The sequence below is a fragment of the Lissotriton helveticus genome, chromosome 5_1 (assembly GCF_964261635.1).
Source record: "Lissotriton helveticus chromosome 5_1, aLisHel1.1, whole genome shotgun sequence".
NCBI classification, from domain to species: domain Eukaryota; kingdom Metazoa; phylum Chordata; class Amphibia; order Caudata; family Salamandridae; genus Lissotriton; species Lissotriton helveticus.
In genome coordinates this window covers 52,515,262-53,071,819 of record NC_136065.1, presented here as the reverse complement: position 1 = coordinate 53,071,819, position 556,558 = coordinate 52,515,262, and the positions used below count along the sequence as shown (strand labels likewise).

General features: G+C 51.3%; 1 protein-coding gene across 1 annotated transcript; it reads right to left on the bottom strand.

The window, feature by feature from the left end:
• Window positions 1–147,480: 147,480 nt before the first annotated feature.
• DDR1 (discoidin domain receptor tyrosine kinase 1) lies at window positions 147,481–443,862 on the bottom strand. Its single transcript, XM_078641698.1, has 18 exons — window positions 443,054–443,862; window positions 290,128–290,279; window positions 247,201–247,303; window positions 228,313–228,541; window positions 227,123–227,270; window positions 222,766–222,868; window positions 219,095–219,281; window positions 218,328–218,574; window positions 217,955–218,209; window positions 217,086–217,249; window positions 211,582–211,789; window positions 205,066–205,173; window positions 191,879–192,126; window positions 188,518–188,645; window positions 187,133–187,333; window positions 171,316–171,550; window positions 166,246–166,395; window positions 147,481–147,950 (listed from the first exon to the last, which is right to left on the bottom strand). The coding sequence occupies exons 2-18, from the start codon at window positions 290,243–290,245 to the stop codon at window positions 147,810–147,812; spliced, it is 2,973 nt and encodes a 990-aa protein (XP_078497824.1). The 5' UTR covers window positions 290,246–290,279; window positions 443,054–443,862; the 3' UTR covers window positions 147,481–147,809.
• Window positions 443,863–556,558: the final 112,696 nt, after the last annotated feature.

Here is a 556,558-nt window from a genome sequence, read left to right as displayed (position 1 = left end):
AGGCCTGCACGAACGTCCTCCTGGTTGAGTCAGGGAGCAAGGGAAAAACTTTCCTCAGCATTCCGATGACATGGAAGCAGGACCCCACCACTTGGTTGCCATGTTGCTTCAGGGACAGCTCCTGGTCCAGACGCACACCGAGATTTTTAACCACCTGCTTGGGCTCTGGGACTGGGCCAAGATCCTGCGGCCACCAGTCGGGGGACCACAGGAGTTTGGCCTCACCGAACAGCATCACCTCCGTTTTTGCAACATTGCATTGCAGGAAGTTAGATGCCATCCAGTGGGCCACTGCCTTCATCCCCTGGGAGAAGGAGTTCCTGACCTCATCCGTGAAGTATTTAAAAGGAAAGAGGAGTTGGGTGTCATCCGCATATGACACAGGGATAAACCCATGGGACCTCATGATGTTCGCTAGGGGGGCCACATAGATATTAAAAAGGGTAGGACTCAAACAAGAGCCCTGTGGCACCCCCTTCGAGATCCCCAACTCCTCTGACCGATAGGCGCCCAAGGTGACTGTTTGGGTGCGATCTGTCAGGAAACTCCTCAACCACACTAGAGCCTCACCTTCCAGGCCCATGTTAACAAGCCTGGTGGTCATGATGTAATATGACACGGTGTCAAACGCCGCAGACAGATCCAACAGAACCAGGATAACAGAATAACCTTTATCCTGGAACATGTGTAGATCGTCTGCGACTGACAGCAAGGTGGTCTCGGTGCTATGTCTCGGCCTGAAACCCGAATGGGATGGATCAAGTCCATTTGTCTCCTCGATGTATCGAGACAAATGCCTATTAACAAATTTCTCTATCACTTTACCCATAAAGGGAAGGAGAGAAATAGGTCTCAAGTTGGTAAGTTCCTATCCAAGGAACGGTGGTATTCTTTCTCAACGGTCTCACTAATGCCCTTTTCCAATCCCTCGGAACCTCTCCCGTACTTAGTGACAGGTTAATTAGCTGCTGGATTTCTGTGCCCAGGACTTCAGCCAGCATGGGCATAATGCGGGCAGGGATGATGTCCTGAGGGCTACCACTCTTAATCTCGGTCACTAAAGCAGTGACTTCCTCTAAGGAGATAGGGGGGAAAGCTTCTTAGGCAGTTAGCTTGTGACTTCTGTTGTGTGTTATTGTGGGAAAGGTTGTTAGGATTAACCACCTCAGTTGTCTTTGAGGCCATTATCTTTCCGTAGATCGCATCTATCTTTTTCATGAAGAATTGTGAGATCCCGTCACATAGATCTTGAGATGCAACCTCTACCGTCTCGCATGCCGCAGGCTTAGTGAAAGTTTGTAAGATTTTAAATAAAACTTTAGAGTCTTTCCCTGCCTCTGTGAGTTGCATTGCGATGTGGCTTTTACGAGCTGTCCTTATGGCCTTATGATATGACCTAAGTGAGGTTGTATGATGTTGCTTGTCCTCCGGCCTCCGAGACTGTCTCCATACTTTTTCCAGCTTTCTAGTTTTTTGTTTCATCAGTCTCAGATCCTCGGAATACCAAATTTCTTGCTTGACTGCCTGGCGGGGTTTATATATTTTCAGCGGGATGGTGTAATTAATCGCTTCACTAACTGCATTTTCAAACCGCTTAAGTTCAGTTGACATTATTCCCGTATAATCATTAATCGGGGGAGCTTGATAGGCTTCTCGGAAAATGTCCACCGTTAATTTGTGCCAGGGTCTTCTTTTAGTGGCCAAGGAGGTCTGTATGCGTGGCTTATCCATAGCATCAGTATAGAACTTTAAAATAAAATGAACAGTCCATTCTACCTGGGTGGGGGATATACACGTGGTTAGAGGTGAGTTGGAAAACACCAAATCCAAAGTGTGGCCTGCCTCATGTGTAGGTCCCTGGTTAATCTTTTTAAGACCTAAATAGTCCATGTCCATTAAGAGGGTTGCCCCAGTATTGGAACTTTCATAGATTCCCATGCTTTGTATCATTCCCCGTCGTCGGAATGGGAGCCTCGGTAGTATAAAAACCATAGAAACAAAAGAGAAACCTAGGCCTAGGCCTCATCTCATTTTGTATCCTATCACCCTCTTTTTATAAAAAGAGACCAAACTTTTGCCAGGACCAATCAGAACAGCCTCACCCTCTAGAACCTTCCTGAGAGAGCTCAGAGCCTCAGATTTTTCTACCGCACCTTGTGCTAGGGAGTCTCCTCTGAGCTCTGCTCAGTTTTTCTCAACTTTCTGGTTGTTTCTTCAAATTTTTTCTTCAAAACTTCGAGATGTCTGACAAGGAGAAGAAGGCCTTGTTTAGGGCCTGTGCCTCTTGTGGGAAAAAAACGCCTGTTTGTGGAAGATAAGCATGAGAATTGTATTTATTGCTTATATCCGGACCACAAGGCCACAGAGTGCAAGATCTGCAGGACCTTCTCCACCAAGACCCTTCGTGACAGAGAAGGTCGGTGTGAGAAGTTGGCCTGATATGCAGTGCTCACTATTCTAGTGATCACTATGTATCAGTCCAAACAACCCTTATTGATGATTGGTTGTAAGTCAACCTTATAGACCAGCTATCCTAGTAGCATGGATACGAGCAGTCTAAGGCTAAGACTCTAGAGGGCGTGTTAAGCCAGCTGTTTTACCATCACATTACCCCTTGAACACCCAGTGAAAGGACACCACACAAGTGTTATGAAAATAAACAATGTATTTATTAGGATCACAACAACCCTGTACTCTTTATGAGGACAGGGTGCTAAGCACACAACAAAACTCTTATGAAAATACTTAAGTTAGCACGTTATACACAAATGCCCGAGAGGCACGAAAAACCATATACTCTAAAAGTGGAATGCGAATTACTAGCAGGTAAGTAACGATTCTCAGAGGCTTTGGGATCGCTAGGACTGGACTACTGAACCTTTAGATTACTAGCAGGAGGCCTAGGGAACTCGGGTGCAGAGTGTGCACTCTCACGCGGGATGCGGGACAAAGTCTATGGAAGCTAGAATTCACAAAGTTAGTGTTCACGGGCGAACCCGACCTGGTAGGGAGAAAACGACAGTGGATCCTGACCCTAGAATAGTGAGGCTATGCTGGGACACCGAAGTGCCGAAGTTACCTAGCCCAGGGGCTGCCGCTGCATAGGTCTGAAAAGACGTCGGGAATCCTCGTGCCGGACCAGGAGCCTGGAAGGAAGAAGTTGCTGGCAGGCGACCAGTGAAGGAAAGTTCGATGGATCCAAGCCTGGATCAAGGAAGAAGGAAACCTGAAAGCAGAGGGGACCAAGTTCTTGAATCACTAGCCAGTGATTAAGTGGGCACCAGGATGGCACTGGGCGAAGTCACCGCAGTCAGGTGAGTGGGCGCTGCTGGGCTCTGCAGTCTCTCGGACCAGGAGGCGTTGTCGGCGACCAGGATGGAGGTGCGAGCTGTCCCACGAAGGTTCTTGCTGTCGACGTCGCTGGACCCAGGATTGGGCAACAAGTCTTGGCAAATGCAAGGCCCACGCGGTGGACCTAAGATGGCGTCTCAGCCGGACCAGGAGGGTCCAGGGTACTTCTCCGATGGAGGGAAGCAAGGGCCAGTCTGGAGCAACCAGACCAGCAGCAGTGTTGTCGTCGGGCGTCGTTCGGTAGGCCACAAGCCAGCGGGCTAGTAGCCAAACAACGCGGTGAGCAGCAAAAAGCAGAAGGGCCCCACGCCGATCGTGGAGATGCTGGGGGGCTGCTCTTCGGTGCTGGAGCTGCTCAGGGTGGGGGCTTCTCGGACCCCAAAGCACTCACCAGGAAATTACTCGGTGGGCTCGCTGTGCAGAAGTCGTGCAGTCTTGGCGATGGCCGGTCCCTCGAGGTCTCGTCGCACCCACGGTTCTCAGCTGTGCTGTAGAGGTGGGTAGAGGTCAGAGGTGCCAGGGAAGCCGGGTCTCGTCGAGCTGGGCAGTCGGATTCCGGAGGAAGGACGTGCAGCAGACCGCAGTGTTCTTAGATGGTGCCTGCGGATGCAGGGTGACTACTCCTTAGCCACAAGGGAGAATCTTGAGGAAGAAATCGTGAAGTCCTTTCGTGGAAAGTGGTATCTTGATTCCAAAGATGATCTGATTTGGAAGGGGGCCAGTCTCTACCTTTATCTGGGAAAAGGGGGCTGGCACGCGACTAAGTCCTGCCCTATGGGTGGGACCAGGAGGGGGGTGGTTACACCCACTTCCTTGGCGGGCTTTTCCCCAGCACAGGGTCTGGAGTGTCCCTGGAACTGGTTTAAGACAGCCTATGCACAGTGAGCACCGGGGTGCCACGTGCAGTCACCTTCCTCTGAAGCCCTGCCTACCTACAATACACAAAACCCTGTCTGGGACGGTGCTGGCACCGCCCCTGGCAGGAAACCCTTTGTCCTTATCTCCTGCTCTGGGAGGACTCCCAGCAGCAGGAGGGCAGACTTGTGTCTCGGTGGCAGCATCCATTTTGTGGAGCTGAGGCTCTGTTCGACTTTAACCGGGGTTACAGGCTACATGCATGTCGTGTCCCTCTAGAAGGGTGGAATGCTAACCCCGTCGCCAGAATTGGCGAGGGGTTAGTATTCCAATTCGTATGACACCTTACTCGACATGTTTTGATAAAGCGATACCAGAGTTGGCATTTAACCGCGAGGATTTTAATGCACTTAAGAGTATATGGTATGCGATATCATGGAAACGGCTAAGGGATAGATCCCGAAAGCCGCAGACAGGCTCAGCTCATGCCAGAGCACCATCTCACACGATTCCACGCACTCTGCCTTCAGGATTGTCAAGGCCTGCCATAGGAGTGACTGATAGGAGATCTGTGTGTCCATTTAGGTTAGATATAGGTATACTATATCTAAAGCAAAGGGTGATTACACCACCTTGCCCCAGCTGTCGTGCAGCCAGTTGTGTCAGATTTGGATGGCCAGCCAGGGGTGGCATAATACATGCTACAGCCCTTGGTAGGCCCTGGGTACACCTATGCCCTGGGTACCTAAGGTACACTGTACAGGGACTGATAAGGTGACTCAGTATCCAATTAGGTATGTACCTAAGGTACATGGAATCCATTTTACAGAGAGAGCAGTAGGCCTGGGGTCCTGAATAGCAGGGCCCCAGGTCAACTAAGTCAGAAAACCAGCAAAACACCAGGCAAAAAGTTGGGGGCAACCATAGTCAGGGATCTACCTTCCTACAGTCGGCTGTTAACCTGGCTGCAGAAAATGAAGACTCGCAAGGAGGTGATCTCTTCAGACGAGGAGGATTCCACATCTTTTGCTTCCTCCCACAGATCAAGAAAGAGGGGTAGGTCTCCTACTGCTGCTTCTACTTCGGAGGCCCCTCTTCATGCCTCTCACAAGATCTCTGATAGGTCTGAGAAGGCTGGTCCCCTTCAATCTCCTCACGGCAGTGAAAAGGAGAGACAGGGACAGGCTGCTGGTGGTGTTACAGCCTTAAAGGACAAAAAGGAGGTTGCTCTTCCTTCTCCTCCGTCCAAAAAGAGTAAATCCAGTGACAAGCACCCTTCTGTCACTTCTGGATCTGGTCAGGACAAAAAACAGCGTCCGTCGACGACGAAAACACCAGGTACGTCGACGACGGTTACATCTGTGAAAGTTCCCGCTGTTTCTGTTCCCCCGTCGACGGGATCGTCGGCGGCAGGTTTGCCCACGACGACGACGTCGTCGACGTTCAAGATCCCGAGTTCGTCGTCGCTGACTACTCCCACGTCGACGACGATGACAGGCAAGCTACTGTCGACGGCTGCGTCGACGACGAAAACTACGTCGACGACGACCACCACTTCCACGCCGACGAGGATGGTGATGATGAGTTCGTCTACGAGACCGTCGATGACATCGTCGACGGTGAAGATTGTGTCGACGAAGAATGTGATACCATCGATGATTCCGCTGGTGGCTCCGCCGACGACGGCGGCTCAGGTGACGACGACACCGTCGACGAGCCCGTCGACGGGCCAAAAAGTGGTGTTGACGATTCGGAAGATGAAAATTACGCCGGAGATGACTTCTCCACGACGAGTCTCTTCCCATCTCCCAACAATGCTGCTGGATGAGGATTCTGAGGAGGATGAGATGGAGGAAGATGATAATTATGGCCCTGCATATAGTCCTTCAGACTTGCATGTCAAGATGCAGGATACGGACACGGAGGAGTATGGTGAGCGGTCTGATGGCCAGCAGTTCCATCCGTACGTTCAGGATGAAAGACGCACGCCTGTCTTGGGACAGGGCATGGTGGCCATGCCCTCTTCGCTTATCTCCGACTTGCACTTGATGATTCAAGATTATCGCAAACGGTTTCCGTCGGAACCGCTTGGACACTCTACGTCTCCTACACCTCCAATCCAACCACAGGTACAACCGACTACTAGTCTTCCAGTTGTATCCTCTCCACCACCGCCAAGGCCATCGTTGGTGCGGGTCCGTACACCAGACCCCTTACCAGTTCAGCCGGTCCCTCAGGATACCTCTTCGGATGAGGAGGTGATACAGGTGGATCCTGTGGTTGATCTGTTGCAGGACCCAGACTTGGATCAGGGGGACAGTGCACCACATGATCCGGACGCCTCTGGTCGTGACACATCCGTCTCCCCTCCGGTGGATATAGGTGGTTTTCATCATCTGATGGAGCGGGCAGCAAAGAGGTTTGGTTTACCTATTTCGAGAGAGGAATCGGAATGTTTCCTTTATGACTTTAAGGAACAATATCAACGATCGGTCAAGTCTATTCCCATCATTGAGCATGTATGGGAGGAGGGCATAAAGATCATGCAGAGTCCAGCCACGGTGATCCCAGTACTCCCCAGGCTGGAAAAGAAATATAAAGCTCCGGAAGGCAGTCCAGCTTGCCTTCTTGGTCAACCGAAGCCTGACTCAGTGATTTCTCAGGCGGCACAAAGCAAGAATCCGTCCACACCGTTGACCACACCCCCGGACAAGGACGGCAGACGTCTGGATAATGTTGGAAAACGGTTTTCCTCTATGGCCAGCTTGCTAGTTCGAGCGGCGAACGCCCTTGCCATCTTAGGCCGTTACGACCGCCAGATGTGGTGCGACATGGAACCCTTCGTGGAACTATTACCAGAGCCCACAAAGGAGGAAGCCAAGAAGGTGCTGGCAGAAGGGGAAAATCTTCTGCAGAAGTAATTGACTGTGCAATGGACATTGCTTCCACGGCGTTTCGGGCCTTGGCCGGCTCCGCTGTGTTACGGCGTCAGGGTTGGCTGAAGGCCACCTGGTTTCGTCAGTGTGAGAAGTTGGCCTGATGTGCAGTGCTCACTATTCTAGTGATCACTATATATCAGTCCAAACAACCCTTATTGATGTTTGGTTGTAAGTCAACCTTATAGACCAGCTATCCTAGTAGCATGGATACGAGCAGTCTAAGGCTAAGACTCTAGAGGGCGTGTTAAGCCAGCTGTTTTACCATCACATTACCCCTTGAACACCCAGTGAAAGGACACCACACAAGTGTTAGGAAAATAAACAGTGTATTTATTAGAATCACAACAGCCCTGTACTCTTTATGAGGACAGGGTGCTAGGCACACAACAAAACTCTTACGAAAATACTTAAGTTAGCACAGTATATACAAATGCCCGAGGGGCACGAAAAACCATATACTCTAAAAGTGGAATGCGAAATTACTAGCAGGTAAGTACAGTACTAATAGGCTTTGGAATCGCTAGGACTTGACTATAGAATCGTTAGATTACTTCTAGGAGACCCAGGGGACTTGGGTGCAGAGTGTGCACTCTCACGCGGGATGCGGGACAAAGTCTATGATAGCTAGTACAGTTAAAGTTAGTGTTCACGGGCGAACCCGACCTGGTAGGGAGAAAACGAAAGTGGATCCTGACCCTTGGATAGTGAGGCTATGCTGGGGCACTGAAATGCCGAAGTTACCTAGCCCAGGGGCTGCAGCTGCATATGTCTCAAAAGACGTCGGGAATCCTCGTTGACGAACCAGGAGCCTGGAAGAAAGATGCTGGCAGGCGACCAGTGAAGAGAGTTCGAAGTGATCCAAGCCTGGATCTGGAAGATGGACGATACCTGAAATCAGAGGGGACCAAGTTCGTGACTACTAGCCAGTAGTCAGGGGGCACCAGGAGGGCACCGGATGGTAGTCACCTCGACCAGGTGAGTGGGCGACGCTGTGCTCTGCAGATCTCACGGACCAGGAGGCGTTGTCGGCGACCAGGATAGAGGGGCGAGCTGTCCCACGATGGATGAAGCTGTCGGCGTCGAAGAACCCAGGATTGGGCAACAAAGCCTTGGCTAATTCAAGCCCACGCGGTGGACTCAAAATGCCGTCTGGAGTGGACCAGGAGGGTCCGGGGTGCTCCTCTTCTGGAAGGGAGCAAGAGCCAGTCTGGAGCAACCAGACCAGCAGTAGTGATGTCGTCGGGCGTCGTTCAGAAGGCCACAAGCCAGCGGGCTAGTAGCCAAACAACGCGGTGAGCAGCAAAAAGCAGAAGGGCCCCACGCCGATCGTGGAGATGCTGGGGGGCTGATCTTCGGTGCTGGAGCTGCTCAGGGTCGGGGCTTCTCGGACCCCAAAGCACTCGCCAGTAGATTACCCGGCGGGCTTGCTGTGAAGAAGTCGTGCAGTCTTGGCAATAGCCGGTCCCTTGAGGTCTCGGCGCACTCACGGTTCTCAGCTTGGCTGTAGAGGTGAGTAGAGGTCGGAGGTGCCAGGGAAGCCGGGTCTTGTCGAGCTGGGTAGTCGGATTCCGGAGGAAGGACTTGCAGCAGACCGCAGTGTTCTTGATGGTGCCTGCGGATGCAGGGTGACTACTCCTTAGTCACAAGGGAGAATCTTGAAGAAGGAAATCTTGAAGTCCTTTCGCAGAAAGTCGTGTCTTGATTCCAAAGATGATCTAATTTGGAAGGGGCCTGCTCCTACCTTTATCTGGGAAAAGGGGGCTGGCACGCGACTAAGTCCTGCCCTATGGGTGGGACCAGGAGGGGGGTGGTTACACCCCTCTCCTTTGGCGGGCTTTCCCCAGGCCAGGGGCTGGAGTGCCCCTGGAACTGGTTTCAGCCGGCCTATGCACAGTGAGCACCAGGGTGCCACTTGCAGTCACCTTCCTCTGAAGCCCTGCCTACCTAGGATACACAAAATCCTGTCTGGGACGGTGCTGGCACCGCCCCTGGCAGGAAACCCTTTGTCCTTATCTCCTGCTCTGGGAGGACTCCCAGCAGCAGGAGGGCAGACGTGTCTCGGTGGCAGCATCCATTTTGTGGAGCTGAGGCTCTGTTTGACTTTAACCGGGGTTATAGATTACAGGCATGTCGTGTCCCTCTAGAAGGGTGGAATGCTAACCCCGTCGCCAGAATTGGCGAGGGGTTAGTATTCCAATTCGTATGACACCTTACTCGACATGTTTTGATAAAGCGATACCAGAGTTGGCATTTAACCGCGAGGATTATAATGCACTTAAGAGTATATGGTATGCGATATCATGGAAACGGCTAAGGGATGGATCCCGAACGCCGCAGACAGGCTCAGCTCGTGCCAGAGCACCATCTCACACGATTCCAAGCACTCTGCCTCCAGGATTGTTAAGGCCTGCCATAGGAGTGACTGATAGGAGATCTGTGTGTCCATTTTAGAGTTAGATATAGGTATACTATATCTAAAGCAAAGGGTGAGTACACCACCTTGCCCCAGCTGTCGTGCAGCCAGTTGTGTCAGTTTAGTTAGTCAGCCCAGGGGTGGCACAATACATGCTTCAGCCCCTGGGAGACTTCTGGGTACACCTCAGCCCTGGGTATAGGGACTTGGAGAGGGCCCAGTGCCAATTCAGTACCTGAGTACAATTTGGATAGAGAGAACAGCAAGGCTGTGGGTCTGATTAGCAGGCCCACAGCCAGGGAAAGTCGTAAACCAGTGCAGCAAAAAGCAAAAATCTGGGTGATCATAGGATTGCAGACCCTACTCTCCTACATGACCCCCCCCCCCCCAAACTTTGGGACAATAAACTCACCTTGACCAGGTGAGTCTTCTTGCTCTAAGTGGAAATACCTGGAGAGCCCATCAGCATTGCTGTGATCAGTACCAGGTCTATGCTCCACTGTAAAATCCATCCCCTGTAGGGAAATGGACCACCTAAGCAGTTTGGGGTTTTCACCCTTCATCTGAGTTAGCCACAAGAGGGGCTTATGGTCGGTCTGAATGGTGAAGTGAGTGCCAAACAAGTAGGCCCTCAGCTTCTTCAGGGCCCAAACCACAGCAAAGGCCTCCCTCTCAATAGCTGACCAATTTTTCTCCCTGGGGGTCAGCCTCCTACTAATGAAAGCAATAGGCTGATCATTACCATCAAAATTCAGTTGAGACAGAACAGCTCCCACACCCAACTCAGAAGCATCTGTTTGGACAATGAATGGCTTGGAGTAATCTGGACTCTTAAGGATAGGTGCTGTGCACATGGCCTGCTTTAGGTCATTGAATGCTTTCTGACAGCTTGCTGTCCACTGAACTTTCTTTGGCATTTTTTTGCTTGTCAGGTCATTAAGAGGGGTCACTATGGACCCATAATTTCTGACAAACTTCCTGTAATAACCAGTCAGGCCCAAGAAAGCTCGAACCTGAGTCTGGGTGATTGGAGGAGCCCATTCCTTGATGGCCTGTATTTTACTCTCCAATGGCTGAACCTGGCCTCCACCTACAAGGTGGCCCAGGTATACAACCTGTGTCTGCCCTATCTGGCACTTTGTGGCCTTGATAGTGATGCCTGCCTTTTGCAGGGCCTCTAACACTTTCCTCAGGTGGACCAGGTGATCCTCCCAGGTGGAGCTAAAGACAGCAATATCGTCAAGATAAGCTGCACAGAAGTCATCCAGCCCAGTGAGGACTTGATTCACCAACCTTTGGAAGGTGGCAGGTGCATTTTTCAACCCAAAGGGCATTACCACAAATTGATAATGTCCACCAGGGGTAGAAAATGCTGTCTTGGGTTTGGCCTCCTCAGCTAACCTGATTTGCCAATACCCAGCTGTCAAATCAAATGTACTTAAGAAGTTGGCAGAAGCCAATTTATCTATAAGTTCATCTGCTCTTGGTATTGGGTGGGCATCAGTCTTAGTGACTGCATTGAGGCCTCTGTAGTCTACGCAAAACCTCATCTCTTTCTTACCACCCTGGGTGTGAGGTTTTGGCACTAGAACTACTGGGCTAGCCCAAGGGCTATCTGAGGGCTCAATGACTCCCAGCTCCAACATTTACTGCACTTCTGTTTTGATGCAGTCTCTAACATGATCAGGCTGTCTGTAGATTTTACTCTTGACAGGCAGACTGTCTCCAGTGTCAACATCATGGGTACACCAATCAGTTTGGCTGGGTGTCAGAGAGAACATATGCCTGAAGGATTGCAGAACCTGCCTGCAATCCTGTTGCTGATGTTCAGTGAGGCTGCCACAAAAGACAACACCATCTACTGATCCATCATCAGGATTCTGAGTGAGCAGGTCTGGGAGAGGGTCACTCTCTTCCTCCTGTCCCTCATCTGTGGCCATGAGCAAGCTCATGTCCTTCCTGTCGACATATGCCTTGAGCCTGTTCACATGGAGCACTCTGAGAGGGCTCCTGGGAGTTCCAAGGTCCACCAAGTAGGTAACCTCTCCCTTTTGCTCAATGATGGTGTGGGGCCCAGACCATTTGTCTTTCAGAGCTGCTGGGGCCACTGGCTCCAGCACCCACACCTTCTGTCCAGGCTGGTACACAGTCAGGACAGCCTTTTGGTCATGCCAAGCTTTTTGGAGTTCTTGGCTGGCCTCCAGGTTTTTAGATGCCTTTTCCATATACTCAGCCATCCTGGAGCGGAGACCAAGTACATAGTCCACTATGTTGGTTGCAGGCTTTCTGAGAGGTCTCTCCCATCCTTCCTTCACCAAACACAGGGGTCCTCTTACAGGATGCCCATACAGAAGCTCAAAGGGGCTGTAGCCAACCCCCTTCTGTGGGACCTCTCTGTAAGCAAACAAGAGGCAGGGGATCAGGACATCCCATCTTCTCCTAAGAGTTTCAGGTAGTCCATGAATCATCCCTTTGAGGGTCCTGTTGAATCTCTCAACAAGCCCATTGCATTGTGGGTGGTAGGGTGTGGTGAACTTGTAGTTCACACCACACTCCTTCCACATTGCAGTCAGATATCCTGACATGAAGTTTGCACCTCTGTCAGAAACGACCTCCTTTGGAAAACCCACTCTGGAGAACACTCCAACTAGGGCTCTTGCCACCACAGGAGCTGTGGTGGTCCTCGGGGGAATAGCCTCAGGATACCTGGTGGCATGGTCCACCACCACCAGTATAAACTTGTGCCCTGATGCTGTCTGGGGTTCCATTGGACCAACAATGTCAATCCCCACTCTTTCAAAGGGAACCCCCACCACAGGTAGTGGTATGAGGGGGGCCTTTGTGGTGCCACCTGACTTACCACTGGCTTGGCAAGTGACACAGGAGCGACAAAACTCCTTGGTATTCTCATTCATGTGGGGCCAGTGAAAGTGTGAGACAAGCCTGTCCCAAGTCTTTGTCTGACCTAAATGACCTGCAAGGGGAATCTCATGGGCCAAGGTGAGAAGGAAACCTCTCAGAGACAAGGGGATGACCAGCCTCCTGGTTGCACCAGGCTTGGGGTCTCTTGACTCAGAGTACAGGAGTCCATCTTCCCAGTATACCCTGTGGGCACCTGTGGCATTCCCTGCAGCCTCAGCAGCAGCCTGCTGTCTGAGGGGTTCAAGGGAAGGGCAGTCTAACTGTGCCTTCCCCAGGTCTTCTCTGGAAGGTCCCCCTGAGCCCAGAAACTCAACTTGATCAAGTTCAAGCTCTTTAGGCTCAGTTTCCCTCAGCTCTCTCAGATCAGCCTCCTCAGAGACTTGATCTTCCACCTGGGGCAAGGGGGAAGGCAAAGCCTTAACCCTACTGCTCTTCTTCTTGGAAGGTGTCTGGTCCACTCTTTCAGGATCCAGCACCTGTTCAGTGGGGCATCTTCTGGCCTGTGACCTAGTCACAGCAAGCACATGTGCTGGCAAGCCTAACATTTCCATGTGAGTCCTCTGCTCCACTTCTGACCATAGTGATGACTCCAAATCATTGCCCAACAAACAATCAACTGGGAGGTCTGAACTGACTACAACTTTCTTTTGACCCTTCACTCCACCCCAGGAGAAAGCCACAATCGCCATACTATGACTGGTAGTGACGTTGCTGGCATTGGTCACCAGGAAATCTGTACCTGGCATGATCTGTCCAGGGTCCACAAAGTTAGGTGTCACCATGGTGACACTGGCACAAGTGTCCCTATAGGCCTGAGCCATCTTGCCATTAATCAAAGGTGTCTGCCTGTATTTGCCCAAAGTATTGGGACTTATATCAGGGGATAGATCCATATCCCCTGTACAGACAAGGACAGCCTGAGTGAGTGTGCCAACTAGGTTGTCAGACCCCTCAGTTCCCAAGGTTAACCCAACTAATGCCTTGGGAGGTACACTACCACTACTGACTGTACTAGGGGGTGCAGTTGCCTTAGGGGCTGTAGTGGCAGGAGTTTGTCCTCCTCTTTTGGTGCACTCACTAAACCAGTGAGACTTACTTTTACAGTACTGGCACCACCTCTTTGACTGGCCTTCTTGAGTCTTCTTCTTCTGGGAAGCCTGACCCCCACCCTCTTTGGTTTGTTGGGGACCTGGTGAAGACTTCTGGTCATTTTGTTCACTCTTAACATTACCCTTCTGGTCTGCTTTCTTCTGACCACCCTGGTTCTGGTTCTGCTTGATCCTTGTCCTGACCCATTTGTCTGCCTTCTTTCCCAATTCTTGGGGAGAGGTCAGATCTGAATCAACAAGGTGCTGGTGCAACAACTGGTTCTGACAATTGTTTAAACTTTGTTCTCTCATCATAAGATTATACAATCCTGTGTAATCTGTAACCTTGCTACCCAGCAACCAGCCGTCCAAAGCCTTAGTGGCACAATCCACAAAGTCAGACCAGTCCTGAGACTGAGTTTTCTGGGTGTCTCTGAACAGCAACCTGTACTGCTCAGTGGTTAAACCAAACCCATCAACCAGTGCATTTTTCAGGACCTGGTAATCATTAGCATCCTCCACTCTTGTAGTGAGGAGCTTATCTCTACCTTTACCATCAAAGGAGAGCCACAGTATAGCTGCCCACTGACTCCGGGGAATGCACTGCACAGTGCAGGCCCTCTCCAGAGCAGCCATCCATTTCTGGATGTCATCCCCTTGCTTAAAGGGGGGCACTATCTTAGTCAGGTGTTTAGTATCTAAACCCTTCTCTCTATCTCTTGGGAGATTGCTGCCACCAGTGGGAGCTAGCCCACTCATCTGCTGCTCTCTAGCAAAGGCAAGCTTTTCTTTGGCCAGGGCAAGTTCTTCCCTTTCAATCCTCAGAGCAGCCTGTCTCATCCTAGCTTCATGCTCTAGTCTCTGGGGGGAAGTCACCCTCCTCTGTGGAGAGTTCCTTCTCCTCTGAGAAGAGGCATTAGAGTGCAGAGATCCATTGGAGTCCCTAGAAAGAGATCTATCTCTCCTAACTCCAAGGTTAGGCCCACTTCGGGTTAGTACTGGGGGTCCCCCAGATCCTAGCCCAAGCAAGTCTAAGTTGGCCCTAGTTAGCCTTCTGACTACCTCAAGACCTTTGTCTACCTCATCCCCAGAGAGTTCCTCCTGTTCCTCCTCCCCAACTGCATTGGTAGTGTTGGGGAGGTCTGGATCTCCAGAGGTACCCTCTAAGGCTGGCATATTCCCATCTAGCTGAGAAATCTTTCTCGCATCATAAGTCTCTAAGAGACCTATTAAAAAGGGAATGGTGGGGTTAGACCCCTGCTTCAGTTTCCTGGAGACACAGACTTGTCTCATCTCCTGGAAATTGAGAGCTGCATATCTTGAAGTGACCTGTGGAGGGTCAAAAACCACAAGAGGAGTCTCAGTAGACTCTCCCTGGTTAGACATGCTTTTCTAGTGAGGTGTAAGTGGTGCACTTACCTACACTATATGTTTGCCTACTGATCCCTTGCTAGAGTTGTAGTTTAGGGTGTGCTAGGCCCTAGGAGCTACAACAGCTGGTTCAGTAGAACTCAGAGTATTCTAAGCTAAGTTATATGTACCTTTAGTACTTATGTGATCTTTCACAAGATATTCTTAGGATATGTGTGGTAAAACAACAGCAAGCTCAAATCCCAACCGCTGCTCACCAATGTGAGAAGTTGGCCTGATGTGCAGTGCTCACTATTCTAGTGATCACTATATATCAGTCCAAACAACCCTTATTGATGTTTGGTTGTAAGTCAACCTTATAGACCAGCTATCCTAGTAGCATGGATACGAGCAGTCTAAGGCTAAGACTCTAGAGGGCGTGTTAAGCCAGCTGTTTTAGCATCACATTACCCCTTGAACACCCAGTGAAAGGACACCACACAAGTGTTATGAAAATAAACAGTGTATTTATTAGAATCACAACAGCCCTGTACTCTTTATGAGGACAGGGTGCTAGGCACACAACAAAACTCTTACGAAAATACTTAAGTTAGCACAGTATATACAAATGCCCAAGGGGCACGAAAAACCATATACTCTAAAAGTGGAATGCGAAATTACTAGCAGGTAAGTACAGTACTAATAGGCTTTGGAATCGCTAGGACTTGACTATAGAATCGTTAGATTACTTCTAGGAGACCCAGGGGACTCGGGTGCAGAGTGTGCACTCTCACGCGGGATGCGGGACAAAGTCTATGATAGCTAGTACAGTTAAAGTTAGTGTTCACGGGCGAACCCGACCTGGTAGGGAGAAAACGAAAGTGGATCCTGACCCTTGGATAGTGAGGCTATGCTGGGGCACCGAAATGCCGAAGTTACCTATCCCAGGGGTTGCAGCTGCATATGTCTCAAAAGACGTCGGGAATCCTCGTTGACGAACCAGGAGCCTGGAAGAAAGATGCTGGCAGGCGACCAGTGAAGAGAGTTCGAAGTGATCCAAGCCTGGATCTGGAAGATGGACGATACCTGAAAGCAGAGGGGACCAAGTTCGTGACTACTAGCCAGTAGTCAGGGGGCACCAGGAGGGCACCGGATGGTAGTCACCTCGACCAGGTGAGTGGGCGACGCTGTGCTCTGCAGATCTCACGGACCAGGAGGCGTTGTCGGCGACCAGGATGGAGGGGCGAGCTGTCCCACGATGGATGAAGCTGTCGGCGTCGAAGAACCCAGGATTGGGCAACAAAGCCTTGGCTAATTCAAGCCCACGCGGTGGACTCAAAATGGCGTCTGGAGTGGACCAGGAGGGTTCGGGGTGCTCCTCTTCTGGAAGGGAGCAAGAGCCAGTCTGGAGCAACCAGACCAGCAGTAGTGATGTCGTCGGGCGTCGTTCAGAAGGCCACAAGCCAGCGGGCTAGTAGCCAAACAACGCGGTGAGCAGCAAAAAGCAGAAGGGCCCCACGCCGATCGTGGAGATGCTGGGGGGCTGATCTTCGGTGCTGGAGCTGCTCAGGGTCGGGGCTTCTCGGACCCCAAAGCACTCGCCAGTAGATTACCCGGCGGGCTTGCTGTGAAGAAGTCGTGCAGTCTTGGCAATAGCCGGTCCCTTGAGGTCTCGTCGCACTCACGGTTCTCAGCTTGGCTGTAGAGGTGAGTAGAGGTCGGAGGTGTCAGGGAAGCCGGGTCTTGTCGAGCTGGGTAGTCTGATTCCGGAGGAAGGACGTGCAGCAGACCGCAGTGTTCTTGATGGTGCCTGCGGATGCAGGGTGACTACTCCTTAGTCACAAGGGAGAATCTTGAAGAAGGAAATCTTGAAGTCCTTTCGCAGAAAGTCGTCTTGATTCCAAAGATGATCTAATTTGGAAGGGGGCCTGCTCCTACCTTTATCTGGGAAAAGGGGGCTGGCACGCGACTAAGTCCTGCCCTATGGGTGGGACCAGGAGGGGGGTGGTTACACCCCTCTCCTTTGGCGGGCTTTCCCCAGGCCAGGGGCTGGAGTGCCCCTGGAACTGGTTTCAGCCGGCCTATGCACAGTGAGCACCGGGGTGCCACTTGCAGTCACCTTCCTCTGAAGCCCTGCCTACCTAGGATACACAAAATCCTGTCTGGGACGGTGCTGGCACCGCCCCTGGCAGGAAACCCTTTGTCCTTATCTCCTGCTCTGGGAGGACTCCCAGCAGCAGGAGGGCAGACTTGTGTCTCGGTGGCAGCATCCATTTTGTGGAGCTGAGGCTCTGTTTGACTTAACCGGGGTTATAGGTTACAGGCATGTCGTGTCCCTCTAGAAGGGTGGAATGCTAACCCCGTCGCCAGAATTGGCGAGGGGTTAGTATTCCAATTCGTATGACACCTTACTCGACATGTTTTGATAAAGCGATACCAGAGTTGGCATTTAACCGCGAGGATTATAATGCACTTAAGAGTATATGGTATGCGATATCATGGAAACGGCTAAGGGATGGATCCCGAACGCCGCAGACAGGCTCAGCTCGTGCCAGAGCACCATCTCACACGATTCCAAGGACTCTGCCTCCAGGATTGTTAAGGCCTGCCATAGGAGTGACTGATAGGAGATCTGTGTGTCCATTTTAGAGTTAGATATAGGTATACTATATCTAAAGCAAAGGGTGAGTACACCACCTTGCCCCAACTGTCGTGCAGCCAGTTGTGTCAGTTTAGTTAGTCAGCCCAGGGGTGGCACAATACATGCTTCAGCCCCTGGGAGACCTCTGGGTACACCTCAGCCCTGGGTATAGGGACTTGGAGAGGGCCCAGTGCCAATTCAGTACCTGAGTACAATTTGGATAGAGAGAACAGCAAGGCTGTGGGTCTGATTAGCAGGCCCACAGCCAGGGAAAGTCGTAAACCAGTGCAGCACAAAGCAAAAATCTGGGTTGTGAGAAGTTGGCCTGATGTGCAGTGCTCACTATTCTAGTGATCACTATATATCAGTCCAAACAACCCTTATTGATGATTGGTTGTAAGTCAACCTTATAGACCAGCTATCCTAGTAGCATGGATACGAGCAGTCTAAGGCTAAGACTCTAGAGGGCGTGTTAAGCCAGCTGTTTTACCATCACATTACCCCTTGAACACCCAGTGAAAGGACACCACACAAGTGTTATGAAAATAAACAATGTATTTATTAGAATCACAACAACCCTGTACTCTTTATGAGGACAGGGTGCTAGGCACACAACAAAACTCTTATGAAAATACTTAAGTTAGCACAGTATATACAAATGCCCGAGGGGCACGAAAGACCATATACTCTAAAAGTGGAATGCGAAATTACTAGCAGGTAAGTACAGTACTAATAGGCTTTGGAATCGCTAGGACTTGACTATAGAATCGTTAGATTACTTCTAGGAGGCCCAGGGGACTCGGGTGCAGAGTGTGCACTCTCACGCGGGATGCGGGACAAAGTCTATGATAGCTAGTAAAGGTAAAGTTAGTGTTCACGGGCGAACCCGACCTGGTAGGGAGAAAACGACAGTGGATCCTGACCCTTGGATAGTGAGGCTATGCTGAGGCACCGAAATGCCGAAGTTACCTAGCCCAGGGGCTGCAGCTGCATAGGTCTCAAAAGACGTCGGGAATCCTCGTTGACGGACCAGGAGCCTGGAAGAAAGGAGTTGCTGGCAGGCGACCAGTGAAGATTGTTCGAGTGATCCAAGCCTGGATCGAAGATGGATGACACCTGAAAGCAGAGGGGACCAAGTTCGTGACTACTAGCCAGTAGTCAGTGGGCACCAGGAGGACACCGGATGGTAGTCACCTCGACTAGGTGGGTGGGCGACGCTGTGCTCTGCAGATCTCACGGACCAGGAGGCGTTGTCGGCGACCAGGATGGAGAGGCGAGCTGTCCCACGATGGATGAAGCTGTCGGCGTCGAAGAACCCAGGATTGGGCAACAAAGCCTTGGCTAATTCAAGCCCACGCGGTGGACTCAAAATGGCGTCTGGGGTGGACCAGGAGGGTCCGGGGTGCTCCTCTTCTGGAAGGGAGCAAGGGCCAGTCTGGAGCAACCAGACCAGCAGCAGTGATGTCGTCGGGCGTCGTTAGGAAGGCCACAAGCCAGCGGGCTAGTAGCCAAACAACGCGGTGAGCAGCAAAAAGCAGAAGGGCCCCACGTAGATCGTGGAGATGCTGGGAGGCTGGACTTCGGTGCTGAAGCTGCTCAGGGTCGGGGCTTCTCGGACCCCAAAGCACTCACCAGAGGATGACTCGGCGGGCTTGCTGTGCAGAAGTCGTGCAGTCTTGGCAATAGTCGGTCCCTTGAGGTCTCGTCGCACTCACGGTTCTCAGCTTGGCTGTAGAGGTGAGTAGAGGTCGGAGGTGCCAGGGAAGCCGGGTCTTGTCGAGCTGGGCAGTCGGATTCCGGAGGAAGGACTTACAGCAGACCGCAGTGTTCTTGCGATGGTGCCTGCGGATGCAGGGTGACTACTCCTTAGCCACAAGGGAGAATCTTGAAGAAGAAATCTTGATGTCCTTTCGCAGAAAGTCGTGTCTTGATTCCAAAGATGATCTGATTTGGAAGGGGGCCAGTCCCTACCTTTATCTGGGAAAAGGGGGCTGGCACGCGACTAAGTCCTGCCCTATGGGTGGGACCAGGAGGGGGGTGGTTACACCCCTCTCCTTTGGCGGGCTTTCCCCAGGCCAGGGTCTGGTGTGCCCCTGGAACTGGTTCAGGCCGGCCTATGCACAGTGAGCACCGGGGTGCCACGTGCAGTCACCTTCCTCTGAAGCCCTGCCTACCTAGAATACACAAAATCCTGTCTGGGACGGTGCTGGCACCGCCCCTGGCAGGAAACCCTTTGTCCTTATCTCCTGCTCTGGGAGGACTCCCAGCAGCAGGAGGGCAGACTTGTGTCTCGGTGGCAGCATCCATTTTGTGGAGCTGAGGCTCTGTTTGACTTTAACCGGGGTTACAGGCTACATGCATGTCGTGTCCCTCTAGAAGGGTGGAATGCTAACCCCGTCGCCAGAATTGGCGAGGGGTTAGTATTCCAATTCGTATGACACCTTACTCGACATGTTTTGATAAAGCGATACCAGAGTTGGCATATAACCGCGAGGATTATAATGCACTTAAGAGTATATGGTATGCGATATCATGGAAACGGCTAAGGGATGGATCCCGAAAGCCGCAGACAGGCTCAGCTCATGCCAGAGCACCATCTCACACGATTCCACGCACTCTGCCTTCAGGATTGTTAAGGCCTGCCATAGGAGTGACTGATAGGAGATCTGTGTGTCCATTTTAGGGTTAGATATAGGTATACTATATCTAAAGCAAAGGGTGAGTACACCACCTTGCCCCAGCTGTCGTGCAGCCAGTTGTGTCAGTTTTGGATGGCCAGCCAGGGGTGGCATAATACATGCTGCAGCCCCTGGCAGGCCCTGGGTACACCTATGCCCTGGGTACCCAAGGTACACTGTACAGGGACTGATAAGGTGACTCAGTATCCAATTAGATATGTACCTAAGGTACATGGAATCCATTTTACAGAGAGAGCAGTAGGCCTGGGGTCCTGAATAGCAGGGCCCCAGGTCAACTAAGTCAGAAAACCAGCAAAACACCAGGCAAAAAGTTGGGGGCAACCATAGTCAGGGATCTACCTTCCTACATAACCCCCCCCAAACGAAAGGAGATAAGGCTAGCCTTGCCAGGTAAGCCTATATTGCCTGAGTGGCCATATAAGGAAGTACCAGCACTGGCATGGTTACCCCCTATCTCATGGTCCACTAAGCAATCCCTCACCCGAAGGGTGTCTGAGGGTCTCCACCATAGGGAATCTCTACCTGTGGTGTGTTTTGGCAAAGTAAAAGGCTGGTGCTGAAATGGAGTACTGAAGTGAGGCTCCACTAATTTTGGGCTCAGCTTCCTCCAATCATTTTCCACCATAGAGGCCTTTCTTTCCAAGACTGAGTTGTTTTGGGCTCTCAGGGTCAACCTCTGGCTACCTACAGCTGGAGGTTGGGTCCCTCTGTTTGGCTTACTGGAGGGACAGGTCAGGTCTGGGGCCCTCAGGTCCCAAGTTTGGCTGTGCCCAGCAGTGTCCATCTGGGGGAGGTCCTTAACTAATTTTAAGGGGGATCCCTCAGGAGTTTGTTTTATTTTCACTTGGCTAGGACTACTAGCTTCAGTGCCCTTAATCTGCTGATTGGGGAATTCTTTTGGACAGGGGGCCCTTTGGGGTCCAACACTGGCCTCCCTGACCTCTACAGCCCTGGGCTGACTGAGGCAGGGTAGAGAGGGGCAGGTTACCTGCTCCAGACTGGGTCCCACCTTGGAAGGGTCCACTGACATCAGGGGTTCTGCCAGGCTAGGCCTGACTACCTCTGTGGCAGTTTCCTCACAAGGGGTCAGATCAGTTCCCTGAGGAGGCTGATCCTTTCCTAAAGTCTGGTGGGAGGGAGATTTCTCTTCCTCCTCAATACTCTCTGTCTGAGTGGAGTGATCCATAGTTTCAGGCTTCACAACACTATCATCTGTCTGAGTTTGAGCTGTGGCCATCACAACTCTCCCAACCTTTTCAGGAGGGGGCTCAGTTTGGGTGTGGGCTGTGACCATCACAGCCTTGACAACCTGTTCTGGGAAGGAAGTTGTCTGAGATTGGGCTGTGACTGGCACAGCCCTCCTGACCTGTTCAGGGAGGACATCTTGGACTGGGGCTGTGGCTATCACTGCCCCACTAACCTTACCAGGGATGTTTACCATTTTGGAATGGGTTTCTTGCTCTACTTCAGCCCAGGCTGAGAGCTCTAAATCATTCCCCAGTAGGCAATCTACAGGCAAGTTTGGTGACACTGCCACTCTCTTGTGGCCAGTGACACCTCCCCAGCTGAGATTGACCACTGCCATGGGATGATCTCTCTGTACTCCATCAATATTGGTCACCTGGTATGTGGCACCAGGTAAAAGTTGCCTTGAGGGGACTAGACTCTCAGTCACCATAGTGATGCTAGCCCCTGTATCTCTATAGGCCTCAACTTTTATACCATTGATGAGGGGCTCCTGTCTGTACTTGCCCAAAGTGTTGGGACAAGTTGTGAAGTTGGCAAACCCCATGCCAGTCTCACAGACAAGAGTATCTAAGTTTGGGGACCTGGTTATGCCAGAGTCCCCAGGAACTCCCAAAGTAAATGCACCCAAATTCTTGGGGGCACTCCCACCACCTGGGGGATTACTACTAGTAGTAACAGGAGGTTTGGGAATGTTACTTGGGGGTATGTTCTCCTTATTGTTGTTCTTTGGGCAACTGCTGTCAGTTTTTAAATGACCCACCTGTTTACAGGGATAACAATAAGGTTTCTTCTGGTTATTAGAAGGATTCTGGGACCCACCCCCCTCAGAGGATTTTTGGGGCCCTGATGTGGTTTGATCTGTAGATTTATTCCCACCCTTCTCTTGAGGCTTGGTTGATTCCTTTTTCTGGTCACCACCTTGGTTCTTGGGCCTAATCCTGGTTCTGACCCATTTGTCTGCCCTCTTACCCAATTCTTGTGGAGAGGTCAGATCAGAGTCTACCAGGTGCTGGTGTAATAACTGGTTCTGACAATTATTTAAGACTTGCTCTCTCATAATAAGATTATACAATCCTGTGAAGTCAGTAACCTTGCTACCCAGCAACCAGCCCTCCAAAGCCTTAGTGGCACAATCCACAAAGTCAGACCAGTCCTGAGACTGAGTTTTCTGGGTGTCTCTGAACAGCAACCTGTACTGCTCAGTGGTTAAACCAAACCCATCAACCAGTGTGTTCTTCAGGACCTGGTAATTGTTAGCATCCTCCACTCTTGTAGTGAGGAGCTTATCTCTACCTTTACCATCAAAGGAGAGCCACAGTATAGCTGCCCACTGACTCTGGGGAATGCACTGCATAGTGCAGGCCCTCTCCAGAGCAGCCATCCATTTCTGGATGTCATCCCCTTGCTTAAAGGGGGGCACTATTTTTGTCAGGTGTTTAGTATCTAAACCCTTCTCTCTATCTCTTGGGAGATTGCTGCCACCAGTGGGAGCTAACCCACTCATCTGCTGCTCTTTAGCAAAGGCAAGCTTTTCTTTGGCCAGGGCAAGTTCTTCCCTTTCAATCCTCAGAGCAGCCTGTCTCATTCTAGCCTCATGCTCTAGTCTCTGGGGGGAAGTCACTCTCCTCTGTGGAGAGTTCCTTCTCCTCTGAGAAGAGGCATTAGAGTGCAGAGATCCATTGGAGTCCCTAGAAAGAGATCTATCTCTCCTAACTCCAAGGTTAGGCCCACTTCGGGTTAGTACTGGGGGTCCCCCAGATCCTAGCCCAAGTAAGTCTAAGTTGGCCCTAGTTAGCCTTCTGACTACCTCAATACCTTTGTCTACCTCATCCCCAGAGAGTTCCTCTTGATCCTCCTCCTCAACTGCATTGGCAGTGTTGGGGAGGTCTGGATCCCCAGAGGTACCCTCTAAGGCTGGCATATTCTCATGTAACTGAGAAATCTTTCTGGCATCATATGTCTCTAAGAGACCTATCAGAAAGGGAATGGTGGGGTTAGACCCCTGCTTCAGTTTCCTGGAGGTACAGACTTGTCTCATCTCCTGGAAACTGAGAGCTGCATATCTTGAAGTGACATGTGGAGGGTCAACGCTCACCAGGGGAGTCTCAGTGGACTCTCCATGGTTAGACATGCTTTTCTAGTGAGGTGTAAGTGGTGCACTTACCTACACTATATGTTTGCCTACTGATCCCTTGCTAGAGTTGTAGTTTAGGGTGTGCTAGGCCCTAGGAGCTACAACAGCTGGTTCAGTAGAACTCAGAGTATTCTAAGCTAAGTTATATGTACCTTTAGGACTTATGTGATCTTTCACAAGATATTCTTAGGATATGTGTGGTAAAACAACAGCAAGCTCAAATCCCAACCGCTGCCACCAATGTGAGAAGTTGGCCTGATGTGCAGTGCTCACTATTCTAGTGATCACTATATATCAGTCCAAACATCCCTTATTGATGATTGGTTGTAAGTCAACCTTATAGACCAGCTATCCTAATAGCATGGATACGAGCAGTCTAAGGCTAAGACTCTAGAGGGCGTGTTAAGCCAGCTGTTTTACCATCACATTACCCCTTGAACACCCAGTGAAAGGACACCACACAAGTGTTATAAAAATAAACAATGTATTTATTAGAATCACAACAACCCTGTACTCTTTATGAGGACAGGGTGCTAGGCACACAACAAAACTCTTATGAAAATACTTAAGTTAGCACAGTATATACAAATGCCCGAGGGGCACGAAAGACCATATACTCTAAAAGTGGAATGCGAAATTACTAGCAGGTAAGTACAGTACTAATAGGCTTTGGAATCACTAGGACTTGACTATAGAATCGTTAGATTACTTCTAGGAGGCCCAGGGGACTCGGGTGCAGAGTGTGCACTCTCACGCGGGATGCGGGACAAAGTCTATGATAGCTAGTAAAGGTAAAGTTAGTGTTCACGGGCGAACCCGACCTGGTAGGGAGAAAACGACAGTGGATCCTGACCCTTGGATAGTGAGGCTATGCTGAGGCACCGAAATGCCGAAGTTACCTAGCCCAGGGGCTGCAGCTGCATAGGTCTCAAAAGACGTCGGGAATCCTCGTTGACGGACCAGGAGCCTGGAAGAAAGGAGTTGCTGGCAGGCGACCAGTGAAGATTGTTCGAGTGATCCAAGCCTGGATCGAAGATGGATGACACCTGAAAGCAGAGGGGACCAAGTTCATGACTACTAGCCAGTAGTCAGTGGGCACCAGGAGGGCACCGGATGGTAGTCACCTCGACTAGGTGGGTGGGCGACGCTGTGCTCTGCAGATCTCACGGACCAGGAGGCGTTGTCGGCGACCAGGATGGAGAGGCGAGCTGTCCCACGATGGATGAAGCTGTCGGCGTCGAAGAACCCAGGATTGGGCAACAAAGCCTTGGCTAATTCAAGCCCACGCGGTGGACTCAAAATGGCGTCTGGGGTGGACCAGGAGGGTCCGGGGTGCTCCTCTTCTGGAAGGGAGCAAGGACCAGTCTGGAGAAACCAGACCAGCAGCAGTGATGTCGTCGGGCGTCGTTAGGAAGGCCACAAGCCAGCGGGCTAGTAGCCAAACAACGCGGTGAGCAGCAAAAAGCAGAAGGGCCCCACGCAGATCGTGGAGATGCTGGGAGGCTGGACTTCGGTGCTGAAGCTGCTCAGGGTCGGGGCTTCTCGGACCCCAAAGCACTCACCAGAGGATGACTCGGCGGGCTTGCTGTGCAGAAGTCGTGCAGTCTTGGCAATAGTCGGTCCCTTGAGGTCTCGTCGCACTCACGGTTCTCAGCTTGGTTGTAGAGGTGAGTAGAGGTCGGAGGTGCCAGGGAAGCCGGGTCTTGTCGAGCTGGGCAGTCGGATTCCGGAGGAAGGACTTACAGCAGACCGCAGTGTTCTTGCGATGGTGCCTGCGGATGCAGGGTGACTACTCCTTAGCCACAAGGGAGAATCTTGAAGAAGAAATCTTGATGTCCTTTCGCAGAAAGTCGTGTCTTGATTCCAAAGATGATCTGATTTGGAAGGGGGCCAGTCCCTACCTTTATCTGGGAAAAGGGGGCTGGCACGCGACTAAGTCCTGCCCTATGGGTGGGACCAGGAGGGGGGTGGTTACACCCCTCTCCTTTGGCGGGCTTTCCCCAGGCCAGGGTCTGGTGTGCCCCTGGAACTGGTTCAGGCCGGCCTATGCACAGTGAGCACCGGGGTGCCACGTGCAGTCACCTTCCTCTGAAGCCCTGCCTACCTAGAATACACAAAATCCTGTCTGGGACGGTGCTGGCACCGCCCCTGGCAGGAAACCCTTTGTCCTTATCTCCTGCTCTGGGAGGACTCCCAGCAGCAGGAGGGCAGACTTGTGTCTCGGTGGCAGCATCCATTTTGTGGAGCTGAGGCTCTGTTTGACTTTAACCGGGGTTACAGGCTACATGCATGTCGTGTCCCTCTAGAAGGGTGGAATGCTAACCCCGTCGCCAGAATTGGCGAGGGGTTAGTATTCCAATTCGTATGACACCTTACTCGACATGTTTTGATAAAGCGATACCAGAGTTGGCATATAACCGCAAGGATTATAATGCACTTAAGAGTATATGGTATGCGATATCATGGAAACGGCTAAGGGATGGATCCCGAAAGCCGCAGACAGGCTCAGCTCATGCCAGAGCACCATCTCACACGATTCCACGCACTCTGCCTTCAGGATTGTTAAGACCTGCCATAGGAGTGACTGATAGGAGATCTGTGTGTCCATTTTAGGGTTAGATATAGGTATACTATATCTAAAGCAAAGGGTGAGTACACCACCTTGCCCCAGCTGTCGTGCAGCCAGTTGTGTCAGTTTTGGATGGCCAGCCAGGGGTGGCATAATACATGCTGCAGCCCCTGGTAGGCCCTGGGTACACCTATGCCCTGGGTACCTAAGGTACACTGTACAGGGGCTGATAAGGTGACTCAGTATCCAATTAGATATGTACCTAAGGTACATGGAATCCATTTTACAGAGAGAGCAGTAGGCCTGGGGTCCTGAATAGCAGGGCCCCAGGTCAACTAAGTCAGAAAACCAGCAAAACACCAGGCAAAAAGTTGGGGGCAACCATAGTCAGGGATCTACCTTCCTACATGGGTGATCATAGGATTGCAGACCATACTCTCCTACAGTCAGGAGGTCCAGAACAGAATCCTGGATCTCCCATTTGATGGGGAGATGCTGTTCGGGAAACATGTGGACGATACCCTACAGAATATAAAGAAGGACACAGACACGGCAAAGTCCTTGGGCTCACTCTCCTATCGCAAGGTCCCCTTTAGGGGTGCACGAGGTAGAGGATTTGCGTCTTACAGAGGAAACCAACAGCGATATTCCTCACAGTCTTCCCAGTCCTATAAACCACAGTACTCGAATCAGCGACAAGGGCAATCAGCATCTTTCTCTCGCAACCCTCCGCGAGGCCGTCAACATCGACAAGGTCGTGACAACACCAAACGACAATAGCGGCCTCCCGGCTCTACCTACTGTTCCTCCCCTCCCAATCACATCAGTGGGGGGCAGGATATCACTTTGTCTGGACAGTTGGAAGTCAATCACATCGGACCAGTGGGTCCTAAACATCGTAGAGAGTGGACATACGTTGGAGTTTCACAACTTTCCTCCAACGCGAGCTCCGGGAGCCATCCGCCCAGGACATCTAAGATTACTCCATCTAGAAGCCCATCAATTGTTCCATAAAGGAGCGATAGAACCGGTACCGTTCTCTCAGAGGGGTCGGGGGTTCTATTCAAGATTCTTCCTGGTGCGGAAGACTGCAGACACTTGGCGTCCCATCCTCGATCTTCGGGAGCTCAACACCTATCTCGTAAAGCTCTCCTTCAGGATGGTCACTCTCCAGGAAATTCTTCCTCTCTTGAATCCGGGCGACTACTTGGCGTCGCTGGATTTAGAAGACGCATATTTCCATATTCCAATACACCCAGCTCACAGGCAATACCTTCGCTTTACAGTGGGAAAGAGCCATTTCCAGTTCAAAGTGCTTCCATTCGGCCTTCGGTCGGCACCAAGAGTGTTCACCAAGGTATTGGCACCGGTGGCAGCTTTTCTTCGACGACAATCTCTCGAAGTCTTCCCTTACTTGGACGACTTGCTCGTCAAGGCACCATCTTTCCAGGAAGCTTCGCAAGCAGTGTCCACTTGCCTCCATTTGTTCCGTTGCCTGGGCCTTCAGTTGAACGAACGCAAGTCAGTCCTACTTCCTTCCAAAACTGCCAGATTCCTGGGGTCAGTGTTGGACACCACGCAATGTACAGCTCGTCCCTCAGAGGAGCGGCAACAAAAGTTGATGGTTTCAGCTCAACTACTCTGCCGCAGAAAATTCCTGTCGGTCCGCCAATACAAATCCCTTCTCGGATCGATGTCATCCTGCATACCATTAATACCGCATTGCAGGCTGCGAATGCGTCCTCTGCAGGAGGAGCTAGACAAGCAATGGCGCCAGGCAGAGGGGTCGTTCAACGACAGAGTGGTAGTGACATCAGCAATGAGGACAGCGAGCGAGTGGTGGCTTCTGAAAACCAATATCGCCCAAGGTCTGACGTTCAGGACTTCGCCTTCGCCCATGGTAGTGACCACAGACGCTTCATTGGAGGGCTGGGGTGCAGTTCTCCGAGAGCTTCAGGTCAGTGGCCACTGGAGTCCAAGACAGCGCCAGTGCCATATCAATTTCCTGGAGTTGACGGCCATTCGGTTGGCCTTACAAGCTTTTCTGCCCAGAGTGGGCAACCAGTCAGTGCTGGTCCGGACGGACAATACGGCGGCCATGCACTATGTCAACAAACAAGGAGGTACCAAATCGCAGACTCTGTCCGCAGAAGCTCAACGGATTTGGGATTTCGCGATTCTCAACAACATCACTCTGAGAGCCGAGCACCTGGCGGGAACTCTCAATGTCAAGGCGGACGCCTTGAGTCGACAGACGGAAGTGACTCACGAGTGGGAGTTGAATCAATCCATTCTAGACGGTGTGTTCTCGGTTTGGGGGCAGCCAACCATCGACCTCTTTGCTTCGCCGGAGAACGCCAAATGCCGGTTCTACGCAAGCAAAGTTCACCATCAGGGGTCCCTGGGGAACGCTCTTTCGATGGCTTGGTACAGCGCGTTCTTTTACGCTTTTCCTCCAATTCCCCTCATTCCTCGAGTTCTCAAGAAATTGAAGGCAGAACCCTGCAAGATGATTCTAATTGCTCCAGCATGGCCCAGACAGTTCTGGTACACAGAACTCCTGAGGTTCTCCCAAGCTCCTCCAATTCACTTGACGCCCATTCCGTCCCTTTTGTCCAGGAGTCAGGGGCAGGTTTACCACCCGGACCCGAGATCGCTTCACTTGACGGCGTGGCTCCTGAACACAGAGAATTCAGTCATCTAACACTCTCTCGGGAATGCAGAGAGGTCTTGGCTCAAGCCCGAGCACCAAGTACCAATAAGACTTACAAAGCAAAATGGAAGAGATTCTGCTTGTGGTGTCAACGGGAGGGTCTCCATCCTTTCACTTCCCAACCTCATCAATTGTTGCCATATTTGCTATCTCTGGCTAAGTCTGGCCTGGCACATTCATCGCTCAAGGTACATCTGGCAGCCATATCACGGTATCGGCGCAGTTCTTCAGGTCCTTCCTTATGGTCCTCTAGGGTTGTTAAACAATTCTTGAAGGGATTATTCCGGATGTATCCGCCAGTCCGCCCTCCTCCACCAATGTGGCAGCTCAACATTGTCTTGGCGCAACTCATGAAAGCTCCGTTTGAGCCTGTGCACAAAGCAGATTTAAAGTTCCTATCTTGGAAACTAGCCCTTCTTGTGGCTCTAACATCGGCGTACTCTACATAGTGCATCCATTCCTGCAATTTAAAAGAGAAGGTCTTGTTCTTCGAACCAATCCCAAATTCATACCTAAGGTGCCATCTGAGTTCCACTTGAATGAACCCATGATTCTGAAATCTTTCTTTCCGCACCCTTCTACACCTGCGGAACGTACACTACATTCTTTGGACGTTCAACGATGCTTAAAGTTTTACTTGGAGCGCACACGTCCCTTTAGAAAGTCAACTCAAATGTTTGTGTCCTACAGCGCACCTCGTAAAGGGTTGCCTTTGACAAAGAGTGGCATTTCCCGCTGGATCTCCAGTGCGATTCAATTCTGTCATCAGGAAGCAGGTAAGCCACTGGACGGAAGAGTCCGTGCGCATTCCACGAGGTCGGTGGCATCATCTGTGGCTCTCTTTTCGGGAGTTGCCATTAAGGACATATGCAGGGCAGCAACGTGGAGCAGTACTCATTCCTTCACGAAACACTACTGCCTGGAGTCTGCAGGACGAGACGACGCGGCTGTTGGTCAAGCAGTCCTGCGGAATCTTTTTCATTGAGAGGTGAGCTTTCCCTACGATCCCTCCATCCTGGTGAGCACATTTTGTTTGTTTTGCTATGCTATATGTATTGCTTATATGGTTATGTGTTGCCATGTATTTACAAAATGTGTTCTTGGGAATTTACTGCTAGCTACTCTGATACAAAGCATGGGAATCTATGAAAGTTCCAATACTGGGGCAAGAAAACAAGTTACTTACCTGTAACTTTGGTTCCCCAGTATTGGTAACTTTCATAGATTCCCATGCGGACGCCCGCCTCCCCTGGGAAAGCTCAGTCTTTTGACAGAGATAGTGGCGGTTTGCACAACGGCTACGAACATCTGAGGCTCTGAGCTCTCTCAGGAAGGTTCTAGAGGGTGAGGCTGTTCTGATTGGGCCTGGCAAAAGTTTGGTCTCTTTTTACAAAAAGAGGGTGATAGGATACAAAATGAGATGAGGCCTAGGCCTAGGTTTCTCTTTTGTTTCTATGGTTTTTATACTACCGAGGCTCCCATTCCGACGACGGGGAATGATACAAAGCATGGGAATCTATGAAAGTTACCAATACTGGGGAACCAAAGTTACAGGTAAGTAACTTGTTTTCTTCTAGCCTCCATGCATTTCTCTGAGTTGCTATGCATATTGAAGTCCCCTACTAGTAGGAAATTCTGATTTTCTTCTATAAATGGTGCTAAAGCCTCCATAAGGGAGATGGAGAAATTTCCACTCGAACCTGGGGGTCGATACAATACCGCACCCCTTCTGTTTTCCCTAGATGCGGAGGTAAGTTTAAAGATCAGTAATTCCATCCGCGGGGTACTGATTTCCTCCAAGATTGTGATGTTTAGCTCCTCCTTATATACAATGGCTACTCCCCCTCCTAATTTATTAGGGCGGTCCATTCTGGTTATCTTATATCCCATCGGGATGCCTAGTGTAATGGCTGGGACTGAGTGAGGCTTGAGCCAGGTCTCTGTTAAGAAACATAGGTCAGGCTTCTCTGTGGATATCAGGTCCCATACCTGTATGGCGTGCTTCACCAACGAGCGGGTGTTACAGAGCAGATTTTTGCTCCCCGCAGGGGGAGTGTCCTCTGTGGTCTTAGCTGGGGCAGTGTTATGTGTTTTACATCGCCTTGCGGCTAGATCCCGCTGATGGCTATTGGCCCCTACCTCAAGGCCGAACTGTGAACGGCAAGTGTAGCATGTAAAAGGTCCTTCTAGGTCGAATTGTAAGGTGACATCACATGCATTCGATGAATAGTTCCGTAACCCTAGTAATACCTGTGAGGTGTAAGTTAGGCGCCTAGTACAGGGATTCCTCGTGTTGGTAGGGAATATTGCCATAGTCTCCTGACCCCGGCCCCGTCCTGTCGCGGACGGGCGCAGACGGGCTGGTCTTTGGCTCGTCTTAGGTGCAGGAGTAGGCGCCACCCTGCGCGCCAACGCTGCGCGCTGGGGCCGACGAGGGGCTAAATAGCCTTGCAAATGCGGAGGTCTGGAGCGCTAACCGCTCGACTCTCCGTGTGGCCCGTCTCTGCCCCGCCCTCCACACACCGCGATTGGCTGCAGTGCCGGTTCAGGAGGCAGAGAAACCAGTCCCACTCTGGTAGCCTAGATGTATGCAAGTAAGTAAATATTTATAAACAGCGTGCCTCTAAATATCTGTCCAGGAGCACATTTTATACTTTTAAAATCAGTATTCAGGAATTGTAACAAAGTGCTAAATTTTTAAAACAAAGTACAACATTTTTAAAACGAACTAGAGCTCCCTCGATAAATTTCTAAATTAGCCCAGCGTGGCTGCTCTGTGTGTGAGGTCGGCGCCAAGCGGGGTGAGAGTAGCTGCCACCAACTCCTTTACAGCTCATATGCCTCAGACGAAAAATGCTACTTACCAGTATGCATCTGTTGTTGGCATGTAGAACTGTAAATTCATATACGCCTGTGAGAAGTTGTCCTGGTATATGATGTTCACTATTCTAGTGATCACCTTGTACCAGTCCAAACACCCTTATGGTGATGGTTGTAAGTCAACCTTATAGACCAGCTATCCTAGTGGTAGCGTGGACAGAACAGTCTTAGGCTAAAAGACTCTTGAGGGCGTGTAAAGACAGCTGTTTTACCATATGTAACCCTTGAATATCAAATGAAAGGACACCACACAGGATATATATATAAAATATATATGTTTTTATTTAATAACACACTCCTTTGAACTCTTTATGAGATCAGAGGCCAAAGCACATAACAAGATACTTAGTCAGAATACGTTAAGTTGCACAATTCACGGTTAGGCCCTAGGGGTGAAGCAAACCATATACTAAGAAAGTGGTATAAGTACCATGTCACGAGAAAAGGAAAGGCCTAGGGAATCGCTGGGGCTACACTATCTGAACCTTAGTTTAGCAGTAGGAGGCCCACAGGCGGCGCGTGCAGTGTCTTTACACACACACGCGTGAGTCAATGTAAAGTCAATGGGAACTTAGAAGTTAGATTTAGAAGGATTTAGGACACTTCCGGTTTAGCTAGGAGGACACAACTAAAAACCTAGACACTTGGATAGTCAATACCCTTGGGAGCACCGAAGTACTCGCGTTACCTAACCCACGGACAGCGGGTGCATAGGTGTGAAGCTGTGTCCGGTTTCGCCGTTGAAGCTTATGGAGCCTTTGAAGAAAGATGCTACAGGCGACCAGGAGGAAGATGTCTGGGTGGATCGAAGATGAAGACCTTAAAGCAGAGGGGACAGAGTCTGGGTCACTACCCAGTGACCGTGTGGAACCAGGAAGGAACCAGACGACGTCGAGGAGCAATCAGGTGCTGTCTTGAAGCTTGTGTTTGCAGCCACGCGGACCAGGAGGCGTCGACGATGACCAGGTGCTGGAGAGGAGCTGTCCCACGAAGGTTCTCGCAGATGGAGCGGTCGACTGCCGGATTGGAGTCAACAAGCCTTGGCAAAGGCAACCCAGGCAGGATACAACAAAGGCTTCTGATGCAGACCAGCAAGGTCTGAGGTGCTTCACCTTTGCAGGGAAGCAAGGGCCAGTCTAGAGCAACCAGACCAGCGATGTGGATGAAAAGCATTGTCGTCACAGAGGCTACTAGCTAACGGGCCAGCAACTGGACAACGCGTCGAGCAGAACACAAGCAGAAGGGCCCCACGCAGAACTCTTGGAGTGTGGAGGGCTGATCTTCGGTGTAGGTGGAGCTCGGGTTCGGGGTTTCTCAATCCCCAGTGCACAGCTTCGAGGATGCCTCAGGCGCTGCACAGTTAGCAAGTTGCAGGTTTTCCAAGATGTCCAGTCCCACGTGTCTCGTCACCTCCACGGATCTCAGCTATGCTGCAGTCGTGAAGAGAGGTCTCAGAGAGGTCTGGACGTCTGGGTCTTATCAGGCTCTGTGCTCGGGTTCCGGCGGGAACGTAGACAAAGCAAGCCGTTGATTTGCTGGATGGTGCCTGGTTGCCCAGGGTGGTCACTCCTTGGCCACAAGGGAGATTCTTCAGTCTTCAGCTTCAGCAGAATGTCGAAGGTCCAGAGTTTCGTGTCAAGTTTTGATTCAGGATTAATCTAAAGTCTCAAGACTCCGCTCCTACCTTTATACAACTAAAAGGTGCTGGATTACTTTCTAGGTCCCTCCTTTGGGTGAGACCAGGAAGGGGGGTGGTTACACCCCCTCTCTTTTGTCCAGTTTCGTGCCAGAGCTGAGGCTGGAGTGCCCCAGCAACCGGTTTCAACTGGGGTATGCATGGAGCACCTTGTGTGCTCCAGGCAGTGTCTCATTCTATTCAACCCTCCCTGTCCCAATACACAAAGTCCTGTCTGGGGTGGTGCTCACACCTCCCCAGGCAGGAAACCTATTGTCCGAACCTCCATGACTGGAAGGACTCCCAACAGCAGGAGGTCAGACTTGTGTCGGTGGCAGCAGTGTCCATTTTGTGACGCTGGGGCTCTGGTTAACTTTAACCGGGATAGTCAGCAGCAACATGTCTTCTCCCTCTAGAAGGGTGGAATGCTACCCCCGTCGCCAGAATTGGCGAGGGGGTAGTTATCCAAAGCGTATGACAACATGTTTGGATAAAGCCAAACCAAAGTTAGCATTTAACCGCGAGTATTATAATGCACTTAAGAGTATATGGTATGGCGATATCATAGAACAGCTATAAGGACATGGTTCCGAAAGCTGCAGACAGGCTCAGCTCATGCTAGAGCACCATCTCACACATAACCAAGCACTCTGCCTCCAGGATTGTTAAGGCCTGCCATAGGAGTGACTTATAGGTTACTGTGTGTATATATATATATGTATATATATATGGGTAGATATAGGAATACTATACCTAAGCAAGGGGTGATTACACGACCTTGCCCCAGCTGAGTGATCAGCCAGTTGTGTCAGTTTGGATGGCCAGCCAGGGGTGGCATAATACATGCTGCAGCCCCTGGTAGGCCTTGGTTGCACCTATGCCCTGGGCACCTAGGGTACACTTGTACAGGGGCTGATAAGGTGAACCGATTTCCAATTGTGGATGTACCTAGAGTACATGGAGTCCATTTTACAGAGAGAGCAGATAGCCTGGGGTCCTGAATAGCAGGATCCCAGGCCAACTAAGTGGAAAACCAGCTAAACACTAGGCAAAAAGTTGGGGTTAACCATAATCCGGTATCCACCTTCCTACTCCCTCCCCCAATGAAAGGAGATAAGGCTATCCTTGACCAGGTAAGCCTATATTGCCTAAGTGGCCTTTTAAGGAAGTACCTGCACTAGCATGGTTACCCCCTGACTCATGGTCCACTAAGCATTCCTTCACCCTAAGGGTATCAGAGGGTCTCCACCATAAGGAATCTCTGCCTGTGGTGTGTTTTGGCAAAGTAAAAGGCTGGTGTGGGAATGGAGTACTGAAGTGAGGCTCCACTAATGTTGGGCTCAGCTTCCTCCAATCACTATCCACCATGTATGCCTTTCTTTCCATGGCTGAGTTGCGCTGTGCTCTCAGGGCCAACCTCTGGCTACCTACAGCTGAAGGCTGGGTCCCTTCTGTTGGCTTACTGGAGGGACAGGTCAGGTTTGGGGCCCTTAGGTCCCAGGTTTGGCTGTGCCCAACAGAATCCATCTGGGGGAGGTTCCTAACTAGGTGTAAGGGAGATCCCTCAGGAATTCTTGGAATTTTCACCTGGCTAGGGTTTCTAGCTTTGGTGCCGCTAATCTGCTGATGGGAGAGTTCCTGTGGACAGGGGGCCCTTTGGGGTCCACTGGCCTCCCTGACATCTACAGCCCTGGGCTGACTGAGGCAGGGTAGAGAGGGGCAGGGTACCTGCTCCAGACTGGGTCCCACCTTGGAAGGGTCCACTGACATCAGGGGCTCTGCCAGGCTAGGCCTGAATACCTCTGGGGCAGTTCCTTCACAAGGGGTAGGGTCAGTTTCCTGAGGAGGCTGACTCTTACCTAATGTCTGGTGGGAGTGAGACTGTTCTTCCTCCCCGATACTCTCTGTCTGAGTGGAGTGATCCATTGTTTCAGGCTTCACAACACTAAAATCTGTTTGAGTTTGGGCTGTGACCATCACTGCCCTACCAACCTTTCGGGAAGGAAATCTGTTTGGGTGTGGGCTGTGACCATCAAAGCCCTGCCAACCTGCTCAGGGAAGTTTGCTTGAGCCTGGGCTGTGGCCATCACAGCCCTTCCAACCTTTTCAGGGAGGAAATCTGCTTGAGCAGGGGCTGCGACTATCACAGCCCCACTAACCTTTTGGGGAAGGCCTACCATTTCGAATGGGTTTCCTGTTCTGCCTCAGCCCAGGCTGAGATCTCTAGATAATTTCCCAGTAGACAATCTACAGGCAAGTTTGTAGACACTGCCACTCTCTTGGGGCCAGTGACACCTTCCCAGCTGAGATTTACTACTGCCATGGGATGATCTGTCTGCACTCCATCAATGTTGGTCACCTGATAGGTGAACCAGGTAAAAGTTGTCCTGAGGGGACTAGACTGTTAGTCACTATAGTGATGCTAGCCCCTGTGTCTCTATAGGCTTGAACTTTCTGGCCATTGATGAGGGGCTCTTGTCTGTACTTTCCCAAAGTGTTGGGACAAGCAGTGAAGTTGGCAAACCCCATGCCATTCTCACAGACAAGAGTAGCTGTGGTAGGGGACCTGGTTAGGTCAGAGTCCACCTGAGTTCTCCCAAGTAAACCCAGCCAAATTCTTGGGGGCACTCCCACCACCTGGGGGATTACTACTAGTAGTAACAGGAGGTGTTGGAGTATTACTTGGAGGAATGTATTTCTTATTGCTGGCCTTGGGGCAACTGCTGTCAGTTTTCCAATGGCCTGGCTGTTTACAGGCATGGCAATAAGGTTTCTTAACTGTAGAGGAAGGATTTTAGGACCCACCCCCCTCAGAGGATTTTTGGGTCCCTGCAGTGGATTTGTCCTTAGAATTATCCCCACCTTTCTCTTGTAGAATCTTTCTTCTGGTCACCACCCTGATTTTTAGGCCTAATCCTGGTTCTGATCCATTTGTCTGCCTTCTTACCCACTTCTTGTGGAGAGGTCAGATCAGAGTCCACCAGGTGCTGGTGTAGAAGCTGGTTTTGACAATTACTAAGGATCTGCTCCCTCATAATCAAATTATACAATCATGTATAGTCATGTACTTTGCTGACCAATGCTGAGGTACTGGGTTTTTCAGAACCGGTACCGAACCGGTAACCCAGCGGTGTCAGGGTACACCCTAAGACCTCGAGTACTTTCCTGATTCAGACACAGAAACTCAGAGTCTTCTAGGTGAAGTCAAAGATCGAATTTATTGGCTGCAACCAAGTAACAGGCGTCCTAGAAGTACAACAACACGGTGTGTATATTCTCAGGAGACTGCTCAATCTTACAAAACCAGGTTTCTCTTTTTATACAAAATATTAAGCTCCAGGCAAACATTCCTAGATTTACAGTAGACTATTCACATATTTTCACTACAAAGAAAAAGCAGAGTCATGATGACAAGCCCACATTTCAGTTTGTCCAGCCCACAACAAATTACCCGGCAAGGCCCAACATTTTCATCAGATATCGGTGGACCCCCAATAAAAACGGGCACCTCCTCATCATAAAGCAAGTGAGAGAGAAAAGAGCAGGGACAGGTGTGAGCAAGATTAGGCAGGGTGTGTGCGCGATGAAAAGGGTTTATGGCATGTTGTGCCTTGATGCTATCTCGTTCGGCCACTGGGAGAGGAACTGACCAAACAGGTTTGGCCTGGGTCAATGGTTCCAGCTTGCCCAGGTCACAGAGAAGTCAATTAAGGTGTACGTGTCCTTTGATATCGAATTTGGCTGTAGTTATAAGCCTATGGGAGGGCAACTCACAAAATGGCTGCCGTACACAAAATGGAAGCCAAGGGTTCAGGACGAAAATGACGATTTCGAGGTGAAATCGTCACTCGAATATGACGAAAATACTTGTACATAGTGTACTAGCCATTCTCGGTCTTTTGATATAAAAATCGTCATGCTATGATGAAGTTTTATTCACGAGTCCAGAATTTTCAGAACCACAAACCCTCCTTTTGCCCTTACATAGGCAATTAACCTATCCTCATGCTAATCTGAGTCCAGGTCTATGTTCCTAAAGTCTTTGAGATGTTGCTGTAACATCATTCTATTACTTAGTTCGTCTTTTGATACAGGCTTCCTTACACATTATGTAGCACAGAGGCCACATATTGCAGGAGCACACTGCACGCACAGACCGAACAGGAAAAGAATGGCTAAGACCATCCCAATGACCATCAGAATTTTCCATCCCCAGGCGGATATCAGTTCCCAGAACCATCCCATTAACTACCAATCTCCTTTATCCACATGAATAGATTCGGAAATCTTGTTCAGTTTAGAGATGGCCTGGTACAGTGTTGGAGCGTTATCTGGAGTGAAAACACAGCAACTCGATTGGATCAATTTACATACCCCACCTCGGTCTGCAAGTATGACATCTAATGCGACCCTGTTCTGAAGGGTCATAAGACGGTCCGACTGGAGCTCAGCAGTCAAGTTGCTAAGGGCACCAGCAGTTTCAACTACGGTGGACTCAACTACCCTTGTCAATTGCCTTATGTTCCTGCTGTTAACCATGGGTCCCCAGAACGGCAGAAAACCCTTTGCGAAGTCCCCAAATTCTTGTCCTGCAGTGTCTTCTTTACTCAAGACACCTCTAACTATCCTTGTCTTCTGGTAATCTGCCGCTGCTGTGTAGGTGGGAGGCAACAGGAACGAAACAAAACATGAGCCCGAAAAGTCAGGGGTTAACCATGTATAGGCTCTATCATGGCAGATGAAATATGTACCCTTAGCTGCTAAGAACGCAGGGTAAGTCTGAGACCCAAAAACATACGTTTCAGTACAGATACTCTTCCCTAACTGAGCTCTGGGATTCTTGCCAGTACCTTGCAGACACAGGTGACCCTGATGGGGTACAATCCAAATCTGGGACGATCTCTTAGTTTGCTGTTTCTCACTCAGAGTAGCTCCATATCCAGTTACGTTCCATCCTATATAGGCAAGTGTCTCATCTTCCGGGGTAGTTTCATAAGAAATCTCTTTCTTAATCATGTCGACTATACCCTTAACTAGAGCACTATTCCTAGGATTGTCTTTTGCAGAACGTAGGGGGTGGACTTCACGTGCATATATGAACATTGTTCTGTATGCCCACACAGAACCATTGTGGCTGAATGGCAGGACCAGATAGGGGATACCTTTATCCGTTGTGTGAGGCATAAGACCACACACCCAACAGTTAGTCGTGTTCATTACAAGTTGGTGTTGGTGCAAGAGCTGAACAAAGGAGTTTTTAATAAACTCTAATCTCCTAGCTGATTCGTGTTCAGGAAGGGGTTGAAAAGAATGTGAGGAAACAGTGGAAGGAGGAGGTATAGGCGATGTAGTGGGTGCAAATGTTACTCGAACAGAGAATAAAACATATCCTATTAAAAATATCATCACACTGAATAACATGAAAATGCACAATATCAAAAAGCTTTTCTTAGTCATCATTTTACATATTCTGTTTAAAGTTCGTTTCCTTGGCAGGTCTCTCCATCTCGAAAAACTCCATCCTCTCTAAAGTGCTGCCCGCGATGGGAGGTTGATTCTGCTAAGGAATGCTTCTGTCAGTCTAGGGCAACTCCCTTAGACCAACCAGAACTGTCGACCTAACGTCGTCAGCTGCACCACAAAGACTTTGGGCAATCACGGCCCTAGCAGCGGAACCCGGATGGCGATTCGAAAATCAAAAATGAGCAAGTTTCTCAGATGGGAGAGCTGCACTTTCAAAAATAGCAATGAAAAAGAAAGTTTGTTTTTATTTGTCCATAGTTCTCGACCTCAGATTGTATCTTTGCTTTCCAGGTATGGTATGATCTCGGAAAAGGAGTTCAGGTTCTGTAGTGTCCAATCGAACTGACGGTGATACAGCTGGTTGCAAAATATTGTCACTCTCTTGTTCAGTAAGTGTTCCTTTTACACGTGCATCACTGAAAGGCAGAAAACGTGGTACAGTTTCAGTCTCTGAGTCGGCGACACCCTCCTGGACCCACCGGTCGTATGGCAGAGGCAGAGGGATCCGCTTGCAGTGGATCCCGTGGATCCAGTTTTTATTCCCCTCCACTCGAACAGCTGATCTTGTTGAGAGAAGAACGAGATGCGGTCCGGTCCACCTGGGCTGATCATTCTTTGTTCGCTGGAAGTTTTTTACTAGAGCCCAGGATCCAGGGTCGATCTGATGACCTGGAGTTTCAGAGACCGGAGGCAGGGTGTCATGGACCTGTTGGTGTAAAACACGCAATTTAGCCGTCAATTCGTACAAATAGTCAAGCAAAACAGGGTGTTCGATTTCACTAAATTTTGTGGGCCTTGGCACTCCCCATATGTTGGCCGGGCGGCCAAAAACAATTTCATATGGACTAAGTCCCACTCGCGAATGCACAGTCATTCTGGTGGATAGGAGTGCTAAGGGTAGAGCATCAGGCCATTTAAGACCAGTGCTCGCTTGAATTTTGGCCAATTTTAACTTAAGCGTGCCATTGTAGCATTCCACTAGTCCAGCTGATTGGGGATGATTTACAGCGTGGAACTTTTGCTGAATCCCTAGCCCTTCACATACTCTCTTCATCACTCGACCCACAAATTCACTCCCATTGTCACTCTGACCATTCTAGGCATTCCGAATCTGGGGAAGAACTCTTTCACAAGGGCTTTCGCTGTGGACAAGGCAGTATTGTCCTTTAGGGGATATGCTTCTATCCATCTTGAGAAGGCGCAAACAACAACGAGTACGTATTTTAAGTTGTTGCACCGCTCCATGTGGATGAAATCCAGCTGCAAAACCTCGAACGGATACGTAGGAGGCGCAAAATGACCAGCTGGAGTTGGGGTTCCCCTACCAGGATTGTGTTTCAGACACACCATGCAATTCTTGACCACATTCTCTGCACACTTAGGAATTCCTGCATTTTGCCATACTGGAGCCAGCAACTTACAAATCCCTTTCACACTGATGTGAGCCATTCCATGAGCCATTGTAACCACTGCAAGCACGTACGCATCGGGTAACAACCATCTCTGATGCTCTGACAATTCAACCCAACAACCATCGGCATCCATTTTACCCGTACTTTCTCTCCACACACTCAACTCTTTCTCTGTAGCCTCAGCTTGAATAGACTTCACACTCTCTATCGTGTCTTCACACATTCCAACATCACCAACCCATCTTGCAGGGCCTGCAACATACATTCGGCTCATCACATTCCTTGCTGTTTCTTTTGCGATTTCGTCAGCAAATGCATTTCCACGACCAACATCATCAGTCACTTTCTTGTGAGCACTGCATTTTACAATTGCAACTTGCAACGGCAAAGTCAGTGACTCAAGAAGCACATTCACCAACTGACCATGCTGAATCTTAGCTCCATGCGAAGTCAGGAACCCACGTTCTTTCCACAATCGTCCAAAACTGTGAGCCACTCCAAATGCATACTGACTGTCGGTATAGATAGTCACTTTCATTCCTTTCGACAACACACATGCTCTCGTGAGTGCAATCAATTCTGCTGCTTGAGCTGAATTATGTGGGATACGTGCAGCTTCAACAATTGTATGCAAAGTCGTGACAGCATATGCTGCAGTCGTATCACCATTCGGAAGCTTGAAGCATGAACCATCCACCCATAAGGTACCATCACACTTTGCAAGGGGAGTATCTAGGAGATCTATTCTCCCTTTCGTTTCTTCTTCTGTTCTAAGAAAACAATCATGCTGTTCTGAAGCATCTAACTCCTCTACACTCGGCAACAACGTAGCTGGGTTAAGAGTGTTGCATCTTTTTATGTGCACATGACTCGCTAACAATGTTAACTCGTAACCTGACAATCGAGCACTAGTTAAGTGCTGTGTCTTGGTTCTGTTTAACAATGTGTCCACTGCATGTGGAACCATCACAATTAACGTGTTATTCATCACTAAACCAGCAGACTGTCGAATAGAAACAGCTGCTGCCGCTGTTGCTCTTAAACAACTCGGCAATGCTTTAGCTACCGGATCCAAAGTCGACGAAAAATATGCACATGGACGCTGCTTGTCCCCAAAAGACTGAGTCAACACTGATAATGCACAACCTTGTTTCTCATGGACATACAATGTAAAGGGCTTACTGTAGTTGGGGGTACCCAACACAGGAGCCAAACATAATGCTGTGCGCAATTCAGAAAAACTTTTCTGACACTCTTCAGGCCATGGGACGGGATTCGGTGTATCTTTACACGTTAATGCCACCAAAGGTTTGGCTAATAACGAAACATTTGGTATCCATTGCCTGCAATATGATGTAATGCCCAAGAAAGCACGTACGTCTCTCTGTGTTCTTGGCACACTCAGTTTTGCTATTGCCTTCTTTCTGGGGTCAGTTTCCTTCCCTCCTTCGATAAGAGATGACCTAAGTAGGTCACTTCTTGTCGACAATATTGCAATTTTGAGAGAGACACTTTGTGATGCAAATCACACAAATGACGCAATAAAGACAACGTGGCTTCTTTACAGATTTCCTCAGTATCTGCAGCAACAAGCAAATCATCAACATACTGAATGAGGGTAGCGTCATCAGGTAAAACAATCGTATCAAGCTGTGTTTTTAAAGCTTGACTATATATTGATGGACTTTCACAGTAGCCCTGGGGAGCGCATTTAAAGCGGAAGCTTCGTCCTCCTAAACTAAAGTCAAAAATATCCCTACTCTCCTCAGCAATCGGGATGCTGAAGAAAGCATTCTTCAAGTCAATCACCGAGAACCAGGTGGCAGAAGCTGGAATCATAGTCAATAGGGCAGTAATGTCAGGGACAACTGGAAATTGTGGCACAACTATTTTATTCACCTCTCTAAGATCAATCACAAATCCGTAAACAGGTGGCTGGGAAGGGTCAATTCGCTTCAAAACAGGCAGAACAGGACTTTTGCAAACGTTGCCTCTTGTCTCTTCAATGACATCTTTTTCAATCAAATCATAAATGATCGCTAGTAAAGCTCTTTCACCTTCACTAGAAATTTTATATTGGGGAATGCGTGGCATTTTAACATTGGCTTTCAATGTTACAACATATGGTGGCATTTCCAAAAGACCCACATCATTAGGACCAGTAGCCCAAAGAATATCAGGAAGAAACGACAATTCTGTCGGAAGTTTATCCCTTGACAAATACATTGGAGAAACCACTTTCTTACCTAGTGTAAGTTGTACTCCCGAAGGAGAACAGTACAAAGTCGCATACAATATTTTTAACAGATCTAATCCCAACAAGTTTTCACCACAACCTGTTGTCAGAATAAGGGGTGCTTCAAATTCACAAGGACCAACAGAAAGAGACAAAGGGTCAGAAATCGGGTTCCTAACCGGGGCGCCAGAAAAACCTACAGAAACATTCATTTCGCCAGACAAAGGTGCGCCAGGGAGTTTGGAGTGCATAATAGAACTCTTTGTAGCACCAGTATCCAACAGAAAAGGTTCTGACACACCTGATGTAATCACCTCGACGTAAGGTCCACTCTGATCTACTGGAACTGAAACAACTCCCTCTCTTTGTCTATGGCTGTCCTAGCAATCATTACTTTCCCAATGTTCTTCTTCTGTATAGTAATCGTCAGCATAGTACTGAGCTGTCCTACCAGATGCATTATTCTGCTGATCGAACCTATTCATCGAATTTTGAGGCGGAAAGGAACGTGCATTCTGGGGAAAATTTCCACGTCCTCTACCTCTAGGAGCTTGCTGAACACCTCGACCTCGTACACCTGAGACACCATTCGCGCGCTGTAACAAAACAGGGCAGCTATACTTGAAGTGACCCTCTTCCTTACAATAGGAACATTGATTGGGACCTACAGGGACGCGTGGTTTGAGTATACTCGACTCTTTGCGAGTTCCTCTGAAACTGTTGAGGCTGCTGATAGTTATTCTGATAGTTACTCTGACCACCACTATTCTGACCACCACGTGGCGGATACGCTTGCTGTAACAGAACCTTCGTTTTCAACTCTTTAGTTTTCTTCTCTGCTCTATCTTTCTCATCTCTGTCCCTATTTTCGTAGTACTGTGCAGTAGCCAATATCTGTGCTGAAGAGGAAACTGCCCAAGAACTCTCTGAATCTTTTAACTTCTTACACAACTCGGGAAGTAAATTATGCACAAATTTATCGACGAACAACCGTTGGCCACCTTCTGTGCTCATATCTTGACCCCTGTGGTCGACAAACGTCTCTTCAAACCTGGTGAAGAAATCAGACACCGTTTCATCTTTCTTCTGCTTACACGCAGACAATTTATCCCAATTTACTTGCATGGCAGGCATTAAAGTCTTCATGTAATCAATGATCTTACCAGGGAGTTCTGCTACTAAAGGCTCAGGTTTAGCACCACCAACTTGTCGGTCATCTGCAGCCGCAATATTAGCCCATGAGTCACCTAACTCCTGATCATGATCTGCATGGCGATTCTTTCCCCATAAAGGCTGTGGAACAACATTCCCAAACAACATGTCTATATCCGCTAAATTCATGATGCATGAGCCTGCAGTCTGTGACAATTCCTTGTAATACCCTGCAGGATTTTTATGGGGATCAGGTAATGTCTGCTTAAGGGCCAAAACTTCAGCTAGCTTCCATGGAACATGTACACATACACGCTGAAAATGTGCTGGTACAGGTGGTGGAACATTACCAGGACCAGCTGCTACTGCTTCCTTCCATACTGGAGGAACTTCTCTCATGGGATATTGTCTTACCTTCTTCTTAACAGAGGAATCAGACTCAAACAACGACCTAGAAACACCTTCAGTCCTAAGCGACAACAACGTCGCAACTGCTTTCTCAACATCTGAACCCACAATTGCGCCTTTTGAAAACTCGAACCATACATGGCTCAACTCGGGCGGATTAGATTACAAATCATTGTCCTCTAAATCTTCACATAGGAAACCACACATTTTCTCAAAAACTTATCTCTGTTTCGATGCTTCCCACTGATGGAAGACATCCATAACAGATTTTACGTCATATTTAGTCGGTTCGGTCATCCATCTATGTGCCAAATAATTCAACGTTTCCTTCTACCTAGAATCAGGCAGTTGGCTACGCAACTGCTTACGCTCTGTGTCAGGAGTTACACTTGTTGCACCAAAGAAAGGATACAGAAGACTAGAAACAGTACTAGTCACTCTCTGACGAACAGAAGGAGAAGTCGATGAAAAGACAAGTGGAAAAGCAGGGTGAGGCGAGGCAGACGCAGAGGCAGTATCAGAAGGAATACCAGGAGTGGTAGTCGTTATAGTAGTTAAAGTTGTAGGAAGTAAAGGCAGAGCAGATGTCAAAGCCGGTGGCCCTTGAGGAGGCTGCACCGGAGGAATAGGAGCCAACTGAAGAACAGCTGGTGGTTGTGGAGGAGCAGGAGGCAATGCAACCAAAGGTTGCGCAACTAAAGGTTGCGGAGGTGCCGTAGCATTTTGCGCATAAGGGGGTGGCGAACTTAACAAATGCGACATTAGGGGATCTTTTTCAAGGTCTTTTGCTGCATCTTGCTGAAGAGGCGGCAAAACTGGATAGCATTTATCTATTACCATTTTACGTTGCCTGTGCAACTGCTCACTCATCTGTTCCTCTTCGTTATCTTTAAACTGCATAGCAGCTTGCATTATCGAAATACCCCTTTCTCTCTTATTTTTCTTTGCTAATTTAATTTCCTTCTGTTTGGCTTCCTTACGCCATAGGCCGAAAGAGTCAAACATCGCCGGCCGGGCTTTCTTCTTAAAAAGTTTAACTTCGAGGTTATCTAGGATTTCCGTGTCAAAGCTACCATATTGGGCCCATTTTAAAACACCATCTTTTCTGGTGTACTTGATCCACACTTCATTATATGTGATGGGGCCTACTCCATGTTTCACATACAATTCATAAGTTGGAGTTCCAATCGGAGGAACCGGACACGAGTCCTCCAATCGGGAATCCCTAATATTACCACAACAAAACAAGTTTCCAAGTCTGCTAAGACCAGGCATCTTCGCTCACTAGTCTAGCTTCAAACTTCAAAGGATTATCGATTATGATATTCTCGTGAATACACGAGTCCTTCGGCTTTGGTACTTGCAAGTTCCAAATCAAAGATCCCGAAGGGATACCCAAACTAAGAACCAACTAAGGACTGGGAGACGCTCCACTCATACTTAACTGAGATATCGATGACGTCACCAGAAGACTCGTCTATCGTTTCACTCTACCAAACATCAAGGGTCCAAATCAGGGCGATAGCCAGGGCAGCAGTCCTTCGTAGCAGTCGGGAAGCGGGGAACCTCGCAGCAAAGACTTTCGGACCACGTCGACATGCAGGGGTCGATGAAGTGGCGGCCTTCCTCCAGAATTTTCACACGAAGCTCCTCACGAACCTCTGGCTTGGACCGGTACCGTTGGTATCGCCCCACGTTGGGCGCCAGCTGAGGTACTGGGTTTTTCAGAACAGGTACCGAACCGGTAACCCAGCGGTGTCAGGGTACACCCTAAGACCTCGAGTACTTTCCTGATTCAGACACAGAAACTCAGAGTCTTCTAGGTGAAGTCAAAGATCGAATTTATTGGCTGCAACTAAGTAACAGGCGTCCTAGAAGTACAACAACACGGTGTGTATATTCTCAGGAGACTGCTCAATCTTACAAAACCAGGCTTCTCTTTTTATACAAAATATTAAGCTCCAGGCAAACATTCCTAGATTTACAGTAGACTATTCACATATTTTCACTACAAAGAAAAAGCAGAGTCATGATGACAAGCCCACATTTCAGTTTGTCCAGCCCACAACAAATTACCCGGCAAGGCCCAACATTTTCATCAGATATCGGTGGACCCCCAATAAAAACGGGCACCGCCTCATCATAAAGCAAGTGAGAGAGAAAAGAGCAGGGACAGGTGTGAGCAAGATTAGGCAGGGTGTGTGTGTGATGAAAAGGGTTTTATGGCATGTTGTGCCTTGATGCTATCTCGTTTGGCCACTGGGAGAGGAACTGACCAAACATGTTTGGCCTGGGACAATGGTTCCAGCTTGCCCAGGTCACAGAGAAGTCAATTAAGGTGTACGTGTCCTTTGATATCGAATTTGGCTGTAGTTATAAGCCTATGTGAGGGCAACACACAAAATGGAAGCCAAGGGTTCAGGACGAAAATGACGATTTTGAGGTGAAAATGCTTGTACATAGTGTACTAGCCATTCTCGGTCTTTTGATATAAAAATCGTCATGCTATGATGAAGTTTTATTCACGAGTCCAGAATTTTCAGAACCACAATAACCAGCCCTCCAGAGCCTTAGTAGCACAATCTACAAAATCAGTCCAGTCCTGAGTCTGTGTCTTCTGGGTATCCCTGAACAACAACCTGTATTGCTCAGTGGTTAAGCCAAACCCATCAATCAGAGCACTCTTCAGGACAGAGTAGTTGTTAGCATCCTCATCACCAACTGTGAGGGGCTTATCTCTGCCTTTTTCTAAAAGGAGAGCCATAAGATTGCTGCCCACTGACTTTGGGGTACCTGCTGTACTTTGCAGGCTCCCTCCAAAGCAGTTATCCATTTGTGGATGTCATTCCCACACTTGTAGGGGGGCATAATCTTACTCCGGTTTCTAGTATCATAGGACCTGTCTTTATCCTTAGGGATATTGCTGTCACCAGTGTGTTCTAACCCACTCTCTCTGTGTTCTCTGGCACGAGCAAGCTTCTCTTTGGCCAAGGCAACTTCAAGTTCTTGCCTCTCAATCCTCAGAGCAGCCTCTCTCATTTTGGCCTCATGTTCCATTCTCTGCTCTGAGGGGAGGTCAGCCCTCTCTGATCAGGGCCATGAGAGCCATTTGAAGCATGAGATTGGAGAGATTCCCTGGAGTGGGATCTTCCTCTCCTCTGCCTCTGGTTAAGCCCACTTGGGGGTCTGTATGGGGGCTGCCCATACTGACTCCCATGTATGATTAGGTTAGCCTGGCTAAGTCTTCTGATTGGGACCTGGCTATTTGTCTCAGATCAGAATCTTCCTCTTCTACTCCCTCTTCTTCCTCTGGTTCAATAGTATCAGCATTATCATCTGAGGAGGGAAGGACTTCATCTGCACTACCTGAGTCACCCGTCTTAGGTGGCTGTTGAGCATCATACTCTTCTAAGAGCTCAACCAGGAATCTGAGGGTAGGGTTTGAACCCTGTTTTAGCCTTCTAGAAGTACACAATTGTCTCAATTGTGGGAAGGCTAAGGCTTCGGCTTCATATCTCTAAGCAGTCCTCAAGGGATCTTCCTCTGCAGGCAGGGAGCCACTGGGGTTCACTGTCTGAGACATGGTTTCTAGTGAGGTGTGGTGTTGCACCTACCTACACTATTTGTTTTCCTATAGACCCTTTCAAGGAGTTATAGTCAGGGTGTGCTAGGCCCAGGCTTTACAACAGCTAAGTTCAGTAGAACTTAAGTATACTAAGACTTGGTTTTATATGTACCTATAGGTACCTATGTGATCTTTCAAATGATATCTCAAGATTACAAGTGGTAAAACAACAGCAAGCTCTAATCCCAACCGCGGCACACCAATGTGAGAAGTTGGCCTGGTATATGGTGCTCACTATTCTAGTGAACACCTTGCACCAGTCCAAACAACCCTCATGGTGATGGTTGTAAGTCAACCTTATAGACCAGCTATCCTAGTGGTAGCGTGGACAGAACAGTTTTAGGCTAAAAGACTCTTGAGGGCGTGTAAAGACAGCTGTTTTACCATATGTAACCCCTTGAATATCAAATGAAAGGACACCACACAGGATAGATATAAAATATATATGTTTTTATTTAATAACACACTCCTCTGAACTCTTTATGAGATCAGAGGCCAAAGCACATAACAAAATACTTAGTCAGAATACGTTAAGTTGCACAATTCACGGTTAGGCCCTAGGGGCGAGGCAAACCATATACTAAGAAAGTGGTATAAGTACCACGTCACGAGAAAAGGAAAGGCCTAGGGAATCGCTGGGGCTACACTATCTGAACCTTAGTTTAGAAGTAGGAGGCCCACAGGAGGCGCGTGCAGTGTCTTTACACACACGCGGGAGTCAATGTAAAGTCAATGGGAACTTAGAAGATTTAGAAGGATTTAGCTAGGAAGAAACAACTAAAAACCTAGACACTTGGATAGTCAATACCCTTGGGAGCACCGAAGTACTCGCGTTACCCACGGTTGGCGGGTGCATAGGTGTGAAGATGTGTCGGGTTTCGCCGTTGAAGCCTATGGAGCCTTTGAAGAAAGATACTGCAGGCGACCAGGAGGAAGATGTCCGGGTGGATCCAAGGGTAGATCGAGGATGAAGAGGACCTGAAAGCAGAGGGGACAGAGTCTGGGTCACTAGCCAGTGACTGGGTGGAACCAGGAAGGAACCAGGCGACATCGAGGAGCAATCAGGTGCTGTCTTGAAGCTTGTCTTTGCAGCCACGCGGACCAGGAGGCGTCGACGACGACCAGGTGCTGGAGATGAGCTGTCCCACGAAGGTTCTCGCAGATGGAGGGGTCAACTGCCGGATTGGAGTCAACAAGCCTTGGCAAAGGCAACCCACCCAGGATACAACAAAGGCTTCTGGGTCTGAGGTGCTTCACCTTTGCAGGGAAGCAAGCGCCAGTCTGGAGCAACCAGACCAGTGATGTGGATGAAAAGGATTGTCGTCACAGAGGCTACTAGCCAACGGGCCAGCAACCGGACAACGCGTTGAGCAGAACACAAGCAGAAGGGCCCCGCTCAGAACGTGTGGAGGGCTGATCTTCGTTGCAGGTGGAGCTCGGGTTCGGGGTTTCTCAATCCCCAGTGCACAGCTTTGAGGATGCCTCAGGAGCTGCACAGTTAGCAAGTTGCAGGCTTTCCAAGATGTCCCGTCCCACGTGTCTCGTCACCTCCACGGATCTCAGCTATGCTGCAGTCGTGAAGAGAGGTCTCAGAGAGGTCTGGAAATCTGGGTCTTGTCAGGCTCTGTGCTCGGGTTCCGGCGGGAACGTAGACAAAGCAAGCCGTTATTTTGCTGGATGGTGCCTGGTTGCCCAGGGTGGTCACTCCTTGGCCACAAGGGAGAGTCTTCAGTCTTCAGCTTCAGCAGAATGTCGAAGTCCAGAGTTTCGTGTCAAGTTTTGATTCAGGATTAATCTAAAGTCTCAGGACTCAGCTCCTACCTTTATACAACTAAAAGGGGCTGGATTACTTTCTAGGTCCCTCCCTTGGGTGGGACCAGGAAGGGGGGTGGTTACACCCCCTCTCTTTTGTCCAGTTTCGCGCCAGAGCTGGGGCTGGAGGGCCCCAGCAACCGGTTTGAACTGGGGTATGCATGGAGCACCTTGTGTGCTCCAGGCAGTGTCTCATTCTATTCAGCCCTCCCTGTCCCAATACACAAAGTCCTGTCTGGGGTGGTGCTCGCACCTCCCCAGGCAGGAAACCTATTGTCCGAACCTCCATGACTGGAAGGACTCCCAACAGCAGGAGGTCAGACTTGTGTCGGTGGCAGCAGCGTCCAATTTGTGACGCTGGGACTCTGGTTAACTTTAACGGGGATAGTCAGCAGCAACATGTCTTCTCCCTCTAGAAGGGTGGAATGCTACCCCCGTCGCCAGAATTGGTAAGGGGGTAGTACTCCAAAGCGTATGACACCTTACACGACATGTTTGGATAAAGCCAAGCCCAAGTTAGCATTTAACAGCGAGGATTATAATGCACTTAAGAGTATATGGTATGGCGATATCATAGAACAGCTATAAGGACATGGTTTTGAAAGCTGCAGACAGGCTCAGCTCATGCTAGAGCACCATCTCACACATAACCAAGCACTCTGCCTCCAGGATTGTTAAGGCATGCCATAGGAGTGACTTATAGGTTACTGTGTGTCTATATATAAGGGTAGATATAGGAATACTATACCTAAGCAAGGGGTGATTACACGACCTTGCCCCAGCTGAGTGATCAGCCAGTTGTGTCAGTTTGGATGGCCAGCCAGGGGTGGCATAATACATGCTGCAGCCCCTGGTAGGCCTTGGTTGCACCTATGCCCTGGGCACCTAGGGTACACTTGTACAGGGGCTGATAAGGTGAACCAATTCCCAATTGTGGATGTACCTAGAGTACATGGAGTACATGGAGTGCATTCTGCAGAGAGAGCAGATAGCCTGGGGTCCTGAATAGCAGGATCCCAGGCCAACTAAGTGGAAAACCAGCTAAAGACTAGTCATAAAGTTGGGGGTAACCATAGTCCGGTCTCCACCTTCCTACAACACCCACCCGCCTCCCCGGATACCTCTATCTGTTCCAGTACTATCTTAGATACATTACACATGGATATCTTTTCTATTTTTTACTAACTCCATCATAACCCTCGATGGCAAAATAATCTGGAGATGGAGTCGATGCCCGTGTGGACTTTTGTCCTAAGGAGGAGTCACCTACCTCGTGACTACAAAGACTTCTTCCAAGACAAAAACAATGTGCAAACATCCGAGCCCAACACCAGATGGGGATCTATGCACAAGTATACAAATCTTCAGCTCTACATGCCAAGAACAGATGCATACTGGTAAGTAGCATTTTATTTTGTTATAGAGGATTTCCATGTATAGTCATAAGCACTTGAATAGTCCCGCCCATGTACTGAGACCCCGGAGCACTTTAGATATATCTTCTTAAGTGGATATTTTTTCACCTTTCTTCAGGAAAGCCTGCAAAGATACTTTACATAGAAAGACAATAATGCAGCCTACATAAGTAGGCTGCACTGGCTGTATCTTCATCTTGCAGTGAAAAAAGACAGTCAATATACTATTTTTTCTGCCATTTTTGTGGTGTCTGACCCACAGAAAACTCCCCTTCACAAATATCCTTTTTCATGATAGATCTGAAAGGAGAGGACAGAAAGCCCCATAGGCTGCCATTATTTGTCTAAAAATTAGAAGCTGTTTCTAAGAATCCAGAGCCCACCAGTGTCCCGTCATGCACAGTCCGGGGCAGTTACTTCAGTTCTTTTTTCCGTCTCCTGCTATCAGGACCCTGGAACATTGAGCTCTTCAAAATTTATTTTTTTCTTCAAAAATCAGTTCAGAATTTGTCTACTAAGTGTTTCCCTCAACGTCTTTGGTCTTTCCCAACCTTTTTCTGACCGGAATTTTCACAGTTTCACTTAAAAAAATTCCATATTTTTTTGATCAGTGTCCAGACAGTGGTAGGAAGAAGGCCAAAACTGACACAGAGTATTTATTATTTGCCTGCCTGTTCCTGACTCCTGATCAATCTGTAAAACCTTCTCCAGGCATACCCTGCGTGATAGGGAGAAGATTCGGCTTCAAAGAGCAGAAGAGTGAAGGAAACAGCAGGCCTAGTCTTCAGGTGGGCCTTCAGGGCGAGGACAGGATCAGTCCACTACCCAGGACTCTGTCTTCAGCCTCTAGGGAGCTCTCCAGCAGAAAAACGGCGCCTGTCCTGGTTGACGTCAAAGACTACGACATTAAGAGAAGGCACAGCGCAAACCTGTTTCTGTAGTAGGGGATCTCTGTGTATAGTCATAATCTAGTGAATAGTCCCACTCATGTGCGGGGACCCCGGAGCAATCAGAAATAATCTCTTAAACTGTCTTCTGTGCAGTCCTGCATAGACACTTAAGAGAGAATTAAAGACAAATAATGCAGCCTATACATGCAAGGCTACACTGTCCAGTACTTCAAGTAGAAATGCAAAAGATATTCCACCAATATCATATTCAGCACAGTCTGCCAAGTTTCACCCATAGAGAAACTATCCCCTTAACCAAATCCTTGGAATGATAGAGAGGAAGGTATGGACGGACACGCCCCCCATAGGCTGCCATTATGTGGCTTAAAAAGGGATACCGTGCCTTTAAGGAAACTTTCCAGAACTCTCTTGGTATCCCAGAATGCACAGCAACTCCCTCCACTTTCAGTTCTTTTTTCCGGCTCCTGCTAGCAGGACCCTGGAGCATTGAGCTCTCCCTTTTTGGGTGTTTTGTGTAATTTTTGGCACTTTTAAAGTGTTAGAGTGTGTTCACTCGACGTATTTTTGCTTCTTCTTCGCTTTGCTGGAGTTTTCTGGTGGTTTTGGCCACTTTTTTGTCAAATATGCCTGCCTTATTTGATAAATGTCCTGAGTGTGCCAGGAAGAAGGTAAAATCGGATCCACACAGGGTGTGTATCCTGTGTCTCCCTTCTTCTCATGCTTCAGAGACGTGTGAGATCTGCCAGTAGTTCTCCAGCAGGACCCTGAAAGACAGACAGAAGATCAGGCTCCAAGGACTGGAGCAAAGAAAGCAGCAGGGTCCAGGTGGGTCTGGGCATGATTGGACCTCTTCCTCTGCCCGTGCGTCGGCCTTTGGGGGGCTTCCCAGTAAGGAGAAGGCCAGAAAACGCCACGGTCTCCGTCGGCGTCGATAGCCTCGACGTCGGCGTCGAGAGGAATGACAACGGTCTACTCCCCGTCTCCCCAGGGCTCTGGGTCAAAGCGACGTCGAGGGGATTGACGTCGAGGTTGACGTCGAGGACCGCATCGTCGTCGAACCATCAGCGACGTCGAGAGGGTTCAAGAAGGCGCAGGCGCTCGCCGTCGAGGCGACACCGCCGTTTACCATCGACGTCGACTCGACGCTCGACGTCGAGAAGATGATCATCGACATCGAGAAGACGATCATCGACGTCGAGAAGACGATCATTGACGACGAGAAGACAATCATCGACGTTGAAAAGGCGATCATCGACGTCGAGACGACGATCATCGACGTCGAAAAGGCACTCAGCGTCGAGGAGGAAAGCATCGTCGTCCAGGGGGCGTTCCAAAGCCAGACCTGAGTCCTCGTTTTCCACGAGTCCACATTCCCGTCAGCGCTGTCGCTCGGCTACCAGGGGTGCGGCCTCAAAGTCTCCCCCTTCAGGTCAGGCGAAGAAAAGAAGGAGAGTGGAAGAGTCTCCGGGCTCAGAGCACTCGCAAGTCTATTCGCCCTCCAAGCCGAGGTCGCCTACACCTCCTCCGTTACCTAAGGGCCCTCCTCCGCGTAAACCGACGCCTCCTCCACCACCTCCTCCTCCTCATCGTCCTCCGCCTCCTACACCGCCACCTCCGCCGAGGTCTGTCTCGTTGCCACATCTCCCGACGCCGCCTACGGGGCCACCACAACCTAGGCTCCCGTTTTGGCCTCCACAGCTCCCTCCTCTACGGCCCGTGGACCGCCCGAGGCCGCGGAGGTCGAGATTTCGCTCCAGACGTAGGGATAGATCCAGGAGTCGCCGTCGCTCTTCTACGAGATCCAGACGGCGTCACAGTAGGGACCGGTCAAGGTCCCGCCACACAGATTCATCCAGTGCCAGGGACTATTCATCTACTCTGTCGGACTCCCCTCGGACCAGGGTGTCTCCAGTAGAGGACATAGTCTCCTTCCAGGACGTGTTGCTGCGAGGGGCTACTAAGCTGGGCATCACGCTCACTGTGCCCACGCCATCGACTTCCTTCACTTTCGAAACTCTGCACAAGAAGCAGTTATCTCGCCCTTTGCTACCCTTTGCTGCCCTTGGTGCCTGGGCTGGTGGAACCTGCCATGGAGCTGTTCCTCACCCCTGTGGCTACGAGATCAGCACCTTCCAGGCTGCAGAAGAAATATAAGGCTCCTGACTCGGACCCAGCATTTCTTCATTTGGATCCCGCGGCAGACTCGGTAATTGTGACGGCAGTAAGAAAACAGCACGCCACCACCCCGTCGTCGACAGTGCCTCCTGACAAGGAGAGCCGCTGGATGGATTCGGCAGGCAGGAATGTTTGCGGGACGGCCTCCACTTCAATGAAGGCCACGAGTGCCTCAGCACTGTTGGGACGTTACGATCGGGCTCTGTGGGAGTCCCTCCAACAGTTCTTGAAACACCTTCCCCGGGAGAAAAGGGAAGATTTCCAAGAGATGCTTACTGAACGACTGCTGGTCTCCAACCTGGTGATAAGCTCGGCTGTGGATGCCTCCCTCTTGGCAGCCCACTGGTACTGCCATGGGGTCAACCTTAGGCGCCACGCCTGGTTACGTCTTACATCCTTGAAGCCCGAGGCGCAGCAGAGAGTTGCCAACCTACCCTTTTCGGGCGAGACCCTCTTCGGAAAACATGCGGACGACGAGATGGCCCGCATGAAGGCGGAGGCGGAAACCCTGACGGCTGTCGGGTTGGAGAAGCCTAAGGAACAGAAAAAGACCTTTCGCCCGTTCCAGAGGCGGTACGGTGCGCAAGGCAGAGGGCAAGGTCGGCAGGCTGGACAGCAACAACAACAGCAGCAGCAGTTCCAGCAGCGACCGTTCCAAAAGCGCCAGAGGGGCCGAGGTGGTCAGTAGTCTTCCTCCGCGACCATCCGTTACCCACTCCGGTGGGGGGAAGCATCCAACATTACCTGGCAGAGTGGAGAAACATTACTCAGGACAAGTGGGTGCTGAATATTGTTTGCAATGGATACAGTCTTCGTTTCGCCAGCCCCCCTCCAGCAATTCCACCGGTTGGCTCGCAGTTCCAGCTGCGCGAGCTCCAGGCGGAGGCCGATACCCTGTTAAGAAAAAGGGTGATAGAAGACGTCCCTCTGTCTCAAAGGGGAAAGGGTCTTTACTCCCGCTTCTTCCTAGTTCGGAAGAAGGAGAAGAACAAGTTCATGCCCATTCTGGATTTGCGACAAGCAAACAAGTGGATTCGCAGGGAAAAGTTTTGCATGCTGTCTTTGCACCAGATTTATCCTCAGCTCCAGAGAGGAGACTGGCTGTGCGCGATAGATCTGCAAGATGTGTACTTCCATGTGCCCATTGTACGGAAACACCGGAAGTTTCTGCACTTCCTCGTCGGCACCAATCACTATCAATACACCGTACTACCATTTGTTCTGAAGTCTGCACCCAGGACTTTTTCGAAATGCATGGCTGTGGTGGCAGCGCACCTGAGGAAAAGCAAGGTGTTTGTCTACCTGTACCTGGACGACTGGTTGATCAAGGCCTCCACCTTCCAGGAAGCACAATTGCACTTCAACAGGACGGCCGTCCTGCTGAACCCACCTGGGTTGCACATAAATCTGTCCTAGTCTGTACCGATTCCGATCCAGTGCCTGCAGTACTTGGGAGCCTCCATCAATACGCTATCAGCAAGCGTGTCTCCTTCGGAGGAGAGACGCTTATCGCTCCTTCGGAAGGCTCAGGCTCTCATAGCTGCTCCATCTACAACAGTGAGGACGGTGTCTTCTCTACTGAGGTCGATGGCCTCTTTCATCTTCCTCACTCCGCATGCGCGCCTACACATGAGGCCGCTGCAGGAATGTTTGGAGGACCAGTGGGACCAGAGGAAAGGGTGCTGGGACGACAGGATCCAGTTGTCTCTTCACGCCCAACCGTCCCTGAGATGGTGGTGCTCGGCAGAGAATCTCCTCAGAGGGGTTCCTTTCCACAAGGACATCCTGACTCAGACTATTGTGACGGATGCGTCTCTCCTGGGCTGGGGAGCACATTCCGACCATCTACAGATCCAAGGGACGTGGTCTCTGGCGGAGTCCATGTATCACATCAATTTCTTGGAACTCAGAGCTGTTCACTTGGCACTGAAGGCCTTTCATCCGTCCTTCCAGACCAACTCCTTGCTTGTGCAGACGGACAATACGACCACGATGTATTACCTCAACAAGCAGGGGGGCTCGAGATCGCGCACAATGTCACAGGAAGCGCAGGCGATCTGGCACTGGCTGCTAGCCAGAGGACTAACGATAACGGCGACTCATCTGCCCGGTGTGCAGAATGTTCAGGCGGACGCCCTCAGCAGGTTGCTTCAAGAAAATCACGAGTGGGTCATAAACGACGAGGTGCTCGACGACATCTTCGCCATGTGGGGCACTCCAGACGTGGATCTGTTCGCCACCGCCGAAAACAGCAAATGACGCGACTTCGCCTCGAGGTATTATCGGCCGGGGACTCTGGGGAACGCGTTATGGATCAGCTGGTCGAACAGCTTTCTGTACGCTTTTCCTCCCATTCCCCTGATTCCGGCGGTGCTCATCAAGCTGGCCCAGTCCCGGGCGCGGATGATCCTCATTGCTCCGGAATGGCCCAGGCAGTGGTGGTTCACGGACCTGCTTCACCGGTCGATCCTGCCTCATCGGCGGCTGCTGTGTCGGCCGGACATTCTCATGAAGTTCGGGGGCAGATGGTGCAGCCCAACCTCTCATCGTTGAGTTTGGCGGCATGGCTCCTGAGATAGTACAATATGGCCACTTAAATCTTCCTGAGGATTGCATGGACATATTGAAGGAGGCTAAGAGACCATCTACTAGGACCTCTTACGCTTACAAATGGAAGAGATTCTGCATCTGGTGCAAGCCTAAGAACTATGATCCGACGACCTGCAAGGAGGATGTCATCCTTCCATACCTTCTGCATCTAGCTCAGTCTGGCCTTAATTTCCATTCCATTAAGGTTCACCTGGCTGCATTGACTGCTTACAGAAAATGCCCTTCGCAGACGTCCTTCTTCCAGACTCCTGTGGTTAAGGATATTTTGGAAGGGTTGAAGAAAGTGTTCCCTCCTGTTCGGCTTCCTTCGCCTTCGTGGGAGCTGAATGTGGTGCTGTCCAGGTTGATGAAGGAGCCTTTTGAACCTATCCATAAGGCTTCGCTGCAGCACCTGTCCTGGAAGGCGGCGTTCCTCGTGGCCATTACATCGGCCCGCATGGTGAGTGAAATTCAGGCATTGTGATGCAAGGAACCTTATTCTGTATTTCATGCTGCTAAGGTTGTGATGCGTACTCACCCTAAGTTCCTTCCTAAGGTGATTTCTGATTTTCATGTTAACCAGACTATAACTTTACCTACGTTTTTTCAGAATCCTTCCACTCCAGCGGAAAGATATCTTCATTCCCTGAATGTCAGAAGGGTGTTGAAATTCTATCTGGCTAAAACCAAGGATATTCGTAGGTCAGACCAATTGTTTATCAACTATGGGTCGGTCAGGACTGGTCTTGCTACCTCTAAACAGTCCATCTCTAGGTGGATTGTGTCCTGTATCCAGTTATGTTATGAAAAGGCTAATAAGACCTTAGGGGGTAAGCCTAAGGCTCATTCCACCAGGGGCAAAGCGGCTACAACAGCTTTGCTCCGTAATGTTCCCATTGCAGACATCTGGAGCGCTGCCACGTGGAAGTCGGTCCATACCCTTGCGAAGCACTACTGTCTGGACTCCGATGCCAGAGCAGACTTCGTTACGAAATCTGTTTGCACAGTAGTGGTGTTGTCTTTTTCCTCCACCGCCGGTTTGGTTGTGGGGATGGGCTTGCCATTCTATTCACTAGATTATGACTATACACAGAGATCCCCTACTACAGAAGGAGTAGTTTCTTACCTGTAACTCCAGTTCTGTAGTAGGGGTATCTCTATTATAGTCATAAGCGCCCGCCCTCCCCCCCGGTGGAGAAAAGGATGGATTATGGAATGCTACAGGTCTAGCTTTATTCACCTCCAAAAAGAAGTGAAAGTGGAGGGAGTTGCTGTGCATTCTGGGATACCAAGAGAGTTCTGGAAAGTTTCCTTAAAGGCACGGTATCTCTTTTTAAGCCATATAATGACAGCCTATTAGGGCTTGTCTGTCCATACCTTCCTCTCTATCATTCCAAGGATTTGGTGAAGGGGGAAGTTTCTCTATGGGTGAAACTTGGCAGACTGTGCTGAATATGATATTGGTGGAATATCTTTTGCATTTCTAGTTGAAGTACTGGACAGTGTAGCCTTGCTTGTATAGGCTGCATTATTTGTCTTTAATTCTCTCTTAAGTGTCTATGCAGGACTGCACAGAAGACAGTTTAAGAGATTATTTTTGGTTGCTCCGGGGTCCCCGCACATGAGTGGGACTATTCACTAGATTATGACTATGACAGAGATACCCCAACTACAAAAATGGAGTTACAGGTAAGAAACTACTCCTTGCCGCTGATTCAGGGCTCTGGGTTGAAACGACGCTGATGTTCCACGTCGAAGATCTTCGGGGGCTAAACCAACGTCGAATGCCTCATTCTGCATCGATGCCCACCGCAGACACTTAACACCTCGGAGGTCACCATCGAGAACCTTATCACACCACTCAACATTGTAACATCTCCGTCGATCACTGTTGAGACATCCCCGTCGATCATGGACGCGGTCGACTTTGTGAAGTCGGTGATGAACCACTAGACCACTGTTCTTCAATCTGTGGGGCGCGCCCCCCCCTTGGGGGGCACGACACTGTTTCAGGGGGGGTGCGCACTCCACCCTAAAATCTCACCTTTGTCCTCTATTGTCCCACATCGTCGCAATTCTATTTCACCATCAGGCAGAGGCTCATCAAGAGTCAAATTTCGGGTGGTGGTGGGCTGATTCTTCTTCAGCAAACGGCAGAGTGGAGCTGCAGGGGCCCTAAGAAGGGGTGAAAACCATCAAAGTCTCATTAAAAAGCAAAATGTCATTAAAAGACCTATCAAGTACTCGGGTGCAGGCTGTGTGTGCGCCTCGGAAGTAGTCTCATCCTGGGCTGACACACACAGGTGGGGGGGGGGGGGCTAACCAGGTTAATTCCTACAGCTGAAATGTTTTAGCTGCAGTGGGAGGCAAGGAGCCCCCTCTGCTAAAACTGAAAGTGACGATTTCATAGCAGAGGAGACTCCTTGCCTCACACTGCAGATGTTACTTGCTTTCAGTTTTAGCAGGGAAGGCTTCCTGCCTCCCACTGCAGCTGAAGCATTTCAGCTCTTGGAATTTAACCCCATCCAGGGAGGGTTAGCTCTTCCCAGAAAGGCGACAATGTTGCTTTTTAAATTACACCGGCAGGAGCGCAATGATCACAGGGATAAAAGGGTGTTCGAGGCATATGAGCTGCAGATTATACACTTCACATTAGATAGCCACCTGGTGTTAGGCTCGGATGATTGCAGGTTGTTGTCGTCTTGGAAGAAGTCTTTGTAGTCACGAGATAAGTGACTCCTCCCTTGGACAATACTGCGCATGGGCATCGGCTCCATCCTTAGATTGTTTTTTTCCGCCACTGGGTTCGGATGAAAGTTTCTCCGCTCTGGCTAGAAAAACACTTTTCAAGCACCTCAAAGCGCAAAACTTCTTCAAACTTCTAAAAACTATCTTCGACATCTACTACAATAGTTTCAAAGCCATCAGTTCGATTTCGGTCATCGACGCGGGCTGTTGGGCCTATTGACGCTGTGCGGCCTACACCTCATGGACAGAACTCTGTTCAAAAGATGCCTGGTGTGTTGAGCAAAGATTCCACATAGCGATCACCACGAGGTCTGCAACCTCTGTCTATCGCCGGAACACGACGAGTCGACCTGCACAGCTTGTGCATCCTTCCGATCAAAGAAAACCATCCGTATCGGAGGGCCCGTCGACACGAAATGAGGAGATCAGCTCCAGAACCGGAAGATATCTTCGAAGAAGAGGTTCGGCTCGTTCCCTAAAAAGATTCACCTGATCTCCAGATCGTATCAGAGGCAGACGACTCAGATGACTCCATTCCATCGGGTCAGCACGTGCGTACTACTGCCCCTGCACCACATACTGTTCCCAAACCGAAGGCAAAGGTCAGCACTCCGCCCACAGGGCCCAGTCGAGACCGAACACCCGCTTCGAAAGCCCCACCTTCGAGCCCGGCTCCGAAGAAAGCAACTAAGCCTTCTAGTGCCTCGACACCGAGCAGGCCGCACGTGCCAATTCCACCTCTTCCATCGGCACCGAAACAGAAAGACCTCTCGGCACCGAAGTCTAAAGAAGTATTGGCACCGAAACCGAAAGAAGTACCGGCTCCGAAGCCGTCCACTTCTAAACATAAAAGTGCGAAGCCAGCTTCCGACGCCTCAAAGCCGACGAGACCAGCTTCCACTCCGAAAACACCTTCTTCAGTGCCGAAGCCCACAAGGCCTGATTCCGATGTGCCCAAGCCCTCGAACCTGACTACCAAGCCGAAACCAACACCTTTGGCACCGAAAACTACGCTAGAGGACGTTATAACACCTCCAAAGGCTAAAGACACAAAACAACCTCGGCGGGAACCGAAAAAATCAACGCCCAAGAAGGTTGTACATGAGGAGGAACTTTTCCTGAAAGATCCTCGACAAAAGAAGATCTACATCGACCCAAAAACAGGTCATGTAATTGCTACACCTCACAAAAAGAGACCAGCAGATGCACCACCCACACCTGTGGTTCCTGCCAAGAAAAAGGACTGTGCAACATCCCCTATGCACCCTTCCTTTCCTATACCTTCTTCTCCTGTTCCTCTTCACATACCACCTCAAATCTCTCCTGCACATTCTCCACTTTTATCATCACATTCACCTCAGCATGATGGTGATGAATACAGTCTGGGTGGAGGGGACGATATAGATGAGCCTTTCCCATACCCCGTGGATGACGTTATGTGGGACTTGCCAAACCCACAAAATGCGCCTGATATTCCTGACCCGTAGTTATACCCTTCAAAACCTTCCCCTCCAGAGGATAACATTGGTTTTGGTCATCTGTTAAACAGAGCTGCTGCTTACCATAAGGTCACTATGCATTCTGATGAGGCTGAGGAGGATTTTCTCTTAGATACCTTTGAACAGTCACAGCGGTCTGTTCAAATTCTTCCCATGATTAAAGGGGTCATCAAACATGCTCCAGAGGTATTTAAAGACCCTGTACGCACTAGAATCTTGAACCCCAGAATTGAGAAAAAATGTAGGCCTGCACCCACAGACCCAGTCCACATTAAAGGACACCTACCATTAGATTCATTAGTTGTGTCCAATGCTAGGAAAAGGGCAAACTCTCAAACTTCTGGTGAAGCACCCCCACCTGACAAAGAATCCAAAGTAATTGATGCGTCAGGTAAAAGAATAGCTGCACAAGCCACTAACATATGGCGTATAGCTAATACACAAGCCTTCCTCTCTCGTTACGATAGGGCTCATTATGATCAATTAGAGAAACTACTTGAGCACCTACCAGGTCAATATAAAGCTCAGGGAACTGACCTTATACAGGAAGGCAAGTTAATTTTAAATGCCTCAATAAAATGTGCACTAGATGTGGCAGACACCGCATCTAGAGCTGTGAATACCAGTGTCGTACTTAGGAGACATGCGTGGCTACACATTTCAGGGTTTAAACAGGAAGTGCAAACTACCATCTTAAACCAACCATTTAATCACAACCAATTATTTGGCCCAGAAGTAGACACTGCATTTGAAAAGATGAAGAAAGATACGGACACCGCCAAGTCTATGGGGGCTTTACAGTCCACACCAGCTAGAGGTTCCTTTCGTCGCTCCTTCTACAGAGGAGGCTCCAAACAAACTGGAGCAGACACTACAACATCTTTCAAATCTCACACACAAGCATCCTCTAACAAGAGATATTTTAGAGGAGGATACAGAGACAATAATAACAAAGGAAGAGGTCGCGGTAACAACAGCAATCTATCCTCTTCCGCCACAAAACAGTGACTTCCCGCTGCTCCCTCAACAGCATTCCACTCCTGAAGGGGGCAGATCAACATAGTTCCTGCCTGTCTGTAACTCCATTGCAACAGACAAGTGGGTGAGACAGATTATCCAACATGGCTACTGCCTAGAACTTACAGCAACCCCTCCACACATACCTCCCAGGCAGCGTCCAATGTCTACAGACCACCTGACTCTGCTCCAACAAGAAGTCCTGTAACTTTTACAAAAGGATGCTATTCAATTAGTTCCTTTAGAAGAACAGGGAACAGGGGTTTACTCACTGGTTTTTCTAATTCCCAAGAAGGACTTGACACTAAGACCAATTCTCGACCTCAGGCACCTCAATCAGTACATACAATCAGATCATTTTCACATGATCACTCTGCAACAAGTTCTCCCACTACTGCAACAAGGCGATTTCCTTTCAACACTAAACCTAAAGGACGCCTACTTTCACATTCCTATACACCCTGCTCACAGGAAGTACCTAAGGTTTGTAATACAAGGACAACACTATCCGTTCAAAGTGCTTCCGTTTGGAGTAACAACAGCATAATGCGTGTTCACAAAATGCTTAGCAGTAGTAGCGGCACATCTCAGAAGGCAGCAGATACATGTCTTCCCTTATCTAGACGATTGGCTCATAAAAGCCAAGTTATTCAATCAATGTATCCAACACACACATCAAACAATTCAAATGTTGCACAACTTGGGGTTCACGATCAACTACAATCTCTGCAAGCCAGGGTGTTCACGAGACTAATAGGCATGATGGCATCTTGCATCTTCATAGTACCACACGCAAGATTGCAAATGCGCCCGTTACAAGAGTGCCTAGCACAACAGTGGAACCAGGCTCAAGGTCAACTAACAGACCTGGTGTTGGTGGACATCCGCACACATCGCTCTCTGCAGTGGTGGAACACCAAAAACTTGACAAAGGGGCGGCCGTTCTTCGAACCTGTTCCATAATTAGTGCTCACAACAGACGCATCTCTCACAGGATGGGGAGCCCGTCTCTTACATCATACAACTCAAGGTCAATGGAACAATCAACAAAACTGTTCCATATCAACCATCTAGAGCTGCTAGCCATATTCTTAGCACTCAAGACTTTTCAACTACAAGTACAAAACAAAGCTGTCTTAATCCGGACGGACAATATGACAGCCATGTACTATATACAAAAACAGGGGGGGGGGGGACACTCTCTGCAACTGTCCTAGCTCGCACAGAACATTTGGAGATGGGGCCATTCCTCAAAATATACATCTGTTGGCAGAACACCTTCCAGGAGTTCACAATCAGATAGCAGATCTGTTAAGTCGGCAGACACAACAGATTCACGAATGGGAACTACATCCACAAGTTCTTCAGCCATTCTTCCAGAGGTGGGGTCATCCACACATAGATCTGTTTGCCACCCACGAAAATGCAAAATGCCCAACCTTTGCCGCCAGGTTTCCACACCCAGTGTCCAAGGGCAATGCGATATGGATGAACTGGTCAGGCAGATTTGCATACGCTTTTCCGCCTCTCCCACTGATTCCATTAGTAGTGCGCAAGCTCAGACAACAGTCTCTCAAACTCATCCTGGTAGCTCCCACATGGGCACGCCAACTGTGGTTCACCACACTGCTAGACCTCTCACTGGTTCCACATCAAAAGTTACAGCTCACACCCTCCCTGTTAACACAGAACCATAGAGAAATCAGACACCCAGACCCAAACCAACTAAATTTAGCGATCTGGCTCCTGAAGTTTGGTTATTTAAACCTACCACCGGACTGTATGAACATCATTAAAGAGGCTAGGAGACCCACTACCAGAGCGTGTTATGCCGCTAAATGGAAAAGATTCGCAATATATTGCAAAAATAATCAAGTTGATCCCCTGGATGCTTCCATCCAAAATATCATTTGTTACCTTTTACATCTACAAAGGTTTAATTTGGCATATTCTTCCATACGCCTGCACCTTGCAACAATTGCAGCGTATTTACAAAACAGACAACATCTGTCTCTCTTCAGAGTACCTGCAATCAAAGCATTCATGGAAGGATTAAAAAGAATAATCCCACCCAGATTGCCACCTTCTCCTGTGTGGAATCTGAACATTGTCCTTACAAGACTCATGGGACCCCCTTTCGAGCCTCTACATAAATGTGAACTGCAATTCCTAACATGGAAAACAGCTTTCCTTGTTGCTATTACCTCTCTTAGAAGAGTAAGTGAGATACAAGCTTTCACTATACAAGAACCATTTTTTCAAATACATCCTAACAAAGTGGTTCTTAGATCTAATCCAAAATTTCTTCCGAAGGTCATCACTCTGTTTCACTTAAATCAATCCGTAGAGTTACCTGTGTTTTTCCAAAACCCAGACTCTGTAGTGGAAAGGGCTTTACACACACTAGACGTTAAAAGAGCTCTTCTATACTATATAGATAGAACTAAATCCTTTAGAAAAACAAAACAACTGTTTGTATCTTTCTCTCCTCCAGTCCACACAAAGGCAACCCCATCTCTAAAGGTGGGATTGTAAAGTGGATTGTAAAGTGTATACAAAAATGCTATCTAAAGGCTAAACGTACATTAACAGTTCCTCCTAGAGCGCACTCCACTCGCAAACTAGGAGCCTCTATGGCTTTCTTAGGAAACATACCCCTAGAGGACATATGCAAGGCAGCAACATGGTCTGCACCCCACACCTTCACTAAACACTATTGTGTTGATGTGCAAGCCAAGCAGCAAGCTGCAGTAGGCCAGGCTGTCCTTAACCCCTTCCATGCTCATGACGAGCTCAGCTCGTCATGCAGTACACTGGTCGTGTGCTTATGACGAGCTGACCTTGTCATGAACAATGGGTTTTTGCAATTTTCAGCACTCAGGGTAAAATCTGCACAGCAGTAAAGGTGTTAAAACTCTTTCTCAAACCACTGCAACGGATACAAGTGACCACCGCTACGAGAGACACTGCTGCACAATCGATGCTAAGTGTACAATCTGCAGCTCATATGCCTCGAACGGAATATGCTACTTACCAGTATGCATCTGTTCTTGACATGTAGAGCTGCAGAGTTGTACACACCCTCCCGCCTCCCCGGGACTTGTATCCGTTCCAGTTTTCATCTTACTTAGATGCATACGCATGGACATCCTTTTTTCTTTACTTATACTAGCTCCATCATTTCCCATCATGGCGAAAAACAATCTAAGGATGGAGCCGATGCCCATGCGCAGTCTTGTCCAAGGGAGGAGTCACCTATCTCGTGACTACAAAGACTTCTTCCAAGACGACAACAACCTGCAATCATCCAAGCCCAACACCAGGTGGCGATCTAATGCTAAGTGTACAACTCTGCAACTCTTCATGCCAAGAACAGAGGCATACTGGTAAGTAGCATTTTCCTTTAAGTTGCCAAAAAACAAATCCCAGTCAGGCCAACGCAGACACCATTGCACCATAGTGCAAGGGTGTTTGCGTACAGGGAAAGATTGTTTATGTACAGGAGGTGGACCTTCCTGTACATAAACAATCTTTAAATGCCATTTGTCCCACTTCCATGTGTGCTGCTTAATGCAACACACACAGAAATCACAAAATGGATTTTCTTTTAAAGATTACAAATACAAGGCATTTTGCTATTTCCATTTGTGCTAAACAAGGCAGTCCACGTGGATGAAGCAAAAATGAGGAGAAATAATGCATTTCTCCTAGTTTCGCCAGCTTAAGACCAGGTTTTCCCTGTTCTTAATTTTAACGCTGCCTCCCTTATATGCTGCCCTTGTAAATAGTTTCAAAAAGGGGGTGGTGATGGACAGAGTATCTGAGTTAATCAGAACACTCCTACCCAGTCAACAGATCAGGGCTTGATCCATCACCGTTTTTTAGCTCACTGCACCATCCCAGTTCAGAACCTGGCTACATGCAAATTAGTCTGTCCCTGGCCCAGTGCATCATGGGAACAGGGCAGACCAAACTACCAAGCCAATTCTTTACTGGAAAGGAAACAAGCTTCCAGGGACCGGTTTCTGGCATTACAGCCGTCTTCGGCCCGGCTTGCTTGAATCCTGATGGTGCAGTGAGCAAGGGACGGATCACTGAAAGAATATCGACTACCAAAATATCGACTACCCAAAATATCGAGGAAAAAATATCTACAGCAAAAATATCGAGTTTGTATGTACAAACAGGTAAGTACAAAAATATCGAGTACAAAATATCGTTTACAAAAATATAGTTGTAAAAAATATCGTATTTACTAAAAACAGTGTTAAATTAAATTAATATTAATAATTAATTACTAAAATATACTTAAAATTACTTAAATTAACTTATAATAATTAAATAATTAATGAAAGTTAAATAAATATTTTTTTATTTCATATTTATTAAACATATATATATAGTAATAAAATATAATAAAATAATACCCAATAACTGAAAACTGACCCTGAACCCTAAAAATACCCCTTTACCCAAAAACTGAAAACTGACCCTGAACCCTAAAAATACCCCTTTACCCAAAAACTGAAAACTGACCCTGAACCCTAAAAATACCCCTTTACCCAAAAACTGAAAACTGACCCTGAACCCTAAAACTACCCCTTTACCCAAAAACTGAAAACTGACCCTAAACCCTAAAAATACCCCTTTACCCAAAAACTGAAAACTGACCCTGAACCCTTAAAATACCCCTTTACCCAAAAACCCAAAACTGACCCTGAACCCTAAAAATACCCCTTTACCCAAAAACCCAAAACTGACCCTGAACCCTAAAAATAAAAACGATATTACTTCACTTACCTTAAAAACGATATTACTTCACTTACCTTAAAAACGATATTTTGGCTGTCGATATTCTGTCCTGTCGATATTTTCTCCAAACGATATTTTGGAGTCGATATTATGTCCAAACGATATTTTGGAGTCGATATTATGTCTGTGTACCGCAAGGGACTCTTGTAAATAGGGCGCAGCATCAAAATCAGTGCCTGTTGCAGTGGAACGCCCACTGCAACCCCCACTGCCCATGATTTCACGTTAAGCATAGCATGAAAGGGGGCCTTATTTACAAGGCAGCGTTAAGCCAAGTTAGGTGGCTTAACTCTGCCTTGTAAATATGGCAATGCCCCTATCGCCACCACAACGTCGTAAAAAGTGACTGTGTGGTTTCTATAGGGGTTTGTACATATACCCCTGAGTATGATGAAACTATGAGTAGCACTATAAAAATTTTGTATATGTTTGCCAGAAAGGTGCTAAAGAGAGATGAGGAGCATTGTTGGTGAGTGGTAGTGAGGGAATTCACGGAGAAGGAGGAAACACTCATTGTTTTGAACATTATTTGCTGGATATGGCCCGCGATATGCGGGTGGTGGTCGATTATGTAGTGTACCAGATTCCAGAAATTTCTGTCAGGTGGTGGGGGGGGGGCCGACATTTAAAAAAATTCAGCTGGGGGAGCTCAACCTTCAAAAGTTTGAAGACCTCTGCTCTAGATGAAGTTCTCCTTCGAGAAGACATTGGAGGACTCCGTCGATGAGTAGGTCGATGTCGAGAGGAAGAGATAGGTCTTCTGCAGAATCGATAGCTGCTTCCTCAAAACTTCAGAAGGCTCGAAAAAAGAGAAGACTAATCTCTCCAGATTCGGACAATACCCAAATATACTCTCCATCTAGGATCATATCACCAACTCAGTCTCCTCCTCAACAAGCAGATGCAGATGAGCAACTAAAACTGCCCACACCGCCGCCGCCTCCTCTGCTGCCTCCTCCACCACGAAGGCCAAGGTCGAAGTCTCATACCAGGAATCGTTCTCACAGCCAGACGTTCCTCTACTCGTTCCCATCATCAACATCGCAGTGGAAGCTCTTGTTCCAGACACACCAGGGACACTTCCTCTTTGAGCAAAGGAAGACATTCTCCTACGCTATCTGACTCCTCCTCCAAGGATTTCACCAATTGATGACAGTTCTACCTTTTCAAGACGTTTTGGTGAGGGTGCTTCCACATTGACCATTCCAATGTCCAATCTGACGCCATCAACTTCTGTGATATTTGAGACTCTTCAACAGAGACAAGCATCTCATCCCTTGCTTCCTCTGGTGCTGGGCCTCTTAGAACCGGCAGTGGAGCTTTTTCTAACTGCCTCTTCAATGAAGCCAGCTCCTTCCAGGCAGCAGAAGAAGTATCGTTCTCCAGAGCAGGACCCCACATTCCTATGGACTAACCCATCTCCGGATTCGGTCATTGTGGTGGCAGCAAAAAACCAACATACTACGGTTCAAACATCTACAGTCCACCTGATAAAGAGCCGTAAGATAGATTCAGTGGAAAGGAAGGCGTGCAACACAGCAGCTTCTTCCATGAAAGCTGCTAGTGCCACAACCCTGCTTGGCAAATATGACCAGGCACTGTGGGCAGGGGGGGTTCTCTCCATCAGTTTGTGGATCACCTCCCTAGGGACAAAAGAGAAGACTTTAACAAAGTTTTAACAGAAGACCTTATGGTCTTGAATCAAGTAATCAGCGCAGCGGCGGACAAATCCCTTCTGGCTGCACATGTATACTGCCACAGCGTGGCACTTAGGTGGCATTCATGGCTTCGTTTGACTTCACTTAAGCCTGAAGCACAGCAGCGCATCCAGAATCTCCAGTTTTCAGGTACAGCCCTTTTTGGATCTCATGCAGACGAGGAGATGGACCGAATGAAGGCGGAGATGGAAACACTAAATGCTGTTGGCCTCGACAGACCCAAAGAGCAACTTAAATCTTTCTGCCCTTCTCACGCCGATATTCTACACAGAGGGTTCAGACCCCTCGGTGGTATCAGGGCTGACAGTCAAGTACGCAACAATCGTACCAACGATCTTACCAGCCTTATTGAAAGCGACAACCAAGAGGAAGGTCAGTACAGCAACCTTCTCAAGGACGCAAGATGCCAACGGGTTCCAAGCCCTGAATCCTGTCTTCTCCCCTCTTCCGTTACCCGCTGCGGTAGGGGGAAGCATTTAACATTACTTGGCAGAGTGGCAAAAAATCACGCACGACAATTTGGTGCTGAATATTGTTCACAATGGATATTCTCTATGATTCATCAGCCCTCCACCATCAATACCGCCGAAACAGTCAAGATTCCAACTGTGCCAATTACAATCGGAGGTGAACATTCTCGTACAGAAACAGACGGTGGAACCGGTTCGTCCTTTACAGCGAGGCAAAGGGCTATACTCAAGATTCTTTCTTGTCAAAAAGAAAGACAAGAACGCGTTCAGACCCATTCTCGATCTGAGGAAAGCCAAGAAGTGGATTCTGAGAGAGAGATTACGGATGCTAACATTTAACCAGATCTATCCTCAGCGGCATCGAGTGGATTCGTTATGTGCAATCAACTTGCAAGACGCATCCTTCCACATTCCAATCATAAGGAAACCCCAAGTTCTCCAGTATCGGGGTGTCTTTCTTAGATTCACATGCTTAAATATTCCCCAAAGTCGAAGTGGGAGACACACGGTAAATAACATAGCAGTTGTCTGGTGGGTGCAGACGTGGCCTCCCCCAAGGGTGTCTGGTGGGTGCAGACGTGGCCTCCGCCGAGGGTTGTCTGGTGGGTGCAGACGAGACCTCCCCCAAGGGTTGTCTGGATGGTGCAGACGTGACCTCCCCCAAGGGTTGTCTGGTGGGTGCAGACGTGGCCTCCCCCGAGGGTTGTCTGGATGGTGCAGACGTGACCTCCTCAAGGGTGTCTGGTGGGTGCAGACGTGGCCTCCCCCAAGGGTTGTCTGGATGGTGCAGACGTGACCTCCCCAAGGGTGTCTGGTGGGTGCAGACGTGGCCTCCCCCGAGGGTTGTCTGGTGGGTGCAGACGTGGCCTCCTTCAAGGGTTGTCTGATGGGTGCAGACGTGGCCTCCTCCAAGGGTTGTCTGGTGGGTGCAGACGTGGCCTCCCCCGAGGGTTGTCTGGTGGGTGCAGACGTGGCCTCCCCCGAGGGTTGTCTGGTGGGTGCAGACGTGGCCTCCTCCAAGGGTTGTCTGGTGGGTGCAGACGTGGCCTCCCCCGAGGGTTGTCTGGTGGGTGCAGACGTGGCCTCCCCCGAGGGTTGTCTGGTGGGTGCAGACGTGGCCTCCCCCGAGGGTTGTCTGGTGGGTGCAGACGTGGCCTCCTTCAAGGGTTGTCTGGTGGGTGCAGACGTGGCCTCCCCCGAGGGTTGTCTGGATGGTGCAGACGTGGCCTCCTTCAAGGGTTGTCTGGTGGGTGCAGACGTGGCCTCCCCCGAGGGTGTCTGGTGGGTGCAGACGTGGCCTCCCCCGAGGGTTGTCTGGTGGGTGCAGACGTGGCCTCCCCCGAGGGTTGTCTGGTGGGTGCAGACGTGGCCTCCTTCAAGGGTTGTCTGGTGGGTGCAGACGTGGCCTCCTTCAAGGGTTGTCTGGTGGGTGCAGACGTGGCCTCCCCCAAGGGTTGTCTGGTGGGTGCAGACGTGGCCTCCCCCGAGGGTTGTCTGGTGGGTGCAGACGTGGCCTCCTCCAAGTGTTGTCTGGTGGGTGCAGACGTGGCCTCGCCCGAGGGTTGTCTGGTGGGTGCAGACGTGGCCTCCCCCGAGGGTTGTCTGGTGGGTGCAGACGTGGCCTCCTTCAAGGGTTGTCTGGTGGGTGCAGACGTGGCCTCCCCCGAGGGTTGTCTGGATGGTGCAGACGTGGCCTCCTTCAAGGGTTGTCTGGTGGGTGCAGACGTGGCCTCCCCCGAGGGTGTCTGGTGGGTGCAGACGTGGCCTCCCCCGAGGGTTGTCTGGTGGGTGCAGACGTGGCCTCCCCCGAGGGTTGTCTGGATGGTGCAGACGTGGCCTCCTTCAAGGGTTGTCTGGTGGGTGCAGACGTGGCCTCCTTCAAGGGTTGTCTGGTGGGTGCAGACGTGGCCTCCCCCGAGGGTTGTCTGGTGGGTGCAGACGTGGCCTCCCCCGAGGGTTGTCTGGTGGGTGCAGACGTGGCCTCCCCCGAGGGTTGTCTGGTGGGTGCAGACGTGGCCTCCTTCAAGGGTTGTCTGGATGGTGCAGACGTGGCCTCCTTCAAGGGTTGTCTGGTGGGTGCAGACGTGGCCTCCCCCGAGGGTTGTCTGGTGGGTGCAGACGTGGCCTCCCCCGAGGGTTGTCTGGTGGGTGCAGACGTGGCCTCCTTCAAGGGTTGTCTGGTGGGTGCAGACGTGGCCTCCTCCAAGTGTTGTCTGGTGGGTGCAGACGTGGCCTCCCCCGAGGGTTGTCTGGTGGGTGCAGACGTGGCCTCCTCCAAGTGTTGTCTGGTGGGTGCAGACGTGGCCTCCCCCGAGGGTTGTCTGGTGGGTGCAGACGTGGCCTCCCCCGAGGGTTGTCTGGTGGGTGCAGACGTGGCCTCCCCCGAGGGTTGTCTGGATGGTGCAGACGTGGCCTCCTCCGAGGGGTGTCTGGTGGGTGCAGACGTGGCCTCCCCCGAGGGTTGTCTGGTGGGTGCAGACGTGGCCTCCCCCGAGGGTTGTCTGGTGGGTGCAGACGTGGCCTCCCCCGAGGGTTGTCTGGTGGGTGCAGACGTGGCCTCCTCCAAGGGGTGTCTGGTGGGTGCAGACGTGGCCTCCCCCGAGGGTTGTCTGGTGGGTGCAGACGTGGCCTCCCCCAAGGGTTGTCTGGTGGGTGCAGACGTGGCCTCCCCCGAGGGTTGTCTGGTGGGTGCAGACGTGGCCTCCCTCGAAGCTTCAATGGTGATGCTGCATACACCCGATTCACCTGTTGACGGCGCGGGTGGGCGGTGATGACCAGGGGCTCCCAGGGTCTTACTCTTTGTTGCTAGGCTGTCTTATCCTCAAGCATGGGTGACTATGCTGCCACTTGAAGCCATTCTCATCTAGTTATCTTCTTTATTTTTTATCCTTCAAATGTAGTTGGTGGGAATAAAGCGCTTCTTTTCGTTTTGTCTCACTGCTGGCACAGGGCTCTGGTAGGTTCACGCCAGGATCTCTTCTCCTAGGGATGATGTCTCTGGTAAGGGTTCTTTTGCTTCCTTTCTGCGGCTGCACGCGGGGTGTACCTCACGCCATATGATGACGTAGGGGCGGCATCCCCCATTCTGGTCAAAGACCGGTATCTAAAGCCTCGAATGATGGAAATATAAGAATTCTGAGCCCGTCTACGTTCAATATACATTGTTGAAGCTCCTGCATCTCACCCATGGGAGAGTTCTTGTTTCCTGAGTCTTTCTAGGTTCAGGTATTTCTGTTCCAGACCCTCTGTGGTGGGTGGTTTGCTATGCATCACTGAGCTGCTGGTGCCCAAATATACAAAGAGCTTCTCCAATAACTTGCCTCTATTACATCTAAATCCACTGAGGGAGTCAAAAAGTGTCCCAAAGTGAATCCTAGGCGGGAGTGCAGGTGTCAGGTTTACAGAGCTAGCAACGAGTATTAAGAACCACACATCACTGTAAGGAGAGGCCTCTCTTTGTATGGTCACTCCCACGTCTTTAGACTGACGATGCTGGTTTTTCAACCATTAGAGTGCACGGAGGCCGCTCACCAGACCTCAGCGCCTGCGCCCTGACCCCTAAACTCAAATATCAAATTTACGTTTACCCAATTGGCTGAGCTCACTTACATGTAAGTCCCTGGTAAATGGTCCCCAGGGTACCCAGGACATGTATGTTAGAGGGTCCCCCCGGGTTTGCAGCACTGGTTATGCCACCATGGGTGGGACACACGTGAAACAGGAATTCCAGCCGCCATTTGAAGGCTGGAGAGCAGTGTTAGCGCCTGGCCTGACTGTGCCATTTAAAGTAATGGCAAAGCCATACTCTTCTTGTATATGTGTAAGTCACCCCCAAGGCGGGCATACGGAGTCCTAAGGCAGGGTGCAACATATTCCACCAGCAGAACATGTAACGGTTCATGTTTTGACAGTAGAATTGAGGAGCCGTTTTCTTTTTTTAAAACAGTTTTTATTGGCTTTTTAGCATTGTAACAGTACATGTACAATTTGTTTTCTTTCAAGTAAAGGCATTCAGTAAAGTTCGCTTTTCACATAGATCAGTACAGTGTACACTGATTCGTGCCCAGAAGTATGTAACATAGCATATGTGCTCGTATGAGATATGAGGGCCAGCAAATGTTCGTACATCTATGAATAATCTTCTATGTAGCACGTATCCAGAAACAGTCCCTCAATAAACATTTACATCAACAAACAACAGCATTCTTTTCCCTTTTGGTTCCCCTCCCACTTATGGATATATTGTCATAATATATATAGTGTATCATGTAGCCCGCCCTATGGGCTTGTTTCAGGTTCAGACAGTTCTTGCGGGGGTTCACATATGTTTCCCCGATACACATTCCATTTCTCCCAGATTTTGGACCATTTTTTCGGGCACCCCCTATGTACATATACAGCCCTTTCTGCTACCATCGCCGCATCCATGTCATTTCCCCACTGTGCTCTTGAGGGTATTAGGCCGGATCCCCATTTTCTAGCGATATTCCGCTTTGCAAGAGCCATGCCCAGTGTTGCCCATGTCTGTAGCCCCCGATTGAGTTATGTGGGCGACCAAATATTTAATATGCAGCACCTAGGTTCTGGCTGTACTTCTACCCCGCTTGCTTCTGAAATGTCCGACATTACATATGTCCAATATGTATTTTAGGACAGTCCCATAGTGTATGGTAGTATGTTCCCGGGAGCCCGCAACCTCTCAGGCATTCAGGCTCTGGGACGTGTCCCAGTTTGTGCAATAGGGTGCGTGAATAGTATATTCTATGTAGTATCTTTAGTTGTACGAGTTTCAGCCGAGATGGTATGGAGGCGTCTCTTGCCGAAGCCAGTGCATATAACCAGTCTTCGTCATCTATGTCTCCTAGTTCTACCTCCCACTTGGTTCGGAGAACAACCGTGGGGTCTGGAAGATTATTTATCAGTTTACGGTATGTGAGTGAGATTGCTTTCTTTTCAAGGTGATCTGTGAGGAGTCTATCCTCCAGGGGGGAGGAGTCGGCTACTGTGGTCCCTAGTGGAATGGCACCCTGCAAAGCATGTCTGATTTGTGTATAGCGGTGGAACTCGGTATCCGCCATTCCGTATTTCTCTTTTAGGGCTTCAAATGTGATGATTGCTCCCCGACTCCATAGGTCTCCTATCTTTAAAATACCAATTAGGTCCCACTGCCTAAATCCCTTAGTGTTAGCCAAGGTACCAAGACGCCGTGTGTCCCAGAGTGGGGTGGCAAGTGTGAGCACTCCCTCCCATCTCAAGGCTCTTTGAGCTGTGTGCCAAATCTTGACAGTATGGGCCATCGGGCCCCTGAGCGTGTGCCGTCGTTTGTTAGTGTACAGGGCTTTCATCAGTTTGTCTGTGGGGAGTATAGTCCTGTCTAAGCTGTAGGCTGGATCATGTTGTGGAGTATGTAACCATTGGTTAATGACCGTTAGTTGTGCGGCCCAATAGTACAATTTGACACTCGGCAGTGCGATCCCCCCATCGTACCAGCTGGGGATGAGTTTGGAATGTGCTATACGAGCCGGTTTTCCCTCCCATAATAAATGTTAAATGTTAAATGTCGTATACTTGCAAAGCGTACAGCTGACCCAGCAAAGGGGCGTACCGGCGCTGTATACCGCTGGGGAACCCGTCCTGGCTTTCCCTGTGGGATGGTCCCTACTGGGAATCCCCAAGGTGGAGCCAGGCATCCCCAGCGTTGATGGGGCCGTTGTGGAGATTAGGCAAGCTAATGCCCAGAGTTGCCGAGTGGGACCCCAGGTTAGAGTAGGCACCGAGGCGAGAATTGTCGAGTCCGCTGACCCTGGTCCACGACCCTTGTCCTCACTAATAGTGAGGAGATTTCTGCATCTATTGCTTTAAAGTAGGTGATAGGGATCGGAAACGGGGTATTTTGTAACGCATAGAGGAATCTTGGGAGCGAGAGCATCTTAAAGAGCGTTACCCTTCCTAACAGTGTCAGTGGGAGGGAGCGCCAATGTGTTACATCCGATTTGAGCCTCTGTAGGGGTTTCAGTAAATTTTCTTCCATAAAGATGGAGTTTTGTGGCGTGACATAAATTCCAAGGTACCGAAACCCCCTGGTTACTGTTTGTAGTGTGCAGGCAGGAGGCAGTGTGGGCATTTGACCGTGTAGTAAGTATAGGAGCGACGTTGCCCAATTAAACCCTATATTTCTCAAGGACGTCCAGCAGGGTTGTTAGGGATGAGCCGGGGACATTAAGTATATCAATACATCATCGGCGTAAAGGGAGATGCGGTCTTCCCAACCCGGCTCCCATGTGATCCCACGGATCATTGGTTCCGTGCGTATTTTCACCGCCAATGGTTCCAATATGAGCGCGAACAAGAGTGGGGACAGTGGGCACCCCTGTCTTGTACCGCGACCCAGCGTGATCGTACGCGATGTATGGCCATTGGCAACCACTTGAGCTAGGGGAGCCGTATATAGCAATTTAATCCAGCTACAAAATTTGGGGCCAAATCCCATCTTTCGGAGCACTGCAAAAAGAAAGGGCCACTCCACAAGATCAAACGCCATAGTTGCGTCTAAGAATAGAATGGCCGCCTCTTCACGCAGCATTGGAATACGGTGAAGTACCCCATTAAGACGCCGCAGGTTGAGAGATGTATTTCGCCCGGGCATAAAGCCCGACTGGTCCGGGTGTATTAATGTTGTGAGGAGCGGCTGTAGTCATAGTGCCAATAGTTTCGCTAACACTTTCGCGTCTGTGTTCATTAGTGAGATCGGTCGATATGAGGACGTCTGGTCAGGTGGTTTGCCAGGTTTATGAATAGTGACAATGGTGGCTAATCGCTGATCTTCCGTCAATGTACCCTGTGTAAGGCAGTCATTATACATGGGGAGCATGTTAGGGATGAGTTGTCGAGCCATTGTTTTATACAGTTCTACCGGTAGGCTGTTTGGCCCCATTGCTTTGCCCGTGTGTAGGGCTGCTAGTGCCTTCCCCAATTCTTCCACCGTTAAATCACCGTCTAGAGCTTGGGCGTCTTCCTGTGATAGAGTGGCAAGTGGTATGTCATGTAGGAATTGTGTGCTATCCTCTTCTGTCACACTTCCATGTGCAGTGTACACCTTTTCGTAATATGAGGCTAGTTCTTCAACTATCCTTTGGGGGGAGGTGGTATGTGTGCCATCAGGGAGTGCTAATTGGGCTATCCATCTGTCTGCTCTATCCTTCCTTTCAAGCCAGGCGAGAATTTTCCCTGTCTTATCTCCCAGTTCGTAAATCCTATGTAGGGTATCAGTGTGCCTAGCTTTGGCCATTTCTTCTGCGTATGCCCTGTATTCGCGAGAAGCGAGGGCGAGTGTTTGCGCTGTGTCGTCTGTGGGATCTGAGGTATGGGCTAGTTCTGCTGTAAGGACAACTGTTTCTAACTTTTCAATGGTCTCCCTTTGGGTCTTTTTATGTCTAGTAATAGTGGAGATGGCCTGTCCTCTGATGACCGTTTTATATGCCTCCCAGAGAATCGACGGCGAGTCAATTGACGATAGGTTTTCTTCAAAGTAGTGCGTGGTTGCAGTGTTTAATGCCTTTGCAATTTTGTGGTTTTTCAAGTAACCCGGGTGAACCGGGTAGATTCTCTGTCGTCTCGTGGGCCGTGTTGTGTAGATGAGTTGAACTGGGGAGTGGTCTGATATCCCTCTCGGTAGATGTTCTATGGATGTTACCATTTCTGGGGGTATTGCTAGTGTTAACATATAGTCTATTCGGGAGAGACTGTTGTGTGCTCCCGAGTGAAATGTGTAGTGGCGGTCAGTCGGGTGTTTAATCCTCCACATGTCCACCAGCCCTTTTGCGTCTTGAAATTCTTTAAAGAGTTGGCTTGGTCTAGTCGTTTCTCGGGGAGGTTGGCGATCTATTGCTGTGTTAAGCACCGCATTAAAGTCGCCCCCTATGATCAGGTTCCCCTCAGGGAGTTCGAGAAGTAGTTTCCCTAGATCCTGAAAGGCCCCTTGATGCAGTGACGGGGGACATATACTGTTAATACATTATATGTCCGTCCTTCCCATTGACAGGTGACTGCCGCAGAGCGCCCTTGGTCGTCCGCCCATGTATGTTTGATTATCAATGGAGCACTCTTGTTGACGAGGATTCCGACTCCCCGGGAGCCGTAGGAAAACTCTGCATGCGTGACCATTTTGAAGCCCCAACGATTCATTGCTTCACTAGCCATGCCCGTCAGGTTTGTTTCCTGTAGGAGGACCATCGTGGGTGCCCTTCGTTTTAAGTATTGCAGGACCAGACCCCGTTTAATATTATGTCCCAGCCCGTTTACATTCCAGGAAATAATTGTCAGTGGGGGGGATATCAATTTTTGCAACTGGGAATTAGGTTCCGATATATTGTTGTCCACCATAGTGTCCGGTGTGTAGATGTATCCATAGTAATGCGGAGTGCGCCCGTGTCAAAGCTGGTGGCAAGCTACTGCCTGGGGAGGGAACCTGGGCGCTTAACAATCGTCCCATAGGGTGGGTGTAATGTCTATAGAGAATGGTGAATGTATGATGTGAGCCGGCCTCGGTCGAGGCAGTGTGTCTGAATGTGCTTTGAAGAGCCATAGTGAATGTGGCATGTATACATGAAAGAGCTATCCAAGCCAGGAACAAAGAACAAAAACAAAACAAACTCTGTGCGTGCAAACCCCTTGCCCCCCTCCCTGCCTCCCTGCCTGGTGAATATAGAACCTTCCACCTCCCCAACTGAGCAGAGTGCTTATAGTCCCAACTTATGAGTATTGTTCGTGGGGGTGAGACTTCTGTGTCCTTCGAGTCCCTCTCTCCGAAAATACCATGCAGTGTCGTTTTAGATCAGGGTTTCTTACCTGCATGAATCCCTGTGTCCGAGCTCTGAGTCTTACCATATTCGGCCATTTACGACTGCGGCCAAGTAGTCTCTCAGCTGTTGGCATACCTCACGCCCTGTCGAAGAGTGTAGTCAGACTTCTCAGTCAAATAAGCAGCATCCAACGTGCCAAGTGAAAACCGTAGTGTCCGCTGTGTGACGTCTCATGTCTATTCGGTCTCGTCGGTTACCTGTGGGCTCCTATTTCCACTGTTCCGCCGTGGGTCGCGATTCTTGGGTCCTCTAGCTGGTCTCCATCCCTCTAGACAATCCTGGGCGTTCCGTGGCGATTCAAAAAACCATGTTTTTCCTTCCGATTCGACGCGGAGCTTTGCTGGAAAGATCATTGAGTATTTGAGTTCATGAACTCGCAGTTCTTTCTTTACATCTGTGAAGCCTCTCCTTTGTTGGGCCACTGCCGCTGTGTAATCTGGATAGAAGTTCATTTGTGAATTATTGATTTTTATCGGCGGGCGAGTTCGTGCTGCTTGTAAAATGGCGTCCCGATCACTGAAGTTGAAGATTCGCGCCAAAATGGGACGGGGCGGAGCCCCCGGTTGAGGTGCCGGGTTTTTAACAACCCGGTGGTGCCAGGGAATAACACCCGAAGACCTCTGAGTTCTCCCTTGTTCCGGACCACAGAAACACGGAGTCTTCTAGTTGCAGTCAGAGATCAAGTTTTATTGGCAGCTACCAAGTAACATGTGTCCTAGAAGCACGACAACGCGGATCGTGTGTTCTCAGGAGACTGTTCGTTTTTACAGAACCAGCCTTCTCCTTATATACAGAAATAATAGCTGCAAGCAAGAATTCTTGAGTTTATGATATGGCTGTAAACATATTTCTACAATAATACAAAGAGCGAAGTCATGTAAGCAAGCCCACATTTTAGATGTCCAGTTCGTGATAGATTACCCAGCCAGGCCCGGAACTCCCATCAGATATCGATGAAACGCTAATAAAGAAGGGCACCTCCTAGTCATAAAACTGGCCATAAACAAGGAACGCGGACAGGTGTGTGTGTGTAGAAAACATGATCTGTACGCGGTGAATGGTTTGTGGTATGTTATGCATTGATGCTATCGTATTCGGCCACTGGGCGAGGAGCTGCCCAAACAGGTTTGGCTGGAGGCAAGGGAGTCAGTTGGGACAGGTCAGGGGGGAGTCAGGGAGAGGTGGACGTGTCCTTTTAGATCAAGCTCGACCTTACTCAATCGACTTATCATGAGGGCAAGACACAAGATGGATGCCGTTTACAAAATGGAGTCTAAGGGTTCGGAACGGAAACTACGGTTTAATGGTGTTGGCATCCCTCGATCATGACGCAAATGCATAGGAATGATGTCCTAATCATTACCGGTCTGTTGATACCAAATTCGTCATGGGATATTGATATTTTGTGGCACGGGCATTGGATCTCGATATCGTGATAACAGTAGGGTCCAGAATTTCCGAACCACAGACCCTCCTTTTGCCCTCATATAAGGCAATAACTTATGTTAGTCTGAGTCCAAATCTGTATTAATGAATTCGTGGAGATGTTGCTGTAGCATCATTCTGTTGCTCAGTTCGTCCCTTGACACAGGCTTCCTTACACATGGGGTAGCACAGAGGCCACATAGTGCAGGAGCGCACTGTACACACAGGCAGAACATAAACAGAAGAGCCAAGATCATCCCAATGAAGATCAGTGTTTTCCATCCCCAGGCAGTGATCAGGCCCCAGAACCATCCTAGCAGGGACCAATCTCCTTTATCTATGCGAAGGGAACCAGATATTTCGTGTAGTTTGGAGATGGCCTGATACACTGTCGGTGCATTATCAGGGATGAAAATACAGCAGCTAGATTGGATCACTCTGCATACACCACCACGATCGGCGAGTATGATATCTAGGGCAACTCGGTTCTGAAGGGTCATAAGTCGATCCGACTGAAGCTCGGTTGTCAAGTTGTCAAGGGCTCCGGCCGTTGTAATCACGGCGGATTCAACTATCCTCGATAACTGGCGAATATTCCTGCTGTTCACCATAGGCCCCCAAAATGGCAGAAAACCCTTTGCGAAGTCTGCAAATTCCTGACCCGCGGTGTCGTCTTTACTCACGACACCTCTAGCTGTCCTTGTCCGATGGTAATCTGCTCTGGCCGTGTAGGTGGGAGGCAGCAGAAATGAGATGAAACACGTGCCTGAGAAGTCAGGGGGCAACCATGTATAGGCTTGGTCGTGGCAGACGAAATACGTGCCTTTGGCTGCTAAGAATAGAGGGGAAGTTCGGGAAGCGAATACATATGTTTCCGTGCATATGCTCTTTCCTAATTGTGCTTTTGGATCCCTGCCGATACCTTGTAGACATAAGCGACCTTTGTGGGGCACTATCCAAACTGGGCGGGATTTCTTTGCTGTCTGTCCCTTACTCAGGGAAATCCCATTCTTAGTTATGTTCCAACGACTGTATGGAGTGAGTTCATCTTTGGGGATCGTTTGATATGTGTCGAACTCCCTACTCATATTTCTTATCCCTGCCACTAGTGCCTTGTTGTTGGAATCGCTTTCAATGGAACGGGTCGGGTATGGTTCTAGGGCGAACAGGAACATGGTCTGGAAAGCCCACAGAGAACCATAATAACTGAATGGCAGGATGAAGTATGGGATACCCTTATCCGTTGTGTGTGGCATGAGTCCACATATCCAACAGTTCGATGTGTTCATTATGGACTGGTGTTGGTGTAGGAGTTGAATAAATGAGTTATTTACAAATTCGAGTCTTCCGGCAGACTCGTGTTCAGGTAGAGGGTGAAAGTAGTGTGGAGAGATAGTAGGAGGAGGTGGTGGCCGGGTGTCATTTGAAAAAGTAACTTGGAATACGAATAGAGTATAACCAGTCAAAAACATCGTTATGCTACACAACATTAAAATACATGTTATCAAAAACCTTCTTTTGGCCAGTACAGTGCATAGTTGTCTTTCAATGTTCGTGAATCTGGTAGGTCTCTTTACCCTAGGAAACTCCATCCTCTAGTTGCTGCCCGCGGTGGTAGATTGATTCTGCCAGGGAGTGCACTCTGTTCAGTCCGGGGTAACTCCCTTGGACCAACCAGAACCGTTGACCTAAACGTCCCCAGCTGCACTCCCCAGACTTCAACCGCGACCCTAGCAGCAGAACCGGATGGCGGTTCGAAAATCAAAAATGAGCAAGTTCCCTGAGAGTGAGAGAGCTGAAAAATCAAAAATAGTTCTTGGGGGAAGGGAAATCACATTAATTTGCTTTTTATTAGTCTCTTTGTCTTGACCTTAGATTATATTGTTGTTTCCCAGGTACGGTGTGGTCTTCAAACAATGTCTTAGGTTCTGAAGTGTCCAACTGCATTGACGGTGGCACAAGTCCTTGTAAAATATGATCACTCTCCTTTTCGGTACCAGTTTCTTTTAAACGTGCATCGCTGAAAGGGATGAAGCGAGGTATGGATTCTGTCTCGGAGTCGGCAATTCCTTCGTTGACCCACCGGTCGTATGGAAGGGGCAGAGGGACCCGTTTGCAGTGGGTCCCGTGTATCCAACTTTTCTTTCCTTCCACCCGAACGGCTGATCTCGTGGAAAGAAGTACAAGGTACGGTCCGGTCCACCTCGGCTGTCCGTTGTTCGTGCGCTGGAAATTCCGCACCAACACCCACGTGCCGGGTTCGATGGAGTGACCTGGATCGTCAGAGGCTGGCGGAGAGGAACTGTGAACCTGTTGGTGTAAAACACGCAATTTAGTTGTCAATTCGCACAAATAGTCAAGCAGTACGGGGTGTTCTATTTCGCTGAGTTTCTTTGGCCTTGGCACGCCCCAGACGTTGGCTGGGCGGCCAAACACTATTTCATGGGTGCTAAGTCCTAATCTAGAATGGACGGTCATTCTGGTCGACAGGAGTGATAGAGGCAAGGCGTCAGGCCATTTAAGACCTGTGCTGGCTTGGACCTTGGCTAGTTTGAGTTTCAATGTGCCATTGCAGCACTCCACTAATCCAGCTGATTGGGGGTGGTTTGCAGCGTGGAACTTTTGGCGTATGCCTAGACACTCACACACTCTCCTCATCACACGTCCTACGAATTCACTTCCATTATCACTCCAGATCATTCTAGGCATGCCGAATCTAGGGAAGAATTCTTTGACAAGGGTTTTGGCAGTTGACAAGGCGGTATTGTCCTTAAGGGGGTACGCTTCCACCCACCTTGAAAAAGCGCAAACAACAACGAGCACATACTTCAGATTGTTGCACCTCTCCATGTGGATGAAATCGAGCTGCAAAACCTCGAACGGATACGTTGGAGGCGCAAAATGACCAGCTGGAGTTGGGGTTCCCTTACCGGGATTATGCTTCAAACATACCATACATTTTCTGACCACGTTCTCTGCATATTTTGGGATATTGCTATTCTGCCATACTGGGGCCAATAGCTTACATATTCCTTTCGAACTGATGTGCGCAAATCCATGAGCCATTGTTACTACTGCAAGTACATAGGCGTTAGGTAATAGCCATCGCTGGTGTTCCGACAATTCGACCCAACAACCATTCGCATCTAACCTACCCTTACTTTCTCTCCATTCATTCACCTCTTTCTCAGTTGCCTCGGCTTGTATAGATTTCACGCTTTCGATGGTGTCCTCACACATTCCCACATCAGTAATCCATCTAGCGGGACCTACAACATACATCCGACTCATTGTGTTCCTTGCAGTCTCTTTCGCAACCTCGTCTGCAAATGCATTCCCGTGGCCAACATCGTCTTGAATCTTTTTGTGTGCACTGCATTTCACAATGGCAACTTGTAGTGGCAAGGTCAGTGACTCGAGGAGCTCATTAACTAGCTGACCATGCTGTATCTTTGCACCATGTGACGTCAGGAATCCACGTTCACGCCACAATCTCCCAAAACTGTGAGCCACACCAAAGGCGTATTGGCTGTCAGTGTACACATTCACTCGCTTTCCTTTCGCCAACAAACATGCTCTTGTAAGTGCAATTAGCTCTGCAGCTTGTGCAGAATTGTGGGAAATGCGCGCGGTCTCTATAATGGTGTGTAATGTTGTTACGGCATAGGCTGCAGTCGTATCACCATTTGGCAACTTGAAACATGAACCATCAACCCATAAAGTATCATTGCATTCAGGAAGGGGGGTGTCCTGTAAGTCTACTCTCCCTTTTGTCTCTTCTTCTGTCCTAAAGCAGCAGTCATGTTTATCAATCTCGTCTGTTTCTGTCGGGATGGGTAGTAGCGTAGCGGGGTTGAGTGTATCACACCTCTTTATGTGGATGTGACTCGCTAACAGTGTAAGCTCGTAACTGGATAGTCGAGCGCTAGTAAGATGTTGTGTCCTCGTCCTGTTTATTAAAATGTCTACTGCATGCGGGACCATAACGATCAGGGTATTATTCATGACTAATCCAGCAGATTGTCGAATGCAGACAGCTGCTGCGGCGGTAGCCCTCAGACAACTTGGTAGGGCTTTAGCCACAGGGTCTAGAGTTTCCGAAAAATACGCGCATGGGCGCTGTTTGTCCCCAAAGTGTTGTGTTAGGACTGATAATGCACAACCTTCCTTCTCATGGACGTATAATGTAAAAGGCTTACTGTAGTTGGGGTTTCCCAACACAGGAGCCGAACACAATGCATCACGCAACTCGTGGAAACTCGTCTGACAATCTTCAGACCAGGGCATAGGATTTGGCGTGTCTTTACAGAGTAGTGCCAGCAAGGGTTTGGCTAGTAGTGAGAAATTCGGTATCCATTGTCTACAGTACGATGTAATGCCCAAGAAGGCTCGAACCTCTCTCTGTGTCCTTGGGGCACTTAGTTCTGCAATCGCCTGTATTTTTTCTGGTGTCAGTCTCCTTCCCTCCTTCGACAAGATGTGACCTAGGTAGGTTACCTCTTGTCGGCAAAATTGTAGTTTGGAAAGAGAGACTTTGTGCTTCATGTCACTTAAGTGATGCAATAATGACAGCGTAGCTTGTTTTCAAATTTCTTCAGTGTCTGCAGCGATCAGCAGATCATCTACATACTGAATCAGAGTTGACCCATCTGGTAGAACAATTGTGTCTAGTTGTGTTTTCAGGGCCTGACTGAATATTGATGGGCTTTCGCAGTAGCCTTGAGGAGCACACTTGAAGCGGAAGCTTCGTCCTCCTAAATTGAATCCAAAAATATCTCTACTCTCCTCAGCAATCGGGATGCTGAAGAAAGCGTTCTTCAGGTCGATCACCGAGAACCAATTTGCTGAAGCTGGAACCATCGTCAACAAGGCAGTAATGTCGAGGACAACTGGAAACTGTGGGATAACTACCTTGTTCACTTCTCTGAGGTCGATCACGAACCTGTACACAGGGGGCTGTGAAGGATCGGTACGCTTTAAGACTGGTAAAACTGGACTGTTACAAACATTTCCTGTTGTTTCTTCGATGACGTCTTTATCAATCAGGTCATAAACAATCGTCAATAACGCCTTTTCACATTCGCTGGATATTTTATATTGGGGAATACGTGGCAACCTAACGTTGGCTTTCAATGTTATGACATACGGTGCTATCTCCAAACTACCTACATCATTAGAACCATTAGCCCAGAGTACATCAGGAAGACACGACAATTCAGTTGCAATATTTTCTTTTGACACATACATTGGAGAAACGACTTTCTTACCTAAAGTAAGCTGTACTCCCAAGGGAGAACAGTACAAAGTCGCATACAACCTCTTTAGTAAATCCAAACCTAACAAATTTTCACCGCAACCTGTTGTCAAAATGAGGGGTGCTTCTAATTCGCATGGGCCAACAGAAAGGGACATGGGACTAGAGATCGGGTTTCTAACAGGGGCGCCAGAGAAACCTACTGAGACATTCATTTCGCCAGACAAAGGTGCGCCAGGAAGTTTTGAGTGCATAATAGAACTTTTTGTAGCACCAGTATCCAGCAGAAATGGCTCTGACACTCCTGAGGCAATCACCTCGACATAAGGTCCATTCTGATCTACTGGAACTGAAACGACTCCCTCTCTTTGTCCATGGCTGTCCTAGCAATCATTACCCTCATTTTCGTGTTCGGTGTAATAGTCGTCAGCATAGTACTGAGCTGACCTAGACAATGCATTATTCTGTTGGTCAAAGCTGTTCATGGAATTCTGAGGCGGAAAAGAAGCTGTGTTCTGGGAGAAATTTCCACGGCCCCTACCCTTATGAACATTTTGAACACCTCTACCCCTTATACCTGAAACACCGTTTAAACGTCGCGCAAGAGCCGGACAATTACCTTTAAAATGACCCTCTTCCTTGCAATACGCACATTGATTCGGGCCATACGGAAGACGCTGATGGGAAAACTCGTTTCCTTGCGCGTTTCTCGAATACTGCTGTTGTGGTTGATAATTGGGCTGACTAGCCATGCGAGGCGGATAGGCCTGCTGGAGAAGAACCTTAGTTTTCAAATCTTTAGTCTTTTTGTCTACCTTATCTAGCTCGTCTTTGCGCCTATTTTCATAGTACTGGGCTGTAGCTAAAATCTGCGCTGACGTAGAGACAGCCCAAGCACTCTCAGAATCTTTTAGTTTAGTACACAGTTCAGGAAGCAAATTATGTACGAATTTGTCTACAAACAATCTTTGACCACCCTCGGTAGCCATATCTTGACCACTATGATCGGTGAAAGTCTCCTCAAATCTCGTGAAAAAGTCAGACACATTCTCATCCTTCTTCTGCTTGCACGCAGATAGCTTGTCCCAGTTTACCCGTAACTCAGGCATTAATGTTTTCATGTACATGATAATTCTACCGGGAAGTTCGGCTATTAACGGCTCAGGTTTAGAACCACCAATTTGTCTAGCATCTATAGCGGTAATATTAGCCCATGAATCACCTAGTTCTTGGTCATGGTCCGTATGACGAATTTTACTCCATAAAGGATGTGGGACAACATTCCCAAACAACATGTCTACATCTGCTAAATTCATTATGCATGAGTTTGCAGTCTGCGATAACTCCTTATAATACCCAGTCGGGTTTTTACGGGGATCAGGTAGTGTCTGCTTGAGCGCTAAAACTTCTGATCTTTTCCAGGGGACATGTACCCATACACGCTGGAAATGTGGCAGAATTGGCGGTACTACATTCGCATTGCCTTCCCTCCAAACCTCAGGAACCTCTCTCATGGGGTACTGTCTCGCTCTTTTCCTACCTGATACGTCGTCTTGGTATAATGATCTAGAGACGTTTCCCTTACTCCTATAAGAGAACAACAACTCTATCGCTTTCTCAACATCTGCACCTATAATCATACCTTCATGGAACTTAAAACGCGTACGCCATAGTTCGTCCATTGTGTATTTGGGATCATTCGTCTCCAAATCTTCGCACAAATATACACACATCTCTTCGAATACGTATCTCTGAGTGGGTGCATTCCATTGACGGAAAACTTCCATAACAGACTGAACATCATATCTAACAGTATCCGCAATCCATTGGCGTGCTAGGTTATTCAGCACTTTTCTTTCCTCGTAATCAGGCAGTTGACTACGTAACTGTCTATCTTCTGTTTTAGGGGTCGTTTTAGGTGACCCGAAGAAAGGTGAAAGCAGACCAGTGACGGTACCTGTCACTCTTTGTCTAATAGAAGGAGAAGCTTGCGGAGGGGCAAATGCATCAGAAAAGACAGGCTGAGGCGAAGAAGAAATCGAGGCCATAGCAGAGGAAGTTGAAACAGTGGCAGACGTAGTATCATAGGGAACAGTTGGAGCTGTAGGCAAAGTGGTAGAAGTAGATGGAGTATGTAGCAAAGACGGCGGCCCTTGAGAAGGCTGCGCCGGAGAAGTAGAAACCAGCTGAAGAGGAGCTGGCGTTCGTGCAAGAGCTGGGTTACGTGCGCCGGGGCGCGGTATAGTAAAATGCTTTGGTGGTGCGGTAGCGTCTAACGCATACGGTGGAGGTGAGTTTAATAAGTGGGACATTAATGGATCTTTCTCGGATCTTTCCTCTTGACCTCGTCCCTTATTTGGTAACATCGGGTAGCATTTATCTACTGCTAGTTTCTTGCTCCTAAGTATTTGTTCGCTTTCTTGCTCGTCCTCGTTATCCCTGTATGCAATGGCAGCTTGCACCATTGACATGCCTCTTTTATTCCTTTTTGCTAATTTTATTTCTTTCTGTTTGGCTTCTTTGCGCCATAAGCGAAAAGAGTCAAACATCGCCGGCCGGGCTTTTTTCTTGAACAATTTGACCTCTAGGTTGTCTAAGATTTCTGGGGCAAAACTACCATATTGGGGCCACTTTAAAACACCATCCTTACGGGTGTATTTTATCCACACTTCATTATATGTGATAGGACCTACGCCATGCTTCACATAGAGCTCATACGTTGGAGTTCCAATCGGAGGAACCGGACAAGAATCCTCTAATCGGGAGTCCTTACTACAACCAAGACAAAACAAGTTTCCAAGTCCGCTAAAGCAAGGCATCTTTGCTCACTCGTTTAGCTTCAAACTTCAAAGGATTATCGATTACGATATTTCTCGTGAAAACACGAGTCCTTCGGCTTTGGGGCTTGCAAGTACCAAATCAAAGCGTATCTCAAGGATACCACAAACTAAGGATCTAACTAAGGACTGGGAGACGCTCCACTTATACTTAAGTGAAGTATTTGAAGATCGATGACGTCGCTAGAAGACTCGTCTATCGTTTCGCTCTACCAAGGATCACTGGGTCCAAAACAAGGCGATAGTCAGGGCAGCAGTCCTTCGTAGCCGTCGGGACGCGGGGAACCTCGCAGCAAAGACCTTCGGAACCACGTCGACATACAGGGGTCGCTGAAGTGGCTGGCTGTCCTCTGGAATTTTCACACGAAGCTCCTCACGAACATCTGGCTTGGACCGTCGCCGCTTGATACCGCCCCGAGTTGGGCGCCACCTGAGGTGCCGGGTTTTTAAGAACCCGGTGGTGCCAGGGAATAACACCCGAAGACCTCTGAGTTCTCCCTTGTTCCGGACCACAGAAACACGGAGTCTTCTAGTCGCAGTCAGAGATCAAGTTTTATTGGCAGCTACCAAGTAACATGTGTCCTAGAAGCACGACAACGCGGATCGTGTGTTCTCAGGAGACTGTTCGTTTTTACATAACCAGCCTTCTCCTGATATACAGAAATAATAGCTGCAAGCAAGAATTCTTGAGTTTATGATATGGCTGTAAACATATTTCTACAATAATACAAAGAGCGAAGTCATGTAAGCAAGCCCACATTTTAGATGTTCAGTTCGTGATAGATGACCCAGCCAGGCCCGGAACTCCCATCAGATATCGATGAAACGCTAATAAAGAAGGGCACCTCCTAGTCATAAAACTGGCCATAAACAAGGAACACGGACAGGTGTGTGTGTGTAGAAAACATGATCTGTACGCGGTGAATGGTTTGTGGTATGTTATGCAATGATGCTATCGTATTCGGCCACTGGGCGAGGAGCTGCCCAAACAGGTTTGGCTGGAGGCAAGGGAGTCAGTTGGGACAGGTGAGTCAGGGAGAGGTGGACGTGTCCTTTTAGATCAAGCTCGACCTTACTCAATTGACTTATCATGAGGGCAAGACACAAGATGGATGCCGTTTACAAAATGGAGTCTAAGGGTTCGGGACGGAAACTACGGTTTAATGGTGTTGGCATCCCTCGATCATGACGCAAATGCATAGGAATGATGTCCTAATCATTACCGGTCTGTTGATACCAAATTCGTCATGGGATATTGATATTTTGTGGCACGGGCATTGGATCTCGATATCGTGATAACAGTAGGGTCCAGAATTTCAGAACCACACGGTTTGGCCTTTCCTCCGGGTACTCGGTGGGCTCGTTCCACCGAGAAATAGTTCGATAGTCCTCTGGGTTTGAGCTGATTTTGTATGAGGTCCTCAATGTAAAGGTCCAGGGCTGGGCCTCCTGCCGTTTCTGGCACACCTATCAGGCATACGTTATTGCACCGGGAGCGGCCTTCCTGATCGTCAAGTTTGGCCCTCTGTGTGGCATTATCATTTTCTAGTTTTAGGACCCTACGCTGAAGATCCGATGTGTCTCCCACGAGCCCGGTAGTGGTCTTCTCCACCTCCCCGAGGCGGTCCGACATCTTCGCAAAATCAGCCCTTATCAGGGAGACGTCCGTAGATATTGTGCCAATTGAAGATTGCATCATCTTTAGTGTTGCCATCACATCTTGCAGGGTGACCGTTTCAGTGTCATTTGGGGCGCCACCGGGCTGGGGTGGCGTCCGCTGTATTTCCCCTCTTGGATTGTCTAGTGGGTCTTTGTGGTAGGCGAATTTGTCCAGCTTTGAGGTCTGCTGGCCTCTTGTCCCCCTGCCACTCATTATGCAGCCCACAGGATATGGTGCGCTGAATGGGTTTTAGATTCACCCAGAGTCGGTTCCGCGTCTCGTCAAAGCAGCAAGTCCTGCGCCGCAGTCACTGGGAGAGTAGGGCAGGGCGGTCGCGTTCTGTAAGTGGGTAGACCGGGCGCTGTTAGCTGTGTTAGTCGCAGTTAGTGCCTTCGTGAATTAGCCCTAGCTCCCGCCCACTGGAGCCGAGGTCGCCGCTGTAGTAATCCTCAGGGTAGAAAACGTAGAGCTGTTCTTGGTTTATGCCTCTCTGTCAGCGGTCAGAGCGTTATAACGGTGAGTGCTAGGGCGATATGGTATGGCGTCACTTCGACTAGTGGATATGTCCGAGCCCAGTGGTTGGCGCGGGCTTCGCGTGTTGCACCCCCGGGATGTGCCCCTCCGTTTGTGGCCGAAGTGCTGCGGTGGCCTGTGGTCCGGTGCTCCATTGGGGAGTCGCTGTGGCTTGAAGATATGCCAGGGTCTAGCGACCGGTTGCAGCCACGTGAAGCACTCCCTCGCGGGCCCACATCTGCCGGAGGCCACCCTTCCCCACTGGTTCGTTTCTTGCACTTTCTCCCCTCTAAGCGGAGGGCCGTACAGGGGCCAGCGGGGGGTTATTCCCGGGTTACCGAGGCTGTGGCAATGTTGCGGGAGTGGAGCTCCGGGGCGCACCTGCGTGTGGTCATGCACCTACCTGCGCTGCAGGGTACTTGCCTCGCTGGGTCTTCCTCCCACTTTAGTCCCCGGCTTCAGGCGCCAAAGTAGGCCTCAGGGTGTACCTCGATGTCACTCCTTGAGTCTTCTGCGCACAGGGACACGGGTCGGCTCGTTGTGCATCGGAGGATCAGCCTTATCAGGCGGTGTGGTGCAGGAATTGCGATGATGTGGATAGATGTACGGATTTGTTGAGAGAGGGCTCTTCAGTCACAGAGCTCCGTTATTCTGCGGCCATCTTGGCTGGTTGCTAGCCACGCCTCCGAGGAACCGTTTTCAATGTGGGAAACGTTGGTCGCCCAATTGGCGAGTTGCACTCTGACCCCTCGGCTGTGCTAACTCTTGAGTGACGCGACCAAAGTGAGTCATCCTCGGTAACAAACATCTTGTTGCATTAAGCCCGACTTGATTCTCAGGTCCAAATTTATGTAAGAACTTCCAGTGTACAACGTTAGAAAAGCTACTACTTCAATCAATCAATCAATCAATACATTTGTAGAGCGCGCTACTCACCCGCGAGGAGGAGGGGGGGGGCGCTACTGCTCGAGTAGGGGAAACATCCTTTACGACGCAACTTTTACCTCGCAGTACCTTTACAACGCAGGTTTTTCAACGCAAGTCATTACAACGAATTGAGCTGGGGGGCGCTCTAGGATAGGTAATAGTTTAATTTACTATCCAACACCTTCCCTACTATCCACGGGGACTGGAGTTGGAATAGTAAATTAAACTATTCACTATCCAGCACCCCCCAACGCAAGTCGTTGTAACGACTTGCGTTGAAAAACCTGCGTTGTAAAGGCATGCGTAGTAAAAAGCATGCATTGTAACAACATACATCCCTCGAATAGCCAGGTCTTGAGATGTTTCCTGAAGGTGAGATGGTCCTGGGTCCGTTGAAGGTGGGTGGGGAGGGAGTTCCATGTCTTGGCGGCCGGGTAGGAGAACGATCTTCCTCCGGTGGTTGTTCTGCAAATCCGTGGGACGGTGGCGAGGGCGAGGCTGGTGGAGCGGAGCTGGCGGGTGGGAGTGTAGAACGAGAGGCGGTTGTTGAGATATTCGGGGCCCATGTCGTGGAGTGTTTGTGTGTGGGTGAGGAACCTGAACGTGATCCTCTTGCTGACGGGGAGCCAGTGTAGGTTTCTCAGGTGGGTAGATATGTGGCTGTGGCGAGGGATTTCGAGGATGAGTCGTGCAAAGGCGTTCCGTATGCGCTGGAGTCGTTTCTGAAGTTTGGCTGTGGTTCCTGCGTAAAGGGCATTCCCGTAGTCCAGTCGGACTACGGGAATGCCTTCAGTCCTCGTTACCCATTCTGGTTGCACAGAGGGTCCTGTCGCTAAGACCGCTTTCTGCCCTCCCGGGGAGACATGCTACCAACTCCCAGGAAGGGATACAACAGAGGCCGACTCTGAAAAGAGGGGTCACCTCCCTCCTGCAGGAAGCCACAAGGGTGTTGGCCCAAAAGGTGAGCTTCAAAGGAGAAGCCGTCTTTGAAGGACAAATGGGTAACACTTGGGAGAGGGGCGGCCCCATTGTTCAGGAAGACTGACTGGTACTTGGGGCAGGAGAGGAGAAACTTGACGATGGTGAGGAGGGATAAAAACTCTGCACCAGAGAGCCCTTTGAGGAAGGACCAGGGCGAGACATCATCTTCACAGCAAATGGCTTTGAAGGAGCTCAGAATGTGGGTGTGGTTTGATAGTGACAGGAGTTTGAAACATCATTGGGGGATGATGTGTTTCTGGTCAGTATTTTTTCCCCTGAAGAGTAGGTTGATGGCATTGTGTTTCAAAGTGGGTTATAGGTAGTGGCAAATGTGTATCTACCACTGGCAGTAAGTCCACAAACCATCTAGGGCTCAAAATAGGTCTCAGAAAATGATTTCCAAGCTCAACACTTGGTAGTTTGGCTGCGAGAAGGCAGGTTATACTTAGGAGACAGGTATGTAAAGCCTTTAAAAACGTCAATTCAGTAAACAAATAAGGCACAAGACACAATAAAAATCTTTTAAATGTCAAATGTCAAATGTCAAATGCTCTTGTATAGCGCACTTATCACCAAAGAGGTCTCACGGCGCTCTGCAGAAAAAAGTCATTAACCTACCGGAGTGGAGATACATACGGGAGACCTTTATTTAGGAAAAAGCCATGCTTTCAATCCTCTTCGAAATTCTAGATGATTGGATAGGGACAGAAGATGAGTAGGTAACTTATTCCATAGCCGTGGAGCCACGTATGAGAAGGACCTGCAACCATGCCTAGACGTCCGTACTCTGGGCTGGGACAGCAGGAACTTACAGCTAGAACGAAGAGCTCTAGCCGGGGTATACCAGGCCAGTTTTTCTATTAGATAGGAAGGACCAATACCATGAAGAAGTTTATGGGTTAAGCTCAGGATTTTGAATTGACATCTTTGGCGCACAGGAAGCCAGTGCAATTTCCTAAGAGTTGGTTTAGAAGCAGACCTTGGAGGCAAACCCAGCACTAGTCTTGCCGCCGCATTCTGAATAGTTTGTAATTTTGTCAGCAGATTCTCGTTAATGGATGCAAACATGGCATTTCCATAATCGAGCCTACTGACAATCAGACCCTGAACCAGCGGCTTTCTAGCTTCAGTTGGGAGCCATTTAAAAATATTGCGCAGTTGTCGCAGGATCCCAAAACAAGTCCCAGCGACCTGGTATACATGAGCCTTCATAGAGAGATCCCCGTCAAGCATAATCCCTAGATCTCTCACAGTTTCTTTAGGCTCGGGGCAAGGCCCTAGATCCCGAGGCCACCAGTCTTGAGACCAGAAGGTCTTGGCCTTGCCAAATAGTAAGATTTCGGTCTTGCTGCAGTTGAGCTGGAGCATGTTATCACTCATCCAGCTTTTAATATGGGTCATACATTGTTTAAAGGTGGAACAGGTTTCCTGGAGATTGGGTTTACAGGTAATAAGTACCTGTGAATCATCTGCATAAGACACAGTGGAGACGCCGTAAGATTTTATAATATGTGCCAGAGGACGGAGATAAGGATTAAACAATAGGGGACTAAGGATGGATCCCTTCGGGACCCCTATGGAGAGAGGAATAGTGGCAGATGCGTGAGAGTTCATCCTGATGTAAGTGCGACGATCCCTAAGATAGTCTACGAACCAAGCCAGAGCATTGCCTCTGACTCCAACCTCCCACAGACGATGTTTCAAAATGCTGTGGGAGATGGGGTCAAAGGCGGCGGAGAGATCCAATAATACCAGAATGGCTGATTCGCTCTTATCCAAGGCGAGTCGGATATTATCCACTACTTCTATTACTGCGGTTTCCGTACCGTGAGCGGCACGGAAGCCTGACTGTGACGAGTCAAGAAGTGCATGGGTTTCAATGTAAGACGACACACGTTTGTTTACCAAATATTCAAGAACTTTACCAAAAAAAGGTAATAACGAAATTGGTCTGTAGTTGGAGAAAACAGAGGGGTCACTCTTAGGCTTTTTAAGGATTGGCCTGACTTGCGCCTCCTTCCATCTACTAGGGAAGGAAGCACTCTCAAAGGAAGCATTAAAAATGCTGGTCAGATCGTCGGCCAGCAATGGGAATAATTCACTGCACTTACGGGGAAGCAGAGGATCATTAGGGGATCCTGATTTAATTTTTTTAAGTGCGGATAGCACTTCTTCTGGATTAGTAGGCTCCAATTGTATCATGGATGGAAAATCCGTATTGTCAGAGGCAAGCTCAGGATTAAAGATAACCTCCTCATTTGCAGCCAAGCTTTGTGGGGCAGAGGGAAATGAGGAATATATTAACTGGATCTTACTATGAAAATAGGAAGCCAGTGAGCTCACCCATTCTGGCGAGGGGTCAAATTTGGGTTGCTCAACCTGCGGGGTAGTAAACTCCCTAACTATATTATACAATTCTTTACTGGATTGAGATGCCTTATGTATTCTTTGCGTGATGTAGAGAGATTTTGCTGCCTATATATGTTTCGTATATTCAGAATGAATTGATTTATACTTCAAGCGGTCTTGGGGTGTTCTAGACTTCCGCCACAGCCTCTCCGCCGATCTACAATCAGTTTTCTCACGTCTCAAAGCCTCAGTAAACCAGGGAGAAGCCATTCTTTTCAAATTTACTTTCCTTTCCGGGATAATTTCGTCAAGCGTGTTTCTAATGGATGACTCTAATTGCGTGGCCATTATTCCAACATCATTAAGATTATTGTCCAGAGGCTTAAAATGCATCTTGTACGCCTCTGGGGTCAATTTATACCAAGGTCGAATAAGCATAGATTCTTTACGATCGGTGATCTGTGGCCTAGAAGGAATGGGAAGTTTAAAATTTATTAGGAAATGATCCGTCCAGATCATCTGCAAAGGAGGGTCACTATGTAAATCGATCATATTAGTAAATACTAAATCCAATAAATGACCGGCACGATGAGTAGATCCTTGAACCCGCTGAGTTAATCCCAGAGTTTCTAATGTTGAAATTAGGTGGCAAGAATCCCCATTGTGTGGAAGCTCTGCATGGTGATTAAAATCGCCTAGTAAAATATGACACCAAAATGAAAATAATCCAATGTATTGTATTGTATTGTAATTGTATGGCACTTGCGACCCCAGACGAGGCGTCAAAGTGCTTGTTCAGCGAGTACCACGCTACTCTGGGGCCCATAACGGATTAGTGGCGAATTAGAATACTAAAATTTGAAATTAATTTGAGAGGTGGACATGCTAGTCTGTTATTTGGATTGAGAAGAATAGTGGAGGGATAGAGAATATATGCAAGGGCTAGCAGGTACAGCGCTCGGTTTGCTTAGTTGCCTGCAGGGAGCTTCATCACCACAGACGTATTTCCAAAGAGACTATTTTGCAGTGGCCGAGACCCTTAAACAAGCTCTGCACAAACCCTGCCACATGTATGGCTGTGTTGGGGCTTAATCACCCAGTGTCAGTCAATGTCAGTCAATGTCAGTCAGCGAGCCTGGCCGCAGGGAGCAGGAACAGAGCGGTATTGAAATGCGGTGATAACAATGGAACCTTCATCCTTCCAATGCTGATAACAGGTGCAATCTGCCATCAAACTGCAGCGTTTACAGGCACCGACCGCAGAAAAACAAAACACAGGCTAGTGAGGATGAGTGTTGAGTCCGAGGATGGTGGAGGTCAAGAAGGCAGGGTCTGGGGGTCGAAGGGGAGTCCGAGTCAAGTCAAGTCAAGTCAAGTCAAGAGATTTATATAGCGCGCTACATACCCATAGGGTCTCAAGGCGCTTGAGGAAGGGTGGGGAATTACTTGTCGAATATCCAAGTTTTAAGTTGCTTTCTGAATGCTAGGTGGTTCTGAGTAAGGCGAAGGTGAGTGGGAAGTGAGTTCCAGGTTTTAGCTGCAAGGTAGGAGAAGGATCTTCCTCCCATGGTGGTTTTGTTGATGCGAGGTACAGTGGCAAGGGCTTGGTTGGAGGATCGAAGCTGACGGGAGGGGGTGTAGAAGGACAGTCGTGTGTTGAGGCATTCGGGTCCAAGTTCGTAAAGTGCTTTGTGTGCGTGGGTTAGGAGGCGGAAAGTAATCCTCTTATTTACGGGGAGCCAGTGGAGGTTTTTCAGGTGACCAGAGATGTGTTCTTTGCGCGGGATGTCTAGTATGAGCCTGGCTGAAGCGTTCTGGATGCGTTGGATTTTTTTCTGGAGTTTGGCGGTGGTACCGGCGTATAGGGTGTTTCCGTAGTCCAGGCGGCTCGTGACCAGTGCGTGGGTGACCGTTTTTCTAGTTTCGGTGGGGATCCAGCGAAATGTTTTTTTGAGCATGCGAAGAATGTTGAAGCAGGATGATGAAACGGCGTTGACTTGTCTGGTCATCGAGAGTGAGGAGTCCAGGATGACGCCCAGGTTTCGTGCGTGGTCCGTCGGGGTGGGTGCTTTTCCAAGGGCCTCTGGCCACCAAGAGTCATCCCAGGCAGCGGGGGAGGTGCCTAAGATGAGGACTTCTGTTTTGTCTGAGTTCAGTTTCAGACGGCTGTGTTTCATCCACTCGGCTACTTCTTTCATTCCTTCGTGTAAGTTGGTTTTGGCGGTGTTAGGGTCTTTGGTGAGTGAGAGGATCAGTTGAGTGTCGTCAGCGTAGGAGATGATGTTGAGATTGTGTTGGCGAGCGATGGCCGCAAGAGGGCTCATGTAAACGTTGAAGAGGGTGGGGCTGAGTGACGATCCTTGTGGCACGCCGCAGATGACTTCAGAAGCCTCTGACTTGAATGGTGGGAGGCGGACTCTCTGGGTTCTTCCGGTGAGGAACGAGGTGATCCATTCCAATGCTTTTCCTTGGATTCCGACGTTGCTGAGGCGCTGTAGAAGGGTGCTATGACAGACTGTGTCGAAGGCAGCGGAGAGGTCGAGGAGGATGAGGGCGACTGTGTCTCCATTGTCCAGTAGAGTTCGAATGTCATCTGTTGCTGCGATAAGTGCGGTCTCAGTGCTGTGTTTGGCTCGGAAGCCGGCTTGTGAGGAGTCGAGGGATTTGTTGGTTTCGAGGAAGGTGGCGAGCTGGATGTTGACAGCTTTCTCGATGACTTTGGCCGGGAATGGAAGAAGTGAGATGGGGCGGTAGTTTTTGAGTTCGGTGGGGTCAGCTGTGGGTTTTTTCAGAAGGGCGCTGAGTTCAGCGTGTTTCCAGCTTTCCGGGAAGGTGGCGGAGTTGAGGGAGCAGTTGATGACCTCTCGGAGGTGTGGTGCTATGATGGAGTCTGCTTTGTTGAAGATGTGGTGAGGGCATGGGTCAGTTGGGGGTCCTGAGTGGATGGAGTTCATCAGGCGGATGGTGTCCTCAGTGGAGATTGGGTTCCAGTCGTTAAGGATGTTCAGGGGGGGTGAAGGTCCTGCAGCAGGTTGGGTGGGTTGGTCTCCGGGTTGGTTGTCGAAGCTGTTGTGGATGTCTGCTATTTTGTTGTGGAAGAAGGAAGCTAGGGAGTCGCAGAGGGCTTGGGAGGGGGTGATGTCGTTGGAGTTGGCTGATGGGTTGGTAAATTCTTTGACGATGTTGAATAATTCCTTGCTGTTGTGGGCGTTGTTATCTAGTCGGTCTTTGAATGCGGTTTTCTTGGCAGACCGGATTAGTTGGTGGTGTATGCGGGTGGCGTTTTTGAAGGCGTCCCTGGTGCTGGTGTTTGGGTCTTTTTTCCAGGCCTTCTCGAGGGAGCGACAGAGTTTCTTCGATTTCTTAAGATCATCGTTGAACCAGGAGGCGTTTTTGCAGCCTAGTTTGATTTGACGTATTTTCAGCGGTGCTAGGATGTCGGCGCTGTTGGATAGCCATTGGGTGAGGTTAATGGCTGCTTGGTCGGGGTTTGAGGAGTGGGCGGGGGGGTTAAGAAGAAGCGATGAGGAGATCTGGTCGATGGTGATTTTGTTCCAGTTTCTTCGTAGGGTGGGTTGAGGGTGGTTGTGGATTGTGGTCTTGTTGTAGATAAAGTGAACGCAGCTGTGGTCCGTCCAATGAAGAGCTGTGGTGTGACTGAATGAAACATGTTTGCTGGAGGTGAAGATGGGGTCGAGTGTGTGACCTGCAATGTGGGTGGGGGTAGTGACAAGTTGTTTGAGTCCGAGGTTGGCGAGATTGTCCAGAAGGGTGGTGGCGCTGCTGTCATTGCTCTTTTCCAGGTGAAAATTGAGGTCTCCCAATAGAATGTAGTCCTCGGAGGGGAGGGCGTGTGGGGTGATAAATTCAGTGATGTCGTCACTGAATTGTGCACGGGGTCCTGGAGGCCGGTAGAGGAGGGTGCCCCTGAGTGTGGTCTTAGGGTCAGTGTGGATCTGGAAGTGGAGGTGTTCGGCGCTGGCAAGGTTGGCGTCTGAGCTGGTTGAGATGCGGATGGAGTTCTTGTGGACGATAGCGATGCCTCCTCCTGTTTGCTTGATGCGGTCCTTACGGATGATCTTGTATCCTTCCGGGATGGCAATGGTGATGTCTGGGGCTGAAGAGGCATTCATCCAAGTTTCTGTTAGGAAGGCGACGTCCGGTGAGATGGTGTCTAGTAAATTCCAGAGGTCGATGGTGTGTCTGTGGACCGAGCGGGTGTTGAGCAGGATGCATTTTAGGTGGTTGGTGTCAGGTCTCTGTTTGGTGTTGGTGGAAGAGGAGTTGGTTTTGGTGCCGTCGAACTTGCAGGAGTTGCAAGAGGAGGGTCCATGGGTGTGTCCAGGAGCGGCTTGGACGCAGTTGGGGGAACGGCCGGGGTTAAGGGCTAGGAGGGTGGTGGCATCGTAAGTGATGCGAGTGGGCTGGGCATTACGGGAACCAGGGGGTCTGGCGCTGGGCGCGGTCCAGGCGCGGACGGGCGTAGACGGGCTTACCTTTGGCGCACCTTCGGCGCGGCCGTAGCGCGTGGACGCTGCGCGTGTGGACATCCGACATAAATGGAGAGTGGGGCCGGCGGAGCGAGGGAGGGGCGGCTGGGAGGCGGGAGGCGGGCTGGATGTGCTGCTTCAGTCGAGGTCCTTATGATGGACACTGGAATATTCACTAGTGCACAAGGGTTTGGAGACTATTTTGCACAAGTACAAAGTCGATAATGGCAGGATACAAGCTTTTGTACAGTGAAAAGGGTTTCTAATGCCCCTTTAGTACCCCCACCTGGCACATAGAAAATCACACTACGCTTAATATTCTTTATATAATGCCTATATTCTAAAAAAGGAAAAAGTAGATATAAGAGCATAGGAACAACCGCAGTTGCGGCGGCCAGACTGCGTGGAAGAGGGGCATCTGACTGGGGGCTGTGAGTACTGGCCACCTGGGGGACACGTCCCCCTACCCCCCTCCACGGGAAACAACCTTAATAACGAATCCCTAACAACGACCTGTGCCTGAACCACGACCTCCAAAACCAGAGGTAAGTGTTTAAATACAAAAGTTACAAATATATATATTTTTTAAATGGATTTATACATTTCCATATTTTAATCACGCTCCCGTTATAAAGGGGTGGTTGGACGGCAATTATATGTTTTATTCTTTTTAAAAATGAAAATATGTTCTGGAATCCGTTTTTATATAATTTTATTTTTTGTGAGAATAAGATGTAATTATATTTTATAGTTTTTTGCCGAACATTACTGTCTCTGTAAGTTCGTCTGTATTTTAAGAAAATGATTACTTGATTATAAATTTAAAGTTTCTTCACTACAAATAGTTTAAATAAGAAGTGTTGTTTAATTTAAATAACTTTTTTTCATGTTTCAATCTCGTGATTTGAACGTAGTGGTAGATTCGGGTAACATGGAAATTAATTACTTTTCGTGGTTCATTGAATCGTTGTTAAATACGTAGTGGTTTGGGTTTGGTCGTGGTTTAGGCATTCGTTGTTGGAGTGGTAGTTGTGTAATCATATATCCCCCTCCACCCCGATATTTATATTAGTGTTATGTATTTTAGTATATCATTATTATGTTTAACATTTTTTGTAATTATTTTTATTATTTTTAAATATATGTATTAAATGTTTAGAAATTAGTAATTTTTTAAAGTAAATTTAGTGTTTTAGTATCAGAGCGGGTAGTGGGTTTATAGGGAAATAGGGTGGGAAGAAACTTAGTTATAATTAATTAATATGTTTTTTATTTATTGAAATTGATCATTAATGTATTGGTAATTAATTATTAATTGGTCATTAATTTTTATTAATGGATTAATTTATCACTATATTAATTATATTTAATGTATTCTATTATTTATTTATTGTTATTGTTAATTTATAATTTAATTGGTAATACATTTTTATTAATTGATTAATTATCAATTAATCAATGATGTTAATTTTTAGGTGAAGTGAGTTGTGGGTTTATAGGGTAATATGATGGGAAGTAATTTGCTAATAATTAATCAATTAAGATTTTTTATTTATTATTATTGACAATCAATTTATTGTCAATTGATCATAGGTAATTAATTTGTATTAATTGATTTTTTTAAAACACACTTTATTGTCGACTGCAGCAGAAGCAGGGAAATGGTACAAAGCAATAATAATCATCACCAGTCTTTTCATTTTTCTTCCTCAGTTACATATCAGTCAGATGCAATTACAGTCAGTGTACCCACACATTGCTACACACCTATGGTCTATGTATATTGCATAACATAGCTGCCCCCCCACCCAGTTATTGCTGTATCCTGCAGTATATGTTCCAATAATGTGTATTCGTTTCCTTTTACTAGTAAACCAAACTATTCTTGTAATTTAACAGCAACCAAACCCTCCCACCCCCCACCCTCTCCTGGTCCTTTCAGCTCCTACCTACGCTCTCCGCAGGTATGTATGACATCACATACATCACTGAATATGTAACACTAACAGGGGACGTTGTATACATTATACATCTGTGAAGTCAGAAAGTCCGAGGTGTAAAGGAAAGACCTGTGTTGTGGTGGGTTCACACCAAGGTATCCAAGGGGAAATCCATTGCCTCAAGGGCAATCAATAAGGCCTCCCAATCCAGGGCTATTGGGTGTTTACGCAGCCCCCTCTCTTCCTCTTTACGAAGGGTCGCCCCCTCCGCCCTCCCCCACTGCAACAAGTCAGCCCACCACACCGATATTGATGGCGGTCTAGGGGACTTCCACTTCATGGTGATAGCCCTAATAGCCAAGACATAGGCCAAATCTGTAAATTTTCTGCCGACTTTCTGCTTCCCTGATCGGCGTCGTAGTCCTAATAGACAGGATAAGGCCTCCGTAGGGGCCGGCAATTGTGTTAGGTTATTAATAACCCGGCAAATCTCACTCCAATAAATGCGTAAGCGTGGGCAAGACCATAACATATGAATAAAGTCCGCTCCGTCACCTCCGCAACGAGGGCAACAGTGGGGGGAGTCCGGGAACATAAGATGTATTCTCTTAGGGGCAAGGTATGCCCTGTGAAGTATCATTGTTTGAATAAATTTAAACCGGACGTTACGGGACACCTTTCTAGGATGTTCCAGTATAGTCTGCCATGCTCTCTCAGTAATTTCAAGTAACCCAGTCGCTTTTTGATTCTGCTACTTATTTTTATTTCGAGCAGATTTTTACACCCTACGATTTTTAATCTGTGGGTGTTATGATTAGTTTATAGCCAAAGAACAAGTTACTTCACTTGGATCAACAGATATAATAGTCCGAGGGTTTGCTTTATCATGCAAAAACAAAGGGTTATTATATACAAGTTTTACAATTAACATCCACACAAACAAATAGAAAACGACTATACATCACTATACAATTTCTACATATATTTTACAAAAAGAAGATCGAAATTGAACCCTACTAACAAGTTTTACCACCAGACCGTCATTATATAACTTGTGTATGGTTAAGGACTGGTAACGCAAGGGCAAACATTTTTCACCAACGTTTAAATGAAAAGTGCAGCGTTGTGTTGATGGCCCTTTGCGCAATAAATGTTCATGTACTAGGGTGAACAAAAAAAAAGGAGCCGACGCATTTCCAAGCCCGTGTCTTGTTCGCCAGGCTTTTCTTCAGGGCTTTTGTTAGTTGGGTACCTATATAAAAACAATGGAGGACACTTTTCAGAATGGGACCTTTCACTTGCATTAATTGAGTGCTTAAGTCATTTGCGCGGTTTGTTACCTTTACAAACTGTGAGTTTGGGTCTGTCTTGCTTGGAACTCCTGGGATACAGGTGGTTCTGCAGAAGTAAAGGGCACTTAATATATCTATTTTCCGAGTTTATACGAGCAACTTACTATCACGGTGATTGTAGTGGCATCAAGACTTACGTTTGTCTAATGTCTTCGTAATGCTGTAATTGGGGAGTTACATGGGCACTTTTTTTTATTTTTATTTTTTTAATTTCAACACTTAAAAACAGGAACCATTCCTTGGGGGCTCCAAGTTAAAAACGTGCCGGTGGTCTTTACAGAGGACCCAGTCTACAAAAAAGGCTTCAGTTACATTGCCACAAAGTGCAGTAGGGACCTAATGGTCCCTACAGTAGAGACTGCTCAACGAATCTGCTCAAAAGAACAGGAGGAAATTGACGCTTTGGCTAAAGAGATCACTGATAACCACAATACACTAGAAGCAAAGGCCTTATTAGAGAAAACAGAGAAAGAGCTCCAATCGTTCAAGGACACGACTGGGTTCCTTTTATTGTTATACATGATACGTTGTCCTACCCAGCGCTAAAGAGGACACAACCCCTCCTTTTCTCAAACCTATCAGTAATTTCAGCATTCGTATCGTCTGCCCATCTAGTTCTCAAGGCCTCCAGCGGGATCGCACGTGTGTCCGTATCCCAGTATGTAGCCAACGGACCAAGTGCCCTACCAGTCCCATATAATACATTAGGTGCACTAATTCGTGTTGTGTAGGTTTAATTCGGTGTGGTGCCCATGTGGTCCGGATAAAATGTGCGACCGCGGCGCAGTAAGTATAAGCGAGGCGGAGCCTCGGTGATCTGCAGGAATGTATCATGGTCTAAGAGCTTCTCATCCCCCAAAAAAGAGCCAACCATCTCTATCCCACAATCCATCCACTCTTGGAGTCTAGTTCGTGTGACCCTGCCCTGTGTTGTGGGTATGCCCAACAGCGGAATATTCGCCGCGTAAGGAGAAGTCGCCGACGTATAGGAAAGGGCCTTCTTCCAGCACGACAAGGCACATCGTGGTAGGGGGGACAGTTCGGGGGACCCTCGCCTTAGGCAGTAGTAGAGAATGTAATTCTCCACGACCAAACTTCTCGGGCGTAAACCCAATCTCATGTAGGTTTTGGTCCGCAGTCCAGTAGGAGAGCCACTGGAGCTGGCTAGCTTAGTAGTATCCCCGAAAGTCCGGGCCCCAAGACCTCCTGCCCTCGTACCCAGCTGGAGTTTCCGGAGGCTCAGACGCTTCCGTCCCGTCCCCCACATAAGCTGGACCAGTAGAGTATCCAGAGCATGGAAGATTGATTGGGGCAGGATCACAGGTATATTAACAAAATAATGTAAAAGGCGGGGGAGCATCACCATCTTGGAGATGGCTATGCGGCCCATCACTGACAGGGGTAAGGAGTTCCAGAATCCTACACTGCTACAAAGCTTAGTTATCGCCCGCTGGATGTTCCCGTCAATCTGGTCCGCGGAAGATCTGTATACCTGAATTCCTAGGTACTTAAACGTGTCAGGGGCCACCGGCATGTGATGCGCACCGAACTGTATGTATGTATGGGGGGGGAGTCTCTTGAAAGAAGAATCCTACTGATCTTATCGCCAGACCCGAAATCTGTTCAAATTTATCAAATATCTCAGGCATCGGGTCATGATTGGCTGTGAGGTCCCAGACATATAATAAGATGTCATCCGCATATATAGAAATAAGATGATGTGTGCCATGCACTAATATCCCCAGACGGGCAGCTACCATCCGTAGGGACAGTGCAAGGGGTTCGAGGGCAAGGACGAATAACAACGAGGACAGGGGGCAGCTCTGTCTCGTGCCTCTGTGGACTTCATAACTGTCGGAAATGTACCTGCCAGTACGAGCTCTGGCAGTGGGGCCTGTATAAAGTATTTGTATTCATTGATTAATGTATAATTATATTAATTATAAATAATATATTAATATTATTTATTTATTGTTAATGTTAATTAATTTATTGTTGATTTATTATTAATTAGTCATTAATTAGTCATTAATTAGTCATTAATTTGTATTAATTGATTAATTGACATATACATTATTTGTGGTTTTTTATGGTTTTTATGTAAATATTATTTGAATGTTATTGGTATTTATTAATAATTTTAAAGTTAATTAATTTTTAACATGTTATGTTTTCAACAAAAATTCTTTAATTAATAAGTATGTTAATTTAACCCCTACGCTATCCTACATTTTCCACACTGTAACATTCACTGGAGTGGGAATAGTACTTTTTACCCCTAAGCTATCCAATGCTTTCCCTACTGTTGCACTCCCTGGAGTGGGAATAGTAATTTTTACCCCTACGTTATCCAACATTTTCCCTACTCTTGCACTGTTTGGAGTTGGAATAGTAATTCTATTACCTCCGCTATCTAATATTTTTTGTATTATTTTAGTTAATGTAGTATATAATTAATATTAAAAAGATAAACATTAATTTAATTTGTTTAAATCTGTTATATAATTTTTTTATTTTTTGTTTATATTATTGTTTTATGTGTATTGATGTATTTATAATATATATGATATTTAAAAAAACGTAAGTTATTAAAATAATTAATAAACATTATTAGTAAGTATATATATTATATATTATATGTATATGTTTAATTAATTTTTACTATATATATATATATATAAAGGGACAGCAGCGGAACCGCTAAGTATGCGGCGGTGCTCCGGGACGGCCGGATATATAAAGTTCCACAAACTCCTAAAACCAAGGTGCACTCCCAATGCGGCGTTGTCGGGTCAGGGACGGTTCCTGGACTGCCCATGACCGCATTTACCTGACGCATTTCGGGCTCCCCCCCTAAGTATAGGTATACTGTTTGCTGCGAAGAAAACCAACAAAGTACTAATCACCGTTCTCCATTTATATATGCCAATAACAATCAGGTAAATAATATCAAAGCATTCTGGGCATGGAAGTCCAAAATTAATACCACCGTGGGCTGCTGTCCACTTTGCTGCACAATGTCTTTTTGAATTTTATTTGGGCAAGTCAGGACACTCTTCCCCTATTCAGCCACTCGCCAAGTTTGATCCACCCGTGCTATCTCTCAAGGGACAGCAGCGGAACCGCTAAGTATGCGGCGGTGCTCCTCCTGGCAGGGACGGCCGGATATATAAAGTTCCACAAACTCCCAAAAGCAAGGTGCACTCCCAATGCGGCGTTGTCGGGTCAGGGAAGGTTCCTGGACTGCCCGTGTCCGCAGTTTCCTGTCGCGTTTCGGGCTCCCACCCTTAATCATAGGTATACTGCTTGGTGCGAAGAAAACCAACAAAGGACTAATCAGCGTTCTCCCTTTATATATGCCAATAACAATCTGGTAAATAATATCAAAGCATTCTGGGTCTGGAAGTCCAAAATTAACACCACCGTGGGCTGCTGGCCACTTTGCTGCACAATGTCTTTTTGAATTGTATTTGGGCAAGTCAAGAAAATCTTCCCCTATTCAGCCACTCGCCAAGTTTGAGCCACTCATGCTATCTCTAAGGGACAGCAGCGGAACCGCTAAGTATGCGGCGGTGCTCCTCCCGGGCCAGGACAGCCGGATATATAAAGTTCCACAAACTCCCAAAAGCAAGGCGCACTCCCAATGCGGCGTTGTCGGTTCAGGGAAGGTTCCTGGAAACTGCTGTCAGGAAACTGTGGACGCGGGCAGTCCAGGAACCTACCCTGACCCGACAATGCCGAAAACCCTTTGACTAAACAATGTTAGTCAATGGGTGGTGAATTATAGGGCTGAAACCACCCAGCCCTATCATCAAGGATATCACCGTTTTCCATGGAACATCACTGGAAAACCGGTGATATTCCATGGAAAACATCGCTATCTCAGGAACAATTATCGCCATTGTGCTATGCGTTGGTAATACTGTGCTAGCATGACGGTAATTATCTGAGATAGCAGGCGATAACATTCCTCACGCTAAGGGCGGCCAGCGATAATTATTGCTGCCGCTTGTTGATATGCCCCTCTGTCCTTTTCTATCTCGGTGTGGATAGCACTGTGCTAATCCTATGCTTAAAGACTTTGATAGAAAAGCAGACATTTGAGGTGAGCAGATCTAGAGTGTCGCTGGTGTTGAGAGTGCTCTATACAGGAGCTGCTTTCCACCTGAACTTGAGAACTACCCAGAGTTCTCTGCTTCTTTTTTGCATATATATATATATATATATATATATATATATATATATATATGACTTTTAATTTGTAAACATTTTAATATATCTTTATATGTCTATTTTAATTATATGTATTATTTGCTTTTTCTACATTATTTTTGTTAACTTAAATAAACAAGCATTGAAAATGCAATAGGTCTCGCAATAGAAGAGTTTGACATTTTTCGTTTTGCATATGGATGAGTGGCTTTGCGTGGATGAGTGGCGTTGCGTGGATGAGTGGCGTTGCGTGGGTGAGTGGCGTTGCGTGGGTGAGTGGCGTTGCGTGGGTGAGCGGCGTTGCGTGGATGAGCGGCGTTGCGTGGATGAGCGGCGTTGCGTGGCTGAGCGGCGTTGCGTGGCTGAGTGGCGTTGCGTGGCTGAGTGGCGTTGCGTGGGTGAGTGGCGTTGCGTGGGTGAGTGGCGTTGCGTGGGTGAGTGGCGTTGCGTGTGTGTGTGGCGTTGCGTGTGTGTGTGGCGTTGCGTGTGTGTGGCGTTGCGTGTGTGTGTGGCGTTGCGTGTGTGTGTGGCGTTGCGTGTGTGTGTGGCGTTGCGTGTGTGTGTGGCGTTGCGTGGGTGAGTGGCGTTGCGTGGGTGAGTGGCGTTGCGTGGGTGAGTGGCGTTGCGTGGGTGAGTGGCGTTGCGTGGGTGAGTGGCGTTGCGTGGGTGAGTGGCGTTGCGTGTGTGAGTGGCGTTGCGTGTGTGAGTGGCGTTGCGTGGCGTGTGTGAGTGGCGTTGCGTGTGTGAGTGGCGTTGCGTGTGTGAGTGGCGTTGCGTGTGTGAGTGGCGTTGCGTGTGTGAGTGGCGTTGCGTGTGTGTGTGGCGTTGCGTGTGTGTGTGGCGTTGCGTGGGTGAGTGGCGTTGCGTGGGTGAGTGGCGTTGCGTGGGTGAGTGGCGTTGCGTGGGTGAGTGGCGTTGCATGGGTGAGTGGCGTTGCGTGGGTGAGTGGCGTTGCGTGGGTGAGTGGCGTTGCGTGGGTGAGTGGCGTTGCGTGGGTGAGTGGCGTTGCGTGGTTGAGTGGCGTTGCGTGTGTGAGTGGCGTTGCATGTGTGAGTGGCATTGCATGTGTGAGTGGCGTTGCATGTGTGAGTGGCGTTGCATGTGTGAGTGGCGTTGCGTGTGTGTGTGTGGCGTTGCGTGTGTGTGTGGCGTTGCGTGTGTGAGTGGCGTTGCGTGTGTGAGTGGCGTTGCGTGTGTGAGTGGCGTTGCGTGTGTGAGTGGCGTTGCGTGGCTGAGTGGCGTTGCGTGGCTGAGTGGCGTTGCGTGGCTGAGTGGCGTTGCGTGGCTGAGTGGCGTTGCGTGGCTGAGTGGCGTTGCGTGGCTGAGTGGCGTTGCGTGGCTGAGTGGCGTTGCGTGGTTGAGTGGCGTTGCGTGTGTGAGTGGCGTTGCGTGGTTGAGTGGCGTTGCATGTGTGAGTGGCGTTGCATGTGTGAGTGGCGTTGCATGTGTGAGTGGCGTTGCATGTGTGAGTGGCGTTGCGTGTGTGTGTGGCGTTGCATGTGTGTGTGGCGTTGCGTGTGTGTGTGGCGTTGCGTGTGTGTGTGGCGTTGCGTGTGTGAGTGGCGTTGCGTGTGTGAGTGGCGTTGCGTGTGTGAGTGGCGTTGCGTGTGTGAGTGGCGTTGCGTGGCTGAGTGGCGTTGCGTGGCTGAGTGGCGTTGCGTTGTTGAGTGGCGTTGCGTGTGTGAGTGGCGTTGCGTGTGTGAGTGGCGTTGCGTGTGTGAGTGGCGTTGCGTGTGTGAGTGGCGTTGCATGTGTGAGTGGCGTTGCATGTGTGAGTGGCGTTGCATGTGTGAGTGGCGTTGCATGTGTGAGTGGCGTTGCATGTGTGAGTGGCGTTGCATGTGTGAGTGGCGTTGCGTGTGTGTGTGGCGTTGCGTGTGTGTGTGGCGTTGCGTGTGTGTGTGGTGTTGCGTGTGTGTGTGGCGTTGCGTGTGTGAGTGGCGTTGCGTGTGTGAGTGGCGTTGCGTGGCTGAGTGGCGTTGCGTGGCTGAGTGGCGTTGCGTGGCTGAGTGGCGTTGCGTGGGTGAGTGGCGTTGCGTGGCTGAGTGGCGTTGCGTGGGTGAGTGGCGTTGCGTGGTTGAGTGGCGTTGCGTGGTTGAGTGGCGTTGCATGTGTGAGTGGCGTTGCATGTGTGAGTGGCGTTGCATGTGTGAGTGGCGTTGCATGTGTGAGTGGCGTTGCATGTGTGTGTGGCGTTGCATGTGTGTGTGGCGTTGCGTGTGTGTGTGGCGTTGCGTGTGTGGCGTTGCGTGTGTGAGTGGCGTTGCGTGTGTGAGTGGCGTTGCGTGTGTGAGTGGCGTTGCGTGGGTGAGTGGTGTTGCGTGGGTGAGTGGCGTTGCGTGGGTGAGTGGCGTTGCGTGGGTGAGTGGCGTTGCATGGGTGAGTGGCGTTGCGTGGGTGAGTGAATGGTTAGCTGTTGCTTATGCGACGTATAGCACTTAATACTAAAGTAGGCAGACCTTCTTAGCCTTTGTGAGAATAATAGCAAAATAAAAATAAAAACCAGATCAAGTCAAGGACGCAAACGGCACCATGCTATTGTTTATTTACTCAGATGATATGCATAAAAATGTAACTTGTGAGCACGTTTCTCTAACTCTCCAATAATCCCATTACAACACTTTGTACAAATGAGATTGGGACTCATCCTTCCGAAGTCGAGAAAAATGTGCAACGCTGTGTTGAAGTTAATTTTTTTAATTAACAAAATGCAAATAATGTGGAGAGATTTCAAGTGATTCAGGAATGGGGGCCCTTGTAAAGAGAAAGTACGGCCGGCCTGGGCAGTGATAGGGGAGGAGGGAGGAGAAATGCGAGTCACGGCAGCAGCAGCCTTTGATGTGCCTGCCGGCCGGCCGTGAATAATTAGGGGGTGAGAAATGCGCTCGGAGGGCTGCCTTTGATGTGGTAATGCGAGGCAGGCAGGCAGGCGGCTGGTGGCATTGTGCACGCGCTTTTTAGGGCTTGCGCAAGCGCAATGACCTAAAAAGCACATGCACTTGAAGGAATCGCCAGTGGAATCGCCAGTGGATAAACACTGGATAAGCCCCTATAGAGCTTCGCCAGCTATGCGCTGAAGCGCATCAGCAGGCGAGCCCTAAAAACAATGGGGTATATTATCAACAACTAGCGATAATTTTTGTCTCTAACTTGTTTAGAGACAAAAATTATCGCCGCACATCGGCGATTTTTATCGCAGATAAACCTTGCTATTAGCAAGGTTTATCGCAAATGCGATAAAAAACGCCCGCAATGCATGAATATCGCTGAAAAGTCAGCGATATTCATGCATTATCAAGCAAATGCTCTTAGCCATGTTATCCACCTCCCATTGGATAACATGGCTAAGAACTGCTCAGGGCAGGTGTTAGCTTTTGGAGATATTCGCCCTTAGCGCAAATATCTCCAAAAGTTGGTAATAGGAGATAGCGATGTTAGCGACTGTTTCCAGTCGCTAACATCTTGGCACGCCCACTTTGCATATCATTAGTGATAAATATCACTGACATGCAAAGCGGGGCCCAAGATGGTCGCTATCTCCTATTAGCTGTCGCTAACTGGTGTTAGCGACAGCTTGGTAATAGGGAGATAATTTTATCTCCGCTTTCTTGGCTTTTAAAGCCAAAAAAGCGGAGATAAAACCCCTTGATAATATACCCCAATATTTTTAATGATATTTTTGACATCAATATTTTTATCTACAATATTTTTGTACTTACCATAATGTAGATAGGATATCGATATTCTTGACTTCGATATTCTTCCTGCAATATTTTTGTAGGTTGATATTTTGTCAGTGATTCGGGCAGTACAAGGCTTAAATGTCCTGCCTTAAGGACAAGAGACCAAAAATCATACGCCTCCCGACTAGCTTCAGGAGAGACTTCTGTGGGTAATAGGGATCATTGAAACACACATAAAGACCCGCCAACACTAAAGACGGAAATGAGTTTCATATTGCGGTATGGCCCTGATACATAACAGGTGAACACGAGAGGGGAGCACACCAAGCGGCTGTCCCGGAAGGCGGGTCATACACCCTACAGCTGAGCTGAGGTAGAATGCAAGCACAAACTTTAGGTCACAGGGGAGCACAGCTGTACCTCTGCCTGTCAGGCCAGGATGGGACGGACCAGGGGAGCGGGCTCCAGAACCTCCTCGCGAACATCATCGGCATCAGAGATGGAACACCAGGACTCCCAAGACTCACGGAACCCTCCATCCGAAGACAGGTCAGACGCTATCCTAGGAGCTATCGAGAGTTCCAGACTGTCTCTTTAATCTAAAATAGATAACATGGCTATGGAACTAATGCTTCTCCATGCAAACCATAGAAAAAGTAGCTGGCCATGTCACAAAGGTGGAGCATGCCCTAACAGAAGTACAGGCAGCCATAGACATTATGGAGAAACAAATGGAGGCGCATGAACCGCGACTCCGACAGTTGGAGCAAAGAGTGGAGGATGCAGAAGGATGCTCTAGACGAAATAATATTCACCTGATAGGGTTGGCGGAGGGAGAGGAGGGTCAGGTGCCAGTGGATGTCACCGAAAAATGGCTGAAGGAGTTAATGCCAGAGAGTGCACTGTCTCCTTATTTCTCAGTGGAACGAGCACATCGATTACCATTTTGGAAACCCGCTCCAGGATCAAACCCTCGACCATTCCTGTTCAAAGTAGTTCACTACAGGGATAGGGACTACATCCTGATGGAAACCCAGCAGATACAGGATATACAAGTGGACAATGTCAAAGTAATGTTTTTTCCGAATTACCCAGTGGGAGTTCAATGTCAACGCAGCTCCTTCCTGGCAGTAAAATAACAACTTCGGAAGCTTGATATCCAGTACTCGCTGTATTTCCCTGCAAAACTATGAGTGGTGACAGAAGGTAAAACTCATTTTTAGATGCGCCACAAGATGTGTGGGACTGGCTCGAGCCCTCTGGGAGATTCACGGGTCCTAGTCCCACCGGAAGGGGAGATTCGCGTCGGGGTGCTGCAAATACAGCCAGGAGACGAGGCCGCTAGCGGACATTTCAGGCATCCCAGCGGACGGTGGTTCCTAAGGTGGAACAAATGATTGAAGAACGATGACAAGCAATTCATGAGGCGGAAAAGATATCAGAACTGTCTAAAGACTTGGACAGAAACTTGAGGTCGACACGAACATCTGACGACAGGGACTCCTCGGTGGTCTGCCCCTCGGACACCAACTCATTGATGATGCCTGAACTTACTCCACAAACATCAGACATCGGGCCTGATTCACAGAACTAACTTAAGACACTAAATACAGGCGGGCTCTTGTAAGTCGCGAACCCTCATATCCCCATGACCGCAGGGGTGGCACACTAAGTTAGATTTAAGCAAAGGTTTGGGCAGTTCTACCCAGTTGTGGGAAACGCTCTCTTGGTATTGCTTTTTTGCAAAGTTGATGTTATGTTTTGTAAAAAGTTAAATCTGGCGCTTTTATGTTCCAATATGGCTATCTACACACGTTACCTTAGCAGACGCTGGTAGGCACACATACATATTTACACAAGGTTGCCACAATGAATCATTGCATGGAACGTAAGAGGTTTACTCAGCCCCTCACGCAGATATGTGGTTTACTTATACTAAAACGTCACAATGTACAGATAGCCTTGCTGCAAGAAACTCACCTGACACACTCAAAGTTAACCAAACTGCAGCATAGGTGGAGAGCATATTATCACTACTGATTACTCTGCATTTGATTGCAGGGTTTTGATCTGGGTACGTCCGGGTACCCCATTTTCAATTGAGGGAGTAGAGACGGATGCAGAGGGGAGATACAACTTCCTCACAGGTAAGCTAGATGGTAAACATCGTTTACCACTAATCTTTTCCCCGCAGGCTATTACAACACATTGTTACAACGCTGTTGTTGTAACAACCGCATTGTAATAGTCTGTGGGGAAAAGGCATGCGTTATAAGGAGGCATATTCCTAGACGGAAAACATCGTTTACCACTAATCTTTTTCCCCTCAGGCTTTTACAACGCGGTTGTTGTGTTGTAACAACGCATACCATTACCACGCAAGTCATAACAATGACTTGCGGAGGGGTCAGAAGGTGTTGGATTTAAAATCCTACACCTTCCCTACTGTTGCACAGACTGAAGTTGGAATAGTAAATTAAACTGTTCCAACATCTAGCCCCCCCCCCTATCCCCTAGAGCAAGTCGTTGTTATGACTTGCGGGGTAATGGTACACGTTGTTACAACGCGGTTGTTGTAACACCTACGCTGTAATAACCTGCGGGGAAAAGGCAGGAGACTTCAATAATATAATAATGTATTGGACACAACAATGGGCTGATCGTTTCCACCTCTCAGGGGCACATCGGCGGCTAATGGGGCCTCCCTGTTACGGTCCTGGGCAGCTGGCTGGGGATTGGTGGACACTTGGAGACATCGTAATCCCAGCAAGCGAGTTTATTCTTTTTATTCGGCCCCCTCATGCGTTACATGTTTGCATAGACAAGATCATATGCACACCCAATATGCTACCATATGTAATACAGGTGGAATATATTGGAAGAAAACACTCAGATCATAATCCTCACTACATCACGCTAACATGGGACACACGGTGCCCGACATCCCCAGCCTGGTGCCTACAGCCTGATAGGCTGGAGGACCCATCGTTTTGTGCCTCCCTTCTCACTACAGCTGAGAATTATTTCATACAAACCACTGGCACGTCAACCTCAGCCCTGCTGGAGTGGGATGCCTTTAAGACGACAATACGGGGCAGCAGGCGTTTACAACGCAACTTTTACAATGCAGTACATTTACCACACAACTTTTACAACGCAAGTAGTTACAACGACTTGCGCTGGGGGGCGCTCTAGGATAGGGAATAGTTAATTTACTATCCAAAACCTTCCCTACTATCCACGGGGACTGGAGTTGGAATAGTAAATTAAACTATTCACTATCCAGCACCCCCCAACGCAAGTCATTGTAACGACTTGTGTTGTAAAAGTTGCGTGGTAAAGGCATGCGTTGTAAAAGCATGCGTGGTAATGACATACATCCGGGGCAGCAGTATGGGGCTGGGTGGTGGCATGCGCAGATAGGTAGAACAGGAGCTCCGAGAACTGGAGCAAACATTGCTGTCTCTATAGACAAGGGTGGCTTCTGATCCCTCCTGGTCCTCCGAGCTGTTGACAGTACGGGATCAACATGCCACGCTACTAGAGAGGCTGAGATGCCTACATTATGCGGTGCATTCTGCCAGAACGCACGCCCTAGCGGAGAGGTCGGGTTCCTTACTTGTGTGGCTGATCAGGCATGAGCAACCGTGAGGACCCATTACTGCACTCTACTCCCCAGAAGGGGTGCTACATTATACCCAACAGGAAATACATAATGACTTGGTTCTCCACTTTACATCGCTATATCAATCGACCATGGAGTGTTCTGAATCTGACATGACTGACTTCGTGGACAGTGTCCCCTTCCCGCAGCTCACTCTGGAGCAGCGTGACAAATTGGATGTGCCCATAGCAGTAGAAGAAATCCAGGGTGCTATTAGATCCTTAGCCTCAGGAAACATACCAGGACCGAATGGCTTTCCCCCAGAGTTCTACATAGCATATGCAGACATATTGGCATTACTGGGAGTTTATGAAGAGGCCATACAACTAACCCAACTACAGAACTATGTGCGAGGTCACCTTGGTCACTCTCCTGAAGCCGGATAGAGATCCCACCAGATTAGGCTCTTATCGGCCACTGGCACTATTTAATGTGGATTATAAGGTACTGGCCATCATGTTGGCTGGGAGACTGGCAGAATTAATACCTCAACTGGTGTATGAAGATCATTATCGGTTTATACCAGATCTATCTACATCTCTTAATCTGCGTCGGTAATTCAGAATCATGCGATATGCACCATTGACTTGGCCCAGATCGACTGTATGGTGTTGGACCAGGAAAAGGCTTTTGACACGCTGAGATGGCCTTACGTATTCAATGTCCTACCTCGGTTCGGCCTGGGACCATACTTCATCTTGCTAATAAAACTACTATATAGCAATCCGAAGGTGAGAGTCAAGACTGATCACGTGCTATCGCAACCCATTCCGGTAGGTAGAGGCACTTGACAGCGCTGCCCCTTTTCTCCCCTTCTTTTCTCATTAGCTATTGATCCACTTGCTCTAGCCCTGCGGGCATCCGCAATTCCATGGGGCATCCAGATGGGTGGAGATACACATGCAATATCCCTCTACGCGGACGATCTTCTTCTATATCTATCGACAGGGTCCCTCATACTATATACACCATAGCCAGTCGCTTTGCTCATCATTCGGGACAGCGGGTTAAGTGGGAGAAGTCCTGTCTATTTTCATTTCTAACTAACTGACACGCCCGACCTAATTTAGCTGGCAACCAAGCATGTTTCGTTACATGGGCATCAGGATATATCACAGTGATCGGGAACTCCTAGATGACAACCTCACTAGGGCACTTACCTCCAGGGCCGTACTGGCCATAACGGGCACCGGGTGTCTTCCCGGTGGGCCACCAGGGTGGGGGCCAGTCTAGTGCCGGGAGCCGGCAATATCACCCTCCTGTAACAAAATTGGCCAAAACTGGCTCTAGCAAACAGCTCGGCCGCAGTCACCCTTCCCCCAGGGCCGATTTCAGTTTCCGGTCTGGCCCTTCTTACCTCTCTGTCATCTCAGATGGTCTTTCGGAAGATACTGGCTCTGTCAGTGGCAGGAAAGGACTCACTCCTTAAGATGATAGTCCTCGTTTATTATTTTACTAATCTGCCTTTACATGTATCACCTTAATTTTTTAAGCCACTTGAAAGCTTGATCCGTTGTCTTATATGGAACACCTCACGGTGCAGAGTTGCACTCACGAAGCTATACCCACCATCAGGTCAGGGGTGGTTGGCTGTACCCAATCTAAAGCACTATTATATAGCATCTCAGCTGTAGGGGGTGGCTCGCTGGGTGGAGGGCAGGCACTTATCGGACACGGAGACAGGGTAAACCTCATGCACGATACCCGCTGTTCTTGCTATCTTCCACCCCTGCAGCAAGAGGAAAGGCCTGTTCTCCCTATTGTTGCAAGGGGAAACATCCTTTATAACGAAACTTTCACAATGCGGTACCATTACCATGCAGGTTTTACAACGCAAGTCGTTACAACGACTTGCGCTGGAGGGCGCTGTAGGTTAGGGAATAGTTTAATTTACTATCCAACACCTTCCCTACTATCCACGGGGACTGGAGTTGGAATAGTAAATTACACTATTCACTATCCAGCGCCCCCCAACGCAAGTCGTTGTAACGACTTGCGTTGTAAAACCTGCGTGGTAACGGTACGCGTTGTGAAAGCCGTCATACATCCGTTGCAAGCGGCTTACCATTGTTTCCACAGAGCACTGTTCCCCACCAGACGCTTAAAAGCATATGCAAACCATATGCCCCAGCGATCCCCTTCCTCGGAACGCCATGGGAGTTCTGAATTACAACACAATCTGATTTGGGAGATTGGCATACCACGGCTATACATACACTAGAAGACCTGTATTTAGAGGATCGCTCTTACCATTCAACGGACTGGCGCGAGCGGAAGGGCGGCCCCCTGGACATTTTCTAATGCATGTTTCCTGGATCAGATCGTTGCAAAGCAGATGGGGGGATATTACACAATAATTACAGACAGATATGGTATTCCAATATATCCATGTCCTGGGGACGGCAGCCGTCTCACTCACTGGTTTGTAGATTACGCCTTCATACAGCCGTGGATTTGATTCCACCCCACACGAAATCCAAGCCAAGAGCCTGGATCAGCCCATCCGAAATGGGGAACGGACTTAGGGCGTATCTCAGTCCACAACCGGTTGTAATTAAGAATGAATGGTAGACTGTCTTCTGGAGAAGTCACTATCCGGTTGTGGACTGAGAGACTGTCAATGGAGATGACTATTTAGTAGTTCAAGACCACACTTTTTCTATTTTTTTCTGTTTCCTTCAATGTCTACATGACCTTTTACTATTTTAATCCTTTATTATTCTTCTGGTACCTTCCATTATTTTCTTATTATTTGACATTTAGGCTGGACTGACTAATTGGGGTGCACGCTGTAATACGGTTACTATTATTGATTTTTGACAATCAGTTTGGTTGGGTCACAATTTTTTATCCGTTTTTGTTCAGACACTTAATATAAGTGTGTTTCATTATTTTTCACATGGAGTGTTAGGAGACAATTAGTTTCGTTCTTCTGTTTTAAGACCTTTTTAAGATGGAGTTTGTCATTATGACACTTATTCAGTAGGGTCATTGGCAATCTGGAGAAGTGTGTTTCATCCCCCCCTCATTTTCAGTTAATTTAAAGTTCAAGGAAAACTGTCAGCACTTTTGGCTTATTCAAGTGTAACGGTGTCTCGTTATTTATAGGCATGTTTACCATTACTTAAGCTTGCTTGTGTATACTGAGGAAAAGTGTACTCGATTCCTCGTTTAATTTCAAGATGACGGACACCACGATAGGGACGATTCGGTCAGTAATAGGACTCTATGACTTAATATCGACAGACAGAATATAGACATACAAAAATATCGACATATCGACATCAAAAATATCGGGTTCTATCTACATAAAGGTAAGTAAAAAATTATCGAAGTAAAAAATATCGTTTTTTTAAATGTATTAATAATAATGTAAAAATATTTTAAAAATACATATAATGTAACAAATTATACATACAAACTTTGAAACATATTTAAAATATAATAACTAATACATATACATTTAAAACAAATTAAAAACTCTACATATAAATTAATATATATACTTACTCCACATATTGCAACAGTAGGAAAAGCGTTGGATAGCGTAGGGGTAAAAATTACTATTCCCACTCCAGAGGGTGCAACAGTAGGGAAAGCGTTGGATAGCGTAGGGGTAAAAATTACTATTCTCACTCCAGAGAGTGCAACAGTAGGGAAAGCGTTGGATAGCGTAGGGGTAAAAATTACTATTCCCACTCCAGAGAGTGCAACAGTAGGGAAAGCGTTGGATAGCGTAGGGGTATAAATTACTATTCCCACTCCACAGGGTGCAACAGTAGGGAAAGCATTGGATAGCGAACGGGTAAAAATTACTATTCCCACTCCGGAGAGTGCAACAGTAGGGAAAGCGTTGGATAGCGTAGGGGTAAACATTACTATTCCCACTCCAAAGGGTGCAGCAGTAGGGAAAGCGTTGGATAGCGTGGGGGTAAAAATGACTATTCCCACTCCAGAGAGTGCAACAGTAGGGAAAGCGTTGGATAGCATAGGGGTAAAAATCACTTTCCCCACTCCAAAGGGTGCAACAGTAGGGAAAGCGTTGGATAGCGTAGGGGTAAACATTACTATTCCCACTTCAAAGGGTACAACAGTAGGGAAAGCGTTGGATAGCGAACGGGTAAAAATTACTATTCCCACTCCAGAGGGTGCAACAGTAGGAAAAGCGTTGGATAGCGTAGGGGTAAAAATTACTATTCCCACTCCAAAGGGTGCAACAGTAGGGAAAGCGTTGGATAGCGTAGGGGTAAAAATTACTATTCCCACTCCAGAGGGTGCAACAGTAGGGAAAGCGTTGGATGGCGTAGGGGTAAAAATTACTATTCCAACTCCAGAGGGTGCAACAGTAGGGAAAGCGTTGGATAGCGTAGGGGTAAAAATTACTATTCCCACTCTAGAGGGTGCAACAGTAGGGAAAGCATTGTATAGGATGGGGGTAAAAATTACTTCCCACACTACTCCCCCTTTAACACACAACACACTACACATACAAATAGACACAATTAATATAAATATCAATTAATCAATTAATAGCAATTAATAATATTACATTGAGGTAATTATAAATGAACTAATTAACACATATTAATTACAAGAATAAACAATGTTTATTAATACATTATTTATAATTAATATTATGAAATAATTTTGAAAAACGAATTACCAATTAAATAATTAACAATGAATTTACAATAAATACCAATAAATAAATACAATCCCTTTAATTAATTTAATTATGTCACACCCTATTCCCCTATAAACACACAACCCACTACACATAAATAAATCACATGAAAAAATGTAATTGTCATTTAATCACTTAATAATAATTAATTACCAATTAATTATTAATTAACAATAACAAACAATAACAAATATTACTACATTAACTCTAATTAATTTAATTAACTAATTAATAATAACTAATTACCAATTAATTATTAATTATTAATTATTTATTACTCACAACTATTAAAAATATATATTAATTAATAAATTATAATTAAATTACTTCCCACCCTATTCCCCTATAAACCCACAACCCGCTCTGATACTAAAACGCAAAATGTAAACAAAATTACTAATTTCTAAACATACAATAAAAAACATGTTTAACAAACATATAAACAACATAATAAAATACATAACACTAAACAAAATTTCGATATTAGTAACATACATACCTTAATATCGATATTCTGTCTATCGATATTATTGCACATCGATATTCTATACCATCGAAAATAAAACATCGATATTAATGTATATCGATATTTTAATTTCGATATTTTGTCTCTCTACCGAGTAATAGATCTCCCGTTGACTCTAATTTTTGTAAAATTGGAGTAGTATTTTTTATTTATTTATTTATAAAGTTTTATATAGCGTGTTAATATAATGGATGGGCGCATCGGGTTCAGATGATTTCTTTCTATTTGTTAGTTTCAGTCTGGGATTTATACATTTTCAGGCTGTGGGTCTTTGTGCTGGCTGCATAATAACACCAGAAACTTGGCTGCTATGGGAATTCACAAGGACATATTATCAAACCGATTAGTTTCCTGCTGATAAAGCGGCGATAATTTTATCGTCTGTTCTTGATAACAAGGCCCACGGTTCCCCAGCTTCAAAGTCGGCAGCTCTGGCCGTTAGGCCACATCCCAAGTGCAATACCTTAAGGGGGAACTTGGGAAAATAAAGAAATGAAAAGTTGTCTACATTCACCAATTGTAAGTCGAGACTTTGATCAGTTCCTTGGCGTCACACTTCTGGTGAGATCTGCAGTACAACGTCCCTTATAAAAAGAAGGGTTACCAATATTTATCAGAATTCCGTATTGTCCACGTCTAGTGGCGTGATTGCCGTCCGGGTAGAGGGAGAGAGGGGGCGGGGGTCGCGGCAAAGAATGACATGTCAGAATTCAGCAACCAGGACCACATTTGGAAGTTGTTTTTCTTTATCCTGGAAATAGGTTTTGTTTCCGAGTAATCTGTGTAACAGGAGTGAATAAGTTCATCCTAAGCAAGTGAAGATCTATTTGTAGTTTATTCAAAGTAAATACAGGAAGTTAGGGTGCTGCGTCCTCACCCCAGCAGTGGCATTCAGAACATTCAGAAAGTAAAATTTTTGCATTAAATGTATTAGACTTCTAGGCGCTATACCGAGTGCCTCTTTTCTTTTAAAGAACAGTCCCCGCAATGCCTGCCTGCATTGCTATCACCAAAGGTCAGCGCCGGACCCCCGGGGCGGTCACTGGTGCTGGAGGCAACTCTACGCGAACCTTGGGGCATATTACCAACAAGTTGCGATAATTATCGCTAAATAGGCTTAGCGACGATTTTTTTATCGCTGCCTATCGCTGGATATGTTAGCGGAGAAAACATGCTATTAGCAACGTTTTTCTCCATTGTGCTAAAATATCCAGCGATAGCGGCGAAATGCGTGAATATCGCTGAGAATACAGCGATATTCAAGCATTAGCGACGAAATGCCCTTAGCCATGTTATCCACCTCCCATTGGATAACATGGCTAAGAACTGGTCCGAGCAGGCGTTAGTTTTTGGCGATAGCGGGAATATTTCCATCGCTACGCCTGCCTTGCTAATAGGTGATAGCGACGTTAGCGACTGCTTTCAGTCGCTAACAGGTTGGGTACGCCCACTTTGCATGTCATTAGCGATAAATATCGCTGACATGCAAAGCGGGACCCAAACCGCTCGCTATCGCCTAAAAGCTGTCGCTAACATCAGTTAGCGACAGCTTGCTAAAAGAGCGATAGAATTATCGCTGCTTAGCGGCCGAAAACGGTCGCTAAACCAGCGATAATTGCCTATCGCCACCCTTGGTAATATGCCCCTAAGATCTCTCCATTTCCACTCTCAGAAAATGTTTTTAAAGAAAGGTTTGGGGAGGCAGAAACCACAGTAAAATGTGCCCGAGAGAAGAGGCCTGAAGGAACTGATCTGGGAGCTAGACAACGGCATCCTCAGGGAAGACGGTCAGAGTGGATTAGGGGGGCAGTAAAGGAAGCTGTACAAGTTTCATATGGGCACTGGGTGGGGTGCAGGGCTGGGGAGAGGAAGGGGTGCCCTGTGGTGCAACAATCCCCTCGTCGCTATCTCACTGACGATCTATTTATGCCTATTTGTGTCTCTAGTTATCCATGTCGTTGTCGAGCTCTCTGCCTCCGATGCTCCACCTCTCACACCCCTTGCTGCTACACTCATTTCTGAACCCCCCTCTCTTCCGAGCCTTGTTTGTGACTGTACCTCAATTCCATCTGTTTGTGTGCCGCCCACTCATAATAGAAGTATATACATCTGGATGTTATTGGTGCCTTTCAGTCGTATAAATGTGTGTGTGTGTATCCCCACCTTTACCATTCACATTCTGTAGTACCCATATCTGTCTGTGTGTCTATCCATTGCCAAGCCAAATTATTAGGTCCCAAAGGCGAGACCTATTGTCTATGTGCCAATGCTTGTTGTTTTATACTTAATGGAATTACACAGGGGCACATTAACAAGGGCAGTATCGCCGCTTTATTGGCACTTTTTGCCGCTACTGCGGCAATATTTTTTTCACCCCATTTACAAGGGGGTGCTAACATGCATTAGCGCATTTTATCCCCCGTTTTCCCGATGCCTCGCTTTGCATCTCTAATGAGATGCAAAGTGGGCGTCACTGGGCAGAACTGCTTGTAAATTATCGCTCATGTGCACATTGCAATATTTACAAGGAGGCCCAGTCATTTTTGGTGAAAACTGTGGTTTTCGCCAAAAAGTAACGTTTGCAAAAAAGCTGATTTACCTATACTTTACATTGGGGGTGGATTATACTGATACGACCACAGGGTCGTATCAGCAAGGTTATCGCCATGGAAAACCAGCGATGTTCCATGGAAAACATCGCTATCACTGGAATAATTATCGCCATTGCGCTATGCGTTGTTAATACAGCGCTAGCATGGCGATAATTACCAGCGATAGCTGGCGATAACAATTCTCACGCTAAGAGCAGCCTTGATGATATGCCCACAGTACTCAGACTATTGGTTCCATCATTGGGACCAAATACCATTTTCCTTGCTATATTAAAGTTTGTATGCACCCCTATGTTAGGGGACCGTCTCTATGATAACTGTTCGGATTTGTCCCGTTTTTTCCCTTCGTATTTTTAATGGATTTTTCAGCCCAACGTGGGAGTGAAGCACACCGGTGATGTGTTCACTCCACCCCTCGCTAGTTCTGTTATATTCAATATATGCAGGTACATATGTTTCTCAATATATGTTTTTCTTTTGTGGGTTAAGCCTTTAGTTAGGTTTGACAGCACTGGTAATTCTAAGATACCCAACAGTTTTACTACAAGCACTTTAGATTTCTAGATTGCTAGGGTGAGATGCATTTTCCATCACCTTTATCTCTGTGTTCTTCTGGTCATGAATAAATGATTTGGCCACAAACATTTGAGATGTGCTTGGGACTGTTTCTGCCACAGGGATTATTCACCCTTACTATTTGTTTTATTCCTTTCTAACTATTGGGTAGATGCTCTTTAATGTCATGAGGTTTATACACCACAACCTTGCATCCATTATCTAAAGTAAGTGGCATACATGTAGTAATTCTTTGGTTTTAGTCTTTGTATAGAATTTGTTTAGTAATCATCGTTTCAATTTCAGTAAATTTTTCGTTGTTTTCCAAAAATTCGGGTACATCTTTAAAACCTGTGAATTCATTCGGGGTTGGATTACCTTCAGAAATAGGTGACGTTTTTTTATTTTTTATTTTCTATCTTTTTAGGTGATGGTGTCTTTTATCACGCTTTTCACCTTAACTTTATTTTGTGATGTTCTCACATTTGGTGTGCCGGTGCAATTTTCTTTCCTTCTTTACTGCTTTTTCATTTCTCTCTGTTCTTCTTCTGTAGAAGGAGTAACAGCCTGATTCATGAAGCAAAATTGCGCCCGCAATCGCTGCGAAAATGCAATTGCGGGCGCAATGTCCGTAATCGGCATTCAACATGAAATCGCAAACACATAATAGCGAATTCGCAATAATATTCGCATACTCCCGGTAGGAGAGCATTAGCGAATCGGAAAATGCGACAATCCACGGATCCTGCGAAATAAATTGCGGTTTCGCTATATAATCGCACTCGGTATTCATGAAAAACCGCAAATAGAAAAAACCCAAAAATCGCAGTTTGCGCGGCGCAAATTAAGGAGAACTCAAAGCAGGTGGTAACCATAAAAGCCATTCAAAAATATTTTTCAAAAAACCGTTGGCCAATCAGTAACAGGTTCAGGCCTGACCAATCACACATAAGGACAATCAGCAGCAGCATTAGGAGTTCCACAATGCCAGGAATGTACATGGTCGTCAGGCGTCGAAGGCTACAGCGAGCAGCACGGAGGAGAGGCCAGATCCAGGAGAGGATATTCCGCCAGCGGGTCACCTTGCTGGGCCAAACCAGAGAGCAGATATATGCAAAATACAGGCTGAATGGGGAAATGATAATCCAGCTGATACATGACCTTGACCCCCTGATGCAGCACCCAACAAGGCGTACCAATGTGGTGCCTACACATGTGCAGGTATTGTGTAGCCTGCACCTCCTGGCCTCTGGGAGCTTCCAGGGGATAGTAGCGGCTGCTGGGGGGATATCCCAGCCCACCATGTCACGCTGCCTCAAGACTTTTGTTGACGCTATGCTTACCCAGCTACACCGACACATCAAATTTCCCACCAGCCAACAGGAATTGGACTTGACCAAGCTACAATTCTACAATGTAGCCCATTTTCCACATGTACTCGGATGCATAGACTGTACCCACATCGCCATCTGCCCACCAGCTGCCACGGAGTATATGTTCCGCAATCGCAAGTCCTACCACTCCCTCAACATACAGATGGTCTGCAATGCCAAGACATACATCACTGACATTGTGGCCCAGTACCCAGGGAGTACCCATGACTCCTATATATTTCGGCACAGCGGACTCCACACATGACTGCTCAGGGGAGAGTTTGGGGAAGGACACCTACTTGGTAAGTACACTTTGTCGACAATGTCACATTGCTATGAAGTAGCAGCGCAGCACAGGCACTCACCCTCTGCTCCTCTCATTCAGGTGACAGTGGCTACGCCCTCCGTGATTACCTCCTCACCCCATACCTCAACCCTGCTACACCCCAGCAACGGCGCTACAATGTTGCACACATCCGGACAAGGAACTGCATAGAAAGGACATTTGGCCTGCTCAAGAGCAGGTTCCGTATACTGCACAAGACAGGTGGGGCCATGTATTACAGTCCTGCAGTGTGCTGCCGCATTGTGGCTGTCTGTGCAATGCTTCATAACATTGCAACCAAGCGCCGGATACCTGTTGACATCTCTGGCAGTGAATCAGAAGGGGACGACCGGCCACCTGCACATGCGCACCATGCACGCGGGGAGAACCCAGCTGAAGGCCACAGACGTCGCAACCACATCACAGTGAACAGTTTCTAATGCACCCTCTTCCCTCACCCCACAAATCACAAATGCATGCAAAAAGTAATAATGACACTTCGCCAATGTATGCTGCTAAAATAAATATAATTGTTTCATTCACAATAATGGTACCACTTTAAATGTTGTCATTGCGAACAGTATTTCAGCATACTGCTGTGTGAAAGGACAGGGCAGGCTTATACTCAGCCAGTGCCTGTAAGAGTCATATGAAGTCATGTGCGCCTCCTGCGCGTACCACCCAAGCGCCACTGTGGCTCATCCTCATCCAAGGCACGTGCAGCTGCTGTGGGCCTGGTGCTGTGCCTGAGTGCCCCTACGTGTGAGGCAGAGTGGCTGCTCACACTCGATGTCCCCTCACTGGCATCATCACCCCCAACAGTGGCAGGTAGAGCAGGAGGGTGTAGTGCTGTCACGGCACTGGTCAGGTGCTCAAGGACCCTGGCCACATCCTCGCAGCACTGGATGAGCTGCTGCTGCTGCGCAAGGGACCGCCGCGACAACTGTGATGTGGCATTGCTTATGATATAATTGGACCTGGTGTAGGCGGTCAGCCGGGTCAATAGCTGACGGTGGCGGCGGCGTGCTGCCTTGCGCTGCGATGTATTTGCAGCAGTGCTGGCCTCCATGGCTGCAGTCATGCTGGCCATTCCCTCCCCCACACCTTCCATGGCTGCCGTCATGCGGTCCATCCGGTCCCCCACTCCGGCAACATTGCGCCCAATGTTGTACAGCTGTAGCTGTATGGCACCTTGCTGGCGTGCTTGCAGCTGATGTATACGGAGCATGCGTCTTTCCACGCTCACTCTCACCAGCTCCTGTCCATTCCCCCTCCTGCTGATAGGTGCATTGGTCTGCAGGCGAGGCCTGCCATGCCTGCTCTGCTGGCCTGACACAGTGGGTGGCCGCTGTGTTGCCGCTGTCGCAGGCCCTGATGTTGAAGCACCAGCTGCTGGTGGTGTCACGGCAGGCGTTGTTGGTGCGGCAGGGGCTGGAGGCACCCTGGTAGTGGACCTGGCTGCGGGAGTAGTTGCTGCGCCAGACGCAGGAGGCACCCTGGTGGTGGACCTGGCTGCAGGAGTAGTTGCTGGGCCAGACGCAGGAGGCACCCTGGTGGTGGACCTGGCTGCGGGAGTAGTTGCTGCGCCAGACGCAGGAGGCACCCTGGTGGTGGACCTGGCTGCGGGAGTAGTTGCTGCGCCAGACGCAGGAGGCACACTGGTGGTGGACCTGGCTGCGTGAGTAGTTGCTGCGCCAGACGCAGGAGGCACACTGGTGGTGGACCTGGCTGCGGGAGTAGTTGCTGGGGCAGGGGCTGGTGGCTGTGTATGTGGCGGCACCTCCTCCTCATCCTGTGCCTCCTCATCTTTTTGCAGCCTCTCGCTGTCGCTGCTGTCTGCACCACCTGTGAGGGGAAGTGGACGTTCATTAGTTGCATGTATCTGTCACACGTGCAGTTGCTACATGCATGCTGGGTGACATTCCCTAACTGGCTATGGCTTTGCGTACTTTGGAACCTGTCTGGCTGCATTGTGGTACATCTACATTGTGGCCACACTACATGTCCCACAATGCTTCAGGGCATTACCTGATGTGGAACGATGGCATGACTATGGAACAATATGGGAGGCTAATTGGTCATGGACATTCATAGGGGACAGGGTCGCAGTCGCATGCCACTTACCTTGGTTGTCTTGGGTGGGGCGGGATGAGTCCATATGAGTCACTCCGATGACCGCCTCTGTCTCCAGGGTGTTCTCTACTTGGTCCTCCATGGGGGTGTTTGGAGGGACTGTAGGTTCTCCCCCTTCAGTGCCCGATGACTCTCCAAGGCGCTCAGCCACCCTCTCTTTGGCACGACCTCGGAGGTCGTACCAGTGTTTTTTGAGTTCGTCCAGTGACCTATCAGCCACACCCACGGAGTTCACCGTGGACGCTATACCCTGCCAGATCCTGCGTTTTTCCTGTTCCGCCACCCTCCTAGAGTCCTTCCCAAACAGTTTTGAGTGGTTGGCCACCACCCCTTCTATTAAATGCTCCAGCTCCTGCTCGGAGAATTTTAACTTTCTCTTCCGCCCTGTGGTGTTGCTGGGCCCAGGAACTGCATCCTCAGACATTGCTGCACTGTACTTTCTGAGTTGTATCCAAACAGAATTGCAGGAGCTCTCCCAGTTGCTGACTCGAGGTCTGCCTCACTGTGGTGAATGGGGGTGGGCCCTGGCTGCTTCCTGGTTGTGATGTCATCGCTGTGCTCGACATGCGACTTCCCGTTTTCCCGATCTCGCGCTATTTGCTGTCCCGCTATTGACGAACTCGCTATTAGAGAATTCGCAATTCCGACACGGATGTAGCCGGTAATAGCGTATTTTATACGATTTTCGATAATCGCAACCGGTATTAGCGGCCGCGTGCGATTCGCTTTACTTTCTCTAAATTAATCATGAATACCGTTTTGCGTGTCCTTGATAGCGAGTCGCTATTAATCGCTATTAGGGCCACGCAAAACGTCCCGTTGATGAATCAGGCTGTAAATTCTTAATTTACACCCATATGAATGTAATTTTTGTATTTTATAGATCTTTTTGGACCCTCAGTAAAAAGTCTTGTCTTGATGATGACCATTTTTCAACAGCCATTGTCATATGTAGGGCGTACCTAGCTGCAACACACTCTGGGGCATGTTGGACCCGGCCTCGTGGCGTGGTTCGCCTCTGTCCCTCCACCCCCTGTGAGCATAGGCCTGTACCCCGAGTCCCCTGCACAGCCTCCCCGTTAGTGTAGCCTGCACCCCGAGCCTGGTCGCCCTACCCCAGCGAAGCCTAGATCCCCCTGGAACCTCGACCAGGCCGCATGTCCCCGCTCCACTCCCGGCTCCGAGCGCCTAACCTTGCATGCCCCACAAGGCCCGGACGCCATCTTCCCTTCCCGACATCCCTGTCTCCCTGGGCCTAGTGTGACCCCGGCCCCAGTGAAACCCAGGCTCCAAAGGCGCGCCAGTGCCGGCTGGGGGGTAAAGGGCTCCCGAGTGAGATAAGCCAGGGAGTTTCGATGGCACCTCCAGCCTCCCCTGAGGGACTGGTTTTTGTCACACCTTTGGCCCTCCCCTGTGGGCCAGTTTCGATCACCCCTCTGGCCTCCCCGAGGGCTGGCTCCAGACCCGCTGGGCGTCTGGGAATCCCCGGACCCATCTTTCAAAGGGATCAAAGAGCCACCCGCCGGACCTCGCCAACGACCCGCCCCCAGGGCCTGAGACCTCCGCCTGCGAGGGTCCGGAGATCAAAGAGCAGAAGGACTATAACTGGGCCCGCCCGACAACTAGCGGGCAGTTGTATCTTGGACCTGAAGCCCTGCTGATCTGATCGCGGCTAACCCTAAGAAGACTCATCCTGAACATCTAAGCCCTGCTGACGCTGTCGCGGCTCAAGCTGAACTGGTAACCATCGGAGCCCTGCTGACGCTGTCGCGGCTCAAGCTGAACTTGCACCCATCGGAGCCCTGCTGACGCTGTCGCGGCTCGAGCTGAACTTGTAACCATCGGAGCCCTGCTGACGCCGTCGCGGCTCGACCTCTAAGACCATCGGAGCCCTGCTGACGCTGTCGCGGCTCGAGCTGAACCTGCACCATCGGAGCCCTGCTGACGCTGTCGCGGCTCGACCTCTAAGACTATCCGAGCCCAGCTGACCCCGTCGCGGCTCGAGGAGTACTCTGGTCCGGCTGGACCATCGAGACCACCATCACGACTGAGCCAACTCGACGGAGGTGAGGCAGTCAGTACGACCATCATCCCGTGCCCCCCGGCTCGAGGATTGAGAGCTGTGCGTAGGGTACACCTCGTACTGACCCAGAGACTAAAAGACTGTCCCGCTTCCCCCTCCCCGAATCCTCTAAGACTTTGTGGTCCCTTGACCACTGTGTATATAAGAGTGCTTCCTTCGTTATTTGCTTATATAAAGATCTTGTTACTAAAACCCACCGGTGTGGTGTCTGTTCGTAGTGTGGTGGGAGCTCAGTGTGTACGATCCTAGACCCGAAGTCCTCCCCGGTGAGGACCTCACAATCAAGACTCGGCAAGTTCTGTGGGAGAGTTGGGTCTTGGGGTGTCCGGGTGAGCACAACCTGGCCCTCTGAGATTGCCCCTTCCAACATTGGTGGCAGCGTCGCGATAAGAACCTACGTCTAGGGATCGTACAGTATTGACACACTACCCGAACGAAGAAGCAGCCATGAGCGTCACGGCCGACAAGACCACCTTCCAGATGGAGCTTCTGGGAGACTATTCGCACCGAGAGCTCAAGCAATTCTGCAAAGATCTCCGTATCCCGTCAACGGGATTAAACACCAAAGAGGACTTTCAGCAAGCTCTAACAGCCTGGGTGGAGGCTGGAGCACAACCTCCAGCACCGACAGAAGCCGATGGGGGGGGAGCCCCCCTGATCGAAACCCACGCCCCAGAGCGAGAAAGAACAGAGTCCCCGACGCGGACTCCCAGCACGGAGAGAGGTCTGTCTCGAGAAGAAATGACCGACCGAGAACGCAACCGAAACCACGAACTAGAACTAGCCCGTCTGAAAATGGAAGGAGAACTCAAGCTGGCCGAGAAAAAGCTAGCCATCGAGCAGCTGCGGCTGCAAGGAGAACTGGAGGAGAAGAAGCTCCAACGAGAACACGACGGAAAGAAGCTCCAGCTGGAGCACGAGCGCAGCATATTGGAAATAGAACTAAAGGCCCGGAATGAAGGCAACAAAACAGCAGCGACCCGAGAGGCCGTCCCCCCGGTGGAACCAAAGGTCCACATCCCCAAGGACGTGGTCAAGGAATATTATAAAAACAATGACATCCAGCAATGGTTCAAGGCCTACGAGGTCGCCATGACCTCCCACCGAGTTCCGCAGAAAGATTGGGGAGCCGGGCTGTGGGGTCGATTCCTGAGTGAGGGGAGAGACACCCTACTCGACCTACCGTCTGCCGAACAGACCTCCTACAGCCACATGAAAGAGGCCCTCCTCACAAGGTACGGGCTCACCCCAGAAATGTACCGCCAACGCTTCAGAGACTGTAAGAAGATCCCTGGCACCACCTGGGTGGAATATGTCAATTTCTACAGCGGGCCCTGGAAGGGTGGATCAAGGGCAGCAAAGTATCCACCTTCGAGGGGCTCATCGACCTCATTGCATATGAACATTTGTCCCTGAATTGCTTTGTGGAACTCCGACAGCACCTCCTGGACAGCAAGTTGGCTGACCCCCGGAAACTGGCCGTCGAGGCCGATCGCTGGGTGAGCACCAGAGTCCCCCGGGGGCCTGGGGGAGATTCTGGCCGAAATGAACAGGGGTCGTCCCGCCAGAGGGGAGGGGGGAATCAGAACAGACAGAAGGGGTCCCAGGTAGGGTCCCCGCGTAGTCCCCTCAGAAACCAGCCCGGCACCTCGCCTCCCACAGCGCGCGCAGGGTTTCCCCCAGCTAAGCCAGGGCCCCGAGTCAGCCAAGCCTGCTACCATTGCCAGCAACCAGGGCACTATGCCAATGACCCCCGCTGCCCTTTGTTCAAGAAACCTGCCGCTGCAGGCCCCCCAGCGCGCCACATCACCTCAGTAGCTCTAGAAGAAGAGGAGGGAGAAGAGGAGTTTGAGGGCGCAGACCCCGTGGCTATGATGTTAGTCTCCCTGGGGAATAGGGAAATGGTCCCCGGAGCTCCCCTACCCGACAATACAGAGAAGTACCGACAGCAGGTGACTGTCAATGGCCATCACATAGGGGCGCTCCGAGACACTGGGGCCAGCATCACCGCCGTCAAACGGCACCTCGTCACCGAGGTCCAGATTGTTCCCCACATCTCCTGCAGGTTGATCGCAGCTGATAACTCCGTCCGCACCTGCCAGATAGCTCAAGTCCCGTTCGAATGGGGGGGCGTCTCTGGGGAGTTACGAGTGGCAGTCCGCTCAGACATGCCTGTGGACTGCCTGCTCGGCAACGATCTCGAGAGCTCCCCATGGCAGCGGGTTGAGAAAAGGACCCACCTGGAGATGGTGGGCCTGCCCGAGTGGGCCTGTGTGAGCACCCGGTCGATGACCGCCCGAAGGGCCACCCCCGAAGGGGCGACCTTAGAGGCAGCACCGGCGACCCCTGAGGACCCCGAGGTCCCTGAACCCTCCGAGACCCCTGAGCGGTTCCCCGGAGAGAGCTTCCCCCCCGACGCAGGCCCCCTCAGCCCTGGCGTCGAACCAACCCCGAGCCTGGACGACCTTCCTGAGCTGGCCCAATGGCGCCAGGAAGGGGGACCGTCCCGAGAAGAATTCTGCCTAGAGCAGACCTCCTGCCCCTCCTTGGTTGGGCCGCGGCAGCAGGCCGCCGCCCAGGCCGCCGGTGACCAGTCCGGCTCCCACTTGGTATATTGGGAAAACGGCCTCTTATACAGCGAGCAAAAGTCCGCCGAACTAGGGTCCGGCCGAGTGCTGGTGGTCCCCCTACGCTTCCGCGGCTTCCTCCTGAACCTGGCCCATGATGTGCCCCTGGCGGGACACTTGGGCCAAGATAAAACGTACCATCGCCTGGTCACCCACTTCTACTGGCCGGGCATGCGCTCCGATGTGGAAGCCCACTGTAAGTCCTGCCCCACATGTCAGTCCAGCGGAAAGAGCGGAGGGAAGCGCAAGGCTCCTCTCCAACCCTTCCCCGTGGTCAGTACCCCCTTTGAGAGGGTGGGAATCGACATCGTGGGCCCTCTCGACCCCCAGACCTCCTTGGGTCACCGCTTTATCCTGGTGCTGGTGGACCATGCCACCCGATACCCCGAAGCCATTCCCCTCTGAACGGTGACCGCCCCCGTAGTGGGACGGGCCCTCATGGCCATCTTCTCCCGGGTGGGATTCCCCCGAGAAGTCGTCAGCGACCGAGGGACAAACTTCATCTCAAAATACATGAAGTCCCTGTGGCAACAATGTGGGGTGACGTACAAATTCACCACCCCATATCACCCCCAGGGTAACGGTCTGGTGGAGCGATTCAACCGGACCCTCAAGGGGATGATCATGGGTCTCGAAGAGCCCCTGAGGCGTAAGTGGGACGTCCTCCTTCCCTGTCTCCTCTTCGCATACCGCGAAGTCCCCCAGAAGGCCCTGGGGTTCAGCCCCTTCGAGCTGCTCTACGGGCACCCCGTCCGGGGACCCCTCACCCTGGTCAAGGAAGGGTGGGAGACGGTGGCCCCAGCGCCCCCTCCCGATGTGTTTCGATACATTCTGGCCCTCCGGAACCAGACGAGGAAGTTTCGAGAACTGGCCGAGGCCAACCTCAAGGCCAGCCAGGAAGAGATGAAACGGTGGTATGACCAGAATGCCACTCTGGTCGAGTTTCAGCCCGGACAGCGGGTCTGAGTGATGGCCCCCGTAGAGCCCTGTGCCCTGCAAGACAAGTGGACAGGGCCCTTCAAGGTGGTTGAACGCAAGAGTCAGGTGACCTATCTCATCGATGTAGAGTCCCCCCGGAACCCCTTGCGGGTCCTTCACGTAAACCGCCTCAAGCCCCACTTCGCCCGGTCCGAGTTGAGTTTACTCCTCGCCACGGACGATGGGGAAGAAGAAGAAACGGAGCCTCTCCCCGATCTCCTGTCCACGAAAGAAAAAGATGGCTCCGTAGAGGGGGTGAGTCTCTCCTCCTCCCTCTCTCCCGAGCAGCGCGAGGACTGTCGCCAGTTGTTGGGACAGTTCTCGGACCTCTTCTCCCTCACCCCCGGCGTCACCAACTGGTGCGTCCACGACGTGGACACCGGGGATAGTCCACCAGTACGGCACAGAGCCTACCGCGTCCCTGACCGAGTCAGGGCCTGCATCAAGGCCGAGGTATCAAAGATGCTAGCTATCGGGGTGGTCGAAGCTTCTGACAGCCCATGGGCTAGCCCCGTGGTCCTGGTTCCGAAGGCAGCCGCCCCCGGTGCTGTTCCCGAGCTGAGGTTCTGCGTCGACTACCGCGGGCTCAACGCAGTCACCAGAACCGATGCGCACCCCATCCCCCGAGCCGACGAGCTTATCGATCGCCTCGGGGCTGCTCGCTTCCTTAGCACATTCGACCTGACCAGTGGATACTGGCAGATCGCCCTCACCGAGGGAGCTAAGGAAAGGTCCGCTTTTTCCACCCCGGATGGTCACTACCATTTCCGGGTGATGCCCTTCGGGATGAAGAATGCCCCCGCCACCTTCCAGAGGCTGGTGAACCAGGTCCTGGCGGGGTTGGAGGAGTTCAGCGCTGCATATCTGGACGATATCGCAGTATACAGTTTCCACTGGTCTGAGCACCTCCAGCACCTCTGGGAGGTGCTGACCGCCCTGAGAAAGGCTGGTCTCACAATTAAGGCAAGCAAGTGCCAGATCGGACAAGGGTCCGTAATCTACCTCGGGCACCAGGTCGGAAGCGGCCTCGTAGCCCCCTCCAGCCCAAGATCGATGCCATCGTGGCCTGGGAGGCCCCCACGACCCAGACGGAAGTGCGGGCGTTCCTAGGGCTCACGGGGTACTACCGCCGGTTCATTAAGAGTTACGGCAGCATCGTAGCCCCCCTCACGGAGTTAACCTCCAAAAACCAGCCAAAGAACGTCAGCTGGACCTCCGCCTGCCAAGAGGCGTTCGAAACGTTGAAGGACGCCATGTGCACCGCCCCCATCCTACAGGCCCCCGACTACTCCCGAGAGTTTGTCGTCCAGACGGACGCGTCCGAGCATGGCATCGGAGCGGTCCTGTCCCAGGTGAACGAGAACGGCCTAGACCAACCAGTGGCATTCATTAGCCGAAGGCTACTCCCTCGCGAACAAAGGTGGAGCACCATCGAGCGGGAGGCCTTCGCGGTGGTTTGGGCCCTGAAGAAGCAGAGGCCCTACCTGTTCGGTACTCACTTCCGGGTCCAGACCGACCACCGACCCCTCCGGTGGCTAATGCAGATGAGAGGGGAGAATCCCAAATTGCTGCGCTGGTCCATCTCCCTCCAGGGAATGGACTTCACTGTTGAGCACCGGCCTGGCTCTGACCACGCCAACGCAGACGGCCTGTCCCGATTCTTCCGCCTCAGCGAAGAGAACCCCCAAGAGGATGGGTAGTTCTCCCCGCCTTCAGCTGGAGGGGACGCGTGTTGGACCCGGCCTCGTGGCGTGGTTCGCCTCTGTCCCTCCACCCCCTGTGAGCATAGGCCTGTACCACGAGTCCCCTGCACAGCCTCCCCGTTAGTGTAGCCTGCACCCCGAGCCTGGTCGCCCTACCCCAGCGAAGCCTAGATCCCCCTGGAACCTCGACCAGGCCGCATGTCCCCGCTCCACTCCCGGCTCCGAGCGCCTAACCTTGCATGCCCCACAAGGCCCGGACGCCATCTTCCCTTCCCGACATCCCTGTCTCCCTGGGCCTAGCGTGACCCCGGCCCCAGTGAAACCCAGGCTCCAAAGGCGCGCCAGTCCGAGCTGGGGGGTAAAGGGCTCCCGAGTGAGATAAGCCAGGGAGTTTCGATGGCACCTCCAGCCTCACCTGAGGGGCTGGTTTTTGTCACACCTTTGGCCCTCCCCTGTGGGCCAGTTTCGATCACCCCTCTGGCCTCCCCAAGGGCTGGCTCCAGACCCGCTGGGCGTCTGGGAATCCCCGGACCCATCTTTCAAAGGGATCAAAGAGCCACCCGCCGGACCTCGCCAACGACCCGCCCCCAGGGCCTGAGACCTCCGCCTGCGAGGGTCCGGAGATCAAAGAGCAGAAGGACTATAACTGGGCCCGCCCGACAACTAGCGGGCAGTTGTATCTTGGACCTGAAGCCCTGCTGATCTGATCGCGGCTAACCCTAAGAAGACTCATCCTGAACATCTGAGCCCTGCTGACGCTGTCGCGGCTCAAGCTGAACTGAGCCATCAGAGCCCTGCTGACGCTGTCGCGGCTCAAGCTGAACTGGTAACCATCGGAGCCCTGCTGACGCTGTCGCGGCTCAAGCTGAACTTGCACCCATCGGAGCCCTGCTGACGCTGTCGCGGCTCGAGCTGAACTTGTAACCATCGGAGCCCTGCTGACGCCGTCGCGGCTCGACCTCTAAGACCATCGAAGCCCTGCTGACGCTGTCGCGGCTCGAGCTGAACCTGCACCATCGGAGCCCTGCTGACGCTGTCGCGGCTCGACCTCTAAGACTATCCGAGCCCAGCTGACCCCGTCGCGGCTCGAGGAGTACTCTGGTCCGGCTGGACCATCGAGACCACCATCACGACTGAGCCAACTCGACGGAGGTGAGGCAGTCAGTACGACCATCATCCCGTGCCCCCCGGCTCGAGGATTGAGAGCTGTGCATAGGGTACGCCTCGTACTGACCCAGAGACTAAAAGACTGTCCCGCTTCCCCCTCCCCGAATCCTCTAAGACTTTGTGGTCCCTTGACCACTGTGTATATAAGAGTGCTTCCTTCGTTATTTGCTTATATAAAGTTCTTGTTACTAAAACCCACCGGTGTGGTGTCTGTTCGTAGTGTGGTGGGAGCTCAGTGTGTACGATCCTAGACCCGAAGTCCTCCCCGGTGAGGACCTCACAATCAAGACTCGGCAAGTTCTGTGGGAGAGGTGGGTCTTGGGGTGTTCGGGTGAGCACAACCTGGCCCTCTGAGATTGCCCCTTCCAACAGGGCACATTACCAACAAGTAGCGATATTTATCGCTAAATAGGCTTAGCGACGATTTTTTCATCGCTGGATATGTTAGCGGAGAAAACATGCTATTAGCAATGTTTTTCTCCATTGTGCTAAAATATCCAGCGATAGTGGCGAAATGCGTGAATATCGCTGAGAATACAGGGATATTCACGCATTAGCGACAAAATGCTCTTAGCCATGTTGTCCATCTCCCATTGGATAACATGGCTAAGAACTGGTCTGAACAGGTGTTGGTTTTTGGCGATAGCGGGAATATTTCCATCGCTACGCCTGCCTTGCTAATAGGCGATAGCGACGTTAGCGACTGCTTTCAGTCGCTAACAGGTTGGGTACGCCCACTTTGTATGTCATTAGTGATAAATATCGCTGACATGCAAAGCGGGCCCCAAACCGCTCGCTATCGCCTAAAGGCTGTCACTAACATCAGTTAGCGACAGCTTGCTAATAGAGCGATAGAATTATCGCCGCTTAGCGGCTGAAAACAGCCGCTAAACCGGCGATAATTGCCTATCGCCACCCTTGGTAATATGCCCCTCTATTTTGAATTAAAAACACTTCAGGCACCCTCCACTCCATTCTATGATGGTGCTCGCGGATCATCGACCTTTACCTTCCCAAAATGGCCACCAAATTTCTAGTACGATCGATTTGGCACTCTAGTCTCCAGGGCCACGCGCTCTGACGCTGACGTGCCCAGCGTGCGCAGGTCTCGGTGAGGTTAAGTAAACTCTAGCAGAAGTTGCTGGTACCTCCCGGAACCGGCAACACGGGGTAGGTCCTCCGCCTACTGAGCGCGAGATCCTGTAAGTATGGACGGCTACTACTTTCTCTAGGATAACCGAGGTAAGACCCACCAACGTTTGTGACTCCGTCACCAGCGTGGTTCCGGCGTCGCTCCCTGGTTGCCGTGAGTGGCCACTCTTAGTGCATTACATGCATTACTGCCATTGTGTGGTTACTATGTGCTTGCTATTTTTGGGGGGAGATTAGCCGGGGGTGCGCCGCAATGGTAGCTCGTTCAATATGTATGGGCTCGCCATAACGCTCCATGTGGCCCCCCCGGATTCCCCTCTTCATTTGCTTGCACTATCGTAGTGGGCAACATTGCTGGTAACTCGGGAGGTCTGCGTTGCTGCGCTGGTTTGACTTTAGCAACGCTGGGTCCACCGGAGTCGGTCTTTGGTCCTTGGGCCCGCATTGATTGTTTGCTGTTCCCATTACTCGTTTAGGTAACAGCACGTTACTTCAACGTTCTCTTTTGTTGCCAGTTGACCGATGCTGCAAATAGTGAACCCTTTTAGGCGAGTGGCAGATCAATGGTCCTGTTGTCACCTGATATGATTGTCCCCTTTCAGCTGCACTTTTAATATTTTTTACTTTTTTCTTATCAACACTGTTTTCATGTTAATCAGTCGTACCCACGACGTGGCAAAACGTTTGCATTTAGTGCATATGGCCCCAGTGTGTGATTCCTTTTAGTTTTGCTTCACGTGAGTCTCTACCTGCTCGCAATGTTCCAACTTGTATGTGAGGCTCCCTTTTGCATCAGTGACTGTGTTCTCAATTTTGTCTTAAATCCCAGATTGTTTGCAGCACCGGGGGACGTTGACCACTCTTGGTGTTGCAGAACTGGTAATACTTAGGTTAATACACCTGAGAATCAGTTACGAGTGTAGTTCACAACACCTTGTTTTTAATCTCTTATGGTCCTGAAGAATTGCCGCTGGATCCCACTCCTTGGGACTATTAGGCAAGAAAAATGTTGACCACATAAGTGCAACTACCCATCGCATCATAGTGGTTAGTTGCCATCACCTTTTTTCCAGGGAAGGAGGCAGGATTATTAAAGTAGTGGCCCTGACCACCTTTCCCTGTTTTAACCTATCACAAGCTCACACACTACACTTCCACCTATCAGGACCCCACACACGCACTCACCAAACGGCAAGGATAAAAGATCTCCGCCAAAGAGCCCCCACTGAGGGTGCCCGTCGGGAATTGCACCGCCGTCCCGACGAGGAGCACGCCCAATGATGAAGCGTGACACCTAGCGGGCTGGGTGTGTGAGGGCATTATATCCAAAAGGAGGAATTCCCCTTCCTCCTTTCTGGGCGACTGTACATCAGCCAGTTTTTCACATTAGTCACTCGCGTCCTCCTTATGAACTGCATACTTCTTTTTTGTTGCTTTCAGTACTTGGGCACGTATGCTGGACCTGTAACAATAGCCCTTCCCTGTCTCTCCCTTTGTTGATACATCTGATGATGACCATGTAATTATACATTGGTCGAAACGGCGTTGATGCATATGTGGCCGTAAGTAATGAAGGACGCATCGTCATACTTGATGTTGTTTCAGTTTTGTCCTGAACCTCTTTTTTATGTAATCCCTTCTGTTTGCCACTTGTCTGGTTTTGTATTGTATAACACAATTTTTTATGTACCAGTTTATTGTTCTGAGCGTTTTATCTTCATTGTTTTACCATTTATAAATTGAATGAAATTGATATATTTTTCTAATTTTTCTTTTTATGGGTTTCTCTATATAGTTTTTAGGTCGAGCCTGTCCCATTCCGCAGGAATGGATAGGATCGAATTCAAGTGCTCGATCGTCTAGTGAAACCACTGGCGTTTCTTCACAGTGCATGTGAGGTCACCTGGCCACAAAGCGGGTCACGTGACCACACAAGCACGAGCATCTCCCTAGTCCGCCTGCCCCCACCAGGCTCGCATTCCCGCCCCCTCACCAGGCCGCACATCTGCCTGCCACACTTCTCCTCCCCCCCTCCTTTCTCCCCCCCCCCCCGCCAGAAGCCTCGCAAAATCACCCCTCCTTTCTCCCCCTGCCCTGCTGCTCCCTTGATCCATTGTGGCTCTCTTTTTATTATTATTATACCTCCTTGCAGCCCTTTCACTCTTCTGTCCCCTTGCCACCTCCACGAAGGATCACACACACCTCAGGCTGTTCGATATGACCCCGCCTTCAGCTGCTGTGCTCGCGGCTCAGACCCACTCACTACACTCCAGCCGTCAAGCCTCCGCTGCAGTCCACGCCACCTCCAGACCCCCCCCAGGCACTCCCGGATCAGTTTTCCGCCGCCACATCTGAGGCCTGATCTGCCGCTTCAGGAGGCCGCCACTACAGCCCTTACAGCGTCACTTGCAGAGAGGGGCATCAATCTCTGCACAGCCGTCTTGATAATCGCCAGCATCGACCAGTAAGAGGGGGTAGTCCCACACCAGCACAACCATCGTTTTGGTGCAGATAAGTGGCATAAATATTCTCGGTGGCTGCAAGCCACGCCCCCACCATTTTGTTTCTTGAGGGTAATGTGGGGAGGAAAGATGTCTGGGGCAACAAATCAGGTCCTTCCCAAATGAATCTTAGCAGCCCTTTCGGTCTGTTGCTCTGTAAAACAGTCTTTACCTACTTGTTGTGTCTGCTACATATATCGACCCTTTGTCTAGCGTTATTTTAGTGCCCTATGCTACCTTATCAGCTGCTGCCAGGTTAACCTGTAGATTTATCTGTGGAATTTGGGTGCTTTCTAATGCCGCCAACCGCCACGTATTCTGCAGCTACATCCTCCGTATTTGAATGTACTAAACGATGTCACCAACTGCCCAGTGTTTGTTAGTATTATCTCTTGACAGTGGGTGCCTTATGATGTGACATTACGGTACAAGCTTTATTTTTGCACTTTATGCCGTTACTTGCTGCCAGATTTAAGATTTATTGTAAGAAGTAGAATGTCCATACACAAGTATAGACCAGTTGGGATAGTAAATCGGACAATATATGACATCAGTTTGTGGTGTTACTTCACAGCAGCCTCAGGGTGGCGAGATAATAGGCCAGACATATAGTCTGGATTTATTGACAGGACCGGACTGGGCTGCACATTCCCCTACCTCCAGAACCTCCCGCCCCTCCCCCTCCCTAAGCAAGAGAATATTTTTGTATTTTGTTTGAGTTTTTTGTGTGTTTCAGTTGATACGCACTGGGCAATTGACAGTGATTGTGCTGTATAACATAGATTGTTGCACACAAGTAACAGAGGCAGAAAACACGTTTTAAAGAATGGTATTTATATTGGTACTGTACACAACAGAGCCATGTTCTTGAATATTATGTAGACACGAATAGTTGAGTCACTGATATGGGAACACCAGGGAATTTGCAGAAATTGTGCTGTCAGACATAAATTTAGTAAATGTCCTCTATAGCATTTCTGAGAGGGAGAAAGGCGCCCTTGAAGATAGTTGTCTCCAAAAAGTTCCTCAAAGAATAGTGTTTTTTAAAGTTGAATGGAACTTCAGCTACCACACTGTACATCTGTAAAATCTGGGATTACTGGACAATAGTAGTAAGCGTGTTTCTTGAAAGACACTGTATTATAAATCTGAGAATACATAGTGCTGTTAACTAGAAGGACAGGTCTTGTTAAAAGTATCAACCACTTTTCATCACTGTTCGTCTGATCTACCAGTGCCCTTTATAAACTCGGATCACAACTGAAGAAATGTGATAGCTCATCAGTATGGACAGCTGGCCACCACTGTTTGCTTGAAGTGCTGCTGTTGACACACCTCACTAAGGAGAGCCCCCCCCCATACCAGCTCCATTAAGGAGCCCTGCCCCTCCCTTTGTTGGCCTCGCTCTGCTTTCACTTCTGCTCATTCTTTCTCGTCTGTTTCCTGAACAAGCATTTGCAATACAATAGGTCTCGCATGTATGCAAGTTTGAGCTATTGACATTGCAAATAACAATGCTTTTTATTTATTTTTTCGTTATTAAAACAAAAATACGAAAACAAAACTAAAGCCATTGTCATTTACAATACCAATAGTTCAAAGTCGCGTAAATGCGAGACCTATTGGCTATGCCAATGCTTGTTTCTATATAGTGTCTTTTTTGTTTTTGTCTGTTGGTATCACTGATTGCTTGTAAAATGTGTATGTCTATGTAAATAGTATCTTGAACCGTTGTTAGGACTAAATACTATTATGTACTCGGGCCTTAGAGGGGAGGTCATGCTGATCACAGGGTACCCTAACCCTTAGTGTACCCGGGTGTATGTAGGTGTTTTCACTGTATTCTAAGTGTGTTTTCAGCATAGCACTGGCTCTGGACCTGGTTAGGCAGAGCCCAGGGACAGTCAGAGTCAGTTACCACCAGTCAGCAGCAAATGGGGGTGCCCCGGGCACAGGGTGACTTTGCAACACATGATCATTGTGCGATTCAAGGGTCGGGCAGCAGAGGCAGTTAGCTTCGGAGAGGGTTCTACTTCCTTTTGCACCTTCTTTGATGTTGGTGCTATTGTGCTTGGCTGTGGCGGATGTGATGAGTTGTCTGTGTTCTGCGCACAGGGACCTGGGTGGAGTGACGCCATGACGTGGTTCTCATGCAGCAGAGGCCGGTTCAGGAGGGTTCTGCTTTTCTTCCACTTACTTTCCTGTGTGCACATAGAGACTTCGCTGTCGGTGATGTCTTTGGGGTACTAGGGTGCTAAAGGGTTTGATTTGCACGTTTTTGTTTTAGCTGGTGCGTGGGTGTTCATGTGGTTTTCCAGCAACGGGTTCAAATCTTTTCGAAGGGTAGCGAGGAAGTGGTCTAAGGGCTAGGGTGGTTGACCTCAGACCTGGGGAACTGGGTTCGAGTCTCGGCAATGATGCTGAACATCCTGTGATTCTGGGCAAATCACTTAATCTCCCCGTGCCTAACAAAAATGAATGTGTTCTTGTGTAACGCAACTGGTGCTATGTAAAGCGCTCTGATCCTTCGGGTCAGGTTCACGCTGTATAAAACACCGGGAAAAAAAGGTGTGAAAGTGGCAGAGCAAAAGAGGGTTTCAACATTGAGGTCAGGATGGAGAAGTCTTGGTAAGGTCTTCAGATCTGTTGTCTTCTGGGTTGACCTTGGTGTGTTGGTTCCAAGCTGAGCTGGGTGAGGGACGGGCAGGTGCTCGGCAGCAGTACGGGAGGGCTGCAGTGGATGGTTCCTGATGTCAAGAAGATGTGTCCGTTGGTGTTTTTGATTCTGCACTATGGATGCTAGAGTCTACGGTGGGCTGAGTTGTGGATAGTGGGAGGTCGGAAGCGAGTGTTGCGTGCCTGGGGTGCAGGTCCAGGGCGGCTTGGGGATGGAGGCGAGGGTCCCTCCCTTCTTTCGTGCGGCGTCTACACTATGGATGCTCCAGCCTGCGGATCGGACACATAGGATGGTGATGATGTATTGTATTGTAATTGCATTTGTATAGAGCTTACTACCCCTGACGAGGGGTCAAAGCGCTTTTTCGGCAGGTAGCATGCTACTCCGGGACCCATAGAGGATTAGTGTTGAATTAGTAGAGGGAAACATGCAAGTACATTTTAAGTGGTGGATAGGTTAGTCAGTTATTTGGATTGAGAAGGGTTGGGGAGGGGTAGAAAAGAGGGAAGAGTTTAGAAAGGTTTGTTTTGGGGGATCGGTATAGTTAAGAGCTGTAAGATGATGCAAGGAGGGGTAGAGTAGGAGAGAGTCTAGAAAGGGTTTTTTGGGGATCATAGTTGGGGTTTGGGGTTATATGAGAGAGTGAATGAGAGGATATATTGAGCGAAGTATAGGATGAGAGATAGGAAAGTGCATCGGAAATGCTAAATTAGAAGAAAGTGATAAATATATGGATCCATAAGTACATTGAAAGTGTATAGATGCATAATGGAGGTATGTATATTGGGCAGCATTTCTGGCCCGGCCAGTCTCGAACAGGCTCAAACAGGCCTCTTTGGCGCTGAGCCATGTTTCTGTGCTCAGGAGTGCGTCGTGGTTACGGACGGTGATGAGGTGTGCAACGTCTCGAGCGTGGAGGTCTGAAGAGGGTGTCTTCGGTACTTTGAGTGTGTGCCGTTCTTACTGGGGTGTGTATGGGGGTCAGTCTGTTAGTTGTGTGCTAGACACGTGAACAAAGGTGAACAGAAGGAATCCTTCTCCTCAGCACCCCCAGAGTCTGATAAAACACAGGTGAACCAGTGAAATAATAATATCACTCCCTGTGGACTAAAAGAAGAAAGACGAAGAGATGTGAGAAAGGAAACAACGGCAGGTTAAAGAAAACACTAAGCTTTATTAGCACCTGGGTGAAGGCACAGCGAAGAACAGCGTCATATATTAAAGTCAAAATCTTACTCTTTCATCTCAAATATGTACAGATCCGGGGTCTTAAGAAACAAATACAAACATCAGCAGGTGCAACATCCAAAAATCAAATAACAAAATGTGAGGCGAACAGAATACATTACAACACGCCTGGCACACGCCGGGCTTCCTAGACTGGCACGGGGAGCAAGAGAGGCGGGCAGTAGAGACTGGCACAAGGGGGCAAGAGGCAGGAACAGAGGGCAGTAGAGACTGGCACAGAGGGGCAAGTGGCTGGCACAGGGGGGCAGGATGCCAGCACTGGGGGGCAAGAGGCTGGCACAGGGGGCAGGATGCCAGCACAGAGGGGCAAGAGGCTAGCACAGGGGGGCAGGATGCCAGCACAGGGTGCCATCAGAAGGTGGCACAGGGAGTCAGTAGTAGAGGTTGGGACGGGGCAGTACAGACTGGCACAGCTCTCTGCCTCTAGTGATGTGCCAGCTGTCCTGCCCAGTCCCTGCGCTCCTCTCGGTCCATCACTGCATCGCCCCAGGATCGGTCTCTCACTCTCCTTTCTGCCTTTTCTTTCCCATCTTCTTGCTTTCATGATCTCAGACGCGTCCGCCTCTGACCCGCTGTTTCTTACCTCCTCTCACCAGTCTCTCCCTCAGTTGCTTCCTTTGTCTCCTCATTTGTTCAACTTCAGCCAAATGACACATTTTTATTTGCACTCTCTTATTCTGCGTCTGTAACTCTTCAACGTTCAGTCACTCACCTTTTCACACCCATTCTCTTTCTTTAACGCCCAATCTCATGCTCGCACAGAGACCACACACACATCCTCTCTTTCGCTCATTCTCGCTCTCTTCCCCTCACTCATTCATCCTCTCTTTCGCTCATTCTCGCTCTCTTCCCCTCACTCATTCATCCTCTTTTCGCTCATTCTCGCTCTCTTCCCCTCACTCATTCATCCTCTTTTCGCTCATTCTCGCTCTCAGCCTCTCTTTCGCTCAATCTCGCTCTCATCCTCTCTTTCGCTCATTCTCGCTCTTATCCTCTCTTTCGCTCATTCTCGCTCTCAGCCTCTCTTTCACTCATTCTCGCTCTCAGCCTCTCTTTCGCTCAATCTCGCTCTCATCCTCTCTTTCGCTCATTCTCGCTCTCAGCCTCTCTTTCGCTCATTCTCGCTCTCAGCCTCTCTTTCGCTCATTCTCGCTCTCAGCCTCTATTTCGCTCATTCTCGCTCTCAGCCTCTCTTTCGCTCAATCTCGCTCTCATCCTCTCTTTTGCTCATTCTCGCTCTCATCCTCTCTTTCGCTCGTTCTCCCTCTCAGCCTCCCTTTTCTCTCATTCTCGCTTTCATCCTCTCTTTCGCTCAATCTCGCTCTTAGCCTCTCTTTCGCTCATTCTCGCTCTCATCCTCTCTTTCGCTCATTCTCGCTCTCTTTCCTTCACTCATTCATCCTCTCTTTCGCTCGTTCTCCCTCTCAGCCTCCCTTTTTCTCATTCTCCCTCTCATCCTCTCTTTCGCTCAATCTCGCTCTCAGCCTCCCTTTTCTCTCATTCTCGCTCTCATCCTCTCTTTCGCTCATTCTTGTTCTCAGCCTCTCTTTCGCTCATTCTCGCTCTCATCCTCTCTTTCGCTCATTCTCGCTCTCATCCTCTCTTTCGCTCATTCTCGCTCTCAGCCTCTCTTTCTCTCATTCTCGCTCTCATCCTCTCTTTCGCTCATTCTCGCTCTCATCCTCTCTTTCGCTCATTCTCGCTCTCAGCCTCTCTTTCGCTCATTCTCGCTCTCTTCCCCTCACTCATTCATCCTCTCTTTCTCTCATTCTCGCTCTCATCCTCTCTTTCGCTCATTCTCGCTCTCATCCTCTCTTTCGCTCATTCTCGCTCTCAGCCTCTCTTTCGCTCATTCTCGCTCTTATCCTCTCTTTTGCTCATTCTCGCTCTCAGCCTCTCTTTCGCTCATTCTCGCTCTCATCCTCTTTTGCTCATTCTCGCTCTCATCCTCTCTTTCGCTCATTCTCACTCTCAGCCTCTCTTTCGCTCATTCTCGCTCTTATCCTCTCTTTTGCTCATTCTCGCTCTCAGCCTCTCTTTCGCTCATTCTCGCTCTTATCCTCTCTTTTGCTCATTCTCGCTCTCTTCCCCTCACTCATTCATCCTCTCTTTCGCTCATTCTCGCTCTCATCCTCTCTTTCCCTCATTCTCGCTCTCTTACCCTCACTCATTCTCGCTCTCTTCCCCTCTCTCCCATGCTCACTCGTCTTCCACTCTGATGTTCACGTGCTGCTCTGCCGTACCACAGGCCATGCTTTGGTCAGAGCTGTGCACAGCATTTGTGTCGACGATGGACTCTTTCTCCAGCGGTGACTTAACTGAGGCCACGCTTACCCTTGGCATCCCAATGAAGGAAAGTAGGGCTCACCCCAGGAGTTGAGACCAAGGACTGAATGGGCAAAGGGAGAGCCCCTGGCCAGTCTGTCCCAGCTGTGACAGGCAATAGTCTTTTCATTTCTGCTCCTACCTATTCGGGCGTCCACCAGCACCAACATTCCAGAAGAAATAATACAAAATAAAGATTAAAAAACCCAACACCATTCAGCATATCCTTGTACGTCCCATCGCCAGCAACGGGACACAACTGCGGCACTTCCGCCTCGGTGAGCAGAGATTCACTTTGTGGCAGGCCAGGAGAAGCAGAGGTCAGCAGAGGACAGCAGAGTCCCCACAACCCCACTGCTCAGGTCTAAGACTCTTTAGACTGGGATTGAAACAGAACCATGTGCGGTCTGAGGTACAGGTCCCACTGAGGGGCCTGTGTAAGAAGCAGACCCCAGTGGGGCCCCTCTCCAGTGCCATGGACTCACCCCCCCAGCCGGGAGTCTGCAGGAGCCGATGTGAAGCTGATTCAAAGGGGCCCGACTCCAGCGCTATGGACTCACCGACAAGTCTGTGGGAGCCCCATAGCAAGTCAACCCCATTAACATAACATATTTGCAAAGCTCAAGTTCACCCCAAAGGGTATCGCGGCGCTGAATAACATGTTTATTGTTACCCAACTCAACAGTACTCATTTTATTGACCTCAGAAGGATGAAAGGCTGAGTGGACCCGCCGGGATTGTAACCTGTGACCGTGAGGTCAAACACCGCCCCCTACAATGGATGCATTAGTCCACTGAGCCACCGGACCAATCAGAGTCCCACTCCAGTGCCATGGACTTATCCTCGTCAGGAGTCTCTTTGAGCCCAATGAGACGCAGACCCCAGGGGGGCCCTACCCCAGATCATGAACTCACTGATACATCAGCAGAGTTTATGGAGCTGACCACAGCCAGGGCTTGAGCTCGTCTGTGAGTGACAAACTCACATCAACTCACGTGCACCCAGGGTAGGCCGTCCAGAGAGCGCCACACGCTCAATCCAAGCCAAGAGCCTGTATCAGCCCTTCAGAAATTGGAGTGCCCTTGTGGGTTCTGCTAGGCCAAGCCCAGCTGGAGTGCCCCTGTGGGTTCTGGTAGTCCACGCCCAGCTGGAGTGCCGCTGTGCGTTCTGATAGTCCAAGCCCAGCTGGCGTGCCCCTGTGCGTTCTGCTAGGCCAAGCCCAGCTGGCGTGCCCCTGTGCGTTCTGATAGTCCAAGCCCAGCTGGAGTGCCGCTGTGCGTTCGGCTAGTCCAAGCCCAGCTGGAGTGCCGCTGTGCGTTCGGCTAGTCCAAGCCCAGCTGGAGTGCCCCTGTGTGTTTGGCTAGTCCAAGCCCAGCTGGAGTGCCCCTGTGCGTTCGGCTAGTCCAAGCCCAGCTGGAGTGCCCCTGTGTGTTTGGCTAGTCCAAGCCCAGCTGGAGTGCCCCTGTGCGTTCGGCTAGTCCAAGCCCAGCTGGAGTGCCACCGTGGGTTCTGCTAGTCCAAGCCCAGCTGGAGTGCCCCTGTGCGCTCTGCTAGTCCAAGCCAAGCTGGCGTGCCCCTGTGCGTTCTGCTAGGCCAAGCCAAGCTGGCGTGCCACCGTGGGTTCTGCTAGTCCAAGCCCAGCTGGAGTGCCCCTGTGCGCTCTGCTAGTCCAAGCCCAGCTGGAGTGCCCCGTGGGTTCTGCTGGTCCAAGCCCAGCTGGAGTGCCCCGTGGGTTCTGCTGGTCCAAGCCCAGCTGGAGTGCCCCCGTGGGTTCAGGTAGTCAGCTGGCGTGCCCCTGTGCATTCTGCTAGTTCATGCCCAGCTGGAGTGCCCCGTGGGTTCTGCTAGTCCCAGCCCAGCTGGAGTGGTCCCGTGGGTTCTGCTAGTCCAAGCCGGGAGCCTATGCTGGCCAAAGGCGAGGTAGGCCTGCTATGGCCTTACGTGGAGTGTCATCGCTCCAGTTCAGGTGCCCATCTGAGAATATTCAGGAACAGCAGCTGATTGGCCGGGCAGAGAGTGTCTAAGGGCAGGTGACAGGAACCATCCTCTGTCCCCCCTCTTTGCTGGTTTACTCACCAAATGCTTCATTATTGGCCGTCTCTCTATTGATCGAGCACTTGTGTGATCTTGCACAGGCGGCAGGCCATCTTCAAGGCAGCCGTGGCCTCACATTCTGATGCCACCATGATCCCTGTGCCCCAGATGCTCAGAGTTCTACCAGGGCCAGTGCCAGTCGCCCTAGCCAGGAGGCCGGCTGCATGCCCCGCCTGTGCTGGTGATGAGGGAACGGTGCAGGTGGGGGCTGATGTCAAACACCAGAGTATCATGAGGTCTCTCCTCCTGGTACACTTCCTTCCTGCCCCCAAACAGCTGCTCCCTTGACCAGATTAACATCCTGAGGGGGGGGGGGGGGCATGTGACAGTGCTAGGTTTAGTTAGTAAGCTGTTTTGGCACCTAAAGAAATGAAGCTGCAGCCTACGAGGCGCCTCCGCGGGCATGCTTTCTGACTGTCCCAGAAGAGGGGTTCATGTGTTTACTCAGCAAGGGGTGGGCAGAAGCAAGGCCTCTCCTTCAGGAGCAGCACGCTTCAGGCGTTACATGTGCCCACGGCACGCTAAGATCATTCAAGAGCAGCGTGCTTCAGCCACTACATGTGTCCGTGGCACGCTAAGGTCATTCAGCATTAGCACACTTCAGACGTTACATGTGCTCATGATACGCTGAGGACTTTTAGAAGCAGCACGCTTCAGCTGCTACATGTTCCTGCGACACACTAAGGTTATTCAGGAGCAGCACGCGTCAGGTGTTACATATGCCTGCGGAACACTAAGGTTATTCAGGAGCAGCACGCTTGAGATGTTATATGTGCCCACGGCACGCTAAGATCATTCAGGAGCAGCACGCTTCAGCCACTACATGTGTCTGCGGCACGTAAGGTCATTCAACAGCAGCACGGTTGAGGTTTTACATGTGCCCACGGCACGCTAAGGGCTTTCGGGAGCAGCGCGCTTCAGCCACTACATGTGTTCACGGCACGCCGAAGCCATTCAGGAGCAGCGCGCTTCAGGCGTTACATGTGCCCACGGCACACAGACATCTTTCAAGAGGAGCACGCTTCGGCACTGCGCATGGCCTGCTTCACTGGCTGCTCCGTCGAATGTCTACAGTGAGGCTCAGTTTCGGTGCAGCAGATACTGATGGCCCCGCCACACTCAGAACCCAGGATGATGCCACGAGCGCCCGGGGCCCCTCATCTCTATCTGCCACCCCTCCCCCCAGCCAGCATGTCCTGTCACCCAGCCAGACTTTCATTATATTTACATCCAGTGCTTGTACAACATGTGAAGCTTGAAGGAATCAGTAGGTCCCGCGGGTTTGGGCTCCAGGAGATTGAATGATTCTCAGTATGAGAAGCACCCAGTGGGGGTCAGGAGGGAAGGGGTGGGGGTTTTCCTTGGGGCATCACATTACAGTTTCTTTCTCTGTTAGCTGCTCACACAAGGCCCTGGGGCTTCCAGTTTTAGAGACAGGAAAAGACAGCAGATTAAGAACAGAGCCCCAAGGGTGGGAGACCCCAAGCCCCAGCTGGGTGGGCTTCTTATAGATCCCACCACCTAGGCCACCCTTTCTCAGAACATGCACACGTGTGACTTCATGAGGTGTATATACATTTCCAGTGATCCCACACTATATTTCCAGTGTTCCCAGCAGAGTTAAGATACACAGTAGGTTTCCGTGCCTCGAAGCACTACAGCAGGTGGTTGACGACTGGTCCAACCACACGCCTGGCAAGGTCCAGTGCATATCTCTCGAGCCCCGGAGGGCATCCTACTAGCAAGAGATCTAGAAGGTTCTACAGCTACTGCTAGGAAAGTTCAAGCAGAGGTCCAGTCAGGGGTCGTGGGAGAGTCCGTGGGTATTATCTCTCCATCGGGCCCGGGACGGCGACCAGGCCCGAAGGGACGATCCCGGGGCTGCCCACTCGCAGGAGTTACACCATGTTCATCGCGTCTTCCATCAGGAACTGGTGGATCTGCTGGAAGGACGGCCGGTCCTTGGCGTCGCGACACCAGCAGCTCAGCATCACCTCATAGAGCGCTTGTGGACAGACGGACGGGCGGCTCAGGTAGATCTGAAGGAAACAAGAGGATTGTCAGAGTATGGAGCAGAGAACAGACCAGGAGTAACAGAGAGTGATTGGGAAGCAGGGTACATACCACACGCATGTCCATCAATGTCTCAAGCTCATCTATCAACATGCAACACAGCAATGCTTTAGAATCAGTACATGTTAGACCTGACACCCTTGGCGTGGTTTTCCCCCCATCTTTTTGCCTCTGACTCATGTATTTTTGATGCTGTGCTGGATTTCGTTTTTGCTGGTTTAGATGCTTTGGACACTCTGCCACTGCTGATCAGTGCCAGAGTGTAAGTGCTCCCTATGTAAATTGTCATATTGATTGTGTATACCTGATTGGCATATTTGTATCACCCTGTAGTCCCTAGTAAAGTGCACTGCGTGTGCCAGGGCTGGTGATGACAGATGCTACTAGTCGGCCTGCAGCGCAGATTGCGCTACCCACATAAGTAGCCCTAAACTGGTGTCTCAGGCCTGCCAGCGCAGGGCCTGTGTGCAGTCAGTGGACTGCCATGTCCGCCTGGCCAGTGTCCCCACTGGCTGGGCCTAACCCTCCCCTGTCTGTGCACATCAGTCACCCCTATGGAAGGCTCAAGGTACCCCCCTGGGCAGGGTGCAGTGTATGGGTAAGGTAGAGCATGTACTAGTGCAGGTCACATGCTCTGGTAGTGAGCAGCAGCCATTTTGTGTGCTCCCTGCTGTAAGGTTATCTTGCTCCATAGAATAACATGGGGGAGGCTGGTCCCAATGGATACCAGCCTATCTTCTCATAGGAACAAGATGGGACATAAGTGATTGATATCCCTGAACTCAGAATTTAATAACACATCTTTTAGTAAAGATTGTTTTTAAATTCTGTGTTTGAGAATAGTACTTTTAGAAAGAGGCTGTTCTTTTGTCTAACCTTTCTGTGTGCCTGGGCCTGTTTGTGGATTGACTGTCTGGCTTGAGGGTGACAGGGGCTGCAGAGCCCCCAGGAGGTTGTCTGAGTCAAAATACAAAAATATATAAGGGGGGTTAATGTGGGTTGGTTTAATGACCATAGAACCTCACAACCCTAGGCAATCCGTAAATACAAAAAGGAGGCACATAGTCAAAGAACAGTGTGTGTTGTTGTGAATAGAAGTTAGTGGAAATAAAATTGAAATTACACCAGGCTGAAAAATTCCCATCAGCCCACAAAACGTGGCGGAAGCATCGTCATGTGGGAAACGGATGGTATATTCCAAATCTCACCCAACCCATCAATAGATGGTGCAGAGACCGGAAAACCGTAGTAACCTTCGAGCCACAATGTATTTCGGAGTGGTGCTGATGAATGTGCAGTGCTCAGAGAAAAGTGAGAAAGAAAATGTTAAAAACAACTACAGGAGCAGAAAATATGTTTATTGGGCACTGCTCTAGTGTTGTGATTAAGAACATGCGCTTTGTAGTCTGAAATTATAACTACAATGTGGCGCTAAGCAGTGTGGTCAACATGTTTCAGCTGTTAAAGACATTATCCAGCTTTCGTCAGGACCAGTGATCATAAAGATGCAACTGCAAAAATGGAACGGCAATTCAAAATGAAAAAAGTAATCCTACCAGTAATTTGGAGCCCCAATATTAGCCGGAAGAGACTCTAAATGAATTGTCCTTTTCCCAGCATTATGTGGGAAGTAACCTCACCTCACCCGGCACCCGCTCGGGAAAATGAGGCCCCGCTCTGTCCGTCGGTACCTCAGGCCAGCATCCGAGTGGGAGTGGAGTCAGCCCGTGGATGAAAGGCTGCATCTGCTGCCAGGGAAGTGGGAGGAGATAGCACCTGATAGTGAAAAGGGCTGTGCCTGCCTGACCACAATGCTGGCTCCACCTCCCTGCTGGGCGACTGTCACCTCTGTCCCTGATACTGAGAGGAAGAAGGAAGCCAGGAAAGCCCCAGTGCTCCAGCAACACCCAGAACTGGTTTAGACAGGGCTCAGGGCCCACTTTCACAAAGACTTCAAAGGACTTCAAAGGACTTCAAACACTTTTTGGGATATAAGAGAAGGACCCCTGACAACAGAAGATTAGATTCTACAATCAAGAGGAACCTCTGCTGGAAGAAGGACTGCTGGAGAACTGATGGAAGATTGCCTTGCTGTGTGCGCTAAGGGCTGACCTGTTCTGCTGACCAACTGAAGCTGAGGAGAAGAGGGACTTTGCTGTGTGCTGTGACCCTGCTTACTTGATCTCCAAGAGACTTTGCTGTGTGCTGTGTCTCCTAAACTGAATATCCAAGGGCCTGAGAAGAGCTGGCCTCCTGTTTGGAACCCAGGTTTAAAAGGTTCCTAAGCTTTGCCAAGAACTGCTGAGGAGATCGTGTGGTGTTCAGCCCCAGCGCATGTTTCTAATTGCCAGCTGTGAGGAACGATCGCTGTGCTCATCGGCACAGATTCAGGGGGAGGAGAGGCCCGCGGTGTTTCCCTGCGTCCAGGACCCCCCTGTCGATCTGCTGGTTAGAAACGGTCTAACCGCGACTTGTGGCCCCGAAAATCTCTTGCCGCCAAATCACCGTCGCGGCCCAGGGCCAGGAACACCCTACGAAGTCGCCGTTCATGACCAGGAGCTGCAGCGGTGAAGATCGAAGCCGCCGCGCTCCCATTTGCCCAACGAGACAACCCCTCCAGTAACGCCGCGCTGGGACTGGCACAGCGCTGCCGCGTCACCGCCGAGGCTGCGCACTGATTGGCTGCCGCCTCAGCATCATCAAGGGGGCTCTGCCCGGGAGCCGCGCTGTCATTGGCTGACTCCCGGGTGCTCACGGAGGCTCGTCTGCCGAGCCGCGACGTGATTGGGCCGCTGCGTGGAGCCGACGCCTGACGCCGCCGGGAGCTGTGTGCCGATTACCGAAGCCGGGAAGGAGTGCCTGACCACGCCGTGGGAATTGCCGAAGTGATCTCCGCCCCTGGCCTGCCGTCCCCGCTCGGAGAGCCGAGTTTGCTCCACGCCGCTCCCTGGAGTTCTGAGAGCGGGCGGAGAGCTGCCGGGACCAGCCGGGGCTAGCGGGAGTCTGCTCCGATCAGCGCAAAGGCGCTAGTAACCACCGGTGAGGCGCGCTCGCATTGGCTGGGGCCTCACTAGTTCAAAGGCCTAATTGGAAAGTTATTAACACGCTGGCATTGCTTTAGTTACTTGTTTCAAGAGCTGATTCGAGACAAGTCAGGAGCATTATTTTTTCTTCCACTGAGTTAAGAGATTAAAGACTATTCTTATACATAAGAACTTCCTAATTGCGAGTAACCATTATGATTAAGTGCAACCTTTTCTTCAAAGAAGCAACCATTGTGTATTGTTGAGTTTTACTTGCTGCAACTAGATAAAGTTATATTTTTTATATATACTTACCTGTGTGGTCTCAGTTTGTGGTGGATTGGGGATTATTGTTGTGTTAAGTGCATTTATTATACACATTGCCTTAGGGATAAGCCTGTCTGCTCGTGCCAAGCTACCTAGAGGGTGAGCAGGGGTTATCTACTGTGTGTAATTCTTCACCCTGACTAGAAGCAAGGGATCCCTACTTGGTCTAAGGTACTTACCTCTGCCAATTAGAGACCCCCAGATCTAACAGTACATAATACTTTCATAGCTGGTACATCAATGTGCAACACTGTAACACTTGTTGGAATTAGTGCATCAAAGTGCAACACTAAAAGGCATTTTAGAATTAGTGCAACAATGTGTATTGGTAAAACTTGTTTCAAATTTAGTACATGGACATGTAACACAGTAATGCTCTTTAAAATTGTGCATCCATGGGCCACGCCATAAGGCTCTTTAGAATGAGTACATCCATGTGCCACGCCATAAGGCTCTTTAGAATGAGTGCATCCATCTGCCACGCTGATAGGCTCTTTAGAATGAATACATCCATGGGCCACGCCATAAGGCTCTTTAGAATGAGTGCATCCATGTGTCATGCCATTAGGCTCTTTAGAATGAGTGCCTCCATGGGTCATGCCATAAGCTCTATAGAATGAGTACATCCATGGGTCATGCCATAAGGCTTTTTAGAATGAGTACATCCATGTGCCATGCCATAAGGCCCTTTAGATGGAGTACATCCTTAGGCCACGCCATAAGGCTCTTTAGAATGAGTACATCCATGTGCCACGGCATAAGGCTCTTTAGAATGAGTACATCCATGGGTCATGCCATAAGGCTCTTTAGAATGAGTACATTCATGGGCCATGCCTTAAGGCTCTTTAGAATGAGTACATCCATGGGCCATGCCATAAGGCTCTTTAGAATGAGTACATCCATGTTCCACGGCATAAGGCTCTTTAGAATGAGTACATCCATGGGCCACGCCATAAGGCTCTTTAGAATGAGTACATCCATGGGCCACGCCGTAAGGCTCTTTAGAATGAGTATATCCATGGGCCACGCCATAAGGCTCTTTAGAATGAGTGCATCCATGGGCCACGCCATAAGGCTCTTTAGAATGAGTACATCCATGGGTCATGCCATAAGGCTCAGTAGAATGAGTGCATCCATGGGTACCGCCATAAGGCTCTTTAGAATGAGCACATCCATGGGCCACGCCATAAGGCTCTTTAGAATGAGTACATCTATGGGCCACGGCATAAGGCTCTTTACAATGAGTACATCCATGGGCCACGACGTAAGGCTCTTTAGAATGAGTGCATCCATGGGTACCGCCATAAGGCTCTTTAGAATGAGTGCATCCATGTGCCACGGCATAAGGCTCTTTAGAATGAGTGCATCCATGTACCACGGCATAAGGCTCTTTAGAATGAGTGCATCCATGTGCCATGGCATAAGGCACTTTAGAATGAGTACATCCATGGGCCACGCCATAAGGCTCTTTAGAATGAGTACATCCATGGGCCACGGCATAAGGCTCTTTAGAATGAGTGCATCCATGGGCCACGGCATACGGCTCTTTAGAATGAGTGCATCCATGGGCCACGCCATAAGGCTCAGTAGAATGAGTGCATCCATGGGTACCGCCATAAGGCTCTTTAGAATGAGCACATCTATGGGCCACGGCATAAGGCTCTTTACAATGAGTACATCCATGGGCCACGCCATGAGGCTCTTTAGAATGAGTGCATCCATGGGTCACGCCATAAGCTCTTTAGAATGAGTGCATCCATGGGCCACAGCATAAGGCTCTTTAGAATGAGTGCATCCATGGGCCACGCCATAAGGCTCTTTAGAATGAGCACATCCATGGGTCACGGCATAAGGCTCTTTAGAATGAGCGCATCCATGGGCCACGGCATAAGGCTCTTTAGAATGAGTACATCCTTGGGCCACGCCATAAGGCTCTTTAGAATGAGTGCATCCATGGGCCACGACGTAAGGCTCTTTGGAATGAGTGCATCCATGGGCCACGCCATAAGGCTCAGTAGAATGAGTGCATCCATGGGTACCGCCATAAGGCTCTTTAGAATGAGTGCATCCATGGGCCACGGCATAAGGCTCTTTACAATGAGTACATCCATGGGCCACGGCATAAGGCTCTTTAGAATGAGTGCATCCATGGGCCACGCCATAAGGCTCTTTAGAATGAGCACATCCATGGGTCACGGCATAAGGCTCTTTAGAATGAGTGCATCCATGTACCACGGCATAAGGCTCTTTAGAATGAGTGCATCCATGGGCCACAGCATAAGGCTCTTTAGAATGAGTACATCCATGGGCCACGCCATAAGGCTCTTTAGAATGAGTGCATCCATGTACCACGGCATAAGGCTCTTTAGAATGAGTGCATCCATGTGCCATGGCATAAGGCACTTTAGAATGAGTACATCCATGGGCCACGCCATAAGGCTCTTTAGAATGAGTACATCCATGGGCCACGGCATAAGGCTCTTTAGAATGAGCACATCTATGGGCCACGGCATAAGGCTCTTTACAATGAGTACATCCATGGGCCACGCCATAAGGCTCTTTAGAATGAGTACATCCATGGGCCACGCCATGAGGCTCTTTAGAATGAGTGCATCCATGGGCCACGGCATAAGGCTCTTTAGAATGAGTGCATCCATGGGTCATGCCATAAGCTCTTTAGAATGAGTGCATCCATGGGCCACGCCATAAGGCTCTTTAGAATGAGCACATCCATGGGTCACTGCATAAGGCTCTTTAGAATGAGTGCATCCATGGGCCACGGCATAAGGCTCTTTAGAATGAGTGCATCCATGGGCCACGGCATAAGGCTCTTTAGAATGAGTGCATCCATGGGCCACGACGTAAGGCTCTTTGGAATGAGTGCATCCATGGGCCACGGCATAAGGCTCTTTAGAATGAGTCCATCCATGGGTCATGCCATAAGCTCTTTAGAATGAGTACATCCATGGGTCACACCATAAGGCTCTTTAGAATGAGCACATCCATGGGCCACGGCATAAGGCTCTTTAGAATGAGTGCATCCATGGGCCACGCCATAAGGCTCTTTAGAATGAGTGCATCCATGGGCCACGACGTAAGGCTCTTTAGAATGAGTGCATCCATGGGCCACGACGTAAGGCTCTTTGGAATGAGTGCATCCATGGGCCACGGCATAAGGCTCTTTAGAATGAGTCCATTCATGGGTCATGCCATAAGCTCTTTAGAATGAGTACATCCATGGGTCATGCCATAAGGCTCTTTAGAATGAGTGCATCCATGGGTCACGCCATAAGGCTCTTTAGAATGAGTGCATCCATGTACCACGGCATAAGGCTCTTTAGAATGAGTGCATCCATGTGCCACGCCATGAGGCTCTTTAGAATGAGTGCATCCATGGACCACGCCATAAGGCTCTTTAGAATGAGTGCATCCATGGGCCACGACGTAAGGCTCTTTGGAATGAGTGCATCCATGTGCCATGGCATAAGGCACTTTAGAATGAGTGCATCCATGGGCCACGCCATAAGGCTCTTTAGAATGAGTCCATTCATGGGTCATGCCATAAGCTCTTTAGAATGAGTACATCCATGGGTCATGCCATAAGGCTCTTTAGAATGAGTGCATCCATGGGTCACGCCATAAGGCTCTTTAGAATGAGTGCATCCATGGGCCACGCCATAAGGCTCTTTAGAATGAGTGCATCCATGGACCACGGCATAAGGCTCTTTAGAATGAGTGCATCCATGGGTCACGCCATAAGGCTCTTTAGAATGAGTACATCCATGGGCCACGCCATAAGGCTCTTTAGAATGAGTGCATACATTCGCCACGCCATAAGGCTCTTTAGAATGAGTCAATCCATGTGCCATGGCATAAGGCTCTTTAGAATGAGTACATCCATGGGCCACGCCATAAGGCTCTTTAGAATGAGTGCATACATTCGCCACGCCATAAGGCTCTTTAAAATTGTGCATCTATGGGCCACGCCATAAGGCTCTTTAGAATGAGCACATCTATGGGCCACGGCATAAGGCTCTTTAGAATGAGTACATCCATGGGCCACGCCATAAGGCTCTTTAGAATGAGCACATCCATGGGCCACGGCATAAGGCTCTTTAGAATGAGTACATCCATGGGCCACGCCATAAGGCTCTTTAGAATGAGTGCATCCATGGGCCACGCCATAAGGCTCTTTAGAATGAGCACATCCATGGGTCACGGCATAAGGCTCTTTAGAATGAGTACATCCTTGGGCCACGCCATAAGGCTCTTTAGAATGAGTGCATCCATGGGCCACGACGTAAGGCTCTTTGGAATGAGTGCATCCATGGGCCACGCTGATAGGCTCTTTAGAATGAGTCCATCCATGGGTCATGCCATAAGCTCTTTAGAATGAGTACATCCATGGGTCACACCATAAGGCTCTTTAGAATGAGTGCATCCATGGGTACCGCCATAAGGCTCTTTAGAATGAGTGCATCCATGTGCCACGGCATAAGGCTCTTTAGAATGAGTGCATCCATGTACCACGGCATAAGGCTCTTTAGAATGAGTGCATCCATGTGCCATGGCATAAGGCACTTTAGAATGAGTACATCCATGGGCCACGCCATAAAGCTCTTTAGAATGAGTACATCCATGGGCCACGGCATAAGGCTCTTTAGAATGAGCACATCTATGGGCCACGGCATAAGGCTCTTTACAATGAGTACATCCATGGGCCACGCCATAAGGCTCTTTAGAATGAGTACATCCATGGGCCACGGCATAAGGCTCTTTAGAATGAGTGCATCCATGTGCCATGGCATAAGGCACTTTAGAATGAGTACATCCATGGGCCACGCCATGAGGCTCTTTAGAATGAGTGCATCCATGGGTCACGCCATAAGCTCTTTAGAATGAGTGCATCCATGGGCCACAGCATAAGGCTCTTTAGAATGAGTGCATCCATGGGCCACGCCATAAGGCTCTTTAGAATGAGCACATCCATGGGTCACGGCATAAGGCTCTTTAGAATGAGTGCATCCATGGGCCACGGCATAAGGCTCTTTAGAATGAGTACATCCTTGGGCCACGCCATAAGGCTCTTTAGAATGAGTGCATCCATGGGCCACGACGTAAGGCTCTTTGGAATGAGTGCATCCATGGGCCACGGCATAAGGCTCTTTAGAATGAGTCCATCCATGGGTCATGCCATAAGCTCTTTAGAATGAGTACATCCATGGGTCACACCATAAGGCTCTTTAGAATGAGCACATCTATGGGCCACGGCATAAGGCTCTTTAGAATGAGTGCATCCATGGGCCACGCCATAAGGCTCTTTAGAATGAGTACATCCATGGGTCACGCCATAAGGCTCTTTAGAATGAGCACATCCATGGGCCACGGCATAAGGCTCTTTAGAATGAGTGCATCCATGGGCCACGCCATAAGGCTCTTTAGAATGAGTACATCCATGGGTCACGGCATAAGGCTCTTTGGAATGAGTGCATCCATGGGCCACGGCATAAGGCTCTTTGGAATGAGTGCATCCATGGGCCACGGCATAAGGCTCTTTAAAGAATGAGTACATCCATGGGTCATGCCATAAGGCTCTTTAGAATGAGTGCATCCATGGGTCACGCCATAAGGCTCTTTAGAATGAGTGCATCCATGTGCTAAGGCATAAGGCTCTTTAGAATGAGTGCATCCATGGGCCACGCCATAAGGCTCTTTAGAATGAGTGCATCCATGTGCTAAGGCATAAGGCTCTTTAGAATGAGTGCATCCATGGGCCACGCCATAAGGCTCTTTAGAATGAGTGCATCTATGGGCCACGCCATAAGGCTCTTTAGAATGAGTGCATCCATGGGCCATGCCATAAGGCTCTTTAGAATGAGTGCATCCATGGGCCACGCCATAAGGCTCTTTAGAATGAGTACATCCATGGGCCACGCCATAAGGCTCTTTAGAATGAGTGCATCCATGGGCCACGCCATAAGGCTCTTTAGAATGAGTACATCCATGGGCCACGCCATAAGGCTCTTTAGAATGAGTGCATCCATGGGCCACGCCATAAGGCTCTTTAGAATGAGTACATCCATGGGCCACGCCATAAGGCTCTTTAGAATCAGTGCATCCATGGGCCACGCCATAAGGCTCTTTAGAATGAGTGCATCCATGGGCCACGCCATATGGCTCTTTAGAATGAGTGCATCCATGGGCCACGCCATAAGGCTCTTTAGAAGCAGTGCATCCATGGGCCACGCCATAAGGCTCTTTAGAATGAGTGCATCCATGGGCCACGGCATAAGGCTCTTTAGAATGAGTACATCCATGGGCCACGGCATAAGGCTCTTTAGAATGAGTGCATCCATGGGCCACGGCATAAGGCTCTTTAGAATGAGTACATCCATGGGCCACGGCATAAGGCTCTTTAGAATGAGTACATCCATGGGCCACGCCATAAGGCTCAGTAGAATGAGTGCATCAATGGGCCACGGCATAAGGCTCTTTAGAATGAGTACATCCATGGGCCATGCCATAAGGCTCTTTAGAATGAGTGCATCCTTGGGCCACGCCATAAAGCTTCTCATAGCTAGTGTGTTAATGTACAGTCTTTAGATAGATTTTATAATCATTACAAACCAGTGCAAAGCTTGAATTCTTTTTGTAACAGTGCATTAATAAGTAGCTATACCCTCTTTCCTAAACAGTAACACAAAATATGTTTTCACAGACCTTTGGCTTTGGCCCGGGATGAGGAGGGGGAGTCATTGCAGGGTCTACAGAGGTAATCGCTTGTGCAGCCATTGCACCGCGAGACTAAACCCTACTGTGCATGGCTGCCATGCAGCGGCAGGACCTCTGGAGAGCCTAGCGTCACACTGTGCACAGCAGGCTGAGACGCAAGGCGCTTCTCACTGTGCACAGCAGTCTGAGACGCAGGGCGCTTCGCACTGTGCACAGCAGGCTGAGACGCAAGTCCTGCCCTATTGCCCTGCATCAGCTTTTGTGCCTCTGGAGAAGTGGTGAATGGACTTCTGCCATATACAATGCTCTTGGAAAACAAGCCCTAGAGACGGGTAATAAGCCATCTGCTAGAACACTGAGCTAGATGCATAAGACCTTTGGATGTGCACAGCGGCGTGAGCCAAACCCATCATCTGAACGGCGAACATACACTATTTGTAAGTGCTTAGTTATTCTAATTTTAAAATAATGTATAGGGGGGCTGGGAGTAGGGCCTGGCCGACAGTCAGCCTCCGCACCAGCCTCATGCCTCTAAACCAGCTGTGCACGGCCCTCAGCTGTAGGCACTGTGCTCAGCGGACACTGCCTGGACCAAGCCAAGAACCAATCCCCATGGAAGTCAAACCCTATGCCTTAGAACCAGCTGTGCACGGCCTTCGGGTTGTGCAGATAGGTCTGGGTATTCCACGTGGCCTGGCACCACCTCTTTATGCCACTAAACCAGCTGTGCACAGGCACCGGCTTTGCTGATCAAGCTCTGGGTGCATCCTCTCTCCTCCAGCCCCGTGTCAATGAACCAGCCTTGCACGGCCATCGGTAGCACAGAGCACACTGCGGGCGCAGGGCCTGGACTCTGGCCAGATACATCAACCCAACACTAGCTGGCAGGAGTCTGCAAAGCATGTGATCTACAGCTCACTTGCCTCGAACACTAATCTTATCAAGTGCAGGTTCCTCATGAAGTGCCAATGTTACCAGCAAATGAGCACTTTTCTTTCGCCTTCCCTTCTTAACAGTGACCACACTATGAATCGGGACAACCTTCAAAATGTTAACCGACGGCTGAGCAGGCCATGTTACTGCCAAATTTGGGCAGAGATATCAAACGCTGACAGACTTATTAGCAAATCAAAGATCTTTTTGACCCTTTCCTTTTTAAAGTTGCCGCGCCCAACAGGGATTGCCACGAAACCTGAAATTCCTGCACTGGGTGACGCTCGGTAACAGCCGGACACATTTGATGCAAAATTATGAAACAGCATCAAAGTTGTAAGTTAAAATGTATTGACCCCCACCCCCTTTGATGAACCGCCTAAATCTTGATACGCCAATAGAAAACTAAGGCCTGATTACGATCTTGGTGGATGGGAGACAGTGTCACAAAAGTGACGGATATCCCATTTGCCGTATTTACGAGTGCCGCTCTTAATATGGCGGACGGGATGTCGTTTGTGACGGAGTCTTCCATCCAACAACATCTGAACCAGGCCCCAATTCTTTTAAGCTTCTGCCACGTTTTGTGCAGACTCATCACACACCATCACATTTATCAATGAATGAATGAACATTCGTTTGTCTGCTCTTGTTCTCGAGCGCCCCCTTTGATGGACACATCCGTGATGGATATCCCGCCCACAGAAATATAAATGCAATCGGATATAATGGTATTCATATTTCGGCGGACAGGACATACGTCATTGAGTAACCCAACTGCCAAGATCGCAATCAGGCCCTATGTAAAATATGGAAAATGCTACTTACCAGTATGTATCGGTTCTTGGCATGTAGAGCTGCAGATTCACACACTGTGCATAGATCGCCATCTGGTGTTGGGTCCGGATGTTTACACTTTGTTGTTGTCCTGGAAAAGTCTTTGGAAGTCACGAGATAGGTGACTCCTCCTTTGGACTACAGTGCGCATGGGCATCGGCTCCATTTTCAGATTGCTTTTTCGCCAGTGAGGGAAATGATGGAGTTTTGAGAGAAAAATAAAAGATGCCTATGTATGCTGTATCTAAATAATATAATTCTGGAACAGATAAAGGTAGCCGGGGAGGTGGGTGGGCGTGTGTGAATCTGCAGCCCTACATGCCAAGAACAGAGGGATACTGTTAGGTAGCATTTTACGTTCGAGGCATATGAGCTGCAGATCACACACTGTGCATAGATTGCATAGCAGTACTTCACCTTACCAGTGACCACTAGTATCTGTTGCAGGTATTTGAAACAGTGTTTTGGGTACAGCCTGGCCCACACTAGCTTGCTGCTTGGCTTGCACATCTACACAATAGTGTTTTGTGAATGTGTGCGGTGTAGCCCATGTAGCTGCTTTGCAGATGTCATCTAAGGGACTGTTCCCTAAGAAAGCCATTGAAGCCCCTATTTTCCTAGTAGATTGGCTTTAGGGGGAATAGTTAATGTACGTTTTGCTTTTTGATAGCAAATTTGTATGTATTTGACAATCCACCTTGCAATTCCAACTTTTGATATAGGATTGCCGTAATGTGGTGGTGAGAAGGATACAAAAAGTTGTTGAGTTTTCCGAAAAGGTTTTGTTCTGTCAATATAATAAAGGAGTGCTCTTTTTACATCTAGTGTATGAAGAGCTCTTTCTGCAACAGTTTGTCTTTGCAAGAAGAATATTGGCAACTCTACAGACTGGTTAAGATGAAAAGAAGAAATAACTTTAGTAAGAAATGTTGAGTTTGCCCTGAGAACTACTTTATTGTGATGGAGTTGTAAAAATGGTTCCTGAATAGTAAGTTCTTGAAGCTCACTGACTCTTCTAAGGGAAGTAATGGCTACTAGGAAAGCAACTTTCCATGTAAGGAATTGTAATTCACATTTGTGCAGGGGTTCGAATGGAGGACCCATGAGTCTTGTGAGGACAATATTTAAGTTCCACACAGGTGAGGGTGGTACTCTAGGTGGAATTATTATTTTGAGTCCTTCCATAAATGCTTTGATGGCAGGTACTCTGAATAGTGACACATGTTGTCTGTTCTGTAAGTAGGCTGCTATAGCAGCAAGGTCTAACCTGATAGACGTGTATGCTAGGTTAGACCTTTGTAGATGTAGCAGGTAACCTATGATGTGTAGAATTGACACATCTAAGGGATTGATGTTGTTATTGTTGCAGTATATAACAAATCTTTTCCACTTGCTGCATAGCAAGCTCTCGTGGTGGGCGTCTAGCTTCTTTGATAACATTCATGCAGTCAGGGGGAAGGTTAAGGTATACAAACTCTAGGTCATCAGGAGCCAGATCACTAGGTTGAGCTGTGCTGGATCTGGATGTCCGATTCTCCATGGTTCTGGGTTAGGAGATGTGGAGAGAGGTGTAATTTTTGGTGCGGGACTACCGACAGTTCCAGTAATGTGGTGTACCACGGTTGTCTGGCCCATGTTGGAGCAACTAGGATGAGAGTCAGTGAGTGTTGTTGCAGTTTCCGCACCACCAGTGGAATGAGTGGGAGAGACGGAAAAGCGTACGCAAATCTGCCTGACCAATTCATCCATATTGCATTGCCTTTGGACTTTAGATCGAAAATCGCTCTAAATTTAAAGCACTCTGCTTCATGCACAGAATCAACGCCGGGAAGGCTCACAGCTATCTTAGTGCTTTGGTTAAACAATACATCCCCACTCGTCACCTACGCTCGTCAAAGCAGGCCAAATTCGTGACCCCTGGGTTCAAACGGGCTTGGATGGGTGGTCGTTCTTTTGCTCAATTGGCCCCTGCATTGTGGAATTCATTACCACTTTTACTCTGCCATGAGCATAACTCTGTCAGATTTCGGAAAGGCATCAAGACATGGCTATTCAATCAGTACGCTCCATTGATTACTCCTCTTCTTAGCATATGTCCATAGGCGCCGGAAACCTCCGGGTAGTTGTTGCGCCATACAAGTATACATTTAATAATAATAACAATGGGTGTGGATACCTGGAGGCCAAGCTTGGGCATTTGGCGTTTTCGTGGGTTGCGAAGAGATCGATCTCTGGCTGGCCCCACAGCTGGAAAAATGGTTGAAGACCTTGCGGATGCAGTTCCCTCTCGTGAGTCTGTGGTGTTTGACGACTCAACAGATCTGCTATGCTGTTCTGGACTCCTGGAAGTGTTGGGCTAGGAGAACAATGTTTTGAGGAATAACCCATCTCCACATGCTCTGTGCTAGGTGGGAGAGTTGCAGAGAGTGTGTCCCGCCTTGTTTTCGTATATAATACATTGCTGTCATATTGTCTGTGCGGACTAGGACAGCTTTGCCTCTAATGTGTTTCTGGAAGGACTTTAATGTCAGGAATATGGCTAGCAATTCTAGGTGATTGATGTGGAGCAACCTTTGGTGGGGTGTCCACATGTCCTGTATGGAATGATGTAACAGATGTGCCCCCCAGCCGGAGAGCGATGCGTCTGCTGTTAGCACTATCTGTGGAACTGGCTCGATGAACGGTTGCCCTTTGGAAAGGTTTTTGGTGTTCCACCACTGCAGAGAGCAATGCATGCAACCGTCCACCAACACCAGATCTGTCAGCTGGCCTTGAGCTTGGTTCCACTGACGTGCTAAACATTCCTGTAGGGGGTGCGTCTGGAGTCTTGCGTGAGGGACTATGAATATGCAAGAGACCATCATCCCTATTAGTTGCATGAACACTCGAGCTGGGAGAGAGTGTTGTGGTTGAAATTTTGTGACAACGCTTCGTATGCTTGATATCCTGGCTGGAGTTGGATATGCAAGTGCCTTTGAGGTATCTATTGTAGCCCCGAGGTATTGTTGCATGTGGGACGGTTGCAGGTGAGACTTTGGTTGGTGTGTGGTAAACCCCAAGTCGTGAAGCAATTGGATTGTAGCGTGAGTGTGTTGTACGCACTGCACTGGTTATACGACTTGGCTTTTATGAGCCAGTCATCTAGGTAGGGTTAGACATGAGTATGCTGCCTCCTTAGATGAGCTGCAACTATTGCTAGACACTTGGTGAAGACTCTGGGTGCTGTGGTGACTCCGAATGGGAGTACCTTGAGCTGGTAATGCTGACCGTCCACTACAAACTTGAGATACTTTCTGTGAGAGGTGTGAATGGGAATATGAAAGTAGCCGTCCTCGAGATCCAGAGTGGCAAGGAAACCGCCTTGTGCGAGCAAAGGAAGAACCTGTTGAAGCGTAACCATGTGAACGTGGCCCGACTGTATGTACAGGTTTAGGGTTCTGATGTCTAGGATGGCTCTTAGAGAGCCGTCCGTTTTTGGAATGAGGAAGTACACGGAGTAGAACCCGGTGTTTTGCTGTTGCAGGGGGGCCGGTTCTATTGCATGTTTTTGCAGGAGGGGGACGATCTGTTTTAACAGTGATCTGTGTTCTAGTGACATTGAGTGCTGCCTGGGTGGTATGTTTGGAGGGGTAGAAGTGAGTTCTAGACAGTAACCTGTTTGAATGATTTGTCTTACCCACCTGTCTGTGGTGATGTTGGTCGAGACAGGAAAGAACTGTTGTATTCTCCCCCCCGACAGGAGTGGAATGGTCCGGGGGGAGCGGAGGGAAGTCATTGGGTAGTGGTGGAGGCAGATCGGGTATTGTTGGTTTTGCCTCTACCTTTGTTGTCGTTGCCTCTGTATCCTCCTCTTTGGTAACCCCTGTTAATGTAGTCTGGGTGGGAGCCTTGTAAGAGGTGGAAGGGTTGTCAGAGGAGTAGCCTTTAGAGGTGCCTTTGTAGAAAGAGTGACGAAAAGAACGTCTGGGAGCTTGCAATTGCAAGGCTCCCATACATTTGGCTGTGTCTGTGTCTTCATTTTTTCAAGTAAAGAATCTACATTAGGTCCAAATAAGTGTTCCTGATCGAATGGTTGATTTAAAATGGAGGTTTGTACTTCCGGTTTAAAACCTGAAATGCATAACCAAGCATGTCTACGCAGAAGGACACTTGTGTTGACGGCTCTGGAGGCGGTATCTGCTACGTACAGAGCACAACGAATGGAGGTGTTAGTGATAATTTTCCCCTTTTGTATGAGGTCACTGGCCCGGTTCTTATATTTGTCCGGTAGGTGTTGCAATAGGGTCTCAAGTTCATCATAATGTGCCCTATCATACCTGGCTAACAGAGCTTGAGTGTTTTGGCGATACGCCATATGTTAGGTGCTTGTGACGCAGTTCTTTTGCCAGAGGCGTCTAGTAATTTGGACTTTTTATCGGGGGTGGAGCGTCCCCTGATGTCTGAGAATTGTCTCTCTTCCTAGCGTTGGAAACTACAAAGTGAATCTAAAGGTACTGGACCTTTAATATAAGCTCGGTCTCCAGGGGCAGCTTTATACTTTTTGTCGATCCTGGCGTTAATAACTCTTGCCCTTACAGGATCTTTAAACACTTCAGGTGCATGTTTGATGACCCCTTTTAGCATGGGCAAAATAGAAGTGGACCTCCGTTAGGTATCAAAATTGTCCATTAGGAAATCCTCTTCCACTGGGTCTGAGTGTAAACTAACTCCATGGTATTGGGCAGCTCTGTGAAGTAGCTAATTAAAACCTGTTGTGTCTTTTGGAGGGGAAGGCCTAGAAGGGTAGATATCCTCCTGTGGAATATTAGGGACGCCTGGTGTATTGTAGTCGTCCCAAGGATCAGGGGAAGAAGGTGGACTATGGTCCCCTAATGGCTCCTCATCCGCACCCTCCCCTTCATGAGAATTGTCATCATCATTCCCTGGTGGAGGAGATGGTGTAGGAGAATTGTGTGGTGGGGGAGAAAGTGGAGAAGGCGGTGGAGGAGGTGGTGGAGAAGGGACCCTGAGGGGAGATGTGGCAATGTCCCTCTTTTTAGGTGGTGGAGCCTGTGGAGGCATATCCAATGGTCTCTTTCTTGTACTTAGAATGAGCTGACCAGTTTTAGGGTCTTTTAGAAGAGTTTTTTGTCGAGGATTTGGTGTAAAAAGCTCATCTGATGAAGGCAGTTCTTTCGGCACCAACTTTTTCGGTTTGGTAGACTTTGGTACCGACTCCGGAACAGTTCTGTGGTCTTTTGGCTTCGAACCATTATGTTTTAATGTCTCTGAGGCTGTTTGTGGAACAGGTTGTTACTTTGGCTCCGAGGAATTTTTCGACTCCGAAGGGCGTGGATCCGAACTTTTCTGGAGTGGCTTCTTGCTCGGTTCCGAGTGTGTTTTCGGAGTGGATGGGTCAGTGCTTATAGATTTTGTGGCGAATGCTTGGAGGAGGGCGGCTTTTTTTTTGGTGCCGTGGCCAGGTGTTGGTACCGGTGGCAGGCTGACTCGAGCCCGAGTCGTCTGAAGGCTTACTAGGCTTCTTTGCCGAGCCTAGGGGTGGGGCATGGGAAGCAGTCTCTCAGTGTGCACCTGGGCCCAAAGGTGAAGGTGTGACCGAAGCCTTTTTTGAGGGTGTATGGAGGGAGTGAGGGTAGACATCTTTACTTACGGCCCGTTGCGCAGGAGTGATTTCTTCGACATCGGAGTCCTCTTCGGAGCCGCTGCCGAGGGGTTCTTGGATTCCCTCCTGTTCCAGCACATCGACGCCCTCCTGGAAGATGTCGTTGGGAATTGGTGTCGACGAGCGAGCCATTTTCCTTCGAGCTTGATGATCCCCAATGGTCTTCTTGGAGCGGAAAGAGGCACAAGCTGCACAGTCTCTGGCCCCGTGCTCCGGTGAAAGGCAGAGGTTACACACATCATGCAGATCGGTGTGCGGAAACTACGACCCACAATGAGGAAACTTTTTGAATGGAGTCCTTTCCATGAGCCAGATACTAAGGCCTAAGTAGGCCCGAAGGCCATCATCGACGATCGGAATCGAGGACTTACAAATTGAAGGGATGCGCGACGAATGGGGATCGCGATCAAAAACAATTCCTTAGAAAGAGTGAAGGATTACGTGTCGAAAGTAGTATCGGTAATGATACCGAGCTGGAGCGCAACAAACGCATCCGATCCCGATGGCGGAAAAAAACAATCTAAAGATGGAGCCGATGCCCATGCGCACTGTAGTCCAAAGGAGGAGTCACCTATCTTGTGACTTCCAAAGATTTTCCAGGACAAAGTGCAAAGATCCGGGCCCAACACCAGATGGCGATCTATGCACAGTGTGTGATATGCAGCTCATATGCCTCGAACATATATATATATATATACTGCCCCTTATGCCCTGATGTCTCCGCTGACCCGGAGACGCTTCTCTCACCTGCTTGCCCTGATCACGAAAGAATTCGCCTGCATTCTCGATCACGTGCTCATCGGTCAGCTGGCTGTATGGCTGCTCTTTGCACAGCATCAAGATCTCCCACAAGGTGACCCCGAAAGCCCACACGTCACTGGCAGCCGTGAACTTTCCCTGTGGGGAGATGAGATGAGAGGATACAGGGTGTCACGCAAAGCAGAAGCCTCACCATCGAGTTAAGGAAGCAACTCAAAGTGAGAGAATGAGGAATAGGGAGAGATATTGAGGTAGAATAAAAAGGGTAATATGAGGTAAAGAAGAAGGGACAGGGTACAGAAGGAGGGACAGGGTACAGAAGGAGGGGCAGGGTACAGAAGGACGGACAGGGTAAGGAAGGAGGGACATTTGTTTAGAAGATTGGACAGGGTACAGAAGGACAGGGTACAGAAGGAGGGACAGGGTACAGAAGGAGGGGCAGGCTAGAGAAGGCGGGGCAGGGTAAAGAAGGAGGGGAAGGGGACAGAAGGAGGGGCAGGGTACAGAAGGCGAAACAGGGTACAGAAGGAGGGGCAGGGTACAAAAGGATGGCAGGGTACAGAAGGAGGGACAGGGTACAGAAGGAGAGACAGGGTACAGAAGGAGGGGCAGGGTACAGAAGGATGGACAGGGTACAGAAGGAGGGGCAGGGTACAGAAGGAGGGGCAGGGTACAGAAGGATGGACAGGGTACAGAAGGAGAGACAGGGTACAGAAGGAGGGACATGGTACTGAAGGATGGACAGGGTACAGAAGGATGGACAGGGTACAGAAGGCGGGGCAGGGTACAGAAGGAGGGGCAGGGTACAGAAGGATGGACAGGGTACAGAAGGAAAGACAGGGTACAGAAGGAGGGGCAGGGTACAGAAGGAGGGACAGGGTACAGAGGGTCAGGGTACAGAAGGAGGGGCAGGGTACTGAGGGAGGGTCAGGGTAAAGAATGAGGGACAGGGTACAGAAGGATGGACAGGGTACAGAAGGAGGGGCAGGGTACAGAAGGAGGGGCAGGGTACAGAAGGATGGACAGGGTACAGAAGGAGGGGCAGGGTACAGAAGGAGGGACTGGGTATAGAAGGAGGGGCAGGGTACAGAAGGAGGGACAGGGTACAGAAGGAGGGACAGGGTACTGAAGGAAGGGCAGGGAACAGAAGGAGGGACTGGGTACAGAAGGAAGGACATTTGTATAGAAGATGGGACAGGGTAAAGAAGATGGGACAGGGTACAGAAGGACAGGGTACAGAAGGAGGGACAGGGTACAGAAAGAGGGACAGGGTACAGAAAGAGGGACAGGGTACAGAAAGAGGGACAGGGTACTGAGGGAGGGTCAGGGTAAAGAAGAAGGGACAGGGTACAGAAGGAGGGGCAGGGTACAGAAGGATGGACAGGGTACAGAAGGAGAGACAGGGTACAGAAGGAGGGGCAGGGTACAGAAGGATGGGCAGGGTACAGAAGGAAGGACATCTGTATAGAAGATGGGACAGGGTACAGAAGGACAGGGTACAGAAGGAGGGACAGGGTACAGAAGGAGGGACTGGGTATAGAAGGAGGGGCAGGGTACAGAAGGAGGGGAAGGGTACAGAAGGAGCGACAGGGTACAGAAGGAGGGAGTGGGTATAGAAGGAGGGGCAGGGTACAGAAGGAGGGACAGGGTACAGAAGGAGGGACAGGGTACAGAAGTAGGGACAGGGTACTGAAGGAAGGGCAGGGAACAGAAGGATGGACTGGGTACAGAAGGAGGGACTGGGTACAGAAGGAAGGACATTTGTATAGAAGATTGGACAGGGTAAAGAAGATGGGACAGGGTACAGAAGGAGGGACAGGGTACAGAAAGAGGGACAGGTGCAGAGGGAGGGACAGGGTACAGAAAGAGGGACAGGTACAGAAGGAGGGACAGGGTGCAGAAGGAGGGACAGGGTACAGAAGGAAGGACAGGGTACAGAAGGAGGGACAGGGTACAGAAGGAGGGACAGGGTACAGAAGGAGGGACAGGGTACAGAAAGAGAGACAGGTACAGGAGAGACAGGGTACAGAAAGAGGGACAGGGTACAGAAGGAGGGACAGGGTACAGAAGGAGGGACAGGGTACAGATGGTCAGGAGGACCAGGAGAAGATGGATGAAGATTCAGGTCTGGGGGTAGAGAAGGAACAGAAGAGCCGAGCTCCGGGAGAGGAGTGTGGGTGGGAGGCGAGACTAGGGATGGAGGTACAGAAGGTACAGCTGAAGAGGCAGGAACAAGAGTACAAGAGGTACAGGGGAGGAGGAGGCAGAGGAGGTGAGATGCGACTTAACATGCAGAAGTAATGAGTTCAGGGGAAGAGGAGACACAGGGAGGAAGGGTGGACTTAAACACAAGTATAAAAGTAAAGGGGAAGAGGAGAAACAGAAGGTAAGACCTGGCTTAATATGTAGAAGCATATCAGTACATGGGGAGAGGAGGTAGAGGAAGTCAGGCTGGACTAAACACACGTATATGAGTGCAGGGGAAGAGAGACAGAGAAGGTAAGGCTGGACTAAACACAAGTATATGAGTGCAGGGGAAGAGAGGCAGAGGAGGTAAGGCTGGACTAAACACAAGTATATGAGTGCAGGGGAAGAGAGGCAGAGGAGGTAAGGCTGGACTAAACACACACAAGTATATGAGTGCAGGGGAAGAGAGGCAGAGGAGGTAAGGCTGGACTAAACACAAGTATATGAGTGCAGGGGAAGAGAGGCAGAGGAGGTAAGGCTGGACTAAACACAAGTATATGAGTGCAGGGGAAGAGAGGCAGAGGAGGTAAGGCTGCACTTAAACACAAGTATATGAGTGCAGGGGAAGAGAGGCAGAGGGGGTAAGACTGGACTAAACACAAGTATATGAGTGCAGGGGAAGAGAGGCAGAGGAGGTAAGGCTGGACTTAAACATAAGTATATGAGTGCAGGGGAAGAGAGGCAGAGGAGGTAAGGCTGGACTTAAACATAAGTATATGAGTGCAGGGGAAGAGAGGCAGAGGAGGTAAGGCTGGACTAAACACACACAAGTATATGAGTGCAGGGGAAGAGAGGCAGAGGAGGTAAGGCTGGACTAAACACAAGTATATGAGTGCAGGGGAAGAGAGGCAGAGGAGGTAAGGCTGGACTAAACACACACAAGTATATGAGTGCAGGGGAAGAGAGGCAGAGGAGGTAAGGCTGGACTAAACACAAGTATATGAGTGCAGGGGAAGAGAGGCAGAGGAGGTAAGGCTGGACTAAACACAAGTATATGAGTGCAGGGGAAGAGAGGCAGAGGAGGTAAGGCTGGACTTAAACACAAGTATATGAGTGCAGGGGAAGAGAGGCAGAGGAGGTAAGACTGGACTAAACACAAGTATATGAGTGCAGGGGAAGAGAGGCAGAGGAGGTAAGGCTGGACTAAACACAAGTATATGAGTGCAGGGGAAGAGAGGCAGAGGAGGTAAGGCTGGACTAAACACAAGTATATGACCGCAGGGGGCGAGAGGCAGAGGAGGTAAGGCTGGACTTAAACATAAGTATATGAGTGCAGGGGAAGAGAGGCAGAGGAGGTAAGGCTGGACTAAACACACACAAGTATATGAGTGCAGGGAACGAGGGGCAGAGGAGGTAAGGCTGGACTAAACACACGTATATGAGTGCAGGGGAAGAGAGGCAGAGGAGGTAAGGCTGGACTAAACACAAGTATATGAGTGCAGGGGAAGAGAGGCAGAGGAGGTAAGGCTGGACTAAACACACACAAGTATATGAGTGCAGGGGAAGAGAGGCAGAGAAGGTAAGGCTGGACTAAACACAAGTATATGAGTGCAGGGGAAGAGAGGCAGAGGAGGTAAGGCTGGTCTAAACACAAGTATATGAGTGCAGGGGAAGAGAGGCAGAGGAGGTAAGGCTGGACTAAACACAAGTATATGAGTGCAGGGGAAGAGAGGCAGAGGAGGTAAGAATGGACTAAACACACACAAGTATATGAGTGCAGGGGAAGAGAGGCAGAGGAGGTAAGGCTGGACTAAACCCAAGTATATGAGTGCAGTGGAAGAGAGGCAGAGGAGGTAAGGCTGGACTAAACACACACAAGTATATGAGTGCAGTGGAAGAGAGGCAGAGAAGGTAAGGCTGGACTAAACCCAAGTATATGAGTGCAGGGGAAGAGAGGCAGAGAAGGTAAGGCTGGACTAAACCCAAGTATATGAGTGCAGGGAAAGAGGGGCAGAGGAGGTAAGGCTGGACTAAACACAAGTATATGAGTGCAGGGGCGAGAGGTAGAGGAGGTAAGGCTGGACTAAACACAAGTATATGACCGCAGGGGGCGAGAGGCAGAGGAGGTAAGGATGGACTAAACACAGGTATATGAGTGCAGGGGAAGAGAGGCAGAGGAGGTAAGGCTGGACTAAACACACACAAGTATATGAGTGCAGGGGAAGAGAGGCAGAGGAGGTAAGGATGGACTAAACACAAGTATATGAGTGCAGGGGCGAGAGGTAGAGGAGGTAAGGATGGACTAAACACAAGTATATGAGTGCAGGGGAAGAGAGGCAGAGGAGGTAAGGCTGGACTAAACACAAGTATATGAGTGCAGGGGCGAGAGGTAGAGGAGGTAAGGCTGGACTAAACACAAGTATATGAGTGCAGGGGGCGAGAGGCAGAGGAGGTAAGGCTGGACTAAACACAGGTAAATGAGTGCAGGGGAAGAGAGGCAGAGGAGGTAAGGCTGGTCTTAAACACAAGTAGATGAGTGCAGGGGAAGAGAGTTAGAGGAGGTAAGGCTGGACTAAACACAAGTATATGAGTGCAGGGGAAGAGAGGCAGAGGAGGTAAGGCTGGACTAAACATAAGTATATGAGTGCAGGGGGCAAGAGGCAGAGGAGGTAAGGCTGGAGTAAACACACACAAGTATCTGAGTACAATGAAAGAGTAAATGGGAAGGCAGAGGAGGTAAGGTTGGACTTAGTATGCAGAATGATATGAGTGCAGGGGGTGAAACGCAGAGGAGGTATGGTTGAAGTTAACACAGACGAGTGGAAGAGGTACAGGAGTTGAAGGACAGCAGGACAGTGAGGTCCTTCTCACCATAAGGATGCACTCCCACGCCATCCAGCGGATAGGTAGCACGGCGCGGCCCTGGATGCGGTAGTAGTCGCCGGCGTACAGGTTGCGGCTCATGCCAAAGTCCGCAATCTTGATGGTGTTGTTCTCACCCACTAGGCAGTTGCGGGTCGCCAGGTCCCGGTGTACAAAATTCAGAGAGGCCAAGTATCTCATGCCAGAGGAGATCTGAGAGGCCACATGAATGAGGCTGGGATAACTGCACAGAGAGGAAGAGGGGTGGGAAGGTAGAGGGAAAGGGAACACATGTAGATTACTAGGTGATGGCAGAAAAAGACAAAGTTTAATACCTACAGCACCTGAGCTCTCTGCTTAAAGGCCAGATTCACCCCAGACTACACTCCTCTGCCAGTGAGTGAGTGCCGCAGCACTCTAGGAGAAGTGTTGATGCCGTTTCTTATGCATAATAATATTTAGGTATATATACATCTCGAGGGCTAGGCCACAAGGGCAGTGCATAATGTACAGAAACATGTAAAGGATGAAGTTAGAGAAGCGGTTGAAGTAAAAACTGAACACACAGTAAGAAGCCGTTGTAGGCTTGACAGTCTCTGGTGTAGAAGCTAGGAGTCATCTCAGTCCAACATTCTGGCAGACTCAGTATGTTTCCTAAACACGCACACCAGGTTGCAAGCCCACCTTACATGCCTGGGTTTTTTTCTGTCCATGGGTACGATCTTTTTACCTGCACTTCTAGCTAGGAAGCATGACTGCTTGCTCTCCCTGGTAAATCATCTCATTCCTGGGGTCTGAACCATGTGCCCAGTCCCCAATGCCATCTTCACCTTAGAACCACAGTGACCTCATATCATGAGATGCTTCTCCCTAATGGACTGCACGGTAGACCCACACGCCACTGGTTGCATCCTTCCCATATTGTAAGTGGGGAAGTGAATCTGAACAGCCAGTTGGCCTAACAGCCACTGTTTCTGGCTATTAGCTGGGATTGTGAGCCAGGTTATCATGTTCATCTTTTGGCTTCAAGGAGCTCTGTACCATAGCACAGAGGAAAGGACTTGACAGGAGTCAGGAAGTTTGGCTGTTTCCCTTGAGAAGGGGCCAGATCCCAGAACTGAAGAAGAGACCTGCTGTTGCTTAAACCAGATAAAATAAGCGATTAGATTGCCCGGCATGATGAGAACGAGACTCGTTCAACCCAAATCTACAATCCTAGCTGTTCCAGAAGCTGCTGAGAGGAGCTCCGGTTGTAGGGAGTCGTCCGAGATTGGAGAGATTATGCTGATGACCAACACAACCTGAAGATCTCAAACGCCAAGACTGTAGCACTCTACGTCCTCCCCATCTCCCAAAGTAAAGCCTGAAAGCTCAAGGTTAGGCTATCTCGTTTAAGGTTTAAACCTATATTAACTGATAAAACCCCACCGAAAGGAAAATAGCCATCACCGGTGTAAACATATAAACACTGATAAAACACCTTCGCAACCACAAACTAAGTGCCATTCAACGAAAGGAAAAGGTGAGTGATAGAGTCATTTTTATTTCTTCCTGAAGGGGCCAATACAATGCAACTTTGTTACACAAGGCAGCAGCAAGAAAGACGGGGTCCCCCACACCAGAAAGACCAGATCAAGAGAACGCTCCTTCTCCTTCCTCGCGACCCGAGCCTGGAATGCCCTGCCGCTCCACCTCAGACAGACAACATCGCTCCCCATCTTCGCAAGAAACCTCAAAACCTGGCTCGTCGACAGACCCCCTTGATGAACTGGAGCCTGCCAACCCCACAACACCCCCCCAGCGCCTTGAGACCCTTACAGGTGAGTAGTCGCCCTTAACAAACACCTGATTGATTGATTGATTGATTGATTAAGCTGCTTGAGTTTTGTTGTTTAGGGATGTCACTAAAATATTGTCTCTTCCTTCTGCTTGTTTCAGTTTTGCTGTCTTTGCTCAAAAGATGCAGTGTTTCGAAACATGTTTTGGGTCTTATTGAGTTATTTTAAAAAATGTAGAGAATCAGGAAATATCAAAATCATATTTGATATTTGGGCTACATTTGATTTCACTGACAGGTAAAATGGCTGGTTTCATAAGAATCTTTGTCAATATGTACCATCACATTTACCCACAGACAGAGAATGGGTGAAATCCTTTGATACATCAGCACCCTTTTCTAGTGAGTCAGTATTGATTGTAGGTGAATTGCCAAACACCCCAAGTTTTAAACATTCAATGCAAGGTGCAGTGACAGGTATATGTGAAAAGAATGTTGTTACCAAGCATCTGAGATAGTGGTGAAAACATAACACAAGATGTTGGTAAAAATGGAACGTAGTGTCACTTGGCATGCTGCTGGAAAACGATCCTACCAAGTTCAATAAAGATTAAAGTGATATTGTTTGTATTTGCAGTAATTCAGGTATGTATATGAAAAAGTTGTACGATGACCTGTCATCGCTACCTGAGCTGAAGTGCTTCCCTGTAAGAGATCCTTGTCACTTGCTTGATGGTATGCTGAAAGCTTCTTTACAATCTTCAAAGTTAATGAAAAAAGTTATTGACTTTGTAGTCTATTCTGGTGCACTGTTTCGTTACGCCCAGGAACTAAAATGCAAATAGTTCTCATTTTGTGCGTTGAGTCATCCCAACTGTCTCATTTAGCTGGTGGTTCTCAGTCCTAGAGGCTTTGAATGCCATATTATCCATGTGGCGACCGTTTACGGAATGTGATGGTCTTTGGTCACATATTGATAGTGACGTGAAAAAAGTACAGTCTACTGCATGCTTAGGTTTTTACAGGAAAATATTACTGTTATAGTGGAGTTAATGAAAATATGAGAGTCTGAAAACACCCTTGTCTGCCAAGTGTTCAGCGGAATTTGTGTAGATGTGAAACATCTCCTTACGGGTAGGCTGGGCGACACTTTTAGTGACTTTGGCACCGCAACATGTTCCATGTTAGAATTCTTTCCATTCTTGGTAAGCAAAGAAATGTTGAGAAGTAATGCAGGAAGGAATATGCTACTTACCAGTATGCATCTGTTCTTGGCATAGAGGGCTGCAGAGTGGTACATTTATGAATAGATCGCCATCTGGTGTTGGGCTCGGATGATTGCACTTTGTTTTTCTTCTGGAGAAGTCTTTGTCGTCATAGGTGACTCCTCCTCTCGGTGTTAGTGCGCATGGGCATCGGCTCCATCCTTAGATTGTTTTGCCATAGTAGGGTTAGATGGAGTAGTGTAGTATAGTACATAAAGATATGCCCATGTAAATGTATCTAAATAAGATAATGTTGGGACAGACACAGGTTTCCGGGGAGGCAGGGAGGGCATGTACCACTCTGCAGCCCTCTATGCCAAGAACAGATGCATACTGGTAAGTAGCATATTCCGTTCGAGGCATATGGGCTGCAGATGGTACATTTATGAATAGATTGTACAGCAGTTACCTCCCTAGCGGTGGTCACCAGTGTCTGTCGCAACTGTCTGAAATAGAGTTTTTAATATAGCTTGGCCCACTCTGGCTTGTTGTGCAGCGTGTACATCAACACAGTAGTGCTTTGTGAATGTATGTGGTGTAGACCAAGTTGCTGCTCTACATATGTCATCTAGGGGAATGTTCCCTAAGAATGCCATAGATGCTCCTAGTTTTCTTGTGTAATGAGCTGTAGGAGGAACAGTTAATGTTCTCTTTGCTTTAATGTAACATATTTGTATACATCTTACAATCCATCTTGCGATGCCTGCTTTAGAGATAGGATTGCCCTTATGTGTTGGGGAAAATGCTACAAATAGTTGTTTAGTTTTCCTGAAGTCTTGTGTTCTTTCTATGTAGTACAAAATGGCTCTTTTAACATCTAGTGTATGTAGAGCCCTTTCTGCCACCGTCTGTGGCTTTGGAAAGAAGACTGGTAATTCCACTGGCTGATTGATGTGGAATGCTGAAATTACCTTAGGCAAGAACTTTGGGTTTGTTCTAAGAACCACTTTATTCTGGTGTAACTGTAGGAATGGTTCTTGTATTGTTAATGCCTGTAATTCGCTTACTCTTCTGAGTGAGGTAATAGCTATAAGGAATGCCACCTTCCATGTAAGGAATTGTATTTCGCACCTATGCATAGGTTCGAAGGGTGGCCCCATTAGTCTGGTGAGTACTACGTTGAGGTTCCAGACTGGGGAAGGTGGTAATCTTGGTGGAATGACTCTTTTAAGACCTTCCATGAATGCTTTTATCGCTGGTACTCTGAACAGTGATGTGCGCTGCCTGTTTTGCAGGTATGCTGCTATAGCTGCTAGATGTACTCTGATAGATGTGTACGCTAGATTACATTGCTGTAAGTGTAATAAGTAGCAAATAATCTCCCTTGTTGATACGTCTAGAGGGTTGATATTGTTATTAGTACAGTGTATAGCAAACCTCTTCCACTTAGCTGCATAGCATGCTCTGGTGGTTGGACGTCTCGCTTGTTTAATTATTTCCATGCAATTTGGGGGGAGATCTAAGTACCCAAATTCTAGGATTTCAGGAGCCAGATCGCTAAGTTCAACTGAGTTGGATCTGGGTGCATTATTTCTCCATGGTTCTGTGTAAGGTGCATGGGTAGAATTCGTAGCTTTTGATGTGGCACTTGTGAGAGTTGCAAGAGCGTGGTGAACCACGGCTGTCTTGCCCACGTGGGTGCTACTAGTATCATGGTCATTGAATGTTGTTGCAGTTTCCTGACCACTAATGGGATTAGTGGGAGAGGGGGAAAAGCGTATGCAAATTTGTTGGACCAATTTATCCATAACGCATTGCCCTGCGACAGGTGATGTGGGTACCTGGACGCGAAGCTTTGGCATTTTGCGTTCTGATGAGTGGCAAATAGGTCTATCTCTGGTTGTCCCCATCTTTGGAAGAATGGCTGCAGTATTTGTTGGTGCAGTTCCCATTCGTGTATTTGTTCCGACTGTCTGCTTAAGATGTCTGCTATCTGGTTTTGAACTCCTGGTAGGTGTTCGGCTAACAGATAGATGTTTTGAGGAATGGCCCATCTCCAAATTTCCTGCGCTAGTCTGGATAATTGGAGAGAGTGCGTCCCCCCCTGTTTTTGAATATAATACATTGCTGTCATGTTGTCTGTTCTGATCAGGACTGCTTTGTGGATAACATGTATTTGAAAGGCTTTCAATGCTAGAAACACTGCCAGTAGTTCTAGGTAGTTGATGTGTAGTGTTCTTTCCTGCACACTCCACCTTCCTTGTACTGTGTACTTGTCCATATGTGCTCCCCATCCGGTGAGCGATGCGTCTGCTGTTATTGTCACCTGTGGAATTGGCTCTAGGAACGACCGCCCCTTGGTAATGTTTGTTCTGTTCCACCACTTCAGAGAGCGGTGTGTGCGGTCGTCTACCAACACCAGATCCGTAATCTGCCCTTGAGCCTGATTCCACTGTGTCGCTAAGCATTCTTGTAGCGGACGCATTTGTAGTTTTGCATATGGTATTAGCAGTATGCAGGATGACATCATGCCTAATAGCTGCATGAACACTCTTGCTGTTAGTGAGTGTTGTGGCTGAAATCTCTGAATGATTGTAAGCATTGCTTGGACCCTGACTGGGTTGGGGTACACTTTGGCTTTTTCTGTGTCTATAGTAGCCCCCAGATATTGTTGAACCTTGTTTGGTTGTAGGTGTGACTTTGTGTAGTTCACCGTGAACCCTAGCTGGTGTAGTAGCTGAATTGTCTTTTGTGTGTGTTGCAGACACTCCTCTTGCGACCTGGCTTTTATTAGCCAGTCGTCCAAGTATGGGAAGACATGAATTTGTTGTCTTCTTAGGTGAGCTGCTACCACTGCCAGGCATTTTGTGAACACCCTTGGTGCCGTCGTGACACCAAATGGAAGGACTTTGAACTGATAATGTTGTCCTTCTACCACAAACCTGAGGTATTTCCTGTGGGCTTTGTGAATAGGGATATGAAAGTAAGCGTCTTTTAGATCCAGTGTAGAAAGAAAGTCCCCTTTCTTCAGTAAAGGAAGTACTTGTTGGAGCGTGACCATGTGGAAATGTTCCGAATTTATGTATGCGTTGAGAGGTCTTAGGTCCAGTATTGGCCTTAGAGACCCGTCCTTTTTGGGGATTAGGAAGTATAGGGAGTATACTCCTGTTCCCTGTTGGTGCTGTGGAACCTTCTCTATGGCATGCTTTTCTAGCAGGGATAGTACTTCTTGTTTTAATAGTGTCAGGTGATCTTGTTTCATTGGACGCTGTTTGGGGGGGATGTTTGGTGGGGTAGCTGTGAGTTCTAGGCAATAACCATGTTGGATAATTTGTCTTACCCACTTGTCTGATGTGATGTTTTCCCAGACAGGTAGGAACTGTGATAGGCGTCCCCCTACCGGTGTTATATGGTCTGGGGGAAGCTCTATGAAGTCACTGTTTTGGGGTTGGAGAGTTGCGGTTGTTGTTGTTTCCGCGACCTCTACCCTTGTTGTTGTTACCCCTGTATCCACCTCTAGAATTACCTCTGGGTGATGTAGGTGTAAAAGAGGTTTGCTGTTGGTTTGTGCCTGTACTTTTGGATCCTCCTCTATAGGTGGATCCACGAAAGGAACCTCTTTGTGTCGGCTGTTGCAATGCTCCCATTGATTTAGCCGTTTCTGTATCCTTTTTCATCTTTTCTAGGGCCTCATCTGTCCCTGTGCCGAAAAGTGTTTTCCCATCAAAAGGTTGGTTCAGTAACGATGTTTGTACCTCTTGTTTGAACCCTGATACTCTGAGCCATGCATGTCTCCTTAACATGATGCTTGTGTTTGTCGACCTTGCCGCAGTTTCTGCCGCGTCTAGGGCGCACTTTATTGAAGTGTTAGTAATTAACTTCCCTTCTTGTATAAGTTGATCTGCTTTCTTTTGATGTTCTTTAGGGAGATGTGTGATGAGTTTTTCTAACTCATCATAATGCGCTCTGTCATACCTTGCAAGTAGTGCTTGCGTATTAGCTATGCGCCAACTGTTTGCCGCTTGAGATGCTACTCTCTTGCCAGAGGCATCTATTAGTTTGGACTCTTTGTCAGGAGGTGGAGCTTCTCCTGTAGATAAAGAGTTTGCTCTCTTGCGAGCGTTTGTGACCACTAGTGAGTCTAGAGGAATTTGTCCCTTAATGTATATTGGGTCTTTTGGAGCTGCCCTATATTTTTTATCAATTCTTGGGTTCAATACCCTAGCCCTCACTGGGTCTTTGAATATCTCTGATGTATGACTGAGAAGGCCCTTTAGCATTGGTAGTGTTCCTGATGTTCTTTGTGCAGTAGGTAGTGTTTCTAAGAAGTCCTGTACTAGAGGTTCTGTATGTAGGTCTACCTTATGAAATGTTGCTGCTCTAGTAATGAGTTGTGCAAACCCAGTATTGTCATCAGGAGGTGAAGGTTTTGAGGGATATGACTCAAGGTCGGTATCATTACCTGATCCCACATTATACTCCTCCCATGGGTCTGCCTCCTCTGGGATTGTGTCCTCATCATCCCCAGGGTGTCCCCCCTCCCCTGTGTCACTCTCTCCATCTGTTGTAGGTGTAGATGGACGTGTGGGAGGGATATCTGGCCTATTGTGAGGAAGAGGTGAAGATGGTGTGTGAGGTTTGGGAGAAGGGGGAGGAGTTGTATTCGTCCCCATTGTTCTCTTCTTTGGATGAGCCTTGTCGTCCAAATGTTCATGTTTCCTCTTTTTAGGTAGTTCTGTGGCTACCTTGCCAGTCTTTGGGTCAATAAACAAAGTCTTTTGTTTAGGATCCGTTCCGTGTTCCTGTGTCGGTACCGCAGTTTTCGGTTCCGAAAGGTGTTTTTTCTTTGAACTGTCCATTTGTATTTTCGGTGCCGAAGTTTTGTTCGGATCCGACTTCTTCGGTATCGAAGATGTCCCCGGTGTCGGGGGTGTTTTCGGCGCCGAAGCGTGCTTCGGTGTCGACATGGACTGCTTCGACTTCGAGCTTTCCTTGACCTGGTGCTTCGGTGTCGATGTGGTCGGTTTATCGGAACCGGAACCACTATGATGTGGGACCGAGTGTTTCGGTTTCTGTTTCGTTGCCGGGCTCGAAGGCGGGGCGTTGGAAACTTTTTTCGGTTGTCTGACCGGGCTCGAGGGCGGGGTCGACACCGTGCGGGGTCTGTTTTTCGGTAAAGGGACGTCGTCACTCACGGTTTGTTGGACGTCGATTTCCTCGACGTCGGACTCGTCCGCTTCTGACCCCGCCTCGTCGGCCTCTTCTTCTTCCTCTTCTGGGTGCTGGTCCTCGAACAGCTCCGGGATTGCTTGTGACTGCATTCTCGATACCTCGTGTCTTCGGGCTCGACGGTTTCTAATCGTCGATTTTGACGAGAACGCTGCACAGGCCTCACAGTCCCTGGATTCGTGTTCAGGGGACAAGCAGAGGTTGCACACCTCGTGTAGGTCCTTGTGTGGGAACTTAGCACCACACGTTGGACATTTTTTGAATGGAGTCCTTTCCATGGACCCCGGGCTGGACTACGTCGAGTTTCTCGTAGTCGTCGTCCTTCGAACCGCGTCGGTATGGAGTGAAGTCGCGTTCGATAACGATACCGTCGATTTGGAAAGGAATACACGCCGGTTATAACCTTCTTTGTTGAAGTCGGTCCGGAGCGCTTCGATCCTCATCCGAACCCGATGGCGGAAAAAAACAATCTAAGGATGGAGCCGATGCCCATGCGCACTAACACCGAGAGGAGGAGTCACCTATGACGACAAAGACTTCTCCAGAAGAAAAACAAAGTGCAATCATCCGAGCCCAACACCAGATGGCGATCTATTCATAAATGTACCATCTGCAGCCCATATGCCTCGAACATATTATTTTATAGTCTATGGGAAATGGCTTGCAATGATGCATAGAAATGGCCCTTCACCAACCACGGCATTTGAAGCAATGTTGCCTCACTGAGGTACTCTCCACCAGTTCTAGATCCTTTCAGAATTTTCTCCAGTATTGCTTAATTTTTGATCGCTTCAATAACTGAGGACATATGCGCCCTATTCAACGCATATGTTGGGAGAACATGTCCTAGACAATCAGAACCTTCAGGTGCACCAGTACTGGCATGGAAAGGTATGCCAGTGGCCAGAGTTAGCACATTGTGTACTCACTGTTTTGGCGTTGCCTGTCTCAAGTGTCAAAGTTGAGAGGGGCTTTTCATAGATAAACATTTACAAAGAAAGGAAAGAGTGAGTGTGCATGACCAAAGACTCACTAAAGAAGTATTGTATGGTGTGCTACGATAAGTTTGATTTGTAAGAATGTATTTGGATCTCATATAGACTGTACACACGCTGTCTCTACACATGCACTATCAGTGCAGAAAGCAAGCAATAATTAAAGGCAAAACATACCATAAACACCGAAAAAACACTGGTTCTGTTATTTTTAATGGCGCGAAAATGTGTATCAGCTGTTAATTTTTTTGAGGTATCGAATAAATTGAAAAAACCCTACCAGAATTTACTAAAATTAGAAACTGAAAACAGGAAAGCCTACTTAAGTATTTTGTTTATTCCAGGCTAAATTTGGAGCGTTTTAGGCCTTGGATCAGGCTGTTCCTGCATTACGCCGAGGATCGGCTCCGGCGGAGATTTCGGTCTGAAAGTGAAACACTTCGGTGAAGGATGTTTCGATTTAGCTGAGGCTGTGCTTGGATCCCAATGATATGTTTTTGTTTCAGTGCCGAAACTAATGTTGGAGGCGTTGTAGATCCAGTGGTTGAGGAAGTGGAGGCTCGGGCTGTAGGTTGAGCTTTCAGAGCTAGCCCGAGCGCAGAGCTTCCGAGTCAGTTTTCGGTGTGTGCCATGGCTCTTTTGCAGTGGTGGACTGTAAGCAGTCTTTTTGGACGGAGCCAATGTTTTGGGCTTTGGATCAGGAGTAAAAGTACTCACTGTCTGATGCTTATGTGCTGGCTGGAGGGTGGCCGAGTCCTGGTGCAATCGGACTGGGAATCAGAATCATGTCTAGATAGCGTTTTCACTTGTGTTGCGAATCCTTCCTCATGCTGGTGACCGAAGATGTCCGGCACGTCGTACGTTTGTTTACGCTGCATTTCTTGGCATCGAGCATGTCGATCTCGAAGAGTTTCTTTTAGTGAAATTACTTGCAGGCCTCGCAGCTTTCCTCTCGATGGTCCAGCGAAAGGCATAGATTGCAAACAGCGTGTGGGTAGTATGACGGTCTATAGAGTAACACTTTACACAGAAGCAGAACGGAGTTCGTTACCTTAGCAGGCCATTCTCTGAAGGACCGTGGAAGTGAACAAAAAAGGCCCAGCCGGGCGTGGCCCGTGGGCCGAGGAAGCTACGCGGAAAGGTGATTGCTCAGAATCCAATAAAACTACACAATCAAGACAATACCATTGAGTGGAGATCTACTAGACAACCAAAGGGAGTCCGAAGGAGCCTTGAGCCGGAGCGCGTGTGATCACATTCGACCCCGATCGGTGGAAAAAACTAGAAATGGAGTCGATGACCATGCGCAGTATCACCAAGAGGAGGAGTCACCAAGCCTGATGAGTCACAGAAAACTTCTTGAAACAAAAACAACTTTTAATCATCCTAGCGCAAGACTAGATTGCGGACTTATGCAAAGCATGTGTATCTACAGCACACATGCCTCGAACATTGCTTTATTTTCTATTGTATCTTTTTATTTCATATATTTAAATCTTATTGTTAAGGCTCGGGTATTGATCTGCCCTTAAGAACATGTTATCAAGCATATGTTGCTTAACAGAATGAACAAATTATTCTATTTGATAAATGCATACAAAAAATTATTTTATTTAAATGCACAATATGTTTATTTAGGTATGCCGCCTTATTTCATGTATTTTATTTCTTGAACTTTACTGAATTTCTCGCTTTTGCATTTTATCTTTCTTGATTTAAATTCTCTGTAGATTTGCCGATGAAAATGTATCCTTTTCATTATAAATGTGGATTGGCTGTATTTTGTTGTTATGGATTTAAGCTTCTTGTCCACCATAAACTAAAGTTGTGGAGTTTGAAACTGATTATTATGGTATTTGCAAATGATTATTTGTTGATACACAATTTGGAAAAGTATGCGGTGTAACCAAACTGTCATTTTTGTTACTCTTGCAGCCCTGAAGAAGTGGTGTTCTTACCACAAATCACTAGTTGGCGACCCAGATGCATTTTTCTTTTATGATCCATGAACTTCATGAATTACATTTTCTAAAAAGTCCTGGATGGATTTGTAATTTGTATACTGTCATTGATGTTATTCACACAATGCGCATCACCTTAATGCACTGTGTGCACTAAAGGTATATGTTTAAAGAATAGAGGTAACAACATATATGCTAGACATTTTGGACTTCATTGTTAATCAGGCATCACATAAGATCACTCCCCACACTTTATTGCTAGTGTTTATATGTGTTAAGCCAAAGGGGTAACTGGCTCAGCGGGTGGAGTGCGCAGGATCAGAAGTTCTGTTGTCCCCTGAATTTTTGTTTTAACAGTGACAGGACCACATGTGAAGGACATTCAGCAGAGAGGGAGACAGGGGAGAAGAGGGCTGGAGAGAAGGAACAGAAAGAGAGAGGAGGGATAACGCAGGGAGAAGTTCTAGAAAAGAGGGAAAAGGGGAAGAAAGAAGAAATTGAAGTGAGGATCAAAGCGTGTAAATAGAAAGCAGAAGAGAACATTTTCGGGGTCACTAGAAAGAGATGATAGAGAGAAAGAAAAACAACAATTGAGAGAGAGAGAGAGAGAGAGAGAGAGTGATAGAAGTTGAGTAAAAGGAACAGGTGTGAGAAAGAACAGGAGAGAGAGGAGGGGGGAGTGAGGCAGATGTGAAACTGAGGACAACCAGTGAAGTAACCCTGGGAGGCTGGGAGCAGAGCCTAGTTATAGGGAGAAACGGAATCTCTGACTTATCCTGGGACATGAGCTCAGGCCTCGGCTCAGCAGGTGCCGCCATTTACGAGCAGGCGCCGCCGCCATGATGTCTGCGCGAGTAACTGAGACAGCTGCGGCGACGCCATCTTGGTGGTGCAGCCAACATGCTCAGTGTGGGAAACCATACATGCTTTACAAGCTGAGGAATGCAATAAACATCCTCTCACTGGCATCAAGCTTCTGAGATATTCTTGAAAACGACTACAAAACACAATGATTTATAAGATTAGCTGCTCCCTTGGATGCCAGCTGGGCTTGTACCACACAAATACCTCAACACACACACACAACATGCATCCTACACAGCTGCCAACAAGGGGGGTGGGTCCGCACTTATGCAGGAAGTCACACAAGGGTATGGAGCTGTCTCTCGACACCAAATCACTGCGCTCCCCTGAGGGGGCGGAGCCTCGCTTTTCACTGCCAATCACGGCTGGCCACAAGTAACGATGGGGGTCACCAGCTGCACCTTCAAGATGCAATGATATTTGAACATTTCTAAATGCTGTTCCACATTCATGGATGGTTTCTGAACATGGGAGAGCGTCCCCTTGGCAGGCGCAGGCTCTCCACAGGGTACTTTAGGGAGGTTGTCCGATGGGCCGGGCATCTTCTGCCCAATAATGACTTACAAGAAGAAGCTCTATGAGGAAGCCGTAACCTGCTGAGGTGTCTGTACCCAGACACCAACCAAACTCACCCAGGAAGACCCTCGCCTGTTCACTAACCTTAAACCTCATCCCCAAGACAAATAGTGACCTCTGTCCTTTGTCTAAAGTAAGTCGCAGCACTACAGAATCAATGGCCGCTCGGCAATGGGCGTACAGATTCAAGGAAGAGCATCACTGGAGTCCTCAAGTGAGGAGCATTAAGGGGGGTAGTAGAAACAAGAAGCACCAATAACTTGTTTACTGTAACCGATGCAGCTTCAGGACTTTTCTAAAGAATAAAGCCTTTTTCTGCAGCCAGGTGGCGCAAGTGCCCAGGTAGGTTTGAAATGAGACAGTCCCAGTCTCATACCATGCCCACTCAACAAGCCATTGGCTCATTCGTGACAATACCACGCCCACTCCACAAGCCATTGGTTCACTTGGGACAATACTACGCCCACTCTATAAGCCATTGGCTCATCTGTGACCCTGCAGATGTACACATTGAGAAGCCCGCGTAGATGCCAACCTATGGCCTTCACCTTAACCCTGCTATACTTCAGTTGGTACCAACATGTTATGTTAGGGTTATTTATAAAGCTCATGTTCACCATTGGTTTCTTGGCGCTAGATCATGAGGAGGTCCAAGAGGGATCCGTGAGACTGTGTGGAATAGCTAAGTCTTCGAGGGCTGAAGTTGGATAAGGCTCGTCATTGAAGATGGACAAGGCTCGTCATTGGAGTTGGACATGGATCGTCCTTAAAATTGAACAAGGATCGCCATTGAAGTTGGACACCGCTCATCATTGAAGTTGGACAAGGAGCGTCCTTAAAATTGGACAAGGATCGTCATTGAAGCTGGACAAAGATCGTCCTTAAAATTGGACAAGGATCGTCATTGAAGTTGGACAAGGATCGTCATTGAAGTTGGACAAGGATCGTCATTGAAGTTGGACAAGGCTCATCATTGGAGTTGGACAAGGCTCGTCATTGGAGTTGGACAAGGCTCATCATTGAAGTTGGACAAGGCTCGTCATGGGAGTTGGACAAGGCTCGTCATTGGAGTTGGACAAGGATCGTCAATGAAGTTGGACAAGGCTCGATATTGAAGTTGTACAAAGCTCCTCTTTGAAGTTGGACACGGTTCGTCATTGGAGTTGGACAAGGATCGTCAATGAAGTTGGACAAGCTCGTCATTGAAGATGGACACGACTCATCCTTCACCTGGTCGAGCGCTCCAGAGCTTAGATAAGCACAAGAAGCTTCGACCATCTTGTCTCGATTTGTTGAATATAGGAATAGTCAAGACATTTGTAGTGTTTGACCGTGAAGGACTTGGAAGATTGGACCTTTTTACCCAGTTACCTGTAAACAAACACAGGAGCCGGTTCATAACAGCTCTACAGAGGGAGCGATGCTCCCCCTCTTTTAAAGGGTGCAAGTGCAGTAAAAGAGAAGGGGACAGCAAAAGGAAATATGGGCGCTCCAAGGAGCGGACGAGCACCTGTAGAGCAGGTAAGAACCACCTAAATAACGGACATTTGCATAATGCAAGCGAGATCCAACGAGGGCGGATTCTGCCATCTGTAACCCTCGATGTTCAGGAAAGTATACACACTGAGACACCATAAACTCAGGTCTTTCACCAATCCCCTGCCGTCACCGAAGCCACGGTGCTCACCTCATCACTGGTCCTTCGCTGGATTACTAGGTCCTCACCTGGCCCACAGGCCCTCACTCAATCCACGGTCCTCATATCACATAGCTTTTCAATCCCTCGCCTCACCCCTTGGTCCTTCACCTCATCCCTGGTCCCTCACCTCATCCCTTGGTCCCATGTCTCATCCTTGGTCCTTCGCCTCATCCTTGGTCCTTCGCCTCATCCTTGGTTCCTCGCCTCACCCCTTGGTCCCATGTCTCATCCTTGGTCCTTCGCCTCATCCTTGGTTCCTCGCCTCACCCCTTGGTCTCCCACCACTACCCTTGGTCCCTCACCTCATCCCTTGGTCCCTTGCCTCATCCCTCATTACCTCGCTCCACCCCTTGGTCCCTTGGTCCTTAGCCTCACCCCTTGGTTTCTCACCTCATTCCTTGGTCCTTTGCCTCTTCTTTATGTCCTTCACCTCATCCCAGGGTATTCACCTCACCTTTGAGCCCTCACCTCATCCCTTGTCCCTTGCCTCATCCCTCATTCCCTCGATCCATCCCTTGGTCCCTTGGTCCTTAGCCTCATCCCTTGGTCCTTAGCCTCACCCCTTGGTCCTTAGCCTCATCCCTTGGTCCTTAGCCTCATCCCTTGGTCCTTAGCCTCATCCCTTGGTCCCTCGCCTCATCCCTCATTCCCTCGCTCCATCCCTGGGCCCCTTGGTCCTTAGCCTCATTGCTTGGTCCTTAGCCTCACCCCTTGGTTTCTCACCTCATTCCTTAGTCCCTTGCCTCATCCCTACGTCCTTCACCTCATCCAAGGGTATTCACCTCACCTATGAGCCCTCACCTGACCCCATGGTCCCTCTCCTTATCCCAGGGTTTTCACCTCATCTATGGTCCCTCATCCCAAAGTCATGGGCTCTAGCACAGTCTTCAGGCTGCCAACTTATTCCAAGGTCCTCACCTCATCCCAGGGCCCTCACCTTATTCATGGGCATTACCTCTATATCACATCCCCACCTCACTCAGCTCCACTGCCTCACCTGATTCCCGGCACCTCAACTTGTCCCGGTGCTTCACCTCGCCCTGGCACCTCACTTCACCCTGGTGCCGCACCTTACGTTGGCGCCTCACCTACTCCCGGCACCTCACCTCGCCCCTGCACCTCATCCGATTCTGGGCCTCTCACCTCTCCCCAGGGCCCCACCTTGCACCAGCAGCTCACCTGATTCCTAGCACCTCACCCTGGCACCTCACCTCATCCCGGTCTCACCTCACCTCAGCTCCTCACCTCACCCTGACACCTCACCTCACTCCGGCACCTCACCTCGCCCTGTTGCCTCACCTCACCCCGTTGCCTCACATCACCCCGTTGCCTCACATCACCCCATTGCCTCAGCGACCCCGGCGCCTCACCTCACCCTATTGCCTCACCTCACTTCGCCCCATTGCCTCACCTCTCACCGTTGCCTCACCTCGCCCCGTTGCCTCACCTCACCCCGTTGCCTCACCTTGAACCCGTTGCCTCACCTCGCCCTGTTGCCTCACCTCGCCCCGGCGCCTCACCTGATACCCGGCATGCTGCAGGCGCTGCCGCTGATCTTCTCCTCCAGGTCGTGGCTGCTCAGGAACTGGTTAAGGTCGCCATTCTCCATGTACTCGGTGATCATGCAGAGGGGGTCGTCCTGCACACACACACCCAGGAGGCGGATGATGTTGGGATCTTTCAGGCGGGACATGATCTTCACCTCTTTTAGGAAATCATTCCTGCAGCCAGAGACACAGAGGGGGGGGGGGGGAGGTTACAATGAGGGCCCAGCTTCAGCTCCAAATCAGGAAGAGATAAATGTAAGGCTGGGTGAGGGAGCAGTTGGAGGAGGGGTGGGTGGAAGACAGAGCCTGTGGGACAGAAGGTGTGGAACAGAGGGTGAGGGACAGAGGGTGAGGGACAGAGGGTGAGGGACAGAGGGTGAGGGACAGAGGGTGAGGGACAGAGGGTGAGGGACAGAGGGTGAGGGACAGAGGGTGAGGGACACAGGATGAGGGATAGAGGGTGAGCGACAGAGGGTGAGCGACAGAGGGTGAGGGACAAAGGATGAGGGATAGAGGGTGAGCGACAGAGGGTGAGCGACAGAGGGTGAGGGTCAGAGGGTGAGGGATAGAGGGTGAGGGATAGAGGGTGAGGGACAGAGGGTGAGGGACAGAGGGTGAGCGACAGAAGGTGAGGGACAGAGGGTGAGCAACAGAGGGTGAGGGACAGAGGGTGAGGGACAGAGGGTGAGGGACAGAGGGTGAGGGACAGAGGGCGAGGGATAGAGGGTGAGGGACAGAGGGTGAGGGATAGAGGGTGAGGGATAGAGGGTGAGGGATAGAGGGTGAGGGATAGAGGGTGAGCGACAGAGGGTGAGCGACAGAGGGTGAGCGACAGAGGGTGAGGGACAGAGGGTGAGGGACAGAGGGTGAGGGACAGAGGGTGAGGGACAGAGGGTGAGGGACAGAGGGTGAGGGACACAGGATGAGGGATAGAGGGTGAGCGACAGAGGGTGAGCGACAGAGGGTGAGGGACAAAGGATGAGGGATAGAGGGTGAGCGACAGAGGGTGAGCGACAGAGGGTGAGGGTCAGAGGGTGAGGGATAGAGGGTGAGGGATAGAGGGTGAGGGACAGAGGGTGAGGGACAGAGGGTGAGCGACAGAAGGTGAGGGACAGAGGGTGAGCAACAGAGGGTGAGCGACAGAGGGTGAGCGACAGATCGTGAGGGATAGAGGGTGAGGGATAGAGGGTGAGGGATAGAGGGTGAGGGATAGAGGGTTAGGGACAGAGGGTGAGAGATAGAGGGTGGGGGCAGAGAGGGGACGATATAACTTCAGAGGGAGAAAGGAGTGACAGAGCATCTCCCGTGGCAGGGAGGGAGGTTGAGGTGTGTGGGAGTGGGGGGGGAAGGCCCCGTACCTGGCATTCTTGGTGGCGTCGGAGCGCAGTATCTTCACAGCCACCATCAGGGGGCGCCCCTTGCGGATGTTGAATGGGAACTCGAGGCTCAGAAGGTCCTGCGGGCTGTCAATCTCACACAAGTGAACCTGGGGTGGAGAGAAAGACAGGGTTCAAAGAAACACAGGGAGCATAAAAATATGGGAGGCATAGAAACTCAGGGAGCACAAAAACATGGGATGCACAGAAACACAGGGAGCTCAAAAACATGGGATGCACCAAAACACAGGTAGCACAAAAGCATGGGATGCACAGAACCATGGGACACACAGAAACACAGGGAGCACAAAACCATGGGATGCACAGAAACACAGGGCACACAAAACCATGGGATTCACAGAAACACAGGGAGCACAAAAACATGGGAGACACAGAAACATAGGGAGCACAAAAACATGGGATGCACAGAAACATGGGACACACAGGGAGTACAAAAACATGGGATGCACAGAAACACAGGGAGCACAAAAACATGGGATGCACAGAAACATGGGTCACGGAGCACAATCCCATGGGATGCACAGAAACACAGGGAGCACAAAAACACGGGATGCGCAGAACCACAGGGAGCACAAAAACATGGGATGCACAAAAACACAGGGAGCACAAAACCATGACATGCACAAAAACATGGGATGCACAGAAACACAGGGAGCACAAAAACATGGGATGCATAGAAACATGGCACACACAAGAGAGCACAAAACCATGGGATGCACAAAAACAAAGAACACTCACAGAAACATGGGGTGCACAGAAACATGGGATGCACAGAAACATGGGACACACAGAAACATGGGACACACAGAGAGCACAAAACCATGGTAAGCACAGAAACACAGGGTGCACAAAAACATGGGATGCACAGAAACACAGGGTGCACAAACACATGGGATGCACAGAAACACAGGGTTCACAGAAACACAGGGAGCACAAAAACATGGGGTGCACAGAAACATAATGAACACAGAAACAGGGGGGCACAAAACATGATGGAGCGAGGATAATAAAAAGGGATTCACAGAGGCAAGTGGTGGAGAGAAACAAGAGGTGCAAAGAAGCGAGGGATGAAGGGTGGAGAGAAATAGGAGTTCACAGAAACCATTGGTGCATAGAAAGAAAGCATGAGAAGAACCACAAGGAGTACAGAAACAAAGAAGAAGCACAGAAACATGGGGTGCACAGAAACATGAGATGCACAGAAAATGGTCTGAAAAAGAGAAACCAGGGGTGCAAGAAACACACGTGACTCAGATACACAGGTTGGAGAGAGGAGAGAAGCCAGGGGTGCATGTGTTATTCAAGATTTAACTGAAATGGTAAGGCCACATCTGAGCAGCACCCCTATTCCCGGTAACAAGGCTAAACTAAAATCACGGGGTCGCTGCTGCAGGACCGTGGAAAGCAGCAACCCCCGCAGTAAGTGACCAGTTAGTCCCATGAATGATGCCTGTTGTAAATGTAAATTGATTCTTGTATAGCGCACTACTCACCCGCAAGGGTCTCAAGGCGCATGTACGAATACGCTGTGGAACCCATCCTGGCTTTCCCTGTGAGGCGTCCACTCCTGGGCACCCCCAAGGTGGAGGCAAGGCATCCTTAGCGTTGTGGGGACCGTTGTGGAGATTAAGCAAGCTATTGCCCAGAGTTGCAGAGTGGGACTCCATGATTGGAATAGGCTCCGAGGCGAGAATTATCAGGTCCGTGGAATTTTGAGCCCCAGACCCGCCGAGGCGGGGAATTGAACCCTGGTCCCGGGCTAGACCTCTGCATCAGGGTCTGCCGCTCCAACCATTGAGCCACACTTCTCCACTAAATGAGGAAATAACTGTAGAGAGAGTGATAAAGAAACCGAGAGCAACAGAAGCGGGCTGCAGTCATCGGTCATGAGCAGGGCTGGGCTGTGTACAATACACAGTATGAGTTAGGAGGCAGTGAGTTGGCACCCGCCTTGTTCTTGAGCTTCACAGGGATTCCAACTTGACACTTTCCCCCAGTTGAAGCCCAAAAGATACGTTGCACAAGCGAGAACCCCAGTGGGGGTGACACAAGCGCGGACCACTGTAGCGGTGACACAAGTGCGAACCCCTATAGGGGTGACACAAGTGACAACCCCTGTGGGGATGACACAAGCAAGAACCCCCGTAGGGGTGATACATACAAGAACTCCTGTAGGGCTGACCCAAGCTAGAACCCCTGTAGGGCTGACACAAGCTAGAACCCCTGCAGGGCTGACACAATCTAGAACCCCTGTAGGGCTGACACAAGCGACAACCCCTGGTGTGGTGACACAAGCGAGAACCCCTGTCAGGGTGACACAAGCGAGAACCACTGTATGGCTGACACAAGCTAGAACCCGTGTAGCAGTGAAACAAGCGAGAACCCCTGTAGCGGTGACACAAGTGAGAACCACTGTAGGGCTGATACAAGCGACAACCCCTGTAGGGGTGTTACAAGCGAGAACCCCTTTAGCGGTGACACAAGCAAGAATCCCTGTTGGGATGACACAAGCGAGAACCCCCATAGGGCTGACACAAGTGAGAACCCCTGTCTGGATGACACAAGGGAGAACCCCTGTAGCTGTGACACAAGCGAGAACCCCTGTCGGGGTGACACAAGTGAGAACCCATGTGGGGCTGACACAAGCGAGAACCCCTGTAGCGGTGACACAAGCGAGAACCCCTGTAGCGGTGACACAAGTGAGACCCCCTGTAGCGGTGACACAAGTGAGACCACCTGTCGGGGTGACACAAGCGAGAACCCCTGTAGGGCTGACACAAGCGAGAACCCTGGTATCAGTAACACAAGCGAGAACCCCTGTTGGGCTACACAAGCTAGAACCCCTGTAAGGCTGACACAAGCGAGAAACCCTATAGGGGTGTTACAAGCCAGATCCCCTGTAGCGGTGACACAAACAAGAACCCCTATATTGGTGATACAAGCAAGAATCCCTGTAAGGCTGACACAAGCGAGAACCCATGTAGGGCTGACACAAGCGAGAACCTCTGTAGAGGTAACACAAGTAAGAACCCCGGTAGCAGGGACACAAGCGAGAACCCCTGTAGGGCTGACACAAGCGAGAACCCATGTAGGGCTGACACAAGCGAGAACCCCGGTAGCAGGGACACAAGCGAGAACCCCTGTAGCGGTGACACAAGCAAGAACCCCTGTAGGGCTGACACAAGCGAGAACCCCTGTAGGGCTGACACAAGCGAGAACCCCTGTAGGGGTGTTACAAGCAAAAACCCCTGTAGGGCTGACACAAGCGAGTACCCCTGTCGGAGTGACACAAGCGAGAACCCAAGTCGGGCGACTGTCTTACCTCTCCAAACTGGCCCTCGCCCAGCTTTTCCTTAAAGACGAGCCGGGTGCGCGGGAACTCGCCCACCGCAATATCCTTCCCCGCCAGGGCATCCACAGTGATGGCCGGAACCGCGTACGTGTTGTTTCCGGTGACCCCTTGCAGGTTGATGATGTCGGCCTCAGCGTAGTGGGGGACATTGTTCTGGAAGCCCTGGAGAGGGACCCCACTCTTGGAAGGCTCCGGCTCCATGTAGTCGGCACCACAGACTGCAGAGGGGAAGAGAGGGAGAGAGAAAGCTTTCTTCAGACTGGTATCAAGTTGAGACAGTGGCTGGGAACAGAAGATGGCACATCCTTGAATCTCCTGGAGGGGAAAGATCAGAGAAAGAAATGAGTATGTCAGTGGCTGAAGACTTACACGTTCCCCCATCATCTGTTACTGTCCCATGGCAGATGATGTGAGAGGGGCTGTTAAACACTGGAGCATTGGAACAGTACCCATCGGACGGGAAATCACAGACACATCGGCACAGTGAGCCCCTGCCTGGCACATGTTACCAAGGAAATGAGTTATTTCCAAACAATTAGCCACTGACAAGGGCTACCAGGTCAACAGCCAAGAGAGGTCTCACTTGGTCAGTATCCTCCACTTGTATCATGATTGGATCACCGTACAAGTCTCACCATCCTTCGGGGAAGACTTGACTTCTGGCATGACTTTATTCCTTATTCCTTTACCGATAATACATGAAGTAAGACGCTATAGGAGCCGGAGTACGCGTTTCTTATAGGTGATCTCTCCCGGGGCCATTTCAACTGTTAGATTCTTCCTAATAACAAATGTAGGCACTCTCATCTCTTTGTCTTCAATATTTTTCATACCCACGGTTAAGTGGTGTCGCGATTCAGTCATGGGCCACACCGGTGCAGAAAGCCCTGATGAGCCCTGTCCTGGGTATCGCAAAATGAAATGTGGATCACAGGAGAGATCACCTATAAGAAACTCGAACTCCGGCACCTATGTCTTACTACATGTGTTATTGATAAAGGAATAAGAAATACCATTTGTAAACACACGCCTTGAAAAAGTCCCATTGGGGACGAAACACGTGTCGGCTGATGATTATGTACTTGGTTGGAAGCGTGTAAACACAATAAAGACAACAAAAATATACCACAGGACCTTGGACTTATGAGCTGACTTTTCTGTCATACTATAGACAGGTCAACACAGAGAGACGCTCACTATAATGAGATCAGTATCCATCAATCTACATACTAATATAATTCATATGTGCACAACGTAAGGCCAAATGACATATTGCTGCTATTCACGGTTCTCACTGGGGATGGGTGAGAATATACAGATGTTGGTAAAAATTCATTAAGGAGCCAAGCTTTAACCCTCTTTCTGAAGTCCAATTGATTTGCTTCAGGCTTTCATTAGAAGGGAAAGGAGATTAAAGTTTAATAGCTTGGATACAGATCTAATGAACCGAAAATTAGGTAATGAAAAAATACGATCATTCTTGGAACATAAGCGACTCCTACAGCTACAGACCTGGGTTTAGCGATAAACAAGGTTCCTCCTTTTATGAAGATTTGTATATCGCACTATTATCCGGGGGGTATCCTGGCGCTAATGAGGTGGGAGTCTAGCCCAACCTAGGGCTTAGAGGGACTACTAGAAAAGGCAACTTGTCAGCTTCTTGCGAAATTCAAGAAGTGAGGATGAGGCACCCTGAGTGTGTAGAATTCCCTTAAGGGTTGACAATGTGGAGTGGGAGGCCATGGAACAGGACACTACCAACAGGTACGAGAGCTTAGACAGCAGTTCTGAAGTTGGTTCCAGGCAGGATCGGTTTCACTTTGTTAGAGAGAGTTGGTTCCAGACCTTCGTTGTTTTCTTGGCAATGCTCCTTGAGGTTGGGGGTGGTGTCCAGGGTGAATCCAAGCGATTTGGCATTCAGTGAAAGTTGGAGTTCAATGCTGCAAGGTTCATGTAATTGACCGAGGTTTGTTTCTTGTTTGTTGTTCTTGGAAAATAATAGGAATTCTGTCTTGGTTGGGTGGAGCTTCAGGGAGGCACTGGACAGCCAGGTCTGGATGAAGAGCAGGCAGCGTCCGAGGCGTTGAATGCGTAGATCAAAGGAGCCTTCAAGTAGAGCTCGTCATTATCAGTATACTGGAGGAATCCTGATGCTGTTTTCTGTGAGTCGAGCATCAAGTGGCTCCATGTAGAGGCTGAAGATGCCAGTAGACGGTATTGGGCCCTGGGGGACGTCGCAAGTAATAGAGATCGTCTGGCACCAGGAGGTGTCCAAGCGAACAAACTGGAGTCTGCTGGAAAGGTCGGAGGAGAACCAGTAAAGGGCGTTATCCGTGAATCCCATTCATGATTTCAGAGAATGAAAAAGAGTGGGAAGGTCAACAGTGCCAAAAGCAGCTGAGAAGTTCACCAATGTAAGGAGGCAGCGGCCATTTTCATCTGTGGTCAGGAGGACAATGTCTGTGTAGAGTGAGGTAGCAGTCTCAGTGCCGCAGCGCGATCTGAAGCCAGATTGGTAGTCATGTAGGACATGGGACATGGTCGCTGCTGATGTGATCGTATAGTTCACAGTATACTAACTTTTCACTTACATTGTTGATGTAGAGCAGGTGAGCGATGAGCTGCTAGCAGACAAGGTAATCAGAGGCTAATGTAACTTTATTCTGGGGTGGGAGGACCTGGGCTGTATTGATAGTCTCTGGGAAGATACCTTGATACAGGGACATGTTGACAATAGCGAGGAGTCGAGAGAGCTTTCCTAGAGGGAGCCTTGAGAAGGACGAGTGTAAGACATCCTCTTCATGGGAGGTGGCTTTGAGGGATTTGAGTATGATGACAAGATCTGCATGAGATAGGATTTTGAAGGAAGATCATTGTTGGTTTGTTTCAAAAGAGGTGGGTCTACGAGGAGGATCAGGCTTGGTGTTGTTGATGTGCTATTGAACCTCCTGTGTTTTTCCACTGAAGAAGAGGTTGATGGCTTTGCACTTGACAGTGGAGTGTGGGATAGGAGAGTCAGGAGGGGTTTGATGCAGTGCTCGGTTGTTTTGAAGAATGTTCTGCTTCTTTTGGCAGCTTCATTGTTGGTGTTGGGGGCTGTACGTTGCTTTGGCTGATGTGATGAGTTGTCTGGATGTTGCAGTGGCGGGGGTCTTCAGTAGAAGGTATACTGTTTTTCTCCGATTTGCATTCCTGTCTACAGATAGAGCGTTTCTACTTGGCAAGCTCTTTGGAGTGCCAAGGTGCTCAAGGTTTGGCCCAGCACTTGTGTGTTATTGTTGGAGCGTGGGTGTATGCATGGTTTTCCAAAGAAGTGTTGAAGGCCTCTACATCAGACTTCAAGCTGGCAGCGTGACAGGTGAGTTTAAAGCTTCAGATAATTGTTTTAATGCTCTGACGGTTTGGTCTTCTCTTTTAGGTTGACCCAGTTCTTTTGGTTGGAAACCGAGGAAAGAGATAGTGGTGGTGAGGTGAAAAGTCTATTCCAGGGGAGTGGGTATCAGACCTGGAGTGCTGGTGATGTTAAGAAGATGAGGTCGAGCTTGTGGCCTTTGGAGTGTGTTGATTTGTTGATGTACTGTAGTATATGGAGTATTTCAGTGAGGGTGAGGAGGACATCTGTGTTTTTTCAAGCTTGTGTTGTCTGAAAGCTTGACCTTACGTTGGAGGCTAGTGTGGGCATGTTCGATGGATGAGATGATGAGGGTATCATCAATGCTTCCATATCAGGTCTATTGTCATGAAACCAGCAAGCAACAGTGCTTTATTATAAAGTCTTTTGTAAGCAAGCCAACACCCAATAAAGTTTCATCATCAGGCCTATCATCATCAAGGCAACGCCCAATAACGCTTCAACATCAGGTTGATCATCATCAAGCCAATGCCCAATAATGCTTCATTATCAGGTTTATCATCATCAAGCTTACACCCAGTAATGCTTCATCATCGGTCTATCATCATTAAGTCAGCACCCAATAAAGCATCATCATCAGGTCGATAAACATCAAGGCAATGCCCAATAATGATTCATCATCAAGCCTATTATCATTAAGCCAACAGCCAATAATGCTTCTTCATCAGGTCGATCATCATCAAGCCAACAGCCAATAATGCTTCTTCATCAGGTCTATCATCATCAAGCTAACACACAGTAATGCTTCATCATAGGTCTATCATCATTAAGTCAACACCCAATAATGCTTCATCATCAGTTCGATCAACATCAAGGCAAAGCCCAATAATGATTCATCATCAAGCCTATCATCATCAAGCCAAAACCCAATAACGCTTCTTCATCAGGTCTATTATCATCAAGACAAGGCCCAATAATGCTTCATCATCAGGCCTATCATCATCAGGCTAACAGCCAATAATCCTTCTTCATCAGGTCTATCATCATCAAGCTAACACCAAGTAATGGTTAATTATCAGATCTATCATCATTAAGCCAACACCCAATAATGTGTCATCATCAGGTCGATCATCATCAAGCCAACACCCAATAATGCGTCTTCATCAGGTCGATAATCATTCAGGCAACACCCAATAATGCCTCATCATCAGATCTATCATCATCAAAGCAACACCCAAGAATGCTTCATCATCAGGTCTATCATCATGAAGCCAACACCCAATAATACTTCTTCTTCAGATTGATCATCATCAAGGCAACGCTCAATAATGTTTCTTCATCAGGTCGATCATCATTCAGGATACACCCAATAATGCCTCATCCTCAGGTCTATCATCATAAAGGCAACACCCAGTGATGCTTCATTATCAGATTTGCCATCATCAACCTAGTGCTCAATAATACTTCCATTACAACCATCAGAGACTAATGTCATCAAGAGGCCCCTTCTGAATGCCAATAATCAACGCAAGCTTTCATTCATCTGAGGGCCATTAACATCCACTAGCTCATTCTTCCATTAAAAACAGTACCTTCTCCTTTATTTATTCATTTATACATTTTTATATAGCGCGAACTTGATCATAGTGTAAATTGTCGTGCCAGAGGGAGCTGCATCTTTCTGCCGCTCGAGTAGATGTTCCAAAGAAAAAACTCCACTCCACGACGCTTCGCTGAGTTTTCCAGAACTCTGTGCTAAACATGGAGTGGGCAAAACTCTGCAATCTCCGTCGGCGGAGCGAAATTCTTTGCCCACTCCTACCTATTTTAAGTCAACATGACCAATCTTTTTATCTCTTCAGAAATATCGTTCAGTTGAGCATCTTTCATTAACCACATATTTTTTTTAAATGTCAGCCAAGCCATCTTGCAGGCAACAGATTAATCCTTTGCAGAATGTCCTTTGCTAGAGGACAATGGCTGATGTCTATCCCTTGAGAAAGACATTCCCGTTAGACCTCTGTCTGTGGTCTCCTTGATTTACTTTTGGAATGTCCTGGAGTTGGTCGATTTCTATGTCGCTTATATGACTATGGCTAATGTTTCAATCCCTTCAGAGTCGTCCTTAGCAGGAACTCTTCCACATTCCTGCCACTGGAGGCATCTACTCATTCTACCTCCACAGTCTCCCTTCAGGAATCTCATTCACCTAGATGATCATGGCCAACTCATCATTAATGTGCTTGCTATCGGCCATCCCTTTACCTTATTTAAACATCTCATTCAGCTCAGTGCCTTTATTCATCAATTACACTGGTGTATCCTTCAGTCACCTTTAGAGGTGTCCAGTTGGTAATCCTTGCGCTCCCGGAAGAACCCTGGCTAAACCCTTGGCACCATTTGTTTTCAAGCCATCGTCTTCTGCTTTAGCCACAGGAAGCGGCTATACTCGATGCGTTCAGAAAGGGCCACCATCAGGCGAGTGTTCCATCAAGTTATGGAACTCTCAGTAATACTTCTGAAGAGATTCCCTTCAGCTGGGCATCTTCCCATCCTTCCTGAGGACCCTTCGATGGCTTTGGAAATGCGTCTCCTTTTGCCATCTTTCCATTCATTTACATGACCGACCCGGTGGACTCTCTGGACATCTGCTGCATTTGCTGAATGTGCATTTTATGTAAAGGACAACGGTCAACGCGTTCGGAATGTTTCTTCCATTGGGAAGGTCCATTCACAGAAGCAACAATATTCAAATTCCTCAAATCCTACAGAAATGTCGTTCGTGTAAATACTTTTCCACTCATTTGCCTTTCAGCGGCCAACTCTGTGATAAAATCTGTCTTTAGCTTCACATTTTTCACACAGAATTGTCATCCTTCACATTCCTTTCTGAGTCTTGTCTCTCAGATACCCACGCGGGCATGCTTCTATCACTCTTCTATCACAAACATCACGTCAGCAATCAGCAGGGGATGGGGAGTTTGAGAACTCTAGTCAGAAGATCATCCTGGTATTCTCCTTTAAGCCAGTGACGGACTTGCATTTGGAGGCTGAGGCGCCGGGACGTATAGAAACACTGAGGGGCATATTTACAAGAATTGCTGCTATGCAGTTTTTACACTGATTAGCGGCAATTTCTTAACTGCGGCCAAATGCCAAATCCTACCGCTATGTTTGCGACATATTTACAAGATGTCTCAACATGGCATTAGAATTAGCTAGTGGCTAGGAAAATTGTCATTAACACTATTATCAAGGGGATAGAAAAATACACATTAGCGTTAAAAAAGTGACCGCTGGCCAATTAGCAGCACAAAAATTCATGTTAGTCAGCCCAACATTACTTTTCATCCTCTAGAGGCAAAAAGAGCTTACCAAAACACCTCTAAGGAACCCCTCCCCCCCACAGGAATTCAGAATCGAGCAGCCAGGACTAGGTTCAGCACAGGTGAACAACCCCCCTCCGCCCTAATCTCCCACAACCAGGATGGCCAGCCAAAGTCCCAGGGGAAGAGGAAATCCAGAATCAGGACCTCCTTTATGAAAAGAGTTCCATCGCCGGGGAAAAACAGTTATGCTGCACTTTTGATTGCACCATCCTTCCGAAACCATAGTAGCCTATGCCTGGAAGTGCGGACAGTCCCCGGGGCCAGGAGGCCTCATTGGGCCTGCGACTGAGAGCCGGAGTGGGAGGCACCGGTGCTGTGGAGTTACTGCGGCCTGATGGCAGAGGCGGGCTGCATCGGGCCCAAGCCTGTGGGTCGCAGCAGTATATATTGAGGCGTCGGCCATTGCCCTTATCTGGTGGCGAAGTCTGGCAGGTCGCATGGAGACACATTGCTGACCTGTGTGAGAAGACTGCCTGGTGCCCCTTAGAGCTGTGATCGGTAGGGCGCTGGGCACTGGGCACTGATCTGGGCTGGTCTGCATTGCATAACACGTGCCACCACTACACCTGGGTGCTTGGAAGAGATTGCTGATGGGATTCTGCGCCTCTCTGCATCGTAGGGGTGGTGCTGGCCGGAAGCTGTGGAGAGAGAGGCCCCAGAGCTGTGCTGAACTTGTGTGGTGGGAGCACCGTGACTTGGCGCCTTAGAAGGCCCTGTGCCTCACCTGCATCAGGAGGTTTCCCACAGACCCAGTGGCGACTGCTATTCCCAGGCTCAGTGAAATCTGGCGTGGCTGAGGCTCCTGCTGGCTGAGTCACATATTTGGAGAGAGTCTGGGTGTCGATGTCCAGGTGAGGACAGGGAGCGGTGTTGGGCTCATGCCTAGCGCCTGTGGGTGGCGCACACCATGCACTGAGCAATCCCTGTGCTGCAGCGGACCCACATCGTCGAGGACACCGCAAAAGACTGGTGGAGGGCTACACTAACTGGCTCAAGTCGCTGATATCAACGGTTGATGGCGGTGGGTGCCTAGGGTACGAGGTCGGTTGTGTCCCAGGCCCTTGGGCACACAGCTTGATCTGCTGTCACTCAAAGGGGCACTGGGAACACATAACCTGGTCGCCACTGTTAGACAGGAGGAGGTAACAGGGTGGTGCTGCCTTTCACCGGCCCATGTTCTTGTGCTTTTGGGTGTATGGGGGATTTCCCTCGGTGCTGCCCAAATGAAGATTTCTGACTAGCATACACTTGACTGGAGGAAAGGGGCCGGCTGGCCATGCTGCACTGCACCGCATGTCATTCATAGTGCCTGGGCCTCTGGTGCAACGATGGGCCGCCTGCACAGGGCGGTGGCGTTGACACCTGGAAGCTCCTCCATGTTGGTGGACTGAGCAGATCGGGGGCGCTGGCCGCCAGGGCAGGTAACTCCCTGGACTCCAACATGACTCTGTGCTTGCAGCTGTGGAGAAAATAGCTACCTTCCTCGAACAAACACGCACTTGCCTTGAGGGCCACATCGACAAAATCACAGTTGACTTCACCCTGGAGCACGCAGATCATCGCCAGCTGACTGTCAAGGTACATAACATTGAGCAAAAACTCGCTGAAGCCCACCCTATTACCCGAACCACAGCGTTAGAGATACAGCAGCTAACGGCACGTGAGAAGTCACTAGAATGAAGAGCGGAGGATGTGGAGGGCTGCTCCAGGCAGAACAACGTGTAGGTGGTGGGTCTGCCCGAGGGAGCAGAAGGGGCTGGTGCAGTTGCTTATACGGAGACATGTTTGCGTGACCTACTGCCAGCAGGTGCACTCTCCCTATTCTTTGTTGTGAAGTGGGCCCATCGAGTGCCGGAGAGCCGTCCGCCGCCGGTGACAGGTCGCAGACCCTTTCTCTTCTGCCTCCTTCAGGGATCATGAAGCTGTCCTAAGGGAGATATGTTTATGTTTATGTTTATTAGATTTTTATTGCGCACAAATACCCGAAGGTGTCTCGGCGCAGAGGATTGTCAATTGACAAATTTCATGCTGAATGGAATCATTGATCAAAGAGCCAAGTTTTCAATTGTTTATGGAAAATTAAAAGGGTTGGACTGGTCTTGATGGTGAAAGGGAGAGTATTCCAAAGCCTCGCAGTAGCTACTAGAAAACGTCTATCTCCCCAGGCAACTGTTCTAGTGCGAGGGAGAGGAAGAAAGTAATTGGATGACGAGCGAAGTGACCTGCTCGGGGTGTAGATCTTGAAGGCCTTCATTAGAAATTGTGGACCCGAGTTGTGGATGGCCTTATACGCGATACAGAGGGCCTTAAATTTTATGCGGCTTCTGACTCTAAGCCAGTGCTGTTGACATATGGCCTCAGAGATGGAGTGATGCTTGGGAATGGAAAGTAGTACCCTTGCTGCCGCATTTTGGCCTGATTGCAATTTGTCCAATACCTGCTGCTGGGCATTCAGCAAGAGGGCATTGCAATAGTCCAGTTTTGAAAATATTAAAGTTGTTATAAGAGTTTTTCCTGCCGCGGGAGGTAGATAGGGGAGTATTTTTTTGATTTTTCTAAGTGTGAAAAAGGAGGATGAGATCACTGTATTAACATGATGGAGAAATGTTAATTTGGTGTAGAGTATGACCCCAAGATTTCTGATCTTGGCGACCGGTACTGGCGGGGGCCAAAATCAGTAGACCACCAGCTGTCCGACCATACCGGAGACAAGTTGCCAAAAGTCATCACCTCTGTCTTGTCCGAGTTTAATTTTAAGCAGTTCATTGACATCCAGGACCCTATGGCTAGCATAGCCTCCTGGAATCTCGATGCGACGGCCAATCCATCCTTGTGAACAGCCAACACCACATATGCAAGCTGGGGAGAGCTGAAAGTGGATAATGCAACAGGACTTTTCTTCCCTGACTACACCACGGGATGCAGAGGCAGAGGGCTTCATTTCTAGTGGTTAATCGATGCCTCTGGGAGTTGGGCATCAAATAGTCCTTCTTCTTCCCGGCAAGGCTACGAGTGGTCTCAGATGGTGACACATGATTCTTTGATGCTGCTGTACAAGTCTGGACTTGGCTGGTATCTACTGGTCGCCGGTGCTATGGATAGGGAGTGAAGGGTTTGCGCAACAAGCTGTCATTTGCAGAGCCAGTCGTACTGGGAGGCGTAGGAGGAGCAGGCATCTCCTGCCACAACTAGAAGCCACCCCCAATCCGGAGCAGGCTATACAAGATAGGCGGAAAATGCTCTGACATTAGAACCTAACATTTTGAAACGTGTGCACAGGACTTGGATTTAAGATAGGCGGAAGGCACTGCATGCGGCGGCGAGGATGCGTGATTGCACTCAGAGACAATATTGCAAGACTTGCCCTGAACGCTCCTCCAGTGACGATGGATCCACTGTGATGTGGCCATCCGAAGTGGAGTCCGGGCAGACCCCGGATGGGACTCCTCAGACAGCAGATGTCCTAATTTAATGTTGACTGGTTATGCGTCTCTCCTTCTTCCACGGTTCAAGACGGCTCTGGAGAGTTTACAGCTTCCTGTTACTGACGTTCCAGTCTACCAAGGTCAACATCTGGAGATCAGATCCAGTCATCACCCAAAGGGAACGGAGCAGTTGTTCAGGTGAGTGAAGCATGACGGGGTGGTGATCTCTTTGGTGCTTCTAGCTGCAATGGCAGGAAGTCCATGGCGTTGTTGACCTAAATAAGGATGAACTGTGGGAGTTCTTCTTTTATCCAGAGCGGCACTTCTGCACCGCTGGAATTTAACCTTTTTGAGGATCCAGTGGCGCAATGTGTCACAGCATAATTTCAAGGCCACATAAAGCCACTTCACGTGGCTTTTCATGGCCTTGTAAATATGTGTCCCTTTCACATATAAAACTACTTGAAAGGGGCGCTCCATGGATGTTGCTGTGGGCGTTCCCACCCAAAACCCATGAATCTGAAGCATTCCCAGGTTTACGGGAAACCGTAAACCTGGGAATGAGCCAGAATCTAAAACCACTCCAAGGGTGGCATTTGGAAGGCGCAAAAAGGATAAATGTTTTCATTTCTCCTCTTTTCTTCCTTTTTCTATGTGTGCAGCTTTCTGCAGCACACAGAGAAAGAGAAGGTGTACCTTCTTGCACAACATCATTCAGCTCTGCCACACAGGCACCGTTGCACCCTTGGCACAGGGGTGCCTGGTTTGGCACATGTCACAAATTGTGTGCCAACGTAGGGGAAAAAAACAGGAATGTGCCCTATCTTATTGATAGGGTGCAATCCTGCGCTTTTGTCTTCTTGCAGGGAGGCGCAGCAAGATTCCTTGCAGTGCTGTCCTGCACCAAAACCTCTTAAATGAAGCCCCAAGTGTGCCTGCACGATTTTTCAGACCAGCTAATTTCTGAAGTATAAAAACTGCCTCTCATGGGACTTCGCAGCAGTTTTTCTTTTTTAGCGACATGCAGTTTTAGTGCTCCCTTTGCTCGGTCCCTCCCCCTGCACAGTATCCTTGGTTTGCTTGCTCGTTGTTTTACTGGCTTCCTGCAGTTTGGCTCAGGTACACCGAGGTCCTGCATCTTGAAGCGGGGAGGTGACTGTGGCAGACTAACATCTATGCGTAGTATCACTAAGTACATATATGCTCTTCCTTTGCATACAGAGGACGCCCCTTCCCAGACAGCGTTGATTGTTAACATTGATGTAAATCTTGACGTGGGATGCACGAGTGGTGCTGCAGGAGACCTTGGAATGTGATTCATGTCTCTATCTCTCTACATCCCACTACACTTTCTGTCCAGTATTTAGTTCTACCTGGAAGGTCCTCCTTGGCTGGGCAGTTCTACATTCTGCGCAGTGGAGTGGATGGTCATCAGAGCCTGTTGGACATTATTCGCAAATTGCGACACAAAGACATCACTCATCCTTCTGCTTCTCCCCCACAATCCAGGATTCATTCATTCACTCATTCATTATTGCCTCCTCACACTCACCCACCACCACTTCCTCCATCTTTTGTGTGCGTCACCCATTCAGCTGCCATCCTTTGTAAAACACCCACATGTACAATACAAAATGGCCGCCTTCATCGCTAGCTCACCGGGGCGCTCGTCACCGGCCCTTTGGGGACTCATCAGAGCCTCCTCGCAGGCTCACCGCGGTGCTGTGTCCAGACGTGGGGTGTGCGGCTGAAGACCCGAGACGGACCCTCATGCCCTAGTCCCTGCTCTTCGGCAGTGACCTCTTTACTACAAAGCTCTCCATCTAGCGTGTCCGTCTGTAGCGCTACAGGATGCCCAGGGCGACCATACCTACCCCGCTGAGCTCTGTGTTGTGGCACCGTGAGCTATGTCCAGGGTATCACAGCGACAGAGGATCCCGTGAGACCCTCAGCTCTCTGGCAGTGATTGTTGTACTACAGCCCCAGTAATAATAATAATAATAATAAAGTAATTTATAGAGCGCGTAGTTACTTCCACCGGAGTGTTCCAGCACTGGGAAAGCTACTAGTATATGTCGCAAACCACTGCCAAGTTGGACAAGTCCCAATGAAGTATTGGCTGATGTCTGTGGTACGGCCACTCTGTGCTTTATCGAGCACTCGCACAGTTGCAAGCAGGGGCGGCTCCTCATTGAGGGCGGAGGTGCGTCACCCCACTGCTCTTGGGCAGCGTGAGAAGCAGAAACATAAAATGAGATTTTAAATACTATTTTTTGTTTCTGCTTCTCGCGCTGCGAGATAGCAGAACGGTGTGCCTGGTTGGGGGCGGGCGGTTGGGCTGGTCGGAGGTGTGGCTTGCCCAATGTTATGGGCTGTGACTGTTTGGTCGGCCCCCAGGATTTTCTCTATGTAGGCTCAGCCTACATAGAGAACATGGCCTACCTACAGGTGCCGGCTGGGTGCTGTCCACACCAATCTCAATTCTGACATTGTAGCGTTGTAATTGGTTTAGAGGAGGGGAGGGAGGCTGCCTGCTTCCTGTTCCTGGAAAGCAAGAAAGCAGCAAGAAAACACGGGTGCGGGAACGGGCAGGAGTGGAGGCGTGTGGGACCCGGTAAGTTTTTCTTTTGAATTTTTTTTATCCCCTGTGATCCCCGGCGTGAACCCCTGTGCGACCCGCCCCGCGAGCATGCGTGCGCAACGGGTTGCAAGGGAGTGCCGCCATCTTGTCCAACGCTGGACACACTGCAGTGCTAAGAAGACAGACTCTATGGTGTTAGGCATGCAGGACGTGGGAGGGGTAGAGAGTGGAGAAAACAGCTGTTAGCAGGACTCTGGACATGGGCAGACATCGTAACTGGACACAGACACAAGACACAAGACACAAGACACATGGCGATGAAAGGTAATCGTGAGGTCTGAGGAAGAAAGGCCAGCAGAGAAGGAGTGGCAAGTAGGGGGCGCTCTCTCTCAGAGCATGGCCTCTCTTACCATCACTGTTGATTGGTTTGGCCCGGTCCGGTGGGCAGCCAGGGCCTCCTATTGGCTGAGAGTACGTGGAGAGGAATAGCTGATAGGCCGGGTTGTTTAACAGAAGAGCTGTCGGAGAGGAGGGAGAGACAAACCAATGGATGAGAACACACGGACAGACATAGGGACAAGTATACACAGGAGACAGGGGACACCTCAGACAGCTGGGGCTCTCCGGCAACGGCTGAGTTTTATCACAAGCCCCCGACACCTGTGGGATGAGAGCTGTGTAGAAACATCTGCAATACTACCATAGACGAGCCACGGTCAACGTATCTCAAGTAGCAAACTAACCCACAACACTCATAGTGCCAACATCTGTGCCCAACAGAAGAGTAGAAGAAGGAAAATCATCCCACACACTCACACACCAATACACACACTCACACACAGTCTCAATGCACACAATAGAATTGAAGGGCAACAACTATGCCCTACTAAACACACACACACACAAATACACACGCTCTCACACACATTCTCAACTCACAGAAAAGAATAGAAGGGCAACAACTATGTCCTGCTGAACACACACACAGATTCATTCAAAGGAATAGAAGAGTAACAACTATGCCCCTCATACACACACAAGCCCTGAAAAGAGAACTGCCAAGCAAATCGTTCACACAAACAGTGGGATTTTACCAGCGGGTGCCTCACATGTAGCCAGACAACCACAGCTCACACAAAGCAGCAAGAGCTTCCTCCAAAAGATGATGTATAAGGGGCACATCAACGATGGCCAACACACAGAATGATAGGAACCAGCAACCACTACCGAGCACAAGAACAGAGGATCCAGGCGCCGACAACCACACGGGATACATTGAGAATTATGAACCAGGCAACCACTTTTAGACAACCACACTCAAAACAGCAGGAGTCAGACAACCACATCCATACACATCTCACTGGAAGGCTACGATTAGCACCAAACATGCAGATGAAGAGACCTCCCATCAAGCCCAGAATGCCTCTTAGACATATCCCACTGACCATCCCACACAACAAATTCAAACGCAGATGCACTCCGCGAATTCAAAAGCAAGCCCTGGTCACAATTAAGCTGGACTACAAGAACACCTTCTATGCCGGGATCAACAAAAAACTCACCAGGAGGCTGCAGACCATTGAGCACTCGCAGGCCAGAGTCACTCTCAACCTCCCACGCCGCACTCACAACACGCCGCACTCACATCACACCACATCTGAAGGAGCTCCACAGGCTCTCCATTCACCAACGAGCACAATTCAAACTCCACACTCACACTTTCAAGGCACTACAAACACTGGCCCAGCATACCTCAATCATCACATCTGCTTTCACAACCCATCCAGACATCTGCACTCCTACTTGCACACATCACACGCATGAACAAACCCAGATCCAGCGATCGAGCCCTCTCCTACGTCAGTTCTAAAGCGTGGAATGACCTGCGGGTACACATAAGAGCCTCCTCACTACTTGAAGTCTGCAAGAAGCTGACGACCTGGCTTTTCAAGTAGTCCCACAAGGCACTAGGTATGGCAAGGCTCACACCTCCTCAGCTCAAGGAGACCCCTTCAGGCACACAGCAGCCCAACTACTTCCAGCACAGAGAGGAGCCTGGGTCCTCCAAACAACCCCGTGAAAACCCAAAGAAGGAACAGTTAAAGAAACCCTTCCAGTAAAGAGCCGCCCAACCCCAGAGGAGCAAGAACCATCCAAACAATGCCTTCCAATACGCAGATTAGCAAAAACCCAAACAATTTACAACAAACAGAGGTAGGGAAGCCTACTCCCCCAACCTACCACGCCACCCGCCCGCCCGCCGCCGGTGGCAGGCACAGCAGCTCTACAGGCATGGCACTCTTGATAGTAGCGAGGGTGCAGTTTACTGCTTGCTTCACTCAGCAATTGTTTTCTCAACAACTCAAGAATATACTAATACTACGCAAGGGACCAGAGACACTACCAAGCATGAACCTAAAACAGGACTTCACCAGGCATACCAACCACAGTCACTATTATCACCTAAAGCATTGAGAGCAGGACGGGCCTTTCAATCGCTCCCACCGAGCACCAGTGGGAACCCCAAGTCACACCTAACACTCAGAGGAGTGAGAGCCACAAGTCACACCAAACACTCAGATGAGTGAGAGCCTCAATCACACCTAACACACAGTGAAGTGAGGGCTCCAATCACACTCTGAGGAGTGAGAGCCTCAATCACACCTAACACATGGAGGTGGAGACTCACTAACCACACCCAAGATGCAGAGAGCCCAGAGTCAACCGACAGCAGCCAGCACACCGAGGAGTAAGGCCCACCAATCACACCAAACACAAAGACAGCTCCAATCAAACCTGACAATTAGAGGTGATCCCCTGCTAACCACACCCAAAACCCAGCTATCCAAGAGACTACAGTGAGCAGCCAAGAACAGCGGAGTAGCAGCCTCAGGTCACACCCTACAGCGAGAGCCCCCAATCACCCCCAAACTCTCAGAGGACTGAGGGCCCCAAACACACCTAACACTCAGAGGAGTGAGATCCCTAAGTCACACCTAACACTCAGAGGAATGAGAGCACGGAGTAACACCTAACACTCAGAGGAGTGAGAGCCACAAGTCACAACTAACACTCAGAGGAGTGACAGGCCCAAGTCACACCTAACACTCAGAGGAGTGAGAGCCACAAGTCACACCTAACACTCAGAGGAGTGAGAGCCCCAAGTCACACCTAACACTCAGAGGAGTGAGAGCCCCAAGTCACAACTAACACTCAGAGGAGTGAGAGCCCCAAGTCACACCTAACACTCAGAGGAGTGAGAGCCACAAGTCACACCTAACACTCAGAGGAGTTAGAGCCCCAAGTCACACCTAACACTCAGAGGAGTGAGAGCCCCAAGTCACACCTAACACTCAGAGGAGTGGGAGCCACAAGTCACACCTAACACTCAGAGGAGTGAGAGCACGGAGTAACACCTAACACTCAGAGGAGTGAGATCCCTAAGTCACACCTAACACTCAGAGGAGTGAGAGCACGGAGTAACACCTAACACTCAGAGGAGTGAGAGTCCCAAGTCACACCTAACACTCAGAGGAGTGACAGGCCCATGTCACACCTAACACTCAGAGGAGTGTGGGTTCCAAGTCACACCTAACACTCAGAGGAGTGTGGGTTCCAAGTCACACCTAACACTCAGAGGAGTGAAGTTCCAAGTCACAGCTAACACTCAGAGGTGATCACACATTAATCACACCCAAGACGCTTACCCTAGCCAAGACGAAGAGGATTAATCGCCCACTGACGGCAGTTAACACTGAGAGCCCCCATCACTCTTAACACACAGAGCAGAGAGACCTCCCAGGGAGATGTAACACAAAGAGGTGGTCGCCCACTAACCACACCCACAACACAGAGGTGTAAGTGCCACTGACAGCAGCCACAGAGGAGTGAGAGGCCCAATCCTGCCTGTTAGACAGAGGTGATCACTCTCTGACCAGACCCAGCACATAGAGGAGCAAGAGGCCGCAAACCACGCCAAACCTACTAACAGCCCCAACACACAGACTGGAAAAAGCAACACCCACCCACAGTGGATGGGACCATGAACATCATGTTTAACAAGCACCACAATTGGATCTCCCAACCATTTCCGACATACAGAGGATTGAGATTCTTCAACTAGTCGCAAAACCACAGTGTGAGAAGCTGGTGACCACGCCAAGACACATGGAGGTGCCAAGCACACACCACAAACAGAGCAATAGGGCCCGCCCCACATGCCTACAAGCAGGGACTGGACTCTTACCCACTACGCCCCAAACACACACTACAAACAGAGCAATAGGGCCCGCCACACACGCCCTACAAGCAGGGACTAGACTCTTACCCACTATGTCTCAAGCAAACACTACAAACAGAGCAATGGGACCCTCCACACACGCCCTACAAGCAGGGCGTAGACTCTTATCCACTACGTCCGAAGCACACACTACAAACAGAACAATAGGGCCCGCCACACATGCCTACAAGCAGGGACTCGACTCTTACCCACTACGCCCCAAACACACACTACAAACAGAGCAATAGGGCCCGCCACACACGCCCTACAAGCAGGGCATAGACTCTTACCCACTACGTCCCCAGCACACACCACAAACAGAGCAACAGGGCCCGCCACATACGCCCTACAAGCAGGGCATAGACTCTTACCCACTACGCCCCAAACACACACTACAAACAGAGCAATAGGGCCCGCCACACACGCCCTACAAGCAGGGACTCGACTCTTACCCACTATGTCTCAAGCAAACACTACAAACAGAGCAACAGGGCCCGCCACACATGCCTACAAGCAGGGACTCGACTCTTACCCACTACGCCCCAAACACACACTACAAACAGAGCAATAGGGACCGCCACACATGCCTACAAGCAGGGACTCGACTCTTACCCACTACGCCCCAAACACACACTACAAACAGAGCAACAGGGCCCGCCACACATGCCTACAAGCAGGGACTCGACTCTTACCCACTACGCCCCAAACACACACTACAAACAGAGCAATAGGGCCCGCCACACACGCCCTACAAGCAGGGCATAGACTCTTACCCACTATGTCTCAAGCAAACACTACAAACAGAGCAACAGGGCCCGCCACACATGCCTACAAGCAGGGACTAGACTCTTACCCACTACGCCCCAAACACACACTACAAACAGAGCAATAGGGACCGCCACACATGCCTACAAGCAGGGACTAGACTCTTACCCACTACGCCCCAAACACACACTACAAACAGAGCAATAGGGACCGCCACATACGCCCTACAAGCAGGGCATAGACTCTTACCCACTATGTCTCAAGCAAACACTACAAACAGAGCAACAGGGCCCGCCACACATGCCTACAAGCAGGGACTCGACTCTTACCCACTACGCCCCAAACACACACCACAAACAGAGCAATAGGACCCTCCACACACGCCCTACAAGCAGGGCGTAGACTCTTATCCACTACGTCCGAAGCACACACTACAAACAGAACAATAGGGCCCGCCACACAGGCCCTACAAGCAGGGACTAGACTCTTACCCACTACGCCCCAATCACACACCACAAACAGAGCAATAGGGCCCGCTACACACACCCTACAAGCAGGGCGTAGACTATTACCCACTACGTCCCAAGCACACACCACAAACAGAGCAATAGGGCCCACCACACACGCCCTACAAGCAGGGACTAGACTCTTACCCACTACGCCCCAAAACACCAAGCACAACCACAAATAGAGCAATAGAGCCCTCCACACACGCCCTACAAGCAGGGCATAGACTATTACCCACTACGTCCCAAGCACACACCACAAACGGAGCAATAGGGACCTCCACACACACCCTACAAGCAGGGCATAGACTCTTACCCACTATGTCCAAAAACACCAATCACACCACACAAACCGAGCAAAAGGACCCACCACATACGCCCTACAAGCAGGGACTGGACTCTTACCCACTACACCCCAAACACTGAGGGGCTAAAACCTGCAGGGAAACTTCTCTCACTGGGAAAATCATCAACACACAACTCCCAGACACACCTGTGCAAGGCACATGACTGCACAACACACATCCAACACACAGCATTGAAAGACCTGCTTCCAAGGTATACCACAGCAAGGGATACCTCAGCTGTACACGGGTCCAACTCATACATCAGCCATATACCACTCCAAGGGATACCACAGCAAGGGATACCAGTCCAATTGGTTCCACTCCAATGCAAAGTACTGTGAGGCACACCACCGAGACACACAACTGCAAATAACATCTCCTCGATACACCATTCTAAGGCATTCCACCCTCAGGTAAACCACTCCACGACATACACCTGAAAGTAAACCACCAAGACATACCACACCAGAGCGTACAGTCAAGGCACACTCCTGCAGAGCATACGTACAAGACATACCACACCAGAGCGTGCAGCCAAGGCACACTCCTGCAGAGCATACGTACAAGACATACCACACCAGAGCGTGCAGCCAAGGCACACTGCTGCAGAGCATACGTACAAGACATACCACACCAGAGCGTGCAGCCAAGGCACACTGCTGCAGAGCATACGTACAAGACATACCACACCAGAGCGTGCAGCCAAGGCACACTCCTGCAGAGCATACGTACAAGACATACCACACCAGAGCGTGCAGCCAAGGCACACTGCGGCAGAGCATACGTACAAGACATACCACACCAGAGCGTGCAGCCAAGGCACACTGCTGCAGAGCATACGTACAAGACATACCACACCAGAGCGTGCAGTCAAGGCACACTGCTGCAGAGCATACGTACAAGACATACCTACAAAACGGGTCACCAGTGATTCTGCAATGGTTGGCCACCGCTCCAAGATGGCTACTGCGTCTACAGACCTCACTGCAGAGTCCATCCAGGGACCCACTCACACATGGCTCCTCTTACCTGTGCCCTCGGCTCCGTGGGGCAGCTCCGGCAGCTTCATCCGGGCTCGGTTGGGCTCCTGGTACTCGCTGTCCGTGGAGTTGATGCGCTCGTAGCGGTTGGAGTGCCGTGAGTGGGTCAGGGAGTTGTTAGTGTTATTGATAAGGATGGTGTCCCCAGGCACCGAGAGGTGGACGGTCAGGTCGCCATCAGAAATCCGTCGCTGGGCCTGGGCGGGGGAGTTAAGAAAGAATCAGCTGAACAACCCTCAGATGCTTTGATCACAGCCCTCATCCTGCAGCTCAATATCATATAATATGAGGTCTGACTCAGGAGCCCCCACCCTGCAGCCCTGTGCTTCCAAACACAACACCTTCACCGAGGAGCCCCCCCCAGCCCTGTGCTTCCAAACACAACACCTTCACCGAGGAGCCCCCCCCAGCCCTGTGCTTCCAAACACAACACCTTCACTGAGGAGCCCCCCCCAGCCCTGTGCTTCCAAACACAACACCTTCACTGAGGAGCCCCCCACCCCCTCCCCAGCCCTGTGCTTCCAAACACAACACCTTCACTGAGGAGCCCCCCACCCCCTCCCCAGCCCTGTGCTTCCAAACACAACACCTTCACCGAGGAGCCCCCCCCAGCCCTGTGCTTCCAAACACAACACCTTCACTGAGGAGCCCCCCCCAGCCCTGTGCTTCCAAACACAACACCTTCACCGAGGAGCCCCCCCCAGCCCTGTGCTTCCAAACACAACACCTTCACTGAGGAGCCCCCCACCCCCTCCCCAGCCCTGTGCTTCCAAACACAACACCTTCACCGAGGAGCCCCCCCCAGCCCTGTGCTTCCAAACACAACACCTTCACTGAGGAGCCCCCCCCAGCCCTGTGCTTCCAAACACAACACCTTCACCGAGGAGCCCCCCCCAGCCCTGTGCTTCCAAACACAACACCTTCACCGAGGAGCCCCCCCCAGCCCTGTGCTTCCAAACACAACACCTTCACCGAGGAGCCCCCCCCAGCCCTGTGCTTCCAAACACAACACCTTCACCGAGGAGCCCCCCCCAGCCCTGTGCTTCCAAACACAACACCTTCACCGAGGAGCCCCCCCCAGCCCTGTGCTTCCAAACACAACACCTTCACTGAGGAGCCCCCCCCAGCCCTGTGCTTCCAAACACAACACCTTCACTGAGGAGCCCCCCACCCCCTCCCCAGCCCTGTGCTTCCAAACACAACACCTTCACTGAGGAGCCCCCCACCCCCTCCCCAGCCCTGTGCTTCCAAACACAACACCTTCACTGAGGAGCCCCCCACCCCCTCCCCAGCCCTGTGCTTCCAAACACAACACCTTCACCGAGGAGCCCCCCCCAGCCCTGTGCTTCCAAACACAACACCTTCACTGAGGAGCCCCCCACCCCCTCCCCAGCCCTGTGCTTCCAAACACAACACCTTCACTGAGGAGCCCCCCACCCCCTCCCAAGCAATGTGCTTCCAAACAACACCTTGAATGAGGACCCCCCCCCCTCCCCAGCCCTTTCCTTCCAAACACAACACCTTCACTGAGGAGCCCCTCCAACCCTGCAGCCCTGTGCTTCCAAACACAAAACTTTCACCGAAGGTCGTCACATTCTTGTGGAAGGCAAGCAAAGAGTAACAGTTCCTGAGCTCAGCTAGAAGAGAGTTAGCGGCCTTTCATGCGTGCCAGACGGAACCTGGGCACTGAGAACTGTGAGCGGCTGTCGGTGGGCACATAGGGTCTCACCAAGCCTTGGATAGAAGAAGGGGCCAAGCCAAGTTTGGCCCGGAACATATAGCATAAGGCCTTGAATTTGATGCGCTTGTTCACCCTGAGCCAGGTCGTTTATGAAGCAGCGGTGAAACTGAGGCGCATCTGGATGATCTGCAGGTGATGCATCGAGGATTCGTCTGCGCCCAGGTGTAAAACATTGCCGTAGTCCAGTCTGGAATTCACCAAAGCCTGCATCACCGTTCTCTGGGCATCCGGTGGAATTAGCCAGAGGATCTTTTAAGCCATTTGAGAACAGAGAAGCCAGCGGCTGCGACTGGTCACCTGAGGTTTGGCGGGGAGATTGTTATCGACAATGAAAAACCAAGATTCTTGACCTTAGCTACCAGAGCAGGTAATGGTCCCAGAGCTTCCGGCCAGTGGTTAACACCCCAGAGTTTGGGGTTACTTCCTTGATCCAGGACCTGAGTTTTGTTGCCATTCAGCTTCAGGGCATTTCTAGTCACCCAGAGGGAGACATTTCTCAGGCCAAGCTGGAGTAGGGAGGGATCATGATGCTGTGCAGCTGATAATGAGAAGATAATCTGGGTATTTTCAGCATATGAAATGATGGTGAGGCCTGACTTCTCAGCAATGCCAGCCAGAGGGCGAACGTAGATATTGAAGAACAATAGGCTCAAAATTGATCTCTGAGGGACTCCAGAGGTAAGCGCTAAGGTCTTCGATCTAGTATTTGTCAAGAAGACCTGAAAGGTGCGATCTTTTAAGAAGGAGATCAGCCACCTCAAGGCTAGACCCTCAATACCTGTGGCCTCAAGTCGGGCTGTCAAGATGGTGTGTGACACTGCATCGAAGGCCGCCCTTACGTCTAGCAGGATGACGGCGGCACTCCCTTCGGAGTCGAGCTATTGCCTAAGACATTCCGTGACCTGAAGCAGGGCAGATTCGTTGCTATGGCCAGATCTGAAGCCGGACTGCGAAGGGTGAAGGAAATTGGGAGTCAGCAAAAGAGGAGAGTTGGAAATGAACGTGCCTTTCCAGTGTCTTAGGAAAAACAGATAGAAGGGAGATCGGGCGGAAATTTGACCAACAGAGAGGATCACAATCACCCTTCTTCAACAAAGGAAGGACAAGAGCGTGTTTCTAACTCTGAGGTATGTGCCCTTTGCTTAAAAATATGTTGAGGAGGTTGAGAATCACAGTAAGGGCAGCATCGTTCAAGATTCTGAGTTCAGAAGGAGGAAGGCGATCAAGTGGGGAAGCGGACTTGATGGATGCCAGTAGAGATTGCAGTGTAGCCAGGTCCGACACCTAATTTGGAGGGGTTCCTCAGACCTGATATCTGGGGGGATGCGTCAAAGTGTCTATCAGCTTGGGAGAAGTTCCCTAGGTGGGAGGCGTCCATGTCAAGTTGACGGTGGATGGACTTGACTTTATTTTGAAAAAACATTGCTATCTCGTCACACTGAAGTTGAGAAAGAGCAGGGGGTAGTAGAAAAGTGCTTGCTGCTGAGAGCTCGGTCACAACTTTAAACAAAGTTCTCTGGCAGTGTTGGGGGTTGGTGATCTTCTCCGTGAAGTAAGTCGCACCAGCAGATCTAGAAAGGGTATGGTATTTCTTCGATGCTGTCAGGTATTCAGACTTAGCCTCGGGCGCATAGTGCTTCCTCCATTGCGTTGCGGTTTGGATGAAAGTGGTAGGGACAAATCTGTAGCCTCTGTAAGCCATTGGTGCACGGAGATTTGGTCTGGGTCATGTTGGGATATAAGGGTAGGGGTTTCTTAAGAAGGAATTTATTAAGCATTGTCATGTCAAGCTTGGACCAATTCCTGTTTTTAGGAAGCAAGGCAGGCCGGGTAAGGGAAGTGAAAGGAGCTTAATAGTAAAAGGTACTGCAAAGTAATCCAGCTAGGGCTTTAATGCCAACATTTTAAGGCCCCTCTCCATTTTTGCGAGATGGGGAGGGAGAGTGTGGCCAAGAAGAGGATCATTGTTCTCTGTCACACGATTGGCTATGAAGTATTTTCCTTCTGAGTAAGTGAAGCATTTATATAATTCAAGAACTGAGACATGAACCCTGCCTGTGAGCAAAGGAGTGCTGCTGGCCTGGTGACTGCGGACTTCTAATATATATTTCATCGTCACACACCTCAAAGGCCAGAGAGCTTTGAGTACAAGCATCCGAGGTGGGAGACGTGCACCCTGACTGGCCGGCCGCTGTCAGGGTCTGGGTCTGCTGGGCTCCACGAAGGAGACATGTCCATCCCACTGACCATGTCAACTCCAAGGCAACTTCATCAGCCCAGAGCTCTCCCACCCCAGCAGGATACCGCGGCCCTCTGGGAGAGTTACATATTCTATGATTAAACTTTTCGATAAGTTTATTATTTTTTCCTTTTTTGCTGCTTAGTGAATTTGTTCAATGAATTTAATCTGAATTGGACTTTTTGGGGGTTTTATTTTCAACTATTTCTCAACAGTTGTTGAGCTATTTTAATTTAGATTGCTCACATTTCCCCCCAAACATGTTTAGTTTTTACTATTTCATATAAACCTTGCCCGGGCCTTACATACTTTGGGTCACAAGGAAAGTGCATGGACGTGTCGTATGTACGGCAATGCCATGCCTCCCTGTCCTTTGCTTTCCGTTGGCACCGTTGAGGCAGCCATGCACCAATGCAGATACCCTAGCGCCAAGGCATCAGGGTGCCTTCGTTGAAATCCGATTGATTTTGTGCAGGATGGGGCACCTCGCTTCACAAAAACAATTGTTGCACCTGCCCTGGGAGGCGCACAGTTTTGACGCGTTTACAGATAGTTGTAAATCTGTGAATGCTTCAAACCCCATGGGTGCTGCATGGGAAGACCCACCGCAAGGCCATGGAACGCCTCCTTAACATGGAGTGAGGCTGCGCGTCTATGAGGCCATGCAGAGTTGCTTCGCGCCGCCTCATAGATATGATTGAGAGACCTGCGCCACCAGAGAGTCATGCAGAGCCAGGCCTCATAGATATGATTGAGAGGCCTGCGCCACCGGAGAATCATAAAAAGTGACGCTCCTGTGGCACAGGCCTCTTGTAAATGAGGCCCTCAATCTCTAAGGAGTTGTGCCTTGTGCTTGGTGATTTCTGCCTCCACCTGCACTCCTGGTGAGATTCTGCCTTGAGATGGGCCCCTGCACTCACAGGTAGCTCCAGGGGTTCTTTGGGGCCCTCCGGCCCCTCTGTTTGGGGGTGGCTGTAGGGAGTGTGCAGTGGATCTCTGCTCTGCCAGTGATGTTCTAACTATAAATCATTTAAGTTAGTTCTTCAAGCCTGGTGTATATAGACTCTTACGTCTTCGACCCCATACATAATTGTAAGATAAACATAAATGCAAATATTTGGTAAAGGTAATTGAGGGCCAAAAATGTTAGCTTTTTATTCTACTTTAATAAACTTCCTCAAATGTTACAAATGTATATTCATTAAAAATATATATTTGTCACTTCATCCAGGCAAGGCCCTCTTTGCTCCTGTTCTATTGTTTGTTTTCAATTATTCTCACTGTAACAGACTCCATGTTGGATTCTGAATGGAATTCTTTCAGGGATTGGGTGGGTGGGCTCCGCCTCTGAAACTTGTGACTGAAAGGATTGTTTTCAGACTCCAGCGTCTTCTACAGTGAGATGAAGTGACTGGACACAGAGCTGCTTTGAAGCTTTCCTGGCTGGAACAGGCCCATCCTCCCTCCCTCCCTCCCTCCACCACCAGAACCAGCAGCGGAACCCGCTTCTCACCTTCCCGAGGACCTTCTTCAGGTATTGCCTCCAGACAATGAGGAAGATGACGACGAGGAGCAGGAAGATGATCACTACGAGGCATCCGATCAGGATGGAGGTGTTGCTGTTGTCATCCTTGGCGATGGGCTGGTTCGTCCGGCTGTCCCCAAGAGCATCGGGCTCTGAGGGAAGAGGAGAAGCTTGAGATGTTTTTTCATCAGACTGAGACCCAGAGACCCTTGGGTGGTGACCACTGGACGACTCATGCAAGGTGCCCCCTGGATCACCCTCACGAGGTGCCCTGTGGATGACCCTCGCGAGGTGCCCCCTGGACAACCCTAGCAAGGTGCCCCCTGGACGACCCTCGCGAGGTGCCCCTGAACAACCCTCACGAGGTGCCCCCTGGATGACCCTCATGCGGTGCCCCTGGACGACCCTGGGTAGGTGCCCCTGGACAACCCTCACGAGGTGCCCCCTAGATGACCCTCGCGAGGTGCCCCCTGAACGACCCTAGCGAGGTGCCCCTGGACAACCCTCACGAGGTGCCCCCTGGATGACCCTCATGAGGTGTGCCTTGGACAACACTTGTGAGGGGCCCCCTGGATGACCATCGCGGGGTGCCCCCTGGATGATCCTCTCAAGGTGCCCCCTGGACGACCCTCGCAAGGTGACCCCTGGACGACCCTCGCGAGGTGCCCCTGGACAACCCTCATGAGGTGCCTCCTGGATGACCCTCATGACATGTGCTCTAGATGGTCCTCTCAAGGTGCCCCCTGGATGACCCTCGCGAGGTGCCCCCTGGACGACCCTCGCAAGGTGCCCCTTGGATGATCCTCACAAGGTCCCCCCTTTTAAAACCCTCAAGAGGTGCCCCTGAACCTACTCACCTAGGGCAGTATTGTTGGCGGTGAAGGCTGGGATCATGCGCCCCACATGAAGGGTGGCGCCAGTGTGCTCGGAGGCCATGCCGGGCGCCTCGTGTAGGGTAGCGCCAGGCTGTTCGGTCGCAGCAGGGATCCTGTGTTGTGGGTGTGCTGTAGAGACAGGCTCCTCCTGCGGGCGGGGAGGGGCTATGGACGCCCGGTGGGCAGGAAGCGGGGGATGGAGGCTGGCCTCGGCAGGGTCCGAGTCATCTACAACCTCTGAAAGAGAGAAGTGTGCAGTTGGTGGGAGATGAACCACACATGCATGTTGTGCCACCCCTCTAGCCAAGGTGTAACCCTTCTGAGCCTCACACACCCCCAGCCCGGCCCTGCTTACCGGACAGGAAGGCGATCTCACTGAAGAGCAGCCATGAGGCGGAGAAGTGGAAGTTACAACGGACAATGCGCCCCACTCTCTCCAGCAGCGGCACCGTGATGGAGCGGGCGGTGGGGTCCGTCACCTCCAAGGCCAGGGACAGGCTGACCGGCTCTGGCTCCCAGGGTGAGTGCAGGCCCCTTCGGAAGGAGCAGTCCACCTGCCGGAAGACCTGCACGCCATGTGTGTGCATGTTGTTCACGTGCACCTGTGAAGTGAAACAGAGGATGGAGGACAGAGAGGAGCAGAAAGGAGGTCAAAGAGAGCAGCAGTAAATCAAGGGAGTGGGAGTAAGGTGTGGGGAAGAGAGACATGAGAGATGTCAGGGAGAAATAGAGATGGGTGTAGCTGGAGAAGAAGGATGCTGAGGAGAGCTCAAGGGATGAGACACGCTCGCCAAACAAGTGAACGCGGAGCTTCAAAGATCTATGTAAGGAGCGGTGGGGTATCCCCTGACTTCATCTTGAATCATAGATGGCCCTGTGACTTCACTCTACAGTAGGATAACCGTCCACACTGCTGATCATTGGGGTACCCCAGAACTCTCCTCCCACCCCAGCCTCTTCTACTGTACCCTGCTGGACAGGCTGCATCCCATAGTTACCTCCTACACCCTATGTCTATTGTACTGGACACTACTTCTGCTGCATTTACCCCAGTGCTTCTCACTACCTCCAGAGCTGCACCCCAGGCCAGGGCCCGAGCCCCCCTCCTCCTCACCCTCTTACCCTCATGTAGGTGAACGCTCTTGGATAGTCGAACTCAAACTCCATCTGCAGGAAGTCCTTGTTTAAGGCTGAGCGGTTCCATCCCACATAGTCGTAGCCTGGCCAGACCCTCAGCTCCTTGATCTGGGTGAAGTCATCGGAGCCCAGAACCCCATCCGTGAGCTGACCGAGGCCCCCGTACTGCAGGCTGTGGGGACAAACAAGAGAAGAGAGTTACTGGGTAACAAAGGACCCACGGGTGACCTTCTGGCACCCATACTGCAGGCTGAGGGGACAAACAAGAGAGGGGGTGACTACTTTGAATAAGAGCAGCAGGTGCTGGGGAGAGTTCATCTGACTAATGGAAGCCTCTTTGGGACCTGGCCCCAGTTGGAACTGGAACTGGTCCTAGAGGGCCTTTGTGGACAGCAGCCACTCGTGTGACGGATACAAGACGAAGACAGATGGGACCAACTCATCTGGTGACTCTGAGGGAAAGGTTACCCAAGTCTGCGACATGTCACCCCTTCCTTAGACACCCACCTCTTACCGATGGTGCCTGGCCTCAATGGTAGACGCGTGTCTTGGCCACAAGCAACTTGCCCTTCCAATCCCCCCAACCCCTCTCCAGCCCCCATCCCCCCAGCAGCTTCATCCCAGGACCCTGAGGGGCCTTCGGTGGTCACCGGGACCAAAGGGATCTTAAGTTCTAACAATAACATCTGGCAAAGCTCAAAGGCAGTCTTGAGGAGCATTCGTGTCTTCCAAGAAGGGTGCAAGAATGGCCACGGTGAGGCTGAGACGCCCATGCATCCCTCCACAGTAGCAGCAGGGAGGGTGAGAAGGAAGGCCTCTCCCATCAATAGGAGCTGAGAAGGGAGGACAGGCCCTGATAGGTCTATAGCAATAGAGCCCGGAGCATGGGCTTCTGAAGAGCTCGCCGTGCCGCAGGTGGTGCTTGACAGACGGGAGCCCATGTTGGACCCGGAAACATCACCAACATTGACCATAAGGACCTCCGCCTGGGGGATGTGGTGGGTGGAGAGTGTGGTTGTACACTGCATGGGTGGACACCTGGACTGTGAGACAAAACATGGGGCTAGGAGCAGAGACTGTGCTGGCACCGGGCCAGACAGCTCCTCGGCTTTGAGATGACACCCATGTGGGGAGGGAAGAGCTTGGTGGCACCGGGCCAGACAGCTCCTCGGCTTTGAGATGACACCCATGTGGGGAGGGAAGAGCTTGGTGGCGTCTGACAGAGAGTTCCCCTGGCTTGGAGAATACAAGCATGGCTAGGAGTGGAGAGGGTGCTGGCACCTGGACAGACAGCTCGCCTGGCTTGTAGGCGGGGCAGAGCCAGAATATCAAGTTAAAAATGTCGAGTTGCACCAATATCGAGTCATTAATATCGTGGGTCAGAAATATCGACAGCAAGAATATAGTGGTCAAGAATATCAACTTCAAGTAAGTAATATCGATTAACAAAAATATCAAAGTGTTTAATATGGGTTGCAAAAATATAGTTCTTAAAAATATCGTTTTTTATTAATGTTATGTATTTTAGTAAATATTTTATATGCATGTGATGTATTTTTTTGCTTAAGAATTGTTTGTATTTTTAATTTATGTGTTACATTATTAGTAGTTTTTAATTTAGCAGGTGTGGGTTTATAGGGGAACAGGGTGGAAAGTAATTTAATGACATTAAATGTCTTGATTATTTTTTATTTATTAATATTCGTATGATTGAGTTGTTAAGCGTTAAATGTTTAAAGTCATTTATTATTAATTAATAATTGGTTAAGTTTAATTAATTAGTGGTTAATTATGGTAATTGTGTAATTAATTTTAGGTGTGTGGTGTATATAGGTGTAAAGGGTGGGAAGTAATTTATTATTAATTTACAAATTGATTGGTTGTTAATATTAATTAATTGGTAATTGCTCATGGCAGTTGTGTCAATTATTTTAGGTGTGTGTTGTGGTGTTTAAAGGTGTAAAGGGTCAGAAGTAATTTATTTTTAATTTATAAATTAATTGGTTAATTAATTTGAATTAATTAATAGGCAATTCATTTTGGTAATTGTGTCATTAAGTTTTGATGTGTGTTGTGGTGCTTATAGGTGTAAAGTGTGGGAAGTGTGGGAAGTAATTCATTTTTATTGATTAATTATTAATTGGTATTTAATTAATTTTAATTAATGAATTGGTAATTTATGGTAATTGTGAAATTAATTTTTGGTGTGTGTTGTGGTGTTTATAGGGGTAAGGGGGGAAGTAATTTGTGTTTAATTAATTAATAAATAGTTGTTAATTAATGTTAATTATTTGAAATTTATTTAGGGTAATTATTTATTTTTGTATGTGTTGTTTTTACTTTTAAAGGGGTAAAGGGTGGGTATTAAATAAATGTTAATTATTTAATTATTAGTTGTTAATAGTAATAATTTTTAATTTAAAAATAAGTTTTACTTTTGTTTTATTATTTTATAGTTTAATTTACTTGTGTGTTGTGGATATTATAGTATTAAAGTGTGTGTAGTCAATTATTGTTTATTAGTGTTTTGTTATTGGTGTGGTGCTATAGGGTAGGAAATAAAAAAAAAGTATGTCCTAATAAAAACAAATTGTAAATATTTTCTAATTTAAAAGAATTATTGTTTTCAAAATTTGTATTATTTCTTTTTTAGAATATTTAGGTTTTTGTAATATGTAATTAATATTATATGTGTTCTTTTTATATGTTTAATATATTTTTTAAATATTGTTTATTTATTTTGATGTCATTCTTTTTTTAATATATATATTTTTAACTTTTTGAGTGTGAATAGTAACTTTTGTTTCTCTGCTATCCAACACGTTCCCTACTGTTGCACTCTCTGGAGTGTGAATAGTAATGTTTACCTCTCAGCTATCCAACACTTTCCCTACTGTTGCATTCAGTGGAGTGGGAATAGTAATTTGTACCCCTCCTCAATCCAATACACTCCCTATTGTTGCACTGATTTTATTGTGAAATGTAAGTTTCAATATTTTTCTAATAGTTTAATGTTTTAATTTATTATAGATATTTGTTTTTTATATTTTAAATTATTAATATATATTTCAATTTTTTATATTATTGTAAATATTTAAAAGAAATTAAAAATAATAGTTTATTAATTGTTTTATATGTATAAAACTATGTTTGTGTATTTTTTTATTAAGTTTATTTGTTATTATTTTTTATTAAAATGTATATTACATTTATTTTATTTTGTTAATATTATATTTAATATCTAATTTATTTAATATATATTATTTTATTTTCTAGTTATATAAAAGTCGATATTTTATACATCTACATTTTTTACATTGGTATTTTTGAGTAGATATTTTTGTACTTACCTGTGTAAGTATAGGAGTTGATATTTTTGTTGTCTATATTTTTTTGGTCGATACTTTTAACATCAATATTTTTTACTTCGATGTTGTCAGTGAACCCTTGGAGACGGCACACACGGTGGGGAGATGAGAGGGTGCTGGTACCTGGGCAGAGAGCTCTCCTGGTTTGGAGAATACATGCATGGCTAAGAGGAGAGAGAGTGCTGGTACCTGGGCAGAGAGCTGTCCTAGCTTACAGACGACATACAGGGATAGAAGCGGGAGAGGGTGCTGGTACCTGGCTTGGGAACCAAAGAGGGTCGTGAGTACCTGGTTATGCTGAACCCATCGTAGGTGGAGTCGTTCAAATTGATGATGTCATTCCCAAGCTTCATAACTTGGCCCATTGGAGACGTGTAGGACTGAAGACCATCTGTGGAGAGATTCAAGGAGAAAGGAGCCATCAGGACCAGTGAGGAAAGAGGACAAGTGGGAAGAGAGTCAGAGGAGGACTAGAGAAGAGACAGGACCAGCTGGAAGAGAGTCAGAGGAGGACTAGAGAAGAGACAGGACCAGCTGGAAGAGAGTCAGAGGAGGACTAGAGAAGAGACAGGACCAGCGGGAAGAGAGTCAGAGGAAGACTAGAGAAGAGACAGGACCAGTGGGAAGAGAGTCAGAGGAGGACTAGAGAAGAGACAGGACCAGCGGGAAGAGGGTCAGAGGAGGACTAGAGAAGAGACAGCACCAGCGGGAAGAGAGTCAGAGGAGGACTAGAGAAGAGACAGGACCAGCGGGAAGAGAGTCAGAGGAGGACTAGAGAAGAGACAGGACCAGCGGGAAGAGAGTCAGAGGAGGACTAGAGAAGAGACAGGACCAGCGGGAAGAGAGTCAGAGGAGGACTAGAGAGAGTCAGAGGAGGACTAGAGAAGAGACAGGACAAGTGGGAAGAGAGTCAGAGGAGGACTAGAGAAGAGACAGGACCAGCTGGAAGAGAGTCAGAGGAGGACTAGAGAAGAGACAGGACCAGCAGGAAGAGAGTCAGAGGAGGACTAGAGAAGAGACAGGACCAGCTGGAAGAGGGTCAGAGGAGGACTAGAGAAGAGACAGGACCAGCTGGAAGAGAGTCAGAGGAGGACTAGAGAAGAGACAGGACCAGCAGGAAGAGAGTCAGAGGAGGACTAGAGAAGAGACAGGACCAGCTGGAAGAGGGTCAGAGGAGGACTAGAGAAGAGACAGGACCAGTGGGAAGAGAGTCAGAGGAGGACTAGAGAAGAGACAGGACCAGCGGGAAGAGAGTCAGAGGAGGACTAGAGAAGAGACAGGACCAGATGGAAGAGAGTCAGAGGAGGACTAGAGAAGTGACAGGACCAGTGGGAAGAGAGTCAGAGGAGGACTCGAGAAGAGACAGGACCAGCGGGAAGAGAGTCAGAGGAGGACTAGAGAAGAGACAGGACCAGAGGGAAGAGAGTCAGAGGAGAACTAGAGAAGAGACAGGACCAGCGGGAAGAGAGTCAGAGGAGAACTAGAGAAGAGACAGGACCAGTGGGAAGGGAGTCAAAGGAGGACTAGAGAAGAGACAGAACCAGCGGGAAGAGAGTCAGAGGAGGACTAGAGAAGAGACAGGACCAGAGGGAAGAGAGTCAGAGGAGGACTAGAGAAGAGACAGGACCAGCTGGAAGAGAGTCAGAGGAGGATAGAGAAGAGACAGAACCAGCGGGAAGAGAGTCAGAGGAGGACTAGAGAAGAGACAGGACCAGCTGGAAGAGAGTCAGAGGAGGACTAGAGAAGAGACAGGACCAGTGGGAAGAGAGTCAGAGGAGGACTAGAGAAGAGACAGAACCAGCGGGAAGAGAGTCAGAGGAGGACTAGAGAAGAGACAGGACCAGAGGGAAGAGAGTCAGAGGAGGACTAGAGAAGAGACAGGACCAGCGGGAAGAGAGTCAGAGGAGGACTAGAGAAGAGACAGGACCAGAGGGAAGAGAGTCAGAGGAGGACTAGAGAAGAGACAGGACCAGCAGGAAGAGGGTCAGAGGAGGACTAGAGAAGAGACAGGACCAGAGGGAAGAGAGTCAGAGGAGGACTAGAGAAGAGACAGGACCAGCGGGAAGAGAGTCAGAGGAGGACTAGAGAAGAGACAGGACCAGCGGGAAGAGAGTCAGAGGAGGACTAGAGAAGAGACAGGACCAGCGGGAAGAGAGTCAGAGGAGGACTAGAGAAGAGACAGGACCAGCGGGAAGAGAGTCAGAGGAGGACTAGAGAGAGTCAGAGGAGGACTAGAGAAGAGACAGGACAAGTGGGAAGAGAGTCAGAGGAGGACTAGAGAAGAGACAGGACCAGCGGGAAGAGGGTCAGAGGAGGACTAGAGAAGAGACAGGACCAGCAGGAAGAGAGTCAGAGGAGGACTAGAGAAGAGACAGGACCAGCTGGAAGAGGGTCAGAGGAGGACTAGAGAAGAGACAGGACCAGCTGGAAGAGAGTCAGAGGAGGACTAGAGAAGAGACAGGACCAGCAGGAAGAGAGTCAGAGGAGGACTAGAGAAGAGACAGGACCAGCTGGAAGAGGGTCAGAGGAGGACTAGAGAAGAGACAGGACAAGTGGGAAGAGGGTCAGAGGAGGACTAGAGAAGAGACAGGACCAGCAGGAAGAGAGTCAGAGGAGGACTAGAGAAGAGACAGGACCAGTGGGAAGAGAGTCAGAGGAGGACTAGAGAAGAGACAGGACCAGCGGGAAGAGAGTCAGAGGAGGACTAGAGAAGAGACAGGACCAGCTGGAGAAGAGAGTCAGAGGAGGACTAGAGAAGAGACAGGACCAGAGGGAAGAGGGTCAGAGGAGGACTAGAGAAGAGACAGGACCAGAGGGAAGAGAGTCAGAGGAGGACTAGAGAAGAGACAGGACCAGAGGGAAGAGGGTCAGAGGAGGACTAGAGAAGAGACAGGACCAGCTGGAAGAGAGTCAGAGGAGGACTAGAGAAGAGACAGGACCAGCTGGAAGAGGGTCAGAGGAGGACTAGAGAAGAGACAGGACCAGATGGAAGAGAGTCAGAGGAGGACTAGAGAAGAGACAGGACTAGAGGGAAGAGAGTCAGAGGAAGACTAGAGAAGAGACAGGACCAGCAGGAAGAGAGTCAGAGGAGGACTAGAGAAGAGACAGGACAAGTGGGAAGAGGGTCAGAGGAGGACTAGAGAAGAGACAGGACCAGCTGTCGCTTGAGAAACGATTAGTCCTCCACAGTAGGGTTGGACACGATATCCTGAAATACCAGAACATAGATAAGTATATATGAGACCGGTCCTCAAAGTGCAGCTTTCTGCACCTCATTGCAAATCCAAGGAGGGAATTCTAATTGCCCTGAAGAAAGCCTAGGACCCTCTCTGGCCTATCTCTAAGGGCTGAAACATGTTGGCACTAAGGTCATAGGACCATTACCTCCTCATGACCCTTCTTCTATAAATAGTTTTAATATCCCCAACAACTCCGCGAATAGAGGGATACCTGGAGTTGACAGAGGATTTCTAATCTTTAAACCCCCTGGCCTATTTCTCCTAAGTGCTCCCTTGAAGATGTTCAAGCACACCTCGACCTTTAGGAGTCAGGGTGAACCGAATGATGAAGCATGACACTACTAGAGAGTGTGAGGGTTATATAAGAACAAGGAATTGCTTCACCTCATGAGAGTAGTGCCCGACGTTTCCTATTAGTTAGGTGGGATACTTATTTGTTTAGGATGAAGGCACAGTCTCATGGCTGCATCCATAGCGGACCCTAACCCGACATCAGCTCCCAGGTGCGGGTGTCATGGCTGCAACCTGTCCAAGCCCCCCCTCACCTCATGATTCCAAGGTGGCTCTCATGTGGCTGTGCTTGTATGACCCGGGCGCATGATCAGCAGCTGGGTCTTTTGGCACCTTACCTCATCAGACACAACAGTGCACTTTATTCTATGGTCAGACACCAGAATATCTCTGAATTCCCTTGTCAGACACCAAAATGCCCCCTTATTTCCTTGTCAAACTCCAGAATGTCTCCTCACTTACCCGTCAGACCCCTGATTGCCTCTCTCCCACTGCCAGGCACCTGATTGCCCCTCTGCCAGTATCAAACCCCTGATTGCCCCTCTCCCAGTATCAGATCCCTGATTGCCCCTCTCCCAGTATCAGACCCCTGATTGCCTCTCTCCCAGTATCAGATCCCTGATTGCCCCTCTCCCAGTATCAGACCCCTGATTGCCCCTCTCCCAGTATCAGACCCCTGATTGCCCCTCTCCCAATTTCAGACCCCTGATTGCCCCTCTCCCAGTATCAGACCACTGATTGCCTCTCTCCCATTACCAGACCCCTGATTGCCCCTCTCCCAGTATCAGACCCCTGATTGCCCCTTTCCCAGTATCAGACCCCTGATTGCCCCTCTCCCAGTATCAGACCCCTGATTGCCCCTCTCCCATTACCAGACCCCTGATTGCCCCTCTCCCAGTATCAGACCCCTGATTGCCCCTCTCCCAGTATCAGACCCCTGATTGCCCCTCTCCCAGTATCAGACCCCTGATTGCCCCTCTCCCATTACCAGACCCCTGATTGCCCCTCTCCCAGTATCAGACCCCTGATTGCCTCTCTCCCAGTATCAGACCCCTGATTGTCCCTTTCCCATCATCAGACACCTGCATCTGCCCCAGCCCTCAGGTGCGCCTCACCTCTCCAGACGCAGCCGTACAGCTCCACCCTCATGCACACGCTCATCACCCGGTCCGCCATGGGGTAGAAGCGCACATAGCGCGCGATCACCGGGGGCCCCAAGTCCTTGAGCACGATCTCGTGAGTGTTGTCATTTCCGGCGATGACCTGGGGGAGAAGAGACAGAGTCAAGAAACTATCCTGGGGGTGAAGCTTCAGCTTGTGGGGGCATTCTCACAAGGTCACTAGGACCAGTAGGGGTGAGCAGAGCCTGGCCGGACCAAGAGGTGAAGGAGGCCCCTGAGGGCCCATGCTGTGAGAGTGTGGACGCCATGACCTCCTCATCCCAGTCCTTGCGGCACTCAAACATGCCTGCCACCCTCAAGGACGAAGCAACCCTGCATGAACAGCATTTCATCCTTCATGGCCCAGGCCCTCACAGCAGGAGGTAAAACATCTTCTGTGGACTGTCTTGGTGGACGCTCTGGTGACCCTGGGGTATACTCTATGCTCAAGGTCAGGGTCTGCCACTTGAGCTGGGTTGGGGTAATCTATGAGAGCGGTGGACACTCTGTGTCCCTCGGGTATACTCTATGGTCAGGGTCTGCCACTTGAGCTGGGCACGGGTAATCTAAGAGAGTGGTGGACGCTCTGTGCCCCTGGGGTATTCTCTATTTTCAGAGTCTCCTCCCTGAGCTAGGTTGGGGTAATCTAAGAGAGTGGTGGACACTCTGTGCCCCTGGGGTATACTCTATGGTCAGAGTCTCCTCCCTGAGCTGGGTTGGGGTAATCTAAGAGAGTGGTGGACACTCTGTGCCCCTGGGGTATACTCTATGGTCAGAGTCTCCTCCCTGAGCTGGGTTGGGGTAATCTAAGAGAGTGGTGGACACTCTGTGCCCCTGGGGTATACTTCATGGTCAGGTGTATTTGTGTCAGAAGGTTCACCTTGCCCCCTCAGCCCTCACCGCCCCCCTCAGCCCTCGCCTCGTTGCCCCTCAGCCCTCACCTCTCTCCCTCAGCCCTCACCGCCCCCCTCAGCCCTCACCGCCCCTCTCAGCCCTCACCTCGTTGCCCCTCAGCCCTCACCTCCCCCCTCAGCCCTCACCTTACCTTGCTCCCTCAGCCCTCACCTCCCCCCTCAGCCCTCACCTCCCCCCTCAGCCCTCACCTCGTTGCCCCTCAGCCCTCACCTTGTTGCCCCAGCCCTCACCTCGTTGCCCCAGCGGTCCTTCCAGCACATCCACTTGTGCCCATCCCGGCTGTACTGCAGCTTGTAGAAGCGGGCAAATTCGTTCCCGTGCCCGTTGCCGTGCCGCCCCTGGGTGCCCACCAGGGTGATGAAGTAAAGGCCCCTCAGGTCCACCTGCAGGAACTCCTCGTTGTTGGGAAAGACGGGTCCCGAGGGGCACCAGGCCCCGTCACCTTCACTGGTGTCCATCCTGGAGAGGGAGAGAGGGGCAAAGGGTGAGGGTGGCAAATGATGAGAGGGGCAAAGGGTGAGGGTGGCGAAGGGTGAGAGGGGAGGAGGGTGAGAGGGGTGAAGGGTGAGGGTGACAAAGGGTGAGCGGGGAGGAGGGTGAGAGGGGCAAGGGTGAGGGTGGCGAAGGGTGAGGGTGGCAGAGGATGAGAGGGTAGGAGGGTAGGAGGGTGAGAGGGGCAAAGGGTGAGGGTGGCGAAGGGTGAGAGGGGAGGAGGGTGAGAGAGGCGAAGGGTGAGGGTGACAAAGGGTGAGAGGGGAGGAGGGTGAGAGGGGCAAGGGTGAGGGTGGCGAAGTGTGAGGGTGGCAGAGGATGAGAGGGTAGGAGGGTGAGAGGGGCGAAGATTGAGGGTGTCAAAGGGTGAGGGGGCAGAGGGAAGGAGGGTGAGAGGGGCAAAGGGTGAGAGGGGCAAAGGGTGAGAGGGGCAAAGGATGAGGGTGGCAAAGGGTGAGGGTGGCAAAGGGTGAGGGTGGTGAAGGGCGAGCGGGAGAAGGGTGAGAGGGGCAAGGGTGAGGGTGATGGAGGATGAGAGGGGAGGAGGGTGAGAGGGGCAAAGGGTGAGGGTGGCAAAGGGTGAGGGTGGCAAAGGGTGAGGGTGGTGAAGGGCGAGCAGGAGAAGGGTGAGAGGGGCAAGGGTGAGGGTGATGGAGGATGAGAGGGGGGAGGGTGAGAGGGAAGGAGGGTGAGAGGGGCAAAGGGTGAGGGTGGCGAAGGGTGAGGGTGGCAAAGGGTGAGAGGGGAGGAGGGTGAGGGTGGCACTGCTCAGGCTTCAAGTAGACATGCTTTGGTTACACAAAACACCCAATCATAAGAGTTAAGTAAACAAAAATAGCCAACATCTGGGTCACCTAGGCTAGCGCAGGTGTCGGGTCTGCCAGCCTTAGGGCTCTACCTGCCACCTGAGGGCACACCCCTGCCAGGCTGCTTGCGAATCAAGGAGGTCTAATGCAAAGAGACAGGCAGCACCACTTTGCCTTCACCAGGGGGCGCTGTGACATCTGCTCAGGAGAGTGAGTGATATTCCATACCACTCTTCTACCACCAGGGGTCACTCTGACAATCTTAGATATGGGAAAGACGTCATGCAACTGTACTGCCACCAGGGGGCACCAAAACATTACCTTAGATATGGGAAATATATCTTATGCAGCTGTACTGCCACCAGGGGGCACCAAAACATTACCTTAGATATGGGAAATATATCTCATGCAGCTGTATTGCACCGGGGGTCACCGTGTCACAATCTTACATATAGGAAAGGCATGTAATGCAACTGTACTGCCACCAGGGGTCGGACAAGCGATGCAAAGAGCAAAGGAGAATAAGACAAAGCCCCTAGCCGAACAAGAAGAATACTGGAATCCGCTAGAAAGAAACAAGAATAGTAAAAGTAACTTGGTATCAACATCCAAAGGAAAGGAGGGGAAAGACATAGAGAAGAGGATAACTGCCCCGTGTGGAGCTAGAAGCCCTAGGTGTAATAGGCCCTTATGGAAAAAGATAAAGGGGACGTCCTATCAAGGAGAAACGAAGCTGGATTATCGGGGGCACCAATGGTGCCGGGCAAGAATGTACCCCCGACCTATGGGTGTTCCTGGAACCTGCCGAACAGGGGAAAGGCGGGAAAAAGCTAGGAAATTAAACCCATTAAATCGTTCACAGCTCCTTTACTCCTTGTCAAAATGTGTGACCCTCTGCATCATTGGCACAGAGGACCCGAGAGAGGTAGGGTTCGTTATGAGCAGTAAAGGGGGCGAAGTAACTGAGGTTCTCTTTTATTCTGCCTTGGTAAAAGCCGCGGTGGGAAAAGCAAAAAATGAGCTGCAAAAGGGGGGGATTAGACTGGTAAGAAGGGAGGAAATCCAGGGGCAGCACTTCCTTACGAGCCATGCAGGCTTAGGGTTACGGCAGGTGAGGTTAATCAATTCAAGTTGGAATAAGAAGGAGGATCTTGCAAGAATATAACCGATAATGAAATTGCAAGACATGAAAGAGATATACTCGCTGGAAACAGGTATAATGTCCTAGCAAACACAGAACTAAGGGAGTACGATGAGGAGGGGTTCCTGAGTGAAATCGACTAGGAGCATGGGTCGTCACACAGCCTATCAATCCGATCGTGGAATATAAACAGATATAAGAAAATATCGACTCAAAATAATGTTAACAAATTCATTAAAAGAAACGATATTGTGTGCTTGCAGGAGACTTGGCTGTGTGACGATAACCTAGCAAACCTAGTTATAGCAGGATTAGTTCAAAACGCTAAAGCAGAAAAGAAACACCCCTTGGGGAGGCAATGGGGGGGGCAACTAACGCTAATCTCTACACAGATAGCAAGGAAGGGTGAAAATGTGAAGTTACAGTGTGTTTGGGCACTAGGCTGTAAGGTTTTGCTGCAGAAGTCAGATCCCTGTAATGAAGAGATATGCATTATGAATGTATATATACAGAAGGGAAAGGACCATGAATATAAGGAGAACTTGGCAAAGCTGAAAGAAGACATAGTGTCCGTAAGTGAAAATTATCAGAAAGATATATTATTGGTGTTAGGAGAATTTAATCATAGATTAGATCAGATCCCCGAAGGGTGGATAGCTGGAATAAGGAATTACTAACATCTTATAATATTGAAGTGGCCAACTTCCCTAGAGGAGAGTCCTCACCACAAGATACGGAATGCACTCAGTTGATGGGTTCATTCGGCATGGTAGGTCTAAATGGGAGAGTGCAGTTGGACCGGCCAGCACGTCGGACCTTTATGAAGGGCCAGCAACTTTGCCCAGTAGATTATGTGTTTGCCCATGCTTGGCATTTTGGGCTAATCAAAAACTTTGAGGTGGTGAAAATGGAAGGTAGCGATCATTATCCCTTGAGAACTGTATTATATTTACCAAGCAGTAAAAAGAGAGAAAGAGTTCTACAGGTTCATGTCGGTTACCCTAAGCGGCTGACAACCAGGATAACAGAGGAACACATTGAGAAATTAAAACAAACCCAGCTGGCAATCCCAGGAGAAGTAATCCATTCTAGGAATGGAAGTATCTGGTTCGAAACCAAAATAAGTAAGCTAGTGGATACCCTAAGGATAACACTAAATCAAGTAAATCAGGCCCTGGAAGCCAGAGAGTTAATACAAATATGCATGCCTGGTTTGACGATGAATGCCGGGTGGCAAAGGCTCAGATCAGGCAAAAGGAACGAAGGTTAAGGGCTAGGTTTAAAGTGGAATTGTCTGAGTCCCTTCAATCACTTAGGGTAAAATATAAAACATTAATCAAGAATAAAAAAAGAACTTATAAAGATAAGTGATGGGCAAATATGTTGGAGGTAATTGAAATCGGAGATGTAAAAGGTTTTTGGAGATTGGTCCAAGAATGCGCGGGTAGGAAAGTAGGATCCCTAAACTGTATGGTCGCTGAGGACGATTAGGTGGGTTACCTAGAAGAGATATATGGGAACTGGCAGGTACAAGAAAAGGCCGGGGTGACAGGGTGGTCACTGGTGAGGGACGATTTAAAAAAACATTTTGCTCCCAGTTATATAAAGAAAATTATAGCAAATTTGAACCTCACTTGTGCCGCTGGCCCAGACAATCTTCCAGCAGTAATAATAAAGAGTAGACCAGAATGGTGGGCAGAGTATTTTGCAAAGATGTACCAAGTGATTTTGATGGCAGGAATTGTACCAGAAAGTTCGAGGGGTGCAATTATAAGACCAATTCATAAGAAGGGTGATTGAAATCTACCGAAGATCTATAGGTTAATAAATCTCCTAGATATAGGGAAGAAAGTCTTTGCAAAAGTCCTTTTGGGACTACTTACAGAGTGAGCAGAAGAAAATCAGATTATACCCCCAGAACAGGGGGGTTTTAACCCCTTCCATGCTGGGCCGATTCCGCTCCCGTGCTGAAGATTTCAGCACGGGTGCGGTCCTGACGGCCCCCAGCCGTCATCAGCACACGAGCACTGTAGTGCATGACGGCTGGGGGCCGTCATCAGCATGCAAGGGGTTAAAGCGGGCCATTCCACAATTGACCATTGCTTTGCTCTCAGGGCAGAAATCGATTGAACAGCGGGGGAATTTATTTTGTTGGCTTGTGGACTTCCGCGCAGCTTTCGATCTGGTGGACCGGGAACTATTGTGGGAGGCCCTAACTAGTTAGGGTATCCCAAAAGATGTGTTAAGTCTGATCCAAATGCTGCACATATAGAACTGGGCTCAGATAATTTTAGCTGTAGATGGAAGTTTAACCAAGAAGATTGAGATTGGAAATGGGTTGCGGCAGGGAAGCGTATTGGCCCCCCCGGCTGTTTTCCTTGTTCTTGGCAGATTTGCCACTGATATTAGGGAATGCCAACGGGGCAAGCCCAAAACAAGATGGTAAGCATATTGCATGTTTCCTCTATGCGGACGACCTGGTGATCATGGATCAGACCGAAATCGGCCTGCAAAGGAAACTAAATATATTTCACGATTACTGCTCCAAAAAAAAAACGGTGGTCAATATGGATAAGATTAAAGCCCTGAGCTTTGGCCGGAGGAAAGTTGGGTTTGCATGGTTTTAGGGGTCGGAGAAAGTAGAAACCGTCACAGAATACAGGTAATTGGGAATGTGGGTTGAAAGAAGTTTGAAATGGCATACCCATCTATATGCGTTAAAATTAAGAACAGCAGCATCGATTAGCGGACTGAAATTGTTTAACAAAACCTATGGTGCGATGTCAGATGACAAGTGTTAAAAGCTTACTTTGCCATGGTGCTTCCGCAGTTTCTGTATGGTGCAGAACTTTTATGCTTGAGTGGAAGAAAGGGTTGGGATATTGTGGAAGGTAAAAATCTGAAAAATCAATTCTCACTCCCCTTGTCGGCAATGGTACAGGCCATAAGACTTGAACTAGGACTGACCGCATGGGGCATTTTAGCCAGTATGACCCTTCTTCGTTTTTGGCAACGCCTAGGAGTAGGTGAGAACACCAAAATATCACAATATTGTAAAAACGAAATTCAGAACAGCGAATTAAAATGAGCAAAAGAGACTAGAGCTATCGTGACGAAGCTGAGTAGCACGATGAAGGTTAAATTGTGTCCTATTACTTACATGATTAATTGTGATAAGAAGGTGTTAAGTATATTGGGGAATGAAATATCGCAGGCACAGGATCAAAAGAACCTTGCGAATAAAACCTCAGTACACTTTATGACTGTGGCATGGAAAAAATGAACAATGCTTTCCCTATGTTGACAGGTTACCCGGTTGTTGGTTGCGAAGAGAGGTTCTAAGGGCAAGAATTGGGGTAAACCCATGTTATGTAAATAATATGGCAAAAAGCTCAATGATTGATAAGACGGGAAGGTGTATCTGCACTTTGGGCACTTCATGTGATTTGTTACATATCTTAATAGATTGCCAGAAGTTTCTTGATATTCGAATCATGTTTTTAAGACCGATATTTAGCAAATATGAGATTAAGTCTAGGGCCCAGGCTGTAATTTTGGTGACTGAAATGTGCCACTTTATTGGGAAGTTCATGCAAAGAGTGAAGGCACTTCTTCCTATTGGTTTTAAATGAGTTTTTAACTCACCCAGATTATGCAATTTTAGATGTATTTTAATATATGTAATGTTTGAGGACCAATGGTCCAAATAAACGTAAAATAAACTTGAAACACCAGGGGTCACTCTGACACAATCTTAGATGTGGGAAAGACGTCAGGCAACTGTACAGCCAGCAGGGGGGCCAGACACTGCCTTAGATAAGGGAGGGACAGGCCATGCTGCTCTCCAGCCATGGGGGGGGGGGAGAACCAGACACCACTGTTGACATGCGGAGACAGGCTACGCTTCACTCCAGCCAACACTGAGCACCCAGACACCACCTTTAATATGGGAGACACATGGCATGCTGCTCTCATGCCACCAGGGGGCACCCAGGCACCACCTTTAACATGGGAGACACATGGCATGCTGCTCTCATGCCACCAGGGGGCACCCAGACATCACCGTTAACATGGGAGACACATGTCATGCTGCTCTCATGCCACCAGGGGGAATTCAAACACCACCTTTAACATGGGAGACACATGTCATGCTGCTCACATGCCACCAGGGGGCACCCAGGCACCACCTTTAACATGGAAGACACATGTCATGTTACTCTCATGCCAACAGTGGGCACCCAGACATCACCTTTAACATGGGAGACACATGTCATGCTGCTCTCATGCCACCAGGGGGAATCCAAACACCACCTTTAACATGGGAGACACATGTCATGCTGCTCACATACCACCAGGGGGCACCCAGGCACCACCTTTAACATGGAAGACACATGTCATGCTGCTCTCATGCCACCAGGGGGAATCCAAACACCACCTTTAACATGGGAGACACATGTCATGCTGCTCACATGCCACCAGGGGGCACCCAGACACCACCGTTAACATGGGAGACACATGTCATGCTGCTCACATGCCACCAGGGGGCACCCAAACACCACCTTTAGCATGGGAGACAGGTGTCATGCTGCTCTCACACCACCAGGGGACACCCAGACATCACCTTTAACATGGGAGACACATGTCATGCTACTCTCATGCCGCCAGGGGGCACCCAGGCACCACCTTTAACATGGAAGACACATGTCATGTTACTCTCATGCCAACAGTGGGCACCCAGACATCACCATTAACATGGGAGACACATGTCATGCTACTCTCATGCCAACAGTGGGCACCCAGACATCACCTTTAACATGGGAGACACATGTCATGCTGCTCTCATGCCACCAGGGGGAATCCAAACACCACCTTTAACATGGGAGACACATGTCATGCTGCTCACATACCACCAGGGGGCACCCAGGCACCACCTTTAACATGGAAGACACATGTCATGCTGCTCTCATGCCACCAGGGGGAATCCAAACACCACCTTTAACATGGGAGACACATGTCATGCTGCTCACATGCCACCAGGGGGCACCCAGACACCACCGTTAACATGGGAGACATGTCATGCTGCTCACATGCCACCAGGGAGCACCCAGGCACCACCGTTAACATGGGAGACACATGTCAGGCTGCTCTCATGCCACCAGGGGGCACCCAGGCACACCTTTAACATGGGAGACACATGTCATGCTGCTCTCATGCCAACAGGGGGCACCCAGACATCACCTTTAACATGGGAGACACATGTCATGCTGCTCTCATGCCACCAGGGGGAATCCAAACACCACCTTTAACATGGGAGACACATGTCAGGCTGCTCTCATGCCACCAGGGGGCACCCAGGCACACCTTTAACATGGGAGACACATGTCATGCTGCTCTCATGCCACCAGGGGGCACCCAGGCACCACCTTTAACATGGGAGACACATGTCATGTTACTCTCATGCCAACAGGGGGCACCCAGACATCACCTTTAACATGGGAGACACATGACATGCTGCTCTCATGCCACCGGGGGCACCCAGACACCACTGTTAACATGGGAGACACATGTCATGTTACTCTCATGCCAACAGGGGGCACCCCGACATCACCTTTAACATGGGAGACACATGTCATGCGGCTCTCATGCCACCAGGGGGAATCCAAACAACACCTTTAACATGGGAGACACATGTCATGCTGCTCTCACACCACCAGGGGACACCCAGACATCACCTTTAACATGGGAGACACATGTCATGCTACTCTCATGCCGCAAGGGGGCACCCAGGCACCACCTTTAACATGGAAAACACATGTCATGTTACTCTCATGCCAACAGTGGGCACCCAAACATCACCTTTAACATGGAAGATACATGTCATGCTGCTCTCATGCCACCAGGGGGAATCCAAACACCACCTTTAACATGGGAGACACATGTCATGCTGCTCACATGCCACCAGGGGGCATACAGGCACCACCTTTAACATGGGAGACACATGTCATGCTGCTCTCACGCCACTAGGGGGAATCCAGGCACCACCTTTATCATGGGGGACACATGTCATGCTGCTCTCATGCTACCAGGGGAATCCAGACATCACCTTTAACATGAGAGACACAGGTCATACTGCTCTCATGCTACCAGGAGAATCCAGACATCACTTTTAAACATGGGAGACACAGGTCATGCTGCTCTCATGTCTCCAGGGGGCACCCAGGCACCACCTTTAACATGAAAGACACATGTCATGCTGCTCTCATGCCACCAGGGGGCACCCAGGCACCACCTTTAACATGGAAAACACGTGTCATGTTACTCTCATGCCACCAGGGGGCACCCAGACATCACCTTTAACATGGGAGACACATGTCATGCTGCTCTCATGCCACCAGGGGGCAAGAAGACACCACCTTTAACATAGGAGACACATGTCATGCTGCTCTCATGCTACCAGGGGAATCCAGACATCACCTTTAACATGGGAGACAGATGTCATGCTGCTCTCATGCCACCAGGGGGCATACAGGCACCGCCTTTAACAAGGGAGACACATGTCATGCTGCTCTCACGCCACTAGGGGGATCCAGGCACCACCTTTAACATGGGAGACACATGTCATGCTGCTCTCACACCACCAGGGGACACCCAGACATCACCTTTAACATGGGAGACACATGTCATGCTACTCTCATGCCGCAAGGGGGCACCCAGGCACCACCTTTAACATGGAAAACACATGTCATGTTACTCTCATGCCAACAGTGGGCACCCAAACATCACCTTTAACATGGAAGATACATGTCATGCTGCTCTCATGCCACCAGGGGGAATCCAAACACCACCTTTAACATGGGAGACACATGTCATGCTGCTCACATGCCACCAGGGGGCATACAGGCACCACCTTTAACATGGGAGACACATGTCATGCTGCTCTCACGCCACTAGGGGGAATCCAGGCACCACCTTTAACATGGGGGACACATGTCATGCTGCTCTCATGCTACCAGGGGAATCCAGACATCACCTTTAACATGAGAGACACAGGTCATACTGCTCTCATGCTACCAGGAGAATCCAGACATCACTTTTAAACATTGGAGACACAGGTCATGCTGCTCTCATGTCTCCAGGGGGCACCCAGGCACCACCTTTAACATGAAAGACACATGTCATGCTGCTCTCATGCCACCAGGGGGCACCCAGGCACCACCTTTAACATGGAAAACACATGTCATGTTACTCTCATGCCACCAGGGGGCACCCAGACATCACCTTTAACATGGGAGACACATGTCATGCTGCTCTCATGCCACCATGGGGCAAGAAGACACCACCTTTAACATAGGAGACACATGTCATGCTGCTCTCATGCTACCAGGGGAATCCAGACATCACCTTTAACATGGGAGACAGAGGTCATAGTGCTCTCATGCCACCAGGGGGCACCCAGGCACCACCTTTAACATGGGAGACAGATGTCATGCTGCTCTCATGCCACCAGGGGGCATACAGGCACCGCCTTTAACAAGGGAGACACATGTCATGCTGCTCTCACGCCACTAGGGGGATCCAGGCACCACTTTTAACATGGGAGACACATGTCATGCAGCGCTCATGCCACCAGGGGAACCAAGACACCACCTTTAACATGGGAGACACATATCATGCTGCTCTCATGCCACCAGGGGGCACCCAGGCACCACCTTTAACATGGGAGACACATGTCATGCTGCTCTCACGCCACCAGGGGAATCCAGGCACCACCTTTAACATGGGAGACACATGTCATGCTGCTCTCATGCCACCAGGGGGAATCCAAACACCACCTTTAACATGGGAGACACATGTCATGCTGCTCACATACCACCAGGGGGCACCCAGGCACCACCATTAACATGGAAGACACATGTCATGCTGCTCTCATGCCACCAGGGGGAATCCAAACACCACCTTTAACATGGGAGACACATGTCATGCTGCTCACATGCCACCAGGGGGCACCCAGACACCACCGTTAACATGGGAGACACATGTCATGCTGCTCACATGCCACCAGGGGGCACCCAGGCACCACCGTTAACATGGGAGACACATGTCAGGCTGCTCTCATGCCACCAGGGGGCACCCAGGCACACCTTTAACATGGGAGACACATGTCGTGCTGCTCTCATGCCACCAGGGGGCACCCAGGCACCACCTTTAACATGGGAGACACATGTCATGTTACTCTCATGCCAACAGGGGGCACCCAGACATCACCTTTAACATGGGAGACACATGTCATGCTGCTCTCATGCCACCGGGGGCACCCAGACACCACCGTTAACATGGGAGACACATGCCATGTTACTCTCATGCCAACAGGGGGCACCCCGACATCACCTTTAACATGGGAGACACATGTCATGCTGCTCTCATGCCACCAGGGGGAATCCAAACACCACCTTTAACATGGGAGACACATGTCATGCTGCTCTCACACCACCAGGGGGCACCCAGACACCACCGTTAACATGGGAGACACATGTCATGCTGCTCACATGCCACCAGGGGGCACCCAGGCACCACCGTTAACATGGGAGACACATGTCAGGCTGCTCTCATGCCACCAGGGGGCACCCAGGCACACCTTTAACATGGGAGACACATGTCATGCTGCTCTCATGCCACCAGGGGGCACCCAGGCACCACCTTTAACATGGGAGACACATGTCATGGTACTCTCATGCCAACAGGGGGCACCCAGACATCACCTTTAACATGGGAGACACATGTCATGCTGCTCTCATGCCACCGGGGGCACCCAGACACCACTGTTAACATGGGAGACACATGTCATGTTACTCTCATGCCAACAGGGGCACCCCGACATCACCTTTAACATGGGAGACACATGTCATGCTGCTCTCATGCCACCAGGGGGAATCCAAACACCACCTTTAGCATGGGAGACAGATGTCATGCTGCTCTCACACCACCAGGGGACACCCAGACATCACCTTTAACATGGGAGACACATGTCATGCTACTCTCATGCCGCCAGGGGGCACCCAGGCACCACCTTTAACATGGAAGACACATGTCATGTTACTCTCATGCCAACAGTGGGCACCCAGACATCACCTTTAACATGGGAGACACATGTCATGCTACTCTCATGCCAACAGTGGGCACCCAGACATCACCTTTAACATGGGAGACACATGTCATGCTGCTCTCATGCCACCAGGGGGAATCCAAGCACCACCTTTAACATGGGAGACACATGTCATGCTGCTCACATACCACCAGGGGGCACCCAGGCACCACCTTTAACATGGAAGACACATGTCATGCTGCTCTCATGCCACCAGGGGGAATCCAAACACCACCTTTAACATGGGAGACACATGTCATGCTGCTCACATGCCACCAGGGGGCACCCAGACACCACCGTTAACATGGGAGACACATGTCATGCTGCTCACATGCCACCAGGGAGCACCCAGGCACCACCGTTAACATGGGAGACACATGTCAGGCTGCTCTCATGCCACCAGGGGGCACCCAGGCACACCTTTAACATGGGAGACACATGTCATGCTGCTCTCATGCCACCAGGGGGCACCGAGGCACCACCTTTAACATGGAAGACACATGTCATGTTACTCTCATGCCAACAGGGGGCACCCAGACATCACCTTTAACATGGGAGACACATGTCATGCTGCTCTCATGCCACCGGGGGCACCCAGACACCACCGTTAACATGGGAGACACATGTCATGTTACTCTCATGCCAACAGGGGGCACCCCGACATCACCTTTAACATGGGAGACACATGTCATGCTGCTCTCATGCCACCAGGGGGAATCCAAACACCACCTTTAACATGGGAGACACATGTCATGCTGCTCACATACCACCAGGGGGCACCCAGGCACCACCTTTAACATGGAAGACACATGTCATGCTGCTCTCATGCCACCAGGGGGAATCCAAACACCACCTTTAACATGGGAGACACATGTCATGCTGCTCACATGCCACCAGGGGGCACCCAGACACCACCGTTAACATGGGAGACACATGTCATGCTGCTCACATGCCACCAGGGAGCACCCAGGCACCACCGTTAACATGGGAGACACATGTCAGGCTGCTCTCATGCCACCAGGGGGCACCCAGGCACACCTTTAACATGGGAGACACATGTCATGCTGCTCTCATGCCACCAGGGGGCACCGAGGCACCACCTTTAACATGGGAGACACATGTCATGTTACTCTCATGCCAACAGGGGGCACCCAGACATCACCTTTAACATGGGAGACACATGTCATGCTGCTCTCATGCCACCGGGGGCACCCAGACACCACCGTTAACATGGGAGACACATGTCATGTTACTCTCATGCCAACAGGGGGCACCCCGACATCACCTTTAACATGGGAGACACATGTCATGCTGCTCTCATGCCACCAGGGGGAATCCAAACACCACCTTTAACATGGGAGACACATGTCAGGCTGCTCTCATGCCACCAGGGGGCACCCAGGCACACCTTTAACATGGGAGACACATGTCATGCTGCTCTCATGCCACCAGGGGGCACCCAGGCACCACCTTTAACATGGGAGACACATGTCATGTTACTCTTATGCCAACAGGGGGCACCCAGACATCACCTTTAACATGGGAGACACATGACATGCTGCTCTCATGCCACCGGGGGCACCCAGACACCACTGTTAACATGGGAGACACATGTCATGTTACTCTCATGCCAACAGGGGGCACCCCGACATCACCTTTAACATGGGAGACACATGTCATGCTGCTCTCATGCCACCAGGGGGAATCCAAACAACACCTTTAACATGGGAGACACATGTCATGCTACTCTCATGCCGCAAGGGGGCACCCAGGCACCACCTTTAACATGGAAAACACATGTCATGTTACTCTCATGCCAACAGTGGGCACCCAAACATCACCTTTAACATGGGAGACACATGTCATGCTACTCTCATGCCGCCAGGGGGCACCCAGGCACCACCTTTAACATGGAAGATACATGTCATGCTGCTCTCATGCCACCAGGGGGAATCCAAACACCACCTTTAACATGGGAGACACATGTCATGCTGCTCACATGCCACCAGGAGGCACCCAGGCACCACCTTTAACATGGAAGACACATGTCATGCTGCTCTCATGCCACCAGGGGGAATCCAAACACCACCTTTAACATGGGAGACACATGTCATGCTGCTCACATGCCACCAGGGGGCATACAGGCACCACCTTTAACATGGGAGACACATGTCATGCTGCTCTCACGCCACTAGGGGGAATCCAGGCACCACCTTTAACATGGGGGACACATGTCATGCTGCTCTCATGCTACCAGGGGAATCCAGACATCACCTTTAACATGAGAGACACAGGTCATGCTGCTCTCATGTCTCCAGGGGGCACCCAGGCACCACCTTTAACATGAAAGACACATGTCATGCTGCTCTCATGCCACCAGGGGGCACCCAGGCACCACCTTTAACATGGAAAACACATGTCATGTTACTCTCATGCCACCAGGGGGCACCCAGACATCACCTTTAACATGGGAGACACATGTCATGCTGCTCTCATGCCACCAGGGGGCAAGAAGACACCACCTTTAACATAGGAGACACATGTCATGCTGCTCTCATGCTACCAGGGGAATCCAGACATCACCTTTAACATGGGAGACAGAGGTCATAGTGCTCTCATGCCACCAGGGGGCACCCAGGCACCACCTTTAACATGGGAGACAGATGTCATGCTGCTCTCATGCCACCAGGGGGCATACAGGCACCGCCTTTAACAAGGGAGACACATGTCATGCTGCTCTCACGCCACTAGGGGGATCCAGGCACCATTTTTAACATGGGAGACACATGTCATGCAGCGCTCATGCCACCAGGGGAACCAAGACACCACCTTTAACATGGGAGACACATATCATGCTGCTCTCATGCCACCAGGGGGCACCCAGGCACCACCTTTAACATGGGAGACACATGTCATGTTGCTCTCACGCCACCAGGGGAATCCAGGCACCACCTTTAACATGGGAGACACATGTCATGCTGCTCTCACGCCACCAGGGGAATCCAGGCACCGCCTTTAACATGGGAGACACATGACATTCTGCTCTCATGGCTCCGGGGGCACCCAGACACCACCTTTAGCATGGGAGACACATGTCATGCTGCTCTCACGCCACCAGGGGAATCCGGGCACCACCTTTAACATGGGAGACACATGTCATGCTGCTCTCACGCCACCAGGGGAATCCAGGCACCACCTTTAACATGGGAGACACATGTCATGCTGCTCTCATGCCACCAGGGGGCACCCAGGCACCACCTTTAACATGGGAGACACATGACATTCTGCTCTCGTGGCTCCGGGGGCACCCAGACACCACCTTTACCATGGGAGACACATGTCATGCTGCTCTCACGCCACCAGGGGAATCCGGGCACCACCTTTAACATGGGAGACACTTGTCATTCTGCTCTCATGCCACCAGGGGCACCCAGGCACTACCTTTAACATGGGAGGCACATGTAATGCTGCTCTTATGTCACCAGGGGGAATCCAGACACACCTTTAACATGGGCGACACATGTCATGCTGCTCTCATGCCACCAGGGGGCACCCAGGCACCACCTTTAACATAGGAGACATGTCATGCTGCTCTCATGCCACCAGGGGGCACCCAGGCACCACCTTTAACATAGGAGACATGTCATGCTGCTCTCATGCCACCAGGGGCCACCCAGGCACCACCTTTAACATGGAGACAGATGTCATGTTACTCTCATGCCACCAGGGGGCACCCAGGCACCACCTTTAACATGGAGACAGATGTCATGCTGCTCTCAGACCACCAGGGGCACCCAGGCACCACCTTTAACATGGGAGACACATGTCATGTTGCTCTCATGCCTCCAGGTGGAATCCAAATACCGCCTTTAACATGGAAGACACATGTAATGCTGCTCTCATGCCACCAGGGGGAATCCAAACACCACCTTTAACATGGGAGACACATGTCATGCTGCTCACATGCCACCAGGGGGCATACAGGCACCACCTTTAACATGGGAGACACATGTCATGCTGCTCTCATGCCACCAGGGGGCAAGAAGACACCACCTTTAACATAGGAGACACATGTCATGCTGCTCTCATGCTACCAGGGGAATCCAGACATCACCTTTAACATGGGAGACAGAGGTCATAGTGCTCTCATGCCACCAGGGGGCTCCCAGGCACCACCTTTAACATGGGAGACACTTGTCATGCTGCTCTTATGTCACCAGGGGGAATCCAGACACACCTTTAACATGGGCGACACATGTCATGCTGCTCTCATGCCACCAGGGGGCACCCAGGCACCACCTTTAACATGGGAGACACTTGTCATGCTGCTCTTATGTCACCAGGGGGAATCCAGACACACCTTTAGCATGGGAGACTCATGTCATGCTGCTCTCACGCCACCAGGGGGCACCCAGGCACCACCTTTAACATAGGAGACATGTCATGCTGCTCTCATGCCACCAGGGGGCACCCAGGCACCACCTTTAACATGAGAGACACATGTCATGCTGCTCTCATGCCACCAGGGGGCACCCAGGCACCACCTTTAACATGGAAAACACATGTCATGTTACTCTCATGCCACCAGGGGGCACCCAGACATCACCTTTAACATGGGAGACACATGTCATGCTGCTCTCATGCCACCAGGGGGCAAGAAGACACCACCTTTAACATAGGAGACACATGTCATGCTGCTCTCATGCTACCAGGGGAATCCAGACATCACCTTTAACATGGGAGACAGAGGTCATAGTGCTCTCATGCCACCAGGGGGCACCCAGGCACCACCTTTAACATGGGAGACACTTGTCATGCTGCTCTTATGTCACCAGGGGGAATCCAGACACACCTTTAGCATGGGAGACACATGTCATGCTGCTCTCACGCCACCAGGGGGCACCCAGGCACCACCTTTAACATAGGAGACATGTCATGCTGCTCTCATGCCACCAGGGGGCACCCAGGCACCACCTTTAACATAGGAGACATGTCATGTTGCTCTCATGCCACCAGGGGGCACCCAGGCACCACCTTTAACATGGAGACAGATGTCATGTTACTCTCATGCCACCAGGGGGCACCCAGACATCACCTTTAACATGGGAGACACATGTCATGCTGCTCTCAGGCCACCAGGGGGCACCCAGGCATCACCTTTAACATGGGAGACAGATGTCATGTTGCTCTCATGCCTCCAGGGGGAATCCAAATACCGCCTTTAACATGGGAGACACATGTCATGTTGCTCTCATGCCTCCAGGGGGAATCCAAACACCACCTTTAACATGGGAGACACATGTCATGTTGCTCTCAACCCTCCGTGAGGATCCAGACACCACCGTTAACATGGGAGACACATGTCGTGTTGCTCTCATGCCTCCAGGGGGAATCCAAACACCGCCTTTAACATGGGAGACACATGTCATGTTGCTCTCATGCCTCCAGGGGGAATCCAAACACCACCTTTAACATGGGAGACACATGTCATGTTGCTCTCATGCCTCCAGGGGGCACCCAGGCACACCTTTAACATGGGAGACATGTCATGTTGCTCTCATGCCTCCAGGGGGAATCCAAACACCGCCTTTAACATGGGAGACACATGTCATGTTGCTCTCATGCCTCCAGGGGGAATCCAAACACCACCTTTAACATGGGAGACACATGTCATGTTGCTCTCATGCCTCCAGGGGGCACCCAGGCACACCTTTAACATGGGAGACACATGTCATGCTGCTCTCACGCCTCCGTATGGATCCAGACACCACCGTTAACATGGGAGACATGTCATGCTGCTCTCATGCCACCAGGGGGCACGAAGACACCACCTTTAACATGGGAGACAGATGTCATGCTGCTCTCAGACCACCAGGGGCACCCAGGCACCACCTTTCACATGGGAGACACATGTCATGCTGCTCTCAGGCCACCAGGGGCACCCAGGCACCACCTTTAACATGGGAGACACATGCCATGCTGCTCTCAGGCCACCAGGGGCACCCAGGCACCACCTTTAACATGGGAGACACATGCCATGCTGCTCTCAGGCCACCAGGGGCACCCAGGCACCACCTTTCACATGGGAGACACATGCCATGCTGCTCTCAGGCCACCAGGGGCACCCAGGCACCACCTTTAACATGGGAGACACATGTCATGCTGCTCTCTGGCCACCAGGGGCACCCAGGCACCACCTTGCCATGAGGGTGGATAGTGATGTGTGTTTGAATACAGTAACACAGCAGCAGCTCACTAATATTCTCTGCGGCAAGTCTCACACGTGAGGTCCTGTTTTGATCTAATAGAAACTTTTCATGGCTGTAGCATGGTGTTGAAAAACAAACATTTCTCTGCAAAATGTTTAAGGGACTCCTACACATCATCCGTATTATAAATATATGAAAGGAAAATGGTGTTTAAAACAATCCATGTTTCAGATTCATTCAGGGTCATGTGGCGGACTGTGCAGAACAGATTTGCCCCTATCGGCCCCCCCCCCTAAAGGTGGGGCCCTGACCCAGAGCCCAGTTTGCCCCTTCCCTAAAACATCTCCGGGAGGGGGCGCCAGACACCACCTTAGATATGGGAGGGACATGTCATGCTGAGCTCCTGCCACCAGGGGGCGCCAGACACTGCCTCTGACATGGGAGGGACATGTCACACTGCTCTCCTGCCAGCAGGGGGCGCAGACTCTGCCTCTGACATGGCGGAAGCCGGCAGGGGTCACTCTGACAATCTCAGCTGTGGGGGGGGGGGGGGGCAACGCTGGTGTCGTGCCATCAGGGGGCACCACCTCCATGGACACAACGTGTCATCTCCATCCGCAGGGCCCACGCACGGTACCCACCGCCACCCAAGGGCCCCCACACCTGCCCCCATCCAGGGCCCCCTACAATCACCCCCACCCTGCCCCCCCCATTCCTGCCCCCACCCGGGGCCCCCCCATACCTGCCCTTACCCTGAACACCCCATACCCACCCCCACCCTGGCCCCCCCATTCCTGCCCCCACCCTGAACCCCCATACCTGCCCTTACCCTGGACCCCCCATACCCACCCCCACCCGGGGCCCCCCATACCTGCCCTTACCCTGAACACCCCATACCCACCCCCACCCAGGCCCCCCCATTCCTGCCCCACCCTGAACCCCCATTCCTGCCCCACCCTGAACCCCCATACCCAGCCCCATCCTGGGCCCCCATACCTGCCCTGGCCCAGGGCCCCGTATACTCACCTCCACCCAGGGCCCCCTATACTCACCTCCACCCAGGGCCCCCTATACTCACCTCCACCCAGGGCCCCCTATACTCACCTCCACCCAGGGCCCCCTATACTCACCTCCACCCAGCGCCCCCTATACTCACCTCCACCCAAAGGCCCCCACCTGCCCCCACCCAGCACCCCATACCTAGCCCCACCCAGGGGCCCCTATATTCACCTCCACCCAGGGGCCCCCACACCTGCCCGCACCCAGGGCCCCCTATACCCATCCCCACCCAGGGGCCCCAATACCTGCCCCCCCTGGTCCCCCCTCACCTGCTGTGCTTGGCCTCGGTGGAGTCCGACCAGGCGCTGGACGCTGTGATGTCCTCATCAGGGATGGTCCGGTCCTGCATCCCCAGGGCGTAGCGGCAGGTGGCTGTGGGGACAAGGTCAGAGGTCACGAGCCTTAAAAGAGGTCACACAGCTCCCTCACAGACCCTCCCCCGGCACCCTGAGAACACACAGCTCCCTCACAAACCCTCCCCCGGCACCCTGAGAACACACAGCTCCCTCACAGACCCTCCCCCGGCACCCTGAGAACACACATCTCCCTCACAAACCCTCCCCCGGCACCCTGAGAACACACAGCTCCCTCACAGACCCTCCCCCGGCACCCTGAGAACACACAGCTCCCTCACAAACCCTCCCCCGGCACCCTGAGAACACACAGCTCCGTCACAGACCCTCCCCCGGCACCCTGAGAACACACAGCTCCCTCACAGACCCTCCCCTGGCACCCTGAGAACACACAGCTCCCTCACAGACCCTCCCCGGCATCCTGAGAACACACAGCTCCCTCACAGACCCTCCCTCAGCACCCTGAGAACACACAGCTCCCTCACAGACCCTCCCCCGTCATCCCGAGAACACACAGCTCCCTCACAGACCCTCTCCCGGCACCCTGAGAACACACAGCTCCCTCACAGACCCTCCCCTGGCACCCTGAGAACACACAGCTCCCTCACAGACCCTCCCCCGGCACCCTGAGAACACACAGCTCCCTCACAGACCCTCCCCCGGCACCCTGAGAACACACAGCTCCGTCACAGACCCTCCCCTGGCACCCTGAGAACACACAGCTCCCTCACAGACTCTCCCCGGCATCCTGAGAACACACAGCTCCCTCACAGACCCTCCCTCAGCACCCTGAGAACACACAGCTCCCTCACAGACCCTCCCCCGGCATCCCGAGAACACACAGCTCCCTCACAGACCCTCCCCCGGCACCCTGAGAACACACAGCTCCCTCACAGACCCTCCCCTGGCACCCTGAGAACACACAGCTCCCTCACAGACCCTCCCCTGGCACCCTGAGAACACACAGCTCCCTCACAGACCCTCCCCCGGCACCCTGAGAACACACAGCTCCCTCACAGACCCTCCCCTGGCACCCTGAGAATACACAGCTCCCTCACAGACCCTCCCCCGGCATCCGAGAACACACAGCTCCCTCACAAACCCTCCCCCGGCATCCCGAGAACACACGGCTCCCTCACAAACCCTCCCCCGGCATCCCGAGAACACACGGCTCCCTCACAGACCCTCCCCTGGCACCCTGAGAACACACAGCTCCCTCACAGACCCTCCCCCGGCACCCTGAGAACACACAGCTCCCTGAAAGACCCTCCCCCGGCACCCTGAGAACACACAGCTCCCTCACAGACCCTCCCCCGGCACCCTGAGAACACACAGCTCCCTCACAGACCCTCCCCCGGCATCCGAGAGCACACAGCTCCCTCACAGACCCTCCCCCGGCACCCTGAGAGCACACAGCTCCCTCACAGACGCTCCCCCGGCACCCTGAGAGCATACAGCTCCCTCACAGACCCTCCCCCGGCACCCTGAGAGCACACAGCTCCCTCACAGACCCTCCCCCGGCATCCCGAGAACACACAGCTCCCTCACAGACCCCCCCCCGGCACCCTGAGAGCACACAGCTCCCTCACAGACCCTCCCCCGGCATCCGAGAACACACAGCTCCCTGAAAGACCCTCCCTCGGCACCCTGAGAACACACAGCTCCCTCACAGACCCTCCCCCGGCACCCTGAGAGCACACAGCTCCCTCACAGACCCTCCCCCGGCATCCCGAGAACACACAGCTCCCTCACAGACCCTCCCCCGGCATCCCGAGAACACACGGCTCCCTCACAAACCCTCCCCCGGCATCCCAAGAACACACGGCTCCCTCACAAACCCTCCCCCGGCATCCCGAGAACACACAGCTCCCTCACAGACCCTCCCCCGGCACCCTGAGAGCACACAGCTCCCTCACAGACCCTCCCCCGGCACCCTGAGAGCACACAGCTCCCTCACAGACCCTCCCCCGGCACCCTGAGAGCACACAGCTCCCTCACAGACGCTCCCCCGGCACCCTGAGAGCATACAGCTCCCTCACAGACCCTCCCCCGGCAGCCTGAGAGCACACAGCTCCCTCACAGACCCTCCCCCGGCATCCCGAGAACACACAGCTCCCTCACAGACCCCCCCGGCACCCTGAGAGCACACAGCTCCCTCACAGACCCTCCCCCGGCATCCGAGAATACACAGCTCCCTGAAAGACCCTCCCTCGGCACCCTGAGAACACACAGCTCCCTCACAGACCCTCCCCCGGCACCCTGAGAGCACACAGCTCCCTCACAGACCCTCCCCCGGCACCCTGAGAGCACACAGCTCCCTCGCAGACCCTCCCCCGGCATCCCGAGAACACACAGCTCCCTCACAGACCCTCCCCCGGCACCCTGAGAGCACACAGCTCCCTCACAGACCCTTCCCCGGCATCCCGAGAACACACAGCTCCCTCACAGACCCTCCCCCGGCATCCCGAGAACACACAGCTCCCTCACAGACCCTCCCCCGGCACCCTGAGAACACACAGCTCCCTCACAGACCCTCCCCCGGCACCCTGAGAACACACAGCTCCCTCACAGACCCTCCCCTGGCACCCTGAGAAAACACAGCTCCCTCACAAACCCTCCCCCGGCATCCCGAGAACACACAGCTCCCTCACAGACCCTCCCCCGGCACCCTGAGAACACACAGCTCCCTCACAGACCCTCCCCCGGCACCCTGAGAGCACACAGCTCCCTCACAGACGCTCCCCCGGCACCCTGAGAGCATACAGCTCCCTCACAGACCCTCCCCCGGCAGCCTGAGAGCACACAGCTCCCTCACAGACCCTCCCCCGGCATCCCGAGAACACACAGCTCCCTCACAGACCCCCCCGGCACCCTGAGAGCACACAGCTCCCTCACAGACCCTCCCCCGGCATCCGAGAATACACAGCTCCCTGAAAGACCCTCCCTCGGCACCCTGAGAACACACAGCTCCCTCACAGACCCTCCCCCGGCACCCTGAGAGCACACAGCTCCCTCACAGACCCTCCCCCGGCACCCTGAGAGCACACAGCTCCCTCGCAGACCCTCCCCCGGCATCCCGAGAACACACAGCTCCCTCACAGACCCTCCCCCGGCACCCTGAGAGCACACAGCTCCCTCACAGACCCTTCCCCGGCATCCCGAGAACACACAGCTCCCTCACAGACCCTCCCCCGGCATCCCGAGAACACACAGCTCCCTCACAGACCCTCCCCCGGCACCCTGAGAACACACAGCTCCCTCACAGACCCTCCCCCGGCACCCTGAGAACACACAGCTCCCTCACAGACCCTCCCCTGGCACCCTGAGAAAACACAGCTCCCTCACAAACCCTCCCCCGGCATCCCGAGAACACACAGCTCCCTCACAGACCCTCCCCCGGCACCCTGAGAACACACAGCTCCCTCACAGACCCTCCCCCGGCACCCTGAGAGCACACAGCTCCCTCACAGACCCTCTACCAGCACCCGTACTATGGTGGTACTGAGGAGAACACAGTATCCGCGGTCTGAAGTGCCTCTACTATTTTGTCCATGTTTCTGCTCCACCCACCAGATTACTCAAGCCCCGCATGGACTAACCTTTATCAGGGCATTTCAACAACATTAAGATCTCTGGGCATCTCATTGGGACTGGGCACGGCCGGCGGAAAGAGGGTGAGGGAGCAGGAGGGTCTGGGCAATGCCTTGAGGTATGGAGCCCAGGGTGAAGGGTCACACACCCCACTCCTGGCTCATGGCGTCCATCACTGTATCCCCCACCACCACACCCCATCCCGAGGGGTCCAGGTCAACCTATGAGACCACCAATGGGCACGTCTTCTGAGGCGCACCACCGTACCGCTGGACCCCTGGAGGGCCCCCAATGGAAGACTGTTGGACCCGGCCTCGTGGCGTGGTCCTACCCCTCCCGCATGGCGGGCCCAGGACGACATCGGCCCTCCATCGAGCCACGGTCGCCCCCTCGGCGCTACCCTACATGAACTCCCGATGAGAGCCGCCACCCTGGCAACCCCCGGCTCTCCCCCCTGGAACACGGCGAATGCTGCACGCCCCAACGCTGCCGGTCCGGCGCCCACTCCGGACTCCCATTTCAGGCCCGACTCCATCTTGGGCCCATCACGTCCCGAGCACGTGGCCTCGGCCCGACCCCGGCCAAGGCCCCAGCGAAGCCTCGACATCGAGGCACCAAGATCCCCCCAGGTGGTAGAGTGGCCACTCAACGAATCCAAGAGGAGGGGAGTTTCGATGGCCCTCCAGCCGTCCCCGGACGCCAGGTATCGATCGCCCTCCGGCCTCCCTGGGTGCAGGCTCCACCCCCCTGCTGGGTGTCTGGACACCACCATCCCGGCCCCTCTGACCCCCAGGCGAGAGGGTTCGGACATCAAAGGACTCCAGTCCTATATCTGGGCCAGCCCCGGAGTAGGACGCCAGTTATATCTTGGAGTCGAGAGCCCTGCTGACGCTGTCGCGGCTGACCCCGAGAAGAACTCATTACTCTGAACCCTGAAACCATCTTGGGAGCCTGCTGGCGCTGCCGCGGTCCATCTGTAATACTGTAATACTCCTGAGGCGAAAAGCCGGGAGAGGAATTGTGCTGCTGCTTTTTTAACTTATCTTTTTCTTTGTTCATTTTTAAAACCACCTCCTTCCCTGAGCACTTACATTTTGGGACAGGGCGCTTCCTGTAGCAGACGCGCTGCGGACTTTAGCGCTGACGCGCTGCACAGGGTAATCTTGCCGCCACTCCCCCAGCCACGTGCAAGCCACGCCCACTTTAGCGAGGCCACGCCCCCTCTCTCCTCCCCTATCGCCTCCATATAATCATGTGCCTGTTTAGGACGCGCAGCGGACGAGCGCAGCGGGCGCGCCGGTTGCGCGCCGAAGGCGCGCCTAGGGTAAGCCCGTCTGCGCCCGTCCGCGACCGGCCGGGCCCAGGGACCAGGCAGAATGTCGAAATCACCAGGTACACCTTTGGTGAACTTCGTGCTTTACAGAACTCTGGCCCGACCCTCCTTGACCCTACAACTTATGCGCGTTTAAAGGCTAATAACATCCACCCACATTATGTGTGGCAGGAGCCATCCTCTATCTTACTTCAAAGCTCTAACTCTATCATTCCGTCCTCATGCCCTGATGCCCGGACCCTCCGTTGTTTATACCTCAACACCAGATCCCTGGTAAAACCTCAATTAGATATTTTCCTTTTACTTCAATCGGAAAGGCCAGACATACTGCTTGTCTCCGAAACCTGGCTCACCGCAGACTCCTTGCCAGATATTCTCTTAGCTTTACCGTCAGATTATTATATACTGTCTGCAAACAGAAAACCAGGAAAAACCGGCGGTGGCGTCGCAGCCATCATTCACAAAGACCATACGTTCACCGCCTTATCTTCTTTAGACTTACCAGACACTGAAAACCTGGTAATTAAATCTGATAACGACATAGGAACCTTGGTACTGGTATTGATTTATCGTCCACCCATACCTATGCCGTCCTTCCCAGTCTCCCTATCTGAGCAACTGGCCGGTCTGACCGTTGACTATGATAAAGTTATGCTGATAGGGGATCTAAATTATTGGTATAATAACCCGGAGGCAGGTCCCCACGCTTCAGAACTCTTCGAGCTTCTCTCCAATTTAAATTTTCATCAACATGTCCAGACTTCCACCCATGACAAAGGTCACACCCTGGACCAGATTTGGTCGTATAATACCCCTACCTCCAATCCCACGGCATCACCCTGCATTTGGTCCGACCATCATTTGTTGCAATTTTCCATCACTTTGCAGGGCAACTTGAAAATCCCTGTGCCCTTGGGAGGTTTAGCCAGGAAATGGAGATCGTTAAGCATCCCAGACTTTTTAACTACCTTGACTAACTCCCTTCCGGCCCAGGATCTGGATATCAACCTGATGGATAAAGCACTCACTGACTGGCTTTCATCTGCCTGTGACGTACATGTCCCCCTAACAAAGTTTTCCCGCGCCCGCCGAATGGACACTCATAGGTGGTTTTCCACAGATCTAAAAATTCAAAAACTAGAACTCCGCCAATTAGAAAGAAAATGGAGGCAGGGTTATCATGATAATGACAGACGCCTATTTACGACAGCTCGGAGGAATTATAATAGCTCCATTTTAGCTGCTAAGGCAGCCTTCTTCTCCGATAAAATCTCTATGGCCCATAACAAATCGAGAGAAATCTTTAAAGTAGTTAATGATCTATGCAATGATACCCGCACCTCCCCCTCTCAACCCCCGACTCAACTGATGTGTGATCAGCTTAACGATTTCTTCAGGGAGAAGATTGATATTATAAAAGCGAGTATCCAAGCGACTCATGCCAGGGCAACTAGCAAGGAAATTTGCGAAAACCCTCACAAACTTCAGTCTATTCCCCATATTGACCTTCCCAAACTGTTGGAGCTTATGAACCGGGTAAAGTCCGGGTCTCCCAATGATTCCTGTCCCCCGCATATATTGAAGGAAGTCTATTCAACACTACCTCAGGGAATACTTCCACTCCTGAATAGCTCTCTATCACATGGTATAGTCCCCAACTCATTTAAAAATGCTATTCTGGTTCCATTAATAAAAAAAACGGGTGTGGACGTATCTATTCTCTCTAATTATCGGCCCATATCTCTCCTCCCGTTTGGGGCCAAGCTGCTTGAAGCCCATGTGGCTAGCTGTATCTCTAATTTCATTGAGACATCCGACTACCTGGAGCCAAACCAAGCCGGGTTCCGCCAGGCACACTCCACTGAGGCGGTTATTCTTGCTGCCCTTGATACTTTAAGGTCCAACGCCGATAATGACAATCATCAGGCCCTTGTACTTTTAGATCTCTCGGCCGCGTTCGACACGGTGGATCATACCATCTTATTACACCGTGTCGAACAAGCCGGCCTTTGCGGCTCGGCTCTCGCCTGGATCAAGTCCTTCTTGAAGGACCGATCCCAGGCAGTCAAGCTGGAGAATTTTATGGCACCTAAACTCTCCACTACATGCGGGGTTCCGCAGGGTTCATCATTGTCCCCTCTCCTATTTAACCTATACCTTAAACCATTGCTGCAGTCCCTAAAAAACAGGAAAGTCACCATCTACAATTATGCAGACGACTTGCAGCTGGTTTTCCCTCTAAACTCTGCGGACTCGGCTGAAGAATTTCAGGCCACTATGTTGCATATCCAGGGTTGGATGGACGAGAACCATTTAAAGCTCAATCCTGGAAAGACTGAGTTGGTACTCCCGGGTAACAGTGCAACAAGCTGGGGCCCTCATTTTTGGCCATCCTCGATGGGGTCCCCTCCAAAACCTTCTCAGTCGGTGAAGAGCCTTGGAGTCACTCTTAATTCCGACCTCTCATTGAAAAGTCAGGTCGGAACAGTGATCTCCTCCAGTTCCTTCCAACTTCGAAAGATCAAGAAAGTCGCCCATCTATTGACACACTCTGCCCTTATCCAAGTGGTAATTGCCTTGGTTCTTTCCCGCCTAGATTTCTCCAACTCTATATATCTGGGCCTCCCCCTTACTCTATCCAAACGCCTGCAGATTGTCCAAAATCAAGCTGCTAGATTAATATTCAAAAGCAATCGCAGGAATTCGGCAAAACCTCTGCTAGCCTCTCTTCATTGGCTACCTATTACTCACCGGATCACCTTCAAAGCAGGATGCTTAGTCCACAAGGCCCTCTATGGCAAAAGCCCAAGGTTCATCAATCATCTAATACATAAATATGAACCGACTTGTAACCTCCGCTCTGCCCACCAGTCCCTCCTCAAGTTGCCACTGTACAAAAGAAAACGACTGGGCGGATGTCGATTCGCTTACCTTGCCCCTAAGATGTGGAACGCCTTCCCCCTGTCTCTCCGGACCTGTACCAATCTGGCGACATTCAGGGGTGCTTTGAAGACTTGGTTATTCAAGCAAGCGCACGGTTAGGTTATCGTTTTACCATCTGTCTCATCCTAGCGCCATGAAACCTCTGGGTGACCGTGCGCTTGACAAATTCCGAATAACATAACATAACATAACATCTTCGCTGAACCATCTTTGGAGCCTGCTGGCGCTGCCGCGGTCCATCTTCGCTGAACCATCTTTGGAGCCTGCTGGCGTTGCCGTGGTCCATCTTCGCTGAACCATCTTTGGAGCCTGCTGGCGCTGCCGCGGCCCATCCTCGCCAAAACTGCCTCGAAGCCTGCTGGCGCTGCCGCGGCCCAACTTCACCAAAACCATCTTTGGAGTCCTGCTGGCGCTGCCGCGGCTCGACCTTTCGGAACCCCCCAGCTCGAGGATTGAGAGCTGTGCGCAGGGTATCCCTTCGCCCAACAAGTACTGAGACTGTCCCGCTACCCTGTTCCCCGTCACGAGACTTTACGGATCCCTCGATCCGCTTGTATATATTACCGAAGATAATCAACCCTTTATTCTTGATAAAGCCTTAGACCTTATCCTTGTGTGGTGTCCATTTGTAGTGCTGTGATTGCTCTGCTGTACGATTATAGGAGAGGGCCCTCACACCGGAGGCCTCTCGACAACGCTCGGCCACTTCCAGAAGGAGGGGTGGACCTAGGGGTGGTCAGTCAGACATCTTCTGCCTCCCCCAGGATCGCCTTTCTAACAAAGACCCTGTCAAACCCATAACCGTAGTGCCAAGTAGGTGAGTTTCCTGCAGGAGCAGAACCGCAGGGTCATGCTGCTTTGTGAAGCGGAGCATTGCTCCTCGTTTGATACGGTCGCTAAGGTCATTGACGTTCCACATCAGCAGTGTGTGGGGTCCATAGTAGATCACAGCTCAAATATCTCCCTTGGGGATTATGAGCCATTTGGGATAGCTCATTCTGGGCAAGGAGATGTGAACATGCCTGTGGTACCTCCTCTGTCATCACTCAATGAAGAATCAACCCAAAATAAAAGAAACCCCAACAAGAACATAATGGGCAAAAAGGGTCAACAATGCTCTCCCACAGGGTCTGCAACATTACGCCTTGATGAAAGGAGACAGTGGTGCTGACAGAACTTGCGAAGGAAGAAAAGAAACATCAGGTCGGTCCTAAGCCATGTCCGTTGAATCTTGTCCATTAAATCTTGTCCATCGAATTTTGTCCATCGAATCTTGTCCGTCAAAACTTGTCTGTTAAATCTTGTCCGTCGAATCTTGTCTGTCCATTCTTGTCTGTCCATTCTTGTCTGTCCATTTTTGTCTGTCCATTTTTGTCTGTCCATTCTTGTCTGTCGATTCTTCTGTCGATTCTTGTCTGTCGATTCTTGTCCGTCGATTCTTGTCCGTCGATTCTTGTCCGTCGAATCTTGTCCGTCGAATCTTGTCCGTCGAATCTTGTCCGTCCATTCTTGTCCGTCCATTCTTGTCCGTCCATTCTTGTCCGTCCATTCTTGTCCGTCCATTCTTGTCTGTCCATTCTGGTCTGTCCATTCTTGTCTGTCCATTCTGGTCTGTCCATTCTTGTCTGTCCATTCTGGTCTGTCCATTCTTGTCTGTCCATTCTTGTCTGTCGATTCTTGTCTGTCGATTCTTGTCTGTCGATTCTTGTCTGTCGATTCTTGTCTGTCGATTCTTGTCTGTCGATTCTTGTCTGTCGATTCTTGTCTGTCGATTCTTGTCTGTCGATTCTTGTCCGTCGATTCTTGTCCGTCGATTCTTGTCCGTCGATTCTTGTCCGTCGATTCTTGTCCGTCGATTCTTGTCCGTCGAATCTTGTCCGTCGAATCTTGTCCGTCGAATCTTGTCCGTTGAATCTTGTCTGTTGAATCTTGTCTGTTGAATCTTGTCCGTTGAATCTTGTCTGTTGAATCTTGCTCTGAGGGCTGCACTTCAGCAACTAGCGTGGCTCCTGAGGGCCCGGTTGGTTCTCAGGCACTAGGTGAAGGCGGGCCAGGGCCCTGAGCAGAAGATTAGCTCACTCGGGGACAGGTGGAGTAACAAACAGGCATGTGAGGTCACTGAGGGGCAGGTGGGGTAACAAACAGGCATGTGAGGTCACTGAGGGGCAGGTGAAGTTAACAAACAGGCATGTGTGGTCACTTAGGGGCAGGTGGGGTTAACAAACAGGCATGTTTGGTCACTGAGGGGCAGTTGGGGTAAATTACAGGCATGTGAGGTCGATAACAGGAGTATAAGCTCACTGAGAGGCAGGTGGAGCAACTAAGAGATATGTGAGGTGTCTGACAAGCACGTAACATCCCTGAGGGGTAATTGAGGTAACTAACATGTATGTGAGGCCACTAAGCGGCAGGTAGGGTAATTAACAGTGATGTCTGTCACTAACAGGCATGAAAGGTCACTGAGGGGCAGGAAAGGTAACGCACAGGCATTTGAGGCAACTGAGGTGTAGGTGGAATAACTAACAGGCATGTATGCACTCCCGGCTCTCTTGCACTCCCAGCTCTCTTGCACTCCCAGCTCTCTTGCACTCCCAGCTCTCTTGCACTCCCAGCTCTCTTGCACTCCCAGCTCTCTTGCACTCCCAGCTCTCTTGCACTCCCGGCTCTCTTGCACTCCCGGCACTCTTGCCCTCATGGCTCTCTTGTACTTATGGCTCTCTTGCACTCCCGGCTCTCTTGCACTCCCGGCTCTCTTGCACTCCCGGCTCTCTTGCACTCCCGGCTCTCTTGCACTCATCGCTCTCTTGCACTCCCGGCTCTCTTTCACTCCAGGCTCTCTTGCACTCCCGGCTCTCTTTCACTCCAGGCTCTCTTGCACTCCCGGCTCTCTTGCACCCCCGGCTCTCTTGCACCCCCGGCTCTCTTGCACTCCTGGCTCTCTTGCACTTCCGGCTCTCTTGCCCTCTTGCCCTCTTGCCCTCATGGCTCTCTTGTACTTATGGCTCTCTTGCACTCCCGGCTCTCTTGCACTCCCGGCTCTCTTGCACTCCCGGCTCTCTTGCACTCATCGCTCTCTTGCACTCCCGGCTCTCTTTCACTCCACCGCTCTCTTGCACTCCACCGCTCTCTTGCACTCCACCGCTCTCTTGCACTCCACCGCTCTCTTGCACTCCACCGCTCTCTTGCACTCCACCGCTCTCTTGCACTCCACCGCTCTCTTGCACTCCCGGCTCTCTTGCACTCCCGGCTCTCTTGCACTCCCGGCTCTCTTGCACTCCCAGCTCTCTTGCACTCCCGGTTCTCTTGCACTCATGGCTTTCTTGCACTCCCGGCTCTCTTGCACTTCTGGCTCTCTTGCACTCATGGCTCTCTTGCACTCATGGCTCTCTTGCACTCATGGCTCTCTTGCACTCATGGCTCTCTTGCACTCATGGCTCTCTTGCACTCATGGCTCTCTTTCACTCTTGGCTCTCTTGCACTCCCGGCTCTCTTGCACTCCAGGCTCACATGCACTCCAGGCTCACATGCACTCCCAGCTCACATGCACCCCCAGCTCACATGCACTCCCTGCTCTCTTGCACACCTGGCTCTCTTGCACACCTGGCTCTCCTCTACACCTGGCTCTCTTGTAATCACGGCTCTCTTGCACTTCCGTCTCTCTTGCACTCCCGGCTCTGATGCACTCATGGCTCTCTTGTACTCATGGCTCTCTTGCATTCCCAGTTCTCTTGCACTGTCCTCTCTCTTGCACTCATGGCTCTCTTGCAATCCCAGCTTTCTTGCACATATTGGCTCTCTTGCACTCCCTTGCACTCCTGGCTCTATTGCACTTGCACTCTCTATCACTCATGCACTCATGGGTCTCTTGCATTCAGGGCTCTCTTGCACACCCAGCTCTCTTCCACTTGCGCTCTCTGTCACTCATGGCTCTCATGCACTCATGGCTCTCTTGCACTCATGGCTCTGTTGCATGCCCAGCTCTCTTGCACTTGCGCTCTCTGTCACTCATAGTTCTCATGCACTCCTGGCTCTCTTGCACTCATCGCTCTCTTGCACTCATCGCTCTCCAGCACTCGCTCTCTTGCACTCATCGCTCTCTTGCACTCCCAGCTCTCTTGCACTCCTGCCTCTCTTGCACTCCTGCCTCTCTTGCACTCCTGCCTCTCTTGCACTCCTGCCTCTCTTGCACTCCTGCCTCTCTTGCACTCCCGCCTCTCTTGCAGTCTCGCTCTCGGTCACTCTCAGCTCCCTTGCACTTCTGTCTCTCTTGCACACCTAGCTCTCTTGTACTTCTGGTTCTCTTGCACTCTCTGCTCTCTTGCACTCCCGACTCTCTTTCACTCTTGGCTCTCTTGCCCTTCCAGCTCTCTTGCACTCTCTGCTCTCTTGGCTCTCTTGCACTTCCGGCTCTCTCAGCTCTCTTGCACTCTCAGCTCTCTTGCACTCTCAGCTCTCTTGCACTCTCAGCTCTCTTGCACTCTCAGCTCTCTTGCACTCTCAGCTCTCTTGCACTCTCAGCTCTCTTGCACTCTCAGCTCTCTTGCACTCTTTTTCACTCTCTGCTCTCTTGCACTCCCGGCTCTTTTTCACTCTCATCTCTATTGCACTCCCGGCTCTCTTGCACTCCGGCTCTCTTGCACTCCATGCTCTCTTTCACTCTCGGCTCTCTTGCACTCCCGGTTCTCTTGCACTCCCGGCTCTCTTGTACTCCCGGCTCTCTTGCACTCATGGCTCTCGTGCACTTATGGCTCTCTTGCACTCCCGGCTCTCTTGCACTCCCGGCTCTCTTGCACTCCCGGCTCTCTTGCACTCCCGGCTCTCTTGCACTCCCGGCTCTCTTGCACTCCCGGCTCTCTTGCACTCCCGGCTCTCTTGCACTCTTGGCTCTCTTGCACTCCCGGCTCTCTTGCACTCTCGGCTCTCTTGCACTCCCGGCTCTCTTGCACTCCCGGCTCTCTTGCACTCCCGGCTCTCTTGCACTCCCGGCTCTCTTGCACTCATGGCTCTCTTGCACTCCCGGCTCTCAGGCACTTCTGGCTCTCTTGCACTCTCGGCTCTCTTGCACTCTCGGCTCTCTTGCACTCCCGGCTCTCTTGCACTCCCGGCTCTCTTGCACTCCCGGCTCTTTTGCACTCCCGGCTCTCTTGCTCGGTGAGCCTGGTGTGAGACAGCCACTGCAGAGTGGATCAGCAGACACAGAACAACTGGGGCCTTGTCCTTCCTGGAGCAGGTCCCAGTGTTTATCCTGGGGAAGGGATCATACTTACCTGGGCCCCTTTAGATGCACACATGGGCCTCAGAGATCTCACTTAATCCTCTTAGAAGCAACCAGACACCAGAAGTGGCGTTAATAACTTGTCGGGAGGCGCGGCACAGGATCCCAGGTATTTCTGCACAGTATCCCATTGATAAACGCAAGACAAAGGCGCTAATTTACAAAAGCAAAGGGTGGGAGGAGGCAGAAGAGAAGCAGCACCATCAGATCCTTGGCCTCTCTGCTGTGGTGATTAGTGTGACAGGACAGGAGGTGCCACGAATCCAAGGCCAGCCTCTTCCAGGAGCTTTAATCTGATGTGCAAGCAGCAACGCCCTGACCACCGTGTGAGAACCAAAGGGCCACTGAGCAGGCATCGAGGGCCACTGATTCACCGTGTGAGCACCAAGGGTCACCGAGGGAGCACCAAGGGTGACCGACAGAGTATCAAGGTTCACTGAACAAGGCACTAGGGTCACTGAGTGAGACCCGGCGGGTCAAATACCAAGGTCACCGTCCGATGACTGAGGGTCACTGTGCGAGCAACAAGGGTCACCAAGCGAGCATCAAGGGTCACCGAGTGAGCATCAAGGGTCACCGAGTGAGCATCAAGGGTCACCAAGCGAGCATCAAGGGTCACCAAGCGACCATCAAGGGTCACCAAGGGACCATCAAGGGTCACCAAGTGAGCATCAAGGGTCACCAAGCGAGCATCAAGGGTCACCGAGTGAGTATCAAGGGTCACCGAGTGAGCATCAAGGGTCACGAGAGAGCATCAAAGGTCACCAAGCGACCATCAAGGGTCACCAAGTGAGCATCAAGGGTCACCAAGTGACACCAAGTGAGCATCAAAGGCCACCAAGGGAGCATTGATGGCCAACAAAGGAGCATCAAGGGACACTGACTAAGCCCCTACGGTCATTATGTCACACCATGGGTCACTAAACGACCAGCAAGAGTCCCTGAGTGAGTGAACACAGCCCCTGGACTACAGAGTAAGCATCAAAGGTCACAATGCGAGCATCATAGGTCCTAGAGCACGCTTACAGGGCCACAGTTGGAGCATCAACGGTCAATAAGTGCGAACCAGTGGTCACCAAATGACCATGAATGGTCATCGAGTGAGTCCATGGGGTCACTGAGGGAGCATCGAGGGTCACCGAGCGAGATCTCAGGGCCACTGCATGAGCATCAGGGTTCCTTCAGCTAGCATCAAGGGTCTTCGACCAAACACTGAGTTACTGAGTGAGTCCACAGGGCCAGCGAACAAGCATCAATGGCCCCTGAGTGCGCCCCTGGGGCCACTGCGTAGAACTAAAGGTCTTGCAGTGAGAATTAAGGGTCACTGTGCAAGTCCCTGGGATCCGCGTGAGCATTAAAGGTCACCAAGTGAGCACCAAGGGTCATTGAGGGAGCTCACAGGTCTCCAAGTGAGCACCAAGGGTGACTTTGAGGGTCCAGAGGGCCCTCAGGAGGGCATCAAGGATGACTAAGCGAGCGCCCAGGGCCACCAAGCGAGCATAGGTAAGTTGAGTGAGCATAAAGGGTCACCGAGGGTGCCCACAGGGCCTCCTAGGGAGCATCAGGGGTCACTGAGCGAGCACCAAGGGCCACAGCACGAACACTGAGGGACACTGCACTGAACCAAGAGTCACTGAAAGAGCACCAAGGGCCACAGCACAAACATTGAGGAACACTGCACCGAACCAGGGGTCACTGAGCGAGCACCAAGGGCCACAGCACGAACACTGAGGGACACTGCACCGAACCAAGAGTCACTGAAAGAGCACCAAGGGCCACAGCACAAACACTGAGGAACACTGCACCGAACCAAGGGTCAATGAGCGAGCACCAAGAGCTACAGCACAAACACTGAGGAACACAGCACCAAACCAAGGGTCAATGAGCGAGCACCAAGGGCCACAGCACAAACACTGAGGAACACTGCACCAAACCAAGGGTCAATGAGCGAGCACCAAGGGCAACAGCACGAACACTGAGGGACACTGCACCGAACCAAGGGTCACCGAACGAGCACCAAGGGCCACAGCACAAACACTGAGGAACACTGCACCGAACCAAGGGTCACTGAGTGAGCACCAAGGACCGCAGCACAAACACTGCAGGACACTGCGCCGAACCAAGAGTCACTGAAAGAGCACCAAGGGCCACAGCACAAACACTGAGGAACACTGCATCGAACCAAGGGTCACTGAAAGAGCACCGAGGGCCACAGCAAAAAACACTGAGGAACACTGCACCGAACCAAGGGTCACTGCGTGAGCACCAAGGGCCACAGCACAAACACAGAGGAACACTGCACCGAACCAATGGCCAATGAGGAAGCATCAAGGGCCACAGCACAAACACTGAGGAACACTGCATCGAACCAAGGGTCACTAAAAGAGCACCGAGGGCCACAGCACGAACAATGAGGGACACTGCACCGAGCACCAAGGGCCACAGCACAAACACGGAGAGACAGTGCACCAAAACAAGGGTCAATGAGCGAGCACCAAGGGCCACAGCACAAACACAGAGGGACACTGCATCGAACCAAGGGTCACTGAGCGAGCACCAAGGGCCACAGCACAAACACTGAGGAACACTGCACCAAACCAAGGGTCACTGAACGAGCACCAAGGGCCGCAGCACAAACACTGAGGAACACTGCACCAAACCAAGGGTCACTGAATGAGCACCAAGGGCCGCAGCACAAACACAGAGGGACACTGCACCGAACCAAGGGTCAGTGAATGAGCACTAAGGGTCACAGCACAAACACCGAGGAACACTGCATCGAAGCAAAGGTCACTGAGCGAGCACCAAGGGCCACGGCACAAACCCGGAGGGACAGTGCACCGAACCAAGGGTCAATGAGCGAGCACCAAGGGCCACAGCACGAACACTGAGGGACACTGCGCTGAACCAAGAGTCACTGAAAGAGCACCAAGGGCCACAGCACAAACACTGAGGAATACTGCAGAAAAGCCAAGGGTCACTGAGTGAGCACCAAGGGCCACAGCACAAACACTGAGGAACACTGCACCGAACCAAGGGTCACTGAGTGAGCACCAAGGACCGCAGCACAAACACTGAAGGACACTGCGCCGAACAAAGGGTTAATGAGGAAGCACCAAGGGCCACAGCACAAACACTGAGGAACACTGCACTGAACCAAGGGTAAATGAGCGAGCACCAAGGGCCACAGCACGAACACTGAGGGACACTGCAGCGAACCAAGAGTCACTGAAAGAGCACCAAGGGCCACACCACAGACACTGAGGAACACTGCACTGAACCAAGGGTCAATGAGCGCGCACCAAGGGCCACAGCACAAACACTGAGTAACACTGCACTGAACCAAGGGTTAATGAGGAAGCACCAAGGGCCACAGCACAAACACTGAAGGACACTGCACAGAACCAAGGGTCAATGATCGAGCACCCAGGGCCACAGCACGAACACTGAGGAATACTGCACCGAACCAAGGGTCACTGAACGAGCACCAAGGGTCACAGCACAAACACTGAGGTACACTGCACCGAACCAAGGGTCACTGCGTGAGCACCAAGGGCCACAGCACAAACACCGAGGAACACTGCACCGAACTAAGGGTCAATGATGAAGCGCCAAGGGCCACAGCACAAACACCGAGGAACACTGCACCGAACCAAGGTTCAATGAGCGAGCACCAAGGGCCAGAGCACAAAAACAGAGGGACAATGCACCGAACCAAGAGTCACTGAAAGAGCACGAAGGGCCACAGCACAAACACTGAGGAACACTGCACCGAACCAAGGGTCACTAAAAGAGCACCAAGGGCCACAGCACGAACAATGATGGACACAGTACCCAACCAAGGGTCACTGAAAGAGCACCAAGGGCCACAGCACGAACAATGAGGGACACTGTACCGAACCAAGCGTCACCGAACGAGCACCAAAGGCCACAACACAAACACGGAGGGACAGTCCACCAAAACAAGGGTCAATGAGCGAGCACCAAGGGCCACAGCACAAACACTGAGGAACACTGCACCGAACCAAGGGTCACTGCGTAAGCACCAAGGGCCACAGCACAAAGGCTGAGGAACACTGCACCAAATCAAGGGTCACTGAACGAGCACTAAGGGCCGCAGCACAACCAATGAGGAATACTGCACCGAACCAAGGGTCACTGAATGAGCACCAAGGCCCGCAGCACAGACACTGAGGAACACTGCACCGAACCAAGGGTCAGTGAGCGAGCACCAAGGACCACAGCGCAGACACTGAGGAACACTGCACCGAATCAAGGGTCACTGAGCGAGCACCAAGGACCGCAGCACAAACACTGAGGAATACTGCACCGAACCAAGGGTCAATGAACGAGCATCAAGGGCCACAGCGCAAACACTGAGAGACACTGCACCAAACCAAGAGTGACTGAAAGAGCACCAAGGGCCCCAGCAAAAACACTGAGGAACACTGCACCGAACCAAGGGTCACTGAAAGAGCACCAAGGGCCCCAGCACAAACACTGAGGAACACTGCAGAAAAACCAAGGGTCACTGAGTGAGCACCAAGGGCCACAGCACAAACACTGAGGAACACTGCACCGAACCAAGGGTCACTGAAAGAGCACCAAGGGCCACAGCACAAACACTGAGGAACACTGCAGAAAAGCCAAGGGTCACTGAGTGAGCACGAAGGGCCACAGCACAAGCACTGAGGAACACTGCAGAAAAACCATGGGTCACTGAGCCAGCACCAAGGAATGCAGCACAGACACTGAGGAACACTGCACCGAACCAAGGGTCACTGAGCGAGCACCAAGGACCGCAGCACAGACACTGAGAAACACTGCACCAAACCAAGGGTCACTGAACGAGCACCAAGGACCACAGCAAAAACATTGAGGAACACTGCACCGAACCAAGGGTCATGAGGAAGCACCAAGGGCCACAGCACAAACACTGAGGGACACTGCAGCGAACCAAGAGTCACTGAAAGAGCACCAAGGGCCACACCACAGACACTGAGGAACACTGCACTGAACCAAGGGTCAATGAGCGCGCACCAAGGGCCACAGCACAAACACTGAGGAACACTGCACCGAACCAAGATTTAATGAGCAAGCACCAAGGGCCACAGCACCAACACTGAGGGACACTGCACCGAACTAAGGGTCAATGAGCGAGCACCATGGGCCACAGCACCAACACTGAGGGACACTGCAAAAAACCCAAGGGTCACTGAGCGAGCACCAAGGAACGCAGCACCAACACTGAGGAACACTGCACCGAACCAAGAGTCACTGAAAGAGCACCAAGGGCCCCCCCACAAACACTGAGGAACACTGCAAAAAAAAACAAGGGTCACTGAGTGAGCACCAAGGGCCACAGCACAAACACTGACAGACACTGCACCGAACCAAGGGTCAATGAATGAGTACCAAAGGCCACAGCACAACCACTGAGGAACACTGCAGAAAAACCATGGGTCACTGAGCCAGCACCAAGGAATGCAGCACAGACACCGAGGAACACTGCACCGAACCAAGGGTCACTGAGCGAGCACCAAGGACCGCAGCACAGACACTGAGAAACACTGCACCAAACCAAGGGTCACTGAACGAGCACCAAGGGCCACAGCAAAAACACAGAGGGACACTGCACCGAACCAAGGGTCAATGAGGAAGCACCAAGGGCCACAGCACAAACACCGAGGGACACTGCACCGAACCAAGGGTCACTGAAAGAGCACCAAGGGCCACAGCACAAACACTGAGGTACACTGCATTGAACCAAGGGGCACAGCACGAACAATGAGGGACACTGTACCGAACCAAGAGTCACAGAACGAGCACACAGCACAAACACGGAGGGACAGTGCACCAAAACAAGGGTCAATGAGCGAGCACCAAGGGCCACATCACAAACACTGAGGAACACTGCACGGAACCAAGGGTCACTCCGCAAGCACCAAGGGCCACAGCACAAACACTGAGGAACACTGCACCAAACCAAGGGTCACTGAGCGAGCACCAAGGAACGCAGCACAGACACTGAGGAACACTGCACCGAACCAAGGGTCACTGAGCGAGCACCAAGGGCCACAGCACAAATACTGAGGAACACTGCACCGAACCAAGGGTCAATGAGCGAGCACCAAGGGCCACAGCACAAACACGGAGGGACAGTGCACCAAAACAAGGGTCAATGAGCGAGCACCAAGGGCCACAGCACAAACACTGAGGAACAATGCACCGAACCAAGGGTCACTGTGCAAGCACCAAGGGCCACAGCACAAACACTGAGGAACACTGCACCAAACCAAGGGTCACTGAACGAGCACCAAGGGCCGCAGCACAAACAATAAGGAATACTGCACCAGACCAAGGGTCACTGAACGAGCACCAAGGGCCACAGCACAGACACTGAGGAACACTGCACCGAACCAAGGGTCACGGCGTGAGCACCAAGGGCCACAGCACAAACACTGAGGAACACTGCACCGAACTAAGGTTCAATGAGCGAACACCAAGGGCCACAGCACGAACACTGAGGAACACTGCATCAAACCAAGGGTCAATGAGTGAGCACCAAGGGCCACAGCACCAACACTGAGGGACACTGCAGAAAACCCAAGGATCAATGTGCGAGCACCAAGGACCGCAGCACAGACACTGAGGAACACTGCACCGAACCAAGGGTCACTGAAAGAGCACCAAGGGCCACAGACAAACACTGAGGAACACTGTACCAAACAAAGGAACACTGAACGAGCACCAAGGGCCACAGCACAAACACGGAGGAACACTGCATCAAACCAAGAGTCACTGAACGAGCACCAAGGGCCACAGGACGAACACTGAGGAACACTGCATAAAAACCAAGGGTCAATGAGGAAGCAAAGAAAAACCAAAGGTGGTGATGGACGGAGCGTTGACAATACAAACACTCACCCCCAGTCAACTGATCTGGGTTTAATCCATCACCGTTCTTTAGCTTACTCCGCCACCCCAGTTCAGACATGGCCATATGCAAATCAGTCTGACCCTGTGCCTCATGGGAACAGTCCAGCCCGAACTGCCAAGCCATGTCTTCCCAGGACCGCAATCAAGCTTCCCAGGACCGTTTTCTGGCATTACAGCCGCCTTCAGCCGGGCTTGCTTGACTCCAGTGGCAAAGTGAGCAAGGGACTCACGTCTGAGCAACACTGCAGAAAAACCAAGGGTCACTGAGCGAGCACCGAGGGCCGCAGCACAGACACTGAGGAACACTGCACCGAACCAAGGGTCAATGAGGAAGCACCAAGGGCCACAGCACAAACGCTGAGGAACACTGCACCGGACCAAGGGTGTTAGAAAGGCGATCCCGGGGGAGGCAGAAGATGTCTGACTGACCACCCCTAGGTCCACCTCTCCGTCGAGAAGTAGCCGAGCGTTATCGAGAGGCCTCCTGGGTGAGGGTCCTCTCCTAGGATCGTACAGCAGAGTAACCACAACACTACAAACGGACACCACACAAGAGGTTAAGTTCTTAGGCTTTATCAGGAATAAAGGTTGCTGGTTCTCAGCGGTATGTACAGGCAGATCGAGGGATCTGTAGAGTCTCGTAAAAGGGACAGGGTAGCGGGACAGTCTCAATATGGGTTCAGGAAGGGATACCCTGCGCACAGCTCTCAATCCTCGAGCCGGGGGTTCCGAGAGGTCGAGCCGCGGCAGCGCCAGCAGGCCTCGAGGTGGTTTCGGCGAAGATGGGCCGCGGCAGCGCCAGCAGGCTCTCAAGATGGTTCAGCAAAGGTGGGCCGCGGCAGCGCCAGCAGGCTCTCAAGATGGTTCAGCAAAGGTGGGCCGCGCCAGCAGGCTCCCAAGATGGTTCAGTAAAGGTGGGCCGCGGCAGCGCCAGCAGGCTCTCAGGGTATCTTCAGGTTACAGGAAAATGAGTTCTTCTGGTGTCGGCCGTGACAGCGTCAGCAGGGCTTTCCAGTCCAGGATACAACTGGCGTCCTACTCCGGGGCTGGCCCAGATATAGGACTGGGGTCCTTTGATGTCCGGACCCTCGCGCCTGGGGGCCAGAGGGGCTGGGATGATGGTGTCCAGACACCCAGCAGGGGGGTGGAGCCAGCGCCCAGGGAGGCCGGAGGGCGATCGATACCAGGCGTCCGGGGATGGCTGGAGGGCCATCGAAACTCCACTTCCTCCGGGATCTGTCGAGTGGCCACTCGACCACCTGGGTGGATCTTGGTGCCTCGATGTCGGGGCTTCGCTGGGGCCTGGGCTGGGGCCGAGGACACGTGTTTGTGACGTGGTGGGCCCAAGATGGAGTCGGGTGAGGCCTCGTGCTCAGGACGTGATGGGCCCAAGATGGGGCCAGGCCGGCAGGGGTGGCCCGGGATGGTAACCGGACCGGCAGTGTTGGGGCGTGCAGGATCGGGCAGAAGGGGCTGCCCGAGGCTCGGTGGAGGCCCAATGTCGTTCGGGGCCCGCCATGCGGGAGGGGTAGGACCACGCCATGATGCCGGGTCCAACACGCGTCCCCCCCAGCTGAAGGCCGGGGAGAGTCACCCATCTTCTTGGGGGTTCTCCTCGCCGAGGCGGAAGAATCGGGACAGGCCGTCAGCATTGGTGTGGTCGTTGCCGGTGCGATGCTCCACAGTGAAATCCATCCCCTGCAGGGAGATGGACCATCGCAACATTTTTGGGTTTTCTCCCCGCATCGGCATCAACCACCGCAGGGGCCGGTGGTCGGTCTGGACCCGGAAGTGGGTGCCGAAAAGGTAGGGCCGGAGCTTCTTTAGGGCCCACACGACGGCGAAGGCTTCCCTCTCGATGGTGCTCCACCGTTGTTCTCTGGCCAGCAGCCGCCGGCTGATGAAGGCAAGGGGAAGGTCGGCTCCCTCAGGGTTTACTTGGGAGAGGACCGCCCCAATGCCGTGCTCCGAGGCGTCGGTTTGGACCACAAACTCTCGGCTGTAGTCGGGAGCTTGGAGCACAGGGGCGGTGCACATAGCGGTCTTTAGGGTGTCGAAGGCGACCTGGCACTCGGGGGTCCAGCGCACCTTTTGGGGTAGTCTCTTGGAGGTTAGTTCTGTGAGGGGCCCCACAATGCTTCCATAGTCCTTTATGAAGCGCCGATAATATCCTGTGAGCCCCAGGAAGGCTCGGACGGCTGTTTGGGTGACCGGGGGCTCCCAGGCCCGGATGGCGTCAATTTTTGGCTGGAGGGGAGCCACCTGGCCGCTCCCCACTTGGTGTCCCAGATAGGTCACGGACCCTTGGCCTATCTGGCACTTGCTGGCCTTTATTGTCAGTCCGGCCCGTCGGAGGGCCGACAGGACCTCCCAGAGGTGGGTCAGGTGCTCATCCCAGTGGAGGCTGTACACCGCAATGTCGTCTAGATAGGCGGCGCTGAACTCCTCTAGTCCGGCCAGCACCCGATTCACGAGTCTCTGGAAGGTGGCCGGGGTGTTTTTCATGCCGAAGGGCATCACCTTGAAATGGTAGTGGCCATCAGGGGTCGAGAAGGCCGATCGCTCTTGTGCTCCAGGGGTAAGGCCGATCTGCCAATACCCGGCCGTGAGGTCGAAGGTGCTGAGATACTTTGCGGCCCCCAGGCGATCGATCAGTTCATCCGCCCGGGGGATGGGATGTGCGTCGGTCCTGGTGACTGCATTCAGCCCCTGGTAGTCAACACAGAACCGGAGCTCCGGGGGTGTGCCAGGGGCGGCGGCTTTAGGGACCAGGACAACGGGACTGGCCCAGGGACTGTCGGAGGGTTCGACTACCCCCAGAGCTAGCATCTTTGCCACTTCGGATTGAACGCAGGCCCGAACTCGGTCGGGCACTCGGAAAGCTCGGTGTTTTACAGGCGGGCTGTCTCCGGTGTCCACATCATGGACACACCACCGGGTGACTCCAGGAGTGAGGGAAAATAGATCTGCAAATTGCCCCAGCAGCTGTCGGCAGTCTTGGTGCTGTTCTGGGGTCAGGGTAGAGGAGAGCGTGACCCCTTCGATGGAGCCGTCTTTCTCGGTGGTGCTCATGAGATCTGGTAGCGGTTCGGAGTCGTCTTCCGCTCCGTCATCGGTCGCTAGCAGCAGACTTAGTTCAGTGCGGGCAAAGTGTGGCTTGAGCCGGTTAGCGTGTAGAACCCGGAGGGGGTTCCTGGGGGACTCCATGTCCACCAGATAGGTGACGGGGCTCTTGCGCTCCACCACTTTGAAGGGCCCCGTCCATTTGTCCTGGAGGGCACAAGGTTCAACCGGGACATGACCCAGACCTGCTGGCCCGGCTCGAATTCGATGGACGAGGCGTTCTGGTCATAACAGCGTTTCATCTCCTCCTGACTAGCCTCCAGGTTGGCCTCGGCAAGTTCCCGGAACTTCCGAGTCTGGTTGCGGAGGGTCAGGAGGTACTGGTAGACATCGGGTGGAGCACCTCGGACAGCCGTCTCCCAGCCTTCCTTGACTAGGCTGAGGGGGCCTCAGACCGGGTGCCCATACAATAGTTCAAAGGGGCTGAACCCCAGGGACTTCTGGGGTGCCTCGCGATATGCAAACAGGAGGCAGGGCAGCAGGACATCCCATTTGCGTCGTAGCGGCTCCTCTAGGCCCTTGATCATTCCCTTCAGTGTTCGGTTAAACCGCTCCACAAGTCCATTCCCTTGGGGGTGATACGGGGTGGTGAACTTATATGTGACCCGGCACTGTTGCCACAGGGACCCCATATACTTAGAGATAAAGTTGGTGCCCCGATCACTCATGACTTCTCGGGGGAAACCGACTCTGGAGAAGATCCCCATTAGGGCTCGGCCTACTACTGGGGCCGTGATGGTTCGGAGGAGGATGGCTTCAGGATAGCGGGTGGCATGGTCCACTAGAAAGAGGATGAAGCGGTGCCCCTGAGAGGTGCGGGGGTCCAAGGGCCGCACGATGTCGATCCCTACTCGCTCGAAGGGGGTGGTGACCACTGGAAAAGGCTGGAGTGGAGCTTTGACTTTTCCCCCGCTCTTCCCGCTGGCTTGACAAGTCGGACAGGATCGGCAGGGATTATGCACATCGTTGCACATTTTCGGCCAGTAGAAATGGGTCACCAGGCGGCTGTAAGTTTTGTCCTGCCCCAGGTGCCCGGCGAGGGGCACGTCATGTGCCAAGTTCAAGAGGAAGTCTCTGAATCGGAGGGGGACGACCAGCACCCGGCTGGCCCCTAGTTCGGCAATCTTCTGCTCGCTGTAGAGAAGGTCGTGGTCCCAATAGACCCAGTGGGACCCCGAGGGGTCTCCAGCGGCTTGAGTGGCGGCTTGTTGTCGGATTCCCTCGAGGGAGGGACAGGTTTTTTGTTCCTGTCGATATTGTTCGCGGGTGGGGCCACCTTCTTGGCGCCATTAAGCTAGTTCTGGAAGGTGGCCGAGCTCGGTGAGGTCTTCATGGCTGGGCCCCTGGGGGCCGGGTTCAGGGTCGGCGTCCTCGGGGACGGCGGGCGGTGGAGGTGCGGGCCACTCTGGTTCCTCGGTCGGGGCATCCTCCGTTGGGGCGGAGTCTCGGGCGGGCATGGAGCGGGTGGTCGCACAGACCCACTCTGGAAGGCCTAGCATCCCCAGATGCTCTCTCCGCTCGACGCCGGCCCAGGGGGAACTTTCCAGGTCGTTCCCGAGGAGGCAGTCCACGGGGGCATCGTCCCGGACGGTCACCTTCAGCATACACGAAACCCCTCCCCATTCGAAGGGGATACGGGCCATCTGGCATAAACTCTCGGAGTTGTCCGCTGTCCGCACCGGGCACAGGAAGTTGGGGAGAATTTGTTCTGGGGTCACCAAGTGGCAGCGGACCGCCGTCACGCTGGCTCCAGTGTCACGGAGGGCTTCGGCCCGGCGCCCATTGATGGTGACCCATTGGTGGTATTTCTGTGTGTTGCCTGGGATCGGGTCTCGGGGGATCATGTCTCGATCACCCAGGCATGCCAAGATCATAGCGGTGGGCTCCCACTCGGCCTGTTCGGGGTCGTTGTCTTCTTCCTCGCCTCCTTCTGTACCCAGGACAGCGGCCGCGATCTGGCGGTTCGGGGGGCCGGTGGTGCCGGGTCGCTGGTTCATCGGGCAGAGGGGGTCATTCGCATATTGACCCTGTCGCTGGCATCGGTGGCACGTAACATTCGGGCAGGGCCCCGGTCTTGCTGGGGGAACTCCCTTCGGCCCAGGGATGGCGAAGTGGAGGTAGGGGAGGACCCCGTGGGGGCGTCTCGGCCCCTGTTCTGGCCTCCTCCGCCGCCTCGTGGTCGGTGGTTCCCCGGGGATCCCCGGCTGTAGTCTCCCATCGGGCTCCGTGGGACTCGGGTGCTCACCCATCTATCCGCCTCGACAGCGAGTTTTCGTGGCTCAGTCAGTTTGCTGTCGAGGAGGTGCTGCTGGAGTTCGATGAAGCAGTTGTTGGAAAGATGTTCCCATATAATGAGGTCGACCAACTGCTGGTAGGTGGTGACCTGGCTGCCTTTGATCCACCCCTGGAAGGCTCTGCTGTAAAAGTTCACGTACTTCACCCAAGTGGTACCGGGGATTTTTTTACAGTCTCGGAATTGCTGCCGGTACATTTCGGGGGTGAGTCCGTAGCGAGTGAGGAGGGCGGTTTTCATGTGTTCGTAGGAGGTCATCTCGGCATCGGGAAGCTCTAGCAGGGCGTCCCTCCCTTCGTTGACGAACTTCCCCCACAGGCCGGCGCCCCAGTCCTTAAGGGGTACTCGATGGGCGGTCATGGCTACTTCATAGGCTTTGAACCACTGTTGGATGTCGTCGTTCTTGTAGTACTCTTTGGCGACATCCTTGGGTATGTGCACCTTCGTATCCACCGGCGGGGGCGAGGTCTTGCCCCCGGAGGTGCTGGTCTCGTTTGTCTTAGCCTTGATTTCTAGTTCCTTTAAGCCGCGCTCATGCTCGAGCACGAGTCTCTTTTCCTCGAGGTCTCTTTGTCTTCGTTTCTCCTCCAGGTCTCCTTCTAGCCGTAGTTGCTCGAGTGCTGTTTTCCTTTCCGCCAGCTGCAGATCTCCATCCAGCCGGAGTCGGGCGAGCTCCAATTCGTGGAGCCGGTTCCTCTCTCGTTCTCGGGCGTCTTCGTGGGGGCCCGTGCCTGGATTTGCGGGTCTCTCCCCCACTGGGGTCGTGTCGGTCTCCGGGCTTCCGTTCGGGCTGTCCTCATTCTGGGGTGGCGTGTCACCGGCGTCCACCCATGCCTGTAGGGCCGATTTAAAGTCTTCCTTGGTGCTTAGGCCAGTAGTAGCGAAGTGTTGGACCCGGCCTCATGGCGTGGTCCTACCCCTCCCGCATGGCGGGCCCAGGACAACATCAGCCCTCCTCCGGACCTTGGGCGGCCCCTTCTGCCCGACCCTGCACGCCCCCACACCACAGATCCGGCTACCATCCCGGATCCCCATCATCGGCCTGACCCCAGCGTAGGCCCATCACGACCGAAGCACGAGGCCGTGCCCGACTCCATCTTGGGCCCACCACGTCACGACCACGTGGCCTCGGCTCAAGCCTCGGCCCCAGCGACGCCCAGACATCGAGGCACCAAGATCCACCCAGGTGGTCGAGTGGCCACTCGACAGATCCCGGAGGGAGAGGAGTTTCGATGGCCCTCCAGCCGCCCCCGGACGCCTGGTATCGATCGCCCTCCGGCCTCCCTGGGCGCTGGCTCCACCCCCCTGCTGGGTGTCTGGACACCATCATCCCGGCCCCTCTGGCCCCCAGGCGCGAGGGTCCGGACATCAAAGGACCTCCGTCCTATATCTGGGCCAGCCCCGGAGTAGGACGCCAGTTGTATCCTGGACTGGAAGCCCTGCTGACGCTGTCACGGCCGACACCAGATGAACTCATCCTTCCTGTAACCTGAACCATCTGAGAGCCTGCTGGCGCTGCCGCGGCCTACCTTGCTGAACCACCTGAGAGCCTGCTGGCGCTGCCGCGGCCTACCTTGCGGAACCATCTGAGAGCCTGCTGGCGCTGCCGCGGCCTACCTTGCTGAACCACCTGAGAGCCTGCTGGCGCTGCCGCGGCCTACCTTGCTGAACCATCTGAGAGCCTGCTGGCGCTGCCGCGGCCCACCTTGCTGAACCATCTGAGAGCCTGCTGGCGCTGCCGCGGCCTACCTTGCTGAACCATCCTGTTAGCCTGCTGGCGCCGCCGCGGCTCGAACCTCTCGGAACCCCCCAGCTCGAGGATTGAGAGCTGTGCGTAGGGTATCCCTTCCTCCACCCAGAGTAAGACTGTCCCGCTACCTTACCCTCCTTGTCCGAGAATTTACGGATCCCTCGATCCAGCTGTATATACTGCCAAGAACCCTCAACCGTTATTACTTATAAAAGCTTGAGAACTTGACCTCCTGTGTGGTGTCCGTTTGTAGTGTTGCGATTACTCTGCTGTACGATCCTAGGAGGGGCCCTCAGTCAGGAGGCCTCTCGGCAACGCTCGGCTACTTCTCGACAGAGGGGTTGACCTAGGGGTGGTCAGTCAGACATCTTCTGCCTCCCCCGGGTCGCCTTTCTAACATTGGTGGCAGGCGCCGGGATCCGAGCCCACGCAGATCGTACAGAGAGTGATTCACTCGCTACCCAGAAAAACCCACTGCGACCATGAGCACAGAATTCCAGAAGGAGAAAATGGAAGACTACAGTCACAAGGAGCTGAAGCAATTCTGCAAAGATCTAGGCATCGCTACCACTGGCTTAAGCACCAAAGAAGATTTCAAATCGGCCCTGCAGGCCTGGGTGGACGTCGGTGAGGCGCCACCTCCGAGTGAAGATAACCCGGGCCCGGACGGAGGCCCGGAGGCTCAGCTGAACCCAGCGGGAGAGAGACCCGCAAACCCAAACACGGGCCTCTCCCACGAAGACGCCCGAGAACGAGAGAGGAACCGGCTCCACGAGCTGGAGCTTGCGCGACTCAGACAAGAAGGAGAGATCCAACTGGCAGAAAGGAAGCTAGCCCTCGAGCAGCTACGGTTAGAAGGAGACCTAGAAGAAAAGCGAAGACAAAGAGACCTCGAGGAGAAGAAACTCCTGCTCGAGCACGAGCGCGTCCTCAAAGAACTAGAATTTAAAGCCAAGGCAAACGAGACTGCCACCATCGGGGGTAAGACCTCACCTCCCCCGGTAGACACAAAGGTGCACATACCCAAGGATGTCGTCAAAGAGTACTATAAGAACGACGACATCCAGCAGTGGTTCAAAGCTTACGAGGTCGCCATGGCCGCCCATCGAGTACCCCTCAGGGACTGGGGTGCCGGCCTGTGGGGGAAGTTTATCAACGAAGGGAGAGACGCCCTGCTGGAGCTCCCTGATACCGAGAGGACCTCGTACGAGCACATGAAGACCGCCCTCCTCACTCGCTACGGACTCACCCCCGAGACGTACCGGCAGCGATTCCGAGACTGTAAAAAAATCCCCGGTACCACATGGGTGGAATACGTGAACTATTACAGTCGAGCCTTCGAGGGGTGGACTCGGGGCTGCCAGGTCACCACCTACCAGCAGTTAGTCGACCTCATTCTATGGGAACACCTGTCCAATAACTGTTTCGTCGAACTCCGGCAGCACCTCCTCGACAGCAAATTGACTGAGCCCCGAAAACTCGCTGTCGAGGCAGACCGATGGGCGAGCACCCGAGTTCCCCGGAACACGATGGGAGATTACGGCCGGGGGTCCCCGGGGAACCACCGACCACGAGGTGGCGGAGTAGGCCAGAGCCGGGGTCGAGACGCCCCCCAGGGGTCATCCCCTACCTCCACGTCGCCAACCCTGGGCCGGAGAGGGGCCCCCCAGCCAGGCCGGGGCCCCGCCCGAACGTTACGTGCGACAGATGCCAGCGACAGGGTCATTATGCGAATGACCCCCTCTGCCCGATGAACCAGCGACCCGGCACCACCGGGCCCCCAGCCCGCCAGATCGCGGCAGCTGCCCTAGGTGAAGAAAGAAGTGAGGAAGAGGACAACGACCACGAGCAGGCCGAGTGGGAGCCCGCCGCCATGACCTTAGCCTGCCTGGGTACTCACGACATGATCCCCCGAGGGCCGATCCCCGGCAACACCCAGAAGTACCGCCAGTGGGTCACCATCAATGGTCGCCGGACCGAAGCCCTCCGTGACACTGGGGCCAGCGTGACAGCGGTCCGCTGCCATCTGGTGACCCCGGAACAGATCCTTCCTAACGTCCTGTGCCCAGTCCGATCCGCAGATAACTCCGAAACTATGTGTCAGATGGCCCGCATCCCCTTCGAGTGGGGGGGAGTGTCGGGCGTGCTGAAAGTGACTGTCCGCGACGATGCCCCCGTGGACTGCCTCCTTGGGAATGACCTGGAAAGTTCCCCATGGGCTGGCGTCGAACGAAGAGAGCACCTGGGGATGCTAGGCCTTCCCGAGTGGGTCTGTGCGACCACCCGCTCCATGTCCGCCCGAGCCTCCGCCCCGGCGGTGGAGGCTCCAACAGAGGAGCCAGAATGGCCCGCACCTCCCCCACCCGTCGTCCCCGAGGACGCCGACACCGAGCCCGGCCCCCAAGGGCCCGACCAAGAAGGTCTCACCGAGCTCAACCACCTCCCGGAACTCGCTCAATGGCGCCAAGAAGGTGGCCCCACCCGCGAACAGTTCCGGCAGGAACAGAAAACCTGCCCCTCCCTCGAGGGGATGCGACAGCAAGCCGCTACGCAAGCCGCTGGAGACCCCGCAGGGTCCCACTGGGTCTACTGGGACAACAACCTCCTTTACAGTGAGCAGAAGATTGCCGAGCTAGGGGCCGGCCGGGCGCTGGTTGTACCCCTCCGGTTCAGAGACTTCCTCCTGAACTTAGCACATGATGTGCCCCTCGCCGGGCACCTGGGGCAGGACAAAACTTACAGCCGCCTGGTGACCCATTTCTACTGGCCAAAAATGCGCACTGATGTACAGAACCACTGCAGGACCTGCCCGACCTGTCAAGCCAGCGGGAAGAGCGGGGGGAAAGTCAAAGCCCCGCTCCAGCCGTTCCCTGTGGTAACCACCCCCTTCGAGCGAGTGGGAATAGACATCGTAAGGCCCCTGGACCCTCGCACCTCGCAGGGGCACCGCTTCATCCTCGTCCTGGTGGACCATGCCACCCGCTATCCTGAGGCCATCCCCCTCCGAACCATCAGGGCCCCCGTGGTGGGCCGAGCCCTCATGAGCATCTTCTCCCGAGTCGGCTTCCCCCGAGAAGTCGTGAGTGATCGGGGGTCCAACTTCATCTCGAAGCATATGCGGTCCCTATGGCAACAGTGCGGGGTCGCATATAAGTTCACCACCCCGTATCATCCCCAGGGAAATGGACTAGTGGAACGCTTTAACAGGACACTGAAGGGAATGATCAAGGGCCTAGAAGAGCCCCTCCGGCGCAAATGGGATGTCCTGCTGCCCTGCCTCCTGTTCGCCTACCGAGAGGTACCCCAGAAATCCCTGGGGTTCAGCCCGTTCGAACTCTTGTACGGACACCCGGTTCGAGGCCCCCTTAGCCTGGTCAAGGAAGGCTGGGAGACAGCAGTTCGAGATGCCCCACCAGATGTCTACCGGTACCTCCTGACACTCCGCAACCAGACTCGGAAGTTCAGGGAACTTGCCGAGGCCAACCTGGAGGCCAGTCAGGAGGAAATGAAACGCTGGTATGACCAGAACGCCTCGTCATCGAGTTCGAGCCGGGCCAGCAAGTCTGGGTCATGTCCCCGGTTGAACCGTGTGCCCTCCAGGACAAATGGACGGGGCCCTTCAAGGTGGTGGAGCGCAAGAGCCCCGTCACCTACCTGGTAGACATGGAGTCCCCCCGGAACCCCCTCCGGGTTCTACACGCTAACCGGCTCAAGCCGCACTTTGCACGCACTGAACTGAGTCTGCTGCTGGCGACCGATGACGGAGCTGAAGACGACTCCGAGCCACTACCAGATCTCCTCAGCACCACCGAGAAAGACGGCTCCTTCGAAGGGGTCCGGCTCTCCTCTACCCTGACCCCAGAGCAGCAACAAGACTGCCGGAAGCTGCTGGGGCAGTTTGCGGATCTGTTTTCCCTCACGCCGGGGGTCACCCGGTGGTGTGTCCACGATGTGGACACCGGAGACAGCCCCCCTGTGAAACAACGAGCTTTTCGAGTGCCCGACCGGGTTCGGGCCTGCATCCAATCCGAGGTGGCCAAGATGTTGGCCCTGGGGGTAGTCGAACCCTCTAACAGTCCCTGGGCCAGTCCCGTTGTTCTGGTCCCGAAAGCCGCTTCCCCCGGAACAGCGCCCGAGCTCCGGTTCTGTGTTGACTACCAAGGACTGAATGCAGTCACCAGGACCGACGCACATCCCATCCCCAGGGCGGATGAACTGATCGATCGCCTAGGGGCCGCCAGATACCTCAGCACCTTCGATCTCACGGCGGGGTATTGGCAGATCGGCCTTACCCCTGGCGCACAAGAGCGATCGGCCTTCTCGACGCCAGATGGCCACTATCACTTCAAAGTGATGCCCTTCGGCATGAAAAATGCGCCGGCCACCTTCCAGAGACTAGTGAACCAGGTGCTGGCCGGACTAGAGGAATACAGCGCCGCCTACCTAGATGACATTGCGGTGTACAGCCTTCATTGGGATGCGCACCTGTCCCACCTCTGGGAAGTCCTGACGGCCCTCCGGCGGGCCGGACTGACAATCAAAGCCAGCAAATGCCAGATAGGCCAAGGGTCCGTGACCTACCTAGGACACCAAGTGGGGAGCGGTCAAGTAGCTCCCCTCCAACCAAAGGTAGATGCCATCCGGGCCTGGGAGCCCCCGGTCACCCTGACCGCCGTCCGAGCCTTCCTGGGACTCACCGGATACTATCGGCGATTTATAAAAGACTACGGGAGCATTGTGGGGCCCCTCACCGATCTGACCTCAAAGAGATTACCCCAGAAGGTGCACTGGACCCCTGCGTGCCAGACAGCATTTGAGACTTTAAAGACTGCCATGTGCACCGCCCCTGTGCTCCAGGCCCCCGACTACAGCAGAGAGTTCGTAGTCCAAACCGACGCCTCGGAGCACGGCATCGGGGCGGTCCTGTCACAAGTTAACCCCGAAGGAATCGACCGGCCTGTGGCCTTCATCAGCCGACGCCTCCTGGCAAGACAACAGCGGTGGAGCACCATCGAGAGGGAAGCCTTTGCCGTGGTGTGGGCACTCAAGAAGCTCCGGCCTTACCTCTTCGGCACCCACTTCCGAGTCCAGACCGACCACCAGCCCCTGCGTTGGTTGATGCAGATGCGGGGAGAAAACCCGAAACTGCTGCGCTGGTCCATCTCTCTACAGGGGATGGATTTCACTGTGGAGCATCGCCCCGGCAACGACCACGCCAATGCCGACGGCCTGTCCAGATTCTTCCGCCTCGGCGAGGAGAATCCCCAAGAAAGTGGGTGACTCTCCCCTGCCTTCAGCTGGGGGGGACGCGTGTTGGACCCGGCCTCATGGCGTGGTCCTACCCCTCCCGCATGGCGGGCCCAGGACAACATCAGCCCTCCTCCGGACCACGGGCGGCCCCTTCTGCCCGACCCTGCACGCCCCCACACCACAGATCTGGCTACCATCCCGGATCCCCATCATCGGCCTGACCCCAGCGTAGGCCCATCACGACCGAAGCACGAGGCCGTGCCCGACTCCATCTTGGGCCCACCACGTCACGACCACGTGGCTTCGGCCCAAGCCTCGGCCCCAGCGACGCCCAGACATCGAGGCACCAAGATCCACCCAGGTGGTCGAGTGGCCACTCGACAGATCCCGGAGGGAGAGGAGTTTCGATGGCCCTCCAGCCGCCCCCGGACGCCTGGTATCGATCGCCCTCCGGCCTCCCTGGGCGCTGACTCCACCCCCCTGCTGGGTGTCTGGACACCATCATCCCGGCCCCTCTGGCCCCCAGGCGCGAGGGTCCGGACATCAAAGGACCTCCGTCCTATATCTGGGCCAGCCCCGGAGTAGGACGCCAGTTGTATCCTGGACTGGAAGCCCTGCTGACGCTGTCACGGCCGACACCAGACGAACTCATCCTTCCTGTAACCTGAACCATCTGAGAGCCTGCTGGCGCTGCCGCGGCCTACCTTGCTGAACCACCTGAGAGCCTGCTGGCGCTGCCGCGGCCTACCTTGCGGAACCATCTGAGAGCCTGCTGGCGCTGCCGCGGCCTACCTTGCTGAACCACCTGAGAGCCTGCTGGCGCTGCCGCGGCCTACCTTGCTGAACCATCTGAGAGCCTGCTGGCGCTGCCGCGGCCCACCTTGCTGAACCATCTGAGAGCCTGCTGGCGCTGCCGCGGCCTACCTTGCTGAACCATCCTGTTAGCCTGCTGGCGCCGCCGCGGCTCGAACCTCTCGGAACCCCCCAGCTCGAGGATTGAGAGCTGTGCGTAGGGTATCCCTTCCTCCACCCAGAGTAAGACTGTCCCGCTACCTTACCCTCCTTGTCCGAGACTTTACGGATCCCTCGATCCAGCTGTATATACTGCCAAGAACCCTCAACCGTTATTACTTATAAAAGCTTGAGAACTTGACCTCCTGTGTGGTGTCCGTTTGTAGTGTTGCGATTACTCTGCTGTACGATCCTAGGAGGGGCCCTCAGTCAGGAGGCCTCTCGGCAACGCTCGGCTACTTCTCGACAGAGGGGTTGACCTAGGGGTGGTCAGTCAGACATCTTCTGCCTCCCCCGGGTCGCCTTTCTAACACGAAGGCCAGTAGTAGCGATGCCCAGGTTTTTGCAGTATTGCTTTAATTCCTTGTGACTGTAGTCTTTCATTTTCTCTTTCTGGAAATCCGTAGTCGGTCTCGTTTCTTGCGTAGTCATGGTCGCGGTGTGTTTTTCTCGGTAGTGAGTGAATCACTCTCTGTACGGTCTACGTCGGCTCGGATCCCGTCGCTTGCCACCACTGTTAGAAAGGCGATCCCGGGGGAGGCAGAAGATGTCTGACTGACCACCCCTAGGTCCACCTCTCCGTCGAGAAGTAGCCGAGCGTTATCGAGAGGCCTCCTGGGTGAGGGTCCTCTCCTAGGATCGTACAGCAGAGTAACCACAACACTACAAACGGACACCACACAAAAGGTTACGTTCTTAGGCTTTATCAGGAATAAAGGTTGCTGGTTCTCAGCGGTATGTACAGGCAGATCGAGGGATCTGAAGAGTCTCGTAAAAGGGACAGGGTAGCGGGACAGTCTCAATATGGGTGCAGGAAGGGATACCCTGCGCACAGCTCTCAATCCTCGAGCCGGGGGTTCCGAGAGGTCGAGCCGTGGCAGCGCCAGCAGGACTCGACAGGTGGTCGGTAACGGAGAGGAGGCCGCGGCAGCGCCAGCAGGCCTCGAGGTGGTTTCGGCGAAGATGGGCCGCGGCAGTGCCAGCAGGCTCTCAAGATGGTTCAGCAAAGGTGGGCCGCGGCAGCGCCAGCAGGCTCTCAATATGGTTCAGCAAAGGTGGGCCGCGGCAGCCCCAGCAGGCTCCCAAGATGGTTCAGTAAAGGTGGGCCGCGGCAGCGCCAGCAGGCTCTCAGGGTATCTTCAGGTTACAGGAAAATGAGTTCTTCTGGTGTCGGCCGTGACAGCGTCAGCAGGGCTTTCCAGTCCAGGATACAACTGGCGTCCTACTCCGGGGCTGGCCCAGATATAGGACTGGGGTCCTTTGATGTCCGGACCCTCGCGCCTGGGGGCCAGAGGGGCCGGGATGATGGTGTCCAGACACCCAGCAGGGGGGTGGAGCCAGCACCCAGGGAGGCCGGAGGGCGATCGATACCAGGCGTCCGGGGACGGCTGGAGGGCCATCGAAACTCCCCTTCCTCCGGGATCTGTCGAGTAGCCACTCGACCACCTGGGTGGATCTTGGTGCCTCGATGTCGGGGCTTCGCTGGGGCCTGGGCCGGGGCCGAGGCCACGTGTTCGTGACGTGGTGGGCCCAAGATGGAGTCGGGCGAGGCCTCGTGCTCAGGACGTGATGGGCCCAAGATGGGGCCAGGCCGGCAGGGGTAGCCCGAGATGGTAAACCGGACCGGCAGTGTTGGGGCGTGCAGGGTCGGGCAGAAGGGGCTGCCCGAGGCTCGGTGGAGGCCCGATGTCGTTCGGGGCCCGCCATGCGGGAGGGGTAGGACCACGCCATGAGGCCGGGTCCAACAAAGGGTCATTGAGCGAGCTCCAAGGGCCACAGGATGAACACTGAGGAACACTGCACCGAACCAAGGGTCAATGAGCGAGCACCAAGGGCCACAGCACAAACACTGAGTAACACTGCACCGAACCAAGGGTCAATGAGTGAGCACCAAGGGCCACAGTACAAACGCTGAGGAACACTGCACCGAACCATGGGTCAATGAGGAAGCACCAAGGGCCCCAGCACAAACACTGAGGAACACTGCACCAAACCAAGGGTCAATGAGCGAGCACCAAGGGCCACAGCACAAACACTGTGTAACAGTGCACCGAACCAAGGGTCAATGAGAGTGCACCAAGGGCCACAGCACAAACACTGAGTAAAACTGCACCGAACCAAGGGTCAATGAGGAAGCACCAAGGGCCACAGCACGAACACTGAAGGACACTGCACCGAACCAAAAGTCACTGAAAGAGCACCAAGGGCCACAGCACAAACACTGAGGAACACTGCACCGAACCAAGGGTCACTGAAAGAGCACCAAGGGCTACAGACAAACACTGAGGAACACTCTACCAAACAAAGGAACACTGAACGAGCACCAAGGGCCACAGCACAAACACAGAGGAACACAGCATCAAACCAAGAGTCACTGAATGAGCACCAAGGGCTACAGCACAAACACTGAGGAACAATATACCGGACCAAGGGTCACCGAACGAGCACCAAGGGCTACAGCACAAACACTGAGGAACACTGCAGAAAAACCAAGGGTCACTGAGCGAGCACCGAGGGCCGCAGCACGAACACTGGGGAACACTGCACCGAACCAAGGGTCAATGAGGAAGCACCAAGTGCCACAGCACAAACGCTGAGGAATACTGCACCGAACCAAGGGTCAATAAGGAAGCACCAAGTGCCACAGCACAAACGCTGAGGAATACTGCACCGAACAAAGGGTCAATGAACGAGCACCAAGGGCCACGGGACGAACACTGAGGAACACTGCACTGAACCAAGGGTCAGTGAGGAAGCACCAAGGACCGCAGCACAAACACTGAGGAACACTGCACCGAAACAAGGGTCAATGAGCGAGCACCAAGGGCCACAGCACAAACACTGGGGAACACTGCACCGAACCAAGGGTCACTGAGCGAGCACCAAGGGCCACAGCACAAACACTGAGGAACACTGCATTGAAACAAGGGTCACTGAAAGAGAACCAAGGGCCACAGCACGAACAATGAGGGACACTGTACCGAACCAAGAGTCACCGAACGAGCACCAAAGGCCACAGCACAAACACGGAGGGACAGTGCAACAAAACAAAGGTCACTGAGCGAGCACCGAGGGCCGCAGCACAGACACTGAGGAACACTGCACCGAACCAAGGGTCACTGAGCAAGCACCAAGGGCCACAGGACGAACAGTGAGGAACACTGCACCTAACCAAGGGTCAATGAGGAAGCACCAAGGACCACAGCACAAACACTAAGGAACACTACACCGAACCAAGGGTCAATGAGGAAGCACCAAGGACCGCAGCACAGACACTGAGGAACACTGCACTGAACCAAGGGTCAATGAGCGAGCACCAAGGGCCACAGCACAAACACTGAGGTACACTGCGCCAAACCAAGGGTCAATGAGCGAGCACCAAGGGCCACAGCACAAACACTGAGTAACGCTGCACCGAACCAAGGGTCAATGAGGAAGCACCAAGGGCCACAGCACAAACACTGAGTAACACTCCACCGAACCAAGGGTCAATGAGGAAGCACCAAGGGCCACAGCACAAACACTGAGGTACACTGCACTGAACCAAGGGTCAATGAGCAAGCACCAAGGGCCACAGCACGAACACTGAGGGACACTGCAGCGAAACAAGAGTCACTGAAAGAGCACCAAGGGCCACAGCACAGACACTGAGGAACACTGCACCGAACCAAGGGTCAATGAGCGAGCACCAAGGGCCACAGCACCAACACTGAGGAACACTGCACCGAACCAAGGGTCAATGAGCGCGCACCAAGGGCCACAGCACAAACACTGAGTAACACTGCACTGAACCAAGGGTTAATGAGGAAGCACCAAGGGCCACAGCACAAACACTGAGGAACACTGCACTGAACAAAGGGTCAATGAGCGAGCACCAAGGGCCACAGCACGAACACTGAGGGACACTGCAGCGAACCAAGAGTCACTGAAAGAGCACCAAGGGCCACAGCACAGACACTGAGGAACACTGCACCGAACCAAGGGTCAATGAGCGCGCACCAAGGGCCACAGCACAAACACTGAGGAACACTGCACTGAACAAAGGGTCAATGAGCGAGCACCAAGGGCCACAGCACGAACACTGAGGGACACTGCAGCGAACCAAGAGTCACTGAAAGAGCACCAAGGGCCACAGCACAGACACTGAGGAACACTGCACCGAACCAAGGGTCAATGAGCGCGCACCAAGGGCCACAGCACAAACACTGAGGAACACTGCACAGAACCAAGGGTCAATGATCGAGCACCCAGGGCCACAGCACGAACACTGAGGAATACTGCACCGAACCAAGGGTCACTGAACGAGCACCAAGGGTCACAGCACAAACACTGAGGTACACTGCACCGAACCAAGGGTCACTGCGTGAGCACCAAGGGCCACAGCACAAACATCGAGGAACACTGCACCGAACCAAGGGTCAATGATGAAGCACCAAGGGCCACAGCACAAACACTGAGGAACACTGCACCGAACCAAGGTTCAATGAGCGAGCACCAAGGGCCAGAGCACAAACACTGAGGGACAATGCACCGAACCAAGAGTCACTGAAAGAGCACCAAGGGCCACAGCACAAACACTGAGGAACACTGCACCGAACCAAGGGTCACTAAAAGAGCACCAAGGGCCACAGCACGAACAATGACGGACACAGTACCCAACCATGGGTCACTGAAAGAGCACCAAGGGCCACAGCACAAACAATGAGGGACACTGTACCGAACCTAGGGTCACCGAACGAGCACCAAAGGCCACAACACAAACATGGAGGGACAGTCCACCAAAACAAGGGTCAATGAGCGAGCACCAAGGGCCACAGCACAAACACTGAGGAACACTGCACCGAACCAAGGGTCACTCCGCAAGCACCAAGGGCCACAGCACAAAGGCTGAGGAACACTGCACCAAATCAAGGGTCACTGAATGAGCACTAAGGGCCGCCGCACAACCAATGAGGAATACTGCACCGAACCAAGGGTCACTGAATGAGCACAAAGGCCCGCAGCACAGACACTGAGGAACACTGCACCGAACCAAGGGTCAGTGAGCGAGCACCAAGGACCACAGCGCAGACACTGAGGAACACTGCACCAAATCAAGGGTCACTGAGCGAGCACCAAGGACCGCAGCACAAACACTGAGGAACACTGCAAGGAACCAAGGGTCACTCCGCAAGCACCAAGGGCCACAGCACAAACACTGAGGAGCACTGCACCAAACCAAGGGTCACTGAGCGAGCACCAAGGGCCACAGCACAAACACTGAGGAGCACTGCACCAAACCAAGGGTCACTGAGCGAGCACCAAGGAATGCAGCACAGACACTGAGGAACACTGCACCAAACCAAGGGTCACTGAGCGAGCACCATGGAACGCAGCACAGACACTGAGGAACACTGCACCGAACCAAGAGTCAATGTGCGAGCACCAAGGGCCGCAGCACAAACACTGAGGAACACTGCACCAAACCAAGGGTCACTGAGCGAGCACCAAGGACCGCAGCACAGACACTGAGGAACACTGCACCGAACCAAGGGTCACTGAGCGAGCACCAGGGGCCACAGCACGAACACTGAGGGACACTGCACCGAACCAAGGGCCACTGAGCGAGCACCAAGGGCCACAGCACGAACACCGAGGAACACTGCGCCAAACCAAGGGTCAATGAGCGAGCACCAAGGGCCACAGCACAAACATTGAGGAACACTGCACCGAACCAAGGGTCACTGAAAGAGCACCAAGGGCCGCAGCACGAACACTGAGGAACACTGCATCGAACCAAGGGTCGCTGAACGAGCACCAAGGGCCACAGCACAAACACCGAGGGACACTGCAGAAAACCCAAGGGTCAATGAATGAGTACCAAGGGCCACAGCACAAACACTGAGGAACACTGCACCAAACCAAGGGTCAATGAGCGAACACCAAGGGCCGCAGCACAAACACTGAAAACACTGCACCAAACCAAGGGTCACTGAGCGAGACAAAGGGCCGCAGCACAAACACTGAGAGACACTGCACCAAACCAAGAGTGACTGAAAGAGCACCAAGGGCCACAGCACAAACACTGAGGAACACTAAAGAAAAGCCAAGGGTCACTGAGTGAGCACCAAGGGCCACAGCACAACCACTGAGGAACACTGCAGAAAAACCATGGGTCACTGAGCGAGCACCAAGGGCCACAGCACAAACACAGAGGGACACTGCAGAAAAACCAAGGGTCTCTGACCGAGCACCAAGGGCCACAGCAAAAACACTGAGGAAAACTTCACCAAACCAAGGGTCAATGAGCGAGCACCAAGGGCCACAGCACGAACACTGAGGAACACTGCACCAAACCAAGAGTCACTGTGCGAACATCAAGGACCGCAGCACAGACACTGAGGAACACTGCACCGAACCAAGGATCGCTGAACGAGCACCAAGGGCCGCAGCACAAACACTGAGGAACACTGTACCAAACAAAGAAACACTGAACGAGTACCAAGGGCCACAGCACAAACACTGAGCAACAATACACCAAACCAAGGGTCACCGAGTGCGCACCAAGGGCCACAGCACAAACACTGAGGAACACTGCATCGAACCAAGGGTCACTGCGCGAGCACCAAGGGCCACAGCACAAACACTGAGGAACACTGCACCGAACTAAGGTTCAATGAGCGAGCTCCAAGGGCCACAGCACGAACACTGAGAAACACTGCACCGAACCAAGGGTCAATGAGCGAGCACCAAGGGCCACAGCACGAACACTGAGAAACACTGCACCGTACCAAGGGTCAATGAGGAAGCACCAAGGGCCACAGCACACACACTGAGTAACACTGCAGCGAACCAAGGGTCAATGAGGAAGCACCAAGGGCCACAGCACACACACTGAGTAACACTGCAGCGAACCAAGGGTCACTGAGTGAGCAGCCAGGATCTGCGTATCCAGCATTGAGTCTACGAATGAGATCATGACTGGTCCACCTGTGAGGGGCCCGCTCCTCTTCTATTCCTCCCCGGAGTAAGCTTGTGCAGGGCGCCTGTCTGCCTGCCTGGTTACCTCTCTCAGGCTCCCCCTACACCCTCATTATCCTCCCAAGAGCCTGTGCTGCTAGCTTGGCGCCCACACAGGGATTGGCCTTGGAGCTGTTGGCAGTGAGTACTCCCACCCTGGCACCTCGCCGTATCTAGGTGACTTGCTGCAAGCCACCCCTGGAGTGTCCGTGAGACCTCTGCCCCACCCAGTGGTGGCTGCACAAGATCCAAAGCAGTGGGGCGGGTACAGAAAATAAGAAAAACTAAATTCGAGAACTTACCGGACGCGTTGCTCCTCTCCCGATCCGATCCCGGGCTGAACACACTGCGCCGGCTCTCAGATGGCAATTCCTGACACCGCTCTCATGCTGGTAATGCTATTCCCAGCATGAGAGCAGTGCTGGGATTGGTCTGAGCGCTGTGGTTCGGCGCTCAGATTGTGCTTCGGAGCCTGTGGCTTTTCTCCACCCGGCTGTACAACACAGCGAGGTGGAGAAAGCCTCAGACGGCCGGCCACACAGTCATGTGCACTTAGTAATGCCCCTCACCACTTCTCTTGTAGGATGCATGTCCCCACCGTATGATGGTACCGTTGGCAGCCGCAGGTAAGAAGTAAAAAAAAAGGATAATAAAATTGGTTTATTATCATTTTAAGTGTTTACCTTTGCTGCCACCTAGTGGGGCGATGCTCCTCTGCCATAACGCAGGAGCCGCCCCTGGTCCCACCTATCCCAAGTAAAAGGACCCAAAGGGCCCACCAATCATGAGCTCACCGCCGACCTAGGATACAACAATAAATACGCCAAGCAGCTGCAAACGAAGAGTTCATGCAAAACAACCAGAAAACATAGCTAACAAAGTGCACCACTCCAATCACCTGAAGCTGAAAGAGAAAAATGTATGAAAAACATGAAAATAAACTACACAACGATCTGCTGTCTAAGGGGACGGTGGGGGGGACAAAATAAATGTTGCTCTGATACCCCACATGGGGGACCGGCAGCGTCCTGTCGGCAGAGCGGGGAGCAGAAAAGAGACTGCTCCACGGCCCCTCTTATGGGTGGGGCCTGGCGCAAACTGGATTGGACGCGAGCCGGAAGCACTTAAACCTCTCCAGGTTGCCACGTGCCTGTTGCCCAATCACTAGCTTTAGTACTGTCTGGTGGTGGTGGCGGCATGCGCCACCGCCCCCAACATCACAGGCTGGGCCAGCGCAACCGCCATAGGTGCGGGTCACCCGTTTTAGGGGCGCCTTCCGTACACTCTGGACAGAGGCAGAAGAGCTGTCCCTCGCTTTCACAGATACTATAAGACCCTGGCGAGAACACCTGAGCTACCCCTCTGCTTCCACAGATATCATACACTCTGGACACAGACAGCAGAGCTATCCCTCTACTTACACAGATACTATAAGGCCATGGCGAGATGACCTGGGCTAGCCCACAGCTTTTATCTCTGAGGCTTCAGTTGCAGATAGCAGAGCTACGTGACAGGTTAAACAATGTTCTTGACAGCAGCGTTCTCTCCAGGTAGCACAGTTTGTAGGGGTGGGTGGAATCTGTGTAGTCGCGTTACGCAAAGTTCCGCGAAACAATAAAAAATCTCTGCGAGCTACGCAGAATTCTGCGAGCACACGGAATTGCTTGTTCAGCATGTTTGCGATGTGTTTTTCCTGTTACGGGACGCTGTTTGAGTGCTCGGGGGGAAATATCTTGTGAACTTGCCTATGCGGCCGCCAATTGGCATGGTCATCTTGTTTCACTTGTCCTGCCCGCTCGCGATGCGTGTTTCCTGTTCGATGTCCAAAGGTGCGTCTGAATGAAGTGTTTGCAATCACACACTCTCGCGGCCAGCAACCAAAATCTCGTGGCACACAGAAACGGATAGGAAAACTCGTTGGCGAACGCACGGATCCCAGTAAGTTGCTTCTACGAACATGCATTTTGAAAGCACAAACAAGGAAAAAATTCTGCTATGCCACGGATCGCGGAATTTTAAGCAATTCTGTGTTCTCTGCGGAACGCGGAATTGCCAAAATTCTACAAATTTCACGAGCAGAGTGGAATTTACTGCCCCGGCCTAACAGTTTGTACAGACTTGGCCATGAGACAGCGGAGAGATCCCTCAGGTTACACAAGCCTTACAAGCTCATACTTCAGTAATCGATCCCACAGGCTACTCATGCACAGGCTCTTGCCACCTACAGCAGAGCTAACTCTCGGGTTACACAGAATGTAGACAGCAGCATTACCAGTAACTAATAACGACGCCATATTGTCCCCCCTGCAATCCCCACCTCCACCCTCCAGACTTACATGGATCGAAGTGGGCGTCCGGCTCCACGCTGCGGCCCCCCACACAGACCAGGGTTACCCCCCAGAGGAGGATAGTGGGGAGCATTCTTGGCCCTGTCTTCTTCCGTCGTGACGTCATCTCCTCTTGCAGGTAGAGCAGGAGGCGTGCATACCTGAGGGGACAGAAAAGGCACAAGAAATCAGTGGATATGTTGCAGGGATACACCTGGGTGCAAACAGGACCTGAGATCAGTGGGTATGTGGCGGGGATACACCTGGGTGCAAACAGGACATGAGATCAGTGGGTATGTGGCGGGGATACACCTGGGTGCAAACAGGACCTGAGATCAGTGGGTATGTGGCGGGGATACACCTGGGTGCAAACAGGACCTGAGATCAGTGGGTATGTGGCGGGGATACACCTGGGTGCAAACAGGACATGAGATCAGTGGGTATATGGCGGGGATACACCTGGGTGCAAACAGGACATGAGATCAGTGGGTATGTGGCGGGGATACACCTGGGTGCAAACAGGACATGAGATCAGTGGGTATGTGGCGGGGATACACCTGGGTGCAAACAGGACATGAGATCAGTGGGTATGTGGTGGGGATACACCTGGGTGCAAACAGGACATGAGATCAGTGGGTGTGAGGCGGGGATACACCTGGGTGCAAACAGGACATGAGATCAGTGGGTATGTGGCGGGGATACACCTGGGTGCAAACAGGACATGAGATCAGTGGGTGTGTGGCGGGGATACACCTGGGTGCAAACAGGACATGAGATCAGTGGGTGTGAGGCGGGGATACACCTGGGTGCAAACAGGACATGAGATCAGTGGGTATGTGGCGGGGATACACCTGGGTGCAAACAGGACATGAGATCAGTGGGTGTGTGGCGGGGATACACCTGGGTGCAAACAGGACATGAGATCAGTGGGTATGTGGCGGGGATACACCTGGGTGCAAACAGGACATGAGATCAGTGGGTATGTGGTGAGGATACATCTTGGTGTAAACAGCACATAAATTCAGGTATGCAGGGGTTACCCTTGAGTGTAAACAACAGGAGATCAATAGGAATGTGGTGGGGTTACACCGGGGTGTAAAGAGCACATAAGATCCGTAGGTATGTGGGGGTTACACTTGGGTGTAAAAACACAGTAGATCAGGAGGGGTGGAAGGCGGTTCAGCTGGGTGCAAAGAGTACAAGACATGTGTAGGTATGTTGTAGTGGGAGTATATCTTGGTGTACACAGTACACAATGTCAACAGCTGTGTGAGATGGTCACCCCCAGTGTAAACAGAACATGACACTGGTAGGTATGTGGGCGTTACACCTGGGTGTAAACGGAACCAGAAACATGTGAGTGTGGGGGTGGCTACACCAGGACATACTTCGTGGAAAAGGGTGGTGCACCGCCTGTTGTTTCTAAATCTTTTACTGTGCTGACATGGGAATCACTCCCCTCCTGGAGTGTAAAGTAGATAACTAAAACTGGTAGCACCTCTATGAGCCCATAGGTGTGTCTCCCATGGCACCAGTGTCACTATTTGCTGTACTCATTAACAGCTCAGTTCGTGAGAAAAAACGAGTTTACAACATAAAGTTCTTTGTTTTCAAATGAATTGTATTTGTATATTCCATCCAATTTTCATGACGTGTAACAACTCATATTAGTTCCAATGCATTTCGGTGTTTATATCCACCTTCGTCAGGGAACGTCTGTTAATTGAACAAAAATATATACAATGTAACGGTTCATTTTATCAACATATTAATTCATATGCTTTACTCAACATTCATACCTGTTGTTTTAATTTTAAATCCTATTAACTCCTTTTAAATGCGCTTTAAATAATGCGGGAGAAGCTCAGGTGATTCGTGTTTATAAAGCGGCGCGCCCCTTTAAAACAAACGGTCATGAGATTGAATATGTACCGCTTCCTTTCATACAGTTGCTTAAAGTCGCGTTTATGCTAGTTGCTCGAGGGTGCTTGGCCTCTCTACAAGATTACGCAGCATTACGCTCGGTTTAACCTACTACGTGCGCCTGCTCACCTTACTTGCTGTTAATGAAAGGAAGCGGTACATATTCAATCTCATGACCGTTTGTTTTAAAGGGGCGCGCCGCTTTATAAACACGAATCACCTGAGCTTCTCCCGCATTATTTAAAGCGCATTTAAAAGGAGTTAATAGGATTTAAAATTAAAACAACAGGTATGAATGTTGAGTAAAGCATATGAATTAATATGTTGATAAAATGAACCGTTACATTGTATATATTTTTGTTCAATTAACAGACGTTCCCTGACGAAGGTGGATATAAACACCGAAATGCATTGGAACTAATATGAGTTGTTACACGTCATGAAAATTGGATGGAATATACAAATACAATTCATTTGAAAACAAAGAACTTTATGTTGTAAACTCGTTTTTTCTCACGAACTGAGCTGTTAATGAGTACAGCAAATAGTGACACTGGTGCCATGGGAGACACACCTATGGGCTCATAGAGGTGCTACCAGTTTTAGTTATCTACTTTACACTCCAGGAGGGGAGTGATTCCCATGTCAGCACAGTAAAAGATTTAGAAACAACAGGCGGTGCACCACCCTTTTCCACGAAGCTTGAAGCAATTCCCTCCAACAAGGGAAGTAGCACGCCACACCAGATTCAAGACAATGCAATATGATGAAATTACACATTCTACTGACCAAAGGGCAGATACCTTCGCCTTTCCGGCGGAGGCAAGCGAAAAAATATACTCTTTGATACAAACAGAAACATCAGAACCAAAAATAACGAGAAATAAGGAACAACAAATTAGACAACTGTTGTATCTTACACGCAGAGAAATTAACCAGCGACTTCACGCAAATACTATGATTAAGTACCATAAGGCACAACGAATCCCTAGAGGCCTCAGAATAGCCCTGAAACCGTCGCTTTGTAAAAATTCAAAACCATTCACAGAACGGTGGTTCGCTATATTGAACAAATGTAGTCTGGATTTAATATTACTCATAATAGAGGAACTGGCTAAGATATTGGAAGAATTGAAAACAGAAATAGAAACGGTAACTGAGGAATTGAAAAAAGGAGTAACCGGTGAAGAGTTACAGAAAATCCTAGATGATATCAAGTCTCAATTAGCCCAGCACACACAGGAAGTCAACGAACGCAAACTTAGGAAATACCGTAGGGATACCCTTGATTACAAATTACAAGAGGTTTACACATGGGCGGAAGTATACGCCAGAAGACGTCAAACCAAACAATACACATCCCAAACAGACACATCATCCACGGACAGTGAACGAACCGACAAAAGAAGACAACCCACTAGAACAGAACCTTCGGATAAGCCATCCACCTCAGAGCCTTTTTTAGACGCAGGCCAAACACCAATAGAAGACCCAGGAGGGGACGCAACAAAAACAAAAGAAACAAACCAACCACAAACGAGAACAGCGACGACCAGGAAAGACAGAAAAAAACACCATTGATAACAACAGAGAACTTAGTCTTGAATATTTCAGATCAGAACTTAAATGAATTTCAGATTAACACGTTACAACGCGGATCATCATTTGTACCAAGCACTCATACCAACCAACTTGAATTAGAAGTGAGTTTGTTTAAGTTGACACGCAAAATGAGACTAAGACACTTTTTTGAGAACGTCATCACTGACCAACCACTTCCTAAAGAAGATGAATTGAAAGGACTAAAAACTACCAGCAGTTACATGCCTCCAATATCACATAAAACCATAGACCTATTTGAAAAACTATGCAAACAAGAGATAAGCCAAATAAACACCAAAAAAAGGGTCAAAAATCCGAATATGACAAAAAAAGAATTTGGAGCAATTGAAAGTATAGCGAATAACCCACAAATCATTTGCCAGAAAGCCGACAAGGGAGGGGCATTAGTAATTATGAACAAGGAGTTTTATGATGAAGCTATGAAGACCCATCTAAGTGATTTAAACACATACATGGAGATTGACCAAGACCCCACTATGGAAATTTGTAAAACATTGCAAATAATATTGAAACAAGCAACGGACAACGGTACCATAAACGAAAAAACCAAAAGATACCTGACACAAGAGAACCCAAAGAGCCCAACTATGTACCTAGTACCTAAAGTACATAAAGATCCTAAAAAACCTCCATGCAGGCCAATAGTATCCACCAAGATGAGCATCCATGAACCGGTCGGAAAATTCATCGACAAATATTTGCAACCACTGGTGATTAAAAACTTGTCGTACATCAAGGACACAACAGACTTTTTGGTTAAGTTACAAACTGTGAAAATGGAAACGGACTGCATCATGGCTACCATAGATGTAAAGACGTTGTATACAGCGATACCACACAGAGAAGGCTTAGAAGCCATTGAGAAAGCATTATTACACAGCACTTATCCTCAAGATTTACAAGTCTTCTTGATGCAATTGATGGAATTCACGCTCATGAACAGCTACTTTACCCATGACAAACGTTGGTACATGCAACTCAATGGAACAGCCATGGGAAATTGCGCAGCACCTGCGTATGCAAATTTATTCATGGGAGCCTTCGAAGAGGAACACATTTACAATAACCAGGAGTGGGCCTCCCACCTACTAACATACATGAGATTCATTGATGATATGTTTATCATATGGAAAGGGTCTAAGGAGTCATTAGAACAACAGTTGCAAAATTTGGATGAGAAAAATGAGAGAATCAAATTCACGTGGAACATCAATGATAATATCATTCAATACCTGGATGTGGAAATCACCTTAAATCATGGAATTCTTTCCACGAACCTATATCGTAAACTAACTGATAAGAACAACTTGTTACAATACACCAGTCATCACCCTCCATCATTGAAGGCACATCTTCCATACACGCAATTTCTCAGGGTTAAGAGAGTGGTTTCTGAGGATCACGTATGCCAAGAACAACTAAAAACGATGGCGAGTAGGTTTACCGCAAGAGGTTACCCGGACGAAATGATAAAGAAGTCTCAGGCAAGAGCACAGAGTAAAACGAGACAGGAGCTGCTCACCTATAAAACCATCTGCAAAACACAGAGAATAACGTGCGTAAGTAAGTTTTCTAATGTTAGTACCAGGTTCAAAAAAATTATACACAAGAATTGGCAGATTGTGAAAATGGAACCGGATTTCAATGGGATCTTCGACCAAGAACCTTTATTTGCACATTCAAGAGGAAAAAATATAGGGGAACTACTGAAGAAACCTAAGCGAACCACCCCACATCAGACATTTAGAGGAACTGTTCCATGCCTAAATTGCGCAAATTGTCACAACATCATGAAGGGGATAAATATCAGTCACCCCATGAAAGGACACAAAATACCCTTGAAAGTAAATGCCACATGTGATACCACCAATGTGGTATATTTGTTGAAATGTCCTTGTGGATATGTCTATGTAGGACATACGGAAAGGAAGTTAAAAGTGAGATTAACAGAACACAAAAGTAACATTAGGACTCACTCCACTAAATCCACAGTCGCCGTACATTTCACAGAAAAACGCCACAATTTGAATCAACTGAGAGCTTGTGTTCTGGAGGTTATTCCCAGGAAAGAAGGTACACTAAACAAGAAAAACTTACTTAAACGCGAGAACCATTGGATTTATCATTTGAACAGCCTTAAACCTCATGGGTTAAATGATCGTACTGAATTTTTATGTTACTTATGAATAACATTTTACTAATACCACTATATTGGATCAAATTGGACATTGTAGCTGAGTAAACTGTTAACTACATACGAGCAAATGTTGAGAAAGTGAGGTCGCGTTTAATTTCTCTTTACACGTGATGTTATAGATGACTATGATGTTAAACAAGTAGGATTGTTAAAGTTTCGTTATGTTAAACCTATCAGTTTTTAAAAAAAAAGTGCAAGTTACACACTGCGCATGTGCACACACCGCGCAGCGTCAGAGGGAGTTTTTCTTAAAAGACTGAAAGCACATACCGCGTTTGGAACTCACACGGAGTGACGGGACTAAGCGTTAACAGCAAGTAAGGTGAGCAGGCGCACGTAGTAGGTTAAACCGAGCGTAATGCTGCGTAATCTTGTAGAGAGGCCAAGCACCCTCGAGCAACTAGCATAAACGCGACTTTAAGCAACTGTATGAAAGGAAGCGGTACATATTCAATCTCATGACCGTTTGTTTTAAAGGGGCGCGCCGCTTTATAAACACGAATCACCTGAGCTTCTCCCGCATTATTTAAAGCGCATTTAAAAGGAGTTAATAGGATTTAAAATTAAAACAACAGGTATGAATGTTGAGTAAAGCATATGAATTAATATGTTGATAAAATGAACCGTTACATTGTATATATTTTTGTTCAATTAACAGACGTTCCCTGACGAAGGTGAATATAAACACCGAAATGCATTGGAACTAATATGAGTTGTTACACGTCATGAAAATTGGATGGAATATACAAATACAATTCATTTGAAAACAAAGAACTTTATGTTGTAAACTCGTTTTTTCTCACGAACTGAGCTGTTAATGAGTACAGCAAATAGTGACACTGGTGCCATGGGAGACACACCTATGGGCTCATAGAGGTGCTACCAGTTTTTGTTACACCAGGACATAAACAGTGCAGTGGATCACAAGGTGTTTGGGTTACACTAGCACTAAACGACACCCAGGCATACACAGCACTGAAAACACTGAATGTGGTAGTTATGCCTGGTAGTAAAGAGCACAAAAGATTAGAAAGTGTGAGTGTGGTAGTACCAGAGAGCTGAGTGTGGGAGGATTACACTGGGTAGTACTCAGTACAGAAGATTAGGGAGTGTGTGTGTGGTAGTACCAGAGTGCTGAGTGTGGGAGGATTACACTGGGTAGTACTCAGTACAGAAGATTAGAGAGTGTGAGTGTGGTAGTACCAGAGTGCTGAGTGTGGGAGGATTACACTGGGTAGTACTCAGTACAGAAGATTAGGGAGTGTGTGTGTGGTAGTACCAGAGTGCTGAGTGTGGGAGGATTACACTGGGTAGTACTCAGTACAGAAGATTAGGGAGTGTGTGTGTGGTAGTACCAGAGAGCTGAGTGTGGGAGGATTACACTGGGTAGTACTCAGTACAGAAGATTAGGGAGTGTGTGTGTGGTAGTACCAGAGTGCTGAGTGTGGGAGGATTACACTGGGTAGTACTCAGTACAGAAGATTAAGGAGTGTGTGTGTGGTAGTACCAGAGTGCTGAGTGTGGGAGGATTACACTGGGTAGTACTCAGTACAGAAGATTAGGGAGTGTGTGTGTGGTAGTACCAGGGAGTGGAGTCTGGGAAGATTACACCAGGTGGTAAATAATACAAAAGATTGGCGAGTGCAAGCTTCGGCAATGATGCAGTAAAAAGACATTTCCAGTTTCCACACAGATGCAGTAAACACGTTGTAGGAGAGTGCCCCTTTTGACATGGTTACCCCACACTTGCAACTTTGATGGAAAGTGTACTGGGTCCTGCTAACCAGGACCCCAGCACCAGTGTTCTTTCCCTAAAACTCTCCCATTGTTCCACAATGGGCACCACTTCAGCCCCCTCAACTCTCAAGTAAGGGAGCAGAGCAGGAATATCGACGGAGAAATATCGTTTGGAAGAAATATCGACAACAAAAATATAGTTTGACAAGAATATCGACTGACAGGTAAGTAATATCGATTACAAAAATATAGTTGTAATAAATATCGTTTACAAAAATATAGTTTACAAATGTTATGTATTTTAGTGTTTTTAATGAGAATTGTTTGTCATTTTATTATATGTTTTGGAATTGTACTAGTTATTAATGTATTTTATGTTTAATTTTGCGTTATTAGTTCCGTAGCGGGTTGGGGGTTTATAGGGGAATAGGGTGGGAAGTCATTTAATTATATAAAATTAATTGATTAATTAATGTGTTAATATATTAATAATAGTTTAATAATTAGTTGTTAATTAATTTCAATTAGTCAATTAATAATTAATTATGTTAATTGTTTCATTAATTTTCGGTGTGTGTTGTGGAGTTTATATGTGTAAATGGTGTGAACGGTGGTAATCAATTAATTTTTTATGGATAATTATTAAATACTTTTCAAATTAATTACCATTAATTTATTAGTAATTATTAATTGTAATTGTGTAATTAATTTTAGGTGCGTGTTGTGGTGTTTATATGTGTATATGGTGTGAAAGCTGGTAATTAATTGATTGTTTATTGATTAATTAATAAATAATAATACATTCATTTTCATTAATTAATTAGTAAATATTAAATGTAATTGTGTAATTAATTTTAGGTGTGTGTTGTGGATATTATAGTGTTAAATAATGTGTAATTAAATTTGTTGTATTATCTTTGTTAATAATATATTTTAATTTATATATTAATTATGTTTATATTGCAAATCAAATGTAATAAAAATGTTGATAGTTTTGTTTTTTATTGTTTTGGGTTCCAGCGCTTTCCCTATTATTGCACTCACTGGAGTGGGAATCGTAATTTTTACCCCTACGCTATCCAATGCTTTCCCTACTGTTGCACTCTCTAGAGTGGGAATAGTAATTTTTACCCCTCCGCTTTCCCTACTGTTGCACTCACTGGAGTGGGAACCGTAATTTTTACCCCTACGCTATCCAACGCTTTCCCTACTGTTGCACCCTTTGGAGTGGGAATAGTAATTTTTACCCCCACGCTATCCAACGCTTTCCCTACTGTTGCACCCTCTGGAGTGGGAATAGTAATTTTTACCCCTACGCTATCCAACGCTTTCCCTACTGTTGAACTCTCTGGAGTGGGAATAGTAATTTTTACCCCTACGCTATCCAGCGCTTTCCCTACTGTTGCACTCACTGGAGTGGGAATAGTAATTTTTATCCCTCCGCTATCCAACGCTTTCCCTACTGTTGCACTCTCTGGAGTGGGAATAGTAATTTTTACCCCTACGCTATCCAGCGCTTTCCCTACTGTTGCACTCTCTGGAGTGGGAATAGTAATTTTTACCCCTACGCTATCCAGCGCTTTCCCTACTGTTGCACTCACTGGAGTGGGAATAGTCATTTTTATCCCTACGCTATCCAACGCTTTCCCTACTGTTGCACTCACTGGAGTGGGAATAGTAATTTTTATCCCTCCGCTATCCAACGCTTTCCCTACTGTTGCACTCTCTGGAATGGGAATAGTAATTTTTACCCCTACGCTATCCAGCGCTTTCCCTACTGTTGCACTCACTGGAGTGGGAATAGTAATTTTTACCCCTTCGCTGCCCAATGTTTTAACTACTAATGTTTTTATTTTGTTAATAAATGTATGTATTATTTTTTTTAATACTTGAATGTGTTAATTAAATATAGAATATTTTATTTTATTCAAAATGTTTTATATATGTGTTTATTTTATTTTTATATAATTATTAAAGTTTATAAATTAAATAAAGATAATAGTTAATTTATTTATGTATTTATTTATTCAAAGTTTTATATAGCGCGAACAGGATCCTTACAGATATCAGAGCGCTTCACAAAGACAGGGAAGGGGCAGTAGGAGTCAACAGAGATAATGGGAACAGTATAATAGTCAATAACATGGTAATAACATGGATAATAAAAACATACATAAAACCAATCCATATACAATCAGGTAAGGAAGTAAGATAGGACAGCACAAGTCATTGATCCCACTACAGAGGTGTTCAGGTGGATCAGTAAACCAACGTGTATCATATCTTGGTCGGTAGTAAGAGAGTAGCGTAGTAGTGCCCCCAACAAGTAGAGTATAGTGCCAGGGGATAGGGTGAGCAGTGATACAAAGCAATGCAGAGTCTCTGAACCAACATCTATAACGATCAGGAGATCTTGGCCAGAAGGATGGTTTCCACCTCTTTCTTGAAGAGTGCAGTGGAGGAGATCAGCCTGGTTTCAGGAGGGAGCGCATTCCAGATCCTGGGTGCCATTCCTGAGAAGGAGCGCTTGTAAGTTTTCACTTTCCGGAATCTACGAGGTTTCAGGAGTAGATTGTTTGTGCTCCTATTGGATCTCGAGCCTCCTGATATAGACAGCTTTTGAGCGAGGTAGCTGGGTGCCTTGTGGTGCACGGCCGTGTGTGTCATAATTGCAATTTTTAGCTGTATTCTGGCTTCAAGAGGCAGCCATTTTAGAGACTTTAAGTCTGGGGATATGTGCGAATGCTTTCTAGAGCCAGTAATGAGTCTCGCGGCAGCGTTCAGGGAGGCTCTTAAGGGTGCTGTTGTGGATAGCGGGAGACCGCTGAGGGTCGCAATTCCGTAGTCTATTCGAGGGATGACTAAAGCTTGTACAGCAGTTTGGAAGTCTTTGGCCGGGAGGAAAGGTTTAATTTTCCTCAGCGTGTTAATTTGGAAATTAGCTGCTTTTGTGGCTTTGCTGACGTGCTGCTGCATGTTGATCTTGGCGTCGAGTGTGATGCCTAGGGATTTCGCCGAGTCCACGATGGTAGGTTGGACATTGAGTGCTGTTAGGTTGTTGAGCCAGGTTTGGGTGGTGGAGATTTTCGCCGGGGGTGAGATGAGTAGGAACTCAGTTTTCAGAGCATTTAGTTTGAGGTGATTATCGGCCAGCCAAGATTGGGTGTTGATAAGCGTGGAATTCAGATGTTTGATATCTTCCGGGGATTGTAGCTTTAGGTAGAGTTGTGTGTCATCGGCGTACATATGGAATTGAACATTGGATGCATGAAGCAAGGTGGCGAGCGGTTCCATAACGAGGTTGAACAGAGATGGGGAGAGGGTGGATCCTTGTGGAACCCCTAGATCTGCAGGCACAGGTGTAGATAGCACATTGTCGATCTTGAACCTCTGAGACCGGTTGTGAAGGAAGGACGAAAACCACTTGAGAACAGTTCCCGATAGCCCCATTCTAGAACTTAGCAGCTCCAGCAAGTTCTCATGTTTGACCGTGTCAAATGCTGACGAGAGGTCAAGAAGGATGAGGAGGCAGGACTCATTGCGATCCAGAATTTGGAGGGCGTCATCAATTATGTGTGTCATAGCTGTTTCCGTGCTATGTTTCGCTCTGAAGCCTGATTGATGAGGGTTGAGGAGGTCAAATTGATCAATGTGTTTTGTTAGTTGGAGTTGGACACATTTCTCCAGCAGTTTGGCCAGGGTGGGGATATTGGTGATGGGCCGATAGTTGTTTAGGTCAGACGGATCAGCTGTAGGTTTCTTGAGTATAGGCGTGACTTGCCCCACCTTAAGGGAGTCTGGAATGTGTCCTTGTTGCAAAGAGCTGTTGATGATCTTGGTCCAGAGAGGGAGGAGCAAGGGGATAAAGTCTTTTACAGCATTAGCAGGTAGAGGGTCTGTGTGGTGATTAGAGGGCTTCAAGGTGCAGAGCAGTTTGTGTATAGCTTCTTCCGAATAGGTATCGAAGTACTGCCAGGATGCCTTGTTTTTAGGTTGAGTGTCTGCCATTCTGGTGTGGTTGGGATATCGACTTACATCCATGATGAGGTCATTTCTTATGTTGTCAGTCTTTAGTTTAAAGAAAAGTCTTTAGTTTTAATAAAATTTATTTGCGTAAATATATGTATATGTACACATTTTTTGTGTTTATATTTATTAAATTAAGTTTATTTGTTATAATTAGTTAAAATATAAATGTAATTTAATTTATTTTGTCAATAATATTAATATTTAATTATTTAATTTAAGTTATGTTATTTTTTAAAGTCGATATTTTTTACATCTTTATTTTTGAGTCGATATTATTGTACTTACCTGTTTAGGTATAGGGAGTCGATATTTTTGTAATCAATATTTTTACATCTATATTTTTGTTATCGATATTTAAACATGGAACCCTAGTAAGTGGCACCGCTGGTACCTCGGGCATTGGGACTGAAGAGAGTCCACTGGGGCTGCAGAGGAAATTGTGCCACCCTCGGGGCCCCTCACCAAGACCGTGCGCACTGCAGGGTGCGTGTCTTGGTGCGGAGAAAACTGAAGAGTCGACATGGCACGCAGGCCTGTGCGCCACGGCCACACACGCTGCATGAGACAGAGATAAGCCACCCCTTCCGCAGGCCTTGCAGGCAGGGCGCACTATACCCGAGTGGGCATATCTGCGAGAGTGGACGTGTCATTGTGATATCTATGACGATTCTTAGATATCACAACTGCACAGGGAGCCGTGACGAGCCCATGGGCCGGACACTCGTGATTACGAGCTCCCAGCTACGATGGCTTCACTGTACCCAGGGATGTTTGGTACCAAACACCTCGTCTTAATAAACCCACAGTGACGCCAGTGTTCAATGTATTAATAAATGCACCCAGAGGCACCTTAGACGTACGGACTACTAGTGGATTGACGGACTGGTCTTCATCGTTCTGCTGCCACAGACATGTTTCTGACCTCCTGAGGTGAGAGCCATCGCTCTCGGAGGCCGGGAGCGAAGCCGGCTCTGGGCGGAGGAGTCCACACCGCCGACCAGAGCAGGATCAGCATCCCAGGGCGGAAGCGTCACAGCCCTTCACAGCCCTTTACAGCCCGTCACAGCCATTCACAGCCCTTCACAGCCCTTCACAGCCCTGCACAGCCCTTCACAGCCCTTCACAGCCCTTCACAGCCCTGCACAGCCCTGCACAGCCCTTCACAGCCCTTCACAGCCATTCACAGCCATTCACAGCCCTGCACAGCCCTTCACAGCCCTGCACAGCCCTTCACAGCCCTGCACAGCCCTGCACAGCCCTTCACAGCCCGTCACAGCCATTCACAGCCCTGCACAGCCCTTCACAGCCCTTTACAGCCCTTTACAGCCCTTCACAGCCCTGCACAGCCCTTCACAGCCCTTCACAGCCCTGCACAGCCCTTCACAGCCCTGCACAGCCCTTTACAGCCCTTTACAGCCCTTCACAGCCCTGCACAGCCCTTCACAGCCCTTCACAGCCCTTCACAGCCCTGCACAGCCCTGCACAGCCCTTCACAGCCCTTTACAGCCCTGCACAGCCCTGCACAGCCCTGCACAGCCCTTTACAGCCCTTCACAGCCCTGCACAGCCCTTCACAGCCCTTCACAGCCCTTCACAGCCCTGCACAGCCCTTCACAGCCCTTCACAGCCCTGCACAGCCCTGCACAGCCCTTCACAGCCCTGCACAGCCCTGCACAGCCCTTTACAGCCCTTTACAGCCCTGCACAGCCCTTCACAGCCCCCGGCCTCTCCGGGTAGTGGAAGAGCCCAGCCACTGTCCTGACCCCACTCTCTGGCAGCAAGACAGGACGGACACTCGTAAGATTCAGGGGGGTGTCCCACACTCAGCCAGCACCACCCCTAAGGTGGACCAGCTGATGGGGACGCCGCCGTTTCAGATTCTTCCATCTTCTCCTGGATGGCAGGAGCCTCCCAGGGAGGGGTCAGGAGGATGCCCACTCCCCACAGGACCTATTCATACATTTTCTCTCCGTGGTATGTCCGGGTGCCCCCCCCTCCTCTCTGTGGTATGCCCGGGTGCTCCCTCTCTGTGGTATGCCCGGGTGCCCCCCCTCTCTGTGGTATGCCCGGGTGCCCCCCCCCCTCTCTGTGGTATGCCCGGGTGCCCCCTCTCCGTGGTATGCCCGGGTGCCCCCTCTCCGTGGTATGCCGGGTGCCCCCTCTCTGTGGTATGCCGGGTGCCCCCTCTCCGTGGTATGCCGGGTGCCCCCTCTCTGTGGTATGCCCGGGTGCCCCCTCTCTGTGGTATGCCGGGTGCCCCCTCTCCGTGGTATGCCGGGTGCCCCCTCTCCGTGGTATGCCCGGGTGCCCCCTCTCTGTGGTATGCCCAGGTGCCCCCTCTCTGTGGTATGCCGGGTGCCCCCTCTCCGTGGTATGCCGGGTGCCCCCTCTCCGTGGTATGCCGGGTGCCCCCTCTCCGTGGTATGCCGGGTGCCCCCTCTCTGTGGTATGCCGGGTGCCCCCTCTCCGTGGTATGCCGGGTGCCCCCTCTCCGTGGCAGAGAGGCCTCCTCTCGGTTCCATCCACGGCCCTGGGGACCAAGGTCTACTTTCTAGACAGATCGCCTCTCGCCGCTGGAGCGCTCCCCGGGTGGTGGCAGCTTGTCGTCATTTAGTGTAACCAGGAGGGGGCGCCGAAGGAGGCCCCGTTGAGTCTCCCTACGGCCCGGGGGTTGAGCACGGGGGGGGGGGGGGGGGGGGTTGGCCCCCACATGGCATCACCTGATAAATAGAATGCGTCACTGAGACTTGACTCAAGAGCTGGAAATGCGGCCTCCTGTCTTTTGAGGGAGGTGTGTGTGGGGGGGGGGGGCTTTGGCATGCACAACCCCCCCCTCAGTGACTCAGGGGTTCAGACGCGTCACCGGGAGGGGGGCCTGGGACCCTGAACCCACCTGACCCGGCCCCCTCCGGGCCCCCAACCTCCCGGATTCCAGCTCGTGGCACCATCAGTTACACCCCCCCCATCAGATCTATTGATGATACTACGGATGCCAACCCTCCGACCCCCCCCGTGACTCAGGGCCCCCATGGCACCGCGTCAGGGGCTCAGAGGAAAGGGCAAGCAGGGGCGGGGGGGGGGCCCTGACTCCCACATCCTGCCGGGCAGGAGCCTGGCACCACTGCCTCAGAGCACACGGTGCGTCAGCAGGGGGGGGGGGGGCACAGCGGTGCCAATCAAAACACCCCCAGAGGGAAACCACCTGCAGGAACTCAGGGCGGGGCGTGGGAAGGGAAGGGGGGGGGGCTGAAAAAGGCGTGAGTGTTCGTGCTGGGGCCCTTGGTTCGGTGCAGTGTCCCTCTGTGTTCGTGTTGTGGCCCTTGGTTTGGTGCAGTGTCCCTCAGTGTTCGTGCTGGGGCCCTTGGTTCGGTGCAGTGTCCCTCAGTGTTCGTGCTGGGGCCAATGGTTCGGTGCAGAGTCCCTCAGTGTTCGTGCTGGGTCCCTTGGTTCAGTGCAGAGTCCCTCAGTGTTCGTGCTGGGGCCCTTGGTTTGATGCAGTGTCCCTCTGTGTTCGTGTTGTGGCCCTTGATTTGATGCCGTGTCCCTCAGTGTTCGTGCTGGGGCCCTTGGTTCGGTGCAGTGTCCCTCTGTGTTCGTGTTATGGCCCTTGGTTTGGTGCAGTGTCCCTCAGTGTTCGTGCTGGGGCCCTTGGTTCGGTGCAGTGTCCCTCAGTGTTCGTGCTGGGGCCAATGGTTCGGTGCAGAGTCCCTCAGTGTTCGTGCTGGGTCCCTTGGTTCAGTGCAGAGTCCCTCAGTGTTCGTGCTGGGGCCCTTGGTTTGATGCAGTGTCCCTCTGTGTTCGTGTTGTGGCCCTTGGTTTGATGCCGTGTCCCTCAGTGTTCGTGCTGGGGCCCTTGGTTCGGTGCAGTGTCCCTCTGTGTTCGTGTTGTGGCCCTTGGTTTGGTGCAGTGTCCCTCAGTGTTCGTGCTGGGGCCCTTGGTTCGGTGCAGTGTCCCTCAGTGTTCGTGCTGGGGCCAATGGTTTGGTGCAGAGTCCCTCAGTGTTCGTGCTGGGTCCCTTGGTTCAGTGCAGAGTCCCTCAGTGTTCGTGCTGGGGCCCTTGGTTTGATGCAGTGTCCCTCTGTGTTCGTGTTGTGGCCCTTGGTTTGATGCCGTGTCCCTCAGTGTTCGTGCTGGGGCCCTTGGTTCGGTGCAGTGTCCCTCTGTGTTCGTGTTGTGGCCCTTGGTTTGGTGCAGTGTCCCTCAGTGTTCGTGCTGGGGCCCTTGGTTCGGTGCAGTGTCCCTCAGTGTTCGTGCTGGGGCCCTTGGTTCGGTGCAGTGTCCCTCAGTGTTCGTGCTGGGGCCCTTGGTTTGATGCAGTGTCCCTCTGTGTTCGTGTTGTGGCCCTTGGTTTGGTGCAGTGTCCCTCAGTGTTCGTGCTGGGGCCCTTGGTTCGGTGCAGTGTCCCTCAGTGTTCGTGCTGGGGCTCTTGGTTCGGTGCAGTGTCCCTCAGTGTTCGTGCTGGGGCCCTTGGTTTGATGCAGTGTCCCTCTGTGTTCGTGTTGTGGCCCTTGGTTCGGTGCAGTGTCCCTCAGTGCTCGTGCTGTGGCCCTTGGTTCGGTGCAATGTCCCTCAGTGTTCGTGCTGGGGCCCTTGGTTTGATGCAGTGTCCCTCTGTGTTCGTGTTGTGGCCCTTGGTTCGGTGCAGTGTCCCTCAGTGTTCGTGCTGTGGCCCTTGGTTCGGTGCAGTGTCCCTCAGTGTTCGTGCTGGGGCCCTTGGTTTGATGCAGTGTCCCTCTGTGTTCGTGTTGTGGCCCTTGGTTTGGTGCAGTGTCCCTCAGTGTTCGTGCTGGGGCCCTTGGTTTGATGCAGTGTCCCTCTGTGTTCGTGTTGTGGCCCTTGGTTCGGTGCAGTGTCCCTCAGTGTTCGTGCTGGGGCCCTTGGTTCAGAGCAGAGTCCCTCAGTGTTCGTGCTGGGGCCCTGGGTTCGGTGCAGTGTCCCTCACAGACACACACCATAGACACACAGTGTGTGCAGGGCTCGGCCTGTCCCTCCCAGACACACACCATAGACACACAGTGTGTGCAGGGCTCGGCCTGTCCCTCACAGACACACACCATAGACACAGAGCGTGTGCAGGGCTCGGCCTGACCCTCACAGACACACACCATAGACACACAGCGTGTGCAGGGCTCTGCCTATCCCTCACAGACACACACCATAGACACACAGTGTGTGCAGGGCTCGGCCTGTCCCTCACAGACACACACCATAGACCCACAGCGTGTGCAGGGCTCGACCTGTCCCTCACAGACGCACACCATAGACACACAGCGTGTGCAGGGCTCGACCTGTCCCTCACAGACACACACCATAGACACACAGCGTGTGCAGGGCTCGGCCTGTCCCTCACAGACACACACCATAGACACACAGTGTGTGCAGGGCTCGGCCTGTCCCTCACAGAGACACACCATAGACACACAGCGTGTGGAGGGCTCGTCCTGTCCCTCCCAGACACACACCATAGACACACAGCGAGTGCAGGGCTCGGCCTGTTCCTCACAGACACACACCATAGACACACAGCGTGTGCAGGGCTCGGCCTGTCCATTACAGACACACACCATAGACACACCGCGTGTGCAGGGCTCGGCCTGTCCCTCACAGACACACACCATAGACACACAGTGTGTGCAGGGCTCGGCCTGTCCCTCACAGACACACACCATAGACTCACAGCGTGTGCAGGGCTCGGCCTGTCCCTCCCAGACACACACCATAGACACACAGCGTGTGCAGGGCTCGGCCTGACCCTCACAGACACACACCATAGACACACAGCGTGTGCAGGGCTCTGCCTATCCCTCACAGACACACACCATAGACACACAGCGTGTGCAGGGCTCGGCCTGTCCCTCACAGACACACACCATAGCCACACAGCGTGTGCTGGGTTCGGCCTGTCCCTCAGACACACACCATAGACACAGCGTGTGCAGGGCTCAGCCTGTCCCTCACAGACACACACTATAGACACACAGCGTGTGCAGGGCTCGGCCTGTCCCTCACAGACACACACCATAGACACACACCGTGTGCAGGGCTCGACCTGTCCCTCCCAGACACACACCATAGACACACAGCGTGTGCAGGGCTCGGCCTGTCCATCACAGACACACACCATAGACACACAGCGTGTGCAGGGCTCGGCCTGTCCCTCCCAGACACACACCATAGACACACAGCGTGTGCAGGGCTCGGCCTGACCCTCACAGACACACACCATAGACACACAGTGTGTGCAGGGCTCGGCCTGTCCCTCCCAGACACACACCATAGACACACAGCATGTGCAGGGCTCTGCCTATCCCTCACAGACACACACCATAGACACACAGTGTGTGCAGGGCTCGGCCTGTCCCTCACAGACACACACCATAGCCACACAGCGTGTGCAGGGCTCGGCCTGTCCCTCACAGAAACACACCATAGACACAGAGTGTGCAGGGCTCGGCCTGTCCCTCAAAGACACACACCATAGACACACAGCGTGTGCAGGGCTCGATCTGTCCCTCCCAGACACACACCATAGACACACAGCGTGTGCAGGGCTCGGCCTTTCCATCACAGACACACACCATAGAAACACAGCGTGTGCTGGGCTCGGCCTGTCCCTGCCAGACACACACCATAGACACACAGCGTGTGCAGGGCTCTCCTGTCCCTCACAGACACACCATAGACACACAGCGTGTGCAGGACTCGGCCTGTCCCTTCCAGACACACACCATAGACGTACAGTGTGTGAAGGGCTCGGCCAGCTTGTCCCTCCCAGACACACCATAGACACACAGTGTGTGAAGGGCTCGGCCAGCTTGTCCCTCACAGACACACACCATAGACACACAGTGTGTGCAGGGCTCGGCCTGTTCCTCACAGACACACACCATAGACACACAGCGTGTGCAGGGCTCGGCCTGTCCCTCCCAGACACACACCATAGACACACAGCGTGTGCAGGGCTCGGCCTGTCCCTCACAGAGACACACCATAGACACACAGCTTGTGCAGGGCTCGGCCTGTCCCCCACAGACACACACCACAGAGACACACCATAGACACACAGTGTGTGCAGGGCTCGGCCTGTCCCTCAGACACACACCATAGATACACAGTGTGTGCAGGGCTCGGCCTGTCCCTCGCAGACACACACCATAGACACACAGTGTGTGCAGGGCTCGGCCTGTCCCTCACAGACACACACCATAGACACACAGCGTGTGCAGTGCTCGGCCTGTCCCTCCCAGACACACACCATAGACACACAGCGTGTGCAGGGCTCGGCCTGTCCCTCACAGTCACACACTATAGACACACAGTGTGTGCAGGGCTCGGCCTGTCCCTCACAGACACACCATAGACACAAGGCGTGTGCAGGGCTCGGCCTGTCCCTTCCAGACACACACCATAGACACACAGTGTGTGAAGGGCTCGGCCAGCTTGTCCCTCACAGACACACATCATAGACACACAGTGTGTGCAGGGCTTGGCCTGTTCCTCACAGACACACACCATAGACACACAGCGTGTGCAGGGCTCGGCCTGTCCCTCCCAGACACACACCATAGACACACAGCGAGTGCAGGGCTCGGCCTGTCCCCCACAGACACACACCACAGACACACACCATAGACACACAGTGTGTGCAGGGCTCGGCCTGTCCCTCAGACACACACCATAGACACACAGTGTGTGCAGGGCTCGGCCTGTCCCTCGCAGACACACACCATAGACACACAGTGTGTGCAGGGCTCGGCCTGTCCCTCAGGCACACACCATAGACACACAGTGTGTGCAGGGCTCGGCCTGTCCCTCAGGCACACACCATAGACACACAGTGTTTGCAGGGCTCGGCCTGTCCCTCACAGACACACACCATAGCCACACAGCGTGTGCAGGGCACGGCCTGTCCCTCACGGACACACACCATAGACACACAGCGTGTGCAGGGCACGGCCTATTCCCTCACAGACACACACCATAGACACACAGCGTGTGCAGCGCTCGGCCTGTCCCTTTACAGACACACACTATAGACACACAGTGTGTGCAGGGCTCGGCCTGTCCCTCCAAGACACACACCATAGACACACAGTGTGTGCAGGGCTTGGCCAGCTTGTCCCTCCCAGACACACCATAGACACACAGTGTGTGAAGGGCTCGGCCAGCTTGTCCCTGCCAGACACACCATAGACACACAGTGTGTGCTGGGCTCGGCCTGTTCCTCACAGACACACACCATAGACACACAGCGTGTGCAGGGCTCGGCCTGTCCCTCCCAGACACACACCATAGACACTCAGCGTGTGCAGGGCTCGGCCTGTCCCTCACAGACACACACCATAGCCACACAGCGTGTGCAGGGCTCGGCCTGTCCCTCACAGACACACACCATAGACACAGAGTGTGCAGGGCTCGGCCTGTCCCTCAAAGACACACACCATAGACACACAGCGTGTGCAGGGCTCGACCTGTCCCTCCCAGACACACACCATAGACACACAGCGTGTGCAGGGCTCGGCCTTTCCATCACAGACACACACCATAGAAACACAGCGTGTGCTGGGCTCGGCCTGTCCCTGCCAGACACACACCATAGACACACAGCGTGTGCAGGGCTCGCCTGTCCCTCACAGACACACCATAGACACACAGCGTGTGCAGGACTCGGCCTGTCCCTTCCAGACACACACCATAGACGTACAGTGTGTGAAGGGCTCGGCCAGCTTGTCCCTCCCAGACACACCATAGACACACAGTGTGTGAAGGGCTCGGCCAGCTTGTCCCTCACAGACACACACCATAGACACACAGTGTGTGCAGGGCTCGGCCTGTTCCTCACAGACACACACCATAGACACACAGAGTGTGCAGGGCTCGGCCTGTCCCTCCCAGACACACACCATAGACACACAGCGTGTGCAGGGCTCGGCCTGTCCCTCACAGAGACACACCATAGACACACAGCTTGTGCAGGGCTCGGCCTGTCCCCCACAGACACACACCACAGAGACACACCATAGACACACAGTGTGTGCAGGGCTCGGCCTGTCCCTCAGACACACACCATAGATACACAGTGTGTGCAGGGCTCGGCCTGTCCCTCGCAGACACACACCATAGACACACAGTGTGTGCAGGGCTCGGCCTGTCCCTCACAGACACACACCATAGACACACAGCGTGTGCAGGGCATGGCCTGTCCCTCACGGACACACACCATAGACACACAGCGTGTGCAGGGCTCTGCCTATCCCTCCCAGACACACACCATAGACACACAGCGTGTGCAGGGCTCGGCCTGTCCCTCACAGTCACACACTATAGACACACAGTGTGTGCAGGGCTCGGCCTGTCCCTCACAGACACACCATAGACACACAGCGTGTGCAGGGCTCGGCCTGTCCCTTCCAGACACACACCATAGACATTCAGCGTGTGCAGGGCACGGCCTGTCCCTCACGGACACACACCATAGACACACAGCGTGTGCTGTGCAGGGCACGGCCTGTCCCTCACGGACACACACCATAGACACACAGCGTGTGCTGTGCAGGGCACGGCCTGTCCCTCACGGACACACACCATAGACACACAGCGTGTGCAGGGCACGGCCTGTCCCTCACAGACACACATCATAGACACACAGTGTGTGCAGGGCTTGGCCTGTTCCTCACAGACACACACCATAGACACACAGCGTGTGCAGGGCTCGGCCTGTCCCTCCCAGACATACACCATAGACACACAGCATGTGCAGGGCTCGGCCTGTCCCTCACAGAGACACACCATAGACACACAGCTTGTGCAGGGCTCGGCCTGTCCCCCACAGACACACACCACAGACACACACCATAGACACACAGTGTGTGCAGGGCTCGGCCTGTCCCTCAGACACACACCATAGACACACAGTGTGTGCAGGGCTCGGCCTGTCCCTCGCAGACACACACCATAGACACACAGTGTGTGCAGGGCTCGGCCTGTCCCTCAGGCACACACCATAGACACACAGTGTGTGCAGGGCTCGGCCTGTCCCTCAGGCACACACCATAGACACACAGTGTTTGCAGGGCTCGGCCTGTCCCTCACAGACACACACCATAGCCACACAGCGTGTGCAGGGCACGGCCTGTCCCTCACGGACACACACCATAGACACACAGCGTGTGCAGGGCACGGCCTGTCCCTCACAGACACACACCATAGACACACAGCGTGTGCAGCGCTCGGCCTGTCCCTTTACAGACACACACTATAGACACACAGTGTGTGCAGGGCTCGGCCTGTCCCTCCAAGACACACACCATAGACACACAGTGTGTGCAGGGCTCGGCCAGCTTGTCCCTCCCAGACACACCATAGACACACAGTGTGTGAAGGGCTCGGCCAGCTTGTCCCTCCCAGACACACCATAGACACACAGTGTGTGCTGGGCTCGGCCTGTTCCTCACAGACACACACCATAGACACACAGCGTGTGCAGGGCTCGGCCTGTCCCTCCCAGACACACACCATAGACACTCAGCGTGTGCAGGGCTCGGCCTGTCCCTCACAGAGACACACCATAGACACACAGCTTGTGCAGGGCTCGGCCTGTCCCCCACAGACACACACCACAGACACACACCATAGACACACAGTGTGTGCAGGGCTCGGCCTGTCCCTCACGGACACACACCATAGACACACAGCGTGTGCAGGGCACGGCCTGTCCCTCACAGACACACACCACAGACACACACCATAGACACACAGCGTGTGCAGGGCTCAGCCTGTCCCTCACAGACACACACCATAGACACAGTGTGTGCAGGGCTCGGCCTGTCCCTCACGGACACACACCATAGACACACACCATAGACACACAGCGTGTGCAGGGCTCGGCTTGTCCCTCACAGACACACACCATAGACACACAGTGTGTGCAGGGCTCGGCCTGTCTCTCCCAGACACACACCATAGACACACAGCGTGTCCAGGTCTCAGCCTGTCCCTCACAGACACACACCATAGACACACAGCGTGTGCAGGTCTCGGCCTGTCCCTCCCAGACACACACCATAGACACACCATAGACACACAGCGTGTGCAGGGCTCGGCCTGTCCCTCCCAGACACACACCATAGACACACAGCGTGTGCAGGGCTCGGCCTGTCCCTCCCAGACACACACCATAGACACACAGCCTGTGCAGGACTCGGCCTGTCCCTCGCAGACACACACCATGGACACGCAGTGTGTGCAGGGCTCGGCTTGTCCCTCCCAGACACACACCATAGACACACAGCGTGTGCAGGGCTCGGCCTGTCCCTCCCAGACACACACCATAGACACACAGTGTGTGCAGGACTCGGCCTGTCCCTCACAGACACACACCATAGACACACAGCGTGTGCAGGGCTCTGCCTGTCCCTCCCAGACACACACCATAGACACACAGCCTGTGCAGGACTCGGCCTGTCCCTCGCAGACACACACCATAGACACGCAGTGTGTGCAGGGCTCGGCCTGTCCCTCACAGACACACACCATAGACACACAGCGTGTGCAGGGCTCGGCCTGTCCCTCACAGACACACACCATAGACACACAGTGTGTGCAGGGCTCAGCCTGTCCCTCACAGACACACACCATAGACAGACAGCATGTTCAGGGCTCAGCCTGTCCCTCCCAGACACACACCATAGACACACAGCGTGTGCAGGGCTCGGCCTGTCCCTCACAGTCACACAGCGTGTGCAGGACTCGGCCTGTCCCTCGCAGACACACACCATAGACACGCAGTGTGTGCAGGGCTCGGCCTGTCCCTCACAGACACACACCATAGACACACCGCGTGTGCAGGGCTCGGCCTGTCCCTCACAGACACACACCATAGACACACAGCGTGTGCAGGGCTCGGTCTGTCCCTCCCAGACACACACCATAGACACACAGCATGTGCAGGGCTCGGCCTGTCCCTCACAGACACACACCATAGACACACAGCGTGTGCAGGGCTCGGCCTGTCCCTCACAGACACACCCCATAGACACACACACCATAGACACACAGCGTGTGCAGGGCTCGGCCTGTCCCTCGCAGACACACACCATAGACACACAGCGTGTGCAGGGCTCGGCCTGTCCCTCGCAGACACACACCATAGACACACAGCGTGTGCAGGGCTCGGCCTGTCCCTCGCAGACACACACCATAGACACACAGCGTGTGCAGGGCTTGGCCTGTCCCTCACAGACACACACCATAGACACACAGTGTGTGCAGGGCTCGGCCTGTCCCTCCCAGACACACACCATAGACACACAGCCTGTGCAGGACTCGGCCTGTCCCTAGCAGACACACACCATGGACACGCAGTGTGTGCAGGGCTCGGCCTGTCCCTCCCAGACACACACCATAGACACACAGCGTGTGCAGGGCTCGGCCTGTCCCTCCCAGACACACACCATAGACACACAGTGTGTGCAGGACTCGGCCTGTCCCTCACAGACACACACCATAGACACACAGCGTGTGCAGGGCTCTGCCTGTCCCTCCCAGACACACACCATAGACACACAGCCTGTGCAGGACTCGGCCTGTCCCTCGCAGACACACACCATAGACACGCAGTGTGTGCAGGGCTCGGCCTGTCCCTCACAGACACACACCATAGACACACAGCGTGTGCAGGGCTCGGCCTGTCCCTCACAGACACACACCATAGACACACAGTGTGTGCAGGGCTCAGCCTGTCCCTCACAGACACACACCATAGACACACAGCGTGTCCAGGTCTCAGCCTGTCCCTCACAGACACACACCATAGACACACAGCGTGTGCAGGGCTCGGTCTGTCCCTCCCAGACACACACCATAGACACACAGCATGTGCAGGGCTCGGCCTGTCCCTCACAGACACACACCATTGACACACAGCGTGTGCAGGGCTCGGCCTGTCCCTCACAGACACACACCATAGACACACACACCATAGACACACAGCGTGTGCAGGGCTAGGCCTGTCCCTCACAGACACACACCATAGACACACAGTGTGTGCAGGGCTCAGCCTGTCCCTCACAGACACACACCATAGACACACAGCGTGTCCAGGTCTCAGCCTGTCCCTCACAGACACACACCATAGACACACAGCGTGTGCAGGGCTCGGTCTGTCCCTCCCAGACACACACCATAGACACACAGCATGTGCAGGGCTCGGCCTGTCCCTCACAGACACACACCATTGACACACAGCGTGTGCAGGGCTCGGCCTGTCCCTCACAGACACACACCATAGACACACACACCATAGACACACAGCGTGTGCAGGGCTAGGCCTGTCCCTCGCAGACACACACCATAGACACACAGCGTGTGCAGGGCTCGGCCTGTCCCTCGCAGACACACACCATAGACACACAGCGTGTGCAGGGCTCGGCCTGTCCCTCGCAGACACACACCATAGACACACAGCGTGTGCAGGGCTTGGCCTGTCCCTCACAGACACACACCATAGACACACAGTGTGTGCAGGGCTCGGCCTGTCCCTCCCAGACACACACCATAGACACACAGCCTGTGCAGGACTCGGCCTGTCCCTCGCAGACACACACCATGGACACGCAGTGTGTGCAGGGCTCGGCCTGTCCCTCCCAGACACACACCATAGACACACAGCGTGTGCAGGGCTCGGCCTGTCCCTCCCAGACACACACCATAGACACACAGCCTGTGCAGGACTCGGCCTGTCCCTCGCAGACACACACCATAGACACGCAGTGTGTGCAGGGCTCGGCCTGTCCCTCACAGACACACACCATAGACACACAGCGTGTGCAGGGCTCGGCCTGTCCCTCACAGACACACACCATAGACACACAGTGTGTGCAGGGCTCAGCCTGTCCCTCACAGACACACATCATAGACACACAGCATGTGCAGGGCTCAGCCTGTCCCTCCCAGACACACACCATAGACACACAGCGTGTGCAGGGCTCTGCCTGTCCCTCACAATCACACAGCGTGTGCAGGACTCGGCCTGTCCCTCGCAGACACACACCATAGACACGCAGTGTGTGCAGGGCTCGGCCTGTCCCTCACAGACACACACCATAGACACACAGCGTGTGCAGGGCTCGGCCTGTCCCTCACAGACGCACACCATAGACACACAGCGTGTGCAGGGCTCGGTCTGTCCCTCCCAAACACACCATAGACACACAGCATGTGCAGGGCTCGGCCTGTCCCTCACAGACACACACCATAGACACACAGCGTGTGCAGGGCTCGGCCTGTCCCTCACAGACACACACCATAGACACACACACCATAGACACACAGCGTGTGCAGGGCTAGGCCTGTCCCTCGCAGACACACACCATAGACACACAGCGTGTGCAGGGCTCGGCCTGTCCCTCGCAGACACACACCATAGACACACAGCGTGTGCAGGGCTCGGCCTGTCCCTCGCAGACACACACCATAGACACACAGCGTGTGCAGGGCTTGGCCTGTCCCTCACAGACACACACCATAGACACACAGTGTGTGCAGGGCTCGGCCTGTCCCTCCCAGACACACACCATAGACACACAGCCTGTGCAGGACTCGGCCTGTCCCTCGCAGACACACACCATGGACACGCAGTGTGTGCAGGGCTCGGCCTGTCCCTCCCAGACACACACCATAGACACACAGCGTGTGCAGGGCTCGGCCTGTCCCTCCCAGACACACACCATAGACACACAGCCTGTGCAGGACTCGGCCTGTCCCTCGCAGACACACACCATGGACACGCAGTGTGTGCAGGGCTCGGCTTGTCCCTCCCAGACACACACCATAGACACACAGCGTGTGCAGGGCTCGGCCTGTCCCTCCCAGACACACACCATAGACACACAGTGTGTGCAGGACTCGGCCTGTCCCTCACAGACACACACCATAGACACACAGCGTGTGCAGGGCTCGGCCTGTCCCTCACAGACACACACCATAGACACACAGCCTGTGCAGGACTCGGCCTGTCCCTCGCAGACACACACCATAGACACGCAGTGTGTGCAGGGCTCGGCCTGTCCCTCACAGACACACACCATAGACACACAGCGTGTGCAGGGCTCGGCCTGTCCCTCACAGACACACACCATAGACACACAGTGTGTGCAGGGCTCAGCCTGTCCCTCACAGACACACACCATAGACACACAGCGTGTGCAGGGCTCAGCCTGTCCCTCCCAGACACACACCATAGACACACAGGGTGTGCAGGGCTCGGCCTGTCCCTCACAGTCACACAGCGTGTGCAGGACTCGGCCTGTCCCTCGCAGACACACACCATAGACACGCAGTGTGTGCAGGGCTCGGCCTGTCCCTCACAGACACACACCATAGACACACCGCGTGTGCAGGGCTCGGCCTGTCCCTCACAGACACACACCATAGACACACAGCGTGTGCAGGGCTCGGTCTGTCCCTCCCAGACACACACCATAGACACACAGCATGTGCAGGGCTCGGCCTGTCCCTCACAGACACACACCATAGACACACAGCGTGTGCAGGGCTCGGCCTGTCCCTCACAGACACACCCCATAGACACACACACCATAGACACACAGCGTGTGCAGGGCTCGGCCTGTCCCTCGCAGACACACACCATAGACACACAGCGTGTGCAGGGCTCGGCCTGTCCCTCGCAGACACACACCATAGACACACAGCGTGTGCAGGGCTCGGCCTGTCCCTCGCAGACACACACCATAGACACACAGCGTGTGCAGGGCTTGGCCTGTCCCTCACAGACACACACCATAGACACACAGTGTGTGCAGGGCTCGGCCTGTCCCTCCCAGACACACACCATAGACACACAGCCTGTGCAGGACTCGGCCTGTCCCTAGCAGACACACACCATGGACACGCAGTGTGTGCAGGGCTCGGCCTGTCCCTCCCAGATACACACCATAGACACACAGCGTGTGCAGGGCTCGGCCTGTCCCTCCCAGACACACACCATAGACACACAGTGTGTGCAGGACTCGGCCTGTCCCTCACAGACACACACCATAGACACACAGCGTGTGCAGGGCTCTGCCTGTCCCTCCCAGACACACACCATAGACACACAGCCTGTGCAGGACTCGGCCTGTCCCTCGCAGACACACACCATAGACACGCAGTGTGTGCAGGGCTCGGCCTGTCCCTCACAGACACACACCATAGACACACAGCGTGTGCAGGGCTCGGCCTGTCCCTCACAAACACACACCATAGACACACAGTGTGTGCAGGGCTCAGCCTGTCCCTCACAGACACACACCATAGACACACAGCGTGTCCAGGTCTCAGCCTGTCCCTCACAGACACACACCATAGACACACAGCGTGTGCAGGGCTCGGTCTGTCCCTCCCAGACACACACCATAGACACACAGCATGTGCAGGGCTCGGCCTGTCCCTCACAGACACACACCATAGACACACAGCGTGTGCAGGGCTCGGCCTGTCCCTCACAGACACACACCATAGACACACACACCATAGACACACAGCGTGTGCAGGGCTAGGCCTGTCCCTCGCAGACACACACCATAGACACACAGCGTGTGCAGGGCTCGGCCTGTCCCTCGCAGACACACACCATAGACACACAGCGTGTGCAGGGCTCGGCCTGTCCCTCGCAGACACACACCATAGACACACAGCGTGTGCAGGGCTTGGCCTGTCCCTCACAGACACACACCATAGACACACAGTGTGTGCAGGGCTCGGCCTGTCCCTCCCAGACACACACCATAGACACACAGCCTGTGCAGGACTCGGCCTGTCCCTCGCAGACACACACCATGGACACGCAGTGTGTGCAGGGCTCGGCCTGTCCCTCCCAGACACACACCATAGACACACAGCGTGTGCAGGGCTCGGCCTGTCCCTCCCAGACACACACCATAGACACACAGTGTGTGCAGGACTCGGCCTGTCCCTCACAGACACACACCATAGACACACAGCGTGTGCAGGGCTCTGCCTGTCCCTCCCAGACACACACCATAGACACACAGCCTGTGCAGGACCCGGCCTGTCCCTCGCAGACACACACCATAGACACGCAGTGTGTGCAGGGCTCGGCCTGTCCCTCACAGACACACACCATAGACACACAGCGTGTGCAGGGCTCGGCCTGTCCCTCACAGACACACACCATAGACACACAGTGTGTGCAGGGCTCAGCCTGTCCCTCACAGACACACACCATAGACACACAGCGTGTGCAGGGCTCAGCCTGTCCCTCCCAGACACACACCATAGACACACAGCGTGTGCAGGGCTCGGCCTGTCCCTCACAGTCACACAGCGTGTGCAGGGCTCGGCCTGTCCCTCACAGACACACACCATAGACACACAGTGTGTGCAGGGCTCAGCCTGTCCCTCCCAGACACACACCATAGACACACAGCATGTGCAGGGCTCGGTCTGTCCCTCACAGACACACACCATAGACACACACACCATAGACACACAGCGTGTGCAGGGCTCGGCCTGTCCCTCGCAGACACACACCATAGACACACAGCGTGTGCAGGGCTCGGCCTGTCCCTCGCAGACACACACCATAGACACACAGCGTGTGCAGGGCTCGGCCTGTCCCTCACAGAAACACACCATAGACACACAGTGTGTGCAGGGCTCGGCCTGTCCCTCCCAGACACACACCATAGACACACAGCATGTGCAGGGCTCGGCCTGTCCCTCACAGACACACACCATAGACACACAGTGTGTGCAGGGCTCGGCCTGTCCCTCTCAGACACACACCATAGACACACAGCGTGTGTAGGGCTCGGCCTGTCCCTCCCAGACACACACCATAGACACACCGCGTGTGCAGGGCTCGGCCTGTCCCTCCCAGACACACACCATAGACACACAGCGTGTGCAGGGCTCGGCCTGTCCATCACAGACAGAGACCATAGACACACGGCGTGTGCAGGGCTCGGCCTGCCCCTCACAGACACACACCATAGACACACAGTGTGTGCAGGGCTCGGCCTGTCCCTCAGACACACACCATAGACACACAGTGTGTGCAGGGCTCGGCCTGTCCCTCCCAGACACACACCATAGACACACAGTGTGTGCAGGGCTCGGCCTGTCCCTCAGGCACTCACCATAGACACACAGTGTTTGCAGGGCTTGGCCTGTCCCTCACAGACACACACCATAGACACACAGCGTGTGCAGGGCTCGGCCTGTCCCTCACAGACACACACCATAGACACACAGTGTGTGCAGGGCTCGGCCTGTCCCTCACAGACCCACACCATAGACACACAGCGTGTGCAGGGCTCGGCCTGTCCCTCACAGACACACACCGTAGACACACAGTGTGTGCAGGGCTCTGCCTGTCCCTCCCAGACACACACCATAGACACACAGCGTGTGCAGGGCTCGGCCTGTCCATCACAGACACAGACCATAGACACACAGCGTGTGCAGGGCTCGGCCTGTCCCTCACAGACACACACCATAGACACACAGTGTGTGCAGGGCTCGGCCTGTCCCTCACAGAGACACACCATAGACACACAGTGTGTGCAGGGCTCAGCCTGTCCCTCACAGACACACACCACAGACACACAGCATGTGCAGGGCTCGGCCTGTCCCTCACAGACACACACCATAGACACACAGTGTGTGCAGGGCTCAGCATGTCCCTCACAGACACACACAGTGTGTGCAGGGCTCGGTCTGTCCCTCACAGACACACACCATAGACACACAGTGTGTGCAGGGCTCGGCCTGTCCCTCACAGACACACACAGTGTGTGCAGGGCTCGGTCTGTCCCTCACAGACACACACCAAAGACACACAGTGTGTGCAGGGCTCGGCCTGTCCCTCACAGAGACACACCATAGACACACAGTGTGTGCAGGGCTCGGCCTGTCCCTCACAGAGACACACCATAGACACACAGCGTGTGCAGGGCTCGGCCTGTCCCTCCCAGACACACACCATAGAAACACAGCATGTGCAGGGCTCGGCCTGTCCCTCAGACACACACCATAGACACACAGCGTGTGCAGGGCTCGGCCTGTCCCTCCCAGACACACACCATAGACACACAGCATGTGCAGGGCTCGGCCTGTCCCTCAGACACACACCATAGACACACAGTGTGTGCAGGGCTCGGCCTGTCCCTCCTAAAAACACACCACAGACACACAGCGTGTGCAGGGCTCGGCCTGTCCCTCCCAGACACACACCATAGACACACAGCGTGTGCAGGGCTCGGCCTGTCCCTCGCAGACACACACCATAGACACACAGCGTGTGCTGGGCTCGGCCTGTCCCTCACAGACACACACCATAGACACACAGTGTGTGCTGGGCTCGGCCTGTCCCTCAGACACACACCATAGACACACAGTGTGTGCAGGGCTCGGCCTGTCCCTCACAGAGACACACCATAGACACACAGCGTGTGCAGGGCTCGGCCTGTCCCTCCCAGACACACCATAGACACACAGCGTGTGCAGGGCTCGGCCTGTCCCTCCCAGACACACACCATAGACACAGAGTGTGTGCAGGGCTCGGCCTGTCCCTCACAGACACACACCATAGACACAGAGCGTGTGCAGTGCTCGGCCTGTCCCTCACGGACACACACCATAGACACACAGCGTGTGCAGGGCTCGGCCTGTCCCTCACGGACACACACCATAGACACACAGCGTGTGCAGGGCTCGGCCTGTCCCTCCCAGACACACACCATAGACACAGAGTGTGTGCAGGGCTCGGCCTGTCCCTCACAGACACACACCATAGACACACAGCGTGTGCAGTGCTCGGCCTGTCCCTCACGGACACACACCATAGACACACAGCGTGTGCAGGGCTCGGCCTGTCCCTCACAGACACACACCATAGTCACACAGCGTGTGCAGGGCTCGGCCTGTCCCTCACAGACACACACCATAGACACACAGCGTGTGCAGGGCTCGGCCTGTCCCTCACAGACACACACCATAGACACACAGCGTGTGCAGGGCTCGGCCTGTGCCTCCCAGAGACACACCATAGACACACAGCGTGTGCAGGGCTCGGCCTGTCCCTCAAAGACACACACCATAGACACACAGTGTGTGCAGAGCTCAGCCTGTCCCTCACAGACACACACCATAGACACACAGCGTGTGCAGGGCTCGGCCTGTCCCTCACAGAGACACACCATAGACACACAGCGTGTGCAGGGCTCGGCCTGTCACTCCCAGACACACCATAGACACACAGTGTGTTCAGGGCTCGGCCTGTCCCTCACAGAGACACACCATAGACACACAGCGTGTGCAGGGCTCGGCCTGTCCCTCACAGACACACACCACAGACACACAGCGTGTGCAGGGCTCGGCCTGTCCCTCACAGACACACACCATAGACACACAGTGTGTGCAGGGCTCGGCCTGTCCCTCACAGAGACACACCATAGACACACAGCGTGTGCAGGGCTCAGCCTGTCCCTCACAGAGACACACCATAGACACACAGCGTGTGCAGGGCTCGGCCTGTCCCTCCCAGACACACCATAGACACACAGTGTGTGCTGGGCTCGGCCTGTCCCTCAGACACACACCATAGACACACAGTGTGTGCAGGGCTCGGCCTGTCCCTCACAGAGACACACCATAGACACACAGCGTGTGCAGGGCTCGGCCTGTCCCTCACAGACACACACCATAGACACACAGTGTGTGCAGGGCTCGGCCTGTCCCTCACAGAGACACACCATAGACACACAGCTTGTGCAGGGCTCGGCCTGTCCCTCAGACACACACCATAGAGACACACCATAGACACACAGTGTGTGCAGGGCTCGGCCTGTCCCTCAGACACACACCATAGACACACAGCGTGTGCAGGGCTCGGCCTGTCCCTCACAGACACACACCATAGACACACAGCGTGTGCAGGGCTCTGCCTATCCCTCACAGACACACACCATAGAGACACACCATAGACACACAGTGTGTGCAGGGCTCGGCCTGTCCCTCAGACACACACCATAGACACACAGCGTGTGCAGGGCTCGGCCTGTCCCTCACAGACACACACCATAGACACACAGTGTGTGCAGGGCTCGGCCTGTCCCTCACAGACACACACAGTGTGTGCAGGGCTCGGCCTGTCCCTCAGACACACACCATAGACACACAGCGTGTGCAGGGCTCGGCCTGTCCCTCGCAGACACACACCACAGACACACAGCGTGTGCAGGGCTCGGCCTGTCCCTCAGACACACACCATAGACACACAGCGTGTGCAGGGCTCGGCCTGTCCCTCACAGACACACACCATAGACACACAGCGTGTGCAGGGCTCGGCCTGTCCCTCAGACACACAACATAGACACACAGCGTGTGCAGGGCTCGGCCTGTCCCTCACAGACACACACCATAGACACACAGCGTGTGCAGGGCTCTGCCTATCCCTCACAGACACACACCATAGACACACAGCGTGTGCAGGGCTCGGCCTGTCCCTCCCAGACACACCATAGACACACAGCGTGTGCAGGGCTCGGCCTGTCCCTCACAGACACACACCATAGACACACAGTGTGTGCAGGGCTCGGCCTGTCCCTCAGACACACACCATAGACACACAGCGTGTGCAGGGCTCGGCCTGTCCCTCGCAGACACACACCACAGACACACAGCGTGTGCAGGGCTCGGCCTGTCCCTCAGACACACACCATAGGCACACAGCGTGTGCAGGGCTCGGCCTGTCCCTCACAGACACACACCATAGACACACAGCGTGTGCAGGGCTCGGCCTGTCCCTCAGACACACACCATAGACACACAGCGTGTGCAGGGCTCGGCCTGTCCCTCACAGACACACACCATAGACACACAGCGTGTGCAGGGCTCTGCCTATCCCTCACAGACACACACCATAGACACACAGCGTGTGCAGGGCTCGGCCTGTCCCTCCCAGACACACCATAGACACACAGCGTGTGCAGGGCTCGGCCTGTCCCTCACAGACACACACCATAGACACACAGTGTGTGCAGGGCTCGGCCTGTCCCTCACAGACACACACCGTAGACACACAGCGTGTGCAGGACTCGGCCTGTCCCTCGCAGACACACACCATGGACACGCAGTGTGTGCAGGGCTCGGCCTGTCCCTCACGGACACACACCATAGACACACAGCGTGTGCAGGGCACGGCCTGTCCCTCACGGACACACACCATAGACACACAGCGTGTGCAGGGCACGGCCTGTCCCTCACGGACACACACCATAGACACACAGCGTGTGCAGGGCACGGCCTGTCCCTCACGGACACACACCATAGACACACAGCGTGTGCAGGGCACGGCCTGTCCCTCACAGACACACACCATAGACACACAGCGTGTGCAGGGCTCGGCCTGTCCCTCACGGACACACACCATAGACACACAGCGTGTGCAGGGCACGGCCTGTCCCTCACGGACACACACCATAGACACACAGCGTGTGCAGGGCACGGCCTGTCCCTCACGGACACACACCATAGACACACAGCGTGTGCAGGGCACGGCCTGTCCCTCACAGACACACACCATAGACACACAGTGTGTGCAGGGCTCGGCCTGTCCCTCCAAGACACACACCATAGACACACAGTGTGTGCAGGGCTCGGCCTGTCCCTCCCAGACACACACTATAGACACACAGTGTGTGCAGGGCTCGGCCTGTCCCTCACAGACACACACCATAGACACACAGCGTGTGCAGGGCTCGGCCTGTCCCTCACAGACACACACCACAGACACACAGCGTGTGCAGGGCTCGGCCTGTCCCTCACAAACACACACCATAGACACACACCGTGTGCAGGGCTCGGCCTGTCCCTCAGACAAAGAACAGATAAATGTTTGAAATCCAAGTCCCAGCCACGCGCTCTGTGCACACAGTGCAGGCCCCGCCCCCAGGAGCCCCCCTCCCCGCCCCTCCCCTCAGGAGCCCCCTCCCCCCCACCCCCCTCTGTCACAAAGGACACTGCGAGCTTTCCTTGGTGGCAACTGGGCCCTGGCAACTGGGTGCACAGGGGCACAAGTGTGTGTGTGCAGATGCTCCCAGAATGCATTGCTGGAATGTGGCCACAGGCAGCTGCCCCCCCCCCCAGCACATTCTGAACTTCTTTCTTAAGCAGCAGCTGAGGGAAGTCACAGAGCCCCCCTCCCCCCCCCCCACCCACGACGCGGAGCCCAAAACACAATAATCAGAGCATTGATGGCGCCGGGACGTGTCTCAGCAGAGCCCTCGACGGGCCAGAGGCCAAGGACTGCAGGGGCAGCGTCAGAGAGCCGGGGCTGGCAGACGGGGCGACACTCAGCCCTGGCACGAGAGGCGATGCCAGGCACAGCACAGAGGGGGGGGCGGTCACAGCACAGAGGGGGGGGGGGGCAGTCACAGCACAGAGGGGGGGCAGTCACAGCACAGAGGGGGGCAGTCACAGCACAGAGGGAGGGGCAGTCACAGCACAGAGGGGGGGTCACAGCACAGAGGGGGGGCAGTCACAGCTCAGAGGGGGGGCAGTCACAGCACAGAGGGGGGGTCACAGCACAGAGGGAGGGGCAGTCACAGCACAGAGGGGGGGCATGAACAGCACAGAGGGGGGCAGTCACAGCACAGAGGGGGGGCAGTCACAGCACAGAGGGGGGCAGTCACAGCACAGAGGGAGGGGCAGTCACAGCACAGAGGGGGGGTCACAGCACAGAGGGGGGGCAGTCACAGCTCAGAGGGGGGGCAGTCACAGCACAGAGGGAGGGGCAGTCACAGCACAGAGGGGGTCACAGCACAGAGGGGGGGCAGTCACAGCTCAGAGGGGGGGCAGTCACAGCACAGCGGGGGGGCAGTCACAGCACAGAGGGGGGGTCACAGCACAGAGGGGGGGCAGTCACAGCTCAGAGGGGGGGCAGTCACAGCACAGAGGGGGGGCAGTCACAGCTCAGAGGGGGGGGCAGTCACAGCACAGAGGGGGGCAGTCACAGCTCAGAGGGGGCAGTCACAGCTCAGAGGGGGGGCAGTCACAGCTCAGAGGGGGGGCAGTCACAGCTCAGAGGGGGGGCAGTCACAGCACAGAGGGGGGGCAGTCACAGCACAGAGGGGGGCAGTCACAGCTCAGAGGGGGGCAGTCACAGCTCAGAGGGGGGCAGTCACAGCTCAGAGGGGGGGCAGTCACAGCACAGAGGGGGGCAGTCACAGCTCAGAGGGGGGGCAGTCACAGCACAGAGGGGGGCAGTCACAGCTCAGAGGGGGGGCAGTCACAGCACAGAGGGGGGGCAGTCACAGCACAGAGGGGGGGCAGTCACAGCACAGAGGGGGCAGTCACAGCACAGCGGGGGGGCAGTCACAGCACAGAGGGGGGCAGTCACAGCTCAGAGGGGGGGCAGTCACAGCACAGAGGGGGGGCAGTCACCGCACAGGGGGGGGCATGACCAGCACAGAGGGGGGGGCAGTCACAGCACAGAGGGGGGGTCACAGCACAGAGGGGGGGTCAGTCACAGCTCAGAGAGGGGGGCAGTCACAGCACAGAGGGGGGGCAGTCACAGCACAGAGGGGGGGCAGTCACAGCTCAGAGGGGGGTCACAGCACAGAGGGGGGGCAGTCACAGCTCAGAGGGGGGCAGTCACAGCTCAGAGGGGGGCAGTCACAGCTCAGAGGGGGGGCAGTCACAGCACAGAGGGGGGGCAGTCACAGCACAGAGGGGGGGGCAGTCACAGCACAGAGGGGGGGCAGTCACAGCTCAGAGGGGGGGGCAGTCACAGCTCAGAGGGGGGCAGTCACAGCACAGAGGGGGGGCAGTCACAGCACAGAGGGGGGCAGTCACAGCTCAGAGAGGGCAGTCACAGCTCAGAGGGGGGCAGTCACAGCTCAGAGGGGGGGCAGTCACAGCACAGCACAGAGGGGGGGGCAGTCACAGCACAGAGGGGGGCAGTCACAGCTCAGAGGGGGGCAGTCACAGCACAGAGGGGGGGCAGTCACAGCACAGAGGGGGGGCAGTCACAGCACAGCACAGAGGGGGGGCAGTCATAGCACAGAGGGGGGCAGTCACAGCACAGAGGGGGGGGCAGTCACAGCACAGAGGCAGCCGGGGGGGTGGAGGGGGAGTTAGTTATTGCCATATTTGGGAGCTTAATTGGTTCTATTGCGGTGCAAACAATGTCCAGACAGAGTTAACAAGTGAAAAATATTGTAGTGCCACTATCATATGTGCCACATTACAACACACAATTGACTCCAGCCGTGCCCCTCCTCTGCAGCGTAATACCGTGCAGTTTGCCTGCACTTCTCTGGTGAGAGTCGATAGCTCGCTGTGTTATAATACGATTGAAACTTATAAACTGTAAGTAATACAAGCACCTCTGTGACAGAAGCAGCGACTCACTGAACTAAGTACATAAAATGCACGTGTGTGATCTTCGTGGAATGGTGCTTACAGCAGGCACATTAACCCTCTGTGCTGCTTCAGGATGAATGAACATTTCACTAGACTAATCTCTGCTCTCTCGCCAGAAAGAACATTGATCACCAGAGTTATCTTGACACGTGTGTTGCTCTCTGAAGATTGCTGGAGGCAAAGAACTCAGCAGTGGGTGGTTTTAAATCCAAACGATATTTGAAACCTTCTGGCAGCAGTGGCCCCACCCTCAAGCGTCCCTGGGCGTGGTCAAGGTTGTGAGATGTACAAACAATTACTGTTGAAGTGTCTGTTATTTTGGTAAATCACAGCGATTTGAAAGCTTGCCTCCTGTACTTACTGCACAAAGTGCCATGTCCCTTAAAGCTAGGTGGGTCGCGAACGTTTGTTCTAAAAATTGGGTTGTGGTTCTAAAGAGTTTCAGAAACACTGCAGTAGCGGACAGGGCCGGACTGGACATAGCGGGCACCGGGCAATCCCCCACCCCCCCCCCCGTGTGCCGCACGGGAGGGGGGCGGTTTTGCGCTCCTGGGGGCCGTTTTTATGAAAGGGCATTTTTTGCAGCATAGCTGCAAAATCGGCCCTGTACCAAAATCGTCCGAAAACTGGCCCCGGCAAACAGCACGGCGGCACCTCCAACCACCCGCGTGGGGAGCGGGGAGCCGGCCGAGCACTTTGCAAGGGCCGGTTGTGGTTCCCAGTCCAGCCCAGGTAGCCGACACGCACCTTTGCCTTCCGGACACCTACAGCAGGAGACTGCGTGTTTCCCAGACTCACCGCCACTGAGCCGAAACGCGTCGGCTCTCTCCATGTGAGCCGAAACGCGCCAGCTCTCTCCATGTGAGCCGAAACTTGTCGGCTCTCTCCATGTGAAACAAGAGCTCCTGACGACGCTCCGTCGATCCCAGACTGTGACATCGTTCTATCCGAAACCAGAGACCGCGAAATCTCCCATCCGACCCCCCTGCACCGTAACATCTCTCCATCCGCCCCCTCCCAGCTGTGCCCTCTTCCTTGTTGGGCCTGTGTGGGGAGAATGTGGCGCAGACATGCCAAGAATGCAGGCATGTGGAATTAGCAATGAGGAATCTCTGGGGGTGGGGGGTGAGGAACCCCCACCTCAAGACGTGTAGGGTGCATTTCACAGCCCTGGTCCTGAGCCCCGACAGGCAGCAGGGATTTGTTTTATGTATTTAGGTGTTTTTATAAAGTGCTTCTTGTCAGGTCGTAATAAATAGCACTTTGTGTACCAACATCGAAGTGTAGCAAAATAATATTTCCACCAACGCATTTTGTAGTACGTAAAGTAGTCGTTTTGTAGTATTTATTTTATTTTTATTTTTGCCTTTTTATATAGCGCGGACTTTACCCAAAGGCGTCAGAGCGCCTCACAATAGGAACAGAAAACTACAAGTGAACAAATTACAAAAGCAGATGATAAGTTACATGAGGTAAAAGTGACAATTGTGAGCAAACAAAATACAAGAGGAGCAGACGGTGCATTACAGGAGGAAAGAGTGACAAGTGTGCAGGTTACAAGAGAAAACAAAGTACAATTAGAGGTGTAATACGGCAATATATGCTAGACACTCAGGCACAAGAAGAAACGTTACGTAGGCAATGGTCGCACTTGTGCAAGTATCAAAAGCAAACAAACTGTGAGAGGAGCAAACAGTGTGTTACAGGAGAAAAGTGACGTGTGCATGTTATAAAAGAGAACCAAACACAGGTACAAGGATAATACTGCAATAAATGACAGACACTCAAACCACACAAACACACTGGGAAGTCACTTCCATAGTCATGGAGAATAGTTTTCAGTGATGGGAGGTCTTCTTCAGATGATAGAGAGGGCATGGATTAACTTTGGAAGTGTCTTTGAAGGAGGAGAACTTTGAGGTCCCTTTTGAAGGCCTGGGGGGAGGTGGGGGTCCGGAGCTGAGGCGGAAGTGAGTTCCAGATTCTCACCGCGTTGCCTGAAAAGGATTGGGCCATCGATCTTTCCTTCTTGAAAGTGGGAGGTTCAAGCAGTAGATTCTCCGCATTGCGTGAAGGTCTGGAGCCTCCAGAGAGTTTCAGTTTATTCGCCAGGTAGCGAGGAGAGGAGGAGTGCAAGGCTTTGTGGGTGATACAGGCAGTCTTGTAGATAGCTCTAGCCTTGATGGGAAGCACGGTTTCACATAGTGTTACCAAGGCCCTCGTATACAAAGAATTTTTGCGCACGTCAGCCCTGGATTTAGGCAACGCAGAGGCTTTGCGAGCACTATAACCTCACGCACATGTACTACGCCCATTCAGTGATTCGGAAAATGTTTTCTGAATTGTTAAATGGGTTTAGGAAACCACCCCAGGGGAGCATGTGGCGGGCGTGTTTAGGGCGTCCCCTCCCAATACCTATTCCTTGTGCCATCTATTAATGTTTTGGGACCTTTACCGACTACGTAAGGGTGGTGGTAACTCATTTGCAAACAGGAAGGGATGCCCCCCCCTCTGTGAAGCGACAAAAACATGAATTAAGAGCAGGCACCGACCCATTTACATTTTTTAACGTATCCTGATTTCCTTTAATGAAAACAATCTGCATCTAAGAGACAAAGACCCCTCTATTTACAAGCAATCACGGACATGCTGGTCTGCTGACCCCAGCTGGCCACCATCCCTGTGATGATAAGGAATTGTAATTGGTTGCAATTCCTGACCTACCTCATTGGAGTCATTTTTGACGGCAAGCTTAATTTGTCGGCGCGGGTTAAGAGCCCAACGACGTCCAGTTTCTTTCTGTTGAAGACTCTTCGTAAGATCTTTCCCTTTATCCCTCTTAATTTACAGAAGACAGTAATGGCTGCCCTTCTTTGTCAAAACTGGATTATTGTAACGCGCTATTCTTGGGTGTGGATAAAACCCAAACATAGAAACTGCAATCGCTACAGAATGCCGCGGCACGACTACTCTTAAACCTTCCCCAGGGCCCTCCGACGTCTCAGGGAATCAAGGCGCTACACCGGCTTCCTATGCAGCAGAGAATGGATCTCCAGGCGCTCTGTTTGGTGCATAAGGCACGTTATGGAGGCGGCTCAGATGACAGCCAGGAGATGTTTAGGCTCTACACCCCTGTGCGAAACCTTCGATCCACTAGTCTTGGCTTGGTTTGTATTCCCAAGTTTCGAAGAGCCAGATGGGGGGGGGGGGGGGGGTCGGTCCTTGTCATACTGTGCAGCAAAACTGTGGAATAAACTGCCTTGGCCCTGAGAATGCACTCTAATATGTTGCTTCTCAGGAAAGCCTTGAAAACGCGGCTGTGTATACCGGAGCAGTCTCAGCGTGTCTCAGTACCTTGTATACACACACCAGCGCCAAGACGCCGCGGCATTCCAGCGCTTAATAAGCAACATATCATCATCATCATCATTGATAATCATGAGCAAGGCCAGACTGGGAACCCAAGGCGGCCCTGGTAATTTTCTTGGACCGGCCCCCACCCCGGAATGGGGGGGGGGGTGTAGCAGGAAGCACTGCGGCTCGACAAATCCGGCCTCTGGCACAACTGCTTTTGTGACTGGGGGCGATATTGCTGCAAAACCGGCCCCAGTAACAAAACCGGCCCCACCCTTCCAACCTCCCTGACAAACACCCGATGCCTGCCACGGCCAGTCAGTGTTTTGTGAACGGACTTATTAGTACATAGGTTGATTTGCAAAATCGGAAATGCATCGGTAAAAGTTGGTGTCCAATTTGCGACCACTTTAACTGAATCGATTCTTAGTACATGTATCCCCAAGACCCTCATTTAAAGTCTGCTTGGTGGCTTGCCAGCCCGATGGACCACCAGGTCTGCAGGGGGGCTCAGCAGGCAGAGAACCGCCTGCAGTTTCAGAGGCCGCTGCTTGCCTGGCTGCGGTCTCGGTGCCTTCGCGGACCTGCCGCGGTGTCGGCTCCATTGAGAGCTCGGCGCCTCTGCCTGGCCGCGGTGTCAGCTCCATTGAGAGCTCGGCGCCTCTGCCTGGCCGCGGTGTCGGCTCCATTGAGAGCTCGGTGCCTCTGCCTGGCCGCGGTGTCAGCTCCATTGAGAGCTCGGCGCCTCTGCCTGGCCGCGGTGTCGGCTCCATTGAGAGCACGGCGCCTCTGCCTGGCCGCGGTGTCAGCTCCATTGAGAGCTCGGCCCCTCTGCCTGGCTGAGGTGTCTGCTTCAATGAGAGCTCGGCCCCTCTGCCTGGCTGTGGTGTCGGCTCCATTGAGAGCTCGGCCCCTCTGCCTGGCTGCGGTGTCTGCTTCATTGAGAGCTCGGCCCCTCTGCCTGGCTGTGGTGTTGGCTCCATTGAGAGCTCGGCGCCTCTGCCTGGCCGCGGTGTCTGCTCTATTGAGAGCTTGGCCCTCTGCCTGGCTGCGGTGTCTGCTCTATTGAGAGCTCGGCCCCTCTGCCTGGCTGCCGTGTCGGCTCCATTGAGAGCTCGGCGCCTCTGCCTGGCTGCGGTCTCGGCTCCATTGAGAGCTCGGCGCCTCTGCCTGGCTGCGGTCTCGGTGCCTTCGCAGACCTGCTGTGGTGTTGGCTCCATTGAGAGCTCGGCCCCTCTGCCTGGCTGCGGTGTTGGCTCCATTGAGAGCTCGGCCCCTCTGCCTGGCTGTGGTGTCGGCTCCATTGAGAGCTCGGCGCCTCTGCCTGGCTGTGGTGTCGGCTCCATTGAGAGCTCGGCGCCTCTGCCTGGCTGTGGTGTCGGCTCCATTGAGGGCTCGGCGCCTCTCTCTGGCGGCGGTGCCAGCTCCATTGAGAGCACGGTGCCTCTGTCTGGCTGCGGTCTCGGTGCCTTCGCGGACCTGCCACGGTGTCGGCTCCATTGTGAGCTCGCGCCTCTGCCTGGCCGCGGTGCCGGCTCCATTGAGGGCTCGGCCCCTCTGCCTGGCTGCGGTGTCGGCTCCATTGAGAGCTCGGCGCCTCTGTCTGGCTGCGGTGTTGGCTCCATTGAGAGCTCGGCGCCTCTGCCTTGCTGCGGTGCTGGCTCCATTGACAGCTGGGCGCCTCTGCTTGGCTGTGGTGTCGGCTCCATTGAGAGCTCGGCGCCTCTGCCTGGCTGCGGTGCCGGCTCCATTGAGAGCTCGGCGCCTCTGCCTGGCTGCGGTGTCGGTTCCATTGACAGCTCGGCGCCTCTGCCTGGCTGCGGTGCCGGCTCCATTGAGAGCTGAGCGCCTCTGCTTGGCCGCGGTGTCGGCTCCATTGGCCTCCCCCTGACTCAGTCATCGTTTGGGACAACGACGGACAGAGCGGGGTCTCACATTTACCTGAGCCAGGTCCAGGAAGAGGTGAGGTCCTTTCCCCGGGCACACTGGATCACACCAGGTGCCAAGGAGGAATTGAAACAGATATAGGAGAAATATATCCTTTACTGTTATTAGTTCACTTGTGTGTTTTTTATTATAATTTTTTTCACACGTTTCTCACTAATTTGGCAGTAGCATTCTTTGAGAACAGAGACCCTGACGAAAGCCTTGGGTTTCCTCCCATAATAGGCTGAAACATGTTGGTCCTCTCGCAGCTATTTGTTTAAACTGCGTTTATGTTGTTGCACTGTTCTTGTTTTTAACAAGGAAGGGCCTTATGCCCAATAAAGTAATTTTTGTTAAAGCTCCCTATCCTGTTTTAACCATCACATTCATCTTCATTTTTTTGCACTGCACTTTCCCATCAGATCATCATCATTTGGTCTAATCTAGTAATTGTAGGTCATTACCCCATGCCAACGATGGGGGTATGCCGTATGTCTCAATGATCAAGAGACAGAATACCCTGGCAGGATTACCAAATGAAAACATTGATCCATACAAGTTATTGATGGGAATCCATAATGGGTTTTGATTAGCAATTACAGGTGGCCCTTTTCTTGGCGATCTGGTCTGTTGTTCATAATTGTTAGCCACTTCTTTATCTTGTTGTACTTTTTAGACATGAAGGTATTTTGAAAGATATTCAGATCAGGTTTCTGATTTAGACCTCTAAGTTTGTTTGTTGTTCAGCTCAGCCCCTCTGCCTGGCTGTGGTGTCGGCTCCATTGCGAGCTTGCGCCTCTGCCTGGCTGTGGTGTCGGCTCCATTGAGAGCTCGGCGCTTCTGCCTGGCTGCGGTGTTGGCTCCATTGAGAGCTGGGCGCCTCTGCCTGGCTGCGGTGTTGGCTCCATTGAGAGATCGGCGCCTCTGCCTTGCTGCGGTGTCTGCTCCATTGCGAGCTCACGCCTCTGCCTGGCTGCGGTGTTGGCTCCATTGAGAGCTCCGCGCCTCTGCCTGGCTGCGGTATTGGCTCCATTGAGAGCTCGGCGCCTCTGCCTTGCTGCGGTGTCTGCTCCATTGCGAGCTCGCGCCTCTGCCTTGATACGGTGCTGGCTCCATTGAGAGCTCGGCGCCCCTGCCTGGCTGCGGTGTTGGCTCCATTGAGAGCTCGGCCCCTCTGCCTGGCTGTGGTGTCGGCTCCATTGAGAGCTCGGCGCCTCTGCCTGGCTGTGGTGTCGGCTCCATTGAGGGCTCGGCGCCTCTCTCTGGCCGCGGTGCCGGCTCCATTGAGAGCACGGTGCCTCTGCCTGGCTGCGATGTCGGCTCCATTGAGAGCTCGGCGCCTCTGCCTGGCTGCGGTGTTGCCTCCATTGAGAGCTTGCGCCTCTGCCTGGCTGCGGTGTCGGCTCCATTGAGAGCTCGGCGCCTCTGCCTGGCTGCGGTGTTGGCTCCATTGAGAGCTCGGCGCCTCTGCCTGGCTGTGGTGTCGGCTCCATTGAGGGCTCGGCGCCTCTCTCTGGCCGCGGTGCCGGCTCCATTGAGAGCACGGTGCCTCTGCCTGGCTGCGATGTCAGCTCCATTGAGAGCTCGGCCCCTCTGCCTGGCTGCGGTGTCTGCTCCATTGCGAGCTTGCGCCTCTGCCTGGCTGCGGTGCCGGCTCCATTGAGAGCTCGGCGCCTCTGCCTGGCTGCGGTGTTGGCTCCATTGAGAGCTCGGCGCCTCTGCCTTGCTGCGGTGTCTGCTCCATTGCGAGCTCGCGCCTCTGCCTTGCTGCGGTGCTGGCTCCATTGAGAGCTCGGCGCCCCTGCCTGGCTGCGGTGTTGGCTCCATTGAGAGCTCGGCGCCTCTGCATGGCAGTGGTCTCTGTGGATTCGCCTCTGCCTGCCTCTGTCTGGCCGTGGTGCCGGCTCCATTGAGAGCACGGCGCCTCTGCTTGGCTGCGGTCTCGGTGCCTTCGCAGACCTGCCGTAGTGTCGACTCCATTGAGAGCTCGTCCCCTCTGCCTGGCTGTGGTGTCGGCTCCATTGAGAGCTCGGCGCCTCTGCCTGGCTGTGGTGTCGGCTCCATTGAGAGCTCGGCGCCTCTGCCTGGCTGCGGTGCCGGCTCCATTGCGAGCTCGCGCCTCTGCCTGGCCGCGGTGCCGGCTCCATTGAGAGCTCAGCGCCTCTGCCTGGCTGTGGTGTCGGCTCCATGGAGGGCTCGGCGCCTCTGTCTGGCTGCGGTGCCGGCTCCATTGAGAGCCCGGTGCCTCTGCCTGGGTGCGGTCTCAGTGCCTTCGCGGACCTGCCACGATGTCGGCTCCATTACGAGCTCGCGCCTCTGCCTGGCCGCAGTGCCGGCTCCATTGAGAGCTCGGCGCCTCTGCCTGGCTGCGGTGTCGGTTCCATTGAGAGCTGGGCGCCTCTGCCTGGCTGCCGTGTCGGCTCCATTGAGAGCTCGGCGCCTCTGCCTGGCTGTGGTGTCGGCTCCATTGAGAGCTCGGCGCCTCTGCCTGGCTGCGGTGCCGGCTCCATTGAGAGCTCGGCGCCTCTGCCTGGCTGTGGTGTTGGCTCCATTGAGAGCTGGGCGCCTCTGCCTGGCTGCGGTGTCGGTTCCATTGAGAGCTCGGCGCCTCTGCCTGGCCGCGGTGCCGGCTCCATTGAGAGCTCGGCGCCTCTGCCTGGCTGTGGTGTTGGCTCCATTGAGAGCTGGGCGCCTCTGCCTGGCTGCGGTGTCGGTTCCATTGAGAGCTCGGCGCCTCTGCCTGGCCGCGGTGCCGGCTCCATTGAGAGTACGGCGCCTCTGCCTGGCTGCGGTCTCTGTGGCTGCCGGACCTGCCGCGGTGTCTGCTCCATTGAGAGCACGGTGTCTCTGCCGAGTTGGCGCCATGTTTGATTTGTCTGCTCAGCAATGCTGCTTGTCCTGCGCCCTGGAGTTTGTTCTTGCACAACAAAGTAACAATGCTTGGGTGTGGAGGGGGCTTTTTCCCTGCATATGGGGGCTCAAGTACAGTTTTGCTGTCTAGGACCGCCATGTCTCACATGACAGCCGTGGGTTTGTAAATAAGTGGCGGTCGCTCGAATTAGCCGCACACTTGGAACTCCATCAACAATGTTTCCTCGGTGACGGAGGTAAGTGAAGTAGGTTATAATGTAGGTAAGAGGTTATTTTTTGCTGGGTGTTATTTTTCAGAGCCTTCTGGTGGCATGCTTTGAACCTGCGTGGGTGACTCTGATGTGAATAAGCCACGCGGACGTGGTTACCGCAGCAAGTGTGAAACCCTTCTGAATAATTGGATTTATTTATTCTAAAAGGTGAATGCTGTCCTGTCAGAGCGTGATATTCTAAATCACAGCGTGATGTCTTATGTTGTGTGTTCAAGGGCTCTGGAAAGACAACATCTACTAATTAAGGGTGTGCGGATATTCAGATTGATAGCGGGCTCATGACAAACATTTTCATAAAATTCAATATTTGATTGCGGTGGGAGAGGGGAAGGTGAGTGCTGGAGTCACAGGCCCCCTGCAGTGACATTTGGTGGGGGGCCTGTTGTGCAAGCACGCTGGCGCAATAGGGGAGCCCGCGCACGGGTTGGACGGTAGGATACGGCCTTAGATACACATCAGGGGTTGGATTTATTAGATTTGTGGTGATTTTGAAGTAAAACAAAACCCAACATTATTAGAATATGGTATTCCCCAGAAAAAGGACTTTTGGCCCTCAAAGAATGCCCCACACAGGTTCAATAGCTGAGATCACTCACTCCATTAGCCTCACAGACCATGCCCCCTGACCACGGATGAAGATGACCCCTGACCGCCGGCTGCAGCCGCCGTTGACAAAGTCGGCCATCATCCCACCCTTATACTCAGTTTGGCGTCCCGGATGGGATTCACTGGACATGCCTTTCACTGGTTTTCCTCCCACCTTTCCCACTGACACCAGTTTGTAAACACGGGTACACCCCGGTCGCAAACAGTCCCGGCACCTGCGGGGTCCCCCGGGGCTCTGAGCACCTCCCGTCATCTTTGAACCTTAGGTGGAGCTGCTTGAAGCTTCCTCTGCTTCAACTATTCAACATCCCAATCGCCCCTGCACCTCATCCAGACCTGGACGTCCAGCGCCAACTCAGAAGCTCCACCCGACGTCCAGCGCCAGCTCCGAAGCTCCACCCGACGTCCAGCACCAGCTCCGAAGCTCCACCCGACGTCCAGCGCCAGCTCCGAAGCTCCACCCGACGTCCAGCGCCAGCTCCGAAGCTTCACCCGACGTCCAGCGCCAGCTCCGAAGCTGCACCCGACGTCCAGCGCCAGCTCCGAAGCTCCACCCGACGTCCAGCGCCAACTCCGAAGCTCCACCCGACGTCCAGCGCCAGCTCCGAAGCTCCACCCGACATCCAGCGCCAGCTCTGAAGCTCCACCCGACGTCCAGCGCCAGCTCTGAAGATCCACCCGACGTCCAGCGCCAGCTCCGAAGCTCCACCCGACGTCCAGCGCCAGCTCCGAAGCTCCACCCGACGTCCAGCGCCAGCTCCGAAGATCCACCCGACGTCCAGCGCCAGCTCTGAAGCTCCACCCGACGTCCAGCGCCAGCTCTGAAGCTCCACCCGACGTCCAGCGCCAGCTCCGAAGATCCACCCGACGTCCAGCGCCAGCTCCGAAGCTCCACCCGACGTCCAGCGCCAGCTCCGAAGCTCCACCCGACGTCCAGCACCAGCTCCGAAGATCAACCCGACGTCCAGCGCCAGCTCCGAAGATCCACCCGACGTCCAGCGCCAGCTCCGAAGCTCCACCCGACGTCCAGCGCCAGCTCCGAAGCTCCACCCGACGCCCAGCGCCAGCTCCGAAGCTCCACCCGACGTCCAGCGCCAGCTCCGAAGCTCCACCCGACGTCCAGCGCCAGCTCCGAAGCTCCACCGACGAGACAGATTTCCTGTTATTTGCCAAGAACCACAAACAAGATGCAGCACGAACCTGGCTCAGTAACCTTGACGGCTTCAAACCCCAACTATCACCGAACGCCTCGTCACTTCCATCCACCCTGGACACCACCTCACCCTCAAGGAACTCATTGCTCAAAAAAGCTAAAGACGGCCTGATACCAGCTCTCGCTTCTAAAGAAAGCCAACCCATTTTTTCCAAACGGCGACTTCAGAGCTGCTGTTCAAGCGGTTGTGCTCTCGCATCTGGGTGGCGGTAATACCCTATGACGTGACCTCCCAACTCCACACTAGCACCCCTTAGGGCATCCAAGATGGCGCAGCACATTTCATCCATGGCCCGGAAAAATATGATCGCCCCACCCCCTTCTCCTGATGGACCCCCATTGGCCGCCCTTGTCAGCCCGTACCATCTTCAAAACCAGCGGCATCATTTACAAAATTCATCACAACCAGCACCCCACTCACCATGCACACACGCTCCTCACCATGCACACACGGTCACCATGCACACACGCTCACCAGGCACAAACGCTCACCATGCACACACGCTCACCATGCACACACGCTCACCAGGTACACACGCTCACCAGGCACACACGCTCACCAGGCACACACGCTCACCATGCACACACGCTCACCATGCACACACGCTCACCAGGCACACACGCTTACCATGCACACACGCTCACCATGCACACACGCTCACCATGCACACATGCTCACCAGGCACACACGCTTACCATGCACACACGGTCACCATGCACACACGGTCACCATGCACACATGCTCACCAGGCACACACGCTCACCATGCACACACGGTCACCATGCACACACGCTCACCATGCACACACTGTCACCATGCACCAGTGCTCACCATGCACACACGCTCACCAGGCACACACGCTTACCATGCACACACGGTCACCATGCACACATGCTCACCATGCACACACGCTTACCATGCACACACGTTCACCATGCACACACGTTCACCATGCACACACGCTCACCAGGCACACACGCTCACCATGCACACACGCTCACCATGCACACAGTCATGTGTTTTCTTTCCCCTGTGATCATTGTGGAATCTTGGGCCCTAGGCCCACATGCCAGCGAAATGACCACACTGACACCATGTACTTACGGACTGTAACCGGCCCAGGCACGTGCGCCCGGCCCCCTTTTATTGACAGGTGACGCCTGTGGTGGGTGGGTGTCTAGTGTGGGTTACATCAGTATTGAAACACTAGACTGTATCCAGCCGGATACTACAATCGTGTTGTGTGCATTGCTGTCTCTGCTATGAAATTACAAGCAGCTGCTGTGAGCAGAGGTCTGCAGCCAGCCCTTTCCGCAACAACTTGGGGCTAACTTGCACCCACAAGTACTGTCGTTTACAGTCTACATTACTGACACTTTCCTATGAAAAGTGCTCCTCAGCCCAATACCTTTAAACCAAAGCAGCAGCTATCACGCCACACGGCATCTGCTGCCATTTTACCCTTTACACAGATGTTGCAAGGAAGGGAACCAGAGAAGGGACAACCGATTTAAACAATCACGTGAAGTGGTGGAATACGTTTAAGATGCTTCTTGATACTTAAGCACTGCTTTTAAATGGAGTTTTGTTTGCTGGACAGGCAGAAAGGTGGTTGGGAGATTCCTAAATACAACGGTAGAAGCCAGGGCACAAGTCCTAAAAAAAGAAGTGGGGGTCGCTGTCACCGTAGGTGAAGTCACGACAGGAAGTGACGTCATGAAAGGCATCCCCAGGTAAACTAAGTGAGGGGACTCCGTCCACCCGCGTGGTACCCCGACTCGAGCCCTGGTAGAAGCTCTACTCTCTTTTGGCTAGGGAGACACGCTGTAGAAGTTCAAACATAGATGGCGTAATATGGTCTGGTCAAAAAAGGGCAGACAGCGGAGGGCAAGCTTCCCTGAACAGTAAAGCATCTTGAACACACAGCCTCCCTCTTCCCTTGGGTCTCTTGCAGGGCCTGGATTAGCTGCTCTGTGTCCGGACTGATTCCTGCGGTACCCACAGGTTCTTTGCCCAGCAGCACATGGTCGTTTGCACCAATCCAGTGAACACAAGAAGAGCCAGAGCCGCATGTCCTGATCCCGAAGCGCTGCTGGCTGAAACGAAGCACACATTCGCACTTCAAAACTACAAGGAGTGCGGAGAAACAAAGCAATGAATGTACTCTGCGCCAGTCAAACTTCCACTTTGTGCCGATGCACGGAACAGAAAGAACATATCCGTGCATAGTACACAGACAATTACAGAGAGCCTGTGCTGATGCAAAAATGTCAATTTCGCTTAATAATCCATCAGTCCCCTCTGGTTTCCTACTGAAGCGTCGAGGTCAGCACATCCTGGAACCATCTTCTTTATAAATATAAAAGACACATGAAGCGCGACATAAGGGAAGCAGGCGTCATGCGTGCTGATAAACCAAAGCGTATGTAATGTGACCTCGCAGGTGCGCGCATACTGGAGGCTTCTTCTTAAAAGTATAAAACACACATGAAGCACGCCGTCCGGAAACAGGCGCGATGCTGAGGAAACAAAAACAGCTTTTAAAGAGGCATGTAACACCACCTCCAGTGCGGAACGGAGCCAGGGAATAGCTTGTTCGAATAAAAAAAAAAAACCTTCCTGAACAGAAATCAAAATAGAAAAAAAAAGCAGAAACCTACAACCTGTGACGCTGGCCCAATCCCAGAGTGGCTGGAAATGACGTAGGAGCTCACAGCCGATTGAAGCTCCCGGCGGTGAGCTCTTGTCTTTATGGGGCCATTTGTTTAAACACATTAAAGATAAGAAATCGCGTATGACAGCCGTAATGCAGGCGAGCCCGTCCAAGTGGGCCGTCTCAAAAAGAGAAAAGAACACGTCACAAAGAGCTCTTTTCCAATGGCTGGCCACCGTTTAGCATAAACGGTGATGCCGGCCAATGGAAAAGAGGGGCGGGCTTGAAGCCCTTGACTGAAACTCCTCCAAAACATAAAATCACGCTGAGCGAGCTACGCATGTGCACGGCCACGCTAGCCGAGACCTAACAACATTCCTGCTTGGGAAGGCATTCAGGGAGCAGGCAGCAGTACTGTGGGCAGCTTGAGCCTCAAATCGGTGGGACCAGCCCTGCTGCACCATGCGCCCAGCCTGGGGAGGGGCGGACCCATTTGCCAGGTCCCTTCCCCCCTCCGGCTCTCCACTAAATTGTCTGTGAGGAGCTTTGCTACAGCTTGCTTTGTTCTTCGAGGTCTAGCAGTTTACAAACTTGTGGGCAGTGCTCCAAGTTCTTCGAATAAGTGTGAGAGCCTGAGAAGAATACTGGGAAAAATAGGGGTGGGGGGTGGGGTCTGTGGGTGTGGGGGCAGAGTCTGTAAGTGTGGGGCGGGGCTGTGAGTGTGTGGTGGTTCTGTAAGTGTGGGGCAGGTCTGTGAGTGTGGGGGCAGAGTCTGTGAGTGTGGGGGTAGAGTCTGTGGGTGTGGGGGCAGAGTCTGTAAGTGTGGGGCGGGGCTGTGAGTGTGTGGTGGTTCTGTAAGTGTGGGGCAGGTCTGTGAGTGTGGGGGCAGAGTCTGTGAGTGTGGGGGTAGAGTCTGTGAGTGTGGGGGCAGAGTCTGTAAGTGTGGGGTGGGTCTGTGAGTATGGGGTGGGTCTGTGAGTATGGGGCGGGTCTGTGAGTGTGGGGCGGGTCTGTGAGTGTGGGGGTAGGGTCAGTGAGTGTGGGACGGGGTCTGGGAGTGTGGGGTAGGGTCAGTGAGTGTGGGACGGGGTCTGTGAGTGTGGGGTAGGGTCTGTGAGTATGGGGCGGGTCTGTGAGTGTGGGGTAGGGTCTGAGTGTGGGACGGGGTCTGTGAGTGTGGGGTAGGGTCAGTGAGTGTGGGACGGGGTCTGTGAGTGTGGTGTAGGGTCTGTGAGTGTGGGGCAGGGATGTGAGTGTGGGGGTAGGGTCAGTGAGTGTGGGACGGGGTCTGGGAGTGTGGGGCAGGGTCTGTGAGTGTGGGGGTAGGGTCAGTGAGTGTGGGACGGGGTCTGGGAGTGTGGGGCAGGGTCAGTGAGTGTGGGACGGGGTCTGTGAGTGTGGGGTAGGGTCAGTGAGTGTGGGACAGGGTCTGTGAGTGTGGGGGTAGGGTCAGTGAGTGTGGGACGGGGTCTGTGAGTGTGGGGCAGGGTCAGTGAGTGTGGGACGGTCTGTGAGTGTGGTGTAGGGTCTGTGAGTGTGGGGCAGGGATGTGAGTGTGGGGGTAGGGTCAGTGAGTGTGGGACGGGGTCTGGGAGTGTGGGGCAGGGTCTGTGAGTGTGGGGGTAGGGTCAGTGAGTGTGGGACGGGGTCTGGGAGTGTGGGGCAGGGTCAGTGAGTGTGGGACGGGGTCTGTGAGTGTGGGGTAGGGTCAGTGAGTGTGGGACAGGGTCTGTGAGTGTGGGGGTAGGGTCAGTGAGTGTGGGACGGGGTCTGTGAGTGTGGGGCAGGGTCAGTGAGTGTGGGACGGTCTGTGAGTGTGGTGTAGGGTCTGTGAGTGTGGGGCAGGGATGTGAGTGTGGGGGTAGGGTCAGTGAGTGTGGGACGGGGTCTGGGAGTGTGGGGCAGGGTCTGTGAGTGTGGGGCGGTGTCTATGAGTGTTATGGTGGCATCTTGTGCGCAGTCAAAATATCGATCAACCTACACTAATATCAATTTTTTTATATCTTAGGGACAGAATAATGATGTCAAGAATATCGGTGACCAGAATATTGACCTTAAATATCGAAGTGAGTAATATCATTAGCAACAATATCATTGGTAATAATATCGATATTAATGAGTGGTATGTATTTAAGTATGCATGTTTAACATTTTTTATAATGTATTAAAAATATATGTATTAAATGTTTTGAAATTCGTAAAAAAATGTTAAAGTACATTTTGTGTTTTAGTATCAGAGCGGGTTGTGAATTTATAGGAGAATAGGGTGGGAAGTAGTTTAATTATAATACCACGGCCACACTACCTATATAAACCCACCACGGCCAAACTACCTATAGGCACATAGCATGACCACACTACCTATAGAAACATACCACGGCCAAAATACCTATAGACACATAGCATGGCCACACTACCTATAGACACATAAAACAACCACACTACATATAGACACATAGCACGGCCACACTACCTATAGAGACATAGCATGGCTACACTACCTATAGACACACACCACTGCCACACCGCCTATAGACACATAGCACGGCCACACTACCTATAGATACACCCCACGGCCACACTACCTATAGACACACACCACGGCCACACTACCTATAAACACATACCATGGCCACACTACCTAAAGAAACACACCACATTACCTATAGACACATACAACAACTGCACAACCTATAGACACATACCACAGCCACACTACCTATAGACACATACCACGGCCACACTACCAATAGACACATACCACGGCCACACTACCTATAAACACATACCACTGCCACACTACCTATAGAAACACACCACTGCCACACCACCTATAGACACATACCACAACAGTACAACCTATAGACACATACCAAGGCCACACTACCTATAAACACATACTATGGCCACACTACCTATTGACACATACCACAGCCACACAACCTATAGACACATACCACTGCCACACTACCTATAAACACATACCACACCGACCCTACCTATAGACACATACTACGGCCACACTACTTATAGACACATACCACTGCCACACTACCTATAGATACATACCACGGCCACACTACCTATAGGCACATACCACGGCCAAACTACCTATAAAGACATACCACACCACACTACTCTCAACACATACCACTTTTTAACAGAGACAATGGTCCCTAGACAGACAGAATGATTCAATAAATATAGACTAGATAGTTCTATATTAATGTCCAGCCGGACAATTTTTATTTAATTGGATGATTAATTGTATCAAAATCTAAAAAATGTAAGTGGGACACCAGCCGGTGCCCGACTAACACACTCCACAAGAGGAAACATACAACATAAATTGTAGGCAAAACAAGGGGCAGTCTGATTGGCATAAATTATACACAGACTAATCATGAACTACACATATGCACACATAAATTCTCAATACATTAGTGACATTTGTGTATGCTGTCGACGACATTTCGAACTTCAATTAATTAAGAGTTCATCTTCAGGACAATTGATCCTTTGCCTAATCTAAATGGTTGAACGGGAATAATTTGCCAAACGTCCAAGGCGGTCGGCACACCACCATACATTATGGTTGCCACGGTCCTGAGTGAAAGTCCGGATTTCAGGTACCGGTGCGGGGAAGATCCACAATGGGGGTTCAATTTCCGCAGGGGTCGTTACCCAAAACTAGTCAGAATAACAGGTCCTCAATGGGGGTCCAAGGAATTTATGTTGTATGTTTCCTCTTGTGGAGTGTGTTAGTCGGGCACCGGCTGGTGTCCCACTTACATTTTTTAGATTTTGATACAATTAATCATCCAATTAAATAAAAATTGTCCGGCTGGACATTAATATAGAACTATCTAGTCTATATTTATTGAATCATTCTGTCTGTCTAGGGACCATTGTCTCTGTTAAAAAGTACTACCCATAGGTCCCTAGTGATTGCACCTTGGGTTCCCTTGTTTTGTAAAATATATATACTCAACACATACCACAGCCACACTACCTACAGACACACACCACACTACTCTAAACACATACCATGGCCACACTACCTCTAAAACCATAAGGCAGCCACACTACCTCTAGACACATAGCACGAACGCACTACCTATACACACATACCACAGCCACACCACCTATACACACATATCACAGCCACACTACTCTGAATAAACAGCATGGCCACACTAGCTCTACACACATAAAATGACCACACTACCTCTAAACACATAAAACAGCCACACTCCCTCTAAACACATAAAACAGCCACACTACCGGTACACACATAAAACAGCCACACTACCTCTAAACACATAAAACAGCCACACTACCTCTAAACACATAAAACAGCCACTCTACCTATACACACATAAAAACAGCCACACTACATATAGACACATAAAACAGCCACACTACCTATATACACATAAAACAGCCACACTACCTCTAAACACATAAAACAGCCACGCTACCTATAGACACATAAAACAGTCACACTACCTCTATACACATAAAACAGCCACACTACATATAAACACATAAAACAGCCACACTCCCTCTAAACACATAAAACAGCCACACTACCTCCAAACACATAAAACAGCCACACTACCTATACACACATAAAACAGCCACACTACCTATACACACATAAAACAGCCACACTACCTATACACAAATAAAACGGCCACACTACCTCTAAACACATAAAACTTCCCTTCTCCCTTAGACAGATCCCAGACCTCCTTACTTTTAGGAAGAGTCTGAAAACATGGCTCTTTCAATTGTGAGCACGTACCAGCGGAATGGTTTTGTTTGATGTTATGTGGTCTCCGTTTTCTCAGCGCCAGGACTCTCCAGGGAGTAGCCGTTCGCTCTATAAATATTAGCTAACATAACATAACACTACCTCTAAACACATAAAACAGCCACACTCCCTCTAAACACATAACACAGCCTCGCTGCCTCTAAACATATACAACCGCCTCACTACCCATCCACACATAAAACAACCACACTACCTCTAAACACATAAAACAGCCACAGTACCTCTAAACACATAAAACAGCCACACTACCTCTACACACATAAAACAGCCACACTACATATAAACACATGAAACAGCCACACTACCTCTAAACACATAAAACAGCCACACTACCTCTTCACACAGAAAACAGCCACACTACCTCTAAACACATAAAACAGCCACACTACCTCTACACACATAAAACAGTCCCACTACCTCTACACACATAAAACAGTCGCACTACCTCTATACACATAAAACAGCCACACTACCTCTTCACACAGAAAACAGCCACACTACCTCTAAACACATAAAACAGCCACACTACCTCTACACACATAAAACAGTCACACTACCTCTACACACATAAAACAGCCACACTACCTCTACACACATAAAACAGCCACAGTACCTCTACACACATAAAACAGCCACACTACCTATAGACAAATAAAACAGCCACACTACCTCTAAACACATAAAACAGCCACAGTACCTCTAAACACATAAAACAGCCACAGTACCTCTAAACACATAAATCAGCCACACTACCTATAGACACTTCAAACAGCCACACTCCCTCTAAACACAAAAAACAGCCACACTCCCTCTAAACACATAAAACAGCCACACTACCTCCAAACACATAAAACAGCCACACTACCTCCAAACACATAAAACAGCCACACTACCTATAGACACATAAAACAGCCACACTACCTCCAAACACATAAAACAGCCACACTACCTATAGATACATAAAACAGCCACACTACCTCTAAACACATAAAACAGCCACACTACCTATAGACACTTAAAACAGCCACACTCCCTCTTAACACATAAAACAGCCACACTCCCTCTAAACACATAAAACAGCCACACTACCTCCAAACACATAAAACAGCCACACTACCTCTAAACACATAAAACAGCCACAATACCTCTAAACACATAAAACAGCCACACTACATATAAACACATGAAACAGCCACACTACCTATAGACACATAAAACAGCCACACTACCTCTAAACACATAAAACAGCCACACTACCTCCAAACACATAAAACAGCCACACTACCTATAGACACATAAAACAGCCACACTACCTATAGACACATAAAACAGCCACACTACCTATAGACACATAAAACAGCCACACTCCCTCTAAACACATAAAACAGCCACACTACCTATAGACACTTAAAACAGCCACACTCCCTCTAAACACATAAAACAGCCACACTCCCTCTAAACACATAAAACAGCCACACTACCTCCAAGCACATAAAACAGCCACACTACCTCTAAACACATAAAACAGCCACACTACCTCCAAACACATAAAACAGCCAAACTACCTATAGACACATAAAACAGCCACACTACCTCTAAACACATAAAACAGCCACACTACCTATAGACACATAAAACAGCCACACTACCTCTAAACGCATAAAACAGCCACACTACCTCTAAACACATAAAACAGCCACACTACCTCCAAACACATAAAACAGCCACACTACCTATAGACACATAAAACAGCCACACTACCTCCAAACACATAAAACAGCCACACTACCTCTAAACACATAAAACAGCCACACTACCTCTAAACACATAAAACAGCCACACTACCTATAGACACATAAAACAGCCACACTACCTCTAAACACATAAAACAGCCACACTACCTCTAAACACATAAAACAGCCACACTACCTCCAAACACATAAAACAGCCACACTACCTATAGACACTTAACACAGCCACACTCCCTCTAAACACATAAAACAGCCACACTACCTATAGACACATAAAACAGCCACACTACCTCTAAACACATAAAACAGCCACACTACCTATAGACACTTAACACAGCCACACTCCCTCTAAACACATAAAACAGCCACACTCCCTCTAAACACATAAAACAGCCACACTCCCTCCAAACACATAAAACAGCCACACTACCTTTAAACACATAAAACAGCCACACTACCTCCAAACACATACAACAGCCACAATACCTCCAAACACATAAAACAGCCACACTACCTATAGACACATAAAACAGCCACACTACCTCTAAACACATAAATCAGCCACACTACCTATAGACACATAAAACAGCCACACTACCTATAGACACATAAAACAGCCACACTACCTATAGACACATAAAACAGCCACACTACCTCCAAACACATAAAACAGCCACACTACCTCTAAACACATAAAACAGCCACACTACCTCCAAACACATAAAACAGCCACACTACCTCTAAACACATAAAACAGCCACACTACCTCTAAACACATAAAACAGCCACACTACCTATAGACACATAAAACAGCCACACTACCTCTAAACACATACAACAGCCACACTACCTCTAAACACATAAAACAGCCACACTACCTCCAAACACATAAAACAGCCACACTACCTATAGACACATAAAACAGCCACACTACCTCTAAACACATAAAACAGCCACACTACCTATAGACACATAAAACAGCCACACTACCTCTAAACACATAAAACAGCCACACTACCTATAGACACTTAACACAGCCACACTCCCTCTAAACACATAAAACAGCCACACTCCCTCTAAACACATAAAACAGCCACACTACCTCCAAACACATAAAACAGCCACACTACCTTTAAACACATAAAACAGCCACACTACCTCCAAACACATACAACAGCCACAATACCTCCAAACACATACAACAGCCACACTACCTATAGACACATAAAACAGCCACACTACCTCTAAACACATAAAACAGCCACACTACCTATAGACACATAAAACAGCCACACTACCTATAGACACATAAAACAGCCACACTACCTATAGACACATAAAACAGCCACACTACCTCCAAACACATAAAACAGCCACACTACCTCTAAACACATAAAACAGCCACACTGCCTCCAAACACATAAAACAGCCACACTACATATAGACACATAAAACAGCCACACTACCTCTAAACACATAAAACAGCCACACTCCCTCTAAACACATAAAACAGCCACACTCCCTCTAAACACATAAAACAGCCACACTACCTCCAAACACATAAAACAGCCACACTACCTCCAAACACATAAAACAGCCACACTACCTATAGACACGTAAAACAGCCACACTACCTCTAAACACATAAAACAGCCACACTACCTCCAAACACATAAAACAGCCACACTACCTATAGACACATAAAACAGCCACACTACCTCTAAACACATAAAACAGCCACACTACCTATAGACACTTAAAACAGCCACACTCCCTCTAAACACATAAAACAGCCACACTCCCTCTAAACACATAAAACAGCCACACTACCTCCAAACACATAAAACAGCCACACTACCTCTAAACACATAAAACAGCCACACTACCTCCAAACACATACAACAGCCACACTACCTCCAAACACATAAAACAGCCACACTACCTATAGACACATAAAACAGCCACACTACCTCTAAACACATAAAACAGCCACACTACCTATAGACACATAAAACAGCCACACTACCTCTAAACACATAAAACAGCCACACTACCTATAGACACATAAAACAACCACACTACCCCCAAACACATAAAACAGCCACACTACCTCTAAACACATAAAACAGCCACACTACCTCCAAACACATAAAACAGCCACACTACCTATAGACACATAAAACAGCCACACTACCTCCAAACACATAAAACAGCCACACTACCTCTAAACACATAAAACAGCCACACTACCTCTAAACACATAAAACAGCCACACTACCTATAGACACATAAAACAGCCACACTACATCTAAACACATTAAACAGCCACACTACCTCTAAACACATAAAACAGCCACACTACCTCCAAACACATAAAACAGCCACACTACCTATAGACACGTAAAACAGCCACACTACCTCTTAACACATAAAACAGCCACACTACCTCCAAACACATAAAACAGCCACACTACCTATAGACACATAAAACAGCCACACTACCTATGGGCACATAAAACAGCCACACTACCTCTAAACACATAAAACAGCCACACTACCTATAGACACATAAAACAGCCACACTACCTCTAAACACATAAAACAGCCACACTACCTATAGACACATAAAACAGCCACACTACCTCTAAACACATAAAACAGCCACACTACCTATAGACACTTAAAACAGCCACACTCCCTCTAAACACATAAAACAGCCACACTCCCTCTAAACACATAAAACAGCCACACTACCTCCAAACACATAAAACAGCCACACTACCTTTAAACACATAAAACAGCCACACTACCTCCAAACACATACAACAGCCACAATACCTCCAAACACATAAAACAGCCACACTACCTATAGACACATAAAACAGCCACACTACCTCTAAACACATAAAACAGCCACACTACCTATAGACACATAAAACAGCCACACTACATATAGACACATAAAACAGCCACACTACCTATAGACACATAAAACAGCCACACTACCTCCAAACACATAAAACAGCCACACTACCTCTAAACACATAAAACAGCCACACTACCTCTAAACACATAAAACAGCCACACTGCCTCCAAACACATAAAACAGCCACACTACCTATAGACACATAAAACAGCCACACTACCTCTAAACACATAAAACAGCCACACTACCTCCAAACACATAAAACAGCCACACTACCTATAGACACGTAAAACAGCCACACTACCTCTAAACACATAAAACAGCCACACTACCTCCAAACACATAAAACAGCCACACTACCTATAGACACATAAAACAGCCACACTACATATAGACACATAAAACAGCCACACTACCTCTAAACACATAAAACAGCCACACTACCTATAGACACTTAAAACAGCCACACTCCCTCTAAACACATAAAACAGCCACACTCCCTCTAAACACATAAAACAGCCACACTACCTCCAAACACATAAAACAGCCACACTACCTCTAAACACATAAAACAGTCACACTACCTATAGACACTTAAAACAGCCACACTCCCTCTAAACACATAAAACAGCCACACTCCCTCTAAACACATAAAACAGCCACACTACCTCCAAACACATAAAACAGCCACACTACCTCTAAACACATAAAACAGCCACACTACCTCCAAACACATACAACAGCCACACTACCTCCAAACACATAAAACAGCCACACTACCTATAGACACATAAAACAGCCACACTACCTCTAAACACATAAAACAGCCACACTACCTATAGACACATAAAACAGCCACACTACCTCTAAACACATAAAACAGCCACACTACCTATAGACACATAAAACAGCCACACTACCTCTAAACACATAAAACAGCCACACTACTTATAGACACATAAAACAACCACACTACCCCCAAACACATAAAACAGCCACACTACCTCTAAACACATAAAACAGCCACACTGCCTCTAAACACATAAAACAGCCACACTGCCTCCAAACACATAAAACAGCCACACTACCTATAGACACATAAAACAGCCACATTACCTCTACACACATAAAACAGCCACAGTACCTCTAAACACATAAAACAGCCACACTACCTATAGACACTTAAAACAGCCACACTCCCTCTTAACACATAAAACAGCCACACTCCCTCTAAACACATAAAACAGCCACACTACCTCCAAACACATAAAACAGCCACACTACCTCTAAACACATAAAACAGCCACAATACCTCTAAACACATAAAACAGCCACACTACATATAAACACATGAAACAGCCACACTACCTATAGACACATAAAACAGCCACACTACCTCTAAACACATAAAACAGCCACACTACCTCCAAACACATAAAACAGCCACACTACCTATAGACACATAAAACAGCCACACTACCTATAGACACATAAAACAGCCACACTACCTATAGACACATAAAACAGCCACACTCCCTCTAAACACATAAAACAGCCACACTACCTATAGACACTTAAAACAGCCACACTCCCTCTAAACACATAAAACAGCCACACTCCCTCTAAACACATAAAACAGCCACACTACCTCCAAGCACATAAAACAGCCACACTACCTCTAAACACATAAAACAGCCACACTACCTCCAAACACATAAAACAGCCAAACTACCTATAGACACATAAAACAGCCACACTACCTCTAAACACATAAAACAGCCACACTACCTATAGACACATAAAACAGCCACACTACCTCTAAACGCATAAAACAGCCACACTACCTCTAAACACATAAAACAGCCACACTACCTCCAAACACATAAAACAGCCACACTACCTATAGACACATAAAACAGCCACACTACCTCCAAACACATAAAACAGCCACACTACCTCTAAACACATAAAACAGCCACACTACCTCTAAACACATAAAACAGCCACACTACCTATAGACACATAAAACAGCCACACTACCTCTAAACACATAAAACAGCCACACTACCTCCAAACACATAAAACAGCCACACTACCTATAGACACTTAACACAGCCACACTCCCTCTAAACACATAAAACAGCCACACTACCTATAGACACATAAAACAGCCACACTACCTCTAAACACATAAAACAGCCACACTACCTATAGACACTTAACACAGCCACACTCCCTCTAAACACATAAAACAGCCACACTCCCTCTAAACACATAAAACAGCCACACTACCTCCAAACACATAAAACAGCCACACTACCTTTAAACACATAAAACAGCCACACTACCTCCAAACACATACAACAGCCACAATACCTCCAAACACATAAAACAGCCACACTACCTATAGACACATAAAACAGCCACACTACCTCTAAACACATAAAACAGCCACACTACCTATAGACACATAAAACAGCCACACTACCTATAGACACATAAAACAGCCACACTACCTCCAAACACATAAAACAGCCACACTACCTCTAAACACATAAAACAGCCACACTACCTCCAAACACATAAAACAGCCACACTACCTCTAAACACATAAAACAGCCACACTACCTCTAAACACATAAAACAGCCACACTACCTATAGACACATAAAACAGCCACACTACCTCTAAACACATAAAACAGCCACACTACCTCTAAACACATAAAACAGCCACACTACCTCCAAACACATAAAACAGCCACACTACCTCCAAACACATAAAACAGCCACACTACCTCCAAACACATAAAACAGCCACACTACCTATAGACACATAAAACAGCCACACTACCTATAGACACATAAAACAGCCACACTACCTCCAAACACATAAAACAGCCACACTACCTCTAAACACATAAAACAGCCACACTACCTCCAAACACATAAAACAGCCACACTACCTCTAAACACATAAAACAGCCACACTACCTCTAAACACATAAAACAGCCACACTACCTATAGACACATAAAACAGCCACACTACCTCTAAACACATAAAACAGCCACACTACCTCTAAACACATAAAACAGCCACACTACCTCCAAACACATAAAACAGCCACACTACCTCCAAACACATAAAACAGCCACACTACCTCCAAACACATAAAACAGCCACACTACCTTTAAACACATAAAACAGCCACACTACCTCCAAACACATACAACAGCCACAATACCTCCAAACACATAAAACAGCCACACTACCTATAGACACATAAAACAGCCACACTACCTCTAAACACATAAAACAGCCACACTACCTATAGACACATAAAACAGCCACACTACCTATAGACACATAAAACAGCCACACTACCTATAGACACATAAAACAGCCACACTACCTCCAAACACATAAAACAGCCACACTACCTCTAAACACATAAAACAGCCACACTACCTCCAAACACATAAAACAGCCACACTACCTCTAAACACATAAAACAGCCACACTACCTCTAAACACATAAAACAGCCACACTACCTATAGACACATAAAACAGCCACACTACCTCTAAACACATAAAACAGCCACACTACCTCTAAACACATAAAACAGCCACACTACCTCCAAACACATAAAACAGCCACACTACCTATAGACACATAAAACAGCCACACTACCTCTAAACACATAAAACAGCCACACTACCTATAGACACATAAAACAGCCACACTACCTCTAAACACATAAAACAGCCACACTACCTATAGACACTTAACACAGCCACACTCCCTCTAAACACATAAAACAGCCACACTCCCTCTAAACACATAAAACAGCCACACTACCTCCAAACACATAAAACAGCCACACTACCTTTAAACACATAAAACAGCCACACTACCTCCAAACACATACAACAGCCACAATACCTCCAAACACATAAAACAGCCACACTACCTATAGACACATAAAACAGCCACACTATCTCTAAACACATAAAACAGCCACACTACCTATAGACACATAAAACAGCCACACTACCTATAGACACATAAAACAGCCACACTACCTATAGACACATAAAACAGCCACACTACCTCCAAACACATAAAACAGCCACACTACCTCTAAACACATAAAACAGCCACACTGCCTCCAAACACATAAAACAGCCACACTACATATAGACACATAAAACAGCCACACTACCTCTAAACACATAAAACAGCCACACTCCCTCTAAACACATAAAACAGCCACACTCCCTCTAAACACATAAAACAGCCACACTACCTCCAAACACATAAAACAGCCACACTACCTCCAAACACATAAAACAGCCACACTACCTATAGACACGTAAAACAGCCACACTACCTCTAAACACATAAAACAGCCACACTACCTCCAAACACATAAAACAGCCACACTACCTATAGACACATAAAACAGCCACACTACCTCTAAACACATAAAACAGCCACACTACCTATAGACACTTAAAACAGCCACACTCCCTCTAAACACATAAAACAGCCACACTCCCTCTAAACACATAAAACAGCCACACTACCTCCAAACACATAAAACAGCCACACTACCTCTAAACACATAAAACAGCCACACTACCTCCAAACACATACAACAGCCACACTACCTCCAAACACATAAAACAGCCACACTACCTATAGACACATAAAACAGCCACACTACCTCTAAACACATAAAACAGCCACACTACCTATAGACACATAAAACAGCCACACTACCTCTAAACACATAAAACAGCCACACTACCTATAGACACATAAAACAACCACACTACCCCCAAACACATAAAACAGCCACACTACCTCTAAACACATAAAACAGCCACACTACCTCCAAACACATAAAACAGCCACACTACCTATAGACACATAAAACAGCCACACTACCTCCAAACACATAAAACAGCCACACTACCTCTAAACACATAAAACAGCCACACTACCTCTAAACACATAAAACAGCCACACTACCTATAGACACATAAAACAGCCACACTACATCTAAACACATTAAACAGCCACACTACCTCTAAACACATAAAACAGCCACACTACCTCCAAACACATAAAACAGCCACACTACCTATAGACACGTAAAACAGCCACACTACCTCTTAACACATAAAACAGCCACACTACCTCCAAACACATAAAACAGCCACACTACCTATAGACACATAAAACAGCCACACTACCTATGGACACATAAAACAGCCACACTACCTCTAAACACATAAAACAGCCACACTACCTATAGACACATAAAACAGCCACACTACCTCTAAACACATAAAACAGCCACACTACCTATAGACACATAAAACAGCCACACTACCTCTAAACACATAAAACAGCCACACTACCTATAGACACTTAAAACAGCCACACTCCCTCTAAACACATAAAACAGCCACACTCCCTCTAAACACATAAAACAGCCACACTACCTCCAAACACATAAAACAGCCACACTACCTTTAAACACATAAAACAGCCACACTACCTCCAAACACATACAACAGCCACAATACCTCCAAACACATAAAACAGCCACACTACCTATAGACACATAAAACAGCCACACTACCTCTAAACACATAAAACAGCCACACTACCTATAGACACATACAACAGCCACACTACCTATAGACACATAAAACAGCCACACTACCTATAGACACATAAAACAGCCACACTACCTCCAAACACATAAAACAGCCACACTACCTCTAAACACATAAAACAGCCACACTACCTCTAAACACATAAAACAGCCACACTGCCTCCAAACACATAAAACAGCCACACTACCTATAGACACATAAAACAGCCACACTACCTCTAAACACATAAAACAGCCACACTACCTCCAAACACATAAAACAGCCACACTACCTATAGACACGTAAAACAGCCACACTACCTCTAAACACATAAAACAGCCACACTACCTCCAAACACATAAAACAGCCACACTACCTATAGACACATAAAACAGCCACACTACATATAGACACATAAAACAGCCACACTACCTCTAAACACATAAAACAGCCACACTACCTATAGACACTTAAAACAGCCACACTCCCTCTAAACACATAAAACAGCCACACTCCCTCTAAACACATAAAACAGCCACACTACCTCCAAACACATAAAACAGCCACACTACCTCTAAACACATAAAACAGTCACACTACCTATAGACACTTAAAACAGCCACACTCCCTCTAAACACATAAAACAGCCACACTCCCTCTAAACACATAAAACAGCCACACTACCTCCAAACACATAAAACAGCCACACTACCTCTAAACACATAAAACAGCCACACTACCTCCAAACACATACAACAGCCACACTACCTCCAAACACATAAAACAGCCACACTACCTATAGACACATAAAACAGCCACACTACCTCTAAACACATAAAACAGCCACACTACCTATAGACACATAAAACAGCCACACTACCTCTAAACACATAAAACAGCCACACTACCTATAGACATATAAAACAGCCACACTACCTCTAAACACATAAAACAGCCACACTACCTATAGACACATAAAACAACCACACTACCCCCAAACACATAAAACAGCCACACTACCTCTAAACACACAAAACAGCCACACTGCCTCTAAACACATAAAACAGCCACACTGCCTCCAAACACATAAAACAGCCACACTACCTATAGACACATAAAACAGCCACATTACCTCTAAACACACTACAGCAATGACCTGACTCAAGGCAGAAATATCACCTGGGCCCATCGTCAGGAAGACAGAGAAGAGAATTTAAAAGCTGAGAGCTGCGAAGTGCAGCATACACAATATATAGGTCCCCGTGCATCCAGCGGTGGGGATGGTGAGACACGCACACGTGCAAGGCTCGCTCACGAGTACAAGGTGAGTGCCCTGACACGGACCGGTGCAGAGAAGCATCTGTACTTGACTTTCTGCATCGTCATTGAGGAAAATCAATACATCCTGAGAAAAAGAGAATTATTCCAACTCTGCCACATCCATGAAATACGGAAGCCCCGGCGAGGCAGCAGCACCTGCTGATACCGAAGGAACCTGACCCGGAATCAACACTCTGACCCTCGGGGGTCACACGAGTGTGTCATGTGTGTATCACTTACTCGTCCGGCTCGTCATGCCAAGACATTATTTTGTGTGATTCCACCAGGAGGAAACAGCTGTGAGAGGCAAGCTCAAGGGCTTCAGGGAGCACAGCTGGAGGGGCACGAGGGGGGGGGCGCTCTTCAGGGGGGCCTCAGTGCTGCTGGCACCCCTCCATCAGCAGCAGGGGGCTCCACTGGCACAGCTGCCGGGGGCGGGGCTGGTGTCTCAGACGGGGGCTTCACCAGCACAGCTGGCAGGAGGGAGTGAGCCCATCACAAGCCCTGGCACAGGGGCGGGATGACTTCACCACCACAGCTGGCAGCAGCAGTGCCAGCAGGAGTCCCTGGCGTACCCCAGGGTGAGGGGCGCGTGCTCTGGATATCACCCCCTGCCCCAGCACCCCTGCTTCCAGAGGTGGGGCACACCTGGCTGGGCACTGCTGGTTACAGTCATTGCCAGGGACCCCCCTGCATGGGGCTGCCACCTTTACTGCTCTGGAAGGCCCCCCTGATTTGGGGAAAGGCTCTCAACACAGACTGTGCCAACCCTGGTGCGCCAGGCTTTGAGGGTGTTTCTGTTTCAGGCCGCTAAGAAGCAGCAACGCCTCAGCGTGCCCACAGACACCTCAGCGTGCCCACAGATGCCTCAGCATGCCCACAGACACCTCAGCGTGCCCACACATACCTCAGCCTGCCCGTGGACACCTCAGCATGCCCACAGATGCCTCAGGGTGCCCACAGATGCCTCAGTGTGCCCACACACCTCAGCGTGCCCGTGGACACCTCAGCGTGCCCACAGATGCCTCAGCGTGCCCACAGACACCTCAGCGTGCCCACAGACACCTCAGCATGCCCAGATGCCTCAGCGTGCCCACAGTGCCTCAGCGTGCCCACAGACGCCTCAGCATGCCTACACACACCTCAGCGTGCCCACAGACACCTCAGCATGCCCACAGACGCCACAGTGTGCCCACAGACACCTCAGCGTGCCCACAAACACCTCAGCATGCCCACAGACACCTCAGCATGCCCACAGACGCCACAGCGTGCCCACAGACACCTCAACGTGCCCACAGACACCTCAGCGTGCCCACAGACCACTCTGCATGCCCACAGACAACTCTGCATGCCCACAGACAACTCTGCTTGCCCACTGACACCTCAGCGTGCCCACAGACACCTCAGCGTGCCCACAAACACCTCAGCATGCCCACAGACACCTCAGCATGCCCACAGACGCCACAGCGTGCCCACAGACACCTCAACGTGCCCACAGACACCTCAGCGTGCCCACAGACCACTCTGCATGCCCACAGACAACTCTGCATGCCCACAGACAACTCTGCTTGCCCACTGACACCTCAGCGTGCCCACAGACACCTCAGCGTGCCCAGAGATGCCTCAGCGTGCCCACAGACGTCTCAGCATGCCCACAGACATCTCAAAGTGCCCACAGGCACATCAGCGTCCCCACAGACACTTCAGCGTACCCACAGACACCTCAGCGTGCCCACAGACACCTTAGCGTGCCCACAGACGCCTCAGCATGTCCACAGACACCTCAGTGTGCCACGGACACCTCTGCGTGCCCACAGACACCTCATCATGCCACGGACACCTCTGCGTGCCCACAGACACCTCAGCATGCCACGGACACCTCTGCGTGCCCACAGACACCTCAGCATGCCCACAGACGCCTCAGCGTGCAACAGACACTGATATTTAAGAATCCAGCAGACTGGGATTACTGGAGGACACTGAGAAAAGGAGCCCAGCAGGGCACAGAGGGCTGAGGGGGGATCTGTGCAAACATCCACAGAGCCGAGATGTTAACATACATTTATTTATTTTATTTTATTTATTTATTTATTAGATTTGTACAGCGCAACAGCTACCCGTAGGTTTCCCGGCACTAGGGAGCACAAAAGAACCAAGGAACAGAAGTTAGAGAATAGAACAGGACCGAAAAGAAGTTTTTACGTCTTTACGGAATTTGAAGTAATGTTGTTCGGTGCGTAAGTAAAAGGGAAGCGAGTTCCAGAGTGAGGGAGCTAAGCAAGAAAAGGAGAGTCCACCCATTCTGACTAAATTGGTGCTGATTGGAAGATCGAAGTGTGCGGGAGGGGCGGTATTGATGAACCAAGGCCTTAAAGTAGTGGGGTGCTTTGCCAGAATGAATCTTGTGCATATAGCACAGCGCTTTAAATTTAGCACGATTGTTGATTCGCAGCCAGTGAAGATCAAGCAATGAGGCAGAAACTGGAGTTCTGTAGGGAAGTTTACATAGCAATCGGGCAGCAGAATTTTGTACAATCGGTAGCCTATGTAATACTTCTTTGCTTGCACCCAGATATAACACATTCCCATAGTCCAGTCTAGATGATATAAGAGCATGGACTACAGTTTTCTGGGTGGGCAATGGAAGCATCCATAGAATTTTCCTAAGCCACTTAAAAATGACAAAACAGGTGGACGCTACTTTAACTGCTTGTTGCCTCATTGTCGGCTGGTCATCGACAATGAAGCCCAGATTGCGGGCCGATTGTACTGGAAGCGGGAGGGATCCCATCTGTGATGGCCAATGTTGAGGGCCCCAGAGGGACTTGTTACGGAAGAGAAGAAGTTTGGTTTTCCCACCGTTTAGCTTAAGTTTGTTGGTGTGCATCCAATCGGCAATACTTGTTAGCCCCCCACAGAGCCCCGATGTATCGTGCTTAGTTTTAGCCGACAGTGAGAAGATGATCTGGGTGTCATCGGCATAGGAATATACCGTGAGCCCAGCTTGCTCCGCTATTCTGGCCAGTGGACTTACATAAATATTGAAAAGTAGGGGACTTCGTATGGAGCCCTGGGGGACTCCAAACTGAGAAACATGGATTTTGGAGCTAGAAGTCGACGAAAAAACCTGAAAGGTTCTTTGTAGTAAGAAGCTAGAAAGCCACTTTAGTGCAAGTCCAGAAATACCCTAAGATTGAAGGGTGGTTAGAAGGATGGTATGAGAAACAGTATCGAATGCGGCACTTAAATCAAGAAGCATACATGAGCATGTGCAGAGCAGTCATGGGGAGTGCACACACCTCACAATGCCTCCTTGCGGGAGTATACACACTGCTTGAAAGCATTTCTGGAGGTGTGAGAGTGGCATGGAGCAGTCCCCAGGGGGTGTGTGGGTGGCATGGAGCAGTCTACAAGGGTTGTGTGGGTGAAATGAAGCAGTCTACAAGGGGTATGTGGGTGGCATGGAGCAGTCCCCAGGGGGTGTGTGGGTGGCATGGAGCAGTCTACAAGGGGTATGTGGGTGGCATGGAGCAGTCTACAAGGGTTGTGTGGGTGGCATGGAGCAGTCTACAAGGGTTGTGTGGGTGGCATGGAGCAGTCTACAAGGGTTGTGTGGGTGGCATGGAGCAGTCTACAAGGGGTGTGTGGGTGGCATGGAGCAGTCTACAGGGTGTGTGTGGGTGGCATGAAGCAGTCTACAAGGGTTGTGTGGGTGGCATGGAGCAGTCTACAAGGGGTGTGTGGGTGGCATGGAGCAGTCTACAGGGTGTGTGTGGGTGGCATAGAGCAGTCTTCTGGGGGTATGTGGGTGGCATAGAGCAGTCTACAAGGGGTGTGGGGGTGGCATAGAGCAGTCTACAAGGGGTGTGGGGGTGGCATGGAGCAGTCTTCAAGGGTTGTGTGGGTGGCATGGAGCAGTCTACAAGGGGTGTGGGGGCGGCATGGAGCAGTCCCCAGGGGGTGTGTGGGTGGCATGGAGCAGTCTACAAGGGGTATGTGGGTGGCATGGAGCAGTCTACAAGGGTTGTGTGGGTGGCATGGAGCAGTCTACAAGGGTTGTGTGGGTGGCATGGAGCAGTCTACAAGGGTTGTGTGGGTGGCATGGAGCAGTCTACAAGGGGTGTGTGGGTGGCATGGAGCAGTCTACAGGGTGTGTGTGGGTGGCATGAAGCAGTCTACAAGGGTTGTGTGGGTGGCATGGAGCAGTCTACAAGGGGTGTGTGGGTGGCATGGAGCAGTCTACAGGGTGTGTGTGGGTGGCATAGAGCAGTCTTCTGGGGGTATGTGGGTGGCATAGAGCAGTCTACAAGGGGTGTGGGGGTGGCATAGAGCAGTCTACAAGGGGTGTGGGGGTGGCATGGAGCAGTCTACAAGGGTTGTGTGGGTGGCATGGAGCAGTCTACAAGGGGTGTGGGGGCGGCATGGAGCAGTCTACAAGGGGTGTGTGGGTGGCATGGAGCAGTCTACAGGGTGTGTGTGGGTGGCATGGAGCAGTCTACAAGGGGTGTGTGGGTGGCATGGAGCAGTCTACAGGGGGTGTGTGGGTGGCATGGAGCAGTCTTCAAGGGGTGTGGGGGTGGCATGGAGCAGTCTTCTGGGGGTATGTGGGTGGCATAGAGCAGTCTACAAGGGGTGTGGGGGTGGCATGGAGCAGTCTTCTGGGGGTATGTGGGTGGCATAGAGCAGTCTACAAGGGGTGTGGGGGTGGCATGATATGATATGGAGGATTTGTACCGCACACTAATACTCAAGAGTGTCCTGGTGCGGGTGGGCTGGGGCAGAAGGCATGGAGCAGTCTACAAGGGTGTGTGTGTGGAATGGAGCAGTCCTCTGGAGGTGTGCACTCACACCCCCTGCTTTCCCCTCACCACCACAAGCTGCACTCACACCCCCTGCTTTCCCCTCACCACCACAAGCTGCACTCACACCCCCTGCTTTCCCCTCACCACCACAAGCTGCACTCACACCCCCTGCTTTACCCTCACCACCACAAGCTGCACTCACACCCCCTGCTTTCCCCTCACCACCACAAGCTGCACTCACACCCCCTGCTTTACCCTCAACACCACCACAAGCTGCACTCACACCCCCTGCTTTCCCCTCACCACCACAAGCTGCACTCACACCCCCTGCTTTCCCCTCACCACCACAAGCTGCACTCACACCCCCCGCTTTACCCTCACCACCACCACAAGCTGAACTCACACCCCCTGCTTTACCCTCACCACCACAAGCTGCACTCACACCCCCCGCTTTACCCTCACCACCACAAGCAACACTCACACCCCCTGCTTTACCCTCACCACCACCACAAGCAACACTCACACCCCCTGCTTTACCCTCACCACCACCACAAGCTGCACTCACACCCCTGCTTTACCCTCAACACCACCGCAAGCTGCACTCACACCCCCTGCTTTCCCCTCACCACCACGAGCTGCACTCACACCCCCTGCTTTACCCTCACCACCACAAGCTGCACTCACACCCCCTGCTTTCCCCTCACCACCACAAGCTGCACTCACACCCCCTGCTTTACCCTCACCACCACCGCAAGCTGCACTCACACCCCCTGCTTTCCCCTCACCACCACAAGCTGCACTCACACCCCCTGCTTTCCCCTCACCACCACAAGCTGCACTCACACCCCCTGCTTTCCCCTCACCACCACAAGCTGCACTCACACCCCCTGCTTTACCCTCACCACCACCGCAAGCTGCACTCACACCCCCTGCTTTCCCCTCACCACCACAAGCTGCACTCACACCCCCTGCTTTCCCCTCACCACCACCACAAGCTGCACTCACACCCCCTGCTTTCCCCTCACCACCACAAGCTGCACTCACACCCCCTGCTTTCCCCTCACCACCACAAGCTGCACTCACACCCCCTGCTTTACGCTCACCACAACCACAACCTGCACTCACACACCCTGCTTTACGCTCACCACCACCACCACAAGCTGCACTCACACCCCCTGCTTTACGCTCACCACCACCACCACAAGCTGCACTCACACCCCCTGCTTTACCCTCACTACTACCACCACAAGCTGCACTCACACCCCCCGCATTACCCTCACCACCACAAGCTGCACTCACACCCCCTGCTTTACGCTCACCACCACCACCACAAGCTGCACTCACACCCCCTGCTTTACCCTCACCACAAGCTGCACTCACACCCCCTGCTTTACCCTCACCACCACCACAACCTGCACACACACACCCTGCTATACCCTCACCACCACCACAAGCAACACTCACACCCCCAGCTTAACCCTCACCACCACCACAAGCTGAACTCACACCCCCTGCTTTACCCTCACCACCACAAGCTGCACTCACACCCCCTTCTTTACCCTCACCACCACCACAAGCTGCACTCACACCCCCTGCTTTACCCTCACCACCACCACAACCTGCACACACACCCCCTGCTATACCCTCACCACCACCACAAGCTGAACTCACACCCCCTGCTTTACCCTCACCACCACAAGCTGCACTGACACCCCCTGCTTTACCCTCACCACCACAAGCTGTACTCACACCCCCTGCTTTACCCTCACCACCACCACAAGCTGCACTCACACCCCCTGCTTTACCCTCACCACCACCACAAGCTGCACTCACACCCCCTGCTTTACCCTCACCACCACCACAAGCTGCACTCACACCCCCTGCTTTACCCTCACCACCACCACAAGCTGCACTCACACCCCCTGCTTTCCCCTCACCACCACAAGCTGCACTCACACCCCCCGCTTTACCCTCACCACCACCACAACCTGCACTCACACCCCCTGCTTTACCCTCACCACCACAAGCTGCACTCACACCCCCTGCTTTACGTTCACCACCACCACCACAAGCTGCACTCATACCCCCTGCTTTACCCTCACTACTACCACCACAAGCTGCACTCACACCCCCTCTTTACCCTCACCACCACAAGCTGCACTCACACCCCCTGCTTTACGCTCACCACCACCACCACAAGCTGCACTCACATCCCCCGCTTTACCCTCACCACCACAAGCTGCACTCACACCCCCTGCTTTACGCTCACCACCACCACCACAAGCTGCACTCACACCCCCTGCTTTACCCTCACCACCACAAGCTGCACTCACACCCCCTTCTTTACCCTCACCACCACCACAAGCTGCACTCACACCCCCTGCTTTACCCTCACCACCACCACAACCTGCACACACACCCCCTGCTATACCCTCACCACCACCACAAGCAACACTCACACCCCCAGCTTAACCCTCACCACCACCACAAGCTAAACTCACACCCCCTGCTTTACCCTCACCACCACAAGCTGCACTGACACCCCCTGCTTTACCCTCACCACCACAAGCTGTACTCACACCCCCTGCTTTACCCTCACCACCACCACAAGCTGCACTCACACCCCCTGCTTTACCCTCACCACCACCACAAGCTGCACTCACACCTCCTGCTTTACCCTCACCACCACCACAAGCTGCACTCACACCCCCTGCTTTACCCTCACCACCACCACAAGCTGCACTCACACCCCCTGCTTTACCCTCACCACCACAAACTGCACTCACACCCCCTGCTTTACTCTCACCACCATCACAAGCTGCACTCACACCCCCTGCGTTACCCTCACCACCACCACAAGCAACACTCACACCCCCTGCTTTATCCTCACCACCACCACAAGCTGCACTCACACCCCCTGCGTTACCCTCACCACCACCACAAACAACACTCACACCCCCTGCTTCCCCCTGCATTACCCTCACCAACACCACCACAAGCAACACTCACACTCCCTGCTTTACCCTCACCACCACCACAAGCTGCACTCACACCCCCTGCTTTACCCTCACCACCACCACAACATGCACTCACACCCCCTGCTTTACCCTCACCACCACCACAAGCTGCACTCACACCCCCTGCTTTATCCTCACCACCACCACAACATGCACTCACACCCCCTGCTTTACCCTCACCACCACCACAACATGCACTCACACCCCCTGCTTTACCCTCACCACCACCACAAGCTGCACTCACACCCCCTGCTTTACCCTCACCAACACCACCACAAGCAACACTCACACCCCTGCTTTAGCCTCACCACCACCACAAGCTGCACTCACACCCCCTGCTTTACCCTCACCACCACCACAAGCTGCACTCGCATCCCCTGCTTTACCCTCACCACCACCACAATATGCACTCACACCTCGTTCTTTACCCTCACCACCACCACAACATGCACTCACACCCCCTGCTTTACCCTCACCACCACAAGCTGTACTCACACCCCCTGCTTTACCCTCACCACCACCACCACAAGCTGCACTCACACCCCTTGCTTTACCCTCACCACCATCACAAGCTGCACTCACACCCCCTACTTTACCCTCACCACCACAAGCTGCACTCACACCCCCTGCTTTACTCTCACCACCACAAGCTGCATTCACACCCCCTGCTTTACCCTCACCACCACCACCACAAGCTGCACTCACACCCCCTGCTTTATCCTCACCACCACCACAAGCTGCACTCACACCCCCTGTTAGAAAGGCGACCCGGGGGAGACAGAAGATGTCTGACTGACCACCCCTAGGTCCACCCCTCCGTCGAGAAGTAGCCGAGCGTTTACCGAGAGGCCTCCTGACTGAGGGTCCTCTCCTAGGATCGTACAGCAGAGTAATCACAACACTACAAACGGACACCACACAGGAGGTCAAGTTCTCAAACTTTATAAGTAGTAAACGGTTGCTGGTTCTTGGCAGTATGTACAAGCAGATCGAGGGATCTGGAAAGTCTCGTAAAGGGGGGTAAGGTAGCGGGACGGTCTTACTCTGGGCGGAGAAAGGGATACCCTGTGCACAGCTCTCAATCCTCGAGCTGGGGGGTTCCGAGCGGGTCGAGCCGCGGCAGCGCCAGCAGGCTAACAAGAGGGTTCAGCAAGGTAGGCCGCGGCAGCGCCAGCAGGCTCTCCGATGGTTCAGCAAGGTAGGCCGCGGCAGCACCAGCAGGCTCTCAGATGGTTCAGCAAGGTAGGCCGCGCCAGCGCCAGCAGGCTCTCAGATGGTTCAGCAAGGTAGGCCGCGGCAGCGCCAGCAGGCTCTCAGATGGTTCCGCAAGGTAGGCCGCGGCAGCGCCAGCAGGCTCTCCGATGGTTCAGCAAGGTAGGCCGCGGCAGCGCCAGCAGGCTCTCAGATGGTTCAGGTTACCGGAAGGATGAGTTCGTCTGGTGTCGGCCGTGACAGCGTCAGCAGGGCTCCCAGCAGGGCTACCAGGATACAACTGAAGACCTGATCCAGGGCTGGCCCAGATATAGGTCTGGAGGTCTTTGAAGTCCGGACCCTCGCGCCTGGGGGTCAGAGGGGCCGGGATGAAGGTGTCCAGACACCCAGCAGGGGGGTGGAGCCAGCGCCCAGGGAGGCCGGAGGGCGATCGATACCAGGCGTCCGGGGACGGCTGGAGGGCCATCGAAACTCCTCTCCCTCCGGGATCTGTCGAGTGGCCACTCGACCACCTGGGTGGATCTTGGTGCCTCGATGTCTGGGCTTCGCTGGAGCCGAGGGCACGTGGTCATGACGTGGTGGGCCCAAGATGGAGTCGGGCACGGCCTCGTGCTTAGGTCGTGATGGGCCTACGCTGGGGCCAGGCCGATGATGGGGGATCCGGGAGGGAAGCTGGATCTGTGGTGTTGGGCCGTGCAGGGTCGGGCAGAAGGGGCCGCCCGAGGTCCGGAGGAGGGCTGATGTCGTCCTGGGCCTGCCATGCGGGAGGGGTAGGACCACGCCATGAGGCCGGGTCCAACACGCGTCCCCCCCAGCTGAAGGCAGGGGAGAGTCACCCACTTTCTTGGGGATTCTCCTCGCCGAGGCGGAAGGATCTGGACAGGCCGTCGGCATTGGCGTGGTCGTTGCCAGGGCGATGCTCCACAGTAAAATCCATCCCCTGCAGAGAAATGGACCAGCGTAGCAGTTTCGGGTTTTCTCCCCGCATCTGCATCAACCACCGCAGGGGCCGGTGGTCGGTCTGGACTCGGAAGTGGGTGCCAAAGAGGTAGGGCCGGAGCTTCTTGAGGGCCCACACCACGGCAAAGGCTTCCCTCTCGATGGTGCTCCACCGTTGTTCTCTTGCCAGGAGGCGGCGGCTGATGAAGGCCACAGGCCGGTCGATTCCTTCGGGGTTAACTTGTGACAAGACCGCCCCGATGCCGTGCTCCGAGGCGTCTGTTTGGACTACAAACTCTCTGCTGTAGTCAGGGGCCTGGAGCACAGGGGCAGTGCACATGGCAGTCTTTAAAGTCTCAAAGGCTGTTTGGCACGCAGGGGTCCAGTGCACCTTCTGGGGTAATTTCTTTGAGGTCAGTTCGGTGAGGGGCCCCACAATGCTCCCGTAGTCTTTTATAAACCGCTGATAGTATCCGGTGAGCCCCAGGAAGGCTCGGACGGCGGTCTGGGTGACCGGGGGCTCCCAGGCCCGGATGGCGTCTACCTTTGGTTGGAGGGGAGCTACTTGACCACTCCCTACTTGGTGTCCTAGATAGGTCCCGGACCCTTGGCCTATCTGGCATTTGCTGGCTTTGATTGTTAGTCCGGCCCGCCGGAGGGCCGTCAGGACCTCCCAGAGGTGGGACATGTGCTCATTCCAGTGAAGGCTGTAAACCGCAATGTCATCTAGATAGGCGGCGCTGTATTCTTCTAGTCCGGCCAGCACCTGATTCACTAGCCTCTGGAAGGTGGCCGGCGCATTTTTCATGCCGAAGGGCATCACTTTGAAGTGATAGTGGCCATCTGGCGTCGAGAAGGCCGATCGCTCTTGTGCGCCAGGGGTGAGGCCGATCTGCCAATACCCCGCCGTGAGATCGAAGGTGCTGAGGTATCTGGCGGCCCCATGGCGATCGATCAGTTCATCCGCCCTGGGGATGGGATGTGCGTCGGTCCTGGTGACGGCATTCAGTCCCCGGTAATCAACACAGAACCGGAGCTCGGGCGCTGTTCCGGGGGCGGCGGCTTTCGGGACCAGGACAACGGGACTGGCCCAGGGACTGTTGGAGGGCTCGACTACCCCCAGGGCCAACATCTTGGCCACCACAGATTGGATGCAGGCCCGAACCCGGTCAGGCACTCGAAAAGCTCATTGTTTCACAGGGGGGCTGTCTCCGGTGTCTACATCGTGGACACACCACCGGGTGACCCCCGGCGTGAGGGAAAACAGATCCGCAAACTGCCCCAGCAGCTTCCGGCAGTCTTGTTGCTGCTCTGGGGTCAGGGTAGAGGAGAGCCGGACCCCTTCGAAGGAGCCGTCTTTTTCGGTGGTGCTGAGGAGATCTGGGAGTGGCTCGGAGTCGTCTTCCGCTCCGTCATCGGTCGCCAGCAGCAGACTCAGTTCAGTGCGTGCAAAGTGCGGCTTGAGCCGGTTAGCGTGTAGAACCCGGAGGGGGTTCCTGGGGGATTCCATGTCTACCAGGTAGGAGACGGGGCTCTTGCGCTCCACCACCTTGAAGGGCCCCGTCCATTTGTCCTGGAGGGCACACGGCTCAACCGGGGACATGACCCAGACTTGCTGGCCCGGCTCGAACTCGATGGACTAGGCGTTCTGGTCATACCAGCGTTTCATGTCCTCTTGGCTGGCCTCCAGGTTGGCCTCGGCAAGTTCCCTGAACTTCCGAGTCTGATTGCGGAGTGTCAGGAGGTACCGGTAGACATCCGGTGGGGCATCTCGAACTGCTGTCTCCCAGCCTTCCTTGACCAGGCTAAGGGGGCCTCGAACTGGGTGTCCGTACAAGAGTTCGAACGGGCTGAACCCCAGGGATTTCTGGGGTACCTCGCGGTAGGCGAACAGGAGGCAGGGCAGCAGGACATCCCATTTGCGCCGGAGGGGCTCTTCGAGGCCATTGATCATTCCCTTCAGTGTCCTGTTAAAGCGTTCCACAAGCCCATTTCCCTGGGGATGATACGGGGTGGTGAACTTATATACGACCCCGCACTGTTGCCATAGGGACCGCATATGCTTCGAGATGAAGTTGGACCCCCGATCACTCACGACTTCTCGGGGGAAGCCGACTCGGGAGAAGATGCTCATGAGGGCTCGGCCCACCACGGGGGCCGTGATGGTTCGGAGAGGGATGGCCTCAGGATAGCGGGTGGCGTGGTCCACCAGGATGAGGATGAAGCGGTGCCCCTGTGAGGTGCGAGGGTCCAGGGGCCCTACGATGTCTATTCCCACTCGCTCGAAGGGGGTGGTTACCACAGGGAACGGCTGGAGCGGGGCTTTGACTTTCCCCCCGCTCTTCCCGCTGGCTTGGCAGGTCGGGCAGGTCCTGCAGTGGTTCTGGATATCAGTGCGCATTTTTGGCCAGTAGAAATGGGTCACCAGGCGGCTGTAAGTTTTGTCCTGCCCCAGGTGCCCGGCGAGGGGCACATCATGTGCTAAGTTCAGGAGGAAGTCTCTGAACCGGAGGGGTACAACCAGCACCCGGCCGGCCCCTAGCTCGGCAATCTTCTGCTCACTGTAAAGGAGGTCGTTGTCCCAGTAGACCCAGTGGGACCCCGCGGGGTCTCCAGCGGCTTGCGTAGCGGCTTGCTGTCGCATCCCCTCGAGGGAGGGGCAGGTTTTCTGTTCCTGCCGGAACTGTTCGCGGGTGGGGCCACCTTCTTGGCGCCATTGAGCGAGTTCTGGGAGGTGGTTGAGCTCGGTGAGATCTTCTTGGTCGGGCCCTTGGGGGCCGGGCTCGGGGCCGGCGTCCTCGGGGACGACGGATGGCGGAGGTGCGGGCCATTCTGGCTCCTCCGTTGGAGCTTCCCCCGCTGGGGCGGAGGCTCGGGCGGACATGGAGCGGGTGGTCGCACAGACCCACTCGGGAAGGCCTAGCATCCCCAGATGCTCTCTCCTCTCGACGCCAGCCCATGGGGAACTTTCCAGGTCGTTCCCAAGGAGGCAGTCCACGGGGGCATCGTCGCGGACAGTCACTTTCAGCATGCCCGACACTCCCCCTCACTCGAAGGGGATGCGGGCCATCTGACACAAAGTTTCGGAGTTATCTGCGGATCGGACTGGGCACAGGACGTTGGGAAGGATCTGTTCCGGGGTCACCACATGGCAGCGGACCGCTGTCACGCTGGCCCCAGTGTCACGGAGGGCTTCGGTCTGGCGACCATTGATGGTGACCCACTAGCGGTACTTCTGGGTGTTGCCGGGGATCGGCCCTCGGGGGATCATGTCTTGAGCACCCAGGCAGGCTAAGGTCATGGCGGCGGGCTCCCACTCGGCCTGCTCATGGTCGTCGTCTTCTTCCTCACTTCTTTCTTCACCTAGGGCAGCTGCCGCGATCTGGCGGGCTGGGGGCCCGGTGGTGCCGGGTCGCTGGTTCATCGGGCAGAGGGGATCATTTGCGTAATGACCCTGTCGCTGGCATCTGTGGCACGTAATGTTCGGGCTGGGCCCCGGCCTGGCTGGGGGGCCCCCTCTCCGGCCCAGGGGTGGCGACGTGGAGGTAGGGGATGACCCCTGGGGGGCGTCTCGACCCCGGCTCTGGCCTACTCCGCCACCTCGTGGTCGGTGGTTTCCCGGGGACCCCCGGCCGTAATCTCCCATCGTGTTCCGGGGAACTCGGGTGCTGGCCCATCGGTCTGCCTCGACAGCGAGTTTTCGTGGCTCAGTCAATTTGCTGTCGAGGAGGTGCTGCCGGAGTTCGACGAAACAGTTATTGGACAGGTGTTCCCATAGCATGAGGTCGACCAACTGCTGGTAGGTGGTGACCTGGCAGCCCCGAGTCCACCCCTCGAAGGCTCTACTGTAATAGTTCACGTATTCCACCCACGTGGTACCGGGGATTTTTTTACAGTCTCGGAATCGCTGCCGGTACATCTCGGGGGTGAGTCCATAGCGAGTGAGGAGGGCGGTCTTCATGTGCTCGTACGAGGTCCTCTCGGTATCAGGGAGCTCCAGCAGGGCGTCTCTCCCTTCGTTGATAAACTTCCCCCACAGGCCGGCGCCCCAGTCCTTGAGGGGTACTCGATGGGCGGCCATGGCGACCTCGTAAGCTTTGAACCACTGCTGGATGTCGTCGTTCTTATAGTACTCTTTGACGACATCCTTGGGTATGTGCACCTTCGTGTCCACCGGGGGAGGTGAGGTCTTACCCCCGGAGGTGGCAGTCTCGTTTGCCTTGGCTTTGAATTGTAGTTCTTTGAGGACGCGCTCGTGCTCGAGCAGGAGTTTCTTCTCCTCGAGGTCTCTTTGTCTTCGCTTTTCTTCTAGGTCTCCTTCTAGCCGTAGCTGCTCGAGGGCTAGCTTCCTTTCTGCCAGTTGGATCTCTCCTTCTTGTTTGAGTCTAGCAAGCTCCAACTCGTGGAGCCGGTTCCTCTCTCGTTCTCGGGCGTCTTCGTGGGAGAGGCCCGTGTTTGGGTTTGCGGGTCTTTCTCCCGCTGGGTTCGGCTGGGCCTCCGGGCCTCCGTTCGGGCCCGGGTTATCTTCCCTCGGAGGTGGCGCCTCACCGGCGTCCACCCAGGCCTGCAGGGCCGATTTGAAATCTTCTTTGGTGCTTAAGCCAGTGGTAGCGATGCCTAGATCTTTGCAGAATTGCTTCAGCTCCTTGTGACTGTATTCTTCCATCTTCTCCTTCTGGAATTCTGTGCTCATGGTCGCAGTGGGTTTTTCTGGGTAGCAAGTGAATCACTCTCTGTACGATCTGCGTGGGCTCGGATCCTAGCGCTTGCCACCACTGTTAGAAAGGCGACCCGGGGGAGACAGAAGATGTCTGACTGACCACCCCTAGGTCCACCCCTCCGTCGAGAAGTAGCCGAGCGTTTACCGAGAGGCCTCCTGACTGAGGGTCCTCTCCTAGGATCGTACAGCAGAGTAATCACAACACTACAAACGGACACCACACAGGAGGTCAAGTTCTCAAACTTTATAAGTAGTAAACGGTTGCTGGTTCTTGGCAGTATGTACAAGCAGATCGAGGGATCTGGAAAGTCTCGTAAAGGGGGGTAAGGTAGCGGGACTGTCTTACTCTGGGCGGAGAAAGGGATACCCTGCGCACAGCTCTCAATCCTCGAGCTGGGGGGTTCCGAGCGGGTCGAGCCGCGGCAGCGCCAGCAGGCTAACAAGAGGGTTCAGCAAGGTAGGCCGCGGCAGCGCCAGCAGGCTCTCCGATGGTTCAGCAAGGTAGGCCGCGGCAGCGCCAGCAGGCTCTCAGATGGTTCAGCTAGGTAGGCCGCGGCAGCGCCAGCAGGCTCTCAGATGGTTCAGCAAGGTAGGCCGCGGCAGCGCCAGCAGGCTCTCAGATGGTTCAGCAAGGTAGGCCGCGGCAGCGCCAGCAGGCTCTCAGATGGTTCCGCAAGGTAGGCCGCGGCAGCGCCAGCAGGCTCTCCGATGGTTCAGCAAGGTAGGCCGCGGCAGCGCCAGCAGGCTCTCAGATGGTTCAGGTTACCGGAAGGATGAGTTCGTCTGGTGTCGGCCGTGACAGCGTCAGCAGGGCTCCCAGTCCAGGATACAACTGAAGACCTGATCCAGGGCTGGCCCAGATATAGGTTTGGAGGTCTTTGAAGTCCGGACCCTCGCGCCTGGGGGTCAGAGGGTCCGGGATGAAGGTGTCCAGACACCCAGCAGGGGGGTGGAGCCAGCGCCCAGGGAGGCCGGAGGGCGATCGATACCAGGCGTCCGGGGACGGCTGGAGGGCCATCGAAACTCCTCTCCCTTCGGGATCTGTCGAGTGGCCACTCGACCACCTGGGTGGATCTTGGTGCCTCGATGTCTGGGCTTCGCTGGGGCCGAGGCCACGTGGTCGTGACGTGGTGGGCCCAAGATGGAGTCGGGCACGGCCTCGTGCTTAGGTGGTGATGGGCCTACGCTGGGGCCAGGCCGAAGATGGGGGATCCGGGAGGGTAGCCGGTTCTGTGGTGTTGGGGCGTGCAGGGTCGGGCAGAAGGGGCCGCCCGAGGTCCGGAGGAGGGCTGATGTCGTCCTGGGCCTGCCATGCGGGAGGGGTAGGACCACGCCATGAGGCCGGGTTCAACACCCCTGCTTTACCCTCACCACCACCACCACAAGCTGCACTCACACCCCGTGCTTTACCCTCACCACCACAAGCTGCACTCACACCCCCTGCTTTACCCTCACCACCACCAAAAGCTGCACTCACACCCCCTGCTTTACCCTCACCACCACAAACTGCACTCACACCCCCTGCTTCACCCTCACCACCACCACCAAAAGCTGCACTCACACCCCCTGCTTCACCCTCACCACCACCACCACAAACTGCACTCACACCCCCTGCTTTACCCTCACCACCACCACCACAAACTGCACTCACACCCCCTGCTTTACCCTGACCACCACCACCACAAGCTGCACTCCCACCCCCTGCTTTACCCTCACCACCACAAGCTGCACTCCCACCCCCTGCTTTACCCTCACTACCACCACAAGCTGCACTCACACCCCCTGCTTCACTCTCACCACCACCACAAGCTGCACTCCCACCCCCTGCTTTACCCTCACTACCACCACAAGCTGCACTCACACCCCCTGCTTTACCCTGACCACCACCACCACAAGCTGCACTCCCACCCCCTGCTTTACCCTCACTACCACCACAAGCTGCACTCACACCCCCTGCTTTACCCTGACCACCACCACCACAAGCTGCACTCCCACCCCCTGCTTTACCCTCACTACCACCACAAGCTGCACTCACACACCCTGCTTCACCCTCACCACCACCACAAACTGCACTCATACCCCCTGCTTCACCCTCACCACCACCACAAGCTGCACTCACACCCCCTGCGTTACCATCACCACCATCACAAGCTGCACTCACACCCCCTGCTTTACCCTCACCACCACCACATGCAACACTCACACCCCCTGCTTTACCCTCACCACCACCACATGCAACACTCACACCCCCTGCGTTACCCTCACCACCAAGCTGCACTCACACCCCCTGCTTTATCCTCACCACCACCACAAGCTGCACTCACACCCCCTGCTTTATCCTCACCACCACCACAAGCCGCACTCACACCCCCTGCTTTACCCTCACCACCACCACCACAAGCTGCACTCACACTCCCTGCTTTACCCTCACCACCACCACAAGCTGCACTCACACTCCCTGCTTTACCCTCACCACCACCACAAGCTGCACTCACACCCCCTGCTTTACTCTCACCAACTGTGCATGCGGTACTCACACCACCTGAGATCAGTGGCAGTGCTGGGGTCAGTGCCTGGGATGCAACAAGATGTGGGATCCCCTCTCAAATAAATGTCAGGGAGAAGAGGGGAAAACAACAACGCAACTTGCAAAACTCCCTCGTGACCTCTATTTCTTTTTCAGTGATTCAATAACGAATTCAAATACGGGCTGTTAATAAACCAAAAATCCATCAAAACGTACACATTTATAATAATTTAACTTTGTTTATTCATTTTCTTTCTTTTATCAAAATTGTTTTCTAACATACTTTTATAGACTGCGCGGCAATGTAGGTGATGGCTTCGTTACAGAGACTCTTTGTCCCACGTGTGCACTTCAAGAAGCTTGTATTATTGAAGCACTGAAAAAGAAATAGCGGTCACGAGGGAGTTTTGCATGTTGGGAGAGGTGCCTAGGGCCCAGAGACCCCAACAGCTAGGGTACCCCCAGACCGGTCCAGGATGCAGAGGGCCCCCCTGAGAGCCCTCTCACTGGGCCTAATTCACAGAACTACCTTAAGACAAAATCCTAAACTTACTACAATTTTGGTGTTCACAGAAAGCACTTACTCATTTCGGTATTCATAGAAGTTAGGAGTCCTAACTTTAGGACTCCTAAACTGAGAAAAATCCTAACTTGATGACTTTCGGTATCCACAGAAGGCATTTAGGAGTCCTAAAGTTAGGACTCCTCACTTCTGTGAATACCAAAATGAGTAAGTGCCTTCTGTGAATACCAAAATGAGTAAGTTTAGGATATTGTCTTAAGTTAGTTCTGTGAACCGGGCCCACTGAGGCCCCCCGCAGACCTCTGGCCGCTCTCCAAGTATCTGTGACCAATGGATTCGCTTTTCCAGATGGTGAAAGTCTCACTAAAGACCCGTGAAAGATCCGGACAGAGGCGAGGACAGGGCGAGGAATCACACACACAACACAGGGGCCATGCCTGACAAAACACAACAGGCACAGCACCAGCAAAGCAGTGCAGGCTCCAGACAGGACAGGCAGCAGTGCAAGCTTCAGACACTGGACAGGCAGCAGCAAAGCAAGCTTCATTCCGTCACAGGACAGGCAGCAGCAGTGCAAGCTTCAGACACTGGACAGGCAGCAGCAGTACAAGCTTCACTCCGACAGCACAGGCAGCAGTGCAGGCTTCAGACACTGGACAGGCAGCAGTGCAAGCTTCAGACACTGGACAGGCAGCAGTGCAAGCTTCAGACACTGAACAGGCAGCAGTGCAAGCTTCAGACACTGGACAGGCAGCAGCAATGCAAGCTTCAGTCCGACACAGGACAGGCAGCAGTGCAAGCTTCAGACACTGAACAGGCAGCAGCAAAGCAAGCTTCATTCCGTCACAGGACAGGCAGCAGCAGTGCAAGCTTCAGACACTGAACAGGCAGCAGCAGTACAAGCTTCACTCCGACAGCACAGGCAGCAGTGCAAGCTTCAGACACTGGACAGGCAGCAGTGCAAGCTTCAGACACTGGACATGCAGCAGTGCAAGCTTCAGACACTGAACAGGCAGCAGTGCAAGCTTCAGACACTGGACAGGCAGCAGCAATGCAAGCTTCAGTCCGACACAGGACAGGCAGCAGTGCAAGCTTCAGACACAGGACAGGCAGCAGCAGTGCAAGCTTCAGACACAGGACAGGCAGCAGTGCAAGCTTCAGACACAGGACAGGCAGCAGTGCAAGCTTCAGACACTGGACAGGCAGCAGCAGTGCCAGCTTTAGACACTGGACAGGCAGCAGTGCAGGCTCCAGACACAGGACAGGCAGCAGTGCAAGCTTCAGACACTGGACAGGCAGCAGCAATGCAAGCTTCACTCAGGCACAGGACAGGCAGCAGTGCAGGCTTCAGACAGGACAGGCAGCAGTGCAAGCTTCAGACACAGGACAGGCAGCAGCAGTGCAAGCTTCAGACACAGGACAGGCAGCAGCAGTGCAAGCTTCAGACACAGGAAAGGCAGCAGCAGTGCAAGCTTCAGACACTGGACAGGCAGCAGCAATGCAAGCTTCAGACACTGGACAGGCAGCAGCAATGCAAGCTTCAGTCCGACACAGGACAGGCAGCAGCAGTGCAGGCTTCAGACACTGGACAGGCAGCAGCAGTGCAAGCTTCAGACACTGGACAGGCAGCAGTGCAAGCTTCAGACACTGGACAGGCAGCAGCAGTGCCAGCTTCAGACACTGGACAGGCAGCAGTGCAAGCTTCAGACACTGGACAGGCAGCATCAGTGCAAGCTTCAGACACTGGACAGGCAGCAGCAGTGCAAGCTTCAGACACTGGACAGGCAGCAGCAATGCAAGCTTCAGACACAGGACCGGCAGCAGCAGTGCAAGCTTCAGTCCAACACAGAACAGGCAGCAGTGCAAGCTTCAGTCCGACACAGGACAGGCAGCAGTGCAAGCTTCAGACACAGGACAGGCAGCAGTGCAAGCTTCAGTCCGACACAGGACAGGCAGCAGTGCAAGCTTCAGACACAGGACAGGCAGCAGTGCAGGCTTCAGACACTGGCCAGGCAGCAGCAGTGCAAGCTTCAGACACAGGACAGGCAGCAGCAACGCAAGCTTCAGTCCAACACAGCACAGGCAGCAGTGCAAGCTTCCTTCTCACTCTCACTCATGAGTGACAGCACAGGCTGCACTCACATGCCCCTCACACCTCTCACACACAGACCTGGTAGAACATGGACAGCTGGAGTGTGACCCGCTCTCTCACACGGGTCTCTGCGGGTTGTCTTCTTTCCTTTCCATCATTAACGTGCCGGTGACCGGTCTGGTCAGATTCTAGCTGGGTCCACAACAAAGGCTAAAGTTACGGGCCATCAGACCTCCTTTTTTGGAGTCTCCTGGCTGGAAGCTATCGAGCGCCTCGCACCTAAATGCAACGGAGGGGAAACAACGGCTCACAGCTTATCACCTCACAGGTACTCACGAGAGGCAGCTTTTGACTTTAGTCCCTACATAGAAGCGAGCTGCAGGCTCTGTAAGAATGTCAGATGTGTTGGTCTGTCCCGGTGTTTACACAAATTATTTAAATACCACTATTTTGTTTTATTTCTTTTATAGCGCTACTCACCACAATGCAGTGTGTCAGAGCGCTTTACATCACATGTGCGCATTATGCATTGACAATAAATTGTGTGTGTGTAATCAATGTGAGGATGTTACATAAGACAGGGAGGGCTACAAGGCACAGGAGGCACATGACCCTCACAACTCTTTTTTTTTTGACGACCCTGCGGACGGACTTAGGACGTTATCGCATACAAAACGAGTGCATCACGTCGTTTCCTCCAAGTGCTTCTCGATATCCGGTCAACGGAAGTGGCCCTATTTCTTTTAATCATTGATTTCATTTCAATATTGTGCCCCACGTTTATCCATCAACCCATGTGGCCACCTTTCCTTCTAAACCCAAGATTTTGCACTGTGATATTGTGTTCTGCGCCATCTTACTGTCCAAGGCCGCAACGTTAAAGCAGATGTACTTCAGGGAGTATTTTCAGCGAAGAAATATTCTGTCCTGATGATGGTCTACATGACAACTGCTCCTTAGACCGAAACGTCGACACTTCCATCATCTCCAGTCACGTTGCTTTGGCACTAATTGACGACCATTCTTTATTAACTAATTTTGGTTGTCCATTTAATCCACCAGGAGTTGATGTTCTTAGTTGTGAATTTGCAGATCAATTATTATTCATCTCTGTTCATAACTATTTGCTTGATTTAATTTTTTGTATTTGTCTCCCCAATAATGTTTTTTGAGTAAATATAAATTTCTCGGATTTTCCATCTCTGTGTGTTCCATTGTTTATCCTTCCATTGATTTATTTCGATTGTATTTTTAGTAAAGATATCCTGTGGATTCCGCTGAGTGTGTTACATCAGTACAACTAACAACTAAGTTTCATTGTTGCCTAAATCAAATCCCTTGTAGCACATTTTTGACTTTAACCTCACAACTCCCAGCGCTATATCAGAAGGATTACAACTTATGAACCGCAAGCAACAAAAGGATCTCTGTGTTAAAAGCAGTAACCCACTTACCCATTTACATAAAATAAAAACCTGTCATCTCTGTGTCACATAAGGTGCTTTGCAGGAGACAAATTAACCCTCTATGCAACTTTGATTCAAAACTGGGACTAGACAAAAACTTGTCCCTGCAACAAGAACATTAACCTCCTGAGTTATCTTACCATTATTATTCACTCAGATTTACTGGGCACACAAAGATCCCTGCAGCCGGTCCCTTGACCCCGTAACATATTTTAAAATGTAGACTTTGCAACCAATTAAGCAGAACAGAAATCGAAAAAAAGGCCTGGGGATGCCTTTCTGTCTCCATTTCTTTACTTTTGAAGCAATCACAGCACCCGTGCTTTAGCTTCAGAAGTTTAAAGCTAAAATGTGGGTAGCGCCATCGTAACAAAACTAAATGAATAGGAAAAAAAAGCGGCTGCATGCTTATGTTTCTATTAGTTTATTTTTGTTACAATCGTGGGTGCTGCCATTGTAACAAAAGTAAATGAACGGAAAAAAAGGCATACAGCCAGTTTAGGTGATTGCAACTAACGAAAGAAAGGCGCCACCCCCAATTATTCCAGCTGAGGCGTGCTGAGCTGGTTAAATTTTTTTTAAGTGTTGCAGGAGAGCGTGTCCTGTCTGCAACAACAGGCAGGAGAAAGACATTTAAGAAAATAATGCTCCGTGGCTTCAATTAAAACGTACGGAGTAACAACACATGTAACTGAGGGTGTCCTCATTGGAGGCAACAAGAAGAGAAAAGGCGGTACTAAGGAGTGACTACGAAGCCTATTGACCAATGAAAAGCCACCATTTACAAAGCACAGTGACAGGAGACAATTAAAAAGATGGGCAGAAAGTGGGCAGAGCTTCATCCCCATATCCTGAATACTGCATGTCTCGAAGAGACCGTGTAAGCGCAGCCGAGGCGAGACCTAAAAATAAGGGGCTTTTGAGAGGCTTGCGCTGCTGGAGCGCCACTTTTTTGATGCTCCAAGGGCGCAAGCCTCTTAATCATATCTTTGAGGCAACGCAAAGCAACTCTGCGCGGCCTCACAGGGCCTCATAGAGATGGAGGAAGACAAAACAGTGCAAGTCGCGCGTCTCATTGCTCTGCGCCAGGGAGGCGTTCCATGGCGTCGCGGTGGGGTTTCCCACGCTGCACCCAGGGGTTTTGACGCTGCTCCAGATTCACTTTATCACATAAACCGGGGGCCGAGCCGAGCCGTACGCCTCCCCAGAGCACGCCGTACGCCTCCCCAGAGCACGCCGTACACCTCCCCAGAGCACGCCGTACACCTCCCCAGAGCACGCCGTACGCCTCCCCAGAGCACGCCGTACGCCTCCCCGGAGCACGCCGTACGCCTCCCACAGCACGCCGTACGCCTCCCAGAGCACGCCGTACGCCTCCCCAGAGCACGCCGTACGCCTCCCCAGAGCACGCCGTACGCCTCCCCAGAGCACGCCGTACGCCTCCCAGAGCACGCCGTGCGCCTCCCCAGAGCACGCCGTGCGCCTCCCCAGAGCACGCCGTGCGCCTCCCCAGAGCACGCCGTGCGCCTCCCCAGAGCACGCCGTGCGCCTCCCAGAGCACGCCGTACGCCTCCCAGAGCACGCCGTACGCCTCCCAGAGCACGCCGTACGCCTCCCCAGAGCACGCCGTAGGCCTCCCCAGAGCACACCGTACGCCTCCCAGAGCACGCCGTACGCCTCCCAGAGCACGCCGTACGCCTCCCCAGAGCACGCCGTAGGCCTCCCCAGAGCACACCGTACGCCTCCCAGAGCACGCCGTACGCCTCCCAGAGCACGCCGTACACCTCCCCAGAGCACGCCGTAGGCCTCCCCAGAGCACGCCGTACGCCTCCCAGAGCACGCCGTACGCCTCCCAGAGCACGCCGTACGCCTCCCCAGAGCACGCCGTACGCCTCCCAGAGCACGCCGTGCGCCTCCCCAGAGCACGCCGTACGCCTCCCAGAGCACGCCGTGCGCCTCCCCAGAGCACCCCGTACGCTTCCCCAGAGCACGCCGTGCGCCTCCCCAGAGCACGCCGTGCGCCTCCCCAGAGCACGCCGTGCGCCTCCCCAGAGCACGCCGTACGCCTCCCCAGAGCACGCCGTGCGCCTCCCCAGAGCACGCCGTGCGCCTCCCCAGAGCACGCCGTACGCCTCCCCAGAGCACGCCGTGCGCCTCCCCAGAGCACGCATAACGAGGAGAAATACTTTTCTTTCTCCTCGTTCTTTCCTCCTTCCATGTGTGCGGCATTCCGCAGCGCGCTCAGAACGAGGAAACATCTGTTAGGATTTTTTTTGGGTAGGAAGGTGCCCCTTCCTGCACATAAATAGTCCTGCCTGCAACTGAGGCAGCCTTGCGCCACGGGGCACGGGTGCCTACATTGGCCCTGGGGGGCACATAGTGCGCCCGCGCAGGGGCAAGGACAGGACTGAGCCGAGTAGGGCCGCATGAAGCCCCGCGGCGCTGGCCTAGACCCATTCCTCGTAAATGAGGCCATAAATGCATAAGTTGAGGCCCAGATTTTGCGTGGGGTTGCGGCACGTTTTGGTACAGCTCGATGCAAAGTCTCATGTTAAATATTGTAAAGCGCTCAAATGTACTCAGGATAGGCTGGCTAAAGATATTTGTGGGTCTTAAGATCTGATGTCACTTCCTACGCAGCCATACTTTGTGATGCCACCTGTGATGTCACACGCTGTGATGTCACGCTCCAAGATGTCACTTGCATAGTGCCAAACTTGGTTAGCTTCCCCACTTTTATTTTTAGGACTTGTACCCACAGGGAACACCCAGGAAGCCTTCCCACACACAGACACACACACATAACCCCCCCCACAAACACATAAACACCCACACAGAGACCTCCCCACACGCAACTACACCCATAACCCCCCACACAAGTCTACACACACACATAACCCCCATGTACAGCCTACATAAACATGCATATAACCCCCACACATACACACACAGCCCCCACACACCTACCAGCCACACGCACAGCCCCGGCCCCTGACAGGTGTGAGGGTGCGGGCCCAGCCCCCGGGGGGGGGGGGCAGCAGCTGCCCTCCACGCTGAGGTCACCCTGCCCCCCCCCCCCCTCCCCGGGACGCCCCCAGCTCGGGTTGCGGCCGCCGCCGCTCTGGCTGTGGCGGCCTCACGCGGATTCTTTCAGGGACTGAGGGGGGGGGGGGGGAAGGGGAGGGAGGGGGGCAGAAACAAAAATAATGAGGAATTAACTGTACATGTGTCTGTGGCGAGACGGCCAGCACAGCCCCGAAGAGTGACACCTCCCAGTGTAGGGCCCTGGGGGGCGGAGTGAAGGCGCTATGTAAGACCCCGAGGCACTACATAACAAGCATTTGCAATGCAATAGGTCTCGCAGCATTAAAGTTTGAGTTATTGGCATTGTATATGACAATGTGTTGCATTAAATTTTTAGCAAAGTCTGTATTGGTGTATAAAGATGATTTGCAAGATGATAGCTGTTGCAAAATATTAAGCAATGTTGGCAATAATATTATATTATAATAATATTGTAAGTTACTGTTGTACTTATAAGCATTTTGGTAGCGCATAGTGATGTTGTGGTGCCCCTGAGTGATGCTGTAGTGATAGGATAGATAGCGAGGGCGATAGATAGATAGCGAGGGCGATAGATAGATAGAGGGAGGGCGAGATAGAGGGAGCGCGAGAGAGAGATAGAGGGTGCGCGAGGGATGGAGTGTGGGCGATGGATGGAGTGTGGGGCGAGGGATGGAGTGTGGGGCGAGGGATGGAGTGTGGGCGATGGATGGAGTGTGGGGCGAGGGATGGCGTGTGGGGCGAGGGATGGAGTGTGGGCGATGGATGGAGTGTGGGGCGAGGGATGGCGTGTGATAGAGGGTGTGCGTGTGGGGCGAGGGATGGAGTGTGGGGCGAGGTATGGAGTGTGGGCGATGGATGGAGTGTGGGCGAGGGATGGAGTGTGGGCGAGGGATGGAGTGTGGGGCGAGGGATGGAGTGTGGAGCGAGGGATGGCGTGTGATAGAGGGTGTGCGTGTGGGGCGAGGGATGGCGTGTGGGGCGAGGGATGGAGTGTGGGGCGAGGGATGGAGTGTGGGGCGAGGTATGGAGTGTGGGGCGAGGTATGGAGTGTGGGCGAGGGATGGAGTGTGGGCGATGGATGGAGTGTGGGGCGAGGGATGGAGTGTGGAGCGAGGGATGGCGTGTGATAGAGGGTGTGCGTGTGGGGCGAGGGATGGCGTGTGGGGCGAGGGATGGAGTGTGGGGCGAGGGATGGAGTGTGGGGCGAGGGATGGAGTGTGGGGCGAGGGATGGAGTGTGGGGCGAGGGATGGAGTGTGGGGCGAGGTATGGAGTGTGGGGCGAGGTATGGAGTGTGGGGCGAGGTATGGAGTGTGGGGCGAGGTATGGAGTGTGGGGTGAGGTATGGAGTGTGGGCGAGGGATGGAGTGTGGGCGATGGATGGAGTGTGGGGCGAGGGATGGAGTGTGGAGCGAGGGATGGCGTGTGATAGAGGGTGTGCGTGTGGGGCGAGGGATGGAGTGTGGGCGAGGGATGAAGTGTGGGGCGAGGGATGAAGTGTGGGGCGAGGGATGGAGTGTGGAGCGAGGGATGGCGTGTGATAGAGGGTGTGCGTGTGGGGCGAGGGATGGCGTGTGGGGCGAGGGATGGAGTGTGGACGAGGGATGGAGTGTGGGGCGAGGGATGGAGTGTGGGGCGAGGGATGGAGTGTGGGGCGAGGGATGGAGTGTGGGGCGAGGGATGGAGTGTGGGGCGAGGGATGGAGTGTGGGGCGAGGGATGGAGTGTGGGGCGAGGGATGGAGTGTGGGGCGAGGGATGGAGTGTGGAGCGAGGGATGGCGTGTGATAGAGGGTGTGCGTGTGGGGCGAGGGATGGCGTGTGGGGCGAGGGATGGAGTGTGGGCGAGGGATGGAGTGTGGGGCGAGGGATGGAGTGTGGGGCGAGGGATGGAGTGTGGGGCGAGGGATGGAGTGTGGGGCGAGGGATGGAGTGTGGGGCGAGGGATGGAGTGTGGGGCGAGGGATGGAGTGTGGTGCGAGACTGTCCCATTGTTTGGGGGCTCGAGGCGAGTTTGGACGATGAAAATGAGCCACAAGCCGCTCAAAGTCACCTACCTACATGTCCATTAGATGGACCGCAAACATGGCAGGAAGCACCACATCTGCTGACACTCGTATAGCCACCATGACCACCATCGCTGCTGCAACACCTGTGGTCACCACATCCACCCCCTCTGCTTCAACACTTGTAATCATCACATCAACCACTTGTGCCATCGACTTCTGTCATTTACCATTGCAGGCACTACTGCTGCTGGGCACACAACTGCTAAAAGCAGAGAAACAGCCCAACACAAGTGCCATATGTCAAAGTTGCTATTACCCCTGCCTCAGATGCCACCCCATCCTGAGTGAGTACATCTACTCTCACAAATCTGCTTTTGACAGCCCCAGTCATAGGCTCCCATCCGCCCGGGACTGGCGAAGAAAGGTTAAGTGACACCCAGGCTAGGGTTTCGCTTTAAAGACGCCTTACTGCTTTTAAAATGTTCCTGTATTAACTTGGCCTCTTGCTTTCAATTTAGTGCCCGTGCGTGGGCGGGTTCAGAGCTCCGCTGTGTAATGGCGGCGGGCTACGGCGTCTCAGAAGGGCGGGCAGTCACAGCGCCGTGAGGAATGTTGAAGCTGAAAGATAGACTCTATCAAAGAGTGTCACTTTGTTCTCTCGAGATGGCCAACTGAGCTGTCAAAACCTGGATTTGTCACATTTTTCTATTTAAAAACTATTTGTGTTTCTGCCAGTCTCATGGTGCAATTTTACTCATGGCATTACAATGGTAAATAAACGTGGAATGGAATGGATTTCTTCACGGCTCTGAACCGATTACATTCATTCACCGGAGCAGAGTTCCGCCAGCAGTAAAAACATCGCGAGACCAGCCTGTCAATGTTCCCGTCGATCAAAGCTATACACTGAATGGGACCACAGAGCTTTTCATCCTCTCTGCATCCCTGTATGAAATCCGACCTGTTCACAGTGGCATAACAAGTGTGTCATTGGTCCTAATGCAAGTACTGAAAACAGACCCATTCCCTATGGCTGGGTAGAAAAAGGCACCCATAAATGTGGTGCAGTGCACCAGTACGCCTGTCGGCCCGGTGCCACTGCTCCTGCTGTACCTCCTTGCAATGTGTGCGCCAACGCCAATGACAGCACTTGAAAGGTTGTCAAAAAGCACCATTTTCTCCGTGCATAATGTTGGCATGTCAATCTTGCCGATATCTACCATGGGAAAAGGGCCAGAAACTAACGGAACGTGCTTACTTTCGTGCAGTAAGATTCAAAACCAGGATGTTATGCCCAGATTTCCTGGATGCAGATTGTTCCTTTTCAACGAATGAGAAGTAGTTGCTCTGAAGCTGTACTGCTTATAGATGGGAAACAAGCGAATTCATGGGTTGAGCACAGTCAGGTTCTTGTTCGGCCCCATGATAAAGGCTCTAAGAAATTCAAGTGTGTTTATTTCATATTTTGATTTTCTCATTTCAGTAAATTACATTATTTGACTGCATAGAATAATATTTGTCTACTGTCTACAGTAGTAGTTTTAGGAACATGCATTTACATATACCCTGGAAGTGCAGCATTACACAGATCCTGTAATGCATTCAAACGCTGGGTAGTGATGTGTCAAGCACACCTAATTAATTCAAATACTGGGACTGAAATGTTACACAAACTCGAAAACTATTCACAGACTGGGGGTGCATCGTGACACATTCTGACAAAGAAATACAGCCTCCAGACCGTTCCACTCGAACACTGGGTGCAGAGCCGCGCATCTCCTCCATTCATTAAAATGAATGAGGTGCCCTGTCAATCACGCATGCAGCATGCTTTACATTCATGAAAACACGGCGAGTGCAGTGTCACGCGCATCTTAAATGTGACACAGAGTTACTCACACACGACCCTGGTTCTCTTTGGGACACTTCGACTCTCCTCAGGGGTAGTAAGCGCTATATAAAACAAAGAGATCAGAATCAATTTAAGCAATGTCTGGAATTATGTTTTTTTTAAATTAATGTATTTTTATGCCTACTAAGATACAACAGTTAACATGATAAAAGTTGTTGCATTCCATAAGCCTCCCCACCGAGAAGAAAAGTTGTCAAGAACATGAATTTGTATAATAGAATAAAGGAAGAAAAAGTCTGGGGTCCAATTATTAAGTTCGATATTGTAACTCTGAAGGCATCTGAGGAGAAACAGCTTGGAAAAGAGGAGGAGAGAAGTGAGGGAGAGAGTTGATGGAACGGCTACCTAAAATGCACTGGGCTGGTAAAAAAAAAAAACACGTATATCTATGACTGAAACAAGTTGGCCACAACGACATTTAGTATATCTGGTAATGGTACATTAAAGATACAATTTTTTTTGCCGTTTTAGCTGGCGCGAGTATGACCCGAAGGTATCAAGCGCTTTACATAAGCACCAGTTACTTTACAGATGGACGCATTCAGTTATATGCACGTGGAGGTTATATGATTTGCCCAGAACAGGATGTTTGAGCTTCCCTGCAGAGACTCGAACCTGGTTCCACCCCTTCAAAATCGGTTGTGCTAGCCGTTAAGCCACATCCTATGCCCGAGTTCCTCGTTTGAAAAGGCTAAAAAGGTAATTTCCTGAAAGATCATACACATATCCAAGCCTTACTGACGTTTCCACTAGACTGTTTACTAATCTCCCAATGCAACTAAATCCTTTAGCATTAAGAACTTTCAGGTTACAACCTTAAATGGAATGTCTTCATCACTAAGTGATTAAGCACAGTATAAATAAAATCACTACTCAAGTCATATGCAGACTGTTAAACGTGCTGCCTCTTACCGGATGTGGTCACGGCCGGTTTTCAGATAGAGTCCCGACGATTTTGGAAAACTGGGAGCGAAAAACATGCAGAAATATCGGTACAAGCTGAAGGTCTGGGGCTGGGCTGCTTACCTCCACTGGAAAGAAATGCCGACAATACAAGGCCGGTACACTATGCATCTCACTGTTCTGCGACTGTGATTTTTAGTAAACACGTAAGTGTAAAGCGTAGTAACAAACCCAGTTTAATTTTGTAGAGCAGGTAAGGTTTATACCCCCGGAAGGACTACGAGCACGTAATCTGGGTAGGCTGTGACAACTGGGGATGCAAAAAGTTTTCTCTCACGAGCTTCCCCTAAAACCAGGATTTCCGCACCCATTTGAATGTGAGAAGAACAAGCATTGGCGCGCGGGTGTGAAAGTAAAGCAGCGCTGCGGCGAAATAAAATTAAAACAAGCATTTACAATGCAATGGTTTCGCCTTTGGAAAAGTTAGAGCTATTGGCATTGTAAATGACAAATTTTGTATTTATGTGTTGGTTTTGAAAACAGATAAATTAGTGGCATTGTCATTTACATTGCCATTAGCTTAATCTGTCGCAAATGTGAGACCTATTGTACCCTACTGACGAGCTCAGCAGACAGCAATTACTACCACACACACACCCACCCAGAGCCAGCCACACACACACACACACACACACACACAGAGCCACACATACCCAGGGCCACACACACTGTGGTAAATATTTTACCGTATACGAGTTTGCCAGATAATTTCGGTCAAGTAAAGAAATAGCTCAATCAAATGAGAGGCAGAGTCCGTGGCATCAGAGTCATACGGGCTTTAATCATAAAGGATGACTCGAGTCATGGAAATCTATTCCATCAATACAAGGGTTCGGGTATGCAATGATGGCAGGAAAGATGTCAACGATTTATTAACAGTACATGACATATATAGTAAAATGACACAGTAGCAGTGAATACAGTAGGCGTGACAAGTGAAATGTATATGGTAAGAACACATGTGCGTAGCAAAAAGGCGTGAACAGGGGTGTGCTCGAAGGCGTATACTAGAAACGTCACAGAAAAGTGTCATAAGTGGGTGGATGCATAAAGAATTCTTGCAGAGTCAGCTGAAACCTGTGACCTGAATGCGCGCGCAGCTAATATGACGTGTGATTGACGTGCATCTGGAGGAAGCTAAGGGTCTGACTTTTAGCACTAGTAGAGGAGACAGAAGTCTGGCATGTCAGATCGACCTGTCCTTATAACATATCTGATATCTAGTATTTAGAGGATGTTTATTCTAGAGTAAAAGGTCTCTTGGGCAGAGGCTATTCTATACTGAATGTCAGTGCGTGCATAGGTGTCTGCGTGTCTACGTGCGGGGCCATGGGCCTACTCTGGTAACGGGAACCGTAAATTACTTGCACGGAGACAGGAAGACTTGCTCTTTGCTCTGTAGTCGGGGATATGTTTACCTAAATCACTAGACTGGAATGTGTTTGAGGAGCTGAGCTGGCTACGCTGATAACTTGAAGGTAAAATACTGTTTTTGGCAGGCAGACCAGGCTGAGCCGGGCACCGCTCGCTTGGCAGGAAGTAAGGCAGAGGTCAGGGATGCATCTCCATGCTGCAGCTTTCAGAGGCAGAGACAGAAGTGGCTTGAAGACAGAATTCAGGGCCTAGCTCGGCAGAGCCAGGAAAAAACGTGAAAGTGCACCATGTAAAGACGGTGGCACGGCATACTTAGGAACTGAATTATCGATCCATTCATGGTGGATCTGATAGAGGACATGTTAACGTTGGACGCAAATGTATTTGCGTCTTCAGATTCGGTTGTGGAGGGAAATTACATGTACTTGAAGTACGTACATGGAGCCGTTGGGGTACACGTTAGGGGACACAATTGACCATAAAAATTTCAATTACCTCAACACACACACCCAGAGCCACACACACACACACACACACACCCAGAGCCACACACACACACACACACACACACCCACCCAGAGCCACACACACACACACACCCAGAGCCACACACACACACACCCAGAGCCACACACACACACACCCAGAGCCACACACACACACCGAGCCACACACACACACCGAGCCACACACACACACCGAGCCACACACACACACCGAGCCACACCCAGAGCCACACACACACACAGAGCCACACATACCCAGGGCCACACACACACACACACACACACACCCAGAGCCACACACACACACACACACACCCACCCAGAGCCACACACACACACCCAGAGCCACAAACACACACCCAGAGCCACACACACACACACCCAGAGCCACACACACACACACACCCAGAGCCACACACACACACACCCAGAGCCACACACACACACACCCAGAGCCACACACACACACACCCAGAGCCACACACACACACACCCAGAGCCACACACACACACACCCAGATCCACACACACACACCCAGAGCCACACACACAGAGCCACACACACAGAGCCACACACACAGAGCCACACACACAGAGCCACACACACAGAGCCACACACACAGAGCCACACACATCAGGGCTTGTCCTACCTTATACTTACAATGCACCCTGCCCTTGGGCCTACCATATGGGTGACTGATATGAAGAAAAGGGAAGGTTTAGGGACTGGCAAGTGGGTGCACTTGCCCAGTCAGCATGACAGTACCAGCCTGCACGAAGGCTCTGCAATGGCAGACCTCAGACACATTTTACAAGGCTGCTTCCGTGGGTGGCACAACCAGTGCTGCAAGCCCACCAGCAGCATTTGGATTTACACACCCTGGGCACTCAGCGCACTAGACTGGGGTCTTACAAGTAAACCAAATAGCCAAACATGGAACCACCGATTAGTACATCAACTTACAATAGGGAGCACTTTCACTGTGGCACTGAATAGCAGTGGCACAGTGCCCAAAGCATCTAATACCAGCAAAAATACATGGGGCAACAACAAAAATGGAAGGAAGACCCAGGCCAATGGTGCCAGGTCTAACAGGGCCTACGTGAAGATTCATGTTTTCAGTTTCTTCCTGAATTCAAGGACTGAGCTAGCAGCCCTAATATGAAGGTGGTAGTTTCTTCCAGGCTTTAGGAGCCAGGTACCAGAAGGGCGGACCGCCGATTCTAGCTCGTCGGATGCGAGACAGCAACAAGTAGAAGGTTGTCTGAGCAGATGTGTCTAGAGGCGGTGTGGAAGCTGCTGTGGCTATTCAGGTAAGAGGAGTCTAGATTATGAAGTGCTTTATATGTGTGTGTAATTTGAACAGTGCACTAGTGTGCATGGAAAGCCAGCTGAGGTCATTGAGGCGAGTGGAGTGTGGTTGAGTGAGCCTGGCTGCTGCATTCTGAATGATCTGGAGCAGTTTGGTCAGCTGGGTGGAGAATCTGACATACAGCGTGTTTCTTTAGACTAGATTGCTGTTGAGCGCCTGGATGGTAATCTGGTTGGGTGCCTGGGTGTAGAAGGAAAGCATCTGAAGATTTGGATACGGGTGTTGAGGGAAGTCTTGTGGAAGTAGGAAGAGGTAATCAGGTGACTGGACATTGGTTTGTTGACTACAATGATTCCCAGGTTCCTGGCCTAGCAGCACGGGATGGGTCCAAGTTCAGATAAGCAGGCTGGGGACAGAGTGGAGAGTCCTTTCCGAAGAGTACTACCACTGTCTTATTGAGGGTGTTCACAGACAGGCTTGCAGGAAAATGAGTTTAGTAAAAAGCATGTAAACATGGGGAATAAATGTAATTGCTACGTCAAAACAAAAAAGTGGATGCCCAGACTGAACATGTAACTCCACAGGCACATACCCTGGCACCACAACAACTCATGGCGTCACTAACGTGTGCATACATGTACATGTACAAAAGCATGAACGCAAACACTTCCTCCACTCATACTACTACAAACCATGGTGTTCTAGTAATGATTTTTTTTATGCTCATAGCACCGAAGCTTGGTGCTCACCAAGCCACAAATATGCAGTAAATTCTATTACCATTCACACAAGATCTACAATGTCGTTGTACGATGACATTTAGCAGTCTGCTGTGTAAAGAAGAAAAAAGTGACACAGCGCAGGGAGAAATCAACGACAAAACAGCAAATAAGGTATACCAAACAGCTTGCTATGCCAAAAGCGCAAATGCTAAAACATAAGAGTGGGTTGAAGCGGTTTACAAAGATGAAGTCTGTATGAAGAACTACAGTATGTACATCAGAACTCACTCAGAGAAGGTAAACCCTCGCAAACAGAACAGCATACTCCAGCAGTTTACAGAACAGAAACACATGGTGGTTATACAGCAGCCCAAAACAAGAACTGCATAGAAATACACCCATTCAAGTAACCCCAATAAAGGCCCGGAGTCACCTGGTCATGTGTAAAGATAAATGTGTGCATGCCCTGAACATGGGCGCCAACTTCTGTGGGGCCCAATCAATATTTCAGCTGATTAGCTCCACTTTGCAGCAGTTGAAAGCACATTAAAGGCTTGGGAACTGCTAAGGAACGAAACTTCATACATGATTGCTGTATTCTGCTCGGAGTCGGTCAGTTGCTGCTTCTCTGCAGCGTAAGTACATGAGCGGTGGGAGTTGCAGGATGCGCTATATAACATTAGTCAGAACCCAAGAGGGTCTCAGTGCATTAGGGAGTAATGTTTTATCAAGACTTACACTAGAATTTTAATCTATGCCTGTTTCCCACTTCGATAATTGATTGCTTTCAAGAATAAAGGCCTAAAGTCACAAACTGAAACTTGTTTTTAATACTTTTAACAAAGTTATCACATGGCCTATTGTGAGATTCCCTGCCTTCAGGCAGTGCTGGCTTTTCATGTAGCAGCATTTCGTATTGCGGAACTTGTGTTTTTAACATTGTAAATGTGGACTGAAAAGTACAGCAATCAATACCTTAAGTAGTCACCTGTGCCATACAATCACTGTGTTGCTCTGTTTTTAAATGTTACAAAATGGTCCACTCCATTACCAATTTGGTTACTGCTTGAGCCACATGTAATACTAAATTAAAACCTTGTCCATCAGTTTCACTGGAGTACATTATTTCATTCCCATCAGGCATTTGACTTTAGTATACTGAAAATGTTTCAACGAGCTTCAGTAACAGGCAAAGCATGAACAGCAAGGGCAGGAGCACAGCAATATTTATTGACACTATACAAAGAATAGGAAAAGTGGTTAAGGCCAGACATTTTTTCCGGATCACACCGTGCTGATATTTGTATGCCTGCCATAGGTACAAATTAAGGTCTGAGACGGCAAACAAGTGCCTATTCTGTGGGCAGTTTGTAAAAGATGTGCTGTTTGCGTGAGTCTCCATGATCCTGCTGCCAGGAAGACCCACAATAAAATACATGAGCTGCCCAAAACACCTGAATTCTGCCTGCTTCTCAAGGTTTACTTGCAGTCAATTTATGCATTTTTTATACCGTAATTTTGCTTTGCATGTCAGTGATTTGAAAAATGGTCAGCTTTCACCCATATGGCAAATTAGTGGATTATTTCTCCCACCACAAATTCCGTAAATCGCTCCATAAAATCCATCATAGATTTCTTTAAAGCTCAAACCTGCACAACTCACTCGTGCAGACTTTCCAGGAGGTGGAAAACAAGAGAATATCATGTGAAATTGTAAATGTAACAATTGTTCTTTTTCCATAGAAAGAATATGGTTCCCCAGGGAAAAGCGCTTCACCTACGCCTCTGTTAGAGACAAGCGTCTTCCATTCACCCAAGAAAGTCACCTGTATCTCTCACTAGAGCAACCCAGTGTTAATGCACTGTGTGCAAGCCCACATGCTGAAGAAATCTAAAAATATACAAGCCTACATGTTTGCAAGTATTCGTCTATTTGTGGGGGGTAGGTAGATCATGCTAAAATTATCCAAACCTAGGCTATAACTAATATTCACAACATTGGAAAATCTGTCACCCTAGCTGAATAATGGTGTGATATTTATGAATGGAAAATACTTTTCCCACATCTAAATGCCATGCTGGTTTTAATGTTTTTGAAATATAGCCTGGAGCTAAGGAAGCGAGGGGCAGGGCAGTGTGTGAACTAAAGGGTCAAGAAGCTGCGAGGGCAGTGATTGATCAGAGACAAAAAGGAGCACAGGAGAAGGGGTAGTGTGTGAGGAGAAGGGACAGGGAGCTGTGAGGGCAGTGTGTGAGCAGAAGTGGTTGCGAGTGGAGACAGCATTAAGTCTTCAGATGGGGCCCAGAAGAGAGGCAGTGTATGAACGGGGGCAGTTTGTGAACAGAAATGGCAGAGAGGGCAACGAGTGTTCAGCGATGGCATGCAGCAGAGAAGGCACATAGCGCGAGCTCGACCCGCAGGTATCGGAGAGCATAAGTTACATAGCACAAGGTCACCCCTCCCCCTCCCCCTCCCTCCCCCTCCCCCTCTAATTCGATCCTGGCTCTCGCGGCGATAGCTCGGGCCACAACGCCACGTCCTGTACCATACTTCCCGTTTCCTACTGTTAAGTGCCAGAGATGCTCTCTCATTCAAAGTTGCAAGGGCATCAGCGCGTGCCGCACAAGAGGCATAAGGACAACACAGACACGGCAGGTGTGCTGTTTGTCCGGCCAAACGTCCGCATACAGCAGCACAGAAAGTACACAACACAATTAACAATTCAGAGGAAAGAAATGTCAAATATCATGATAAAATCGATAAACGTGCGTGGGAGTTACACCGCTGGCATTATTCTAAACCAAAGAACAAAAAAAGTGTCGCTAAGAAACCAGCAACACTTTAGCGCGGGGAGCGATGTGTGAAATAAACAGTTGTGCGCACAACACAAATCATACGTTACTAACTTCATTAAAGCAGCAAACACGCACCGCTGAGCGTAGTGCAAGTTGTGCGTTGTGTGTAGTGAATGATGAGAGGCTGAGTCGCTGCAGCATGTAAGCAGGTGTGTATGAATGATGAGAGGCTGAGTCGCTGCAGCTTGTAAGCAGGCGTGTAGTGAATGATGAGAGGCTGAGTCGCTGCAGCTTGTAAGCAGGCGTGTAGTGAATGATGAGAGGCGGAGTCAGTGAGACAGAATTATTCATGTAAATTCCTATCCCAATAGACAGGCGCCGTCCTGAATTCCGCTCGAAGGCGTGCAGCTATGGACTAGTGCCTTGAAGTGTCAAGCACACCGCTTGCTTTCAGGTCCAAATAGGATTCTACAACAGCCTAGGGCAACAGTCTTCCCTACTACACTCCCTAGCCAGTATTTAGATCAGGGACCAGGGAGGGTTTTAGGAGAGAGGAGGGTGGACGGGACACACACGCACACATACACTCATTCACACCCATACATTTACACACGTGCACACACACACATCATTCACAACACTCCTTCCCAAAAATTCAAATATACACGCATGCACCAAACATAAAAAGAATCGATTCACACTTACCTGCATCTCTCTGCCTCGGAAGTCCCAGGAGGGGGAGTCACAGCACGAAGGCCCAGTGTGTTGCCGTCAATCAACCCAGAAACTCGTACAATTGGATAGTAAGACGCTAGTGAAGCTACTGCAGGCACGTCTTTCATGGATATAACAAGCACCACGAGCACAGGGAGGGAGGGTGGCGGGAACGGGCACAGGACAGGGGGGGGGGGCGGGAAGCGGGCGGGAAAGGACCCGAGCCGAGCTCCAGAAACAAATCCCTTTCACACGGGGAGGGGGCGGAACGGGGAGGGGGAGGAGGGGGCGGGAAGGCAAGATTTAACACGCACTCACCAGGGCTTCCTCCGGCGGCCGTGGTCGAAAAACGGGAAACGTGCACAGGACAGCGAGGAGGGGGGACAGCGGGGAGGGGGGACAGCGGGAGGAGGGACACAGAGTAAGGCAGGACAGCAGCAAGCACGGCCCGGCCGGACCAGATTCGGGGGCGTTCCCGGCTGACGTCGCGTGACATCGGCAAAAGCCAAAGAATCTCGGGAACGCCCCCGAATCTGGTCCGGCATTGACGGACAGGCCCCTCGTCCAATGGCTAGGCTCCATTTATGGAGCCAGCCAATGAATGACGAGGGCCGACCCAAAGCCACACTACAGTTCTCATAAGATTTCTCCTGCGCAAAAGCTGCTTGCGCAGCTTTTTGCAGTCGAAACCTAAAAAAGCGCTATTGTGTGCTTCCGCTTTGGCCGGCAATGCTTCCGGGTCGCCGCAGGCAGCGCGGCGGCCCGCCCTGCACGGGGAAGGGAGGCAGCTTTCGAGGAGGACAGCACCTGGCCGCGAGCGCGTTCTCGTGCGCGTGACCTTAACAAATCGCCGCGCGCGGCCAGTGCTGTCCTCCTGGAAAGCTGACACGCTAACTATAGGTCTTTGGCGAGAGCGAGCTTCGCTCGCTTCACCGAGACCTAAAAACCAGAGGCGCTAGATGAGAACCAGAGGAGCTAGATAAGAACCACAGGAGCTAGATAAAAACCAGAGGAGCTAGATAAGAACCAGAGGAGCTAGATAAGAACCAGAGGAGCAAGATAAGAACCAGAGGAGCTAGATAAGAACCAGAGGTGCAAGATAAGAACCAGAGGAGCTAGATAAGAACCAGAGGCGCTAAATAAGAACCAGAGGCGCTAGATAAAAACCAGAGGAGCTAGATAAGAACCAGAGGAGCTAAATAAGAACCACCGGAGCTAGATAAAAACCAGAGGAGCTAGATAAGAACCAGAGGAGCTAGAGAAGAACCACAGGAGCTAGATAAAAACCAGAGGAGCTAGATAAGAACCAGAGGAGCTAGATAAAAACCAGAGGAGCTAGATAAGAACCAGAGGAGCTAGATAAGAACCAGGGGCGCTAGATAAGAACCAGAGGAGCTAGATAAGAACCAGAGGTGCAAGATAAGAACCAGAGGAGCTAGATAAGAACCAGAGGAGCAAGATAAGAACCAGAGGAGCAAGATAAGAACCAGAGGAGCAAGATAAGAACCAGAGGAGCTAGATAAGAACCAGAGAAGCTAGATAAGAACCACCGGAGCTAGATAAGAACCACAGGAGCTAGATAAGAACCACAGGAGCTAGATAAAAACCAGAGGAGCTAGATAAAAACCAGAGGAGCTAGATAAGAACCAGAGGAGCTAAATAAGAACCAGAGGAGCAAGATAAGAACCAGAGGAGCTAGATAAGAACCAGAGGAGCTAGATAAGAACCAGAGGAGCTAGATAAGAACCAGAGGAGCTAAATAAGAACCAGAGGCGCTAGATAAAAACCAGAGAAGCTAGATAAGAACCACCGGAGCTAGATAAGAACCACAGGAGCTAGATAAGAACCACAGGAGCTAGATAAAAACCAGAGGAGCTAGATAAAAACCAGAGGAGCTAGATAAGAACCAGAGGAGCTAAATAAGAACCAGAGGCGCTAGATAAAAACCAGAGGAGCTAGATAAGAACCAGAGGAGCTAAATAAGAACCACCGGAGCTAGATAAGAACCACAGGAGCTAGATAAAAACCAGAGGAGCTAGATAAGAACCACCGGAGCTAGATAAGAACCACCGGAGCTAGATAAGAACCACAGGAGCTAGATAAGAACCACAGGAGCTAGATAAAAACCAGAGGAGCTAGATAAGAACCAGAGGAGCTAGATAAGAACCAGAGGAGCTAGATAAGAACCAGAGGTGCAAGATAAGAACCAGAGGTGCAAGATAAGAACCAGAGGAGCTAGATAAGAACCAGAGGAGCTAGATAAGAACCAGAGGAGCTAGATAAGAACCAGAGGAGCTAAATAAGAACCAGAGGTGCTAGATAAGAACAAGAGGAGCTAGATAAGAACCAGAGGAGCTAAATAAGAACCAGAGGCGCTAGATAAGAATCAGAGGAGGTAGATAAGAACCAGAGGAGCTAGATAAGAACCAGAGGAGCTAGATAAGAACCAGAGGCGCTAGATGAGAACCAGATGAGCTAGATAAGAACCAGAGGAGCTAGATAAGAACCAGAGGAACTAGATAAGAACCACAGGAGCTAGATAAGAACCAGAGGAGCTAGATAAGAACCACCGGAGCTAGATAAGCAGGGTCCCCTCCTGTAGACTCGCTCCCGGGGCCGGTATCTCTCTTGCAGGGTCCCCTCCTGTAGACTCGCTCCCGGGGACGGTATCTCTCCTGCAGGGTCCCCTCCTGTAGACTCGCTCCCGGGGACGGTATCTCTCCTGCAGGGTCCCCTCCTGTAGACTCGCTCCAGGGGCCGGTATCTCTCCTGCAGGGTTCCCTCCTGTAGACTCGCTCCCGGGGCCGGTATCTCTCCTGCAGGGTCCCCTCCTGTAGACTCGCTCCCGGGGCCGGTATCTCTCCTGCAGGGTCCCCTCCTGTAGACTCGCTCCAGGGGCCGGTATCTCTCTTGCAGGGTCCCCTCCTGTAGACTCGCTCCAGGGGCCGGTATCTCTCTTGCAGGGTCCCCTCCTGTGGACTCGCTCCAGGGGCCGGTATCTCTCTTGCAGGGTCCCCTCCTGTAGACTCGCTCCCGGGACCGGTATCTCTCCTGCAGGGTCCCCTCCTGTAGACTCGCTCCAGGGGCCGGTATCTCTCTTGCAGGGTCCCCTCCTGTGGACTCGCTCCAGGGGCCGGTATCTCTCTTGCAGGGTCCCCTCCTGTAGACTCGCTCCCGGGGCCGGTATCTCTCCTGCAGGGTCCCCTCCTGTAGACTCGCTCCAGGGGCCGGTATCTCTCTTGCAGGGTCCCCTCCTGTAGACTCGCTCCAGGGGCCGGTATCTCTCCTGCAGGGTCCCCTCCGGTAGACTCGCTCCAGGGGCCGGTATCTCTCTTGCAGGGTCCCCTCCTGTAGACTCGCTCCCGGGGCCGGTATCTCTCTTGCAGGGTCCCCTCCTGTAGACTCGCTCCAGGGGCCGGTATCTCTCCTGCAGGGTCCCCTCCTGTAGACTCGCTCCCGGGGCCGGTATCTCTCTTGCAGGGTCCCCTCCTGTAGACTCGCTCCAGGGGCTGGTATCTCTCCTGCAGGGTCCCCTCCTGTAGACTCGCTCCCGTGGCCGGTATCTCTCTTGCAGGGTCCCCTCCTGTAGACTCACTCCAGGGGCTGGTATCTCTCCTGCAGGGTCCCCTCCTGTAGACTCGCTCCAGGGGCCGGTATCTCTCCTGCAGGGTCCCCTCCTGTAGACTCGCTCCCGGGGCCGGTATCTCTCCTGCAGGGTCCCCTCCTGTAGACTCGCTCCCGGGGCCGGTATCTCTCCTGTAGGGTCCCCTCCTGTAGACTCGCTCCCGGGGCCGGTATCTCTCTTGCAGGGTCCCCTCCTGTAGACTCGCTCCCGGGGCCGGTATCTCTCCTGCAGGGTCCCCTCCTGTAGACTCGCTCCAGGGGCCGGTATCTCTCCTGCAGGGTCCCCTCCTGTGGACTCGCTCCCGGGGCCGGTATCTCTCTTGCAGGGTCCCCTCCTGTAGACTCGCTCCCGGGGCCGGTATCTCTCCTGCAGGGTCCCCTCCTGTAGACTCGCTCCAGGGGCCGGTATCTCTCCTGCAGGGTCCCCTCCTGTGGACTCGCTCCCGGGGCCGGTATCTCTCTTGTAGGGTCCCCTCCTGTAGACTCGCTCCAGGGGCCGGTATCTCTCTTGCAGGGTCCCCTCCTGTGGACTCGCTCCCGGGGCCGGTATCTCTCTTGCAGGGTCCCCTCCTGTAGACTCGCTCCCGGGGCCGGTATCTCTCCTGTAGGGTCCCCTCCTGTAGACTCGCTCCCGGGGCCGGTATCTCTCCTGCAGGGTCCCCTCCTGTAGACTCGCTCCAGGGGCCGGTATCTCTCCTGCAGGGTCCCCTCCTGTGGACTCGCTCCCGGGGCCGGTATCTCTCTTGCAGGGTCCCCTCCTGTAGACTCGCTCCAGGGGCTGGTATCTCTCCTGCAGGGTCCCCTCCTGTAGACTCGCTCCCGGGGCCGGTATCTCTCTTGCAGGGTCCCCTCCGGTAGACTCGCTCCAGGGGCCGGTATCTCTCTTGCAGGGTCCCCTCCTGTAGACTCGCTCCCGGGGCCGGTATCTCTCTTGCAGGGTCCCCTCCTGTAGACTCGCTCCAGGGGCCGGTATCTCTCCTGCAGGGTCCCCTCCTGTAGACTCGCTCCCGGGGCCGGTATCTCTCTTGCAGGGTCCCCTCCTGTAGACTCGCTCCAGGGGCCGGTATCTCTCTTGCAGGGTCCCCTCCTGTAGACTCGCTCCCGGGGCCGGTATCTCTCTTGCAGGGTCCCCTCCTGTAGACTCGCTCCAGGGGCCGGTATCTCTCCTGCAGGGTCCCCTCCTGTGGACTCGCTCCCGGGGCCGGTATCTCTCCTGCAGGGTCCCCTCCTGTGGACTCGCTCCCGGGGCCGGTATCTCTCCTGCAGGGTCCCCTCCTGTAGACTCGCTCCCGGGGCCGGTATCTCTCCTGCAGGGTCCCCTCCTGTAGACTCGCTCCCGGGGCCGGTATCTCTCTTGCAGGGTCCCCTCCTGTAGACTCGCTCCAGGGGCTGGTATCTCTCCTGCAGGGTCCCCTCCTGTAGACTCGCTCCCGGGGCCGGTATCTCTCCTGCAGGGTCCCCTCCTGTGGACTCGCTCCCGGGGCCGGTATCTCTCCTGCAGGGTCCCCTCCTGTGGACTCGCTCCCGGGGCCGGTATCTCTCTTGCAGGGTCCCCTCCTGTAGACTTGCTCCAGGGGCTGGTATCTCTCCTGCAGGGTCCCCTCCTGTAGACTCGCTCCCGGGGCCGGTATCTCTCTTGCAGGGTCCCCTCCTGTAGACTCGCTCCAGGGGCCGGTATCTCTCCTGCAGGGTCCCCTCCTGTGGACTCGCTCCAGGGGCCGGTATCTCTCCTGCAGGGTCCCCTCCTGTAGACTCGCTCCAGGGGCCGGTATCTCTCCTGCAGGGTCCCCTCCTGTAGACTCGCTCCAGGGGCCGGTATCTCTCTTGCAGGGTCCCCTCCTGTAGACTCGCTCCCGGGGCCGGTATCTCTCTTGCAGGGTCCCCTCCTGTAGACTCGCTCCAGGGGCTGGTATCTCTCCTGCAGGGTCCCCTCCTGTAGACTCGCTCCAGGGGCCGGTATCTCTCTTGTAAGGCCTCCTGGGGCCAGTATAGGTCTGGCTTCAACCTGAAAGTTCCTCTTCAGTCATGAACCAGTTTAGACACTCAATTAATCACAATACATATAATCTGCCACTCATCCTGGGACTGATACAGCCACATTCATCCACCCATTGACTCGCTCTTACCATCCGCAATAAAACAGACACACAAACTCTAGGGAAGGAAGAGAAATAAAAAAAATCAAAGTAGAAAAAATAGAAAAGGACACATGTTGCCACCTAAACTCTGATGGCTGAAGCTTGCACTATAGAATAATACAAAGCAGCAGCAGGGGGCCGCCTTGCAACGGTATTCTATATGACCAGCCTTCTAGTAAGTTCCAACATGGCTGCCACACTTAGGAGCAACGCGTTATTCATTGTGGAGAGAAAAAACAACGATACACTATGCACAAACTATTCCATGGCCACTCACATTGGGCAACCATCTCCGAATGATAAAGTGTGTAGCTTATCACTGCTAAACTGATCGAGGCAGCCATCATAATGTCTATAAACATTGTGGGCACCTTTGAATGGTAAAACGAGAATACGCTACAGATAATACCATTCCAAGATGGCCACCCAGGTTAGAAAGATGCAGCACGCTGCTGATGAAATGAGCGGCAAATGAGCGGACTGGTGGGACTGCATGGGAAGCTGTAAAACACCAAACAAGCATCTGCAATACAATAGGTCTCGCAGTTGCAAGTGTTTTAGCTATTGGCATTTTTAATGACAATGCCTTTAATTTATGTTACAACAAAAAAATACATAAATAAAAGGCATTGTCATTTACAATGGCAGTAGCTCAAACTCTCGCAAATGTGAGACCTATTGCATTGCAAATGCTTGTTACTAATTAGGAGGATTAGTCCTAGTCTAACAAGCATATCACAGAGGAACTGAATCACAGACAAAAATAAGTTCCAAGCCGCACACCCTGTGAAATTAAGCTGTGCCGCGAGCCACAAATAAGAAAAAAGCATTTGCCATGCAATAGGTCTTGCATTTACGTGAGTTTAAGCTATTGGCATTGTAAATAACCATGCCTTTTATTTATGTTTTAAAAACGGAAACAAAAATAAAAGGCATTGTCATTTACAATGCCAATAGCTCAAACTCGTGTAAATTCAAGACCTATTGCACCTGGTCAATGTGTAGCCTATCTAAATATAACTTTGTATGCAGTTTTGTAAATAAAAGTTTTGACCAAAATAGGAGAAAATTTGAGTCTTATCAGGACAAAAATGCCACCCGTATGCAGGTGTATTTATCGTGTGTGGAAAACAGTATGCTGCATGTATTCACGCGGCAAAGTTTCATGCCAGGCTCATGTACATGGGTGAGTTGTTGCTCTGGTCAGAGGAATGTTGGGCTTTTTATTTTACTTTTAAAAACAATAGAGCCATCTTTGAGCTACCGTGCCAGTTATAGCTCCCGGCTGACCATGGACATCACTGGATGACCCTTGCTGAAAGGAGGAGCTCCGGGCTGTGATAAGCGCCCAGTTATCTTAGAGCCCTCAATCAGGGGAATTCGGTTAGAGTCCTTTTCGTGGCTGAAGAGGGCTAGAGTCGTAGCCAGAACGGAGGTAATCGTATTTAACGCCTTAACGGCGGCTGCGATTTTGTGGAAGTGCAGCACTTCCGCAAACAGGCGGGGCCCGCCGGCCATTGGCCGACGGCAGCACTGGGGAGGTAGTGCTGCCATCGGCCAATGGCCGACGGCAGCTCGGAATGGGTTAAAGGCCACCACCTCTGCCGTGGTGGTTACACGCCTGCTTATGAACTTCTCATCTGATTTCGGGAGGGCTGTCACGACGAATACCCGTTTCTCTGTACGGGGTTTCCTCCTGGGGGCACGATACAGTAATTTTGAGCTGCACTCTGGAAATACCAATACTAGTTCCACGCAGCGCTACGGAACGGCACATCTGAACTAGCGCTTTCTGTCTCGAACATGCACAGATAAATAGACACAACGTGAAGAGACACATTGCTAATGAGCTGCAACACTAGGTGAGTGGGCGGGTCCTAAGGTAGACAGGGCAGACACCAACCCCGCTTCCAAAGAAGCCGACCCAAAACCAACGACAATAGATCTCGCCACGGCGAAGCAGCGCATGCGCTGCAATGCAGGCGAGGCCTAAAAAACAAACAGGAGAGGGAAAGAAATGAAAGGGGATCCATATAAGGAAAAGATGGAAAAGTAAAGGCCTGACATCCAGCTCAGACTGGAAGTGCACTCATTTTCAGGCGGATTTGCATGTGTAATTAGGAAGAACGGCGTGACTCGCAGAGCGAGAGTCAACGGCAGAAAGCGGGTCCATGCAGTCGTAGCAAGGAGCAGAAAGTGGATGATAGGAGGCCTGGGCGAAAAAACGTATATAATGCTGGCATACTTTGCATAAGTTTGGGAATTCTGAACTAAGCTTGTTACGCAACGCCCTCCAAATTGATTAATTGCTCCATTTTGCATAAATATGAGCTATTCTCATGAAAAGTTTACTGCAAACGCATGAGACCAACAGAACCTGAGCGCCCGTTGCCGAGGAGCTTTGGTTGTTTGCGCGCTATTTTTAGCACAAAATATGTCCTTGCTTGGCATTGAGATAGTGTGAAGGGACAGGTGTGCATTTTGGTACAATAACAAGAAATTCTACTGAAATTTCACATAATCATGCAAATTTAAGACACCCATAAATGACCCACAGACCCTCTATAAATGTATTTATTGGTTTTCATGTTATGGGCCGCGCCGACACTACGCGTGCCACGCGCTCCCAGAGGATCTGAAACCCTTCCACCTCCAGGGCTTGCCAAAGGAAGTCCCCAACACCAGCATCCTTGCTTATTGTGGTAATCTGCGAGGATAGCAGTCCACAAGCATTACCACAACGTCATACCATGGCACCCTTGAAGGCCTGCTGGCCTGAACATGCTTTTCACAAGAAATGAGACACCTTTCTCATAGCTTTTCATGATAAACAGATCAGCTTGTAGCCAAATCCAACTGAGTCCGGTTGTTTGGAGCATAAACTTCTCCACAAGGCAAAAAGTTCCGTGCAGGCACTCTTTTTGAGCGGAAGCAGACACCTTCTGACCAATCAAAACCTGCAGTCAAAAGAATCAACATTTGGGCGAAGCTAAGTCCCTCTCTGTTGATCGCATAAGCCCTGACGACACCAGTGCTGTCGATCCAGACCTAAAGACTGCGCAGGCGTAATCCTGCTGTGGAGCGAACACTGCTGCGATATTACTGGCTAACATTGTAGCTCCACAGGGGTAATCTGATTGGCTCAGAATCTTCCTAACGCATCAGTTATTCGGATCAGTTAAGGGGGTCATCTTGTCATTCAATCAGCATAGGTCTCTGTGCTAGGGATTTCTGATTGCTGTATGGCAAGTGTCAAAACAAGCATTGGCAAAGACAGTAGCTCGTACTTTTAGCCATCCCCGATGCACAGGCAAATGTCCTAAGAACTTTTTTTTAAAGCATTGGGAACGCCAGTAGGTCTCGCCTATGCAAGAGCTATGGACGTCGCCAATGTGTTTGAGCCGCGTTGTACACCACCGCGCCAGCTCTTCAGCATGGCTAAAAGTTGGTGACATAGAGCAGAGTGGTGTGGAGTGGAGTGGGAAGGCATAGAGTGGAGTGTCGTTGAGTGGTGCAGAGAGAAGTGGAGGGTTGTGTAGTGGGGCAGATTGTAGAGGAGCATTATGCATTGTCTTAGGGAGGAGTGTCGTGTAGTCGAGTGGAGTGTCATAGAGGAAAGTGGAGTACCATGGAGTGGAGTGGTGTGGAGTAGAGTGGTGTGGAGTAGAGTGGTGAGGAGTAGAGTGGTGTGGAGTGGAGTGGTGTGGAGTAGAGTGGTGTGGAGTAGAGTGGTGTGGAGTAGAGTGGTGTGGAGTGGTGTGGAGTAGAGCGGTGTGGAGTGGTGTGGAGTAGAGCGGAGTAGAGTGGTGTGGAGTAGAGTGGTGTGGAGTAGAGTGGTGTGGTGTGGAGTGGAGTAGAGTGGAGTGGAGTGGTGTGGAGTAGAGTGGAGTAGAGTAGTGTGGAGTAGAGTGGTGTGGAGTAGAGTGGTGTGGTGTGGAGTAGAGTGGTGTGGAGTAGAGTGGTGTGGAGTAGAGTGGTGAGGAGTAGAGTGGTGTGGAGTGGAGTGGTGAGGAGTAGAGTGGTGTGGAGTGGAGTGGTGTGGAGTAGAGTGGTGTGGAGTAGAGTGGTGTGGAGTAGAGTGGTGTGGAGTGGTGTGGAGTAGAGCGGTGTGGAGTGGTGTGGAGTAGAGCGGAGTAGAGTGGTGTGGAGTAGAGTGGTGTGGAGTAGAGTGGTGTGGTGTGGAGTGGAGTAGAGTGGAGTGGAGTGGTGTGGAGTAGAGTGGAGTAGAGTAGTGTGGAGTAGAGTGGTGTGGAGTAGAGTGGTGTGGGGTGGAGTGGAGTAGAGTGGTGTGGAGTAGAGTGGTGTGGAGTAGAGTGGTGTGGAGTGGTGTGGAGTAGAGCGGTGTGGAGTGGTGTGGAGTAGAGCGGAGTAGAGTGGTGTGGAGTAGAGTGGTGTGGAGTAGAGTGGTGTGGGGTGGTGTGGAGTGGAGTAGAGTGGAGTGGAGTGGTGTGGAGTAGAGTGGAGTAGAGTAGTGTGGAGTAGAGTGGTGTGGAGTACAGTGGTGTGGAGTAGAGCGGTGTGGGGTGGTGTGGAGTAGAGTGGTGTGGAGTAGAGCGTTGTGGAGTAGAGCGTTGTGGAGTAGAGCGGTGTGGGGTGGTGTGGAGTAGAGTGGTGTGGAGTAGAGTGGTGTAGAGTGGTGTGGAGTAGAGTGGTGTGGAGTAGAGTGGTGTGGAGTAGAGTGGTGTGGAGTAGAGCGGAGTAGAGTGGTGTGGAGTAGAGTGGTGTGGAGTAGAGTGGTGTGGAGTAGAGTGGTGTGGAGTAGAGTGGTGTGGTGTGGAGTAGAGTGGTGTGGAGTAGAGCGGAGTAGAGTGGTGTGGAGTAGAGTGGTGTGGAGTAGAGTGGTGTGGAGTAGAGTGGTGTGGAGTAGAGTGGTGTAGAGTAGAGTGGTGTGGTGTGGAGTGGTGTGGAGTAGAGCGGTGTGGAGTAGAGCGGAGTAGAGCGGTGTGGAGTAGAGTGGAGTAGAGTGGTGTGGAGTAGAGTGGTGTGGAGTAGAGCGGAGTAGAGTGGTGTGGAGTAGAGCGGTGTGGAGTAGAGTGGTGTGGAGTAGAGTGGTGTGGAGTAGAGTGGTGTAGAGTGGTGTGGAGTAGAGCGGAGTAGAGTGGTGTGGAGTGGTGGTGTGGAGTAGAGTGGTGTGGAGTGGTGGTGTGGAGTAGAGTGGTGTGCAGTGGTGGAGTGGAGTAGAGTGGTGTGGAGTAGAGTGGTGTGGAGTGGTGTGGAGTAGAGCGGTGTAGAGTGGTGTGGAGTAGAGTGGTGTGGAGTGGTGTGGAGTAGAGTGGTGTGGAGTGGTGTGGTGTGGAGTAGAGTGGTGTGGAGTAGAGCGGTGTGGGGTGGTGTAGAGTGGTGTGGAGTAGAGTGGTGTGGAGTAGAGTGGTGTGGAGTAGAGCGGTGTGGGGTGGTGTGGAGTAGAGTGGAGTGGAGTGGTGTAGAGTGGAGTGGTGTGGAGTGGTGTGGAGTAGAGCGGAGTAGAGTGGTGTGGAGTAGAGTGGTGTGGTGTAGAGTGGTGTGGAGTAGAGTGGTGTGGTGTAGAGTGGTGTGGAGTAGAGCGGAGTAGAGTGGTGTGGAGTAGAGTGGTGTGGAGTAGAGCGGAGTAGAGTGGTGTGGAGTAGAGTGGTGTGGTGTAGAGTGGTGTGGAGTAGAGCGGAGTAGAGTGGTGTGGAGTAGAGTGGTGTGGTGTAGAGTGGTGTGGAGTAGAGCGGAGTAGAGTGGTGTGGAGTAGAGTGGTGTGGAGTAGAGCGGAGTAGAGTGGTGTGGAGTAGAGCGGTGTGGAGTAGAGTGGTGTGGAGTAGAGTGGTGTAGAGTGGTGTGGAGTAGAGCGGAGTAGAGTGGTGTGGAGTGGTGGTGTGGAGTAGAGTGGTGTGGAGTGGTGGTGTGGAGTAGAGTGGTGTGCAGTGGTGGAGTGGAGTAGAGTGGTGTGGAGTAGAGTGGTGTGGAGTGGTGTGGAGTAGAGCGGTGTGGAGTGGTGTGGAGTAGAGTGGTGTGGAGTAGAGTGGTGTGGAGTGGTGTGGAGTAGAGTGGTGTGGAGTAGAGTGGTGTGGAGTAGAGCGGTGTGGGGTGGTGTAGAGTGGTGTGGGGTGGTGTAGAGTGGTGTGGAGTAGAGTGGTGTGGAGTAGAGTGGTGTGGAGTAGAGTGGTGTGGAGTAGAGCGGTGTGGGGTGGTGTGGAGTAGAGTGGAGTGGAGTGGTGTAGAGTGGAGTGGTGTGGTGTAGAGTGGAGTGGTGTGGAGTAGAGTGGTGTGGAGTGGTGTGGAGTAGAGCGGTGTGGAGTGGTGTGGAGTAGAGTGGTGTGGAGTAGAGTGGTGTGGAGTAGAGTGGTGTGGAGTGGTGTGGAGTAGAGCGGTGTGGAGTGGTGTGGAGTAGAGTGGAGTGGTGTGGAGTAGAGTGGTGTGGAGTAGAGTGGTGTGGAGTAGAGCGGTGTGGAGTAGAGCGGTGTGGAGTAGAGCGGTGTGGAGTAGAGCGGTGTGGGGTGGTGTGGAGTAGAGTGGTGTGGAGTAGAGCGGTGTGGAGTAGAGCGGTGTGGGGTGGTGTGGAGTAGAGTGGTGTGGAGTAGAGTGGTGTAGAGTCGTGTGGAGTAGAGCGGAGTAGAGTGGTGTGGAGTAGAGTGGTGTGGAGTAGAGTGGTGTGGAGGAGAGTGGTGTGGAGTGGTGTGGAGTAGAGCGGTGTGGAGTGGTGTGGAGTAGAGTGGTGTGGAGTAGAGTGGTGTGGAGTAGAGCGGTGTGGAGTCGTGTGGAGTAGAGAGGAGTAGAGTGGTGTGGAGTAGAGCGGTGTGGAGTAGAGCGGTGTGGAGTAGAGTGGTGTGGAGTAGAGTGGTGTGGAGTAGAGTGGTGTGGAGTAGAGTGGTGTGGAGTAGAGTGGTGTGGAGTGGTGTGGAGTAGAGTGGTGTGGTGTAGAGTGGTGTGGAATAGAGCGGAGTAGAGTGGTGTGGAGTAGAGCGGAGTAGAGTGGTGTGGAGTAGAGTGGTGTAGAGTGGTGTGGAGTAGAGCGGAGTAGAGTGGTGTGGAGTAGAGTGGTGTGGAGTAGAGCGGTGTGGGTGGTGTGGAGTAGAGTGGTGTGGAGTAGAGCGGTGTGGGGTGGTGTGGAGTAGAGCGGTGTGGAGTGGTGTGGAGTAGAGTGGTGTGGAGTGGTGTGGAGTAGAGCGGTGTGGAGTGGTGTGGAGTAGAGTGGTGTGGAGTGGTGTGGAGTAGAGTGGTGTGGAGTGGTGTGGAGTAGAGCGGTGTGGAGTGGTGTGGAGTAGAGTGGTGTGGAGTGGTGTGGAGTAGAGCGGTGTGGAGTGGTGTGGAGTAGAGTGGTGTGGAGTAGAGGAGTAGAGTGGTGTGGAGTAGAGCGGTGTGGAGTAGAGCGGTGTGGAGTAGAGCGGTGTGGAGTAGAGCGGTGTGGAGTAGAGTGGTGTGGAGTAGAGTGGTGTGGAGTAGAGCGGTGTGGAGTAGAGCGGTGTGGAGTAGAGCGGTGTGGAGTAGAGCGGTGTGGAGTAGAGCGGTGTGGAGTAGAGCGGTGTGGAGTAGAGCGGTGTGGAGTGGTGTGGAGTAGAGTGGTGTGGAGTAGAGTGGTGTGGAGTAGAGTGGTGTGGAGTAGAGTGGTGTGGAGTAGAGTGGTGTGGAGTAGAGTGGTGTGGTGTGGAGTAGAGTGGTGTAGAGTGGAGTAGAGTGATGTGGAGTGGTGTAGAGTGGAGTGGTGTAGAGTAGAGTGGTGTAGAGTAGAGTGGAGTGGTGTGGAGTAGAGTGGTGTGGAGTGGAGTAGAGTGGTGTGGAGTGGAGTAGAGTGGTGTGGAGTGGAGTGGAGTGGTGTGGAGTGGTGTGGAGTGGTGTGGAGTGGTGTGGTGTGGAGTAGAGTGGTGTGGAGTATAGTTGTGTGGAGTATAGTGGTGTGGTGTGGAGTAGAGTGGTGTAGAGCGTTGTGGAGTGGTGTGGAGTAGAGTGGAGTGGAGTGTAGTAGAGTGGTGTGGAGTAGAGTGGTGTGGAGTAGAGTGGTGTGGAGTAGGGTGGTGGGGAGTATTGTGGTGTGGAGTATAGTGGTGTGGAGTAGGGTGGTGTTGAGTATAGTAGTGTGGTGTGGAGTAGAGTGGTGTAGAGTGGTGTAGAGTGGAGTGGTGTAGAGTGGAGTGGAGTGGAGTACAGTGGAGTGGTGTGGAGAGGAGTGGTGTGGAGTAGAGTGGTGTGGAGTGGAGTGGAGTGGTGTGGTGTGGAGCGGTGTGGTGTGGTGTCGAGTGGAGTGGTGTGGAGTGGTGGTGTGGAGTAGAGTGGTGTGAAGTAGAGTGGTGTAGTGTGGTGTAGAGTGGTGTGGAGTAGAGTAGAGTAGTGTGGTGTAGATTGGTGTGGAGTGGTGTGGAGTGGAGTGGTGTGGAGTGGTGTGGTGTGGAGTGGTATGGAGTGGTGTAGAGTAGAGTGGAGTGGTGTGGAGTAGAGTGGAGTAGTGTGCAGAAGAGTTGTGTGGAGTAGAGTAGTGTGGAGTAGAGTGGTGTGTAGTAGAGTGGTGAGGAGTAGAGTGGTGTGGAGTGGAGTGGTGTGGAGTGGAGTAGAGTAGTGTGCAGAAGAGTTGTGTGGAGTAGAGTAGTGTGGAGTAGAGTGGTGTGGAGTAGAGTGGTGTGTAGTAGAGTGGTGAGGAGTAGAGTGGTGTGGAGTGGAGTGGTGTGGAGTAGAGTAGAGTAGTGTGGTGTAGAGTGGTGTGGAGTAGAGTAGAGTAGTGTGGTGTGGAGTGGTATGGAGTGGTGTCGAGTAGAGTGGAGTGGTGTGGAGTAGTGTGCAGAAGAGTTGTGTGGAGTGGAGTAGAGTAGTGTGGAGTAGAGTGGTGTGTAGTAGAGTGGTGAGGAGTAGAGTGGTGAGGAGTAGAGTGGTGTGGAGTAGAGTAGAGTAGTGTGGTGTGGAGTGGTGTGGAGTAGAGTAGAGTAGTGTGGTGTAGAGTGGTGTGGAGTAGAGTAGAGTAGTGTGGTGTAGAGTGGTGTGGAGTGGAGTGGAGTGGTGTGGAGTGGTGTGGAGTGGTGTGGAGTGGTGTGGAGTGGTGTGGAGTGGTGTGGAGTGGTGTAGATTGGAGTGGAGTGGTGTGGAGTAGAGTGGAGTAGAGTGGAGTAGTGTGCAGAAGAGTTGTGTGGAGTGGAGTAGAGTGGTGAGGAGTAGAGTGGTGTGGGGTAGAGTGGTGTGGTGTGGAGTAGAGTGGTGTGGAGTAGAGTAGAGTAGTGTGGTGTAGAGTGGTGTGGAGTAGAGTAGAGTAGTGTGGTGTAGAGTGGTGTGGAGTAGAGTAGAGTAGTGTGGTGTGGAGTGGTGTGGAGTGGTGTAGAGTAGAGTGGAGTGGTGTGGAGTAGAGTAGAGTAGTGTGGTGTGGAGTGGTGTGGAGTGGTGTAGAGTAGAGTGGAGTGGTGTGGAGTAGAGTGGAGTAGTGTGGAGTAGAGTAGAGTAGAGTGGTGTGGAGTGGTGTGGAGTGGTGTGGAGTGGTGTAGAGTAGAGTGGAGTGGTGTGGAGTAGAGTAGAGTAGAGTAGAGTAGAGTAGTGTGGTGTGGTGTGGTGTGGTGTGGAGTGGTGTGGAGTGGTGTGGAGTAGAGTGGAGTAGTGTGCAGAAGAGTTGTGTGGAGTGGAGTAGAGTAGTGTGGAGTAGAGTGGTGTGTAGTAGAGTGGTGTGGTGTGGAGTGGTGTGGAGTGGTGTGGAGTAGAGTGGAGTGGTGTGGAGTAGAGTGGAGTAGTGTGCAGAAGAGTTGTGTGGAGTGGAGTAGAGTGGTGTGGAGTAGAGTGGTGTGTAGTAGAGTGGTGTGGTGTGGAGTGGTGTGGAGTGGTGTGGAGTAGAGTGGAGTGGTGTGGAGTAGAGTGGAGTAGTGTGCAGAAGAGTTGTGTGGAGTGGAGTAGAGTGGTGTGTAGTAGAGTGGTGTGGTGTGGAGTGGTGTGGAGTGGTGTGGAGTAGAGTGGAGTGGTGTGGAGTAGAGTGGAGTAGTGTGCAGAAGAGTTGTGTGGAGTGGAGTAGAGTGGTGTGGAGTAGAGTGGTGTGGTGTGGAGTGGTGTGGAGTAGAGTGGTGTGGAGTAGAGTGGTGTGGAGTGGTGTGGAGTAGAGCGGTGTGGAGTGGTGTGGAGTAGAGCGGAGTAGAGTGGTGTGGAGTAGAGTGGTGTGGTGTGGAGTAGAGTGGTGTGTAGTAGAGTGGTGTGGTGTGGAGTGGAGTAGAGTGGTGTGTAGTAGAGTGGTGTGGTGTGGTGTGGAGTGGAGTGGTGTGGAGTGGTGTAGAGTAGAGTGAAGTGGTGTGGAGTGGTGGTGTGGAGTAGAGTAGAGTAGTGTGCAGAAGAGTTGTGTGGTGTGGAGTAGAGTGGTGTGTAGTAGAGTAGTGTGGAGTTGAGTGGTGTGGAGTAGTAGTGTGGTGTAGAGTGGTGGAGTAGAGTAGAGTGGAGTAGAGTGGTGTGGAGTGGAGCAGAGTGCAACCCCACTCCCACCCCCCTCCGGGTCAGCCTTGGCCTGCTCCAGGGGCTGTACTGGGCGTCCAGTTTGGGTCCAATAAGAAGGGGGTTCCGGGCTTAGGATCCGCCCCTTTCTTCCTCCTCAGGCATTTGATTGGCAGCTGCTCTGTTGTCCACCTATGAAACCTTTCGATGCTCATAACTGATGGAGGCGTTTCTGACACAGACCCCGTGTCAGGTGACACAGGACGAGGCTCATGCTCGTGACAGTCCTGTGGGAGGACCCTGTGACCGGAGTCGGATTGGTAACGCGGGCGCCCGGGCAATGCCGGAGGGGCCGGTATCAGAGTTCCAGCTGTGGGCAGCTTTTTTGAGCGCCAGAGGGGCCGATTTGCCGCGTTGCTCGATGCCGCCAGTGGGGGCCTGCGTGGCTTTTCTGGGGGTGATGGGCGCTCATTACCCCCCTTTATCTCCGGTCAGAGGGGTCACTCCCTTTCTCTCGCCGGGCCGGCCCATTAATGTTTGCGTGCTGTGACAAAGTCCTGTGGACACCTATATAGAGTTGTTAGGTTTTGATGTCAAAATCAAATCTATTCAACACTGTTCATAGGAAAAGTAACGGAGGTCGCGCTCCAGGGTTTCATATGCAATACATTCTATTTCAATTAGATCAGAACAAAAGAAACAAACCAGCCGACACGTGTTTCGTCCCAGCGTGCAACAGTGGCTCTTCAGGACTGTGGGTTCGATGGATCGCGCGCCGGCCGCATACGGTGCGCGTGCACAGGACTTTGTCTTGTGTGTGGTGGGGTCTTGACCCGCACACTCGCAGGGGTGGATTCTCTTCTGGGTTTGTTCCCCCCCCCCCCCCCCCCCCCGACCGGTCTGCACCCTCACGAGCTCTGATGGGGGGGCCACGGCTTCCTGCACCCAATGCAACCCCTTCACAGGGACTCAGGTTTGCACACCCGGCGGGGGGGGGGGGGGGGCTGAGCACACGCGGCCTCAAGTGCTTCCAGGTGAGTCTCACCAGAGTGAACTAATCCCTGCTTTTTTTTAACCCCCCCCCCCTTTTTTTTTTAATAAAACCTCACCCAAGCAGCCTGGCTCTGAAAGGCATTCTGCAAAGGCCCCTTGTTTTCAGCCCGGGCCGATGTTTAATGGCAATCCGACCCTCCCTGGACAGGAGATCTCACTCACACCTCTAGTGGGGGGAGAGTGTGGGGGCTTCGACTCATACATTTGAAAAGTTATGTTTAGTATTTATTGTGTGATTTCTTTTTTAATAATACCTCTGGTGAGACATTGATGTATTACGGGGTGTGTATTTTAGCAGAGTTCTGCTGCCTCCCCCCCCTCTCAGCGAGCCTGGGCCGCCCCCCCCCCCTCACCGCCCGAGGGTGTGGCGTAGCGGCGAGAAACTGCGTCGAGGCGCTTCATGGAGCAGGAAGCCCGGCGGAGGGGGCGCCTCTGGAGGACGTGATCCATCAACAAGGAGGTGAACTCCTCCCGAGGGGCCCCGGCCCTGGGGGGGGGGGGGGTCACTCCTCCCGAGGGGCCCCGGGCCCTGGGGGGGGGGGTCACTCCTCCCGAGGGGCCCCGGGCCCGGGGGGTCCCTCCTCCCTTCATGGGGGGCACCGAGGGGCGCCATCCACTGGCTCCGGCAGGGGGGGTTCGGGAAGCACGTGGCCTCGGGTGCTCGGTGCAGACACCTCTCCCTCTCCCCCCCCCATCCATGCCCCCCCTCGTACCGTGTTAATCCCGCCCCGGCGCCCCCGGGCGGAGCCTCTCATCACACGAGGCGTCTGCTCCACTCCCGGCGCCGGGACCCGCCCTTGGAGCCGCCGAGCTGACGGGACGCGTCCAGACAGGCCCTCGAGGCGCTGGGTCGCGTCCACGTGGCAAAGGGGGGAGGGGGTGGAGGGGCCTGAGCTGGTCTTCCTGTCCCTCATCTCACTCCGAGGGACTGAGGCCCGAGCACCTCACTCATCAAGCATCACGAGCCTGAGGTGAGGTCTGCAGGACTCCTTTACAGGTGGAAGGATACATCAACCATTAAGAGCCTGAGGTGAGGTCTGCAGGACTCCTTTACAGGTGGAAGGATACATCAACCATTAAGAGCCTGAGGTGAGGTCTGCAGCACTCCTTTACAGGTGGAAGGATACATCAACCATTAAGAGCCTGAGGTGAGGTCTGCAGCACTCCTTTACAGGTGGAAGGATACATCAACCATTAAGAGCCTGAGGTGAGGGCTGCAGCACTCCTTTACAGGTGGAAGGATACATCAACCATTAAGAGCCTGAGGTGAGGGCTTCAGCACTCCTTTACAGGTGGAAGGATACATCAACCATTAAGAGCCTGAGGTGAGGGCTGCAGCACTCCTTTACAGGTGGAAGGATACATCAACCATTAAGAGCCTGAGGTGAGGTCTGCAGCACTCCTTTACAGGTGGAAGGATACATCAACCATTAAGAGCCTGAGGTGAGGTCTGCAGCACTCCTTTACAGGTGGAAGGATACATCAACCATTAAGAGCCTGAGGTGAGGGCTGCAGCACTCCTTTAGAGGTGGAAGGATACATCAACCATTAAGAGCCTGAGATGAGGTCTGCAAGAACTCCTTTACAGGTGGAAGGATACATCAACCATTAAGAGCCTGAGGTGAGGTCTGCAAGAACTCCTTTACAGGTGGAAGGATACATCAACCATTAAGAGCCTGAGGTGAGGTCTGCAAGAACTCCTTTACAGGTGGAAGGATACATCAACCATTAAGAGCCTGAGGTGAGGTCTGCAAGAACTCCTTTACAGGTGGAAGGATACATCAACCATTAAGAGCCTGGGGTGAGGTGTGCAAGGACCCCTTTACAGGTGGAAGGATACATCAACCATTAAGAGCCTGAGGTGAGGTGTGAAAGAACTCCTTTACAGGTGGAAGGATACATCAACCATTACGAGCCTGAGGTGAGGTCTGCAAGAACTCCTTTACAGGTGGAAGGATACATCAACCATCAAGCGACCCCTGACCCTGCCTGCAGGCCAAGCCGCTCCCCACGCGGCACAGCTCCTCCTGTGTGTGAGTGCCTCCCCTCCTTGCTGCCGTTCAGCCCGTGAGTTCGATCCTACTGATTGTATTCCACTGTTTTCGAGCTTTTTTTCCAGTTCTGTGCCCCATTGATTGTGCTCTACTGTCTTGTGTATTTTGACCCTTGTTTTGCCCTTGCATCCTCGCCTGACCCCCTTTTCTTCTTCTGTACCCCGCTGCCCGCTCCCACTTCGGCCTTGCCCCCTCGCCATCCACTCGCCGCTCCGCTCCTGTCCCCCAGCTGCTCCTCCCACCCCGCCTTAAATGCCGGCCGCGCCTCTGGTGCGCCGAAGTTCCAGAGACAAGCCCGTCTGCGCCTGTCTGCACCTGGACTGCGCCCAGCGCCAGAACCCCTGGCCCTCGCGAACACCACAACGCCAGATTCCGCTACGATGCCAGCACCATGCACACACTCAACGCCTGCCGAGACCACACATGCTTCCAGACCGCCCCAAAGCGCACCCATGGAACTTTCTCCTGCCACAACTGCAGCTTCACCTGCGACAGAGCCGCCAAACCACCAAGGACTGGACACAACCACCTCTGTTGCATACTCCTGAACATCCGCTCTGCACGCAGACACGCCATCGAGCTCTGGAACCTTCTCGACACCTCTGCCCAAGACGTCGCCTTCCTGACCGAGACCTGGTGGAACGACTCCTCCACGCCCGACATCGCCATAGCCATCCCGGACAGCTACAGGACCTACCGCAGAGACTGCACCAACGGAATTGGAGGAAGAATAGCCATTGTCCACAAATCCTCCCTCAAGGTGTCCACCCACTCAGACAACGACACCCTCAGCACCGCCGAACACCTGCACTTCCGGATCCACACTGACCCCAACACCACCCTCAGAGGAACTCTTGCTTACAGACCCCCCGGACCTCGACCACAGTTCAGCGACTCCATCACTGACCTCGTCAGCACCCACGCTCTTGCCTCCATGGACTGCATCCTCCTCGGGGACCTGAACTTCCACCTCAAGAACAACAATGAAACCAACTCCACCACCCTGATCGACAACCTCACCAACCTCGGCCTCAGACAACTCGTCACCACCTCCACCCATGCCGCCGGACACACGCTTGACCCCATCTTCTCCGCTAGCCCCATGTCTCCTTCGACCACGCCATCGAACTCCACTGGACCGACCACCGCTGCATCCACTTCACCTACAAGAAGCCCACCATGCAACACCGTATCAAACAGCTGCCCTGCCTCAACTGGAGCAAAATCACTGAAGACCAGCTGGTCACCACCCTCGCTCGGAACCCACCCACCAACCCCAGCGACCCGAACTCCGCTGCCCGCAACTTCAGACAATGGATCAACGACTGCGCCAACGCCCTCGCCCCACTCAAGAAACCATCCAACAACCGCACCAGCAAGAAGGCCAACTGGTTCACCGAAGAGCTCCAAACCTCCAAGAGAGCATGCCGGAAACTAGAGAACTGGCTACACGAACGAAAACAGGACAGCCACAAAGCCCACAAGGATGCCACCCGCAGACATCACCACCTCATCAGATTAACCAAGAGATCTTCCTTCAAAACCCGCCTGGACAACAACACACACGACAGCAAAGAGCTCTTCAGCATCGTGAACCAACTAGCCAACCCCAGCGCCAACATCAATGACATACCTCCCTCACAAGAACTGTGCTACTCACTGGCCACCTTCTTCCACCGCAAGATCGCTGACATCCACGACAACTTCAACACCATGACCGCCGCAACAACGCCACACTCCACCAACACTGCAAACACCTCCCGCACCAACTGCCTGAGCTCCTGGGCCAGCGTCAACAACAACAAAACATGCAGGATCATGAACTCCATCAACTCAGACCCCTGCCCACACCACATACTCAACAAAGCAGATGCAGCTATCGCACCCCAACTACGGAAAGTAATCAACATCTCCCTCAAGACAGCCACATTCCTGGAAAGCTGGAAGCACACCGAGATCAACGCCCTTCTCAAGAAACCCAAGGCGGACCCCAAGGACCTCAAGAACTTCCGGCCCATCTCCCTGGTCCCGTTCCCGGCAAAGGTCATAGAGAAAGTCGTCAACACACAACTGACTCGCTACCTCGAGGAAAACAACATCCTAGACTCATCCCAGTCCGGATTCCGAAGAAACCACAGCACCGAGACAGCCCTCATCGCCGCCACGGACGACATCAGAATCCAACTAGCCAACGGTGAAACATCAGCCCTCATTCTCCTGGACCTGTCGGCCGCCTTCGACACGGTCTGCAACCGCACACTAAAGACACGCCTCCAAGAAGCCGGAATCCAAGGGAAGGCCCTACACTGGACCACCTCCTTCTTCTCCGGCAGAACCCAGAGCGTGTGCCTCCCTCCCTTCCGCTTCAAAGCCACGGACATCATCTGCGGTGTTCCCCAGGGCTCATTCCTCAGCCCAACACTGTTCAACGTCCACATGGCCCCCCTCGCCCACGTTGCCCGCCAGCATGATCTCATCATATCATACGCCGACAACACCCAGCTAATCCTCTCCCTCACCAAAGACCCGCTCACCGCCAAAACCAACCTCCACGAGGGAATGAAGGCCATCGCCAAATGGATGAAGAATAGCCGACTGAAGCTGAACTCAGAAAAAACGGAGGCCCTCATCCTCGGATCCACCCCCTCAGCCTGGGACGACTACTGGTCGCCAATTGCGCTGGGAACAGCACCGACACCCACCGACCACGCACGCAACCTGGGAATCATCCTCGACTCCTCCCTCTCCATGTCAAAGCAGGTCAACGCCGTCTCCTCCTCCTGCTACAACACCCTCTGCATGCTCCGCAGAATCTACAAGTGGATCCCCACCGAAACAAGAAAAACTGTAACCCAGGCCCTCGTCAGCAGCAGGCTGGACTATGGCAACGCACTCTACGCAGGTATCCTGGCCAAACACCTACGACGACTGCAACGCATTCAAAACGCATCCGCCCGACTGATCCTCAACGTCCCTAGCCATAGCCACATCACCCCCCCACCTGAAAGACCTACACTGGCTCCCTGTCGAAAAGAGGATCACCTTCAAGCTACTCACCCACGCACACAAAGCCCCCCACAACACCGGACCAGCCTACCTCAACGGCCGACTCAGCTTTTACACCCCCACCCGACAACTCCGCTACGCCAGCCTCGCCCTCGCCGTTGTCCCCCACATCCAATATACAACCTCCGGCGGCAGATCCTTCTCCTTCCTCGCCGCCAAGACCTGGAACACCCTCCCCACCCCTCTACGACTGACCCAGGACCTGCTCACCTTCAGAAGACTCCTCAAGACCTGGCTCTTCGAGCAGTAGCAGCACCCCCCACCCCCCACAGCGCCTTGAGACCTTCAAGGGTAAGTAGTGCGCTCTATAAGTACTATGATTGATTGATTGATTCAAGAGCCTGAGGTGAGGTGTGCAGGGACTCCTTTAGAGGTGGAAGGATACATCAATCATCAAGAGCATGAGATGAAGTCATTATGTATGGAGTGGAGGACGGTACCCACAGGGAGTGGAGGACGGTACCCACAGGTCCTCCGAGAGCCGCTCTCACACCAGACCCACAAATCCTCCAGATGTTATGCAACAGCTGGAGACTTGCTGCTGCGTTATGCATCCGGGGGCGGCACGAAGGCCCACCCACTCGTGCACGGCTGCCCCCTCAAGTGCTCATTGGACTTCACCCCAGCTCTGCGGGTTCCCTGGCACGGGCGGGGTGTTAATAATGCCCCGCCCTCCCCAGTGGCGGAAGGGCAGCCGTACAAAGTCCACTCCGGCGAAGAGCTGTGCCAAGGCTGGAGGTGGCACACCCTGACTCCTGCCCTCCCACAAAGAATGGGCGCCTGAGCATGGCTGATCATCACAAAAGAATGACAATGGGCCGTCTGCCTTTAACTTGCCTTGAAGGCGGGTGATAAAGTTAAAATGTTGCCCCCCCCTGGAAGGCGAGTGATGAAGTAAACATTTTGCCCCCCCCACCGGGAACATTTCTGCGAACGCCCATGCGCCTGAGGGCTTTATTGTTGCAGAGTTTACACCCTGTGGATTGAATCTGCCCAGGGCTTTGATTAACGCGCCTTGATCCGGTGAACGTGGCTTCGAGGCCTAGTGTAACCGGCACTGGGGACACTGTTCATGCCGACCTGCGATGAGGCGGTGCGTTTTGTTACCTTTGGTGCTACATTGTGTGTTGTTTTGCGATGAGGTGGTGTGTTCTGTTACCTTTGGTGCTACATTGTGTGTTTTTTTGCGATGAGGTGGTGTATTCTGTTACCTTTGGTGCTACATTGTGTGTTGTTTTGCAATGAGGTGGTGTGTTCTGTTACCTTTGGTGCTACATTGTGTGTTGTTTTGCAATGAGGTGGTGTGTTCTGTTACCTTTGGTGCTTTATTGTGTGTTGTTTTGCAAAGAGGTGGTGTGTTCTGTTTCCTTTTGTGCTACATTGTGTGTTGTTTTGCAATGAGGTGGTGTGTTCTGTTACATTTGGTGCTACATTGTGTGTTGTTTTGCAATGAGGTGGTGTGTTCTGTTACCTTTGGTGCTACATTGTGTGTTGTTTTGCAATGAGGTGGTGTGTTCCGTTTCCTTTTGTGCTACATTGTGTGTTGTTTTGCAAAGAGGTGGTGCTTTCTGTTACCTTTTGTGCTACGTTGTGTGTTGTTTTGCAATGAGGTGGTGTGTTCTGTTACCTTTGGTGCCACATTGTGTGTTGTTTTGCAATGAGGTGGTGTGTTCTGTTACCTTTGGTGCTACATTGTGTGCTGTTTTGCAATGAGGTGGTGTGTTCTGTTACCTTTGGTGCTACATTGTGTGCTGTTTTGGAATGAGGTGGTGTGTTTTGTTACCTTTGGTGCTTTATTGTGTGTTGTTTTGCAATGAGGTGGTGTGTTTTGTTACCTTTGGTGCTTTATTGTGTGTTGTTTTGCAATGAGGTGGTGTGTTCTGTTACCTTTGGTGCTACATTGTGTGTTGTTTTGCAATGAGGTGGTGCTTTCTGTTTCCTTTTGTGCTACATTGTGTGCTGTTTTGCAATGAGGTGGTGTGTTCTGTTACCTTTGGTGCTATATTGTGTGTTGTTTTGCAATGAGGTGGTGTGTTTTGTTACCTTTGGTGCTTTATTGTGTGTTGTTTTGCAATGTGGTGGTGCTTTCTGTTTCCTTTTGTGCTACATTGTGTGTTGTTTTGCAATGAGGTGGTGTGTTCTGTTACCTTTTGTGCTACATTGTGTGTTGTTTTGCAATGAGGTGGTGTGTTCTGTTACCTTTGGTGCTACATTGTGTGTTGTTTTGCAATGAGGTGGTGTGTTCTGTTACCTTTGGTGCTACATTGTGTGTTGTTTTGCAATGAGGTGGTGTGTTCTGTTACCTTTGGTGCTACATTGTGTGTTGTTTTGCAATGAGGTGGTGTGTTCCGTTTCCTTTTGTGCTACATTGTGTGTTGTTTTGCAAAGAGGTGGTGCTTTCTGTTACCTTTTGTGCTACATTGTGTGTTGTTTTGCAATGAGGTGGTGTGTTCTGTTTCCTTTTGTGCTACATTGTGTGTTGTTTTGCAATGAGGTGGTGTGTTCTGTTTCCTTTTGTGCTACATTGTGTGTTGTTTTGCAAAGAGGTGGTGTGTTCTGTTACCTTTGGTGCTACATTGTGTGTTGTTTTGCAATGAGGTGGTGTGTTCTGTTACCTTTTGTGCTACATTGTGTGTTGTTTTGCAATGAGGTGGTGTGTTCTGTTAACTTTGTTGCTACATTGTGTGTTTTGCAATGAGGTGGTGTGTTCTGATACCTTTGGTGCTACATTGTGTGTTGTTTTGCAATGAGGTGGTGTGTTCTGTTACCTTTGGTGCTACATTGTGTGTTGTTTTGCAATGAGGTGGTGCTTTCTGTTTCCTTTTGTGCTACATTGTGTGTTGTTTTGCAATGAGGTAGATAGAACCCTGGACACGTGTGTGGATGTGATAGGACCCTGGATGTTGTGTGGAATGTGATAGGACCCTGGACACGTGCGTGGATGTGATAGGACCCTGGACACGTGCGTGGATGTGATAGGACCCTGGACACGTGCGTGGATGTGATAGGACCCTGGAAGTTGTGTGGATGTGATAGGACCCTGGATGTTGTGTGGATGTGATAGGACCCTGGATGTTGTGTAGATGTGATAGGACCCTGGATGTTGTGTGGATGTGATAGGACCCTGGATGTTGTGTGGATGTGATAGGACCCTGGATGTTGTGTAGATGTGATAGGACCCTGGATGTTGTGTAGATGTGATAGGACCCTGGACACGTGCGTGGATGTGATAGGACCCTGGATGTTGTGTGGATGTGATAGGACCCTGGACACGTGCGTGGATGTGATAGGACCCTGGACACGTGCGTGGATGTGATAGGACCCTGGATGTTGTGTGGATGTGATAGGACTCTGGATGTTGTGTGGATATGATAGGACCCTGGATGTTGTGTAGATGTGATAGGACCCTGGACACGTGCGTGGATGTGATAGGACCCTGGACACGTGCGTGGATGTGATAGGACCCTGGATGTTGTGTGGATGTGATAGGACTCTGGATGTTGTGTGGATGTGATAGGACCCTGGATGTTGTGTGGATGTGATAGGACCCTGGATGTTGTGTAGATGTGATAGGACCCTGGACACGTGCGTGGATGTGATAGGACCCTGGACACGTGCGTGGATGTCATAGGACTCTGGATGTTGTGTGGATGTGATAGGACCCTGGATGTTGTGTGGATTTGATAGGACTCTGGATGTTGTGTAGGATGTGATAGGACCCTGGGCACGTGCGTGGATGTGATAGGACCCTGGATGTTGTGTAGATGTGATAGGACTCTGGATGTTTTGTGGATGTGATAGGACCCTGGATGTTGTGTAGATGTGATAGGACTCTGGATGTTGTGTGGATGTGATAGGACCCTGGATGTTGTGTGGATGTGATAGGACTCTGGATGTTGTGTAGGATGTGATAGGACCCTGGACACGTGCGTGGATGTGATAGGACCCTGGATGTTGTGTGGATGTGATAGGACCCTGGACACGTGCGTGGATGTGATAGGACCCTGGATGTTGTGTGGATGTGATAGGACCCTGGACACGTGCGTGGATGTGATAGGACCCTGGACACGTGCGTGGATGTGATAGGACCCTGGATGTTGTGTGGATGTGATAGGACTCTGGATGTTGTGTAGATGTGATAGGACCCTGGATGTTGTGTAGATGTGATAGGACCCTGGACACGTGCGTGGATGTGATAGGACCCTGGATGTTGTGTGGATGTGATAGGACCCTGGACACGTGCGTGGATGTGATAGGACCCTGGACACGTGCGTGGATGTGATAGGACCCTGGATGTTGTGTGGATGTGATAGGACTCTGGATGTTGTGTGGATGTGATAGGACCCTGGATGTTGTGTGGATATGATAGGACCCTGGATGTTGTGTAGATGTGATAGGACCCTGGACACGTGCGTGGATGTGATAGGACCCTGGACACGTGCGTGGATGTGATAGGACCCTGGATGTTGTGTGGATGTGATAGGACTCTGGATGTTGTGTGGATGTGATAGGACCCTGGATGTTGTGTGGATGTGATAGGACCCTGGATGTTGTGTAGATGTGATAGGACCCTGGACACGTGCGTGGATGTGATAGGACCCTGGACACGTGCGTGGATGTCATAGGACTCTGGATGTTGTGTGGATGTGATAGGACCCTGGATGTTGTGTGGATTTGATAGGACTCTGGATGTTGTGTGGATGTGATAGGACCCTGGATGTTGTGTAGATGTGATAGGACTCTGGATGTTGTGTGGATGTGATAGGACTCTGGATGTTGTGTGGATGTGATAGGACTCTGGATGTTGTGTAGGATGTGATAGGACCCTGGACACGTGTGTGGATGTGATAGGACCCTGGATGTTGTGTAGATGTGATAGGACTCTGGATGTTATAGGACCCTGGACACGTGCGTGGATGTGATAGGACCCTGGATGTTGTGTAGATGTGATAGGACTCTGGATGTTGTGTGGATGTGATAGGACTCTGGATGTTGTGTAGATGTGAAAGGACCCTGGACACGTGCGTGGATGTGATAGGACCCTGGATGTTGTGTAGATGAGATAGGACTCTGGATGTTGTGTGGATGTGATAGGACCCTGGATGTTGTGTAGATGTGATAGGACTCTGGATGTTGTGTGGATGTCATAGGACCCTGGATGTTGTGTAGATGTGATAGGACCCTGGACACGTGCGTGGATGTGATAGGACCCTGGATGTTGTGTAGATGTGATAGGACTCTGGATGTTGTGTGGATGTGATAGGACCCTGGATGTTGTGTAGATGTGATAGGACTTTGGATGTTGTGTGGATGTGATAGGACCCTGGATGTTGTGTAGATGTGATAGGACCCTGGACACGTGCGTGGATGTGATAGGACCCTGGATGTTGTGTAGATGTGATAGGACCCTGGACACGTGCGTGGATGTGATAGGACCCTGGATGTTGTGTAGATGTGATAGGACTCTGGATGTTGTGTGGATGTGATAGGACCCTGGATGTTGTGTAGATGTGATAGGACTCTGGATGTTGTGTGGATGTGATAGGACTCTGGATGTTGTGCAGGATGTGATAGGACCCTGGACACGTGCGTGGATGTGATAGGACTCTGGATGTTGTGTAGATGTGATGGGACCCTGGATGTTGTGTGGATGTGATAGGACTCTGGATGTTGTGTGGATGTGATAGGACCCTGGATGTTGTGTAGATGTGATAGGACTCTGGATGTTGTGTAGGATGTGATAGGACCCTGGACACGTGCGTGGATGTGATAGGACCCTGGATGTTGTGTAGATGTGATAGGACTCTGGATGTTGTGTGGATGTGATAGGACCCTGGATGTTGTGTAGATGTGATAGGACTCCGGATGTTGTGTGGATGTGATAGGACCCTGGATGTTGTGTAGGATGTGATAGGACCCTGGACACGTGCGTGGATGTGATAGGACCCTGGATGTTGTGTAGATGTGATAGGACCCTGGACACGTGCGTGGATGTGATAGGACCCTGGATGTTGTGTAGATGTGATAGGACTCTGGATGTTGTGTGGATGTGATAGGACCCTGGATGTTGTGTAGATGTGATAGGACTCTGGATGTTGTGTGGATGTGATAGGACCTTGGATGTTGTGTAGATGTGATAGGACCCTGGACACGTGCGTGGATGTGATAGGACCCTGGATGTTGTGTAGATGTGATAGGACTCTGGATGTTGTGTGGATGTGATAGGACCCTGGATGTTGTGTAGATGTGATAGGACTCTGGATGTTGTGTGGATGTGATAGGACTCTGGATGTTGTGTAGGATGTGATAGGACCCTGGACACGTGCGTGGATGTGATAGGACTCTGGATGTTGTGTAGATGTGATGGGACCCTGGATGTTGTGTGGATGTGATAGGACTCTGGATGTTGTGAGGATGTGATAGGACTCTGGATGTTGTGTAGGATGTGATGGGACCCTGGATGTTGTGTGGATGTGATAGGACTCTGGATGTTGTGTGGATGTGATAGGACTCTGGATGTTGTGTGGATGTGATAGGACTCTGGATGTTGTGTAGGATGTGATAGGACCCTGGACATGTGCGTGGATGTGATAGGACCCTGGATGTTGTGTAGATGTGATAGGACCCTGGATGTTGTGTAGTACTAGGTCTGTTGGATGTCTGTGGGTCGTGTATCTGGGTAGTAAGTGCTGTTGGGAACAGTGAGACAGGCGAGTGTATGGCAAGTGTGTGTTGTGTAAGGTGTATATGGGTGCGGGAGTGCGCATGAGTGTTTATAAGTGTGTGAGTGCTGGTGCGCCTGTGAACCCATGTGCCGTGCTGGTAGACAGTTTGTTATACTGGTGCTGGTAGACATTATGTTCTGGTGTATACAGAGTGTACACCTGTCCAGTGGGGTTAATCAGTGTTGTGTTCACACTTAAAGCGTCTGTACATCAGCCCGGTTCAGTGGTGCACAAGGTGCTATAGACAGACCCCACCTTCAGAGGTGCACGTGTCACCTTCTCCCCCACGCAGAAAGGCCAATGGTACAGCTGTTGAGCCTGTTTTCTAACGAAAATCGCTCCCCCCTGTGATAGAAAGCTGAAAGTTGGTACAGACCATCGTCTTTGTAATAGTAATCATATAAGAGCGAGACCCCAAGTGGATCTTATCTCTGACATCATATAGACGTCATAGCAGAGCGAGACACCAAGTGGATCTTATCTCTGACGTCATATAGACGACTATGACGCCATACAGTCTAATCGAAATCAAGAATGGCGACAAATATCAAACTATTTTAAATCTTCCGATTTGTGTCAAATCCGGCACAAAAGATCATGTGTACACGTCCATGCACGTCATGTGCATGCCCACGTTGGGTCTAGTCTCTGACATCATAAATATAAATCCAAAATGGACGCCTATAAGGATGCCAGGAATAAGTAAGACACACTGTAGCGAAAGTAAACTTATAATTTGTATCATTTGTTTCCTCATTGTAATTAAACAAAACAAGACTATATTAAACCCTGATAACATTTCTATAGTATGAAAGAACGATGATTCGTATGTATACTGTCTTAATCTTGGTGAGTTTCCACTGTGAAAGCAAAGGTCGGTGCGCGGGAGGCTCGCCTTTGAGCATGGCTTTTTGCACCCACAACAAGTCACTTCTTTGCACGCCTTCGATGCCTCCGATGCCTCCGACGCCGCCGATGCCACCAATGCCTCCGATGCCTTCAATGCCTCCGATGCCTCCGATGCCTCCGATGCCTCCGATGTCTCCGATGCCTCCGATGCCTCCGATGCCTCCGATGCCTCCGATGCCTCCGGTGCCTCCGATGCCTCCGACGCCTCCAATGCCTCAGACACCTCCGATGCCTCCGATGCCTTCGATGGCTCCGGTGCGTCCGACGCTTCCGATGCCTCCGGTGCCTCTGACGCCTCCGACGCCTCCGACGCCTCCGACGCCTCCGACGCCTCCGACGCCTCCGACGCCTCCGATGCCTTCGATGCCTTCGATGCCTCCGACGCCTCCGACGCCTCTGGTGCCTCCGACGCCTCCGATGCCGTTGACGCCTCCGACACCTCCGATGCCTCCGATGCCTTCGATGCCTCCGACGCCTCTGGTGCCTCCGACGCCTCCGAAGCCTCCGATGCCTCCGACGCCTCCGATGCCTCTGACGCCGCCGACGCCTCCGACACCTCCGATGCCTTCGACGCCTCCGATGCCTTCGACGTCGCCGATGCCTCCGACGCCTCCGATGCCTTCGATGCCTCCGACGCCTCCGATGCCTCCGACGCCTCCGATGCCTCTGATGCCTCCGATGCCTCCGATGCCTCCGACGCCTCTGATGCCTCCGACGCCTCCGATGCCTCTGATGCCTCCGATGCCTCCGATGCCTCCGACGCCTCTGATGCCTCCGATGCCTTCGATCCCTCCGACGCCTCCGATGCCTCTGATGCCTCCGATGCCTCCGACGCCTCCGATGCCTCCGATGTCTCCGATGCCTTCGATGCCTCCGACGCCTCTGATGCCTCCGATGCCTTCGATCCCTCCGACGCCTCCGATGCCTTCGATGCCTCCGATGCCTCCGATGCCTTCGATGTCTCCGATGCCTTCGATGCCTCCGATGCCTCCGACGCCTCCGATGCCTCCGATGCCTTAAATGCCTTAGATGCCTCCGATGCCTCCGATGCCTTCGATGCCTCCGATGCCTCCGATGCCTTCGATGTCTCCGATGCCTTCGATGCCTCCGATGCCTCCGACGCCTCCGATGCCTCCGATGCCTCCGATGCCTCCGATGTCTCCGATGCCTCCGATGCCTCCGATGCCTCCGATGCCTCCGGTGCCTCCGATGCATCCGGTGCCTCCGACGCCTCCAATGCCTCAGACACCTCCGATGCCTCCGATGCCTTCGATGGCTCCGGTGCGTCCGACGCTTCCGATGCCTCCGGTGCCTCTGACGCCTCCGACGCCTCCGACGCCTCCGACGCCTCCGATGCCTTCGATGCCTTCGATGCCTCCGACGCCTCCGACGCCTCTGGTGCCTCCGACGCCTCCGATGCCGTTGACGCCTCCGACACCTCCGATGCCTCCGATGCCTTCGATGCCTCCGACGCCTCTGGTGCCTCCGATGCCTCCGACGCCTCCGATGCCTCCGACGCCTCCGACGCCTCCGACGCCTCCGACGCCTCCGATGCCTTCGATGCCTTCGATGCCTCCGACGCCTCCGACGCCTCTGGTGCCTCCGACGCCTCCGATGCCGTTGACGCCTCCGACACCTCCGATGCCTCCGATGCCTTCGATGCCTCCGACGCCTCCGAAGCCTCCGATGCCTCCGACGCCTCCGATGCCTCTGACGCCGCCGACGCCTCCGACACCTCCGATGCCTTCGACGCCTCCGATGCCTTCGACGTCGCCGATGCCTCCGACGCCTCCGATGCCTTCGATGCCTCCGACGCCTCCGACGCCTCCGACGCCTCCGACGCCTCCGATGCCTCCGATGCCTCCGATGCCTCCGACGCCTCTGATGCCTCCGATGCCTTCGATCCCTCCGACGCCTACGATGCCTCCGATGCCTCCGACGCCTCCGATGCCTCCGATGTCTCCGATGTCTCCGATGCCTTCGATGCCTCCGACGCCTCTGATGCCTCCGATGCCTTCGATCCCTCCGACGCCTCCGATGCCTTCGATGCCTTCGATGCCTCCGATGCCTCCGATGTCTCCGATGCCTTCGATGCCTTCGATGCCTCCGACGCCTCCGACGCCTCCGACGCCTCCGATGCCTCCGATGCCTTTGATGCCTTAGATGCCTCCGATGCCTTCGATCCCTCCGGGATGGTTTTACAAGTGGTACCATTACTCCATCAATCTGCTCCCAGCCCCAGTCATTTACATTTGGCATGGGCACTGAAGTCCGACCCCAAACATGGCCCCTTGGTACGCACATTGCTGAGCATGTTGGAGCAGAGCGTCTTGTGTAGGTGGGATGTTTCTATAGTTCTGTTGCCACTTGCAAACAAGCACTGGCGACCACCGTTTATGTCATGCAATGGACAAGTGCGGCTATACAATAGCACAATGACTCTCTCGGCACTTCACTGCAGGCCCTCGGGCGGGTGTGTGTGCTCCTCTGGCGGGTGTGTGCTCCTCGGGCAGTTGTGCTCCTTCGGCGGGTGTGCTCCTCGGGCGGGTGTGCTCCTCGGACGGGTGTGTGTGCTCCTTGGGCGGGTGTGCTCCTCGGGCGGGTGTGTGTGCTCCTCGGGCGGTTGTGTGGGCTCCTCGTGCGGGTGTGTGTGCTCCTCGGGCGGGTGTGCTCCTCGGGCGGGTGTGTGTACTCCTCGGGCGGGTGTGCTCCTCGGGCGGGTGTGCTCCTCGGACGGGTGTGTGTGCTCCTTGGGCGGGTGTGCTCCTCGGACGGGTGTGTGTGCTCCTTGGGCGGGTGTGCTCCTCGGACGGGTGTGTGTGCTCCTTGGGCGGGTGTGCTCCTCGGGCGGTTGTGTGTGCTCCTTGGGCAGGTGTGTGTGCTCCTCGGGCGGTTGTGTGGGCTCCTCGTGCGGGTGTGTGTGCTCCTCGGGCGGTTGTGTGGGCTCCTCGGGCGGGTGTGCTCCTCGGGCGGGTGTGTGTACTCCTCGGGCGGGTGTGCTCCTCGGGCGGGCGGGTGTGCTCCTCGGGCGGGTGTGCTGGCACCTCAGAGTGACCTTGGCTGCAGGGCCTTGTCATGGCACTATCATGTGTTGTGTTGATACGGTGTGGGGGGGGGGTAGAAGTGTTTGAAAACACTCGACAGAGAGAGTGACGCCTCCTCTGACTGCCATGACCCAGGAGTGAGGGGAAACTTCAGACATGAGACAACCGTAATACTCTTCCATACTCTCTGTCCCTAACCCTACACCTGAGGTGACCTCACACACCCTAAAGAGTGACTATTCATAGTGGGGTTCGCTGCAGGCTGTGTCTGTGGGGGGTGCCTTGTAAAGACACCATAAACAAGCATTTGCAATGCATTAGGTCTCGCATTAGGAAAGTTTGAGCTATTGGTATTGTAAATGACACATTTTATTTATGTGTTGGTTTTGAAAATAGCGCAATTAATAGCTTTGTCATTTACAATGCCAATACTTTTAACTTTAACAAACGTGACACCTATAGCATTTGTAATGCAACATGTTTTGTATTTACGTGACTTAGATGTATTGCTATTACAAATAACAATGGCTTTTAATTTGTTTTAAATAATTAATACTTAAATAAAAGTTATTGTAATTTATAATGGCAATAGCTTAAACTTTTGTAAATAACTTTTGTGAACATTATGTTCAGTGTATTTTATTGTGACGAAAATCCAAGAACAGAAGTGAAATATTAACATCTTTTTGTGACATTTGTAATAAAACTTGAAACATTGAGAGAAAATATTTGAACCAGTTTTTTTTTTTTTTAAATATATTTTTATTGCAGAATCAGGAAGAAACACAACCAACAAACCAACCCATGCACCAGCGGGTCCCATCATAGAGCACTATTGCAATGCAATACACAGCCGATTAGCCCACATCCCGGAGGCTGGGCGGCGCGTCAATGAAGCAGTTCGCTGGAGGTACCTCGGTGCATGCCCTATGCGGGACACGGGTCAAGTGTAGTCCTTCGTTTCTAATTTAATCCCAAAACAACCAACCATCTCCTCCCCACCCAATCCCAGGTCACTTCAATGTCTTATCACAAAATCAACACGACTACGTTCCTGGGCCATCCGGTTCCGGGAAGTCGCTGGCAACCCACCCCTTCCCACAACTCCTACTCTAAGCCCCCCCCCCCAACTGCTGCTAACGCGGGTATCTCCAATCCCCTCCTGCTCTAGGTTGACAACTATCAGGAAGTTGTAACAAACAAGCGGTCACATGGAATCCCTGTTCATAACTGATCAGTTTCGTCGCCTTCAGTTAAGTGGTCCCTCAATGCCTGCACCACCATCTCCCATGACCGTGCCAGATCCAAGCTCTTTTCATTACCCGTTCTAGTCGCCTGGCGCATTCGTGACACACTCTCACAGCCCGACCACTTCACCAATTCGTTCCTCCACCTCCGTGCAGACAGCCCCTCTTTAGACTTCCAATGCCAAGTGAGTTCTCGCTGCGCCAGTATCAGACCCAACCCAATGAATTTACTCGTCACCTTGGTCTTTTTGGTATGCGGGAACCAAAGAAGCAGGCACGCGGCCATGTCAAAGTCCACCTCCCGATCCGTGACAGCATTCAAGAGGTCCCCCACCTCGGCCCAGTAGTCCCCTAACCTCGGGCAACCCCACAGCATGTGGTCAAGATCTGCCTCGGGCTCCAAACATCTCGGGCACATGGCGTCAAGCACTTGGAAGTGTCGACGTAACCTCTCCGGGGTCAAATATGCCCTATGGAGCACAAAATAATGCACCTGTTGGAATCTCGCATTCCTTGTCTCTTTCCAGGCCCTGTGTAGTACCTGACCCCAAACAGAGTCCGGAATTGGCCTACCGATGCTGGCCTCCCAACGCGACTTCAACTCGACCAACGGAGCCAGACCCCCGTTCAGCATCCTATTGTGGAGGCAGGTCACCGCCTTGACGGTGCCCGCAGCCATCACCACATATTGGCACACCGCCGACACCTCCGGTTCAGCCAATCCGCCCCCCCAGTGCTTCCGCAGAGCCGCGACCACCGCCGCATGCAGCAAGAAGGAACCATTCGGCAGGCCGAACTGCTCCTGCAAGGTCTGGAACGGGGCCAGCGTCCCATCCACATACAGGTCACCTACCATCTGCAAGCCCAGGTCCTCCCACTCCAACAATTGGGACCAATCACCCCCGTGCGGTAAGGCAGTGAGCATTCCCAACGGAATCTCCGGGGCGTACGGCCGGCGCTTCCCAGCCCTTTTCATATATCTGTTCCAACACAATCTGAGTGTCCACTCCTCCATCGTGACTTCCCTATTGGCCAGTCTCTGTTGCATCACGATAGACGACAAGACATGCCTCTGAACGCCGACCCCCCGGCCAACCTCGGGCCCCCTGAATTCTCTGGCCACGTTCTGCGTCAGGACCTGGAGCTGCGCTGCCAAATAGTATAACTCGTAGTCGGGGACGGCCATCCCTCCCTCACACTTGGGTCTCAGCAGGGTGGTCAGTGCCACCCGTCTGCGACCGTGGCCCCAGAGAAAACCAGTCACCATCGTCCTCAGCTCCCGAAAGATGCCCTGCGGGATCCACACCGGCAACGTTCTAAAATAGTAGAGCAGTCTCGGGAGTGCTACCATTTTCAACAGCGCCACTCGGCCCAGTACAGACAGCGGGAGGGAGGCCCAGAAGTCCATACTGCCTCTCAACGCCCTAATGCAGCGCCCCACATTCCCCTCAAGGAGGTCCGCCGTGGCATGGTAGATGCGCACCCCTAAGTACAGAAAACAAGATGGTTCCCACACCACCGGCCTCGTGAGCTGTGGGCAGAGCGTGGCCTTCCGCAGCGGAAACACACACGTCTTAGTCCAGTTCACCCTGAGGCCTGAAAGCCTCCCAAACCTGCCCAGCATATCCACCGCGCCTTCCAGAGCCCTTCAGCGTACAACAATATATAATGCGAGTCAAGTCCCTGCGTAATCCCGTCGTAAACAACTCCCAGCCTTGCCTGTGCCGCTAAGGGTTCCATCGCCAGAGCAAAGAGCAGAGGGGATAGCGAGCAGCCCTGCCTCGTGCCCCTACATACCGGGTAAACCGAGGAGACCAGCGTCCCTAGCCGCACCCGTGCCTTAGCCGATGAATAGAGCACTCTTGTCCAGCCTCGGAACCCCTCCCCAACCCCGAACTTCAACAGCACACCATCTAAAAAATCCCATTCCAAACTATCAAACGCCTTTTCAATATCAACCGCCAGCACCACCGGGCCCGGATCCGACAAGGCAGCACTATCAATGACCTCAATCAGCCGACGGATATTCATCGAGGTACTCCTGGAGGGGATGAATCCCGCCTGATCGCTATGTACCAAAGAGGTCATCAATGGCAGGAGCCGGGTGGCCAGGATTCGGCTCAGAATCTTATAATCCACAGTCAACATAGACAACGGACGAAAAGAAGCGACATCTAAAGCATCCCTGCCCGGTTTCAGCAGGGGCACAACCAGCGCCTCCGTCATAGAATCAGGCAGTCGCCCCAGTTCTTTCGCCTCCGCATATACAGCCTGCAGTCTGGGCGCCAGCACTTCGATAAATTTGGCGTAGAACTCGATCGGCAGCCCATCCACCCCAGGGGTCTTATTCCGCGCCATATGGCTAATCGCCCCTCTAATTTCGGCCAGGGTGACAGGGCCCCCCATACCCCGGGCCTCCTCCTCATCCAATACCGGCAAAGGAATCTGATCTAAATAATCGCTAATGTCCGTGGCTTCCACTTCGAGGTGGCTGGTATAAAGGCCCGTGTAGTAGGATTGAAAGCGCTCCAGGACCACGGACTGCGAGCAAACCACCACCCCATCCCCCTTTCGTACACTCAGCACCGGACAACCCCTAGGGTTCGGATCAGCCAGCTTCGCAAGGAGCGTGCCCACCTTATCACGTTCCTCATGCACTTTCACCGCATACAACTTATAGTCATAGCACCGCAGTCTCTCTGTCTCAGTCGCCACCGCTTCCTTAGCACGCAACAGGCTGTCCTGCAGCTCCGGCTTCTCCGGACGCTGCTGTTCCACCCCTCTCAGCACCGCCTCCGCTTTCGCGAGGTCAGACAGCACGGTTCCCCTCACAGTCAGAAACCGGCCCATGCATATCCCCCTCACCACCACTTTCATCGCATCCCATTCATTCGCTCTGGTCGCCGTCGACCCAGCATTGATCGCGAAATAGTCGTCAACGCTTTGACGGACCGTATCGCAGAACGCTGGGTCCTCCAACGTCTCCGGGCGGAGTCGCCATGTGGGGACCGCCGATCTCGCCAACTGCCATTGCACCGAAATCAGCAGCGGGTTATGGTCCGAGATGGTTCTAGACAAGTACTCAGTGTGCCGCACCACCTTCGCCAGAGACTCACAACACAGCACCGAATCCAAACGAACATGCAGATCATGCAGCGCCGAGAAATAGGAGTAGTCCCGAGTGTCGGGGTGCTGCGCCCTCCATACATCCACCAAGCCCCATCTTTCCTGCCAGTCCCGCCTATGGGTCGCAAGTCTGCGCACTGGGGAGTCCACCAAAGGCGGATGTGACCTGTCCAACTGCACATCCGTAATGGAGTTAAAATCCCCTGCCAGGAGGATAGGGCCTGCCAAGTAGCACGCCAGTGAGCGCGACAAGCTCTCAAAGAAGTGGGCCTGCTCAGCGTTGGGGGCATAGATGTTACACAGCACTACTTCCCTACCATACAGCCGTCCCTCCACCACTACATAACGACCCTCCAGATCTATTTTCTGACTCGTGACCTGGAATGGCGTGCCTGCTCTGACCCATATCAACACTCCCCTGGCAAATGCCGAGTAAGTCGTGCCAAACACCTGACCCCGCCACCTCCTCTGCAATGCCCCGCATTCCTGCTGTGTCAAGTGAGTCTCCTGAAGCATCGCTATCTGAACGCCCCGCCTCACCAAGTAGGCATGCACCTTGTGGCGCTTGACCATAGTACGAAGACCCCGGACATTCCATGTGACACATTTCAAATTAGGTAACGTCCCCATAGAGCATCAAACCCAACAGTGGCGCACGCCAATAAATGTGACCCGCATCGCAGCAATTGTACAACCCCCTCAAAACATCCCCTGCAACTCCCACCCTCCCCCTCCCCAGGACAGGGCCTAGTAACCCAGCTTCAGCCCCGTTCCAAACCTCAAACACCCCACACATCACACTAATCTGTGGTCGACACCACAGAAGACCTTAAGGGTCTGATGGGGACTATGGAGCCCCGAACCAGGACGACAGAGCAACCACCCCGCGCCCATAGCCCCGTGCTGCCAATGCAGCCCCATACCTGGCAGTCCAATAGAAGTCAGGAGCGTCCAGGCCATACCAAAGTCCAGCCGCCACAAGCCTCACCCATTAAAGATACCATCGGATGTCTGTGGAGTAACCTCCGGCCCCTGCGCTCCCCCCACCTCTGAGTCCTCATCACCAGTCTTCAAACCTTCACTCTCCGAAGCCGAACCCCTGGAGGCGTCCTCTTGCTGCGATCCCGTTATGCACGCTGTGGCCTCCAACGCACTCCGTCTATCGGCCAGCATTTGCGCCTCTCGCTCGGCCCGTTGACGTCGATTCCGGGAGCGGATGCGCTGCGACTTCCTGACCCTGACCGGTTGTTCCCGATCTCTGGCTGGCCTGTGCGCCCGATCCGTCCCCGCTCGATACAGTTCCAGCCAGGACCAAGCTGCATCGGGCGTTTGGAAAAATTGAGTCTTGCCGTCAACGATGATCCGCAGCTTGGCTGGAAAAAGCAAGGAGTATTGAATCCCCTCCTCTCTCAGCTCCTTTTTCACCGACAGGAAAGAAGCTCTGTTCCGCTGCACCTCCTGCGTATAGTCCGGAAATATTGTCACCTTGCTGTTGTCCACTTGGAAGGGCCCACGATCTCTCGCCTTTTGGATCAGCAGATCCCGATCCTTATAGTGCAGCAGTCTGGCCACCACCGGCCGGGGCGGTCGGCCCTCCAGGGGAGGCTTCGCGGGCACCCTATGCGCTCTTTCCAGAGAGAAGAAGGGGGACAGGCCCTCCGGCGCCACCACAGTGCGGAACCAGTCTTCCAAATAGGCCACTGCATCATCCTTCTCAATTTTCTCCGGAAGCCCCACCACCCTCATGTTGTTCCGGCGGTTGCGACCTTCCGCGTCCTCCACCCTACGCTCCAAAGTCGCCAGTCGATGGACAACGTCATCAAGTTTATGCTCCACCGTGACCACCGCTGGTTTCAGCTCCTGGAGCAGTTGTTCATTGGACTTCACCCGGTCCGAGAGCTTGGCGTGGTCCGCCCTCAGCAGGCCGAGCCCGGACGCCACCTGCGCAATATCCTGGCGCAGCTCCTCCTTCGTAGCGGTTATCGCGGCTAAGATTGCGTCAAGGCGGCGGTTGAGCCTCTGTTCTTGCGGCGAGGACTCCGTCGGGAAGCCGCCAGTCGCGTCCTCCGGCCTCCGGCTCCCCTGTCCAGATGGCTCGGCGTCGCCATTTCCCTGCGCGGCCATCTTGGATGCAGATATTCGGCCACTCGAGCAGCCCCTCCGGACAGAGGCGAGGCCCACCAGAAACGCCCAGCGGAGCACCCCCACGAGCGCGGCTCACCAATCCTCAGGACAAGCGGGGGCTCGCGGCGTCAACTGCACCCCACGCACAATCCTCCGACCAGATCCAGTCCGGAAGTGCGCTCCACGGTGCCCCACAGTTACTCAGGAAACACCCGCAAGGCCCACCAGGGCTAGGGGGGGCAGAGTCCATGAAAGGGGCGGCCAGTGAATCAGGCAAGGCCCCGGGCAACACCGGCCCCCGTGAGACACTATGCGCCGTGGGGCTCAGCACCACGCCACCAGCCCGGCGCGTCCTCGCCGTCCAGCGGGCGGGACCCCCGCCTCCGATCGGGCCGACAGCCACCTCCAATTCACCGGGCCCCTGGATGTCGAGGCGCCGTGGGCGGCCGCCCCCCCCAGCGCCCCACCAGCTCACTGTCCACTTCTGCGTCCCGTTGGCCCTTATGACGGGTCAGCCAGCGGGTGGGCGGCCTCCCAGGCCAGCAGTGCCTCTGCCGGCACAGCGCAAGTGCAGGCTCCACTCCTCTGCCATCCCAGGATCAGGTGGGGGAGGGGCACCACACACGCCGCACACGCCGGCAATTCTCCGCCGGTCTCCTCCACGGCGCGGGGTCCGCTCCGATGGGCCCCCGCTCTGCTCACAGCCGCACAAGTGCTCCGCAGGAGCCTATAGCCGCACCGGTGCCCCACACCGCTCCGCTCCCGGAGCTCTCAGGCAGCCGGCGCCGCCATCGTGGCTTTGTCCGCTCGCCAAGCGAGCTGAGCACCAGGTCCGCCCGCGGCCACCGGCCAGGGTCCCGACGGAGCCAAACGCTCCTCAACAGGTCACCAGCCCCCCGGACCACGATTCCAACCGCCAGGCAGCTCGGGGCGACGGTCAGCAGGAGAAAAGACGGGGCATGGCGCGGAGCAACTCGCTCACGCAGCCATCCCGGTCGGCGCTGTAGCCACGCCCCCCCAAAATATTTGAACCAGTTATTGTTGAATGGTTGCACAGATTGATACTGTGGTGGCGCTGAGTGATGTTGTGGTGGCGACGAGTGATGCTGTAGCGTTCAGTGATGCTGTGGTAGCGCATAGTGATGTTGTGGTGCCCCTGAGTGATGCTGTGGTGGTGCGATAGATAGAGTGAGTGCGCTAGATAGATAGAGTGAGGGCGATAGATAGCTAGAGGGAGGGCGAAAGATAGCTAGAGGGAGGGCGAAAGATAGCTAGAGGGAGGGCGAAAGATAGCTAGAGGGAGGGCGAAAGATAGCTAGAGGGAGGGCGATAGATAGATAGAGTGAGGCCGATAGATAGATAGAGTGAGGGCGATAAATAGATAGAGTGAGGGCGATAGATAGACAGAGTGAGGGCGATAGATAGATAGAGTGAGGGCGATAGATAGATAGAGTGAGGGCGATAGATAGAGTGAGGGCGATAGTGAGGGAGATAGATAGAGTGAGGGTGATAGATAGAGTGAGGGCGATAGATAGATGTGTGTGTGTGTGGTTGTGTGTGTGGTTGTGTGTGTGGTTGTGTGTGTGGTTGGGTGTGTGGTTGGGTGTGTGGTGAGGTGTGTGGTGAGGTGTGTGGTGAGGTGTGTGGTTGGGTGTGTGGTTGGGTGTGTGGTTGTGGTTGTGTGTGTTGTTAAGTGTGTTGTTGAGCGTGTGGTTGAGCGTGTGGTTGTGCGTGTGCGTGTGCGTGTGGTTGTGTGCGTGTGGTTGTGTGTGTGGTTGTGTGTGTGTGGTTGTGTGTGTGTGGTTGTGTGTATGTGTGGTTGTATGTGTGTGTGGTTGGGTGTGGTTGATAGAGGGAGGGAGGGCGAGGGAGGGAGGGCGATGGAGGGAGGGCGATGGAGTGAGGGCAATAGATAGAGGGAGGGCGATAGATAGATAGATGGAGGGTTGATAGACGGAGGGCGATAGAGTGAGGGAGGGTGATGGATAGATAGAGTGAAGGAGGGCAATAGATAGATAAGAGTGAGTGAGGGCGATAGAGTGAGTGAGGGCGATAGAGTGAGTGAGGGCGGTAGAGTGAGGGCGGTAGAGTGAGGGCATGAGGGCAGTAGAGTGAGGGCGGTAGAGTGAGTGCGTGAGGACGGTAGAGTGAAGGCAGTAGAGTCAGGGCGTGTGGGTGGTAGAGTGAGGGCAGTAGAGGCGGTAGAGTGGTAGAGTGAGGGCAGTAGAGTGAGGGCGTTAGAGTGGTAGAGTGAGTGCAGTTGAGTGAGGCCGTGAGGGCGGTAGAGTGGTAGAGTGAGGGCGGTAGAGTGGTATAGTGAGGGCGGTAGAGTGGTAGAGTGAGGGCGGTAGAGTGGTAGAGTGAGGGCAGTAGAGTGAGGGCGTTAGAGTGGTAGAGTGAGTGCAGTTGAGTGAGGCCGTGAGGGCGGTAGAGTGGTAGAGTGAGGGCGGTAGAGTGGTAGAGTGAGGGCGGTAGAGTGGTAGAGTGAGGGCGGTAGAGTGGTATAGTGAGGGCGGTAGAGTGAAAGCGTGAGGGTGGTAGAGTGGTAGAGTGAGGGCGGTAGAGTGAAAGCGTGAGGGTGGTAGAGTGGTAGAGTGAGGGTGGTAGAGTGAGGGCATGAGGGAAGTAGAGTGAGGCCGGTAGAGTAGTAGAGTGAGGGCAGTAGAGTGGTAGAGTGAGGGCGGTAGAGTGAGGGTGGTGGAGTGGTAGTGTGAGGGCGGTAGAGTGAGGGCCTGAGGGCAGTAGAGGCGGTAGAGTGGTAGAGTGAGGGCAGTAGAGTGAGGGCGTTAGAGTGGTAGAGTGGTAGAGTGAGGGCGGTAGAGTGGTATAGTGAGGGCGGTAGAGTGAAAGCGTGAGGGCGGTAGAGTGAAAGCGTGAGGGCGGTAGAGTGAGGGCATGAGGGAAGTAGAGTGAGGCAGGTAGAGTAGTAGAGTGAGGGCAGTAGAGTGGTAGAGTGAGGGCGGTAGAGTGAGGGTGGTAGAGTGGTAGTGTGAGGGCGGTAGAGTGAGGGCCTGAGGGCAGTAGAGTGGTATATTGAGGGCGGTAGAGTGTAGGTGTGAGGGCGGTAGAGTGGTAGAGTGAGGACGGTAGAGTGAGGGCATGAGGGCGGTAGAGTGGTAGAGTGAGGGCGGTAGAGTGGTAGAGTGAGGGTGGTAGAGTGAGGGCATGAGGGCAGTGGAGTGAGAGCAGTAGAGTGGTAGAGTGAGGGCATGAGGGCAGTAGAGTGGTATATTGAGGGTGGTAGAGTGAGGGTGTGAGGGCGGTATAGTGGTAGAGTGAGGGCGGTAGAGTGAGGGCGGTAGAGTAAGGGTGGTAGAGTGAGGGCCGTAGAGTGAGGGCGGTAGAGTGGTAGAGTGAGGGCGGTAGAGTGGTAGAGTGAGGGCGGTAGAGTGGTAGAGTGAGGGCGGTAGAGTGGTAGAGTGAGGGCGGTAGAGTGGTAGAGTGAGGGCCGTAGAGTGGTAGAGTGAGGGCGGTAGAGTGGTAGGGTGAGGGCGGTAGAGCGGTAGAGTGAGGGCGGTAGAGTGAGGGCGGTAGAGTGAGGGTGGTAGAGTGAGGGCTGTAGATTAGTAGAGTGAGGTTGGTAGAGAGGTAGAGTGAGGGCGGTAGAGAGGTAGAGTGAGGGCGGTAGAGCAAGGGCGGTAGAGTGAGGACGGTAGATTGTTAGAGTGAGGGGATCAAAAATCAAACATTTTGATATAAACAGACAAAAAACAGTTATACATTCATAAATGTGAACAAAGTCAAAAATATCAAAAAATAATAATTAAATAGAAAAACAATAGCAAAACAATATTACAACTCCCTCGATTACGTGCACGTGAACATGCCAGGTGCGAAGCCATGGGGATTTCAGCTTTGTTTCGGTCCAATTAAACAAACACGCCTGAAAACAATGATTTGTAAATGAAAAGTCCAGGACGGTGAAAATGCTGCCACAAAGATGTGTTGGGATGTATGATGATACATCGCTAACCGCCACAACGCCAGCAATGACCACGCCGTTTTTACATCGCAAAAGGCATCACATCGCGCGCATTCAGTGCGCATGCTGTTCCCACGCTATTGTAGTGTATCTGCCGCTTTAGGCAAATACATCGCCGGTCATCACATTGCATGTGGAGGAGTGTGGCTCAATGGTTAGAGCAGCAGACCCTGATGCAGAGTTCTGGCCAGGGACCAGGGTTCGATTCCCGCCTCGGCGGGGTCTCGGGCTCAATTTCCTCGGACCGGTTAACTCTCGCCTCGGTGCCTACTCGAATCACGGGCCCCACGCTGTAACTCTGGGCAATAGCTTGCTTAGCCTCCACACCGGCCCCAACAGCGCTGGGATGCCTGGCTTCACCCTGGGGGAGCCCAGGAGTGGACACTTCACAGGGGAAGCCAGGAGGGGTTCCACAGCGGTATGAGTATCAGCGCCAGGAAGCCGTATAGGCGACACCGCAAGTTGACCGTCTGGTGACAGTGCGCTCTATAAGTACCATGACATTTACATTTACATGCTAGAAAATCGTTTTCCCGAAAGTGTTTATTATAGTCCAGACTTATGGATTGCACGCATCTGCCATCTTCCGTGTTCGTGCATACTATCTCCCATCTGCCATGTCCTGCAGCACCCCGGTGTCTATTGGTATGACGTCACTGCAGCACACGCATCTTGCATCAGTCATAATGCGCATCTGTCATCTGCACGCATCATGCATCCTTTGCTACTATGTCACCCATGTACCCCTGCTAATTGCATAATAATTTGTATTGATAGAAGTGATCGGCACCTGCCATCTGCCGTGTTCGTGACCCCCATGTCATCTTGCATCAGTGGGTCTAAAGGGATATTTTTGTATAGTTTAAAAGTAATGTTTTTCCATGTTCAATACATTTAATTGCTAATTGCATATTAATAATGTTTTTTTCATATTCAATACAACTGCACGCAGCAATAATTTGTAATGAATGCAAGTGATCGGCATCTGTATCAGCATCTGTATCAGCATCTGTATCAGCATCTGTCATCTTCACCATCTGTATCACTCGCATCTTACATCTCACCGGTCATATCTAATGTCACGCATAATGTCTATCTTCGCACTCCGAGTTCAATACAAGTAATTGCTAATTGCACAATACTAACGGTTTTTTCTTATTAAATACAACTAATTGCCTAATATTTTTTATGAAATACAAGTGATCGGTGCACGCATCAGTCGCCTCCCGTGTACCATCTCCCATGTCATGGCAGCAGCCACGTGGCTATTGGTATGACGTCACCGCATGCCGTTGAAATCTGCATATCATCTTAGTCTGCGTACAAGTGATCTCCCATGTTATCTGTCACCTCGGCAAAGTCATCTAAGTGGGACGCATCAATAACTTTTATTGAGATCTACATCTCGTCTGATACAAATCTCGGCACTCTGCGTCTGATACACGCGATCTCCATACATCTCAAATCTCGGCACTATGCGTTTTATACATCAGTCATACAACGAATTGCTAATTCCATAATAATTTGTAGTATTAAATACAAGTGATCGGTGCATGCAACTAATTGATAATCAGTCACCTCCCCTCCGCTGTGGCTATTGCTAAGACGTCACCGGCACAGTAGTCACCTCCTGTGTACCATCTTCAATGTCATGGCAGCACCCCCATGCATCAGTGGCCCGCATCAATAATTTTTATTTCGGCACTCTGCGTTTTATACATGTTGGCACTCCGCGTCTGATACAAGCGATCTCGGCACTCGCGCATTGTCATGGCTAGCGAGGTTAATGTGAATGCGCATTAGTAGCATGCGTTCTAAAACCATGCGATGTAATGGTTCCTGTGATGTGAAAGTTGCGTTGCCATGGCAGTGCGTGAAAACACCGTCGATGTAATGGGTGTTTCCCGTCACTTAGCAGTATTGTTTCTCAAATCGGACTAAGAAAATTGGTAGAAAGCTGTAGCTGATATTAAAAGTTGAACCTAGCGCCACGGAGATGCCAAAGGGCGCAGTGTCACGTGCCACGCCTGTAGCCAGTTTGGGGCTTTTAGCCAACACCGTTTACTATTTTTGGACAGGGCTTGTGTTTAGACTTAATGCGTGTGGGCTTTCAACAGTTTCCAAATAAAATCGCTTTCCGCCTATCGGACTGAAACTGTCTGTCTCAATGCATTACACATGACATGCGGCTGTCTGGCTTGTCTGTCCGGTGTAACGAATTTCTATTTAACGTGACATCTGAAAATAAAATATAATTTGAGTCAGAACCGAGCAGGGCTGGAGCAGATCGGCTGAAGCCGGAGGTTCGCATTCCTCTTCTAAAGCAAAAGCACGCTCACAAGAACAAATCGGACATTGAAAAAGCGCGCATCCGACTCGTGTCCACATTCAAGTAAGCACAAGAGGTATACTAAAGTATACAAGAGGGTCTCGATGCTCGACCTAATAAAGGAGCACACTCTGCCGAGGCGGCCCTCTCTGGGGTCCGGGAGCTGGCCAGGGCACTGCTCTGGGGTACTCTGATTAGCCAGGTGGCACCGCTCTGGGGTCCTGGGACTGGCAGGTGGTGCCACTCTGGGGTCCTGGTAATGGCAGGTGCCCCCGCTCTGGGGTACCGGTATTGGGTAGGTGGTGCCACTGTGGGGTAATGGTCAGGTAGCCCCACTCAGTGGTACTGGTACCGGCAAGTGGCCCCACTCTAGAGTCCTAGGACTTGCCAGGGGCCCGCTTGGCGGTAAAAGTGTATTTGGAAGCAGGTAACACCTTTTATGGCAATAAACATCCATTTCAAATGGGAAAAGGGCATCTGTGTGTGGCCGAGTAAAACAAGGCTGTAAACAGCAAGAGGTTCAACAAGGACAACAGGAAAGAATACACAATAAAAGTAGTTCCTCAGTCACAGCACGATCTGCAGATGCACAACAATCAAGCTGAAGCAATCAGTACTTGGTCCATGCTCCAGCTGAAAGAAGAGGAAGAGAAGCCGGCACTCGCCGGCCAATTAGAAGCCAGCAAATGAGAGTGACAGTGAAGCCAACAAATGTTGAGCAACGGGCGGCTTGCAAGCCCTGCTTGGATACAATATCTCTCGCAAGTGCGTGAGCGGTCACAGGCGAGACCTAAAGACGGGGCAGTGTCCGCTGCAGGCGAGGGGAAGAGAGCACTAGTTGCAGCTCACTGGGGGTACAAATGGTCAAAGACCCCAATTAGGGACCGAGGCACCACAGTGCTGTTTCCAGGACTGACGACCCTTCCTGCTGGGCTTTAATCTGCCCCAGTGCTTCTGGGAGTAACCAGCGGAGATGTGTTTCGCCGTCATGGAGGCACGCCTTGTTCTGAGTACGTCCGTGTGTGGTGAAGGATATAGGTACCCCCTCCCCTCACCCAGTCCCCCAAGAAGTCTAACCATGTGGCTTTGAACAGCAGAGCAGCAGACATGGGGCAGGTAAGGGAGGTCACTCCAGGATGGGGGAGGGGCAGAGGGAGCCGGCCCCACCCCCGTGAGGTGTGTGAAATGACGTACACATGTGCACTTCCTAGGCTCACCCCATACATTGCAAGAAGGCCCTTGGATGTCATTGTGATATTCACATACCTGCACACTCTGGGGTGGCTGGAAGCACCAGCTTCAGGCCGCACGCAGATCTTCGTTACAGTGAAAAGTTCCCTCTCGGGCCCTGGAAACTGGTCTCAGCCCTGGCAGAAGTGTTCAACCAGCACCAAGTGACTGTGCCAGCGGGGGCATAGCAGCCAGCCCTGCTGAGAGAACCCCCCCCCCCTCCCCGAACCCTGGTCTGCAGGTAACTGGGGATATGTCGCAATGGCCTGTCCGGCGTACCCCTGGGGGTGGACACAGGGATATGTCGGACGGATCACCAAAACATTTCAGACACACCCCCAGGAACAGATCCGGGTTGAATCCACCATCGTTCTTTGCCACCCCAGTTCAGACACAGTCATATGCAAATCAGTCTTGCCCCTGCGCCCAATGGGAATAGTCCCGCCCGAACTGCCAAGCCAGGTGTTCCCTGAACCGGAAACAAGCATCCTAGGAACGGTTTCGGGGTTTCACCTTTCATCAGGCAGGCTCGCTTGACTGCAATGGCATGAAGTTCATTCAAAGTGAAGCTATCCTGGCTGCTGAGGGGTGATACCTGGAAACCGGTCCCAGGATGCTTGTTTCCGGTTCAGGGAAGTCCTGGCCTGGCAGTTCGGGCTGGACTGTTCCCATTGGGCGCAGGGTCAGAGCTGATTTGCATATGGCTGGACCTAAACTGGAATGCCATGGTGAGCAAAGAAACGACGGATTTAGGTCCAGGTCTCTGTACTGGGGTGAATGGATGACATTGTTCTGCATTCTGTCCATCACCTGTTGTTTTTGCATTTGTAGGACGGGCCCATGGCTGGGTGGCTAAAAAGTGCACATATATAGAGCCCTACAAACCCCAGCGTCAGAGCCCCCCCCCCTCACAGGCTGGGGTGGGAACTGTTACCGAAGACACCAAATGTGTAAAGAATAAAACAGTGTAAACTCTGAGCCACCCGAGAGAACTCACAGGGCGGGGCCTCTGCACACCTCAAGCAGCGGCCATGACACCTGGGCCACTGACGGCTGCACTTTAATACAACTCAGGGGGTTCAGCGCTTGCGCCGGAGACCTGCCTGAACGTCTCCCTCAGGGCCCCTCCTCTGCTCTCCCTCGGGGCCCCTCCTCTGCTCTCCCTGGGCCCCTCCTCTGCTCTCCCTCTGGGCCCCTCCTCTGCTCTCCCTCGGGGCCCCTCCTCTGCGCTCCCTCGGGGCCCCTCCTCTGCTCTCCCTGGGCCCCTCCTCTGCTCTCCCTCAGGGCCCCTCCTCTGCTCTCCCTCAGGGCCCCTCCTCTGCTCTCCCTCGGGGCCCCTCCTCTCCCTCAGGGCCCCTCTTCTCCCTCGGGGCCCATCCTCTGCTCTCCCTCGGCCCCTCCTCTGCTCTCCCTCAGGGCCCTCCTCTCCCTCGGGGCCCCTCCTCTGCTCTCCCTCAGGGCCCTCCTCTCCCTCGGGGCCCCTCCTCTGCTCTCCCTGGGCCCCTCCTCTGCTCTCCCTGGGCCCCTCCTCTGCTCTCCCTCGGGGCCCCTCCTCTGCTCTCCCTCGGGGCCCCTCCTCTGCTCTCCCTCGGGCCCCTCCTCTGCTCTCCCTCGGGGCCCCTCCTCTGCTCTCCCTCGGGGCCCCTCCTCTGCTCTCCCTCGGGGCCCCTCCTCTGCTCTCCCTCGGGGCCCCTCCTCTGCTCTCCCTGGGCCCCTCCTCTGCTCTCCCTCGGGGCCCCTCCTCTGCTCTCACTGGGGGCCCCTCCTCTGCTCTCCCTCGGGGCCCCTCCTCTGCTCTCCCTGGGCTCCTCCTCTGCTCTCCCTCGGGGCCCCTCCTCTGCTCTCCCTCGGGGCCCCTCCTCTGCTCTCCCTCGGGGCCCCTCCTCTGCTCTCTCTCGGGGCCCCTCCTCTGCTCTCCCTCGGGGCCCCTCCTCTGCTCTCCCTCGGGCCCCTCCTCGGCTCTCCCTCAGGGCCCCTCCTCTGCTCTCCCTCAGGGCTCTTCCTGTCCCTCACCTCTCTCCCCCTTCCCCCCTCTCCCCCCTCACCTCCTCCCCCCTTGCCCTCCCTCACCTGCACTGCTGGCCCCGCCCTCCCGGCTCTGCTCACCTCGGGCCTCTCTCTATTTCCGCAGTTTTATAGCGCGAACAAGCCAGGGCGGAGGCCTCGGGGCGCTTCACACGAGCCCCGGGTACAGGACACGAGGACGCACTCAGGGAGAGGTTCAGGGAGAGCGGGGGAGCTGCCCAGGATCACAGGCTGAGGAGTCGACGCCGGGACTCGAACCCGAGTCCTCAGCAGTCGAGAGGGGAGCTCTTATTACGCGTCACATCAAGAAGGGGAGGTAGAGATAGAAGTGTGGGGTGGGGTGCAGGGGATAGGTGTGGGGTGCAGGGGATAGGTGAGGTGTAGGTGAGATGGGGGCGGGGGGGGGGACATCTTCACGGTTTTGGGGGCCCTGGGCCAAACATATTTTGGGGCCCTGTTTGGAGCAGCTTTGAATTTATGATTAAGTTTCGGCTCTGTCGCGCCCTCTTTGGCGGGTCCCTGGCACTGCACGCGCGCACCTGTCCAAACTCTAAATCTGTTTATATCTAATATTCGGGACAGTGATGTTTTCAGTCTTGTAACTCAGCAGCAGCTCACTAATATTACCACAAATAATCTTATCTACACCCCTCCTAGTTTGCATTTGTGAGGCACTGTTTTGATATAAAAGAAATGGACGTTGACAATGACACAGAACCCACGGCAAGTGCATGAAAATAAGAGGGTATTTAAAACAATCCGTTTCGGTCATCAGGGAAAGACTCTGCGGAACAGAAGTGGCTCTATCAGGGGCCCCCTGAAATGCTGGGGCCCTAGGCCAGAGCCCCTTCTGCGCATGCCTTAACACGTCTGGGGGGGGGGGTCTTACCTGGCTGCAAAGTTCTTCCAGACGTTGTTTTCCAGGAGCCACAAACTTCCACAACGTGAAAACCCGCTCCGAATCCACAGGAGACAGAACTCGGGGCTTTACTCCAGGCACCCGCGATGTCACGCAACACCCTGTGATCTCACGCGGCACCCCGCGATCTCACGCATCGCCCGGAACCCCGAAACGTGCAAATCCAGGCGCAGCCGAAATCCAGGAATCCTCCGCTCTCCGCCCCCGCTCGACCCTCCGGAGCGGTGAAGTCTTTGCCCCCCTCCTGGGGCCCCGAGATCCTCGCCCCCTCCTGGTCCCCGCACCCCACTGGTCAAGAGCTGAAGCAGAGGCCCCCTGGGGCGGCCCGGGGGCTCCTGCAGGATGCAACCAGTGCCGGCCCCGACACAGGCCGAGGGGCCCCGAACTCAGAGGGGCCCCAACACAGGTCCAGGCTCCTGGCGCAAAGCGAAGGGCCTGGGGCAGTTCGGCCGCTCCTTGCGCGCTCTGGGGGTCCGGGGCAGAGGGTCCTGCACACTCCTGCGTGTCCGCGCGCTCCTGGCGCTCTCCCGGGCACTTGCCCCGGTCCGGGCAGGTTCTCCTGGTGTTTGCGCCTCTCACAGGGCCCGGGGCAGCTCAGAGGGCCCTTCTGCAGAGTCCGCGCACTCCTGGGGCAGTTCTGGGGGTGTCTGCTCACTCCAGGGGCAGTTCTGGGGGTGTCTGCTCACTCCAGGGGCAGTTCTGCGGTGTTCGCTCTCCCTGGCACTGGCCCCCGCCGGCTCCGGAGCAGGAGTCGCGCTTTGTGCCCGTGGAGGAGGGGAGCGGAGGCGGCCCCGGGGGCGGGGAGGGCTGAGCTCCGGCTGAAGGGCAGAGACAGCCCCGCCCGCCGCGCACAGCCCGGCGCGGCTCAGCTGTTCACAGAGGGAGGAGGCGAGGGGGATGAGGGGAGGGGGCTGCAGGCCCTGGTGGGAAAGGACGAGGAGACCCTCTTCACGGACTGGGGGATCCCTTGGTTCGAGGAGGGTAGAACGGGAGCCCACCTTGGGGTTAAACTGGGGGCGCCTTCTCTTGCACGTGGGTGAGGAACCCCACGTTTTGGGGGTGCAGGGCATGACTGGGGTCGGAGACTGCTACCCCCCCTTTCTCTGGTCCTAATGCCCCCGCTTCAAGATGCCCCCGAGGTTTGAAATGGTTAATTTGCCCCGTGGCAACACACACACTGGTGCGTTAGTGATTTCACCCCTTTCTGCCCCAGAAACTCAAAGATGAGAACACTGTCCAGGTGAGGAGAAGCCCCCCCGCGGTGAGAGAGAGACCCGCACTGATCCAGTGAAGCAGTGCTGCTCTGAGCCAGGCTCTTACATGCAGTGCACTGAGGGTCAGGCCCCTCTACTCCCAGTGAAGCAGTGCTGCTCTGAGCCAGGCTCTTACATGCAGTGCACAGAGGTCTGAGCCCCTCTACTCCCAGTGAAGCAGTGCTGCTCTGAGCCAGGCTCTTACATGCAGTGCACTGAGGTCTGAGCCCCTCTACTCCCAGTGAAGCAGTGCTGCTCTGAGCCAGGCTCTTACATGCAGTGCACAGAGGTCTGAGCCCCTCTACTCCCAGTGAAGCAGTGCTGCCTGAGCCAGGCTCTTACATGCAGTGCACAGAGGTCTGAGCCCCTCTACTCCCAGTGAAGCAGTGCTGCTCTGAGCCAGGCTCTTACATGCAGTGCACCGAGGGTCTGAGCCCCTCTACTCCCAGTGAAGCAGTGCTGCTCCGAGCCAGGCTCTTACATGCAGTGCACTGAGGTCTGAGCCCCTCTACTCCCAGTGAAGCAGTGCTGCTCTGAGCCAGGCTCTTACATGCAGTGCACTGAGGTCTGAGCCCCTCTACTCCCAGTGAAGCAGTGCTGCTCTGAGCCAGGCTCTTACATGCAGTGCACTGAGGTCTGAGCCCCTCTACTCCCAGTGAAGCAGTGCTGCTCTGAGCCAGGCTCTTACATGCAGTGCACTGAGGTCTGAGCCCCTCTACTCCCAGTGAAGCAGTGCTGCTCTGAGCCAGGCTCTTACATGCAGTGCACTGAGGTCTGAGCCCCTCTACTCCCAGTGAAGCAGTGCTGCTCTGAGCCAGGCTCTTACATGCAGTGCACTGAGGGTCAGGCCCCCTCTACTCCCAGTGAAGCAGTGCTGCTCTGAGCCAGGCTCTTACATGCAGTGCACCGAGGGTCTGAGACCCTCTACTCCCAGTGAAGCAGTGCTGCTCTGAGCCAGGCTCTTACATGCAGTGCACTGAGGGTCAGGCCCCTCTACTCCCAGTGAAGCAGTGCTGCTCTGAGCCAGGCTCTTACATGCAGTGCACCGAGGGTCTGAGACCCTCTACTCCCAGTGAAGCAGTGCTGCTCTGATCCAGGCTCTTACATGCAGTGCACTGAGGTCTGAGCCCCTCTACTCCCAGTGAAGCAGTGCTGCTCTGAGCCAGGCTCTTACATGCAGTGCACTGAGGGTCAGGCCCCTCTACTCCCAGTGAAGCAGTGCTGCTCCGAGCCAGGCTCTTACATGCAGTGCACTGAGGGTCAGGCCCCTCTACTCCCAGTGAAGCAGTGCTGCTCTGAGCCAGGCTCTGACATGCAGTGCACTGAGGGGTCAGACCCTCTACTCCCAGTGAAGCAGTGCTACTCTGAGGCTCTTACATGCAGTGCACTGAGCTCTGAGCCCACCTACTCCCAGTGAAGCAGTGATGCCCTGAGCCAGGCTCTTACATGCAGTGCACTGAGGGTCAGGCCCCTCTACTCCCAGTGAAGCAGTGCTGCCCTGAGCCAGGCTCTTACATGCAGTGCACTGAGGGTCAGGCCCCTCTACTCCCAGTGAAGCAGTGCTGCTCTGAGCCAGGCTCTTACATGCAGTGCACTGAGGGTCAGGCCCCTCTACTCCCAGTGAAGCAGTGCTGCTCCGAGCCAGGCTCTTACATGCAGTGCACCGAGGGTCAGGCCCCTCTACTCCCAGTGAAGCAGTGCTGCTCCGAGCCAGGCTCTTACATGCAGTGCACTGAGGTCTGAGCCCCTCTACTCCCAGTGAAGCAGTGCTGCTCTGAGCCAGGCTCTTACATGCAGTGCACTGAGAGTCTGAGCCCCTCTACTCCCAGTGAAGCAGTGCTGCTCTGAGCCAGGCTCTTACATGCAGTGCACTGAGGTCTGAGCCCCTCTACTCCAGTGAAGCAGTGCTGCTCTGAGCCAGGCTCTTACATGCAGTGCACTGAGGGGTCAGGCCCCTCTACTCCCAGTGAAGCAGTGCTGCTCTGCGCCAGGCTCTTACATGCAGTGCACTGAGGGTCAGACCTCTCTACTCCCAGTGAAGCAGTGCTGCCCTGAGCCAGGCTCTTACATGCAGTGCACTGAGGTCTGAGCCCCTCTACCCCCAGTGAAGCAGTGCTGCTCTGAGCCAGGCTCTTACATGCAGTGCACTGAGGGTCAGGCCCCTCTACTCCCAGTGAAGCAGTGCTGCTCTGAGCCAGGCTCTTACATGCAGTGCACCGAGGGTCTGAGACCCTCTACTCCCAGTGAAGCAGTGCTGCTCTGAGCCAGGCTCTTACATGCAGTGCACTGAGGGTCAGGCCCCTCTACTCCCAGTGAAGCAGTGCTGCTCTGAGCCAGGCTCTTACATGCAGTGCACCGAGGGTCTGAGACCCTCTACTCCCAGTGAAGCAGTGCTGCTCTGATCCAGGCTCTTACATGCAGTGCACTGAGGTCTGAGCCCCTCTACTCCCAGTGAAGCAGTGCTGCTCTGAGCCAGGCTCTTACATGCAGTGCACTGAGGGTCAGGCCCCTCTACTCCCAGTGAAGCAGTGCTGCTCCGAGCCAGGCTCTTACATGCAGTGCACTGAGGGTCAGGCCCCTCTACTCCCAGTGAAGCAGTGCTGCTCTGAGCCAGGCTCTGACATGCAGTGCACTGAGGGGTCAGACCCTCTACTCCCAGTGAAGCAGTGCTACTCTGAGGCTCTTACATGCAGTGCACTGAGCTCTGAGCCCATCTACTCCCAGTGAAGCAGTGATGCCCTGAGCCAGGCTCTTACATGCAGTGCACTGAGGGTAAGGCCCCTCTACTCCCAGTGAAGCAGTGCTGCCCTGAGCCAGGCTCTTACATGCAGTGCACTGAGGGTCAGGCCCCTCTACTCCCAGTGAAGCAGTGCTGCTCTGAGCCAGGCTCTTACATGCAGTGCACTGAGGGTCAGGCCCCTCTACTCCCAGTGAAGCAGTGCTGCTCCGAGCCAGGCTCTTACATGCAGTGCACCGAGGGTCAGGCCCCTCTACTCCCAGTGAAGCAGTGCTGCTCCGAGCCAGGCTCTTACATGCAGTGCACTGAGGTCTGAGCCCCTCTACTCCCAGTGAAGCAGTGCTGCTCTGAGCCAGGCTCTTACATGCAGTGCACTGAGAGTCTGAGCCCCTCTGCTCCCAGTGAAGCAGTGCTGCTCTGAGCCAGGCTCTTACATGCAGTGCACTGAGGTCTGAGCCCCTCTACTCCAGCGAAGCAGTGCTGCTCTGAGCCAGGCTCTTACATGCAGTGCACTGAGGGGTCAGGCCCCTCTACTCCCAGTGAAGCAGTGCTGCTCTGCGCCAGGCTCTTACATGCAGTGCACTGAGGGTCAGACCTCTCTACTCCCAGTGAAGCAGTGCTGCCCTGAGCCAGGCTCTTACATGCAGTGCACTGAGGTCTGAGCCCCTCTACCCCCAGTGAAGCAGTGCTGCTCTGAGCCAGGCTCTTACATGCAGTGCACTGAGGGTCAGGCCCCTCTACTCCCAGTGAAGCAGTGTTGCTCCCAGCCAGGCTCTTACATGCAGTGCACTGAGGTCTGAGCCCCTCTACTCCCAGTGAAGCAGTGTTGCTCCCAGCCAGGCTCTTACATGCAATGCACTGAGGGTCAGGCCCCTCTACTCCCAGTGAAGCAGTGCTGCTCTGAGCCAGGCTCTTACATGCAGTGCACTGAGGTCTGAGCCCCTCTACTCCCAGGGAAGCAGTGCTGCTCTGAGCCAGGCTCTTACATGCAGTGCACTGAGGTCTGAGCCTCTCTACTCCCAGTGAAGCAGTGCTGCTCTGAGCCAGGCTCTTACATGCAGTGCACTGAGGGTCAGGCCTCTCTACTCCCAGTGAAGCAGTGCTGCTCCAAGCCAGGCTCTTACATGCAGTGCACTGAGGGCCAGGCCCCTCTACTCCCAGCGAAGCAGTGCTGCTCTGAGCCAGGCTCTTACAGGCAGTGCACCGAGGGTCAGGCCCCTCTACTCCCAGTGAAGCAGTGCTGCTCTGAGCCAGGCTCTTACATGCAGTGCACTGAGGGTCTGAGCCCCTCTACTCCCAGTGAAGCAGTGCTGCTCTGAGCCAGGCTCTTACATGCAGTGCACTGAGGGGTCAGGCCTCTCTACTCCCAGTGAAGCAGTGCTGCTCTGAGCCAGGCTCTTACATGCAGTCAGTGCACTGAGGGTCAGGCCTCTCTACTCCCAGTGAAGCAGTGCTGCTCCCAGCCAGGCTCTTACATGCAGTGCACTGAGGGTCAGGCCCCCTCTACTCCCAGTGAAGCAGTGCTGCTCTGAGCCAGGCTCTTACATGCAGTGCACTGAGGTCTGAGCCCCTCTACTCCCAGTGAAGCAGTGCTGCTCTGAGCCAGGCTCTTACATGCAGTGCACTGAGGTATGAGCCCCTCTACTCCCAGTGAAGCAGTGCTGCTCTGAGCCAGGCTCTTACATGCAGTGCACTGAGGGTCTGAGCCCCTCTACTCCCAGTGAAGCAGTGCTGCTCTGAGCCAGGCTCTTACATGCAGTGCACTGAGGTCTGAGCCCCTCTACTCCCAGTGAAGCAGTGCTGCTCTGAGCCAGGCTCTTACATGCAGTGCACTGAGGGGTCAGGCCTCTCTACTCCCAGTGAAGCAGTGCTGCTCTGAGCCAGGCTCTTACATGCAGTGCACTGAGGGGTCAGGCCTCTCTACTCCCAGTGAAGCAGTGCTGCTCTGAGGCTCTTACATGCAGTGCACTGAGGGTCTGAGCCCCTCTACTCCCAGTGAAGCAGTGCTGCTCTGAGGCTCTTACATGCAGTGCACTGAGAGTCAGGCCCCTCTACTCCCAGTGAAGCAGTGCTGCTCTGAGCCAGGCTCTTACATGCAGTGCACTGAGGGTCTGAGCCCCTCTACTCCCAGTGAAGCAGTGCTGATCTCAGCCAGGCTCTTACATGCAGTGCACTGAGGTCTGAGCCCCTCTACTCCCAGTGAAGCAGTGCTGCTCTGAGCCAGGCTCTTACATGCAGTGCACTGAGGTCTGAGCCCCTCTACTCCCAGTGAAGCAGTGCTGATCTCAGCCAGGCTCTTACATGCAGTGCACTGAGGGGTCAGGCCTCTCTACTCCCAGTGAAGCAGTGCTGCTCTGAGCCAGGCTCTTACATGCAGTGCACTGAGGTCTGAGCCCCTCTACTCCCAGTGAAGCAGTGCTGCTCTGAGCCAGGCTCTTACATGCAGTGCACAGAGGTCTGAGCCCCTCTACTCCCAGTGAAGCAGTGCTGCTCTGAGCCAGGCTCTTACATGCAGTGCACTGAGGTCTGAGCCCCTCTACTCCCAGTGAAGCAGTGCTGATCTCAGCCAGGCTCTTACATGCAGTGCACTGAGGAGTCAGGCCTCTCTACTCCCAGTGAAGCAGTGCTGCTCTGAGCCAGGCTCTTACATGCAGTGCACTGAGAGTCAGGCCCCTCTACTCCCAGTGAAGCAGTGCTGCTCTGAGCCAGGCTCTTACATGCAGTGCACTGAGGTCTGAGACCCTCTACTCCCAGTGAAGCAGTGCTGCTCCCAGCCAGGCTCTTACATGCAGTGCACTGAGGGTCAGGCCCCCTCTACTCCCAGTGAAGCAGTGCTGCTCTGAGCCAGGCTCTTACATGCAGTGCACTGAGGGGTCAGGCCCCTCTACTCCCAGTGAAGCAGTGCTGCTCTGAGGCTCTTACATGCAGTGCACTGAGGGGTCAGGCCTCTCTACTCCCAGTGAAGCAGTGCTGATGTGAGCCAGGCTCTTACATGCAGTGCACAGAGGGTCTGAGCCCCTCTACTCCCAGTGAAGCAGTGCTGCTCCGAGCCAGGCTCTTACATGCAGTGCACTGAGGGTCAGGCCTCTCTACTCCCAGTGAAGCAGTGCTGCTCCCAGCCAGGCTCTTACATGCAGTGCACTGAGGGGTCAGGCCTCTCTACTCCCAGTGAAGCAGTGCTGCTCTGAGGCTCTTACATGCAGTGCACTGAGGGTCAGGCCTCTCTACTCCCAGTGAAGCAGTGCTGCTCCAAGCCAGGCTCTTACATGCAGTGCACTGCGGGTCAGGCCCCTCTACTCCCAGTGAAGCAGTGCTGCTCTGAGCCAGGCTCTTACATGCAGTGCACTGAGGGTCTGAGCCCCTCTACTCCCAGTGAAGCAGTGCTGATCTCAGCCAGGCTCTTACATGCAGTGCACTGAGGGATCAGGCCTCTCTACTCCCAGTGAAGCAGTGCTGCTCTGAGCCAGGCTCTTACATGCAGTGCACTGAGAGTCAGGCCCCTCTACTCCCAGTGAAGCAGTGCTGCTCTGAGCCAGGCTCTTACATGCAGTGCAGAGTCAGGCCCCTCTACTCCCAGAGAAGCAGTGCTGCTCTGATCCAGGCTCTTACATGCAGTGCACTGAGGTCTGAGACCCTCTACTCCCAGTGAAGCAGTGCTGCTCCCAGCCAGGCTCTTACATGCAGTGCACTGAGGGTCAGGCCCCCTCTACTCCCAGTGAAGCAGTGCTGCTCTGAGGCTCTTACATGCAGTGCACTGAGGGTCAGGCCCCTCTACTCCCAGTGAAGCAGTGCTGCTCTGAGCCAGGATCTTACATGCAGTGCACTGAGGGTCAGGCCCCCTCTACTCCCAGTGAAGCAGTGCTGCTCTGAGCCAGGCTCTTACATGCAGTGCACTGAGGTCTGAGTCCCTCTACTCCCAGTGAAGCAGTGCTGCTCTGAGCCAGGCTCTTACATGCAGTGCACTGAGGTCTGAGGCCCTCTACTCCCAGTGAAGCAGTGCTGCTCTGAGCCAGGCTCTTACATGCAGTGCACTGAGGTCTGAGCCCCTCTACTCCCAGCGAAGCAGTGCTGCTCTGAGCCAGGCTCTTACATGCAGTGCACTGAGGGTCTGAGCCCCTCTACTCCCAGTGAAGCAGTGCTGCTCTGAGGCTCTTACATGCAGTGCACTGAGGGTCAGGCCCCTCTACTCCCAGTAAAGCACTGCTGCTCCCAGCCAGGCTCTTACATGCAGTGCACTGAGGGTCAGGCCCCCTCTACTCCCAGTGAAGCAGTGCTGCTCCCAGCCAGGCTCTTACATGCAGTGCACTGAGGGTCAGGCCCCCTCTACTCCCAGTGAAGCAGTGCTGCTCTGAGTCTCTTACATGCAGTGCACTGAGGGTCAGGCCCCTCTACTCCCTGTGAAGCAGTGCTGCTCCCAGCCAGGCTCTTACATGCAGTGCACTGAGGGTCAGGCCCCTCTACTCCCAGTGAAGCAGTGCTGCTCCCAGCCAGGCTCTTACATGCAGTGCACTGAGGGTCAGGCCCCCTCTACTCCCAGTGAAGCAGTGCTGCCCTGAGCCAGGCTCTTACATGCAGTGCACTGAGGGTCAGGCCCCTCTACTCCCAGTGAAGCAGTGCTGCTCTGAGTCAGGCTCTTACATGCAGTGCACTGAGGGTCTGAGCCCCTCTACTCCCAGTGAAGCAGTGCTGCTCCGAGCCAGGCTCTTACATGCAGTGCACTGAGGGTCAGGCCTCTCTACTCCCAGTGAAGCAGTGCTGCTCCCAGCCAGGCTCTTACATGCAGTGCACTGAGGGTCAGGCCCCCTCTACTCCCAGTGAAGCAGTGCTGCTCTGAGCCAGGCTCTTACATGCAGTGCACTAAGGGTCAGGCCCCCTCTACTCCCAGTGAAGCAGTGCTGATCTCAGCCAGGCTCTTACATGCAGTGCACCGAGGGTCAGGCCCCTCTACTCCCAGTGAAGCAGTGCTGCTCCGAGCCAGGCTCTTACATGCAGTTCACTGAGGTCTGAGCCCCTCTACTCCCAGTGAAGCAGTGCTGCTCTGAGCCAGGCTCTTACATGCAGTGCACCGAGGGTCTGAGCCCCTCTACTCCCAGTGAAGCAGTGCTGCTCCGAGCCAGGCTCTTACATGCAGTGCACTGAGGTCTGAGCCCCTCTACTCCCAGTGAAGCAGTGCTGCTCTGAGCCAGGCACTTACATGCAGTGCACTGAGGGTCTGAGCCCCTCTACTCCCAGTGAAGCAGTGCTGCTCTGAGCCAGTCTCATACATGCAGTGCACCGAGGGTCAGGCCCCTCTACTCCCAGTGAAGCAGTGCTTGGGGGATAGGGTGGGGGGTGATAAGGCGGACGGAACTCCTCGGACGCTGTCTCGATATCACACCACGCCCTCTACGCACATATAAACACATGTTTACACACACGCACACACGTGTGCCCCGCACACATGCACACACGTGTGCCATGCACACACACGCAGGGCTCCGCTGATGCTCCTTGAGCTGTTCCAGAGGTGGGAGCCTCTGAGGTGACCCCTCCCTTCACCTCTCCTCCACCCCCCCCGGGGCCGCTGCCGGGTGTGAAATGCCAGGCCCTGGTGTCACCGGTGGACCCGCGGTGCCAACGAGGCAGGAATCTCTCAGGGGGGTGCAGTGCCAGCCCCTGCCCTGGCAGCTCTGCAGAGCCGGGCACAGAGGCGGGGGGCACCCCCAGACCTGCTCTCCACCTCACTACACGTTTCGTGGCGCTATAGACCGCGTCGTGGCACTATAGACCGCATCGTGGCGCTATGGCCTTATGGTCAGGTGAAAAGGGGGGGTGATGCCGAGGCCAGCCCAGGATTTCATCTCTTCTGAACCCCCCTCTGCCAGACCCAGAGTTTGAAAGTTCCCTTTACCACCCATAGCGCTACACCCCAATGCTGGGCGTGGGGAGGGGAAGGCCATAGTACCACCATTGGCAGCCTTCCCCACCCCGCCAAACGTAACATGCATGCTAATTCTACAGACAACACAGTTCCTGTTTGGGTAAAATTGCTGCAGGTTTATTACATACACCGTTATGTAAAAGGCGGGTTATCTTACGGGCGATCCAAGGGCAGGCAACCATCTGTGCTGCCTGCCCGCCTAATGAGCCACGCAGCACAGGGGCGAACCCCGTCTGTGCTGCCCCTTCTGGTGATCCTCTTCCCGGATCACGTGACACCTGGTCCCTTCTTACTCACGCCCCTTTCAGGGCAGAGCGTAGCTAGGCAAGCCCCCGGGTTGTTCAGGCCCACAACCGCCCGAAGGAGTAGCGGGGCGCGGACACGTTTCTCCAGGAACTTCCCATGAGGCTCCGGGGCCTTGGCTCTGGCACCCCTATGGTGTCGCGCAGAGGTCTCCTTCTGTACCCATCTGCCGCAGAGGTACCCTTCAGTACCGCTCTGCTTCCAGATCACCCTGTAACTCCACCACAGCGCTGGAGGTGGCCACCGTTGCCGCCAGAGAATCCCCCCACTAAACAGCTATGGTCTTACCTGCAACCTCTCATCTCTAGTGCCTAGAAGTCTAGAAGAAAGAGATCCATCCCACTGTTGATAGATGACCCCCATCTGTATCACAATAGCCCTTGACGTTCGCCAGGGTCAGCTCGTGTCTGATGAAACCAAAGGCCATTATGGCCTGGGAACTTGTGCCAAGAACTATTCACCCCGTGTGAGAAAGTTCCACTGCGTCAAACGACTCCGCACCAGGCCAGCTCTGGGCGGGACGGATTCAGACGCCAGGCTCACATTGCCCACCTATTTGCTGATCTTACCTCGCTGCCGTACTTCTAGCCCTGTGTGTGCCTGAACCTTTGTGTGCCTCATCTATGGGACAGCGGCCCACTTGCTAGGGGATTGCTCCCCCAACCCGCCGGCCTACTTTGGCTATCGTGTGAAGAGGAATATCCTTAACATGTGAACAGTCCCTTTGCTTTCTAAATCCTGACGCACCGGAATGTTTATAACGAGCCGTCTGTGACAACGAGCGAGGGGGCCGCCTGCCCGTGCCAGGCATCCCTTATTCCTTATGGGGATTCCGCCCGCTCAGCTCCCTCAGTGGTGGAACCTCCTAGGCATACCAGCCTAGAGAATCTGTCCGATTCCATACAGTGCGCACCGTCTGCAATATGGTGCCTAACACTGAGGATTGACCAAGTCCTACTTTACCCCATCCTAGAACACTCCCAGACAGGGAGGTGGGGGTAGTTCACACTGCCCACCCTGAGCAGCCCCAGCGGTGGAAAATTACCTGCTCCCTTACATTTTAATTTTTTGTTGAACACTGGACTTGCCAAATGTTCTTTTTGCATAGTAGCCTTTTGTGCTCGACACCTTGTTTCCCCTTTTCTTGGGACGGCAGCGCAACATTTTGACTGACAGACACTTGACTGACACTATTGGCGACACCTCACCCTATCGTGCAGGGACAACTTACGCCGCGCATCCCGCTTGCTTCCCTGCCCTGGGATCACAGATGCAACCTGCTGTCCATCTCTGACCCTGGATGCTTTAAACCCCTAATGGTACATGACATTCTAAGTGCTGCGCAGAAATCCCCCCTTTGACCTGCTCGAGCCGTGGCCATTCTGCTGTAAGCCCTGGGGAGGGGGGGAGTGCTACTAAACCTCAAGTCCTGGGCACTCCGGAAGCATCCCTCACTGCTGCAAGTGCCCCAAAGCATTTATTATAAAACATTTGAGGGGTACCAACCCGGTTAGCACCGGCCTTAATGTGCCAGGCTGTGCGCAATTAGAGACCTCACATATCTCTTCCCTATGAAGAGATGAAACAAACCGGCCAAAGCACAATGCATGGGCAGCGAGTGTGCCCACTGAGGCACCGCCAGCTCTGTGTGGCACAAACCCTAACGCGCCCGTGCCAGTTTGTACATATCATTCTGGGATGACTACGCCCTAATGTGCCTCTATCCCTGGATGCTCCCCAGTACGAGGGTACAGACTGATGGCCAAGTGCTGCGCCAGCCGATAAACATGTAGACATGTGTGTAAAACCCAGCTGCAGCCAAACGAAACCACTAGAAGCAGTTTATCACCCAAATGTAGAGTCCTCCGGAGTCCCTACGCGCCCTCCGTACCTCCGCAACAGCCAGACAGGTCACCTGTGCGTATGCCAGATGCCAAAACCTGAAAGTATAAGCCCTTTTGAAAACAGAATGACGGCGCATAATCCCCGCGTTGGCGACAAAAATGACCTCATTATCCTGCGAACGAGGCACGTGCGGCACTCGAATGAGACAATAACTATTCTTTGCAAAACAGAGCCTGTCCGTAACTATTGTCTCTATTGGGACAAAAGATGAACCATGATAACCTCACTGATCAAGCCTGTGATGTGATATTCGCTACCCTCTGTCGTATTCTCATAAATCGCCATATCTGACGGACACCGCACTCTCGTCCTATGCTATGGGGGATCTTGGCCCACTTAGGTGTGAGCCGAGCCCCGCGAGGTATACTTGGCTTCATGGACGATAATGCACAAGGGACTACCCCCCTCCCATCACGTTGGGTTGCACGATAAATATTAAGGGTGCTAGTTACTCTCCTGAGGCCCCCATGCCCCTGCGGGGCTATTGAAAACTTTGTCATTTGGCTGTCAACATGGTTGCCCGCGCCACCCTTCCGCCCCATGGAACTAGTGCTGGGCTCGCGCTTACTACACTGTGGAGTGAGCCCACTGTATTCACAAAATTCCTATCACCATTTCCGCTTCTGACTGAACTGGGAACCCGTTCGCCCCATGGTATCTTGGGGCTGCATAACATGTTTATTGTTACTCAACTCCAAGGTACACGTTTTATTGACCTCAGAAGGATGAAATGCTAAGTGGACCTACCGGGACTGAATCTATGACCGGGAGGTTGAAAGAAGCCACTTTCTGCTCTGCCGCTCCAGAGGCCTGTGAAATTGTATCCCAGAGCCAACATCTGCACTTGAACCCTTACTTGGACAGGCCCGGGCTAGGAACCCAGAGCTAGACGGCCTGCCAACCGGCTGACAACTTCCAACACCAGAGTGCCACTCCGTGGCATGGATACTAAGCCATGTATAGGTGCACTGGAAGCCCCATCTCTTGTCACCTACCTCCCACAAATTTCGTTGCATGTCCTAGTCTTGTTAAAAACCCGGCCGCAGGGTAGCCTGCGCAGCTAAGCTCACGAAGAAATCCCACAACACCTCCAGCCAACGCTGGCCAAGCAAACACTACCGGCCACCGCAGCCCTGTTACCGTACCTCCCGTTGCAGTCATTGCGTGAACCCAAGTCCACCAACATGCCAACACCAGTTTGCCCAAAAAGACAGTACAATTCACGATGAAAACATGAAAATGGTGAAAATAGAAAGGACACCACGTCCCCCGCAACACTTACATCCATGTAATGCCCAACGCGATGGGGAGCACAAACCCCCTGTTGCGCAAGCACTGCAAAACCAGGAAGGACCCACATCCGCTGTTCTCCTGACAGTACGGCCCCTGTGCCAGGGAGAGCACGTGGCCCCCGTGCCCATGGGCCAAAATGAGCCAATGTCCCTGGCCCTCGCATAAGGGCACGGAATCGCCATCACCCAGAACACACCAGAGGACATTTGTCAACACTGAAAGCGAAGCAGCAAAACTTCAAACAAGTCCACAAGTCTCCCGGCCCTTGGGACAAGCAAGCGACAGAGCCAGGGTTGTGATACTAATGGTGCTTGCTACCGGCACCAGTGTAAAGAGACAATATTATAAGCAAGGTGTGGACTTGTTACTAAACATCTTAGCACGTGGCCCACGGAGCACCCTTAACCCCTTGGGCGCGGCCGCGATTCTGCGCCTGTGCGGCAGAATCGCGAGTGGGCGGGTTTATGACGCCCCAGCCGTCATCAGCACACGAGCCCCGTGATGCATGACGGCTGGGGGCCGTCATCAGCATCGAAGGGGTTAAAGAGGTGCACAAAATTTCACATTTGTGAGTTGAAAGCCTACTGGAATTGGAACGGGTTGATGAACAATCGAGCAGAGCCACCTTGTGGCCTAGACAGAGTATGCCATCAACCAATCCTGTAAATTATTTACATCACTCCAGTTGGGGGACAACATTTATGTAAAGGTTCAATCAGTAGCGTATTTCCGTGCACAAGTCATGGCGTCCCTAACATGCCGGCACTCTGGAGTAACATTTACACTGAAAATATTTAAACCATTCCATGGTTTCATACTGCTTATAACGTTTACAAAATATTACAGGAAACGCTACCAAGGCTCTTTGCCAGCGTTGGCCAATGGGCATAAATGATTGCAAAACTGAGGCCCTGTGAAAGCCCAAACACATGGGAAATGCCGAAAGCGGATACGCTACCCGGTTGTATAAACCTTGTGCGTCGCACAATGAAGGCAGTCGCCTTGAACGGACAGATATAAAACTATTACAAGCATCCATCTTACTCGTTGGCTTCCAGCACCCAAATATTTCCTCAGTGAAGTAAGAGCAGATAACATTTGCACTAAAACTTGGGCCAGAAGTGAAGCTCACCTAGAGTGCCGCAGAGGGGACAGAGTCTGGTTCACTTCGCAGGGACCAGGGTCACGATAGACGAATGCCCACCGATGTCGGGTGCTTCAGGTGAGAAGATAGGATGCTTGACTCAGCAGCCACGGGGAACAGGAGATGTCGACAATGACCAAAGGCTGGAGGTGAGCTATCCCACGAAGGATGTCGAGTGCTGGGGGGTCAGTGTCCCGATGGAACACCAACAAGCCTTGGCAACTGCAACCCACGAGAGCAGAGTAAATAAGCTTCGTTGAGGACCAGCAAGGTCCTGGGGACCCTCCAAGCTATGGAGAGTCAGAGCATGTCCCTGTGCATAGTCCTGCTCTGGATTCTTCAGTCAACCAGCTTAGTGTAGATCGCAAAAGTATGCGGTGCACAGGTGTTCGGGTTGAACGGTCTCCACGAGGGATACTGGTCTCAGAATTGCTGAGAGGTCAGTTCAACCTCAGGGACCCACCTCCTGTGTTGCAGAAATCTTCGGAGTCCTCAGGAGCTCTGGAGATGCAAACGGGTCAGATGCGTTAAAGGTACCTGCTTAGTGTAGATCGTCAAAGTACTTGGTTTCTGTAGCAGAGTTTAGTCCAGGTAAATCTAAAGTCCGGTAGCCAGGGCTTCCTACTTTTTACCCAAGGAAGGGGTGGGACAAACTCTGGAGACCCACCTATGGGAGGGTCAGGACAGAGGGGTGGCTACGACCATGTTCTTTGTCCAGTTTCGTACCAGAGCAGGGGCTGAGTGCCCCTGCACGCGGTTTGAGCTGGACTATGCACAGGGACACCAAATGTGCCCCAGTGCAGAATTCAAAGCACTCTCAAAGTGCACCCACCCAGCCCCAATACACTAAATCCTGTCTGGGAGGTGGTGACACCTCCCTGTGACAGGAAGCCTATTCCAGGCCTCCCCTGATCGAGCTTGGCTCAGCAGCAGGAGAGAAGACTCGTGTCTGTGGCTTGCAGCATACATTTTGTGATGCCCAGGTCGAGAAAGCTGGTACCGGGTAGCCCTGTGTGTCACATAAGTCCCTCTAGAAGGGTGGAATCATATCTCCCCCGCCAGTTAGTGGCCGGGGGGGGGGGGGTATGATTTCAAGGTGTTTGACACCAAACAGGATATGTTTCTAAGCAGCCGTTTTAAAGTTAGCATTTACCGAGAGGTTATAATGCACTTAAATATATATGGTTGGCTGTAACACAAACAACCCCAGAAAATAGGTCCTGAAGGCTGCAGAGGGGCTCTGCTCATGTATGGGCGCCCTCTCACGTTAAACCCAGCACCCTGTACACAGGATTGATAAGGCCTGCCATAGGGGTGACTGATAGGTTTATATGTGCAGTGATTTGGAATAGATGTAGTGAACCTATATCTAAGTAAGGGGTGCATGCACCACCGTACACAGGCTGCGGTAGCAGACCTGTGGTGTCATTTTGGAAGGCTTCCCAGGGGTGGCACAATACATGCTGCAGCCCTTAGAGGCCTCTCGGGTACCTATGCCCTAGGTACATAGTATACCATGGACTAGGGGCTGATAAGGGTACGCCAGAATCCAATCTGGAGTGTACCTAAAGCACATGCACAACCAATTTAGGGAGAACGCAGCTAGTGGAGAAGTGTGGCTCACTGGTTAGAGGAGGCAGACCTGGAAGCAGAGGTCAGCCCGGGACCAGGGTTCAATTCCCGGCTCGGCGGGGTCTTGAGTCCTAAAATGTCCATGGACTCGACAATTCTCGCTCCGGTGCCTACTCAATTCACGGGTTCACACTCTGCGACTCTGGGCAATAGCTTGCTTAATCTCCACAACGGCCCCTCGCGGCGGGATGCCTGGCTTTCACCTTGCGGATACCCTGCCAGGGTTATCTCACAGGGGAATACCAGGACGGGTTCCCTAAGCAAGCGCTTAGAAACCGCTCGGTGATTTGCGCTATATAAATTCCTGTACATTTAGACAGGGTTCCTGGATAGCAGGATCCCAGTCAATCTAGGTCGAAAACAGTGGTACATCAGCAGAAAGTGGGGGTACTATAAGAAGCAGATCCTACTCGCCTACACAACTCGCTCCCTAGACCCGCGCAGAAGGCTTCCTGCCCCAGCACGAGTGGCGGGGTAACTGCTCTGTTGTCAGGTGGCTTGACGGGATGCGGAGGAGTGGGCGGGGCAGGTACGATCAGGGAGCTCGGTGATTCTACATTCACGCCCGTGTTTGATTTTTAGTTTTCTTCTGGTGAGTTATGCTGTGTGTGTCAGTTCTTTGGGTTGTAGTTATAGAGCTGGTGTGTTGTTTGGTTTTGTGGGTTGAAGAGGTTATATGGTTGATGCGGGTCACTTAGTAGTGCTTATGGTGACTCCGTGAGTGTATATGAGAGGTCTGCATTCAATGTAGATAGTATTTAGAGAGTGGTAACAGATACAGGTTTTTTAAATGAGCAGGTTTGTCTGCCAAATGTGGGTGGGTTTGGGGAAGTTTCATGGAGATTGGGAAGGTGATCCGTGATGGTGGGTGTTTAAGTGAAGTGGGTGACAGGTAGGTGAGGTTTTAGTTAATAAGTTACTGGGAGAGTGATGATGGAGCAACCAGTGCAATAAACGTCTGCGTTGAACAGGTTGGTGGTCATTGTGAAGTTGCAGGGGGGCTTCGCCCTTTAGCGAACCAAGGGGACCCCACACTCCAACGCTATGAATGCCTGAGACATATGGGAGTCTCAGTGGCCCTGCGCCACATTCTACAGTGGGGCCATCATGTGTACTGACGCCGTTGGGTTTACTTTGGGGAAGGTTGTGTGTGTGTGTGGAAGGTTGGGTGTGTGTTTGGAAGATGGGCGTGTGTGGAAGGTTGGGTGTGTGTTTGGAAGATAGGTGTGTGTGGGGAAGGTTGGGCATGTGTAAGTAAGGCTGGGTGTGTGTAAGGTTGGGTGTGTGTGTGTGGAAGGTTGTGTGTGTGTGGAAGGTTGTGTGTGTGGGGAAGGTTGTGTGTGTGGGGAAGGTTGGGTGTGTGTGGAAGGTTGGGTGTGTGTGGAAGGTTGGGTGTGTATGTTAAAAAAGGGTGTGTGTGTGTGGAAGATGTGTGTGTGGAAGATGGGTGTGTGTGTGGAAGATGGGTGTGTGTGTGGAAGATGGGTGTGTGTGTGGAAGATGGGTGTGTGTGTGGAAGGTTGTGTGTGTGGAAGGTTGGGTGTGTGTGTGGAAGGTTGGGTGTGTGTGTGGAAGGTTGGGTATGTGTGGGGAAGGTTGGGTGTGTGTGTGGAAGGTTGGGTGTGTGTGTGGAAGGCTGTGTGTGTGTGTGGAAGATGGGTGTGTGTGTGGAAGGTTGGGTGTGTGTGTGTGGAAGGTTGGGTGTGCTTGGGTAGAAGTTTGGGTGTGTGGGTGTGGAAGGTTCTGTGTGTGTGTTTGTGGAAGGTTGGGTGTGTGTGTGGAAGGTTGGGTGTGTGTGTGGAAGGTTGTATGTGTGGAAGGGTGGGTGTGTGTGTGTGGAAGGTTGGGTGTGTGTGTAAGTTTGGGTGTGTGGGTGTGGAAGGTTCTGTGTGTGTGTGTGTGTGTTGCAGGTTGGGTGTGTGTGTGGAAGGTTGGGTGTGTGCGGGTGTGTGTGTGTAAGGTTGGGTGTGTGTGCTGAAGGTTGGTTGTGTGTGTTGAAGGTTGGTTGTGTGTGTGGAAGGTTGGGTTGTGTGTGTGTGGAAGGTTGAGTGTGTGTGTGTGTAAGGTTGGGTTGTGTGTGGGTGGAAGGTTGGGTTGTGTGTGTGTGGAAGGTTGAGTGTGTGTGCGTGTAAGGTTGGGTTGTGTGTGGGTGGAAGGTTGAGTGTGTGTGGAAGGTTGGGTGTGGGTGTGTGTGTGGAAGGTTGGGTGTGTGTGTGTGGAAGGTTGGGTGTGGGTGTGGAAGGTTGGGTGTGTGTGTGTGTGTAAGGTTGGGTGTGTGTGTGTGTAAGGTTGTGTGTGTGTGTAAGGTTGGTTGTGTGTGTAAGTTTGGGTGTGTGTGTGGAAGGTTGGGTGTGTGTGTGTAAGTTTGGGTGTGTGTTTGTACGGTTGTGTGTGTGTGTAGAAGGTTGGGTGTGTGTGTAGAAGGTTGGGTGTGTGTGGGGAAGGTTGGGTGTGTGTGTGGAAGGTTGGGTGTGTGTGTGGGGAAGGTTGTGTGTGTGTGGAAGGTTGGTTGTGTGTGTAAGTTTGTGTGTGTGTGTGGAAGGTTGGGTGTGTGTGTAAGTTTGGGTGTGTGTTTGTAAGGTTGTGTGTGTGTGTGTGTGTGTGGAAGGTTGTGTGTGTGTGTGTGGAAGGTTGGGTGTGTGTGTGTGGAAGGTTGGGTGTGTGTGCTGAAGGTTGGGTGTGTGTGTGGAAAATGGGTGTGTCAGGGCTGTGCACGCCCAGCCCTGGGGTCAGGGTGGATGTGTCTGAGCAGGCACCACCCCTGAGCAGGCACCACCTGCTCCCACCTCCTCCCAGTGCACAGGAGCCGCACCCTGAAGCATCCGCACAGGACCCAACAGGCAGAGGCGGCGTCACGTGACGCGAGCGTGGGAGGGGCTTCCTGAAGGCGTGGCTGTGGGCTAGTTGCAGAGCTGGAAACAGTGCTCAGTCACCACCTACTACTGTAGTGAGTGCTCATTGTTCACTGGGCATTCAAGGGTGGAGCTGCTTTGGAATGGACATGTAGGCGCCTTTTTTGAAGCGTGTAGAAGAAGTATGTAACATAACTGAACATGAAACTAACACGACAGAAAGACAGAATTAAAACAAGAACAGAACAGTGCTCAACAACCAATCACAGCGGAGCACAAGAATACAAACACAGCACAGTGCCAGTGTACGCAGCAACATACCCCATCATTGGAAGACCAACATGTAACACAAAATAATACATCAGAAAAATGCAAGAAAATTCAACACAGCCACAATCCACCATTACACAAAGAATACCATCATTAGGCGCCATCCCTTGGCCAAGATACACGAGTTGGTGGCCAAGTTCGGAATCTCAAGATACTGTTCTTTGTTGGATCTCAGGTCAGCCTATCGCCAGACCCCTCTTGCGGCAGAGTCTCGCGATTCAACACCTTTTATCACTCCCTTTGGCACTCACACATCATTGTGCATGCCTTTGGGGTTGGCCTCTGCAGCAAGTGTTTCATGGATACCGTGTTGGTAGGTATCTCTGGTGTACAAGGCTGTCAGGACAATTTATTCATTTTTGCAAAGTCTGTCAGAGGGCATAACCTTAGTTTGGAAAGAGTATTACATGTTTTTGAAAATGTTGGTATTATTTCGAGAAGAGAGAAGTGTTAATGTTTGACTCAGTAGGTGGATTATTGGGGGCACACGGTGTCTGGCCAGGGTATTAAACCTAAAATGTCACTTCTTCAAGCAATTCAAGACATTGCTCCACCTAGGGATAAGGAGGCCTTGAGATGCTTTTTGGGCCTTTGTAAGTACTATTTTCATTGTATTCAGGGATGTGCTTTTGTTGCCCAGCTCCTCCACAACCCGTTGAAACAGAGAAGGGCTTGAAAGGAGTGATGGTGTGAATGCGGCTTTTCAAAATATCAACGTTTTGATTCTGTCGGCTCCTGCCTGGCTCTGTTTGTCGCTGCCAATGCATGTTTCTAACAGTGGATGCCACCAGGGCAGGATTACGAGCCAATCCCTCTCAATGTGGGGTGGGGTAACAAGGAGCACGTCATCGCTCTTGCGTCACGGTCTTTCATTCAGATTCAGCCCAATGACAGCACAACAGAGAGTGAGGCATCGGCGTGCTGCTGCTTGCTTGTGGGTGCTATGTGTGACATCTTTACTGATCATAAGCTGTTGGTTCATAGGTTCAGTGGTAATGGGGCAGCTCAAGCTTTGGCTCGACTCTTCCGCCTGCCGTCTAAACTTCAAGCAAGCAACTTCACAGTTCAATATTTACCTGGGGGTACGATTGACCGGGCGGACAGCCGGTCAAGGGGGCCTATGCATGTTTGGGTTGTTGACGTTCAACTGATGGTGTTGAATGTGTTGTGCCTTTTTTTGAGGATCGGGGGGACTTATAAGGACGTCTGGCTTGATGCGTTGACAACTGATAGTCTTCTAGAAACTGTGTTGAGTTCTGGTTGGCCAAAGGTGAGATCTCTGGAGGGCAGGTTAAAATCTTGTTCTCAAGTCGCTGGTGAATGTAGATTCTCCAAGTTTTCTCATCAGAGATTCTGGATTTCATTAAAGACACAGAGGCTAGCATTATACATAACCTTTTATTACCACTTCAAACAGCAGCCCTTTAAAGCACACCTTAGCCAGACTTACAGTTCCAGAACTGGAACTCTTCACAGTTTGTATAAACCAAAGCCCAGCGGCCATCTTTCTCTTTATAGCTGCTCCGAGGCTAACTTTCTTGAACTTGTAATCATATCAATATTGAAATTATTCTTTTCTCCACTCTTGTCTTCTTTCCTCCAAATCTCCGTCTTCATTGATTTTCTAGAAAAACAACATAACACTGAATGTAATCTACATTTTTTGCAAAACAACATAACAAAAGGATATAACTCACATACCAAATTTCATACATTTTACAGACTCTTTAACATAACAAACCTTCCCTCTCCCTTCAATGTATCCTACCTGGGCAGGGAGGGCGGGATAATGCTAGCATCCGTGTCTTTCATGAAATCCAGATTCTCTGATCATAAAACTTGGAGAGTCTACATTTCATGTCAAGACCAGAGGCGAGCATTATGCCTGCTCAAAGCTGCGATGACACAGCTGCTGTAACATGTTACATAGGTTTTAAATAAAACCTTGCAAACGCACCAGCATTTGACCAGCCTGCCACCTCCAGAATCTCTTCGAGACGACCTCCAGATGTAGAAACCTTACTTGCCTTCGCCCCTCTCACTGAATGTGTAACAAATATTTGCATATCCCTTTCTGCTTCGGACATACACCATCTCACCCAACGTGCAATAGTCGCAGCACTCACTGGACCTCACGTAAGAAATAAAAAATGTAATCACTCTCTCTTCCCCCATTGTAGCTATCCTGCTCTCATAATCTCTCAAACAATGCACATCACTTAACTGACTCAGGGAACTAGGTAGAAATTCGAGTTTAGTATGCGGGAACTCAGAATTATAAAATACATCGATCTTTTATTGAAGTTGGTTTTAACATTCTGTGTTTGAAAATACCACTTTTCTTGTCTAACCATCCAAGCCTGCCTCTGTTAGGTTGTGTATTGTGTGTCTGGAGTTTGAGTGACAGGGTCTGGGGGGTTCCGAGGAGACAGAGTGAGTCAGCAAAGGACTGAATAAAGAGGTCTGCATGCAGAATGAGGGGAGGGGAGCACCTGGGACCTGAATAGGGCTGTGCCTTCCCTCCACAATGCTGGCTCCATCTCCTGTGGTGCGTCTGATGTCCCTGCCCTGCACTGTGAAAGGAAAGAAGGAGTCATGTAAACCGAGTGCTCCAGGACTGACCAGAATTGGTTAGGACTAGGCAAAGGCCTCTCTGCCTTCAGAGAACAAAGATAAACTGTGTATAAGAAGGGGGGCACAGACCCCAGAACTTTAGATCACTTTTGGGAAACAAGAAGAAACCTTTGCTGAGGAGAGGAAAAAGAGAGACTGAGGAGAGACTATCCCTAAGCATGAGGGGTTGGCCTGCAGTGGTTGCCTGACTGCCAAACAGAGGAGAAAGGACTCTGTGCTACTTTCATTCAACTTGTGAAGGATCTCCAAGGGCTTGAGCTAGAGCTTGCCTCCTGCTGAAGTCTCAGGGACAACAGACTTCAACCACCAGCTCCCCAAGAGTTCTTTGGAAGTGCCTGCAGTTGTGTTGGGCTTTCTGAGGGACTGCGTGTCGCAAGGAGCTGGAAGCACGACTCACGAAGAAGAAGCATGTCGCTGAACTGCCACTGTCGCTTTACAATGCCAAAGTGCCTCGCCGGAGAAGAGGATCGACGTCGCACCAGATGCTGCCGCACCATGAGAGAAGCACGTTACCGCCGCAGCCGCTTCCGTCGCTTCGCTGGGAAAACGTGTTGCCGCTGCAGCTGTCGCATTGTTGCTGAAGTGCCTTGCATCGCCGGAGAAGAGGATCGACACCGTACCAGACGCCGCCGCATCACCGGGAAGCGTGTCGAAGGGCCTGTCACGGCTCAGAAGAGTCGTTGAGCCGCCTCACGGCCATCGGGCATGCACACATCCTGTCGCATCAAAGAGAAGATGCCATTTTTGTTCTTTGCACCAGATCTTCATCGCATCAAGGGCCTGCTGGCCACATCATCAAGGAAGTGCAGTAAGAAACCGACGCATCACCTCCCCTCGCAGAGAAGAACAACACATCCCATACGCATCAGTAGGGACCCGAAGCATCACCGTTCTTGTGTGTAAGGAACCGACGCATCATCTTCCCTGCAACACTTTCGTTGTATAGCGTTACACATCCTAAGGTACATTGGACTCAAAGTGTTGCATTTTACATCTTAAGAGAACTAAGCTAATTCTACCATTTTTAAGTACAGTACTGTGGATTGTTGTTGTTTGTGGTCTGTGTTAAGTCTATATTAAAATACTTAGAGGCAGATTTACAAGGCACTTGCGCCACGTTTACGCCACCGTTGTGTGACGCAATGGCGGCGTAAACGTGGTGTATCCCTGCGACTCATTTACAACGTGACGCATCTAGGCAGATGCTTCACGTTGTAAAGCCCTGCGCCACATGTGGGCATTCCGGCGCAGGGTGGGCGTTCCGGGGCAGGTGCGCCTCGCAAAAGTGCCTGCGTGAAATCTACAATATTTCACGCAGGCACTGGTGCGGCGCTGCTACGTTAATTCCTTACGCCTGCTTGAAGCAGGCGTAAGGACTGACGCAGCACGTTAAGTATAGGGCACACCCGAGCATTGCTGGAGTCGCGCTTGCGACACAACTCCAGCGATGCGCTGCCCTTACGTCACGAGATGCGTCACGCATCTGCCTACCCTTATGCCACGGCGTGCCGCACTGTAAATGCGGCGCATCCGCCATGACGCAAGGGTAGTTTTGCGTGACGCATTTGTTCTGGCGCATCCCTGCTGATTTGCAGAGATGCCCCAGAACTCATAAATATGCCCCATATTTTATATTACAACTTGTGTGGTGTCCATTTGTAGTGTTGTCACTGAGTTACTGTTTGTGTTCACAAATGCTGTACACACTGCCTCTGAGATAAGCCTGTCTGCTCGTGCCAAGCTACCAAGGGGTTGAGCAGGGGTTATTTTAAGAGTGTACCCCCTTACCCTGACTAGACGCAAGGGTCCCTATTTGGTCAAAGGTACCTACCTCTGCCAACTAGAGACCCCAAAATCTAACAATTTTGAACACCATATTTTTAAACATATTCCACAAGAGACCTTTCAGTTGATTGGGAAGTTTTCTCTACGGAACAAGATTGCTCCTTCTCTTATTCAATATAATGTTTTTACTTTTAATCTTTTGCACTGGACCCCTGCTCGTATAAACTGACGCTTAGGGATAACGATCATTGTTGGAGTTGCAAGTTTGTCTCTGGCACGCATCAACATATGTTTTTGAATGCTCATTTGCTGCAACCCTTTTGGGAGTTGGTTCACAAACATCCAGCACCAATCTTTGGTATTAATTTGGAGATCCCATTACCGCTAATTTTATTGGGTCCATGGGCTGCACCAACTCATTTACCCCTTGACGATACGGATAAGCAACTGTTGGATGCCCTTATATCAATCGCTGTGAAAGTTATATTAACAGAGTGGAAATACTTTCATTTATTATCATATCATACTTGGCGGGCATGGGTATCATATCTTCGTGGGGCTCATACTTTAGTTGAGGAGAAGCACGATACACCTCCCATTTCTAATACTGTTTGGGGGTCATTGGATAAATATATGAACCTGGCTTCACAAGGGTTGTGGCTCGGTATCCTTTTTTCGCTAGTGGGACAATTATGGTGCCTAACTGACCTTGGGGAATCTTGGTCCTAACCCCCAAAAATCCTACTCGTAATTTGTTTACTTAACTGAGAACCGTTAACACTCTTTTTAAATAGGAACCAATGTTCCTAACAAAGTTGTTGACCTTGTGTTTTGTATGAAAAGAAAGCACCTATGCTTGAACTTAAGAACTGTCATACTTACCTGTAACTGACAACCTGCAGTGTATGATATCTCAGCATATCGCCTCAAGTACTGAAAGTAACTGAAAAGTAATCTAAGAGTAATCAAAAGTTATCTTACTGTATTCTAAACTGTTTTAAAAGTGATACAAACCTGTAATCGTTTCCAATACAATCCACATTTGCATTTCTGTGTACAGCTTTGCATTTTAACCCCTTTCGTGCTCGTGACGGAACCGTTCCATCACGAGCCTCGGGTGGGCTGTGCTGGTGACAGAACGGTTCCGTCACGGCCCGCTCGCAGCGCCTGCGTGGTGCGAATTTCGCGCTTGCGCTGAGCGTTCTATTAGGCCGACGTGGCCGTGACAGAACCGTTCTGTCACAAGCACAGCCCACCCGAGGCTCGTGACAGAGCGGTTCCGTCACGAATACGGGAGTGCCGCGCGTCCCCCCTCCCCCTTAGCACTGCAGCAGAATAGCCGCCGCAGCTAAGGGGTTAAAGTGTTTCTAAATTGCCTGTGCTAAGTCCTGCTTGGTTCTACAAAATAAAATACAAGTACACAATTTTATACTTACCGAATTGGTCTGCGTTCTGTCTCCAGACCCTGTACCAAACTCAAGGACCGTGCACAGGTGACTAAAATAACGGCATAGCCACGAAGCAGCATTCCAGCAAAATCTGTGTACTGTGACCCTGCCACAATACGGAACGCGACCCGAATGACCTGACATCGACTACTGATAATTGACTGTTGCCACTCCGAACTGTACATAAACTTTGGGACACTTTTTTACAACTTAGTGCCTTATCTGTAGTTTTTAGCAGTAACCTCTATTTTTCTTTTTATTATTATTAACCGTTTTTAACGATGTTATGCTGCCATGCGGTTTTACCTAAGCGATGATGGTTACCTTGTATTAGAAGAAATTTTATATCAACTATTTTATAGCCCTATTTCAATTGAGAATGATGGGTGGACTCTAGCGCAAAAACAATATATATATATATATATATATATATATATATATATATATATATATATATATATATATATATATATATATATATATATATATATTCACTTAATGTTTTTCTACGTTTTGTCTGTTTAATGTGGACTGGGATGATTTAACAAATCAAACAATAAATATAACCTTTGAGTGTCAGTCCTTGATTGAGTGAATACAATAAATGCTTAACACACCCTCTGGATAAGCCTAACTGCTGCCCCACACTACCACAAAGAGAGCTGACCAAATAATTGAAACTACTACTGATTGGGGTGGGCAGAATGTTTCATTCTGCCCCCTGGAGTTGGCAGAATTTGGTGACTCTGCGTTAGTCTTGTAACGCGGAGTTCGGGCCTATTTCCACCAACTGTCGTGTGGCGCAATTTTCCAAATGCGGGTGGATGCGGGCGTCGGTTGTCGGTTGCAGTCAGAGGTCTGGTAGGTTTGCTGCGCTCGAGTAGATTTTCTCAAGTGGCAGCAAAATCGGCTCCATTGGCCGCGCACTCATGCGCAGCGCATGGTGGGGTTTGCGCTGATTTTATCAGCAACGTCTGCACTGCTGCCGTTAAATTGTAGCACGAGCGGTGCGACATGCATATTTTTGCCCATTGGTGGAACTCCATACAATCGGTCGGACTGAACCTCTGCGAGTTCTGCCCCCCCCAGTACTGATGGGGTGCTCCAATGCCCCCCTCCCTTCTCTGTGGACCATCAGTCGGAATATCCAAAGACCCTCCTTTTGATGTCCGCACATGAGCGGCCCGGCTACAGCTTTGGTGGCGTCCCGTGCAAGAATCATTTTGGCACCCCCTCAATCCCCTTCTTCTTCATGGATTCTCTCGCCGCCCCCCTACAGCAGGGGCCCTCATCTCTCCAGACCCCTCCTTTCACATGCGTTTAATTTGTTTTATAGCGCTTCTCATACCAGTGTAGGTCCTCAGAGCACTTTACGTCACACACACATTAAACAGAGACAATGGTACATACGTGTGTACATTATTCTATAGGAATCAATCCGTCAGGGTTTATAAAGCGCTGCAAATCACACGTGAGGGTGTCAAGGCGCTGGAGTTGCTGCTGCTTCGTCGGGAAAAACGAGGGAAAAGCAGGAGAAAGCTTTCAGAAAACCGGGGAGGAGGCGGGTGGGGGAGGCAGGGGGGTGCAGCAGCGCGGGAGAGGCGGGCCTGGCCGCCTGGGACATTTTACTTAAGGAAACTAGGGCCACAAGGTGGAGACTTGTACCTCCAGGATCCCACCGAGGGTCTCCCTGGGGATAATTGGCTCTCGCACCCTCCCTGTGCTCCTGTAGAGGGTACCCTTCTGTACCTTCCAGCGTTGGATTGCCCTGTAACTCCGCCCGCAACACAAAGCAAAATAGTATTAGATAAGTACCCCCCCCCCCCCCCACTGCTGCCCGCCAGCTGGGTTAGCGGTAGGGAGTGAAAACAGCGTCTGGGCAGCACCGATCGTTGGGTCAAGGGGGGAGAGGGTCCTGTCCGCGTGGCCGATCCGGGGTCAAAGAGGGCGCCAGGCCCGCGAACCCAGGCCATATATCCCCGGCCAAGCCCCTCCCCCGCCGGAAATGACATCACTAGGGACCCAAGGTCCCAACACTAGACCGCTCCTTGTGGTCTGGGCCATCATGTCTGCCTTTTTGCTGTATTTTCCATGTACTTGTGTTCGGTGCCCTTTTGTAACATGCACACACCACTTTGCCCTTGTATCACACGGTTTGCTACCTCTCACATATTCTACCTTTGATACCTGCACAAGTGCCACCTTTGCCTATGTAACGCTTGTTCTTGTGCCTGAGTGTCTAGCACTTATTGCAGTATTATACCTCAAATTATACTTTGTTTTCTCTTGTAACCGCACACTTGTCACTTTTCCTCTTGTGCACTTTTTACTACCTCATGTATTTTTGGTTGCTCACAATTTTTACTACCTCATGTATTTTGTTTGCTCACAATTGTCACTATTACCTTATGTAACGTAACGTATGCTTTTGTAATCTGTTCTTGCGTAATGTTTCTCATGATGTTTCATTTCTGTTCCTATTGTGAAGCGCTCTGACGCCTTCGGGTAAAGTCCGCGCTATATAAAAATGCATAAATAAATAAATAAATAAATAAATAAATAAACAATCATGTGGCACTAAGGGTGGCCGCCCTCTTAGGTGGCCCCCTTCGGGGGCCCGGGGCAGCCTGGCAGAGTTGTCTGGAGAAGCAGAAACTCAAGGTTTAAAACGTGCGACTCGGCTTTACTGATAAGATGGTATTTCTACCCAGATAAACCCTTTTTAGCAACATTCGGATAATGAAAGACTGTGGAAAGAGATAAGGCTGTAACCAATCCCTGCCTTGCAGTTTGCTTGCAGATGTTTGATGAGAGTTCATAGGTCACTGTGCCCCACGAGTCCTGTAACCTATGACCTGCAAGATACGAAAGAATCTCTGCAGTACAAGCACTCACCCACCGAGCTATGCACATGAATACCGCTCTGTGACCGGTGCAGCAGGCACACGAACCCTCTGCACTACTCCACCGAGTCAAAGCTGTGACAAGGCAGAGCCCCCCCCCTCCCTCAGGGACATTCATCACCAGAGCGCAGGACACACAAGGAACTCTGCAGGGGGGCTGTCAGGCGCATGAGTTACGTCCACACAGCCCCCCCCCCCCCTCCCCAAGGTCAGCGCCAGGTGCGGCTGCACCGGTCGCACCGCCCTGGAGCCGGCGCCGCTCATGCGTCCTCTGCTGGGTCAAAGAATGAAGCACAGGGGCGCACTGGAAGCTGCAGTCAGTCCTGGGGGGGGGGGGGGGTGTAAAGCGAGCTACGGGGGCCGCTTGGCTGGGTCATTCAAGCACCCCCCCCCCCAGCCTTTAGTGACAGAGGGGGCCCTCCGGGGGGGGGGGGAGGGGGGCAGTGGGTGCAATCAGGACACAGGCTCTGGGGGTGGTGGCCGCATTTCATTCCCCCCCCCCTGCCCAGCGTCACCACCCGCCCCCCCCCCCCACATACACCCACACCCTCCCCAGGAGGATTTCCTTCATCTAGACCAGTGGTTCCCAAACTTTTGACTCCTGAGGACCCCCATTGAGTCACCACTGGAAGCCGGGGACCCCCAAGCAATTTGTATGAGTTAAATTTCAAATATTAAAACAGTAATTCGAAAAAAATACAAACGTGTGCACACAAAACAAATACTCAAAGTACTAAGGATTTTGGGGCCAGATGTACGACCATTTCGTTTAGCGCCTCGCAATTGGCAACACATGGCAAGTGGCAAACTGCGATTCGCTAAATGAAATGTACAACAGTGTGTTTAACACTGTTTGTGATTCCCAAAGGGGTCGCAAATTGCGAGGTTCATTAATATTAATGAGCCTCTCGCAATTTGCGAGCCCATTGGGAATGCCAGCCCTCCCAGCGATGGTGGCCTGCTGGGCTCTGCAGGCCACCATGCCTGGGACTGCTTTTAAATAAAGCACTTTTAAATAGAAAATACAGCCTATTTACCATGCATTTAAAGAAAAAGGAAATTAAACTTTTTCGTTTAATTTCCTAAGGGCAGGCAGAGGTCCCTGGGACCACTGCCTGCCCATAAAAACTAATTTTGCACGCATTTGCAAAGGGGAAGGGGTCCCCTGAGGACCCCTTCCCATTTGCAAATGTATTACCATCTATTTGAAGTAGGTGGTAATTGCAAATGTTTTGCGACCGCAAAACATTTGTACATGGTTTTGAGACTCACTACTTGGAAGGAAATGCCCCTTCCAAATAGCAAGTTGCAAAACGTATTTAGCGAGTCGCAAACAAATTGCGACTCGCGAAATAGGCAATGTACATGGCCCAATAGGTTTTTGCATGCGCAAACGGGTTCGCACATATAAAAACGGATCATACATCTGGCCCTTAGTATTTTATATTGAAGTAATAGCCCCTCTGTCACATGCATTTCATTTGTTTTATAGCATCTCTCATACCATTGTAGGATGTCAGAGCACTTTACATCACACACATATAGAGACATTGAATCATACATGTAAATCAGTGTGTATATAAAATGTTTAAAGAGTGCTTGGTCTGGAAAAGCACAAACTCAGGATTCAGATCATAACACTGACTTTAACATTAAAAATGTATTTCCACACAAATAAACCTTTTTAGCAGCATCAGGATAATGAATAACTGGGGAAAAACTGATGTTTGTAATTTTTTTTTCCAGAGTTTATGAAGTCTGTGTGCAGCGCCAACGGCTGGTCATCACTGGACAACAGAAGTATGAGAAGGAAGCAGGCTATAAACATTTGCAATGCCAGAAGAGGATTAAGGAAATCTCCGCATCTAGAATCAAACCACCAAGTTGCTGGTTTTCGTTGAGCTATTTGTTCTTGTTGCATTAGTCTGGCCTTTCTTCCCTGGATCTTATTTTTTTTTCTGGACGTTTTCTCTTGTTTGGTATCCTGGCCCCTGTGGGGCCAAATATGTGCTTTAGATAAATAAAATTACATTGAAACCTCCCTTTTGATAATTTTTTCCTTTACCACTGTTTTGTTTAGTGTTTTGCAAATGGTCACCATGTCAAACAGCGTCCGATAATGCTCTGTACCTCTAAATAAGGCAAATCCCAGTGAGTCAGGAGTATGGGAGTAGTGGCACATGTTAAGCTGATCTGAATGCAAAGGTATAACATTGCTGCAGGCCACTTCTTTTATATAAAGGTGCTTGTGGTATTTCTGCAGCACAAACATAGCCAAACATAGCAACTTGTATTTTATACAAGTGTCTACCTCTCACTTTAGAGTTTAAAAAGTAATCTTTCCAATGCAGGACAAAAATAATCTGAGTATTAGGACCAGATTTAGAGACGTTTTGTGTCTGGTTTGCTTGGGTTTTATAATGCAGACCTGATTCAAAATTTTCGGGATTTGCAAACAAGAGCAAATTGGTATTTGGTACAACACATCCGAAATGGGAAAAGTTTCACTTTTGTGTAGACATAGTATTTTTTGGGTAATGGAAGGGTACCCTTCCATTACAAAACCTAAACTAGACTCTCGCAGACAACATTGCATTATAGTACTGGTACTGGCACTGGCCAACAAACTGTGTGAACTCTGTGTGAAGCGAGTAACACTGAACCACATCGACCATGATGCATGAGGTAATTCAGCTGTGACGTGTCAGCAGGGTGCTCCAAATCCCTTTGAACATTGCATTATAGTGCCAATGTGTGGGCATGGTTCTCAGCTGCCTAATGGTGCAGCGGTGCTAGTGAAAGAGGTAGACATGACACTTTCCTACTCTCCTAGTGGCACTCTGCAAGGCAATATTGGCAGTCTGCCAACATGCTCCTAACATGGAATTGTCAAGGTGTAATCCAACCCGTAATGATTTATTAGTGATCCACAGGCATACTATATTAATTAAATCATCCTTATGTAGTCATCATTTAGTAATCCACACATTCTTTAGTTGTCCTTAAATAATCCTGAGTAATACAGGTTCATTTTTAAGTTGTCATTAAATCATCCGAGAGTAATCTACACATACTGAAAATGTCATAGGGCCATTCAAAAGTAATCAATAGCCATCCTGAAGCAGTCCTAGGATCATCCAGGAATAATCCACGCTCATCCTGAAAATGTTATGGGATCATCCCAGAGTAATTGACTTCCATCCTGAAGCGGTTATAGAACCATCCAAGAATAATCATCAGTCATCCTTAAAGTGCCTAGAGCCCATCCTGGAGTCATTCTCACTCATCCTGATGTTATCAGTTAGTATTTGTGGAGTTGTAAAAGGTAATCACTCCCTGTCAGTGGAAGTCATCAGAACACCATCCTAGCGTAGTTTTTGTGATTACAGTAAGAGTCATCCCATTTAAATAATCGGCCCTATGGGCAGACTTCAGGATGGCTTAGGATGACGTCCCCAGGAATGGCTGGCTGAAGTCATCCAATGACTTCAGAATCGCTCCAGGATGATCTTCCTCTTTGACTAGGGCTGGTACCATGCAGTTTGCAAGCAGCTCTTTGATGACAATTTATAGGTCCCTCTGCTACATTACAATTGTCACTTGTGAAGTGCACAGTAACGAAAGAATCTCTGTGACAAAAGCAGTAACCACAAACCTATACACATAAAATACTGCGTTTTAAAATGCATGTTACATGTTCTTTGCAGTAGGCACATTAACCCTCTGTGCTACATTAGTTAAGTCAAAGCTGGCACTAAACAAAACTCTCCTCACGCTCCAGCAGGTACATTAATCACTGGCATGATCTTGACACTTTTATTGTTGCTGGAAAGCTGCTAATTATACAAGAAATTTTTCTGTGCTTTTAAAACTGTTGCCTACGGACCCCCAGGGAATGTGTCACGGACCCCTGGGGGTCCGCAGACCCCAGTTTGGGAAACACTGATCTAGACTCTCTAGGCTCCCGGCCTCGCCCCCCCCACACACACACACACACACCCCGCCCCCCTGGAGACCCCACCTGCCTCTGAACATAACCTGTTCTTCCAGTCCCGCAGCCCGAGCTGAGCAAAGAGAGACAGAGGGAGCCTGGGGGGGAGGGCATGTGAGCTAACAAGAGGGCTGAGGGGAGAGGGGCTGGGGGCAGGGGAGCTAACAAGGGGTCTGAGGGGAGAGGGGGTGTGGGGACAGGTGAGCTAGCAAGGGGGGATGTATGACGTTACAACGCAGGCTATTACAACGCCTGCCTTTACAACGCGGTTTTTACATCGCATATCATTACAACGCATAGCGCTTTTGGGTGCTGGATAGTGAATAGTTTAATTTACTATTCCAACTCCAGTCCCCGTGGACACTAGGGAAGGTGTTGGATAGTATATTAAACTTATTCCCTATCCTAGAGTGCCCCCCGACGGGGGCGTGGCTTAGCAAGCCACGATGGCGGCTGTGTGTTGCTGAGGCTCCGCGATCGGGCTTGCATCCTGCCCGTTTCCAGGAATCGCCGGGAGCCTCAGCCAACGGAGAAAGTTACCGGCGGCTGCAAACACACCGGGGGTATCCTTCTCGAGCACTGCAACCGCCGCTCCAGCGCGACACCGGAGAGAGACACTGATTCTGTCGGAGCGGTGAACGGAACCGCAAGATGGTGGCCGTGTCTCCGATCCCCTGACTTCGGCACCGTTACACCCTCGCTCCTGGATCTGGGACCCGAGGACCATCCGCACGGACCAAGGTGGCGGAGCCCCTGACCAGATGACGCGGCTGACCCCTGGAGGTCCACTCGCCACTGAGCTTACCCCTGCGGGCGCGCCTTGGTGCGCAAGATGGCGGCCACCAAACCGGAGCCTCACCCCACCGGCGCTCCCGCCCGGCCGGGTGCCTGCCAAGCCACCGAGGACTGAGGGACATTGCCAGCCGCACCGCCAGCGTGACGCCCGGACTCTCCAGCACCTGAGGGGCTTCCCGCGGGTGGTGAGTGCCTACTCCTTTTCCGCCCCTCCCCCCCCTGGGGGTCCCCGACGCCACCACCCCAGCAGCCCCAGGCCTCCCCTGAGGGCCCCCGGGGATCGCCCAACACCTCCCCCCCCCTGGCCGGGGGAGCGGAGAGAGCTGGACGCTCCTGACACGGCCAACGGCTCCGCAAATCGGACTGCCTGACCCTAACATGGCGCCCGGTGGATATCGTATGTCAGGCCCGGTGCGGGCCTCCTCATAATAACAGCGGCAGCGAATTCCCCCGGGAAACGGCGGTGACGTGCCACGACAGGGACTCCTCTTCGCCGCCACAGCCCCACAGGAACCCGTCGCTCACAAGCCCTGCCAGGTACTGTTCTCTGCCTCGAGGGGGGAGAGGTGAGACCGGCCCCCTACCTGGTTACCGGCCGGCCGCTGTATACCTGCAGACACCACCGCGGGGGCCCCTCCACCACCTCATCACCGCAGTCTCCGGACCCCCGGGGCCCCGCGGCGAGCCGAGTGGCACCTCGATACCACCAAGGGCCCTCCATCACATCGGGACCCCCTGGACCCTCCAGCGTGTCCCCTGGCCCGCCACCGACTCGCTGCTCACCCTGCGGAGGGGGCGGAACCCTGCAGCACAAGGGGGACCCCTACCTCGACCGGGACTGGTCGTGAGGATACGCCGTCCGGCTCTTCTGTTGAATACATACCCCTGGCCACCTCCTCGGAACCACCAGTCGCCACAGGCCGTCAGCCCGCTCCAGCTCCGGGCCTTCCTGGTCTTCATCCCCCAGGCGTCCTCTGTTGTACCTGCGCAGTCGCCTGACCACACCGGGGGCACCCGCAGCCTCCGCTGCTAACGGACTCCTCTGCTGCCCGCCACGCCGAGGGGCCGTGATCACAGCACTGAAGGAGTCTCTGCCTCACCCCCGCACCAATGCAGACTGTATAACTGGCCCATACAGACCAACTCTCATCCCAGTGACCTGGTATCCGACGCCTGCTTTCCCCTCTCACTACACAGCGGTGCAGGGCCAATCCCGTCGATCCCATGGGAAAACCGAGAGGCCAGCAGGCGGCCGCCGTCCCTGAAACGGCCCCTGAGAACATGCCACAAACGAGGGCCTGGACACAGATCAATACCCCACCCACCGACCCCACGCTGTCAGCGAAACTAGATCAGGTGTTGGCAGCCATTGAACTATCCAGACTCTCGATGGAAGAACGATTGGGAGTCCTGACGACTGACATCAGCCTGATCCGTGATGACCATAGTAAATTGGCGGACAGAGTGAAAGAGGGTGAGCAGACTGTAGCCGAGTTGCAGCCCAAGGTGAAGACTCAAGCGACGGACATACAGGACATCTTGCGCCGAGTGGCAACCCTCGAGGAACGTACAGTGGATTTAGAGGGGCGCTCGAGGAGATGCAACATTCGCGTCCTGGGGCTACCAGAGGGAATCGAGAACTCAGATCATCTGACCTATATTGAGTCTTGGACCAGATCTTTCACCCCCGAGTCGGAGCGTTCGGCGTTCTTCTCCATCGAAAGGGCGCATAGGGTACCCGCCTGGGCACCCAAACCGGGTCTCCCTCCACGCCCCATGTTGGCCAAGTTCCTACACTTCCGAGACCGAGATGCGGTGCTCCGAGCGGCCCGGGCAGCGGGCCCCTTGCAGGTGGAAGACCAGCGAGTCATGGTGTTTCCGGACTATGCCCGGGAGGTCCATCAACAGAGATCCACCTTTCTGGACGTTAAAAGACACCTCCATGCGAACGATATTCAATACTCCCTGCTATTCCCGGCTCGCCTCAAGGTGCTACACAAAGGAAAGGCCCTTTTTTTCACCAACGCGGATGAGGCGCTGGACTGGGCTGAATTCCACTGCCCGCTGATTCCCAGAGCCAGGCCCCCACGAGAACATACTAGTGATCAGCGTCGACCCAGGAAACGAGGTACGAAGCGCACCCAGACGGGCTCGTCCAAAAGTCAAGCCTCCTCCCCTTCGGGCTCACCCGACCACACGCAAATCATGAAGGAGCGACGAGACGCACTGAAGGCGGTGACAGATCTACACCTCTCCCCCTGGCACCGGACCTTGAACGCCAACCGCACCTATTCACCCCTGAGAAGGACCGAGACAGCGACGGAACGATGTCGGGGTTTGGCCCGATCTCTTCCCCTCTTCTTGTTGCGCACGAGGTGGACGCTATCCTGAGTGCACAGCCTGGCGCCTCTTCCTGAACAGTGACATACCTACTGCTGTATCCTCTTGCATTGATCGCTCTTTGTGTTGTTTGTGAGCCAATGTTTACATGATTGATTGAATGTGTGTGTGCACGTGCGATCGATACTTCTCCTAGAGAGGCCCGATCAGCGCATAGCCCAGCGATAACACATGCCGCCGCCCCCGCTGAATTTTGCTTAATTTCTTCCCTAGTGGGACTCTTGGTTTGGATATGCCGCCCCCGGTGATATATCCCTTGTATTGGGGCTGTTTCCCACCTTTGGTTTTACCTGTTTATTCCCGACAGTTCCCCCTTCATACCTATGGAAGCAAGGCACGCAGGAGCACACACGAGACTCACAATCGCACTCCCTCGGGGATAGCAAGGGGGCTAGATTCACACACGCAATCCCATAGTCATGACAACCCCACGACCGGATGTTAGCATCCTAACACTTAATGTACGAGGTCGTCACACGCCCAGCAAACGATATTCTGTCTACTCCTACATAAAGCGCATGTCGACTAATATTGCTCTCTTACAAGAGACTCACATTAATGCTACTGAATTACGCCGGTTACAGTCCAAACGGCGGGGGACCCTTTGTGCCACGACATATTCAGTGTTTGCGCGCAGCGCCTTGATATGGGTTAGGCCGGGGACCCCTTTCCGAGAACTTAGACGGGTGGTAGACAAAGACAGCAGATATGCGGTACTGGAGGGTCTCCTGGACGGTCAGGGGATCCTTATAGGAAGCATTTACGCCCCCAATACAGAGCAAGATAAGTTCTGGGATCACCTCACGGGAGTGTTAGTCCAGTTCACTGACGTCCCCTGGGTCTTGGGGGGGGATTACAACTGCACATTGGACCCTTTGCTAGACCGCTCACACCTCCCCCCTGCACGTTCTCCAATCCCCCGGCAAGCGGAACTATTCAGAGCGTGGACGGCACACTGGGCACTTACTGATGCTTGGCGACAGTTATATCCCCAGGCTCGCATATACTCCTTCCACTCGATACCTCACAACCTCCGAGTCAGGCTAGACAGATTCTTATGCTCTGCATCGATCCTCCCTAAACTGATCTTTTCGGACTACCTGGGTCGGGTTGTCTCAGACCATGATGCCCACATACTGCGCCTGTCCTGGCGTCCCCCGCACCCACCCGTTCCCTCTTGGCGACTTCCTAAGGACTGTTTGACAGATCAGGTGTTCAGGGACTCACACCAACGTAGTATACAAGAATATTTTTCGCACAATGCAAACACGGCGACGTCGGCATTGGTGGAATGGGATGCATTCAAGGTGGTGGCGCGGGGAGAATGCATCAAACAGATCGCAGGGGTCCGCCGCACGTTAGAACAGACACTTACAGCCGCGGAACAGCGCCTAGCTACACTCACTAAACAAACTGATAATTCGGCAGAACACGCCGCACACATAGCTGAGGCAAAGTCCACATACCAGGAGGCCTGTGCCGATCTTAGGAAATACAATTTTAGAGCCTATGCCACCAGGGTCCACAAGGACAGAGACAAAACGGGTGCGTTGCTGGCCTGGATGGCGAGGCAAGACACCGAGAACAAACCAATCACGGACATCGTCAACCCGGAAGGGATACTAGTACAGTCCCAAGCTGATATCCTCCTGGCGTTCCACTGCTATTATGCACGGGTGTACGGCACCCGACACAATCCTCTCTGTCGTTTGTGGACCACTTCCTTGACCCACTGTCGTTACCCACGATCTCGGAGGCAGACAAGCGTACGCTCGACGCTAAAATTGCACCCTCAGATATCACACAGGCACTACGAGCCTTGTCCCGCAAAAAGGCGCCGGGCCTGGACGGCTTCCCACTAGAATACTACCAGACATTTTCCCCCCTAGTGGTCCCTCGCCTGGCCCAGGTGTTTGCAGCGGCACTCGATGCAGGAGTGCTCCCCTGTTCACTGCGAGAGTCGGTGATTGTCACCTTCCCAAAGCCTCACAGAGACCCACACCTCATGGGTTCATATCGCCCCATCACGCTTCTATCTGCGGATTGCAAGATCCTTGGGAAGATCCTGGCTGACAGGTACGCCCAGGTTATATGCCCACTGGTCCACCCTGACCAATGTGGCTTCGTTCCAGGGAGAAATACCTCACAGAACATCCGCCGAGTCTTTCATGTCCAGGACCAGGTGCGAGATAGGTTCCCTCGCGCCGCCTGCCTCATCTTAGATCTAGAGAAGGCGTTCGACACCCTCACCTGGCCATACCTTTTCTCGGTCATACACCGACTCAACATAGGCCCGACGCTTACAGCATATACCCGCCTTTTGTACACCGATCTGACGTCGTGTGTCAAAATTGGGAAATACATTTCACCCGCATTCGAGGTCCGCCGGGGCACTAGACAGGGGTGCCCCTTGTCGCCTCTTCTCTTTGCCTTGGCCGTCGAGCCGCTGGCGATCAGATTGCGACAGGTGGGAGTACTCTGGGGCATTCCGCTCGCGGACATCACACACTGCGTTTCGATGTACGCGGATGACCTTTTCATCTATGTCCGAGACATTGAGATTGATCTTGCTCCCATAGCAGTGGCGCTTACCGAATTTGCAGACGCCTCGGGACTCCGAGTGAATTGGGACAAATCCACGATCTACCCCTTTCACCCCGAATTACCACCCGAGACATTCAACTGGGGACTCATAGGCTCGCATGGTCCGCTGAGGCCCCCCGATACCTCGGCGTCCATCTGTATCACTCCCCGGCCGACATCTATGACGGGAATCACCGTAGGATGCTAGCTAGCCTTCGCCCGACAGTTGCCTTCTGGACCAAGCTCCCGCGTGCACCGATAGGACGGATAGCACTAGCCAAAATGGTAATGCTCCCCCGGCTCCTCTACCACTTCACCAACCTACCGGTGGTACCGCCGAAGTCCTTCTTCCGAGACCTCAACTCCCTCCTGGGCAGCCAGGTCTGGGGCTCGGGCCGGCACAGAGTGGCCCTGAAAACCATCCAACTCCCCACGACGCAAGGGGGGCTGGGGGCTCCCTCCTTCGAGTCATATTTCCTAGCGGCGCAGCTCCAATGGTTATCATATTGGACGGCGGACCGATACACCCAGGAAACCTGTACCCTGACTGGTAGAATTACAAACCCGGAGCTTCTCCGTCTTCTCCTTCCGGGCACCAAACCACGGCGTACATATCCCCTTCAGGTTGCGATAGCGCGCCAATGCATAATGCGGGTCCATCGGATCTCCCCCAGAAGGATTCTGTACTCCCCGTCGCTGCCACTGGTTGGCTGCCCCAGACGGGAACTCTATTTCTCGGCTCCTATGCTAGCCGAGTGGACTCGTTGCGGCATCGCGGACATGGAGTCGCTCTTTGAGGACGGTCAGCTGAAGTCGTTCGGCCGGCTGGCTGCCGAGTACGCACTCCCCCCAGGTCAATTCCTCACACACCGACAGCTACTTGAGGGCTTTCGTCCTTACCACAATCTCCAGTCCGGCGAACCAGACACGCATCCAGTCATACACACTATCCTACGCATGGGTGTAGGGCGACACTTAGTCACTTGGCTCTATAAATCGGTCCAAGAACTCTCGCAGACCTCACTGGCGACCCTACGGGCCAAGTGGGAGGAAGATTTCGGACGTGCTTTACATGACTCGGAGTGGACCAAGGCGCTCGAGGCCCCAAAACGAGTCTCTAGGAACGCCCGTTACAAAAACATTCAATATTACATACTACACAGGGCATACCTCACGCCAGCGCGACTGCAACAGTTCTACCCCACGACAACATTCCTGTGCCCTAGATGTCATTCCTCCACTGCGGACTTTCGACACATGTTTTGGAGCTGCCCCAACCTCCACTCCCTGTGGCAGACGGTACATGACACATTGACGGAACTCACAGGCCTCACGACCCTGACCTCCTGGGAGGCTAGTGCACTGGTCATCTTTCACATTACCAAACGGGCCCCAGCACATAGGCGCTTTGTGTCCTTAGCGCTACTATTGGCGAAACGACGCATAGCTATGCATTGGCGATCCCCGGAGGGCCCCCCCATAGCGGCATGGTCGGGGGCAGTTTGTAAGTGGGCGGCAGCCAAGGAAGCTGCCCTCCGGGAGGAAGAAGCTAAGGGAGCGCGTAAGCATCCCATTTCGATGGAGTGGGCCATGCTCCTCCACAGCTTCCGGCAATCCCTGCGCGCTGATGCCCCACCCACGCCTACCCCCCATTGCCCCCCCCGTCCGCCCGTCCGTGCGCACCCACGACTCCTAGCTGACTCCCGTACTGCCAGTGCCAGGTCCCGATGCCACGCGCCCTCTTAGAGACATCGACCCCCCCCCCCCATGTTGATCGCCCTGCTGCCCCACTCATGGGACGGCCTCGCCTACTGACTGCACAGCCACAATGTGAATGGATGTTGTGAATCCCCCTTGTAGCCCATCGCCCGACACCCGTCCCTTCTAGCTACGCTCCTGCCATTGCCAACATGCTCCCCCCACAGTTTTGTCCCCCCAGTTGCACGACACCACCACTATGCGACCTGCACAGGCCCCGTCCCAACGACCCCCACAGCAGAGACTTCTACGACTACTGTTCTTCTTTGTTCCCCCAGGTGGGGTTCACTGCCTGCATCCCTGCTCACTTACCAGTTTGAGAAGCCTGTGATGTTCAGTGGATGAAATGCCACATTGCCCAGTTTTATATACAGAAAAGTTGCGCGATTGGCTGACCACGGCTGAATGTTGACGCCGCGCCAGCAGATGATTCCTCCAACTTTATACTTGCTAATGCAACAATAAAAACAAGTTTTAAAAAAAAATCCTAGAGTGCCCCCCAGCGCAATGCGTTGTAATAGTTTGCGTTGTAATGACCGCGTTGTAATGGTAGTGCGTTGTAAGTGATGTTTACCAGCAAGGGGTCTGAGAGGAGAGGGGTGTGGAGACAGGTGAGCTAACAAGGGGTCTGAGGGGAGAGGGGTGTTGGGACAGGTGAGCTAACAAGTGGTCTGAGGGAGGAGGGGTGGGGCAGGGGAGCTAAGAAGAGATCTGAGGGGACAGGTGAGCTAACAAGGGGTCTGAGGGGAGAGAGGGTGGGGGGGCAGGGGAGCTAACAAGAGATCTGAGGGGGCAGGTGAGCGTCCAAGGGGTCTGAGGGAGGAGGGGGGAGGTGAGCTAACAAGGGGTCTAAGGGCAGAGGGCTGAACGCAGGTGATGCCGCCGAGAGGGGGTTTGCAGCTGCAGATCGAGGCCCGGGTCTGAACCCCACGCGCTCTCCCACGGGTGCCAGGATCACATGTGTCAAAGTGTAAAAAGAAGCGCCGTTCACTGTAAAAATGAGATTCATTCAATGATGCATTCAATCATGTTATTATTTTTATAGCGTTTATTTTAATATAGCCCTTTTTGTTTACTTTATTAGGTTAAAAATGTATGATCTTTTTATTGTTTTTTATTCATATGTTTAAATGCACATTTTTATAGTGTTTCTTCCCTTAATTTTGATTCGTTGGGAGTGTGAAAAGTAAATGAATTGGGTCATCTCAGGAAAGTATTTTCTGCAAGGATTGGAATATAAGAAATTGCTCCCCCCCCCCACAGTTTCCCTAAAGTTTCTTAGTTTTGAGCAATCACACCCTTGAGCCCCCAGAGTCCAGACGCTCCTGATGTTGTTTAGTTTGGAGAATGAATGACAAGTCTGCCCCCCCATTCCCCCCTCCCCCCCGCCCCCCCAGTAGGGTCAAACAGTGCCCCCAATGTCGCTCCTTTTATCGTTGGAATGGTCAGTCTGACCAGCAAAATATGTGTATTTTCCCCAATGTTAGTCGAACCAAAGACAACAGTGAATCTGAACCACCCCCCCCCCCTGTGGGCATTTATTTCCATTTCTTCCCCAGAGCTAGAGCCGGTCCCTTGAGGCGTCATCTGAGGCCCCCCTTGTTCCAGTGACCCCGTCCTCCCCCCCCCCCCCTTGCTCCCGGGGGAGGGGTCGCGTCGTCTGCCCCCGGGGGGCGGGGTCACGTGTCCTAATGGCTTTAACTCGTCCATTATTGACCCTCTGACAGGTAATGAGAGTCGCATCGGCTCCCCCGGCCTTATCAATAATTCAGAGGTGAAGGGGGGGGACCCTTAATTAACCAGACGCGCCACCTGCTCAACCCCCAACCCCTGCATCTCCCAAAGACGCCCCCCCTGGCATGCCCCCCACCGCCCTAGCTGCAGCCAGGGACCGTCTCACTCGTCGATAGCGCCAATCAAAGACCCCCCTTTCAATGACTCCATGTCTGTAAATTTACAGGCCAGGCCTTGGACAGCAGAGCTATCCCTCGGGTTACACAGGTCTTCAGGCCTTGGACAGCAGAGCTATCCCTCAGGTTACACAGGTCTTCAGGCCTCAGACAGCAGAGCTATCCCTCGGGTTATACAGGTGGTGCAGGCCTCAGACAGCAGAGCTATCCCTCGGGTTATACAGGTTGTGCAGGCCTCAGACAGCAGAGCTATCCCTCGGGTTACACAGGTCTTCAGGCCTCAGACAGCAGAGCTATCCCTCGGGTTACACAGGTCGTGCAGGCCTCAGACAGCAGAGCTATCCCTCGGGTTACACAGGTCATCAGGCCTCAGACAGCAAAGCTATCCCTCGGGTTACACAGGTCTTCAGGCCTCAGACAGCAGAGCTATCCCTCAGGTTACACAGGTCTTCAGGCCTCAGACAGCAAAGTTATCCCTCGGGTTACACAGGTTTTCAGGCCTCAGACAGCAGAGCTATCCCTCGGGTTACACAGGTCTTCAGGCCTCAGACAGCAGAGCTATCCCTCGGGTTACACAGGTCGTACAGGCCTCAGACAGCAGAGCTATCCCTCGGGTTACACAGGTCGTGCAGGCCTCAGACAGCAGAGCTATCCCTCGGGTTACACAGGTCTTCAGGCCTCAGACAGCAGAGCTATCCCTCGGGTTACAGAGGTCTTCAGGCCTCAGACAGCAGAGCTATCCCTCGGGTTACACAGTTCTTCAGGCCTCGGACAGCAGAGCTATCCCTCGGGTTACACAGGTCTGCAGCCTCCGACAGCAGACCTATCCCTCGGGTTACACAGGTCGTGCAGGCCTCAGACAGCAGAGCTATCCCTCGGGTTACACAGGTCTTCAGGCCTCAGACAGCAGAGCTATCCCTCGGGTTAAACAGGTCGTGCAGGCCTCAGACAGCAGAGCTATCCCTCGGGTTACACAGGTCGTACAGGCCTCAGACAGCAGAGCTATCCCTCGGGTTACACAGGTCTTCAGGCCTCAGACAGCAGAGCTATCCATCGGGTTACACAGGTCTTCAGGCCTCAGACAGCAGAGCTATCCATCGGGTTACACAGGTCTTCGGGCCTCAGACAGCAGAGCTATCCCTCGGGTTACACAGGTCTTGTATGCCTCAGACAGCAGAGCTATCCCTCGGGTTACACAGGTCTTTAGGCCTCAGACAGCAGAGCTATCCCTTGGGTTACACAGGTCTTGCAGGCCTCAGACAGCAAAGCTATCCCTCGGGTTACACAGGTTTTCAGGCCTCAGACAGCAGAGCTATCCCTCGGGTTACACAGGTCTTCAGGCCTCAGACAGCAGAGCTATCCCTCAGGTTACACAGGTCGTACAGGCCTCAGACAGCAGAGCTATCCCTCGGGTTACACAGGTCGTGCAGGCCTCAGACAGCAGAGCTATCCCTCGGATTACACAGGTCTTCAGGCCTCAGACAGCAGAGCTATCCCTCGGGTTACACAGGTCTTCAGGCCTCATACAGCAGAGCTATCCCTCGGGTTACACGGTTCTTCAGGCCTCGGACAGCAGAGCTATCCCTCGGGTTACACAGGTCTGCAGCCTCAGACAGCAGACCTATCCCTCGGGTTACACAGGTCGTGCAGGCCTCAGACAGCAGAGCTATCCCTCGGGTTACACAGGTCTTCAGGCCTCAGACAGCAGAGCTATCCCTCGGGTTAAACAGGTCGTGCAGGCCTCAGACAGCAGAGCTATCCCTCGGGTTACACAGGTCGTACAGGCCTCAGACAGCAGAGCTATCCCTCGGGTTACACAGGTCTTCAGGCCTCAGACAGCAGAGCTATCCATCGGGTTACACAGGTCTTCAGGCCTCAGACAGCAGAGCTATCCATCGGGTTACACAGGTCTTCGGGCCTCAGACAGCAGAGCTATCCCTCGGGTTACACAGGTCTTGTATGCCTCAGACAGCAGAGCTATCCCTCGGGTTACACAGGTCTTTAGGCCTCACACAGCAGAGCTATCCCTTGGGTTACACAGGTCTTGCAGGCCTCAGACAGCAGAGCTATCCCTCAGGTTACACAGGTCTTCAGGCCTCAGACAGCAGAGCTATCCCTCGGGTTACACAGGTCGTACAGGCCTCAGACAGCAGAGCTATCCCTCGGGTTACACAGGTCGTGCAGGCCCTCAGACAGCAGAGCTATCCCTCGGGTTACACAGGTCTTGCAGGCCTCAGACAGCAGAGCTATCCCTCAGGTTAAACAGGTGGTGCAGGCCTCAGACAGCAGGGCTATCCCTCGGGTTACACAGGTCTTCAGGCCTCAGACAGCAGAGCTATCCCTCAGGTTATTCAGGTCTTCAGGCCTCAGACAGCAGAGCTATCCCTCGAGTTACACCGGTCTTGCATGCCTCAAACAGCAGGGCTATCCCTCGGGTTACACAGGTCGTCAGACCTCAGACAGCAGAGCTGTCCCTCGAGTTACACAGATCGTCGTCAGGCCTCAGACAGCAGAGCTATCCCTCGGGTTATTCAGGTCTTCAGGCCTCAAACAGCAGGGCTATCCCTCGGGTTACACAGGTCGTCAGACCTCAGACAGCAGAGCTATCCCTCGGGTTACACAGGTCTTCAGGCCTCAGACAGCAGAGCTATCCCTCGGGTTATTCAGGTCTTCAGGCCTCAGACAGCAGAGCTATCCCTTGAGTTACACCGGTCTTACATGCCTCAAACAGCAGGGCTATCCCTCGGGTTACACAGGTCTTCAGCCCTCAGACAGCAGAGCTATCCCTCGGGTTACACAGGTCGTACAGGCCTCAGACAACAGAGCTATCCCTCGGGTTACACAGGTCTTGCAGGCCTCAGACAGCAGAGCTATCCCTGGGTTACACAGGTCTTCAGGCCTCAGACAGCAGAGCTATCCCTCGGGTTACACAGGTCTTCAGGCCTCAGACATCAGAGCTATCCCTCGGGTTATTCAGGTCTTCAGGCCTCAGACAGCAGAGCTATCCCTCGGGTTACACCGGTCTTGCAGGCCTCAGAAAGCAGAGCTATCCCTCGGGTTACACAGGTCTTCAGGCCTCAGACAGCAGAGCTATCCCTCAGGTCACACAGGTCGTGCAGGCCTCAGACAGCAGAGCTATCCCTCGGGTTACACAGGTCGTGCAGGCCTCAGACAGCAGAGCTATCCCTCGGGTTACACAGGTCTTCAGGCCTCAGACAGCAGAGCTATCCCTCGGGTTACACAGGTCTTCAGGCCTCAGACAGCAGAGCTATCCCACGGGTTACACAGGTCTTCAGGCCTCACACAGCAGAGCTATCCCTCGGGTTACACAGATCTTCAGGCCTCAGACAGCAGAGCTATCCCTCAGGTTACACAGGTCTTAGAGGCCTCAGACAGCAGAGCTATCCCTTGGGTTACACAGGTCATCAGGCCTCAGACAGCAGAGCTATCCCTCCGGTCACACAGGTCATCAGACATCAGACAGCAGACCTATCCCTCGGGTTACACAGGTCTTCAGGCCTCAGACAGCAGAGCTATCCCTCGGGTTACACAGGTCTTCAGGCCTCAGACAGCAGAGCTATCCCTCGGGTTACACAGGTCTTCAGGCCTCAGACAGCAGAGCTATCCCTTGGGTTACACAGGTCTTCAGGCCTCAGACAGCAGAGCTATCCCTCGGGTTACACAGGTCGTGCAGGCCTCAGACAGCAGAGCTATCCCTCGGGTTACAGAGGTCGTGCAGGCCTCAGACAGCAGAGCTATCCCTCGGGTTACACAGGTCTTCAGGCCTCAGACAGCAGAGCTATCCCTCGGGTTACACCGGTCGTACAGGCCTCAGACAGCAGAGCTATCCCTCGGGTTACACAGGTCGTGCAGGCTCAGGCCTCAGACAGCAGCGCTATCCCTCGGGTTACACAGGTCTTCAGGCCTCAGACAGCAGAGCTATCCCTTGGGTTACACAGGTCTTGCATGCCTCAGACAGCAGAGCTATCCCTCGGGTTACACAGGTCTTGCAGGCTCAGGCCTCAGACAGCAGAGCTATCCCTCGGGTTACACAGGTCTTCAGGCCTCAGACAGCAGAGCTATCCCTCGGGTTATTCAGGTCTTCAGGCCTCAGACAGCAGAGCTATCCCTCGGGTTACACAGGTCGTGGAGGCCTCAGACAGCAGAGCTATCCCTCGGGTTACACAGGTCGTACAGGCCTCAGACAGCAGAGCTATCCCTCGGGTTACACCGGTCTTTAGGCCTCAGACAGCAGAGCTATCCCTCGGGTTACACAGGTCGTGCAGGCCTCAGACAGCAGAGCTATCCCTCGGGTTACACAGGTTTTCAGGCCTCGGACAGCAGAGCTATCCCTCGGGTTAAACAGGTCTTGCAGGCTCAGGCCTCAGACAGCAGAGCTATCCCTCAGGTTACACAGGTCATGCAGGCCTCAGACAGCAGAGCTATCCCTCGGGTTACACAGGTCTTCAGGCCTCAGACAGAAGAGCTATCCCTCAGGTTATTCAGGTCTTCAGGCCTCAGACAGCAGAGCTATCCCTCGGGTTACACAGGTCGTGCAGGCCTCAGACAGCAGAGCTATCCCTCGGGTTACACAGGTCTTCAGGCCTCAGACAGCAGAGCTATCCCTCGGGTTATTCAGGTCTTCAGGCCTCAGACAGCAGAGCTATCCCTCGGGTTACACAGGTCGTGGAGGCCTCAGACAGCAGAGCTATCCCTCGGGTGACACAGGTCGTGCAGGCCTCAGACAGCAGAGCTATTCCTAGGTTACACCGGTCTTGCTGGCTTCAGACAGCAGAGCTATCCCTCGGGTTACACAGGTCGTGCAGGCTCAGACAGCAGAGCTATCCCTCGGGTTACACAGGTCTTGCAGGCCTCAGACAGCAGAGCTATCCCTCAGGTTACACAGGTCTTCAGGCCTCATACAGCAGAGCTATCCCTCGGGTTACACAGGTCTTGCAGGCTCAGGCCTCAGACAGCAGAGCTATCCCTCGGGTTCACAGGTCATGCCTGCCTCAGGCAGCAGAGCTATCCCTCGGGTTACACAGGTCTTGCAGGCCTCAGACAGCAGAGCTATCCCTCGGGTTACACAGGTCTTCAGGCCTCAGACAGCAGAGCTATCCCTCGGGTTATTCAGGTCTTCAGGCCTCAGACAGCAGAGCTATCCCTCGAGTTACACCGGTCTTACATGCCTCAAACAGCAGGGCTATCCCTCGGGTTACACAGGTCTTCAGCCCTCAGACAGCAGAGCTATCCCTCGGGTTACACAGGTCGTACAGGCCTCATACAACAGAGCTATCCCTCGGGTTACACAGGTCTTGCAGGCCTCAGACAGCAGAGCTATCCCTGGGTTACACAGGTCTTCAGGCCTCAGACAGCAGAGCTATCCCTCGGGTTACACAGGTCTTCAGGCCTCAGACATCAGAGCTATCCCTCGGGTTATTCAGGTCTTCAGGCCTCAGACAGCAGAGCTATCCCTCGGGTTACACAGGTCTTGCAGGCCTCAGAAAGCAGAGCTATCCCTCGGGTTACACAGGTCTTCAGGCCTCAGACAGCAGAGCTATCCCTCAGGTCACACAGGTCGTGCAGGCCTCAGACAGCAGAGCTATCCCTCGGGTTACACAGGTCGTGCAGGCCTCAGACAGCAGAGCTATCCCTCGGGTTACACAGGTCTTCAGGCCTCAGACAGCAGAGCTATCCCTCGGGTTACACAGGTCTTCAGGCCTCAGACAGCAGAGCTATCCCACGGGTTACACAGGTCTTCAGGCCTCACACAGCAGAGCTATCCCTCGGGTTACACAGATCTTCAGGCCTCAGACAGCAGAGCTATCCCTCAGGTTACACAGGTCTTAGAGGCCTCAGACAGCAGAGCTATCCCTTGGGTTACACAGGTCATCAGGCCTCAGACAGCAGAGCTATCCCTCAGGTCACACAGGTCATCAGACATCAGACAGCAGACCTATCCCTCGGGTTACACAGGTCTTCAGGCCTCAGACAGCAGAGCTATCCCTCGGGTTACACAGGTCTTCAGGCCTCAGACAGCAGAGCTATCCCTCGGGTTACACAGGTCTTCAGGCCTCAGACAGCAGAGCTATCACTTGGGTTACACAGGTCTTCAGGCCTCAGACAGCAGAGCTATCCCTCGGGTTACACAGGTCGTGCAGGCCTCAGACAGCAGAGCTATCCCTCGGGTTACAGAGGTCGTGCAGGCCTCAGACAGCAGAGCTATCCCTCGGGTTACACAGGTCTTCAGGCCTCAGACAGCAGAGCTATCCCTCGGGTTACACCGGTTGTTAGACGGGGACCCTGAGGGTCGGCCGTCTACTGAGGGAGGGGTCCCCGATGAGGACCACCTCCGGCGATTGTACAGATATGTCACCTCCCTCCCCACAAACAGCCACCACACCAGGTTGAGTTCAATACTTTTATATAAGGTTTGTAGGGCACGGATATTGGCGATACAGGATATATCGGACCCGAGGGTCCTCTCACTTCTAGTCTCTGTAGGGAAAAAGGGGGTAGCGGGACAGTCTTGGTACCGGGCCGGTACAGGAGGTGGCAAGAGGTGAGCTCACAATCCTCGAGGCTGGCGAGTCTGCAAGTCGGGCCGCGGCAGCGCCAGCAGGCCAAGACGATGGTTTCACGAGGCAGAGGGCCGCGGCAGCGCCAGCAGGCCAAGACGATGGTTTTCACGAGGCAGAGGGCCGCGGCAGCGCCAGCAGGCCAAGACGATGGTTTCACGAGGCAGAGGGCCGCGGCAGCGCCAGCAGGCCAAGACGATGGTTTCACGAGGCAGAGGGCCGCGGCAGCGCCAGCAGGCCAAGACGATGGTTTCACGAGGCAGAGGGCCGCGGCAGCGCCAGCAGGCCAAGACGATGGTTTCACGAGGCAGAGGGCCGCGGCAGCGCCAGCAGGCCAAGACGATGGTTTCACGAGGCAGAGGGCCGCGGCAGCGCCAGCAGGCCAGTCGCGGATGAGTTCTTCTCGGGTCTCTCGACTCCAGGATACAACTGCCTTCCTGGTCTGGCCCTGCCCCAGTTATAGGTCTGGTCCCCTTTGATGTCCGGACCCTCGCGCCTGGGGGCCGGGAGGTCCGGGATGAGGGAGTCCAGACACCCAGCAGGGGGGTGGAGCCAGCGCCCAGGGCGGCCTGGGGTGATCGACACCTGGCGGAGGAGAGCCGTTGACGATTCCTTCTCCCATTGACTCGCAAAGTGGTCACTCTGCCTCCTGGGAGGAGGTTGGTGCCTCGATGTCGGGGCCGGCCGGGCCCAGGGTTAGGGTCGAGTTGAGGCCACGCGGCCTCGTGCTGTAGTACCCCAAAATGGCGGCTGGGCCGAGGCCGGGGTGCGGATGGTGACCCGGGCCAGCTGGGTCCGGAGCTGGTGTCTTGTGGTGGAGGGATTGCAGGTTACTTCGGGTGGTCGCCGGGGACTCTGGTTGGGGATTCAGGGAGAGCCAGGGTCCGGGTCCCGTTGCGGGGAGGGGGGACAGCCCGACCATGCGGCCTGTCCAACATGCGTCCCCCCCAGCTGAAGGCGGGGAGAGTCAGCCATCTTCCTGGGGACTCTCCTCGCTGAGGCGGAAAAAGCGTGACAGGCCGTCTGCGTTGGCGTGGTCTGGCCTGGACGATGTTCCACCGTGAAGTCCATCCCCTGTAGGGAGATGGACCAGCGCAACAGCTTCGGGTTCTCCCCCCGCATTTGCATCAGCCATTGCAGGGGTCGGTGGTCTGTTTGCACCCGGAAGTGGGTGCCGAAGAGGTAGGGCCGGAGCTTCTTGAGTGCCCAGACTACGGCGAAGGCCTCCCTCTCAATGGTGCTCCAGCGCTGTTCTCGGGGCAGTAGGCGTCTGCTGATGAAGGCCACTGGTTGGTCGACCCCTTCGGGGTTGAGTTGGGAGAGGACGGCCCCCACACCATGATCGGAGGCGTCCGTCTGCACAATGAATTCCCGGCTGTGGTCGGGAGCCTGGAGCACGGGGGCCGTGCACATGGCGGTCTTCAATTTCTCGAAGGCCGATTGGCAGTCCGGGGTCCAGTTGACTGTTTTGGGGCTCTTCTTGGAGGTGAGCTCTGTGAGGGGCCCCACGATGCTGCCATAGTCCTTCACGAACCGCCGGTAGTATCCGGTGAGCCCCAGGAAGGCCCGGACCTCCGTTTGGGTCGTAGGGGGTGGCCAGGCCTGGATGGCAGCAATCTTGAGCTGGAGAGGGGCCACCAGCCCGCTTCCCACTTGGTGTCCCAGGTAGGTCACGGACCCTTGGCCAACCTGGCACTTGCTGGCCTTGATGGTGAGCCCGGCTTGCTGGAGGGCGTGTAGAACCTCCCGCAGGTGGCGGAGGTGGTCGGTCCACTGATGGCTGTACACAGCAATGTCGTCCAGGTAGGCGGCGCTGAAGTCTTCCAGGCCCGCCAGTACCTGGTTCACCAGCCGTTGGAACGTTGCCGGAGCGTTTTTCATGCCGAAGGGCATTACTTTAAAGTGGTAGTGCCCGTCCGGGGTAGAGAAGGCGGAACGTTCTTGGGCCCTAGGGGTGAGGGCGATCTGCCAGTAGCCCGCCGTTAGGTCGAAGATGCTCAGGTAGCGGGCGGCCCCCATCTGGTCAATTAGCTCATCTGCCCGGGGGATGGGGTGAGCGTCGGTCCTGGTAACTGCATTCAGCCCCCGATAGTCCACGCAGAACCTGAGCTCAGGGGCAACGCCCGGGGCGGCCGCCTTGGGAACCAGGACGACTGGGCTTGCCCAGGGGCTGTCTGAGGGTTCGATCACTCCTAGGGCCAGCATTTTGGACACCTCGGTCTGGATGCAGGCGCGCACCCGGTCTGGTACGCGGTACGCCCGGTGTCGAATAGGAGGGCTGTCCCCGGTGTCCAGATCGTGAAGGCACCAGGGGGTGACTCCGGGTGTGAGGGAGAACAGGGAGGCGAACCGCCTCAGGAGGGCTTGACAGTCTTGGCGTTGCTCCGGGGACAGGGCCTCGGAGAGCTGGACCCCTTCCACTGAGCCATCCCGCTCGAGGGTCCTCAGTAAGTCCGGAAGGGGTTCGGAGTCTTCTTCCGTCCCGTTATCGGTAGCCATCAGGAGGCTGAGTTCGGATCGCACAAAATGGGGGTTGAGCCTGTTGGCATGGAGGACCCGTAGAGGGTTCCGGGCAGTCTCCATGTCGATTAAATAGGTGACGGGCCCCTTGCGTTCGATCACCTTGAAGGGTCCGGACCATTTGTCTTGGAGTGCACAGGGTTCAACCGGGGACATCACCCAGACCCGTTGTCCCGGTTCGAACTCAATGGAGGATGCGTGCTGATCGTACCATCTCTTCATGTCCTCCTGACTGGCCTCGAGATTGGCTTTGGCGGTTTCTCGGAACCGCCGGGTCTGGTTGCGAAGAGCCAGGAGATACCTGTAGATGTCTGGGGGAGTTTTCTGGGGAGGCTGCTCCCAACCTTCCTTGACTAGGCTGAGGGGGCCCCGGACGGGGTGCCCGTACAGGAGTTCAAATGGGCTGAAGCCGAGGGATTTCTGCGGGACCTCCCGATAGGCAAACAGGAGGCATGGAAGTAGCACGTCCCACTGGCGTCGAAGGGGTTCCTCTAGGCCCATAATCATTCCCTTGAGGGTGCGGTTGAACCTCTCGACCAGTCCGTTTCCTTGCGGGTGATAGGGGGTCGTGAATTTGTAGGTGACCCCGCATTGTTGCCAGAGAGACTTCATATATCTGGAGATAAAGTTCGTGCCCCTGTCGCTGACGACCTCCCGGGGGAACCCCACCCGGGAGAAGATCCCCATCAGGGCTCGGCCCACCACGGGGGCCGTCACAGTCCGAAGAGGGATGGCCTCGGGATAGCGGGTGGCGTGGTCTACTAGGACCAGGATGAACCGGTGTCCTTGGGCTGTTCGGGGGTCGAGGGGCCCCACAATGTCTATTCCCACTCGTTCGAACGGGGTGGTGACGACAGGAAAGGGTTGTAAAGGTGCTTTGATTTTTCGGCCACTTTTTCCGCTGGCCTGGCAGGTGGGGCAGGCCCTGCAGTGGTTGGTGACATCCTTTCGCATTTGGGGCCAGAAAAAATGGGTCACCAGGCGGTCGTAGGTTTTATCCTGTCCCAGGTGTCCGGCAAGGGGGACATCGTGGGCTAAGTTCAGGAGAAAGTCTCGGAAGCGAAGGGGCACCACCAGTACCCGACTGGCTCCTAGTTCTGCAATTTTCTGCTCGCTGTAGAGCAGGTCTTGGTCCCAGTAGATCCAGTGGGCCCCCGAGGTATCCCCTGTGCTCTGGGCCAGGGCTTGCTGCCGGAGTCCTTCGAGAGAGGGACATATTTTCTGTTCGGCCCGGAATTGTTCCTGAGTGGGGCCTCCCTCCTGACGCCATTGTGCCAGGTCAGGGACGTCCCGAAGCTGGTCGGATCCTTCTTCTGTTTGGGTCGAGGGACTGGCTTCTGGGGCGGCCTCCTCTGGGATGAGCGCGGGAGGAGGTTCCGGCCACTCGGGCTCTTCTAGACTGGGGACCGCGCGGGCGGTCATGGACCGGGTCGTGACGCAGACCCATTCGGGGAGGCCGAGCATCCCCAGGTGTTCTCTCCGTTCGACGGCTGCCCAGGGAGAGCTTTCGAGGTCGTTTCCTAGGAGGCAATCCACGGGGGCATCATCGCGGACAGTTACCTTTAACATCCCTGTTACTCCTCCCCACTCGAAGGGGACGCAGGCCATGCGACACAGACTTTCGGAGTTGTCTGCTGATCGGACAGGGCAAAGAATGTTCGGCAGGATTTGGTCTGGAGTGACAAGGTGGCGTCGGACCGCCGTTACACTGGCCCCGGTGTCGCGGAGGGCTTCCGCCCGGCGGCCATTAATGTTGACCCACTGGCTGTACTTCTGCGTGTTGGCGGGGAGGGGGGCCCGTGGAATCATCTCTCTCTCCCCCAAGCAGACCAGCGCCATGGCGGCTGGTGCCCACTCAGAGGGGTCGGTCTCGTACTCTTCTTGGTCGTCCGGGATTAGTTCTTCCCCTAGGGCGGCCGCTGCGACCTGGCGGGGGGTAGTGTTCGGATTCTTTGGGCAGTTGGGATCACTGGCGTAGTGGCCGGGTCGCTGGCATCTGTGGCACATAACGTTGGCCCGGAAACCGGCCCGGATGGCCGGGCTCCCTCGGCCGGCCGGGGTCGAGGGGCTGCTTGTGGGTGACAAGGGGCCGGGGTCTCTCCCCCGACCCTGGCCCCCTCCTCCTCCTCCCCGGGGGCGATGGGGCCCTGGGTACGGTCTGGATGATTCGCTGGGTCCGTTCCGGCCAACTCGGGTGCTTTCCCACCGGTCGGCTTCGGCGGCGAGTTGTCGAGGTTCGGTTAGTTTACTGTCCAAGAGGTGTTGCCTGAGTTCCACGAAGCAGTTGTTAGACAGGTGCTCCCATACGATAAGGTCAAAAAGTTGTTCGTAGGTGGTCACTTTGTTGCCCTTGATCCACCCTTCGAAGGCTCGACTAAAGAAGTTCACGTACTCCACCCAAGTCGTACCCGGAATCCGTTTGCAGTCGCGGAACCGCTGGCGGTACATCTCGGGTGTGAGCCCGTATCGAGTGAGGAGGGCGGCCTTCATGTGGTCGTAGGATGTCATCAGATGGTCCGGGAGTTGCAGCAGGGCGTCCCGCCCTTCGTTGACAAACCTCCCCCATAACCCGGCTCCCCAGTCGCTCCGGGGAATCCGGTGGGAGGTCATGGCCACCTCATAGGCTTTAAACCACTGCTGTATATCATCGTTCTTGTAGTATTCCCGGATGACATCTTTGGGGATGTGAACCTTGGGCTCGGTAGAGGCAGGCAGGGTCGGTCGTTCGGGGTACCCGAGTTCTTTATTCTGTTTCTGGATTTCCAGTTCCTTGAGATTGCGCTCATGTTCGTACGCTAGTTTCTTTTCCTCTAGCTCTCTCTGTTTTTGCTTCTCTTCTCGCTCCTCTCGGAGCCGTAAGTGTTTCAGAGTTATTTTTTGTTCCGCCAGTTTGAGTTCTCCATCCAAGCGAAGTCGGGCCAGTTCTAATTCGTGGAGTCTGCTTTTTTCTCTTTCTTGGATCTCTTCCAGGGAGAGACCCGCTCTTCTTTCTTCAATTGGTGCGGGGCCCGTCTCGGTTGTTCGTGTTCGGGGTACGGCCGTACCCGTTTCTGCCCAAGCTTCTAGGGCTCGTTTGAAGTCTTCCTTTGTGCTCAGACCTGTGGTTGGAAGGCCAAGTTCTATGCAATATTGCTTCAGTTCCCGGTGGTTGTAGTCTTCCAATTTTTCCATCTGGAATTTTTCCGTTGTTCCGCTCTCTGTTGTCATGGTGGTTGTGTGTCGTGGGGAGAGTGACTCTCTGTACTATTATGCGTAGGTTCGGATCGCGCTGCTGGCCACCAATGTTAGACGGGGACCCTGAGGGTCGGCCGTCTACTGAGGGAGGGGTCCCCGATGAGGACCACCTCCGGCGATTGTACAGATATGTCACCTCCCTCCCCACAAACAGCCACCACACCAGGTTGAGTTCAATACTTTTATATAAGGTTTGTAGGGCACGGATATTGGCGATACAGGATATATCGGACCCGAGGGTCCTCTCACTTCTAGTCTCTGTAGGGAAAAAGGGGGTAGCGGGACAGTCTTGGTACCGGGCCGGTACAGGAGGTGGCAAGAGGTGAGCTCACAATCCTCGAGGCTGGCGAGTCTGCAAGTCGGGCCGCGGCAGCGCCAGCAGGCCAAGACGATGGTTTCACGAGGCAGAGGGCCGCGGCAGCGCCAGCAGGCCAAGACGATGGTTTTCACGAGGCAGAGGGCCGCGGCAGCGCCAGCAGGCCAAGACGATGGTTTCACGAGGCAGAGGGCCGCGGCAGCGCCAGCAGGCCAAGACGATGGTTTCACGAGGCAGAGGGCCGCGGCAGCGCCAGCAGGCCAAGACGATGGTTTCACGAGGCAGAGGGCCGCGGCAGCGCCAGCAGGCCAAGACGATGGTTTCACGAGGCAGAGGGCCGCGGCAGCGCCAGCAGGCCAAGACGATGGTTTCAGGAGGCAGAGGGCCGCGGCAGCGCCAGCAGGCCAGTCGCGGATGAGTTCTTCTCGGGTCTCTCGACTCCAGGATACAACTGCCTTCCTGGTCTGGCCCTGCCCCAGTTATAGGTCTGGTCCCCTTTGATGTCCGGACCCTCGCGCCTGGGGGCCGGGAGGTCCGGGATGAGGGAGTCCAGACACCCAGCAGGGGGGTGGAGCCAGCGCCCAGGGCGGCCTGGGGTGATCGACACCTGGCGGAGGAGAGCCGTTGACGATTCCTTCTCCCATTGACTCGCCAAGTGGTCACTCTGCCTCCTGGGAGGAGGTTGGTGCCTCGATGTCGGGGCCGCCCGGGCCCAGGGTTAGGGTCGAGTTGAGGCCACGCGGCCTCGTGCTGTAGTACCCCAAAATGGCGGCTGGGCCGAGGCCGGGGTGCGGATGGTGACCCGGGCCAGCTGGGTCCGGAGCTGGTGTCTTGTGGTGGAGGGATTGCAGGTTACTTCGGGTGGTCGCCGGGGACTCTGGTTGGGGATTCAGGGAGAGCCAGGGTCCGGGTCCCGTTGCGGGGAGGGGGGACAGCCCGACCATGCGGCCTGTCCAACACCGGTCGTACAGGCCTCAGACAGCAGAGCTATCCCTCGGGTTACACAGGTCGTGCAGGCTCAGGCCTCAGACAGCAGCGCTATCCCTCGGGTTACACAGGTCTTCAGGCCTCAGACAGCAGAGCTATCCCTTGGGTTACACAGGTCTTGCATGCCTCAGACAGCAGAGCTATCCCTCGGGTTACACAGGTCTTGCAGGCTCAGGCCTCAGACAGCAGAGCTATCCCTCGGGTTACACAGGTCTTCAGGCCTCAGACAGCAGAGCTATCCCTCGGATTATTCAGGTCTTCAGGCCTCAGACAGCAGAGCTATCCCTCGGGTTACACAGGTCGTGGAGGCCTCAGACAGCAGTGCTATCCCTCGGGTTACACAGGTCGTACAGGCCTCAGACAGCAGAGCTATCCCTCGGGTTACACCGGTCTTTAGGCCTCAGACAGCAGAGCTATCCCTCGGGTTACACAGGTCGTGCAGGCCTCAGACAGCAGAGCTATCCCTCGGGTTACACAGGTTTTCAGGCCTCGGACAGCAGAGCTATCCCTCGGGTTAAACAGGTCTTGCAGGCTCAGGCCTCAGACAGCAGAGCTATCCCTCGGGTTACACAGGTCATGCAGGCCTCAGACAGCAGAGCTATCCCTCGGGTTACACAGGTCTTCAGGCCTCAGACAGAAGAGCTATCCCTCTGGTTATTCAGGTCTTCAGGCCTCAGACAGCAGAGCTATCCCTCGGGTTACACAGATCGTGCAGGCCTCAGACAGCAGAGCTATCCCTCGGGTTACACAGGTCTTCAGGCCTCAGACAGCAGAGCTATCCCTCGGGTTATTCAGGTCTTCAGGCCTCAGACAGCAGAGCTATCCCTCGGGTTACACAGGTCGTGGAGGCCTCAGACAGCAGAGCTATCCCTCGGGTGACACAGGTCGTGCAGGCCTCAGACAGCAGAGCTATTCCTGGGTTACACCGGTCTTGCTGGATTCAGACAGCAGAGCTATCCCTCGGGTTACACAGGTCGTGCAGGCTCAGACAGCAGAGCTATCCCTCGGGTTACACAGGTCTTGCAGGCCTCAGACAGCAGAGCTATCCCTCAGGTTACACAGGTCTTCAGGCCTCATACAGCAGAGCTATCCCTCGGGTTACACAGGTCTTGCAGGCTCAGGCCTCAGACAGCAGAGCTATCCCTTGGGTTACACAGGTCGTGCAGGCCTCAGACAGCAGAGCTATCCCTCGGGTAACACAGGTCTTCAGGTCTCAGACAGCAGAGCTATCCCTCGGGTTACACAGGTCTTGCAGGCCTCAGACAGCAGAGCTATCCCTCGGGTTACACATGTCTTCAGGCCTCACACAGCAGAGCTATCCCTCGGGTTACACATGTCTTCAGGCCTCAGACAGCAGAGCTATCCCTCGGGTTACACAGGTCTTCAGGCCTCAGACAGCAGAGCTATCCCTCAGGTTACACAGGTCGTACAGGCCTCAGACAGCAGAGCTATCCCTCGGGTTCACAGGTCATGCCTGCCTCAGGCAGCAGAGCTATCCCTCGGGTTACACAGGTCTTGCAGGCCTCAGACAGCAGAGCTATCCCTCGGGTTACACAGGTCTTGCAGGCCTCAGACAGCAGAGCTATCCCTCGGGTTACACAGGTCGTACAGGCCTCAGACAGCAGAGCTATCCCTCGGGTTCACAGGTCATGCCTGCCTCAGACAGCAGAGCTATCCCTCGGGTTACACAGGTCGTGCAGGCCTCAGACAGCAGAGCTATCCCTCGGGTTACACAGGTCTTCAGGCCTCAGACAGCAGAGCTATCCCTCGGGTTACACAGGTCTTCAGGCCTCAGACAGCAGAGCTATCCCTCAGGTTACACAGGTCTTCAGGCCTCAGACAGCAGAGCTATCCCTCGGGTTACACCGGTCTTGCAGGCCTCAGACAGCAGAGCTATCCCTCGGGTTACACAGGTCTTCAGGCCTCAGACAGCGGAGCTATCCCTCGGGTTACACAGGTCTTGCAGGCCTCAGACAGCAGAGCTATCCCTCGGGTTACACAGGTAATTGTAATAATTCTAACAGCCCATTCTGGCCTATGGAGAACAGGTAGCCTTGCAATATTGAAAAACGAAAATGGCTGTATTTCACTATTGGGACATGCCACACACACCAGGGCTTGTCCTACCTTATACTTACAATGCACCCTGCCCTTGGGCCTACCAACGGCAGACCACAGACACATTTTACAAGGCTGCTTCTGTGGGTGGCACAACCAGTGCTGCAGGCCCACTAGCAGCATTTGGATTTACAAGCCCTGGGCACACTCCGTGCACTGTACTAGGGTCTGACAAGTAAACCAAACAGTCAATCATGTAATCACCAATTAATACTTACATTTACAGTAGGGAGCACTTGTACTGTGGCACTGGACAGTAGCAGCAGTGGCACAGTGCCCAAAGCATCTAACACCAGCATAAATACATGAGGCATAGCAAAAATGGAAGGGAGACCCACGCCAATGGTGCCAGGTCTAACAAGGACCACCATATTTCTTCCCGCATTTTTTAACAAAATTTCCTTTTTTGATAAACACCTTGTTACCCACCTCAATCTAGCAAGCTTTGACTCTATTACGGCTGTCAAAATTCTCTTTCTGTGTGGATTGAGCGTTACTTACATTCAACCTCGCTGTTTCATCCCAAAGACTCAAATCAACACCAAACTTGACCCACTTAGACATCCAGCCCGGGCACAGCTAAGTAGCAGGCTTCCTTCCTCTTAGCATCTCAAATGGGGAAATTTGGGTGCTAGAATGGGAAGATGTGTGGTAAAACATAGTATGGACCTAACCGCATTAACCACAACACACCTTTTGTCAACCGCCCACTGAATGCAATGCACAAGAACGCGGTTAATGCGCTCAACTTTACCATTACATTGGGGGTGATAAAGAGCCATCTTCAAATGTTTGTCACCATCCGCCTTAAGACATTTCTCGACCTCTTCAACCCATTGAGCATCCTGCAAGAGCTTGGGAGAAGAGCTTTGGAGAAAATCGGTGTTGATTGTGTTGGTCCTTTCAATAGGTTGCTGAGACAGTTTTGCTTTAGTTGCAGTTTTTTTTATATTCCAAGTGGCCAGAAATTAAATTTGTGTTGGAACCCAGTGCTGGTGCCGTCAATGAGTTTCTTAGAGAGATTTTCCTCAGTGAAGGATACCCTGGTTTTGTGATTTCTGACAATGGTGTCCAGTTTTCTAACGAAGAGTTAAAGTAAAGTCGAGCGCGTGAAGACTCCGCCCCCCTCACCTCCCCATGTAAATGTAAATGTAAATGTCATGGTACTTATAGAGCGCACTGTCACCAGACGGTCACCTTGCGGTGTCGCCTATTCGGCTTCCTGGCGCTGATACTCATACAGCTCTGGAACCCCTCCTGGCTTTCCCTGTGAAGTGCCCACTCCTGGGCACCCCCAGGGTGAAGCCAGGCATCCTTAGCGCCATCTGGCTCTCTTATACCTGTGGACTACCAACAGATTTTTACTGGCAGATCTTAGCTGCTTGATAGGAGCATATCACCGGAAGAGCCCTTTAATGCCTTCTGAACCTTGATTGTAGAAAGCCTTGTGAGTAACACATAGGGGCATATTATCAAGGGATTTATCTCCGCTTTTTTGGCTTTAAAGGCCAAGAAAGCAGAGATAAAATTATCTCCCTATCAGAAACAGGATGCTAACATGCAAATTCGCATTTTAGCACCGTTTTTCACTACGCTTCCCCTTGCATCTCTAATGAGATGCAAAGGGGGCGTTCCAGAGAAAAATAATAGGAGAAATGTTGTTAAGCGACATTTCTCCTATTATCAAGGATTTCGCTAACCCTGTTAGTGATAAAAAAAGCAGCGCTAACCGACTTAGCCATGATATCCTATGGAAGGTGGATATCATGGCTAAGCTTGTGAGCCCCTGTAGAGATTATCGTTGGTTTTCCAGCAATAATCTTTCATTTGGCAGTTAGCGCGAGGATTTTTATCACTTCTGAGATAAACCTTGCTAATAGCAAGTTATCTCTGCGATAATTTCCGGCGATGCTTAGCGATAAAAAATTTGTTGCTAAGCCTCGTTAGCGATAAATATCGCTAATCGTTGGTAATATGCCCCATAGAGCTTTAAACAGAATTCTCTGGTTTAAAGGGAGCCAAAGCAGCTTACTGATTGAAGAACCGGGTTTTAGACCCCAGCGGCGCCAGGGGCACGCCCAAAGTCTTCGGGTTCACCTGTCTTAGAATACAGAGACACGGGATACTTCTGAGTGGCGTCAAAGATCAAATTTATTGGCTGCAGCCAGTAACAGAAGTCCTAGAAATCATCACGGTATGAGTTCTCAGGAGACTGCTCAATTTTACAAAGCAAGTCATCCCTTTTTATGCCAAACATTATGCTTCAGGCAAACATTCCTTGTTTACAGTTTAACCAATCACATGTTTCTACAACAAAAGTATTGCATGACGGTAAAACCCACTTTTCAGTTGCCCAGCCTATGATCAATCATCGGTCAAACCCAACATTCTTCTTTAGACAGGTCGAACGAACCCATAATAAAAAAGGCCACAACCCAATCATAAATAGACCGTAAAGAAAGCAGCAGAAACAGGTGAGAGTAGGATAAGGCATATTTGTATGCAGTAAAACTTTATGATGTCCTGTGCTCTGATCCTTAATCTTGATCAGCTAAAGGGCAAGAACTGGTTTGACAAGGTCAGCTTCAGGCAACAGGGTCAGTTCACTCAGGTCAAACAGAAGTCAGCACGAACTGGAGCTAAGGTGTACCTGTCCTTAAAAAGACTAGTTCAGCCACAGTCATCGGCCTATGTGAGGGCAACCACAAAATGGCTGCCATACACAAAATGGAACTCAAGGGTTCAGAACGAAATCCCTAAATACGCAGTGAATCCATCGGTCTAACATGACGAAAGCACTCATACTTGCCGCACTAACTAGTTACGGTTCGCTAATATCAAATTCGTAATGAAACCATGACCTTTATGAAACGGGTTCAGAATTCACGGAACCTCAGTCCCTCCTTTTGCCCTTACATAGGCAATAACCTAAACTCACGTCAATCTGAGTCCAGGTCTATATTCATCAGATCATCAAGATGTTGCTGGAGCATAATCCTATTACTTAGTACCTCTCTTGGGACAGGTCTCCTTGCACACGTAGTAGCACAGAGGCCACATATAGCAGGAGCGCACTGCACACAAAGACAGAACGGGAAAAGAATCGCTAAAGCCATCCCAATGATCATCAGAATCTTCCTTCCCCAAGTGGATAACAATCCCCAAAACCATCCCATCAACGACCAATCTCCTTCGTCCACATGTATAGACTCGGAGATCTTATGTAACTTAGAAATGGCCTGGTACACTGTAGGACCATTATCTGGAATGAAAACGGAGCAACTTGATTGGATCACTTTACATACTCCACCTCTGTCTGCAAGTATGACGTCTAACGCAACTCGATTCTGCAACGTCAAAAGGGGATCCGCTTGAAGCTCAGCGGTCAGATTACTAAGGGCACCGGCAGTTTAATTTATGGTGGATTCTACCACTCTCGTCAATTGGCGTAGGTTTCTACTGTTTGCCATAGGTCCCCAAAATGGTAGGAAACCCTTGAAAAAGTCTCCCACTTCTTGTCCCATAGTATCTTCCTTACTGAAGACACCTCTAACTACTCTAGTTCTGTGGTAATCTACAGCAGCAGTATACGTAGGAGGCAACAAATATGCCACATAACATGTTCCCGAAAAATCAGGGGGCAACCATGTATATGCTCTATCATAGCAGACAAAATACGTGCCCTTAGCTGCTAAAAACGGTGGGGAAGTTTGGGACGCAAAGACATACGTCTGAGTACAAACACTCTTCCCTAACTGAGCTCTCGGATTCTTGCCTTTCTCTTGCAGACAAAAATGACCACGATGGGTTACAATCCAAATCGGAGGTGACCTTTTTCGTCTCTGCTTCTCACCCAGACTAATACTATATCCGGTTGTATTCCAGCCAACATAAGCTAGTAACTCATCCTTGGGAATAGTCTTATACGTTTCGATATCTCTACTCATATCTGTAATTCCCTTCACCAAGGCTTTATTTCTTGAGTTATTTCTCATGGAACGCAGGGGATAGACTTTGATGGCATAAATAAACATCATCTGATATGCCCATACGGACCCGTTGTAACTGAATGGCAGAACCAGATAAGGAATACCTCTCACACACCCAACAATTAGTGGTGTTCACTACTAACTGGTGTTGATGGAGAAGTTGCACAAAGGAATTATTCACAAATTCCGACCTTCTAATTTGCTCGTGTTCAGGTAAAGTATGAAAAGAATGAGAAGAAACAGTAGTAGGAAAAGACATAGGTTGGGAAGTAGGTGCAAACGGCTGTTGTGTGGCATAGAAAACCAAACCCACACAAGCTAATGCAATATTTAAAAGCATTAAAAAACACATTATTAAAAAACATTTGCTACGAACCAATATACATATTCGGGCTTTAGAGTCCATTTTCCTAACATTCTGGGAAGCGTCAAAAAACTCCATCCTCTAACCGTGCTGTTCGCGGCAGTTTGTTCTCTTCCGCTAAGGAATGCGCCTGTCAGTCTAGGGAACGCCCTTGAACCAACCAGAACCGTCAACCTTGTGTCTACACGGCTTGCAATCCCAAGTCTTTATACCGCGACCCTACAGCTGAACCCGGATGGTGGTTCGAAAAAGAAAAAGACAAAAAAGTTTCTTGATCTGCCAAAGTGTAAATTCACTGCATAAAAAAGAAAATATTTATTTGTCCATATGTACAATCTTTCTTCGTCTCAAATCATAGCGTTCTTTGTCAGGCACAGTCTGATCTTTGAATAGAAGATCCGGATTGGTGGTGTCAATCTTCAGATGAGGAGGCACAGCAGCTTGTAGAACATCATCATCCTCACGTTCAGACCGTGTCCATGTCAAATGAGCATCACTAAATGGAACGAATCTAGGGACCTTCTCACAATCAGAATCGGCGATACCATCCCTTACCCACTGATCATATGGTAAAGGCAAAGGAACTTTTTTACAGTGGGTGGCATGCACCCAGTTCTTTTTGCCTGCTACTCTAACAGCGGTTCTAGTAACCAACAAAATCAGATAGGAGCCGGTCCATCTAGGTTGCAAGTTCTTGGTACGCTGAAAATTCTTCACAAGAACGTACTGTCCAGGTTCAAGTACGTGGCCTGGATCTGTAGTAGCTGTCGGCAAACTGTCATAGACCTGTTGGTGAAGAACACGTAATTTAGCAGTCAAGTCATGTAAGTAATCCACCAACATAGGGTATTCAATACTGCTGTATTCTTTCGGACGAGGCACTCCCCAAACATTCGCTGGACGACCAAACACAATCTCATACGGACTAAGTCCCACTCGAGAATGCACAGTCTTCCTTGTTGACAAAAGAGCGGACGGCAAGGCATCTGGCCATGTAAGACCAGTGCTCGCTTGTACCTTAGCTAGTTTCAGTTTAAGCGTACCATTGTAACATTCAACAAGTCCAGCAGACTGGGGGTGATTCGCTGCGTGGAACTTCTGACTGATTCCCAATCCAGAGCATACTTTCTTCATGATTTGACCCACAAATTCACTCCCATTGTCTGACCATACAATTCTCGGCAATCCATACCTAGGGAAATACTCTCTCAACAAAAGCTTGGCTGTAGACAAGGCAGTATTATCTTTTAGGGGGTAAGCCTCTATCCATCTAGAAAAGGCGCAAACAACCACAAGAACATATTTTAGATTGTTGCATCCCTCCATGTGAATATAGTCTAACTGTATCACCTCAAACGGATACGTCGGAGGAGCAAAATGACCAGCTGGAGTTAGAGTTCCCTTACCAGGATTATATTGCAGACAAATCATACAATGTTTCACCACGTTCTCTGCACACTTCGGTATTCCAGCATTCTGCCAAACTGGAGCCAACAACTTACATATCCCTTTCGAACTTATATGAGCCAATCCATGAGCCATTGTAACCACTGGGAGCACATACGCATCTGGCAACAACCATCGCTGGTGTTCCGACAACTCAATCCAACAACCTGTAGAATCCAACATACCCGTACTCTCTCTCCAAACATTAATTTCCTTTTCTGTAGCTTCAGCCTGAATCATCTTCACGCTTTCTATCGTGTCTTCACACATTCCACCAGCCATAACCCATCTTGCTGGTCCTGCAACATACATACGGCTCATCATGTCTTTCGCTGTTTCCTCCGCAACTTCATCCGCAAACGCATTCCCTCGACCAACATCATCCACAACTTTCTTATGCGCACTACATTTCACAATTGCAATCTGCTTTGGGAGAGTGAGAGATTCCAAAAGTTCATTCACTAACTGCCCATGCTGAATTTTAGTTCCATGAGAAGTAAGGAACCCACGCTCTCTCCACAAACGTCCAAAACTGTGCGCAACACCAAACGCATACTGACTATCGGTATAAACATTCACTCGCTTTCCTTCCGACAACACACACGCTCTAGTCAGTGCAATCAGCTCTGCTGCTTGCCAGAATTCTGTGGTATGCGTGCGGTCTCAACAACTGTATTTAAAGTTGTGATAGCATATGCTGCAGTCGTTTCACCATTCGGAAGATTAAAACACAAACCATCAACCCACAGCGTACCATCAACATTTTCAAAAGGAGTGTCCTTGAGATCCACTCTAGCCTTTGTTTCTTCCTCTGTACGAAGAAAACAATCATGCTGTTCTTGAGCATCCGTTTCTGTAGAGATCGGGAACAACGTAGCTGGATTCAACACATTACATCTTTTAATGTGAACATGGCTAGCCAACAGTGTCAACTCGTAGCCTGAAAGACGTGCACTAGTAAGGTGTTGTGTCTTAGTCCTGTTTAACAAGGTATCCACTGCATGCAGAACCATCACAAACAGCGTATTATCCAATACCAAACCAGCAGACTGTCGAATAGAAACTGCAGCTGCGGCTGTAGCTCTCAAACAACTCGGCAATGCTTTAGCAACTGGGTCTAATGTTGCTGAGAAATACGCACATGGACGCTGCTTGTCCCCAAAAGATTGTGTCAACACTGACAACGCACATCCTTCTCTCTCGTGCACATACAACATAAAAGGCTTGCTATAGTCTGGAGTACCCAACACAGGAGCCGAACACAATGCATCACGTAATTCGGAAAACCTTTCTGGCATTCATCAGACCAAGGAAGAGGATACGGAGTATCTTTCAGAGTCAATGCTAATAGAGGTTTCGCCAACAGTGAAAAATTGGGGATCCACTGTCTACAATATGACGTAATACCCAAAAAGGCACAAACTTCTCTCTGTGTCGATGACACACTCATTTGCGCAATCGCTTGAATTCTTTCTGGGGTCAATTTCCTTCCCTCCTTCGACAAGAGATGACCTAAGTCGGTTACCTCTTGGCGGCAATATTGCAACTTCGAAGGCGACACTTTATGATGAAGGTCAGACAAATATCGCAACAACGAAAGAGTAGCCTCTTTATAAATCTCTTCGTCATCAGCAGTAATCAACAAATCATCGACATACTGAATAAGAGTAGAACCAACTGGTAACATAAACCCGTCAAGCTGAGTTTTCAATGCTTGACTATAAATTGAGGGACTTTCACAATAACCTTGGGGAGCTCTCTTAAATCGAAAGCTTCGTCCTCCTAATGAGAAGCCAAAAATATCCCTACTCTCCTCAGCAATAGGAATACTGAAGAAAGCATTCTTCAAGTCGATGACAGAAAACCAAACTGCCGAAGCAGGAATCAGAGTCAATAATGCAGTAATATCAGGTACCACGGAAAACTGTGGCACGACAATCTTGTTGACCTCTCGAAGGTCGATCACAAACCGGTACACAGGTGGCTGAGAAGCTTCTGTACGTTTAAGAACAGGCAAAACCGGGATATTGCACACGTTACCTCTCGTTTCCTCACCCACACCCTTCTCAACCAGATCATAGACAATCGCTAAAAGAGCTCTCTCGCCATCACTCGAGATCTTGTATTGTGGTATACGAGGCAACTTAACATTCGACTTTAGCGTAACAACATATGGTGGAATCTGCAAAAGACCAACATCATTTGGACATGTAGCCCAAAGCGTTTCAAGAAGCGAACGCAATTCCAGTGGCAAACAATCTTTAGACAAATACATTGGAGAAATCCCTTTCTTACCAAGAGTAAGTTGTACTCCCGAAGGAGAACAATGCAATGTCGCATACAATCTTTTCAGCAAGTCCAATCCCAATAAATTCTCACCACAACCAGTCATTAGAATAAGTGGAGCTTCCAATTCACAAGGGCCAATAGAAAGGGACAAAGGACTAGAAACCGGATTACTAACTGGGGCGCCTGAAAATCCCACGGAAACATTGGTCAAGCCAGACAAAAGTGCGCCAGGGAGTTTAGAATGCATAATAGAACTCTTTGTCGCACCAGTATCCAAAAGAAAAGGTTCCACTACACCCGATGTAATCACTTCAACATACGGTCCACTCTGATCTACTGGAACTGACACTACTCCCTTACTTTGTCCATGGCTGTCCTAGTTATCATTATAACCAACACTCTCACCTTCAACATAGTAATCCTCAAAGTAGTACTGAGGAGACTGACCACTCGGAACACTCTGTCTATCAAAATAATTCGCAGAATTCTGTATGGAAGAGGAACGTTCATTCTGGGGGATCACACCACGACCTCTTACTCTAGGCGCTTGCTGAAAACCACCACAACCTCTCTGACCAGGTGCACCATTCGCACGCTGTAACAAAGTCGGACAATTATTCTTGAAATGACCTTCCTCTCTACAGTAAGCACACTGATTCGGGCCAGGAAAGAATCGCTGAACATAAGGCTCAGGCGTCTGTAACAATCTCTGAAACTGTGGAGGTTGCTTAAACCGAGGCTGATTCTGACGAGGCGGATAAGCTTGCTGCAAAAGAACTTTTGTCTTTAAATCTTTCGTTTTCTTCTCCACTTTATCCTTCTCATCTTTGTCCCTATGCTCGTAATATTGAGCAGTAGCCAATATCTGGGCCGACGAAGAAACGGCCCATGAACTCTCAGAGTCCTTCAACTTATTAGAAAGTTCGGGAAGCAAATTAAAGACAAATTTATCCACGAACAACCTTTGACCACCTTCCGTACTCATATTCTGACCACTGTGATCAATAAACGTCTCTTCAAACCTAGTGAAGAAGTCAGACACACTCTCATGTTTCTTCTGCTTGCATGCTGCTAACTTATCCCAATTCACTCATAAAGCAGGCATCATCATCTTCATCAAAGTAATAATTCTACCAGGTAATTCTGCAACTAAGGGCTCAGGTTTAGCACCTCCCTTTTGTCTAGCATCTGCAGCAACAATAATCGCCCAGGTATCACCTAACTCTGCCGCATGATTCTCATGACGAATCTTCGCCCACAAAGGTTGCGGAACTACATTACACATCAACATGTCAACGTCGGCTAAATTCATAATACACGCATCTACTGTCTGAGACAACTCTTTGTAGTAACCAGCAGGATTCTTACGAGGATCAGGTAAGGTCTGCTTAAGAGCCAAGACCTCTGCTCTCTTCCAAGGGACATGTACCCATATTCGCTGAAAATGAGGCAAAACAGGCGGATTAGCAGTTGCGTCTCCTTTTTTCCAAAGTGGAGGAACCTCTCTCATTGGATACTGTCTCACTTTCCTCCTAACAGAGGGATCAGGTTCATACAACGTCTGAGACGGAAGTCTAGATCTAAAAGCCAATATCGTCTCTACAGCATTTGTAACATCAGTGTCCACTATCATCCCTTTAGCAAAATCTGACTGAACATCAAGCACATACTGGGGAATCGGACCCAACTCATTATCTTCCCATTCCTGACGCAGGAAAGTACACATCACATCGAAAACATACCTTTGCTTAGGCGGTTCCCACTGAAAGAAAACATCCATAACCGCTGGCAAATTATACCTTGAAGCATTCAAAATCCATCTACGAGCCAACAAATCCAACACTGTCCGTTCCTCGGAACTAGGAAGCTGACTACGACTCTGCTTACGTTTCGAAACAGGGGTCATATTCAATGACCCAAACAATGGAGACAGCAGACTAGCAACAGTCTCGGTCATTCGTTTTCGAGCAGAAGGAGAAGAAGCAGAAATAAGAACAGGAGAACAAGTATTCTGAGGCAAAGAAGGTGTAGGCATAAGAACAGTCGGAGGCAAAGAAACAGAAGTAGAAGGCAAAGGAGCTTGAGGCAAAGCTTCTAGCAAAGATGGCGACCCTAGAGCGGGTTGCACAGGAGAAGGTAAAACCATCTGTGGAGCATCGGATGGCTGAACAACAGCAGGAGGTTGAACAACAAAGGGTGGAACAACCGGGGGTAATAGAGGCGCAGTAGCACCCTGCACATAAGGAGGTGGCAATCTCAGTAAATGAGAGATCAAAGAATCTTTTCAAGATCTTCAATCCCTTTCGGAGGAGAAGACGGCAAGGCCGGATAACATTTCTCTATGGCCATTCAACGTTGCCTATCTGACACCTCAATTGCTTTATCTTCTTCGTTTTCTTTAAACTGCCTAGCAGCTTGCATTATTGATACATCCTTTTCTCTTTTATCTCTTTTAGCTTGTTTAATTTCTCGTTGTCTGGCTCCTTTACGCCAAAGGCGAAAGGAGTCAAACATTACCGGCCGGGCTTTCTTCCTGAATAATGCAGCTTCCAAATTATTTAAAATCTCAATATTGAAACTACCGTGTTGGGGCCATCGTAAGACACCATCTTTCCTAGTGTAGCGGATCCATACCTCATTATACGTAATGGGACCCACGCCATGTTTAGAATAGAGCTCATAAGTCGGAGTTCCAACCGGAGGTATCGGACACGAATCCTCCAATCGGGAATCCCTGTTGCAACCACAACCAAACCAAGTACCAAATTTGCTACAATTAGGCATCTTTGCTCACTAATCGAGCTTCAAACTTCAAGGGATTATCTCTACCGATACACTCGTAAATATACAAGACCCTCGGCTCTGGAAATTGCAATTTTCAAATCAAAACTAAGGACCAAACAAACTAAGAACCAAAGAACCAAAAACTAAGGACTGGGAGCGACCCACTTATACTTAACTGAGGTATCAGCCACGCCACGAGAAGACCCGTCTATCGTCTCGCTGTACAAAGCATCACCAATGGGTCCAAGACAGGGCGACAGTCATGGCAGCAGTCCTTCGTAGCCGTCAGAAAAGCGGGAAGCCTCGCAGCAAAGACCTTCAGTCCACATTCGACATGCTGGGGTCGATGAAGTGGTGGACGTCCTCCAGAATTTCCTCACGAAGCTCCTCACGATCTTCGGGCTTGGATCGGTACCGCTGAAGTCGCCCCACGTTGGAAGCGCCAACTGAAGAACTGGGTTTTAGAACCCAGCGGCGCCAGGGGCACGCCCAAAGTCTTTGGGTTCACCTGTCTTAGAATACAGAGACACAGGATACTTCTGAGTGGCGTCAAAGATCAAATTTATTGGCTGCAGCCAGTAGCAGAAGTCCTAGAAATCATCACAGTATGAGTTCTCAGGAGACTGCTCAATTTTACAAAGCAAGTCATCCCTTTTTATGCCAAACATTATGCTTCAGGCAAACATTCCTTGTTTACAGTTTAACCAATCACATGTTTCTACAACAAAAGTATTGCTTGACGGTAAAACTCACTTTTCAGTTGCCCAGCCCATGATCAACCATCGGTCAAACCCAATATTCTTCTTTAGACAGGTCGAACCAACCCATAATAAACAAGCATTGGAAATGCAATAGGTCTCGTATTAGAAAAGTTGGAGTTATTGGTCTTGTAAATGACATATTTTATTTATTTGTTGGTTTTTAAAATTGCTAAATTGATGGCTCTGTCATTTACAATGCCAATAGTTATAACTTTCGCGAATGTGACACCTATAGCCTTTGGAATGCAACATGTTTTGTATTTACGTGACTTAGATGGCAGCTCTGGTCGTTAGGCCACATCTCTAGAGAGCAGGAGAGTGCAGCAGGGGAGAGAAGCACAGCAATGCAATAGGTCTCGCATTAGGAAAGTTTGAGCTATTGGTATTGTAAAGGACACATTTTTTATTTATGTGCTTGTTTTGAAAATAGCGAAATTAATAGCTTTGTTATTTACAATGCCAATAGTTTTATCTTTCGCAAATGTGACACCTATTGTAACACAATATGTGTTGTGAGGGTGAGTGAGGGTGAGGGTGAGGGGTTGAGGGTGAGGGGTTGAGGGTGAGTGAGGGTGAGGGGCTGAGGGTGAGTGAGGGTGAGTGGTTGAGGGTGAGGGGTTGAGGGTGAGTGAGGGTGAGGGGTTGAGGTTGAGTGAGGGTGAGGGGTTGAGGGTGAGTGAGGGTGAGGGGTTGAGGGTGAGTGAGGGTGAGGGGTTGAGGGTGAGTGAGGGTGAGGGTGAGTGAGGGTGAGGGTGAGTGAGGGTGAGGGGTTGAGGGTGAGTGAGGGTGAGGGGTTGAGGGTGAGGGTGAGTGAGGGTGAGGGGTTGAGGGTGAGGGTGAGTGAGGGTGAGGGGTTGAGGGTGAGGGGTTGAGGGTGAGTGAGGGTGAGGGTGAGGGGTTGAGGGTGAGTGAGGGTGAGGGGTTGAGGGTGAGTGAGGGTGAGGGTGGGTGAGTGAGTGAGGGTGAGTGAGGGTGAGGGTGAGTGAGGGTGAGGGTGAGTGAGGGTGAGGGTGAGTGAGGGTGAGTGAGGGTGAGTGATGGTGAGGGTGAGGGTGAGTGAGGGTGAGGGTGAGTGAGGGTGAAGGGTTGAGGGTGAGTGAGGGTGAGGGGTTGAGGGTGAGTGAGGGTGAGGGTGAGGGGTTGAGGGTGAGGGTGAGTGAGGGTGAGGGGTTGAGGGTGAGGGGTTGAGGGTGAGTGAGGGTGAGGGTGAGGGGTTGAAGGTGAGTGAGGGTGAGGGGTTGAGGGTGAGTGAGGGTGAGTGAGTGAGGGTGAGGGGTTGAGGGTGAGTGGGGGTGAGGGTGAGTGAGGGTGAGTGAGGGTGAGGGTGAGTGAGGGTGAGGGTGAGTGAGGGTGAGGGTGAGTGAGGGTGAGTGAGGGTGAGGGTAAGTGAGGGTGAGGGGTTGAGGGTGAGTGAGGATGAGGGTGAGTGAGGGTGAGGGTGAGTGAGGGTGAGGGTGAATGAGGGTGAGGGTGAGTGAGGGTGAGGGTGAGAGAGGGTGAGGGGTTGAGGGTGAGTGGGGTTGAGGGTGAGGAGGGTGAGTGAGGGTGAGGGGTTGAGGGTGAGTGAGGGTGAGGGGTTGAGGGTGAGTGAGGGTGAGGGGTTGAGGGTGGTTGAGGGTGAGTGAGGGTGAGTGAGGGTGAGTGAGGGTGAGGGGTTGAGGGTGAGTGAGGGTGAGGGGTTGAGGGTGAGGGTGAGGGGTTGAGGGTGGGTGAGGGGTAGAGGGTGGGTGAGGGTGAGGGGTTGAGGGTGGGTGAGGGTGAGGGGTTGAGGGTGGGTGAGGGTGAGGGGTTGAGGGTGAGGGGTTGAGGGTGAGTGTGAGTGAGTGTGAGGGTGAGGGGGTGAGGGTGAGGGGTTGAGGGTGAGTGAGGGGGTGAGGGTGAGGGGTTGAGGGCGAGGGGGTGAGTGAGTGAGGGTGAGGGGTTGAGGGTGAGTGGGGGTGAGGGTGAGTGAGGGTGAGGGTGAGTGAGGGTGAGGGTGAGTGAGGGTGAGTGAGGGTGAGGGTGAGTGAGGGTGAGTGAGGGTGAGGGTGAGTGAGGGTGAGGGGTTGAGGGTGAGTGAGGGTGAGTGAGGGTGAGGGTGAGTGAGGGTGAGGGTGAATGAGGGTGAGGGTGAGTGAGGGTGAGGGTGAGTGAGGGTGAGGGGTTGAGGGTGAGTGGGGTTGAGGGTGAGTGAGGGTGAGTGAGGGTGAGGGGTTGAGGGTGAGTGAGGGTGAGGGGTTGAGGGTGAGTGAGGGTGAGGGGTTGAGGGTGGTTGAGGGTGAGTGAGGGTGAGTGAGGGTGAGGGGTTGAGGGTGAGTGAGGGTGAGGGGTTGAGGGTGAGGGTGAGGGGTTGAGGGTGGGTGAGGGGTTGAGGGTGGGTGAGGGTGAGGGGTTGAGGGTGGGTGAGGGTGAGGGGTTGAGGGTGGGTGAGGGTGAGGGGTTGAGGGTGAGTGAGGGTGAGGGTTTGAGGGTGAGTGTGAGGGTGAGGGGGTGAGGGTGAGGGGTTGAGGGTGAGTGAGCGGGTGAGGGTGAGGGGTTGAGGGTGAGGGGGTGAGTGAGGGGTTGAGGGTGAGGGGGTGAGGGTGAGGGGTTGAGGGTGAGGGTGAGGGGTTGAGATGGGTTCATATAAGGTTCCAAAGGCGAGGCCTATTGGCTATGCCAGTGCTTGTTTTATTATTACAGTTTTCTGTTGTATTTTTAGCAGTATTTGAATCACGAGTTAATTTCCCTGTAACTGTCTGACACGAACCTCGAACAATTATATGAGCTATGTGCATGTTGTACTATTTTGGAAATCTTGAAAAACTCAAATAACAGATTCAAACAAAAAAATCACTACATCGTTACGTGCTTCATGTGCAGATTTTTAACCCCACATCCTACTGCCTTGAATCTATTGCGCGCGCTGTTCCAAGCTGTGCACGTCAGCCTCCTGAGACATTTGTGTACCAATGCGTGCCGTCATGGTTGTGTGACGTTTTCTCCGTGCATGCTGGGAATGTCACACACGCTCAGTATAATGTGCTTCAGTAGAGTGCGCTAAATATAGACAACCTTTCACTGCTCACACAGTTTATTATTGCAACAGAAGCTTATATGCAGGAACGCATTGAGGCAACTTTCAAGACTTAACTAGCTTTGAGGTGTGTTTCCTCTGCTTGTTTCATTGTGAAAATTATTTGACTTGTTAAAGTATGGCTTCAAATAAGTTATTTAATCATTAACCCAGTCCATTTCTCCAGATTCCTGGTAAACCACAGGTCAAATGGCAACTGTGATTTAGAGCATATGAAAACTGTATTATCGCAAATGATGGAAAAGATATCTCACCTGAAAGAAAAACAAGAAAGGAAACAAGACGGAGGGCATTGCTGTGGGGAGGGGGGGAGGAGAAATGCACACGGCGGGCAGGGGAGGGGGCGGAGCGGGGAGAGCGGCATGAGGGTGTGAAGCAGCTGGGGCCTTTGAAGTGAAGCTAAGCTTCACTTCAAAGGTGTGGGAGGAGTGCGGCTGAGGGAACAGACGGCGATTTGGTGATGTGCACGCGCATTTTAGGTCAATGCGCTTGCGCATTGACCTAAAAGCCACGGGCACAGCACCAAATCGCCACAGTTAGGTAAACTTTGTTTAAAGCCCTATAGTCTCGCTTCTCTCAATGCGCATGCGCATTGATAGGTCACGAGACCTAAAAAGGCCACAACCCAATCATAAATAGACCATAAAGAAAGGAGCAGAAACATTTGAGAGTAGGATAAGGCATATTTGTATGCAGTAAAACTTTATGATGTCCTGTGCTCTGATCCTTAATCTTGATCAGCTAAAGGGCTGGAACTGGTTTAACAAGGTCAGCTTCAGGCAACAGGGTCAGTTCACTCAGGTCGAACAGAAGTAAGCACGAACTGGAGCTAAGGTGTACATGTCCTTAAAAAGACTAGTTCAGCCACAGTCATCGGCCTATGTGAGGGCAACCACAAAATGGCTGCCATACACAAAATGGAACCCAAGGGTTCAGAACGAAATCCCTAAAGACTTAGTGAATCCATCGGTCTAACATGACAAAAGCACTCATACTTGCCGCACTAACTAGTTACGGTTCGCTAATATGAAATTCGTAACAAAACCATGACCTTTATGAAACGGGTTCAGAATTCACGGAACCTCGTGATAGAAGCCGAGACTGAATGGGATTTAGGAAGGCCCATCCCCAGCCTGGCCGCAGCTTTCTGTACCAGCTGCAGATGATGAACAAGCCCTTTGTTTACTTTGTACGCTTTTGTAACCTGCACACATGTCACTTTTTCCTCCTGTAAAGCACCGTTTGCTACCTCTTGTATTTTGTTGGCTCACGATTGTCACTTTTGCCTCATGTAATGTAACGTTTGCTTTTGTATTTTGTTCACTTGTAATGTTCTCATGTATCAGTTCTGTTCCTATTGTGACGCGCTCTGACACCTTCGGGTAAAGTCTGCGCTATATAAAAACGCATAAATAAATAAAGATGAAAACGCATTGCTGTTGTATGTGGGTGTGTGCGTGGAGGGGTCATTTAATGTGTGGTAGAGGCATGTGAGTGAACGCATGTCTGAGTGCCTGTGTGTCTCCACTGGGGCCAGCATGTTTTTGTATGTGGTTAAGGGAGAACATTTGCTTGTCTGTCACCCTCCACATGGCTGTGTCTCCCACCAGTGACCCTGACATCTTGAGTCAGCTGGGTGCCGGCATGCTTGTGTATGTGGGTAAGAGAGAGTGTGTGGGTGTTTCTCACCCCCCACATGGCTGTGTCTCCCACCAGTGACCCTCAATCAATCAATCAATCATCGTATTTATATAGCGCACTACTCACCCAGAGGGTCTCAAGGCGGTGGGGGGGGGGGGGGGGGGACTGCTACTGCTTGAACAACCAGGTTTTGAGTTGCTTCCTGAAGGCGAGGTGGTCCTGGGTCAGGCAGAGGTGGGTGGGGAGGGAGTTCTACGTCTTAGCGGCGAGGTAGGAGAAGGACCGTCCCCCTGTGGTGGCTCTGCGGATGCGGGGGACGGCGGCGAGGGCGTGGCTGGTCGAACGAAGCTGGCGTTTGGGAGCGTAGAAGTTGAGGCGGCTGTTGAGGTATCCTGGACCTTGGCTGTGTAGGGCTTTGTGTGCGTGGGTGAGGAGACGGAAGGTGATTCTCTTGTTGACCGGGAGCCAATGCAGATCTCTCAGTTGTCCGGAGATGTGGCTGCGACGGGGGATGTCCAGGATGAGTCTTGCTGAGGCGTTCTGGACCCGCTGGAGTCTCTTCTGGAGTTTGGCGGTGGTTCCGGCGTAGAGGGTGTTGCCGTAGTCCAGACAGCTGGTGACGAGGGCCGTCTTCTGCCAGCTCAGTGCCAATATATTTATGTATGTGTGTAAGGGAGAGTGTGTGGGTGTGTCTATCACCCCCCACATAGCTGTGTCTCCCACCAGTGACCCTGACATCTTGTGCCAGCTCAGTGCCAATATATTTATGTATGTGTGTAAGGGAGAGTGTGTGGGTGTGTCTGTAACCCTCCACATGGCTGTGTCTCCCACCAGTGACCGTGACATCTTGAGTCAGCTGGGTGCTGGCATGATTGTGTATGTGCCTTCTATGGAGAGAAGGGTTTTTTAGGGTACAGGGAAATACCAGGCGCACAGCTCACGATAGTGTACAAGAAGGGTAGGTCCGGGTGCAAGTAGGTGAGGGGACAAAAGGCCCTAAACCCCTCCAGATGTGTGCAGAGCACACGCAATACAAGGCAAAAACAAATACCAATTGCACACCAAATTACAGTAAAGAAAGGAGATGCCTCAATGGACATAAAGGTACAAGTGACAGTGATCGAGGCAGAGCAGAATAGTTGTTGAGTGAATCCTCTTTTATTTCATGAAGGGCCAGCCGACACGTGTTTCGTCGTCAAGCGGTAACAGTGCTTGCACGACTCATCAGGGCTGTGACGAGAAGAAGAAGGACCCTAGGTCGCTTAGCCGGTGATACTTCCGACCCGGCCCTCGCTCAGGACCAGGCTGCTGGTGGGTTGATGGATGTGGCTCCAGATTCGGTGGGCGGCTGCGCTGAGGGGAATGCTCAACGTAGGAGGCAGTGCCCCAATGTTAAGAAGTTCGTGGTGCCACACAAGAATTGGCACGCATTCACATTAGGATGCAGGGGTGTCCGAGTAATGGGTCTGGAAGTGACAGGCGAGAAATCACTCGTTTGCGGCGGGATCAAGAATCCAGTAGGCAGACGGCGGGGAGGGTGCTCCCAAACAGAAGTTCCGAAGTTCCGGGTGCGGATGATTGTGTATGTGGGTAAGAGAGAGTGTGTGGGTGTCTATCACCCTCCACATGGCTGTGTCTCCCACCAGTGACCCTGACATCTTGTGCCAGCTCAGTGCCAGTATAGTTATGTATGTGTGTAAGGGAGAGTGTGTGATGGTGTCTGTCACCCCCCACATGGCTGTGTCTCCCACCAGTGACCCTTGCATCTTGAGTCAGCTGGGTGCCAGCATGTTTGTGTATGTGGGTATGGGAGAGTGCGTGGGTGTCTATCACCCTCCACATGCCAATATCTCCTACCAGTCACCCTGGCATCTTGAGCCAGCTCCATTAAAGAAATGTAAGACTAGCTGACCTGACAGTCTGTCTGAATATTTTGCATTCTAGCACTTGTAGTTGTTTTTAGGTCTAGCCTAGGGTTGCAGCACGAATGCGCTGCCATCGCTTTGCAAGGCATGCAGTATACACTATAGTGTGGAAGCTGTGTGGAAGCTCCGCCCAATATCCGGCCCATCTTCCTCATTGGCTTAGGTTATAAATGCTGCCTTCCAATTGGTTTTAGGCCTGTTAGTCCCTCCCCATGACAGCCATGTCAGTCAGTTGTAACCTTCCATGGCTACTGGCCCCTTTACTGCACAGACTACTTTCTTCCCATCCCTCCTTACCCCCCCTACTGTAGTTCGTGACTTCTTGGGGCCCCACGCCCCCTCCCATGCACTCCCTGTCTTACTCGTGCCTTCCTGCGCCCGCCCGCACTCCCGTTTTCAATGCAATAGGTCTCGCGTAAATGCGAGTCCTATTGCATTGCTAACGCTTGTTTAGTCTTCTTTCACCTTGACAGTGCTAACGTCGTGTTGCCATTTCAGTATGTAGTCACTAGATGGCGCTATGGCCATTCCTACATTCAAGTGAGCGAGAAGTCCCATCAGATCACATGCCCTGCACCCACATCCGTGCCAGGCAGCGACAGGCTCAGATTGATCCTGATACTGCGAGATTTTGATTTATTTTGTCGTTTTGCTATTTTATGCCCACAATAAATGGGATGCAGTGTAGAGTGATATTGTTTGCTCAGGCACAGTGCTGCTGGAGACAAACTCCCTCTTGTTATCAGGCACGCTTGCTTGCAGCCTGATGGCTGCTTCAGGCCATGTGTCGGCAGGTCTCCCGGTGGACTGAATGGGTCTTCCCCGGGCTCGGGCTCTGCTGAGACAGCTGTTTATTGCAACCGTGTTCTCCGGCTTTGTGTATTGTCTGCACAGCCCCCTCCTACTGGGGAGAGAGAGGTGTACATCCGGGCAAGCACCGGATTGTAGACTAGTGCAGACACAGCCGCTGCAGGTTTTAAGGTTGGTCAACATAGCGCCTCTGGGGTGTGCTGGCAGTCAAGCCGCTGCACCCCTCTGCTTTGCTTGCATCTACGGGTGTATATGCCCTGCCTGAGACACGCTTTGCTGGTTCTTCATACATGGTTTATTTACAGCACTGCCCTTACTAGACATTCATCACGGAATCTCCCATATGAATGTTTACTGCGCCCGTGTGTGTCCATATATGTCTCGCCACTTCTGTCTATAGAGCACGCCTTCAGGGTTCACACTAGCAGACACGAGCAACGTTTGCGAGCAGAGGCAGCTTTTGAAAAACAAACCAGGAGAATGGATCTTCCTCACTGACTTGCATTGAACTGGATCAATTCTAGATAAGAGAAAGCTAAAAATAAAGCCCCTTAGGCTAAGATATTGCACACCATAGACAGACCAACATGTTTTTCTTTTCCAGAACCTGAAGTACAAGAGCCAATCCCTCATTGCTCCAGGATGTAAAGCACCATTGTTTCCCACTTTGCAAGTGGAATAGTCAAGCCAGTTTTTCTTCAGCATGTAGAGCACCATTTCCATGCCAGTTTCTCCAGTTGCTAATATGCCTTCCCGAGGATAATATCACAGCAGGTCTCAAGAAATCAGAAAGATGTTACCGGAACCTGCAGGTCTAGTGACTTGAATAATCTACTCGACCCAATGCACTTAACCAATAACTCACCTCAAATTGTGTGATCTTAAGCAAATATTTTATTTCACAGAGTTGTCTTTTCTTCATTGTCACATGCAAGAGCACCTTTCAAGATGGGAGTTCAGCATGTCTGCTGTACAAAAAACACTTTGGTTTGATTGAATAGATGGACTAAACCGTTGCTCCACATATGGTAAAAATGTAGCCCACCTCCCAATAGGATACGCATGATACCTGACTTGCCTCTTTGTTCACTAATAGCATTGTCATCACAGCCGGGGCAGGAATGTTTCTCAGTTCATATTCTAAAACTTTCACCAACTCAGCACCAGCGCAGCACCACCAACGCAGCCCCACCTCAGCAGCAACTCAGCACCAAGGCACCCCCACTTCAGCATCAGCGCACCACCACCTCAGCACAGCACCGACTCATCAGTGAACCACCACCAGTGCAGCTCCATCTTCCCATTAGCAGAGAACCACCTGAAAACACCAACTGAGCATCAACACAGACCCATCCCAGCATCATCACAGCACTACCTCCTCATCAGTGCAGCACCACTTGAGCACCAGTGCAGCAGCACCACTGTAGCATGACTCAGCACCACGTCGGCACCAAAGCAGCTCCACCTGAGCAGCATCTCAGCACCAATACCGCACCACTTCAACATCAGCTCAGCGTCACCACAGCACCAACTCAACATCTCTCATCACCATCTCAGCACCAGTGCAGCACCACTACCTTAGCACGAACCAGCACTTCGGCATCACTCTTCACCACCTCACTATCACCTCAGCGTCACCTCCTCATGAGTTCACTACCAGCTCAGCATCAGCGCAGCACCAACACACCACAACATAAACATCAGCCCCACTTCAGCATTACTTATCACCACCTCATCTGCCCTCGGACTCTGGCATCTGTTGATTCTCTCCTAGTGCCCGTCTGCTGCTCCTGGTACTATTTCTCAATCTCTACCCTCCTATTGATTATGTCTCTCCATTCATAACAAAATAAAAGCTATAACAAACAAGCATTACACGAGGCAGGAAGAGGTTGCGGTTTTGCAAGAACAGAAAAACTAGAAGACATTTTTTGTTAATTCTTTTTTTAATAGTCATTCAATTGTACACAATATCTTTTTTAAACTCTGCTACATCACACTCCACAACACAAAATACCATTCCACATACTTAGACTCCATTACACACAGTCCCACTCCACATAACTCCAATATACTCAAAACATATAATTACTATCCACACAATACAACTGCACATCACACCACTTAATTCCACTACACAAATCCACACCACACAGTTTCACACCACACGATACCACAACAAACAAGTCCAATACAACCCACAGTATTGGTACACACCACATACATCTAGTCAAATCCATAACACATAGGTAAGAGACATTTACATTTACAATGGCAATAGTTCCAACTCTTTCCTTTTTTTAACACACAGATCTGATGCTTTCGCTCCTACCTATTTGTTTCCGTCATCAAAAACGCAAAGCTTTACACACAGTTCCATGCCAGAAAATTCAGTTTCACATATTTCCAGTCCACACCACATAATTTGACACCAAATCACATAATACAACTCAACAACACAATTACACAACACACCACATACATCCAAACCACACCACACAATTCCACATTGTGCTGCAGAATTCAACAGCAGAACACATAATTAAACTGAACTACTTACCACTCCACAACACACAATCCGACTCCACATAATGTCACTACACTGATCGCCACATATTTGCTAACCATATATTTCCACAGCACATGATGCCACATAATGCCACTACACAAATCCACTCCACACAGTTCCACACCACACAATTACACAACTAACTAATCCAATCCAAACGTTATAGGTACACGACACACCACACACATACACTCCATAATACATAAGAAAAATACATTGCCATTTACAATGGCAATAGCTCCAGTTCAAAGAAATGCGAGACTGATTGCATTTTCAATGCTTGTTCATAATGTTAAAAATAAATTACAATCACATAAAGCAAATAAAACAAAGCATTATTATCCTTTTCTGTGTTTCTCTAGCCTCTCCAACCCCCCCACCACCTTAGCGTTTTTGCTATAACCTTTAGCCTTGCTAAAAGGCTTAAAGTTATGAAAAAATAGCGCTGTGCCGCATTATAACGCTGTGAACGCGCTTTTACAAATACACCTCCCATCATAGTGCCTTGAGACCCTCGCGGGTAAGTGGCGCGTTTATAAACCCCCGATTGATGGATTGATGGATTGAGTGCTCACACTATATCTTCACCTTGATTTTTCAGTATATTTTCATAAGTAGCGCTTTGATATTAAGCGCACGAGAGCGGCGCGTCCACGGGAATTCTAATTTACTGAACGATGAACTGTGCTTTGAATGTGAATTTACGGCAACTCGGGCACTCCAAGAAAGGCAACATCGCCATCTGCTGGAAAGACACTGAAAGCATCTCAAATGAAATGTCACGACTGGGCGGTGCAGCAATGAAAGAGAAGAGTTTGGGGAGGGGAGAGGGCTTTAAATGGGATGAAAAGACTGGGGAGTCTCTCAGAGGGGCGTGGCCAATGTAATTAAGGACGTGGCTTAAAAGCACATAACCTAAAAATCTGTGCTTAGCATAGTGTGCCGCCTGACTTGTATTTTGCAGTTTCTGTCATTGCATCCAGATATATGATACAACAAGTAACATTGGGGCATATTATCAAGGGGGTTTATCTCCGCTTTTTTGGCTTTAAAAGCCAAGAAAGCGGAGATAAAATTATCTCCCTATTACCAAGCTGTCGCTAACACCAGTTAGTGACAGCTAATAGGAGATAGCGACCATCTTGGGCCCCGCTTTGCATGTCAGTGATATTTATCACTAATGACCTGCAAAGTGGGCGTGCCAAGATGTTAGCGACTGGAAACAGTCGCTAACATCGCTATCTCCTATTACCAACTTTTGGAGATATTCGCGCTAAGCGCGAATATCTCCAAAAGCTAACACCTGCCCTGAGCAGTTCTTCGCCATGTTATCCAATGGGAGGTGGATAACATGGCTAAGAGCATTTGCTCGATAATGCATGAATATCGCGGACTTTTCAGCGATATTCATGCATTGCGGCCGTTTTTTATCGCATTTGCGATAAACCTTGCTAATAGCAAGGTTTATCTGCGATAAAAATCGCCGATGTGCGGCGATAATTTTTGTCTCTAAACAAGTTAGAGACAAAAATTATCGCTAGTTGTTGGTAATATGCCCCTGTGTCTCTAATCACTGCCCCTCTAACATTCAGGATATATTACAGATGTACAAAGGTGGAAAGCAGCAAGAGTGTTTTCACAGGTACCAGAAGCTGTAAGACACTAGGGGGTATATTATCAAGGGGTTTATCTCCGCTTTTTTGGCTTTAAAAGCCAAGAAAGCGGAGATAAAATTATCTCCCTATTACCAAGCTGTCGCTAACACCAGTTAGTGACAGCTAATAGGAGATAGCGACCATCTTGGGCCCCGCTTTGCATGTCAGTGATATTTATCACTAATGACATGCAAAGTGGGCGTGCCAAGATGTTAGCGACTGGAAACAGTCGCTAACATCGCTATCTCCTATTACCAACTTTTGGAGATATTCGCGCTAAGCGCGAATATCTCCAAAAGCTAACACCTGCCCTGAGCAGTTCTTCACCATGTTATCCAATGGGAGGTGGATAACATGGCTAAGAGCATTTGCTCGATAATGCATGAATATCGCTGACTTTTCAGCGATATTCATGCATTGCGGCCGTTTTTTATCGCATTTGCGATAAACCTTGCTAATAGCAAGGTTTATCTGCGATAAAAATCGCCGATGTGCGGCGATAATTTTTGTCTCTAAACAAGTTAGAGACAAAAATTATCGCTAGTTGTTGGTAATATGCCCCTAGATGTAGTCTGTGCAAATAGGGCGTAAACTATCTTGGGTTCACCTTATGCTGCCTTCAAGAAGGATATTGGCCTGAGCTACTCTGAACTATGTTTGCAGCATGCCCGACTGAAAAGAAAAAAAAGTTAATACTTTACTGGCGACCAATATATGAATGCCAACAAGCAATTGTTTGGACCAGGGAAGCAGATGAAAGTCTGAAGTAAAGCTGAAAGCACTAGGGGGCATATTATCAAGGGGGTTTATCTCCGCTTTTTTGGCTTTAAAAGCCAAGAAAGCGGAGATAAAATTATCTCCCTATTACCAAGCTGTCGCTAACACCAGTTAGTGACAGCTAATAGGAGATAGCGACCATCTTGGGCCCCTCTTTGCATGTCAGTGATATTTATCACTAATGACATGCAAAGTGGGAGTGCCAAGATGTTAGCGACTGGAAACAGTCGCTAACATCGCTATCTCCTATTACCAACTTTTGGAGATATTCGCGCTAAGCGCGAATATCTCCAAAAGCTAACACCTGCCCTGAGCAGTTCTTCACCATGTTATCCAATGGGAGGTGGATAACATGGCTAAGAGCATTTGCTCGATAATGCATGAATATCGCTGACTTTTCAGCGATATTCATGCATTGCGGCCGTTTTTTTATCGCATTTGCGATAAACCTTGCTAATAGCAAGGTTTATCTGCGATAAAAATCGCCGATGTGCGGCGATAATTTTTGTCTCTAAACAAGTTAGAGAAAAAAATTATTGCTAGTTGTTGGTAATATGTCCCTATGCACTCTCAGTGCTGTCACCAAGATCCCTAGTTTAAGTCATGGATTGCTTGCTTATTTGAAGAGAACTGACTGAACAAGTAGAAAGACCATTCACAACGCAATAAAGGAACACTTCGGCAAAAAGTTAGTTGCTAGAAGACCACTTAAGCCTAAAGGTGTTAACACTCAAAACAAATGTTTAATGTTCATTAATGTTTTTATACAAACAATGTGCAGCTTTGACGTGAATGTTAGTTACCACAAGAGAAATTAAGGGGCATATTACCAACAACTAGCGATAATTATCGCTATGGTGGCTTAGCGGCAATAATTTTATCGCCGTGTTGCGGCGATTTTTATCGCTTAGGAGCCTTGCTATTATCAAGGTTTATCTCCTAAGCGATAAAAATCGGCCGAAATGCATGAATATCGCTGTAAAGTCAGCGATATTCATGCATTACCGAGCTAATGCTCTTAGCCATGTTATCCACCTCCCATTGGATAACATGGCTAAGAACTGCTCAGGGCAGGTGTTAGCTTTTGGAGATATTCGTGCTTAGCGCGAATATCTCCAAATGTTGGTAATAGGAGATAGCGATGTTAGCGACTGTTTCCAGTCGCTAACATCTTGGCACGCCCACTTTGCATGTCATTAGTGATAAATATCTCTGACATGCAAAGCGGGGCCCAAGATGGTCGCTATCTCCTACTAGCTGTCGCTAACTGGTGTTAGCGACAGCTAGGTAATAGGGAGATAATTTTATCTCCGCTTTCTTGGCTTTTAAAGCCAAAAAAGCGGAGATAAATCCCTTGATAATATGCCCCTAAGTTATTTGGAATATCTTACCAAATGAAGCATCAATTTCCAGTTGATCCGTAGCCAATGCTCTCCTCAGCACACACTCATCTCAAAATAAATGGGGTCTGAAAGAACCTTCACCAGCTGCTGCATATCATTCTGCAGATAACAATAGAAAGTACTATTATATATGCCCTCATATATACATGCTTTGAAAAATAAAGGTTTTCGTTTCTGGATAGCCATTTGATATTTATAAGCACCATGTGTAACAGTGATCAAAACCTGGGGGTATATTATCAAGGGGTTTATCTCTGCTTTTTTGGCTTTAAAAGCCAAGAAAGCGGAGATAAAATTATCTCCCTATTACCAAGCTGTCGCTAACACCAGTTAGTGACAGCTAATAGGAGATAGCGACCATCTTGGGCCCCGCTTTGCATGTCAGTGATATTTATCACTAATGACATGCAAAGTGGGCGTGCCAAGATGTTAGCGACTGGAAACAGTTGCTAACATCGCTATCTCCTATTACCAACTTTTGGAGATATTCGCGCTAAGCGCGAATATCTCCAAAAGCTAACACCTGCCCTGAGCAGTTCTTCACCATGTTATCCAATGGGAGGTGGATAACATGGCTAAGAGCATTTGCTCGATAATGCATGAATATCGCTGACTTTTCAGCGATATTCATGCATTGCGGCCGTTTTTTATCGCATTTGCGATAAACCTTGCTAATAGCAAGGTTTATCTGCGATAAAAATCGCCGATGTGTGGCGATAATTTTTGTCTCTAAACAAGTTAGAGACAAAAATTATCGCTAGTTGTTGGTAATATACCCCCTGGTGCATTAGTGCCAGAAATACACATTGGTCATGTCACACATGTTCTCCAACTCAAAGAGCTCTGGCTTTCCTTTCAAACCCCTTGGGTTGCAGGGGTGTGATTTGTGTAATTCTCAATAATCTGATGAACATAGGTTGAGTTGTGGGTTATCATTAATTCCACACATTATTCTCCTTTCCAATGCCAGGTTCCAGTGGTGTGTGCTCTTTAGAACAATCAGAGAGTAATAGGTTTTCAAAGCCAAAGAATGGGATTCAGTTTCAGATGCTGAAGTTTGCAGAAGTCCTTCACACTCAACCCACCAGCAGGAATGATGTCCATTTATGTTCTTACATTTGAAAAAGTGATGTTGAAAAGATTGGGCAGCACTCACAAATGAAGGAAATCAGTAACGTTGAATTTGGCAAAAATGTAAAATGCTAGCAATGAACCCGCTGCCTGTGGTAACCATTGAACCAGTAAACAAACTAGAAAGGAGAGGTGTTCGTGGTGTAACAAATTATGAGCCTAAGATCAGACGGGAACGAAACCATGTTCCCCATTATTAATCTTTAACCGAAGATTCATTGAAAGATTTGCAAAACGAATTTGGGAAAATGCTCATCTGGGCACCAAATGAGAAGTGAGTAAGTGAGAAGAAATGTTTATCTTTGACTAATCCAGGGGTGTGTACAGCAGCCATTTGCACGCTGCCCATTGGCCACAAGAACCTTGTTCAACCTCCAGTTCGCTCTTTAGTGGCAAGAGTTCATTGCTAACCGGAACCCCGGTCCATGGTTGTTTCTGTGGCCATAACAAGGTCCCCTAGGACAGATAATATGCCCGGATACACTCAGATACAGACAGTGTGGAACAGTGATGCAAAAATAGCAGACCTGACAGTTCCAAGACTTATGAATGAGAACACTTGAAAAGACAGTGAAAACAAGACAAACAACACATTTCATAGAACAAAGGGGCATATTATCAAGGGGGTTTATCTCCGCTTTTTTGGCTTTAAAAGCCAAGAAAGCGGAGATAAAATGATCTCCCTATTACCTAGCTGTCGCTAACACCAGTTAGCGACAGCTAGTAGGAGATAGCGACCATCTTTGGCCCCGCTTTGCATGTCAGTGATATTTATCACTAATGACATGCAAAGTGGGCGGGCCAAGATGTTAGCGACTGAAAACAGTCGCTAACATCGCTATCTCCTATTACCAACTTTTGGAGATATTGGCGCAAAGCGCGAATATCTCCAAAAGCTAACACCTGCCCTGAGCAGTTCTTAGCCATGTTATCCAATAGGAGGTGGATAACATGGCTAAGAGCATTAGCTCGGTAATGCATGAATATCGCTGACTTTTCAGCGATATTCATGCATTGCGGCCGTTTTTTATCGCATTTGCGATAAACCTTGGTAATACCAAGGTTTATCTGCGATAAAAATCGCCGCAGCTTAGCGGTAAAATTTTGTCTCTAACCAAGCAATAGCGATAATTATCGCTATTGCTTGGTAATATGCCCCAAAGTCCCTCCTAACAGAGGCGATGATGACTAGAAGGCTTCCGGGGGAGCATAGAGGGAAGATGAGGGGAACACAAAAGTGTGGGGCAGAGCCCAGGCCACCTCCCTTGAAGCCGCCACCACCCATCCCGGAGCGGCCAAAGTACTGCACCAGGCCGAGTATTTGCAGTGGCCATGGTTCTCCTCGTAAGAAGGGAGCCCAGACCTCCTCAACCTTCTGTTGTTGACCATGGAGCTTACAAATAAGTGGCCACGTCATGCAAGACCACGAGTGGTGTACTATGGGATGGTAGCCTAGGTGATTTCCAATAGCGCAAGATTTCCACCGTCACTACTGCCAGAGCTGTAGCCAACCATTGTTTACCATTATGAGTTGAGTTCAGGAATATGAACATGTCATTAAGTAAAAGTAGGCGGGCCGTAGGGTGTGGGGCCTCACCCAGGCGTGTCATCATGGTAACCCAAACAGAGCCCCAGTAGTGCGGAAGCAACATAGAGTCCCCAGAACACTTTCAATGTCGATGCGACACACCTCCATCACGTGGAGACAACTGCCTTTTTCCTCCTACACAATTGTGACGGTGTCCAATGCCAGAGGTGCAAGACCTTGGAGTAGCTACATTTAAACCTCGCCTCTGAAGAAAGGCATCTTGCTCCTCCAAAGGCTGTGCAGTCTTCCTCAGAAATGGAGGGGTCTAACCTCTGCTCCCAACAACAAAGCAAATTATGGGCAGTAGACTAGAAAGAGGATGTGTCAGGGTAACACTCAGTCCCCCCATGGTGCCCCTGTAGCCCTTGCGTGTTTGAATGTATTGTAACAGCAGCTCAGACACTATATCGTAAGGGGGCGCATCCAGCGTGTGTTGCAGACTGTGTGGGGGGGGATCCAGCGTGTGTTGCAGACTGTGTGGGGGGGCATCCAGCGTGTATTGCAGATTGTGTGAGCTGTCAATGTTGGCAGTGTTGCGATTGAGGCAGTCTCCAGTTGCATCTGAGAGCAGCAAAGGGGACCAATTCAACCTCCCGTACCATGTCACTCATATAGCTTTTCCCTCTAGTATTCCACTGTGACCAGTCAATCTCCTCTACCCTAATCTTAATGTCACTGTTCTTCCAGAACGGAGCCTTAAGATGGATCGTGCACGGGTGCGAAGCAAGCGATGACCATGATGCCAAGCTAAGCGCCTGCAATGGATAATTGGCTGAGCCAAGCAGCCGGGTTGTCTATGGCCCGTGTAGAGAGATGTAAGTTCTCCCTTCAATTGCAGCAGATGGCGCTCCAGAAAGACCCAGGTGGATGTCTCGTTAGCAACCTTCAGCATCTGCAACACGTGACAATCGCGTGGCCAGCCCGTGAGACTCCACATGTGGAAGTCTCAGTCCCCCTGCTGTGGTTTTCGGCATACAGTTTAGCAGTCTTGAGGTGAGGACTGCGTCCCTCCCATGCAAATGTCTGGATCATTTGGTCACTGTCCCTAAGAAGGCCACAGGAAATCATCAGAGGAAGCATTCCAAATATGTAATTAATCTCAGCATCACGTTAATTATTATCATTTTAACACAGCCCCGCAGAGATAGATGAAACGCAAGTCAGGCGCTGAATTCAGCTCCTACCTTGTCCACAATTGTAGCAATGTCATTACACACCTCCCTAGAGGAGTCACTACTCAGGTATTCCCCCAAGTATTCCATATGGGCAGTCTGCAATGCAAACGGTATTCCCCACCCGCTATGACACCACCATAGTTGCGGAAGTCATAGCCTTCGACCAGTGTGTGCGGTACCCTGATACGGTGGAGAATGACTATCACCTGTGTAAGGGCCATGATCGATTGGATGACCAAAATATCATCCGTGTAATAGAACGCCTTCCGCTCACCCACTGGCGTGGCTATCCCATGTATACTAGGTGTCGTGTATATCTTAGTCTCCAGGGGTTCCAGTGCCAGCAGAAATAACAGTGGGTAGAGTGGACACCCCTGCCATATCAGACAGCATAAAAGGGGAGGGAAATCCCCCAAAGGTCACTGAGGCCATAGGAGCTCTGTAGAGCCACTGGGCAATATGCACTTCCACTAGGAGCATGGTCTCCATCACCCGGACCAAGTATGGCCAATCCACCTGGTTTAATGCCTTTTTGGCGTCAATAGGGATGAGCACCTTCTCATCATCCTTCCACACTTGCGATAGCAGATGGGTGAGCAACCACAGGTGAATCGCCGAAGTGCGGCCAGAAAAGAACCCAACCTGTGAGGGCTGGATCAGTGTGACACTATAGAACTGGAACCTGGTAGCCAGAACATTCACCATGATCTTCACATCCATGTTGATGAGAGATATCAGACGATAGTTGGTACATTGAAGTGGGTCTTGGCCTGGTTTGGGAATCAAGGAGATACGTGTCCTGTTGAATTCCGGGAGAGCAGCTGTGGGAGTGGCAATCTCCCTGAACAGTTTGCCCAGCAACGACACTATCAGAGGTTTAGTGATTTTATAGAATTCAATCTGGAGGCCGTCATTTTCTCGGGCCTTCATAGTGGCCGTTCCATCAATGGCTTGTGTAATTTCCTCATCACTGATGTCAGCACCGAGAAACTGCATCTGGTCTGGCGGCAGGGCTGGCAGGGTAAGGCCCGTCATGAACGCCAGCTCTGCGGCAGCATGACTGGGCCCTGAGGAGGAGTAGAGGGCCTCATTGTCAAAACCAAACTACGTCGTCCCTTACCTGGGTCAGAAGTGGAAGCTCTTGGAAGACGTAGAAGATTTCGCAGAGACGCAAGGGACCAACTTCCCAAAAGGCTAACTATTAACTAGCTGACCTCAATTAACAGCTAAGTAAAAACTAGACTTTAAGGAGGAGGGCCCGTACTGGACGTTGTATTAGGGGAGGGTTCTTGCTGACGACCTGCAATGTAAATGTACAGCAACCAAGTAACAAGGATTTACTAAAAATACCTAACCTTATTCTTTAACTTTCCTACAACTTTCTAATAATTTCGGGAGCAAGAATGATCTAACTGATTCCTACCTGCGTTCAGTGTAGTGTAGTCCTTCGTCCAGTATTTCTTTGTCTTGTTATGGAATTGTTGTCGTCTAGAATCCTTGTCTGATGTCCTTGTAGTCTTTTGTGGAAATTTACCTTTAATTATAAAAATGAATAAAATATCTTATTTTATATTCTTTCCAAACATTCCTTCTCTGACTCTCCACTCATATCTTTGACTTACTTGCAAATGCTTTCAAGAATTGTCTTTCTGGATTCTGAATTCTTTAGTGTCCAAACCTGTTGAAAAACGCTAAAGAGGAAAACACTACCTGTGCAAACTCTAGGAATGTTTAATGACTAACTTCCAACCTTATATCTTGTTTGCCATAGATAATTCACAAACAACAATCTTGCATTATTCTCAAATACTATTATAGATTCAGCTGGATTCATCAAAACTAATATCACAATAATCTCTTGCAATATTAATAATTCAATCCTCGCTCTTAAACAGTTGTATTAACCAATGGTTGTTTAGTGTCAAGTGCTTTTGCCCAGAAGTTTTCCTTTCCTTCAGGAAAACTATTTAAGTTCTGTGATTGTCTTTGTCTTTCTTGCGATAGGCGCCAGTTCAGGAAAAAAAAAAATACTTAACTTTGCTATTCTTAGTCTTTTGCAGGATTCAGGATTGAAGAAACGCTTGAAGAAGAATTCAGCCAGCTGGAACTCTTCTCACCGGTAAGTTTTTCAGACGGAGCCTCCTGACACGATGCTCCCCGGAAGATCACAGTAGGCAAAGCATGTTCCAGAAGCCTGGGTGCGGTTTAAATAGAGGACCGCACCCAGGAATGAACGTGCGCACGATCACGCTAAGCTGCTGCGAGCAGATGAGCTCAAAGAGGCCTTAGCGTGAAAGACTTCAGTCTGCACAAAAGAATTTGAAGACATAATTCACTCTGAAAATCATGCTCAAACTGCCTAATGCACGAATTGGAATAGTGCGCATTTAAACAGTATACAGTAAAACACTTAATAAACACAGGTCGTGCAGGTGCACGGGATTGGGGCGGGATTTTAATGAACAAAACTGACATTACCACAAGATTGGAATGCCGTCAGTTAGGCACAAGTATGGCATACAAACAGTTATGAGAGTCATGACAGTACTCCCTTCTCAAAATCCCCCCTAAAACTGGTGGAACAGGTTTTGGTTTATTCGGATGGCGAACATGAAAAGACCTCACTATCTTTGGTGCATGTTTTAAATGTTCCAGAGGTTCCCACGACCTTTCTTCGGGACCGTAACCCTTCCAATCAACAAGATAGAAAAGTTTTCCCCGAACTCTTTTTGAATCCAGAATTGTTCTTACCTCATATTCAGAGTGTTCTTCTACTATGATTGGCGAAGGAGGTTGTATAAAACGAGTTTGAGGATTGAAATGTTTAATCAAAGAAACATGAAATACCGGATGAAATTGAAATTTAGGAGGGAGAAACAATCTGACGCAAACAGGATTTATAATTTTCTCGATTGGGAAGGGACCAATAAATTTAGGATTGAATTTGCGATTCCCCTTCAACTTTAAATTTTTGGTACTTAACCAAACCTTTTCTCCAGGTAAGTAATCCGGTTGCTTAGATCTATGTTTGTCTGCAGATTTTTTCTGATTTTCTTTTGCTTGTGCTAAATTGAATTTGGCCAGATTTTGAATGGAGGATAATTTAGTTACATATTCAGAAACAGCTGGTACAGGATTGATTTCCTTTATTTCATGTGGAAAATTTTTGGGATGAAAGCCAAAATTAAAAAAAAAGGAGACATTCCTATGGAAGAATGATCTACATTGTTATAAGCAAATTCCAACTGACTTAACAGATCAGACCAATCTTCTGTTAAACTGGTTAACATACAACGAATAAATTGTTCTATGGTTTGGTTGGTACGTTCAGTCAAACCATCTGTTTGAGGATGATAACTTGAAGATAGTTTAACTTCCATATTTAAAAGGGAACTCAAATTGCACCAAACGCGAGAAATAAATTGAGATCCTCTGTCGGAAATGACTACTGAGGGAATTCCATGTAAACGTATGACGTTTTCCATTACAAAATGTGCTAGTTCCAAAGCCGATGGTAATTTTTTAAGTGGAACAAAATGAGCCATACGAGAAAATTGGTCCACAATTGTCAAAATGGTAGTATAACCTTTTTTGTGACTGGTAGTTCTACAATAAAATCTAAAGAGATAGTATGCCATGGGTGAGGTGGAATAGGTAGTGGCGTTAATAGACCACTTGGAGCCTGATGAGACGTTTTGTTTTGAATACAAACACTGCACGTTTCCACAAATTGTTGCACATCTTTAAACATAGAAGGCCACCAGAAAGTCCTCTTGATTAATTCGTAGGTTTTGACAATGCTTGGGTGACCTGTCAAGGTAGTGTCATGATGAAAATGAAGTATGTCTTTTCTAATTGAGTCAGAAGGAACTAAAATGAGATCATGCACGAAAATCAAATCATCCCTTTCCTGTGAATAAGGATGTTCTTTCTTCCATTCTTCTATATCTTTTTTTTAAAATTCCTTTTTAATGTCAGTTATTACATCACAGACCGAAAGACTGGCTTGAAATCGAGCTGTAGGAATAACAGGATGAACTTCTAAAGATGGTTCCATTAAGCTTTCACCAATTCTCGATAAAGCATCAGCTTTTAAGTTTTCTTTCCCAGGTCGATATGTGATTACAAAATTGTAGTCATTAAAAAACATTGACCATCTTAATTGTCTAGCTCAGTGTTTCCCAAACTGGGGTCCGTGGACCCCCAGGGGTCCGTGACACATTCCCAGGGGGTCCGTAGGAAGCAGTTTTATAAACACAGAAAAGTTTCTTGTATAATTAGCAGCTTTCAAGCAACACTAAAAGTGTCAAGAAAATGCCAGTGATTTATGTAACTGCTGGAGTGAGATGAGAGTTTTTTTCAGTGACAGCTCTGACTTAACTAATGTAGCACAGATGGTTAATGTGCTTACTGCAAAGAAAGTGTAACCTGCATTTTAAAAAGCAGTATTTTATGTGCATAGGTCTGTGGTTACTGCTTTTGTCACAGAGATTATTTTGTTACTGTGCACTTCACAAGTGACAATCGTAATCTTGCAGAGGGACCTATAAACTGTCATCAAAGAGCTGCTTGCAAACTGCATGGTATCAGTTAGTAACATGTTTTTTCCCAGTCATTCATTATCCTGATGCTGCTTAAAAGATTTATTTGGATGGAAATACATTGTTAATGCTAACGTCAGTGCTAGCCACTGTGTTATGTACTGAAACCTGAGTTTGTGCTTTTCCAGACCAAGCACTATTTAAACATGCCAACCATTACAAACGACATGTGAATCCTACACCTTGCAGTCCCCTTTACCTTTTGTAACATTTTCTATACACTGATTTACATGTATGATTCAATGTCTCTATATATGTGTGATGTAAAGTGCTCTGACATCCTACAATGGTATGAGAGATGCTATAAAACAAATGAAATACATGTGACAGAGGGGCTATTCCTTCAATTTAAAATACTAAGGGCCAGATGTACGACCCGTTTTTATAAGCGCAAACGGATTCGCAAACCCGCTTGAGCATGCAAAAACCTATTGGGCCATGTACAAAGACTATTTCATGAGTCGCAATTTTTTTGCGACTCACTAAATAGGTTTTGCAACTTGCTATTTGGAAGGGGCACTCCATTCCAAATAGCGAATCTCAAAACCATGTACACATTTTTTGCAACTGCAATTGCAGACGCAAAACATTCGCAATTACCACCTACTTCAAGTAGATGGTAATGCATTCGCAAATGGGAAGGGGTCCCCAGGGGTCCCCAGGGACCCCCTTCCACTTTGCAAATGCATGCAAAATTATTTTTTAAGGGCAGGCAGTGGTCTCAGGGACCACTGCCTGCGCTTAAAAAATGAATAAAAAACATTTCATTTTCTTTTTTTTTAAATGCATGGAAAACGAGCTGCATTTTTAAAAAGAAAACTGCTTTATTTAAAAGCAGTCCCAGACATGGTGGCCGGCAGAGCCCAGCAGGCCACCATCCCTGGGAGGGCTGGCATTCCCAATGGGCTCGCAAATTGCGAGAGGCTCATTAATATTAATGAGCCTTGCAATTTTCGACCCCATTGGGAATCCCAAACAGTGTTAAACACACTGTTCTACATTTCATTTAGCGACTCGCAATTAGTCACTCGCAATGTGTCGCCAATTGCGAGACGCTAAATGAAATGGTCGTACATCTGGCCCCAAAATCCTTAGTAATTGGAGTATTTGTTTTGTGTGCACACGTGCGTTTTTTTTTCAAATTACTGTTTTAATATTTGAAATTTAACTCATACAAATTGCTTGGGGGTCCCCGGCTTCCAGTGGTGACTCAATGGGGGTCCTCAGGAGTCAAAAGTTTGGGAACCACTGGTCTAGCTGATAAAGCCTTCACAGATCTTAAGGCTTGAAGATTCCTGTGATCGGTATAAATTGTCACAGGGTGTCGAGCTCCAAGCAAGTAGTGACGCCATTCTTCAAAAACTGCTTTTATGGCTAAAAGCTCTTTGTCAGCAATAGCATAATTTAATTCTGCTTCAGACAGTTTTCTGGAATAATAAGCTATAAGGTGCATCTATCCTGTGTTAAAATTTCTTTGTGATAAAATGCCTCCTAAAGCAAATTGTGAGGCATCTGCTTCAACGATGAAAGGCTGACTGGGATCTGGATGACTTAAAATTGGAGCTGAAGTAAAAAACATTTTAACTCCTGAAAGGCTTTTTCAGCTTGATCGGACCAGACAAATTTTACTCCCTTTCGCAGTAACTTGGTAATGGGGGTGATAGTTCTAGAAAAGTCTTGAATAAAGCGGCGATAAAAATTCGCAAAGCCTAAAAAGCTTTGAACCTGTTTTACAGTAGTGGGACTGGGCCAAGAATCTACTGCCTCTACTTTCTTGGGATCCATTTCGATTCCTTTGGGACTGATGACATATCCTAAAAATTCGACTCTTGTAACATGGAATAAACTCTTTTCCAATTTTACGAATAAAGAATTTGAAAGCAATTTTTTAAGAATGGCGCGAACTTGCTGTACATGTTCTTCTTCTGAGTTTGAAAAAATAAGAATGTCATCAATATAGACAACACAACAAACATCGATGAATTCATGTAGTACCTCATTTATAAAAAATTGAAAAGCGTCAGGAGCATTACACAGTCCGAAAGGTATAACTTGATATTCAAAAAGGCCGAATTTGGTGCGGAATGCTGTCTTCTATTCATCGCCTTTTCGGACCCTTACCAGATGGTATGCTCCGCGTAAATCCAACTTTGTATAAATGGTTGCATTCTTTACTTGATCTAATAACGTGGGAATCAGTGGCAGAGGATATCTATTTTTAATGGTCACATTATTCAAAGCTCTATAATCGATGCACGTGTGTAATTCTCCTCCTTTTTTCGGAATAAAAAAAAGAGAAGATGACACAGGTGATTTAGAATGACGGATGAAACCATTTGCAAGATACTCATCAAGGTATTCTCTGAGATGTAAATTTTCATTTTCGGTTAAGGCATATATTCTGCTGCAGGGTAAGGTGGCTCCGGGAACCAAATCTATTCTGCAATCAAAATCCCTGTGGGGAGGAAGGGTGTTGGCTCTTTTTTTATCGAAAACGTCCAAAAGATCAGAGTAAGCTGGAGGAACTCCTTCAACCGCCAAAACACAGGTAGATTCTGAATTGAAATCAAAACCTTGGATTACATCTTGTGTTTTCTCTGAAAGAAAACATTGATGTTGGCAAAGATTGGAAGCCAAGGTGATGGTTTTGGTAACCCAGTCAATACTTGGGTTATGTTGTATCAACCAAGGAATTCCTAAAATCAATTTGAATTGAGGGGCGTCAATTATGTCAAATTGGATCTTTTCTCTGTGAATAGGTGAACAGTCCATTTCTAGAATTTCTGATTGTCTATTGATTGGTCCTGAAGTCAGTTCCTTTCCGTCTACTACCCTTACTATTTCTGGATGGTCTTTAAGGAGAGATTTAAAACCTAATTGGGAAAAAAAGTGGGTGTCTATAAAATTACCAGTAGCTCCAGAATCTATAATTGCTTCGACTTTCTTAGTTTGAGATGTTAACTGTAAATTCCTTAATTCTACTATGATACAAAAATGTTTACATCCAATGGGTGGTACAGTAGAGGCCAAACTTGAAATAGCACTCGATAAACTGACCTCATCCTTCATCGAGTATTCTAGTTTTCCGATTGTTCCTGAGTTAAGGCTATTTCTGAGGTTTTAGGTTTGCCCTTATTAGGTTGTGTAGGGCAATCTTTAACAAAATGGCCCGTCTTGCCACAATAAAGGCATTGATTCAATTTTCGTCTTTTGTCCTTCTCATCCTTAGATAAAGGACCCCTAATAGAACCGATCTGCATGGGTTCTACTGGATCTAGTTTAGGACCTGTCTCTCGAGGATGTACATTTCGTTCTTTTAAAAACAAAAATTTGTGATCACCTTTTCCTTTCTCTCCTTTTCTCTCATTTAAGCGATGATTTAATTTTACTACCAAATCAATGAATTCATTAATGTCATCTGGAGGTTCTAGGATTTGAGTTACCATATCTTTTAAGTCCTCTCTTAACCCTCTATAGAAAATTGAGACTCTTTTGTCATATGGCCACTTGGCTTCGAGAACCAAACGATTAAATTGAGAAATGTAATGAAGCAGGTCAGAAGATCCCTGCTTTAAATTAAGCAAGTCATTATCTGCGGACTGCACAAAAAGATGTTTAGAACTGAAGCTATGTCCTGTAGAGTAACTTGGTCCATTGCGTCTGGGCGAAATTATAATCGTGGGCTTTGCCTTCTGTCAAAACCAAACTACGTCGTCCCTTACCTGGGTCAGAAGTGGAAGCTCTTGGAAGACGTAGAAGATTTCGCAGAGACGCAAGGGACCAACTTCCCAAAAGGCTAACTATTAACTAGCTGACCTCAATTAACAGCTAAGTAAAAACTAGACTTTAAGGAGGAGGGCCCGTACTGGACGTTGTATTAGGGGAGGGTTCTTGCTGACGACCTGCAATCAACCAAGTAACAAGAATTTACTAAAAATACCTAACCTTATTCTTTAACTTTCCTACAACTTTCTAATAATTTCGGGAGCAAGAATGATCTAACTGATTCCTACCTGCGTTCAGTGTAGTGTAGTCCTTCGTCCAGTATTTCTTTGTCTTGTTATGGAATTGTTGTCGTCTAGAATCCTTGTCTGATGTCCTTGTAGTCTTTTGTGGAAATTTACCTTTAATTATAAAAATGAATAAAATATCTTATTTTATATTCTTTCCAAACATTCCTTCTCTGACTCTCCACTCATATCTTTGACTTACTTGCAAATGCTTTCAAGAATTGTCTTTCTGGATTCTGAATTCTTTAGTGTCCAAACCTGTGGAAAAACGCTAAAGAGGAAAACACTACCTGTGCAAACTCTAGGAATGTTTAATGACTAACTTCCAACCTTATATCTTGTTTGCCATAGAGAATTCACAAACAACAATCTTGCATTATTCTCAAATACTATTATAGATTCAGCTGGATTCATCAAAACTAATATCACAATAATCTCTTGCAATATTAATAATTCAATCCTCGCTCTTAAACAGTTGTATTAACCAATGGTTGTTTAGTGTCAAGTGCTTTTGCCCAGAAGTTTTCCTTTCCTTCAGGAAAACTATTTAAGTTCTGTGATTGTCTTTGTCTTTCTTGCGATGGGCGCCAGTTCAGGAAAAAATCAAAAAAAAATACTTAACTTTTCTATTCTTAGTCTTTTGCAGGATTCAGGATTGAAGAAACGCTTGAAGAAGAATTCAACCAGCTGGAACTCTTCTCACCGGTAAGTTTTTCAGACGGAGCCTCCTGACACGATGCTCCCCGGAAGATCACAGTAGGCAAAGCATGTTCCAGAAGCCTGGGTGCGGTTTAAATAGAGGACCGCACCCAGGAATGAACGTGTGCACGATCACGCTAAGCTGCTGCGAGCAGATGAGCTCAAAGCGGCCTTAGCGTGAAAGACTTCAGTCTGCACAAAGAGCTTTTCCGATTACTCTGCACCAGCTCCGAGCTCTCAAAAACAACTTCCCTAGTTACAAATACAACAGAATTTGAAGACATAATTCACTCTGAAAATCATGCTCAAACTGCCTCATGCACGAATTGGAATAGTGTGCATTGAAACAGTATACTGTAAAACACTTAATAAACACAGGTCGTGCAGGTGCACGGGATTGGGGCGGGATTTTAATAAACAAAACTGACATTACCACAAGATTGGAATGCCGTCAGTTAGGCACAAGAATGGCATACAAACAGTTAGGAGAGTCATGACACTCATAAATGGATTGGTAAAGAGCACATCATGCGCGGATCTAATGTCTTATATTACAGTGTGCGACTGCGTCTGACGCAGCTGCTTGGCCAACAGCTGTCCAGCTTCTCCCCCCCACTCTAGTTAATGCCGCAAGCGAAAATGCACAGGCTCTGCTTGCGTGGTGTAATGGCAGTTCAGAGCATACTTGGCCCCAAGCAACTCCTTAAGAAGGGAGGAGTCGGCGATGCGGTATACGCCTGAGACAGGCGACGAGTGAGGTCCGTCAACTGACAGCGTTGCACCTCGCAGCGGCTCTTATATGCCACTGAATCGTCCATTAAGTTACGTCTCCGGGAGGCTTCCCAGCCACCCAGAGCACCTGTTCGTAGGAGATAGACCCAGCATTCTCCTCCAAATACTGGCTCAAGTATATATTAAATTATGCGTGTAGGAAGGTGGATATCTGACTATGGTTGCCCCCAACTTTTTGCCTGGTGTTTTGCTGGTTTTCGACTTAGTTGGCCTGGGATCCTGCTATTCAGGACCCCAGGCTTCCTGCTCTCTCTGTTAAAATGGACTCCATGTACCTTAGGTACATATCTAATTGGATACTGAGTCACCTTATCAGCCCCTGTACAGTGTACCTTAGGTACCCAGGGCATAGGTGCACCCAGGGCCTACCAGGGGCTGCAGCATGTATTATGCCACCCCTGGCTGGCCATCCAAATCTGACACAACTGGCTGATCAATCAGCTGGGGCAAGGTGGTGTAAACACCCTTTGTTTTAGATATAGTATACCTATATCTAACCCTAAAATGGACACATATCCTCCTATAAGTCACTCCTATGGCAGACCTTAACAATCCTGGAGGCAGAGTGCTTGGAATTATGTGAGATGGTGCTCTAGCATGAGCTGAGCCTGTCTGCAGCTTTCGGAACCAAGTCCTTTAGCTGTTTCCATGATAACGCTATACCATATACTCTTAAGTGCATTATAATCCTTGCGGTTATTTGCTAACTTTGGTATAGCATTATCAAAACATGTCGAGTAAGGTGTCATACGAATTGGAATACTACCCCCTCGCCAATTCTGGCGACGGGGGTAGCAGTCCACCCTTCTAGAGGGACACGACATGTATGTAACTGTGAACCTCAGTTAAAGTTAACTCGAGCCTCAGCATCACAAAATGGATGCTGCCACCACAGACACAAGTCTGACCTCCTGCTGCTGGGAGTCCTTCCAGCGAGGGAGGCTTGGACAAAGGGTTTCCTGCCTTGGGAGGTGCTAGGGTAGGACAGGGCTGAAAGGAATGAGACATGCCTGGGGCACACAAGGTGTCCCTGTGCATACACCGGTCTAAACCAGTTCCTGGGGCTCTCCAGCCCCAGCTCTGGCGCAAGACCGGACAAAGGAGAGGGGGTCTAACCACCCCCCTTCCTGGTCCCACCCATAGGAGGGACCTAGTCGTAGTACAGCCCCCTTTAGCAGGATAAAGGTAGGAGCTGGTCCCATTCCACATTAGATTAATCCAGAACTGAAACTCTACAAGAAACTCTGGACTTCGACTTTCTGAACAGAAGACTGAAGAAATCTCCCTTGTGGGCAAGGAGTGTCCACCCTGCGCAAGCAAGCACCATCAGCGTCCAGCGGCTTCCCTTTGTCGTCTTCCCTCGAGGATCCAGACTTCAGAGCCCGACGAGTCCCGGATTCCCAGACCTCTCCGACCTCTACCTACATCTGCAGCACAGCTGAGATCCGTGGGTGCGACGAGACACGTGGGACCGGCCATCTTGGAAGAAGCAGCACTTTGCTCCAGCACGACTTCTGAGGTAACCTCGACCGAGTGCTTTGGGAACTGAGAAGCCCCAACCCCGAGCAGCTCCTGCGCCGAAGACCAGCCCCCCAGCATCCACGAGAGCTGCGTGGGGCCCTTCTGCCTGTTTGCTGCTCGACGCGTTGTCTGGTCACTTGCCGGCTGGCTAGTGACCTCCTAGACGACGAACCTTGAAATCCAATCTACTGGTCTGGTTGCTCCAGACTGGCCCTTGCTTCCCTGCAAAGGAGAAGCACCCCGGACCCTCCTGGTCCGATCCAGACGCCGTTTCCACTCACCACATAGGTTGCCTTTGCCAAGGCCTGTTGACTCCAAATCCGGATCCGACACCGCCGACAGCGAGAACCTGCGTGGGACAGCTCGTGCCTCCATCCTGGTCATCGAAGACACCACCTGGTCCACGTGGCTAAAGAGTCAAGCGTCCACTCTTCACCTGATCGCGACGACGACATCTGGTTCCACTCCTGGTTCCACTCCAGTCACTGGCTAGTGACTTTGAACATTGTCCCCTCTGCTTTCAGGTCTTCAGCATCTCCGATCCGCCCTTGGATCACACCGGACATCTTCCTCCTGGTCGCCTGCAGCATCTTTCTCCAAGGCTCCATAGACATCGACGCGGAAACCCGACACACTTTGACACCTATGCACCCGCAGCCCGTGGGTGAGGTAACACGAGCATTTCGGTGCTCAAGGGTAGAATGACTCTCCTAGTGTCCAGTTCCATTGTCGTTTTAGTCCTAACTAGTCAGGATTGTCCGTACTCACATTTTTCTTAAACTGTACTGTCCATAGACGTTATTACGCATCTCGCGTGTGAGTTCACACTCTGCACACGCGTTCCGTGGGCCTCCTATTACTTACCTAAAGTTAGGGTAGCGTGGTCCCAGCGATCCTACAGCCTCTGGACAGCTCCATTCCTTCTATCGACTTTCACATTCCACTTACTTAGTATATGGCTTGTCGTGCCCCTAGGGCACCATTGTAAATTGTGCAACTTAAACGTATTTTTCCTAAGAGATTGTCATGTGCTTAGCCCTCTGATCTCATAAAGAGTTCAGAGGTGTATGTTAGTTAATAAATATATCGTTTATTTTCATAACAACCTGTGTGGTGTCCTTTCATTTGGTATTCAAGGGGTTATATGTGGTAAAACAGCTGGCTTCACATGCCAAAAGAGTTTAGCCTAAGACTGCTTTGTCCATGCTACCATTAGGATAGCTGGTCTATAAGGTTGACTTTACAACCAATCACCATGAGGGTTGTTTGGACTGATACAAGGTGGTCACTAGAACTAGTGAGCATCATATATCAGGCCAACTTCTCACAATGTGCACATATAAAGCGCACAGCTGCCCCAGCAATGGGGCGTGCCACACTAAGACAGACATGTGGCTTCAGTATTGGCACAATCAGCATTTGTCCATAGGAGCTTTATAACACATAGAGGTGTCGCACGAATGTGAATTTACTTAAACAAATTAAAAACAAGAGGTGTTTGGCAAAACAGGAAAATCTGGTTTAATTAAATGCAGCGGCCAGGAGCACAGGAGGCAGAATCAGGTCTGAAGATTGTCTCAAACCATATTGGTTACGGCTGTCATTTTATGCATTTCATGAAGCATCATAAAGCAATTTATACATTACTTTGGAGGCATAAATCTGGGCCTAGTCATGGGCATAAATCTGGTCATTTGATATTAAGCGCAGGTGGATCGCGACCCGGCGTGGACGCAATGTGAGGCTAGTGGGTACGTGTCCAGATGTCCGGCATGTGGAGCACGTGACCACTGCGTGTAGTGTACATGATGGCGTCTGATTGGCTTAGTGTTCCTAACTTAGTGTGGAATCTGACTTTATGGAGTTTTGGGAACGCGTGCCCCTCTGTCCAAATGTGTTTTATTGGGTCCAATCTCCTAAGACCATTGTAGTGTTGCTTCCTATCTGCGGCATCGATCTGGATTTCCAGTTTGTGCATTTGTCTAAGGGTTACGTGTCACCCCACCAGTGACCTGTCAATCAGTTGCTTCAGATACGGGGAGGATACCTTCCCGATGTACTCTAGAAAAGTGGCCTCGGAGAGGTCCTCTATGTTTAAGCAAAGAACCCTGAACCCAAGTAAATTATGTCACAGATACATATTATTCACATTTATCAAAATTTATTTTTTTATTTTTAAGATTCCTTTTTGTTATGGGTGAATAAGCGTAGTTCATAGGATTGATATATACCATAATAAATAAACACAATAACAAAAATAGACAGTGGTTCAAGCTCCGCTCTTACATATCATCTGCACTCATACAGCAATCATTCACACATCATACAACACTAAGCAATGATGGTTTTGGATAACATTAGGACCGATGGTCAGGTGTCCGGGTTGGTTCAGTGAGTTCCTGGATGGGAACAAACGCCAACGCGCGTTTCGGTGTATAGCCCCGTCCGGGGCTGCACCTTCATCAGGGCAAAGTGAGGAGGGGGAGGAGGAACCACGAACAAGCGGATATTCTGTAGATCACAGGTAATGCGGCCTCTCTGGTGAGGCGTGCGTTATCTTCTGCTAGCACCGAGGGGCAAAAACGTATCCCGGGGACGTATCTGTGTTGGAAGGAATAATAGCCCCCAGACATGCGCGTAGATGTAGGCGCAGAGGGTGATGACACGGTGCTGAAAAAGGAGGTTCCCTATCGGTTATGGGGACGATACCGCGGATGGATTCTGATGAATGATGGCGCCGCCGGCTGGTAATGGACAATCGAAGCACCCGATAGGGTGTCTTTGGATATTAAGCGACCTTCCTGAAATGGCGTGTATGCAAGCGCGTATCTCCCAGGCCGCCAACTGGAAGCCGCGACTCGATTAGGCACCAGATTGTAACTGGACCCACTCACGAGGAAACCTAGAGCGCTTGTTTCCCACCATTGTTTCCCACTTTGCAAGTGGAATAGTCAAGCCAGTTTTTCTTCAGCATGTAGAGCACCATTTCCATGCCAGTTTCTCCAGTTGCTAATATGCCTTCCCGAGGATAATATCACAGCAGGTCTCAAGAAATCAGAAAGATGTTACCGGAACCTGCAGGTCTAGTGACTTGAATAATCTACTCGACCCAATGCACTTAACCAATAACTCACCTCAAATTGTGTGATCTTAAGCAAATATTTTATTTCACAGAGTTGTCTTTTCTTCATTGTCACATGCAAGAGCACCTTTCAAGATGGGAGTTCAGCATGTCTGCTGTACAAAAAACACTTTGGTTTGATTGAATAGATGGACTAAACCGTTGCTCCACATATGGTAAAAATGTAGCCCACCTCCCAATAGGATACGCATGATACCTGACTTGCCTCTTTGTTCACTAATAGCATTGTCATCACAGCCGGGGCAGGAATGTTTCTCAGTTCATATTCTAAAACTTTCACCAACTCAGCACCAGCGCAGCACCACCAACGCAGCCCCACCTCAGCAGCAACTCAGCACCAAGGCACCCCCACTTCAGCATCAGCGCACCACCACCTCAGCACAGCACCGACTCATCAGTGAACCACCACCAGTGCAGCTCCATCTTCCCATTAGCAGAGAACCACCTGAAAACACCAACTGAGCATCAACACAGACCCATCCCAGCATCATCACAGCACTACCTCCTCATCAGTGCAGCACCACTTGAGCACCAGTGCAGCAGCACCACTGTAGCATGACTCAGCACCACGTCGGCACCAAAGCAGCTCCACCTGAGCAGCATCTCAGCACCAATACCGCACCACTTCAACATCAGCTCAGCGTCACCACAGCACCAACTCAACATCTCTCATCACCATCTCAGCACCAGTGCAGCACCACTACCTTAGCACGAACCAGCACTTCGGCATCACTCTTCACCACCTCACTATCACCTCAGCGTCACCTCCTCATGAGTTCACTACCAGCTCAGCATCAGCGCAGCACCAACACACCACAACATAAACATCAGCCCCACTTCAGCATTACTTATCACCACCTCATCTGCCCTCGGACTCTGGCATCTGTTGATTCTCTCCTAGTGCCCGTCTGCTGCTCCTGGTACTATTTCTCAATCTCTACCCTCCTATTGATTATGTCTCTCCATTCATAACAAAATAAAAGCTATAACAAACAAGCATTACACGAGGCAGGAAGAGGTTGCGGTTTTGCAAGAACAGAAAAACTAGAAGACATTTTTTGTTAATTCTTTTTTTAATAGTCATTCAATTGTACACAATATCTTTTTTAAACTCTGCTACATCACACTCCACAACACAAAATACCATTCCACATACTTAGACTCCATTACACACAGTCCCACTCCACATAACTCCAATATACTCAAAACATATAATTACTATCCACACAATACAACTGCACATCACACCACTTAATTCCACTACACAAATCCACACCACACAGTTTCACACCACACGATACCACAACAAACAAGTCCAATACAACCCACAGTATTGGTACACACCACATACATCTAGTCAAATCCATAACACATAGGTAAGAGACATTTACATTTACAATGGCAATAGTTCCAACTCTTTCCTTTTTTTAACACACAGATCTGATGCTTTCGCTCCTACCTATTTGTTTCCGTCATCAAAAACGCAAAGCTTTACACACAGTTCCATGCCAGAAAATTCAGTTTCACATATTTCCAGTCCACACCACATAATTTGACACCAAATCACATAATACAACTCAACAACACAATTACACAACACACCACATACATCCAAACCACACCACACAATTCCACATTGTGCTGCAGAATTCAACAGCAGAACACATAATTAAACTGAACTACTTACCACTCCACAACACACAATCCGACTCCACATAATGTCACTACACTGATCGCCACATATTTGCTAACCATATATTTCCACAGCACATGATGCCACATAATGCCACTACACAAATCCACTCCACACAGTTCCACACCACACAATTACACAACTAACTAATCCAATCCAAACGTTATAGGTACACTACACACCACACACATACACTCCATAATACATAAGAAAAATACATTGCCATTTACAATGGCAATAGCTCCAGTTCAAAGAAATGCGAGACTGATTGCATTTTCAATGCTTGTTCATAATGTTAAAAATAAATTACAATCACATAAAGCAAATAAAACAAAGCATTATTATCCTTTTCTGTGTTTCTCTAGCCTCTCCAACCCCCCCACCACCTTAGCGTTTTTGCTATAACCTTTAGCCTTGCTAAAAGGCTGAAAGTTATGAAAAAATAGCGCTGTGCCGCATTATAACGCTGTGAACGCGCTTTTACAAATACACCTCCCATCATAGTGCCTTGAGACCCTCGCGGGTAAGTGGCGCGTTTATAAACCCCCGATTGATGGATTGATGGATTGAGTGCTCACACTATATCTTCACCTTGATTTTTCAGTATATTTTCATAAGTAGCGCTTTGATATTAAGCGCACGAGAGCGGCGCGTCCACGGGAATTCTAATTTACTGAACGATGAACTGTGCTTTGAATGTGAATTTACGGCAACTCGGGCACTCCAAGAAAGGCAACATCGCCATCTGCTGGAAAGACACTGAAAGCATCTCAAATGAAATGTCACGACTGGGCGGTGCAGCAATGAAAGAGAAGAGTTTGGGGAGGGGAGAGGGCTTTAAATGGGATGAAAAGACTGGGGAGTCTCTCAGAGGGGCGTGGCCAATGTAATTAAGGACGTGGCTTAAAAGCACGTAATCTAAAAATCTGTGCTTAGCATAGTGTGCCGCCTGACTTGTATTTTGCAGTTTCTGTCATTGCATCCAGATATATGATACAACAAGTAACATCGGGGCATATTATCAAGGGGGTTTATCTCCGCTTTTTTGGCTTTAAAAGCCAAGAAAGCGGAGATAAAATTATCTCCCTATTACCAAGCTGTCGCTAACACCAGTTAGTGACAGCTAATAGGAGATAGCGACCATCTTGGGCCCCGCTTTGCATGTCAGTGATATTTATCACTAATGACCTGCAAAGTGGGCGTGCCAAGATGTTAGCGACTGGAAACAGTCGCTAACATCGCTATCTCCTATTACCAACTTTTGGAGATATTCGCGCTAAGCGCGAATATCTCCAAAAGCTAACACCTGCCCTGAGCAGTTCTTCGCCATGTTATCCAATGGGAGGTGGATAACATGGCTAAGAGCATTTGCTCGATAATGCATGAATATCGCGGACTTTTCAGCGATATTCATGCATTGCGGCCGTTTTTTATCGCATTTGCGATAAACCTTGCTAATAGCAAGGTTTATCTGCGATAAAAATCGCCGATGTGCGGCGATAATTTTTGTCTCTAAACAAGTTAGAGACAAAAATTATCGCTAGTTGTTGGTAATATGCCCCTGTGTCTCTAATCACTGCCCCTCTAACATTCAGGATATATTACAGATGTACAAAGGTGGAAAGCAGCAAGAGTGTTTTCACAGGTACCAGAAGCTGTAAGACACTAGGGGGTATATTATCAAGGGGTTTATCTCCGCTTTTTTGGCTTTAAAAGCCAAGAAAGCGGAGATAAAATTATCTCCCTATTACCAAGCTGTCGCTAACACCAGTTAGTGACAGCTAATAGGAGATAGCGACCATCTTGGGCCCCGCTTTGCATGTCAGTGATATTTATCACTAATGACATGCAAAGTGGGCGTGCCAAGATGTTAGCGACTGGAAACAGTCGCTAACATCGCTATCTCCTATTACCAACTTTTGGAGATATTCGCGCTAAGCGCGAATATCTCCAAAAGCTAACACCTGCCCTGAGCAGTTCTTCACCATGTTATCCAATGGGAGGTGGATAACATGGCTAAGAGCATTTGCTCGATAATGCATGAATATCGCTGACTTTTCAGCGATATTCATGCATTGCGGCCGTTTTTTATCGCATTTGCGATAAACCTTGCTAATAGCAAGGTTTATCTGCGATAAAAATCGCCGATGTGCGGCGATCATTTTTGTCTCTAAACAAGTTAGAGACAAAAATTATCGCTAGTTGTTGGTAATATGCCCCTAGATGTAGTCTGTGCAAATAGGGCGTAAACTATCTTGGGTTCACCTTATGCTGCCTTCAAGAAGGATATTGGCCTGAGCTACTCTGAACTATGTTTGCAGCATGCCCGACTGAAAAGAAAAAAAAGTTAATACTTTACTGGCGACCAATATATGAATGCCAACAAGCAATTGTTTGGACCAGGGAAGCAGATGAAAGTCTGAAGTAAAGCTGAAAGCACTAGGGGGCATATTATCAAGGGGGTTTATCTCCGCTTTTTTGGCTTTAAAAGCCAAGAAAGCGGAGATAAAATTATCTCCCTATTACCAAGCTGTCGCTAACACCAGTTAGTGACAGCTAATAGGAGATAGCGACCATCTTGGGCCCCGCTTTGCATGTCAGTGATATTTATCACTAATGACATGCAAAGTGGGAGTGCCAAGATGTTAGCGACTGGAAACAGTCGCTAACATCGCTATCTCCTATTACCAACTTTTGGAGATATTCGCGCTAAGCGCGAATATCTCCAAAAGCTAACACCTGCCCTGAGCAGTTCTTCACCATGTTATCCAATGGGAGGTGGATAACATGGCTAAGAGCATTTGCTCGATAATGCATGAATATCGCTGACTTTTCAGCGATATTCATGCATTGCGGCCGTTTTTTATCGCATTTGCGATAAACCTTGCTAATAGCAAGGTTTATCTGCGATAAAAATCGCCGATGTGCGGCGATAATTTTTGTCTCTAAACAAGTTAGAGACAAAAATTATTGCTAGTTGTTGGTAATATGTCCCTATGTACTCTCAGTGCTGTCACCAAGATCCCTAGTTTAAGTCATGGATTGCTTGCTTATTTGAAGAGAACTGACTGAACAAGTAGAAAGACCATTCACAACGCAATAAAGGAACACTTCGGCAAAAAGTTAGTTGCTAGAAGACCACTTAAGCCTAAAGGTGTTAACACTCAAAACAAATGTTTAATGTTCATTAATGTTTTTATACAAACAATGTGCAGCTTTGACGTGAATGTTAGTTACCACAAGAGAAATTAAGGGGCATATTACCAACAACTAGCGATAATTATCGCTATGGTGGCTTAGCGGCAATAATTTTATCGCCGTGTTGCGGCGATTTTTATCGCTTAGGAGCCTTGCTATTATCAAGGTTTATCTCCTAAGCGATAAAAATCGGCCGAAATGCATGAATATCGCTGTAAAGTCAGCGATATTCATGCATTACCGAGCTAATGCTCTTAGCCATGTTATCCACCTCCCATTGGATAACATGGCTAAGAACTGCTCAGGGCAGGTGTTAGCTTTTGGAGATATTCGTGCTTAGCGCGAATATCTCCAAATGTTGGTAATAGGAGATAGCGATGTTAGCGACTGTTTCCAGTCGCTAACATCTTGGCACGCCCACTTTGCATGTCATTAGTGATAAATATCTCTGACATGCAAAGCGGGGCCCAAGATGGTCGCTATCTCCTACTAGCTGTCGCTAACTGGTGTTAGCGACAGCTAGGTAATAGGGAGATCATTTTATCTCCGCTTTCTTGGCTTTTAAAGCCAAAAAAGCGGAGATAAATCCCTTGATAATATGCCCCTAAGTTATTTGGAATATCTTACCAAATGAAGCATCAATTTCCAGTTGATCCGTAGCCAATGCTCTCCTCAGCACACACTCATCTCAAAATAAATGGGGTCTGAAAGAACCTTCACCAGCTGCTGCATATCATTCTGCAGATAACAATAGAAAGTACTATTATATATGCCCTCATATATACATGCTTTGAAAAATAAAGGTTTTCGTTTCTGGATAGCCATTTGATATTTATAAGCACCATGTGTAACAGTGATCAAAACCTGGGGGTATATTATCAAGGGGTTTATCTCCGCTTTTTTGGCTTTAAAAGCCAAGAAAGCGGAGATAAAATTATCTCCCTATTACCAAGCTGTCGCTAACACCAGTTAGTGACAGCTAATAGGAGATAGCGACCATCTTGGGCCCCGCTTTGCATGTCAGTGATATTTATCACTAATGACATGCAAAGTGGGCGTGCCAAGATGTTAGCGACTGGAAACAGTCGCTAACATCGCTATCTCCTATTACCAACTTTTGGAGATATTCGCGCTAAGCGCGAATATCTCCAAAAGCTAACACCTGCCCTGAGCAGTTCTTCACCATGTTATCCAATGGGAGGTGGATAACATGGCTAAGAGCATTTGCTCGATAATGCATGAATATCGCTGACTTTTCAGCGATATTCATGCATTGCGGCCGTTTTTTATCGCATTTGCGATAAACCTTGCTAATAGCAAGGTTTATCTGCGATAAAAATCGCCGATGTGTGGCGATAATTTTTGTCTCTAAACAAGTTAGAGACAAAAATTATCGCTAGTTGTTGGTAATATACCCCCTGGTGCATTAGTGCCAGAAATACACATTGGTCATGTCACACATGTTCTCCAACTCAAAGAGCTCTGGCTTTCCTTTCAAACCCCTTGGGTTGCAGGGGTGTGATTTGTGTAATTCTCAATAATCTGATGAACATAGGTTGAGTTGTGGGTTATCATTAATTCCACACATTATTCTCCTTTCCAATGCCAGGTTCCAGTGGTGTGTGCTCTTTAGAACAATCAGAGAGTAATAGGTTTTCAAAGCCAAAGAATGGGATTCAGTTTCAGATGCTGAAGTTTGCAGAAGTCCTTCACACTCAACCCACCAGCAGGAATGATGTCCATTTATGTTCTTACATTTGAAAAAGTGATGTTGAAAAGATTGGGCAGCACTCACAAATGAAGGAAATCAGTAAAGTTGAATTTGGCAAAAATGTAAAATGCTAGCAATGAACCCGCTGCCTGTGGTAACCATTGAACCAGTAGACAAACTAGAAAGGAGAGGTGTTCGTGGTGTAACAAATTATGAGCCTAAGATCAGACGGGAACGAAACCATGTTCCCCATTATTAATCTTTAACCGAAGATTCATTGAAAGATTTGCAAAACGAATTTGGGAAAATGCTCATCTGGGCACCAAATGAGAAGTGAGTAAGTGAGAAGAAATGTTTATCTTTGACTAATCCAGGGGTGTGTACAGCAGCCATTTGCACGCTGCCCATTGGCCAAAAGAACCTTGTTCAACCTCCAGTTCGCTCTTTAGTGGCAAGAGTTCATTGCTAACCGGAACCCCGGTCCATGGTTGTTTCTGTGGCCATAACAAGGTCCCCTAGGACAGATAATATGCCCGGATACACTCAGATACAGACAGTGTGGAACAGTGATGCAAAAATAGCAGACCTGACAGTTCCAAGACTTATGAATGAGAACACTTGAAAAGACAGTGAAAACAAGACAAACAACACATTTCATAGAACAAAGGGGCATATTATCAAGGGGGTTTATCTCCGCTTTTTTGGCTTTAAAAGCCAAGAAAGCGGAGATAAAATGATCTCCCTATTACCTAGCTGTCGCTAACACCAGTTAGCGACAGCTAGTAGGAGATAGCGACCATCTTTGGCCCCGCTTTGCATGTCAGTGATATTTATCACTAATGACATGCAAAGTGGGCGGGCCAAGATGTTAGCGACTGAAAACAGTCGCTAACATCGCTATCTCCTATTACCAACTTTTGGAGATATTCGCGCAAAGCGCGAATATCTCCAAAAGCTAACACCTGCCCTGAGCAGTTCTTAGCCATGTTATCCAATGGGAGGTGGATAACATGGCTAAGAGCATTAGCTCGGTAATGCATGAATATCGCTGACTTTTCAGCGATATTCATGCATTGCGGCCGTTTTTTATCGCATTTGCGATAAACCTTGGTAATACCAAGGTTTATCTGCGATAAAAATCGCCGCAGCTTAGCGGTAAAATTTTGTCTCTAACCAAGCAATAGCGATAATTATCGCTATTGCTTGGTAATATGCCCCAAAGTCCCTCCTAACAGAGGCGATGATGACTAGAAGGCTTCCGGGGGAGCATAGAGGGAAGATGAGGGGAACACAAAAGTGTGGGGCAGAGCCCAGGCCACCTCCCTTGAAGCCGCCACCACCCATCCCGGAGCGGCCAAAGTACTGCACCAGGCCGAGTATTTGCAGTGGCCATGGTTCTCCTCGTAAGAAGGGAGCCCAGACCTCCTCAACCTTCTGTTGTTGACCATGGAGCTTACAAATAAGTGGCCACGTCATGCAAGACCACGAGTGGTGTACTATGGGATGGTAGCCTAGGTGATTTCCAATAGCGCAATATTTCCACCGTCACTACTGCCAGAGCTGTAGCCAACCATTGTTTACCATTATGAGTTGAGTTCAGGAATATGAACATGTCATTAAGTAAAAGTAGGCGGGCCGTAGGGTGTGGGGCCTCACCCAGGCGTGTCATCATGGTAACCCAAACAGAGCCCCAGTAGTGCGGAAGCAACATAGAGTCCCCAGAACACTTTCAATGTTGATGCGACACACCTCCATCACGTGGAGACAACTGCCTTTTTCCTCCTACACAATTGTGACGGTGTCCAATGCCAGAGGTGCAAGGCCTTGGAGTAGCTACATTTAAACCTCGCCTCTGAAGAAAGGCATCTTGCTCCTCCAAAGGCTGTGCAGTCTTCCTCAGAAATGGAGGGGTCTAACCTCTGCTCCCAACAACAAAGCAAATTATGGGCAGTAGACTAGAAAGAGGATGTGTCAGGGTAACACTCAGTCCCCCCATGGTGCCCCTGTAGCCCTTGCGTGTTTGAATGTATTGTAACAGCAGCTCAGACACTATATCGTAAGGGGGCGCATCCAGCGTGTGTTGCAGACTGTGTGGGGGGGGATCCAGCGTGTGTTGCAGACTGTGTGGGGGGGCATCCAGCGTGTATTGCAGATTGTGTGAGCTGTCAATGTTGGCAGTGTTGCGATTGAGGCAGTCTCCAGTTGCATCTGAGAGCAGCAAAGGGGACCAATTCAACCTCCCGTACCATGTCACTCACATAGCTTTTCCCTCTAGTATTCCACTGTGACCAGTCAATCTCCTCTACCCTAATCTTAATGTCACTGTTCTTCCAGAACGGAGCCTTAAGATGGATCGTGCCCGGGTGCGAAGCAAGCGATGACCATGATGCCAAGCTAAGCGCCTGCAATGGATAATTGGCTGAGCCAAGCAGCCGGGTTGTCTATGGCCCGTGAAGAGAGATGTAAGTTCTCCCTTCAATTGCAGCAGATGGCGCTCCAGAAAGACCCAGGTGGATGTCTCGTTAGCAACCTTCAGCATCTGCAACACGTGACAATCGCGTGGCCAGCCCGTGAGACTCCACATGTGGAAGTCTCAGTCCCCCTGCTGTGGTTTTCGGCATACAGTTTAGCAGTCTTGAGGTGAGGACTGCGTCCCTCCCATGCAAATGTCTGGATCATTTGGTCACTGTCCCTAAGAAGGCCACAGGAAATCATCAGAGGAAGCATTCCAAATATGTAATTAATCTCAGCATCACGTTAATTATTATCATTTTAACACAGCCCCGCAGAGATAGATGAAACGCAAGTCAGGCGCTGAATTCAGCTCCTACCTTGTCCACAATTGTAGCAATGTCATTACACACCTCCCTAGAGGAGTCACTACTCAGGTATTCCCCCAAGTATTCCATATGGGCAGTCTGCAATGCAAACGGTATTCCCCACCCGCTATGACACCACCATAGTTGCGGAAGTCATAGCCTTCGACCAGTGTGTGCGGTACCCTGATACGGTGGAGAATGACTATCACCTGTGTAAGGGCCATGATCGATTGGATGACCAAAATATCATCCGTGTAATAGAACGCCTTCCGCTCACCCACTGGCGTGGCTATCCCATGTATACTAGGTGTCGTGTATATCTTAGTCTCCAGGGGTTCCAGTGCCAGCAGAAATAACAGTGGGTAGAGTGGACACCCCTGCCATATCAGACAGCATAAAAGGGGAGGGAAATCCCCCAAAGGTCACTGAGGCCATAGGAGCTCTGTAGAGCCACTGGGCAATATGCACTTCCACTAGGAGCATGGTCTCCATCACCCGGACCAAGTATGGCCAATCCACCTGGTTTATTGCCTTTTTGGCGTCAATAGGGATGAGCACCTTCTCATCATCCTTCCACACTTGCGATAGCAGATGGGTGAGCAACCACAGGTGAATCGCCGAAGTGCGGCCAGACAAGAACCCAACCTGTGAGGGCTGGATCAGTGTGACACTATAGAACTGGAACCTGGTAGCCAGAACATTCACCATGATCTTCACATCCATGTTGATGAGAGATATCAGACGATAGTTGGTACATTGAAGTGGGTCTTGGCCTGGTTTGGGAATCAAGGAGATACGTGTCCTGTTGAATTCCGGGAGAGCAGCTGTGGGAGTGGCAATCTCCCTGAACAGTTTGCCCAGCAACGACACTATCAGAGGTTTAGTGATTTTATAGAATTCAATCTGGAGGCCGTCATTTTCTCGGGCCTTCATAGTGGCCGTTCCATCAATGGCTTGTGTAATTTCCTCATCACTGATGTCAGCACCGAGAAACTGCATCTGGTCTGGCGGCAGGGCTGGCAGGGTAAGGCCCGTCATGAACGCCAGCTCTGCGGCAGCATGACTGGGCCCTGAGGAGGAGTAGAGGGCCTCATTGTCAAAACCAAACTACGTCGTCCCTTACCTGGGTCAGAAGTGGAAGCTCTTGGAAGACGTAGAAGATTTCGCAGAGACGCAAGGGACCAACTTCCCAAAAGGCTAACTATTAACTAGCTGACCTCAATTAACAGCTAAGTAAAAACTAGACTTTAAGGAGGAGGGCCCGTACTGGACGTTGTATTAGGGGAGGGTTCTTGCTGACGACCTGCAATGTAAATGTACAGCAACCAAGTAACAAGGATTTACTAAAAATACCTAACCTTATTCTTTAACTTTCCTACAACTTTCTAATAATTTCGGGAGCAAGAATGATCTAACTGATTCCTACCTGCGTTCAGTGTAGTGTAGTCCTTCGTCCAGTATTTCTTTGTCTTGTTATGGAATTGTTGTCGTCTAGAATCCTTGTCTGATGTCCTTGTAGTCTTTTGTGGAAATTTACCTTTAATTATAAAAATGAATAAAATATCTTATTTTATATTCTTTCCAAACATTCCTTCTCTGACTCTCCACTCATATCTTTGACTTACTTGCAAATGCTTTCAAGAATTGTCTTTCTGGATTCTGAATTCTTTAGTGTCCAAACCTGTTGAAAAACGCTAAAGAGGAAAACACTACCTGTGCAAACTCTAGGAATGTTTAATGACTAACTTCCAACCTTATATCTTGTTTGCCATAGATAATTCACAAACAACAATCTTGCATTATTCTCAAATACTATTATAGATTCAGCTGGATTCATCAAAACTAATATCACAATAATCTCTTGCAATATTAATAATTCAATCCTCGCTCTTAAACAGTTGTATTAACCAATGGTTGTTTAGTGTCAAGTGCTTTTGCCCAGAAGTTTTCCTTTCCTTCAGGAAAACTATTTAAGTTCTGTGATTGTCTTTGTCTTTCTTGCGATAGGCGCCAGTTCAGGAAAAAAAAAAAAATACTTAACTTTGCTATTCTTAGTCTTTTGCAGGATTCAGGATTGAAGAAACGCTTGAAGAAGAATTCAGCCAGCTGGAACTCTTCTCACCGGTAAGTTTTTCAGACGGAGCCTCCTGACACGATGCTCCCCGGAAGATCACAGTAGGCAAAGCATGTTCCAGAAGCCTGGGTGCGGTTTAAATAGAGGACCGCACCCAGGAATGAACGTGCGCACGATCACGCTAAGCTACTGCGAGCAGATGAGCTCAAAGAGGCCTTAGCGTGAAAGACTTCAGTCTGCACAAAGAGCTTTTCCGATGACTCTGCACCAGCTCCGAGCTCTCAAAAACAACTTCCCTAGTTACAAATACCACAGAATTTGAAGACATAATTCACTCTGAAAATCATGCTCAAACTGCCTCATGCACGAATTGGAATAGTGCGCATTTAAACAGTATACAGTAAAACACTTAATAAACACAGGTCGTGCAGGTGCACGGGATTGGGGCGGGATTTTAATGAACAAAACTGACATTACCACAAGATTGGAATGCCGTCAGTTAGGCACAAGTATGGCATACAAAC

Coding starts and splice junctions, on each gene's coding strand:
- DDR1 (XM_078641698.1), bottom strand. CDS start 290,245: ATGACGTCACGACGGAAGAAGACAGGGCCAAGAATGCTCCCCACTATC. Junction 227,271..228,312: donor AGGACCGCTGGGGCAACGAG/GTGAGGGCTGGG, acceptor CTTCTCCCCCAG/GTCATCGCCGGAAATGACAA. Junction 217,250..217,954: donor CGCCAACAATACTGCCCTAG/GTGAGTAGGTTC, acceptor CTCTTCCCTCAG/AGCCCGATGCTCTTGGGGAC.